Source organism: Podarcis melisellensis, assembly GCF_964234715.1.
Source record: "Podarcis melisellensis genome assembly, chromosome: 5".
Lineage (NCBI taxonomy): Eukaryota > Metazoa > Chordata > Lepidosauria > Squamata > Lacertidae > Podarcis > Podarcis melisellensis.
The window spans coordinates 89,623,029-90,199,744 of record NC_138537.1 but is presented as its reverse complement, the minus strand read 5'-3'; the positions used below and the strand labels follow the sequence as shown (position 1 = coordinate 90,199,744).

General features: G+C 45.8%; 12 protein-coding genes across 23 annotated transcripts; 4 read left to right on the top strand and 8 right to left on the bottom strand.

The window, feature by feature from the left end:
* The first annotated feature begins 4,209 nt into the window (after window positions 1–4,209).
* MSMB (microseminoprotein beta) lies at window positions 4,210–9,939 on the top strand. The gene is made up of 4 exons (XM_081911915.1): window positions 4,210–4,341; window positions 6,270–6,357; window positions 8,266–8,368; window positions 9,801–9,939. The coding sequence occupies exons 1-4, from the start codon at window positions 4,339–4,341 to the stop codon at window positions 9,928–9,930; spliced, it is 324 nt and encodes a 107-aa protein (XP_081768041.1). The 5' UTR covers window positions 4,210–4,338; the 3' UTR covers window positions 9,931–9,939.
* A 14,345-nt stretch (window positions 9,940–24,284) lies between these two features.
* Window positions 24,285–29,694, bottom strand: NPY4R2 (neuropeptide Y receptor Y4-2). The gene is made up of 2 exons (XM_081911835.1): window positions 29,337–29,694; window positions 24,285–25,740 (listed from the first exon to the last, which is right to left on the bottom strand). The coding sequence occupies exon 2, from the start codon at window positions 25,661–25,663 to the stop codon at window positions 24,557–24,559; it is 1,107 nt and encodes a 368-aa protein (XP_081767961.1). The 5' UTR covers window positions 25,664–25,740; window positions 29,337–29,694; the 3' UTR covers window positions 24,285–24,556.
* A 4,882-nt stretch (window positions 29,695–34,576) lies between these two features.
* Window positions 34,577–89,502, bottom strand: ANTXRL (ANTXR like). Its single transcript, XM_081911924.1, has 18 exons — window positions 89,293–89,502; window positions 82,343–82,414; window positions 82,161–82,232; window positions 80,013–80,094; window positions 79,060–79,090; window positions 77,835–77,914; window positions 77,518–77,586; window positions 74,324–74,404; window positions 74,168–74,228; window positions 71,683–71,781; window positions 70,033–70,102; window positions 69,606–69,684; window positions 64,389–64,484; window positions 57,773–57,811; window positions 55,885–55,983; window positions 52,585–52,752; window positions 49,876–49,956; window positions 34,577–36,287 (listed from the first exon to the last, which is right to left on the bottom strand). The coding sequence occupies exons 1-18, from the start codon at window positions 89,478–89,480 to the stop codon at window positions 36,060–36,062; spliced, it is 1,695 nt and encodes a 564-aa protein (XP_081768050.1). The 5' UTR covers window positions 89,481–89,502; the 3' UTR covers window positions 34,577–36,059.
* Window positions 89,503–101,517: 12,015 nt separating this feature from the next.
* Window positions 101,518–115,133, top strand: ZNF488 (zinc finger protein 488). 3 transcript variants are annotated; one of them, XM_081911784.1, is made up of 4 exons: window positions 101,518–101,620; window positions 107,687–107,909; window positions 110,538–110,769; window positions 113,777–115,133. In XM_081911784.1, exons 2-4 carry the CDS (start codon window positions 107,694–107,696, stop codon window positions 114,913–114,915), a joined length of 1,587 nt encoding a protein of 528 aa, XP_081767910.1. In that variant the 5' UTR covers window positions 101,518–101,620; window positions 107,687–107,693; the 3' UTR covers window positions 114,916–115,133. The 3 variants fall into 3 exon arrangements, with proteins under 3 accessions (XP_081767910.1, XP_081767908.1, XP_081767909.1); XM_081911782.1 differs by lacking the exon at window positions 101,518–101,620 and adding an exon at window positions 102,002–102,136; XM_081911783.1 differs by lacking the exon at window positions 101,518–101,620 and adding an exon at window positions 104,066–104,187.
* Window positions 115,134–120,980: 5,847 nt separating this feature from the next.
* On the bottom strand, window positions 120,981–132,038 carry RBP3 (retinol binding protein 3). The gene is made up of 4 exons (XM_081911699.1): window positions 128,906–132,038; window positions 124,526–124,716; window positions 122,627–122,769; window positions 120,981–121,764 (listed from the first exon to the last, which is right to left on the bottom strand). The coding sequence occupies exons 1-4, from the start codon at window positions 131,942–131,944 to the stop codon at window positions 121,445–121,447; spliced, it is 3,693 nt and encodes a 1,230-aa protein (XP_081767825.1). The 5' UTR covers window positions 131,945–132,038; the 3' UTR covers window positions 120,981–121,444.
* An 8,986-nt stretch (window positions 132,039–141,024) lies between these two features.
* Window positions 141,025–147,758, bottom strand: GDF2 (growth differentiation factor 2). Its single transcript, XM_081911821.1, has 2 exons — window positions 147,276–147,758; window positions 141,025–142,588 (listed from the first exon to the last, which is right to left on the bottom strand). The coding sequence occupies exons 1-2, from the start codon at window positions 147,613–147,615 to the stop codon at window positions 141,684–141,686; spliced, it is 1,245 nt and encodes a 414-aa protein (XP_081767947.1). The 5' UTR covers window positions 147,616–147,758; the 3' UTR covers window positions 141,025–141,683.
* Window positions 147,759–164,391: 16,633 nt separating this feature from the next.
* PTPN20 (protein tyrosine phosphatase non-receptor type 20) lies at window positions 164,392–179,926 on the bottom strand. 5 transcript variants are annotated; one of them, XM_081911830.1, is made up of 10 exons: window positions 179,748–179,926; window positions 178,785–178,889; window positions 176,810–176,883; window positions 173,725–173,831; window positions 172,861–173,003; window positions 171,942–172,032; window positions 170,279–170,616; window positions 167,824–168,039; window positions 166,139–166,201; window positions 164,392–164,691 (listed from the first exon to the last, which is right to left on the bottom strand). In XM_081911830.1, exons 2-10 carry the CDS (start codon window positions 178,794–178,796, stop codon window positions 164,623–164,625), a joined length of 1,113 nt encoding a protein of 370 aa, XP_081767956.1. In that variant the 5' UTR covers window positions 178,797–178,889; window positions 179,748–179,926; the 3' UTR covers window positions 164,392–164,622. The 5 variants fall into 5 exon arrangements, with proteins under 5 accessions (XP_081767956.1, XP_081767955.1, XP_081767957.1 ...); XM_081911829.1 differs by lacking the exon at window positions 178,785–178,889 and adding an exon at window positions 178,575–178,719 and having other exon boundaries at window positions 179,748–179,925; XM_081911831.1 differs by lacking the exons at window positions 176,810–176,883; window positions 178,785–178,889 and having other exon boundaries at window positions 179,748–179,925.
* Window positions 179,927–191,857: 11,931 nt separating this feature from the next.
* MAPK8 (mitogen-activated protein kinase 8) lies at window positions 191,858–219,904 on the top strand. 5 transcript variants are annotated; one of them, XM_081911804.1, is made up of 13 exons: window positions 191,858–191,980; window positions 197,648–197,747; window positions 200,165–200,326; window positions 201,438–201,567; window positions 202,331–202,389; window positions 202,505–202,643; window positions 203,153–203,318; window positions 207,734–207,805; window positions 210,495–210,677; window positions 211,136–211,260; window positions 214,134–214,197; window positions 215,715–215,792; window positions 218,327–219,904. In XM_081911804.1, the coding sequence occupies exons 3-13, from the start codon at window positions 200,169–200,171 to the stop codon at window positions 218,470–218,472; spliced, it is 1,320 nt and encodes a 439-aa protein (XP_081767930.1). In that variant the 5' UTR covers window positions 191,858–191,980; window positions 197,648–197,747; window positions 200,165–200,168; the 3' UTR covers window positions 218,473–219,904. The 5 variants fall into 5 exon arrangements, with proteins under 5 accessions (XP_081767930.1, XP_081767933.1, XP_081767934.1 ...); XM_081911807.1 differs by lacking the exon at window positions 207,734–207,805 and adding an exon at window positions 207,298–207,369; XM_081911808.1 differs by having other exon boundaries at window positions 191,859–191,980; window positions 218,322–219,904.
* A 2,722-nt stretch (window positions 219,905–222,626) lies between these two features.
* ARHGAP22 (Rho GTPase activating protein 22) lies at window positions 222,627–260,733 on the bottom strand. 2 transcript variants are annotated; one of them, XM_081911749.1, is made up of 10 exons: window positions 260,436–260,733; window positions 255,684–255,883; window positions 254,855–254,942; window positions 244,839–244,967; window positions 234,524–234,731; window positions 231,028–231,160; window positions 229,538–229,611; window positions 226,791–226,912; window positions 225,704–226,535; window positions 222,627–223,253 (listed from the first exon to the last, which is right to left on the bottom strand). In XM_081911749.1, exons 1-10 carry the CDS (start codon window positions 260,467–260,469, stop codon window positions 223,025–223,027), a joined length of 2,049 nt encoding a protein of 682 aa, XP_081767875.1. In that variant the 5' UTR covers window positions 260,470–260,733; the 3' UTR covers window positions 222,627–223,024. The 2 variants fall into 2 exon arrangements, with proteins under 2 accessions (XP_081767875.1, XP_081767876.1); XM_081911750.1 differs by lacking the exons at window positions 244,839–244,967; window positions 254,855–254,942; window positions 255,684–255,883; window positions 260,436–260,733 and adding an exon at window positions 242,713–243,044.
* An 8,032-nt stretch (window positions 260,734–268,765) lies between these two features.
* Window positions 268,766–462,787, top strand: WDFY4 (WDFY family member 4). Its single transcript, XM_081911650.1, has 62 exons — window positions 268,766–268,914; window positions 273,264–273,538; window positions 278,686–278,800; window positions 280,959–281,065; window positions 283,597–283,749; window positions 284,472–284,661; window positions 285,972–286,161; window positions 288,938–289,098; window positions 290,586–291,038; window positions 292,221–292,325; window positions 294,327–294,517; window positions 303,065–303,666; window positions 311,649–311,742; window positions 316,627–316,841; window positions 318,230–318,345; window positions 319,796–320,003; window positions 322,436–322,512; window positions 325,119–325,337; window positions 327,628–327,812; window positions 328,283–328,514; window positions 330,826–330,977; window positions 333,175–333,286; window positions 336,031–336,221; window positions 338,577–338,729; window positions 338,933–339,006; window positions 340,569–340,730; window positions 342,158–342,234; window positions 343,326–343,425; window positions 344,097–344,302; window positions 344,796–344,965; window positions 345,703–345,828; window positions 346,966–347,127; window positions 348,936–349,118; window positions 350,935–351,055; window positions 353,071–353,228; window positions 355,099–355,328; window positions 358,514–358,623; window positions 359,026–359,217; window positions 361,446–361,582; window positions 384,387–384,464; window positions 386,440–386,643; window positions 388,363–388,435; window positions 389,964–390,115; window positions 396,772–396,920; window positions 401,095–401,215; window positions 402,934–403,019; window positions 404,352–404,414; window positions 421,022–421,064; window positions 422,709–422,828; window positions 423,929–424,046; window positions 426,377–426,486; window positions 430,018–430,171; window positions 433,937–434,028; window positions 434,921–435,133; window positions 439,678–439,825; window positions 441,156–441,313; window positions 445,136–445,294; window positions 448,155–448,334; window positions 451,437–451,613; window positions 452,771–452,858; window positions 455,932–456,043; window positions 460,161–462,787. Exons 2-62 carry the CDS (start codon window positions 273,281–273,283, stop codon window positions 460,225–460,227), a joined length of 9,552 nt encoding a protein of 3,183 aa, XP_081767776.1. The 5' UTR covers window positions 268,766–268,914; window positions 273,264–273,280; the 3' UTR covers window positions 460,228–462,787.
* Window positions 409,717–418,417, bottom strand: LRRC18 (leucine rich repeat containing 18). The gene is made up of 2 exons (XM_081911889.1): window positions 418,135–418,417; window positions 409,717–410,701 (listed from the first exon to the last, which is right to left on the bottom strand). The coding sequence occupies exon 2, from the start codon at window positions 410,608–410,610 to the stop codon at window positions 409,843–409,845; it is 768 nt and encodes a 255-aa protein (XP_081768015.1). The 5' UTR covers window positions 410,611–410,701; window positions 418,135–418,417; the 3' UTR covers window positions 409,717–409,842.
* Window positions 462,788–468,648: 5,861 nt separating the features above from the next.
* On the bottom strand, window positions 468,649–502,468 carry VSTM4 (V-set and transmembrane domain containing 4). Its single transcript, XM_081911871.1, has 8 exons — window positions 502,025–502,468; window positions 493,998–494,396; window positions 490,754–490,822; window positions 487,924–488,031; window positions 485,155–485,188; window positions 480,083–480,189; window positions 477,899–477,960; window positions 468,649–468,867 (listed from the first exon to the last, which is right to left on the bottom strand). Exons 1-8 carry the CDS (start codon window positions 502,068–502,070, stop codon window positions 468,742–468,744), a joined length of 951 nt encoding a protein of 316 aa, XP_081767997.1. The 5' UTR covers window positions 502,071–502,468; the 3' UTR covers window positions 468,649–468,741.
* Between the last annotated feature and the right edge of the window lie 74,248 nt (window positions 502,469–576,716).

Sequence of the window (576,716 nt, the reverse complement as noted above, 5' to 3'; positions counted from 1 at the left end):
TTCTCAGGACTGGGAAGGGGTTGCGTGTGTGTCGTTGGTATAAGGGTGGTATAAATGCTCTGGGGGATGACAAAAAAATGGAAGGGTCAAGGAGGGTCAGTTGGCCGGGGGGAGTGAGAAATGTCCCTATTTTCATCTGAGGAAAGTTGGCAAACGTCTCAGATGAACTTGGCAAACGTGTTCACAGATATGTGGTTGTTGTTGTTGTTTAGTTACTAAGAATGACAGGGGAATTCCATACAAATCTGGGGTGGAGTAGGAGGCTAAATGCAGGGCGATTTCCAAGAAAATATGCTGCTGGTGTTGCATTGGGACCAAGTGGAAGGAACCTTGCACCAGGAATGGCTCTTGGGTTCCATAGGTTTCAATATAGAAGCTTTGCCACCCGCAGAACTGAGTTCGGTGGAATTGTCCGCATAACACGCTCTCAAAGGTTGCTGAGTAAAGAATAGAGGGCAAATACATCATTTTCTCAGAACTAGCAGGAACCTTTTCTTTACCCGTCCTGTTTGTTTAAAGCAAATTTTTATTTTGCAACACTCCCACCATTGTACCAAGCTTTAAGGCTGCAGTTTACTCTTGTCTTGTTTTAATTAAGTAGAAGGTCAAATCGCAACTAACACACTGAGCCAGAATTTCAGGGCAGCAAAGGTGCTTGCATCAAAGAGCTCAGTTGCTGAAGCCCATGTGCAGATGACACAACCTTGATGGCAGAAAGTGAGGAGGAATTAAAGAACCTTTTAATGAGGGTGAAAGAGGAGAGCGCAAAATATGGTTTGAAGCTCAACATCAAAAAAACGAAGATCAGGGCCACTGGTCCCATCACCTCCTGGCAAATAGAAGGGGAAGAAATGGAGGCAGTGAGAGATTTTACTTTGTTGGGCTCCATGATTACTGCAGATGGTGACAGCAGCCACGAAATTAAAAGACGCCTGCTTCTTGGGAGAAAAGCAGTGACAAACCTCGACAGCATCTTCAAAAGCAGAGACATCACCTTACCAACAAAGGCCTATATAGTTAAAGCTATGGTGTTCCCAGTAGTGTTGTATGGAAGTGAGAGCTGGACAATAAAGAAGGCTGATGGCCGAAGAATTGATGCTTTTGAATTATGGTGCTGGAGGAGATTCAAACCTCTCCATTCTGAAGGAAATCAGCCCTGAGTGCTCCCTGGAAGGACAGATACTGAAACTGAGGCTCCAATACTTTGGCCACCTCATGAGAAGAGAAGACTCCCTGGAAAAGACCCTGATGTTGGGAAAGATGGAGGGCACAAGGAGGAGACGACAGAGGATGAGATGGTTGGACAGTGTTCTTGAAGCTACCAGCCTGAGTTTGACCAAACTGCAGGAAGCAGTGGAAGACAGGAGTGCCTGGCGTGCTCTGGTCCATGGGGTCACGAAGAGTCAGACATGACTAAACGACTAAACAACAATGTGGCGTTTCACTGGTCCATCTGGCCTGACATTGCAAAGTTAGGTCCCCTAGAGTATGGGACTTATTAAAACTGATTTTCCTTCAGCTTTGGTCACATATGTAACTTCTCCACCAGTAGGAAAATTGACTTTCAGATGTACCCCAAAGAAAGTAACACAAATAAAATGCCTCTTGAAAGTTATTAAGCAGGACACCATTTTCAATTTAAAAAGAAAAAACCCATGACTTTATCATCGTAAGACCTTCCATTTCCCCAAAAGATAATATAATTATGCATGAATCATCAGGGTCAGCAATATGCCACAACACAAAGTACAAAAAACCTATTTGTTGTCTAAGTAACCTCACAGTTTTAAAAACACAAACATGGTGTGCCATTAACATCCATATAATTATAACATTAAGGACGCGGGTGGCGCTGTGGGTTAAACCACAGAGCCTAGGACTTGCCAATCAGAAGGTCGGCGGTTTGAATCCCCATGACAGGGTGAGCTCCCATTGCTTGGTCCCTGCTCCTGCCAACCTAGCAGTTCGAAAGCACAAAGTGCAAGTAAATAAAGCGAGATGAGCACCGCAACCCCAGAGTCGGCCACAACTGGACCTAATGGTCAGGGTCCCTTTACCTTTACCTTAATTATAAGATGGCGAGATGGTTGGACAGTGTTCTCGAAGCTACCAGCATGAGTTTGACCAAACTGCGGGAGGCAGTGGAAGACAGGAGTGCCTGGCGTGCTCTGGTCCATGGGGTCACGAAGAGTTGGACACGACTAAACGACTAAACAACAACAATTATAACATTATAACACAGGGGGTCTTATTGCCCACTGAGAAGCATCCCTTCTCTGGTCAGATTTAATGTTAATATACCCAAACTGAGGATTTTGAATTCTTCATATATTCTTCTTGTGCACAAATAATTTAGCAGAGAGAGTATTTAAGAGAGAGAGCCTTCTGGCGGTTCCCTCACTGTGAGAAGTGAGGTTACAGGGAACCAGGCAGAGGGTCTTCTTGGTGGTGGCGCCTGCCCTGTGGAACGCCCTCCCACCAGATGTCAAGGAAATAAACAACTACCTGACTTTTAGAAGACATCTGAAGGCAGTCCTGTTCAGAGAAGTTTTTAATGTTTGATATTTTACTCCGTTTTTAATATTCTGTTGGGAGCTGCCCAGAGTGGCTGTGGCAACCCAGCCAGATGGGCGGCATATAAAATAATAATAAAATTGTTGTTGTTGTTGTTGTTGTTATACTGAAAGGCCTTTTTGGTATTCTTACAAATACGTCCGTTTATTCCAGGACTGGCCCAAAACATTTTGGCCCCTGGGGCAAACCCCCAAATGGTGCCTCTCCTCCCCACTAGAGAAGAAGGGGTGAATGATTATCTACATCAGGAACAAATGGGGAAGAAAGATTGACATCAGGATCAGGTTTCAGTCAACCAAGGTAGCTGATCTGTTCACTTATTTTATTTTAGCAGCTTTTATCCTGGTTATATTGCTTATGCTATGGTGACAAAAGCAGCAAACTTAGTTACCGTATTTTTCGCTCTATAGGACGCACTTTCCCCCCTCCAAAAATTAAGGGGAAATGTGTGTGCGTCCTATGGAGCGAATGCAGGCTCTTTGGCTTCAGTGATAGCAACGCGAAGCCTCCGAAGCGCAGAGGGAGCGCTCCCTCCGCACTCCGGAGGCTTCGCATTGCTTTCGCTGAAGGCTGGAGAGCGAGAGGGATCAGTGCGCACCGACCCCTCTCACTCTCCAGGCTTCAGGGCTAGCCGCCTGAAGCCTTTGGAGCGCAGCAGGAACTCGCGCTGCGCTCCGAAGGCTTCAGGTTCCTTTTGCTGAAGCCAGGAGAGCAAGACTCTCCTGGCTTCAGCAGAGAGGGAGAGCTGCGCAGCACCCCTTCAGCCAAGCGGGAGGAGAAATAGAAGGGGCTCCGTTTCTCCTGCTGCTTCACTGAAGGGGCGCTGAGCAGAGAGGGGGAGATTTTTTTTTTCTTGTTCTCCCCCTCTAAAACAAGGTGCGTCCTATGGTCGGGTGCGTCCTATAGAGTGAAAAATACGGTAATTAGAAAGACAGATAAAGGTTGGGGGTGGGGGAAATGGCATTTTAAACTGGAAAATAGGAATCTAAGACGGTAGTCCTATACTCAAGTTATCCAGCAGCGAACCCCATTGAGCTCAATGGAGCAGACATGTAGGACAGTGATCTAGTTTATTGTGTTGTCAAAGAATAGAATGCTGTTGGGACACTTGTTATGGACATTAAAACTGAACATGGAATATTTAAGCCATTTTTAGAACAAACGAGAAAGTGACATAGGCGAAGAGTTCAAGTTAAATAAGCAAATAAAGTAACTTTTTATTCATGCATTTTGGAATCATGAACTGAAATGTCTCATTCCTATCCAAATGCACTTCACATAAAACAACTGCGAGGGCTAATTCATTGTTTATTCCAGGTGACTTATTTAAACTTTGAATAGCTTACTCATAGCAGGTCAGTGCAACAATAGCTTCCCCCAAATGTGCTCTCCCCGACATTTGTGCTTTCCCCCAAATATCTCTTTGATGGTCTGCCAGAACACAGATCCCTTGAACTTAATTCTTCCTCTGCTTATTTTTGAATCAAAGTGAGGTGACTGCTTCATCATTCTCTTGAGGTTACAAGCAAACACAGGTGATCCGTATTAATGATCCATTGGCCTAACACTACGGATCTAAAAATAATGTTGGAAGGCTGTCCTCCTAGAAAACGAGGCCAGGACAAATGAGACAAACTTGCCCATTGTCCGATTGTGTTCGGGTTCCTGCAATTTGGCAACTATTGTTGATACCCCCAGTATAAATTCACAAACAATGTTTGGAAAAAGCCTCAGAGGTCTCCGGACGTGTGGAACACCTCTGTGATGGTGAGTCACTCTCTTGTGGAATGTATGGTATTAGATTAAGAATGTGATCTTATATATACTTTCATGGAAGCAACTCATGATGACTTCAGTACTTTCAACTATCACTCTGATCCTTCGCAGAGTTAGGCACACACAAATTCATTGATTTAAATTGGCTTAAGGGTTCCTAGGGATATATGAGGCATTGAGTTGTGTTCTGCTCTGCAGTCTTTTCATACAGCTCCATTTCTATTCTTTTGCAGTTCAGCTTCTGATGAAACTATTATTATTAATTAAATTTGTATACTACCCTATACCCACAGGTCTCAGGGCAGTTATGTCATTAAACTCTCCATCTACTAAGTTAATAATGCAGTCGGTTGTCAAACGTACAGGGGTACCTCGGGTTAAGTACTTCATTCGTTCCGGAGGTCTGTTCTTAACCTGAAACTGTTCTTAACCTGAAGCACCGCTTTAGCTAATGGGGCCTCCCGCTGCCACCGCTCCGCTGGAGCATGATTTCTGTTCTCATCCTGAAGCAAAGTTCGTAACCCGAGGTACTATTTCTGGGTTAGCGGAGTCTGTAACCTGAAGCGTATGTAACCTGAAGCATATGTAACCCGAGGTACCACTGTAATCTGTTCCGGAAGCCCATTCGGCTCCTGAAATGTTCCACAACCGAGACACGGCTTCCGATTGGTTGCAGGAGATTCCTGCACTCAAGTGGAAGCTTTTTTGACTTCCAAAAAATGTTTGAAACCCGGAGCATTTACTTCCAGGTTTTCGGTGTTTGGGAGCCGAAACATTCCAAAACGGAGGCGTTCGGGATCAGATGTTTGGCTGTGTTATAATTGCATCAATCCACACCAATGCAAAGGAAATAGAAGGGAAATCTTTGGGAAGGGGCCATCAGCCATGTATCATTTGTGAACAGCAAATACCCAACCTATTATCTGGATTGATATCCATCCTGCACGTGGGATGAATAAGTGAACATTGTCAATTTCTATTCCCGTCAGAATTCTCTGACATCTCTGGGCACCTAACCTTCTGTTGGGTCAGTGGTCATGGGTTCTAGGAAAGGAAAAGAAGGAGTGACGCCTCAAATGGTCTTAACAATGATGGTTGAGCCTTTTGTTGTTGTTGTTGTTTAGTCGTTTAGTTGTGTCCGACTCTTTGTGACCCCATGGACCAGAGCACACCAGGCACTCCTGTCTCCCACTGACTCCCACAGTTTGGTCAAACTCATGCTGGTGGCTTCGAGAACACTATCCAACCATCTCATCCTCTGTCGTCCCCTTCTCCTTGTGCGCTCCATCTTTTCCAACATCAGGGTCTTTTCCAGGGAGTCTTCTCATGAGGTGGCCAAAGTATTGGAGCCTCAGCTTCATGATCTGTCCTGCCAGTGAGCACTCAGGGCTGATTTCCTTAAGAATGGATAGATTTGATCTTCTTGAAGTCCATGGGACTCTCAAGAGTCTCCTCCAGCACCAGAATTCAAAAGCATCAATTCTTTGGCGATCAGCCTTCTTTATGGTCCAGCTCTCACTTCCATACATCACTCCTGGGAAAACCATAGCTTTAACTATACAGACCTTTGTTGGCAAGGTGATGTCTCTACTTTTTAAGATGCTGTCCAGGTTTGCCATTGAGCATTTTACTTTCATACAACTAGGATTATCTTCCTAGGAGCAGCTTTGACTCTCAGTGTTTTTGAACCAGAACCTGCTTCGTTCCTCAGCACTGGCCAGGCTCTCTGGGGGGCGATGCTGGTTTTGGATACCCAAGGTTGGGGAAAGGCTGATAAAAATGTTTAATCTTCCAGCAATATTTTAGATTTTACTTCTTCTTTTGTTTTCTATGGTGTCTGCTGCTTCGCATGTCCATTCCAACAATTCACTGTAACAACTGAGATGCTTGTTCCAATTCTGTCTCTCTCTCCCCCACAGAAGTTCCTGCTGTTCTTCTTCCTCGTCCTTGCCCTCTTGGGGACCTTGTGTAATGCCCAGTGCTCAATAAAACCAGCTGACGAAAAGGGTAAGAATTCAGTGTTTGAATGTTGCCATGTTTAGAAAAACAGGATTTACGGAGGCAGAAGATGCTCCTCACGATTTTTCTCCAGCATGATCTAGGGTTGCACAAGAAGGACAGTCCCATGAGTTACTCTGATGTTACTCAGGAATACAGGTTATTGCTGGAGAGGTGCCCTGAGCTTAAAGTCTCTCTTTGCACCCAGTGAGAATTGAGCCTTTTGCTATCTATATCGCCCAATTCCACCATATGAAGAGGCGTGTCTTCTGATTCTAGGGTTATGCTCTACTGCAACCTTTGCCGGGTATTTTGGATTACAGTTCCCGTCAGGGTTAGGAAGAAAATTGCAGAGAAGGACCCGGACATTGACAGAAAATTTAGAATTTGGCATATTCGGAGTGAATATGGGCTTTCAAAACCTTTTGCCGGGTTGGGAAGCGGCAGGCACAATACCACCTCCATTTTACCTGTATTCAAAGTTTGGCAGCTTGGTGCCAAAATTATCATGGCAGCAAATAGTGGGACCAGAGGCAGCAGAATGGGCAGGAAGAGGAGAGAGAGAGAGAGAGAGAGAGAGAGAGAGAGAGAGAGAGAGAGAGAGCGCTGACACAGGTAGATCAGGCTGGCTGTTTTTGTGTAAACAGAAGTGATGTATAACACAAGAAGCAAGAATGGATGTTCTGAAGTTGAGACCCACACCGTGGCCTCCAAGATATTCTAAATTTATTTATTTATTTGACAAGGCTTATAAACAGCCTACAGTGGTACCTCAGGTTACAGACGCTTCAGGTTACAGACTCCGCTAACCCAGTAATAGTGCTTCAGGTTAAGAACTTTGCTTCAGGATGAGATCAGAAATTGTGCTCCGGTGGCGTGGCAGCAGTGGAAGGCCCCATTAGTTAAAGTGGTGCTTCAGGTTAAGAACAGTTTCAGGTTAAGTACGGACCTCCGGAACGAATTAAATACTTAACCTGAGGTACCACTGTAGTTGTTGTTGTTGTTTTTTAAAAAAACAACTTCTAGGCAGCTTACATGGAATGATAGAGAACATTTGTTTATTTATTGCTTCTTAACATTTATATAAAAGGGACGCATGTGGCGCTGTGGTCTAAACCACTGAGCCTCTTGGGCTTGCCGATCGGAAGGTCAGCGATTCGAATCCCCACAATGGAGTGAGCGCCCGTTGTTCGGTCCCAGCTCCTGCCAACCTAGCAGTTCGAAAGCATGTCAAAGTTCAAGTAGATAAATAGGTAGCGCTCCGGCGGGAAGGTAAATGGCATTTCCGTGCGCTGCTCTGGTTTCGCCAGAAGCGATTTAGTCATGCTGGCCACATGACCCAGAAAAACTGTCTGCGGACAAACATTGGCTCCCTCGGCTAGTAAAGCGAGATGAGTGCCACAACCCCCGAGTCGTTTGCAACTGGACTTAACTGTCAGGGGTCCTTTACCTTTTTAACATTTACCGTATTTTTTGCTCTATAAGACTCACTTTTTCCCTCCTAAAAAGTAAGGGGAAATGTGTGTGCGTCTTATGGAGCGAATGCAGGCTGCGCAGCTATCCCAGAAGCCAGAACAGCAAGAGGGATTGCTGCTTTCACTGCGCAGCGATCCCTCTTGCTGTTCTGGCTTCTGAGATTCAGAATCCGCCCCCTTGTTTTCCTCCTCCAAAAACTAGGTGTGTCTTGTGGTCTGGTGCATCTTATAGAGCAAAAAATACGGTATATAACGGCTTGATGGTAAGAAAAAGAAGCTCAAAGCAGTTCATAAGCGAATAGCCAAAAAGTCATGGACAGGTGGACTGAAGCTTTACTGAAGCAAGTCTTCTTGGAACAAGCAACAACCCCAGTTTCTGACTCTGGTTTTTATAAATTACTAGAGTCCGACCAGCATTGTTTGTTTGTTCTGCACCTTTCAGGATGCTTTAAACATGGGAGGTGGCACCGTGTGAATGCTGTGTGGAAAACTAACAACTGCCAAAGATGTGAATGCAAACCAAAAGAAATGATATGCTGCAGCTTGTAAGTTCAAGTTCTAAAAACAAGTTTATGGGTGTTTTGTGTGTTTTTTAATGCTGGCATTTCTTTCTAAGTTCCCAAGAACATATGAGACATGTGGTTACATATGCAACCCTAGTTTATCCAGTACATGCTTGGGGCTGCAATGCTTTTTATAGCCTTACCTGGAGCATGTACTCCATAGAACTCTATGGGACTTACCTCTAAGTAAATTTTACTCCAAATACAAAACCATCTTTTCCTCTTTTGCAACTACCACCTACTACTTATTGCATCCCAAGCCAACATATCCCAATCAACCATCACACATAAAATACCAGTCAACGCTACCTTTCTGCACATTTAATTTATATTCAGTAATGATTTGGGGCTCTTGAACATTGAGAATGTAAGAACATTGTTTTATTTATATACTTAAAAATCAACAACATTGCTTTCACTTCGAATTCTCCCCTCTCCTTTGTGGTGTGAATTACCTCAGCCCCCAAACTTATTTGCGGTCCTGGGGCTAGTGAATTTTGCATTGGCATCTCCAGTTAAAGTATCGACTAAAGCACCTCTTTAACGTTCCTCAAGAATAGCATAAGAGCCTTCTGTTTGTACTTTCAGGACTGAATGAGGCTAAGCAGATTTCTCTCATAGGTTAGCTAATGACATTGACATGTGGGCTCCCAAAAGCCACTTCAGGTGTTTGAACTTTGGCACATGTTTTCAGACACTGCACTAGCAGACCCTCCAAGTGTCCCTGTTTTGCAGGGATAGTCCAGGATTTACAAAAGCTGTCCCCAGGGCTTCCCCCCCCCTACCGGAACTCACCGGAACTCAGTTCTGGCACCTCTCAGGTAGGCACCATTGCCATTATAAGAAAACAAGGGAGGTGTTCATAGTGAGTTCCAGTAAAAAATTTCTAGAAAAACTTCTAGAAAAATAGCACTGGATGTCCCTATTTTCATCAGAAAAATGTTGGAAGGGACATCTCTGTTTTCATTGGAGAAATGTTGAAGGGTATGGAATAGGACAGGCATAGGCAAACTCGGCCCTCCAGATGCTTTGGGACTACAACTCCCATCATCCCTAGCCAACAGGACTAGTGGTCAGGGATGATGGGAACTGTAGTCTCAAAACATCTGGAGGGCCGAGTTTGCCTATGCCTGGAACAGGATGTTCCCATTTTCATTGGATAAATATTGGCGGGAGTGCACTTGTATGTAAGATTGCTGGAAAGTAATGCCTGTAATAATTAATATGTCAGGTTAAAGATTGTTTTCTGCCACTGAATGCATTCGCATGCATTCATTGTCTAAATTCCATTCCTAAAGTTTAAAACCACAAACTCTGCGGCCCGCTGGAGACTGAGCTGATTTTGACTCTAGTCCTCTTAGTTCTCCTGTCATCTCTGCCATATGGCCTGACTATCTGTCTTCATTGTTTACAGAGTTTTCAGACCTATCAACTACGACAGGGAGAAGTGTGTTGCCATGTTCCACAAGCGAAGCTGCTCTATCCGTGTGGTGAACAAGACTGATCCTGCAAAACGTTGCGAGGTCTTTGCTGGCGTTGGTTAACACCAGTCTGTGGGTTTCTATTCTGGCCGGGTCTTTTAGGAAGGCAAGGGGCAATAGGCCAAGGAATGTAACTCTTCACATTTATTTAGGGAACCACAAATGTACTAATTTCACCCTCTCCTGGTTATTACCTTCTCAAATACTCCACCTCTATTACTAAGCAGCTTCTGATTTTGCAGGATGAGTTCATGCATTTTTTTTATCAAAAAAGGAATCATAGCTATCACTTGATTACTCAAATGCACCAAAAAGCTATCATAGATCACTATGCAATGATTTAGTTTGATTTCCTGGTCATTCATTATCTAGTACAGAACATGAAACAAAAATTCCCCTGTAGGAACGAGCTACAGAAAACACTGACTACTCTAGGATGAAAATATTGGAAAGCAAACTGAAATTTTTCAACCTGGGAACAATCAGGTGTCAAATATCAAAAAGAAAATATATCTTTCAACACTTGCATTAATATTAAACCTCAAATATCTGAAAGGCCGTCTTTATCTCTTCAGACCATCTTCCATATTAAGATAGGCTGAAAGAGATCTTTTGGTAGCTCCAGCATCCATAGAAATTGAAGAAATGGTGATCTGGGAGAGAGATTTGTCTGTGGTGAGGCTGAATCCGTTCCAATATTAATTTGAACTAACGTTTGGTATTTTCTATTCTACTGCAACTGGTTTATTTTGCAGAAGTCTGTGTTCTGTTTTTTATTTAGCATACAATAGGAATACATATCCCAGCCACCGACAGATATTTACAAATCCAGTACTTTCCCTGTGTGTTCCAGAGGGGCAGCAGTATTTTGCAGCAAGAATAAATAAAGAGCTTTAAAGACAAAATGAACTCAGTGACCAATGGCCCACCACAAAGCCATCTGTGGCCGCAAACCTAACAAGGGGCAGGTCCACACCACACACATCTAATGCACATTTAAAACACATGATTTCCCTCAAAAAATCCCAGGAACTTTCGTGAAACCTTTTGTGCAAAATTGTTAAGGGAACCAAGTAGCCCATTTTTTTTAATAATAGTTTTTATTAAGTTTTCTATTTTAACAGTCCAATCACATCACATTGAATATTCCAAATTGTACAAATGCATATCATAAAGTCCAAATATTTTGCCAAATTATAATTTTTTTGTTGGGGGTTCCCATGCTTCAAGATCAGTAGGGTCCAATCATCTCGTGTTTCTACTGCCTTGAGTGTCCAATAGTCCCTTCTTTAAATCCCAAGTAGTCCATTTTTAGCCTGTGGAAAGCATTAATATGCCCTTGTACGGCAGTTGCAAGAAGGGGTTTTCCATGTTGATCCCTGCAACAAGCCCCTCCCCACGCATGATCTCCTAACTGAGGGCCTTCTGAAGCTTCTCTCGCTGTGAGAATCATCAAAATCACAGAATTGTAGAGTTGGAAGGGACCCCAAGGATAATCTAGTTCACACAAACAGATTGTCTGAAAACTTGTTATATATTTATTGGTCTGTGTTTGCCTGACTGGACTAAGTATTCTGAGCTCCTGTGTTCTAATTCGATACATGATATCCAATCACAGAACATTTCAGGATTTGGGCCTCTGCCATTGGCCCTTAAACCCTGAGTCATGATTCACAGTTTAGACAGCCAATCATGTTGGGAGTGGGAGTGGCCCAGGCCTTCAGAAATGTATATAAGCAGTTGCTTTGCCTCTGTTGTCCAGTTCTGTTAGTTCAATAAAGGTTCTTGCTTTTGTTGCTGTGTCTTGCCTCATGGGAGCCCACGTACACTTCACCTTACATACTAAGTAAAACTGAAATAAAAAGGTATCTGTGCTGGTCCCGAGGGCTAACCGTGCGGCGAGGGCCGAGTCCAGTCTGAGGTCGAGGGTGCAGTATGGAAGCTGTCCATCAAAGCTGAAGCGGGGTCCAAGTCTGGGAGTCGGGTGAGGTGAGGAACTCTGGCAGGAGAGCAGGACAGGGTGCAGGCAGGAACCGGCTACCAACAACATTGCTCCCGCAACCTGGGACTGGGCTGGCTGGCTTTTATCTGCCCCGAAGCATAGGGCGGCCCCGGTCCACAGTTGACTCGCCTTTCCTGGCCTGGAGACGAGCACTCCTCCTGCGGGAACTTAGTTCCCTCCGCCTCTCTGCCCTGAGCCTCTGCAGCTCAGGAGAGATTGGAGGGTTACCGGACCCAGAGGCAACCTCAACTTCCCCTGATGGGGTTGAGAGTGGAGCACCTGCAGGCAATGGGTCCTCCATCACCTCAGGAGCCAGAGCAGACTCAGCTGGTGCCTGCACCCGAGGATCCAGCACAGGTGAGGTTCCTTCAGGCTCAAGCCCCAGCCCCGGCTCAGCTGGTTCTGGAGGCGGGGACTCCTGTGCAGGCTGGGATTCCTCGGGTTCAGCCTCTGAGTCCGAATCCCAGGCTATCACAGTATCTATGGAAACCAATAAGGACAGATTCACCCATCTCAAATGCAGGCATGCAGCAGCCTGGATGAGGAGCTGCCGTTGTGAGCACATGAGATGATATAATATGCTCTTTCTCTCCTCTAGCACTTCTAGAGGACACCAAAAAGAGGAGTGAGAGGCGAGTGGTGGATCGATAGGATGGGTTGCTGGTCCTATCCTAGCCCTCGCCCTGATCAGTGGAATTGAACCAAATTTCTCCCCTATCTCTAAAAGACACGTAACTGATCTCGCAAAATCTAACGGATCCTGCCAGATCCAAGGAGTAATCTGGAACTAAGCCCTTCCATGGGACAATACCTTTTAATTTAGTATCTTATTACCGATGGAGAATGAAATCGTTCTATTCATTAGAGGCAGCGCTGGAAATGAATGGGGAACATTCCACGGTAATGGGCTTTAATCAAATTTCCGCACAGCAAATATTAGCCTAGGCAGGAAGCAAACTGTAAAAGCTGTAAAGCTGTAAAAGTCTGTAAAGGTAGACATTAGAAAAGACCACGAGATGATCGTTTCGTAGAAGCTGAATATTCATTCCTTATCACCTTATATGTTTTGTAAGTTTTTTGCCGGGTGGGAAGGGGGGGGAGTATTCAATATTTCTGCTTCTGACTTTTAGCTAGGTGCCAAGACCTAGAGTAATTGTTCCCCGTGTAGTAGAGAAATGGCAATCAAACACTGGACATTCCAGTGTTTCTGCCATGTATCGGGTTTCCAAGTCAGATACGACGGAGTAAAATGGTTTTTAAAATATAATTTCCCATGAAAATACCAAGTTCAATGTATTTGGATTAATATTCTAGTGGAGCTGCAGTTCAAACACATTCAGCAATATCGATTGTCTGGATAAGCAGTTATTGCCAGAGGAAGTGGGAGGTGAAGCTGTTTATTTTGTGTCTCTCTGTGTATATTGACACGAATGTACAAGAGTCAAGATGAATCCAACCTCCACTCAGAGATTTAACTTCTAGAGATCTGGCAGGAGCCGAGGTCCAAGGAATAGCCATCTCTCCCTCCCCCTTCGCAACTCTTAGGAAAATATTTCCAACATTTCTATGTAAGGCAAAAGAGGGACAAAGGGAAACAGAGAATTAAAACCGTCCCTCGTTAACAGAAGCAATCCAAGCATATAAATCCTTAAGTTTCACAATAGTGTTATTAACTTTGCGTTTTCTGCCAGATGTTGCAGCGTCCAAATTTCACATTTCCCCATATCAGTCTAATTCTTACAGAGTTCCTCTCAACGCTCTGCATTTGTAGCTTTGAATAACTCCTGCCCTATCTTGGCCTCTTATTTGAATTCTTTCATAACACCAACATAGTCCATCTTGCTCAAAGCTATATAGGCAGCTTCAGCTTTTGAGATGACTATATCCATTCTTTGCTCACAAAAAAGCAACAACAAAGAATTGAAGAATGGAGGTAGCCTGAAGAAGAATATAAAATTACCACAAACCGGGCAAAACAGCTATCCATAGCAACCAAGGCCAGAAATCGAATCAGCGTGCTAATTGAAAATGTTTGGTTAGCATCAATTCCAGCCATTTGGAGGAAGGGAATGTCACTTGGAATGAGCTTGGCCAGATCATGCACTTAAGGTCATGTCTTGTTCCTAGATACATTTCTCACAGGGAATTTAAGGGCATTATTATGGCACCAGCAGCTACTGGAAACTTCATGACACGGAGTTCCGGGGCTTTCTTTCAGCCGGAACTTGCCAGAACCTCTCAGGTGGGCGCCATTGCCATTACCAGGAGAACAAGGGAGGTGTTCATGGGGAAACCTGACACCTCTTTTTCTAGAAAAATAGCTCTGTGGAGTGCTAGAGATAGTGGAGGGATCTGTCGACACAAACATGGAGGGATCTGTCGACACAAACATATAGATTAGATAGATAGATAGATAGATGATAGATAGATAGATAGATAGACAGATAGATATAGATAGATAGATAGATAGATAGATAGATAGATAGATAGATGATAGATACATAGATAGATAGATAGATAGATAGATAGATAGATAGATGATAGATAGATTAGATAGATAGATAGATAGATACATAGATAGATAGATAGATAGATAGATAGATAGATAGATGATAGATAGATAGATAGATAGATAGATAGATAGATAGATAGATAGATAGATAGATAGATGATAGAGATAGATAGATAGATAGATAGATGATAGATAGATAGATAGATAGATAGATAGATAGATAGATAGATAGATAGATAGATGATAGATATAGATAGATAGATAGATAGATAGATAGATAGATAGATAGATAGATAGATAGATAGATAGATAGATTCTAACATATAAATTATAAAATATACCACAAAACTTATACACTCTTTTTAGACTTCCATCAGCACCTCTGATGATCCACCGTTTTAACCACTTCTTATGCATTTCTTAACTTTATATTGCCTTTACATCTCTTAACAAATCATCCTCCCCCTTCTCCATTTTTGCAATACTTCCAATAATACTCCTCACAAAACTTCTTGCAAACCTACAAACGTTGCCTGATCTTCACAAATACTTTTCAAGTAGTCCGTAAATTTACTCCAGTCTTCCGTGAATTTCTGGTCCCGCCGGTTTCGAATCCTTCCTGTTAGTTTATCTAGTTCTGCATAGTCCATTAACTTCATTCTCCATTCTGCAATCGTCAGTAATTCTTCTTGCTTCCATTTTTGGGCCAGTAATATTCTTGCTGCTGTCATTGCATATAAAAAGAGCTTACATTCCTTTCTATTTATATCACTCCCCACAATGCCCAGTAAAAATGCTTCTGGTTTCTTTATGAATGTATATTTCAACATTTTTTTCATCTCATTATATATAATCTCCTGTCGACACAAATTTATCAAGCAGATTTTCTCCTGCCATGAATGCTTCCCTCACACCCCTCGTTCTCTGCAATGGAAGGTTTTTGGCACCTGAAGTGAACCACACTATGGTAAGGTTACCAGATTTTTTTCAATGAATCCGGGGACACTTTTCAACTTCAGTGGATTTTCTATGGGGACTGATTTGTAAATCTGGGGACTGTCCCCGGGAAATGGGGACATCTGGTAACCTTACACTACGGCACCCCTCCTCTCCCCTAGGGAAGAAGGGGTGAGCGAGGATCTACATCAGGAACAAAGTGGTGTGGAGATAAAGATCTACATCAGGATCTGCTGCCCCTGTGGATCCTGCCACCTGAGGCGGTCACCTCATGTGGCCACAGAAGTGGTCTCACCCTGCACTGATAGGTAGTTGCTGCTGTTCCAATGGAGGAAGGGGTCTCATTGCCTCTCCACTCGCCCTGAAGTGTTGCTTGTTGACTTTGCGTGCGTAGAAGTTCCTCGTTGCTAGACGGGCGCTAAGGCTGAAAGCCGAACCACATTTATGCAATGGGATTTGCCCTCAGGTAAGTGGGGTTGTGATTGCAGCCTTAGTTTGCTTTTTACCACGAATTTTAAAAACCAGTAGGACGCATCACTCGTTATACAGTGGTACCTCGGGTTACAGACGCTTCACGTTACAGACGCGTTAGGTTACAGACTCCACTAACCCAGAAATAGTACCTCGGGTTAAGAACTTTGCTTCAGGGTGAGAACCAAAATCGCGTGGCGGCGGCGCGGTGGCGCTAAAGTGGTGCTTCAGGTTAAGAACATTTTTAGGTTAAGAACGGACCTCCCGAATGAATTAAGTTCTTAACTCGAGGTACCACTGTAGCTGTTTTCATGTGGAAATCTCCATTGTTACCTGTGTAGACTTCAACTGTGCTCCTCAGTTAAAGTCTGAGGATTTCAAGCCATCAAACATAGAAGCATGTTCATGACAAATATTTAAAACCCATTACTTTGCGTGTCTCCTGCCAACCTAGCAGTTTGAAAGCACGTGAAAGTGCAAGTAGATAAATAGGTACCGCTCTAGCGGGAAGGTCAACAGCATTTCTGTGTGCTGCTCTGATTCGCCAGAAGCAGCTTAGTCATGCTGGCCACATGACCCGGAAGCTGTATGCCGGCTCCATCGGCCAATAAAGCGAGATGAGCGCCGCAACCCCAGAGTCAGTCCCTTTACCTTACTTTGTATGTTATGTTTCAAGAGATGGGCACAAACCCATGGCCACTTTCTGTATGAGCTTCACATTTATGAAAAGCTGTATTACATTTATGAAAAGTTGCAAAGGAGAAGGCCTGTAAATGTTTAATATGACCACGGGAATTCATGCAATCCAGGATACAAAGGTGGCCAATTTAGTAAAATATCAAAGGGTGCTAAACCGCCCTTTCGTTAAGGCCTGAGTGAGGGAAATGAAATCGGATTCAGTTCACATCGAAGTGTAAAATCAAGATAGCTAAATTGCAATCCTAAGCCTACTTACCTGGGAGTAAGCCCCACTTAATTCAGTCGGCCTTGCTACTGAGCAGGCATGGTGAGGTTTGCGGCCCTAGATGAGTTTGTGATGGGCCATTAAAGGTAAAGGTAAAGGGACCCCTGACCGTTAGGTCCAGTCGTGACCGACTCTGGGGTTGCGGCGCTCACCTCACTTTACTGGCCGAGGGAGCCGGCGTGCAGCTTCCGGGTCATGTGGCCAGCAGGACTAAGCCGCTTCTGGCAAACCAGAGCAGCGCACGGAAATGCTGTTTACCTTCCCGCCAGAGCGGTACCTTTTTATCTACTTGCACTTTGACGTGCTTTTGAACTGCTAGGTTGGCAGGAGCAGGGACCGAGCAACGGGAGCTCACCCCATCGTGGAGATTCAATCCGCTGACCTTCTGATCAGCAAGTTCTAGGCTCTGTGGTTTAACCCACAGCACCACCCGTATCCCGATGGGCCATTAGCCACCTCATTAACTTTGCCTTTAAGGTGCCAAGGGGACACCCCTCTGCAAATTCATTACTCTTGAAAGAAAACACACAGGGGAGGTGATTTATTTGATTTGCTGATCGTTGAGATATGCATGTCTATTGTGTTCTATAATAGATGGAAAAGAGTATTTTTCCACATCACTGGATGATGAAACAGAAGACCTGTGCAGAATGGTGGGGTGGGGGGGAACAGATGAAAGATGAATGAGAAAGGCTATGAATATAAACGCCAAGGAAAAATCTGTACCCGCTGCCTCGTAGAACATCTTCAGGAGAAGAAAAGGCTATGTGAGGTCCTACACAGATCCAGAGTGGAGTCCCTAAGATGGCTGGATGGTGTTTTGTACGCCTCCTTCCAGCAGCTCCCGCAGCCAAGCTGGTGCCAAACGTAGTGCTCTGCTTTCTTTTGGATCACATCAGCGAGACTGAGAGGCCTGTCATCTGGGCAGCCCTGGACCCCCATGCCCAGTGTGTCTGGGCAGCAGTTCACCCCCAGAGGCACACTCCATTGTCTCTCCAGACAGACAGATGCAGGCAGTTTATTTCCTGTTCCCCAGTGTTCTTAAGATTCCCCAGGGTGGAAGAAAACCTGAGAGCTTATCTTTTTGGAGCTGATTTTGTAATAGGCTAACCCATTGTCCAGGACGCGGGTGGCGCTGTGGGTTAAACCACAGAGCCTAGGACTTCCCGATCAGAAGGTCGGCGGTTCGAATCTCCACGACGGGGTGAGCTCCTGTTGCTCGGCCCCTGCTCCTGCCAACCTAGCAGTTTGAAAGCACGTCAAAGTGCAAGTAGATAAATAGGTACCGCTCTGGTGGGAAGGTAAACGGCATTTCTGTGTGCTGCTCTGTTTTGCCAGAAGCGGCTTAGTCATGCTGGCCACATGACCCGGAAGCTGTACGCCGGTTCACTCGGCCAATAAAGCGAGATGAGCGCCGTAACCCCAAAGTCGGACACGACTGGACCTAATAGTCGGGGGTCCCTTTACCTTTACCTTAACCCATTGTCCTACTTCTGACTGCATGTCTCCCTCCTAGTTACTGAAATGCCAACACGAGTCCGCCTTTTAACTAGAGCTTGGCTACCGCGGGCGATGCTCTCCGCTGAAACTCCATTTCCAGAGGGGAGTCTGTTATGTATTGAAGTTCTCACCCTGGCCACCAGGGGCATTATGTACAGTCATACCTTGGGTTGAAGTAGCTTCGGGTTAAGCATTTTTGGCTTGCGCTCCGCGGCGACCCGGAAGTAACGGAGCGCGTTACTTCCAGGTTTCGCTGCTCGCGCATGCACAGACACTCAGAATGATGTCATGCGTGGTAGTGGCAAATCGTGGCACACGCAGATGCAGGGACACAGGTTGCGTTCGCTTCAGGATGCAAACGGGGCTCCGGAACGGATCCCGTTCGCATCCAGAGGTACCACTGTATATAGTTTTCACTCAGGTCCATGTCGGTTAATTTAGGCGGGAAACCCTGGGCTGTTGTTGTTGCAATGTTGACAGCTGGCTGCCTATAAAAGCGGGCCAGCTGAGCTGTTTGCTGTTCAGTTCAGTTCCAGCTTACTTATAAAGAACTACTTGGAGAAATCTCTGTGTCGTCTGCTATGTCCACCCACTACTTAACAGAGTCCCTAAGATGGCTGGCAACTCCTGCCAAATGTATTGTGCCGCTTTCCTTTGGACCACATCAGTGAGGCTGAGGGGGGTCTTGTTGTCTTGGTAGCCCAGGACCAACATACACACTGGCCAGGCTTGCACCCCGGGGAGCTCATTTGAGTGCTGATAATGCAGTGGTTTGACTTCACCCCCGGAGTTTGCAATCCATTGTCTTTCGAAAAAAACGGATGCCTACAACAGGAGGATGTGTTCAAATTCATCACTGAATATAATCAAATGCTTTGATCACTTCCTTTGGGATCCCAAGTACTATATGATAGGCTGAAATCTTTTATCCCCCCCACCATTTATTGACATAGTGATATGGAATTGCATTAAGATAAACATGTATTTTGATTGTCTTGCTTACACAAACACACCCAATAAACCATTCAGATCAACGGAATCACATTTAGCAAAGCTTTTGGCGAAATTCTAGCAACAACAACAATTTGTTTTCACGTCTTAAAGGTTAATTGCCGCACCCCAGTCTTGTGGAGTCACCTATATGTACTGCCAACCCTAACACAGCATCTTAAATCAATTTCTTATGCTATACTACTCCTGGGGGGTGGGAGTTAAATAACTTTCCCTTTGCTCCTGTTTCTTTTGAATCAGCTTCTGTATACAGAATAATATTTATTCATGATAGCAATAATCATAATGCAAACTCCTTTCTACTGTCCCAAGCAAACATTGATTAGCTGGACAGAGCCATATAATTTGCTTTTCTAATAAACCAGGGGCCCATGCACTTCTAAAAACCAGCATCCTGGTTTCAAATCTGCTTTCATATCAGAGACAAGAAAAGAGTCGAGTAGCTCCTGTCACTGTTTCCGAGCTTTTAATAGCAGCCCGCGTTGCGCAAATAAATCTAGCGAAGTTTTCCAGTAGCTGCGATTCTCTCTCTTCCTAAGTAGGAAGCCTAATAAGGGTTGCCAAGTCGTTACTGGATTGCCAACTGACCAGGAAAAACACCACTACCAATTGGCCTTTCTCTTCGCATTCTCGCCTACAGGGTGTGTTTCGAAATAATCATTTTCTTCTACTGCCATTTCTGAAGCAGTACAGTCGTCCTTTCCATCACTTGTCTTCTCCCCATAGCTGTCAAGCGTCCATTATTTGGCGGGACAGTCCCTTATTCCAGTGCCATGTCCCGCTGCTGTCCCTTATTGATGATGTCCCTTAAATAAGCTACTGAAGGTAATGGGGCCCTTTCTATGTCCAGCTGTCCTTTGTCAAATTGTTGCTGTTTTTTTGTGTTTAATATATGCTATATGGTAATTTATGGACCTAATAGGTATGTAAAGCCATTTCCACACAACAAAATGTGTATTTTATCAAAGTAATTGTTGATCCCTTATTTTGGCTGCTGATCCCTTATTTTCGAGGCCGCTGGTCCCTTATTTTCAAATCTGTAAGTTGACAGCTATGCTTCTCCCCATATCACAGGATCCAGCTTCAGGGTGTAGGTGGGGTGGGGTTTTTTTTTGCAACAAGCCTTGAACCAGGGCAAACACTGCAGTTCAGGATGGGGTTACTATTTGCTGCAAACCGATGAATGACGGGTTGTGGGTTGTGTGCGCACAGCCTACGGGCGTGATTAGGTGCCTTAACGAAGACAGAACTGCCACGCCACACCCTCAGACTTTGACTGCCAAGCCCCGTGGACAAATATTTCCATTTTGACTCTTTATCGACTTTCCTGGAACATCTGGCTGCTGAATGCTAGAAGATAACGTCTGAGTGAGATGTGCCAGCTGGCTGATCCAGCGTGGCAGTTCGTAGGGGCTGGCATCCTTTTTCTCTGCGTCTGTGAATATTTCTTATACGTTCGAACATTGCCGACTGACTGTTAGTCCACCGCTGCTAATTCCAGCTTTGCTTTGTCGGTGCTTGCTCTTTTTTCCTTCCCCCCTTTTTTTATTCAAAATTATAACAAGACATATTATCCACAAATATATCATCCTTGTCCCCCCCCATTTTTCCTCCCTCCCCCTCCCACACAAAACCCACCCACCCCACCCCCCCCCGACTTCCCTCAGTTCCAGTCTTTGGTTTCTCTAAGAATGCTGTTTTCTGCATGTTACAAAGTTGTATAGATCCTCAAACTATTTACCTTATTATTATCAATAAAAAGTTTGTGAATGTTTATTCAAAACCTGCCAAGGAGTCCAGTTCGCTTTGTTGCGTCTTCAGATACTTTGTAAAGGGTTCCCATTCATCCTTAAAGTCACAGTTATCCTTGTCCCGTAGCTTATATGTCAGTTTGGCCAGTTCTGCATAGTCCATCAATTTTCCTTGCCATGATTCTTTAGTTGGGGTTTCTTCAGTCTTCCATCCTTGTGCTACCAGAACTCTTGCAGCCGTTGTCGCCTACATGAAGATGTTTTTCAACTTTTTTGGCAGGTCTTTCCCTACAATCCCCAACAAAAATGCCTCAGGTTTTTTAACAAATGTTAAATGGAACATGTTCTTCAATTTGTTGTATATCATCTCCCAAATTTTTTTAATTACCTTACACTCCCACCACATATGATAAAATGTTCCCTCCTTTTCCTTACACTTCCAACATATATTTGAACTAGTTTTGTACATTTTCTCTAACTGCACTGGTGTTGTGTACCATCTGTACATCATCTTCATGTAATTCTCCTTCTAGGTGCTTGCTAAGCACTTCCTCCAATAGCAAACGTGTTGGCAGAAATAGAGGCAAAACGGGGGCACTGAGAAACAAGAAAGAGGGGTCCCCGAGCTACAAAACAGCAGAGGTTTGGAGGAGTAGAAAATATCTTTTTAAAAAAGAACAACAACCCAGAGGGAAGGAAAAAACAAAGAAACCCAAAAGAGCAGTGTTAGGATTGGTCATGCTTAGAAGCCAGTACCAGTGGGGTGCAGTTCTTGGGCCCCACAAGCGAGAGAGGTCCTAATCGCAGCTCAGTGGCCCTGGGCACGACAGCTTTGCTTTCTTTCCCCCACATGTTACAGAGCAGGTGTGCTGCTGCTGCTGCGGAATGAAGATGCTCCAGTTGCATCCGCCATTTTTATTTCCCAAGGTGCTTTGCTCATGTGGGTTCTGTCCTCTGCAGTAGCAAAGCACCTGCTCAGGAAAATGGTTTTTTTAAATAAATAAATAAACTTTTTAAAAGGAAACATTGCTGCCACCTGAGAGTGGAGAGCAGAGATGGAATGCATGGATCCCCCTTTCTTTCCTTCGTTTGGGAATGAAGGAGCGTCTCCACCCCCATCGTTCTGCCCTTATGCTGAGGTCCAGCGCCAAGGGCCTTCTGGCGGTTCCCTCATTGCGAGAAGCAAAGCTACAGGGAACCAGGCAGAGGGCCTTCTCGGTAGTGGCGCCAGCCCTGTGGAACGCCCTCCCATCAGATGTCAAAGCGATAGACAACTACCTGACATTCAGAAGACATTTTAAGGCAGTCCTGTTCAGGGAAGTTTTTAATGTATGGCATCTTAGTGTATTTTTTGTCTTTGTGGAAGCCGCCCAGAGTGGCTGGGGAAACCCAGCCAGATGGGCGGGGTACAAATAATAAATTATTATTATTATTAGGAAAGAGGCCCATTCATTCCCTTCCTGCTACTAGGCAAGGAGGAGGGAGGAAATGACAGGATGATTTTCAATCACACCCATGCACCCCTTTCAGTGGCGTAGCGTGGGTTGTCAGCACCCGGGGCAAGGCAAGTAATTTGCACCCCCTAACCCGTGGATTTGCGCCCCCTAACCCTAACCCCCAGATGTTGCGCCCGGTGCGGCCGGCCCCCCCTGCACCCCCCAATGCTACGCCACTGACCCCTTTGCAGGTGGCATGAGACCCACCCCCTAGATAGGAGGGCAGTGGGGTGGGGGCCCCTTAGAGGGCATCTTGCTCAGGAAACCCTCAGACTTGGCCAGTACCATTGTCAGTCACCCTGGAATGCTGAATGCCGGTTGCAAAAGAAAAGGGGGAAATGGCGGACAGTTGGAAGAAGTGGAATTCCCTGCTCATAACAGGGATGGGGAATATTTGGCTCCAACTCCCACCGGCCTCGGACAACACAGCCAACGGATATGGATGATGGATGATTCTATCTCCAATAACTGCACCCCCTCGCAAAATTGTATTTTAAAATTAAGTTTAAAAACACGAAAGTTTGGATCGGGCAGCCTTCCAGTGCCACATAGCAAAGCAGCTGAAGGATGAGAGTGCAGGAATAGATTCCCCACTCCTGAAATTCAGAGTCACTGAATGTTCTCATAGCAGGCTATCAAGAGTCACTTCTTTTAGAATTAGTCAAACTAAAAGGAAGAATTCGAAACCGGCGGGACCAGGATACACAGAAGATTGGTGTAAATTTACGGACTATTTGAAAAGTAATTGTGATGACCAGATTACATTTGTAGGTTTGCAATAAGTTTTGTGAGGTGAATAATTTCAATTATTGCATAATTGGATAAAAAGGGAGACATTAGTGAAGATAATTAAAGGTAATATGAATTTAAGAAATGCAGAAGAAATGATAAAAATGGGGGATCATCAGAGGTGTTGATGGAAGTCCAAAAAGATTGTATAAGATGTGAAATTCTGTGGTATGTATGACAATTAATATGTTTAAAAATGAATAAAAATTATATATATATAAAAGAGTCACTTCTTTTAGGATGTCAAGATAGCAGTGGAACCTGCCACACTAGGGTCCAGTGTGTGCTATTAAATAAATAAAGCGAAACAACAATTTTTTTAAAAAACGGAGGAACAGGATAATTCATGTCCTCTGTGTTGCAGGGCACAAACTCAATTACTTGCCAGATCCTTGGTGCTAAAATGTGGGGGGACCTTCCAGAACTTGAGTGTGGCGGCATTGCTGGCTGGAAGATGCTTCACTGGGGCCCCGACGGTGGAATTCGAACGGCAGTGCCCATCCTGATAGGTGGAGGGGGCAGAAGCCCTTGCCACGTATGGGAACCGGATCTTAGCCTGCACCCTGCTTTGGCAAATGGGGAGGCAGCCTGGGATATGGGCTGTGCCGGGGGGCGGAGTGAATGGAGCTGACGGTGGGCTTTCCTCGGATCCGCCTCTTGCCCATTTAAGCAGCCCACACCTGGGGCACAGCCTGTTTGTTTCCCCATCCCACCCACCCTCAGTTTAAGCTGATAGTCAATGACTTTGCTGTGGCTGCAGTGGTCACGAAATTCTTTACAGGGCTGGGTAGGAATTTGCCCACCAGGATAATTGGCTCTTACCAGCAAGCCGGGGCCGAAAGCACTCCCCCAGACGGCGGTCCCTGTGGGGGTCACCCTATTAGATGTAAGTCTTAGTGAAGGACCCATTATTAGGAACCCCCAGCTGGATTGACCATGTGTCACTTCCGGCCAGGCAGGCCGAAAATATTTAGATTGCCCCAAGCCAAACCTCTTTCATCTGTATTCAATAAAGTTGTGGCCTGTTTTTACCCCAAACCCAGTCTGATTGGTCTCTTATTTATATGGGTTGGGGTATGGGAAGTTCGATGCCTTATCCTGCAAGTCTCCTTCAGACAGTTGTCTTCTGCAAATTGGAGAATGACAGATACTGCAACTTGGTGGTGGTGGTGATGGAGGAGCTAGCAGATATAGGTGAGGTCCAAGCCTCAGGACTCTGAAGGTTCAGCCTAGGAGTTAGATAGGATTCTGCTGACCGCTTATCCTCAGCGAATCCTTGGAGAGTTCCATCTGCCTGGTCGATACAGGTATCATCTCATATTCCTGCGATGAGGAGCGGTGATGGCAACCCAGAATCAGGGCCTTCACTTCTTTTTTGAAGTTCTTGTTGAGAAAGCCGTAGATGATGGGGTTGATGCAGGCTGATGCCATGGCGACCAGATGGCACAGGGAGAAGATCAGATCGTAGATACAGTGGGGGATGATTTTGTAGTCCCAGTCATCGATGGCATTGAAAACATGAAGCGGCAGCCAGCAGACTGCGAAGGCGGTGACCATTAACGCCAGCAGAATATTGATCTGCTTCAGGTGGCTCGCCCGGCAACTGTACTCGTGCTTCTTCCGAAACATGTCCTCCCTCTTCCGTAGGCGCAGGTAGATGTTCAGGTAGCACACCGCAATGAGGAGAAGGGGGATGCAGTACTGCACGAGCAGCAAGACAGTGGTGTAGGTGACCCTGTAAACCTTCGACGGCCAGGAGGGGAAGCAAACGACCTTGCTCGCCAAAGAATCCGTTCTGCGGAGCTGCTTTGGTAAGACATCGTCCAAGATGCTGTAAGTGACGAAAGGCAAGGACAAGAAAGAAGCAAAGATCCAAGCGATGGCAATGCCCAGGTAGGCTTGGGAGAGGCTGGGCCTCCAGCCGGTGGGGTTTACGATGAGCTGGCGCCTTTCTAAAGCAATGAGCACAAGCGACAGGATGGAGACGGTCAAAGACGTGCACTGGATGAACAAGGTCACCCTGCACATGGCTTCGCCAAATATCCAGTGCTTCAACAAGACCGTGGTGACGGTGAACGGCAAGCAGAATATGCACGTCGTCAAGCTTGAGGCTATCAGATTGGCGATAAATATGTTGGTGACGGCAGCTTTCTCTTTATGTCTGGCCAAGATGCCGATGAAGCACAAGTTTCCTAAAATGCCTACCAGGGTCTCCAAGCTGTAAGAAGCGACTAGAAACAGAGTAATATCTGTGCTGTTTCTACATGGCTGGATAGTGTGGAAGGGGAAACTCCAGTTGCTCTGGGGTGGAGACGATATGTTAGAAGCCACAGTCCTGTTCATTATGGAGCCAAAGAGGTGTGTCGTTGGTCGGAGGGTTAGGCACTTCCTGTGATCTTACTACAATCTGTCGGGGTGATCTGCAAAAGAGAGAGATGGTTTTATTTCTTACTGACACAGTCTCAACACTGGAGCAGACTAGGGGATGTAAAAACATCTTGCAGCAGTCACAACTTTCTCAGCAGACTCTGTGCACAGCCGCACTGCATTCAAAGCTCTCTTATATCCTCCTTTTAACAGTTGTGGGAGATCCTGGGAACGGCAGTTTGTTAAAGCTGAGAGTCATTTTGGACTCACAGCTGTCCATGGAGGCGCAGGTTAATTCTGTGTCCAGGGCAGCTGTCTACCAGCTCCATCTGGTACGCAGGCTGAGACCCTACCTGCCCGCAGACTGTCTCGCCAGAGTGGTGAATGCTCTGGATATCTCCCGCTTGGACTACTGCAATGCACTCTACGTGGGTCTTTGAAGGTGACCCGGAAACTGCAATTAATCCAGAATGTGGCAGCTAGACTGGTGACTGGGAGTGGCCGCCAGGACCACATAACACCGGTCCTGAGAGATCTGCATTGGCTCCCAGTACGTTTCTGAGCACAATTCAAAGTGTTGGTGCTGACCTTTAAAGCCCTAAACAGCCTCGGTCCTGTATACCTGAAGGAGCGTCTCCACCCCCATCGTTCAGCCCGGACACTGAAGTCCAGCACCAAGGGCCTTCTGGCGGTTCCCTCATTGCGAGAAGTGGGGTTACAGGGAACCAGACAGAGGGCCTTCTCGGTAGTGGCACCCGCCCTGTGGAACACCCTCCCTTCAGATGTCAAAGAGATAAAGAATTATCAGATGTGAAGGAAATAAGCAGCTATCCTATCTTTAAAAGACATCTGAAGGCAGCCCTGTTCAGGGAAGTTTTTAATATTTAATGCTGTACTGTTTTTAACATTTGATTGGGAGCTGCCCAGAGTGGCTGGGGAAACTCAGCCAGATGGGCGAGGTATCAATAAATTATTATTATTATTATTATTATTATTATTATTATTATTATGCTGAAATGGCAGTACCCATAACAAACTACACTTCCCAAGATTCTTTGGGGGAAATCATGACTGTTAAAAGTGGTACAAGAAAAGGTTTAAACCAGGGCTCAGCAACCTTTTTCAGGCGTGGGCCGGTCCACCGTCCCTCAGACCATGTGGTGGGCTGGACTATATTTTGAAGAAAAAAATATGAACTAATTCCTACGCCCCACAAATAACCCAGAGATGCATTTTAAATAAAAGGACACATTCTACTCATGTAAAAACACGCTGATTCCCGGACCGTCCACGGGCCAGATTGAGAAGGAGATTGGGCCACATCCGGCCTCCAGGCCTTAGGTTGCCTAAAGGTAAAGGGACCCCTGACCATTAGGTCCAGTCGTGGCCGACTCTGGGGTTGCGGCACTCATTTTGCTTTACTGGCCAAGGGAGCCGACGTTTGTCCACAGACGGTTTTTCCAGGTCAAGTGGCCAGCATGACTAAGCCTCTTCTGGCAAAACCAGAGCAGCCTCTTCTGGCAAACCCCTGACAGTTAAGTCCACTCGTGGCCAACTCTGGGGTTGTGGCGCTCATCTCGCTTTATTGGCCGAGGGAGCCGGCGTACAGCTTCCAGGTCATGTGGCCTGCATGACTAAGCCGCTTCTGGCGAACCAGAGCAGCGCATGGAAATGCTGTTTACCTTCCCGCCAGAGTGGTACCTATTTATCTACTTGCACTTTGACGTGCTTTCAAACTGCTAGGTTGGCAGGAGCAGGGACCGGGCAATGGGAGCTCACCCCGTCGCAGGAATTCGAACCGCCGATCTTCTGATTGGCAAGTCCTAGGCTCTGTGGTTTAATCCACAGCGCCACCCATATCCCTTTTAGGTTGCCTACCTCTGGTTTAAACATAACGAAGTGGCTCTGACCCGAATGCAAATCCGAAAGATTTCTGCCCCTGCATAATCTCAAGGTGGATGACACTTGAAGTATGGCAACACAGAAAGCTCATGCACAGCTAAACATAGCTTTGAATGGGATTGGGACAGTTTATGATCCCAGCATCCACTTTCTTTCAACCAGAGACAGGAGACAAAGGTCAGCCTGCTCCAGAGATTTATGCTGAGTGGGATTTTGTAGGAAAGTTCCTTTTGGAGTTCTGGACTTTCAAAGTCATATTTTAAAAGCCGAGTTTCTTTAAACTGTAAGAATTTACTATTAATGCATATTTTGTGACACTTTTTATTTAAATAAATGCATGTTTAATTATGTAAAATGAAGGCTGAAAATGCACTTTCATCCATTTGGAGTTCATTCCCGCCTCAGTAAAAATTCCTTTTAGAAAACCCCAAGGAAAACTGCACACATTTCTTCAAACCCAAATTTCTCTTTGTATGCCTTAGAACTGATCTTGTAACGTAAAGAAATCAAATCATACACATAAGACACTGATGGGTTGCGCTGTTTGAACGTTCTTCTTAAGGCTTGCTTCCCCTAGACTTACTTAAATCGTACACATTATATTTCAGCAAACACAGAAATACTCATTCGCTCTACTCATTCAGGGTCTTTACTTTCATACAACACCAAAACAACAACATAATAATAAGCCTTAAAGATCTATACTGGGTGCAGGAGAGAAAGATGTTTCAGTATTGCCAGTCTATGTTTCAGAATGATCAATTGCCAGAAGGTTCTGAAGGCACGGGGATAGAAATATCTGATTTTGTTAAAATCTGTTAAAATTGTGGCATGGTTTCACTGCTTCCATGTCTTAAAATGCCTTGGGGAAAAGCAGCAAAGCATATCCTACCATAACATTTCTACTTGTGGGTTCTCTGTGCCCTCCGTGGCGTACATTATATTCCTTTCCCAGGGCCACATAAAGGACCATCCTCAATCATATACGGAACACAGAAATGCTCTCTTTTCCTTCACCTATAAACCGCATTTCTCCCCCGTCTGTCTTCACATACACAATGCGCTCTGAGGGCGACTCCTGTGAGCCTGATCCTACTGCCTTCTTGGAAAATACAAACTGTTTGTTTGTTTGTTTGTTTGTTTGAAAAAATCACAATCATAGCAGGGGTTTCATTGTTCTTTCATGGTGCTAACTCTGGTGTGGAGAGAGTGGCCACACAGGGAATTTCCAAGAAATCCGTCCGTCGCTCCTGTCTGGCTTATTGACGATCGTTGTAAACCACCCCGGAAGCCTTTTTTGACCAAAGAGTGGGTTAAAAATACTTTTTAAAAAATCAATAGTTAGTGGATAACATATCACTAATTCTAGAATGTTCTAGGGGCATGGGCAGCAAATTGATTTTCTGGCTTACCTTCGCCACCCACTTCTAAGTGCTTTTTTCCATGCTCTTGTGGGTGCTGAGTGGGGAAAGTACCGTATTTTTCGCCCTATAAGACGCACCAGACCACAAGAGACACCTAGTTTTTGGAGGAGGAAAACAAGAAAAAAAATATTCTGAATCTCAGAAGCCAGAACAGCAAGAGGGATCGCTGCGCAGTGAAAGCAGCAATCCCTCTTGCTGTTCTGGCTGCTGGGATAGCAGCCTGCATTCGCTCCATAAGACGCACACACATTTCCCCTTACTTTTTAGGAGGGAAAAAGTGAGTCTTGTAGAGCAAAAAATACGGTATGTGCAAAAAGACTTACCTTTGATACCCCCCAGGAGCATATCTGCTGCAAGCATACACCAGGGATCTCCACCGGCAGAATCAAATGAGCAACAGGCCAGCAAAACGAGCATCTGATCACCTTCCTGGTCTTCAAAACTCGTCCCTCTCTTTTCTCTTTCAGTATGAAAAAATGGGTGCCAGTTCCCTTCCTCAATCTCTCTACCTCCAAAGGGACGTTTGTCATGGAGTTTTGATGGGAATGCAAATCTCTGGCTCCCTCTTGTTGTCTCCTTAGAAAAGAAGAAGCAAACTCTTAGCTGCAGGAGAGAGAAAGAGAGAAGGAACATGCAAATGATGTGAAGCAGCGAGTCAATGAGCATGGCAGCCAAATGAGTATAAACAACTCAGATTGGCTGCATTCATCTTTATATGCAGCCTGGGCATTGCAGTCTGGGGTGGTGGTTTTTTTGGTCACCCATGGGGCATCTTTGATCTGTTTACCAGATGGCTCTGCAGAAAGTCACTCCCAGCATCAAGGCTTGGCACGTCAGCCAGGGGTGGGGTTTTGCCTTACAGTGACTCAGAGTCAGACCGAGGCTTGGAGCACCCAAGGGAATCAGTCCAGCTGGGACAAATGGGACAGCAAGACAGTGGTACCTTGGGTTACTGGCGCTTCAGGTTACAGACTCCGCTAACCCAGAAATAGTACCTCGGGTTAAGAACTTTGCTTCAGGATGAGAATTGTGCTCTGGCGACCAGGCAGAGGCCGTTTAGGGCTTTAAAGATGAGATGAGAATCGTGCTCTGGCGACGCGGCAGCAGCAGGAGGCTCCATTAGCTAAAGTGGTACCTCAGGTTAAGAACAGTTTCAAGTTACGTACGGAGCTCCGGAACGAATTAAGTTCTTAACCCGAGGTACCACTGTAATAATAATAATAATAATAATAATAATAATAATAATAATAATAATAATAATACTTTATTATTTATACCCTACCACCTGGCTGGGTTACCCCAGTTGCTCTGGGTGGCTCCCAACAGAACACTAAAAACAGAACAAAACATCAACCATTAAAAACTTCCCTAAACAGGGCTGCCTTCAGATGTCTTCTAAAAGTCAGATAGTTCTTTACTCCCTTGGTGTCTGACAGGAGGGCGTTCCACAGGGCTGGCGCCACTACCAAGAAGGCCCTCTGCCTGGTTTTCTGTAAGCTCACTTCTCGCAGGGAGGGAACCGCCAGAAGGCCATCAGAGCTGGACCTCAGTGTCCGGGCTGAGCGAAGGGGGTGGAGATGCTTCTTCAGTTACACTGGGCCGAGGCCGTTTAGGGCTTTAAAGGTCAGCACCAACACTTTGAATTGTGCTCGGAAATGTACTGGGAGCCAGTGAAGATCCTTTAGGACCTGTGTTATATGATCTCAGCAGCCACTCCCAGTCACCAGTCTAGCTGCCGCATTCTGGATTAGTTGTAGTTTCCGGGTCACCTTCAGAGGCAGACCCACATAGAGTTCTTTGCAGTAGTCCAAGCGGGAGATAACTGGAGCATGCACCACTCTGGCGAGAGAGTTCGCAGGCAGGTAGGGTCTCAGCCAGCATACCAGTTGGAGCTGGTAGACACCTACCCTGGACACAGAATTGACCTGCGCCTCCATGGACAGCTGTGAGTCCAGAATGCAAGCAAAGGAGAGCGAAACAGGAGGAACATGAAGCACTCAATAGAAGTCATGTTGCTGTTTTTTGGACAACTATCCAGGAGGGTAATCAAAGGCTCCTAACTTCCACGTGTCCTGCTTTTCCTGGGACAGTCCCGGAATTACAGAAGCCGTCTCGGTTTATTATTTGACCCCGGAATGTCCTGATTTTCCTTTTTCCTCTTTTCCACATAATGGTAAAGGTAAAGGGACCCCTGACCATTAGGTCCAGTTACGGATGACTCTGGGGTTGCGGCACTCATCTTGCTTTATTGGCCGAGGGAGCCGGCGTACAGCTTCCGGGTCATGTGGCCAGCATGACTAAGCTGCTTCTGGCGAACCAGAGCAGCACACGGAAACACCGTATACCTTCCCGCTGGAGTGGTACCTATTTATCTACTTGCACTTTGACGTGCTTTTGAACTGCTAGGTTGGCAGGAGCTGGGACCGAGCAACGGGAGCTCACCCCGTCGCGGGGATTCGAACCACCGACCTTCTGATCGGCAAGGCCTAGGCTCAGTGGTTTAGACCACAGCGCCACCCACGTCCTGCCCTAGGTCCATAAATTACCATATATAGCATATATTCAACACACACAAAAGCAGCAATTCATCGCTGACGAAGGACAGCTGGACATATAAAGGGCCCCATTCCCGTCAGTAGCTTAGGCCCTCATCAAACCTAAATCTGGCCCTGGTAAAACTTAATATTTTGTGGTCATAAGGCCTACTTCTTCGTCGGCTCATCTCCGTCGGCTCATCAGTAGCAGCTATGACAGTGAAGCAGTCAGGCCCTATTGTAACATTTCTGCATGTGCCTTTATTCGTGCACAGGCCTAGACCAGGGAGTCCAGTTTGAAGCACTGCACATCTGACGCAGCTGGCTTTTGCCTTATTTTGCTCAGACCGGGAATAGCATTTAGTTCAGCGTTAACGAAGTGTGAGGTACTGTGGAGCTGCACTTTGCTGGCCATCGCTAATGAGATTTCTTATCCGTCTCAGAAGTTCTTCACTTGTCAACCCCAACATGGAGTCATCAACTGCAGGAGTCACTTCCGTGAGCTCCTTTTTCCATTCATTTGGCTTCATCTCGATTTATTAGAAGCTCAAGTGTGCATTCCTCTTTTAATTATAGCATCTCGTATCATGTTGACTTTGTGGTCCTTACTGTAAGATACGCTGGTGTGGTTGCCACCTCCACCTAGTGGCCAAAAGGCAAATGTGTTCCTTGAGAAAAAATGGAATTACAGTGGTACCTCAGGTTACATACACTTCAGGTTACATACGCTTCAGGTTACACACTCCGCTAACCTAGAAATAGTGCTTCAGGTTAAGAACTTTGCTTCAGGATAAGAACAGAAATCGTGCTCCGGTGGCGCAGCAGCAGCAGCAGCAGCAGCAGGAGGCCCCATTAGCTGAAGTGGTGCTTCAGGCTAATAACAGTTTCAGGTTAAGTACGGACCTCTGGAACAAATTAAGTACTTAACCCGAGGTACCACTGTACTATACAGTCATACCTCAGGTTGAATGCGCTTCAGGTTGAGCGCTTACAGGTTGCGCTCCGCGGCAACCCGGAAGTAACAGAGCACATTACTTCCGAGTTTTGCCGCTTGTGCATACACACTCAAAATGTCATCACACGCATGCGCGGAAGCGCAAAACGCAACCTGTGCACGTGCCGTCGTGTTTTACTTTCTGTGCAGGATACGAACGGGGCTCCGGAACGGATCTCGTTCGCATCCTGAGATACCACTGTACAGTCATACTTCGGGTTACAACCGCTTCAGGTTGCATTTTTTCGGGTTGCAGACTGTCGAAACCCGGAAGTACCGGAACAGGTTGCTTTTGGGTTTCGGCGATCGCGCATGTGCAGAAGCACTAAATTGTGCTTTGTGCCTGTGCGGAAGCGCCGAATTGCAACCTGTGTGTGCACGGACGTGGGTTGCGAACGAGCATCGCGCACCGATCACGTTTGCAACCCGAGCGTCCACTGTACTGTGTTTTGAGGCCTGTGCTTTTTTAGGGGTGCACGCCAGACTGAAAAGTGTATAACACAAATTAATAAACTAAACCAGGTATTGGATTGTTCAGCATCTTTATGACGAAGGAATTGAGGGGATGCTCATCCAATTTGCAGTTGATACCAAACTGGGAGGAGTAGCTGATGCCGCAGCAGACAGAACCAGGATTCAATATGACCTTCCACAGATTGGATTACTGGGGCCAAACTAACCAAAGGAATTTCAGTAGGGACAAATCTCAGGTTGTGCACTTTTGCAGGAATAACTGGCTGCACAAATACAAGATGGGGGATACCTGGCTCACTAGCAGTACGTGTGAAAAGGATCTAGGGGTCTTGGTGGACCGCAAGCTTAACGTGAGTCAACAGGGCGATGCAGCAGCCAAAAATAGCATCAACAGAAGTGTCCAGATCAATAGGTAAAGGGGACCATTAGGTCCAGTCGTGGCCGACTCTAGGGTTGCGGAGCTCATCTCACTTTATTGGCCGAGGGAGCCGGCATACAGCTTCCGGTTCATGTGGCCAGCATGACTAAGCCGCTTCTGGTGAACCAGAGCAGCGCATGGAAACACCGTTTACCTTCCCGCTGGAGCGGTACCTATTTATCTACTTGCACTTTGATGTGCTTTTGAACTGCTAGGTGGGCAGGAGCAGGGACTGAGCGATGGGAGCTCACCCCGTCGCGGGGATTCGAACCGCTGACCTTCTGATTGGCAAGTCCTAGGCTCTGTGGTTTAACCCACAGCACCACCTGTGTCCCTGTCCAGATCAATAGTCCCACTCTATTCTGCCTTGGTCAGACCATATCTGGAATACTGTGTCTAATTCCCCCCCTCTCTTTGTGTGTGTTTGTGTGTGAGAGAGAGAGAAAGAAAGAGAGAGAGAGAGAGAGAGAGAGAGAGAGAGAGAGAGAGAGAGAGAAAGAAAGAAAGAAAGAAAGAAAGAAAGAAAGAAAGAAAGAAAGAAAGAAAGAAAGAAAGAAAGAAAGAAAGAAAGAAAGAAAGAAAGAGTTCTAGCTCTCAAGTGCCTGGGCCTCCCTCTTGGTTACTGACAGTAGACAGTCCGACCTGCCACTAACCGTTGGTGTGAAAGGAAAGGAAATAATTCTTGGTTTGTTCAGTATCAATTTTTGTGGCTGCAGGAACGACAGAGACTTGGAGAGGGATAGTTTGACTCAGCAATGAGAAAGAGAGAGAGAGAGGTTTTGGCAAGACCTCAGTCCAGGGCTATTTTTAAGCTCAGTTGGTTCCAAGGTCACTTCCTCCACCATCTGTAATTGCTGGTTTTGTGTGCATGTTAAGAATTTGTGTGCACATTGCAAACTCTGCATTGTTTTGTTCAAGACACCGAGCGAGAGAGAAGCAGCGGCTGAAGAAGCCTGGAAAAAGCATTTAGCAAATCAGGCAACTGTGAATTAAGGAACAGGGCAAGGTGGCCAGAACAGACAACTCTCCCCCTTATTTATCTAACAAATCCCAACCCCCCCCCCCGTAAACAAACTCAGTAACAACAATAGGAACGCAGGTAGAAAGTCAGAATTATCTTCTTCTTAATTCACCAAGACCATCTGTAGCTAATTTAGCAGTTTTATTGCTATTTTAAAATCCATGAGAAGTACATAAAAGTTTGGATTATGAAATATTTTTTGCTACATAGCTTTCATCGCCACATACTTACCCTTGCAGATGTTGCTAACGAGATGTGCACAATGCACAAATCTTACACAAGTATAACATTGGAAGCACTTCGTTACTTACAGAAAGTTGTATACAAGATGGACCAGTGGACAGCATTCAATGACCTGCTCTGATACATACCCTATTTAAATTCTCAAGACGCTACACAGCCAAACGCCATCTTTTTACTTTCTCAAAACCCTTCACCAGGCCACAACTGCAACGCGTATGCCTTTTTTTTTTAAAAAAAAGGCCATGTGTATAATCCTCCTCTTTTATTTTGTTATCGCTGTATCTTTTACAGTTTTGTTGCGCGTGCCCAAATCCCTGGCCCTCTTGGTGCTATTAATACTTTGCATAGATTTGCAGGATTCAATTGGATGAAGCTCTTAAAAACGCAGAAAAAGTACCAATGTTTCCCCCCCTAGCCCAGCTCAAAGCTGGAGAGTCATTTGATAACAGCACATGCAGCACGATCGCACCTGAACTGATAATTGTGTGGCGCCTTTGACGCACATTTGCCTGCAGTACTATTTAATAAGTTATTTTGACTGTCCAGCAGTAAAGTAGAAGGTGTACCATCTCTTCCACATCTATCTTTTTTTTCTATGTATGGAAGCAGAACAGTTTTATCAGTGAATAAAAAACAGGAACGATACTATATTGGAAAGGAGACGCCCAGCTGAATTTATCAGAAGACTGGCGCCCATCGACGAAGGATGCAATGCATAATACAGCGGAAGTCTAACAGAAGTTGGTTTATGTGCACAATGACCCCCCCCCCACCGTACCCTGCAAGAGTTGCTGCCTGGTAGTTGCTGCCCCATCAACTGTGAGGTGCAAAGAAATGGGAGACTTGGGAAGCTTCCCGAATCCAAAATGAGCAAATGTTTAAGACACCGCCGCAATATGAAGTCATTACTTTAGTCGGCTTAAAATTAGCAGGACCTTCCCAGCGGCATTGAAAGAACCCGAGACAATGGGGGGGAGGGAGGGGGAAATTTACAGAATTTAGCTTCCACTTAATCGGAGCAGTACTATTATGGATGGCAAAATTATTTGCGGGGAAACCTAACCCCATTCATCAGCGCAGGCTATTTCCATCTGGCTAACGACTTATAAAACATAACGAGGGTATGTGTGTGTGAACCATTAATGCATAATCTATTATCACTCGCTGCCTGGATATTCTTCTTTTGTCAAATACCCAGCAGTTCCCAAGATTCAATCATGGAATGTTTATACGGCATAAATATACTCGACAGTACCAAAGGACGCCTGGCATTTTGTTCTCTTTTTTTTGCTGACCAGCAACAAACTCTTGATTATAAAGGAAGACTGGATATGCTCTGCTCCCATCTTGGTTCCCCACGCTTCAAGCCAGAAGCTGAGGCGGAGGGCGGGATGGAGGGGGCCCTGGTGGGCACCTCGAAGGGGGAGGCGCGGGAGGAAGCTGCCTGCAGGGAGGGGGCTGAATTGGCGCTGGAGAAGATGGGCTTCTTGGAGCGTTGTTGAGGGTGTGGTGTTCTCTTGGCTGCTGAGGTGCGCTGTACGAGATGACCGTCCCGTCTGATTTCACCCGGGTGAAATTTATGCATCGTCCCTGTAGAAGCAAACAAAGGGAAGGTTATTCTTTCCAAGTACCGACATAATTCTTTCCGCTATTTTTTAGTAATACAGTGGTACCTTGGTTTTCAACCTTAATCCGTTCTGGAAGCCGGTTCCAAAACCAAAGCGTTCCAAAGCCAAGGCGCGTTTTCCCACAGAGAGTAATGCAAAATGGATTAATCTGTTCCAGACTTTTAAAAGCAACCCCTAAAACGGCAGTTTAACATGGATTTTACTATCTAACAAGACCACTGATCCACAAAATGAAAGCAATAATCAATGTACTGCAGTCACACAATCAATCAATCAATCAGTAGCTGAACTGGGTTTCACACAGTCACAAAAACAAAAGAGGCGCAAAAATAAAAACGCAGAATAAATAGCAAAAACAGACAGACCTCAGCGTAACACTCAAAATGGAAGCATAACACTCAAATCGGAAGTGTGGCACTCAGATTGGAAGTGTGGCACTCAAAACGGAGCATGTTCAGCTTCCAAAAAATGTTTGCAAACCGGAACACTTACTTCTGGGTTTGCAGTGTTTGGGTTCCAAGTTGTTTGAGTACCAAGGCGTTTGAGAACCAAGGTACCACTGTAATCAATTAATTGGTTACAGCGCTATCAATACAGAACTACCAATGCACTGTGCTAACTACCGTAGATTCTGGCGTATAAGATGACTTTTTAACCCCAGAAAAGAGGTTAAAAAGTCAGGGGTCATATTATACACCAGGTATGGGCGGCGCGGACCCCCCCCCCCACTGCTGCGGTGGCTCTGAAGCCGCAGCAGCGGGCAGCGGGCTCCGCGCCGGGCAGCTTTCTCCTGGCGCAGAGCTGCCCAGCGTATTAGGCGACTGGGCTTATAAGATGAACCCCCAAATTGCAGCTGCCAATTTGGGGGGTCGTCTAATATGCCCAGTCGCCTAATACGCTGGAATCTACGGTAATTGCCCCTTTCCTTGGGATATATGAATCCAGGGGGAGCCACATCCGCAACTAACAGCCTAATCAAAAGATTAGGCTCATGTCTCATAGACCTGTTAAGTTGGCACTGTGAGGCCTTTATGGCAGATATGCCGATGCCAGCATACAGGGCAGGATCCACAAGTCATCTGCCAAGTCCTGGCAAACCCTAAGTAACTATGAAGCCTGCATTTTACATAGTCCGTTACTTCTGAATGACTGAGCAGCTGTGGCGGCTTTCAGGCAAAAACATGCTGCTGTGAACCTGTGGCTCTTGGCTGGTAGCTGTGGAAACTGCTCCCATAAGTCAAAATAACCCCAGAGGCTAGTGTGGTATTTGGGCTCCAGGTACGCCTGATGTTTTCTGGGTCTGCAGGCTTGTGGTGCATGGTAATCTGAAATCCACCAAGCGGCCATTCCGTCTCAGCCGCCTGACCTCAAAACAGGAGCACTTTTTACTTTTGAGAATTAACTTGGTTGATGCTACATGGGATGGAGTGGGGCGGAATCACACCCATTTCATTTTTACTTCAAACTCTTGAACTCCACAGTGAAATAATACTCCAACTGCTTTGCCTAGGCAAACTCGGCCCTCCAGATGTTTTGGGACTACAACTCCCATGATCCCTAGCTAACAGGACTAGTGGTCAGGGATGATGGGAACTGTAGTCCCAAAACATCTGGAGGGCCGAATTTGCCTATGCCTGCTCTAGTAGAATGGATTGTACTGGGTTACAGCATATGTGTAAGAGAGGGGTGTGTGAGAGGGATTCCATTTTAAAAGGCAGAGACAAAGACACATCAGTCGTGTTACAGATTGCTCTGCAATTAACAAAATGCTTCTCAATCTTTGCTAATGCCTGGATTATTATTATTTCAAAGCTTAGAAGCACTGCTGCCTGATGCTAGCTTTTGCCTTCTGCCTCTTTCGCTGCATCAAATATATTCATAGTCCATAATCAAAGGGAATCCTGTAGAATGATCACTTTGCATTACTTTCACTTCAATTAAACTGATGGGCAACGTCAAACTATTGCCAGTTCCTGCCACACCACTTGATTTGTCGGACAGATGGGTAATTTAAAGGCCAAGTGCTGCGTTTGTCTCGGAAAATAAAGCTGGACTGGAACGTCTGACACAAAACCGGCCCGGTCATCAACAGATCTAGTGTGACATTTCCTTGCAAAATATCGCAGGCGTCTCCCCTCGTTTTGTACTGTGGTGCTCAAAGGAGATGAGACTTCAAGAAATCAAGATGAATGTCAGCCTTGTATTACTACAAGGGTGAAAGATAGCAGCAAATAATTAATAATTCTTTTAATTTCGATGCCAGCCTGCATTCACCAGAACAGTATGGGGTTTTGGGGCCTGTACTCATATAAGCATTGAGCAAGCCCAATTGAATTTATTTCAGAATAGTCATGCATAGAAATGTGCTCCTAGTTGCACAATGTAAAGGTAAGCCAGCGCTGTCATTCTTTTTACAAGAATGGCAAATCCCAGCAGGGATAAGTCAATTTTAAAGCCACCATATGAAAAACCCTTTAGACTGCAATGGCGCTTTATCCTGCGCTGGTTCAGCATAATCTGTTCTTGATCTCTTTCTTCTGTAAAAGCAGCCTGAGGAGTGCTGGCTTTGCTTAGCAAAGGGAAAATTTGGCCAAGGTGGACTATTGAAAAGAGACTTGTATAGCATAACTGGCAGAGGCACTCAGCTTCAAAACAGGAAGTCCCCTCCTCAACAGACACTGCCCTCTGTATTTGACACATTGCCCGAGGCCAAAATAAAAATCACAGCGAAGAAATGAAGCCAGCCACCTTCACAGGCACATCTTGCTAGGGATGCGCAACAGGGCCTTCTTAGTGATGGCTGCTCCCAGGTTTTGAATCTCATTTCCTAGAGAAGCTAGACTAGCTTCTTCATTGTCCTTCCACTGACAGATGAATAGTTATTTTAACTCTGTGGGGAACTGACTGCTTTTTAGCTAATGGGGCCTCCTGCTGCTGCCGCGCCACTGGAGCACGATTTCTGTTCTCATCCTGAAGCAAAGTTCTTAACCTGGAGCACTATTTCTGGGTTAGCGGAGTCTGTAACCTGAAGTGTATGTAACCTGAAGCGTATGTAACCTGAGGTACCACTGTATAGGATGATGATTGATTACTATGCATTATACACATTTCTTATTATTATGCAAATTCGTTATACAAATCCCATAACTAATAATAATTTTAGTAGGAAAGGTAAAAGGACCCCTGACAGTTAAGTCCAGTCACGAATGACTCTGGGGTTGCGGCGCTCATCGCGCTTTACAGGCCAAGGGAGCCGGCGTTTGTCCGCAGACAGTTTTTCCAGGTCATGTGGCCAGCATGACGAAGCCGCTTCTGGCTAAATCAGAGCAGCACACGGAAATGCCGTTTACCTTCCCGCCAGAGTGGTACCTAGTTATCTACTTGCACTTTTTGGCATGCTCTCAAACTGCTAGGTTGGCAGGAGCAGGGACCGAGCAACGGGAGCTCACCCCATCGCAGGGATTTGAACCGCCGACCTTCCGATCGACAAGCCCAAGAGGCTCAGTGGTTTAAACCACAGCACCACCCGCGTCCAATTTTAGTAGTACATTGCCTTAATTCCATAGACAGTTTAATTGCTTTTTAACAGTAACATTAATTACATGCTTTTTAAAAGCTATGTGTGGTTTTATCTGTATTTTTGAAATATCTTAAAAAATAAAAACATTGTCCAGTAGCACCTTAGAAACCAACTACGTTTGTTCTTGGTATGAGCTTTTGTGCATATGAAAGCTCATACCATGAACAAACTTACAGTCATACCTTGGGTTACGAACGCTGCGGGTTGCGCCTTTTCGGGTTGCAGACTGCGCTGAACCCAGAAGTACCGGAACGGGTTACCTCCAGGTTTCGGCGCTCGCGCATGTGCAAAAACACCGAATGATGTCATGCGAGTGTGCAGACATGGAACTTCAGGCTGCGAAGGCTGCGGGTTGCGAACGTGCCTCCCGCATGGATCACGTTCGCAACCTGAGGTATGACTGTAGTTGGTCTCTAAGGTGCTATTGGACATTTTAAAAATTTTTTATATCTATTTCTACTGCAGCAGACCAACACGGCTACCTACCTGAATTTTAAATATCTGTGAGATGCCTGGTTCTGCAGAAAAGGTGAGATATGAATAAATAAAAAAAGAGAAAACAATAACTGGAAGCTTTTCCAGTCAAAATGGAACTAGGGTGGTCACACGAGGCCCGTCACGTGTGTGTGTGTGTGTATATATATATATATACACACATATATACACACACATATATATATGTACCCGTGAAAATCTACGAAAGCATATATATATATATATATATATATGAAAAAGACAGGGCTTGTCTGTAAAGATTTGTCGGCTCGATCTCAGGAATGCCACTTTGCAGCAGTAACATTTAGAGCAGCTTACTGAATGGATACCTTGCCAACAAAGGTCCGTATAGTTAAAGCTATGGTTTTCCCAGTAGTGATGTATGGAAGTGAGAGCTGGACCATAAAGAAGGCTGATCGCGGAAGAATTGATGCTTTTGAATTATGGTGCTGGAGGAGACTCTTGAGAGTCCCATGGACTGCAAGAAGATCAGACCTATCCATTCTGAAGGAAATCAGCCCTGAGTGCTCACTGGAAGGACAGATTGTGAAGCTGAGGCTCCAATACTTTGGCCACCTCATGAGAAGAGAAGACTCCCTGGAAAGATGGGAAAGTTGGGAAAGATGGAGGGCACAAGGAGAAGGGGACGACAGAGGACGAGATGGTTGGACAGCGTTCTCGAAGCTACAAACAAACTGTGGGAGGCAGTGGAAGACAGAAGTGCCTGGCGTGCTCTGGTCCAGGGGTCACGAAGAGTCGGACACGACTAAACAGCAACAACAACTGAATGGATGCCCGTCTCCGCATTTTTCAGTTTCTGTGCCCTGAACTGCGAGGCCTCTGGTTTAGAATTACTTCACACTGCCCGTCTCTGTAGGAACTTGCTGAGGAGACGCTGCTTCGGACGCAAGCAACATGCGCCTCTCTGCTCTAAGTTAGTAGCCCCGGGCACTTGGCAAACACATCTCATATCTGTCAACTGATGATACCAACACAATGAAGTCCGGGAGGTTATTCTTTCTGATGGGCAGGTCCTTGCTGGGTGGGCTCTGTCTGGCTTGCGGTGTCAGCAAAGCAGAAAAGAAGGGGCTGAGATTTATTGTTAAGATAGACGGACTTGGAATAAAGTTGATCACTGGCAATTCATGTTAACTAGATTGCCAGTATCGGAGGTTGCGCTTTAAGGAAATTGATGCTTGCTAAAAGCCGCTCTGTTTGGCCATGGGCTGGCTGTCACGGCCGATTAAAAAACCTCCCTTGCTTCCCATGGTATTTTACTGATTATCATAAAGAGCAGAGCTGGAAATTAGGAAGCCACTGGCGCAGTTGGTCACTTAATGTATGCCTGGGTTAACTCACACCAGTTTGCAGCTTGCAAGAAACAAAGCCTTGGGTTTAGAAAACAGTTTTTGCCTCAGTGTTAATCAAAAGGGAGATTTAAACAGCTGCAACTTAAAAGACGGTAGTGTGTTTTTCAGTCATGCCTGCTTTCTCTAACCCAACTCTTCACAGCTGAAAAGCTAGAAAAAATAACAGTTTCTATAACTGGGCTTCTGCTAAATGGTAAGTGCATTTATGCAGTACGATTTACTACAGGAAACAAAAAATGGGAGTGCTTTTATAGATCTATAATTAACCAAATCTTTCCCCACATGCGCACAATCAACTGACATTTGCGCTGAAAAAAGGCAGTTGCTTCACATATTTAATAAAACATTTTAAAATGCTAATCCACACATCCCTGAAAACTATTTTTTGTTAAATTATTTTATAAGCTGGACTGTCTCAGAGGATCAGATACTCCAATTATTCAGGTCACAGAAACGGTGAGCCTCGGAACATGAATTATTAGCATCAAACTGGGTGATGGGGTTTTTGCGGAAGTTTGTCCTCAGCTCAGTACTGTCCATATTTTTTGTCAAAAACGCCATACAGCTTCAGGTATTAAAAATAGTTTTCTAGTAATATTTCTGAAATCTATCGGCATGGATGATTCAAGTGACTGAAAGATTTTGCTTAGACTGACTTAGAGAACCCGCTGGGGAGGAATGGGCCTGGGAGAGAGCGTGCTGAACTGATCCTGGCTCTTCCTGGCGGTTCTCAGGGGGGTAGAGATGGAAGGAGAGTCTATGCTGTGCCACAAGGTTCATTTTTTTTTTTTTTTTTTTGCCACCCATGCAATTTGAAACTGCTGGGTAAAATCATTAGGACGGTTTGGGCTGAGAAGTCATCTTTGGTATGGTACACCAGTGGTTCTCAAACTTTGTTCTCTGGGCCATAAAAATTTGCTCGCACCACACCAAATTTTTTCCTGATTAGAAATACAGTGGTACCTCGGGTTACATAAGCTTCAGGTTACACACACTTCAGGTTACAGACTCCGCTAACCCAGAAATAGTGCTTCAGGTTAAGAACTTTGCTTCAGGATGAGAACAGAAATCGTGCTCCGGCGGCGTGGCAGCAGCAGGAGGCCCCATTAGCTAGTGGTGCTTCAGGTTAAGAACAGTTTCAGGTTAAGAACGGACCTCAGGAACGAATTAAGTACTTAACGTGAGGTACCACTGTACATCGGAAAACACAACTAGGATTGTCCTCCATATTACTTGATACTCTTGCTCTCATTTTGAAAATATGTCTATATCAGGGGTAGGCAACCTAAGGCCCGGGGGCCAGATGCGGCCCAATCACCTTCTCAATCCGCGGACGGTCCGGGAATCAGCGTGTTTTTACACGAGGAGAATGTGTCCTTTTATTTCAAATGCATCTCTGGGTTGTTTGTGGGGCATAAGAATACGTTCATCTCCCCCCCCCAAAAAATATAGTCCAGCCCCCCACATGGTTTGAGGGACGGTGGACCAGCCCACGGCTGAAAAAGGTTGCTGACCCCTGGTCTATATTCTGCAAATTTTTTTAAAAAAATTGTCACTGTACTATACTACACTGAAATGTTTAAATGTTTCTTTGATTGTCCTTGAATCTTCTCACCATCCTCTCCTTCCACACTGGGTGGGGTTTCATCCTTACATGAAAAAAACAACAATGCCTTGCTTGAAGCAGCAGAGAATATACTTGAAAACTCGAGGGGTATGGGGCATAAGAGGCAGATTTTCAGCTGTGTTGCAAGCCCATGTGCTCTTTGGCAAATCACTCAAAGCCAATTCATTTACGACCAGCAAATGATCTGCTTTTTCATTGCAGGGGGGGGGGGGACTAGATGGCTCTAGGGGTCCCTTCTAACTCTACAATTCCATGATTCATCACCCATGAAACACTTCCCTTCATTCTGGGCAAGGAACCAAACAATGCCTGGCCAAAGCATAGAACGCTCCGGATTCTTGAGCACCCAAAACACAGATCCTATTAGACCGGCCTTCGCCAAAAACTTAGTGATGTATGGAAGTGAGAGCTGGACCATAAAGAAGGCTGATTGCCAAAGAATTGATGCTTTTGGATTATGGTGCTGGAGGAGACTCTTGAGAGTCCCATGGACTGCAAGAAGATTAAACCTCTCCATTCTTAAGGAAATCAGCCCTGAGTGCTCACTGGAAGGACAGATCGTGAAGCTGAGGCTCCAATACTTTGGCCACCTCATGAGAAGAGATGACTCCCTGGGAAAGACCCTGATGTTGGGAAAGATGGAGGGCACAAGGAGAAGGGGACGACAGAGGATGAGATGGTTGGACAGTGTTCTCAAAGCTACCAGCATGAGTTTGACCAAACTGCGGGAGGCAGTGGAAGACAGGAGTGCCTGGTATGCTCTGGTCCAGGGGGTCACGAAGAGTCAGACATGACTAAATAACTAAACAGCAGCAACAACAATGCCAAAAACTGATTTGTTGACTGCAGTCATCTAGCTATTATACTTCTGGGCCCAATTGCTTTATATCATTGAAGTGCTCTACCCCTAGACTAGGACACCCAGAAATCACGGTCAGCGAACATCAGGAAACATTAAGACAGTGTCACTGATTTTAAGCATATGCGTCAAGCTGGGAGGCAGACAAGTCACTTGTCATGGCAACAAAAGTCTAGTCTAGGAAGCACTGAAAGAGAGCAATGAGGCTATGCAAAGCTCTCCCCAGCGAATTATCTATTATATCCAGAATGTTGTCATTTTCAAAAACAGCAGGAGACACTCGCGGGATCAGAAACCCCGCAGGAACTGCGCGGCGGTAACAGGGAAACAAGCTGGTCACATGTGACTCACAAACTCATGGAGAATTAGATAAATTCACAGATTTATTCTACAGATATTAGCCATGACTCTCAATCAGATACTGGGGTCAAGCAGAGGGGAAAGGATATGGGCTTTGTGCCTTCTTTTCTCAGAGCTCAACGAAATGATGTGCCCTTTGCGCAAGTGACGATTTTACCTGGATGGCTTTTGAAAATAAAAAGCACGCACCCATTAAATTAGCTAAAATGTATAAAGTTAGCAATAAATGTTGGAAATGCAAAGAAAAAGAGGGAACATTTTATCATATGTGGCGGGAATGTAAAAAGGTGAAAAACTTCTGGGAGATGATATATAATGAGATGAAAAAAATGTTGAAATATACATTTATTAAGAAACCAGAAGCATTTTTACTTGGCATTGTAGGAGATGATATAAACAGAAAGGATTGTAAGTTGTTTTTATATGCAATGACGGCAGCGAGAATATTATTGGCACAAAAATGGAAGCAAGAAGAATTACCGACAAAAGAAGAATGGAGGATGAAATTGATGGACTATGCAGAATTGAATAAACTAACCGGAAGAATTCGAAACCTGCGGGACCAGAGATTCACAGAAGACTGGTGTAAATTTACGGATTATTTGAAAAGTAATTGTGATGACCAGATTACGTTTGTAGGTTTGCAAGAAGTTTTGTGAGGTAAATTATTTGAATTATTGCAAAAATGGTTAAAGAGGTGGATTGTGAGTTAAGATAATTAAAGGCAATAGGAATTTAAGAAATGGAGAAGAAATGATAAAAATGGTGGATCATCAGAGGTGCTGATGGAAGTCCAAAAAGATTGTATAAGATGTGAAGTTCTGTGGAATGTATAATAATTGGCATGCTGAAATTAATAAAAATTATATATATATAAAAATAAAAATAAAAAGCACATGCTAGGCCTTGACCTGGAATGCTACAGTGCTATGTGAATATGGACCTTGAACTTGTTTGCCCCTCCACTGCGCTCCCACCTGCTCCTTCTATTTTCTTTTAAAAGCCATCTTCAAATATCTAAAGGGCTGTCCCATGGAAGATGGAGCAAGCTCGTTTTCTCCTGCTTTGGAGTTACAATGGCTCCAAGTTACAAGGAAGGGGATTCCGACTAAACGACAGGAAGACCTTTCTGGTGGTAAGAGCTGTTCGAGAGTGGAACAGTCTCCCTCAGAAGATGGTGGACTCTCCTTCCTTGGAAGGTTTTTAAGCAAAGGTTGTTAACTACAGCAATTTAATTCACTTAAATTGTAAACGCTTGTACGTATTAGGTAAAGGGAACCCAACCGTTAGGTCCAGTCAATGGCCGACTCTGGGGTTGTGGCGCTCATCTCACTTTATTGGTATACAGTTTGGATGGCCATCTGCCATGGATGCTTCAGTTGAGATTTCTGCATTGCAGGGGGTTGGACTAGATGACGCCCAGGGTCTTTTCCAACCCTACAATTCTATTATTCCATTATTTATTCATTCACCCAACTGCTAGCAGTCGTATAAATGGAATCTCCTCCATTTGCCCCGCAAAGCCCTCAAAGGCTGTTGTAATCCAGATGCCAGGCTAGAGGGGTCATTGGTCTCATCTATCAGGATTCCTCTTGCGTTCCTAAACAGGAACATAGCCTGGCAATATGGTTAGCGAAGGGAGGAGCACATAACATTGGGCAGTAATTCCCCCTCAGCTCCAGCCCTCCTCTGTTGTCGCTTCTTGAATACCAGTTCACTTTTCCTAATTGTGGGACCAGTTCTGATCATAGCTGTCAACCGTCCCTTATTTGGCGGGAAACTCCCTTATCCCAGCGCCGTGTCCCGCTGCTGTCCCGGATTGATGATGTCCCTTAAATTTCCCGGGTTTCATGCTCGTCCGGCTTGGGAGGGAAGCAGTGGCTCGGGGTCCTCCGCCGTGAGAGAGCGCACGAGCTGCCGCATCTCCATCTCTCCCTTTTCCCCCTCAGGGGCACGTTGTGAGGAGACGGGTGGCGGCGGGCGGGCAGGCAGCCCCTCTCTTGTGAGACTTCCGTCGCGCTGCCAGGGGAAGCCGGAGGCGGCAGCAGCGGTTGAGGAGGGGGCCTGAGGGAGGAGGAAGAGGCGGGGATGGGGAGGGACGCAGAAGGGCGGCGCTTCAGTGGCCGGCATGGCGCCGCAACCACTTCATGCTGGGCTCGTGGGCGGCGTGGGCAAGAGTCTCTCTCCCTCCCTCCCTCTCTCTCAGGCAGGGAAGGGCCGATGGAGCTCCTCGCCCCACGACGACGGCAGCCCTGCCATGCTGCTTAGCATCCCCTCCAACCAGTGCAGCATCTTAATGTAGTGATTTCCCCCTCTGCATCCCTTTCATAACTCTATTTTTATAAATCATTTGTCCATCCATAGTTCAAATTTTCACTACAAGTTTTCTGTCAATCCTCCCAATGTATGTAACTCTTTACAATAGCTTTTCAACTAAATTATAAACTTTCCCCATTCTTTATTAAAGAGGTCCTCTTCCTGGTTTCTAATTCTGCCTGTAAGCTTTGCCATCTCAACGTCGTTCATCAGTTTTGTCTGCCACTCTTCTTTGGTCGGAGTTGCAGACCCTTAGGATCATCTAGTCCAACCCCCTGCAAAACACAGTCAGTCGCAGCCAAAGCAGCATGGCTCCATGAGTGCCGGATTTCTGTATAAGCTAAGCCAAAATCCTTTATTTTGGCTACTGATCCCTTATTTTTGAGGCTGCTGGTCCCTTATTTTCAAATCTGTAAGTTGACAGCTATGGTTCTGATTAGTGGCTAGGCCACACTTAGCACTGGTTGTTGTTTTTTATTATTATAAAAAAGGAAACCTCATTGAATACGATGGGACTAGACATGTATGGGATGGCGTTCAGCAAAAGAGGGCATGCATTTTTCAGAGACAAATGGCGGGCTTTTCCATCCGGGCTGGAGTAAACATGAATGCTGACTCTTTTCAGCTGAGGTTTTTGGTCAACCAGGGCTTGGGGAATTTCCTGTGTGGTTATTTGCTGAAATGCATACTAGGGCAGATTCTTTTCGAAAACCAAATCAAAGGAGGATCTGAGAAGGACAAGGTCAGGGCTCCATAAGGCAAGCTTCTCTCCACCGCCCCCCCCCCGCTACCCACAGAGATTTAGCTTACATGGGAAGCCTGCCCCCATCCTTATGCCAGAAGCCTCATTGTTGCCACAGTCATAAAATTATGGCATAACTGCAACTGCACACAGTACTTTAGGGACAGGGGTGGGGAGGGAAGGCACAGCGCTGCATTGCAGTGCAGCATAACACAATTTTTGTATTAAAGGTAAAGTTAAAGGGACCCCTGACCATTAGGTCCAGTCACGGATGACTCTGGGGTTGCGGCACTCATCTTGCTTTATTGGCTGAGGGAGCCGGCGTACAGCTTCCGGGTCATGTGCCCAGCATGACTAAGCCGCTTCTGGTGAACCAGAGCAGCGCACGGAAATGCCGTTTACCTTCCCGCCGGATCGGTACCTATTTATCTACTTGCACTTTGACGTGCTTTCGAACTGCTAGGTTGGCAGGAGCAGGGACCGAGCGACGGGAGCTCACCCCGTCGCGGGGATTTAAACCACCGACCTTCTGATCGGCAAGTCCTAGGCTCTGCGGTTTAACCCACAGTGCCACCCGCGTCCCATAAATTTTGTATTACTCCTCTTCAAATAACCCATAACGTTCCATCTGCCTTTTTATGGGTAACAAAATTATGTGCTATTTCACCCCACCTCAGCAGCTAAATATCGTGATACGTTGATATATCACGATGTTCGGAATGTATCTTGGCTGCTTCTTCCTCCCCACTGCAGAACAGAGCAGGACTATTAACTTCCCTTGATCAGGACACTATACTTTGTTGATGCAGGCAAACCATCTTATATTTGTGCACCTGGTTCTTCCTGCTTAAGTGCACAAACTGATATTTGTCCCTATTGAAATTCATTTTGTTAGTTTGGGCTCAGCTCTCCAATCTTTTACGGACATCTCGAATCCCAATTCTGTCTTCTGCAGTATGAGCTATCCCTCCCAGTTTGGTGACATTTGCAAAATGGGTAAGAATCTACTCAATTCCTCCTACCAAGTCAGTTATAAAGACATTGAACAACAGGCCCAGGACAGAACCCTGCAGCACCCCACTCGTCACTTTTTTCCCGGGACGTTGAGGAACCACTCTGTGGGTTCGGTCATTTAACCAGCTACAAATCCACCTAACAGTTACTCATCCAGTCCACATTTTACCAGCTTCTCTGCCAGAGTATCATGGGGGACTTTGTCAAAAGCCTTACTGAAATCAAGATATACTAAATCCACAGCATTCCCCTGATCCACCAAGCTGGTAACTGCATCAAAAAAGGAGAATCATCTGGCATAACTTGTTTTTGAGAAAAACATGCTGCCGCTTAGTAATCGCAGCATTTTCTAAGTGCTCACAGACCAACTGTTCAATTATCTGTTTTAGGACCTTTCTTGGTATCAATGGTGATTTGTTTGTTGGTCTGTTTTCTTAACTGATTGTTTTACTTTTGGAATGCAGTATTTAATTATTTTTTCATTGTGAACCAGCTGGAAGATATTGTTGTTGTTTATTCATTTAGTTGTGTCCGACTCTTTGTGACCCCCTGGACCAGAGCACGGAAGGCTCTCTTGTCTTCCACTGCCTCCCGCAGTTTGGTCAAACTCATGCTGGTAGCTTCGCGAACACTATCCAACCATCTCATCCTCTGTCGTCCCCTTCTCCTTGTGCCCTCCATCTTTCCCAACATCAGGGTCTTTTCCAGGGATTCTTCTCTTCTCATGAGGTGGCCAAAGTATTGGAGTCTCCACCTCATGAGAAGAGAGATCCCTTCATGGATCACTGCCTTGCCGTGGTGAAGGAGCTTGAATAACTCAGAGAAGCTATGAACTATGCCGAGCAGGGCACCCAAGATGGACAGGTCATAGTGGAGAGTTTTGACCAATTGTGATCCACCTGGAGCAGGAACCAGCAAGCCACTCCAGTATCCCTGCCAAGAAAACTCCATGGACAAAGACAATAGGCATATAAAAAAGATATTGTTGATTGTGTGTTAAATAATAAAACAGGATCCAGTTATGGCTTTGGGGTTCAGAGTAATGCAGAATGATAATAGATACTTTTAGATTGAAAACGTTTAGTTTTAACAGGAATTTGATAGGACACAAAAGGCAGAGAGAAAGGTGAAAAGCGTTGTCTCTGACAAGAAGGAAGTGACTTGTCAAGGCACTTATAACACCTTACCTTATCCCCAGGCTGTGGTCTCATTAGAGAAACTTGATCATAGCCTCGTCGAAAAAGGGCCCAGAGGGCATCCAGCTTGCCCTGAAATAAGAAATGATTGACATATTGGACACTGGAAACGGTAGGTTTCTGTAATGGTTCTAGGGGTTGCTCGTGCGTAAGTTGCTGCCACTCCTGGCTAGGTTGCCTGGTTAAACCTTTTCTGTCTGGACAGCCCTTCACTTCGTGGCTGTTTCAGTCGCTAGCAGAATCTGTTAGTGGGCGTTTCTTGAACCTCTTCCAGCAAAGAAGTTCTTTGACGCCAAGTCTCCTCCTACTTTCCCTGCGCGAAAGTCTTCTGCGCAGGGAGGGTGTGGACAGCGGAGGACCCGTGCTCTCCCCGCTGGTCTCCGGCGAGGAGTCCTGGAGCCCCCTCGCCGATTCCCCCATCTGCCCCCCTTTATCCCTGGTGTTACGCTGATTTCCTTCCCCAGCCGATGAGCTGCCTCTCTCCCTGCTGGGCCCTTCTCCAGCATCACTTGGGAGCCTTGCCTCCGCTTCTGGCTCCGATGGCAGTTCCCTGACAGTTTCCTAGACTGGTTTGATATCAGCAATGAGCTTCATGAGGACCAGCAAACTGAAATGAAATTCAGGAAAGAGGTTCTTCCAAACAGGATTTTTATCTTGCATGTTCAACAAGGGGTAGCGTTCCCTTTAAAACTTAGGCTCAGAGTTTAGGGTTGCTATTGTACCTGGTCACAGACCTGGCTTTTCAAGTCTCGTAGCCTTTGTAGAATTAATTAATAATCAGGAATCAGTCCAGCTGGGGCAGATGGGACAGCAAATATAATAATAATAAGAATTTATACCCTGCCACCCTGGGCGGCTCCTAACAGAATAATAAACAGAATAAAACATCAAACATTAAAAACTTCCCTAAACAGGGCTGCCTTCAGATATCTTCTAAAAGTCAGATAGCTGTTTATTTCCTTGACATCTGATAGAAGGGCGTTCCACAGGGCGGGCGCCACCACCGAGAAGGCCCTCTGTCTGGTTCCCCGTAGCTTCACTTCTCGCAGGGAGAGAACCGCTAGAAGGCCCTCCGAGCTGGACCTCAGTGTCCGGGCTGAACGATGGGGGTGGAGACGCTCTTTCAGGGATACTCAAGGGAACATGAACTGGATTTGACAGGGGCTGCTAACCTTGTTTATTCCTGACCCACTCACATCTAAAGCAGAGGCTGGGTGGATGGGGTGGGGGGCTAATTTTAAAGCCAAGAAAGAGATCTGTGAGTGTAAGACCCCTTTTGTTTCCTTATTACCTCACTGCTACCTGCAGCCTGAAACACTCTTCTTTCTATCCCATCTTACTTTGCCTATCGAAGCCGGGCTTTGAGAGAAGTCCCAGCAGTGATGGAGTGTAAGTCTTGAAGACAGGAGAGGAGGGGGCGATGCTCAGTCCCCCTCCATTGCATACAATTTCATCAATTGCATACAATTAATCAATTGCATACAATTACATCCAGGCTGAATGATAGGGGTGGAGACGCTCCTTCAGGTATACTGGGCCGAGGCCGTTTAGGGCTTTAAAAGCCAACACCAAGACTTTGAATTAAGACAGAATTAAGATGCACCAGTCTTTTGAAACAGCATTTGAGGTCTTTAGCCATTCTAAGCAGTTCAGACAGATTAATCTATTGCATAGGAATCATATTGGGCAGGACAAAACAGCATTTTTCAACATTGGTTCCTCAGGTGTGGTTGGACGGCAACACTGTCATCCTTCATCATTAACCACATTGGCTAGATTTGGCTGTAATCCCAACTTTTACTCACATTTCTGAAAAAATTGTAACAAAATATTTCAGAAATCTTAACAACACGGCAATCAGATCAAGGGCCTATTAAACGGGCAAATATTATTTACACATAACTCATAACTTGCTCTATTCATATAATTTTAGTGGACTGCTTGTAGCATTTGCCTGTCTTGCCTTGGGACTTTTATATTATTATTACAGTGGAACCTTGGTTCTCGAACTTAATCCGTTCTGGGAGTCCGTTTGACTCCCGAAACCGTTCAAAAACCAAGGCACGGCTTCCGATTGGCTGCAGGAGCTTCTTGCACTCAACTGGAAGCCGCGACCGAGGTTCGGTTTCCAAAAAACGTTCAAAAACCAGAACACTTCTGGGTTTTGGGCGTTCAGGCGCCAAAACGTCCGAATACCATGACATTTGAGAACCAAGGTATGACTGTATTATGAATCGTAATCACCTGCCTTTCACGCTAAGGTCCCAAGGCAGGTTACAGCGTCAAAACACAAGATTAAAACAGTTGAAAACAACTTGCAATCACAGAAAAAAGGGGGTATCACTGTTCTGCACTGAGGTAGCCCGCCCCATTTTGCCGCCTGAGGCAAAACAGGAAATTGTCTTCCTGCTACAGCCTGGATCTCGTGGTGGCACCTGCGAAGCAGCAACAATGGTGGTAGGTTCTGGCGAGATCACACGAGATCTTGCCGGAAACTGCCCCCACATCTCTGCTTCTTGGGCAGCATATAAAATTTAATAAAATTAAGAACTGGTTTGGTTTCTTTCTTTACAGTTAATATGTGCAGGAGAGGAGGTCCCTAAGAAGATCATGGCAAAGAACGACGGTGGCCGTTCTGGTGTTCAATTCTGGGAGTGGGTGTCTGGCAAAACCTAGAAGAAAATCAAATGCATGCGTTACCTTAATGGGAGTGTACCATTTCCTTTCGGAGGGCAACCTCCGGGCGTGATCTCTCTTTGGCTTGGGTTCCCAGGGCTCAAATTCCTCTTCTGGCAATTTGATGACGGCATTTTTGGGCTTCTCTAGTTTCGCGCCTTCCTCTGTCGATCCTTTGTCACCCCATCTCACCTGATTAAGGTAAAATACAACGGAATGGGATATTCTCTCTTGCAGGTGGGAAATCGGGTTTTGTGTGTGAGGCGTTTGCGATTCTGACTGGGAAAATAGCCAGATGAATTGTCACAGGTTTTGTTTTTGCATTTGACTGCCATCTGACCCCACTGTTTTACATTTTCCCCCTCCACAGCTGTATGTGCAAGAGAATAAGACTTCCTCATGCACCTGACAAGGCTTTAGTCCACAAATGTTTATGCAGTTTCTTTTGTCTTATCACAAGACTCTTCTATTATTTTTCTAACAGCACTACCAATACCCATGGTTAATACTTTTCATAATTTCCCCCCAAGTCATGCATATTACGTTTTTCTCATTTTGAATTTCTATCTCTTTACAGCCTGTAATGCTTTGAAAGAGAATATGATGAAAATGATGTATACCGTATTTTTCGCCCCATAGGACGCACCAAGTTTTTTGGGGGGGAAATAAAGAAAAAAAAATTATTCCCCCCCCCCAGGCACTTGTGGGGCTGGCAGCGGGGAGAAGCGCTCTTCTCCCTGCCGCCCGCCTGCAGATCAGGTCCGGGGACAGCAGGAGGACGCGCTGCGCCTCCCCGCTGTCCCCGGAGCTTGCGGGGCTGGCGGCGGAGAGAAGCACGCGTCTCCCCGCCGTCAGCCTCCAAACCACATCGGGAGACAGCGGGATGGTGGCATTCCGCCTCCCCGCTGTCCCCCGACCTTGTGGGGTGGCGCTGCAGCTCTCCTGAAGCCTGGAGAGCGAGAGGGGTCGGTGCGCACCAACCCCTCTCGCTCTCCAGGCTTCAGCGAAAGCCTGCATTCGCCCCATAGGACGCACACACATTTCCCCTTTATTTTTGGAGGGGAAAAAGTGCGTCCTATAGGGCGAAAAATACGGTAGATGGTATATTACACCAGTTATATTAGCTAAAATGTGTAAGACAAATAATAAATGTTGGAAATGTAAAGAAAAAGAAGGAACATTTTATCATATGTGGTGGGAATGTAAAAAAGTAAAGAACGTCTGGGAAATGATATATAATGAGATGAAAAAGATGTTGAAATATACATTTAAAAAAAAAAAACCAGAAGCATTTTTACTTGGTGTTACAGGTCAGGACATTAATAGGCAAGATGTTAAATTGTTTTTATATGCAACAACTGTGGCAAGAGTATTGTTAACCCAGAAATGGAAACAAGAAGAAATTCCGACGAAAGAAGAATGGCAGACGAAAATAATGGACTACGCAGAATTGGACAAAATGACAGGAAGGATTCGAAACCTGCGGGACCAGAGATTTACAGAAGATTGGAAGAAGTATATGAATTATTTGAAGAGCAACTGTAATCAACAAATTACGCTAGTAGGACTACAAGAAGTTTTGTAAGGAGAAATATACGAAGTGTTACAAAGTAGAAAAAGACAGAGATATTGGTTATGAGTTTGAAATGTAATAGGGAAGATAAGAAATGCATACTGAGAGATTAGACTGGAAAATTTTCAGACAGGATTGATAAAAGTCAAAAATTTGAATAAGATGTAAAACTATGTTTAATTACTGTTGAAAATGATATGTTTAAAAAGCCAATAAAAATTATATATATAATTTTGAATTTATATCTCAGATTGAATTTCTATTTATTTTGGGGGGATGGGAGCTGGGGTAGTTTCATTCTATACCATTTATGCCTCCGTACTTCAGTGTTATTTTTTAATTATGAACTTGCATCTGCTTAAAACTGGTTATGTCCTTGAACTTTTAAGAATTACAGTAATCTCAACCTAGTTTCGTTATATGAGGTGCTTTTTTATTGGGGGGACGCAGGGGTATGCGTACCCCTAAAACATGTTGTGAATCGAATGGGAGAAGAAACTACAACTTTTAAATTTTTTAGTTTCTTCTCTATCACGGTGATTCATCAGTTCTGTTGCTACCCCCGATGGCGGCCTCATTTCCTGCCACAGTGTTTCCTGAGTCTCAGACAGAAGCGAGTGTTTAATGTGTGAAGCAGGAGTTGGAATCTAGGGCTGTGATTGGTCAGTTTCGGGAAGATGTTAGTGCACACAACCTCATGCCAATGTGGAAGTTACTGTGAGCTGTCAGCTGTGCAATATGAGGTAATGCATGTTCTTTGTACTTTTGTCCATTTACTTTTCCCGATTTGAACTATAAAATGGTGATGTTCTTGAGTCAAAATGAGAGTACCCCTAAACATTAAAAAAAAACCACACCAAAAAAACACTGGTTATATGATTTCAGTAGAACTGTGAAACCTGAAAAACCCGTCACTACTGGATTACCTTGGGATTTCCCATGGGTCCAAGTGCTAAATAGTTTGGGGTTTACCCAGAGTGGCCAGGGTGACCCAGTCAGATGGGCGGGGTAAAAATAATAAAAAATAATAAAATTATTATTATAAAATTGTTAGTTTGTGACGTGTGGGCCAGGAATGATCTGGCATAACACCAATATTGCTCCACTGATGCCATCAGTAGAGAATCTGGCTTTATAAATGAATTGCCCATGTTGACATCCATGTAAAAGGTAAAGGATCCCTAGACGGTTAAGTCCAGTCAAAGGCGACTGGGGGTGCGGCACTCATCTCACTTTTCAGGCCACGGGAGCCAGCATTTGTCCCCAGACAGCTTTCCGGGTCATGTGGCCAGCGTGTGCTTCTGGCACAATGGAACCCCGTGCCGGAAACCAGAGCATGGAAACGCTGTTTACCTTCCCGCCGCAGCGGTACCGATTTATCTACTTGCACTGGCGTGCTTTCAAAGTCCTGTGTTGGCAGGAGCTGGGACAGAGCAACGGGAGCTCACTCCGTCATGGGGATTCGAACCACCGACCTTCCGATCGGCAAGCCCAAGAGGCTCAGTGGTTTGGACCACAGCGCCACCTGTGTCCCTATGACACCCATGTATCAGCTTGCCTGGCACTAACAGGTGATTGATTGATGGCCCCAAATTACAAAGATTTCTCAAACTTTGAGATTGGATCCTGCCTGTCCTCAACACCGATCATCTGAATGTGCATGGTCACATGCGAATAGTTTCCTTGTGTATGTGAGGAGTTTTGCAGATGCAGTTAGGAGCCCCACCCAGGCTTCAGAACAAATGCAATACCTCCATTCTTTTGATTCCACCAACACCTCTCCCTCCATAATATGATGCATCCACTGTAGGCCACTTTTTCTTTGGAAACCCATCCTCATCATCTGACTCCTGTGGGAAAGATACGGAAAGGGAGAGTGATCTCTGTGTGTATATTCTCAGGAAGCAGCTCAGTCAACTAGGAGGCATCTGAAATCTCTATTCTTGGCTTTGCATGTCTGCATTCATAGCCTGGCAGCAAACAGCAACCTCATTGTTTTCCCAGCTGCAGCTCCTTCCAGGGCATAAAAAAAAGAAAGAGTGAGGGACTCTTTGCCTTTTTAGCTAAGGCTATTTATCTGTAATCAAATACAGAGAGAGCTTCAAAAATCCATTTAGATTCTAAAGCAGTATTGTACGTTATAACGCTAGATATTCTAAAGGGCAATGCATTAATAAAATATGACCTTATTTATTATATACTTTTGAAACTATCCATATTTCTCGCAAACTCCTGTTTATTCATTGCTCAAGTTATACAACTATTATTTTGATCATGGTTTCTTGTGGAAAATGCTACTGCATCTGGAAGCAAATTACCCCTCAGACTTTCCTGGTCTGTCACTGCCAGCTCAAACTCCACTAGTCTGTACAGTGGTACCTTGGGCTACATATGCTTCAGGTTACATATGCTTCAGGTTACAGACTCCGCTAATCCAGAAATAGTGCTTCAGGTTAAAAAATTTGCTTCAGGATGAGAACAGAAATTGGGCTCCGGCGGTGCGGCAGCAGCTAAAGTGATGCTTCAGGTTAAGAACAGTTTCAGGTTAAGTACAGACCTCTGGAACAAATTAAGTACTTAACCCGAGGTATCACTGTATCAGGTGTTTTTGCACCAATGAGCATCATGTTACACTTATTTACACTGAACAGCGCCTGCACCCGTACACCCACGCTCCCGTTTACACATTTTTAGCGCTGCTGGGACTCCTCTTCTGTTTTAAGTGTGCTAGCTCTGGCGTGGATAACTGGCATGACCCTGCGCCAGCCAAACAGATTCAGCCGGAAAAGTGTCGAGTATCTCTAATGTAGATACTAGTTGGAAAAGGCACCTCTTTTCCTTTTCCTTAAAAACAAAAAGCTACATTAAGCAAAAGGAAGCTGGCAGCCGAGTGTGACCTCAAATATCCCAAGGAAAAGAAAACAACACCATTCCTGTTTCCTTCTGAGGGATGGGGAAAAAAGAGGGAAGCTCCAATGGTAGAGCTGGACCAGGCTTCCTCAACCTCAGCCCTCCAGATGTTTTGAGACTACAATTCCCATCATCCCTGACCACTGTTCCTGCTAGCTAGGGATCATGGGAGTTGTAGTCCAAAAACATCTGGAGGGCCGAGTTTGGGGAAGCCTGAGCTAGGCAGCCCTTTCTTTTCCCCATAGAAAGGAAATGGAAACCCTGTTGTTTTCCTTCCCGGAGAATTGGAAGTTTCAGTTTGCAATCGCTGACTTACTGGCTAAATTAATGGGAGACTCTTCTCACTACCTAGCCTGCCCCATTCGTTGCCATTCCCAGAAGCCTCTATGGCAGGGGTAGGCAACCTAAGGCGTGGGGGGCCAGATGTGGCCCAATCGCCTTCTCAATCTGGCCCACAGATGGTCCGGGAATCATCATGTTTTTACATGAGTAGAATGTGTGCTTTTATTTAAAATGCCTCTCTGGTTTATCTGTGGGGCCTGCCTGGTGTTTTGACATGAGTAGAATGTGTGCTTTTATTTAAAGCGCATCTCTGGGTTATTTGTGGGGCATAGGAATATAATCCAACCCACCACATGGTCTGAGGGACAGTGGACCGGCCCACAGCTGAAAAAGGTTGCTGATCCCTGCCCTACACGAATGATGCTACTTCCAGGGTAACATACTTACAGGTTCCATTGGCGGTGGCGGCGGCGGTTCTTTGATGACCTGAAACACACACACACACAGGCCTGTCAATGCCTGCAAGCTTTGTCCCCCATCTACATACAACCTTTTCACTCAATGAAACAGTCCGGCTCATCAACTTCATCTCTTCAAATGGTTCGCAAAGGTTAGCCTTACCTGAGCCCTTTAATGTCTTTAGACCAGTGGTGCCTCTCAGATACCATTGGACCACAATCACATATTGTTGAATATGCTGGCAGAAATCCCCCCCCAAAAAAAAAAATATTAAAGCAACTAGGATTTTACTGTATTGGCCCAAATATAAGCCACACTTTTTTTTCCAAATTCCGACCGTGAAAAATTAAAGTGCGGCTTAAATTCGTGATCTTGCAAAAAATGGCTTTTATGATATCGCCGTAGGATTTTCTTCTACATTTGCCATTTACTGGTGTGAGTGCCTGAGGAATTTTAAGGGAGTCGCTTATATTCGGGTATTGCCTCCCCTCCCCCCCGAATTTTAAAGGTGCGGCTTATATTCGGGCCAATATGGTATATGCACAGAAATGGAGGGGAAGAATTTCCAACCAAAGAAAAATGGATAATGGACTAAGCAGAACCAACAAAATGATCAGGAAAACTGAGGGAATCTTATGTTGAGCGTTTTCAGACTAGTTAAAGAAATATTATAGTATGATGAACCTGCCAGTAGGATTTGACCTATGAGCAACAAAAGTAATTAGATTATAATATCGTGGTTATGATGCGATAGATAAAAGATGAGGTGTGACAGAAGGGGAGGATAAAACAACTGTTGGGAAACTGTACGTGCAGCTACTCAGACAGAGTCAATTAAGGTTTGGCAGACAGCCAGAAGGCAATCTGAAGGAGTAAGTCTGCCTGGTGATAAAAGAGACATGGAGACTGCTCCCTGATTGGTGAAGCTCTCTCAAGGGAGTGGTAATTAATGGCCTACTAACTGGAATGAGAGCTAGTAGGAGTTGTAGGTGTTGGAGTTGAGAGTCGTATCAGAGAGAGCTAGCATAAGATCCGTGTTCTGTTCCTGTAAATAGTCCACTGTATATAATAAACACCTAACTACAAGTTCCTGGTTCCTGCTTCGTCTATCCTGTCTGCAGCCAAGTCGCCAATTGCTTCCGTGGATTCTGCGTTTACTGTGCTAGGTCTGGCTAAGGTCCTGCAACTAGTCAGAAAGTTGCGAAACACCAAATAGGTTTTACCAATAACAACTCCATGGGAAAAGGGGCAGGAAGCCAACAAAAATGAAAGACAAATTCGTGTTGTGACTATACATGTTAAAATATTGAAACTTAATAAAATATAATGGGGTGGGGGGGAGGAATATGCTGGCTGGAGCTGATGGATGTTGGGAGTCCCAAAATATCTGCAGCCCCAGAGGTCAGCCACTCCTGCTCCGGGCTCAACAGTGCCATTGCTAAAGCCTGGGAAATGAACCTAAGGTTGGGATTGCTCCAACAATATTCCTTTTTGTTGAGTCGTTTAGTCGTGTCCGACTCTTCGTGACCCCCTGGACCAGAGCACGCCAGGCACTTCTGTCTTCCACTGCCTCCCGCAGTTTGATCAAACTCATGTTCGTAGCTTTGAGAACACTGTCCAACCATCTCATCCTCTGTCGTCCCCTTCTCCTTGTGCCCTCCATCTTTCCCAACATCAGGGTCTTTTCCAGGGAGTCTTCTCTTCTCATGAGGTGGCCAAAGTATTTTAGCCTCAGCTTCAGGATCTGTCCTTCCAGTGAGCACTCAGGGCTGATTTCCTTAAAAATGGATAGGTTTGATCTTCTTGCAGTCCATGGGACTCTCAAGAGTCTCCTCCAGCACCAGAATTCAAAAGCATCAATTCTTCGGCATCAGCCTTCTTTATGGTCCAGCTCTCACTTCCATACATCACTACTGGGAAAACACCAATATTCCTAGCGAGGGGCAATGGAAAAGCCAGAGTGTATTCACTGCTGCGCTTACAATCCTGCCAACTCCTGCAGGGCAAAGTAAAAGGTAGGAGCTTTTTTCTTTTTCGCTGTACCAGCTCCAAAGATCGGGCCCCTCGGGAGATCTGTGGGGCTTTGGGATCCAGCATTCGACCCTGAAACTCACAGATCACGGAATTGTAGAGTTGGAAGGGACCACAAGGGCCATCTAGTCTAACCCCAGGAAAGTAGCTTCCTGACCACAGGGATAAAAGCTCAGGGCTTCTGCGACAATGGAGCTTTCCCACAATCAGAGGCAAGAATCAACATTTGGTGGTGGGTGCCAGGATTGCAACCTTAGGCATTTAATCATGGAGAATTGTGGCAGCCATCCAGCCCACACATCTGTCTTTAACTTGTTGCCACCGGCTGTGCAGCTGTGGTGGGTGTGACTCTTTAAAACACCCCTGGCAAATCAGGGATAATTTGACCAAAATGAAAATGTACCCTGATGTGAAGTTTGCAGAAACCGAGGAAGGACAGGCTACTACCATTGTGAACCAGCCGTGAACGAGTCAGTTATGCTTTCCGCATTTTAGTGTGCTCACATTCTTCTCCCTCTTAAGAAGTATTCTGCTTCTTGGCAGTCTCGTTAAACTGTTATTTTACGGGGTTTTTTTTAATGGTATAAGATGGCGCGGATATAATTGGTCTGAGGAAATTAATGCAATCCACTCATATAATTCTACTGGCTTGCTAAATTTAGTTTAACAAGCAGTGGATACTTGAAGATTTTAAAAAAATGTACACAGAAAGTATAAACGCAGGAAATAAAAAGATCATACAAGGTCAGTCAGCTTGGCTGCTGGCCCAGGTTTCTAGCTGACAATATATGAAACAGCCCTCAGTTGCAGCTGAAATAGGATTGTTTGGCATTCCTTTTCTGAAGAAATAACTTATTGATTTATTTTTTTAAAAATATGTTTGCTCCTTAGAAACCAAACCTTGTTTGTTGTCTGTGGACCACTAATATCTAGTGAATTCTGTCTCTGCCTGAAACGTGGTTTCTGGGCTTTGTATTATTCTGCAAGCTCAGCCGCCACAAATCTTTTTCCAGTGCCCAGAAAAAAAAGCAAGCGTCTTCCAGATGAAAACTCTGCCAGGGGTATCTCGCAAAAGCAGAGCTGAGCAGCGAGGAAGTGACTCATTTTCTAAAGTTACAAGCAAGTGCAAGTTCTGGGGTGGGATCCTGGCATGCAGCCCGAGAATCTAATCGCTTTGCTGCAGAATCTACTAAGGGCTCTCTGTGCAATGAAAGCACACAGCACCCGTTCCTGCGAGAAAGGAGCTCACAGTCAAGCTTTCTTCAAGATATCCTTTTGTTAAACATAAGCCCCAAAGCTCTGGAAACATCTTGGCAGGAAACCAGGCAGAGGGCCTTCTTGGTAGTGGCCCCTGCCCTGTGGAAATAAACAACTATCTGACTTTTAGAAAACATCTGATGGCAGCTCTGTTTAGGGTAGTTTTCAATGTTTGATGTCTTATCGTGTTTTTAATATTCTATTGGGAGATGGGGAAACCAAGCCAGATGGGTGGGGTACAAATAAATTATTATTATTATTATTTGGCTGCTGCTTCTTTTAAAAATTATTTTTATTAATTTTCCCAATTATTACAAATCAAGCCAAATTAATTTAATTTAATACAATTTCTTAAAATCAGGTTTCCTGCTCCTGTTCATGATGCTTCTTTGACCATTCCCACTCAGTACCCTATTGTTTAGCCTCCTTATAGCCAAGGTTAAAGCTAAAGGTAAAGGGACCCCTGACCATTAGGTCCACTTGTGGCCGACTCTGGGGTTGTGGCGCTCATCTCGCTTTATTGGCCGAGGGAGCCGGCGTACAGGTTCCAGGTCATGTGGCCAGCATGACTAAGCCGCTTCTGGTGAAACCAGAGCAGCGTACGGAAATGCCGTTTACCTTCCCGCCGGAGCAGTACCTATTTATCTACTTGCACTTTGACGTGCTTTCAAACTGCTAGGTTGGCAGGAGCAGGGACCGAGCAACGGGAGCTCACCCCATCGTGGGGATTCGAACCGCCAACCTTCTGATTGGCAAGTCCTAGGCTCTGTGGTTTAACCCACAGCGCCACCCGCGTCCCACTCAGTACCCTATTGTTTAGCCTCCTTATAGCCAAGGTTAAGGACAGGCAACTCTATTTTTGCCTTAATAAATCTTCACAAAATCCCTGCAAGGAACGCTTACTGTTGTTGCCTTTTTACAAAACGGGAAAGATCAGCAACAGGAGAGAGCAAAGTCGTCCCATTAGTTTGTTACCGATTGTCAGGGAATTGCCATCGGAGCTAGAGGCGGAGGGAAGGCTCCGGAGGGATGCCGGAGAGGGTCCCAGTAGGGAGAGAGGCAGCCCATCTGCTGGGGAAGGAAATCAGCGTGACACCAGTGGAGAAGGGGGGCAGATGGGGGAATCGGAGAGGAGGCTCCAGGACTCTTCACCGGAGACCAGTGAGGAGAGCACGGGTCCTCCGCTGCCCACACCCTCCCTGCGCAGAAGACTTCCGCGCAGGGAGAGTAGGAGGAGACTTGGCGTCAAAGAACTTCTTTGCTGGAAGAAGTTCAAGAAACGCCCACTGACGGATTCTGCCAGCGACTGAGACAGCCACGAAGTGAAAGGCTGTCCAGACAGAAAGGGTTCACCCAGGTAGCCCAGCCAGGTGTGGAGACGATTTACGCATGAGCAACCCCTAGAACCATTACACCGATCTGAGATTGAATCACACTACAGTCACCTAGTTTATCCTGGCCCATCTACTACGTCTTCATTTTCAGAAAAAAGGATGGAAATTGAGCAAAAGCAACAAGGATGGCCTTTTTTTGTCCCTTTACCAGCACCTAGACCTCTCACTGCGTTAGGATGCTATTAATATATTTAAAACGTTTCCATGTGACCCTTTGGTTAAAAAAAATAAAAAATATCCCAGGATAACAGCAATCTATCACACAGAAATGAGGAAGAGTTTCCTGGCAGGAAACTAAAGTGAAAAGAAAAACCTTCGTTTCCTAAATCTGCATGTGTCGGCCTGCTGTTAAAAGTTCAGGAACCTAGTAAGAGAGGAGGCTGTTTTCTTAAGCCTTGTTATATTTGGAAATCAATACAATTTTGGGCGTGCAGGGAAGGGAGGTGGGAACTCTTCATTTCTCAGGTCAAACAAGGGAGAGTGTTTCTCTTTCTTTTACACTTTTCCTGGATTTTAAATTCTGCCCCTGGCAGCTTTGAATACTGGGAATGTAAGAAAATAAAGAACTTCTGGGAAATTATATATGATGAGATGAAAAAGATGTTGAAATATAGAATTTAAAAAAAAAACTAGAAGCATTTTTACTTGGTATTCTAGGTCAGGATAGGCAAGGTGTAAATAAAAATTTATATGCAACAACAGCGGCAAGAGTATTGTTAGCCGAGAAATGGAAGCAAGAAGAAATTCCGACGAAAGAAGAATGGCAGATGAAAATAATGGACTATGCAGAATTGGACAAAATGACAGGAAGGATTCAAAACCTGCGGGACCAGAGATTTACAGAAGATTGGAAGAAGTATATGAACTATTTGAAGAGCAACTGTAACCAACAAATTACGCTAGTAGGACTACAAGAGGTTTTGTAAGGAGAAATATATGAAGTGCTACAAAGCGGATAAAGAATAGAGACATTGGTTATGAGTTTTAATGTAACAGGGAAAATAAGAAATGTATACTAAGAGATTGGATTGGAAAGTTTTCAGACAGGAATGATGGAAGGGGAAAAAATTGAATAAGATGTAAAAATATGTTTAGTCACTGTTGAAAATGGTATGTTAAAAAAACTAATAAAAATTTATATATAAAAAGCTTTTATTGAGGGTGAAAGAGGAGAGCGCAAAATATGGTCTGAAGCTCAACATCAAAAAAATGAAGATCATGGCCACTGGTCCCATCACCTCTTGGCAAATATAAGGAGAAGAAATGGAGGCAGTGAGAGATTTTACTTTCTTGGGCTCCATGATCACTGCAGATGGCGACAGCAGCCACGAAATTAAAAGACGCCTGCTTCTTGGGAGAAAAGCAATGACAGACCTAGACAGCATCTTAAAAAGTAGAGACATCACCTTGCCAACAAAGGTCCGTATAGTTAAAGCTATGGTTTTCCCAGTAGTGATGTATGGAAGTGAGAGCTGGACCATAAAGAAGACTGATCGCCGAAGAATTGATGCTTTTGAATTATGGTGCTGGAGGAGACACTTGAGAGTCCCGTGGGCTGCAAGAAAATCAAACCTATCCATTCTTAAGGAAATCAGCCCTGAGTGCTCACTGGAAGGACAGATCCTGAAGCTGAGGCTCCAATACTTTGGCCACCTCATGAGAAGAGAAGACTCCCTGGAAAAGACCCTGATGTTGGGAAAGATGGAGGGCACAAGGAGAAGGGAACGACAGAGAACGAGATGGCTGGACAGTGTTCTCGAAGGTACCAGCATGAGTTTGACCAAACTGTGGGAGGCAGTGGAAGACAGGAGTGCCTGCTCTGGTCCATGGGGTCACAAAGAGTCGGACACGACTAAACAACAACAACATATAAAAAGAAATTTTAAAAAACAAACAGCCTTGAATACGACCCGCACACTTACCACGGTGCAGCAGAGTGGCCAGAACCACCAGAAGAGAGCCAAAGCCAGGAGCAGGAACAGGATCAGGAGCACAATGAAGACAATCGTCCCATGATGCTGCAAGCAAGGAAGGTATTCCTAGGTTACAGATCTTGCGACAGAACCGGGCATTGTTTATTTCGCATTGCAATCGACGCGGTTCGGATTTAATCGCGGGTTTTAGGCGTATGGTGTTCGAGGTGATGATGGGAAGGACAGGAAGATACACCACGGACAGAATAAATGTCACACACAGGGAAAGCAATGACTCAATACGAGATCTTCACTTGCACGCTTATAAATTACCGTATTTTTTGCTCTATAAGACTCACTTTTTCCCTCCTAAAAAGTAAGGGGAAATGTGTGTGCATCTTATGGAGTGAATGCCGGCTGCGCAGCTATCCCAGAAGCCAGAACAGCAAGAGGGATTGCTGCTTTCACTGCGCAGCGATCCCTCTTGCTGTTCTGGCTTCTGAGATTCAGAATATATTTTTTTCTTGTTTTCCTCCTCCAAAAACTAGGTGCGTCTTGTGGTCTGGTGCGTCTTATAGAGCGAAAAATACGGTACTTAATGTGTGAACACGAACAGAAGTTATTAATATTGCAGCTGTTGCATAAGGGATTACTATTATGACGGGCATGTAATTGAAATCGGTAAGATTTTGGTACGCAGGAGCAAAGTAAATCATCAAACCATTAATTCTAGCATGCGGGGGGCCACCTAAATTATATATCGTATTTTTTGCTCTACAAGATGTACTTTTTCCCTCCTAAAAAGTAAGGGGAAATGTGTGTGCATCTTATGGAGCGAATGCAGGCTGCGCAGCTATCCCAGAAGCCAGAACAGCAAGAGGCATCGCTGCTTTCGCTACGCAGCGATCCCTCTTGCTGTTCTGCCTTCTGGGATTCAGAATATATTTTTTTTCTTGTTTTCCTCCTCCAAAAACTAGGTGCGTCTTGTGGTCTGGTGCGTCTTATAGAGCGAAAAATACAGAAATTTGGTATTTGAATGATTTGTATTAGGAATTCTATTACAATTTGGCATTGTTATAATGAGGCTATTATTGGATTGTTGTAATTAAAAACTAATAAAAATAAATAAATAAATAAATAAATAAATAAATAAATAAAGCAAGCAAGCGTAGGTATTTTCTTCCCTCTCTTTCTTTAAAACAGCTACAACTACAAACTCCTTTGGGTTTCCACTGGGCTCTATCACCCAGCATGCAGTGCTTCAGAGAAGGGTGAGGAGGAGGAGGACTAGGAAAAAAAACTTCCTTCTTCCCACGGCTGCCCTGCTTGTTGAACTCCTGGCACCCACACCACCATTTATCAGTGCCACGAGGTGCCCTCAGTACTCAGGGCACTCGTTAAAACATCTGGGACACACACACACACACCCGCTGAGCCCAGGGTGCCCATTGCTTCTGGCTTTGACACCCGGAAAATGCAGCCAAGGAAATTTTACTGAGGGCTTTGCTAAGGAAGCTCAGCCTTCTAAATTTCAACTAGTTCAAAGAAACAGCGCTGGGTGGGAAACATTGCAAACCCCACCTTGCTTCCTTCGCTGCAACCAGTACAGTGGTACCTCGGGTTAAGAACTTAATTTGTTCTGGAGGTCTGTTCTTAACCTGAAACTGTTCTTAACCTGAAGCACCACTTTAGCTAACGGGGCCTCCTGCTGCTGCTGCACCGCCGGAGCACGATTTCTGTTCTCATCCTGAAGCAAAGTTCTTAACCCGAGGTACTATTTCTGGGTTAGCGGAGTCTGTAATCTGAAGCGTATGTAACCTGAAGTGTATGTAACCCGAGGTACCACTGTATAGGTAAAGGTAAAGGACCCCTGGATGGTTAAGTCCAATCAAAGGCGACTATGGGATTGTGGCGCTCATCTTGCTTTCAGGCCGAGGGAGCCGGCATTTGTCCACAAACAGCTTTCCAGGTCATGTGGCCAGCAGGACTAAACCGCTACTGGCTCACAGAGGACCGTGACGAGTGCCAGAGCGCATGGAAATGCTGTTTACCTTTCCACCACAGCAGTAGCTATTTATCTACTTGCACTTGCGTGCTTTCAAACTGCTAGGTTGGCAGCAGGTGGGACAGAGCAACGGGAGCTCACTCCATCGTGGGGATTCGAACCACCGACCTTCTGATCGGCAAGCCCAAGAGGCTCAGTGGTTTAGACCACAGCGCCGCCCGCATCCAGTATAACCAATAACAGTCCCCATCTCCTGAGAGTGAACCAGAAAGCTTCTCCAAGGCTACAGCTCTTCCCCATTAATCTACCATTAAGCGCAAGTCCTTTGCAGTTAAGCATTGAATTTGCAAATCTTTATTCTTTTCATTTCATTAATTTTTTTTTATCTAACAAGCGTTTAATGACCCAGCTGTTTTTTTTTAAATGAAAGTTTGTATCATGGACTTTTACCATGCTTACTGCTGCTATATTAGTCAGCGTTTGTTGTTTTTCAATTTAATCTCCGCTGCATCGTTTTTTGTAAGCTGCTTCATGTGTCTTTGAAAGGAAAAAATGGGATGCGAATAAATGTGCTACTTGTGACATCTGCGAGTGTCGTTTGGCTGCGGTCAGGCCCTAAGGCAGCACATTAGATCAATTTCCTTGCTTTCTCCTTATGAAGAAGGAAGCTACACAAGCTCATCTCTTCGAACGCCAGACACAGCTTCTCTAGTGCAAAGCAGTTCTCAGAGAGCAGTGTCCCCCTCTATCTTGGTTCGACACCCAGAGACTGTAACTGCAGACTGCAGCAGAACAAAAACAGTGCTTAAAACCTCATTTTAATTTTGTGTGTGTTTTCAAATATAACGCTGGCAAGCGGCCAACCACAACCGTTCCTGGCGGAATCTGTCCTCGCCCAGAGTCATTCACGCCCAAGAGCGGACTACTGTAAGGCACCATCTGAAAACTGTTCAGAAAATGAAATCAGTTTGCGGACAGGCCCTAGGCACCTTGATTCCACCAGGCCAATTTGGAGAGGCCCGTATTGGCTCCCAGTTCAGTTTCCAGGCTCAATTTGAAGCATTGGTATTAACATTTAAAGTCCTAGGTGGATTCAAGCCTGGGTACCTATAGAGCAAGCACAGGCAAACTCAGCCCTCCAGATGTTTCGGGACTACAACTCCCATCATCCCTGACCACTGGTCCTATTAGCTAGGGATGATGGGAGTTGTAGTCCCAAAACATCTGGAGGGCCGAGTTTGCCTATGCCTGCTCTATAGAGCCATCTTCTTATGTACATTCCTTCCTGCATGCTCATAGCCATTTCATGTTGCCATTTGTACATATTATCAAACGTGACAATAAACAGCTCCAGTGACTTCGAAGGAAAGGACTAGCCATGCTATAGAGTAAGAAAAGATCTTATCTTCTTAGTTTATTTCCAGAAAACCTAAGTAGTGGCATTTGATCGCATGGTTGTGGGGCAAGTGAACATAGCTATTATTTTGGCTCTCTGTAACAGCCCCAAAGGCAGCAATTCTGGGAGCATCACTCAACCCAATTGGCTTACTTTGAGCAGATATCTATGGGACTGCACTGCCCAAGAACATTTCTATCGGAAAGGCAAGTCTCACTTACACTGCTAGTATACTGCTAAATAAATCTGCTCAGTCGCAAAGCTAAAATTTTGTCTCTGCTGTACCTATTCCGCACGGTGTATCTGGCCAAAATCTGGGTAGGCCAAAATCTGGGTAGGCCAAAATCTGGGTAGGCCAAAATCTGGGTAGGCCAAAATCAGAAATGGCCATTGCAAAATACAAAAAAATCTGTGTGGACAGATAAAAAGGTAAAGGGACCCCTGACCACTAGGTCCAGTCGTGACCGACTCTGGGGTTGCGGCGCTCATCTCACTTTATTGGCCGAGGGAGCCGGTGTACAGCTTCCAGGTCATGTGGCCAGCATGACTAAGCCGCTTCTGGCGAACCAGAGCAGCGCACGGAAACGCCATTTACCTTCCCACTGGAGTGGTACCTATTTATCTACTTGCACTTTGCCGTGCTTTTGAACTGCTAGGTTGGCAGGAGCAGGGACCGAGCAACGGGAGCTCACCCCGTCGCGGGGATTCGAACCACCGACCTTCTGACTGGCAAGTTCTAGGCTCTGTGGTTTAACACACAGCGCCACCCGCGTCCCGTGTTGGCAGATAGTTAAAGTCAAACCCATACAAGTTTAGTTGTAGAGACTAAATGCCTCATTTCCCCCTCTACTGTTTTTGTAAGTTGTGTGTGCCCACGTGTGACTAATGTTTTGTTCTATCTGCCTTTGTTGCATGGGATTTTTGCTTGGTACACTGACTAGGATCACCTGCAGACAGTTATGCTGACACCACAGTGATAATATAGACCTACGCATTTTCTTCCATTTTCACAAGGAAGGGAACTGAACCCCTCCCACAGAATTGCAGAGGGCAGCGTAAGGAGCAAAATGCCCACAAACGCAAAGTGAAGGGGGTGGGAAGAGAGAGGAGACAAATTCATTGTTCTATAAATAAAATATTTGTTTCTAACTTATAAAGTACAAGCATTCAAACGACCACAGCCTGAACCTGGGTCAGCAGCACTGTAGACACAGCAGCAAGTGTCTTACCAAAACCCTCTGCAGCAAGAGGTCTTACACTCACAGATCCCTTTCTTGCCTTTAAAATTAGCACCCCCCCCATCCACTGTTTTAGATATGAGTGGGTCAGGAATAAACAAGGTTGGCTGCCCCTGTCAAACCCAGTTCCATGTTCCCTTGAGTATACCTGAAGGAGCATCTCCACCCGCATCGTTCAGCCCGGACACTGAGGTCCAGATCCAAGAACCTTTTGGCGGTTCCCTCCATGCGAGAAGTGAAGTTACAGGGAACCAGGCAGAGGGCCTTCTCAGTGGTGGCACCCGCCCTGTGGAACGCCCTCCCATCAGATGCCAAGGAATAGTTGACTTTTAGAAGACACCTGAAGGCAGTCCTGTTTAGGGAAGTTTTTAATGTTTGATATCTTATTGTGTTTTTAATGTTCTGTTGGGAGCCGCCCAGTGTGGCTGGTGAGGCCCAGCCAGATGGGTGGGGTATAAGTAATATACTATTATTATTATTAAGAGCTGGATCGGTGGTCAAAAAGCAACCCTTTTCCACCCAACCCCTTAGTCCTTGTTTCTGCATTTTAGGTCCTTCCTTCCCTCAGTTTCGTGGTTCATACTTACACAGCGGGTGCTGGTGATGCTGACAGAGCTGGAGATGAACGTCAGTCCGCTGTTCATGCTAACTTGCAGGTAAACCACCCTGGAGAGCCAACAGAGACGTTGATTAAAACGATGGTCTTTCCCTCTGTTTTAATGTATTTTTAATCTTTTGTTGGAAACCACCCAGAGTGGCTTGGGAAACCCAGCCAGATGGGCGGGGTATAAATAATAAATTAAAATTTTTACTATCTCTGTTCTCTGTTTATCATAACAAACAATGAAATCAATGATTCTCCCCACCCCCACGAGTTTCTAACCCCTTAGAACTGATATATTTCAGTTGGCGGTTCTCATATTTTAGCATTTCGGGGTGGGAGGTGGGAGGGAGGGAGAAAACACGACAAGTAAGAGGTGGTATGAGGAACAGGTAAAAGCACAATGTACTTACTGTCCGACATCTGCTATCACCGGAGCAGGGCAAAGTAAGTATGTGTCTTGAACAATTGTTGGCTTTTCATCTGAAGGGAAGAAACGAAAAATCACTTCACAAAGCTGCCATAAAAAACTTTAGATGGCAAATTTATGAAGAGTGCCTGTTTCATTTTTTAAAAAAATTCGTTACAGCAGCAAATACTTTTAGGTTTCCCTTTCTTCTTCTTTTTTTAACATTTCAGCCAGTGAGTTACAGGTTATATGTGTGTCTTCCCTTTCATTTCATTCAGAGTAGAACAAATTGAGATAGATAGATGATAGATAGATGATAGATAGATAGATAGATAGATAGATAGATAGATAGATAGATAGATAGATATAGATAGATGATAGATAGATAGATAGATAGATAGATAGATAGATGATAGATAGATAGATAGATAGATAGATAGATAGATAGATAGATAGATAGATGATAGATGATGATAGATAGATAGATAGATAGATATAGATGATAGATGGATAGATGGATAGATAATTATTTGTCTGTTCTGTTTTAGAGTGATTTGATTCCCTAACCGATGCTAGTTGAGTTGTTGCCCTTTTGTGCTAAGTATATGTTAAAGGTAAAGGTAAAGGGACCCCTGATCATTAGGTCCAGTCGCGGATGACTCTGGGGTTGCAGCGCTCATCTTGCTTTACTGGCCGAGGGAGCCGGCATACAGCTTCCGGGTCATGTGGCCAGCATGACTAAGCCGCTTCTGGCGAACCAGAGCAGCGCACGGAAACGCCGTTTACCTTCCCGCTGGAGCGGTACCTATTTATCTACTTGCACTTTGACATGCTTTCAAAGTGCTAAGTTGGCAGGAGAAGGGACCGAGCAACAGGAGCTCACCCCGTCGCGGGGATTCGAACCGCCAACCTTCTGATCAGCAAGTCCTAGGCTCTGTGGTCTAACCCACAGCGCCCGCGTCCCTAAGTATACGTTAGGGAGGTTCAAACTTGCTTCTTTCGGATGAAGTTCATGAAATCCTTATCTAGGAAAATAATGCAAAGGCCCTTTTAGTGTGGCTATCTCGCCGCACCCCTTGACAGAGAATACAGACTGACATTATCAGCTGCAGGACATGCAGAAATTTAACTAGTGTAGGTTTCCGCATCTTCCTGAAACTTTGCAACCCTGCCTGCGCTTTTCTGTTCTGGATTATCAAATTCGTAACTTCCATTCCAACGATGACAAATGCGTTGGCCGGACATCTCCTACACGTAGAAGAGTTTGGATTTGATAGCCCGCTTTATCACTACCCAAAGGAGTCTCAAAGCGGCTAACATTCTCCCTTCCTCCCCCACAACAAACACTCTGTGAGATGAGTGGGGCTGAGAGACTTCAGAGAAGTGTGACTGGCCCAAGGTCACCCAGCAGCTGCATGTGGAGGAGCGGGGAATCGAACCCGGTTCACCAGATTACGTGTCCACCACTTTTAACCACTACACCATGCTGGCTCTCCGACTGGCAAGACAAGCCCAGGTACGATGGGAATGATGCAGAAGTAGCCATGAGGGTGAAAATTCTTCCCCTGTTACCATTTCACACCACAACATGGTGAAAGCACTTTTCTGGGGGTGGGAAGGCTTAACAGCATTATGCCACAACCTGCCAACTTACTAAGAGTAATGGTGTTATTGATCTTGAAACTGCAGAGAACTTGGTCAATGTTCCTTGCGTAATAAAAGCCATTGCCTTTGACCACCACTTGGTAGGATTCTGTAAAGAGAAAACATTAACATGAGAGGAAAACTGGCGTGGCCCAATAACATACAGCAGGGCTTCACGGGGAACAGTCCTCAGTGTGCCGACTGTGAAATGGGAACACTATTTTACGGAGAACCTCAGACGATAAAGGAAATCAAGAAGTGCGACGCCGAGGAGCTATGAAATCACTATTAACATTAAAATATTATTGGGGAAAGTGTTCAGTTCGGACCTATCTGAAGGCTGGAGAATTATGCTTTTGAGGCAAAGTCCTCTTCCCTGACTATTACTGTTACTTCCTGTAAAAGTGCTTTTTTTGACACTACAAAAATATTATGTTTTAATGACTGCATCCCCCACTCCCAATGTTATCGGTGTTTGTGAAAACAACCACTATGCATTTTCCACTCCCATTAACAGGTACAGAAACAAAAAAAGGGGGAAACTATTCATTTTCATTGCGGGTTAGACGAGCGGTGGAAACTGCTGGGTCTGCCAACCTGTGCCCCCTTTTGCCCCATTCTTAATGCCATACAGCGCGACTCAGTTCCGGGGAACCCAAGCCAGCTGAAAGGGCTAATTCTATTTAAATTGGGGGCCCTGACTCGGCACGCGTCCTTTTCTTCCTTCGTTACTGTCAGATTCCAAATTGCTGATTTTGACAAGACAACGAAGGGGAAAAGGTCAGCGCAGAACCAAAGAGGCAGCGCTGGCAGCGAGAGGGTGGGTTGAAACTGGTGCGCACTGGCGGCGCTGTCTGTTTTGCTTCTGTGACTCCGATGAGGAGCTGACGGCTAGCATCCACACCTGGGAGTTGACGCGGCCGGTTGGGTGCCAAACATCCAGCACAACCTTTCAATCAAGCCAGGGCACTTGTGAGTATAATCAGAGCAATGAAGCTTCTGGGAAATTCGGACTCCAGACTGATGGGCCTCTTCGCAGGCTGCGCGTCTCGGTCACTTCTAATCAAGGGAGATCCAAATTTGCAGAGTGGACTACGAGTCGGGGGGCTTACAGATTGGGAGGGTCACAAAACATTAAGCCTCAGAGAAATGTCAGAATCCAGACAGCCTAATCCATCTACAGCAGCTCAGTCAACATTCAGTTTTCTCGATCGCTAATAACCTGCCTTGGGGGCTACCCATGATTCAACAGAGGCAGGTGGAAATATATGTGGAAAAATATGAATACAAACACAGAGAGACCCGTTCTTAAACGCAAAGGATGCTTTAGTTGAGATTCTAGTTGATGTATTACAGTATTTTAATATTTTTTGGGAAGCCGCCCAGAGTGGCTGGGGAAGCCCAGCCAGATGGGTGGGGTATAAATAATAAATTGTTGTTGTTGTTGTTGTTGTATTGCAGGGGGTTGGGCTAGAACAGGGGCCAGTTAACCTTTTCAGCAGGGGGGCCGGTCCACTGTCCCTCAGTCATTTTTACTGATCATAGTTTAGTCATTATTTATAAAATACTAATACTACTACTACTAATAATAATTTATACCCCACCCACATGGCTGGGTTTTCCCAACCACTCTGGGCGGCTCCAACAGAATATTAAAATCATAATAAAACATCAAACATTAAAAACTTCCCTAAACAGGGCTGCCTTCAGATATCTTCTAAAAGTCAGATAGTTGTTTATTTCCTTGACATCTGACGGGAGGGCGTTCCACAGGGAGTGAATTTCTGTTCAATTTTTGTTTTGTTTTGATAGTTAATTTTGCGGTGTACTATTATATTCTAATAGATTACTTAATATTACTTTATTTGATACAAGTCATTCCATTTCAGAGTTATGTTTTATTATGACTTCCTGTGAGATTATTATAAAGGCGTGTGTTCTTTGTTTTATATTTTGTTGCTGTAAGCAGCCTTGCAGCATACAAATTAAAAGTGAAACGAAATGAAATGATTTGCCTCGCTTTCTCAAGTCAACTGGAACCATTGTCTTCTGAAGAACCCATTCCAGGACACACCTGACCTCTCTTCTGATCTCGCACATTGTGATCTGGAATGCATATGGCGCCCTGCAGTGTATGGTTGTTCCTTCATGAGCGTTGCATCTTATGGAATTTGATCATCAAATCCTTCGTTCAGCAGGGAACAACAACACATTGTAGGCTATGGTTTGCCAAACAAACAGAGGAGAAGAAGAAGAAAGCATATTCCTAAAATGTGGATGCACCATGTTCAATAAATCACTTGCAAAAAACTAGCTGGTTAAGCAAGAATATTCTTGCATTGTTGGGGCTAGATGATGCTTGAGGTCCAACTCTACGATTCTGTGATATTGTGTGGAAAATCAAAGCCAGGACTTTATTTAACAGAGCCCAGCATTTCACATCACCATCTAGAAAGATGACCAGAATCCGTAACGGACAAGGTAGCATTACTCACCTCCTGCACAGATGCTTGATGGTTCAGCGGCCAGGATCTCAATGCACGATTTCTTCAGAATCTGTAGGATTGAAAGAACGACGTTTGCAGCCAAGGGTAGCCTGACACTGATTGACAAATTGAGAAAAGGGTGAATTTATTGGATAAGCTACTTACTGAATCAATGGTGCCTCTGAGAGCGTAAAAACCTCCAGTCACAGGGAAAACGTGATCAATGCTATCTGCAATAGTCGATAGCTGCAAAGACAAGACACTCATAAATGTGTGGTGGGGAAAATAATATCTATTAAATTAAAAACAGAGCCTGCTTTCTGCTTATGCCCCTTTTCCGTTGGGAAGTTCTGAAGAATGTGTGACCTAGGAGAGACTTAAATTATCCAGCAATATCCACCCAGAGACATGGTAGACTTATGTGCCCAAAGTAGAGGCTGACTGGAAGAATTTAAGGCCACTTATTAAAATACATGCAGATTTCTTTGTCATAAAAGGCTTCACATTTATAGAGATATATTTGAAAGTTTGTAGTATTTCACATATATCAGTAATCTGCCTAACAGCGTTGCCATTAGGCCAGTTCTATTTCCCAATATTGCAGGGGTGCGAGGCAACCAAGATTAAGAAAATAATGACCTACCCAAAGGCCAATCAATGAGCTGATGCGAAATCGGAACTTGCAACCCACAGAGCTTAACTATTGCCATACACCAACATTTTGGAAAGGACACAGGTGTAGTATTTATTATTTAGTTCTTACTTACATTAATACTCAGCTTCTTGGCCAGGGGAGACCCTCAAAGCAGCATAGATTAAAATAAGATGTACGTAAAGCACAAAGCATAGTAATAAAACAAGAGAAAAGAAAGCAGCGTGATGAACCACAATCAACCAACCGCAGCAATAAAGATCATAAAAGCCTTCTTTAAAAGGGGGTGCCGGGGGGGTACATGATTTTTGAGGCGGCGTGATCCAGGTGACCCCAATAGCCCAGTGCTCCTCTCTGCCCCCCAAGGGCCATGTCAGCCAGCCGGACTCCCCCCTATGTGGGTGGGCAGACATCTCAGTGCGGCCCCAATTTGCTCTGAGAGAGCCAGTGTGGTGTTAAGAGCAGTAGATTCGTAATCTGGTGAACTGGGTTCGATTCCCCGCTCCTCCACACGCAGCTGAAGTCTCTCAGCCCCACTCACCTCACAGAGTGTTTGTTGTGGGGGAGGAAGGGAAAGGAGAATGTTAGCGGTTTTGAGACTCCTTAGGGTAGTGATAAAGCGGGATATCAAATCCAAATCCAAACTCTGGTGGGGTTGCTCTGGCAGCATGGAAGCACGCACACACACATGCCCTGGGCACCAGCAAGCAATGCTATGCTGCTTGTGAGTTGGAGACCAAGGCCCACCATGAGTTCACAGCTAAAAAGCTTTGTGGTTAAACCAAGGGGTGTTTTGTTCTTTTTAAACGCACAAAAGTATGGACATTATTTTTTGTAAGGTGTTCAATGGAATCACTGCCATTACATGAGATGACCATGCAAGCAAAGAGGATGTCCCCTCCATGAGTAGGGGTCAAGGGAGTGGGTGATTTTGGGCACAGGTAGTTGTGTTTGTCACATGCACGCAGACAGCATGGTGATCTGCCTGCCCGAAGGCTGTCTGCGTCAGGCATTGTCTGTAAGGTAAAGGGACCCCTGACCATTAGGTCCAGTCGTGGCCGACTCTGGGGTTGCGGCGCTCATCTCGCTTTATTGGCCGAGGGAGCCGGCGTACAGCTTCTGGGTCATGTGGCCAGCATGACTAAGCCACTTCTGGTGAACCAGAGCAGTGCACGGAAACGCCGTTTACCTTCCCACTGGAGAGGTACCTATTTATCTACTTGCACTTTGACGTGCTTTCGAACTGCTAGGTTGGCAGGAGCTGGGACAGAGCAACGGGAGCTCACTCCGTCATGGGGATTCGAACCGCCAACCTTCTGATCAGCAAGCCCAAGAGGCTCAGTGGTTTAGACCACAGCGCCAACCATTCCCCTGCTTCCCTTCAATGTAGCTTTGTCTGAGATACACAGAGCCAGCTGGCCATTATCCATCGTGTGGATGAGACCATGGTGCTGAGACGATGGTTTTTGATTAATTGTGGACTCGGGGCCATTTTGGAGAAGCTAGGCCTGGAACAGGCTTCACTTGAACCACAGCTGAACCAGATGGCTGGAACCTAAAAGGTGGCAGAACGACTTTTACATGGATGCTGGGGGAACCGAGGTGTGTCCAAGTTCAGGAGGAATCTCCCCTAAAAAATGAGGGTGAGCATTTTGGACTCACAGCTGTCCATGGAGGCACAGGTCAATTCTGTGTCCAGGGCGGCTGTCTACCAGCTCCACCTGGTACGCAGGCTAAGACCCTACCTGCCCACAGAGTGTCTCGCCAGAGTGGTGCATGCTCTAGTTATCTCCCGCTTGGACTACTGCAACGCGCTCTATGTGGGGCTACCTTTGAAGGTGACCCGGGAACTGCAATTAATCCAGAATGCGGCAGCTAGACTGGTGACGGGGAGCGGCTGCTGGGACCACATAACACCAGTCCTGAGAGATCTGCATTGGCTCCCAGTACGTATCCGAGCACAATTCAAAGTGTTGGTGCTGACCTTTAAAGCCCTAAACGGCCTCGGTTCTGTATACCTGAAGGAGCGTCTCCACCCCCATCGTTCAGCCCAGACACTGAGATCCAGCGCCAAGGGCCTTCTGGTGGTTCCCCCATTGCGAGAAGTGAGGTTACAGGGAACCAGACAGAGGGCCTTCTTGGTAGTGGCGCCCACCCTGTGGAACACCCTCTCTTCAGATGTGAAGGAAATAAGCAGCTATCCTATCTTTAAAAGACATCTGAAGGCAGCCCTGTTCAGGGAAGTTTTTAATATTTAACGCTGTACTGTTTTGAACACACGATTGGGAGCCGCCCAGAGTGGCTGGGGAAACTCAGCCAGATGGGCGGGGTATAAATAATAAATTGTTGTTGTTGTTGTTGTTGTTGTTGTTGTTGTCTGGATGGGAATGGGGTAGGACTTGAAATTGCAAGAAGAAATGATAGCCATTCAAAGAGGCCAAAGTTCAAAGAGGAAAATGCGTATGATAGAGACATTGTATATGGATGTTCATATGCTAATGCTAGTAAAGATGGGGGGGGGGGGAGAATTAGGGTGCTTGACCTTAAAGGGGAACAAAGACAAAGGTGGGTGTTACTTATTCAGACAAAATATTTGTCTTTGTTTGCAGGTACGGGAGTGCCTTACAGGAACCATCCGTTGTCCTTTAATGCAATGGAAGAATCAAACTCCCGTTTGTAGAAGAACGTTTCTTAAAAAAAAAATTACCTGAGTTTCATTAAAGTCTTTCACACCAACACAATAGACAATTGCTCCGAGGCTTCTCGCTCTGTCAGCCTAAAATGAGAGGTAGCATTAAAAAACTCTATATAACTTCTAAGGGGCACACTTGTACATTTCCACATTGTTGTTGTTCCAAAAATTAGCAAGGAGAGACAAGAAGGGCTTCTTAAACGAGCAATGCAAAGAAATGGAGGAAAACAACAGAATGGGAAGAACCAGAGATCTGTTCAAGAAAACTGGAGATATGAAAGGAACATTTCCTACATTTCCACATAGTCTGACGAAATTCAGGCTCAACTTACCTCTTTCTCTGCGTAATAAAACTGGGCCTCTTGCAGCTCCCCGTCTGTGAGAGCTATGATCACGCTAGCTGTCTGGAGTCCTGAAATACGGCCGCATAAAATATATATTAGATTCTTCAATTAAAAAAGAAAACAAGGCTTCAGCTTAAGAGAAAAGCTAGTAATTTACTTGGGCATCAACCAGCAGAAAAACAGGATTGAGGCTGAATGACATGCACAGAAGCAAGGCTCAAACATACAGTAGCCACTATCATTGAAGCGCCTGGGGATTCTACAAACCGAGCCATTAGCAACAGGTAGGTAGCTCAATGAAGAATCTCCAGAACACCGCTTTTCGTGAAATTTGTTACATACATCAATCTGAAAGCGCCGCTAAGCAGTCATTTAAAATATTGTTTTATTACTGGGTGCATTCCTAATACAATTCATCGTATTTTCAAATGTCTCTCTCAGTCTAGCTTGAAATTAAAGACACTGATCACTGTTGACAGGTATTCTTAATGTCAAATATTCTTTTCTTGCTCATGTCACAGAGACACAAGATCTTCAAGGTGACCTTGGGAAGGGAGAGAGAGATCTGGCGCATTCGTCTTGCTTCTTGGGAGAAACGAAGGCAAGAGAGGGAATTATCGTTTGGCATCCAGGTCTTCCCTTTGTTTCATATGAAATAGTCTAGTTCCTAGAAAATGTGGCTAAACGGAAAGCAAAAGCCATTTAAGTTTTGATGTTAAAAAGATCAAGCTTGCATGGCACAAATGTTTTAAAAAACCCATTTGGATGTAATAAGAAAAAATGGCAATAGTCGGTCGCTCTAACGTTTTTGCAGGCTGTGAAATGATACCTTCAGATTATCATGTAAGATCAGCGATGACCTAAGACAGTTAACGACTTCAAGAAAACATTCTGGACAGCAATTGTAAAAAAAACCCCAAATCAAAACAGATCAATTAGGGAAGCTTTTAATATTTGATGAATTACTGCATTTTAATATTTTGCTGGAAGCCGCCCAGAGTGGCTGGGGAAACCCAGCCAGATGGGCAGAGTGTTAATAATAATAACTATTATTATTATTATTATTATTATTATTATTATTATTATTATTATTCATGATGGTAGGCCTGGCCTGATCTAATGGCAACTCCTATTAGGTCTCCACCCTCGCATATCCCTCCCTGGGATGCTTACAGTAGACAGTGATAGTGCTCCTAACAGAAACATCTCCTACCTCCATAATTTTCATAGATCTGTTCATTTGCCTGCAACAGAGGACACACATTTATTTATTAAATACATTGCATACCACTCACATAACTAAGGGCCTTCTCGGTAGTGGCACCCGCCCTGTGGAACACCCTCCCATCCGATGTCAAAGAAATAAACAAGTATCTGACTTTTAGAAGACATCTGAAGGCAGCCCTGTTTAGGGAAACTTTTAATATTTGATAAATTATTGTATTTTAATATTTTTCTGGAAGCTGCCCAGAGTGGCTGGGGAAACCCAGCCAGATGGGCGGGGTATAAATAATAAATGATGATGATAATGATGATGATGATGTATTATTTGGGTCTTTTGCATACCACTAAAAGTGCATCACAACAATGGTTAAAAAACCCCACTAAAACCATTTACAAATAACCAATATAGCGAAAACCAACACAAACAATGCAACCGTATCTGAAGAAGTGTGCATGCACACGAAAGCTCATACCAAGAACTAACTTAGTTGGTCTTTAAGATGCTACTGGAAGGATTTTTTTTTGTTTTGACTATGGCAGACCAACACGGCTACCTATCTGTAAATGCAACCGAAGAACAACTTAAAACCGACATAAAGTCAGCAAGGGGAATAGCAAGTGCCTTGGCAGAAGAAGAAGATTCTTCACTTGACAAGAGGCCACAGCATTCCATATATTGGGTGCCACCCCTACAAAGGCCCTGCTCGCCCCCCACACCACCTCACTAAGCTAAAAATGGCCTCTTATTAAGGTCTCAACACCCAGGCAGGTATACTGCATCACATTTGAAGGTGATCCCTCAAATAGCCCAACCTCAAGCCTTTGGGGGCTTTAAAGGTAAAAAAAACAAACCAAAAACCCGGCATTTTGAAATGGGTCCCAAAATGAATTGGAAGCACTTGGTATGTGTAAATCACAGCACTGAGGAACTGCAGCGTTTACCCTTTTAAAGCCTTCATGCATGAACGTGTCTCCTCCAGGCACTTGTCTCTGAAGAACTGCGAGGCCTCGCTGAATGACTTCCCTAGGGAAAAAGGCAGCGCTTTTCAACGTTTTTGCTTCACCACCGCGAAACGTTGCAATAAGACAGCAAACCCCCAGCAAGCGACACGACTGGAAAGTGACCGGAAAGCGTGCGTTGTGCATCACGTAAGCTCGCTCGGAATTGCATCCCCCGGGGAAACTTGCGTGCATGTAAATAAAAATAAGGTCGTATGGTCCTGTTCACTGCGACATAGCCTATGGAACGGGAATACTTCTCTGAATTAACATATTCATAGATCTCGAGATCTCTCTCTCTAATTGAAAATATGCACAAACTCAACACGACCCAACAAAATGGAAGCCGTACATTAGACAGCCCTTGTGTTTCGACCCACAACCACCAACCAAACAAGGTGGATTTGATTTAAATCAAATTGATTTAAATCACTCGTCAGGAAGACTTGATTTAAATCATTATTATTATTTTCACAGAAAGACTCATTCTGGTATCATCTAAAATATTTACAAACAGATGAAGGTTTCATTTTTGGAATGATAAATTTTCAGAGTGGTTTTTACAGTTATATCAAAAAATAGTTATATTAGAAATACATAGACAGATAATTATGAAATTATCGTGAGGTTTCATAAGTTAGCTGTTTATATTCAGACAACTATTCTGCTGTACTTTATTGGAAGGAGAAAAATAATCATTTATTTTAATAATCATTTCCTTAATAACAATTTAAACAATTTATTTAACTAAAACAATAACGTTATAGCATATGTATCCATGTTTGTTAACTGATGTGGTTAAACAATTTTTTAAAAAACCCAACTTAGACTGAGTTTTAGAACACATGAAAAACTTTAATGTAAGATTTTTCCTCCAAAAGCATTTTATTTAAAAAATCTGATTAAAATTTTTTAAAAAATCTGATTTAAATAAAAAACCCCGCAATTTAAAAAATCTGATTTTTAAAATTATTATTTTAAAAAATCATTTATTTTTATCCACCCTGCAACCAACACATCCCACCCCGCTGACAACCACTTAACAAAACTCTACCAGCAACCTTGATGGCTTCCGCTGGTTTCATGAAATCGGGGTTGTTGCTTTCAAGCGAGCTTTACTAACCACCAAGCAAGAACACAACGGAAGCAACAAGGATGGCAAGAGGCCTGGAAAGCTATGAGCAGTGATGGCCAAACTTGGCCCTCCAGCTGTTTTTGGACTACAACTCCCATCATCCCTAGCTAACAAGACCAGTGGTCAGGGATGATGGGAATTGTAGTCCCAAAACAGCTGGAGGGCCAAGTTTGGCCATCACTGCCTATGAGGAAAGGTCAAAGAGATTGGGCTGTCTGGCTTGGAAGAGAGATTATCCACATGCAATATAATAGACACCTTCAAATATCTGAAGATGCCCATCACTGAGATGTCCTCTAAGACAGTGTTTCCCAACCTTGTGCCTCCAGCTGTTTTGGAACTACAACTCCCATCATCCCTGACTAGCAAGACCAGTGGCAAGGGATGATGGGAATTGTAGTCCAAAAACAGCTGGAGGCACAAGGTTGGGAAACACTGCTCTAAGATATGCTTGCAACTCTACAATTCAATGGCCTCAATATCAAGCAGGCTGAAGGGACATCTCCAACTTTTTGTTACCCAAAGGGTCTTTCCACTGGCATCCTGGACCTGTTGCATGGTAACTGTTTGGAGCCGCCTAGATGAGCAGGGTACGAATATTACCATTATTATTATTATTATTATTATTATTATTATTATTATTATTTTCTCAGGAAAAATTAATTGCCTGCCTCTCTCAAGTTTCCAGCGTTCTGTGATTGGGAACAAAGCTGTACAACAAGCAGAACTGGAAAAAGTATCGCCAAATGGCAAAATCCGTTTCAGTGCATACAAACTGAGGTTTTTTTCTTATTTCCCCCAGTTGTAACTGGGCGAAAACTGTACAAACCAGTCACTACCAACACTCTCTCCAAAACTATCCCCTTTCATCCCAGGAAATTACCAACCAATTCACAGCAACACCTCTGCTCCCCTCCTCTCCCCTTCTTTATTTAATTAAAAATATAGACACTTGCCTGTCTTCAGTCAACTTCATAATTGTGGTCCCTCGCGAGGAAAACACAATGAAAGACATTCGAAGCATCGGACTGTGAGGCAAAGGCAGGACAAAGCACCGTGAATAAGTGAATATGAATAAGGAGGGAACTTAGAAATACTGAAATCAACTGCACTCAAATCTCCCGGTGTTTCTACTCACCTTATGAACTTCTCAGCCAGACTTTCAACAAAGGAATAAATTTCTATCCAGTGGTGTTTGACGCTTCCAGACCTGAAAGTGAATTATACTCAGATCAGCAATGGCCAACTTTTACTCAACTCTCTTATAGCTTCTGGCAGAAACTCAGTAAAAGGAGGATGGATGGCGGCTAACGGATTGAGGTTGAATCTTGGCAAGACAGAAGTGCTATCTTTGGGGGGGTGGGCAGGGGGTGGGTGAGTGTGGGGGACTCCCTGGTCCTGAATGGGGTAACTGTGCCCCTGAAGGACCAGGTGCACAGCCTGGGGGTCATTCTGGACTCACAACTGTCCATGGAGGCACAGGTCAATTCTGTGTCCAGGGCAGCTGTCTACCAGCTCCATCTGGTACGCAGGCTGAGACCCTACCTGATCGCGGACTGTCTCTCCAGAGTGGTGCATGCTCTGGTTACCTCCCGCTTGGACTACTGCAATGCGCTCTACGTGAGGCTACCTTTGAAGGCGACCCAGAAACTACAATTAATCCAGAATGTGGCAGCTAGACTGGTGACTGGAAGCAGCTGTCGAGACCATATAACACAGGTCTTGAAAGACCTACATTGGCTTTCAGGACGTTTCTGAACACAATTCAAAGTGTTGGTGCTGACCTTTAAAGCCCTCTGAGGAAGTCAGATGCAACGTGAGTGCCCACCTGGAAAATCCTCCACTGTCGCTCCTGGAGATAGCAGCAAAATTATCAAGGTGTGGGGGTTTTTTGGAGGGGGAGGTTGCTCCATTGCGAAGATATAAGACAGAGAAGGCAAAGGGGAGTTCTACTTGTTAAGATATAGCAATTTACAGATTCTAAAGGTAAAGGGACCCCTGACCATTAGGTCCAGTTGTGGACAACTCTGGGGTTGCGGCGCTCATCTCGTTTTACTGGCCGAGGGAGCCAGCGTTTGTCCACAGACAGCGGTCATGTGGCCAGCATGACTAAGCCACTTCTGGCGAACCAGAGCAGCACATGGAAACGCCGTTTACCTTCCCACTGGAGAGGTACCTATTTATCTACTTGCACTTTGATGTGCTTTCAAACTGCTAGGTTGGCAGGAGCTGGGACCAAGCAACGGGAGCTCACTCCGTCATGGGGATTCGAACCGCTGACCTTCTGGTCGGCAAGCCCTAGACCTGAAGCACCACTTTAGCTAATGGGGCCTCCCGCTGCCGCTGCAGCACAATTTCTGTTCTCATCCTGAAGCAAAGTTCTTAACCTGAAGCACTATTTCTGGGTTAGCGGAGTCTGTAACCTGAAGCGGATGTAACCTGAGGTACCACTGTAATTGATGAGCAATGCCAGGTGAGTGAAGGATGAGTGCCGCAGAAAAAAATAGAGCCATGCTGCTTCAGAATGATCCCCTTCACCTGAAAATGGAAAATTGCAACAGTAGATTGCAAGAGTATGGCTGCAAAGTGGGGGCATATCTCTATTTTTTGTACAGTCCCTGGTTCATGCACATCAGAGCCAGAGGGAATGCAGAACCTGCTATACTGTATGTATCTTAGGATAATTAGGTAAAGGTAAGCTGCTTCTGGCGAACCAGAGCAGCACACTGAAACAGGAGCTCACCCAGTCGCGGGGATTCGAACCGCCGGCCTTCTGATTGGCAAGTCCTAGGCTCTGTGGTTTAACCCACAGCGCCACCCGCGTCCCTTAGGATTATCTCTTAGGATAATTACTGTGTTTTAATAAGAACAAGTTATATTTGCATATAAAGGTTGTCTGAACGGTTTCGGGAGCAAGTAAATCTCTTATGCAAATTGGATGCACGTTTTCACCTTTGCATTTTCATACGTATCCCTCTCTGCCACTCTCCCTCGTCAAATGAAAAACGTGCGCGATGGATTTTAGATTTTGCTCCAATCTATATTTACCATAATGACTATCCCCTGGCAATAGTTTTTCACTGTTAGAAAATGAAAAGCTTGTGTGATAATTGTCACCACACCCTGCCCCGTGAAGACAGCAGAAAAAGCTGCAAGAACAGGCATGCAATTCCAAATCAGGTGTTGGATTGGACCGCCCAAAGTGCTTTGGTAAGACAAACTACCCATTACTTAGTGGCATCATGCCTTGCTGCTAGTCTGGCTCCTGTGTATAATTCCTCAGAAGCAACGGAGGTTACTTTGAAGTAAGTGTAAACAGGAGAGCTGTCACATTCCATCTAGGCATGGTCCTTCCTTTCAAGAGCTTCATGTTAAAACATGAAGGACCAGGTGCACAGCTTGGGAGTCTTTTTGGACTCCCAGCTGTCCATGGAGGTGCAGGTCAGTTCTCTGTTCAGGGCAGCTGTCTACCAGCTCCATCTGGTCCGCAGGCTGAGACCCTACCTGCCTGCAGACTGTCTCGCCAGAGTGGTGCATGCTCTAGTTATCTCCCGCTTGGACTACTGCAACGCGCTCTACGTGGGGCTACCTTTGAAGGTGACCCGGAAACTACGATTAATCCAGAATGCGGCAGCTAGACTGGTGACTGGGAGCGGCCGTCGGGACCACATAACACCGGTTCTGAGAGATCTGCATCGGCTCCCAGTACGATTCCGAGCACAATTCAAAGTGTTGGTGCTGACCTTTAAAGCCTTAAATTGCCTTGACCCAGTATACCTGAAGGAGGGTCTCCACCCCCATCATTCTGCCCGGACGCTGAGGTCCAGCGATGAGGGCCTTCTGGCGGTTCCCTCATTGTGAGAAGCAAAGTTACAGGGAACCAGGCAGAGGGCCTTCTCGGTAGTGACGCCTGCCCTGTGGAACGCCCTCCCATCAGATGTCAAAGAGATAAACAACTACCTGGCGTTCAGAAGACATCTGAAGGCAGCCCTGTTTAGGAAAGTTTTTAATATTTAATGCTGTACTGTTTTTAACACTTGATTGGGAGCCGCCCAGAGTGGCTGGGGAAACTCAGACAGATGGGTGGGGTATAAATAAATTGTTGTTGTTGTTGTTGTTGTTTCTTCTCTCTCTGATCATCCAGTACAGTGGTACCTTGGTTTACAACCATAATCCGTTCCGGAGGTCCAGTTGTAAACCAAAACAGGTTGTAACCCAAGGTGCGCTTTCGCCAATGGGGCCTCCAAAAAAAAAATGGGTTGTAATCCCAAAAAAGGGACACGCACTTTCGGGTTTGACGTGGTTGTAATCCAAAACGGTTATAATCCAAAACAGTTGCAAACCAAGGTACCACGATACAGGCAAGGTTTTTTTAATTCATCGAGACTGACTGAAATCTATCTCTCTCTCTCTCTCTCTCTCTCTCTCACACACACACACACACACACAAAACCACTAGGTGATCTTGGGCTATTTACGGTTTGGTTTGCTTTCTCTTTTTGAATAACAGTATTTATTTATTTTTTTCATTCCGTCTTTTCCTGGTGAAACATAGAACTCAGTTTTTGCTTTCTCACGAGGAAACACCCTTTGTTCACTTTTGATAATTTCTACCCCATCTTTCTGCATAAATCATAGCCACAATATTTAAGCAGAAAAAACCTACCCCATTACCATTCAAAGCCCTGAAAGCCTGATGCAAATTAACACCGAAATTGGCTAGAGCAAAACAGTCAGTGACACACCACAATAACATTAAGCTATTGTGGTTTCATTTCTGGACGGCTAAGCAAGCTTAACAAACCGGTGGGAAGCAGAGAATACATCGAAGGACACAAATATACACCAATTGCATACATAAAAACAACAAATGAACACAGATGCATAAAATAAAACTGCATCAGTTGCAAGGACACTATCTCCCACTCTGGTGTAAATTAATTAATTAATAATTATTATTATTATTGATTCCTGCATTGCAAGGGGGTGGACTAGATGACTCTTGTGGTCCCGCCCCCTGCAAATCTGCTCCAGAGAGTCACGGAAACCACAATAAGAGATTCATGGGGCATGCGGGAGACAGGGAGGAGAGGGGAGAATGGTCCATTGTACAAGCAGAAATCTCCACTCTGCTGTAACGTTTGCACAGCGCTGGACTCCTCCCTATGAAACAAATTAAACTGTAATAGGAGGTTGGGGGAGCAAATAAGGCCCCTGGAGACGGTAGGATGGTTTCACCCCAACTTAGTGACAGAATGACACTGGCTTACTTCACCAACTTGGTGAAGTATAATAAAATATACATGAATGCTAAGCATTATTAAAAAGAAAGGAATCACAGAAAAGAATAATTGCTGCCTTCAATGGTGAACTTAACAGTCTTATTAGAAAGTTGCTGGTTTACGTTTTATTATCCCCATTTGGAAAGAGGAAGGTAAAGAGCTCCAGTAGATTTTTTTTTACTGCCATCCTAAATATGTCTACTCAGAAGTAAACCTCGCTGATTTCAACAGCATTTTTGCTTTGACGGGGGTCTCTCTTTTCTTTACCCGAGTCTGTTAAATCCGCACCTTCTGTGCCCTTTGTTGAGTTGGACAGTCTATAAATCAGTTCTACCCAATGATTCAGACTGGGAGCTGAGCAACACACATGGGAATCTCTCTGCTGAAAACTTAAAAAGATCGTTTTGAAAAGAGCCGCTGGCTGTTTGCTGCCTGCGCCACAATGACTCACAGCGCTGTGGTATCTGTCTCTATAGACACCGGTGTGCTTAGCCTGTACTGAGGGGCAGCGAAATTATGGAAACCTTTGTCGCCATGCACAGACTAGCTCCCTCCATCGCACGCTTCATGTACAGATAGCACACAACTGGGTTGTGGGTTTGAGCCCCATGTTGGGCAAAAGGGGGTTGGAACAGATGACCCCTGGGGTCCCTCCCAACTCTACAATTCAATGATTCTACGATTCTATACTACAACTAGGTATGTTAGGTAAAGGTAAAGGGACCCCTCACGATTAGGTCCAGTCGTGGCCGACTCTGGGGTTGCAGTGCTCATCTCATTTTATTGGCCGAGGGAGCCGGCATACAGCTTCCGGGTCATGTGGCCAGCAAGACTAAGCCACTTCTGGCAAACCAGAGCAGCGCACGGAAACGACGTTAACCTTCCCGCCAGAGTGGTACCTATTTATCTACTTGCACTGTGTGCTTTCGAACTGCTAGGTTGGCAGGAGCAGGGACGGAGCAAAGGGAGCTCACCCCGTCGCGGGGATTCGAACTGCCGACCTTCTAATCGGCAAGTCCTAGGCTCTGTGGTTTAACCCACAGCGCCACCCGCATCCCACTAGGTACGTTAGGCCAGCATAAACTGACCACCGGCTTGCCATTACTGTATCATTTTCGGAGGATCTTGAACGATAGTGACAGTTTGTATGGAATATATGTATTTTAAATTACCACTCAGCATTAAGAGAAATGAAGCTGTCTCGGTTGTTTTCATCAACTGCGTGACAAACAACTCTTTCGGCTTCTCTTAATTTTGTGGGTTTGTTTGGTGATTACTGAGGCAATTTAAGCTGTCGCTGCTGGAGGTCTGTTCCATCAGCGGCTGTATTTTTCAGTCATGGTTCTAAACAGAGCCGCTTATACGCACGGCAGAGTTAAGAGTTGCAAGCTATTTGTTCATGGGGTCCACAGAACCGATTTCTCCCAAGGAGAAATGCTTTCAGCTCATGATGTGCATAAAGTAAAGGTAAAGAGACCCCTGACCATTAGGTCCAGTTGTGACCGACTCTGGGGTTGCGGCGCTCATCTCGCTTTATTGCCCAAGGGAGCCGGCGTACAGCTTCCGGGTCATGAGGCCAGCATGACTAAGCCGCTTCTGGCGAACCAGAGCAGCACACTGAAACCCGTTTACCTTCCCGCCGGAGTGGTACCTATTTATCTACTTGCCCTTTGACATGCTTTCGAACTGCTAGGTTGGCAGGAGCAGGGACCGAGCAACAGGAGCTCACCCTGGCGCGGGGATTCGAACCGCCGACCTTCTGATCGGCAAGTCCTAGGTTCTGTGGTTTAACCCACAGCACCACCCGCGTCCCTCCATGATGTGCATGCTAGGAAGTGAAACATTCTTTGTCTGAGCTCCATACTTGCTCAAGCAGAGAACAATTTTCGGAGCTAACGTGTTTTCACTTAGGCTGTTAAGTCTCATAACATGTCTGAATATTAATCTTAATATGCAATAAAAGCGGCGTTGCTCAGCGCCAAACTATGAGGGAGACTCGGAACTCGATCCAGGTGCAGTTGAATGCAGACCGTCATGCACTGACTGTCAGTGCACATAGAAGTCTTCACATTGGCCAAATCTTGGCCTCTAGGAGAATTGCTGGAAATGAACCCATTTCCTTGGGATCGTGGGTTTTGTTTTTTTAATGCTCTTTCTGCCGAACCTACTTTGTGCCTGGATTTCTGTTTGTGATGGTTCTTCCTCACAACGACCAGAAAACTGGCAAAAAAGGAAAGTTTGGCCATTCAATCCAGTCTGGCAGAATATGAACGCCTCTGTACAACATCATCAGCAATGAGGCAGGAATAACCACGACTATGCTTTCATCAATAGCACTTTTCAACTCTCTCTGTAGGGCCTCTGTGTAGCTGATGCATAGGGGAGAGGAGGGGAGGGGACGCAATTGCCCTCGGGTTGCAACTGCACACAAGGTACAACAAAGAGGTGCGGATTTGCAAGACAACGACCCTGGAGTAACTTCAGCTGGCAGAAAAAGAGTACAATTTGCCCCTGTTAGGCTGCGGTCTGGGCATCCCGACGACACCCCCCCTTTCTTGTCACGCATTTCGGTGCAACCCCGAAGCTTGCGCCCTTCCCCGCGCAGCGGACGCTGCTCCAAGACAAAACGACAGTGCGTTTTGCGAGCAACTCTCCGGACGAAACCTACAACCCGAGGCTGCAAGCCCACAACGGCTTCCTCGGGAGCCAGCCCCGCTGGGGGGGGGGGGCACTACTCGGGAGTAAGCGCCCAGGGCACTTTGGAGAGGAGGCTTCTTCTTGGAGAGCCCCGACGGCAGGCACTTACTTGTCCAGGACGAAGTAGAGATCGAAGGCGCCGTGGCACGACGAGGGCCGCTCCCCTGGCCCGCCGCCTCCGTGCCCTCCTCCTCCGATGTCCTTCTCCTGGCGGGCTCCCGACGCCAAGCTGCCCGCGGCCAGCAGCAGGGCGGCGGCGCCGAGGAGGAGAGCCCCTCCGCTCCCCGGGCGCGCCATCTTCGCCTCCGCCAGCAGCAGCAGCGCGCAGCGGCCCGCTCCTCCGACGTGCGCGCCCGGCTCAGCAGCCCCGGCGGACGGCTGCTTGGGTGGGGCGATCGGCGGAGGGCCGCGAAGGCTGGGCTGCTTGCTGCTGCCCGCGGCGCTTGGCGAGACGTTACCTAAAGCCCCAGGAAGAGGCTGTCTGCCGCGCGGCCCCGGTTTCCTGCGCGCCCGCCTTGGCGGGGAGGGGAAGGAGGGCCGGACGGAGCGGGCCAGCAGGGAAGGAGGGCTGCTCTGCTGCGCGCCCAGGCCGGGAGAAGGCGAGCCGGCTGCGCGGACCTTTCCTGTTCCGGGACGCGCGGCGCGGAGCTCCCTCGGACGGCGAGGCGGGCGCGCAGGGAACCGGGGCGCACAGGCGCGCACAGGACCCAGGAGATGGAGAGGGAGGTGGGCGCCTTGGCGGGGCGCGCAAAACCCCGCGGCTTTCCTCGGGGATCGGCCAAAGGAGGACCCGGGGAAGGGGAAGCCCACGGGGAATCGCGGAGCGCGCAGCCCTCCGGAGGTTCCAGCCAAGAGCGGCGTTCACACGTGCGCGCTTCATCCCCGATGGTTGCGGAAAGACGGCCGAGGGGCCCGGGCGTAGCGCAGATATCGGGGTTGCCCCTCCTTAATCTAGCATACTTCGCTAAAAGTAGATATTGTAGAAAGTTTTCTGAGCACTAGGGGTCCAAAAGAAAGTCATTTAAAACTACTGCTGTTGGTGATGCTAGATTGGGCTAGAGATGTAGGACATAAGATAATGTTTGAGGATTGGGAAAGACTGTGGAAGAAAGGGGTCAAGTTCACTGCATGTACTGTGTTGAAGGAAAATACAATGAAAATGATGTACAGATGGTATTTGACTCCGGTCAAACTAGCAAAGATAGATCATAACTGCAATAATTTATGTTGGAAATGTAAAGAAAAGGAAGGAACTTTGTATCACATGTGGTGGACCTGTCCCAAGGTGAAAGACTTACGGGAAAAGATTTATAATGAACTGAAAAAAATGTTGAAATATACATTTATAAAGAAACCAGAGGCCTTTCTTCTTGGAATAACAGGTTTGGAATTGCCCAAGAAAGATGTTAAATTATTTTTGTATGCCACAACTGCTGCTCGAATTTTACTAGCAAAAAAGTGGAAAACCCAAGAATTACCAACGGTGGAAGAATGGCAGATGAAGATGATGGATTTTCTGGAGCTAGCTGACCTAACCGGAAGAGTCCGCGACCAGAAAGAGGAGGAGTATCAGGAAGAATGGACAAAATTTAACAATTACTTAGCTAAATTTGTTAAGTTAAATTAATTGGAAATAGCTTGCAGGCAACAGATTGGCTTAGGAATTTATATAAGTTAAGTGATGTTTAACATGTACAATTTCGAATTGAAAAGATATAAGGATGTTATTGGACTAAGTTAAGTTTATAAGAATTATGATTTGGAAAGCCGTTATAAGGATATGCATGGAAATTTGACTAAGGGGAAGCAAGGAAGTCAATTAACAATGTCAGTAAGTGTAATTTTAATAAGGATATGATTTTTGTTTGTTTGTTTGTGTGTTTTACTTGTGTATAATTTTGTGAAACTTAATAATTTTTTTTGAAAAAAATAAAAATAAAACTACTGCTGTTGAGACATTTCAATCTGAAGCTCCTAGACAGACAGGCGGAAGATGGTGACGAATGGGTGTCCTGCCCGGGGGTGCCAACTTGAATTAAATACTGGGGTAAACCGCACCCCACATAATCAATCACATGACAAGCATAGGGACACTATTTGAATGGCAACTGGGGGACACTCAGCCCCCTCAAGTATTTTATGGGGTGGGGGGCGAAGGGACCTCGGCCCCTAGGAGTTGGCTCCTATGAAAGCAGGCATCTAACAGAGAAGTGAGCTGTCAGCTTTTTTTATGTATTAACTATAGGGGTACCTTGGGTTAGGTACTTAATTCGTTCCGGAGGTCCGTTGTTAACCTGAAACTGTTCTTAACCTGAAACACCACTTTAGCTAATGGGGCCTCCCGCCGCCGGAGCACGATTTCTGTTCTCATCCTGAAGCAAAGTTCTTAACCTGAAGCACTATTTCTGGGTTAGCGGAGTCTGTAACCTGAAGCGCATGTAACCTGAGGTACCACTGTAGTTGTTAGCAAGAAAAAGCAGTAAAATCAGAGTTGATTCAAGGCATCCTTTTCAGAGGAGACCACAAATGCATCAGAGTGCCGCCACTGCCACACCCACCCCACTTGTAGTCTCCTTGTTGTTGTTTAGTCGTGTCCGACTCTTTGTGACCCCATGGACCAGAGCACGCCAGGCACTCCTGTCTTCCACTGCCTCCCGCAGTTTGGTCAAACTCATGCTGGTAGCTTCGAGAACACTATCCAACCATCTCGTCCTCTGTCGTCCCCTTCTCCTTGTGCCCTCCATCTTCCCCAACATCAGGGTCTTTTCCATGGAGTCTTCTCTTCTCATGAGGTGGCCAAAGTATTGGAGCCTCAGCTTCAGGATCTATCCTTCCAGTGAGCACTCAGGGCTGATTTCCTTGAGAATGGATAGGTTTGATCTTGCAGTCCATGGGACTCTCAAGAGTCTCCAGCACCATAATTCAAAAGCATGTAGTCTCCTAGGGGCGTCTATTGAAGCTGAATACTGTACTAGTTCACTAGAATATCGACTATTTCCAATGAAAGTTTGAATGAGCTTAATAAATCTGTCCTGTGATTCTATTTCCCTAGACCACAAAATAAGTTTTGTCTAACAGATTTCCGTGACTGGGGAATTGTCTTCTTTATATTCAGGCAAAACCATTGTTTTTTGCACAACACTCATTGATAACATGATGAGCCCAGGCGACCAATATAAATATGCCTGTAAACTGTTAGTTGGCAACTGGAGATGTGTCCTTTATGAGGTAGTGTTGAATTGTGCCTGGTGGTCCAGCCCTCTGTTTGGGGGCAGGATGCTGTCGAGCTTGGATTTCCTTGGCAACAACAGCCAATAGATGGAGAAAGGAATAAGGAACTGGGATGGGCCAATGCTAATCGGGCACACACCCTAGTCCATTATTTTCTGCATACTGTGACTGTAATTGGTAGGGGAATGCTGTGTTCAAGCAATAGCCTGCGTCCAAACTGTGTGTTGGGATATGGTAAATTGTGCTTTAAAAGCAAACACAGAAATAGGTAGCTTCACATATGGATGGCTGCGCAAAGCTTGGATTTTTGCTCCTACTACATACAGTGTTGAGGCTACACAAATTTTAACATGATAACATCTTGTGCAAATCTAACCTAAATTAGCTTTGCACCATATTGATACATTTGCCAGGCACATGCTTGTATTTATGTGTGTAAGACACATGTAGTTCTTGCAATGAAACATTCTAAAACAAACAAGCACACACACACCCTATTTTGCATATTTCCATGTTTCACCCTTCTCGCCAAAGACTTTTTCCTAGAAAGGTTGTCAAGCCACCTGAAATTATTGCAATAATTATGACCGACTCTTTCTTGTCATTCCTGTGTGTCCCCCCCTCGAGCCACAGCTCATGAGAAAGAACTGGACCGATCTGACCTAATTAATGGATCAAGCCACAGGACGGAAGCAAGGCAGAATCACTTTGGAGGCAATTTTTCCATTTTCGTTTTGGTGGGAAACAAGCCTTGACTCAACCTGGGGAGTTGGGTGTTGATGTTTTGTCCGTACATTGCAGCTATTATATTGACTCAAAGTCTCTCACGTCAGGTTCAACTGCATCTCTGTGCTCCTCATGGTCTCACATGCAGCCTGACGCAATGCATGTTTATATGTCATAAGCTCCCCTGAAATCAGTGGTGCTTAAAAGGTAAAGGGACCCCTGACCATTAAGTCCAGTCGTGACCGACTCTGGGGTTGCGCGCTCATCTCGCTTTACTGGTCGAGGGAGCCGGCGTTTGTCCGCAGGCAGCTTCCGGGTCATATGGCCAGCATGACTAAGCCGCTTCTGGCAAACCAGAGCAGCGCACGGAAATGCCGTTTACCTTCCCACTGGAATGGTACCTATTTATCTACTTGCAATTTGACGTGCTTTCAAACTGCTAAGTTGGCAGGAGCTGGGACCGAGGAACAGGAACTCACCCCATTGCGGGGATTTGAACTGCCAACCTTCTGACCCACAGCGCCACCCACGTACCTCAATGGTGCTTACTTACAGGTAAATTACTTCCGTTTGCATGGGATTGCAGCCTTAATTTTCAGCAAAGGGCCAATGAATCAGGCAGGGCATTGCAACAGCTAACAGAGAGGATCATTTCTGCCTATGCAAGCCAGTCAGTGTCTGATACTCTGATATAGCTACACTATATTAGAAGTTTTGCCAAGCACAGTTAAGAGTGACAAATGCTTCTACAGAGTCTACTCGATTTGCACATTTGCTCCATCGTTCCTGATGTTGCTTACAAACAACTCCCCTAGCATGGGTGTTGTCAGGATTTATGTTGGTGGGGCAGGTAAAGGTGAAAGGTAAAGGACCCCTGGACGTTTAAGTCCAGTCAAAGGCGACTATGGGGTTGTGGCGCTCATCTCACTTTCAGGCTGAGGGAGCCAGCGTTTGTCCACAGACAGCTTTCTGGGTCATGTGGCCAGCATGACTAAGCCGCTTCTGGCGCAACAGGACACCGTGACGGAAACCAGAGCGCATGGAAAAGCCATTTCCCTTCCCGCTGCAGCGGTACCTGTTTATCTGCTTGCACTGGTGTGCTTTCGAACTGCTTGGTTGGCAGGAGCTGGGACAGAGCAATGGGAGCTTACCCCGTTGTAGACCCCTGACCATTAGGTCCAGTCGTGGCCAACTCTGGGGTTGTGGCACTCATCTCACTTTATTGGCCGAGGGAGCCAGCGTACAGCTTCTGGGTCATGTGGCCAGCATGACAAAGCTGCTTCTGGCGAACCAGAACAGCGCACGGAAACGCTGTTTACCTTCCCGCTGGAGTGGTACCTATTTATCTACTTGCACTTTGACGTGCTTCAAACTGCCAGATTGGCAGGAGCAGGGACAGAGCCCCCCCCATTGTGGGGATTCGAACCGCCGACCTTCTGATCAGCAATCCCACAGCACCATTCTACTCATGTAAAAACACCAGGCAGGCCCCACAAATAACCCAGGGATGCATTTTAAATAAAAGGGCACATTCCACTCGTGTAAAAACATGCTGATTCCCGGACCGTCCACAGGCCAGATTGAGAAGGCGATTGGGCCACATCTGGCCCCCCGGGCCTTAGGTTGCCTACCCCTGACCTAAGTCTGACAAAGGAAGTGGCTCCATGCCAGAGGGCAAATGGGTGGGTCTGCACAGGATGCCTCTCCTATTGGAACATAGAAAGCTGCATTATACAGAGTCAATTTATCCGTCTGTGTAACTCAGAATTGCTTCTGGCTGATCAGGGCTTTCTAGGGCAGGCATAGGCAAACTCAGCCCTCCAGATATTTTTGGGACTACAATTCCCATCATCCCTGACCGCTGGTCCTGCTAGCTAGGGATGATGGGAGTCGTAGGCCAAAAACATCTGGAGGGCCGAGTTTGCCTATGCCTGTTCTAGGGCTTCCCCAGCCTCAACCTAGAGATGGCAGGCAGTGAACCAGGGACATTGTGCATGCAAAACCATTTACACTTGGCCACTGGACTGCAGCTCTTACCCTTATACAATTCCCCATTCAAGATGGAATTGGCTGGGGAAAACGTGTTTCGTAGCCAATGTAAGTTCTTCACTCAGCTTACAAACTGGGGAATTGTGGGGGAAGAGGCAGGTATCATTTGTGAAAACGACATCGGCCTTCTCTGCTCAGGGGTGCCAGGCTGGAGCCACATGCAGAACAGGGACTTGTATTCTGTAAAACACCGTGCATGTTGATGGAATAATGCTTATGCCAGTCTGCACAAGATCAGCAGTAATGGGAAAGGGGATGAGATAATAAACCCAAATTACGCTGCCTTCAGAAAGGCCCTTTGCAATGAAATCTAGCAAACAGTTTATCCATTTTATCTCCTATCTTTGGAATCACTAACTTGAGATCCCTTTGATTTCCAACCCTTTATTTAATATTGTAATGGAATTCACCTGTTCACATACGATGATGATGATGATGATCATCCATCATCATCATCATCATCGCAAGAAGTGCCTTATGCCTGTTTGTTTTTAATTTATTTATAAAAGGCACTTGCTGGAGATAATTTATGGCTCTGCATAGCAAATGGTTTCTGGCACAGCTGGTACATAAAATATAGAACCATCAAATGTCTTGTCAGAATCGAATAGGCCCCAAATTGGGACTTGCTACATCGCTTTTGAAAGATGTCATTCCATATAAATGCCTTTAACGCCTGGTAGAAAATTCCTATGAGCATGTTGACAAATGAAATAACCGGGCTTCTTTGATTAATGTCCAAGCAAACTGAATATTGGCTTGTATTGAAAAACCAAACGTCAACCCAGTAATGGTTTTGAAGGAGGGCTATTTTATATTTGATACAATCAAAGAGAAATCTGTTGCCAAAAGAAAAGCTGACAGGAGAGATTGTGGAAAAGACAGTACAAGCTCAGGAGATCTTGCAAAGCTGATGTAGAAAACTGGGAGAGGGGGGGATGAAATCTTTGCAATATTTCTGATTTTGCAAAAAAAAGAAAAAAAGAAAAAGAAAACACTGAAATCAATCCAGGCATTTCATAGAGGCCTTTATCCAACGTTCTCCCATCAGCTGCTTTGATCTGATTGGGTTGCTGGCGCAGGTATTTGCTACTTTAGGAGTGCTGGAGGAAATAAAAAACCTGCCTTTTTTATTTTCATTTTACCTGTTTCGGTGACCAGCGAGGGAGACCAACTCTGAAAATGGCCCCAATATTTTTCCCGCCTCCTCTGTGTTGGAAATGGTGCTGGATCTTATTCCAACGAGGGTCTGATAGTTTGATTTTATTTTGAGCAACAGAGGATGAACAAATAAGAGCAGGCATCTTTGTCACAATTTCCAGTGGTGCAGCTGGGTCCCCCGATTTCTGTAGCTCCCTCCCTGCAACCGTTTTTTATTAGACATGACTAGACCCACCCACCCGTAACAGGAACTGCCAGGCTTACATGCCACATAAAGCAACCAACTAGGCAGGTTAATGCAGATGATGAAGTTCTCCGTTAAAGGGTTTTGACTTGCTGCTTTAATGGCAATGCCAGTGTTTTCAACCAAAAACAAAGGGGGGGGGGGAATGGTAGTAAAATGCAGAATTATTTATTACAACAAACAAATCATACCTACAAAGATTCCAGCAAGAATTCCTTAACTATCCTAATACTATGCAAATCATTTTGACATAAGCCAAATTTGTTTCAATGCAAATATCTTCATTGGTGGCCTAACATTAAAAAAAAACCCTAAACATGGAAAGTTGATAAGCTTTTATTTTTGCATATAAAACCTCAGAGGAGAGTAAAACTATTCCCATCACACCAAAAACAATTGCCCTTGATAAACAAATTATCGACCCCTGTCTTTCTAACACTGGACTTGAACTACAAATCTGCTTCTTCTGAGATCATCCCTGAAAATTTGGCACCTTCTACCTGTTTTTGAGAAGCTTTTTTTTTTACCGTGGAGCTGCCAGTTTCAAGTTGCTAAAGGATTTCAGGTTCAATTCTTGCTTTGGGGAAAATCCACAATTCATTAGTCCACAAGCCATTTGAATTGGTGGTTGATCTGACTTGAGTATTTAGTTCGCTGTTTTAAGCACCAATTGCCTGGTAGACTCATGAGCACAACTATGCATTTATTTATTAAATTTACTAGGTGCCTTTTTATTTTGCCGTGACAACTGAAAGTGACTTGCCAGGTAACTTACAAACAAAAAACACATACATTAAAACCAGGGGAAGAAATACATTAAAACATTCTACCCACTCTAAAAGGCCATGGATAGTTAAAAGGGAATGACCTGGTTTAAAAGGAATGTTTTTTTCCTGGCACCTGAAGATACGTAATAATGGCTCCAGGTGAGCTTCCCCAGAGATAAAGGTAAAGGGACCCCTGGCCATTAGGTCCAGTCGTGACTGACTCTGGGGTTGCGGTGCTCCTCTCATTTTATTGGTTGAGGGAGCCGGCGTACAGCTAAACTGCTTCTGGTGAACCAGAGCAGTGCACGGAAACGCTGTTTACCTTCCCGCCGGAGCGGTACCTATTTATCTACTTGCACTTTGACATGCTTTCGAACTGCTAGGTTGGCAGGAGCAGGGACCGAACAACGGGAGCTCACCCCGTCGCGGGGATTCGAACCGCCGACCTTCTCATCGGCAAGCCCTAGGCTCTGTGGTTAAACCCACAGCACCACCCGCGTCCCCAGAGATAGCATTCCACAAATGGAGAACCACCACTGTAAAAACCTGTTTTGTGTAGTCACCTTCCAGACCTCTCATGAACGAGGCACACAAAGAAGGGCCTCGGATGACGATTGCAGAGTCTGGGTTGGTTCCTATGAGGATAGGCTGTCCTTGAGCTATTGGGGTCCAGGGCCACGTTCATTGGTCAAAACCAGAGCTTTGAATTGGGCCTGGAAGCTAATTGGGTTGTCACTTGGTCTCCTTCTGTCAGGGACTAGTGGGGGTCTGAGGAGTGTGTAGTCGAAGGCTGACCCAGGAGAAGGGGCCAGCGATTTATAGGGTTTCGTGCCCCCCATGAGGCAGCAGCAAGGGCTGGAAGAAGGCGAAGCGGCTGAGCAGTCAGAGTTGGGGGAGGAAGTGCAGGACGCATCAGAAGCTGAGGAAAAGATGGTTCCTGAGAGGGGTGGGCTGGGAGAATCCCCTCTGTCCCCTTTCCCACTGTCTCCCAGGAACAGGAGTGTCAGGAATGAGCCAGCTCCAAGCGAAGATTTGAAGCCAACTGCAGAAAGCAGCCAGGAACAGAGAGGCTTAGATATTAATCAGGCAGGGGAGAGCCAGCAGCTGCAGACTTCAGCTCTTCCAGACCTTGATAGGCTGGCTGATAAGACAGTAGCTGAGAATAGGCTGAAACAGAGCCAAAGCTAGCCGGAAGCACAAAAAGGTGCAAATAGTCTCAGACCAGGAAGAGGTTGGAGTTGATCCATGCAGTCCAAAGAGTCGGCGAATGGGAGGGCTGTTAGATAGGAAGCAAAACAAGAGACGCAAGGCTCGTAAGTTCAATATCTTCTGTCGATGCCGGAAGGAGTCTTCAGAAGGGTCATCTTGAGCAATGATGCTGGACGCTTTGTTGAAGGTGTCCAGAGCAATCTGTTTGGTTTCACAATAAATCCTCCTTTTTAATTACCTACGCTTACTGTGTTATCAAGCTCAGGGCTGTCTTAAGCATATGCGGTGCTGGGGTGCAAAGATCTGCCCGGCTCCGCCCCCCCAGTTTGCCCAGTCCCAGGCGCACAGGAGAGTGGAGCTGGCTGGCCACTTCAGCGTCTCGCTGGCTCGGTCACCCCCAAACTTGCAGCGCAGAGCCGCCAGCAGCAGAAGAGCCCGTCGCAGAGCTCCAACCAACAGATGGGCTCTTCCTCAGACTCAACTCTCAGTCTGGCACCCCTGAGAGCCCGGCGCCCCCATCCCTAATTTTTTTATGTGCAATGTATCTCAATACAGTAAGCCCGCAGCTCACGTGGAGTTTAGGTTCCAGGGAATCGTGCCTACAGTTCATATACTGTGGTCAAAACCCATTGGCTTTAATGGCGGGTGAGATTCCCATAGTGATTTTTTCCCCCAGAACCCTGCCCCCATTCCTATTTCTTTTTTTGTCATGTGTACAAAACAGGTTAGATGCACACAGGTTGTGGGTTCCCTGTATGCTAGTGCAAGACAGCCCTGAGCTTGATAACACTGTAGAGGAATAGACATTTTCACTCCTCCTCAACATTTCAACTTGCAAAAATCGGCATGCTTTCTGTTCAGCTTTAAAGGTAAAGGTAAAGGTACCCCTGCCCGTACGGGCCAGTCTTGCCAGACTCTGGGGTTGTGCGCCCATCTCACTTAAGAGGCCAGGGGCCAGCGCTGTCCGGAGACACTTCCGGGTCACGTGGCCAGCGTGACATCGCTGCTCTGGCGAGCCAGAGCTGCACACGGAAACGCCATTTACCTTCCCGCTAGTAAGCGGTCCCTATTTATCTACTTGCACCCGGGGGTGCTTTCGAACTGCTAGGTTGGCAGGCGCTGGGACCGGGCAACGGGAGCGCACCCCGCCGCGGGGATTCGAACCGCCGACCTTTCGATCGGCAAGCCCTAGGCGCTGAGGCTTTTACCCACAGCGCCACCCGCGTCCCTTTATGTTCAGCTTTAAAAACAGCCTAATAACTACAGAATCAAAAGAATGAAAAGTAAAGTGCAAAACTGCAAGAGCACCATCAGAATGTTGTCTCATTGGTGATGCACTGAAGGACTGGGGAAATAATAGCCCAGTTGAAATTGCTAAAAAAAATAAATTGCTAAAAATAAATAAATAAATAAATAAATAAATAAATAAATGCAAGAAAAAAAAGAACAAATTTTCCAAAGAAAATTCCCTCAGAGCTTTCTTTTCCCCATCCTCCTGGAAGGCCGCCTTATAATTTTTCTTCAAATATTCTCCACCGGTATTTTTGGTGCAGAAGGCAGAGGGACTAATTCTTTTCCCCGTTCTGCAAAGGTGGCTTTGGGTTCCTATTGCATAGAAGCAGGGCGGGGGTCCCAACACCTGATTTCCTCCATCTTAAGATGCCCCCCCCCACCCCAGTCAACTCAAAATTATCTGAATCTGAATCCTTTCCAGCGCTGTTATTTCCACCTAACAAGATCCGGATCAGCCCAGACAGGTACCCCTGTAACGTCGTGTGGTGGAACTGCAGACACCCGGAACATAGCTGTCAACCGTCCCTTATTTGGCGGGAAACTCCCTTATCCCAGCACCGTGTCCCGTTACTGTCCCTTATTGATGATGCCCCTTAAATTTCCCGACTTTCATGCTTGCCCGGCTCGGGAGGGAAGCAGCGGCTCGGGGTCCTCCACCTCAAGAGTGCGTGCACGCACGCACGAGCTGCCGTGTCTTCGTCTCTCCCTTTTCCCCCTCGTGAGGAGACGGGTGGTGGCGGGTGGGCAGCCAGCCCCTCTCTTACGAGACTTTCGCCGCGCTGCCAGGGGAAGCCGGAGGTGGTGGCTGAGGAGGCAGCATGAGGGAGGAGGAAGAGGAGGGGATGGGAAGGTACCAGTGGCGTAGCGTGGGGGGTGCAGGGGGGGCCGGCCGCACCGGGCGCAACATCTGGGGGTTAGGGTTAGGGGCGCAAATCCATGGGTTAGGGGGCACAAATTACCGTACTTGCCTTGCCCCGGGTGCTGACAACCCACGCTACGCCACTGGAAGGTACGCAGAAGGGTGGCGCTTCAGCGGCTGCTGTGGCACCGCAACCACCTCATACCGGTCTCACGGGTGGCGTGAGCGAGAGTCCCTCTCCCTCCCCACCCTCTCTCGGGCGGGGAAGGGCCGATGGAACTCCTTGCGCCAGGACGCCAGGACTACGGCAGCCCCGACGTGCTGCTTAGCATCCCCTCCAACCAGTGCAGCATCTTAATGTAGTGATTTCCCCCTCTGCATCCATTTCATAACTCTATTTTTATAAATCATTTGTCCATCCATAGTTCAAATTTTTACTACAAGTTTTCTGTCAATCCTACCAATGACAATAGCTTTCCAACTAAATCATAAACTTTCCCCATTCTTTATTAAAGAGGTCCTCTTCCTGGTTTCTGATTCTGCCTGTAAGCTTTGCCATCTCGACGTCGTTCATCAGTTTTGTCTGCCCCTCTTCTTTGGTCGGAGTTGTAGACCCTTAGGATCATCTAGTCCAACCGCCTGCAAAACACAGTCAGTCGCAGCCAAAGCAGCATGGCTCCATCAGTGCCGGATTTCTGGATAAGCTAAGCAAAATCCCTTATTTTGGCTGCTGATCCCTTATTTTCGAGGCTGCTGGTCCCTTATTTTCAAATCTGTAAGTTGACAGCTATGGCCCAGCGGGGGCCCTCATTGCACTACAGAGTTGGAGGGGAGGGGTTCCAAGGGTCATCTAGCCCAACCCGCTGCGATACCGGAATGCCAGGCTGTCGTCCGTCCGGTAAAATCGAGGGGGCGGGTAGGAACCATGGGCGTAGCCAGGATTTATGGGGGTGGGATGGGGCAGGATTTATGTTAGAGACCTGCTCCCTCGGCTACCCCCGTGGTAGGAGCCTAGGGAAAAGCTCGGCCCGTGGGGGCGAGACTGCAGCGGGCGGCGTGAAGTCCGTCTCCCCCCCAGCCTGCCCCGTCGAGGGAGCTTTGGGGATTCCCCTGGAGAGGCGCTTCCGCGGCGGGTGTCTTGGGCCGAGCGATGGCCTCCGGGCCGACGGCAGCCAAGTGAGGGCTGCGCCCCCTCTGCGCCGCCGCCGCCGCCGCCCCCTCTGGGTTGGACTGAGCGCCCCGTCGAAACTCCTCCTCCTCCCGCGGACGAATCCCCGCTGGCTTGGCTACCGGGAGCAGAGCGGGGAGAGCAGGGGGCTCCGGCTGGACGTCTCCCGGAGATGGAGCCGACGGGGCGGGTCTGAGCACCAGCTGATGCCCAGCCGGCTCGCGAGCCGCGCTTCGACCCTCCCAGGTAAGTAAGCGGGTTAAGATGGGTTTGAGGCTGTCCGCCAAAGGACCCTTTTGTCCGACGAGGCGTGCTTGCGAGGGAGTGTGAATCCGCATTCGGTTCAGCGGGACTTCCTCGCGTGCTTATATAATAGGATCGCAGCCTTCAAAATGCCTTAACGTTCGGGAGTGGTTTGGATCCAGGCGCTCTTCCGACGGCACTGTCGAAGGGCCGTCCCTTGGAACCGCCGGGAGGTTTTTTTGGGGAGGGAAACCCGGAGAGAACTCATCCGCCGGAGGCAGACCTGCTGGAAAGCACCAGGGACACATCCCATAATAGCCCGTTTGCAAAATTAGCGACTATCCTGCTTCTGAAGAGCTTTTCAAACCAAGCTTTCAAATACCAAATTGGAATACTGCAATGCTGCTTGAATCGCAGGATCTGACATCCAGGATTTCTTTATGGGATTTGGAATAGATTTCAAATACTCCTGTCTCCCTGTGTAGAATTTGGATTACAAGGAGTAGCTGAACACGGATGATGTGAAATGACAAACTATCTCTGGATGTTTGGCTTAGATCTTTCTTTATATCTTTTCTTTGGGGTGATGGTAAAATGCTAAGGAGAGTTCAAAACACAGCAGGATTTGCTTTTGAGGAAACATGCGTAGGGTTTTGCTGTTATCTTTTCAGCTGATACAAAAGGTTGATTATTATTTTTTTTGTACTGTTAACTTTTAATGCTAAATTGCTTTGCAGTAATGATAAAAGAAAACTAATAACAAAACTTACTGAAATTGTGGATACCAAAATTTAATACCTCTTTTATTTAGAGTAGAGGAAGCGTTGAGAGTAATCTTAACCCTTTAGGGAGAATGAATGGTGTAATTTAATCCATGTTTCTAATAAGAAAACTCTTAACCAAAAGTAGGGAAAAGAAAGCAATTTTTATATATCTGTTGGCATTGAGAATGGGCAGATGATTCTTTTTGAGAGATCTTGTTGTACGGTATTGTTGTACAGTATTTGAAATACATTTTATTCAAGTATCTAGAAGCACCCTATTGTCTCTTGAGACAGACGGATGATAAAAGATGTGGCAGTTGTGCAGGTGAACAGATATCTGAGTCTTTAGGTTTTGAGAGATGTCTGTGCCGCTCCATGTTGTTACAATTTATAGTAGACTTGGAATACCATTTCAGAAGATATCTGCCATATTACTTGCTTTCCTGACATTGTTGAAGAGTGTTTTGGACAAACATTGAACAAAGATACTTTGTTAAGCAGCAACACACATATTGTGAGAAACAGAGGCAGGGTGGAGTCTGTTTCGATCATCCTTTTTCCAGGAGAAAATATTTACTCAGTTAAGAAAAGAGCAACTCTGGATCTCTGCAATTCTACATGGCAATGCTGCTTCCTTTTAGGCAATTGAGATTGGCTAAGTGCGACTGCATTGCTGCATTGTTTTTGAACGTCGAACTGTACCAAAATGAGAGGATGACCGCATTTTCTGTGCCATGAACCTGGGAGCATCCTTTGCTAAAATTCCTAGGGACTCTCCCTAGAGTGGTATTTCAGTGCGGGTGTCTTCTGCAACATCTTCTTGACGCAACAATAGCGCATTAGTTGTGGATTTATTTTGCTTCAGCTTGTTCTGCGATGCTTCTGCAAATCTATGCATCATTGCTGTCTGGAAGGGCCACATCGCAACAGTGGCAGAAGAAAAATAAACCGGAACATTTGCGGTATAGTAACTTATGGGATGTCGGCAGGAAGTGATGGAATATGCGCCGCCTGGAAGCGAAGCCCCCCCCCCAAAAAAAATTTGCAGGCACGAACAGCATGGAAAGCGGGTTGCGTGTGACCTCCCTGATAGCATCATGAGCGCAAATCATCATTAATCCGTGATATAACGGATGTCTGGAGGAGCCCCAAGTTTTGTTAAAGCAGTGATTTCCCTTAGATGGCATTCTGTATGACAGTGATGATAAATAACTAGGGCTATCCCAATCCCTCCCTCTAAAGAACTAATCCTGCTCATCTTTCCAGACAGGAGCCCAATAACTTCTCCAGGTGACTATAAATACAGAGCTGGCTTCTTGACTGGACCTCAAGCTCAAAGGGGACCACAGAGTTAGACACTTGTTACCTTGTTTTTATAGGCGCCAGACTAAGGTGTTCACACGCACTCTCAGCTTAGAGTTGCAGATTTAAGCAAATAAGAGATGTGATTTGGTCAGAGATGGGATCTTTGGTATTCAGTGTTGTGCTGTTCCGTTCTGCCTGCGCAAACATTGCAGCTTGCGGGTAGAATGATCTCCATTCGCTGAGTGGAGGTTCTCAAAATCCCCCCTTCTGATGCAATTTTGGGGGCCACAAGTGGCATGTTGTGGTAGGAGAAGTGAAAAACGCATTATTGTGCAATTGGGAGTCCTTCTGCAGGGCTTCTGACAGGTGAATCCCACCCATAAGTGATATACAGATTTTGTCATGTTGAAGAGTCAAACGTTTTTAGAAATATTAATTTTAAAAATTAAATCCTGCTGGTGCAAGATTAGACCATGATGTCACCTCATCAGAATTGTTATAAACAAACAGCTCAATCTTTTGTTGGGTCGCTTTTTGTGTTGTCATTTTTTAAAATTACAACTAGGGGTCTCAAACGGTGGAAGTGGCCTGGGTCTCTCGGCTTCTGAGGGGGTCCTGCCTCCAGAATAATTTACATTCTTCTTGCTTTAGTCTCCAGCGTCGTGGCCTGGGATTCCACACTTGTAACTCTACCGAGAGAAAGAAATTCTTCAGGAAGTTCCCATTCAGGGATGGCATGGAGTCACAATGACTCTCCAGTCTTTCTTCGCCTTTTTAAAAAAGCCAGTGTCCTCATTTAGCTCATATAAACATCCCACACCCGCTCTTCAAACTTGGCTCCCCAAATCATTTCATTTGATTTTCACAAAGCATCGAAATTTATATTGTACATTGAGACACATTGATCCAGCCTCTCGTGACTGGCAGCACCTAACCAATTGGGACACAGTTGTTTGAATAAAGGGAGGTATTGTGACAAATGCTCTCAGTCTCAGGGCGCATGTCTCTGGATGCAGCCGCTGCAGCACTGATTCTGAGCAAAGCTCTCCTTTTTTATCACCCTGTTCTCCCTTGCCCCCAATCATTCCCAATGCAGATGGAATTGCTGAAAATTTTACCTGTTTTGGAGATGTACAGGATTCCTGGGTCCTCTTGCTCCCAGTCTGTGTGTCTGACAACTTCGCATGCCCTCAAACAACAGCTTTGCAATTGCTCTTTGCTTGGTTTACACACTCTGCACGTCTTGGTTTCTGAAGTGTAGGTCCGAAAACCTTCACAAAACTTATTTGGGGTTGTAACTGCCTCCATTGGGACGCAGGTGGCACTGTGGGTTAAACCACAGAGTCTAGGACTTGCCAATCAGAAGGTCGGCGGTTCGAATCCCCGCGACGGGGTGAGCTCCTGTTGTTCGGTTCCTGCTCCTGCCAACCTAGCAGTTTGAAAGCACGTCAAAGTGCAAGTAGATAAATAGGTACTGCTCCGGCGGGAAGGTAAACGGCGTTTCCGTGTGCTGCTCTGGTTCGCCAGAAGCGGCTTAGTCATGCTGGCCACATGACCCGGAAGCTGTACGCCGGCTCCCTCGGCCAATAAAGCGAGATGAGCGCCGCAACCCCAGAGTCGGTCACGACTGGACCTAATGGTCAGGGGTCCCTTTACTTTTAACTTTAACTGCCTCCATTGAGCCAAGCGCATTGCAGTTTAAAGCGTTGGACCGATTTGGGGTTGTAACTTCTTCCACTGTGGCCCAAGTCATAGCTGGTATTTAAGGGAGGGAAGAAGAGCACTAGAACTACGGTAGTTTTTAGAAGCATTGTTTGTTCCTTATTTTGAGACTTTCACCAAGTTGCTTCATCTTTTTCATCTTTTCTGCTATATCTGAAGGGAGGTTTCTCTATTTCCCAACTGATATCACCCAGCTGTAAGCTTCAGGATGGCGTTTTTGGATGAGGGAAATGTCATGCAAGATAAAAATTTAAGTTCTTCCACCCCCAACCAGTGTTCGAAATTAGCCAGGTGCCAGGCGCATTTTGCACCCAACTTTCGACCACTTGCGACCAAGTGAAGATGTCCGGGTGCTGGGATGATGCCTGACATCTCCATCATCTGTGGAGCCCACCCTGTGGAACACCCTCCCTTCAGATGTGAAGGAAATAAGCAGCTATCCTATCTTTAAAAGACACCTGAAGGCAGCCCTGTTCAGGGATGTTTTTAATATTTAATGCTGTACTGTTTTTAACACTTGACTGGAAGCTGCCCAGAGTGGCTGGGGAAACTCAGCTAGATGGGCGGGGTATAAATAATAAATTATTATTATATTATTATTATTATTATCATCTGGGGATCATTGAGTGGGAACTGTTTTTTCACACACAAATACCCCACCCTATGGAATTCTATCTGTTATATTTAATCTGCACAATCGGAATGAATTTCTGGAATCTACCGGTAGTTGCTTTTTCTATGCAGGAGCAGTCACTATTAAGAAAATGAGGTCAGAATAGGTCAATATATATGTGGACTATCCCTGAATCAAATTGTTTTTTCTTCCTTAAGTTCTCAAAGCTCTTAACCTAGCTCAAGATTGTCCAGTTCTGGGCACCACAGTTCAAGAAGGACACTGACAAACTGGAACGTGTCCAGAGGAGGGCAACCAAAATGGTCAAAGGCCTGGAAACGATGCCCTATGAGGAACGGCTAAGGGAGCTGGGCATGTTTAGCCTGGAGAAGAGGAGGTTAAGGGGTGATATGATAGCCATGTTCAAATATATAAAAGGATGTCACATAGAGGAGGGAGAAAGGTTGTTTTCTGCTGCTCCAGAGAAGCGGACACGGAGCAATGGATCCAAACTACAAGAAAGAAGATTCCACCTAAACATTAGGAAGAACTTCCTGACAGTAAGAGCTGTTCGACAGTGGAATTTGCTGCCAAGGAGTGTGGTGGAGTCTCCTTCTTTGGAGGTCTTTAAGCAGAGGCTTGACAACCATATGTCAGGAGTGCTCTGATGGTGTTTCCTGCTTGGCAGGGGGTTGGACTCGATGGCCCTTGTGGTCTCTTCCAACTCTATGATTCTATGATTCTATGATCTGAACTAGTCAGATGTTTAACCAAGAAGTCCATCATTTGAAAAAGAAGACTCTAGAGTATTTTTGCTCCAAAATGGCAACTAGACTTTCCATTTTGGCGACTGCAACCTTGGTTTAAGGAGCCATTTGGCACCTTTCTTACATACCTGTGCTTCTAACAGAGCCCCCAACACTTATTCCTGATCAAATTAGCAGCCCCCATGTAGCTGTTCTGGAAGCAGACCTAATATGGAAGCAGCAGCAGTGGAAGTTTCTGATCACAAACATATTGAGTCATGTGTCTTTTAGCTCATAAAAAAACATAGACATTCAATTAAAATCCCTTGGGTGACAAATGTGTACACCGTGGACCTGCCTCTACCTATTCTCTGTAGACACTTTAATTCTTTGCTCCTTACAGGTTTGCAATGGAACTTACACTTTTAACAAAAGAATTCAGGACGAGCGATAACAGACTTCTGCCGCAGCATTTCCCAGACGTGTTAGCAACTGTCCACACCACTCAAGAAATTCCAGAGGAAACTATTTTGGGGCCATGCCTGCTGCACGATGCACAGTTGGACACTGTGGCTTTTATTGCGCTCAAGTGCTCAGAGAAAAGAAACATCCATTATGTCATCAAGGTAAGAGGCTGTTCAGAAGAGTCCCTTTGCATGATTCCAGAAAGTGATTCTGAAACGAAGCCAGCTAGCTTTTGATAGGCACTCTAATCCTAATTGTGAGCTAAAGTAATGAGAATGGTTACTGTATTGTGATATTTGCAATCATTGGGATCATTTCCCAAGGGGCCCAGGCACCCAGGATTTTCTGTACTGTTGGGATATAAGGCTAAACAGTGAATTTAATTTTTTATTCTATTGACCCTTACTTACTTACTTACTTAACAATTATTTATTAACCATTTTTCCAAATTTATAACACATCAGTGTCAAATTATAACTAATGTAATACAATACTAATAACTATACAATATAATACAACTACAGTCATACCTCAGGTTGAATGCGCTTCAGGTTGAGCATGTTCGAGTTGCGCTCTGTGGCAACCTGGAAGTAATGGAGCGCGTTCCTTCCAGGTTTTGCTGCTTGCGCAGACGCTCAAAATGACGTCATGCGCAGAAGCGGCAAAAAGTGACGCGCGCATGCACAGACGTATCGTCGCTGGATACGTTTGCTTCTGGATGCGAACGGGACTCCGGAACGGATCCTGTTCGTATCCAGAGGTGCCACTGTATACAATAAATAATGTAATACAATGGCTTCTGACCATTGCTTTTGGGGATTTCCCAGCAAGGAGTAAGTACAGTCATACCTCAAGTTGTGTCTGCTTCAGGTTACGTGTTTTCGTGTTGCGACCCACGGCAACCCGGAGGTAACGGAACGGGTCACTTCCGGGTTTCGCTGCATGTGCAGAAGTACTAAATCCTGCTTCACACATGCACAGAAGCGCTAAATCGCGCATGCGCAGCACTTCCACTTGCATCAGTTCTGTGTTGCAGACGGGCCTCCGGAACGGATCCCATCCGTAACACAAGGTTCCACTGTAGTCCCACAATATTTTTTTTGCAAATTCTTGCCATTGTATCACTGAGCTCTCATAGTAAGCCATAATAAAGGCCATAGAAAGATTTAGCAAGTTGACTATGGTGTGATTGTCCCTGCTGACCTTGAGGTGACTCCACCAACCAAATCCTGAAATGCAGTCCCAGTGTCTTCCCAAAGCCTAACCCTAGCACCTAGGAAGTGACCTTCCTCCCAGAAAGAAAGTACAGTGTACCTCGAGTTACATACGCTTCAGGTTACAGACTCCGCTAACCCAGAAATAGTGCTTCAGGTTAAGAACTTTGCTTCAGGATGAGAACAGAAATTATGCTCAAGCGGCACAGCAGCAGCAGGAAGCCCCATTAGCTAAAGTGGTGCTTCAGGTTAAGAACAGTTTCAGGTTAAGAACGGACCTCCAGAACAAATTAAGTACTTAACCCGAGGTACCACTGTAGCTCACTGGAGAATCTACATGGATTTATTTTAGTCGGGCCAACTGGTGAGAGCTCCACCATGAATACTTGAAGAAGACAGCTATTGAAGGATGAGAGCAAAAGAGTTAGGTGTGCACAGCATCCTAATAAAAGGGTGAAATGTTGATTCTTTCTGAAGCTTATGTGGGAGGACATGTTCATCACCATTATGGGTGCATTGTCAGGGGCTGGACTGAGGAAGAATGGTGGGGACTGCCCTCCATTCTCCTGAACCTTCCTGAGAACAGGAGGACAGTATAGATTTAGAACAGTGGTTTGCAGAAGGTCACAGTTCACAGGCTGCAGTGGGGAGAAGCTGGGAAATATTGGGAGAGCAGCAGGAAGAAGAAGCACCAGCAGGGAGAGACAGCTAACAGACTCAGTGTCCCTAGAAAGCCTTCCTGACCGCCCTCCATCTCCCAGGACCAGGCGGCCATTGTGAGAACAGAAAGCTCAGAGGCAGAAAGCACAGATCAGCCGACGCAGGGATGACATAGAGTAGGAGAGATGGAGGGGAGGGGACTTTACTCAGAGCAACGCCATTGTCTTAAGGAGACGGCATTCCTTCGTCTCTCTCTGTGAATATTGAATAAATTACTTGGTAAGAACTCCTTTTGTTTATCTGCTTCTTGGCTGCCACTGTGAGAGGAATCAGATTCCCTGAAGCCTGACATGTATCCATTAATATGGCAGCACTCACACAAAACTTCTTTTAAAAAATTACAAGGAAGATTACAAACTATTCATGTACGCAACGACTGCCGCTAGAATCTTAGTGGCTCAGAAATGGAAATCCCAAGAAATCCCAACTTTAATGGAGCGGGAGACAAAAATGTTTGAATACATAGAATTGGCGAAATTGACTTATAAGATTTGGAACCAAAAAGAAGCTAAGTTCGAAAAGGATTGGAGTAAATTTGTTGAATATATACGGAGTAATTGTAAAAATTTAAAAACTGTAGCAGGATTAATGTAAATCTTGTGATGTGGATGGAGTGTAAATAAGAAACTAAGAAAAGATTTGAGACATGAAAACCATTGAAGGGATGGAAGGCAGTCCGGGCGCAATAAGGCGCAGGGTAAATAAGAAGACATACAATTTTTTGACTGTAAGAGTATTTGTTTTATTTGTTGTTGTTACAAAAAAGGAATAAAAAGTATGGGGGGAACCTTCTTTTTAAAAATAATAATAATAAACAGAACAAAACAGTGAATTTCTCCACTTTTGGCCCTACAGGTAGATGCCACATCAGTGCAGAATCCTGGTGGGTTTCCTTGGATGAGGTTGGTTCAACCAGCGTCCAACAAGAAAGAGCAGAACCTAGAAGCCTACTTAAGGAATAGCCAGCTGTACTATCGCCCTACAAGGAAAATACACCGGAATGAGGAACTCCTGGTTTGGTATGATGAAGAGCTCTCCGGGCTTCTGGGATTCAACGAGATTAAAGCCAGCAGACGACTCCACAGTGGTGAGTATAGAAAGCCCATCGTCTAGCTAATGTGCCAAGTGGAATTTTCATTCTCTGGGGAGTGCAAGCCATAATTCTTTCGCTTATCGCCCACCTTGGCTTGCCACTCCCTTGGAGGGCTTGCACGTACGACATTTTGTCTGGGACACCATCCTTCTCTTCCTAAATAGAAAGACAGACACCTTCAGAATCAGTAGAGCCTGGCTTTTATCAGTAGCATCTATTGTATTCGAATCACCTGAAAGTCAGCCATCGCTCAGCCTGGACACTGAGGTCCAGCTCCGAGTGCCTTCTTGCAGTTCCCTCACTGCAAGAAGTGAGGTTACAGGGAACAAGGCAGAGGGCCTTCTCGGTGGTGGCGCCTGCCCTGTGGAACGCCCTCCCATCAGATGTCAAGGAAATAAACAACTATCTGACTTTTAGAAGTCATCTGAAGGCAGCCCTGTTTAGGGAAGTTTTAATGTTTTATTTTATTTTATTTTATTTATTATTATTATTATTATATTTTATTATTTGTATTGCAATTAAACACACTCAAGAAGGCAAGAATGTATTGCAGCAATTTAAGATCAATACATTTATTATGACATAACCCATGGGTAGGCAAACTAAGGCCCGGGGGCCATATCCGTCCCAATCGCCTTCTAAATCCGGCCCACAGATGGTCCGGGAATCAGAATATTTTTACATGAGTAGAATGTGTCATTTATTTAAAATGCATCTCTGGGTTATTTGAGGGGACTGCCTGGTGTTTTGACATGAGTAGAATGTGTGCTTTTATTTAAAATGCATCTCCAGGTTATTTGTGAGGCATAGGAATTCATTCATCCCCCCCCCCCAAAATATATAATCCGGCCCCCCACAAGATCTGAGGGACAGTGGACTGGCCCCCTGCTGGAAAGTTTGCTGCCCCCTGACAGAACCTAACTAGATTCCGCTTCATCAGATACCCTGAAAGAAATGGCCAGATATGTCGCAGAAAAACGACCTATCAAAACGAGTCTTGCAAATAATTTCCTAGTCCACAACTACCTATCTTAGCTGGGGAAGCCTTCATCTGAAAATCCAGCTCTGCGGGAGCTCACTCCAGCTGTGGAGCTTGTCTTCATGTCACTTGGGGGGGCGACCCACTGGTGCACACCAGCCCAGCCCTCCACGCTGATGTGACGCCAGCCCTGATCCGCTTTGCGAAGTTGGCATCAAAGGGGGCATGGCTGCTGCATTCTCTTCAGGGGTCCCAGAAAAATGTGCCCGGGGCCATCGGCCCTGAAGCCAGCTCCCCCCGCTACGTACCTGGTTCACTCTGAGGTCTTTCCTAACACTTCCACCTGTGGGAACTGATATGGTAACAAACCCTACAGAGCATCCGTAAGGTAGGGACCAGTTCGTTATTACTAATAATCCATAGAACTCCTCACCAGGGCAGACTTGGGCATTATGGCGCCCTGAGCTACGTCAAAATTTGGCACATACACATCAGCCCTCGTGCCCTTCCAAGGCTTTGGGAAAGGGGCATCAAATTATTGAAATATATTTAAATTTGTGTGTAATGATGCAATGTTTCTTATAAGAATATATCTTTTTTTTCCATGCCTTGTTGCTATAAGATACATTGCTGTTATTCCCGTAGCTGAGAAACAGTGATTTTGCATTGTTTTTCATGGTGGAAGATGTTAGACAGATGTCCTAGAAGCAATTTTTTTTCAGGGAGGGCATTTGAAGAACTGACAAGAGATGAGGTTCTAGGGCTAATTGACAAATTAAGGATGAATGTCATCCTATCCAATTGGCATACACCTGAGAGCCCCCTGAGAGAACTCAAGTGTGAAATTGCTCATCTCCTTACAAAAGGAGCTTGTAACTAAAATCGACTTTGTTACTAGAGAATTGGAGAGTAACCAAAATAATGCCAGCTTTTAAAGAGGGATGCAGGGGGAGTGGGGAATTATAAGTCCAACATCTGTTCCAAGAACACTTTTACCTTGGTTTTCAAATGCCTTGGGAGTCGAACGTTTTGGTTTCCAAACGATCGAAAACCGGAAGTGAGTGTTCCGGTTTTCAAGTGTTCTCTGGAACCCGAACACCTGACATGACTTTTGCAGCTTCTGATTGGCTGCAGGAGCTTCCTGCAGCCAATCAGAAGCTGCGCCTTGGTTCCCGAATGTTTTGGAAGTTGAACGGATTTCTGGAACGGATTCCGTTCGATTTCCCATGTACCACTGTCTATTGGTTGAAAGCATTATTAATAATATTATTAAGCATATAAAAGAACAAGCCTTGTTGAGGAAGTATCATGCATTCTGCAACAGAAGTCTTACATTCCCAAACTTTTAGAGTTGTTGAGACTGTCAATAAGCATAGGATTTGGGATAATGGCGCAGATATGATCTATGATTTAGATGATCCAACTCTGCAATTCCGTGACTTTCTTTTTTTAAAAAAATATTTTTATTAATAATTTCAATATAACAAATTATCATAACATATCATCTTCATCATTCTCCCCAATTTCCCTCTCCCCCAAGACTTCCCTCAGTTCCTCTCTCTGATTTTTCAGCACATGTTGTTCTCTGCATATTGCAAAATTGTAAAGATCCTTAAATTGTCTGTCTATTATATTAACAGTCAATAAATTTGTGTATGTTTATTCAAAACCTGCCAAGGAGTCCAGTTTATTTTGTGTTTTTTTAAAGTAGTTTGTAAAAAGTTCCCATTCTTCTTTAAAGTCACAGTTGTCCTTGTCTCGCAATTTGTATGTCAGTTTTGCCAGTTCCATCAATTTCTCTTGCCATTGTCCTTTTGTCGGGGTTTCCTCATTCTTCCATCCTTGAGCTATTAAGACTCTTGCTGCCGTTATTACATACATAAATAAATTCTTTATTTTCTTTGGCAATAATGAGTTGAAGAAAATGTTTGTGAAAAAAAACCAGAGGCGTTTTTGTTAGGGATTGTAGGAAAAGACCTGACCTGCAATTCCGTGACTTTCATGACTTTTCTTTCTGCCTAGAGTTGGGTTGCCCGAACTGCAAGCAAGTTTTCAAATGGGAACACCCCTTTCTGTCTCACGCCCGCTTCCTCTGCACCCCAGAGAACAGTGCCCAGCTCTGGAGGAACCTTTCTGCCCCAAAGACGACAAAGAGCAGGTTGGTAGGACAACCCACAAACTTTCACAGCCTGGCTAGGGACCTGGAGTTCAAAATGGCCGCTTGGAAAGACGATTCCCACGGGGAGAGGCGGATGAACTGCGACGACGTGGAGAACGGCCTGAGCCGGAAGGCTGTGTTGTTGGAGAAGACAAACCACCTGCACGGAGGGAGCAGGGACGAAGGAGTTGCGCAGCAGGTATCAGGCGGATCTTTCTGGAAGCTCGGCACGGGAAAACAAATGTCTGTTAAGAAGGATGCTCTCCTCCTGGAGCAGAAGGAGAGTGCGTTCACTGAAGTGAGGCAGATAAAGGAGAAGATGAAAATGGAGAAAGCCAAGGCGGTGGAACAAGGAATTGGGGAGGCCCACCCTGGCAGGAACCCTGTTCAGTGTTCCCCTGGCAGTGCCTTCTCCTTTGTGTGGCCCAACCGAGGTGCCAGGGAGCCAAAGAGTGCTTTCAGCAAGCCAGCTAGATGCCTGCTGGACAGGAGGACAACGGCAGCTGCCCCTCACCCTCTGAGCGACTTAGGAAAAAGCCCAGGGGAGTTGTCAGGATGCGTCAGTGCCGCGGACGTCATGCGTTACAGCGCCCTTCTGGCTTCGAAGTTCCTGGCCAGCGACTTGAACAGCTCCCCGTTGCTGCCGCCGGGCCTCGTTCAGCGCAACCCTTACACCTCAGGGCTGTGGCCCAGGCAGATGGGAGAGCAAAGGCAGGCCACGTCCGCCCCGGCCTCGAGTCCCTCGTCCACTTCCTTGACTCTCTTGCCTCCCACCTTCACCTCCTTCAGCGTTGCGGCCCAAAACTGGTGCGCCAAATGCAACGTCTCTTTCCGCATGACGTCCGACCTGGTGTTCCACATGCGCTGCCACCACAAAAAGGAGGGGACTTTGCCAGAGTCCCCACGCAAGAGGAGGCGGGAGGAGAAGCTGACCTGTCCCGTGTGCCAGGAATATTTTCGGGAACGGCACCACTTATCTCGGCACATGACTTCTCATAATTAGGACCTCACTTGGGTCAGATGTGTGCATTGATTGAGCTGTTTCCATTCATTTTCTGCTAGATTTCACCGTGATTTTCCAAGAGCCAGGCAATCTGCAGTGATTTCTGTGTTTTTCAGATGTGAGGAGGGGGACCATTACTCCAGGAGCTCCAGGAAGATATGTTCCTGGAAACTGAGCACTGTTGATATGCTTCCAAGGAAATAAAAGACTGAGACGTTGAGGTGGTGGTGTTATTTTGGAAATAATTTTGTTGGTTTGGTGTGGCGGAGGGCTTATCGTACCTCATGTTATTCTTCGAAAAAGCCTGCCCGCCTGAGAAGTCCAGTCCACTCTACTAAGCAGAAGTAGTAGTAATAATAATTTGTTATTTATACCCCGCCCATCTGGCTGGGTTTCCCCAATCGCTCTGGGAGGCTCCCAACAGAATATTAGAAACACAATAAAACACTGAACATCAAAAACTTCCCTAAACAGGGCTGCTTCCAGATGTGTAATGGTTGGGTCTCTCCCACAGAAGCGAGACAATTCCAGCAGCAATTAACTCAGGTTTATTGCTCAAAACACACAAATCACTCGGGAGCTCAGTCCCTCAGCGTCTGCTTCCAAATTAGCTGTTGCCGAGTCTAAGTTCCGCCCCTTCCTCTTCCCACATTTAAAGCCCCCTTTCGCTTCCTTTTCTGATCACGCCTTTCATTAATTCTTGCTTGCCTGCGCATCGTGGGATGGGCTTTTTCCGGTGGCCCTCCCTTTGAGTCCGAGCTTAAACTGTCAGTCTGTGTTTTCTCCCTGTAACTCCCCCCTTCGTTCTCCCTGTTCTTGGAACTCCGGCTTCTACTGCAATTAGGCTGCTCTTCTCTCGTTCTGCATTCCTGCCTAATTACCTGTCTCTCCAAGCTCTCTCCTTCTGTCAGCAACGGGACGCAGCTGACAGATGTCTTCTAAAAGTCAGATTGTTGTTTTTCCCCTTGACATCTGGTGGGAGGGCGTTCCACAGGGCAGGTGCCACTACCAAGAAGGCCCTCTGCCTGGTTCCCTGTAATTTCACTTCTTGCAGTGAGGGAACCGCCAGAAGGCCCTCGGAGCTGGACCTCAGTGTCCGGGCAGAATGATGGAGGTGGAGACACTCCTTCAGGTATACTGGGCCGAGGCCGTTTAGGGCTTTAAAGGTTAATACCAACACTTTGAATTGTGCTTGGAAACGTACTGGGAGCCAGTGAAGATCCTTTAGGACCAGTGTAGGCATTGTAGTCATGAGAAAAACATTGGACAGTACAGTGGTACCTCGGGTTACAGATGCTTCACGTTACAGACACTTCAGGTTATAGACTCCGCTAACCCAGAAATAGTACCTCGGGTTAAGAACTTTGCTTCAGGAAGAGAACAGAAATCGTGCTCCGGTGGCACGGCGGCAGCAGGAGGCCCCATTAGCTAAAGGTTAAGAACAGTTTCAGGTTAACAACGGACCTCCAGAACGAATTAAGTTCTTAACCCGAGGTACCACTGTACCTGAGACATCATAGGTGATGATAGAGTCAGTGGCATAGTGTGGGGGGTGCAGGGGGGGCCGGCCGCACCGGGCGCAACATCTGGGGGTTAGGATTAGGGGGCGTAAATCCATGGGTTAGGGGGCACAAATTACTTGCCTTGCCCCGGGTGCTGACAACCCACGCTACGCCACTGGATAGAGTTGGGCAATATTTCAATTCTTCGTCTGAAACCAGGATGAAGTTCAGATCGTGATACTAGTTTCAGACTTTCTGAGCTGGCGGTGCATCATGGCGCCACAGCCCTTGCCAGCACAGCGCATTCCAGCCTCCCTGCTGGTGGCGACCGGGGAGCTGTGATGTACCGCCAGCTCAAGTTGCCTGCTTTCTGGTTGGCATGCCAGTTGCGCATTTTCCTTCACCCAAGCAAACGGGACAGGCTGCCTCTTTCCTCCCAGTCAGCGGGCAAAGAGACAGCCCACTCCACTTGCTTGGGCAAAGAGGCAACTGTGCAGGCAGGCAGGAGGCAGATGGCGCACCTTCTCAGGCTCTGTCTGAGAGAGGGAGAGGGCAGGAGCTCCTTCACCCAGCAAGCGGGAAGTCCCCTTCCCTTCCTCCCCGTCGCTCCTCCCTCCCTCCACAGCCCAGCTGCGTTCCCAGTCTTTTCAGTCATCGTGATATATCGCTATATCGCTATATCACAAATGGTTAGCTGGTGATACAACACAATGTGGAAAGGCTATCCCTAGGCCCTCCTTTGTGTGCCTCCTCCTCAAGAGGTCCGGAGGGTGGCAACATGAGAACGGGGCCTTCTCTGCAGTGGCTCCCCTTCTGTGGAATGCTCTCCCCAGAGAAGCTCGACTATTTAGATGAACTTGGTAGGCGCTGCAATGATAAGATAATTGAACGTTTATGGCAGGATAAGCCTACCATAGTTCTGTATTGGTTTTGTTCAAATGTAACAATAAGCAGTAGGACGGTGAGTGATCTCCCTATGGCTGAGTTGCTCGGGTTCCAGGACAGGGGCTGAGAGGAACCATGGTTCTCCCAGTTCATGCGCCAGTCTGCTGCATGTGTCGGCACTTTTCCCGACTTTGTCATCCCCCGCATCCCAGAATGCAGCAGTGACTCAGCTGGAGAGCGGTCAGGCAAGCCCCGCAGCCCCACCATGTCGTCAGCTCTTGACAGCACCATGGTTTCACGAAGGAGCAAAGCGAGGGTGCATGCTCCATCCTTTCTGGCTCTGGGAGAAAGAAACCATGAGACTTTAGCGCTATGTGAAAAGCAGCAGTACTGGGTTACTGCTCATAGTTTTTTGGGGCAGAGAACTTATCACAAGAGGTAGCCAAGACTTGTTGTTACCTTCTCTCAGGAAGGTAGGGTGGAGTGCGAACCAGTGTGCACCAGCATTCTGCTAGTTCACAGGAAACCATGATTTCATTTCCAACCATGGTTTACTGTGTGAACGAGTATAATACAAAATATAAAGTGGGTTTCATTTATTAGTGTAGGCTACACAACTGCGTTAATGAGTAGGTTAATGGGTTCTGGATGAAAGTTTCATGCAGTTCTCAGTTTCAGTAGCTTGGATGTAAAAACAGGAAAATAAGAATACCTGTATGTAATATTTTGAGCCCTTAGCAAGTGAGAGAAAAACTCTTGGACTATTTATTTAGTCTACTAATAATCACTATGCAAGGTAAGTGTGAATAAAAAGCATTTTACCTTTTAGACACAAAGTAAACATTACATTATTACACACAAATTTAAATATATTTAAATAACTTTGATGGCATTTTTATACTCACATGCATGTAGGCCCCATTGAACTCAGTAGTGCTTACTCCAGAGTAGATATATATGTTTAAAACTGTGTTGTTAAGCACGCTGAAGCAGCTAGGATTTGCTAAATACATATTGAAGACCAAAACGGCTCTATTTTAGCTACATAAACTGACACAGACTTTTATACTGTGACTTTTCCTGCAAATAAATCAATATATGCCACCAGATTCTTATTACAGAACTTTTTGCAGAGGTAATCTGGTTTACAAAATATGCAGCAAGAATTTTAAAATGCCCGCAAAAGTTGTGAATTAAATAAGCAGCACAATAAATTATGCACTTTCAAATCTATAGATAATTTCGTTTCGGTTTTGAAAGGGACATAAGGAATACCAGGCTTTGGAAGTTGAGAATAAAGGCCATAAAAATGGCGTGTGGTGCCCTAATGGGTTGCAGATCTGATGAACAGCAGCAATGCTAATAATTCGCCCATCTAAATACATCGTACATGTTGGAGTGGCTGGAATGCAATTCATCTCTTCCAGATGCAGTAACGACAAGCCACAGAAGTGTTTTCAACACAAAAGCAAAGACATGACTCGCATGAGGGCTGGGAGCAAGATGTTGATCGCAGGGAGAAGCAGATAGGATTAAATCAGATTTTTATTTTGACCTAACTTTTCTCTTTCTGTTCTTGGATCTTAATTCTCACAGAACAGTGCAGTCCAAATTCTGCTCTTAGTCTCCTGCATGGTGCCCTTTTCTTAATAAACATACATTGGTGAAGATACAGAACGGAAGCCCGTACGACTTGCATTTTTGTCTCAGACAAGACCTGACCGTTAGGCACTGCTTCCAGTCAGCTAGTCTGGGGAAAAAATATCCAAGTACAACAAGGAAATGGGTTTCAAGAACACCTGGTCACTGATAAGAATTCTGGTGGCAAACTCAGGCTCCATATACTAAGTAATACGATTCAGCTAATGACATATCACTGGAACCATGATAGATGGGTCTAACGTGCTACGCTTTCGTAACAAGGTCTTGTAAAAACCCTCAACGAAAACAGGCAGCCTCCATCACTTCTCAAATTAGAGAAATAGATGGACAACCTAGAGAATTACCGTAAATGTGGGGGTGGGAGAATTGGGTAGCAAACAATTTCCACCTTCTGGAGAAAGTTGCAAGGAAAAAATGGTGGGATTGTGAAACCCTCCAGTGCCCTTCTGCCCTTAGGCCAAGGAATCCTGTCAGCAGCGCAAAGGATTAAGCCCTCTCTGTGGTGAGGTTGGAAATAAGGTTTATTTCTTGCTTCCCTTCAGAAGGATGTTGAAAAACTGGAACGTGTTCAGAGGAGGGCAACGAAGATGATCAAGGGTCTAGCACAGGGGTCAGCAAACTTTTTCCGCAGGGGGCTGGTCCACTGGCCACTGTGGGGGGCCGGACTATATTTTTTTTTGAGGGGGATGAACGAATTCCTATGCCCCACAAATAACCCAGGGATGCATTTTAAATAAAAGGACACATTCTACTCATGTCAAAACACCAGGCAGGCCCCACAAATAAGCCAGAGATGCATTTTAAATAAAAGGAAACATTCTACTCATGTAAAAACACACTGATTCCCAGACCATCTGCGGGCCGGATTGAGAAGGCGATTGGGCCAGATCCGGCCCCCGGGCCTTAGTTTGCCTACCCATGGTCTAGAAACCAAGCCTTGTGAGGAACAGTTCAGGGAGTTGGTTATGTTTCGCCTGGAGAAGAGGAGACTGAGAGGAGATATGATAACCATCTTCAAATATCCGAAGGGTTGTTACATGGAAGATGAAGCGACTTGTTTTACGCTGCTCCAGAGAGTAGGAGCCCAAACTAATGGCTTCAGATTACAAGGAAGGAAATTCTCACTAAACATTAGAAATAACTTCCTGATGGTTAGAGCTGTTTGACAGCGGAACGGAGTCCCCTGGGAGGTTGTGGACTCTGGTTCATTGGAGGTTTTTAAGAAGAGGTTGGGTGAGGAATTCTTTAGCGCGGTGATTCCTGCATTTCAGTGGGATTACCTTTTCGGTCCTTTCCAACTCTGCGATTGTAGGATTCTGCGATCCTTTAAAGGATAAGAGCTTGAAAGACCATGCAACAGAGAGGAACTGGGCTCAGTTCCCTCCGTTTCATTGTGGAGTGTTAATGGTTTCCTACCTATGCTTATATCATTCTGAAAATGCACAATCTTTCCTTTGTTCAGGTGCTCTCTTCTTCTCACTGCCTAGTAATCAGTAAAACTCAGAACCAATTCAAGCGGCCTGAACATTCGCAAACACACGAGAATGACGCTCCATGTCAGGAAGATCTGCAATCAGATGCAAGGAGCTTCTTGGGAGTTCCCCAGACAGGAGCATCTACTCTCACAGGTTGTCTGCATGCATGCATGCCCCCACATGTATGCTCACACATACAATATTGCCTTCAGTTTGATGAGTTTCTGCTTAGGCGCATAGGACTTCTTTGGTGGCAAAGGTAGAAGAAGAAGAAGAGTTTGGATTTGATATCCCACTTTATCACTACCCGAAGGAATCTTAAAACGGCTAACAATCTCCTTTCCCTTCCTCCCCCACAACAAACACTCTGTGAGGTGAGTGGGACTGAGAGACTTCAAAGAAGTGTGACTGACCCAAGGTCACCCAGCAGCTGCATGTGGAGGAGCGGAGACGCGAACCCAGTTCACCAGGTTACGAGTCTACTGCTCTTAAACACTACACCACACTGGCTCACATTTTACTTCTGAATAACCCCTACAGGAATCAGCATCTCTCTTCACGACGATTCACGCGTGTACAAGATTGCACGAATCCACTCGTTGAATCAGGAAGGACGAATAAGGGGTGTACACCAGTGAGGAGGGATGACATTCAGGGTGGTGTGACCTGTAAAATTTGCATCGGAGTGGAAGTGGAAGGGTACATACACAAACTCGAGTAATCACAGAGCTCCGGCTGCTCCTAGCCATCTACTCTGTGTGTATTGTGTGGGCTCAGGCCTTCCTGGGTCTGAAAGAGGAACCTGTGGGTGGGTTGGGTTGGGGTGTTCTTCTGCATGTCTTTCTTCCCCCTTTGTGGACTTCTCATAAGAACTGGGACTGGGTCAGTGATATCCTTGAGACAGCAGAGGCCTGGGACAGATTTGCCGGGATGAAACACTCACCTCCCCTAATTTTCACTTCCTGCCTTTTGCTCCCATGGGGCCTTTGGTTTTGGACCTCTAGTTTAGCTGGACCTGTGGAGCCGCAACATTTCCTTAGCCTTGATGAGTGCCACCTCAGGGGGAACTTCCATGTGAGGTCTAACGCCCACACCCTCCCAGGTGTCATCCATGGAAATGATGGATCTGGAAGTTGGAATGGTGAGGTAGAGGCTGGTGCCATCCACGTGGTATGTCTGGGGCTGGAGGCAACCCCCGCTGGTCCTTTGCCCAACGATGAAGGCTCTGCCCAGTCTCTTCATGATGAACACAAATTCCTCGGCAGCACCGGCAGTGACAGAGCTGGTGAGGATGACTAGACCTTTATTGGAACCGTATCTCATACCTTCAAGAGGCAAGATAACATGCAGTAGGTTAGTACATTGGTCCCTTTCAACCCTACAATTGGCTACCCTCCTTCTTGCAGCTATGAAATAAGAGGTAATAAGACCTCAAGGGTTCAAAATCAACCACAAAATTAAAATCCTTACTTAATTTACATAGGCTGGATCTACACAGCTATAAAAAAACGCTATGGGGGAAAGTTGTAAAAGCTCACAATGGAAATTATTATTGACTTTCCATTTCAGCTCTACAGCGCCATCTGGTGCCACAGTGTTATAACGCATTTATAACGTTATAATTCGACTAATGTAGTTGAGTCCATAGTGTCTCAATTTTAGAAGTGCCTTATATGAATCTTGTTTCTGCTTACAGCGATCCTGAAAAGCAAGTGGCTATTCCTTCTGCTCTACAGATTGCAAATTAAGGCCGAAAAAGTGCACTTTGAGAAAGGCCACACAGACAGCCAGAACCAGGCAATTGCCTGAAGCGAGAGTAATGTCATCCTCAACCCGAACCCCTGAGGAAGATGCAGAAGGAAATACAAACTGCTCTACCCAGTGGGGAGCTTTCGGTGCCTTCCCAGGTCCCTCCTGACCTGAGGATTTAGCTCTCCCACTTTCCTCACACTCAGTGGTCAAGTCCCAGTAACACCCCATTTTCAAACACTACAAAAAATTAAGTGTTAAACACTGTTTCCCCGTGTATTCATTGCGTCACTCCATTTCTTAATCAGAACTGCTTGACAATGATCCATGCTTTCAGCCGTTCTGACATTTCACAAATTACACACTGTCAGTGGCTTTCTAATATAGGTATCAGGAAATCTATTGACAACTACTAACCAAAAGTATAATTGTTCTCACCTGTAAGCTGCGAAAGGGTCCACATGTCTCTGGTGGTATCATTGGGTCTGTTGTAGACCTTGTCCAGAAGAACTGGGTGTCCTTCATCAAAGAAATAGGAGCACAGAGCAGCTACGGAAGATGAAGAGCCTCCTATATTATATCTAAACAGAGGAGGAAAGCCCAGATCACATAAGGTTCAACCTGAGGGACAAGGCAGACATACTTTCTAAAATGTGCTGCATGGTTTGAACACATGTATATTCAGTGAAGGGAGGGAATCTGGATCACAAACAGAATTACTGTTTTTGGGAGACAGGGGGTGGGCTGGTGTGGAGGACTCCCTGGTCCTGAATGGGGTAACTGTGCCCCTGATGGACCAAGTGTGCAGCCTGGGAGTCATTTTGGACTCACAGCTGTCCATGGAGGCGCAGGTCAATTCTGCATCCAGGGCAGCTGTTTGCCAGCTCTATCTGGTGCGCAGGCTGAGACCCTACCTGCCGGCAGACTCTCTCACCAGAGTGGTTATTTCCCGCCTGGACTACTGCAATGTGCTCTACATGGGGCTACCTTTGAAGGTGACTTGGAAACTACAACTAATCCAGAATACAGCAACCAGACTGGTGACTGGGAGCAGCCACCAAAGCCATATAACACTGGTCCTGAAAGACCTACATTGGCTCCCAGTATGTTTCTGAGCACAATTGAAAGTGTTGGTGCTCACCTTTAAAGCCTTAAACGGCCTCTGCCCAGTATACCTGAAGGAACATCTCAACCGCCATCATTCAGCCCAGACACTGAGAAACTCCACCGAGGGTCTTCTTGGTGGTTATCTCACTGCAAGAAGTGAGGTTACAGGAAACCAGGCAGAGGGTCTTCTTGGCAATGGTGCCCGCCTTGTGGAATGCCCTCCCACCAGATGTTAAGGAAATAAACAACTATCTGACTTTTAGAAGACATCTGAAGGCAGCCCTGTTTAGGGAAGTTTTAATGTTTGATGTTTTATCACTTTATTATTATTATATTCTGCTGGGAGCCGCCGAGAGTGGCTGGGGAAACCCAGCCAGATGGGCAGAGTATGTATGTATGTATGTATGTATGTATAAATAAATAAATAAATATTGTTATTGTCATTGTCATTGTCATTTTCATTGTCATTATCACAATCATCATCACAGGTTCACTATGAAGGTCCGAATCTATAGCCTGCTGCCATACAACTGCACATATGACATTTGAAATGTTCAGTTGCACCCATGCAAGTGGTTAAGGGGCAAAGAGATTAAATCTGAAGCTTTGAGAAACAACACTTTTACTGTGTACGTTCCATTTTGAAAATTACAATTAATTCCTTAAATTGCTGATCCCCCAAAACACGAAGCCTTTTTGCTAGGGATAATTGGGATGGAAGCTCTGAAGAAGCTGGCTAATTTTTTATTTTTATGCATATGCAGCAACTACAGAATCTTATACACGCCGAAAGACGAAAAGATTCCAACCAAAGATGAACAGCTTATAAAATTAATTGATTATGCTGAAATGGCAAAATTGATTGTAAAATGTAACAGATCAACATGACAAATTGTTTATGGAAAATTGGAGGCCTTTATTAGACTGTCAAAGTATTTTAGCGATATGAACTAGTGAGCAGGATTTGAGATATAAGCGGGGGGTGGGTGGGTGGGCTGAAATAACAAGATGGGGGTTTAATGCAGCAATTAAGGATAAGAATAAAAATATCCAGGCTGGAGGAGTGGAAGTCAACAAGAAAAATATAAGTGAGCGATGTATGCGACGTAAATTTGTTTTAACCTTAGAAAAAATCAAATAAACATTAACATTTAAAGAAAGAAAAGAAAACTATGATTAATTCCTCGTTGATTTCATCCAGTCCCTAATAATTTTTGGTCTAGCAGTTACCTCAGGTCTATGATTAGCGCATCTGTGTGGGCGATCTTCTCCCAAACGTGTTTCAGAAGCAGCTCAGAGAGTTGAGACAAAAGATCGCAGTCGCTGAACATATCGAACCTCAAGTAGCCCACGTTGTTCTCAAGCACGTTGGTGTGGTAGGAGAACTTCACGAGGTCTTCAAACATTTCGGGAGGAGGGATCTGCCATGGTTTGAAGAACATAGGTTGATGAACATAGAAAGGCAACGTCACATGAATGAAGGTGGTGGAGATCTTGAGCACATCATGGCTCCTAGTCTCACTGAAATTAAGCCAGGGTTGAATAGAGTGTAGAACTAGGGGAGACCAAGGTTCAAATCTCTACTCAGCCATGATGGCCGGTGCCTGTTTCTTAGCCTGCCTCATTCCTACCTCACATGGTTGTTGTGAGACTGAAGTGGTGGGAAGGAGAGAACCATATACACCACCTTGAGTTCCTTAGAGGAAAAAGGTAAAGGTAAAGGTACCCCTGCCCGTACGGGCCAGTCTTGACAGACTCTGGGGTTGTGCACCCATCTCACTTAAGAGGCCAGGGGCCAGCGCTGTCCGGAGACACTTCCGGGTCACGTGGCCAGCGTGACATCACTGCTCTGGCGAGCCAGAGCCGCACACGGAAACGCCGTTTACCTTCCCGCTGGTAAGCGGTCCCTATTTATCTACTTGCACCTGGAGGTGCTTTCGAACTGCTAGGTTGGCAGGCGCTGGGACCGAGCAGCGGGAGCGCACCCCGCCGCAGGGATTCGAACCGCCGACCTTTCGATCGGCAAGTCCTAGGCGCTGAGGCTTTAACCCACAGCGCCACCTGCGTCCGTTCCTTAGAGGAAAGGGGGAATATAAAAAGGACCCCTGACCATTAGGTCCAGTCGTGACCGACTCTGGGGTTGCGGCGCTCATCCCGCTTTATTGGCCTAGGGAGCCGGCGTACAGCTTCCGGGTCATGTGGCCAGCATGACTAAGCTGCTTCTAGCGTACCAGAGCAGTGCACGGAAACGCCGTTTACCTTCCCGCCGGAGTGGTACCTATTTATCTACTTGCACTTTGACGTGCTTTCGAACTGCTAGGTTGGCAGGAGCAGGGACTGAGCAACTGGAACTCACCCCATCGCAGAGATTCGAACCGCCGAGCTTCTGATTGGCAATTCCTAGGCTCTGTGGTTTAAACCACAGTGCCACCCGTGTCCCAAGGGGTAATATACATGAGAATAAATAAATATTGTTTCTCTGCTGGGTGCTCCTTGTACTCTGAACCCATGGTCAGAAACCATGACGGGACAGCAACTTGAGCAGATACAGTGGTACCTTGAGTTACATACGTTTCAGGTTACAGATTCTGATAACCCAGAAATAGTGCTTCAGTTTAAGAACTTTGCTTCAGGATGAGAATAGAAATCGTGCTCCGGCGGTGTAGCGGCAGCAGGAGGCCCCATTAGCTAAAGTGGTGCTTCAGGTTAAGAACAGTTTCAGGTTAAGAACGCACCTCCGGAACGAATTAAGTACTTAACCTGAGGTACCACTGTATATGCATTTTAATGCGAAAACGTCTCAGTTACAGTAAAAGCATCTCACGCACTCGCAAACCTGGTGTAAGTAGAAATCAGAATTTTAAATGAATGTGTAGAAACCTGCAATAATAATATCTTTAAAATGAACCACGGCTATCTGTTGAACCTATTAAGTTAAGGCTGCTTTCTTGTGTTAAAGAACAAACCATGGAGGCAAACATTGGACGTTGTGTTTTATTAGTGTAGGTAACCTGCAGACTCAGGGACTAGACCAGTGCTTCTCAACCTGTGGGTCCCCAGATGTTGTTGGACTACAACTCTTATCATCCCTGACCATTGATCATGCTGGCTAGGAATGATGGGAGTTGTAGTCCAACATCATCTGGGAACCCACAGGTTGAGAACCACTGGACTAGACAGAGGGCCTTCTCGGTAGTGGCGCCCGCCCTGTGGAACGCCCTCCCATCAGATGTCAAAGAAATAAACAACTATCTGACCTTTAGAAGACATCTGAAGGCAACCCTGTTTAGGGAAGTTTTTAATGTTTGATTTTTTATCGTGTTTTTAATATTCTTTTGGGAGCTGCCCAGAATGGCTGAGGAAACCCAGCCAGATGGGCGGGTTATGTATGTATGTATGTATGTATGTATGTATAAATAAATAAATAAAGTCATCACGGGCTGTAGCCTCCGAGAGATGGACCTCCATGATTACCCACAAGACCCTATAGATGATCAGAGGACATATGTTACTAAGTTGTGCATTCTCTTCACTTGTGAATAATTATGCATATTTATGGTGCTGGAGGAGACTCTTGAGAGTCCCATGGACTGCAAGAAGATCAAACCTCTCCATTCTGAAGGAAATCAGTCCTGAATGCTCACTGGAAGGACAGATCCTGAAGCTGAGACTCCAATACTTTGGCCACCTCATGAGCAGAGAAGACTCCCTGGAAAAGACCCTGATGTTGGGAAAGATGGAGGGCACAAGGAGAAGGGGATGACAGAGGATGAGATGGTTGGATAGCGTTCTCGAAGCTACCAGCATGAGTTTGACCAAACTGCAGGAGGCAGTGGAAGACAGAAGTGCCTGGCGTGCTCTGGTCCATGGGGTCACGAAGGGTTGGACACGACTGAATGACTAAACAACAACAACAAATGACTTTATCAACAAAGAAAGACAGTTTTGCTTAGATACTGCTAACCTTTGCTTCTGGATCTATACCGCCCAAGCCTATCCATGGTACCTTAAATTGCACCCTGCCCTGGGATTTGCTTTTAAATAGGCATGCAGATAATTGCAGCAGTTGTATGCTTGCCATATGTCAGGAAAATCCCTGACATATCCTGGTCACCAGGTGCACAAATGGTGTTGGGGGATTTTTGCCGAATTGGCAAAAGGTCAGGGAAAACCCGGATGTATGGCAACACAGTGGAAAAAGCAGAGGAAACAGCTAAAAAAAAGCAAAAAATCACTGTTTGGGTTAGTCCACCCCTCCCAAAAAAGCTCAAAAATTTGGGTTTGTTCCCAAAAATAAGCTTAACAATTTTGGGGGTTTCCTAAAAAAAAGTTCAGTGACTTTGCAGGTGTCAGGAATTTTACTTTTTGAGCTATGGCAACCCTCAGCAGAGAATCTGTTACACTGGGGAACTGAGACAAGATTGCCATCACTTGCCCTGATATGCCCACATGTTCCTTGCAGCTTCTGACTTTTGAACAGAGCATGTGCAATGATACAGTCTGTGTTTAGAATCTGCAGAGTACAGGTCATGCAGTCCGAACAGGTGCATGTTCAGAGTGCAGGAGGCTCTGCTCAGAAATTACCATATATTTTGCTCTATAAGACTCACTTTTTCCCTCCTAAAAAGTAAGGGGAAATGTGTGTGCTTCTTATGGAGTGAATGCAGGCTGCGCAGCTATCCCAGAAGCCAGAACAGCAAGAGGGATTGCGGCTTTCACTGCACAGCGATCCCTCTTGCTGTTCTGGCTTCTGAGATTCAGATTTTTTTCCCTCTTGTTTTCCTCCTCCAAAAACTAGGTGCGTCTTGTGGTCTGGTGCATCTTATAGAGCGAAAAATACGGTATGCTAAATGCATACATCTAGCTTGGCCCTAAATTGTAACTGTGGGATGACACACCCTGAACAACAGGAAGGGCAAAAAACTGATATGGGCAACAATAAAAGTGTTTTTCGTCTTAAAAACAAACAAACTGTAGAAAGGGATAGTAACACTGTGGAGAGAATAGGGCAACTTATTATTTTGCTAGTTGTGCTGTTTCAAATGTGCCTTTTATATTTGACTTCACTTAGTCATGCTTTCTTTTGAAATGTTTAAGATTTTTTTTGGTTAACTTTGCTCTGCTAAATGTGGATTCTGCAGTTGACCTCCTCTGTAGTTGTTTTTTTTTTAATGTTCAGGATAATATTTTAGTTTCCTGTTAATTATGTCTGAAGGAATGTTAATTGTATTTAAATGTATACTTTATATTCGACTTCCTTCAGTAATGTTTCATTCTAAATTGTTTTATTTGCTGTTTTAATGTAGGTTGTAAACTGCTTTGAGATCCCCCCTAAAAATATACAGCAGTATAGAAATGAAATAATAATAATAATAATAATAATAATAATAATAATAATAATAATACACATGATTTGCCACTAATACTCTATAACGTGGCAGGGTAGCAGAAAGTTCAGTGATGCCATAGGATGACAAAGTAAACACACACACTCATACACACACGTTTGCCACATTTGCCAGCAGGGCTGGCCCATCCATGAGGCAGGATGAAGGAGTCACCTTGAGTGGCAGAAACCAAAGAGGTAGCACACCCCGAATAGGAACTTACCTGCATGGGCATGATACCTGGGATGTGGTCCTTTGAATGCTCAGGGATGTGGGTGACCTTGAGGTGCCTATCTCCAGAGAGAGCTTTTAGGTTAGCGTTCATTTTCTCAGCCAGTTCCACCTCACAGTTGACATTTCTGTAGGCGGCTTGCTCAGCAAGCTTGGCTGCCACTGTAGCCCCAATATCGACAAAGGCATAGTTGTCGGCCACCAGTTTGCCCACGGTCTGCAGCACACTGGGCAACCTGGCGCGCAAGGCAATGATTTTCTGGGCTGAAGCCAAGGCCTCTGGAGCCTGCGCGGTGACGTGGGGCTCCACTCCAGACAAACTCCACACTTTGCCAGTGACTGGACTGAGCACCACTTGGCTGGGGATCGATGCGTACAACGGGCTGCTGCCTATGTGGTAATTACCAGCTGAAAGCGAGCCCCCGACCGTGGGCTCTCCAATTACTGTGGCACGATGCAGGTCCTTCAAAGAGCGAGTGAGTGCTTCAGCAGCCGAGCCACTCATGTGGCTAATTAGGATATAGACATCCTTAGCCGAGCCGTAACGTTTGCCGGTCACCTCGGGCAAAGTCCACACCTCGGTACTTTGAGAGGTGCTGCGGTCGAAAACTGTGTACAGGTGTCGCTGAGGAGCGGCGTCAAAGAAGTAGGAGCAAAAAATGGGCACTCCGTTGGAGTAACTGCCTGTGTTGTAGCGCATGTCGACGACAATAGCTTCCGTTTCCACCAACTTGTCCCAAACCATGTGCAGCACCTGTGGCCCAATAGCCTTCACCGTCTCCGCCTCAGCCATCATGTCAAAACGCAGGTACCCCACGTTGCCTGGCAACACGTCCACCTTGAAAAGAGCCTTGATGAGGTAAGCCAGTTCCTCGGCAGTGGGCATCTTGTCGGGAGAGTGCTCCTCTGGAGGCGGCGCCACGTGGCTGTGGAAGATGTGCAGCTGATGATCCCCAGAGGTTTCTTGAAGGTCACTGGTCAGCTGAGAAGCGAGGGTCTCAAAGTCCACGACTGAGCGATACCCGCCTTTGGCCAGCTTGGAATGGAGGGCGCCACTGATCCTGGTGGCCATTTCTGGTATGGCATAGTGGGCCTCCAGCAACTGCCTTACTTCCTCGACAAGTACTCCCATGCCGTTGTGGAACGCCAGTATTTCCTGTGCCTTTTTAAGAGCCTCGTCAGCCAACACGATGGCATCAGGAACCACCCCGCCACCCAGCCAACACTCCCCGTGGTTGTCGATAAAAGAGACGACCGGTACATTGATCAGAAGGCCGCAATCTGCTCCTTCACTGAGTTGCAAAATGCAGAAGGTGTGCGAGTGGGTCAAGATACCTGCTGTAATCTCGCCAACCAGGGTGGCACGGCCAAGGGACTGCATGAGGTAAGCAAACTCCTCGGCGGCTGTGGCCGTGTGGTGGCTTGTGAGCAGGTAGACACTCCGCCGAGCTCCATAGGGCTTGCCTAGCATTTCAGCCCTGCTGTTGTGGTCCTGCGACTGGTTTGTGCGCCTGTCGTAGGTGGTGAAGAAATGCACAGCACCAGCGGAAGGGTCTTGGAAGTAGGAGAGCAACACCGGCACAGCGGTTGAGGAGGGGCCTCCGATGTTGTACCGTAGGTCCATGATCAAACTGTCTGTGGCTTCCAGGGGCTCCCAGACTTGACGTACGAGGTAGGGCCCTAGCTTGACCAGCACCGTAGCATCAGCAAACTCGTCGAAGCGCATGTAGCCCACGTTGCCTGGCAGTACCGACACCTTGAACACGGTATTTACCAGGGCGTGCATGAGTTGCTCGTCGTTGGGTAGGTCGGTAGCCATGGCAACCTGCTCCTCGGCTGGCGCAGCTGCAAATTCTCCCGGGGCGGCAGCCCGCAAGAATAGACGCGGGTCTTCCGACGCAGTGTGCAGTTCGGCGTTGAGCTTGGAAGCCAGCTCAGTTGCCGATAGGATGGAAGAGTGGTCGAAAGCGGAGAGATGCGTCAGCAGGGTGGGGACCCGGTCTACCACGGAATAGTTGTCCTTCAGGATACCCATCAAGAGGCTGATACTGCCAGGGATAGCTTTGCGTAGTGAAATGATGCCCAGGGCTTTCTCCAAAGCTTGCTCTGATGAGGCAGCTACGCATGGCTCCACGCCACTGATTTCCCAGCTTTGCCCGTTTCCACTCAAGGGGCTCACAGAGCAGGATAGGGGAATTGTCATGTAGAATGGGGAAGCCCCAATCTGCAACTTTTGGATGCTCAAGGAGCCCCCGGCTGACTTCTCCCCCACTATGATAGCCCTGTGCATTTGTTTGAGGATATAGGCCACATCTTCCGCCACCCCTGTGGTGTGCTGGCTTATCAACAAAACAACGTCCTTCTCCTTGCTGTATCTCACACCCAGCACCTTCGGCAAAGTCCAGATTTCCACGGTCGTATTGGATGGCCGGTTGTATATGGTGTCCACATGCAGCACCCTTTCCTCGTTGTACAAGTAAGAGATAATGAACGGGATGCCAGAAACCTGCCCTCCGGTGCTGTAACGCAGGTCGAGGACCAGAGCTGATGTCTCCATCAAGGTTTTCCACACCTTTTCTACCAGGAAAGCCCCAATCTGCTCCACAGCATCCTGACCGATGATAGAGTCGATCCTTAGGTAGCCTACGTTGCCCTCCAGCACCTCAGACTTCACTGTGTGTTGGATGAGATTTAAGAGCTGCTCCGAGGTCAGAGAAATCTTTGCGTCTTGTTTGGGGGCAACAGGAGCTGAGGGCTCATAAGAAATCACCAGCCGTGGGTCGTTAAGGGCTCCTTGCACCCCAGCTGTCAGAACAGTTGCCAAAAGTTTGGGATCGGAAATGTCCCAGAACTCACCGCCCTTGACGGCTTGCTCGATGGCTTCTTGCATCCCCACTAGGTTTTCGGGAAAGCAATAATTATCCAGCAGAAGCTTTGCCATATCCAACACCAGTGTGGACTGGAGGATGCCCTCAGTACAGCCGCCACAACACATCAGGGCCACACACAGCAGGAGACATTCCCTGATCATTTTCTTTAGTGCAAAGTGAAATGTGCCGCAAGAGAAATCCAAACCACTCGCAGTCTGGGAGGATCTTAGCTTTCTGCCGGCGCTGTCTGTGAATCAGTGCTGAACAGCCAAGTATTACATTTGGAGAGCATGGAATATCCTTTAACTAGCCCTTAAATCTGGCTCTAACCCCTTAATCTCATTAAACTGGAGGGCATCAGACAAAGGCCACACAAAGTGCAGCTTCATCGCGCAACAATCCCTCTTACAAAACGGCCTTTAAGGAGCTTTAGGAAGCCAAGAGAAGCGCTTAGATCGGGGGTTTCCAAATGGTAGTCTGTGGAACGCCAGTGGTCATCCAGGTGGGGCGGGGCAGGTGTGTGAAAAACACTTAAAATCTGAATGGCGAGGTAATAAAATTCAACGTAAGGAACAAAAGGATCAATCAAGAGTAACTGGATATCACACAGCACCTACAGCACATTGTAACTGCTACAACAGGCAGAAAAATCATTAAGTGGTCTGCCGGAAACCCCAGTAATTTCCAAGTGGTCCTTGGGCCACTTTTTTAGGAGACTCTCCTGGGAAACTGACTACATTTGAGCTTGTTTAATGTTTATTATATTTTTGTATGTGCTGGAAGCTGCCCAGAGTCGCTGGGGCAACCCAGTTGGATGGGCAGAGTATAAATATTGTTGTTGTTGTTGTTGTTGTTGTTGTTACTATTGAATAGTACATCCGTTTTTCATTGGAGAAATGTTGGAGGGTATGGCAGTTTCTTTTCCTGGACCAATGATAGCTTCCCAATCCTCCAGCTTACATTCTATTTGCATTTGGTTTTTTTTTTTTTTCCAACACTGAATATTTGCGCTGCAATCCCCTCCCCGGCAGGTAAGAATACATTTGCTGTTAGTGTTACTGACCATTCTCAGGACTGCACTTTTACTATGTCTGCTCACCAGAGTGTTGCTAAATCTGAGGCGACTTTAATCTTCACAATTTGTCATCAATTAGGATTTACTTGTAATACCAGTGCAGAACATATGGCCACTGCTTCCGGACAGGAGAAACTCAACCCGACAGACTGAAATAGAATGTGTGTGTTATTTCTTAAGCGCCATTCTATTGTGCTGCTTAGAGATTGAAAGAGGATCAGTCTAGACTTTATCCCTTTCAAATTTGCCGGTCTACGCAGTTTCCATGAGGATAAAATGTGAGTGCCAATTTACAGATTTTATAGAGTTAGGGTGAGACAGTTTCAATTTCCTCATCATCCTGGGGGAAAAGTGAGAAGAAGGGTGCTGCAGGGTTCTGTCCTGGGCCCGTTGTTCTTCAACATCTTTATAAATGACGTGGATAAAGGAATTGAGGGGATGCTCATCCAATCTGCAGATGAAACCAAATTGGGAAGGATAGCTAATGCCTTAGAAGATGGAATTGGGATTCAAGATGACCATCACAGACTGGAGAAATGGGCCAAAACTAACAAAAGGAATTTCAATAGCCAGTGTGGTGTAGTGGTTAAGAGCAGTGGACTCATAATCTGGTGAACCGGGTTCGATTCTCTGCTCCTCCACATGCAGCTGCTGGGTGACCTTGGGCTAGTCCAACTTCTCTGAAGTCTCTCAGCCTCACTCACCTCACAGAGTGTTTGTTGTGGGGGAGGAAGGGAAAGGAGATTGTTAGCCACTTTGAGAATCCTTAGGGTAGTGATAAAGCAGGATATCAAATCCAAATTCTTCTCTTCTTCTTCTTCAATGTCAGGTTCTGCACTTAGGCAGGAAGAACCAGCTGCAAAAATACAAGATGGGGGACACTTGGCTTGCTGGTAAAGGGTAAAGGGACCCCTGACTGTTAGGTCCAGTCACGGACGACTCTAGGGTTGTGGCTCTCATCTTGCTTTATTGGCCAAGGGAGCCGGCGTACAGCTTCCGGGTCATGTGGCCAGCATGACTAAGCCACTTCTGGCAAACCAGAGCAGCGCACGGAAATGCTGTTTACCTTTTTGCCTGAGTGGTACCTGTTTATCTACTTGCACTTTGACATGCTTTCGAACTGCTAGGTTGGCAGGAGCAGGAACTGAGCAACGGGAGATCACCCTGTCATGGGGATTCGAACCGCTGACCTTCTGACTGGCAAGTCCTAGACTCTGTGATTTAGACCACAGTGCCACCCGCATCCCTGGCTTTCTGGTAGTACATTCATATTCTACCCTTTTTCTCCAAGGTCACAGGGTCTTGGTAGAACACGAGCTTAACATGCGTCCTCAGTGCGATGCAGCAGCAGAAGAAAAAAAGCTAATGCTAGTCTAGGCTGCTTCAACAGAAGCATTGTGTCCAGGTCAAATAATATTCCTGCTCTATTCTGCCTTGGCCAGACCACACCTGGAATACTGTGTCCAATTCTGGGCACTGCAATTTATGAATCATAGAATCATAGAATCATAGAGTTGGAAGAGACCACAAGGGCCATCGAGTCCAACCCCCTGCCAAGCAGGAAGCACCATCAGAGCACTCCTGACATATGGTTGTCAAGCCTCTGCTTAAAGACCTCCAAAGAAGGAGACTCCACCACGCTCCTTGGCAGCAAATTCCACTGTCGAACAGCTCTTAATGTCAGGAAGTTCTTCCTAATGTTTAGGTGGAATCTTCTTTCTTCTTTCTTGTAGTTTGGAACCATTGCTCCGTGTCAACATGAAGGATGTTGACAAACTGGAACATGTAAGGAGGAGGGTGACCAAGATGATCAAGGGCCTGGAAACCAAGCCTTATGAGGAACGGTTGAGGGAGCTGGGTATGTTTAGCCTGGAAAAGAGGAGACTGAGAGGAGATATGATCTCCATCTTCAAATATCTCAAGGGCTGTCACAAGGAAGATGGAGCAGGCTTGTTTTCTCCTGCTGTGGAAAGTAGGACTGAACGGATGGATTCAAATTACAAGAAAGGGGATTCCAACTAAGCATTAGGAGGAACTTTCTGAAAGTAAGAGCTGCTCCAGAGGAATGGACTGCCTCAGAAGATGGTGGACTCTCCTTCCTTGGAGGTTTTTTAACAGAAGTTGGATGGCCACCTGTCAGAGATTATTTAGTTGTGATTTCTGCATTGCAGCGGGGGGGCCTGGACTAGATGGTGCTTGGGGTCTCCTCCACTTCTACAATTCTATGATTCTAAGCAAGCCAGGTGTGTCCCGTCTTATATTTTAGCACCTGGTTATTCCTTCCTAGGACGTGGGTGGTGCTGTGGGTTAAATCACAAAGCCTAGGGCTTGCTGATCAGAAGGTCGGCGGTTCAAATCCCCGTGACGGGGTGAGTTCCCGTTGCTTGTCCCCTGCTACTGCCAACCTAGCACGTCAAACAAAAGCATGTCAAAGTGCAAGGAGATAAATAGGTACCACTCCAGCGGGAAGGTAAATGGCATTTCCGTGCGCTGTTCTGGTTCACCAGAAGCAGCTTAGTCATGCTGGCCACATGACCCAGAAGCTGTACACCGGCTCCCTCGGCCAATAAAGCGAGATGAGTGCTGCAACCCCAGAGTTGGTCACGAATGGTCCTAATGGTCAGGGTTCCCTTTACCTTTTATTCCTGCCCAAGTGCAGAACCTGACATTTGTCCCAATAAATAAACATTAAGTGTTGTACTCCTTCTCTAATCCAAGCCCTCTGTGTCAAGGAAGGTCACTGAGAACTGCTGCAGCATTTTCTGTAACATAAGCTTTATTCAGACATAATTACCGGCTGAGCACAAAATAGAAAGAGTCCTTTGGTGCTTACGTTTATTTTATCTGACCATTCTTAATTTTCCTTCTTTGCTACCTGCTTTGAATGGGGCCCTGTACAAAAAAAGGGAAAAGAATCCAGATATCAGGGTTTTAAAATGCATCCTTTAAATAAACAAATAAATAAACACCCCTCCCTCCTTGTTTTTTTTTTGCTGATGGGTGTGTGTTCTTACGACGATGGCCTCTCTGTGTGATTTGACTGGTCACCTGAGGATTTGTGAATGGAAATCTTAGAAAGCTCGGTGCTTTGAGTGTGGAGATAAAAGAGTCTGTTCCTCAGATGGAGTTATGCCTTAGGAGTCTCCGACTCTGCTTCTTATCACTCGGATGTGTCTCATAAAGGGGTAAAAATAGAGGCATACAGGATTACAGAAGATGTGGCCCTGGCGACCATGAAAAGGCACTGAGCAGTGGTTTTAGCCCTCAAGGACTCTGCAATAGCTGTGGTGGCAAAGGCCATTTTTTTCTATTCTGCCACACGACCCCAGTGGAACTACATTCAAAGTGTGATCCATTTGGTTCATTCACTGCTTTAGGCAATTAGCTGAAATCCTTTGACCTCCGAGATTGCTTTTTAAGGGTGGAGATATACTGTGGGCATGCTTGGTTTAAGAGCTGTACAATATTTCAAACAGCAGTTTACCAGGGGGTAAATTCCACAGAGCTCTATGGGACACTTTTGAGAAAACATATAGAGGATTGCTCTGGTGGTACTGATGACAGTTCATCTTTCAAGTACTTTATGAGAGAGAAGAGGCAGAAAAAATATTTTATTTACGCACTAGAAAACTGTATTTTACCCAACATGCCCCTCTGTCCATTTGCTTTGACAGACATTTTGGTCTTAGTATGTAATTTTAGGGAATTTGAGTCTCTGGCGTGGTTTTCTAGCTTTGTTCAGCCTCATTGAGCCTGGTTGTCCTTAGTTTTAAATTCCCTTTTTATCCCTCTGCAGGACACACCTGAAAACTGAGAAAGAACAATAGCAATTAAGATTCCTAAGTAGGGATGGGAGAATCTGTTAGCTTTCAGTTTCTCATTTTTTCCCAATCTTAAATTTAGTTTTCCAGGTTTCCACATCAATTTGCATTTTTTTATTTTATTTTTTGCAAAAAACAAGTCCTCACAATAATTTTTCAGCATTTTAGGGCACATGTTATCTGAGTATACACATCTGGGCAACTGATGCTTCCTAGCAGAATGCCTGTCGTAGTTTATTATCAGAAATATATGCAACTCTGTACACACTTCCCCCCCTCATAAATGCATTTTTGTGCAGATGTTTGGGTTGGTTGAAAATTTGGAAAGGCACAAATTTCAAAGGATGTTAAAAGGCACACCGACCTGAATTTCTCCCCAGTCTCTGTGGTCGAGTTACCGTATTTTTTGCTCCATAAGACACACCTGACCATAAGACACACCTAGTTTTTAGAGGAGTAAAACAAGAAAAAATATATATTCTGAACGAAATGGTGGATGTATGATTTTTGTGGTTCATGCTGTGGCCACAGACATGTGATCTGATGGTGAATTTGGGGTGACCCAATGCAAAAATCCTGAGGATCCATGGGCTTTTACCTTCCCCCTCCCAGGCAGCCTCCGCTAGCGTCCATTATCTCTCTTTGGATCCCACCGATCAGCTGTTTCCTTTCAACACTCCCTTCCCTTTTGTTTGTCTTAGTGTCCTTTCCTTAGCTGGACTAGTTCTTTCCTCCTCCTTTTCTTCTCATTTCTCTCCTTATTGCTTTAGTCTTCCTGTTTCCCCCCTTTGCAAGTTTGCTGTCTTTACCTCCCCCCTCCCAGGTAGCCTCCTTTATCTCTAGCGTCCCTTATCTCTCTCCCCAATCGGCAAACAATCAGCGGCTTTGTTTCAACACCACTTCCCTCTTTCAAAAAAAGAGAGCATGATTTGCTTTTTGCCCCTGGGCAATTCAGCTCCAGGGACCGCACATTCGACTCACAGACATTTCCCCTTACTTTTTAGGAAGAAAAAAGTGTGTCTTATGGAGCAAGAAATGCGGTAACTGTTGCTCCAGCAAAAAAGCAGCTGTGGATTGATTGATTGATTGATTGATTGAGTGCATTCATATATTTCCCCTTTTCTCCAAAGACTTCAAAGTGGTTCTTCCTCTCATTTAATCCCCACGACAACCCTGTGAGGTAGCTTAGGCTGAAAGTGAGTGGCTGGCTCAAAGTCGCCCAGTGAGCTTCATGGCTGAATGGGGATTATGAATCTCTGTTTCCCAGGTGCTAGCCTGAGACTGTAACCCAGCTTTTCTCAACTTTGGGTTTCCAGGTGTTCTTGAACTCCATTTCCCATCAGTTCCAGACCGCTGGCCATGCTGGCTAGGAATGATGGGAGTTATAGTCCAACAACCTCCAGGGATCAAAGGTTGAGAAAGTCTGCTCTAACCACTACGTCACACAGTCCTCCTCCCTACTACTGCAGGTGGGAGGGAAAGCGGTCAAAAGGAAGGAGGAAGGGAGAATGAAAAACCACAGCTGCCTTGCCTCCCAGTTCGGTGGTGAATTCTAAAGAATACAGAGAAGTATACATTCATTAATTTTTATTCAAAGTACAGATACAAATGTACTATGCCCCGATGCACCTAGAGGACACTACGACATGGGTGTAAGAAGGTTTCTGCACACATTGCTGGGTTAAGGGCTGAGTATCTTCATGATGTGCTTTTGCATGCTGTTCCCCTCCCTGGTCCAGCTGTCAGACCTGAGCTTTAGGTCCTTAAAACCTAAAAATCGTGGTGGTTGACTACTTGGAAGGGGGAGCAGGGCTGTTTGGAAGGGGCTATATTTAGATCTTACATCACTCCAGTTTGTTTCTGGACACAATTCAATGGGGTTAATGTTTAAAGCCCTAAACGACTCAGGCCCTCCTTCCCCACAGACCCTCTCAGGTGTTAAGCTCAGCCCTGGGGCAGAGGACTTTTGGTAGCTCCACCACCCTCAGAAGTTCAAAAGGCAAATGCCTGGCATGCCTATTTTAAGACCCATCCTATTTTGGTGATGCTTTTGAATTCTGGTGCTGGAGGAGACTCTTGAGAGTCCCATGGACTGCAAGGTGATCAAACCTATCCATTCTGAAGGAAATCAGCCCTGAGTGCTCACTGGAAGGACAGATCCTGAAGCTGAGGCTCCAATACTTTGGCCACCTCATGAGAAGAGAAGACTCCCTGGAAAAGACCCTGATGTTGGGAAAGATGGAGGGCACAAGGAGAAGGGGACGACAGAGGACGAGATGGTGGGACAGTGTTCTCAAAGCTACAAACATGAGTTTGACCAAACTGCAGGAGGCAGTGGAAGACAGGAGTGCCTGGCGTGCTCTGGTCCATGGGGTCACGAAGAGTCAGACACGACTAAATGACTAAACAACATTTGGGTGATCATAAGTTGCCCTGAATGCCGCGTTTTAAATTGTTCTTGTGGGGACGCATCATTCTTCTTCTGGGAGAGTTTGTGTACCTTTGGTTCCTACCCTGCACTCGGCTCTCACCTGTGGCACCTAGAAGCTGTCCACATGGGACAGTGGTCACATCCTGTGGAACGGCTTCCACTGGCCACCAAAACCAGCTGAGAGTAGCCAATGAGTTAGGGACTGTCCCTGGCTCTGGTGGATTGAGTGGACAAGACCAAGAGTGGGACCAATGGTCAAGAAGGCCTTTTCTGCACATGCTTTAAACCAGGCATCCTCAACTTGAAGCCCTCCAAATGTTTTGGACTACAACTTCCATGATCCCTAGCAGTGGTCAGGGGTGATGGGAATTGTAGTCCAAAACATCTGGAGGGCCGAAGCTTGGGGATGGTTGGCGATGGTTGGCGAAGGTTGAGGATGGTTGGGGAAGGTTGGGGAAGATAGAGCTCATACATCTGGGAAGGCAGCCCATCTAGGAGAGGGTAAACTCTGGTCCTAAACCTCCACTGCCTTGCGGGATATTGTCACGGTCCGGTTTACAGGCGGTCGAAGTCCTGGCGGAGAATGTCAGGACCGGGGGCAAGACGGTGGGGTGGGAGCAGGAACAAGAGTCCGGAAGCCAGGAGTCAGGAAGCCAAGGGTCCGAGGGTCAGAAAACCAGGACTCAAGAAGCCAAACGCAGCAAGGCAGGAAGCGTGTTGCTGTGGCCAAGAGCCAAAGGGAAATGGTGACCTTATATCCCTTCCCGGCTCTTGCCACCAGGTGCTGTGAGTTACCAATCAACCTCACCTGTACGGCCACGCCTTGCCTCTTCAGAACAAACTTAGGAAAGCCCCAGTCCTGTGAAGCCTTACCGGTCACAGGGCCTGGCTCCTTCACACACTCCTGACTGATATCTCTGGGAGAAGAAAGGGAGTAGGCCCTACACAAACCCAGAGTGGAGCACCTAAGATGGTTGGATGGCACCTTGCATGCCTCCTTTTGGCAACTCCTGCAGCCTAACTGATGCCAAGCATATTGCTCTGCTTTCTTTTGGACCACATCAGCAAGGCCGAGAGTGGTGGGTCCTGTTGTCCGAGCAGCCCAAGATCCCCAGACACACTGCCCAGGCTTGCACCCCAGGGAGGTCGCTTCAGTGCTGCTAATGCAGCAAAAAACAACAACACAAGAGGCAGCAGTTACGAATTACCAGTCTCTGCAGCCACAGTTTAGGACCTTAGGGCATAGCTGTCAACCGTCCCTTATTTGGCGTGAAACTCCCTTATCCCAGCGCCGTGTCCCGCTGCTGTCCCTTATTAATGATGTCCCTTTAATTTCCTGGGTTTCAAAGGAAGCAGCACCTCTCCCTCCCTCCCTCCCTGCTGGCCAGGGAGGAGGGAGGCTCCAACTGTGTTGCTTGGCTGCATTGCTCACCCAATAAGGAGTCTAAGAATGACTGGGGGGTGGAGCTTGCATGCCTTGTGCCGATCAAATCGGCCGCGTTGCCTGGGGACTCGCCTTTGCTCAGCGCTTCCCAGCGGAGAGGTGACGGTGGTTTTCCTTGCTGCATCCCCTTTGCCGGGTTGCTGCGCTGTGGGAACCACCGCTTGAGGCTTTGTTTGGCTGCTGGCTGGGCTTTCTGCCTTTGGTTCAGAGGGGCTCAGAAGTTGAACATACCTGTGCCCCTTGGAAAATCCCTTATTTTGGCTGCTGAGCCCTTATTTTCGAGGCTGCTGGTCCCTTATTTTCAAATCTGTAACTTGACAGCTATTCCTTAGGGCAAAGTGTGGGTAATAAATTAAATTAATTTCCCTCACCTTCACTCCTCTTCTCTGCCAAATAGCTTGTTGACAAAATTTTAAAGACTTTGTACTTGCCGTCTCAACAGCTCCCCTTTGGGTTAAAGTGCTGCAGAATTTCAAGCTGCTAAGTGTATCTTTTATTACTATCTGGCAAACGGGGGAAATAATAATTTGAAACGAGAAAACGTCAATATTCTGGGAAACAAAAGAGGGGAGATGGTATTATATGGGCTTAGAAACAGGATGTAGACCACGGAGAAAGGAAAATGGGAAGGAACATGGTTACAACGCAACGGACATGATGACAAAATGAAATGTTTCGTACGACTACTGCCTCAAATTGCCAATACTTCCATGCTCAGCCTCAGGAAGAATGAAGAGACACCGCAAAAAGGCACAATTAGAAGTTCATGAAGGCATGTGGATCAGGTGGCCAGTGTCCTAAGCAGATCTAGCATGGACCGTGAGATTCATCAAACTCAAATACCGGTACTACTAGACGCATTTGCAATACCATGGGTGGGCATCGAGGGGACCTGCTAATGCAATAGGCCTAAGAGAAGCTGTAGCTATTTCCAATTTTTCAGTTTTGGTCTCAGATTCTCTCTCTGTGTGTCTGTCTGTCTCTTGAGAGAGAGAAAGGTAGGTGTCAGCTTGGAAGACAACCGTCCGCATACTCAGCCATTTATTTCCAACAAGTGCCGTTCTATGAAATATCCGCAGAGATATTTCCACCGCTTGGTCCAGTTATGAAGGAGAGTTCCTCTGCTCTCCTACCTGCAGCCACATTCTGCTACCTTCATCCCTTCGTACTGATATTTCAGAGTGGGTGTCCCGGCATCGTCATTGTAAAGCAAGGAAATGGCTTCCAGCTTGGTGGGAACGCAACAAGCCTTGGCTGCTTTCTTGGGGTTCTTGTAGTGCACCAAGGTCTGGATGATAGCGTGTTTAGTCGGGGTGACGTTATCAGTCAAAGGAAAGAAGCAGCCCCCTTTGCACTCAAACGCCTCATAATCCGAGGGCGCAATGATCCAATTCCAGCCAATTTCTTTGAAGTTGACGTGAAGAGACGTTCTCCGGCAGTGGTTGCTTTCAACGCTGCGTTTGCTTCTAGATGAAGAACGGTGGGTTCCGCCGACAGGCAACGCATTCTGCTTGTGAACAGTGTCATTCTTAAGCACGCTCTCCTGTTCGTGCGCCATCATTTCCTGAAGTTCCCTGTGGTTCTCCTTGATTCTGTTGCCATTATCGTTGGAAAACAGTATCAGCAAGGGCAAACGGTTGGACTCGGCTGTTACACTGATGCGTGGCTTCCCACAAGTGGGCTCCCTCTGAACATGACTTTCCACAGTGATCTGTAGCTGGCTGGTAGTCCTTGCTTTCTCCGCTTTGACCCATCTTTTCACAGTGCCAGACATATCAAACATCACCCAGCCGCATTCATGGATTTCTTTGGAGACTAGGAAAGATTGGGCATCTTTTGGTTTCTCCCAGGGATCCCCTCCTAGACTGCCGTAGATGACCACGTTCCCCTGAAGGCGAGAAAAACACTCTGCCTCCTCCTGACAAGAAGTGTGGATCCGAAGCTCAGCTCTGGTGACTTCTTCATGCCATGGAATGGAGATGTTGAAAAGCAAGATGTATTTCTGAAAGGGATCCATTTCCCCTGAAGCAATATCTGTGGGAGAAAATTGATAAGCATTGTTACCATAAGGTAAAGGTAAAGGGACCCCTGACCATTAGGTCCAGTCATGGCCGACTCTGGAGTTGTGGCGCTCATCTCGCTTTACTGGCCGAGGGGAGCCAGCGTACAGCTTCCGGGTCATGTGGCCAGCATGACTAAGCCGCTTCTGGCAAACCAGAGCAGCGCACAGAAACGCCATTTACCTTCCCGTCGGAGTGGTACCTATTTATCTACTTGCACTTCGATGTGCTTTCGAACTGCTAGGTTGGCAGGAGCAGGGACCGAGCAATGGGAGCTCACCCCCTTGCGGGGATTCGAACCACGACCTTCTGATTGGCAAGCCCTAGGCTCTGTGGTTTATCCCACAGTGTCGCCCACGTCCCTATTGTTACCATAGCTCTCTGTTATTGTGGGGTGGGAGATATGAAATGTAGGCAACCCAGTTACTTGGGTGGAGTGCAAATAAAATAAAATAAAATCACCACCATTATAATCATCATCATTGCTTTTTTCTGGGGGGACACAGGGGTACGCATACCCCTAAACATTTTTTTAGAAAAAAGCACTGTTGTTGTTGTTTTTACTATTTACTATTATTAGGAATAGGTCTTAGACCTGCATCGTAATTGATGGCTTGCTGCTGCTGGTGTTACAAGTTCTCATGTAAATCAAAACAGTAGCAAATATTCTGCTTGCAGCCAGTAGACAACATTTTATGGGTGAAATAAGGGATTCTTTTAATATTTCTAACAGACCTGCTATGACAGCGAGGTTCAGTATCTAAAGCCTCCATCTCCTATTTTTTGTGGAATGATTTCCATCTCCTATTTTTGTGGAATGATTTTCAGAAAACTGCCTGGCAAAGAGAGAGAGATCTAGACCATCCCAGTCTCCCTATTTTCCTGGGACAGTCCCGGATTTACAGAAGCCGCCCTGGTTTCTGATTTGATCCTGGAATGTCCCGCTTTTCCTTAGGACGTCCCTATTTTCACTGGAGAAATGTTGGAGGGTATGGAGTTATGCGGCCCCCGAGCCAAGGAGATAAGTATTTATACAACCTTTAGAAGGCATCTGAAGGCAGCCCTGAATAGGAAAGTTTTTTACAAAATGTTTTATTATGGTTTTATATACAGTGGACCCTCTAGTTACGTACCACTCTGGATATGTAACTTTCGGGTTACGAATGCGGCATGGGCAGAAGCGCTCAATCGCTCCATGTGCGTGCACAGAAGTGGCGCCTCTGCCTACGGACTTCTCAGGATGCGGACGGACCCCCGGAATGAATTTAATTCATATTTGGAGGGCCCACTGTATGTTGGAAGCTGCCCAGAGTGGCTGGGGCAACTCAGTCAGATGGGTAGGGTATAAATATCATAATCATCACCATCACCACCACCACAATTGAATAGGATGTCCCTATTTTCATCAGTGCTGGAGGAGACCCTTGAGAGTCCCATGGACTGCAAGAAGATCAAACCTCTCCATTCTTAAGGGAATCAGCCCTGAGTGCTCACTGGAAGGACAGATCCTGAAGCTAAGGCTCCAATACTTTGGCCACCTAATGAGAAGACTCGACTCCCTGGAAAAGACCTTGATGTTGGGAAAGATGGATGTCACAAGGAGAAGGGGATGACAGAGGACGAGATGGTTGGACAGTGTTCTCGAAGAGACCAGCATGAGTTTGACCAAACTGTGGGAGGCAGTGGAAGACAGGAGTGCTTGGCGTGCTCTGGTCCATGGGGTCACAGAGAATCGGACACGACTAAACGACTAAACAACAACAACAACATTTTCATGAGAGAACTGTTGGAGGTTATGGGCTTGTTGTGTTTCTCTCAGGATGAATGGGCCCTTCTTCCCAGCTCTCAAAGTGGCGAGGGTGTCAATGTAAAAAGCCCAGAGTTTTCCCAAAACGTTTGATTACCTGTTAATTGGGCTGGCAGCAGAATCACCAGCCGTACTAGCAACAAGATGGCACCCTCCATTGTGCTTGAGGCAGCAGGGTAATTTTTTTTTTTTGGGGGGGGGAGAACCAGGAGAAGCCATACAACATACTAAGTGGTGTTCCGCAACAGTGAGGAACACCTTGGGGTTCAAGAGGAACAGCTGAGGGCTACTGTCACTGCTCTCCAACATCTGCCGCCTGAGACCAATGTCCCACCCTGTCTAATGGTAAGGCCAGCCCTGATCCCAGTTTATACATAAACGTCCCACGCCAATTTAAAGCATGTTTCAGGCACTACAGAACCAATTATATATCCTAGCCACTAGTATTTGGTAGCGTATTGGCCAGCTATCTGCCCATAAACAAGCAGCGAAGGACTTCACTGTGGCACAGATCAAACACATGCACGCTCAGCAGCCAAACTGGATAAAGCCCAAGAAATCACAGGTTGATTTCTCTGTTCCTCCTTCCATTTACCTAATAATGGCCTCCTTGTGGGACACGGGTGGCGCTGTGGTCTAAACCACTGAGCCTCTTGGGCTTGCTGATCAGAAGGTTGGTGGTTTGAATCCCCGCAATGGAGTGAGCTCCCGTTGCTCTGTCCCAACTCCTGCCAACCTAGCAGTTCGAAACTACACCAGTGCAAGTAGATAAATAGGTACTGCTGCAGTGGGAAGGCAAACGGCGTTTCCGTGCACTCTGGTTTCTGTCACGGTGTGCCGTTGCGCAGGAAGCTGTTTAGTCATGCTGGCCATATGACCCAGAAAAGCTGTCTGTGGACAAACACCAGCTCCCTTGGCCTGAAAGTGAGATGAGCACTGCAACCCCACAGTCGCCTTTGACTGGACTTGACTGTCCAGGGGTCCTTAACTTTACCTAATGGCCTTCTATGAGGACTGCGCCATGGCATGGCAAGGGATGAGGGGAGTAATTCAGGCATGCACCTTGGGGGGCGGGGGAAGAGAGAGTTTCCACTTAACTTTCTGCCCCTTTTGGAGCTCCTCTTTGTAAAGGTCATAAGTGAATAGAATTTATATACTACCAGGGAACCAGGCAGAGGGCCTTCTCGGTAGTGGCGCCCTCCCTGTGGAACGCCCTCCCACCAGATGTCAAAGAGAACAACAACTACCAGATTTTTAGACTTTTAGAATTTCTGAAAGCAGCCCTGTTTAGGGAAGCTTTTAATGTTTGATGTATTACAGTATTTTAATATTTTTTTGGAAGCTGCGCAGAGTGGCTGGGGAAGCCCAGCCAGATGGGTGGGGTATAAATAATTATTTTATTATTATTATTATTATTATTATTATTATTATTATTATTATTATTATTATTATATCCCAGGGTGGTTCACAACATAATAATGCAAAACGAGAGCAAACAAAAAACACATAATCAGAACCAAAATAAACCAATAACCAGTAATAATTATTTTGCTATTTGAATTCTATTCCTGGTAGCATTCCCAGGGGTGCCAGCTTCTCAAGGCAATTGAGGGGACCCAACGCGATGTGCTGACATTGCATGCAAGGCATCAGGGAGTGGAGCTGAACATCCTCTGAGCACTGAGGAGGTCCTCAAAAAAGCAAAACCAAAAAACCCAAAAAAACTGGGGGGGACGGGACAAAGTGCCTTGGCCCCCAGGAACTGGCACCTACAATTGTTCCTGAAATGTGGTCCTAGTTGCTATTCTTTTAATTAGTCTCACTTTTTTAAAAAGCACCCTAAGGTGTCTTCACATTGGTGCGAAGAGGAAAGTATTTTTGGGTCTCCCTTGAAGCATAGCAAATAAAGATGGGCTCAAACCTCAGATTGGGTTTTTTTTTTATTTAATAGGGCTGCCATATTTCGATAATTGAAAATCTGGACACAAAAGTTATTGAGCAAAATGTTTTTTGGCAAAGTTCTGAGCTTTTTTGGGGGGCGCGCGCAACACTGTTGAGTTTTTGAGTTTTCCCCAAAGTCCCCCCATCCCCCCACAAAATCTCAAAAATATCTACTCTTCGACATGGAATTTCCCCGGACATTACAGCCTGGCTGAAATTCTAGACGTATGGCAACCCCAATTTCTTGAAAACTAGGGCTAATTTTAAAACCCTATTGAAGTATCGTGGTTTGGGCACTGCCAGAAACAGGAACCTTCACTGGGGAGACAATTGACATCAGGAATAAACTCAGAAGGTTGGCTGGCTGTTCAGTTGGCAGGGGCAGAGTGCCAGAGATGTTTTGACAAGCAAACCCTAAATTACATTATCAGTTTATTGCTGGTATCTGATTTCTTCTTGATTTAAAAAGAAAACAACATCTTTTATATTATACAGTGGTACCTCAGGTTACATATGCCTCAGGTTACACACTCCGCTATCCCAGAAATAGTGCTTCAGGTTAAGAAATTTGCTTCAGGATGAGAACAGAAATCGGGCTCCAGTGGCACGGCGTCAGCAGGAGGCCCCATTAGCTAAAGTGGTGCTTCAGGTTAAGATCAGTTTCAGGTTAAGAACGGACCTCCGGAATGAATTAAGTATTTAACCTGAGGTACCACTGTATAAGGAAAAGTGAAGAACGATCAGGCTTGCTGATAGAGCAAGTAACTACAGCTGCAATTTTATAAACACTTAGTGTAAGATCCATTGAACTCAATAGGACTTACTTTTGAGTAGGCACACAAAGGATTCCACTGTAGGATTCCTACCCACCAGGAAAACCAAGCCCACACATTGCGGAAGAAAACCCTCATACCTTCAGGACTGAAGCTACGGACAATGTTGGATATGGGGCTGGAAGACTTGTCCTTGGTATATCGATTGTACAAATCAATCATGAATTGGGGTGGCTCCTCTTTCATCTTCTCCTGTGAAGGTATCTCTGATAGGTTCAAGTTCCTCAGGAAATCGGCTTTCAGATTCTCCAGAAAAGCCTGAAAGTCAAAAGGGGCCTCTTCATCCATATTCCCAAGGTCACCAGAGTGTTCAGGAGAGTTTCCCGCGGTGAGTAATCCACTCCTAACATCCACAGGTTTGCTGTTGGTCAGATGAACGAAGAAGACATTCACAAGAGCCAAGGCACCAAAATAGTACATTTTGCACGTCTTCCGTTCTCCGGTGGGGGAAAAGCCAACAGAGATCCAGGAACGTCTTGTCCGATTAGAGTCTGAGGAGTGAGTAGGGGAGCAAAACCAAAAGCTAGACACTTTCTGAAGCTGTGTGGCGGCCGCTCTTTTCCCCAGCCCCAGACCCTTGTGAATTGTCAAGTAGACTGGTCATACACTTGCCCTTATCTCAGCGATTGATGCTAACATTTCAGTCCCTTATCTATTGCGGCTCTTCACTAATGAAGATTCTATAAACATGCGGACGAGCACATATGGCTCATGAAAGCCCACGATGGAATCTATGTTCTCCTTTGGGGGGTCATCGTTGCTTAATGATGTCCCGTTGTCATTTCCTTGCCAGCGACAATATGTATTTTAGGAGGCCTGATAGGAGGCTTGGAGGGGGAGGGGAGGGAGGTTTGTAAAGTGTTTTCCTAGATTCCCGCAGCAAAATATTAACACCCCCCACTACAGCTAAAAAAGTTCCTTAAAATACTTTCCAAACGGCGCCGATGTACTCTGATGTAAGACACAATCCTATGACGATGGAAATAACCCATAAAGGGGACTCATTTATCAGCTAAGTGCTATTGTTTGTACACAGAAGATGATCTGTTTTCTGTCATCTCCCCCCCCCCCCCGGACTGTCAGTTATCACTTGGGTGGATATGATGGCAATTCTTGGTTTTCTGGTAAGTAACAAACATTATTATTGTCCAGTAGCGCCTTACAGACCAAATGAGTTTGTTCTTGGTATAAGCTTTTGTGTGCATGCACACTTCTTCAGATACACAAAAGCTTATACCAAGAACAAACTTAGTTGGCCTCTAATAATAATAATAATAATAATAATAATAATAATAATAATAATAATAATTTATTATTTGTACCCCCCCAATTTGGCTGGGTTTCCCCAGTCACTCTGGACGGCTTCCACAAAGACCAAAAATACACGAAGATGTCACACATTAAAAACTTCCCTGAACAGGGCTGCCTTAAGATGTCTTCTGAATGTCAGGTAGTTGTTTATCTCTTTGACATCTGATGGGAGGGCGTTCCACAGGGCGGGCGCCACTACCGAGAAGGTCCTTTGCCTGGTTCCCTGTAGCTTTGCTTCTCGCAATGAGGGAACCGCCAGAAGGCCCTCGGCACTGGACCTCAGCATCCGGGCAGTATGATGGGGGTGGAGACGCTCCTTCGGGTTTACTGGGCCGAGGCCGTTTAGGGTGCTACTGGAAAAAATTGTTATTATTTATTTATATTTTGTGTCAGACCAACACGGCTACCTACCTGAATCTATTATTATTATTATTATTATTATTATTATTATTATTATTATTATTATTATTATTTTGTTGGGAGCTGCCCAGAGGACCTGGGGCAACCCACTCAGATGGGCGGCAATAATAAATAATAAATTGTTATTGTTATGTAGCCTTTTTGCACACAAAGCTTCCTTCCTTAGATATACGGTAATACGTTCCAACATGAAGCTCTTTATGGGGCTCAGGCAAGACTCCGAGGGAAGCAAGTTCTATGGGGCAGTTGCTGGACATTGATTTGTGATGAGAAGAAAACAGTCTGTGCATATTGTTACAAAAGTCGGATGCCTGCCCCCTCTCTGCTGAGCGGTGGCCAGAGCCCATGAGGTCCTAGGCAACCCCGCGAGGACTTGTGTTCCTGTGAAGAATGGAAGACACAGTCAAGACTGTCACGGCTTTGAGAAATGTGCTTTCTTCACCTATTTACACTTTCAGTCTGCATGGAAGGGAGTCCAGATCTTGCAGCATGTCCCCCACAGCTGAGCAGAGCTGGAGTCTAAGGTATCTCTCCCAGCCTGCCTTCAGCCAGCCTGCCCAAGATGGATCTCAGCTCTTCTTCCTCCCACCATTCCTTGCTTCCACCCCCCCATCACCTTGGTAACCTCTTACTCCCCAAGCCATTCCTCCCCAATGGCCCACCAATCAGTGGCGTAGCGTGGGGGGTGCAGGGGGGGCCGGCCGCACCGGGCGCAACATCTGGGGGTTAAGGTTAGGGGGTGCAAATCCATGGGTTGGGGGTGCAAATTACGGTACTTGCCTTGCCCTGGGTGCTGACAACCCACGCTACGCCACTGCCACCAATGGTCATGTTAAAAGGTTTGATCTTCACTAAACCAGCCAGGCTGGTTTGCATAAGCCAGCCCAGGGATTCCCTGTTAAAATGCATCTCTGGGTTATTTGTGGGGCCTGCCTGGTGTTTTTACATGAGTAGAATGTGTGCTTCTATTTAAAATGCACCTCTGGGTTATTTGTGGGGCATGGGATTTCTTTCTTTCTTTTTTTCCAAAATATAGTCCGGCCCCCACAAGGTCTGAGGGACAGTGGACTGGCCCCCTGCTGAAAATGTTTGCTGACCTCTGGTTTAAGGGAACCCCACCCAAAAGAATCTATAACAATATGATGGAATTCTGGTACAATAAGCTCCCACAGTCTGCACAGATAACAGTTAGAATGAGCACCATAGCAGGTAGAAGTTACGGTAAGTAGTCCTACTCCAGGTTTTGGTGACTTCTAAAGAGTCATATATAATCAGGAACAAAGCACCCTTCAACCTAGTGAGCCCTTCTGAGAGTCATTCTTGCTATCATTTTTTACAAAGAAGCAGGTGTGCCTCACATTTCCTAGGCTTCTAGGAAATGACCACTTCTGTGATCCCACTATTCAGGTTTCTCAACTCATCATATCTCTCATCAGCCAGGTAGAAGAAAGGCTTTGGATGATGTAATGGTTCTAGGGGTTGCTCGTGCGTAAATCGTCGCCACACCTGGCTGGGCTACCTGGGTGAACCCTTTCTGTCTGAACAGCCACTTACCCGTGGCTGTCTCAATCGCTGGCAGAATCCGTCAGTGGGCGATTCTTGAACTTCTTCCAGCAAAGAAGTTCTTTGACGCCAAGTCTCCTCCTACTCTCCCTGCGGGGAAGCCTTCTGCGCAAGGAGGGTGTGGGCAGCGGAGGACCCGTGCTCTCCCCACTGGTCTCTGGGGAAGAGTCCTGGAGCCCCCTCCCCGATTCCCCCATCTGCCCCCCTTCTCCACTGGTGCTACGCTGATTTCCTTCCCCAGCAGATGGGCTGCCTCTCTCCCTACTGGGACCCTCTCCGGCATCCCTCTGGAGCCTTCCCTCCGCCTCTGGCTCCGATGGCAGTTCCCTGACAGATGAGTTGTGGGAACTTGCCCTTGGGCGAGATGGATGGAGCTGTCTGTGAGATGCCCACACTTCCTGTTTCCTTTGCACCACTGAGGCATTGCTTTTAGAAAAGATAAGGTCAAGTTTTCCTGAGCGTGTACCTAGGATCTCCCGCAACAAAACAAAACAAAAACAGTTTGCCTGTCAACCGAGGAACAAGTTAAAGTCAAGGGAAACTGGGGGGAAACCCTGACCATTAGGTCCAGTTGTGGCCGACTCTGAGGTTGCGGCGCTCATCTCACTTTATTGGCCGAGGGAGTCGGCGTACAGCTGGTCATGTGGCCAGCATGATGAAACCCATTCTGGCGAACCAGAGCAGCGCACGGAAACAGTTTACCTTCCTGCCAGAGCGGTACCTATTTATCAGCTTGCACTTTGACGTGCTTTCGAACTGCTAGGTTGGCAGGAGCTGGGACCGAGCAATGGGAGCTCACCCCATTGCGGGTATTCGAACCACCGACCTTCTGATCAACAAGTCCTAGGCTCTGTGGTTTAACCCACAGCACCACCCACGTCCCAAGGGAAACTAGAAGTACCTACAAAACAAATTTAAAATATTTGGCGAAGGGGCCATAGGAAAGTTGATAAAACTGATTAAGGTCCATTTGCTTGTGTCAGGGCTGTCTGTAGCATATGCACCGCCGGGGTGCAAAGATCCGCCCAGTGCCCCCAAATTTAGTTTAGCCCCCAAATTAACTTTTGTTGACCTTTTTTTTGGGGGGGGGCAAACTCAAAGTTGTTGAGCTTTCTTTGGGAGGGGAAATCGCTCATCTGTAGTAATGATGCAGTGGAAAAAACTGCTACGGAGTAACAGAGCGATGGGCGTGAGAGAGACTTTCGCTCCATTGCTTTTCACTGCTGCCAATAGAGAGGGACCGATATATAGTAGGTATACATTTGGCGCCCCCCAGAATTCAGCGTTCAGGTGCCCTGCACCCCATGACCCCCAGAATAATTGGGTGCACTCTCCCTACCTTGGATCAAATCTATGCTGCCAGGTGCCATAAGAAAGCTGCAGAGATAGCGCAGGACAGTGCGCACCCCGGAAATGATCTCTTTCAGCTTTTGCCTTCTGGAAGAAGGTACAGGGTTCTAAAGACTAGGATTAGCCGTCTGAGAAATAGTTTCTATTCAAATACAATTTTGGTTTTAAACGCAGTGTAAGGTACAGTAGTCTCTATGGGAGTATATTGTATTTAATTACGGGGTATCAGAGTTTTTAGGGGGCAAACCAGGATGGGATAGCTGGGATAGCAGGCTTGTTGGTTTCTGAATGTCTGATGTAGATTTTCAATTTCGTTGTTCTGTATGAGACAATGACAATAAAGATTATCGTATCATGTTGTATTGTATTGTATCGTATCGTATCGTATCATCGTATCGTGTCGTATCATCGTATCGTATCGTGTCATATCACCGTATCGTATCATCGTATCGTGTTGTGTTGTATCATCGTATCATATCGTATCGTATCGTATTGTATCGTATCGTATCATCGTAGCGTATCGTAAAGACAGCTCTGGCTCGTGTGGTTTGTTTGTGTGTACTCACTTGGCTGGCCTCATTCAAGAGCCCTGGGTTTCATTCGGCATCTCCCAGACCAAATAAGGCCTACTCAGCCTTTTGGAAACTTCTAAACCTCTGTTTAATAAGATCAAACCTATCCATTCTTAAGGATGGATGCTCACTGGAAGGACAGATCCTGAAGCTGAGGCTCCAATATTTTGGCCACCTCATGTGAAGAGAAGACTCCCTGGAGAAGACCCTGATGTTGGGAAAGATGGAGGGCACAAGGAGAAGGGGACGACAGAGGACAAGATGGTTGGTTAGTGTTGTCGAAGCTACCAGCATGAGTTTGACCAAACTGCGGGAGGCAGTGGAAGACAGGAGTGCCTGGCGTGCTCTGGTCCATGGGGTCACAAAGAGTCGGACATGACTAACTGACTAAACAACAACAACAACAAACCTCTATATGGGCTCTTGGATATCCCATAAGGGAAAAGGGCAATTTCCCTAAGCTAAGATAGGAACCCTTTCAAAATCTGGAGGAGACCTCATTCGGATGATTGAATCCTGTCACCTTTGCTGTTTGTTTAAAAGATAAAAGAGACTCAGCGCCTCTCTGGCTGCATTTAGTCTTGCCACCTCCTGACCTGAGTGGAGAGCTCTGGCAGAGAGCCCTGCCATATGCAGTAATCCAGGTTTCTCAACACATGACTGGATGGAAGGAGGAATGTCTCCTTCTGTTCCCATTCTTTAAGAAGAGGGTTCCTCACGCAGGTGTGTGATATTAATTGGGAAATAATGATTCACCATGCATAGGGCTTTTCCACATTTCCTTTTGCTATACTAACATTCTACCTATCTTGGCACATACCGTATTTTTTGCTCTATAAGACTCACTTTTTCCCTCCTAAAAAGTAAGGAGAAATGTTTGTGCGTCTTATGGAGCGAATGCAGGCTTCACAGCTATCCCAGATGCCAGAACAGCAAGAGGGATTGCTGCTTTCACTGCGCAGTGATCCGTCTTGCTGTTCTGGCTTCTGAGATTCAGAATGATTTTTTTCTTGTTTTCCTCCTCCAAAAACTAGGTGCGTCTTGTGGTCTGGTGCGTCTTATAGAGCGAAAAATACGGTATATCTCCGTGAGTTCAACTTCTTAGTATAAATGCTGCATGAATGGACCAGATTATGCATGGAAATACTGTGTTTGTGTACGTACGCAAGTGAAGAAGTGTCCGTTTCTTATCCCGGAAACACAGTTTTCCTTTAAAAATTCTTAGGAGGTTGAGCTTTGGGGGGTGACGCTAAATATAGAAGAATATGGTAAACAACATTATCTCTGTTATGCAAGTTAAGAAAGCATTGGAAGGCAAAATGTGTAACCAATCCCCCCACCGCTGAGGACAATTGCAATTTCAAGTCCACTCATCCAAAGACGATCAAATGCTAATCGCGTATACACGTGCCAAAATTTATTGGCATGTACAGGCGTTTTGGAGTATGCTGTGTTGTAAATAAAAAATTGCCCTTTTCCCTTATGGGATATCCAAGAGCCCATATAGAGTCCTTTCATAGGTTCCCTATTGGTAGGAGAAAATAGAGGCCAACCAGAGAATATTAAGAAGCAAAGCAGCTAGTAAGCTTGATCTTTATTGAACTGTTGCAACAGGGTGCTCCCCTCACACGCAGGAAAGGAGGAGGACCCAGAAAAATGGCATGCAAGGCCTTATAAAGACTTTTGAAATTCCCAAACTGTAGATCAAGACCACCCCCAGAAACCTAAGACCACCCCTCAGATACATCACACCTTCACACAAAAAAGCTGTCTAAAACAGAACATTTGCATGTTGTTTTTCTCCTGTCGCTGTTTATCTCCTGTCTGGCAGGTTACTTGATTGGATTGCCTGAGGAGCCCGGCCATTCTTTTGTAGTGATAAATACTTAGTTCCTGGAAAATGTCACAGGCTCACACCCTATTCAAATACCCTTAAGACAGGATTTGTGAAGGAAAAGACAATGGGGAGGCTTTCCCACTTTGACCTTGCAGAGAAAACATTTGATCAGTTTAGGAATCAAAATGGTTCCAGGTTGGTCTTCCTGTGCTGATCTATGCATGTGCGGTTATGAACATTACCATATATCTAAGACCATAAAATTCCCATCACGGCTGTTAACACAATGTATCTGCTCAAATCAAGGAGCAGAACAGCCAGAGAGTTCATTTTGTAGGGCTCTGGAACGCCTGGAATGACTCTGACAGCTTTCACAATGCTCTGGATTGTGGCACAGTTCGATGGCCGTAAGATCTGGAAGAGAGGAGGAAGTCATTACTGCTTCTTGGCAAGGAAGTGGCTTTCCCAGCATGGTTGGAGAGTCTGGCACCGAGGGAAGGGAAGTTGTGAATGACCGGTGGCAAAGAGACGGGCCTTTATCAGCAAAGGAGTGAAAGCGAGCCCCCGTTCAGGTGATACAGGCTTTTGTGATGATAACCACACCGCCCATAACAATCTCCAGCACACAGTGTCCGGGGAAAGCTGTGGAGTAGCTCAGTTCCTGCCACCCATTTGTTTGAAACGCCTGCCCTCTTAACTCTTGTCCATTGTTAGGAGATGGACTGGGTTGGTTCAAGGAGAAATCAATGCTTCTGAAATATACTCGGAGTCGAGAGTGGATTTCATGCTCTTTATTCAGCTCATAGTGGTGAGGAGGAATGGAAGTTCCCCCAAAGTATCTGCTTTATATACATTATTTACACAATGGGCTGCACGTGATTGGCTAATTCCGGAATTCTCCTGTAGGCCAATCAGGTTGTGGATTCACTTCCATCTGGAGCTGGATTGGGTGGCTCCTGCAGACCAATCATACTGCTGCATTGTTCTAGGACCAATCAGACTGCTGCATTCTGAATCGTATTGTTCTAGGACCAATCAGACTGCTGCATTCTGAATCCTATTGTTCTAGGACCAATCAGACTGCTGCATTTTGGATCTTCTTCAACTCAGGACATAACAGCTTCGTTGGAACAGAGTGAGGTAGCAACTGCCTTGACATTCTTAAAGAGGACTTCCCAAGACCCAAGAGAGTTAAGGATGCCTTTTTTTGGATATTCCATTACAAAGGCTTAGGTAACTCCGAGATTGACAGTATTTCGTACGAGGGGTTTGAGAACGTCAGGTTTCTGCAGCTAAAATGGCTTAGCAAATGCACTTTAAAGAGAATTGGGGTCTTTTGAAGTTAGGAAAGGGAAGGGGAACGGCACTGAAAAATGTAGAAGGTAAAGGTAAAGGACCCCTGACAGTTAAGGCCAGTCGCGGACGACTCTGGGGTTGCGGCACTCATCTCGCTTTACAGGCTGAGGGAGCCGGTGTTTGTCCGCAGACAGTTTTTCCGGGTCATGTGGCCAGAAACCAGACCAGTGCACGGAAACACCATTTACCTTCCCAATGGAATGTTGCTAGGTTGGCAGGAGCTGGGGCCGAGCAATAGGAGCTCACTCTGTTGTGGGGATTCGAACCGCCAACCTCCTGATTGGCAAGCCCGAGAGGCTCAGTGGTTTAGACCACAGCACCACCCGTGTCCCACTGAAAAGTGTAGGGCAAACAAAATATTCACAGAGAAATGTGTAAATGCCCTGCAAGCAAATGAGGATGAGAGCTCAGTAGAGACTGGAAATAATCTTAACCTCTGTGTAACCAAATGAGAAGGGATGCGGGTGCCGCTGTGGGTTAAACCACAGAGCCTAGGACCTGCCGATCAGAAGGTCGGCGGTTCGAATCCCCGCAACGGGGTGAGCTCCCATTGTTTGGTCCCAGCTCCTGCCAACCTAGCAGTTCGAAAGCACGTCAAAGTGCAAGTAGATAAACAGGTACTGCTCGGGTGAGAAGGTAAACGGCATTTCCGTGCGCTGCTCTGGTTTGCCAGAAGCGGCTTAGTCCTGCTGACCACATGACCCAGAATCTGTACGCCGGCTCCCTCAGCCAGTAAAGCAAGATGAGCGCCACAATCCCAGAGTCGGTCACGACTGGACCTAATGGTCAGGGGTCTCTTTACCTTTTTTAACCAAATGAGGGTGAATGTTCAGTAAACAGGTCATCTGGAAAAGCTCTTACATGGTGCAAACTTTGGATGAGGAGTATTTTCAACACACACAACAACAAGACAAAGCAGAACAAGCAACAACTTCACAACACAACACCTCTCAACCCACTGGAGAACAACCACCACCCTCCCAACAGAACACTGACCACCAACTACCACCGAAAAAGTGTTACCTGAATTGCAACTTATTACCAAACTTAAAACCATGGAGAGACCTGGTCTGAACAAAGACATTGGATTCTTATCTCATTATACATGACAAAGCCATTTTTCACCTTCTCACCCCTTGCTTTTTCCTGTAAGACCTATTGCAGTCGTTAAGAGTCGTCAACAGGCTCATCACAGCTATCTGCCAATCACCCATTCCCACCAACCTTCTGAGTAATACCCCTCCCCACCTTCTCACTATATAGAAGGGTCTGGTGACTTCTGTTTCAGTGTATCTGAAGAAGTGTGCGTGCACACGAAAGCTCATACCAAGAACTAACTTAGTTGGTCTTTAAGGTGCTACTGGAAGGAATTTTGTTTTGTTTTGACTATGGCAGACCAACACGGCTACCTATCTGTATTTGGATGAGGTAGTTGTGGAGAATGTTTATATGTTACGCCTTCCTGGAAAACAGATGTTCTGTACTTCAAATGTCTAAAGGTGAAGGTGCACTATGGAGATAATATTTAGGAAAGCAAGTTGGGTGGTTGCACTGCAGCAAGTGGCCTGTGGAACAAATGGCTCTGTTTAAAACTCTTCTGCTTTGAAAGACCAACTTCTGCTGGGCTTCCGGATAGCTGAAGAGGCACCTCTAGATAGGTGGCTGCTCTTCCTTTTGTATCATCTTCCTTTTTTGATTTCCGAACAACCGGGATGGACGCAAGCAGACTCCTCTCGCCAGCTCAAGCAGCCCAACCAGCATGCCTGTCACACTTACATATTAATCAGTGAAAGTTAATTTGCGAGAACGTTAATGAATACAAATTGCTCCCAAAGGCTCTGTGCGGGGCCTGCGATACATTATTCCTCCTCTAAGCCATAATGGGTCTTATTATCTTCCAATGAGAGACTGCTGTCAAGGCACTGAAGGATGGGCAGAGATGATGAAGACAAATGATCTCGTTTAGATGTACGCGGTTCAATCAGAGCTGCGACTTGTCATCCTCAGTAATTGGAGACAGGTGCTGGGGACAACAGGCAGCCAAGCGTGTGAACACACACACACACACACACACACACACACACACACACACACGAACTTTGCCTCCTTCATGAGACTTTGAAAACAGCTAACCACAGCCTTTATAGAAGCTCCTCAGTCTAAGTTGACATCATTGCTTGCCCAAGACCAGACTTCCACACTTCAGTGACCAGTGCAATATAGAAAAATGTAGCAACTACGATGGTACCTCAGGTTACATACGCTTCAGGATACAGACTCCGCTAACCCAGAAATAGTGCTTCAGGTTAAGAACTTTGCTTCAGGATGAGAACAGAAACCGGGCTACGGCGGCGCGGCAGCAGCAGGAGGCCCCATTAGCTAAAGTGGTGCTTCAGGTTAAGAACAGTTTCAGGTTAAGAACGGACCTCCGGAACGAATTAAGTACTTAACCTGAGGTACCACTGTATTATAAACATACTTTTTGAAGGCTTTAAAATAAGTTGGGCAGCCCAACTTGTAGATGGTACTGTACACAATCCTTGCAAATGTCAACAAATGACAGATTTACTTTACCTCCGAAGGCTGATTCTTCCTTCGTCTCCTGTGACAGACGGATGCCAACCAGGGGTACAGGTGGGCAATGAACACCACTTTCAACCCACAATTAGGGTCGGGTGCAGTGCTTTTCTTCTAGAAAAAGAGGTGCTACTACACACCATGAAGTTGTTACAGCAAGTGGCACACTTTAAACCAGCGCTTTCCTTTCAGCAAAAAAAAAAAAAAAGTACCCTTGAGAACTCCCAGGGGAAAAAAACCACATTGGCTGGGTGATATATTGATATATCAACCAAAACCAGTTAGAAGTCCATATCGTGATATTGGTTTCATGACAGGCAATACATCGTGAATCATTATGTGTGTTAGGGCTGGGCGATTTATCGTCCAAAACTATGTTGCTCCATCCTTGTCTGATATATCAGTATATATGATGTTTAAAGGTAAGGGTACTCCTGACCATTAGGTCCAGCTGTGAACGACTCTGGGGTTGTGCACTCATCTCGCTCTATAGGCCGAGGGAGCCAGCGTACAGCTTCTGGGTCATGTGGCCAGCATGACTAGGCCGCTTCCGGCAAACCAGAGCAGCGCACAGAAACGCCATTTACCTTCCCGCTTGAGTGGTACCTATTTATCTACTTGCACTTGACGTGCTTTTGAACTGCTAGGTGGACAGGAGCTGGGACAGAGCAACAGGAGCTCACCCTGTTGCGGGGATTCGAACTGCCAACCTTCCGATCGGCAAGCCCTAGGCTCTGTGGTTTAGACCACAATGCCACCCGCGTCCCACATATGATGTTTAGCCGGTGATATATCACAATGTTGTAAACCAGGAATCTCCCAGCCCTATACGCAGCATAATTTCTATGCTGATGTGAAGGGAACATCCTTCCTGGTGCCCAGTCTGGCACTGTGAGAACTCCTGCTACCCAGTAAGGGCACAGAGGCAGATTTCTCGAGGGAGCTTTTTGGAAAGAATCTCAAGACCAAGTTTTGCAATCACAGGAATCCCATGAGGTCGGTTCGCTGACAGAGGGAAGTCGTCCGAGTTCACACTGCGAGGTTCTTCGCATGGGGCTGAATGGATGCTGTAAGGTTTTTAACATTCAGGCCCGGCAGCATTCTAAACATGGTCTGACTTGAATGATAAATGCATTGTGAAGAATAATTAATGCAGCTCTAGTACATTTTGCATGGACGCGGGTGGCGCTGTGGGTTAAACCACAGAGCCTAGGACTTGCCGATCAGAAGGTCGGCGGTTCGAATCCCCGTGACGGGGTGAGCGCCCATTGCTCGGTCCCAGCTCCTGCCAACCTAGCAGTTCAAAAGCACGTCAAAGTGCAAGTAGATAAATAGGTACCACTCCAGCGGGAAGGTAAACAGCGTTTCCGTGTGCTGCTCTGGTTCGCCAGAAGCAGCTTAGTCATGCTGGCCACATGACCTGGAAGCTGTCTGCGGACAAACGCCGGCTCCCTCGGCCAATAAAGCGAGATGAGTGCCGCAACCCCAGAGTCGGTCACGACTGGACCTAATGGTCAGGGGTCCCTTTACCTTTAGTACATTTTGCAGAGGCAAGCCATTGCAGGAACCAGGCTGATGTGACTGTAAACAAGTGTGGTTTGGGGGGAAAAAAACCTGAATTAAATGGTAGAGGTGCAGGCTACCTCTTGGATAAAGACAAAATCACACAAGTGATGCAAAAATCATGGATGCATGAGAATCCACCTTAAACTGCTATGTGTACCTAATAGGAATTACTTTTGAAGCACACATCTAAAATAGCAACCCGGAAGGCCTGTTGTCCCACGATTGAAGAATTTCAGGTCTGATTTATGATGGAGGGCCTGCCCTGCCGCTTTATGCAGTGTCCTCAGTTTTTGCAGACCCCTCTGACCGTTGGCACTTACAGGAGCAGGGGCTGCTGTACTCAGTGTCCCACCATTATTTAATATAAGCCCCATGTGACAGCTGACGAAGAGCTAAAAGCAGTACAGTGGTACCTCTACTTACGGATGTGATCTGTTCCGGGGTGCTGTTGCACCCGAAAAGCCCGTAAGTAGAGAGCAACTTCTTCGCACAACGCAGCAGATCACTCCTGCGCATGTGCGAAGCGGCGAATCTGAGACCTCAAAATTCCTATCACACCGGAAGCAAACACTTCCGGGTTTGCTGCGTTCGTAACCTGAAAAAAAAATGCAACGTGAAGCAAATGCAACTCGAGGAATGGCTGTAGGTCTTTTTGCAGAAGTGATGGAATAGCCTAGCTTCTCTCTACTCTGCTGCTTGATGGAGTGGTTCCCATTAAGCGGCAGCTGAGCAGGAGCAATAATAATCCTCCCACCAACATACAACCCTTTCTCTTTAGCTGGTGGTGGTCAGGGAAAAAGCAGCTCAGCTGGTTGGGCATTGTAAGACCAAACTATAAGAAAAACATACCTTATGTAAGGGAACAGTGACACCTGGTGGTCCATGAAGTAACTGCGGACTTTAAAGTTTACCAAACTCCGCCCTCCAGTTTTTGGGGGGACTACAGTTCCCATCATCCCTGACCGCTGGTCCTGTTAGCTAGGGATGATGGGAGTTGTAGTCCCAAAACAGCTGGAGGGCTGAGTTTGGGGCTGTCCGGTTAATACCATATATTGTTAAAAAAAGTTGGGTGCCTCCCGCTCTCTCTGCAAGAGCTCATGGGGTCCCAGGGTCTGTGTGGAGAACTGAGACTCTTTACCTTTACCTTTATTATGTTTTTACTGTAATTTTACTGGCGTTAGCCTCCCTGAGCCCACCTTTGGCTGGGGAGGGTTGGGTATAAATAAAATTTCTTCTTCTTCTTCTTCTTCTTCTTCTTCTTCTTCTTCTTCTTCTTCTTCTTCTTCTTCTTCTTCTTCTTGACATCAGGCATCCAGTTAGCAAAAAGGGAGATTAAGCATCTGCCATGCAGCCTCCTCGAGTCCACAGGCTTTCAGTTTCCTTCTCCTAGCAAAATGGCAAGTTCTGTCTTGAAGCAACAAAGAACAGTAACAAAAAAAGGGGGGGGAACCATTCAATAATTGTTGACAACCGTTGAGCCCCGTTCCTTGACTAGAGCTTTGCTTGTAGGCTCAAAGGACCTTTCAAAACTACTTGCTCCCTTCCTTCGACTCTCCTTCCTTGGAGAGCTTCTTAAGCAGGGGTTGGATGGCAACCTGTCGTGATGCTAGGGCTGAAATTCCCACATCGCAGGCTAGAAGACCCTCAAGGTCCGTTCCAACTTTACGATTCTATGACCCTTTTCTCTCCTTACCAGAGGGAGCGATGATGCATTTCAGAGCGCTGTGTTTTTTGCTTGCTTGCGCCAAACATCTTTTGCCTGCCTTCTCTTTTATTCTCAGGACCTGTTCCTTTTGCTTTCTTTTTTGTCATTTTTTAATATGTCTTGGCTTGAAACTCACATTCTTTGGAGAACAGTCAAGCTGGTGCTTATAATTTCAGCAGGGTGTTCCCTACTCCTGGGGCTCACATCACATCATAAGCATAGCTGTCAACCGTCCCTTATTTGGCGGGAAACTCCCTTATCCCAGTGCTGTGCCCCACTGCTATCCCTTATTGATGATGTCCCTTAAATTTCCCAGGTTTCAAAGGAAGCAGCTCCTCTCCCTCCCTCCCTGCTGGCCAAGGAGGAGGGAGGCTCCAACTGTGTTGCTTGGCTGCATTGCTCACCCAACAAGGAGTCTAAGAACGACTGGGGGGGGGTAGAGCTTGCATGCCTTGTGCTAATCAAATCGGGCGCGTTGCCTGGGGACTCGCCTTTGCTCAATGCTTCCCAGCGGAGAGGTGACGGTGGTTTTCCTTGCTGCATCCCCTTTGCCGGGCTGCTGCGCTGTGGGAACCACTGCTTGAGGCTTCGTTTGACCGCTGGCTGGGCTTTCTGCCTTTGGCTCGGAGGGGCTCAGGAGTTGAACATAACTCCCTTGCCGGGGAAAAGGTCTGTATGGAGCGGGGGCACATGGTGGGGGGAAAGGAAAGGCGATCTCATGGGGGGGGGGTTGGATTTGTTTTGGAGGCTCCTTCGATTGACTGTTATGGGGGAAAGGAAAGGAGCTAAAATCCCTTATTTCGGCTGCTGATCCCTTATTTTCGATGCTACTGGTCCCTTATTTTCAAATCTGTAAGTTGACAGCTATGATCATAAGGGGACCTCTGGGAAGAATTGCAGGGCTTTTCCCACACACCCATTCTAAGACTTGGGAATTGACCTTAGGCCGTCCTTATGTCCCTGACTGTCCTTAGGATCTTGATTAGATGGTGACCAAGGAAAGAAATGGGATCCTCCTCCTGTTTCCTGCTGGCTGGGACATACTTCCTTTGCATGTGACTAGAGGTGGGTGTGACCTTACCTGTCCGGGTAACAAAAAGGACAAGGCACAAAGCACTCTCTCTCTCTTTTTTACTTCCTCCGTCGTTGGAGCAGCTTTTTAGCTAGAGATGCTCTGTTGGCTTCCAGACAACAGAAGACACTGGGATTATTCCCATATAGGATAACTCTACATGTATATACTTTGTAACTACATCTGCCTTCAGGGATCACACTGTGCTCTGCCTGATGTATGTAAACTTGTTTTATTTACTTATGAATAAGACTGTGGTGTCTTTATTCTTTTAAGAGGGATATTAAGGGAACTTACCAGGAACCTAATAGTGAGAGGCTTACAGAAGCTTGCAACCAGCTATCAGCTGTGTGTTTAAAAGGGGGATGTGAAACTCCGCTAAGTAAAGGAACTTGCTAGCGCAACAATAAACAATATATCCATCCTCTGCTGCCTCCCTGAACATTCCCACACTTAACTGTGTATACTGCCTGTTTCTAAAAGGAGGTGACCTTCTTTCTCTAGGCAGTCTGCTTCCAAAACATCTCTCCCGGAAAGGCATCACCTTGGCAAAAGTTTGGTACCAAACCCACATGCAGAAGAGAATCAGCAGACTAGGGCTCTCCTGCACCCGCCAATTCTCCCCAGCAGATGCCCCCAGCCGGGCCATTCCCCCTGAGTTTGGAGCACAGCTGGGGGGTGATCTTAAATGGCGGAGTAAGCCTGCTAATTCTCCCAGGCAAATGCCCCCAGCCATACAGTGCTGGGAGGGAGATCTAAGGTTGATCACCCAGATTTCTCTTGTGATGGGTGATTTCACTGTAAGGCACACCACATAGATGTCATGGATTGCATTAGGATAGCCAACCTGGTGCCCTCCAGATGTTTTGGATTCCCATCAGTCCTTACCAACATGGCCAATGGACAGCAATGAAGGGAGTTCATCTCGTCTATCACAAGATTATAGACATGGAGAAGTTAGATAGGTTCGGAGGGTTTCTTCATGATTATTAAAACTTTCCATCCCAGAGATTGACTTGGCATGTAGGGGGGGAAACCATGTAACTTGAGATGTGTGAAGAGTGGCAAAAGCTGTAGCTTTTTGCTGCTGGCTTGGGGACCAGGCAGCTGTTACAGATACCTGCTGCAAGTTTGGAAACTCTGGCTCAGTCAGAAATGGCACTTGCACCATTTTCCTTAGCACACCTTACTTACGTTATGTACAAAACTCTGTTCGTTCCTTCATGATAATTCATTCTCCCTTTGGATACTGTGTTGAAATTTCAGGACATGGGTTTTGCAGGGAGAGTAAGAACATGAATGGCTCCAATGCAAACCTGGCATCCTCTCGTTTTATCCAAAGGGCTGCATCACAGATTCCCTGCAGAAGCCATTCTAGTTGGGCAGCTAAATTTCAGAAGTCTAGCGTACTAGATGCATACATACATGGCCATTCTGTTATTAAAAACCAGCGAGGCAGCCAGCCACTAACTTTTCTTGAATCAAAACACACTGGATAAAAAGATGCCTGTCATTTCACAGTCCTGGTGACAAAAAAGTTGTCTCCTGCAACTGCTAAAACACTTTCTCTGTGAGTTTCATCTTCTACTTAAAGGTCATGTCCTATCACCAGTGATAATGTGAAGCAGCCAAAGAAGCCTGGGTTTGAGAAGTCATACTTCTCTAGCTTGAATGAGAATTGGGGGGGGGCATTGCCATATGAAACAAGCCACCTCTATTCAAAACACAGCCCCCCCTTTTTCAGGTAGGTGAAGACAGCAAGGTCCTGTGTCACTTAAAGTCTATTTTCTTTCAGCTGCCATTCATCCGAGGGACAGTGCCATGCCGCCATTAAGCCCAAACCATTACAAATACTAGTAGAAGTGAATTCAGTTGCAAGCAGATTTTTTTATGGCTAGTTACCAGACATTTGTCTACACCCACTGTGTCAACTTTGCCTGCATAAAGCTTTAGAAATCCATGTTTGTCAAGCCCTGAAACAGGAAAAAAAATCCTCGCTTGTACAGCACCTCTCATGGCCATTTCGATGGAAAAAGTTTCAAGTAACAAGGCGGATCTGAGACAGGTGGCGGCAGCGTGGCTTTGCTTATTGCGCCGGCTAGGAATTCGTGCTCTGAATGTTCTTCAAGACTTCAAGAGCTAGTTCGTAGCAAAACATATACTGCTCCTGGGCATGAAGAAGGAAACAGCCAGTTATATTCCTCATCACAGGATGAAAGACAGAGAAAACTTGCTAGGCTCGTGAATGTTCTGGCTCTGGGACAATCTGTGTCTCCCCGCTCTTTCCCAGAGCAGAAACATTTCATCGCTGAGTCTGCAAAGACTCAAGGAATGTGTTGCAGCAAAAACTTGGCATAACCTTGAGCCAAACCCTACTTTCTTTTCCACCTGCATTACGCTCATAATTACAGTTCTCTTTGCAAAGCAATGGATTAGAAGCCACCTCTCCTAATGCAAGCAGATGAGAGAGAGACTATTCAGTGGGGACAATCGCTTGGCTAATACTTGCTGCTACAGTACTATTTTGGTTTTAGGTTTTTCCTTCAAATCAGGGGTAGTTCCCCCTGAAGAAGTGTGGCAAACAGAGAGAGATGGGCAAGCTTGCCCCTGCTCACGTCAGATAGACTTGACGTTGCACTGACTTACCTGGAAACAACAACCAGAAATAACAGGCTTCATTTCCTGAGCTAATCCAAGGCTCTAAATCAGGGTTTCCCAAACATAGGTCTCCAGATGTTTTGGATCTACAACTCCCACCATCCCTAGCTAGCAGGACCAGTGGTCAGGGATGGTGGGAACTGTAGTCCAAAAAACAGCTGGAGACCCATGTTTGGGAAACTCTGCTAAGATAAAGCAAGCAGGACCTCCCCTCCCCTTTTGAACATTTGCTTTTGCTCTCTAAAAATTATTATACAGAGCCAGTTACGGGTTTTGAAAAATCCACTCACAAGTCCAATTCCAGTGGAATTGAAATCCTGCTCTCTTGGGAAATTAAGAATCCATGCACACGCATAATTGCAACATCATTTATTTGGCTTTTCAGAGGATTTGCAATGTTTGGGTCAGGATCCAAGTGGTCACATAAGCATGAGAGCATGCACAGCTGAGGGGCCAGAAGACACACCTTTTTCAAACTTTATAAAACGACCCAAATACGGAAAGGTTCTATGAACCATCAAATGTAATTTTTAAAGGAAAAATTTTGTTCTCTGGGTTTTCTGTAGTGGACTGTAAAATGATAGAAATGCATCTCCCTGCTAATAAGATGCAGTTAATCTCCCAAAGGGGGAAGCACTGGGGTTTCAATAGTGTCTAAAAACTGAAGAATTCCTGCTACTCCTTCCACAGAGGAAGTCACCCTTGATTTGCAGGTTTCAGGAGAGAACAATGTATTATACTAAAACAGGCTCCTTGGCTCAGCCTGGATAACCCCCAGCACAAATGAAGCCTAGTTTCTGAACCACAATTAATTGCTAAGGCCTCTTCACAATGGGAAGCAAAAAGTAGGCAGCTCCTGCTCTCAGGCTTTGAGAGATGCTCGTTGTTCTTGCACAAGTAAACCACTTAACTCCGTGCAGTTTGTGCAAGGAGACAACTGAGCTCGATCTCCTTACCTTGGTTTGAATCATGCCGCAGCGCTGTTGCCGCAAATTCATGACTATCTGCTTGATGTCAAACTGCGGGAATAAAGAAGGCCGACTTATTTGCCACCCTTGGGGACCAGTAGGAGAGGGCAGCCAGGGCCCACGCCAAACTTCTGACAATAATGGGGCAGCCCCCGCAAGAACCTTTCTGAGGCAGCTCAGTATTCTTATCCCTGCATTTTAGCTAGGAAGAAGCTAACACTGATATAATCAATTGGCTTCCTGATGCCACCTGGAGAGTTCATGGCAAATGGGGAGGTTCCCTGGAGGTTTTTAAACGGAGGTTGGATGGCTATCTGTCATGGATCCTTTAGCTGAGATTTCTGCATTGCAGGGGGATGGACTAGAGGACTCTCGGTGTCAGGAACGTCCCCGTCCCCCCCCCCCGAGCTCAGCAAAAGAGTCAGCCTCGGAAATTGAGCTGAGTGAAGAAGAGGCTGACTGTAGATGAGAACTGTCTGTCTGATTTTAGCGAGAGCAGCCTGCGGCCCCTTCTCTCCGGGGAAGAAGTTAGCTCCCAAGGGGAGGAAGAGTTGGAGGTTGGTCAAGGCATTGCCAGGCAACCAGCAGATAAGCCAGTGTCGGAGGCTGAGTCTTCTGAGGAAGAGGTAGCCCAACCCTGTAGTCTTAAAACTAGGAGAATAGAAAAGCTTGGAGAGCAACAGAAGGAAGGAGATGAAAGACGGGATTTTGGCGTTCTTCTTGTTGGGGGAGGAACGATGAATCAGACTGAGCAAATAAGATTAAGAGAGCAGGCAGAACGCCATGCTCTGAAAGTGTTTTTCTTTTAAATAAACTTGTATAAAACTGACGGAGAGTTTTCGCTGCTTATCAGGCTGCTCACCTGACAGAGATCATTACTGTACACTCGGAGTCCCTTCCAACTCTACAATTCTGTGTGTGATGGCCTAGGAATCCGATTCAGAGGCTGAACCAGAGGAATCCCAGCCTGCACAGGAGTCCTCGCCTCCAGGGCCGGCTGAACTGGGGCAGGGCCTTGATTCTGAAGTGCCTGCACCTGTGCCGGATCCTCAGGAGCAGGCACCAGGTGAGTCCACTCTGGCTCCAGAGGTGGTTGAGGACTCAGTGCCTACAGGTGAGTCTCCGCCTGGGCCCAGTAACCCTTCGGCCTCTCCTGAACTGCAGAGGCTCAGGGCAGAGAGGCGAAGGGAACTGGTTTCTCCCAGGAGGAGTGCTCGCCTTAAGGCCAGGAGAGCCAGGTTTCCTGGGGGCCGGGACTGCCCCTGGCCTCAGAGAAGATAAAGGCCAGTCAGCCCGGTCTCAGGTTGCGGGAGCAACGTCATTGTTGAGTACCTGTTCCTGCCCGGACCCAGACCTGACCCTCCAGTGTTCCTGTCCCTGCCCAGCTTCCGGCTTCGGACCTCGCCCCGCTCCTTGTGAACTGTTTCCAGGCTAGTGACCCAGGACCGGACTTTGACTACGCCAACGGTAACCTTCCCCCCGGGGCCAGCACACTGTGATTCTACAAAACCATGAGTCCACAGTTGGGTCTCTTGATTCCGAGATCACCACAAACTCTCACCAACCTACTCAGCCTTTCCCCTCGCCTCTATGTTCTCACTGCCTGTGCACATAGCGAGCATCCCAACACACCATACCTGCTAAAGATGGAACGAGGATTATAGTGAACTTACAGGCATATCTTTTTCGATGTAGCTCAACAGAATATCCACACAAAGCAGCACTCCGCTCCTTCCAATCCCGGCACTGCAGTGAGCGATGATGGGGCCTGACTGGTGGATTTTTCTCATGTATCGGACAAATTTGACAAGATCTTTTGATGACGTGGGAGTGCCGTGGTCTGGCCAGGATGTAAACTGGAGGTGATGCACAGAGCGCTTCTCAAGTGTCTGTAGCAGAAGGAGTCAAAGAACTAGCCGTTACGCAATTAGTCATGGGAAGATTCCCCTCTTCTCAAATCAGAATTCGGGAAACCAAGCAATTCAGTCGAAGTCTGCATCCCCTGACACTACTAACAACACAAAACCCCCATTCAAGCCCTGCTTTTAACAGTCTCTTATTGATAATTTTAATACAGTGGTACCTCGGGTTACATACGCTTCAGGTTACAGACTCTGCTAACCCAGAAATAGTGCTTCAGGTTAAGAACTTTGCTTCAGGATAAGAAAAGAAATCGTGCTCCGGCGGCCCGGCGGCAGCTGGAGGCCCCATTAGCTAAAGTGGTGCTTCAGGTTAAGAACAGTTTCAGGTTAAGAATGGACCTCCAGAACGAATTAAGTACTTAACCCGAGGTACCACTGTATTCTGTTTTCAATTTTTGTAAACCTCTTAAAAGTTTTATTACAATCAGTGCTTTTTTTTCTGGGGGTACGCATACCTCTAAACATTTTGTGAATCTTTGTACTTTTGTACATTTACTGTATTTATTTTTCCTGATGTGAACTATAAACATTTTTTTAGAAAAAAGGACTGATTACAATTAATTTGTTAAATAAAATAAATGTTGTCCCCACCCCCACCCCAGCTGTCAACCACTGTCTTGGCCTCTTCCCTTTCCAACTATGAGGCGGCTGTGAAGGGACAGGATTGCTAGATGCTTCTCTGAGAGGTCTTATATTCCAGCATCTTGAACACTGAAACAGCATTGTAACAGCCAAGGTCACAGGCAACAGGGAAACGTACTTAGGCCAAGGCGTTCCAAAGCAGGAAACAACACGTTAACAGTTCCAAAATGCACATTTTCCAAAATGCTTCCTCCAAAAGTGGAGGACTGAATGCCTTGCCCTGTGCAAGACTGGAAACAATATTATCAGGCAGGCAGGCTGGAGAATTGTGCTGATTTGGCTTCAGTAAACAGAACAGAAGAAAAATTGGGCGAAGAAACGCAGCTTAATCACTATTCTAATGATGCACATAGCTCAACCATCACTTTCCTCATGCAAACGGAAGAGAGGAAAAATTCAGTAAACAAATATAACTTAATCACGGCCTAGGACCCTCGTATCTACGGGACCGCCTCTCCTAGTATGCCCCACGGACAGTGGCGTAGCGTGGGTTATCAGCACCCGGGGCAAGGCAAGTAATTTGCGCCCCCTAACCCATGGATTTGCGCCCCCTAACCCGTGGATTTCCCTAACCCCCAGATGTTGCGCCCGGTGCGGTCGGCCCCCCCTGCACCCCCCACGCTACGCCACTGCCCACGGAGGACCTTAAGGTCAATATATATATAGCAACACCCTAGAGGTCCCAAGCCCCAAGGAAGTTAGTTTAGCCTCAACCAGAGCAAGGCCTTCTCAACACTGGCCACAGCCTGCTAGAACGCTCTGTCTCATGAGACCAGGGCCCTGCGGGATCTGATCTCTTTCCGCAGGGCCTGTAAGACAGAGTTGTTCCGCCTGGCCTTTGGCTTAGAATCAGTTTGATTCCCTCCCCCTCTTTCTTTTTCCTTTCTTCTCCTATGAAGAGATTGCACCCTAATGTTTTAATGTTGTATCTTAATCTTTTAAATTGTATTTTAATCAACTTGTTTTTATTATTGGTTGTTAGCCGCCCTGAGCCCAGTCTTGGCTGGGGAGGGCGGGGTATAAATAAAAATTTATTATTATTATTATTATTATTATTATTATTATTATTATTACAGTGGTGCCTCGCAAGATGAAAAGAATCCGTTCCACGAGTCTCTTCGTCTTGCGGTTTTTTCGTCTTGCGAAGCAAGCCCATTAGCGGCTTAGCGGCTTAGCGCTATTAGCGCCTTAGCGGGCTTAGCGGATCAACTGATAAGCGGCTTAGCGGCTCAGCTGTTAAGCGGCTTAGCGGCTTAGGGGTTCAGCTGTTAAGCGGCTTAGCGGCTCAGCTGATAAGCGGCTTAGCGGCTTGGGAAAAGGGGGGGGGAGGGAAAAAACCCGCAGGAACTCGCAAGACATTTTCGTCTTGCGAAGCAAGCCCATAGGGAATTTGTTTTGCAAAGCACCTCCAAAACGGAAAACCCTTTCGTCTAGTGGGTTTTCCGTCGTGCGAGGCATTCGTCTTGCGGGGCACCACTGTATTAATCACTATTCTCATTATGTGCATAGGTCAAGCTTGGGATCTGTGACAAGTCTCTTTCTTCTGCAAACCTGGGTGCCATACCTGTTTCTTTGTAACTTCTATCACTCTAATGATGAAGCAGTCTAGGATCTGGTAGTTACTCATTCGCAGCTGAAACTGACTCAGATCCATTAGAGTGTCCTGGGGGGGCTCAGGCCAGTAGCGGTGGCATTTGGCTGTTCCTCGCTCCGTTTCTCTTGTTATCATGGCAATGACATTGGATTGGTTTTCCCAGACCATTTGCCAGAAGTCGCTCACGGTGGAAGGCAGAGGCCCCTGGGTGGAGATGTAGAAGAACTCTTCCTTGCCCACTGGCACGCGGATGTAGCTGGCGTTGATGTAGCCTTCGGCCTCTCCGAGGGGAACCCGCGTTTTGTCGTCTAGGAAGGAATACAGATGAGCCCTTCCAGGCCTCTAAGCCTTCTCTACAGTCTGCAGACTACACCATGAAATATTTGTTAGAATTCCTGCTCCGTGATTGCAGTCATGGGATTGTTGTCTATCTCATGACGGTATATGTTTTGACTCCACGGAGTGGGAAGTGACGGAGACAGGATGTTTGTGTTACTGTGTTCCGTGAAGTGGGACTATTGTCCTTTGTTCTTTTTCTCTTTGCTGTCTGATGCTACAGAGAGAGGGAGCCATGTTGCAGTGCTCCGTGTGTGTTTATATGTAAATAAAGTCGATTAGCCAAAATGCTGAGTTGCTGAGGTCTGTTACACATGAGGCGCAAACTCTGCAGATCCCTAAGTGTGCCGGTGTCTGTTGGCATTGGTCGCTGTGATGTTCAGGCTGAAGAAAGCTTTTGAAGCTCCCGAATGATTGACCAGGAGGGAGAGAACATGCCAGTCGGGCATGGGTCTCTACCAGGGTCCTACTCAAGTGTAGGCTGAGCTCCTGACAATATCGGCATGGGGTGCTTTCTAACAAAATATCCCACGTATGTATCTATTTGTTTACAGCTTGTCCGTGTGGTGCTGTTTTTATCTGTTTCATTGGTCTCGATAGTTGCCTTGGAAGTAGCAATACTGAAGGGGCAGAGTACACCTTTTCCAAACAAACAAACAAAGAGGAACCACTGCAAATAGTCTCCCAATTCCCCTCCAAGACGGAGTATATCATGGCCGAATACAAAACACAGCTGGGAGGTCTAGGAAAATCAACAAGGAGACCGGCTACCTATAGTTTCTTGGTGCAGGTCACCCACCAGATTGACTGAAGGCATTTCAGTTTCAAACCATGCTGGAGCCAGACTGGATTGGGTCCAGAAAATCAGCACCATCCAGGACGAGAGCCTGGAGCAGGAGCTGCAAGTAGGCTGTAGCTCTTCAGTTATGGGGATGTACATAGATTAAATCCCTTAGGGACCAGGTTCAGAACAAGTCTAGTCTGTTGAGTGCTACTGAGTTACAGCCACACACACAAAAACCCCCAAAGCAAGTAAATATATAATATACACATGAGCTGTAAATTGTGTGTGAGCTATAGAGTTGGTTTCTCATATCAGAATGAAATCGAATTACTGTAATTGTCCAGTGGAAAATCTTAAGGCCTAGGTCCAAGATTTAAAATCACAGGTAAAAGTTCTAATCAACCCACCACACTCTCTAACCAACTGAGCTGGCATTGAGCAAATTACACGTTTGTCTTCATTCATGCATTTCCCTCGCATTCTCCCTAAACCGCCACAGAGACAATTCCTTACATGGGAGGATATCTCGGTATCTGTTCTTTTCCCGGTTTTCTGCTGCTGCAGCAATCTGGCAGTCATCCGTTGGCTTCATGTGCTCTAAGCTCTAAAAGAAAGGTAAAATTCAACATCCTTCATTTGCAGAGACATGAGTAGGAGTATATATGTGGGGGTTTTATGTGTGTGCATTCAGTGAATCCATTTTCCCTCTCTCTTTTTTGTAAGAGATAATCCATCTGATTCATAGCTAGCACTCGAGTCTAAAGGTAAAGGGACCGCTGACAATTAAGTCCAGTCGCGAACGACTCTGGGGTTGTGGCGCTCATCTCGCTTTACAGGCCGAGGGAGCCGGCGTTTGTCCGCTTCAGCAGACAGTTTTTCTGGGTCATGTGGCCAGCATGACTAAGCCGCTTCTGGCGAAACCAGAGCAGCGCACACAGAAATGCCATTTACCTTTCCGCTGGAGTGGTACCTATTTATCTACTTGCACTGTGCGCTTTTGAACTGCTAGGTTGGCAGGGGCTGGGACAGAGCAACGGGAGCTCACCCCGTTGCGGGGATTTGAACCGCCAACCTTTCGATTGGCAAGCCCAAGCGGCACAGTGGTTTAACTCACTGTGCCACCCATTTCCCTAGCATTCATGTCTACGAAACCTTAAATGTTATTAGAATTGTAATGGTATTTCTAAGCATCTAAACTGGAGTTTTCTGTACTTTCTTCCAGAAACGGAACACATTTTTCTCTCAATATTTCAGAGATACTTTAAATCAGTACACACTTACTGGGAAGCAACCCCTACCGAATTCATGAGCAGACAAGGGTACGGACTGCACCGTAACAATACTGGTACAATTGTCTCATAATGGAGGAAAATAATTCTGCTTTTTGCTGCTGAAATAGCAACACTCAGGCCTGAAGAGGTAGAGCACTCACCACATATTCCTTCAGAATCTCTTCCTGTTCAATCTGCTTTTGAAACTTCTGGATTAGATTTTCAGTATTACAGTTTGAACCGCTTTTCCTTTGCGATATCTGTGACATTTCAGCCAACTCTTCATCACTGACAAGTGACGGCCCTATCGGATTGATATAAAAGGAATCGTTTGCTTTTGGTTGGAGAGGTCGGGTGGACAGGACTCTCCACAGAAAGGCACCTGCCTATTCCCAGCTCAGCCAAGGCCCTAGGGTACAAGGTCTCAAAGGCTGCTATCCTGACCTCTGCATGGGACATAAGAAGGGGAAAGAAGATACTCCAGTCATGATGTGCAACTATGCCATCATGGCAGCATTACCTGAGATCAGGTATTCGCTACAAGTTATTTTCTGTAGATGCTACTACACAGTAAATTCAAATGTCGCAGAGATAAATAACTATACAACTTTTAGAATACATCTAAAGCCAGCCCTGTACAGTGGTACTTTGGTTTTCGAACAGAACGTGGCTTCCGATTGGCTGCGGGAGTGTCCTGCAGCCAATGAGAACCTGTGGAAGCTGCGCTGGATGTTCGGCTTTCGAAAATCGTTCGAAAACCGAAACACTCACTTCCAGGTTTTGATCGTTCGGGAGCCAAGGTGTTTGGCTTCCAAGGTACAACTGTAGAGGGAAGTTTTAATGTCTGGCCTTATTATGCTTTTATATTTGTTGGAAGCTGCCCAAAGTGGCTGGGGCAACCCACTCAGATGGGTAGTGTACTACTACTACTACTACTAATAATAATAATAATAATGGCGTTGCTTCAATGAGACCAAAAGGTAAATGAGATTTATGCCAGCTGATGCAGATATTTATGTGGGTACCTCTGGGCAGGGTAGACAGTCTCTTGGCTACGTCTTCATCTTCACTCACGTAACCCTCTGATTCTGTTGTTTCCATTTTCTGTGTTTCAAGCTTGTTTTCCTGCAGGCTGTAGAACAACGTTATTCACTTAACATTCTATATTGGAAATGGCAGAAACCGCTACCACGCAGCAGTGCTAAAATTAAACAACCTCAAAGCACCTGTCTCTCTGTTTTCTTTCTCTTTGCTGATTACTGCACAGAAATGCAGAGTCCCCTGTTGCAAGCTACACTTTTACCCCAACTCCTGCTCAGTGGTTTACGAAGCAGTTTCTTTTAAAGAACACGGCACAACTTGAGCGTCTTTGCTGCTCAGATCTGTGAGCGAGAATGATGTGGAAGCTTTCGCTGGACTCAGATCAGGCTGTTAAAATTATTTATTTGGTACTCCGTAGGGTCTCTTGGACTTTTCCTTTTTTGGCCATGCTTAATTCCTGCCCAACATGCCTCTGGTCCCAGGTCCAGGACCTTCTGGTACTTCAAGTCCCAACTATCAGAGCGAAGTGACCTTTTATTCTGCTGCTGTTCCAAGTCTACATCGTATCATTAATTAGTGGCCACTAGCCTAATGGTAAATATAAAACGAACACGTGACTTTTATGTAAGTTTTCTGTCAGCCATTGAGGTATTTTTCCTATCAGATGATGGGGAAGAACTCTCATCATTCTCCAGATGTTCAGCCTGGGGAGCCTTAATTTAAATCCCAGCTACTAAAAGTAAAACACAAATTCTTAATAATAATACTTAGCACTGCACTTCCATAGTGATTCTGAGGATTCACAAAGTTAGAAGGCAACCCAGGGGTCATCTGATCCAACCCCCTACGATGCAGGAATCACAACTAAAGCTTTGCTCAGGAGTCACCAATGTTTTTGGGCCAGTGGGCACAAGTGGAATTTTGAGAAAGTACTGCAGGCACCAGTCACAAAATGGCAGCTTTTGGGGCCTGACAAAACACAAAACGAGGGTACAGACAGATCCCCGTCTGCGTTACCTTCCGAGGCATCTCCTGCCTTTGTGAAATTGTGTATAATTGAAACCCATTGAAAAAGCCTGCAAACACCCCATTCTGCCCTGCCTTCCCCAGGTTATGTCCTTTTAGTGATGTTTCAGTGACGCCTTTGTGACGTTTCTGGGTCACTTCTGGGTTCAGTGCGATGTGCATATACACGGCTGCACACCTACTGAATGCACATTAATTGGGGGTGGGAGCGCTACCTGTACTGTGACGATTAAATTTTCCCCTAATGTGTTTCCCAACTAACAACCTGTTTAATTTCTGCCTGCCACACAGCTCCTAAAGGCACAGGAACTTTGTTTTCCTCAATAGGTAAAGGTAAAGGGACCCCTGACCATTAGGTCCAGTCATGGCCTACTCTGGGGTTGCGGCGCTCATCTCGCTTTATTGGCCGAGGGAGCCGGCGTACAGCTTCTGGGTCATGTGGCCAGCATGACTAAGCCGCTTCTGGCAAACCAGAGCGGTGCACGGAAACGCCGTTTACTTTCCCACCGGAGCGGTACCTATTTATCTACTTGCACTTTGACGTGCTTTCGAACTGCTAGGTTGGCAGGAGCTGGGACCGAGCAATGGGAGCTTACCCCATTGCGGGGATTCGAACCACCGACCTTCTGATCGGCAAGCCCTAGGCTCTGTGGTTTAACCCACAGCGCCACCTGCGTCCCTCAATACCAACCCTAAGCCAAGGCCTAGGCTGCCATCCTTTACACACTTACCTGGGAGCAAGCCCCATTAAACACAGAGACTTCCTTGTGAGTAGCCATGTATACCATTGTATTGCAGGTTAAGAATATGGGGAATTCTCCATGAATGCCTGGTCTTTATCTCACACACTGCATGAGAATTTCCTAAACCTCTTTCCAAACATTTGGCTTCTGGCAGAGAGGAGGGGATTCTTTTAACATCCGCCCACGTTTACTGTGTAGTAGAACTTACAGAAAATAACTCCTTGGGAGTATCTGATCAAACCCAATGAAATATGCATCCTAGTTGCTGGAAAACAGGGCAAACAACAGAGATCCCTTGGAGAAAAATAAGAAGAGAGACTGTAAAAATGCACTGAAGGGGAGGGGGAAACAACAGCTCTTTCGTACCCCAGGGTTTACTGTTGCTGGTGTCCAACAACTCATTTGTCCATCAGAGCTCCAACTTCACTCATTGGCTAAAAACACAGACTGCGGGAGAAGCCAGGCTCACTGAGCAGATATGGTTTGAATTGTGCCTGGTATCAGTCTCTGACAATGCCCTCTTCCAGAAAATATCCCTCAGCACTTGGCATGGAAACGACTGGCAGTGGCGACCAGGATAAAAAAGTGGCCTTCTCCCAGACAGAGGGGAGATAGGCTACACCCCTCCATCTGGGGAAGCTAACTCTCACAGGAAGGGTGCTGTCTAAAGCATCTTCAGGGGAGTACCCAGAAAGGTGACTCTGTGAGATAGAACAACACAAACTGAAAAGTGTGGAAAGAGGTCAAAAGGCAGAAAAAAAGGAGGATAGTGCCGCAGGTTGCTTCTGGGGCGGTGTTTGTGCGTCCTGTCAAAAGGCTTAAATAATTGCTTAAATAATAAAAGGTAAAGGACCCCTGGATGGCTAAGTCCAGTCAAAGGCGACTATGGGGTTGCGGCGCTCATCTCGCTTTCAGGTCGAGGGAGCCGGCGTTTGTCCACAGACAGCTTTCCGGGTCATGTGGCCAGCAGGACTAAACCGCTTCTGGCGCAACGGAACACCGTGACGGAAACCAGAGCGCACGGAAGCGCTGTTTACCTTCCCGCTGCAGCGGTACCTATTTATCTACTTGCACTGGCGTGCTTTTGAACTGCTAGGTTGGCAGGAGCTGGGACAGAACAACGGGAGCTCACCCCGTCGCACAGATTTGAACCACTGACCTTCTGATCAGCAAGCCCAAGAGGCTCAGTGGTTTAGACCACAGCGCCACCTGCTCCTCGCTTAAATAATATGATGGAGCTGGCAGAGAATATATCTGTATTTTATGTGTGGTGATGGATTCAGGTGTGCAAGAACCATACCTGCCTGAAATAACCTCCGATTTCCCGGGTTCATCCTTTCTTTTAAGAGGAGGGCTGCACTTAACATCTGTAGCCTAAGAAGAACAACGGCAAACTTGGTGAGTGATCTGAAACAAGGGCAATTGGAAATGCTGTTAAGAGATACAGAAGACCATAGACGCATGGTGAGCTCTGGAGAGCTACTCAGAATATCTTCCCATTGAACCCAGGCTGAGGATGAAGGATAGATTTGTGGGTGTCTTCTTGAATGCAGCATTGGCTCCTCTGTGCCTACAAATAGCAAAAGCCACATTTTCTCTGTCCTAGGGACTCTGTACCTAGCTGATCGCTCAACTATCTCTCAGCATATGGAGACTTGCCTTAACCTTTGTAAAGTAAACCAGCCACTATTATATTATATGTCGCTGTTTTACATGCTGATTGCATACCCTCCAGCATTTCACCGATGAAAATAGGGGTGTTCTATATAATAATAATAATTAATAATAATAATAAAACCTTGCCCATCGCACTGGATTGCCCCAGCCATTCTGGGTGGCTTTCAACACATATAAAAACACAATAAAACATTTAAAAAACCTTCCCTATACAGGGCTGACTTTAGATGTCTTCTAAAGGTTGTATAGTTACTTATCTCCTTGGCTCGGGGGTCGCATAACTCCACACCCTGCAACATTTCTCTGATGAAAATCAGGATGTCTTAAGGAAGACCGGGACATTCCAGGATCAAATCAGAAACCGAGATGGCTTCTGTAAATCCAGGACTGTCCCTGAAAAATAGGGACAGCTGGAGGCTCTGTGGTTGTGATTCTCCAACTATGAAAAATGTTTTAATATTCATTTTCCCCCTATACTTTTTTATGCTGTGAACCATCCTGGGCTCCTTTTTCAAGAGGAAGGAAAGGATATAAAATTGATTTTAAAAAGCCCTTAAAGGTAAAAGGTAAAGGTACCCCTGCCCATACGGGCCAGTCTTGCCAGACTCTGGGGTTGTGCGCCCATCTCACTGAAGAGGCCAGGGGCCAGCGCTGTCCGAAGACACTTCCGGGTCACGTGGCCAGCGTGACATCGCTGCTCTGGCGAGCCAGAGCTGCACACGGAAACGCCGTTTACCTTCCCGCTAGAAAGCGGTCCCTATTTATCTACTTGCACCCGAGGGTGCTTTCGAACTGCTAGGTTGGCAGGCACTGGGACCGAACGACGGGAGCGCACCCCGTCGCAGGGATTCGAACCACCGACCTTTCGATCGGCAAGCCCTAGGCGCTGAGGCTTTTACCCACAGCACCACCCGCGTCCCTAAAAAAAAGCCCTTAAGCTGGGATAAATAGAAAGCAACAAAAGAGGAAAGAACAGGAAAGAACATTACCTGAATAACATATCCAGCGACTGCTGGATAATATGGTACTATAGTCTTGTATAGAATCTTCATTTTAATTCCACTTCCAGCTAGCTACAGAAAAGCAGTGCCTCAACAACACTAAATTACTCTATCCTAAATTACCTTTGGCTGCAATCCTATGCATGCTTACTTGGGAGTAATTTCTATTTAACATACGGGAACTTATGAGCAGACATGCAAAGGACTGTGCTTCTAGAAACCAGCAGATTGCAGTTTCATTTCTAACAGCGGGTACATTTCTGATTGCTGTTTAAAACAAAAGCATTTATATTTTTTACATTTTATAAACAGGCTAAGAAGTACAGTTTAAGTTACACACAAACATTTAAGAAAGTAAACATGGCACTTATTCTAAAGCACACGCACCCTGCTTCCCTTTTTGCTTTTCTTTTTGTGGAAAAGGTTCCATGGCCGCAGCATTTCTGGAAATGTTATCTCTGGGCTACATGCAGCATGTTATCACCACCACTGAGGCAAAGAGCAAGAGATGGGCCTGTTTCATTTCACCAAACTGCATTGAAGAAACAACAGACAAGTTAGTAATTCGCTGGAAAAGAAGTTGCAGCCATTCCTCACCTTGCTACACATTTAACTGGATTCTTCCTGGTCTTAGAAAGTGATCCTTTGCTGTGCTCCTAGGATTCCCAAGTAACCGCGTTCATCCAGGCATACGAATCCATACTGAGCAAAAAATTAAAAAATGAATTTCTGTGGGAGGCCCTTAGGTTCTGTATGTTAACAGAGCAGAAACTGTGTAAGCAAGGCTTCCCTTGCTACCTCAAGACAAAGGCCACAACTAGGGACACATGGCGCTGTGGTATAAACCACTGAGCCTCTTGGGCTTGCCGATCAGAAAGTCAGTGGTTTGAATTCCTGCGACGGGGTGAGCTCCCGTTGCTCTGTCCCAGCTCCTGCCAACCTAGCAGTTCGAAAGCACACCAGTGCAAGTAGATGAATAGGTATTGCCGCAGTGGGAAGATAAATGGAGTTTCCGTGTGTTCTGGTTTCCGTCACAGTGTTCTGTTGTGCCAGAAGCGATTTAGTCCTGCTGGCCATATGACCTGGAAAGCCGTCTGTGGACAAACGCCAGCTCCCTCGGCCTGAAAGCGAGATGAGTGCCACAACCCCATAGTCGCCTTTGACTGGACTTAGCCGTCTAGGGGTCCTTTACCTTTTTTTTTTTTAACCTTAGAAGCCACAATGGAAAGAAAAAGCAGCATCTCATGCAGTCCAGATGAAGAATTTGTCCCTCTAGAACAGGCTTTCCCTAACTTGGGTCTCTGGCTATTGTTGGACTACAATTCCCATCATCCCTAGCTAGCAGGACCAGTGGTCAGGGATGATGGGAATTGTAGTCCAAAAAACCACAGCTGGAGACCCAAGTTTGGGACACCCTGCTTTAGAACATGCAGGGCTCACTTGCTAAGGCATTCGTGTAGCAACGGTTTAAAACAGGCAACATGCACTCCTGGGTATTCTAACTTCCAGTTATGAAAGCAAGCCTTCCCAACGCGATCTTTAGAGAAAAAAAGGCACAACCTCATATAGAAGGCAGTCTGCACAGTCCTCCTTCAGTTCAGAGGGATGTTAACTTAGGAAAGCCTCATGATCAGCCGTGGATGTAGTCTGGTATGCACCCCACAGATGGCCCAGATGCTCCACCTCTTCACGACATCCTCTGCAACTGCTTCCCCAACTGTCACAGTTCCGGTGTGGAACCTTCTGCCTAGGACTGTGATGTCACACAAACTCCGATTGCACATCTCTCTCTCTCTCTGGGGACAAGCACAAGCTACATGCAGCTCACAACACAGCCTGGCGTGTTCTATTATAATAATAAGCAATACTCCACATGGAATCTGTTCCTGTCTAATAGGGCAATCTTCACAGCACGTTAACCAGAGAAATATAGGCTTAACATCAATGTTAGGAACTGAGACAGGAAGCTAGGAGCTAAATGACACCTTAAAACCTAAGTTATGGGTACAACAGGGCACTTTTAAATATATATATAACAAGAAAACAAAGCTGAAAATGAACAAACTGTGGCTAAAATATTATGTTCGCCTTTCACATGGTCTAGTCTTTCCCCTGCCCGCCCACCCCTAATATTCTTAAGACCATCTCTTCTCTAGTCTTCAGAGAGTACTGTATTTTTCGCTTCATAAGATGCACTTTTTTCCTCCTAAAAAGTAAGGGGAAATGTCAGATGCTCTTTTTCTTTAGAAAGAGGAAAGGGGGTGTTGAAACAAAACCGCTGATCAGTTGATCAGCAAGCGATCGGGAGGGGAGATAAGGGACTCTAGCGATAAAGGAGGCTGCCTGAGAGGGGGGAGGTAAAGACAGCAAACTTGCAAGAAGAAGAGACAGGAAGATTAAAGCAATGAGGAGAGAAATTAGAAGAAAAGGAGGAGCAAAAAACTGCTCCAGCTAAGGAAAAGACACTAAGGCAAAGGGGAAAGGGGTGTTGAAACAAAGCCGCTGAGCAGCTGATCGGCAAGTGATCGGGAGGAATAAGGGACTCTAGATATAAAGCAGGCTGCCGGGGGGGGGGGGAGGTAAAAGCACATGGATCCTCAGGAATTTTGCACTGGCTCACGCCAAATTCTCCATCAGATCACATAGCATGTCCATGGCTATAGCCTGCACCAAGAAAAAAAACACATCCACTGTTTCGTGGGGCCACAATGGTGCAAAAACGTGGTTACAAAGCATGGATCCACATGGATCCTCAGGACTTTTGCATTGGGCTACCCCAAACTCACCGTCAAATCACATGTCTGTCGCCACAGCATGAACCACAAAAATCATACATCCACTGTTTCGTTCAGAATATTTTTTTTCTTGTTTTCCTCCTTTAAAAACTAGGTGCGTCTTATGGTCAGGTGTATCTTATGGCGCGAAAAGTAGGGTAGCTATAATTGGGGAGGCAGAAAAAAAGTCCTCCTCTCCTTCCACTTTACAGTTTTAATCTGAAATCTTAGGCGCAGTACCGCACTCAGAGCTCAGAAACTGCTTGTGCTGATGAAATTCCCTGTCACAAAACGCGCCTAGAACAATGGGGGTTTCGAACACTGCTTAACTTTATGAAGGGCAAAATAAGCCCAAAGGAAAGAAGCACAGGCACTTTAATTCAAATGGCATGATAAAATATATCTCGAACTAGCTGCGATTTCTAAATGCTGTATGCAACAGCATCAAGTTAGTAGGCCTGGGCCTGTCTGTTCAGTCCCCCAGTTCTTTAAAAATTCTGGGGCAAGATGTCCTATATATTATGTACTGAAGTTCTCACCCTGGGCCAGCAGGGGGATACTGTAGATTGTTCAGGTCCACATATGCAAATAAGGGATCGAAAGTGACGTTCAGTGATTGGATAGTTACAGAAAGTTGTTACTGTTGCGTTCTAGTGGAGCTCTATATAAGCAGGCTGGCTGAACCCTTCAGTTCAGTTCTGTTCTGGCCTGTGAATAAACAAGAGCTGTTTGAAGAACTGCCGTGTCATCTGATATGTTCACCTACAACTTAACACTATAATTGCAGCTTCATTTACAGTCCTAGTGGAAGCGCACTAATGCACGCAATGCTTCTCAGCTGGCTGTGTTCTGGCAGCTCCATTAAAAAGGACAAATGCTGTGCTATAATACTTAATTTTCCTAAGTGCTGTGGCTTTATCAGGTATCTCAGAAGTCCTATGTTTATCAATGGGGACCCAGAAACCACTGAGCCTTGGGCTTGCCGATCTGAAGGTCGGCGGTTCGAATCCCCGCAAGGGGGTGAGCTCCCTTTGCTCGGTTCCAGCTCCTGCCAACCTAGCAGTTCGAAAGCACACCAGTGTAAGTAGTTAAATAGGTACCGCTCCGGTGGGAAAGTAAACGGCGTTTCCGTGCGCTGCTCTGGTTTTGCAGAAGCGGCTTAGTCATGCTGGCCACATGACCCGGAAAAACTGTTTGCAGACAAACATTGGCTCCCTTGACCAGTAAAGCAAGATGAACACCGTAACCCCAGAGTTGTTCGCGACTGGAATTAACTGTCAGGGGTCCTTTACCTTTACCTTACAGTCTAGCTATACAGTAGTACCTCAGGTTAAGTACTTAATTTCTTCTGGATGTCTGTACTTAACCTGAAACTGTTCTTAACCTGAAGCACCACTTTAGCTAATGGGGCCTCCTGCTGCTGCCACGCCGCCAGAGCACGATTTCTATTCTCATCCTGAAGCAAAGTTCTTAACCTGAAGCACTATTTCTGGGTTAGTGGAGTCTGTAACCTGAGGTACAACTGTAATGACTCCAATGTTTAATGTGGATTATACAAGTTTGTCTGCTTCATTCAGCCACCCCTGATCACAGAATCATAGAGTTGGAAGAGACCCTGAGCACCATCTATTCCAGGCACCCCCAAACTCTGCCCTGCAATTGTTTTGTGACTACAATTCCCATCATCCCTGACCACTGGTCTTGTTAGCTAGGGATGAAGGATCTTCTCTGACCCCCTGCAATGCAGGAATCTGCAGCTATTCCCAGAAGTGAAAGACTTCTGGGAAAGGATTTATAATGAATTGAAAAAAATGTTGAAATATACATTTATAAAGAAACCAGAGGCCTTTCTTCTTGGAATAACAGGTTTGGAATTGCCCAAGAAAGATGTTAAATTATTTTTGTATGCCACAACTGCTGCTCGTATTTTGTTAGCTAAAAAGTGGAAAACCCAAGAATTACCAACGATAGAAGAATGGCAGATGAAGATGATGGATTTTTCGGAGCTAGCCGACCTAACCGGAAGAGTCCAGAAGGTGGAGGAGTATCAGGAAGAGTGGATTAAATTTTATGATTACTTAGTTAAATTTGTTAAGTCAAATTAACTGAAAACAGCTTGCAGATACGTAATTGGGTTAGGATTTTATGTATGTGATGAATTAATATGTTTAATTTCATAATGTGAAGATCTAAGGATGTTAATGTTTAAGTTAAATTTTATAAGAGCTGTGATTTGGAAAACCGTTAAAAAGGATATGCAATGAAATTCAACCAAGGGGAAGCGAGGAAGTCACTTAACAATGTTAATAATTTTCAATAAGGCTATGATTTATGCTTGTTTGTCTTATGTGTTTGTTTGTTTATAATGTTGTGAAAACCAATAAAAAAGATTGGGGGGGGGGGAGGAATATGCAGCTATTCCCAAACCTGCAACCTTGGTGTTAACAGCACCACGCTTTAACCAGCTGAGTTATCCAGCTGGTAGACCTGCTCTTGACAAGAGATACACAAATCTCTATCATTTGGAGTAGCGGAACGGGTTGGTTCCAAACTTTGTTAGATTAACTGAATCCCTACTGAAATGAATGCAACAAGTTAGCGATGATGTACGTCTCATTAATTTCAATAGGATCCAAATGTAAGATGTTACCCACCTGGAGACTTGGCTGGCAGCTTTTCTCACGATTGCCTGGTCATTCCACCAAAGCAAGTCCCAGACTGCCACTGGCTGCTTTCTCTAGCTCAATATTGATTAACTATTCTGCAATGGAGAAAATATGTTGATATATGTGGAATAAACAAGCAGTCACAAGCCAACCAACAGGTGATTATAATTAAAGCACTTTCCTATATTTCTTTTACATATTTATTGATGGTGTGAAATATAGGCTCTCTTGACATGCAGGTCTTCTAATTATACAGGCATGGGAGCACCTCTGCAATTATAACAGAAGAGTAAACTGCTGTCACGAAGGTTAAAAATGCTAAATCATTATGGAATTATAATCTTCTGGAAGGCCTAAGAGACCTAAAAGGTGAGTGCTAGCAAACATCTAAGGAAGGGGTCAGCAACCTTTTTCAGCCGTGGGCCGGTCCACCGTCCCTCAGACCATGTGGTGGGCCGGACTGTATTTTGAAAAAAAATATGAACGGATTCCTACGCCCCACAGATAACTCAGAGATGCAGTTTAAATAAAAGCACACATTCTACTCATGTAAAAACACCAGGCAGGCCCCACAAATAACCCAGACATGCATTTTAAATAAAAGGACACATTCTACTCATGTAAAAACACGCTGATTCCCAGACCGTCCACGGGCCAGATTTAGATGGCTATTGGGCCAGATCCGGCCCCTGGGCCTTAGGTTGCCTACCCATGGTCTAAGGTATGTTAAGGTCCAATGCCAGGTTAGGGAAGAACACTGGAATGACAATAGGCTCCTTGAGGTGGAAAGATGACATAATGGTGTGAGAAATTTCTTGCCACTGCAGTCAACGGGTGATAAAAGGAAAAAGCGGTCCACTTCAAACTTTTGCCCAGGTCAAAGTGAAAGAACAGTTGGCTTACTGCAGCTCTGAGTGCCTTCTGTGTAGACACACAATCTGCTGTTTATGCACGCTGCAGGTGCCACTGACCTTTTTGACTTTTGCAGGGCCACTGTTGGTCAAAAATATAGAACTGAGCAGGCAGGCAGGGACACAGGAGCAAAGAATGTGGCATTTGCTCTGCCATAGACTCTCACCACCACCACCACCACCACCTGGTTTAAGGCAGGGTGGCATGCTGCTTCTGTGCATTCAGTATTGGGAATAATAATAAAAATAATAAAAATAAAATTGTATTTATATCCGGCACTCCCCAGCCGCAGCCGGGCTCAGAGCAGCTAACAACAGTAAAATAATACAGCATTCTAAAATCAATTCATTATAAAATCAGTTCAAATCAAATGAATGGCAACCATTGGGCTAGAGTTCTGTGAGGATTACCAAAGGAGGGGGTCAGGCTGTGCCCTGGCCAAAGGGCTGGTGGAACAGCTCTGTCTTGCAGTCCCTGTGGAAAGATGTCAAGTTCCGCAGGGTCCTAGTCTCTTGTGACAGAGCGTTCCACCAGATCGGAGCCACAGCCAAAAGAGCCCTGGCTCTGGTTGAGGCCAGCCAAACTCCCTGTGGCTTGGGATCTCCAAGATGTTTTTATTTGAAGACCGTAAGGTCCTCCGTGGGACATATCAGGAGAGGCGGTCCCGTAGGTACAAGAGTCCTAGGCTGTATAGGGCTTTAAAGGTAAAAACCAGCACCTTAAATCTGATCCTGTACTCCACTGGGAGCCAGTGCAGCTGATATAGCACTGGATGAATGTGATCCCGTGGCAAGGACCCTGTAAGGAGTCTCGCTGCGGCATTCTGCACCCACTGGAGTTTCTGGGTCAGTCTCAAGGGCAGCCCCATGTAGAGCGAGTTACAATAATCCAGTCTGGAGGTGACCATTGTGTGGATCACAGTGGCTAGGTCAGGGCGAGAGAGGTAAGGAGCCAACTGCTTAGCTTGGCAGAGATGAAATAATGCTGCCTTTGTTATAGCTGCAATCTGCGCCTCCATGGAAAGGAAGGTGTCGAAGATTACACTGAAACTCTTAACGGACGGTGCTGGCACTAATTGTACCCCTGCAAGAGATGGGATTCCCCCGCCCCATCCCATATTGTCCCGACCCAGTCAAAGGACCTCTGTCTTTGAAGGATTTAACTTCAACCGGCTCCCACATAACCATCCAGCCACAGCTTCCAAACATCTGATCAGTGTGTCTGGGGCTGAGTCAGGATGGCCATCCATCAACAGATAGAGTTGGGTGTCATCCGCATACTGATGGCAGCCCAACCCCAAACTCCAGAATGTATTGTGTCCTGAGGAAATAAACCAGTGAAGAGGCTAAGGTTTCTGTAGCCAGAGAATACAAAGCTCACTCAGCCCCACCCAAACAACCAAATTCAAGTTACAAAATTTCACCCCTCCCTTTCATAGATGAGTCTCATGATTCGATTTTGTTCATAATGCGTTTTACAGCATTACATTTCAGAAAACGTCCTTCATTCTAAGAAGAGGCTAGAGGAATAAGCAAAGGCTCGGAATTCAATTGCGGGAAATCGAGTTTTGGAGAGCCTGCTGTTGCAGAATTGTACCCGATTCACTCTGATTTCAGCTGCACCCTTCCACCAAGGAGCTCAGGTCAGCACTCGTGACCCCCCTTTTATTCTTGCAACCCAGTGAGGAAGGTTAGGCCAAATGCCCTGCGTTCAAAAGTCAGACACTTTATCCAATATACCACACTGGCTCACTTTACGGATTGGTAAATACGGATTGCTGTACCTCATGTGCCGCAGAATCAGGTGTGCTGCGCTGAGGTGCAAAGCTCTCTTCACCCAAAAGCAGGAAAGATGGGTCGATTTTCACAAAGCTATGCTATGAAGCTGCTGCACACCCCCCCTGCCCAAAGGTGCTTCACCTCTGTTTGTTTCTTTCCGTCCCTTTGTGGTGCTAACTGAACCCAGGAGTCCCTCACCTCCCAGAGAGCAGTTTCCTAAGCAACCCTTAAAGCTGGCATGTGACTGGGTTGGAGGCATCAGCAGGATAAAGGATAAAATTGTTCTCCGATACTCCCAGGGAGGTGGTTTGTCTAACAAATAATTAATCTGTTGCCTGCCGGGAACATCTACATGTTTCTGACCTCTATGAAGTGCCGCAAGAAGCATAACTGGGGTGGGGTGGGGGAGACAGAGGTGGCAGTGGGGATATTGAGATAACTGTAGATTTTTAAAGGGTCATAGGCTATCATCTCAGATGATAATGACCAGCTATTCTGCACCATGGTCTAACTGAAGAACATAGGGCCAGCTGTCTCAGAGGTTTTTTGTTTGTTTTGTTGCTGATTTGTTTCTCTATTAATAATTTTATTCTGTGTGCTGCTCAATTAGTGAAGCACTCAAGGAAATGTTGCCATATGACATGTGCGATTAAAAGTGTCAGGAACCTCCTTAAAAAAAAAAACCAGAAATGAACAGTGTTTTTCATTGGCAAGGAAAATAGTTCACTTTCCTATTACTGTTCCGTTCTTGTTTAAAAGAAACAATAAAATTATTGTCTAACTTCCTGCCGGGTGCGTCTTATAAGCCTTCCATGACACTTTTGCTTGCTAAATCTAACACCTTTGACACCTGAGGTGTATGTTTTTTGGAAGGTACCCTATCTTTTGTCATCACATTCTTTCTCGTAAATGCTTAAATTGTTTTCACTGTGGTTTTCTTCATTGCTAAGCCTCTTCTCTCTCCTTAGACCTTCTTCCACAGAATTGCAGAGTGACTCTGTGTTGCCATGCTTGCAGCACCACCTGTCTGTGGCCAAGCAAACTGCAACGTGATGACACTCAAGAGTTATTTTATATAGTAAGAAAAGGGCAAGGGCAAGACTTCCAGATGTTGCTGAACTACAACTCCCATCATCCCTGACTATTGGCTATGCTGCTTAGGAGTGATAGGAACTGCAGTCCAACGGCATCTTGAGAGCTAATGCTTCATTGGATTAAAAACCATGGGGGGCGGGGAAGCACCTTGAATTCAGCTTGTTGAACTATTCAGGTACAACACTTCTCTACACTGCACTGTCACTGGAAAATAGAGATTTCCCGGGAGACTTCATTAAAGACTACAGAAACAACACAGCGTTGTGCTGAACATTTTTTTCTTATTATTTCCCCCACTGTTCAATCAATATTAGTGTGGCAGCACATGCAACTCTGGAACTCCCTGCCTATTGAGATCAAGCAGGAGTCTTCACTGCATTCTTTTGGGCGCTTGCTAAAAATATTACTGTTTAGACAAGCCTTAGACAAACTTTTATGGGACGCGGGTGGCGCAGTATGGGACGCGGGTGGCGCTGTGGGTAAAAGCCTCAGCACCTAGGGCTTGCCGATCGAAAGGTCGGTGGTTCGAATCCCCGCGGTGGGGTGCGCTCCCGTTGCTCGGTCCCAGCGCCTGCCAACTTAGCAGTTCAAAAGCACCCCCGGGTGCAAGTAGATAAATAGGGACCACTTAATAGTGGGAAGGTAAACGGCGTTTCCGTGTGCAGCTCTGGCTCGCCAGAGCAGCGATGTCACGCTGGCCATGTGACCCGGAAGTGTCTCCGGACAGCGCTGGCCCCTGGCCTCTTAAGTGAGATGGGCGCACAACCCCAGAGTCTGTCAAGACTGGCCCGTACGGGCAGGGGTACCTTTACCTTTTTACCTTTAGACAAACTTTGGTATGTTTTAAAGCAGGGTCATGAATTTTCCTTGATTTCATTGTTTTATCTTTGTGTAAAGCACTTTGAGGTTGTTGGTTTTTTTTTTTACAATCAAGCAGCGAAATAAAATAAATTATTGTGAAATAAAATAAATAAATTTGTTTACTGGTTATTCTTGATATTGTTAATGTGAATTTAGGTAGGCAAATCTATGCAAATTTGATTTTATTCATTATTTAATATGTGATATTTGATAAATGTGATTGCCTAATAGCAAAAATAAAGAATTTTTAAGATTGGCTTAATTGGGAATTTCAATTTTCATGTGTTCCTTCTTTGATACAAGTAATAGTATTAATAATTACTAGTATTATTACTGGTGTTATGAGAGTCAAGGTTATGCTAAGCTAAATGCTCATCAGTATTCACCACTTTCTAAGGGTCTGCTCTGGTGTATTTGAGGATAGGAGGCAGGGGCCACATCCCTGTGCATTTTTGCTCCACATGCTCAGTCCCTGACTTGCGCAATGTTGAGTGGGGAAGTCTACCTTCCCTTGAATGCGAGTAGATTTCATTAAAAATCAATGTCCCCTATTGCTTGAAAATCACAAGCGAAGGATGCAAGAATCAAGTTCCTCCAAAGCTGGTCTATTTAAGTTGTTCATAAATTACCTGGTGGAGTTAGGAGCAAACAGCGAGGTGGCCAGGTGTGTTTTTTTGATGACTCCAAATTGCCCTGTGACAGCTTCCCAAGGATGCAGTTTTGCCCTTTATGCTCTCAATGCCCTGTTTGGTTAACCGTTTATACTGCATAAGCCCTGGCTATTCACTGGCTTCCCACACAAGCTTACAGCACCGAAATGAGTCTTCAGCAGCCTTCCCATATAGCACAATGGAGCAACTTCTTGGAACTTTTGAAGTGGGGATTACAGTTCCAATTTTAGCTTTGGTGGTTTCAAGGTCAGGAAAGCTTCTTAAAATCCTGCCCTTAATTAGAAACGACATACAAATCTTCTTAACCTAAGCCATCTTCATGGCCTCTCTCGGTAATATATTGCTGGGATTGTATTTCACTTATAATGGGACTTGCCTCCATTATAAGGTCAGAGTATCTTCTCCGTTGGGTTAATGATTGCTTATTTTTGCCTCGCAATTCCCCAAAGCAGTTACTTGCTTCTTACAGGCAAGTTTGTTCTATGTTGTTTCAATAAAGACACCCCCAAATTTATGGCAAGTATATGAAATAATTCCACCAATCCTATGACCTTTCCATGGGGGATTGTTGCTGTGGTTGCATTTATTTATTTAATTTGACTGCAATAGAGTTTACAGCCGTGGGATTCAATCACATACCAGCAAAATGCAGAGCGCACAGTTGAGGTGCAACAGTCTGAAAGTGGCCTTCCTTGTTTCCATGGCACGCATGACAAAGACTGAACCCAGGCCGTTATGCATGGGAAGCAACCATGGCTTCTTTCCCACAAGTCTCTGAGGTTTCTGAGCGTGTCGTGTGCATGCCTGATTATTGTCTTCCAAAGCAACTACTCTATTCCGAGGTTAAAAATGGAAAGCGTAACTGCTGGTGGTTAACAAAAGAGGTTCAAAGACTGTCTCAGGGGAAATCCCCAAAAATGTAGTATAAACACCAAGAATTGGGAAACACGTGCCTGCGAACGCTCCAATTGGAGAACAGCCTTTACCAAAGGTGTTATGGGATTTGAAGACGCTCGAACTCAGGACTCAAGGGAGAAACGTGCTAAGAGGAAGGCACACTTAGCAAATCCACACCGTGATCAACTTCCGCCCGGAAACCTATGTCCCCACTGTGGAAGGACATGTGGATCCAGAAGTGTGGATCCAAAATTGGCCTCCACAGTTACTTACATACTCATTGTTAAAACCGTGCTTATCTTACTCAGCTATGAGTGATTGCCAACGAGAGAGAAGAGATTGGGTTACGTTAGGCACAAATAAGGGAAACTCACTCACTGTTCAGATTTGGGTCTTGTCTCACTGGCTGAGATTAGATTTGTACCTGTTGACACTGTTAGCTGCATTTCTCCTGCGCACACTTAGAACCTGATGGTGTGCAGTGAGATGCACGCAAGCCCATTCACTTCAATTTAGGTGTGCCTAACTTTGCACAGGACCAAACTGTGACTTAGGACTCAAATTGTAAATTGTTGTAGAGTACGCCATCAGCTCGGCATGATCCTACAAAAGTCCCAGAAAAAGCAAAAATGGGTACAAAAACTTGCGGAATATGCAGAAATGGCGCAACTTACTGGAAGAATAAGAAATCAAGATAAACTTTTTTTTAAATAAAAGAATGGAAATAATTTATTGAATATTTACAGATAAAGTGTAAACAGATAAAAACATTGGCAGCATTAATGTAATAATAACCTGCAGTTTCACAAGAGTATATATTTGCAGGAGATAAATCAATGAGCAACTTGAATATGCAGAAGATATTTTTTTACAAATATTAATTTAAGGAACCGCAGAAAGGAAGTCAAAATTTGGAAATGTTAAATTGGCTGTCAAACTAATGAAATGTATAAATTTGAAAAGCATAAATAAGAAACTAAAAAAGAACTAAAGCCCCCGAAAACACGCGCTCAGAGAATAGGATAGCTCCTGCGCAAGAGTATATAGGATATCAATACTTAATTGGCTTAGGATTTTAAATGAAGTGATGAATTAATATGTTTAATTTCATAATGTGAAGATCTAAGGATGTTTAAGTTGAATTATTTTAAGAACTTCATGGTTGAACCATGAAATTCAACCAAGGGGAAGCGAGGAAGTCATTTAACAATGTTAATAAGTGTAATTTTTAATAAGGTTATGATTTATGTTTGTTTGATGTGTTTTTTAAAAAATAATTTTATTGTTTTTTAACAAAAATATACAATCTTATCAAAATTTCACAAATTTAACTGTTTGGACTTCCTTCATCTTCTCTGACAATCATCCATTTTCCCCTCTCAATTACGCATTTCTTCTGTTTTTATTGCCATTGGTCTTCCTTCCCAATATCTATTTCTTTTTAACAATATATCTCAACTTTCACAGTGCTTCTTGAAACCCCACTAGCCTTGTTTGGACATCACACACACTTTCCAGATATTCAACAAATTTTTCCCAGTCCTCGAACTTTTGGTCTCGAACATATCTGATTTTCCCAGTTCTGCAGAGTCTGTTAATTTCATTCTCCATTCTTCTATCCTCGGTATTTCCTCTTGTTTCCATTTCTGGGCCAGTGTTTTAAGAACTTCATGGTTGAACCATGAAATTCAACCAAGGGGAAGCGAGGAAGTCATTTAACAATGTCAATAAGTGTAATTTTTTTAAATAAGGTTATGATTTATGTTTGTTCGTTTTATGTGTCAGTTTGTTTATAATGTTGTGAAAACCAATAAAAAAGAAAAGAAAAGAGAGTATATAGGATATCGCTCCTGCGCGCGGATCGCTGAGGGAGCCTTTCCCGTCCTCCCGCCGCCTCAGCGCCCGCGACGGGCTTCCTTCCCTGAGGAAGATGCCGGCCCGGCCCGGCCGGCGGCGGAGGCGGAAGGCGCGCCGCGGCCTCTCCGGCCGTCAGTAGGCGGGCGCGAGGCGGCGTGCGCCCGCCCCCTTCCCCGCCCCGCTCCGCCTCGCTGTGGTCGGCGGCGGCCAGGCAGGAAGAGGCGGCGGCGGCGACAAGGCCCGGCTGAGGCGAGGAAGCGGAGCCAGCCAGCGAGCGAGCGAGCGAGTGAGTGGCTGGGAGAGAGCGGGCTGGCGGCTGGGCCTACCTGCCTGGGGGAGGCGCTCCCTCGCGCCCATGGGGAGCGCCTTTCTGAGGGGAGAGAGGGAGACAGAGAGGCGCCCTCACACCCTCCTCCTCCTCCTCACCGGGCACAGGCTGCCACCGCCGCCTCCGGTCTCACAAGGCCTCGCTGGGCTTGGAGCGGGGTGGGGGGGTGGGGTCCTTCCTTCTTCCTCCCACCCCCCACCCGCATCTCCTTTTGGGGCCTGCTCCCCTTTGCTCAAAGTGGGGGGGGGATGCAAAGAAACTTGGGGGCCCCTAAAGGAGGTTGTGTGGTTGCGTGCTTTTGGTGTGTGTTTAAAGGCGGCCCTGGGATCCTCTGATGAAGGGGTTTGTGTCCCCCCTCCCAATAAAATATTTGAGGGGAATTCCCATTCAAATGGGGGGGTGTGTGTGCACCATGGGGTTTCCCTGGGGCCCCCAATATTTTATTCAAGTTGGGCACCCCCTGGGTGATATAGAATACAGCAATGATCATAATGGAAGTTGGCATAGGATAATGATAATGGTGATAATTGGCACCCCTGGGATAATGATGGTGCTGATGCTGCACATTTTGTGGGGCCCAGTGTGCACGAAATGCAGATTACAGCATGCTTGTTTTATTATGCATCTGACTTGTCTCCCCGAAAATTACCCCAGATTACCTTGTTCCTCCCTCCTTCTCCCCCTTCTTGTTTTCACAACATCCCTGCGAAGTGGACCGAGAGGTGCTGAGTGGCCAGGCGGGAGCCAGTGTGGCGTAATGGTTTAGAGAGTGTTGGACTGGGACCTGGGAGTCCAGGGTTTGAATCTGCACTTGGACATAGAATCGTAGAGTTGAGAGGGACCAATTTATCGATCTAATCACTACTAACGCATGCATGTTCAGAGGGGTGGGAAATGGTATGAGTGAGGCCACAAGATGCAAGTATGTGCGCTAAGCTCAGAAGGCATAGACGAGTTGCAAACCATTTGTGTTTCTTGTGTGTCATGGCTTTTTGGTTCTGTTCGCAGCTCCAGTTTATGTTTTATCTATCTGTGTCTTCCAAATGAGAATTAGGCTTCATGTTTTTGACAGTGAGGTTATGCTCCACAAGAAAACTTTTCGTTCTTTAAGATGCTGCAAGGTTGCTATCTAGTGGGCTCCAGTGACACGCTAATAAGGAGTGTGAGTAGCTCCTTGCTTCTTGGAGTAAACCTATCCTGTATGGGCTTATGTAAATTACACTAATTATACTTAAGGCCCACTATCCAAATGCTTAGTATACAAATTTTTTTTTAAAAAATCACTTATCAAAATACAAGGAAGTAGTATTCTAATCTTGCTATGCACATCGCAGATTCAAATATCTAAACAGCCAGATCTGTGTGTGGTACTGTTAAAGAAATAAGCCTCTTTAAACAAGGGTTACTTTTTGCAGCAGCCTTTTCATCAGAAACGATGGTGAAGAGGGGAGGAAGGATGAGAGACTGGACAAATAAGATAACATTTTTTCCTTCCTTGTTGCCTTTTGCAAGGTTTCAGAGGGTTTTCCCAGGGTTGTTATTGTTTTTGTCATTTTGGGATCAAAGTTCCTTGGTCGGGAACACATTAGAAATTTTCCTATAGGAATCAGTAGAAATAGTTGACCATTTATTTGCCCACTTGCCTAACAAAAGGTTTCCCGAGAAGACATTTTATTCGGATAGCAGGACCTGCCAGTAGACCAATCCTATGCAGGTTTATACAGATATAACCCACTGTGTTTAATGGAGATTACAGTGGTACCTCGGGTTGTAGATGCTTCAGGTTACAGACACTTCAGGTTACAGACTCCACTAACCTAGAAATAGTACCTCAAGTTAAGAACTTTGCTTCAGGATGAGAACAGAAATCGCATGGCGGTGGCATGGTGGCAGCAGGAGGCCCCATTAGCTAAAGTGGTGCTTCAGGTTAAGAACAGTTTCAGGTTAAGAACGGACCTGCGGAACGAAGTAAGTTCTTAACCTGAGGTACCACTGTACTGTACTCCCAAATAAGTGTGGTTAGGATTGTAGCATTACATCATTTGAAGATTGGCATGCTTGCATTTGTCAGAATTTGTTACTTTTCTTACTAAGCACTTCTGAATTGACTTTTCAAGGCTTCAGGTTGTTTCATGCCAAATCTTCTTTATAACTGGTTACTTATCCATGAGAAAGTTTACAGGATTATGCTGAGTTGACATGCTGTAAATAGAAGTTGCAAAAAGATTTGTGGTTATTGATTGATCTCTGAAGTTCATGCTGAATTTCAGTGTCACACAATGCAAAGCATTAATATGGGTCTTCCCAAGTACTTTCTAATCTTAATCTTTGCAACCCGCTCCCCTCACTGTTAGGATTCAGCCACTTGCCCCAAACCATCACCAGGTGTGTTGAATAGCTCGGCTCAACATTTTATTATGTTTATGCATTAATGAGCCTTAAAACTTTCCCAAGGTTGTATTTCCTAAATAACATAGTTTCTCTATGATGGAAAATAAATATGCAGTCACTTGATTGGCCCAGCTCAACTCTTACTCCATTTTTACACCTATGAAAGCAGTTCAATCCAAATTTCTGAGGGCTGTTCTTCAGGTACCCTTTGGCATGACAAACATCACCCAGTGTCTGGAGACTGGCCTCTAGAAAGCTCTAGAAGCCAGGGATTGGCTAGCTATTTTCAATTTTTGGCTGAAGCTAACCTTACATCCAACGTGCTTAGTAGCCCCACAAACCATTCAGTTTGCTGTTCATAAAACTTCTGAACTCTAGCTATACAGATTTTCCTTGGGCTCTGCCATTTCTCTGGAATAGGAGAGGGCTAGAGTGGCTCTAAAGCAATGTTTTGCAGATGTTGAACATCAGCATCATCTAGGTTCAACCTCCAACCACACACTAATTGATGGAGCACTCTAATTCAGTAAACCAGCTAACTGTCTTTCTGCACTCTTGGTCCAAAAGCACTGCAGAGACTTCACACTGGTGCACCTAAATGCTACTGGAGGGAAGATATTTAGAAATATAAAGAACATGCAGCACTTAAGAGGGCTTGAAACAGTCTTCTTTTGCAGGACCCCAAACCCACCTGTCCTCCCTAGTCCCCTAGACCAGACAAAAGGGAGAAGAAAGGCAGACTAGGTCACATAGTGCCCCTGAGATAAGCTTAAAGGCAAATTATTAACCCTGCTCTTCTGATGAAAGTAGAGTCCGGACTGGGAGGGACTATTCACTTTATTAATCTTTATTATTAAGAAATCAAAGCAAGAAGCACATAGAACACCTTATCCAGATGTGTATAATAGAGTGAAAGGAATAAAGAAAGTAAATAGAAATAGCATATAGAAAATTAAAATTGGAATGAATATTATTGAAAGTTGTAGTCATAACATGTACTCAAAAGAGGAAAAGTACAAAACGTCTTGAGGTCAGTTCCTGGCTGTGATTGCTTGTTGCAGCACAGTACTTGGCCACACTGAGAGTGATAGATTCATTTTGATCTGAGAGAAGTAGGAGGAGGGTGGATGGCAGTTAACGGATTGAGGTTGAATCCTGATAAGACAGAAGTACTGTTTCTGGGAGGCAGGGGGCAGGTAGGTCCTGAATGTGTTAACTGTGTCCCTAAAGGACCAGGTACTCAACCTTGGGGTCATTTTGGACTCATAGCTGTCCATAGGGGTGCAGGTCAATTCTGTGTCCAGAGTGGCTGTCTTCCAGCTCCATCTGGTACGCCAACCAAGACAGTACCTGCTTACGCACTGTTTCACCAGAGTGGTACATCTCCCACTTGGACTACTGCAATGTGCTGTACATGGGGCTACCTTTGAAGGTGACTTGGAAACTGCAGCTGCCAGTCTGGTGACTTGAAGCGGCCACTGGGACCATATAGCACCAGTCCTAAAAGAACTGCATTGGCTCCCAATATATTCCCAAGCACAATTCAACGTGTTGATGTTGACCTTTAAAGCCCTTAATGGCTTTGACCCTGAAGGAGCATCTCTGCCCACATTGTTCAGCCTGGACATTAAGGGCCAGCTCCAAGGGTCTTCTGATGGTTCCCTCACCGTGAGAAGTTAAGTTACAGGGAACCATGCAGAGTCACACCCGCCCTGTGGAACGCCCTCCTGTCAGATGTTAAAGAGATAAATAATGATATGATCTTCCGTAGACATCTGAAAGCAGCACTGCATTGGGACGCTTTTAATGTGTGATGTTCTGCTGGTTGTTGTTGTTGTTGTTGTTGTGTTTCTGTATACCCTGTTGGAAGCCAACCCAAGTGGCTGGGGCAACCCAGTCAGATGGGCAGGGTATGATGATGATGATGATGATGATGATGAATATGATCTGATTATCCTGGCTTACGGGGTGCTTTTTAAAAAAAAGATTTTATGCAGTTCTTGGTAAAAGTAGAACATGAGTCACCATCTTGACCTTTTCACAGGGGCACTTGTGTTCATGGTAGGTGCTGCACATGTTCCTTATTTTTATTTTGAATTAAAAAAAGATGCAAATGGATCATCACTTCCAGCAACTGGAGTTCTGCCTGGCAGAGGGCCAGTGAACTTACTGTGAGACATTTCTGCTCCTCCTTAGTCCCCTGCAGAAGGACTTGGGGACCACATCTTCTAGTTCTTACCTGGGTCAGCAGCTTGCTTGCAGAGAAATCTACCCTCTTGGGGGCTGTTGCTGCAAATATGTTGTCTTTACAGAGGAATTAAAGGCAAGAAGAGGCTGCTGGGGAAAGGACAGATCACTCTTGCCAAGTATCTGAAATGATCTGTAGAGGTCTTTCGAAATTAGGCTGAGGGCTGCCTTTGGCTCTAGGTCTGCAGGGTGCCCACCCCAGGATAGGGGGAAAGGCTGTTGTATAAGACTTTCTAGTTGGAAGGAAAAGCTAGATTTGGCTGATTTCTATTTTTAATATTGTTTAGTCTCCAACCAGGTAGGATCAGAAAATAGGTGTTCGTTGCATTCAGCTTTTTTCTAAACACCCTCCTCCCATTTCTGTATCCTGTTACTGGCTTCTGGGTGCAATTCCCTTTTTGTGTGTCTGGACTGAGGCTTTGAAAGAGATGTCTCATATGGTCCTGTGTCATCCTTTAGAAGAACTCCAGATGCAGATGAAGCCTGCTGTTTTCCTACCCCCGGCCCTCTCTTCTGCTTACAGTCACTGCAGAGAAGTAACAGTAGCTGGGGAACAAGTGTGGCACACTTAGAGCTGTGGTTCCCTGGACGAGACCTTGTCCTTCGTAACTGTCATCTGCTGCCTGGTTTTCCTATCCGCTGATTTTCAGAGGTGGAGGATGCCAGGAGACTCATGTAGTCATACTTCGAGAAGCTTTCAATGAAAGCGATGGCTACTTTGTTTTAATGTCTAAATTAATGACTGATAGCTTCCTGGATGGAAAAATGGGAGACAAATATTACAAATAAATAAAAATGTCAGTCCTGTCTCCCCCACAAATGCCATTGTGAGGTTCCTTGCCCACATTTTTGTATAATTAAAGGTAGAAACATACACTTTTGCCTTTAAAAAACAGCAAAAGTTGAGGATCAAGGCCAAGCATTCATACTATCCAGTGCAAACGCTGCAGTATTTTCACTGGGTTTTTTTTTCTTCATTGCAGGGCATCTGTTGCTTGCTGTTCCAGCCGATTAACTCCCATGACCAGTAAGGCAGCACAACGGGACCACCCACGAACAAGGGTTCGGTTTCTGCATACCCAGGTGACTCCACAAATATGTAGGGGAAAAAACTGGATTTAAAGGCAAGGTGGGGGAACACCAACACTGAAAGAATGAGAGAGTTGTGTGTACTGTCATGGAAACATACATGACAGAGAAGTTGGGATTGTGAGGGTGCATGATATCAAGTACAAATCCCCAACCAAGAATCCTTCAGGCCAGGAGTTAGGAATCACTGACTTATCAGGCATTGGAATCCCAGACATTGCTCCCCACGATGGAAGGCAATAGAGCTAGTGAAACAATTACAGAGTCTTGAAAAGGGCTATCTACCCTGCTTTTGGTTCTTAGGGTCTCTGCCCCATTTGCAGTTTAAAGGAGACAATTTGTGCTTTTCCTCTTATCCTTTCTCCATTCCCAATCAATAACTTCCCCCAAGCAATCTTAAGCTACAAAAGGTGCATACTGGCTGTAGCTTAAAGAGACTTTGAGGAAGTGGCAGAAACAAGGCTCAAACAAGCGTGTGAACTTTTAGGGACACACTCCACGAATCTATAGTAAAGGTTTGGGTAAGAAAAATATTGCCACTGAAAGTTTTCCCTTTGGGACTGCTCAGACAACAACCAGAAATTGTAATCTCCGGATTGTATACCGTGACAGCTCTTGTGTGGGGTTTGCTGAGTGCAGAATGGAAAATGATGTGATACAGGACTCAGGATGGAGATACAGTTAAATGCTGTGGGTTACCGCATGTTTGTTCCTGGGCTGTTGCCAGTCTCTCTCTACCTGCCCCCGTTTTATTTTTTTAAAAATAAATTAAATTATAAATATTATTGATAGACCTCCTATCTCTTAAATTCTAGAAAAGTAAGAGAATGCCAGGAGGGAGGGAAGCAAGCATGCAGGTGGCAAAATAAGAGTGGGACAGTATTAGTTTCTCTGCCCCTCCGTTAAAAAAAATGCAAAATGCCATCCCACGTTACACTGACATTCTGTGCTATTTATTCATGTTTCATGCTAAAAAGAAAGGAAAGAGGCTTAGTGCTTTTCATTTGGAATGCTGTTAGGAAGACATTGCTAAAATGTGTTTCACTGAGTTCTGAAAGGTCACCCTAAATCTGCCTGCCAAGAACAACCTAGGGTGCTGCCTTTGAACTATACATCTCTTAATTGTGTGACTCAGTACCTCAGAACTATCTTTCACAAGCGGGTGAAGCTTCCTTACTCAAAGCCATCTCACCCACTATTATCTATTCCCAGTTAACAGAAGCTCATCAGGGTCTTGGACACAGAGAGGCCTTTTCTTGCCTCATACATTCTGGTATCACTCTAATGAAAGATGTATGGAATTGTACCTGGGACCTTTTGCAGAAAAAGCATTGTGATCCCTAAAGGAGAAGTTTTACTCTTCTTTCTACCATCAAGGAGCTGAGCTGAGCTGATGTTGAGGGAGTGCAGTCTTACTAGAAAATTCTTTCTGTAAGTTTGTTGATGTCATGAGCCCCATGGCATTCTTGGGAATCGGGATTGAGTTGGCAGACTCTGAAGCACGACGTGGAAGAAAGATGGGGAATGTAGGCACTCTGGGTTGGACGAAGTATCTCCCCCTTCCACTCTGACTTTGGAACGAGGAGAAGGTATGCCAGCTCTGCCCTCCAACCTTCCTGTGGAGCAGAGAGACCCAGTGGAGAGTGGGAGAGGCTTTGATCAGTCAGGGGCAGAAACTGAACTCATTCAAGAGGCTAGACTGGAGGGCACTGCTTTGTCACCTGGAACCAGGTCTTCACAAATGGGAACAATCCCACCCACCCCGAAGGGGTGCACACTTGCAATCTCAACATTTCTGTTGAGAGACTTGCGAGTGAGTGTGCCTTATTTAAAAAAAAAAACTGGCAAGAGGGGCAGGGAAACTTGCTGGGACATCTTTGCCATTTTCATCTGGTTCTGAAATTCTTACCCTGCTCCAGAACTCCTGTATCCTCTTGAGTTTGTGTCTGCTTTCCAGCCCATATTAAATTGGACCTCTTTCTTTCTTAAAAGCAAGAGCACCTGTCTCTGTTGAGCAGGAGTTGATACAGTTGGGATGGCTGTAGCAAAAAATGCAGAAAAGTTTTCAAACTTTGACACACACACACACACACACACATTTATATTTATATATTTACAATGGTACCTCTAGATACGAACGGGATCCATTCCGGAGCCCCGTTCGCATTTGGAAGCAAACGTAACTAGCAACGGCATGTCTGCGCACACGCGCACCGCTTTTCGCTGCTTCTGCGCATGCGCTTGACGTCATTTTGAGCGTCTGCGCATGCACAGGCAGCGAAACCCGGAAGTAATGCGCTCCGTTACTTCTGGGTTGCCGCGGAGTGCAACTCGAACATGCTCAACTTGAAGCGTATTCAACTGTATGACTGTATATGCATAGGCATGTAACATTTTCCGTGTGTTTGCAGGTTCATGTCTTTTAGATTAAAGTGTTCGACTAACGGCGTCATGAGCAGAAGCAAACGTGAAAACAACTTCTATAGTGTAGAGATTGGAGATTCTACTTTCACTGTACTCAAACGATACCAGAATTTAAAACCTATTGGTTCGGGTGCGCAAGGCATAGTATGGTAAGGCTTTTCCTTTTTTAAAAAAAGCTCAGTGATGAAATCTCAGTTTGTTTAAAATGCGAACATGAGCAAAACTGATTGACGTGCTACTTGAATGCTAGATAGTACTGGTTGCTAGAGAACCATTGCTTTTGTATATACAGTGCCCCAGTCCTTTTATTGTAGCGCAAGGTGAAAAGAGGGAATAGAACCAGATACAATGACATCAGGTCACGTAAAGGTCAAGTGTAACTAGGAAGTAGGTGTGACAGGTACAGAATTGGGAGAATAGCAGTTGTATGCACACTCCTGTCCATGAGAACAGCAGCAAAACTCTGCCTCAAACCAATGAAATATCACACCTCATAAAATGTGAGAATAAGTCTCCTGATTGAAAATAACCGCAGAGGGCTATCTTTTTCGATGAATGGATTGATTAGCCTTTTCCCTTCCTGGCATTTTGCCTCATCTAAATCACCTTCTCTGTCTTGCTTTTCTGCAAGCACGAGGGGGAAAAATTCAGGGACTTTGTATCTTGTCCCTTATGGGTTGGAAAGCAAGCAGGAGAGAATGATTTTGAGAAGACAAAATGTCAGAAGGGAAAAGGGTTAAGCAGCCCACCCGTGGTTCTCTCATTGAAACTAGCAGCCTTCCACAGTTGCTTTTCTTCACTTGACCAGTGGTTGTGGACAGTTTTGGGCCCCTTGGACAAACCAGTGTATTGAACATTCAGTGGCAGCACCACCTCCACTGTCTACAGCAGGGGTGGAGAACCTTTTCAGCCCAGCAGGTTGGAGCCTGAGGTTCACCACCCATGGCAGATCACCTGATATCACCATAGAATCATAGATGACATCTTTGAGATAAATGTTCTTCGTAGAAGCTTTACTATGAGCTGTACAATCTGTGAGTAAGCCTTTCGCTTCAGCAATTATTTTCCCCACAAACATTTCACAGTATTGGAATATTTAAGCTGTTTGGTTCTTATTCAAATCAGAACATCTATAACACTGCAAACCTCTTTCAGATCCTTGACTGATTGTGTTTCACGGCTAGGTCTTGACTCCAGTCTCCCAGTCTTCTTGTCAATTTTTATACAAATATGGTTATGACAGTTCACTTACATTTACAGTGCAGCCTACGATGCTATCCTTGAAAGAAATGTAGCAATCAAGAAGCTAAGTCGGCCATTTCAGAACCAAACCCACGCCAAACGAGCCTACAGAGAGCTTGTCCTCATGAAGTGCGTAAACCACAAAAACGTAAGTACATTTGTTCATCGTTTAAATATCAACGATAAGGGTCAGACTAGATGTGAGATCATTCTTACTCATGCATTTGCCACATTTGTGTGTAAAGATGGACAAACTGATCCTGTTTCTTTCACAATTGTTAACCTTTTGTTGTAAAAATCAGCATCCCATTCTCCTCTTTAATGCTTAAATAGGACAGACATCACGTCTAATTTGGCATAGCAAGAAAATAGCAAATAGGATACAGGACGGTTTAATTTGCTAGAAATGGATTATATTTTATTATGCTGATTTATACTATACTATCTTGATGATACTATACTGAATTGATGGGTTTTGGACATCAGCAATTTGGTATCTGTAAAATATTTATGTACGTCTTCGGCTAAACCTCACAAAGCGTTTTACATAAAAAGATGAAAACATGTGCAAATTAAAACTATATAACAAAACAGAGATAAGCTACAAGGAAAAATAACACTTTCCCCCATTCTCCATTTATTTATTTATTTCCACCCATCCTACCTTACTCATGCAAAGCTAAAATTGCATAAGTAAATTAAGTGCAAGATGAGAGTTACCTGTATACAGTACAGCTAGTTGGGCTTGTCTTTGAGGTTATAGGTGAAAATGTGAGAGAGCTTCAGTGAAGTTCTGATTTGATCAAATGCTATGTTTTCTTGCGTGTTTCTTTTTGCATTTATTACTTAACTCACTTAGAGACAAACAGACTGTTTGTGGGCCTTCATTGTGACTTGTTTCTTTCCCATAGATAATTGGCCTATTGAATGTCTTTACCCCACAGAAATCATTGGAAGAATTTCAAGATGTGTAAGTATAATTTTTTTGTAAAACTTGTTCGGCGAGTACATTACGAGTGCACAATTGATTGTATGACCTAAGTTGCTGCTCTCGTCTGATTTTACGTTTTGATGTTCTTCAAAAGTTACATAGTGATGGAGCTCATGGATGCAAATCTCTGCCAAGTGATTCAAATGGAGCTCGACCATGAACGAATGTCCTATCTCCTCTATCAAATGCTGTGCGGCATTAAGCATCTTCACTCAGCTGGAATTATACATAGGGTTAGTGAGATTGCCATTGTTTTAACATTCCTGTTTGGGGAGTATTTTTCTTTGCTGTTAAGCCAAAGAAGATTGCTGTTCACTTGAAATAAAACTGCCATGGTGGCTATGTTTTAAACCAACAGCAGTTTCAAAACAGCCTTCAAACGCAGACCTAGGTACAACACACTATAGTAGTCAACCCTATATCTTACTACAAGATAAGCAGATGAAAGGCACTCCCTAGCAGAGAGGCCACCTGTCTGGTCATTCGTCCAGATTACAAACTTAATCCTTTAGGGCAGGGTTGGGGAACCTGTAGCCTTCTAGATGTTGTTGAATTCCAACTCCCATTGTCCCCAGGCAGCATGAGACTTCTGGCTGAAAAAACTCCTCCCCACACTTGTATCATAATTACCAGTTTGTTTTTTATCTTCTACCGGGGACTTTCATGCTTGGCTTAGAATAATCTCTCTCTCTCTCTCTCTCTCTCTCTCTCTCTCTCTCTCTCTCTCTCTCTCTCTTGAAAGGATTTGAAACCTAGCAATATAGTAGTAAAATCTGACTGCACGCTGAAGATTCTTGACTTTGGATTAGCTAGAACAGCAGGAACCAGCTTTATGATGACACCTTATGTTGTGACTCGTTACTACAGAGCACCAGAAGTCATCCTAGGGATGGGATACAAAGAAAATGGTCAGCAACTTTCATTTTGTCCCTTAACATAATGTGCTTTATATCTTCTGTCCCTACACCCTGCACGTTACATTTTACATTTTTCTCAGCTGCTGAAACTTATTTTTTAAAATAACACCATGACCTAAGTATGCTAAATGTTTAATCCCACTATGTTGTGTTGAAAGCATGTTAGGAAATACTATTTATGCATTGAGGAAACATAGGATGTTTAGATAAAATATGCTCTTGGGGCAGTGTTTTATTCTGTCTCCACAAATAACACTTTCCCACTCTATGCTAAGTCCCCCTTGATCTCATGTTTGACATGGAGGTTACAATTTTAAGCTCAGTTATCTAGAACTGATAATGGAAATGGATGTAAAACTTCATTCAAGCCACCACTCAGTTATCAGCTTTTATCCTGTAAAAGCTGCAGTGTGGTGGCTGCTGCTTGTAGCCTGAGATGGTGGCCAATCTCCCACCTTCTCTAGGGATTGGAAAGGCAGGTGGATTTCTGTTGCAAATTTACATTTACCAAAAGCTTTCCCCACCATCTCCAAATAATGAAGGTGAATGAATAGGTAGGCTTTCCCAGAGAGATAAAGACAGATGAATGATCAGAAGCAGCAGTTGCTCCCTGCATCTAGTACTTACACAATCCTTCCTGCTGTGTGGCTATGAGAGAGGCGTAACTGTGGAGATGACAGCTGCTCCTTTCCTGCTATCCCTGTGGGCAGCACTGAAGGGAGAATTAGTCAAGCAATGGCTGTAAGATGCACCTGCCTCCGCTTCCAAGATCTCACTTGTCATCTTCCTCTGGGAAGCCGTACCGCTCAGTCACACTCCTTTTTATACTCTCGGGTGGCGCTGTGGGTTAAACCAAAGAGCCTAGGACTTGCTGATCAGAAGGTTGGCGGTTCGAATCCCTGTGACGGGGTGAGCTCCCGTTGCTCGGTCCCTGCTCCTGCCAACCTAGCAGTTCGAAAGCACGCCCAAGTGCAAGTAGATAAATAGGTACTGCTCCAGCGGGAAGGAAAACGGCGTTTCCATGTGCAGCTCTGGTTCGCCAGAAGCGGCTTAGTCATGCTGGCCACATGACCTGGAAGCTGTCTGCGGACAAACGCCGGCTCCCTCGGCCAATAAAGCGAGATGAGCGCCGTAACCCCAGAGTCGGTCACGACTGGACCTAATGGTCAGGGGTCCCTTTACCTTTACTAGTAAGAGAGGAAACCATATTTGCTGCTTTTTATAGAGGTATCTACCATTTCTTCTTGCTTGTCCTCAGCCTCTCTCCGGGCAAGTGTTAGGGAGAGGATTGGGACACTAGAACATAGAAAGCTGCCTTATACTGAGCCAGGCCAGCTTTCTCACATCTGATGTCCTATGTGATCCCAGGTGTAGGGCAGGTCGAGATGTAGCTGCCAATGTACCACCAGGAGCTGTAAAGTGCACTGCTGATTGTGCCCTGGCAAGGGAAAGCAGGCTTCAACTCTCCCACTCATCAGCGGGTGGATGGTAGAGCCAAAGCCTGCTTCATCATCTGCACTAACAAGTTCCCCAGAGCCACAATTCTCAGAGTGGCTTAACAACCAGTCCCATTTATTTATTTACTTAGTACTAAATAGATTTATATACCGTCCTTCATCACAAGCTATCAGGGCAGTTCACAAGATAAAAATACAAGGTAAAAGCACAAATACATACCGCATTGGCACGAATATAAGCCACACCCGAATATAAGCTGCAGCTTTAAAACTGAAGGGGGAACCCCCCCCCCCAAATATAAGCCGCTCCATTCCTCACTGCTCCTGGCTGCATACTGGGCGTGGGGGAAGCCATGCTGCGTTGCTGGCGGCCTTTCCCCGTCCTTGCTCTCTCCCTTCCCGGCCTTGGGTGAGAGGACAGGGGACTATGCGCAGGGCGGGCGCTGCTTTGCCACGCTCCGGGCGCTGTTTGCCCCGCACTCCTGGTTGCATACCGTAAGGTCACAAATATAAGCCGCACTTTAACTTTTCATGGTCAGAATTTGGGGGGAAAGTGTGGCTTATATTCAGGCCAATACAGTAAAAACAAATCAACAATAGTTAAGATGAAAACAAAAGGAGTGAGGGGAATAGGGGTTTCCTAAGCACCTATAACTAACTGCGGCTCCAAGAATTACTTAGGGGAAGCCATGACTCTTTAAAGTGGTGCCAGAGTGATTGAAATGTATTGCGTGAATGTGGTTTCTTGTCAAGGACCTCAGAACTCTACTGCTTTAAGAGGTTCTGATGAACAGGAGCAGGAAATTCCCTACTGGAAAAGGAAAAGCTAATTTGCCTTGAAGTTGACCACGTTGTCTATAACAGTGTGATGCTTGTTTGTTTATTAAATCTCTGTACCAAACTTCATCTGAAATCACAAGGCAGTTTACAAAATAAAAACACAGAAATACATACCATAATAGGAAACAAAAACAATACCCCGTTCTCTCACACATAGATTGCTTAATTGGCCAAAGGCCTGGGAGGAGAAGGATGTTTATGCCTGGCACCTAAAGATATGTGACAAAGAGCTTCCCACAAACAGGGAGCCAGTATAGAAAAGGTCTGTTCTTGTGATTCTACCCTCCGAACCTCCCATTGAGGAGGCACAGGTAGAAGGACCACAGATGGTGATTGCAGGGTCTGGGTTGGTTCATACGGGAAGAGGTATTGCAGTCCTGAGCTGTTTTAAAGCTTTATAGGTCAAAACCAGCACTTTGGAATGGGCCTGGAAACTAATTGGCAGCCAGTGCAGTCAGGCCAAGAACGATGTTACATGCTCAAACAATCTTGCCCCGGTGTTAGCACACCAGTCCACCATAGGAAGCTGTTTCAGGGAGCCCTGGTATAAATTAAGGGGTACCTTGTGATAAGAAAGAACGCTATGCTTAGAATTCAAAGGAGACACTTTTTGCATAGCAGCTGCCTTAGCTCCAGTGACGCAGCCTTGTTTGTGGCACATTCTTCCCAGAGAAGGCTCTCCATATGGATGCCACTCAACTTACTTTGGATGATGGTGCTCCCGGAGAAGAGACTCCAGAGGTGAACGAAGTACATAGGCAGGTTGTGGTGGGAGCAGATATCTGTTCAGGTACCTGTGTGAAAAGCACAACTACAAGTGTTTAGTTAGAAACTTGTACCCCACTTTGAATTGTGCTCAGAAATGGCCTGGAAGTTCTCTCGATACCCTCCAGGCAGTCCTGGTGGCTGTATTATGAGCTAATGGTAGTTTCCAAGCAGTCCTCAGAGGCAGGCATGTGTATAGTACATTAGAGCACTCAACACTAGATGTTTATCAGAGCATGGATAATTGTGACCAGGCTGTCTCCATCCTGGAGATATCCCAGCTGGTATGCCATCCTAAACTGATAAAAGGCACTCTTTTGGCACAGAGGCTATCTGGGCCTTTGGTGACAAGGGTGCATCTAGGAGCCAGCCTTGATATTTTAGAGTGAGTGCAACCCATCTAGAACCGGTTGAACACAGTCTGAATAGATGAGCCACCTACGCCACTGATATTCTACCTTTTTGAGATTAATTCTCATTACTAATTATGAACCTGTGTGTATTTTCCTCTGTCATTTCAGCTGTTTGTTAAGGAATTTGGTTATTGTTAATCTTTTCTTAATGAACAAGAATTTTTGTTTTTTTTAAAAAAAGCTTTCAAGTATTGGGGGTTTACTCTACCAGGGACTTCTGCTTAGTGAGTCGCATTGAAATGTAATGGGAGCTATGTAAGGACGCTATTCTCCTGTGACCATTATTGCTTCCATTGGGTCCCACTCAGAATACGTTTTGGACATATGGAGCTGTGTGTGTGTGTGTTCTAAAAATACGTTTACAGCTTGATCCCATGATTGCTTCTTCCTTTTTGGTGCTTTCTCTGCAGATAGTAAAATGCAGTCATGCCCTCCTGCTTCTTTAATTTTCAGTGACAATTTGCTTTGCTTCTTCTTTTTGTGCTACAAACATAGTGGATTTATGGTCTGTTGGGTGCATTATGGGAGAAATGGTTTGCCACAAAATCCTCTTTCCAGGAAGGGACTGTATCCTTGTACTGCTGCAGCATGTGAATTTTTTGGTAACTAATACCTTGTGACTCTCTTCCCCCTTTGTCCCCCCCCCCCAAATATTCCTTGGAAAATGCTTATAACTCCCTCCACCCACCCTTAAAAGGCTCATAATTATTTCCTCTGGATAAGTATAAAAATTTTTAGAATAAATTTGGTTCTATTGAGGCTGCATTTAGCAGTAGGAAATAGTCTCTGCTGGTATGATAGCAAGCACATCTTCACTTTTCTCATTCATTTTCATCCTGCACTGCTCTTTATTATCATTGGTTTTTTTTTCCTTTTAAAGTCCTTTTTGCTTTTCTTTTAATCAGTTAATGTCATTGCATTTTGTTTTCAGTTGACATTTGGTCAGTGGGGTGCATCATGGGAGAAATGATCAAAGGTGGTGTATTATTTCCTGGTACAGACCGTATCCTTACTTTGGGCCTAGAACTGAATGATCAAAAGTCAAATGTATTCTAGCATTTTCCTTTTCAACATCAAATAATGCTGTCTCCAGCTGCTGAGGCTTTAAAATTCTATTGTTTCAAACATGTTTACAGTTTGCTGTTTGCCCCAAATAAGAGCATAGGCCTACTTGCTTTGTAAACAAAGTGGTTTTTATAGGCTCCAGAACAGTAAAGTTTTGTGTTGATTAACAGTTCCACCAGCTGGAGGAACACCTTGTATGGTTGTGTCTTTGTGTGATTTGGGCTTGAACACAGAACTGTTTCTAGTGGGCAGCATGCGCAAAATTAGTGAGATCTATTTAATATCCTTCTGCTTTTTTCCTCTGTAACTTTATTTTCTGCATTTTCTCCTTTCTATTGAGTACCCAAGTGTATTGTCTTAATTGTTTATGTTTAGGTTATGTCCTAACAGAGCTAGTTATTTAACATTCTGTTAATCTTCATTTGTGTGTGGACACCTTCATTAGTGGTACTGCTATATTCCTTGTTAGCAATCATTTCTCACTCGTATAACGCCGCTCTAGGCACCGCGAATGTCGGGGCCTGGCTCCCGGCATTCGTGGAGCCGCTCTAGACACCGGGAATGTCGGGGCTTGGTTCCCAGCATTCGCCGAGCCGCTCTAGGCATTGCGGATGTTGGGGTTTGGTTCGCGGCATTCGCGGAGGCCTCAGAGAGCTCCGTAGGCCCCATCGATGTCCGGGTTTGCCTCCAGGCAGCGGCGAGGCCTCCGAGAGCTTGGACAACTTACTTCTGGGTTACAATCATTTGTAACCCGAAAAACCGTAAGCTGAAGCGTTCGTAACCCGAGGTTCCACTGTACTGTCAATCTTCTTGATATTCCCTGCAGTGTGATTAATAGGGCAAGGGGTGTTTTGGAAGACACTTTCTCAAGTGATGATCACGGGTTTCCCCAAATTACCAGACATTCAAAATGGAGAGATACAGAAGTCATGGGAGAGTTCAACTACCCTGATATCTGTTGGAACTCAAATGCTGCCAGCAATGTAAGGTCCAGCAAATTCCCCAGTTGTCTTACTGACAATTTCATCTCCCAGAAGGTTGAAGACGCAACAGGGGGATCATCTCTCTTGGTCCTGGTCCTCACCAACAGGGAGGAGGTGAACTGATCGATGAAGCAGAAGTACTGGGAACCTTGGGAGGAAGTGATCACGTCCTTTTGGGTTTCATTATACAGAGGCAACGTAAAGTTGAGGGTGGTCAAACATGCACTCTGGACTGAAATCAGAAGGCTGATTTCAAAAAGCTTAAGGAACTAGTGGGTGAGATCCCATGGTCAGAAATAGTCAAAGAGAAGGGATGGGAGTTTTTCAAAGGTGACATATTGACAGCACAAATGCAGATAAGTCCAACAAGAAAGAATAGTGAGAGGCACCTAAAGAAACTGGTGTGGCTGCACAAGGAGCTTACAGATGAGCTGAGATTTAAGAAGGGCATGTATAAGACATTGAAGAAAAGGGAAATCATGAAGGAGGAGTATACCTGAGTAACCTACAGCTGCAGGGAGATGGCCAGGTGCAAGAAAAGTTACTTATTTATAAATACAAGGATGGTTTCTTTGGCTATGCTCAAGGCAAGAGGAGGATATATTATAGCCTCTTCAAATATCTAAAGGGCTATCACATGGAAGATGAAGCAAGCTTGCTTTCTCTGGCTCCAGAGAGCAGGACCCAAACCAATGGATTCTAGTTACAAGAAAGGAGATTCCGACTAAACAGGAAGAGCTTTCTGACAGTAAGATCTGTTTGATAGTGGAACAGCCTCGCTTAGGAGGTGGTGGACTCTCCTTCATTGGAGGTTTCTAAGTAAAAGTTGGATGGCCATCTGTCATGGATGCTATAAACGAGATTCCTGCATAGAAGGGGGTTGGACTAGATGACCCTTGGGATCCCTTCCAACTCTACAATTCTATGATTCTGTGATTTCCTAAGAGTACTTCTTGGCCCAGGACCATAAGATCAGCAGACATTATACAGAGAGTAAAGTTATTAAGCTACGTTCACATAGGTGTTCCCTATATGCTAAATGGTTTGCTACTGGGTTTGTATGGTGTGGCAGACGATTTTGAAATTTGATATTGAATCTCAGGTTGTGATGTCTTATTCTGTTGATTAGGCTCCTGATTGGAGAACTCAGATTAGTTCAACTGGATCAATTCTATGTGAGCTTTCGTATTTGTATTCTCAAGGTTTAAAAATCGTTAGTATGGTGAAAGAAAATAGTTTCAGTTAAACCTGTTGCCAGATTGTTTAGAAAGAAGTAATATTCAGGTATTTTCCCCTGTAGTTTTCCTGCTAAGTTTTCTAAACTCTCCAGAACAGTCTTGAACGTGGCAGTCCTAACATTGGAGGGGGGAACTCAGATTTTCAGTTGATTCAAATTCTTTCTGTTTTCTATATTTTTCTGAAAGCCTCTAAGTGGCATTTTGAAATGCATGAGATCCTGTGCCCCAGGTGAGACAAGCCCTTGTTGAGATTGTAGCGAAAAGAGCAGTTATTTGATTTAGCCATCATTGGTTCTCTAACAAGTTATTGTTGGCCATAGCTCTCCCATTTATTGTTGGTGTAGTTTTAACATGGCCTTTGTCCTGAAGGCTACATAAACAATTTTCCTTAGCTGCTTCACCTCAGATATTGATCAATGGAATAAAGTTATTGAACAACTAGGAACGCCGTGCTCAGAATTCATGAAGAAGCTTCAGCCAACAGTGAGGACATACGTGGAGAATAGGCCTAAATATGCTGGTTATAGTTTTGAAAAGCTCTTCCCGGATGTCCTGTTTCCAGTTGATTCTGAACATAACAAACTGAAAGGTAAGAGTTTTGTGCACTGCTCCACTTCGATTTCCACTGTGGCAGACACAAACCCACATGCCTCTTTCCCTTTCCAGCTCAGATGGAGGAGTCAGAGGCTAGTTTTGGTTCTGTGCTTCTATCCAGCAAATGCAGAACCAAAACAAAGCCCAGCCTTCTTTCCATCTTCGAGAAGCGGGTTGGGATAATCCTCTGTTCCAGGGTTGGGACTATGCCTTGCATTTATCTTGCTCTCTAGAGGCTGGCCTGACATCGCCATGCTGAAAGTAGTGAGCAAGACTGTAGAGCCTTGCTCATAAACTACATTGATATTGAAACAGCTAGTTTGGTTGTATTGCCAAATAAGCTGTATAATAATAAGTTTGTTCCTTAATTTGCTTATGACTCTCACCCCAACCTTTCCCATGCTGCCCGAAATGTTTAAATTTAACATCCTATGTTACATGTTACTCCTGCAGCCAGTCAGGCAAGAGATTTGTTATCCAAAATGCTGGTGATCGACGCATCAAAAAGAATCTCAGTAGATGAAGCTCTACAGCACCCATACATCAATGTCTGGTATGACCCTTCAGAAGCAGAAGCAGTAAGTTTTATTTATTATTTAGAATCTGGATTCTTTTGCTGACAGGGACACCACGGATCATGGTGTCTGGTGCCGGAAGATAGCCCAAAAGGCTGATTGTCTGCTCTACAGCTTATAGTTTACTCTTTACATTATTGAATTGGAGTTTCAGAAGGTTCAGGATAAGCTGAGCCAAAATGGGAGGCATTGCAAAAAGCTTTGCCAGAATAGAAATCAACTCCCTTTTGAAGGAAAGTGGTCCTAAAACTACTTTATTCTGAGATGATCCCTAGGCTCTGTTTGCCCTGGCACATAGCTAAATCTTCTCTTCTTTTTGTTTTTGAAGTCATTTTTTTATTTTACAAAATACAGATACAGTCATACCTTGGGTTGCGAATGCTATGGGTTGCATGTTTTTGGGTTATGGACGCGCTGAACCCGGAAGTACCGGAACGGGTTACTTCTGGGTTTCAGCGCTTGTTCATGCGCAGAAACACCAAAACATGCTTTGCGCATGCGCAAAAGCGCATAATCGCATCACATGTGTGCGCAGACTGGGTTGCGAACGTGCCTCCCGCACGGATCACATTTGCAACCCAAGGTTCCACTGTAAACGAAAAGTAAAAAACAAACCATATCTATATAAAGAGATTCTCTGAATCTCAGGACTCCCCCCCCCCCATCCCCTCTATGGGGTCTCACAGCACATAGCTAAATCTGACTGGCTGTGTAGCAGCCATCATTAAATTTTTTACATGAAATATATTAGTCACTTTTTTTTTTTTTGCTATGGCACCTCAAAGTGACTTATATTGAAAACAACAACACACACATGAAAACCGGGGAAAGAAATACATTAAAACATCCCACACACTGTAGAAGGCCATAGATAAAAGCCAAATGCCCCACGTATAATGCATTGCGCAGATAGGGGCGCAGCTTGGGCCATCAGCCGAAGCTGGTGGAAGGCACTCCGCGCCACTGAGGTCACCTGAGTCTCAAGCGACAGCAAAGGATGCAGAAGTAACCTTAAGCTATGTATCTGCTCCTTCAGAGGAAGTGTAACTCATGGGTAGGTAAACTAAGGCCCAATCGCCTTTTCAATCTGGCCCACGGACGGTTCGGGAATCAGTGTGTTTTTACTTGAGTAGAATGTGTCCTGTTATTCAAAATGCATCTCTGGGTTATTTGTGGGCCTGCCTGGTGTTTTTACATGAGCAGAATGTGTGCTTTTATTTAAAATGCATTTCTGGGTTATTTGTGGGGCATAGGAATTCGTTCATTTCCCCCCCAAAATATAGTCCGGCCCACACAAGGTCTGAGGGACAGTGGACCTGCCCCCTGCTGAAAAAGTTTGCTGACCCCTGATCACTGCAACCCCTTCAAGAGCAGGCGACTCCCCATCTGTCCAGTCTAGGGAACTGTCCATTAACAGTGCCTCAGTCGTAACTGGACTGAGTGCCAGCTTGCTGGCTCTCATCCAGTCCACTGCCAAGGCAAGACAGCGGTCCAGCACATCTACTGCCTCACCTGCCGATGTAAAAGAGAAATAGAGCTCTGTTTCGTTAGGATATTGCTCCAAAACTCCAAATGACCCCATTTAGCAGTTTCATGTCACGAAGCTAAGACTGCTTGCAAAAGAGGGAAAGGGAGATAAAATTTGGCTGCCAAATATCTGTGAAAAGGGTAGGATTAAGCCCTGGCAGGAGGGGCCTTCAAAATAACTTGAAGAGCATTTGGCTCAGCACTAGATTATTATTATTATTATTATTATTATTATTATTATTATTATTATTATTATGCTTTTTAATGACTCCTCCACATTATGTGCAAGCTTCAGAGTTTCTGAGTTATGCTGCAAGTGTCATTATATGAATATTTATTTATTTATTTGTGGGGCGGGATTTTCATTTGTATTGTCGTTTCCACTTTGCTGATGTCCAACTCATGGACGTCTTACGCATCATGGGGCAGCTTGGCACTCATAACTCCTAAGCCTTTATTATGCTGCATACAGCTAGTTGTAGCATTGGGATTATTTTCCAGAAGTGGCTTGAGGAGACATTTTAGCACACGAATTAGCACTGCTGATTAGCAGCCTAAACATAGAGGGGACTCAGTGAATTTCAGAATCCTGCTGTGTAGCAGGAAATGTAGGGAAATGCAAGTGGAATGCTGGGCATGTACAGTATTCCTACAAAGCAGCGTTGGTCAGCTTAGAGGCACAAGTGTAAGTTATGCCACTTCTTGTGGAAAAGGTCCATTTAAATTATCTATGTTTATGCATGTGATCGGGACGCGGGTGGCGCTGTGGGTTAAACCACAGAGCCTAGGACTTGCCGATCAAAAGGTCGGCAGTTTGAATCCCCATGATGGGGTGAGCTCCCGTTGCTCGGTCCCTGCTCCTGCCAATCTAGCAGTTCGAAAGCACGTCCAAGTGCAAGTAGATAAATAGGTACCGCTCCGGTGGGAAGGTAAATGGCGTTTCCGTGTGCTGCTCTGGTTCGCCAGAAGCGGCTTAGTCATGCTGGCCACATGGCCCGGAAGCTGTACGCCAGCTCCCTCAGCCAGTAAAGCGAGATGAGCGCTGCAACCCCAGAGTCAGCCACGACTGGACCTAATGGTCAGGGGTCCCTTTACCTTTACCTCTAGCCATGCGATCAACATTGGGCCCTTGTCACAATACCCTCCCCCAGTGACATAGCAGGAACAAAAATTCTACATAATGATAGGTCCTTGGAGAATTTCGTGGCTGGTGTTTAATGCAAAATAATAAATTGAGGGCCTGTCTGGTATTAATATCCTGGGATCAATGCATGATTATTCTGAAATTGAGAGCGTAAATTTATATTTGCTAACTTTTATTCAGTTTTCTGCTACATTTTTGTTTTCAGCCTCCTCCAAAGATACCAGACAAGCAGCTGGATGAAAGAGAGCACACAATAGAAGAATGGAAAGGTGAGGTTAATACTTTAAGTGTTAATATTATTACCAATGAAGCTGCACTGTTTTAAGATGTTAAAGTGTGGTGGGAACTGCATTTGCCCCCACAAACTGTGTTGGGAATAACACCCCCCAACAGTTTTCTAGATCAGCAGGTTCCTGAACACTTGGCTTGGTTGGTGGTTCTTTTTCTCAGCCTTTACTGCTGTAACAACAACAACAACACAAATAAATAATAATTTATACCCCGCTCATCTGGCTGGGTTTTCCCAGCCACTCTGGGCGGTTCCCAACAGATGACTAAAAACAGAATAAAACTTCAAACATTAAAAACTTCCCTAAACAGGGATGCCTTCAGATGTCTTCTAAAAGTCAGATAGTTGTTTATTTCCTTGGCATCTGATGGGAGGGCGTTCCACAGGGTGGGCGCCACTACCGAGAAGGTAGAAGTTGTGCAGGCTTATTCATATACAGCTTATTGATATCTGTTGGATCAGACCAAAGGTCCATTTAGTTCAACATCCTGTTTCCCACACTGGCCAACCAGATGCCTTTGGGAAGCCCACAAAGAGGGCAATGAATCGCAGGAGTACTGTACTTAATGTTCAGTTATCATTTTGTGCTCACAGCTAGGTCAAGTAGGAGATTGGTATCCATTATTTCAGTGCCTTCTTATGAAGGAAGTACAAAATCTAATCTGCTTGTAGCTGGAAAAGAACAATGAAGTGTGGGTATCATGAATAAGTTAATTAAAGTGGAGTGAAAGAATACGATCCTGTGTAAGTATCATCATCTTTGCATGGCCAGGGAGGCAGTTAGTTGTATGGCTCAGAGTCATGCAGAAAAGGAGAGAACAAAGGTCAGAGAGAAACTTGGAACAAAATGTGTGGGAATTAAGAGTTATAAAAGGGGCTTCTCCTTGAACTTTGATAAAGGCATTGCTTTTAAAACCCCTTGCACATTTTAAGAATTGGGTGTTATAGTATCCATTAACTCTCTTTTGATACATCCAAATGGGATCTGTAAAGGCACTATAATGGCCCCCTCTCTTCAGGACTAATATCCATGCCTCTGTATTTTTCTAGAATACTAACTCTTGGAAAAGGCACCCATTGTGTATTTGATGTCTCTTGCTTGGGTAGATTTTCTGTTTCTGATAGTGTTCTGAAGTTTTGCTAGTTTTGTGGTTGAAGACTCATTTGACGCAGAAGCATTTAAGGAAGCCAGCATTGCCTGCAGATATCGAGGAGTCGGGGTGGGTGTGGCCTTTTCAAAATGCTTTTTTATGTGCTCATCCTCAAGAAAACCCTGAAGCTGTTTGCTCAGTGAGTTGCTCAGTTTTGCAAAGTGGAGCAGAACGGCGGTATTTCACGGGTGCATTGTTTGACTTGCCTAATGTACTACATTCTCTGCTTTCTGCTTGATCAACAGAGTTATGTTCAATAGAACATGTGATACTTATTATATAGGAGTCTGTTTCTCTGGCTTGTTTGAAATACTGTATGGATAACACTATACCTGGTGATTTTCAGAGTTGATTTACAAGGAAGTTATGGACCTGGAGGAGAGAACCAAGAATGGCGTTATATGTGGACAACCGCCTCCTTTAGGTTGGTTTACAATAAAAGTGCTGTTGCTCTAGTTTCTGCCACTTAGCCCTCTTCAGGTGTTTGTGCTGGAGCATGGAGAAGGAAGCGAGGACAGCCCTTCCACATTCCCCTCCACCTTCACTACTTGGAGAAGAACTGTCTGTACCAGGCAACTTGCTCTACAGTACTCATGTGCATTTTACACACATACCCAGTTACCCATTATTGCCATGTTATAGTAAGTCATTTTAGTAGTCATTAGTAGTCATTCACCTTCTTCCCCTGCAACAAGGTGGCAGGTGTAGATCTGTTAATATCTGCATGCAGTAAATAGACCTGCCTCCTTCACTGTGAATAGCCATGTGCAGCTGTCTCATGTCTGTGGGGCCTATTTGGGTCTATCCAACCTCAGAAAAAGTCTTTGAGGGATACAAACACTAATCTCAATTCTCTGTTGCTAGATGTTACCTTAAGAACATGAGGTGGAATAATGAAGGAACAGGTTCAACATTTTTGTCTTACAAACATCCCATCAGTGCAAGCGTATCAGCTTGGCAGATGGAATTATCCAACCCCACAAAGCCAGTTGAGGAGGGGAAATCCCTGTTATGCAAGTGGAAAGCCTTGCTTGCGCTGGGCTTCTGCTGGCAGGATCCATTTGGTGAATCCCATCCAGTTTTCAGTACTTACTCCATCAGCCCTTTCCCAAATCTTTGTGACTGCTGAACTCTGGAGAAATAACTCACTGAGTTAAAGGCTGCTTCTCCACTTGAGCTCAGAGAGTTTTGCTAGTCTGCTTTCTGTCTGTCACTTTGAAAAAGCAGCTTTTGGGGGCCCCCAGAGAGACTGAGGACTTCAGGAAATCCCTGATCAGACTTGCATTGCCTAGCTAACAGTGTAATCTGACTTGGGCATATGCAAACCTCACCTGAATCACCCATGTTTGCCTTGTAATTCAGGAAGGAGATCCCTGTTGGTTACCTGGTCTTGGTTGGAGCCCTATAATTGGGGGAGGGTTTTTTTTGTTTGTTTCCATTTTAAATAACTGGGAGTTAGACATCCTTGCTGATCTACTTCAGACCACTCAGAGATCTACTGGAGCCCATTTCTGGCGTAGACAACACACAGCAACTGAAACCTTTGCGCCAGGCAGGCAAGTCACCCTCCACTCTGCCCACGTGTCATAAGCTCACCTGCGCCCCTAATGATGGAATCCCCCAACTTCCAGAGGCGTATCCTCTGTGGGCATATTTGTTCATCCTACCAAAGGGTTCTTTTTTCTCTTCAGAGCAACTTCCACCCCCCAGGGCCTTCATTCTCTGTGACTATGGAAGGCTTGCAACTCTGGCAGTGGGGTGCTGTTATCATATCCCTTGAAGGCCTTGTCCCCCAACCTCTCTGACTCTCAGCTTCCTGAAGTCAGCTGCCTTGGCCTCACGGGGACGAGTTTGATCCCTGAGGGCCAGGAGCTCATGGCACCAAGCACCCATCCACAACCTCTGTCCAGCAGAGAGGCATGTAACATTCTGCACAGTATGATTGATAGCCCTTAGACCCCTCCTGACTTTCTATCTATAGTGCCTGCTGTTTGTTAGGTAGATTTACTGTGGATCGTGGCATTTCTTACATCAGTAGCTTTGTAGGGGAGTAATCTGCTCTGGCCGCCTCACTCCTACTGCCAGACTCACCAGCTAACATGACCCTTTGCCACAGGCTGAGATGCTTTGCCGACTGGGCCACCCTTTTTTCTTTGCTCACAAAATGGACTCCCTGGCTTGGTTGCCCTGATTTGTAGCCCTGACTAGCTTCCCCCAGCTGTTGCTCCAGTCAGGAGCGCCTTGTTAGAAAAATGCAAGGAGGAGTGGCTCAATTATTGGGCTGTACCCGGTTCCAGTGAGTAGAAATCTGAAATGGGATTTGGGGACATCTCCCACCCCCATGAATGGATTCTTTTTTGTCAGGGGGGTTGACAAAGGTGGGTTAAGGTAAAGATATGGGCAGTGAAGGACCTCTGGGATTGCAAGAAGTTGACTCCCTGTGGGACTTTTTAAAATTGAGCTGATTTTTAACTTATTTTGAAACTTAACCAAAAGCTGAGCTTTTAACTTGGATTGAGTCTTACCCTTCCACTTAGCTCATATACAGCACTTATTAACTCTGTGATAAGCTTAATCTTGAGCTTCAACTGAGGGTGGTTGGTTGGTTTTTGTTTTAGAACCTAAGTTGCCCTCTAGCTTTAAGTTGCAACTTAGACTGTCTGGTTTTTTAAAACGGCACTGAAAGCTGACACTCGAGGGGTTGTTTTAAAGTAGATCCTAGTTTTTAACTGGTTTTAAGTGGGGCTGAAAGCTGAAACGTTTAACCTGGAATGAGCTCTAAGCTTACACTTAGCTGATGTGCTGTCCTGGGTAACCTAAAACTGAATTCTACAAGACTTAAGTTTAACCAGCCTGTTATGAGCCAAGTGCATTAATGGCCAGTCAGAGTGAAAACGAGCCAGTGAAGGAGGCCAGTCTCTCTGTAACCGAATTGATGTTCTGTTTCTCATAGCACAGGTGCAGCAGTGATCAATGGTTCTCGGCATCCCTCTTCATCGTCATCTGCCAATGACGACTCTTCAATGTCTACTGACCCAACATTGGCCTCCGATACAGACAGCAGCCTAGAAGCCTCCGCAGGTCCCCTGGGTTGCTGTAGATGACTACTTGACGTACTGGGGGACGGGGTTCTCTTAGTTACAAAAATTGGTGGTATTATTTGGGGGCGTGTTTTCAGAAGTAATTGTGGGATTCATTTCAGAGTGCTAATTTTAATTTAAGTTGCGTTTTAAAAGTAAGCCACAATACTTTCCTGTAATAAATTGTACAGTATTAATAATTTTTATCATGAGTTTTTAAATTTGCATATGTTTTACTACTGTGATGTGGACCTCGTTTTTAAAAATTACATTATTAAATGTAACATTGCTGTCCCGTTTGTTACACGACAGCTTTATTTAAGGTTTACTTGAGTTTTGGAATCATTTTATTAGGGTATCTTTGTGTGTTGCACACCCTTTTTCAGTCCATAAGCTAAATGTTTTATTTTTAGCCATTTGAGTGGTTAAACTTATCTAATTATAGGCTAAGGTATAGCCACGGAGATAGCAGTCGTGAACAGAGACATCTCCTGTGGTATATAGGGAACATTATATAAGCTCTGACAATGTCACATTTTCTTGTGCCCAAAGGAATCACTGAAAACAAGATGAAGAAGTATGATAGATCACGCCGCCTTTGCCATGCAAATTTAACTTGCCCCATAGTTAAATAGATTAACAATGCAAATTCATGTTTCCCACACTGAATATGGTTCTGTGGTCCTCATTTCTCTACCTTCCTTGCATATTCAGGCTAGTGCATCTCTTAGTTTATAAAGCGTTCTTTCCCCCAAATTTAGCACTTTCTCCTTACCCAGCATCCTGTTGCTTCAGGATCTGCAGCGAATGCATTGCATAAGATGATGCTGCAGGAACGTCCATTGTGCTGCACTGACAGCGTTCCTCTTTTGCCTCACCGTGTCATTAGAGCGGCATAGAAACCCCCCCAAAAAAAACTGACAGTGGGTCATTCTGAAGCCATGAGAATTGGGTAGCATTTCAGCACAGAGATCCCAACTTTGGGCGCGCTCCCTTAAAAAAACAACAACCAACCATCAACAACGAACTATGTAGAAATGTTAAATATAATGTAAAATGGTGCTGCTCTTCACTGAAGTATGTTAACTGTTTACAGTGTACATTATTGAATGATATTTTTTGTGCAACCGATTAAGTTCTGTGTGAGTAAAACAATCATTGGGAATTTGTCCTTAGGAAATGCAATGTTTGTGAATTTAGGCTGTGCTGACTGCCTTGCGTAGATAGAAGTATTTTGTGTAGTGGATTTAAATGTGAACAAAACTGTACATCAGTGCTGCCTACAGAAGCAAATATTAAACGATAGCACAAGTATCTTGTTGGACACAACCACGAAGGCTGAGAGAATTGAATCTTGCCTGAAACTGTTTGGTTCTATCCATCCAGTTCTTTGGAAGCGAAAGTCTGTTTCTTTGCTTGCTTGCTTGTTTTTAAAGAGAGGCTACTTCTTTTCAAATTTTTGTTTGGTCTGTGTTTGTTTTCAGTGGCTGCAAGAAAAGCAAATGTTTTCAGGCAGCATGGGAGAAAATAGGATTGGGAGATTTCACATTGTTTGCCATTCTGGAAAGTGACAGAATGGCAGGCAGTAGATTTGACGGGTGGGTAGGGGAAGATGGGGAAACTTTGCCATGTGGTCCAGATTTTGATGATGTAGTGGCATTTATTTTCTAACCCTGCCCCTTACTACCCTCGGTAGGGCAATTCCATACCTCTTTCCATCCCAGAATATAATGGTGCCTTTGTAGACCCTGGCTTTCTTCTCGTTCAATACTCTTTCAACCAGCTATATACCCCCCTGCCCTGTGCCTCCTCTGCCAGTGAATTCACATAGATTCAAATAGAGCTATTGATTCATATAGGGCATTCTCGTTTTATCTTCTCCACTTCTTGGGGTCAGAAACTGCAAAGCAGAGAGACTAGCAGGAAAAAGCAATAAATGTATAAACCACAGGCAACAATAGCGGTGCTTTACCAGCTTAAGCTGAACTGCTACCACACTTTAAAGGGTTGGGGGGTTGTGTTCAGAACTGGGACCCCCTCCCTCTAGTTGTAGTGGGATTTACAAGGCTCTTACTTATGTTAAATAGGTTTGTTTACTTTAATTTTGAACCATGGCATCCTGGCAGTGAGTAAAAGTGTGTCATCTTGTTATGGTCCTTGAGGAATGGGTGAGCTTTGATGTTTGAACCAGTGATGGCATTATGGGCCCAGATTAGAGATTCTGGTGCCCCCAGATCTTGAAACCAAAGTCTACAGCAGCCATCATATCTAGTTTGGTTATAGTTCTTAGAGCTGGTCTGAAAAATGATGCAAATGGTGCTCTTTGTTAATTTTTGGGAGCTCGCTTGACAACTCTTGAAAATTCCCAAGTCCTGAAGCCCTTAACCTGAAGCCCACAGTACAGAATGATGGACAGAGTGGTGTCTTGAATGAATGTTTCCCTTTTCTATAGCTGGAAAAAATAATCAACACCTTAACTGAGGATTACACTCAGATGCTAAACAGTGTGCATGGGCTCTGTCTTGCTTGTGAGATTCTAAAGAGGCTTAACCACGTCTGGATATTGGGCAGTGGATTACAGTCACTCTTATCTTTCTTTCCTCCGATCCCAGAAAAGCAATTTCTTCTTAAACATTTATTGTGCGCATGTCTATTATCCAGCGTCTCACCTGCCTGGTTTCCCTGAAACAAACTTAATGCCATTTTTGCAAAACCTGTGAATGTTTCTGAACTGTTTAAATGCTGTTTTGCGTACTGGGTCCCTCAAATTCCATCGTTTGGTTGAAGGCACTTGACATTTTTCCGGGGCCTCCAGCATTCTCCTTGTTGCCTACCCTATCTCATCTGAGAACACAACCACAGCCCTTCCCCGCTATGTCAAACAGATCTAATAGAGGCAGAAAGTAGGGCTACTTATAAAAATTATAATAAGCCACATGTTGTGCAAAACCACATCAGAGGAGGAGATTCGTGTGGCTTTTGGGCAGCTGGGTATTGTGGGTCAAACTCCAAAACACTTTTCAACAGAGGTTCTCCTAAAACGTAGCTTGTTTGGAAAGGGCATCATAGAACACATCCTAAACTTCATTGGAGGTTGAAGAGAATTGAAAGGAAGTGAACCAGTAGCAGGGTTGTCCCTTCTGGTGAATGGAGCTCCATAAAATAATGCAGTCTGAGAGATGCCGGAGTCCTGGGGGATTCCTTGCTCACATCCTGCTTGTGGAATGCTCCTGGGGAGACTCACCTGGAGCCTTCATTGTACATCATTAGGTACCAGGCAAAAACGTTCCTTTTCAACCAGGCCATTAGCTGGTTTAACATTCTATGGCTTTTCATAGAATCATAGAGTTGGAAGAGACCACAAGGGCCATCGAGTCCAACCCCCTGCCAAGCAGGAAACACCATCAGAGCACTCCTGACATGGTTGTCAAGCCTCTGCTTAAAGACCTCCAAAGAAGGAGACTCCACCACACTCCTTGGCAGCAAATTCCACTGTCGAACAGCTCTTACTGTCAGGAAGTTCTTCCTAATGTTTAGGTGGAATCTTCTTTCTTGTAGTTTGGATCCATTGCTCCGTGTCCACTTCTCTGGAGCAGCAGAAAACAACCTTTCTGCCTCCTCTATGTGACATCCTTTTATATATTTGAACATGGCTATCATATCACCCCTTAACCTCCTCTTCTGCAGGCTAAACATGCCCAGCTCCCTTAGCCGTTCCTCATAAGGCATCGTTTCCAGGCCTTTGACCATTTTGGTTGCCCTCCTCTGGACACATTCCAGTTTGTCAGTGTCCTTCTTGAACTGTGGTGCCCAGAACTGGACATAGTACTCCAGGTGAGGTCTGACCAGAGCAGAATACAGTGGCACTATTACTTCCCTTGATCTAGATGCTATACTCCTATTGATGCAGCCCAGAATTGCATTGGCTTTTTTAGCTGCCGCGTCACACTGTTTAAAATGTGGGGGGGTTTGGGGGGGGTATTGATTTGGTTTGCATATGACCTTGCTTTTATTGTGCATTTTGTGTTGGTATTTTGTGTTTTTATGTTCTGAACTGCCCCTGGAGCTTCAAAGGAAGGGCGGCATGCAAATTTAATTCATAATAATCAGTTGCTGTTGACACCGTAAGCTGGCAGTATTGATTATGCAAGCAAGCAGTTATGCATAGGATAGAAATGTTGACTATGCGGGTTCATTTTAATTTAGCAGATCAGTTAAATGTTGCAAACTGAACTTTGTGCTCCCGCATAGGAGAAGGCAGCGCATTTCTTCAGCAGAGTTCAAGCACTTTGCAACCATGCACAGTATCACGCTTGCCCTGGGCCATTGAAAAGAAACTGCTAGAAATGATAACAATCCCCCTTGCTTTCCAGATAAGAGGTTCAACAACTTCCTTGCCAATCTATCATTTATCTTCAGCTGTTAACAACTTCTCTGGCAGTTCAATACTATAATGTTTGTAAGCTAGTAATTTAGCAAAAGTTTTCCCACACCACTGCAAGCAAATGGGCAAAATTGATCCATGCCATTTTGAAGTGGGGAGCAGGGCAGGAGGAATCTGGCTGGCGGCTTCTCTTTATTTTGGGGGGCTGGCCATCTGGCTTTCTGCAGTCAAATCCCCCAAAGTTTTGAAGAAATCTTCCATCTCTTCTTGCAGGAGGTGGTTTCTCTTGTCTGCATCATTCCGAGCCCTCTCAGAGTTCCGCAACTTGATCGCCAGCATTGTGTATTTCTTCTTTTCTTTATCAAGCTCCTCTTCTAATCTTGCCACCCTCTTCCTCAGTTCCGTGTTTGCTTCTTCAATCCTTAAAGCCAAGAGAGAGCAGGAACAAGTTAACAAATGCTTCCACATGTTTATCTGTGATGTGACGACCTGCCATAGAAAGCCTGGGAAAGTCATGTCCCCATAGTGACACAGCCAACCAACTTTGTTTTGTACTGTACTAGCGCAGGACATTTTCCTGCCTGAAGTAGAACCCAAATACAACACACAGGGACAACAGTTTTAAAAAGTCTGCACCATTCAGACACCAATTCCTGCCTTCATCTATCTCCCTCACATGGTGCCATTGGAAGCATGTCATATCACTATGGACTCAGCTACACAGTTCAATTTATGTGATGGTGCTGGAGGAGACTCTTTGAGAGTCCCATGGACTGCAAGAAGATCAAACCTATCCATTCTGAAGGAAATCAGCCCTGAGTGCTCACTGGAAGGACAGATCCTGAAGCTGAGGCTCCAATACTTTGGCCACCTCATGAGAAGAGAAGACTCCCTGGAAAAGACTCCCTGGAAAAGTGCCCTGATGGAGGGCACAAGGAGAAGAGGATGACAGAGGACGAGATGGTTGGACAGTGTTCTCGAAGCTACCAGCATGAGTTTGACCAAACTGCGGGAGGCAGTGGAAGACAGGAGGGCCTGGCGTGCCCCTGTCCGTACGGGCCAGTCGTGTCTGACTCTAGGGTTGTGCGCTCATCTCACTTAAGAGGCCGGGAGCCAGCGCTGTCCGAAGACACTTCCGGGTCACGTGGCCAGCGTGACGAAGCTGCTCTGGCAAGCCAGCACCAGCGCAGCACATGGAAATGCTGTTTACCTTCCCGCTATAAAGTGGTACCTATTTATCTACTTATCTACTGGGACCGAAATTTGGGAGCTCACCCCGCCGCGGGGATTCAAACCGCCGACCTTCCGATTGGCAAGTCCTAGGCACTGACACATACATACATACATACAAACATACATACATAACAACAATAAATACATTATAAAAATGTGACACCAGATGGTGCTGTAGAGCAGCAATCCCAAGTCAATCAAACTTTCCATTGGGAGCTGTATTTTTTATAGTGTTTTTAAATATCTCTAGATCCAGCCCTTGATGTACGGCAGGACCAGCCCTCAGTTTGTGTATGCAAACTTTTCAGTTGCACATAAATCTATAGATGCAGACTGCTTACCTAACCTATTATGTAACTCTAAAAATGTAGTATTTGCCTGCTGAAGTGGTGGGAAAACAAAATACCTTAGGGAAGACCCCCGAGGTATTCACACCCATCCCTGTGCGGAAACACCATTCAACCTTTTATTAAATGTATCTCCAAAATGCTAAAGCAAATCTACATGGCACCAATACTTTTTCTGTATCTCTCTTTGTGCTACCATGAACTACAAGATATAGTGGAAGTGAAATTACTTCATCATGAAGCACCCTGAGTGCAAGCTGATGTCAAACATATTCCCACATCAGCATGGACATTGCGGCTTAAGCTCTCTGATTCCCCTGGTTTTTTGTGGAGGGGGGTATGTGTGCAATTGTAAGCACACCAGAGACTTCCAAAAAGGCAACATCTCCAAGGCAGGAGGGGAAAACCCAAATCCAAGTAAATCTTGGCAAAAATCAGAAGCTGTCCTCTTGTCCTTTGTTTTTATCCCTGGCATGAGCATGGTATTTCTTGTTAAATAGTCTTCCTAAAACACTATCTCTAAATGGCCTAAAAGGTAAAGGGACCCCTGACCATTAGGTCTGGTCGTGGCCGACTCTGGGGTTGCAGCGCTCATCTCGCTTTATTGGCCGAGGGAGCCGGCATACAGCGTCTGGGTCATGTGCCCAGCATGACTAAGCCGCTTCTGGCGAACCAGAGCAGTGCATGAAAATGCCGTTTACCTTCCCGCCAGAGCGGTACCTATTTATCTACTTGCACTTTGACGTGCTTTCGAACTGCTAGGTTGGCAGGAGCAGGGACTGAGCAACGGGAGCTCACCCCATCGTGGGGATTCAAACCGCCGACCTTCCGATCGGCAAGACCTAGGCTCTGTGGTTTAACCCACAGCGCCACCTGCATCCCTCTAAATGGCCTAAACCAGTGCTATTTTTCTAGAAAAAGAGGTACTGAAACTCACCTTATTATCTTACAATGGTAATGGATCCCACTTGACAGGTGCTGGAACTCAGTTCCAGTGAGTTCTGGCTGAAAAAAAAGCCCTGGTAAACCTCTAATTTCTCAGATTACTGAGTGGGTAAGATGAAGTCAACATGGAAGGGAAAGAAAGTGCTGTTTTTCTAGGGGGAAAAAAGGTGCCGGAACTCACCATGAACACCTTTGTTCTCGTATAATGGCAATGGCGCCCACCTGAGAGGTGCCGGAACTTAGTTCCGGTGAGTTCCAGGTGAAAACAACAACCCAAGAAAGAGCCATTCAGAGCCTCTTGTCTCGACTCTCAGGCATTTATTCGCCTGCCTTCTGGAACGCTTACCTTTTGATACTGGAGTCATACGCAATCCTTTGTTTGCTCAGCTCTGCCTTCAGCTCGGCGACAAGACTCTGCAGGGCTCCAGAGCAGTGGGCGGAGTCTTTGGAAGCAGACGCCCCATTGTTTGGATCACTGTCACCGCTGCAGGACGCCCCTGACCTCTCCCCGCTGTTATCCAAGCAGGCTTCGCTTTGCGGGAAGGAACTAGCCGTGGCCCACTCCACCTGAAGAGAGCTCAAGGCCGAGGAGTCGCTGGCCCGACAGGCAGGGCAGCTGCTGACGGAATCCACGGCGAGAGAGAGTTCGCAGGATGAGCTCGACCAAGTGGCACTGGTGCTACTGTGGGTGCTGACAGAGAGGCCGGAAGTGGGGACATTGTCGTAGGTGGATAGTCTCTGAGGCGAACCTGTGGCCCGCCCTCCTGAGGATGGCCTGCAGTGGCCTTGAAGGGAATACAGTCCATTCATGAGCCAGTTCCCACCGGAAGGGAAACCGGGGCTATCCAACAAAGAGCTTCCCAGTTTGTGACTGAGCGACCCGGACCCCTGCTGCCGAAAGGAGTATTTCCAGGTGGGCAACGTTTGCCTTCTCTTGCCGGGGCTCGTTGCAGGAAAGCTGCAGTCTGCTTTGCTGTTCTGCTCCTTAGCTGCCTTTAAGAGTTGGCTCACAGGGTTGACCGTGGGGCTTTCTAACTCGCGGTCCGGCCTGCTGTCCTTGGAGAGATGGTCTATTGTGCCATGTGGGTGCTCGCCGGGGCCCTCCATCAGAGAGGCACCAAAGAGCTGACCGTGCTCGCTTATCAAAGCAGTCATTAAGTGCTGGACCAGGGAAGTACCTGTGTGTTGATGTTCAGAGAGTTAGGTGGAAACAGCCAGCTTTGCAAACATTTGCGCTGATATCCCTACTCAGAGGAGACTCACTAAAACCTATACACTTGGACCACTGATTTCAGTGGGTCTGCTTTGACTTTGTATTTTGTCTAGAATTCTTATGCATTCAACAACTGAATAGTCACAGGTTCTATAGCTGCTGAAATTGTCCACACACACCTGAAATATGCATCAGAACCTTAGGAATATAAAGTGCATACCTTCCATTATAGCTAACGGATCTTCTACTTGCGGCCGAAGGATATTTGGTCCAAATACAGTGGCAAGATTCTGGACACTCATCTTGTTATGGCTCGAGTGAGACTGAACTTCATCGAGAAATCTTGAAAAGACCCCACCCAAGAGAGAAGTGAAAGTTACATTCACCACCAATTCTTCTCAGTGGAGGAAGAAGACCAGAGCGGGGAGTTACCACTTGTGTTACTGCCATGGCTCTCTTTACTAAGGGTCAAGTTAGAATATGTGGGAAATACAAGATGAGTCTCCTGATGTTTTTACTTTGCACAAAAGCGGCACCAGAGGCAATGATAGGCAGTGAAAGCCCAAGAGATTACCCCTTTAACTCAAAACTCACACACCCTGTTCCTACCTATCAGGGGAAGGAGATCTTTGCCCTGCAAATGGCAAAATTTCAGGTGATTTGATAGTGGAAAGAGAAAAATTTAAGCAGCCACCTTCCACCTGCCATTCCTCTGATGAAGCTTCCAGACTTTTGCTTTCCAGTGAAACTACCACCACTACCACCACACATGTGAAGGAGTACCATGTGTCTCTCACAGCACAAGGTTGGCATGGTGCCAGGTTTGACCCAGATTCTAGCCAGGAGCTATTGGTGAGGACTGAGGAGATGTGGTGCTGTGCACCTGACTTCCTTGGCAGCAGCTTTCTGCCACTTGCCAGGAAGGGAGAGACAGCAGGGAGGCTGGTACAGGGAGGGCACATGGGCGGAATTAATCTGGCAGTCCCGCTGATGGATCCACACAGTGCCCAACCCCTCACTACCTCACTTCTCCTCCCAGTAAGTGGCACCAGCGCTGCTGCCAGGAGGCCAGGTGTGTGGCACTGCCCCTCCTCACCTAGCTGCAGATTCTAGCCATGGCACTCGTGCCCTTTTGACCTACAAGGTGTGCCTGGAAAGTTCGGTGAACGGTCACAGAAATCAGACAGCGAGAAATATTCGAACATACAATTGGCATCGGAAACCCATGAAATGCTCACAATTGTGTACGGAGATGAAGCTGTAGCTTGAAATACAGTGTGTGAGTGGTTTAAACATTTCTGTGAAGGGCGGCAAACCATCAAAGATTACCCCTCGGTCTGGCTGACCATCAACGAGCGAAACGGCAGCAAATGTCGACAGAGTTCGTGAGTTATTGATGTGGGATTGGCGTTTGTCCGTCCAAATGATGGCGGAAGAATTGCATATTCTGCATGAAATTGTTATTGAGGTTACTGAGTCATCCCACCCTCCATATTCTCCCGATCTGGCCCCACCGGATTTCTTTCTTTTTCCAAAACTGAAATCTGCACTGAAAGGGCACGAATTTTCCAACATTCCACACGTCCAAGCTGCTATGATGAGGGAACTGAAAGCAGTACGAAAAGAGGACTTCTCCAGAAGTTTCCAACAGTTCTATGAATGTTGCCAATGGTGCATTTTATCAGAGGGGGCTACTTTGAAGGTCTGTAAGGTATGTATGTTTGAATATTTCTCACAGTCCGATTTCTGTGACCATTCACCAAACTTTCCAGTCACACCTTGTATTAATTTTTATAAAGCAAGTCTCTAGCCCAGGCTTCCTCAACCTCGACCCTCCAAATGTTTTGAAACTACAACTCCCATCATCCCTGACCACTGGTCTTGCTAGCTAGGGATCATGGGAGTTGTAGGCCAAAAACATCTGGAGGGCCAAGGTTGAGGAAGCCTGCTCTAGCCCATATAGAACTAGAGATATGAGGCCAAAAGTTCAGATGCTATTCTGACCAACTGTTGCTGTTTCTTAGAAACTAGTTACTACCACCTTTCAATGCTGTTAACCAATGAGTGAAGGCACTGCTACGGTTAACGTTTAGGAGAACAGTGCAAGTCACCCCAAGACAGGCGTTAGCAACACTCTTTCTAGCTCATCTCTCTGTTCTACATTGCTACAGCTTGAGGATGTGCCTTTTCCATCATCTCCAGAATCTGAGGATGATTCCCCTGCAGCTTCTTCTGTTCTACCACCACCCAGTTGCATGTGACTGCCACAATAGGCTACAGCACCTTTTAATACTGCAAACAGGTCTTCCAGTGGGGTGGAGCCATTGAAAGGGCAAGCCCTGATGGCCTTTCCAAAGCTTCAGTTGACTCCGAGCCTTTGCTGAGACAACATCTTCCCAAACTCAGCAAGCTGGACCCACTGAGGGCTGCACCCATAGTCTAAATTTGCTTCTCCTTGGATACTCATCCTGACCTAGATGAGGCCCTGGTGTTCATTATCACTTGCACTGTGGTCCTCAACCTCCAGCAGAGGAGAGTGAGTTGCTTTAGCAAGTCATTATCTCTAGGCATCAAAGCCATTGTGAGTAGAAATTGGGATGCCTCCATGCTTGTCCCCCTGAATAGATATATTCACGAGCAATTGGCAGAGTACAATTATGGAACTGAGTAGGCCTGAGCCTTCATGCCCTGTCCATAATTTGGGAGAGCAGAAAGAGTGCAAAAGAGCTCATGCACAGGACATTCAAGCAGTTATGCTGTTGCTGGTGATTATCTCTCTGTTAGACCATCAGTTCCATCGTCCAGAAAAAGAAAGTTCCATGCCAATACTAGTTGGGCAGCAGTGGCTTTCTTAACTCTTCTGGTGATAGCGCTCCCAGGGCTTCAGTGTCTGATCTTTGTTGTCAAAACCAAAGGAAAGATTGCTTGGGCCAATACTCCCACCCTCCTCCCATAAACATGACTTACTTGCAGATGTACTTGAGGAGATTGTAGTTGGCCTGCGGAAGACTTCTCACATGCCTTGCCAGTTCCTGAGTGCCCTGAAGGACGGGACGAAAGCAGAATGAAGCTCCATAACTCCATAACTAGGGCCAAACACACAACCAGCCCCTATATTCAATGGCGATCTGGGGAGATCGATTAGTCTAGTTCTGGACAGAGTTGTCTTCCCCTGGAACGAGAGAGCTCCTAACCTGCTGATACTTCTGGATCCAGCCTTGAAGACTCGTGGCCTCAGTGGCTAGGAGAGTGCCATTCCGAATATGACTGGTTCACCAGTTATGGCCCCATTTGGATATTCCATGATCATGCATTCCATGATCTAGTAACTTCCAGACTGGATTACTGCAATGCGCTTGACGTGGGGCAGCCCTTGAAGTTGACTCCAAGAGGTCGACTCAGAAACTCGGCAGCCAGATTACCAGCAGGGGCAATCTCACAACGCCCTCATTTTAAAACAGCTGCACCTTGCTGCCACTTCACTTCTGGGCCCAATTCGAGGTGCTCACATTAGGGTTCAAAAACCCTACATATTTGAAAGAGCCCCTCTTTTCCTACACCCCCTCTTGGGAATGAATCAGCAGAGGGGTTCCTCTGTATACAGTGGTGCCCCGCAAGACGAACGCCTCACAAGACGGAAAACCCGCTAGATGAAAGGGTTTTCCGTTTTGGAGGCGCTTCGCAAAACGAATTTCCCTATGGGGTTGCTTCGCAAGACGAAAAAATCTTGCAAGTTCCCGCGGTTTCCCCCCACTTCCCCCCTTTTCCTAAGCCGCTGAGCCGCTTAACAGCTGATCGCTAGAAGCCGCTAGACCGCTGTAGCGCTAATCCGCTAAGCTGTCAATGGGCTTGCTTCGCAAGACGAAAAAAACGCTAGACGAAGAGAATCGCGGAACGGATTCTTTTCGTCTTGCGAGGCACCACTGTAGTTCCACCTCAGAGGTTATGGGGGTGGGAAGAGGGGCATATTCTGTGGCAGTCCCTAAACTTGTCACATTCCCTCCCCACCTACGGCACCTATTCCTGTGATGGCAATTCGTTTTAGCTGATTTTAATACAGTGATACCTCAGGTTAAGTACATAATTTGTTCCGGAGGTCTGTACTTAACCTGAAACTGTTCTTAATCTGAAGCACCACTTTAGCTAATGGGGACTCCTGCTGCCGCCGCGCCGCTGGAGCACAATTTCTGTTCTCATCCTGAAGCAAAGTTCTTAACCTGAATCACTATTTCTGGGTTAGCGGAGTGTGTAACCTGAAGCGTATGTAACCCGAGGTACCACTGTACTGTGTTTTTATATTGCTGTCACATGTCTAGGACCTCATGGTGAAGAGCAGGTAAAGAAGCTAAATAAGAATAAAATTATTGTTTTGGAATTCATCACCCCCTAAAAATACCCCCCGTTTGATTGATCTTTGCACAAAGGTTTGTTTGTGAGTTTGCGATGTGTTTACCGACCTCTCCTTTGTCCTTAGAAAGCAGTTGCCCACAGGAGAGGAAGTCTTCATATCTGGCAAAAGGAATGACAGGCTCTGGGAGCTCTCTGAGGTAAAGTTTCAGGAGAGAGGCTACTGTGTGGACATCGGTGTTGCTGCAACAAAGGAAGAAAAAAAGAGGAAGTTTTAGCAAGATGCAAAGCAGCTGAGTCAGAAACTCTGCAGTTGCCCTTGGCAAAGATGGGCAGGCTTCCGAAATCGCCTAAATGAAAACTAAAACTAAAAGATACCTTGAAACACATGTTTATTTATCTATCTAAGTGGTCAGTCCTTTTTTTCTGGTCCAGAGCAAAGTGACTTATAACCAAACGGACAATAAACCCCATATAGATGCAAAGAGGAAAGAGAAATCCATTAAAAACATTCCACTCACTTCCTAAAGGCCACAGATAGTTGAAAGCCAAAGTAAATATGTATAATGAAGGTGCCAGCCAAGTCTCCTTGGGGAGAGTGTTTCACAAACAGGGAGTCACCACAGAAAAGGCCCATTGCCTCTCCTGACCTCTCATGGAGGAGGACTTCAGATTAATAATAATAATAATAATAATAATAATAATAATAATAATAATATTTATTACTTATACCCTTCCCATATGGATGGGCCTCCCCAGCTACTCTGGGTGGCTTCCAACAGGATATTAAAAACAATAAAAGAAAAGACATTAAAAATTTCCCTAAACAGGGCTGCCTTCAGATGTCTTCTAAAAATCAGATAGTTTATTTCCTTGACACCTGGTGGGAGGGTGTTCCACAGGGCAGGCTACAGTAAACCCTCAACTTATGTGGGGGGTTACGTTCCAGGGATTGCGCCTAAAGCCAAAATCATGTATAGTCAAAAACACATCGGGTGCGATGTCAAGTGGGATTGCCAAAGTCTTTTTTCACTTCCTGCCCTCTTTAAAGCTTTTTTTTTTGAAAAAGTTAAATGTGCATAAGTTGGGGGCTTACTGTATTGTATTCTTGAAGCATTTAAGGCTTTATAGGCCAAAACCAGCACTTTGAACTGGGCCCGGAAACTAATTAGCGGCCAGTGCAGTTGGGCCAGGATTGGTATTATATGCTCAAACCATCTTGCCCTGGTGAGCAATCTGGCCACTGAATTCTGCAGAGTCTTCAGAGACAACCCCATGCATCATGAGTTGCAGTAATCTAACCTAGAGGTTACTTTAAAAAATAAAATAAAAATGAAGTAGTTTATGCATGTGACAATAGCCGCTGGGATTCTTTATGTGCAGAAATGGAAGGAAGAAGAAATTCCCACCCCCCAAAAAATTAACAGCAAGATTTAAGAGAATGTAACGATGGGCGTTTTATGGAAGAATGGATGCCCTTTTTTTGGACTATTTAAAGAAATATTATAGTATGATGAACTCGCGAGCAGAATTTGAGGAATCAGATTATAGTCTTGTGGTTATGATTTAACAGGGAGAAGGTAGGGTGCAGAAAACAGAGAATCAACCAATCCACGGGAAAGGGAATTCGACAAAAACAAGAGAGGCGAAAAAATTAAATGTTTGTTGGACTGTGTATGTCAAAAATGTTGAAACTTCATAAAATATAATTTGGGGGCAGGGGAAACCCTAGAGGTTACTAGATAGGTAAAGGTAAAGGACCCCTGGATGCCATTCAAAGGCGACTATGGGGTTGCGGCGCTCATCTCACTTTCAGACCAAGGGAGCCGGCGTTTGTCCACAGACAGCTTTCCAGGTCATGTGGCCAGCAGGACTAAACCGCTTTTGGTGCAACGGGACACCGTGACGGAAACCAGAGCGCACAGAAACGCCGTTTACCTTCCCGCCACAATGGTACCTATTTATCTACTTGCACTGGTGTGCTTTCGAACTGCTAGGTTGGTAGGAGCTGGGACCGAGCAACGGGAGCTCAGCCCGTCGTGGGGATTCGAACCGCCGACCTCCCGATCGGCAAGCCCAAGAGGCTCAGTGGGAGTGGAGATTCACTTGGGACAACGGCATTATCCAAGAGGCTGGGTTTTATAGCCCCTCTCTGTAACGTTGGAAATAAAAAAGGAATGTGAGATACTTTCCATTGTCTTTCTGCTTTCCTGGGCAACCAACTGGGAGCCGATGACAGCATCCTGACAGTCTATCTTTTTGTCCTACCATGACCCTGCTCCCTCCCACATGTTGCACAACAGCTTTTTGAGTGGCTGCTGTTGCTTTGCGAGTTACGCCATTCTTGCTGATGTGCAGGCTACCTGCCATGGACCAGCCTCGCTACTACAGTGGTACCTCAGGTTAAGAACTTAATTCGTTCTGGAGGTCCGTTCTTAACCTGAAATTGTTCATAACCTGAAGCACCACTTTAGCTTATGGGGCCTCCTGCTGCCGCCGCGCCCCCACTGCACGATTTCTGTTCTCATTCTGAAGCAAAGTTCTTAACCCGAGGTATTATTTCTTGGTTAGCGGAGTCAGTAATCTGAAGTGTATGTAACCCAAGGTACCACTGTACTTACCTGATAATGTTTAAGCCTCCTAACCACCACGGAAGGAAAAGTAGCCACTGTTCTTCCCTCCTACTATAGGAGCCAACTCACAAGGTCCTTTTGCCCCCCATAAAATATTTGAGGGGATCTGGGCCCCCCAACAGGGGTGCCAACTTGAATAAACTATAGGGGGCAGCGTGGGTGTAGCCAAGAGGGGGCAGGGGGCAACTGCCCCCCTAAATCAAGTAGATCAATAAAAATAGTTAAATAACTGAGGTTTTGCCCCCCGCTAGCATAAAGTCTGCCCTCCTAACATAAATCCTGGCTACGCCCATGGGGGCCAGGTAAGCCCCACCCCACATAATCACTAGATGTGGCACCCCCCCCCCCCATTTGAATGGCAAATGCAGAGCACCACATGTTAGTTTGGCTGGCTGGGCCCCCACGGTAAAGAAATTTGAGGGTGCCTCGGGCCCCCCAGAGATGATGTCTATGTTACCAGTGATACATACCTGTGATCTAGCATAAGAAACAGACACGGATACTTCTGTATTGGTTAATCATCGTTAAGTGTTTATAATATGGTGTTTTTTGTTTTTGTTTTTTGTAATTGTACAGTGGTACCCCGGGTTAAGTACTTAATTTGTTCCGGAGGTCCGTTCTTAACGTGAAACTGTTCTTAACCTGAAGCGCCACTTTAGCTAATGGGGCCTCCTGCTGCTGCCGCACCGCCGAAGCACAATTTCTGTTCTCATCCTGAAGCAAAGTTCTTAACCTGAGGTAATATTTCTGGGTTAGTGGAGTCTGTAACCTGAAGTGTATGTAACCTGAAGCGTATGTAACCCGAGGTACCACTGTGCACTGCCCTGGGAGGTTCAGCTGAACTCAGATATTTTCTAAACTAAATACGGTGGCGATCCTCCTTCCTCAGGAGGAGGGGACGGGGACGGCAGGTAATCTCCCATGTGGGTGACTTGCAGCTCTCCTAGTGTTCCCTTAAAAAATGCCAGTTCACCTGTCGAACAGAGGCTTCTCCCCACAGTCAAAGGAGTCCTGCAGCTCTTTCACCAAATTGGCTTGCCCAGGCATGCGGAAGAGTCCTTCCTCAGCGAGCCCATGCTCCCGGATAAAATCCACACATTGCTCCACCAGAAGGGGAGCCAGGTGCTTCCCGTACTTCTTTTCGTATTGGACTGTGTCTTCCAAGCGTTGACCAAAGATCCCTGCCAATGGGAGAAGCCAAGCATTATCTTTGGTGGTCCACAATCTCAGACCTATTTTCCAGGGACAGTCTCGGATTTACAGAAGCCATCCTGCTTTCTGAATTGATCCTGGAATGTCTCGCTTTTCCTTAGGGCGTCTCCCTATTTCTACTGGAGAAATGTTGGAAGGTATGGAGTTATGTGACCCCGACCCCTGAGCCAAGGAGATAAGTAACTATACAACCTTTAGAAAACATCTGAAGGCAGCCCTGTCTAGGGAAGTTTTTTAATGTTTCATGTTTCATTATGTTTTTCGCTACGTTGGAAGCCACGCAGAGTAGCTGGAGCAACCCGGGCTATAAAATAAATAAATAATAATAATAATAAAAAAATACAGTGGTACCTTGGGTTAAGAACTTAATTCGTTCTGGAGGTCCGTTCTTAACCTGAAACCTTTCTTAACCTGAGGTACCACTTTAGCTAATGGGGCCTCCCACTGCTGCCACGCCACCGCCACACGATTTCAGTTCTCATCCTGAAGCAAAGTTCTTAACCTGAGGTACTATTTCTGGGTTAGCGGCGTCTGTAACCTGAAGTGTCTGTAACCCGAGGTACCACTGTAATAATAATAATAATAATAATAATAATAATAAGAAGAAGAAGAAGAAGAAGAAGAAGAAGAAGAAGAAGAAAAAGACAGCAATGACAAAACTAGACAACATCTTAAAAAGTAGAGACATCACCTTGCCAACAAAGGTCCGTATAGTTAAAGCTATGGTTTTCCAGTAGTGATGCATGGAAGTGAGAGCTGGACCATAAAGAAGGCTGATTGCCAAGAATGGATGCTTTTGAATTCTGGTGCTGGAGGAGACTCTTGAGAGTCCCATGGACTGCAAGAAGATCAAACCTATCCATTCTGAAGGAAATCAGCCCCGAGTGCTCACTGGAAGGACAGATCGTGAAGCTGAGGCTCCAATACTTTGGCCACCTCATGAGAAGAGAAGACTCCCTGGAAAAGACCCTGATGGGAAAGATGGAGGGCACAAGGAGAAGGGGACGACAGAGGACGAGATGGTTGGATAGTGTTCTTGAAGCTACCAGCATGTGTTTGACCAAACTGCAGGAGGCAGTGGAAGACAGGAGTGCCTGGCGTGCTCTGGTCCATGGGGTCACAAAGAGTCGGACACGACTAAACAACTAAACAACAACAACAACAATAATAATAATAATAATGGCATAGGGCATTCCTGTTTTCACTGGAGAAATGTTGGAGTGTATGCAATTTTGGTGTGGGAGGAGTTGTGAGGGCAAGCAAGGTGGACTGAGTCTGTCAGGTTACATGAAGTGAAGGGAGAAGTTGATGGGCAAATCCATTTGGGACCTGAAACATTCTTAGATGCTGTTTGAGGCACCAGCAATGCTTTGCTCGGGTGCCTATGGCTTGAGAGCGAAGTCACAGGTTGCATGAACCTTTTCCCAGATGTTAGTATCCCCCACAAATGCGGTCTACACACAGGTGTGATGTCAAAGTGTGCCCCATCAGCAGCACCCTGCCTCGGAAGAAGTAACATTGCAAAGGGGCACTGCAAGAATTGTAAAAAGGTAAAGGGACCCCTGACCATTAGGTCCAGTTGTGACCAACTCTGGGGTTGCGACACTCATCTCGCTTTATTGGCCGAGGGAGCCGGCGTACAGCATGACTAAGCTGCTTCTGGTGAACCAGAGCAGCGCACAGAAATGCAGTTTACCTTCCCGCCAGAGCGGTACCTATTTACCAACTTGCACTTTTGACATGCTTTCGAACTGCTAGGTTGGCAGGAGCAGGGATCGAGCAATGGGAGTTCACCCCGTCGCGGGGATTCGAACAGCCAACCTTCTGATCAGCAAGTCCTAGGCTCTGTGGTTTAACCCACAGCGCCACCCGTGTCCCCCTTTCACTGGGTTAAAGGTAAAGGGACCACTGACCATTAGGTCCAGTCGTGACCGACTCTCGCTTTATTGGCCGAGGGAGCCAGCATACAGCTTCCGGGTCATGTGGCCAGCAAGACTAAGCCGCTTCTGGCGAACCAGAGCAGTGCACGGAAATGCCGTTTACCTTCCCACCGGAGCAGTACCTATTTATCTACTTGCACTTTGACGTGCTTTTGAACTGCTAGGTTGGCAGGAGCAGGGACTGAGCAATGGGAGCTCACCCCATCGCGGGGATTCGAACCGCCGACCTTCTGATTGGCAAGCCCAGACTCTGTGGTTTAACCCACAGTGCCACCCATGCAAGAATTGTAGTTCTTCCTTAATGAGGAACAAGGAGAAGCCCCACTCAGGGAGCAACGCTACTGCATGGTTTTGGGGGGGCGTTTTATGAGGGACAAATGGTGACCAAGTCATCTGGCTAACAGTCATGGGGAGAAGGAACTGAAAGGAGAGAAGAAAGCTGAAAGACAGGAAAGGAAGAGAGGATAAAGGCGGATAATTGACAAGTACTGAAACGATTGAGGATTAGGTTAATTCATATAAGTGATTCCTCACCAGTTACAGCAGTTTTCTTGTTTGTGTTAACTGCTATAAACAATATTATTAAGAAATATTGTCTAAGAATACTGAAGCCTAGAGAGAGGTTACGAATTTGCCCTATTCAGTTGTGGACCATGTACCTTGTAAAGGACACAACAGCTGTTTGTGGCATGTTATCAAACCTATTCCATAAAATACAGATAGTGGAAGAGAAATTCGTTTGGTGCAAGAGCCGAACCCTAGCTTTACACCAGAGGTCAGCAAACTTTTTCAGAAGGTCCACTGTCCCTCAGACCTTGGGGGGGGGGTGTGGCGGACTATATTTTGGAAAAAAATACAGTGGTACCTCGGGTTACATACACTTCAGGTTACAGACTCTGCTAACTCAGAAATATTGCTTCAGGTTAAGAACTTTGCTTCAGGATGAGAACTTTGTGCTCGTGCTCAAACAATGAGAAATCGTGCTCCGGCAGCGCGGTGGCAGAAGGAGGCCCCATTAGCTAAAGTGGTGCTTCAGGTTAAGAACAGTTTCAGGTTAAGTACGGACCTCTGGAACAAATTAAGTACTTAACCTGAGGTACCACTGTATGAATGAATTCCTATGCCCCACAAATAACCCAGAGATGCATTTTAAATAAATGGACACATTCTACTCATGTAAAAACACACTGATTCCCGGACGGTCTGCAGGCTGGATTTAGAAGACGATTGGGCCGGATCCGGCCCCCGGGCCTTAGTTTGCCTACCCATGCTTTACACACATCAGAGAGAATGTTTCTCCAACGCCTCCCGTAACTTGGAAGTAACGAAGCATACTGGCTACTTCTGTGGAACAATTGCACCAAAGGTGTTTGTGATCCTCCACTCTGGTAAAAGTCTCCAAAGACTAGAATATGTCGTCAGATGAACCAGAGGCAAACAGGTCTTAACCAAGGAAAGGAAATTCTTTGGCATTCTAGCCTCAGTGCATGAGAGAGAGCTGGTATAACAGGCTAACTATGAACCGGGAAGTCCTGATGGAATGTTGCCTCTGTTTTGAACTCACTAGGTGGCCTCAGGCAAACTATTCTATCTCAGCCCACCTCCCACCCCCCCGCCCCTTATAGCATGAAGATATTAATAGCGACCTAACTTTAGGAGGTTGTGGTAAGGCTTGTATTAAGATAATGCATGTGGACACTGTAAATGCTATAATCCATGCTGTTATTATTTACGAGCTTGCTCCCTTTCACATTGCCTGATGGAGCATTTTGCCAGATTAAAGGTAAAGGTAAAGGGACCCCTAACCATTAGGTCCAGTCGTGGCCGACTCTGGGGTTGCGGCGCTCATCTTGCTTTATTGGCCGAGGGAGCCGGCGTACAGCTTCCGGGTCATGTGGCCAGCATGACGAAGCCGCTTCTGGCGAACCAGAGCAGCGCACGGAAACGCCGTTTACCTTCCTGCTGGAGCGGTACCTATTTATCTACTTGCACTTTGACGTGCTTTGCAACTGCTAGGTTGGCAGGAGCTGGGACCGAGCAACGGGAGCTCACCCTGTTGCGGGGATTCGAACTGCCGACCTTCTGATCGGCAAGTCCTAGGCTCTGTGGTTTAACCCACAGCGCCACCCGTGTCCCTTTTGCCAGATTAGGAGTACACGAAATGTGGAAAAAACTCCGAACAAATGTTCTTCTCCTACCACCAAGCACCTTCATGGACAGTGTAGAAAAAGTGTTTGTACTCTGATCTCTCTACTGAATTCCGTCCCTAGACTCAGATGCACTTTAGAACATCTAGCTCTCATTTCAGAGTATCTGTCCCTCTAGAGCAAAATGATTCTACTGAAATGCCAGAGTGCCTCACGCATCTGATCAAGAAGCTTCTGGACCCGTTCCACAGACTCACCTACTGTAGCATTGCAAAGAGAAGTAGCTGCAAAGGAACTGGAAGTACCTATGCTGAAATAATCGCAAAGGGTGGCATTCGACCAAGTTTTACCTACTGAAATTAATGAACATGATGACTGCGTGAGGCCCATGCATTTCAATAGGTTCTACTCTGAGTAGGACTTCAACTACCACTCAAAGACTTGGGGCCAGATTCAGCAAACGGTCCTACTAATGGAAAGCCTCAGGTCCTGTCCCAAGCCTCTCCAGATATGATTGGGCATGTCCAAAACCTAGAGAGCTGTTGTCAGTAAGTGTGGACAATACCAACCTAGATGGATCAATGGTCTTGGAACTAGAGGGATCATCTAGTCCAGGCTTCCTCAACCTCGGCCCTCCAGATGCTTTGAGACTACAATTCCCATCATCCATGACCACCGGTCCTGCTAGCTAGGGATCATGGGAGTTGTAGGTCAAAAACATCTGGAGGGCCAAGGTTGAGGAAGCCTGATCTACTCCAGCTCCATGCAATGCAGGAATATGCAGCTGTTCCATAAGGAGATTGAACTTGCAACCTTGGGGTTATCAGGACCATGTTCTAAGCAACTGAACTAGCTAGCTTGAAATGGTCTCTTCTGGTCTCACGACGTTCCTCTCCGCTAATGCAGGCGCAGCACTAAATGTAGGGCTAAACGAAGTGTCCTATTTGCAGAGGTGTGTCTAAGCTTCTCAACACCACACCTGGAACTGGAAAAGCCACTGGGATTGGAGAAGCAGGAAGGGAAAGGGAAAGGGAAATTTGCTTCGCCCACTGTTTCTGGGCTCCAAATCTTCCTCTCCATGGCTATTTCCTCTTATGGGGACTTAAATGCAGAATGCATTTAACACCCCATGGGAGAAAAGTTGTGTGGAGAGGATTCTGAACAGGGAACTTGCTGGCAAAGAATTGACAGAGTAGCCTAGTGGTCACCAAACTTCTGGGGTGGCGGATGCCAGTCACAAATGGGCACCCGCTGTGAGCTTGGCGTAGTGCAGAATAGCTGCCACACCTAAAAGAGTTGGAAAATACAAGGCCACAAAAAGTGTTCAAAGATGGAAAATGCTGCCTTGAACAGGCCAGCCTATTGGTCCATCTGATCTAGAATTCTTGTGTCCAATTCTGGGCATTATCGGGCAGCGTAATGTGTACCATACATCCAAGAGTTTGCTTGTCAGTCATAGAAAAGTTCAATGAAAAGGCAATAATAATAATAATAATAATAATAATAATAATAATAATAATAATAATTTATTTGTACCCCACCCATTTGGCTGGGCTTCCCCAGCCACTCTGGTCGGCTCCCACAGAGACCAAAAATACACTAAAATGTCACACATTAAAAACTTCCCTGAACAAGGCTGCCTTAAGATGTCTTCTAAAAGTCAGGTAGTTGTGTGACATCTGATGGGAGGGTGTTCCACAGGGCAGGTGCCACTACCGAAAAGGCCCTCTGCCTGGTTCCCTGTAGCTTTGCTTCTCGCAATGAGGGAACCTCCAGAAGGCCCTCGGCGCTGGACCTCAGCGTCCGGGCAGATGGTGGAGACGCTCCTTCAGGTATACTGGGCCGTGGCCGATTAGGGCTTTAAAGGTCAACACCAACACTTTGAATTGTGCTCGGAAACATACTGGGAGCCAATGTAGGTCTTTCAAGACTGGTGTTATGTGGTTTCGGCGGCCGCCCCCAGTCACCAGTCTAGATGCTGCATTCTGGATTAGTTGTAGTTTCCGGGTCACCTTCAAAGGTAGCCCCACGTAGAGCGCATTGCAGTAGTCCAAGCGGGAGATAACTAGAGCATGCACCACTCTGGCTGACGCATGGGAACTAAACAGTTAACTTATTTACTGGAGCTTCTTCCCTCCTTACTAAGCCAGGTGTTTGGCTAGGTTTAAGAGCAATAAAAATGGCTTGCTAAGTTTCCATCGCTATCTTCTAAGGTTCAACAGACAAGCAGGCTCTCAAGTCAGCACACCTGATGCAGGAAGAAGATATCCCTATAGACAAGCTGGCTGTTTCTTAAACAGCCCTTGCAGACATAACTTTGAGCAGAGAAAACAAAATTATTCTGTAACTAGGAGGGGGAGAAAGGTTCTCTCTCCAGCTGGGATAAGTTACTCAATAAATGCTTAGCAGAACAAAGTCTGAACATGTTGAGGACGGGGGGGGGGGGGAATATTTGGAGTGCGTCACAAATCCCTAATTCAACACCAGCTTCAAAGACAAGAGTCGAAATTCTGAAAACGTAAAATACATTCGTTGGTTGGTTTCATCCATCTGCCCAGATGGTAGGATTGCATTCCTTGCGAGAGCTTCTGGTTCACACATGTTCAGGGAGAGAAAGTCATCATGCATTTTCTGGTTTGCCAGCCGCACATCGGCAAGCCCTCAAAAGAGCAGAAAGTAACACATTTGCACTTTCGTGAAAGCACATTTTCAACTGATACAAATGTAAAAAGTTAATCTAGGCACATTTTCCTGTGTTGGCTTGTGTGTGTGTGTGTGTGTGTGTGTGTGTGTGTGTGTGTGTGTGTGTAAAGCTGCTTGATATCTCATCAAATGGACCATTTGTGTATTTATGCTTATTTCAGCAAGCTCTCACTTCTTCGCTTTCTATATTTCTTTGTGTGTACTGGTTACACTGGGACACTTTCCTGTGTGTGTGTGTGGCAGGATGGATGGGCAGTTTTAAGGCTCAGCTGCGCTGCTGAATACAGGTCACATGTAAACACAATCGTATCGGCATCCTGATCGCAAAACCAGCCAGCACAACATGTGCATACAGGCAGAACCAGCACTTTCATCCAAACCTTACAGTCCAATGGGAAAAAACACAACAACCCTATATTGGTGGCCTGATGATCAATGGCTTAGAATCATAAAATTGTGGAGTTGGAAGGGACCCTTGGAGTCATCTAGTCCAACATCCTTGCAGCGCAGGAGTAAATAGTAAAGGTAAAGGTACCCCTGACCATTAGGTCCAGTCGTGGCTGACTCTGGGGTTGCGGCGCTCATCTCACTTTATTGGCCGAGGGAGCCGGTGTACAACTTCCGGGTCATGTGGCCAGCATGACTAAGCCGCTTCTGGTGAACCAGAGCAGTGCACGGAATGGCCGTTTACCTTCCCACCGGAGTGGTATCTATTTATCTACTTGCACTTTGACATGCTTTCGAACGGCTAGGTTGGCAGGAGCAGGGACCAAGCAACAGGAGCTAACCCTGTTGCGGGGATTCGAACTGCTGACCTTCTGATCGGCAAGTCCTAGGCTCTGTGGTTTAACCCATAGCGCCACCCGTGTCCGCAGGAGTAAATAGAGTTTGATAAATAAGGCCCAGAAAGACCCATGGAATTCATCCAGGTTTGATGGCCAAGACCATCGCAGAGCTGGAGATTCCTACATCGCCGTTGCCTTGCAGCCATCTTTCACTCGTGAGTTTGAGCCGCACGTACAAAATGCTGGCCTTCAATTCTCCATTGAAGGGAGCTTTCAGTCCGACAAGCGAAGGCAAGCCTTCAGCAGAAGCTCCCCGCCTGACCTTGCAAGCTTTGCCATCTGCGAAACGACTGCGCCTTCCCCCCTGCACCTTACCTCTGGTTGTGGCGCAGCACTTGGGCGCATGGCAGCTTCCCAACATCCAGCAGAAGTCTGGCAACGTGATGGCGCAGGAGCGGCAGAGGAGGAAGGTCTTGACTCCAGGCATTAGACACATTCTGGGTCCCCCTGCAGCCCCTGTTGCCCACAAGGCCTCGGCTGCAACACGGAGAGCAGCCTCACAGCCCTCCTCCGGCTGCAGAGGATTAAATCGCGGCAGCACATCTGGCCTCAGCGCCACGACTCGCTCGGCATTAATTATGACTTGTTGCTAAAGCATTTGAAATATCCAATGAAAACGGGGAGCTCGCTAGCTTCCAATGCAGCGGCAAGGGAGGCAAGGCAGGTAGGGTCTTGCCCACTCTCCGCACTCCTCCCAGTTGCAGCCAAGGTAAACAGCAACTCAGTCTGGGTCACAGGTTTTAACAAATGTCTCCCCCGTGGGCTGAGTATGAAATTCAGGGTCTTATCAGAGATCTTCTTGATGACTTCCAGAAGCGTGAGGTCGGCATCATGCCATGCTGTCTGTCCCTTCCAGTGAAACATTCCTGGGCTGCCTGAGCGCTGCTGCCTGCCAGCCATCAGCTTAATGCCTTCTGTCAACAGAGGGTTCTTCTCGGTCATGTAAAGGTAAAGGTAAAGGGAGCCCTGACCATTAGGTCCAGTCGCAGCTGACTCTGGGGTTGCGGCACTCATCTCGCTTTATTGGCTGAGGGAGCTGGCATACAGCTTCTGGGTCATGTGGCCAGCATGACTAAGCCGCTTCTGGCGAACCAGAGCAGTGCACGGAAACGCCGTTTATCTTCCTACTGGAGTGGTACCTATTTATCTACTTGCACTTTGACGTGCTTTCGAACTGCTAGGTTGGCAGGAGCAGGGACCGAGCAATGGGAGCTCACCCCGTCATGGGGATTCGAACTACCTACCTTCTGATCAGCAAGTTCTAGGCTCTGTGGTTTAACCCACAGCGCCACCCGCATCCCTAGCGCCACCCGCGTCCCTTCTCGGTCATGTAGAGAAGCACAAATTGACTCCAAGTTTCTTCATGGCTCAGAGGCTCAGAAATATGAAGCAGAAGCAGGCACAACCACCTGGTTGCTGAAAGTATCAAAGGTTTGACCGGGTAGAACTCCACTGGATTGAAAAGGCAAGTTTCACCATGCAAGTTACTGTAAGCACCTAGATTTCCGAATCCGGCCTTTCCCAAACTGGTGCCCTCCAGCTGTTCTGGACTGCAACTACCATCAGCTCCAACTAACATGGCCAGTGGGCAGGCATAATGGGTTCTGCAGTTCAAAACATTTGGAGAGCACTAAGTGTAGAGTTCGAAGGGATCCCAAGGATCATCTCATCCAATCTCATGCAATGCAGGAATCTCAGCTGAAGCAGCCCTGACAGATGGCCATCCAACCTCTGCTTCAAAAACATCCAAGGAAGGAGAGTCCACCACCTTCTAAGTTTATTTCATTGTCAAACAGATCTTACTACCAAGAACACTGTCAAACCATCTGGTCCTCTGTCGTCCCCTTCTCCTTGTGCCCTCCATCTTTCCCAACATCATGGTCTTTCCCAGGGAGTCTTCTCTTCTCATGAGGTGGCCAAAGTCTTGGAGCCTCAGCTTCAGGATCTGTCCTTCCAGTGAACACTCAGGGCTGATTTCCTTCAGAATGGATAGGTTTGATCTTCCTGCAGTCCATGGCACTCTCAAGAGTCTCCTCCAGCACCAGAAATCAAAAGCATCAATTCTTCAGCGATCAGCCTTCTTTATGGTCCAGCTCTCACTTCCATACATCACTACTGGGAAAACCATAGCTTTAACTGTACGGACCTTTGTCGGCAAGGTATCTCTGCTTTTTAGGATGCTGTCTAGGTTTGTCATCGCTTTTCTCCCAAGGAGCAGGCGTCTTTTAATTTCGTGGCTGCTGTCACCATCTGCAGTGATCATGGAGCCCAAGAAAGTAAAATCTCTCCCTGCCTCCATTTCTTCCCCTTCTATTTGCCAGGAGGTGATGGGACCAGTGGCCATGATCTTAGTTTTGTTGATGTTGAGCTTCAGACCAATTTGCTACATTACCTTGAGAGAAAGGGATTTAGGTTATGTGAATAAGAGCTGTGACTCATACCTCCAGTGAATGGTGTCCATATAACCCGCCGTATAGCTTTCACCCAATCTTCCATATCATTCTGGGAGCTAGCCATGAACAAGAAGGCTTCATGGTGGATGGGCACCTTATCCCGAACTGCTGTGCCACCTGGAAAGAAGACGCACTTCTGTTACCATCTGCATTCAGAACGTAAGTTCTACTCTTCCTTGTTATAAATACTGGTATATAGTGCTTCATTTGATGTTTAATGTCAAGCTCAAAACTCTTTAATTATATATCCAGCACATGGAACCTTACAAAAGGTCAATATGAATGGACTCTCCGCACCCTTACTATAGCAAAAAGACTGATAACTGATGAATTGGAAAAATAAAAATGCGGCTCCCTTCTACGATTGGATTGAAGATATATACAAACTTGCAACATATGAGCAACTTGCATATAAACGCAGACTTGCCATGGACAAATTCAATGGTACAGTGGTACCTCTGGTTGTGAACGGGATCCGTTCCGGAGCCCCGTTCGCAACCTGAGCAGAATGCAACCCCCGTCTGCGCGTGTGCGGGTCACGATTCACCGCTTCTGCGCATGCGCATGACATCATTTTGAGTGTCTGCCCATGCGTGAGCGACGAAACCCGGAAGTAACCCTTTCCAGTACTTCTGGGTTACCAGCGTCTTTAACCCGAGGTATGACCTGGAAGGACAGATCCTGAAGCTGAGGCTCCAATACTTTGGCCACCTCATGAGAAGAGAAGACTCCCTGGAAAAGACCCTGATGTTGGGAAAGATGGAGGGCACAAGGAGAAGGGGACGACAGAGGACGAGATGGTTGGACAGTGTTCTCGAAGCTACGAACATGAGTTTGACCAAACTGTGGGAGGCAGCAGAAGACAGGGGTGCCTGATGTGCTCTGGTCCATGGGGTCACAGTCGGACACGACTAAACAACTAAACAACAACAACAAATGACTATATTTGGAATCCATTTTTACAAATACTGTAATACTGTAATTCTTACAAATACAGTGGTACTTCAGGTTAAGTACGTAATTCATTCCGGAGGTCCGTTCTTAACCTGAAACTGTTCTTAACCTGAAGCACCATTTTAGCTAATGGGGCCTCCTGCTGCCGCCGCGCCACCGGAGCACAATTTCTGTTCTCATCCTGAAGAAAGTTCTTAACCTGAAGCACTATTTCTGGGTTAACGGGGTCTGTAACCTGAAGCGTATGTAACCTGAGGTACCACTGTACTGTCATTGGTTAAGATCTGGTGAAGTACCAGAACAACATTGTAAAGTATACAGTTTTGGGTCCACCTGTCCCATTTATTTCCCCTTATACATGGCGGCTGTTTCTCCCCCCTCCTTTTTTCTCTTTTATTGATGATGATGATGATGAAGAAGAAGAAGAAGCCTCACCATGTTTAGTGCACTTATAATTATGTATTTTTTGAACTTTCATTGAAGATGTCAAAATTATTATTATTAATAATAATAATAATAATAAAGACTGGCCTAATATTCTCCCTTAATCTTAGAAACATGGCAGCTCGGCATATGTATGCAAATATCCATCTGCGTTCACAGTGGAAAACAGCTCCAGCGAATTCCTGACAGGAGAGATTTGTGTTCTGAGGGCTGATGGTCACATTATCTCCACATTCCCCCCCAACCCCTGCTGTCCCCATATACTTCAGGAAGTAAGCATAGCAAGGCCAGGGCTGGTTGAAGACATTGTATTGTTGGAGACAAAGCTGGCCAGGTGAGGCTCACTAGTTCTGGGAGGAGGCGTGTGATTCCTCAGCTGGAGTAGGCTTAGAACAGGTGAGGCTCACCTGCCTCATCAAGCCCAGATGCTGTAATGAGCATGCTCAGTACGTCTGTTCTGCTGCCCATGTTGACGGACCTGTCCTGGATGCTCCTGGACCTCCATGGGACTGTGCTTTGGGGTTGACTCTGGCTGCTGGACTTCTGGACTTCAGATTTGGCTACTTGGATTGACCCGGAACCTCGTTTCCTGACCTTTGGACTTTGCTTGTGTGGCTCGACCCTCGGATTTTGAACTTGGCACCCTAATTTGCTGCCAGGTAAGCCAGGGGTTTGGGACAATGGGGGGGGGTGTCAAATCTTACTCAACACTGGCAATAGGATGGCTTCTTCCTGTGACGCCAAGAGCAGGCTAGTTTAGGGGGTAAATGGCCTATGCACTCATAGCTCTGATCTCCGAGAGAGGGGAATGGTTGGGGTAACTTGGGAAAAATGGGGGGGGGGAGCTGCCACTTCTGCTCCCCAGCATCTCCTGCCAGAGAGACAATTGCCTCCCTGTGCGAAATGTTGAGCCAGCTTTGAACAAGACAACAAAACAAACCCCAAACTTGTATTGTTATTCGACTCTGCACAGCTGACAAAATTCTTCCTAGCCTTCCCATGCTGAAATGGATTGATTAGCCAGGATTAAAAAGCTAGAATGTCTATGAGCAACGCCTGATTGGACTTACTACTTAAAGGTAAAGGGACCCCTGACCATTAGGTCCAGTCGTGGCCGACTCTGGGGTTGTGGCGCTCATCTCACTTTATTGGCCGAGGGAGCCGGCGTACAGCTTCCAAGTCATGTGGCCAGGATGACTAAGCTGGTTGTGGCGAACCAGAGCAGCGCATGGAAATGCCGTTTACCTTCCCACCGGAGCGGTACCTATTTATCTACTTGCACTTTGACGTGCTTTCGAACTGCTAGGTTGGCAGGAGCAGGGACCGAGCAACGGAAGCTCACCCCGTCGCGGGGATTCGAACCGCCAACCTTCTGATCGGCAAGTCCTGGGCTCTGTGGTTTAACCCACAGCGCCACCCGCGTCCCTACTTACTACTTAGGGCTGCCTATTTTAACCCATGCTAAAATAGCATTTTAACCAGGCGGGTCCTGGCAATCCACTAAAGTAATAACAAAAACAACATGCAAATATCTTTGAAGATATTTGCAGACACACCTTTATAAGACATTGTAAAAAAAGGCTTTCTCTCCTTAGCCAGACAAGAATTTGATAGGAAGGTGTGAGGATGTACATTTGTTCCCACACATTTCATCTGCAATCTGCCAGTGACTGCGTTCACCCTGGGGTGTCACTACTTTAGATTAGCCTCAACCAGAGCCAGGGCCTTTTCAACACTGGCTCCGGCTTGGTGGAATGCTCTGTCTCTTGAGACCAGGGCCCTGCCGGATCTGATCTCTTTCCACAGGGCCTGTAAGACAGAGTTGTTCCACCTGGCCTTTGGCTCAGAATCAGTTTGATTCCCTCCCCCTCTTTCTTTTTCCTTTCTCCTCCTATGAAGAGATTGCTCCCTAATTGTTTTAATTTTGGATCTTAATCTTTTAAATTGTATTTTAATCAACTTGTTTTTATTATTGTTGTTAGATGCCCTGAGCCCGATCTTCTTGGCTGGGGAGGGCGGGGTATAAATAAAAAATTATTATTATTATTATTATTATTATTATTATTATTATTATTATTACTACTACTTCTTTAGTATATTCCAAGCTGGAGGACAGATGCTTTTCATTTCTGCAGGAGGCAGGGACATTTTGAGTGCTTGCAAATTTTCATCAGGCTTGTATCTACAGGGGACCTGACTCCCAAGAGAGCTCTTCTGGAAATTTTAGCTCTCGCTTTTTTAAAATGACAATCGTTGAGCTCTTTTCTTTTCGGGGAAGTGAGGGGGAAAGTGCAAGCAGAAAGATACTTTCTCATTGCCCCTGAAGAGATAGGGAAACAGGAAAAGCACTTCTCCTGTTAACCTCTTACTGACTGGGCTCATTCCCATATGCCCTACTCCATAAAGATTCTCTGCCTATCCTTTTCTTCTTACTTACCGCCCTGTAAGGCCAGCAGCAACAACTGAGAGCGGTTGGCAGAAAAGCTGAGATCAATCTATCCTATTTTGGAACAGCCCCCTCTGCTTCTAGCGGGGAAACTTGTCTCAAGAGTAGGCTGGTCCATGGAAGGTGAAGTCCAGGAGGAGAGCAATGAGTGCTCCGCCGGGTATTTAACCATCCCTCCATTGCACTCCATCTTGCTTGGCATGGGTGCATCTGGGCATGTGCAAAAAGACTTCAATTCACCAGTGACTGAGTCAATCTCTGGCTTCATCTCATCAGAAATCTGGGATTAGCACTAAGCCTCAGAACTTCCAGACATGGGGCTAAGTCTATCCCTTGTCTTGACATGGTATCAAGGGAAACTGCAAAGATGTTTGAGGTAGCTCAGTCAGTAGAGCACGGGACTCTGAATCTATGGGTCGTCTGGTTCGAGCCCCTGCAATGCAGAGGACTGGACTAGATAACCCTTGGCATCCCTTCCAGCTCTACGATTCTATGACACCAAAGCCACTTCCACCTTATGAGGGAGGTGGGGTTGCAGGCTGCACGGCCCCACCATGCGCGCAGTGGGTGAAGGCCAGCCCTCGCACGATTGGGGGGATTCCCAGCTGCGCCACCCCCTGGCAGGCCAATCGGCCGGTTCAGGGGGCGTGGCTTGCCCTACAAAGGCAGGACATGGCCGGGGAATCCCCCCCTTTGCTGCTCATCAGCTGTTCCTGTTTTTCCCCACCCTCCCGCCCTATAAGGTTTCCATTCTTTGACCTTGCTATGGACTTTGATTGGTGGCCGTCAAGGGGCCTGGTAGGAATTTTTCCACTTGGCAAATTGGCACCAGCCACTTGGTTTTCACCTACTTCGTAGCAAACTGTCACAACTTTCTTGGTAATGGCGGTTAGACATGGGTATTGTTCTGTAGATGGAAGAGGGGAGGTAGCGCCATCACCTGCCCTGCATATCGAAGGGTGGTCTGTTAATGGATTCAAGGGGACGTGGCCCTGTCCGAAGCCTGGTGAGGTGAGGGCCTAAGGCACGCCCCCTATTGGTGACCCCCGGGGGGGAGTCCTAGTTGATATGTAACAGCAGGACTCCCCCTACTGGTGGTTAACGCTTCCTGGACTTCAAGCAGACGGGCTGAAGTCGGATATAGTCGCTTAGGACCAATGCCTAAGCCAATACCACTCATCACCTGTACCCAATAAAGTCGTGGCCTTTTTTAGCCCATTAACCGTAATAATTGTGTCATGTGTCATTATTTCCACGGGGGGGGGGGGGGGAGAAACTAACCATGCAACTGCCTTCCCCTCTCCCACCCCCAAGCCCTCCTTATCACATGTAAATGACAGCAGGGGCAAATGGGGGGAGAGTTGAGGTGCTTTTGGGGGAGAACATAATGCTGTCAAAGGAGGGACACGGGTGGCGCTGTGGGTTAAACCACAGAGCCTAGGACTTGCCAATCAGGAAGTCGGTGGTTCAAATCCCTGTGACGGAGTGAGCTCTCGTTTCTCAGTCCCTGCTCCTGCCAACCTAGCAGTTCAAAAGCACGTCAAAGTGCAAGTAGATAAATAGGTACCACTCCAGCGGGAAGGTAAACGGCGTTTCCGTGCGCTGCTCTGGTTCTCCAGAAGTGGCTTAGTCATGCTGGCCACATGACCCAGAAGCTGTACGCCGGCTCCCTCGGCCAATAAAGCGAGATGAGCGCCGCAACCCCAGAGTCGGTCACGACTGGACCTAATGGTCAGGGGTCCCTTTACATTTACCTTTATAATGCTGTCAAAAGGTTTCTGGCAATAGGTTGGTTTTTTTAAAAAAAATAAATCACCAGAGAAGGAAAATCTGGATTAAAGGGTGTTTGTGTGGAATGAGCTAGCATTTTGATGCCAGCGATGAGGTTGTGCGGGCACTGCAAAAAACCTTGCATGTATGCTGAGCACTGATGCTATAAAAAAACCCACATGCACCCATTCAGAAGCACTCTATATTATTACGGTACTTGGGCTGCAGCGAACATTGGTGGTTGTAACCTAATTCAGGAAGCCGAGTCAAGCTTATTCGCCAGTGCAGTTAATTAAACCTAGGTGCAAATGTTAGCTAGTAATTGAAGCATTTAATGGCAGCTGCACGGTAATCATTTGGTTGCTGCCGCCATGAGTGGATCACTTTATCATGTGCACAAGTAAGTACCCCGGAACTTACACCCCCCAATTATCCCTGATGACGCCCCGGGGCTCGCGCTGTCAAGTAAGCCACAGCTCACTTGAGTCAATTAAACTCTCGGGAGCTCAAGGAGGAGAATAATGGAAGCAAATTACTGTGCGATGCAAATGTGATCACGGAGCCGGTTCAGTAATGGGAGCGGCATGAGAATGCTCTAACAGAGCTCAGCACATCTTTTAAAAAAACAGAAAACCTTGAAATTATTGTCTGGTTCTCTTGCACACCCTCCAAACAGGCCTGTGAGGAAAGGGACAAGGTGGTCCAACGGAAAAGTAGTAAGGGCTAATTGCTGGCGGTTATCATACTTATTAAGGTTAAACTCAGTTCAAAGCTTGCTTCCAAGTAAATCCATTTGCCCCAGTGAGATTTGGCAGCTGGAAACTGTGAGGGACGCAGGTGGCGCTGTAGGTTAAACTACAGAGCCTAGGACATGCCGATCTAAAGGTTGGTGGTTCGAATCCCTGCGACGGGGTGAGCTCCCGTTGCTCGGTCTCTGCTCCTGCCAACCTAGCAGTTCGAAAGCACATCAAAGTGCAAGTAGATAAATAGGTACCGCTCCGGCAGGAAGGTAAACAGCGTTTCTGTGCGCTGCTCTGGTTCGCCAGAAGCGGCTTAGTCATGCTGGCCACATGACCCGGAAGCTGTATGGCGGCTCCCTCGGCCATTAAAGTGCGATGAGCACCGCAACCCCAGAGTCGGTCACAACTGGACCTAATGGTCAGGGGTCCCTTTACCTTTACCTGTGAGGAGGGCCACAGCTGCAAAATGCTAGGCGTTTGCTGCTCAAAATACCTCGCTATATTCCTGAAAAAGAAACACTAAAACAACAACCACAACCACCCCTACCTACCAGGGTGACAAAAAATTACATTTGGGGGAACCCAGGTGTAGAGGCAAGCCTCTAAGCACAAGTTACTTTTTGTAATGAGAATAGAAAGCCATGCAGTTCTGTGGTCAGCTGTGAGATAACTACAGTGGTACCTTAGTTCTCAAATGCCTTAAATAACTTGGAACCCAAACACTGCAAACCCAGAATAAGTGTTCCGATTGCGAACTTTTTTTGGAAGCAGAATCTGCTCTGTTTTGAGAATTATGCTTCCGTTTTGAGTGCTACGCTGAGGTCTGTCTGTTTTTGCTATCTATTTTGCGTTTTTGTTTTTGCAGCTCTTTTTGCTTAGTTTTTGTGACTGTGTGGAACCCAGTTCAGCTGCTGATTGATTGATTGATTGTGTGACTGCAGTACATTGTTTATCGCTTTCATTTTATGGATCAATGGTCTCGTTAGATAGTAAAATCCATGTTAAAGTGCCGTTTTAGGAGTTGTTTTTAAAAGTCTGGAACGGATTACTTTCTATGGGAAAGCGCCCTTTGGTTCTGGAATGCTTTGGTTTTGGAACGGACTTCCGGAATGGATTAAGTTTGAGAACCAAGGTACCACTGTATAGGAGCATGTAACATTTTCAAACATAATAATAATAATAATAATAATAATAATAATAATAATAATAATAATAATTTATTATTTATACCCCACCCATCTGGCTGAGTTTCCCCAGCCACTCTGGGTGGCTCCCAATCAAATGTTAAAAACAGTACAGTGTTAAATATTAAAAGCTTCCCTGAACAGGGCTGCCTTCAGATGTCTTTTAAAGATAGGATAGCTGCTTATTTCCTTCACATCTGAAGGGAGGGTGTTCCACAGGGCGGGCGCCACTACCGAGAAGGCCCTCTGTCTGGTTCCTTGTAACCTCACTTCTCGCAATGAGGGAACCGCCAGAAGGACATTCCGGTATCAAAGTGCTGTCTTGGATTATAGCTATGTGCTCAGTTCCTCCATGTGGTGAACCACCAATGTTCAGGCAGTGGCTTTCTCAGTGAAGTAACTGCATGAACTGACTGGTTATTGGAGCCTTTGGGGCAGACAAGAGTACAAAGGGATTTTGAGTTCCAGCTGATCCTTGCTTGAGTCCCATGGTCTTCCTAAACTCTGGCTTATTCCTGCATGGTTTATTAACTTGCTTGTTGTCCCTGCTGTCACAATTTTGGCTTCCGGTCCTTGCTTTTACAGTGGTACCTCAGGTTACATACGCTTCAGGTTACAGACTCCGCTAACCCAGAAATAGTGCTTCAGGTTAAGAATTTTGCTTCAGGATGAGAACAGAAATCGTGCTCCGGCGGCGTGGTGGCAGCAGGAGGAACGATTAGCTAAAGCGGTGCTTCAGGTTAAGAACAGTTTCAGGTTAAGAACAGACCTCCGGAACGAATTAAGTACTTAACCCGAGGTACCACTGTATATACTTTGTTAAGTTGTGGGTGAACATATCAGACAACACAGTGATTCTTCAAAATGCTCTTGCTTATTCACAGGCCAGAACAGGACTGAACTGAAGGGTTCAGTCAGCCTGCTTATATAGAGCTCCAGTACAACGTAACTGTAACAATTTTCTAAAACTATCCAATCACTGAATGTCACTTTCGATCCCTTATTTGCATAACTATCTACAGTATCCCCTGCTGGCCCAGAGTGAGAACTTCAGTACATAACATACTTAGCTTAAGCATAGCCATACTGACTCTCGCATGAACCTGTATGGATGTGCATGTGTGGCTAGATCTACGAAGCTATTAAAAAACACTCTTCAAAAAAAGTGTTCTAAATTGAAAATATCATTGAGTTGTGAGTTCAGCCATCTGGTGCTGTATAACGCTGCATTTTGACTAAGGTAGCTGAGTCCTCGGACTCTTCTTGCAGAGAGCACGCTGGTGTTTGAAATCAAAACAAGCGCAACAGTTGTTGTTCGGAACCTGCTGACAGGTAAAGAGTAGCTACAAAACAGCAAGTTCCTCCAGGGTGTAGGCCTAAGATAATCACGGCAAGAGGAATCAAAGCAAAAACAGGAACAATGTTTAAGACAGCCACTGTCAATTTGGCTTAGACTGATGGAAGGTGTAGTCTAAAACATCTCATAGGTAAAGGTAAAGGTAAAGGACCCCTGGACGGTTAAGTCCAGTCAAAGGTGACTATGGGGTTGTGGTGCTCATCTCACTTTCAGACTGAGGGAGCAGGCGTTTGTTCACAGACAGCTTTCTGGGTCCTGTGGCCAGCATGACTAAACCGCTTCTGGTGCAACGGGACACTGTGACAGAAACCAGAGTGCACGGAAACACCGTTTACCTTCCCGCCACAATGGTACCTATTTATCTACTTGCACTGGCATGCTTTTGAACTGCTAGGTTGGCAGGGGCTGGGACAGACCAACGGGAGCTCACTCCGTCATGGGGATTCGAACCGCTGACCTTCTGATCAGCAAGCCCAAGAGGCTCAGTGGTTTAGACCACAGCGTCACCTGCATCCCTCTAAAGCATCTCATACCATCTTAACATTTCTCAAATGAGAAGAGGGACATTTCTTCCTCCCTCCCTCACAACTGACCTTCCTTAAAGGTAAAGGGACCCCTGACCATTATGTCCAGTCGTGACTGACTCTGGGGTTGCGGCGCTCATCTCGCTTTACTGGCTGAGGGAGGCGGTGCATAGCTTCCGGGTCATGTGGCCAGCATGACTAAGCCGCTTCTGGCGAACCAGAGCAGCGCATTGCACGGAAACACTGTTTACTTTCCCGCTGGAGCGGTACCTCTTTATCTACTTGCACTTTGACGTGCTTTAGAACTGCTAGGTTGGCAGGAGCAGGGACCGAGCAACGGGAGCTCACCCTGTTGCGGGGATTCGAACCACCGACCTTCTCAACGGCAAGCCCTAGGCTCTGTGGTTTAACCTACGTCCTTGACTTTCCTTAGCCCCCCTTTTTTGTCCTCTCGACCCCTGCAGAGCATTTCCTATCAGAATTAAAAATTAAAATGCCCCACCATGGAGTTACACCACTTCCCTGCTCCACTCATCAAATTGCAACCATACGATCAAGACAAAGGAGACCGAAAGGCAAGCCTACCTGCAGAAATTTCAAAGAGGTACTTCCCTGGCTCCTCAGGATTGGGGGCCACTTCATTCACCTGATTGCCTTGCAAAGGGATGAACCCCTGAAATTGGCAGAAAAAAGAGGGAAAAGTCAGATAACAGAAGGGAAGTAGACATTTGAAATGTAAATGTGGAAGGTAAACAACGAGCATAGGCAAACTCCGGCCCTCCAGATGTTTTGAGACTACAGTTCCCATCATCCCTGACCACTGGTCCTGTTAGCTAGGGGTGATGGGAATTGTAGTTCCAAAACATCTGGAGGGCCAGAGTTTGCCTATGCCTGGTAAACAGCATACAGAAAGAGGGTCGTTCAGCTCCCCATATATCCAAAAGCTGCACCCCTCCAAGTGTCCCTATTTTCCAGGGACTGGTCCCATATTTACAGAAGCCATCCTGGTTTCTGATTTGATCCTGGAATGTCCCGCTTTTCCAGTGGCGTAGCATGGGGGGTGCAGGGGGGCCCCGGCCGCACCAGGCGCAACATCTGGGGGTTAGGGTTAGGGGGCGCAAATCCACGGGTTAGAGGGTGCAAATTACTTGCCTTGCCCCGGGTGCTGACAACCCACGCTACGCCACTGCGGTTTCCCTTAGGATGTCCCTATTTCCATCAGAGAAATGTTGCAGGGCATGGAGTTATGCAACCCCCGACAGAACAGACACAGCCAGATGTGCAAGAGAATATCCTTTATGTAGACAGTTAAAGCAGCACACTGACACACAACCAACCACAGACAGGAGACCCACCAAGGGCCTCCACAGATTGCTGGCTACCTTTTCTCACTTCCAGCCCAGAGGCACCTTACCTGTGGCTTGACCTCATCCTCGTTCTTATAGTACAGGAGCTGGTCGCCACGAAGGACGAACCAGCGCTGCTGCCAGTTCTTCATGATGCTTCTCTGCTTCTTCAGCCAGCCACGTTTCAGTGCTGGCTCTTGTCGGCAGGGGGAGGAAGGCCGGCAGGGCAGCCCAGGGGGGTCCCCCATCACCAGGCTCTTGGAGCGGTCTAAGTAAAAGAGAGGGGGGGGCGGGCGGGAGAAATCCACTTTTTTATTTTTTAAAAAAATCATTCACAAAGGAAGACAAAGGCAGAATATTTATCTGTATCTACAAGAGTGCACTCCAAACACTTTAACGCCAGCAATTTCTAAATCAATCAATCAATCAATCAAATGATGGGGCACCCACCTTATCTGACAGGCAGGGTCCCCCCACACCTACCCCAAGCCTCCTGGATTCCTCATGGCTATATAACCCCTCCTTTTTTTGACAGACATTTTTTTTAAAAAAATGGATTAATTTTCTTTTCTATGATTATGATTAAATTTTGACAAAGTAATAATCATAAATAAATAAGAATACAGTGGACGCTCGGGTTGCAAACGTGATCCGTGTGGGATGCACGTCCGCAACCTGCAGCATCCGCAACCTGCAGCGGTGCGTCTGCGCATGCGCAAAGATGATTTAGCACTTCTGCGCATGCGCGACTGCCAAAACCCAGAAGTAACCCGTTCTGGTACTTCTGGGTTTCAACGGTCCGTAACCCGAAAAAACGCAACCTGAAGCGTCTGTAACCCGAGGTATGAGTGTAAAAATGTGCACCCCACCACCGAGACCATTCCATTGCAACTGTCCAATCTCCCAACATTTCAACACCTCTTGCAATGGTTTGACCCCTTTCCGTTTTAACAGTACAAATGCTACAAACAACTTCTATATCTTCTCAAAATTATTTCTCCTGTGTGTTCCCTTAATGGCACATATTGATTTATCATTAATAGCTATACCCCACACCTCTTTATACCATTCTTCCATTTTATATTGTGCTTGCCCCTTCCACTTCCTAGCTATCATAATTTGTGCAGCTGTCAATAAATTTGTGAGCAAGTCCTTCATAGCCTGCGAACCTTCCACCCAATCGTAAATTGGTAATAGTGCTACCTCTGGACTTTTGGTCAGCTTGAACCCAGCGATTTCTGTTAACACCCTTCACCAGAAAAAAAATGTACATATTTACACCCCCACCACATGTGAACATAATTCCTAATGGTTTGCATAGTGACTTCTGAGAGGCTTCTGGGAAAGCCGCTGGTGTGGAGGGAAACCATATTGCAGGGATAAAGGTAAAGGTAAAGGGACCCCTGACCATTAGGTCCAGTCGTGACTGACTCTGGGGTTGTGGCACTCATCTTGCTTTACTGGCCGAGGGAGCCGGCGTACAGCTTCCGGGTCATGTTGTCAGCATGACTAAGCCCCTTCTGGCAAACCAGAGCAGCGCACGGCAACGCCGTTTACCTTCCCGCTGGAGCGGTACCTATTTATCTACTTGCACTTTGATGTGCTTTCGAACTGCTAGGTTGGCAGGAGCAGGGACAAAGCAATGGGAGCTCACCCCATCACAGGGATTCAAACCGCCAAACTTCTGATCGGCAAGTCCTAGGCTATGTGGTTTAACCCACAGTGCCACCTACGTCCCCATTGCAGGGATACCTTGGGGCAAGAGCATGGCGTAGCATGGGGGGTGCAGGGGGGGCCGGCCGCACTGGGCGCAACATCTGGGGGGGCGTGCTCACACTCGCAGCTCTCTGCCCCTACCTGGCTCACTCACTCTCTCTCACGGGTTAGGAGGCACAAATTACTTGCCTTGCCCCGGGTGCTGACAACCCACGCTACGCCACTGGGCAAGAGGGTCCCAGACAGGCCCAGCCCATAAGGTGAGGTGAGGCAGCTGCCCTGGGCATCAGAAACCCCCAAGGCAGTGCTCCCAAAGGCACCCCACCTTCCCTGCCACTGGTGGTGGTCTGGTTGGCAGCACGCCCAGGTAGGGGAGAGATTTGCCCCTTGTCCCAGCACAGTAACTGAAGCATTTGAAGGCAACCAGAAATCATGGAAGCGCTCGTGCTTCCACAACCCCAGGCTGTTTTTGACAGCCCTGCCTGACCCCGTGGGCCTTTTCCTGGCCACAAAAGGATGTTGTTTGAAGTTGGGGGTTGTTGAAGCCTTGAGGGCCCCGTGATTTCAGCCTGCAAATGCTTCCTGTGGCCAGACCATTCAGGACCAAGGCCGTTCTCATTCAGGGAAGGAATGTTCAACAGCAGCCGTCTTACGGAAACATAAATAATTCTTACCACATGCATTGGGGAAGCTGGATGTTATTGTATCAGCTTTCCCCACAAAGTTCACGCGCAAGGCATTAAAGTTCTCTGGCTAGCAGGGGCTGTTAAGTGTGGTGTTACGAGGGTGTAAGAAGCAGAAAAGAGACACAAGAACAGACAGTTTTTCTTCCTAGGCTTTTGTGCAGAGTAGAGGGAAATGCTTTTGAATTCTGGTGCTGGAGGAGACTCTTGAGAGTCCCATGGACTGCAAGAAGATCAAATGCATCCATTCTGAAGGAAATCAGCCCTGAGTGCTCACTGGAAGGACAGATCCTGAAGCTGAGGCTCCAATACTTTGGCCACCTCATGAGAAGAGAAGGCTCCCTGGAAAAGACCCTGATGTTGGGAAAGATGGAGGGCACAAGGAGAAGGGGACGACAGAGGACGAGATGGTTGGATAGTGTCTTCGAAGCTACAAACATGAGTTTGACCAAACTGTGGGAGGCAGCGGAAGACAGAAGTGCCTGGCGTGCTCTGGTCCAGGGGGTCACGAAGAGTCGGACACGACTAAACAACAACAACAACAGAGGGAAATGGAACAGATGGCACTCATAGCTTCCAAGTCTCCTGCTGCAGCTTTTGGTTTTTTTTAAAAAGGAAGTCAGGGGTTGAATATGCATGACTTCATGCCGCATCTAGTTCAGGCCTGACTGAGATATTAAAGGTGTACACACACTGCAATATTTGGGGCTAGCGATGACGCACTCATAAAAGTCCCAGAGAATAAGTAGTCCAGCCAACCTGGCGGGTCGTTCTTCTGAGAAGAACTCAGTATTGGGCCAGTTGGCCTTGACTCGCAGGGCTCAGCAAACGTTTTCAGCAGGGGGTCGGTCTACTGTCCCTCAGACATTGTGGTGGGCCAGACTATAATGGGGGGGGGGGGGAGAGAGAATGAAAAAAATCCTATGCCCCACAAATATCTCAGAGATGCATTTTAAATAAAAGGGCACATTCTACTCATGTAAAAACACGCTGATTCCCGGACCGACCACGGGCCGGATTGAGAAGGCGATTGGGTCGCATCCGGCCCCCGGGCTTTAGTTTGCCTACCCATGGCCTTGAGTGTTTTAAATACGGAAAATGACACAGTGACAATGCCATAGAACACCCTAGGAAAAGCACCCACATCTGTCAAGCTATGATAGTATCAGCAGCACGTTTCTAAATGAAAAGTGAACTGAAGACTATAAGTTAATAGAATGAATAAATAGCCCAAGCCAAGATATGAAGGCATGTGGGGAGGTTACCCTGCATTTCTTTCTGCACAGATTGACTTTCCATTGCTCAAGCTACGGAAAACTGCCTGTGCTACCTTTTTTTGACAGGTGAAAAGAGGCTCAGCGGGGATTAATGCCGGCCTGAAAATGGCACAAATAACTCAGGCACAAACTGCAGAATCAATGCCGAGTGCAGAACTGCATCAGCAACAGTCCAAGGCTGCAGAATGTATCCCCCTGGCAATATCTTTTGCTAATGGAGCTTCTAAATCTGCCTGTTTCATCAAGATGTGGAGAGCTAAGAGCTCTGTGGTAACAAGCCGACCGAATTCCTGTACTCATGTAGCTGGCAAATCTCGGTTTCTCTTCTTTCAAGGGCTTCTTCCAGAGCAGGCTGGCTTTATTTGCTGTGTTTTGTTTAAATAGATCACAATGAATGTTTCATAAGGGATATAGCAGGGGTGGGTGTCCAAATGTTGACGAACTACAATTCCCATCATCCCTGGCCATTGCCCATGCTGGGATATTGAGATGCGAGGTTCCACGCCATGGTCCTGAGCTAAGTTTCCCCTCCCCTCACAGCTCTTTGAGAAAAATCAAAAGACATCGGGAGCCCAGACCACTATGTGCAGATCTGTGGCGCTTGTTCACCACCAATTTTTCAGAATGCCCCTTACAAGGGACACAATCCATTCATTTCTACAAACATTTTTGCAGCATGATCCACCCATATTTCAAATGGCATTAAGTTGAAAAGAGAACACAGTACATATTACTAGGGAACTTTACAGGCACAACTGAGCAGATAAAAGTTACAAGGCAGCAAGGCAAACCCCACTTGCTCCCAGTTCCGGAATACAAGCCTTGCACTTGAAAATGGACAAGATCCTTTTCTGCTGTGCAACACACACACACTAACACTGAGTTTCCTTCTCTAAAGCATCAGCAAAACAAGATACATCTCTACCTCGGATGAATACATCCCTACCTGCCTCTCAAAACTCAAGAAACAATTTTGGAGCAGCGAGAGAATTATGCCGTGGTCGCCCTGATAGCGTTCAATATCACAATTTGTATTGGCGATATGAGGAGCCAGAAAAGTTTCCTGTTTTGATCTCATGACACTTGAAAGCTAGGTTGTTATGGTCTACCTTTGGAGATAATGTTATATCCGAGCCCTACTCACCTCTCCTGGCTTGCTTTATCTTGGGACTCAACATAGCCCTCCCGATTGCAAGTACAATTTACTCCTCGTCTTCATCATCCTACTCTCGTCTTCCCCATCTTACTGGTAGTCAGATGAATCCCCTCATCGCAGCATCTCTTGTCCTGTTTGTCTGCCGCAAGCTCCTGCCTGCAACCAGCCTCTTCTCTGCTCCCTTGCATTTAGCTAAATAAACCATCGTGCATTATTTATCCACCAGGCCAGAATTAATTCCCATCCAGAACCAGCCATTAAGTGCCTTGGTAATTAGTGCCAATAAATCACGCGGAGCACAGATACAAAAGGCCTGGCCTCCTCTGGCTCTGTCCTTCGTCTAATTGGCTGGGCAAGGACTTGAATGCTCCGGTCCCACCCCCACCTTCTTCCTTCCTTCTACCAAACACACAATCTATAATTTGGCAAGCATCAGAAACAAATTTCCCCAAGCCTGGAAAAAGAATGCGCGGCAAGGCAGTGTAGACCTAGGTAAGCTGTGCATGGAGGCAGAAATAAGCAGTTATTATAATAATGATCATATTCTGTGCATATGGCGTGGGACTGTATGTTGAAGTAAGGGTAGCAAAATCACGGCTAAGAAGCTCAAATCATATATATGGGACAGATATCCTCAGATATGCAGATGACACAACCTTGATGGCAGAAAGTGAGGAGGAATTAAAGAACCTTTTAATGAGGGTGAAAGAGGAGAGCGCAAAATATGGTCAGAAGCTCAACATCAAAAAAATGAAGATCATGTCCACTGGTCCCATCACCTCCTGGCAAATAGTAAACCAGCACTGTTACCAGGCTTTCTGCCCCACACTCTGGCGTGTGGCTTGCTTGCTTGCTTGCCTGCTGATATGTTGTCATACTGGAGTTGATGTGGTCAAATTACCATCAGAAATAGGAACAGGATCTTCCCCTTCCTTGGTGTCCTGCCAGTTCATGACACGATACATTTCTGTATGTTATTTTCATCAGTATCTTCATTTTTTATGCACTTTCCCCATGTATATTCATTCTTTTTTCCCCCAAGTAAATTTTTATTATTTTCTTTACATATTCTTTTTCCTACAATCCATATTATTACCATACATTCTCTTTGACTCTGCTGAGTTTTGACTCCCCTCCCTATCTGCAATTGGTATATTTAACCCCCTTTTTTCTTCGCACACATTATTCTCACATTGATACTATTGTACATTGAAGGTGTTATGCTAATCCTGCTAGAGTCTTAACATTTTTACAGTCCTCCTTTAAATATTCAATAAATTTGCTCCAGTTATTTTTGTATCTCTGGTCTTCCTGGTCCCGGATCCTCCCTGATGTTTTGGCAAGTTCTGCAAATTCTGTCATCTTCACCTGCCACTCCTGGATGGTTGGTATATAATAATAATAATAATAATAATAATAATAATAATAATAATAATAATAATAATTTATTATTTGTACCCCGCCCATCTGGCTGGGTTTCCCCAGCCACTCTGGGCGGCTTCTATAGAAACCAGAAAACACTAAAATATCATACATTAAAAACTTCCCTGAACAGGGCTGCCTTAAGATGTCTTCTGAATGTCAGGTAGTTGTTTATCGTTTTGACATCTGATGGGAGGGCGTTCCACACGGCGGGCGCCACTACCGAGAAGGCCCTCTGCCTGGTTCCCTGTAACCTCACTTCTCGCAATGAGGGAACCTCCAGAAGGCCCTCGGTGCTGGACCTCAGCGTCCGGGCAGAACGATGGGGGTGGAGACGCTCCTTCAGGTATACTGGGCTGAGGCCGTATATCTTGTGCTTTCCATCTTTGAGCCAGGAGGGTTCTTGCAGTGGCCGTCACAATGTATATTCATTCTTATAGACATCATCAGGTTTGAGCACTGCATTGCGAAACTTGCATAAGTGCACGTTTTGAAGAATAGCTGTGTTTTGGTTTGCTCGTTGTTTTGGAAAGCAGAATTTAAGAGATACGGCTTTAAATGCACACAGGACCTGATGTCTCCTTTGCCAAGCATCTTTTGAGCTAATAATAATAATAATAATAATAATAATAATAATAATAATAATATATAATTTATACCCCGCCCATCTGGCTGGGTTTCCCCAGCCACTCTGGGCGGCTTCCAACAAAACACTAAAACACAATAACCTATTAAACATTAAAAGCTTCCCTAAACAGGGCTGCCTTCTAAAAGATGTCTTCTAAAAGTTTGGTAGTTGTTTTTCTCTTTGACATCTGGTGGGAGGGCGTTCCACAGGGCGGGTCCTATAGCATTGTCCTTAAGAGCCAATTGGTCTCCAGCAATGAGCAGATCACTATGTTTGGATCCACACAGTGGCGTAGCGTGGGTTGTCAGCACCCGGGGCAAGGCAAGTAATTTGTGCCCCCTAACCCATGGATTTGCGCCCCCTAAACCTAACCCCCAGATGTTGCGCCTGGTGCGGCCGGCCCCCCTGCACCCCCCACGCTACGCCACTGGATCCACATCAACGACAAGCTTTACTGACAGATTCCGAGATCAAACTACTTGCCCTACATGACAAAGGGGTTTCCTACTCAAAGTCATCCTAAGTTGGACGGGATACAATGCAAGAAGGGGGGGGCATTCAACCTGCTTTGAGGGTTTTGAAGGAGGACTAGGCCAAAAGCCGAGTAAAAGTGCAATAAAGAAAGTGACTCTCATTTGTTCTTAGGATTATCAGGTCCCCTTGGCCTTTTTCTGCATGGACACCTGAGTTTGAGGGACTTCGCTTTCTCCTGAATTTTCAGAAAAAGCTTATTTGTAATGAATCCATGTGGCCACATGATGTCATGATTGCCTCAGAAAAGATGAATGAATGCTCTTTAAAGCTGGAGACAGATTCCTCTTTCTTTTTTGAGTTACAAAAATTATTCATAACCTTCCACTCCTTTCTAAACACAGTGCTGGATTTAGGGCGGTGTAGGCGGTTCTCCCACACAGGTGCTAATAATAACCTAATAAAATAATAATAATAAAAATAAAATTTACTTATACACTGCCCATCTGGCTGGGTTTCCCCAGCCACTCTGGGTGGCTTCCAACAAGAGATTAATTTTTTTTGGACCAAGTCCCCCAACCAGTTCAGCAAAGTTGCTCAGATTTCATGCTCCTTGTTCTGGTGATTACTCAATAATAATACAGTGGTACCTCGCAAGACGAAATTAATTCATTCTGCAAGTTTTTCCGTCTTGCGAATTTTTCGTCTTGCGAAGCACGGATTCCCATAGGAATGCATTGAAAATCAAACTTGCAAGACGTTTTCGTCTTGCGAAGCAAGCCCATAGGGAAATTCGTCTTGTGAAGCAACTCAAAAAACGAAAAACTCTTTCGTCTTGCGAGTTTTTCGTCTTACGAGGCATTCGTCTTGCGAGGTACCACTGTAATAACTCCTGGGCGACTTCCGACAGAATATTAAAAACACAATAAAACATCAGTCATTAAAAACATCCCTAAACAGGGCTGCCTTCAGATGTCTTCTAAACGTCAGGTAGTTGTTTATTTCTTTGACATCTGATGAGAGGGTGTTCCACAGGGCGGGCGCCACTACCAAGAAGGCCCTCTGCCTGGTTCCCTGTAACCTCACTTCTCACAGGGAGGGAACCACCAGAAGGCCCTCAGTGCTGGACCTCAGTGTCCAGGCTGAACAATGGGGGCCATTCAGGGCTTTATTTTATTTTTTTATAATAATATTTATTAAAAATTTTGTTTAAACAGTAAGAGAACATATGAAATAACATATAATTTTTCAATATCCACATTTCATTCACCTCCTTGGACTTCCTCGCAACTCTCGTTCCTGCATTCCAAAATCTCAAACTTTATCCAGCAATTTATTACCTTGTTTCAATTCTTATAATATAATTTTCCAATATTATATGCCCAATTTTAGATAATTTAGTTCCCGACTTTTAAAAACTTAATTTTAACATAGTATTTATCCAAAGTTTATCTTTTCTTTTGATTACATTTATCTTCATATTCCTTTTAACTAACTTATTGGTACCGTTTTGTTGCTAATCTTACATCTTTCTTAACATTCATACAATTTACAGTGTTTTCGTAAGTAGTCCTTAAATTTCTTCCAATCCTCCTCCACGACTTCTTCTCCCAGGTCTCGGATTCTGCCAGTCATTTCCGCCAATTCCATATAGTCCATCAGTTGCGTCTGCCATTCTTCCAGTGTGGGCAAATCTTGGGTTTTCCAGTTTTGGGGGCCATTCAGGGCTTTAAGGGTCAGCACCAACACTTTGAATTGTGCTCAGAAACGTACTAGGAGCCAGTGTAGGTCTTTCAAGACCGGAGTTATATGGTCCCGGCGGCCACTCCCAGTCACCAGCCTGGCTGCTGCATTCTGGATTAGTTGTAGTTTCTGGGTCACCTTCAAAGTCCCACGTAGAGCGCATTGCAGTAGTCCAAGCGGGAGATAACCAGAGCATGCACCGCTCTGGCGAGACAGTCTGCGGGCAGGTAGGGTCTCAGCCTGTGTACCAGATGGAGCTGATAAACAGCTGCCCTGGACACAGAATTGACCTGCGCCTCCATGGACAGCCGAGAGCCCAGAATGACTCCCAGGCTGCGCACCTGGTCCTTCAGGGGCACAGTTACCCAATTCAGGACCAGGGTGCCAAATCCTTGTGACTTAGAAGCACAATTGATCACATTTGATGTTTTCTTATCTCGGAGGGGTTTGGATTTGCTTTCATTGTCTCAGACTTCTGCTGGGAGAGTTATTTAACTCCTGATCTTGTAGGGCTCTGTCTCCCATCAGTCCCAGCAAATGTGGCCAACGGTCATTGCTGATGGGAGTTGGTGTCTAACAACATCTGAAGAACACACAAGGGCAGGTTGTGGGTTGCTCTAACCCTTTGACTCTTCATTGCTCCGGCAATTCATAGGTAAAATATTCACCAGATTGCAGAGGGGGAAATCCGTAGAAGTGTAAATAGCCTCCACACCAGTCTTTACCCCTGCGCATAATGCTTCAGTGAGTACACATGCTCCTACAGCCTCCCGCCTCCAGATGCAGGCAGATTTGCATGATTCCACTGTAACAGAACGGAGCCACCAATACTTTAGTTTCATTTGAAATACACACCCAAAAGTGGTCTCAGAGAGTTTGGGCTCCCCTACCCTGACCACTCCAGCGAGCCTTTTGGGGGGGTGCTGGAGCATACCAGTTCCTCCCAGTTGCACTGGGAGAAAAAGACCGAACAGGCTTTTGTCCGGCAAGATAAATGAATCAGGGTCTGGTTTCCAGGTGGCAATCTTCATAGCCCCAAGCCTACCTTCTGCATCAGTGAGAACAAGTGAAACAAGATTGAGTTTCTATGACCTCACATTCTTAAAATAGAAGGCGCTAAATCTACCCATTCATACTGGGGCAACAGCAAGGGGACATCTGTTGTTATAGGGCCGCACGAATGGTGAAGACACTGCTGGTTCATCAAGCCAGGGCTTTGCCTGGGCCACAGCAAATGAGTGTGTGTGAAATGATTTTGGTACTAACAGACAGAAGGCTGATCACCGAAGAATTGATGCTTTTGAATTATGGTGCTGGAGGAGACTCTTGAGAGTCCCATGGACTGCAAGAAGAACAAACCTCTCCATTCTGAAGGAAATCAGCCCTGAGTGCTCACTGGAAGGACAGATCCTGAAGCTGAGGCTCCAGTACTTTGGCCACCTCATGAGAAGAGAAGACTCCCTAGAAAAGACCCTGATGTTGGGAAAGATGGAGGGCACAAGGAGAAGGGGACGACGGAGGATGAGATGGTTGGTTAGTGTTCTCGAAGCTACCAGCATGAGTTTGACCAAACTGCGGGAGGCAGTGGAAGACAGGAGTGCCTGGCATGCTCTGGTCCAGGGGGTCACGAAGAGTCAGACGTGACTAAACGACTCAACAACAACAACAACTAACACACAAGGCAGAGCTTTCCAAACTGTGTGTCGCGACATGTTGGTGTGTCGGTTGCAGTGTTTAGGTGTGTTACATGAAAGCTCCCTGTGCTCCTCCCGGGGCTGGAAAGTGGTCAGTTTAACCGCTGGTTTGCTAGTAAAACTGAATGACCGTGTTGCGAAATGATGCATATCTAAAAAGCGTGTCACCAACGTGGAAAGCTTAGATATAAGGATTAATACAGCTTAGAACCAGGTTACTTGAGAGCAGTGGCAGCTGGTGCTCATTGGGCCTGGTGGGCTTGCCCCGTAAACCCTAGAAATGATTGTTTCATTATTATTTTATTTTATTAATTAAATTTGTATACCGCCCTAGATCCGCAGATCTCAGGGCCGTTGCAAAGTAAATAAATAAGCCAACAGTGCAATGTGGCTGCCAAAATGAAATAAACTGAAATGCAAGCACAATCTAAGGCTCAGCAGAAGAATAGTGTCTAGAACATGAGGAGTAATGGTTCCACCATATTCTAGACTACTCTGGCTGCATCTAGAATATTATATCCAGTTGTCGGTGCCGCATTTTTAAAAAGATGTTGACAAAATGAGGCCTGCCCAGATGCGAAGGTGTCTTCAAGAAGAACATACATTTAGAGAAGATTGGGAAATGTTTATTGAATGTATGAGGGGAAATTGTGTACACCTGAAAACGTTGGCAGCATTAAGATAAATTCAGCAGTGTAAATAAGGTTTGATGGATGTATTAATGGAATATTGGATCGTTTAGTTTTTGTAAGATATGCAGGAATCTATGATATGTAAAATGAACCATGGAAGGAGAAGAAGGGAAGTTGAAATATACTTGGAGCCGAGAGTGGATTTCATGTTCTTTATTCAGCTCATAGTGGTGAAGAGGAATGGAAGTTCCCCCACAATATCTGTGAGGTGGATTGGGTGGCTCCTGTGGACAAAATCAGACTGCTACATTGTTCTAGGACCAATCAGACTGCTGCATTTTGGATCCTATTCATCTCAGTACATAGCAGAAGTCATTGATGTTTTAAGGATGTTAAAATGAGTATTTTAAATTGTATAACAGAAAATTTTATGAAAAATTTATACAGTGCTACCTCCGGTTATGAACCTAATTCATTCTGGAGGTCCGTTCTTAAGCCAAACCGTTCTTAAGATGAGGCGCGCTTTCGCTAATGGCGCCTCCCGCTGCTGCGCGACTTCCGCTTGCATCCCGGGGCAAAGTTTGCAACCAGGAGCATCTACTTCCGGGTTAGCGGAGCTTGTAACCTGAAGCGTTCACAAGGAGGACAGTTCGTAACACAAGGTTCCACTGTATATAAAAAAGAAGGGGGCAGCCTCCCAAAACTGCAGCAGCAATGCGTGCATGCCGCATGGCATGCTCACCTTAACTCGCAGCATTGCACATACCCCATAGCCAGCGCTAAATTTACGTATAAGCTAAACAAGCTTTAGCTTAGGGCCTCACTCTCTTGGGGGCCCCAAAAAAATTTAACGGGGAAAAAAAACCTTTCCAAAATATAAGATGAAAATAAAATAAAACTTACATACAGCAACAGTGTTTGATGTTGTGTAGGCTCCTATGATGTAAGTCATGGGCCCCGCCTGCTAGCCTGCTCCCTAAAATATCACTGGTTTGCTCATGTCTATATACAGTGGTACCTTGGGTTAAGAACTTAATTCCTTCCAGAGGTACGTTCTTAACCTGAAACTGTTCTTAACCTGAAGCACCACTTTAGCTAACGGGGCCTCCTGCTGCTGCTGTGCCGCTGCTGCCCGATTTCTGTTCTCATCCTGAAGCAAAGTTCTTAACCCGAGGTACTATTTCTGGGTTAGCAGAGTCTGTAACCTGAAGCGTATGTAACCCGAGGTACCACTGTATAGGGTGCCTACATTCTGCATGGACTGGTTGCGTGACAACATGTGCAAATGGCTTTAGATACCTATTAGGTCCAGAAATTACCATATAGCACATATTCAGCACAAGAAAACAGCGACAATTTGTTGTTGACAAAAGACAGCCGGACCCATAAAGGGCCCCTTTACCTTCAGTAGCTTAGGGCCTCATCAAACCTAAATCTGGCCCTGCCTGTGGCGTGCGCACAAAACGTCAAAATGTGGAAATGGGTGGGTGGGCAGAGTCTCAGAAAGTTTTAGGTAAATGAGTTCTTAGCAGAAGCAACTTTCGAAGCAAGGGCTTCTCAACTGAGAGCAGCATCTCTAGCCAGGTGCTTCGCCAAACTCCCACATGCCAAGTCCCCCCGCCCCCCAGCGCCACCAGACAAGCAACCCCTGCCCTTGCCGTGCATTTTCGCTCCAACAGAGCTTGTGGTCGGCTCTCCTTCGCTCCACTTCTGCTTTTGCCAGGAAATAAGCACACAACTGCCTAGTCAAGTGAATCTCAGTAGAAAGTGATAGGAGAGAGAGAGACAGCAGAACTTTAAGATGACCGGCAGCTCAGAACATGCTGCTATTGTCTTTGGCTAGAGGCGCTGCCGGCTCCAACGAAACACCAGCCCAGGTATGTTCAAACGGCCCTGCCCTCTCTCCATTTCCCCTTCCATTGCTGGCTGGTGCCTTCTGTCAAGCTGCCGTCCCAGAGAACAGAAAGTACGTATGTGAGAGTTCAGGTTGTAGCAGCGTGGCAAGAGGGTGGCCAAAGGCAGACACAGGGCGCTACTACCAATCATAGAAGCCGAAAGAGGCGACAAAAGGCAGAGAGGTAGGAAGGCTGGGCTGTAGTACACCTGAAAACTTTATCTCTGCTCCATGCTTCCCACATACTCATATCCTGATTTGCTAATTATTAACCGCCTTTCTTGATTCTTTTCTGCTGTACTTTCTGTCTGTGCTGGTAGCACCGAGATTTCCCCTTAACATGGGGTGTCATTGGGCTCCTTAACCCGACACTAAGAATTTGCAGACATTTTATCTCTTTTTCCAAAGGCAGGAGGCTGAAAGAAGCGCAGGGAATTTCCTGAGCTGGGGAGGGTCAAAGTCAACAAAGGGGTGTCTCTTAGCCAGAGCTATCCATTTCTCTGCAGGGCTTTTTGAAAGCTCTGCAAGCTTTCTCTAGAGGCAAAGGGTGGTATTCAGTTAAGTTTCACTCAGTGTAGAACCACTTAAATTAATGGACATGGCTAAGTTTCATTGGGGACGCGGGTGGCGCTGTGGGTTAAACCACAGAGCCTAGGACTTGCTAGGAAGGTCGGCGGTTCGAATCCCCATGATGGGGTGAGCTCCCATTGCTCGGTCCCTGCTCCTGCCAACCTAGCAGTTCGAAAGCACATCAAAGTGCAAGTAGATAAATAGGTACCACTCTGCCGGGAAGGTAAACGCCGTTTCCGTGCGTTGCTCTGGTTTGCCAAAAGCGGCTTAGTCATGCTGGCCACATGACCCGGAAGCTGTACGCCGGCTCCCTCGGCCAATAAAGCGAGATGAGTGCCGCAACCCCAGAGTCGGTCACGACTGGACCTAATGGTCACGGCTCCCTTTACCTTTACCTTTAAGTTTCATTGATTAGGGTTGGTTTAGGTGAATACCACCCAAAGTGATGTACTATGAAAGAGCCCATTAAGGTGGACTGGTAGTGGTTAGACCGGCACAAAAAATGACTGACCTCTCAGCTTAGCCTGGTTGTAAATCGCTGGGTTTTGTGTGTTGCAGGGATGAACTTGGCCAGATTATACTCTTGCCTCCCAGACTTGTTTTATGGCTACTTATACAGAAATAACCAAACTTGCAATGGTGTAGCACTAGTAATTGCACTTCTTCCATCTTTTGCAACCTGAACCTTCGTAAACATGCTCAGATAATCTAAGCATGGCAATTGGCGTAGCATGTGGGGGCAACAGGGACAGTTGCCCCGGGTGCAAAATTGTTAGGGTTGCAAAATTTCAACACCCGGTTCTGCCTCAGTACAGCTGTGTGATTCTGTCGCTGGGCTCCACTTCTCCAGGAGAAGTGGCCGCTCCAGACAACAGAACAACTCTTCTTATCTCTGCGGTTACACTCTTCTGGGAGACAAAGACACCATTAGGCAGTTGAATATACATGCATACTCCCTTCCCCTCCCCCCAAAGAGAAAAACTTTTCTCTATCTCCTTCCCCCACGCCGTGCCTAATTTTATAAACTTCTGAAGTTTATAAAGAAACCAAAGTTTTCTCTTCTCTCCTCCTGAAGCCATATTGGACTTTCTGAAGCAGCTGACGCGAAGGGTTGAGAGGGGAATTTGCTCAAAACAGTTTTGTTTCTGCTTACGCCTATTGTATACAGTTATCAAATGCACTTTGCTCCACCGTGGGCTGTTAAAAACGGTTGGATGGGTTTCATTTCCTGGTTCTTAGGCACTAAAAGCAGTTCCAGGTTTACCTTGCATAGCCTCTTTGTCACCAGTTAAGAAAGCAAACTCAGGGCTAGCAAACACATGAATAACTGTATTGTTACAAAAGTTGGGTGCCACCTCCCTCTCTCTGCTGAGCGGTGGCAAGAGCCCATGGTGTTCTAGGCACTCACCCAGGGTCTGAGAATCGAGACATGGCAGAGACTGCCGTAGCTTTAAGAAATGTGGTTTCTTCACCTATCTGCACCTTCCGTCTGCATGGAGGGAGGCCAGATCTTACAGCTTGGTCTTTTCAAGAGGGGCTTGTACCCCACAGCAGAGCAGCTAGCCTTCAGCCAGCCTGCCCAAGATGGATCCCAGTCTATCTTCCTCCTTAACAAAACACCTTGCTAGCAATTATTTTCCTATCACCTACACCCTGACAACCTTCCAACCACCCAGTCTCTGTTCACACCTCAGGGAAAGTAGGGAAGGCAGTTCTCTTGTATTGCCAATGGCTCTCAATTGCCCTATATAAAGGTAAAGGGACCCCTGACCATTAGGTCCAGTCGTGACTGACTCTGGGGTTGCGGCACTCATCTCACTTTATTGGCCGAGGGAGCTGGTGTACAGCTTCTGGCTCATGTGGCCGGCATGACTAAGCCGCTTCTGGCGAACCAGAGCTGCACACGGAAATGCCGTTCACCTTCCCGCCGGAGTGGTACCTATTTATCTACTTGCACTTTGACGTGCTTTCAAACTGCTAGATTGGCAGGAGCGAGCAACGGGAGCTCACCCTGTCATGGGGATTCGAACCACCGACCTTCTGATCGGCAAGTCCTAGGCTCTGTGGTTTAACCCACAGCGTCACCCGCGTCGCTAATTGCCCTATATAAATGGCTCTTAATGGTTCTAGCTTGGTCAGGCTGTTTTGCACAGGCTAGCCTAAGAGTTTCTCTGCAGCTGGTATTTCTCCCTTCCCATCCCAAGTAACCAAAATCCTACTATTTATTAATTTCTACAGTTTAGGGGGGTCCCCTCTCCTCAATCTTCCAAATTACCTGTTTGGATAAAGAAATAACAGTAGGGCTTGTGGAATAGTGGGCTGTTGGTAATTCTAGTTAGAGCAATGCTAAGATGTTTGTGCTACTTGCAGCAAAAAGTCAGGGCCAAGTTGGGAAGCATTGTGGAATTTGGTTTCATTTGCCGCAGCTGCATGGAATTTATTTCAGAGGATGTTTCTTTCAGCTGGTAAGGGGAGAGAGATTTTCTGCTGTGCATCAGGCAATGGCTTTTTCCACCTGCCTTACCCTAGAAGCCTTTTCCAAACCAGGATTTTGAGAACAGAGCTGGGAAGAAAAAAGAGGCGTTCAGGGATATTTAAAAATAATAATTTTATAAGTTGTGCATCCTTGTTTCTCAATTTGACCCTCTTACGTGGTTTTGTATGTTTTGTGGTATTTTATGCATTGCGACTTGCTGTTATTTTTATTGATTATTGATTAGCAATTCTTCATTGTAATAAGCGTCAACTGATTAATATTTGCTGGTATTTAATTTCACCATTTGCTGTTATATTCTATTGGATTGTTGAATAATGCTTATTTGATATAAGTTGTTTCTTTTAAAATTATTGTGACTTTTTTGTATTGGATCAGATTGTTATGACGTGTGACCTTTGCTGTCTATTTTGTTGTTTCTTCAGCTCGTAAATTGCCTTGGGTATAGCAATATAGAAAGGTGGTATACATAAAGGGATGCTTGACCATTAGGTCCAGTCGTGACCAACTCTGGGGTTGCGGCACTCATCTCGCTTTATTGGCCGAGGGAGCCGGCGTACAGCTTCCGGGTCATGTGGCCAGCATGACTAAGCCGCTTCTGGTGAACCAGAGCAGCACACGGAAACGCCGTTTACCTATTTATCTACTTGCACTTTGACGTGCTTTCGAACTGCTAGGTTGGCAGGAGCTGGGACCGAGCAACGGGAGCTCACCCCGTCACGGGGATTCGAACTGCCGACCTTCTGATCGGCAAGTCCTAGGCTCTGTGGTTTAACCCACAGCGCCATATTAGAATTGGGGTCCCACACCCTTTGCTCACCTGGAGATTTGTCTCCCATGCCCTGTTTCTAATTGATAATCTTAGGACCCGTTCCAGCACTACCTTAGCCTTGTGATTCTTCTCATTCCATTCTGTCAATATAGGAACTCATAACTCAGAGAGGATGGATTTAGAAACCCTGAGGTCAGTTCTGGCCCCGGGTAGGGGAAGTGCCATTGGGGTGTGTGACACAACCGCGTCAGCGAACTATAAATGTCAGGTTTGCATGTTACCACAAAAATGTAGGAAGAAGCTTTGCTCCAGCCGCTTCCATGGCACTGCCATAACCTCTGAACTGTCACTACAAGGCGATGGGCTGCTCTGTACAGTGAAATGGAGACCTTGCTCTCAAACCTTTTGCACCGTTGTCTCAGCACAGCAACTCATCCGTCCCGCTGTTAGCGTAAGACACCCTGCAAGAAAATGACATTTTGGTCTTTCTTCCCAGATCACTTTGACCCAAGCATGGAGGCTGAGCTAGAGTTCCCAAAACAGCTGGAGAAGCAGATGGATTCACCTGACAAGAATGCAGGCCGGGATCAAGCCCAAGCTGGCAATGCGATGGTAGTCAAAGCAGAACCTGCTGAGCTCAGTAAGGAAGATCAAAGCAAGTGCCCTTACTTCCTATGGGAGAGCCTAAGCAAGCAGTTCATGGAATATGGGGAGATGAATCCAGCAGAGCTACAAAGCCAACTTCTGAGCTTCTTGCCCATCTTTCTGAAGGTTGGTTGGATCTCTACCTATTGCATATTTTTGTTATGAGGTCTTGCTCATACTGAGGGATGGGGTTGTTGTTGTTTAGTTGTTTAGTTGTGTCCGACTCTTCATGACCCCATGGACCAGAGCACGCCAGGCACTCCTGTCTTCCACTGCCTCCCGCAGTTTGGTCAAACTCATGCTGGTAGCTTCGAGAACACTATCCAACCATCTCATCCTCTGTTGTCCCCTTCTCCTTGTGCCCCCAATCTTTCCCAACATCAGGGTCTTTTCCAGGGAGTCTTCTCTTCTCATGAGGTGGCCAAAGTACTGAAGCCTCAGCTTCAGGATCTGTCCTTCCAGTGAGCACTCAGGGCTGATTTCCTTCAGAATGGATCAGTTTGATCTTCTTGCAGTCCATGGGACTCTCAAGAGTCTCCTCCAGCACCAGAATTCAAAAGCATCCATTCTTTGGCGATCAGCCTTCTTTATGGTCCAGCTCTCGCTTCCATACACCACTACTGGGAAAACCATAGCTTTAACTATACGGACCGAGGGACGGGGTAGGATGGTCAAAAAAACTTCTCTAGTGTGTGCATATGGGGGACAAGGTGGCAACCCTCCCCACAAATATGCAACCACTGGAAGGTCAACAGCCACCATTTTACTCCCTCTCAGCAACAGTAATGGGTTTCAAGAGGCAAGCGAACAGAATTTGACTGAATATCTAGGAATAGTTTTGCTGGGTACCTCGGTTTTTTAATGTCTCCGCTGATGAACATTTTGGTTTTTGAATGCCGTAAACCTGGAAGTAAATGCTTCAGTTTTCGAACTCACCTTGGAAGTCAAACATGCCACGCGGCTTCCGTATTGAGTTTTCCGTACTGAGGCTTCCGTACTGAGTTTTTGGTTTTTGAATGTTTCGGAACTTGAACAGTCTTCCGGAACAGATTACATACATTCGAAAACCAAGGTACCACTGAATGTCACAAAGTAGAATCTGCAGAATACAGTGGTACCTTGGGTTAAGTACTTAATTCGTTCCGGCGGTCTGTACTTAACCTGAAACTGTACTAAACCTGAAGCACCACTTTAGCTAAATGGGGCTAATGGGGTCTCCTGCTGCTGCCACACTGCCGGAGCCCGATTTCTGTTTCTATCCTGAAGCAAAGTTCTTAACCTGAAGCACTATTTCTGGGCTAGCGGAGTCTGTAACCTGAAGCTTATGTAACCTGAGGTACTACTGTATCTGGGAATTTTTTAAGTGGGAGAGAGAAGATTTACATCCACACACTACGGTATTGCAGAGTGACCTCTTCATGGGTCACCATGACTTACGCTGGTGTCTGGAGGTTGCTGTTGTTCTCCCTCCCCCCACTGCTGAAATTAGGTTTGAAAGAAATCTTCTTGTAGCCAAGAGAAGAATTTTTTTCAAGCCTATTTGATCTTCTTGAAAGCTGCAGTTGGGAAGAGAGAGTTAATTCTTGCTACCCCAGTTGCACTCTACAGGAAGTCCAGGCCACACCTGTGTGTGTGTGTGTGTGTGTGTGTGCGCATGCGTGTGAGAGAGAGAAAGAAAGAAAGAAAGAAAGAGAAAGACCCACAACTAGGGTTGGGAAATCCCAGATTTCAGGGTCCAAACCTGCGACTTAGCAGCGGCCCCTGGTGATGTAATTAAGCACGACAAAGTTAACCACAGTCGCTGAGAGCATGTCATTCAAATGACAAACAACAGTCTAACAAATGAGGAAATATGTCACTGGTTGGAAATTAAGATAGAAACCTCTGATAAGGTGGAGTGTTCCTCTTCTGGGTTTTCTTTTTGTATATTTCTTTTTGCATTTTAAGCTGCATTTTAAACTGTGTTCTAACTTATATTTTAATCAACTGGGGTTTTTTAAAAAAAGGTTTTACTGTATTTATATTCAGTGTTAGCCGCCCTGAGCCCGGTCTTGGCTGGGGAGGGCGGGGTATAAATAAAAAATTATTATTATTATTATATACAGTGGTACATCAGGTTAATAACTTAATTTGTTCTAGAGGTCCGTTCTTAACTTGAAACTGTTCTTAACGTGAGGCACCACTTTAGCTAATGGGGCCTACCGCTGCCGCCGCTGCGCGATTTCTGTTCTCACCCTGAAGCAAAGTTCTTAAGCTGAGTTACTATTTCTGGGTTAGCAGAGTCTGTAACCTGAAGAGTCTGTAACCAGAGGTACCACTCTCTCTCTCTTTCTCTTTCTCTCTCTGTGTGTGTATTGCTGTTGCAAAATTGTACACGCATGTGATCTATTCTTGTGACCAGCCAGTTTTAATGACGCAATGGCCAACCCCGTACTGTATGTAGGTTTTTAATTCCCTTCTGATCGCAATATCTACACTACACCTCTCTCACCAATGCTTATACTACAACTATATTATTAGCTACTCTTTAAGGTGTTTAGGGAAAACAAACAAACAAACAAGGATGAGACATTTTAAGAGTTCACAGGAATATCTTGCATGAACATCCACATCTGAGATCACCTGTGCAGGTCTACCTGTCTGGAATATTAGCAAGGTGCGGGGACAGCAGCTCAAAGCAACTCAACCTTACAAGCCTTTGCTTGAAACAGAAGCAGAGACGCAAAATTTATTCCCCAAGCTTTGTGTTTAAGATGGGAGTTGTTGGCCACTGGAGGACAAATTGCAAGGATCCTCTTTCTTCACACCAGGAACAGAACCTTCCAAACCTGTTCAGCTGGATGGCTCCATTGGTTAGAGAGTGCTTCTGAGAACGCGGAGGTTGCAGGTTCGATTCCCATAAGGGTCAGTTGCATATTCCTTCATTGCAGGGAGTTGAATAAGGCTGTCTTCAGAGTCCCTACCAACTCTGAATCGATGATTCTGATTGAAACACGGACACAATTTATTTCCCCAAGCTCTGTGTTCTGGGAGCCAGAAATACTACGGGGCTAGCAGAAGCCCCTTGTGTGAATCAATATAGCTCCATCTTCCATCCAGATTTTAGTTAGGAAAACTTTTTCATTTTTCCTAAACACACTGTCTACCCCACCATCATTTTTTCCCCTATGTCATGTCATGGAATCCTACTCAGGATGATCCAGAGTAGAACTCCAATTTATAGTGTCAGGGAACTGCCATCGGAGCCAGGAGTGGAGGGAAGGCTCTCCAGCAATGCCGGAGAAGGGCCCAGCAGGGAGAGAGGGAACTCATCCACTGAGGAAGGAAATCAGTGTGACACCAGGAAGGAAGGGGAGCAGGGGAGGGCTTCGGAGAGATGTCTCCAGGACTCTTCCACAGAAACTAGCGGGGAGAGCACAGGTCCTCCGCTGCCCACGCCCACCCTGCGCAGAAGACTTCCGCGCAGGGAGGCTAGGCGGAGACTTGGCATCAAAGAACTTTTATGCTGGAAGAAGTTCAGGAAACGCCCACTGACGGATTCTGCCAGTGACTGACACAGCCGCGGAGTAAGGGCTGTGCAGCCAGGGAAAGGTTTAACCAGGCAACTTTGCCAAGAGTAGAGGCAACTTACGCACGAGCAACCCCAATTCCCATTACATATAGTTATATAAAGGGGTTTCTGAGGGGAGCCTTTGACCGTACGCCAAGAGGTCGTCATTGCTCTCCCCTGCGGCGTCGTCGTAACAGGGGCGCCTATCTCTGCTTGAACATATGTTCTCCAGAGCCGGCCCATCCCCCACCCACACACTGGATAACCCTGATGTTCCCTAGATCCCTGGCTGGGGACTGGGGAGGGATAAACGCCCAATGCCTGAGCCAAGGTCTACCCACATCTGAAATATAATAAAGTTGTGGCCAATATTACTTTTGATTTCTAACCTCCTCATTTTCTCAAGTCTCATGAGTCTTTCAGCTGGTTTCGCATGATTAAAATACAGCATTATTTTGCAACATATATATAGATAGATTTCTAAACATAGTCACAGGACTTTTCTTGAGTGGGCTCCAGCTCTGCCCATTAAACCCCGCAATGGACTCCGTTTGGGAAATTAACTTACGCCCTCGTTTTCATGCAACATGGGAATTTTAGCCAATACAACAGAAAGTTCCCCTGCAATGTGATTCTGATGAAGGCGGGTGACTCTTTCAAAATATACCCAGGCGTCTTAACATTTCTCTTCTTCCCCTGTTCATCAGTTCCCCACCAAAGGAAAGTATTAGAATTTTCAGGGCCTCCTTAGTCATTCTGATTCACAACCACATGATTCAGAGGGGAAATGCGATTTATTCGTACCAATTGCACGGCCAGGGGAACCTAAGTTCACCGTACAAAATAAATTCTGTTGTATCTCGTGCTGAATGTCCATAAAGGTATGATGCAAATACAAGTACATTTTTTATTTTATTTTATTTTATTTTGCAGTCTCTGTTATGTGTCATCCTTTAAATCCTGCCAAGTCTGTCCCTCCACAAGGGCCACTACTGGTTTATTCCCTTGCCATTTTCCTCTGCTCTAAGTCCTCCTCCTCAGCTCTCTTCTTCTCTGCTTACAAAGCAAAAATGGACATCCCCCCCTGCTCACCCCACACCTCTGATTTCCTACCCCCTTTTTTCTACTAGGCAAAACTAAACAATTGTTGTTGTTTAGTCATTTAGTTGTGTCCGACTTTTCGTGATCCCATGGACCAGAGCACGCCAGGCACTCCTGTCTTCCACTGCCTCCTGCAGTTTGGTCAAACTCATGCTGGTAGCTTCGAGAACACTGTCCAACCATCTCGTCCTCTGTCGTCCCCTTCTCCTTGTGCCCTCCATCTTTCCCAGCATCAGGGTCTTTTCCAGGGAGTCTTCTCTTCTCATGAGGTGGCCAAAGTACTGAAGCCACAGCCTCACGATCTGTCCTTCCAGTGAGCACTCAGGGCTGATTTCCTTCAGAATGGATAGGTTTGATCTTCTTGCAGTCCAAGGGACTCTCAAGAGTCTCCTCCAGCACCAGAATTCAAAAAAATATAGAGCGCTTAGTATGACAGCGCCTGCCAGAACAGGGCACACAAGATTATCTGGTAGCAAATTTGGGAGGCTAGTGATAAACGTTATGTTACATGTTACTGCTCGGATAGTAACAATGGAAATTAATGCCCAGGAAGCAAAAATCAGTGTATTTAATACCAAACGGACACACATACCATTCTTATTCTTTTTGAAATATGTTTTAGGCCTGGGATCAGTCAGCTGGCAACATCTGCTTTCCAAACACCCACCTTTTAGCAAGCGAGACGTCGAAGCTTCTGGCGAAAGAAATCAAGAAGAAGCTGAATGGGAAGCCTGCAGGTGAACCATGATTAATAATAATAATAATAATAATAATAATAATAATAATAATAATAATAATTTTATTTATACCCCTCCCCAGCCAAGGCCGGGCTCAGGGCAGCTAACAACCAATAATAAAAATGAGTTGAATGAATACAACTTAAAAACAAGATTAAAATACAATATTAAAACAATTAAAATTAAAATGCAGCCTCATCACAGGAGGAGAAAGGAAAAAGAAAGAGGGGGAGGGAATCAAATTGACTCCAAGCCAGAGGCCAGGTGGAACAACTCTGTCTTCAGAATGCTTCTTCTTTATGTTACCTGAGTTGCAGCCCCCGCATGAGGAGGACCTCAGGGGTAGTTGTCCGGGGCACAAAACTGTTAGGAGTGCACAATGGCAACGCCCAGAGCTGCCTCAATACAGCTGCATGCTTCTGTCACTGGGCTCTGTTGAAAGGAACTTCTCCATGCGGGCCAGGAAGTGACCAGACAATGGACTGACTCTGTTTTTCTTATCTCTGCGGTTGTGATCTCCTGGGTGATGTGGTTGAATGTGCATGCATACACCATCCATTCCCCTCCCTCCCACCCCCTGCTCCATGTGGCCCCAGGTTCTGGCAACCCTGTGGAGGCCCCTAGGTAGGCAGTCGAAATCTCGGGGAGCCCCCTCCCCGCGATCTAGTGGGATAATATTCAACTAAGAAAGCTTGAGATGCAGGTGGCGCTGTGGGTTAAACCACAGAGCCTAGGACTTGCCGAACAGAAGGTCGGCCGTTCAAATCCCCATGACGGGGTGAGCTCCCGTTGCTCGGTCCCTGCTCCTGCCCACCTAGCAGTTTGAAAGCACATCAAAGTGCAAGTAGATAAATAGGTACCGCTCCGGCGGGAAGGTAAACGGCGTTTCCGTGCGCTGCTCTGGTTCGCCAGAAGCGGCTTAGTCATGCTGGCCAGATGACCTGGAAGCTGTACGCCAGCTCCCTCAGCCCATAAAATGAGATGAGCGCCGCAACCCCAGAGTCGGTCACGACTGGACCTAATGGTCAAGGGTCCCTTTACCTTTAAGAAAGCTTGAATGCAATTTTATTTCAAGATCAAATCAATATTATTTTGATCTGTTGTCGCGGGGCCCCTAAAAGGTGTGGGACCCATATGCTGGTGCCTACACTGCCTGTTTGGCACTGCTAGCAACCCATGCTACGCTACTCCCCAGTTAATATTCCCTGGGTGAAATGGGTCCATGTTGGTTTGACCCCGCAGAAATCGGGACCTCATTTATCCCAAACTCGGCTCCCGTCCCAGAGACTTGTTTATCCCCATTTGGAGGGGAGGCCCTTCCAGTGAAAGGTGATTGACAGCAGCAGGGATAAAGATGGAGGAACGTCAGCTCCGAGGGAGAATACACAGAGCAGACCACTGTGGGTGACAGCTGGAAGAGCGTGGTGCCTTTTCCTTGGACGATTGAGGCTCACCATGCCAGAGGAGAAAGGAGATTCCCATAGAGAAAGGACTGTGCCAACCATGACCAATGGCTTTTATAGCCCTCCTGGTAGAGAGCTGCTGCTTTTAGGCTGTTTTAGGTATTAGATATTTTATGGTGCTTTATTGTGAAGCCACCCTGATTATGTATTTGAAGGATGGGGCAGAAATCAATGTAACAGAGACACTAACAGCAGTGCCGTAGCGTGGGTTGTCAGCACCCGGGGAAACCCAAGTAATTTGCACCCCCTAACCCTAACCCCCAGATGTTGCGCCCGGTGCGGCCGCCCCCCCTGCACCCCCCACGCTACGCCACTGACTAACAGTGGGATGAGAAGAGTATGTTCTGTAGCAGCCCTACTCTTGGGCCTTGAACAGAATAGAGTACAGTGGTACCACAGGTTAAGTCCTTAATTCGTTCCGGAGGTCCGATATTAACCTGAAGCTGTTCTTAACCTGAAGCACCACTTTAGCTAATGGGGCCTCCTGCCGCTGCGCCACCGGAGCACGATTTCTGTTCCCATCCTGAAGCAAAGTTCTTAACCCGAGGTAATATTTCTGGGTTAGCGGAGTCTGTAACCTGAAGCGTCTGTAACCCGAGGTACCACTGTATTGCAGGCATCTGTTCAGTAACCTAAGCATTCTGCTGTTTCCCCCCCAATGTGTTTCTTCCCCCTTTACTCTTCAATGGCTGAAGAAGCCCAACTGGCTGTGTGGCAATTTCTGCAACGGAAGGACGAAGAAGAGCCAGATGATGGTTATGTGCTCCTGAGATCTGTCTACTTACTTTCCCTTGATCACATGGTGAGATAAAACATTGTCCTCCTCTTCGACTTGCCACTCGAGTTGGTATGAATTCACCCTGTGAGTGCCATTCACTTACCGGAGTCAGTTCTAAGTGAAGCTGTTTCCACTTCAATGATATTGAATTCAGCTGTTACACAAAACCTATTGCGTGGCGAGTTCCCGTCCCCCCCCCCCCAGTGGAAATAAAGACACATGACACAATTCTTTAAGGTTAATGGGCTAAATATGGCCACACCTTTATTGGTTACAGGTGATGAGCGGTATTGGCTTAGGCATTGGTCCTAACAGACTATTCACCTTCAGCCTTGAAGACTGGGAAGGGTTAACCACCAGTAGGGGGAGTCCTTCTGATGAACATCAACTAGGAATTCCCCCGGGGTCACTGCTCGGGGGCGTGCCTTAGGCTCTTACCTCAATAGGCTTCGGACAGGGCCACCCCCCTCCGGAATCCCTTCAATATGCGGGGCAGGTGATGGCGCTACCTCCCCTCTTCCATCTACAGAACAATACCAATGCCTAACCGCCAATACTAAGAAAGTTGTGACAATTTGCTACGAGGTAGGCGAAAACCAAGGGGCTGGTGCCAATTTGCCAAGTGGAAAAATCCCTACCAGGCCCCTCAACGGCGACCAACCAAGGTCCATAGCAAGGTCAAGGAACGGAAACCTTATAGTGTGGGAGGGTGGGAAACAGGAACAGCTGGCATGCGGGAAAAGAGGAAGATCCCCGGCCGCGCCTACGTTTAAATCTGGCGGGCCACGCCTCCAAAGCCAGCCGATTGGCCGGCCAGGGGGTGACATGGCTGGGGATTCCCCCAATCGCGCGGGGGCTGGGCTGTGACGCCCGCAATCCCACCTCCTCTGCAGGTTGGAAGTGGCTTTAGTTTAAGGAAGTTTGGTTTCTTAAGGTCCTATTGTTATGAAGTTTGAAAACTTCTAGCTGAAGAAGGTAGGTCTATACATACCCAATCGATCACTGTTTATTTGGGGCAGTGGTGAGGCTGAGGGCTCGTCCACCCAGCCGCTTGCCCCATGCCTTGAAAGTATAGGTCCAAGTGGTTTTCTGCATGACCTGCTCTTTCTAGGCACGGGTTTCCCCCTTGCCTTGCTCCTTACTCAGGGAAAACCTGCTCTTTCGTGCTAAATTGCAACAAACAGCAATACGGGGAAACCCAAATAGCTGTTTGCTCCAGTTTCCCCCAGGGTAAAACAGCAGGATGAGTGTGGATGAGCCCTGAGGCTGTGTGGTCACACCAGCAGAGCTTATCTAGTTTGACCTATACTGCCATGACCCTGCTGCTGCCCTGCCTTGTGCCAGCCCCATTTAAATAAACTGCATCACTAGGGCCAGAAAGGTGGCTCCATGGCTGCTCCCCACCCCACAGGCCAGTGTTGTCCATACCAGAACACTTTTACAGAGTGGGCTGCAGCCATGGAGAGAGTGCAGGATGGTAAGAAGAAGAAGAAGAAGAAGAAGAAGAAGAGTTTGGATTTGATATCCCGCCTTTCACTCCCTTTAAGGAGTCTCAAAGCGGCTAACATTCTCCTTTCCCTTCAGTCAGAGTCAGAGGGTGATCTTCAATGTTTATTTAGGCCAGTACCTCCAATATGATGGGACGCGGGTGGCGCTGTGGGTTAAACCACAGAGCCTAGGACTTGCTGATCAGAAGGTCAGCGGTTCGAATCCCGTGATGGGGTGAGCTCCTGTTGCTCGGTCCCTGCTCCTGCCCACCTAGCAGTTCGAAAGCACGTCAAAGTGCAAGTAGATAAATAGGTACCACTCCGGTGGGAAGGTAAACGGCGTTTCCGCATGCTGCTCTGGTTCGCCAGAAGTGGCTCAGTCATGCTGGCCACATGACCTGGAAGCTGTACGCCGGCTCCCTCGGCCAATAAAGCGAGATGAGCGCTGCAACCCCAGAGTCAGTCACGACTGGACCTAATGGTCAGGGGTCCCTTTACCTTTACCTTTACCTCCAATATGAAGATAGCTGTGGCCCCCCCCATACTCCACTAGGGTCACTGCTAGCTCCTTGAGCTGTGGGTGTCTGCAATCCTAGGCTCTGACAAGCCTTGTTTGTGGTTCAAATTAAGACCTCTGCCTCACAACACCCTCTAATCAGTTATACCTGTGGCAGCGTATGCGCTTGCCAGGACCGGCCCACACATGAGGCAAGGTGAGGCGACCAAACTCAGGCGGCAGGGGCAGCAGATCCTGATGTAGTTATTGATTCCCCCGTTGTTCCTGACGTTGATTTCTTGCCCCTTCTTTTCTGGTGGGGAGGGGGCACTGTTTTTTTTGGGGGGGGTCTCCTCAGATGCCAAAACATCTTGGGACTTATCATATTCTAGTTTAAGTACCAGCTGATCTGTTGCCTCAGCCTAACAACTCATCTCCTTCAGTCTTCTCCAGGTGAACATAACTCTTTCCAGCTTTTCTCATGGGACTGTTTTCTATACGTGAAAGGGGCTGGCAGGATAGAAGCCCTTAAATGAGGGTTAATGCAATCAGCTTTGCTTTCCCATATCCAGGAACGAGGAACCCGCTGGAATATAATCAAATCTGGGCTCCCGGTCACCCTGTTCCAGTGCCTATATTTCTTCTTTGCCTTTCCCCTGGAAGAAGCTGGTGGAAACACTGGGATGAGTCAAGCCGAACATCAGGCACAGGAAATGTTTGTGCAGGTAGGGCTTGTTGTTGTTGTTTAGTTGTGTCCGACTCTTCATGACCCCATGGACCAAAGCACACCAGGCACTCCTGTCTTCCACTGCCTCCTGCAGTTTGGTCAAACTCATATTCGTAGCTTTGAGAACACTGTCCGACCATCTCGTCCTCTATCGTCCCCTTCTCCTTGTGCCCTCAATCTTTCCCAACATCAGGGTTTTTTCCAGGGAGTCTTCTCTTCTCATGAGGTGGCCAAAGTATTGGAGCCTCAGCTTCACAACCTGTCCTTCCAGTGAGCACTCAGGGCCGATTTCCTTAAGAATGGATAGGTTTGATCTTCTTGCAGTCCATGGGACTCTCAAGAGTCTCCTCCAGACCATAATTCAAAAGCATCAATTCTTTGGCAATCAGCCTTCTTTATGGTCCAGCTCTCACTTCCATACATCACTACTGGGAAAACCATAGCTTTAACTATACAGACCTTTGTCGGCAAGGAGATGTCTCTGCTTTTTAAGATGCTGTCTAGGTTTGTCATTGCTTTTCTCCCAAGAAGCAGGCGTCTTTTAATTACGTGGCTGCTGTCACCATTTGCAGTGCTACCTAAGGCAAATGGAGCATTTGAGCATCTCAGGATGGGGAAAATATCTCAAAGCAGGAGGTGTTGTTGTTGTTTTTAAGCCCAGGGAAGAGTCTGCTTGGCTAATAGCATTTGATTCTTCCAGTTGTTGTTCTTTGCTTCCAGACAATGCTCAACATTTATGCAGAAGACCAAGGGGTGGAGGAGCTTCTCATGGCTACTGACCTTCAGTCTCTAATCATAGCAGCAGCCTCCTTTTGGGACCGAGGTAGCCCTTCCTGGAAAGGCCCCACAAGCCAGGTGCTCCGAACAATTTCAAAGGCCCAGTCCAGAAACACAATTTCATACTTGCAAGGTAAAAAGAACCATGTTCTTCTGTACTTATGAGATGGAGATGACCTATCATAGATATCGTGGATCTGTATTGGTGTTGTTTGGGTTCAAAGATTATTTCCCAGGGCTAAGAAGTGAATGATATCCCATAAGGCAGGCATAGGCAAACTCTGACCCTCCAGATGTTTGGGACTACAATTCCCACCATCCCTGACCACTGGTCCTGTTAGCTAGGTATGATGGGAATTGTAGTCCTAAACATCTGGAGGACCAGAGTTTGCCTATGCCTGCCACAAGGTGCTTCCCACATAGACTTCATTGAAGAGTGCAGCAGCTGTGAAGAAAGCAGATTATATGTAGGGCTAGTTGATGTCTGTTTTTCAACTTGGCGATATATCAGCAGCTAAACATCATGATATACCGATATATCACAATGTCTGCAATAAGGATGGAGCTATGTAGAGACATTGGCTAGCTTCGCTGTTTTCATCACATTGTGATGATTGCATAGCACACACATCTCATGATTCACAATATATTGCGATATCAAAAATTATGAAACCAAATATCATGGTATGGACTTGAAGCTGGTTTTGAACAATGTATTGATATATTAGGGCTGGGCAATATATCAATATATCGTCCAAAATCAGCCCTAACACACATCATGAATGGTGATACATTGCCAGGTCAAAAAGTATGAAACCGATGTCACAATATGGACTTCAAACCAATTTTGAATGATATATTTAGGTCTTGCCCAGCCCTAATTATATGATAGGGATTATTAGCAAAAGGACTGAAAATAAAACTGCCATCATTGTAACATCATTACGTAAGCCTAAGTTGCAGCAGCTTTAGGAAAAAGGCATATTGTTTTGGTCACCGTATCTCAAAAAGGATGTTGTACAGCTTGAAAAAGCATAGGAAAAGGGAACCCAAATGATCAGGGGGCTGGGATGTATTTGGACATTGTTATTGGGGGGGGGAGAAGATGAGTAAGGGAAGGCGGACATGAAAGAGGTTTATAAAATGATGCATAGCATAAAGAAAGTGAAGAGAAAGAAGCCTTTCTCTCTGTCGTCATATATGAGTCATCCAAAGAAAAAATGAAATCAATTGGCAGGCGATTCAGGACAGACTAAATAAACGATGCAATAGCAGGGAATTAATTTATGGCATTTGATCCACAAGATGTATTGTAGTGCTGGCCAAGAAGTAGTGGTTTAATTTACCCAGTCTTGGACATACCCTTGGGTACTGAAAGTTAGGAAGTGTTGAGCTTCTGTAGTTAATATTTACCCATTGTGCTTTTTTAATTATTATTTCTAGCTATGGATTGCATCAAAATTTCCGTTCAGAATTTGTCCAGGCTTGCTGACTCCCTGTCCCCTCGTGATGTATGCGAAGCAGTCAACATCATCCTGTGCTTTGTGACGGATTCGTACCTGATCTCTCCTGCCTTGCTTTTGGAGTTTGAGAACAACGGGGGCTATCAGCTCCTGCTGAAAGTGTTTCTCAGGCAAGTCTGTTGATACAGCCTGTTGGTTGTCATAGAGTGATGACTGTGTCCTTTTTCGTTGAGTAATTCTATTGTATTTTGTCGCGAGACTCTTGGTTTCATTAATACTTCTTAGGACTCAAGTGCTTCTTAGGACTCAAGCTTTCTAGCCACAAGTCCATGCTTTCTTGGTCCGTGTCCAAACTCTGCTTTTATTTTTGCCCTGACTCTTTCGTTAGGAAGAGGAAAGCCACCTCTTTAACGCTGAGCAGAAACTAACAGCAATTTGGGTTTTGCTCCAATTCAGTGGTAAATAGCTGCCATTGTTTTTTCAGGGAAAGGGCTGGGGCAAAAAACCCAAAGTGCCTGGATGTGAAGCTCTAGAATTCCATTTGACAAAAAGCTCAGTACAGCATGAGACTCTTAATCTCAAGGTTGTGGGTTGGGGCCCCACATTGGTTGAAAGAGTCCTGCATTTGCAGGAAGTTGGACTAGATGACTCTCATAAAAGGTAAAGGGACCCCTGACCATTAGGTCCAGTGGTGGCCGACTCTGGGGTTGTGGCGCTCATCTCGCTTTATTGGCCGAGGGAGCCGGCGTACAGCTTCTGGGTCATGTGGCCAGCATGACTAAGCTGCTTCTGGCAAACCAGAGCAGCACACGGAAATGCCGTTTACCTTCCTGCCAGAGCGGTACCTATTTATCTACTTGCACCCGGGGGTGCTTTTGAACTGCTAGGTTGGCAGGAGCTGGGACCGAGCAACTGGAGCTCACCCCATCGCGGGGATTCGAACCGCTGACCTTCTGATCGGCAAGTCCTAGGCTCTGTGGTTTAACCCACAGAGCCACCCACGTCCCAGATGACTCTCATAGCCCCTTCCAACTCCACATTTCTATGAAAGCACAGCCCTGTGCTGAGAAACATGGCACAAAGGGAGGTCTGGATGAGCCCTAACTTCACTTTATTTCCTACCATGGGTTTCAAATTTAATTGCTGGGTCTCTGTTACACCATATTGAGCTGTGTTTGGTCCTTTAAAGACCAAAACAATATGTTTGGCAGAGAACCCAAGAGCCCCAATCCTGAGTTTACATCCAACATTCAGATTTCTGGGTTTTCTAACATGTCTGCTTCTTCTAAATTCCTGACCTAGAGAGGGACAGCTCTGACGAGTTCCATTTTGTTTTGGTTCTGTGTTTTTATTTTGTGTTGGGCAGCTATTAACTCTTTTCAGCCAGTATGGTGGAACTGTTTAAATCACGACAGGAGGAGCACCAGGCTAGTTGTATTAAGCAGCTGTTCATTGTTCAAAAGGGAAGATTAATGTATGGTTACCTGACATCCCCGTTTCCCGGGGACAGTCCCCGGATTTACAAATATGTCACCGGACAAAATCCGTCCCTGGAATGTGCCCAGATTTCATTTAATGTCCCCGGATTTATATTTGAAGTGTTGTAGATTTATTAGTAGGGAATGAATGTTGCGTGATCGGTTCAACAGCACAAGACACATCATATGGGGACTTCCGGCGAGCCAAAATGGCGGGCGCCACGGCAGTGAGCAGCTCCTGAAGCCAGCCAGAGCCAATTGCTCTACCAGGCTGACTCTGGGCTGCTGAGACTGCTGCTGCCTCCGCCACTGCCTAGGGGGAACCGGGGACGCCTGGTGCGTCAACTGGGGGAACTGCTGACTCCCCCATGACCCAAACTGAGACAGGAGCAAGAGTGTCCGGCCAATTGGCTGACTGCCCAGTGGTGCTCCGGGGCCAGGAAAACCCCAGAGCTGACACAGGGAGAAAGAGGAGAGGAGAAGGAGAAGAAAGAGAGAGAAAGAGGAAGGAGAAAAAAGAGGGAGCCTTGACCTTGCCATGTTGCCGCTGCTGAGGAGAGGTAGGAGAGCACTGGGAGGGCAAAGACAAGTGGCCAAGCCCAGGCCCGACCCAAGCCTACCCCACGGCAGCTAGCGCTCCTAGAGAGCAGGCCGGGACCCAGAAGAAGGCCACATGACAGAGGAGACCGCAGAAATGAAGATCGTTCTGCCCGGACACTGAGGTCCAGCGCCGAGGGCCTTGTAGCGGTTCCCTCACTGCGAGAAGCCAAGTTCCAGGGAACCAGGCAGAGGGCCTTCTCGGTAGTGGCGCCCGCCCTGTGGAACGCCCTCCCACCAGATGTCAAAGAGAAAAATAACTACTAAACTTTTAGAAGACATCTAAAGGCAGCCCTGTTTAGAGAAGCTTTTAATGTTTAATAGGTTATTGTATTTTAGTGTTTTGTTGGAAGCCACCCAGAGTGGCTGGGGGGACCCAGCCAGATGGGCGGGGTATAAATAAATAAATAAATAGTAGTATAAATAATTACTTCTTTATTTTTTAAAAAATAACTTTTTTCTTCCTCTTTTTTTTTTTTTAAAAAGTGTCCCCTGATTCTTTGAAAATAAAATAAAATCTGGTAACCTTAGATTAAAGGCTCCCCTTGCCGTATCCCCCCCTGCCCAGTGAATTGTGTTCCAATTTGCACCTCTGTCCAAGGATGGGGATCAGTTAGGTTTATAGAGGAAACTAGATTCCACTGTTCCTCCCATCGCTATCTGGACAACATGACGTCTTAGCTAGTCTGATTATCTCCTCCCTGGTCTTGAATTAGTCAATCCTAATTTAAGCCCTGGGTATCTTTAGCTGTTCCTTCCCTCATATATATCTTCTTGGGAATTCTGCACTGCAGCAGTGGCAGTGAGGTCCATGATGTGCCCAGTTGCTGTTTCCACATGTGATAACTAAGTTCTCCATCTGCGTTTCCAGATATGAAGGGCTGCTGAGCAGCAAAGAAGACGCCAGTGTTAAAGAAATGCTGGATTTCCTGGCACAACTGACTGTTTGCGGGAAAACAGAACTGAAGGTTTCAGGCAATATTACACCTCCCCAGCTGCCGCAATTCAGTGCTAAACAGCCCCCTTCTCCAGGTATGTATCATGTGGCCAATGATGTGAGGGAATTTGGCTGCATGGCATGAAAATGTGAAAGGGGACGTGGGTGGCGCTGTGGGTTAAACCACAGAGCCTAGGACTTGCCAATCCGAAGGTTGGCGGTTCGAATCCCTGCGACAGGGTGAGCTCCCGTTGCTCAGTCCCTGCTCCTGCCAACCTAGCAGTTTGAAAGCACGTCAAATTGCAAGTAGATAATTAGGTACCACTCCGGCGGGAAGGTAAGCGGCATTTCCGTGTGCTGCTCTGGTTCGCCAGAAGCGGCTTAGTCATGCAGGCCACATGACCCGGAAGCTGTACATCGGCTCCCTCGGCCAATAAAGCAAGATGAGTGCCGCAACCCCAGAGTCGGCAACGACTGGACCTAATGGTCAGGTTTACCTTTATGATTTGTTGGGGATAATTCAGTCTGAAATTCCCAAGTGTCAAAAAAGTTATTTATGTATGCTGCTACTGCGGCCCGTGTTTTGTTAGCCCAAAAATGGAAAATGAGCGAGGTCCAAACCAAAGAAGAATGGCAACTTAAGTTGATGGAATAGGCACAACTTGCAGACTTAACAAATAGAAAAATAAGAGAACAAGAAGAACATACTTTTAAAGAAGATTGGAAAATGTTTATTGACTAAGTGGGAAATAATTGTGTCCTCTGAAAACGTTAGCAACATTAAGATAAATTCAACAGTGTAAATAAGTTTTGATGGATACAATAATGGAATACTGAATGGTATAGTTTTTTGTAAAACATGCAGGGATTTGTGATATGTAAGATAAACCATGGAAGGAGAAGGGAAGTCATTGATATTTTAATGATGTAAAAATGAGCATTTTAAATTGCAAAACAGAAAATTTGATGAAAATTAGATACAAAAAAGAGAAGCGTGTTCTTTCAAACAGTAACAGTTTTAATTTTGAACGTTTGGACCAGAAGTGGTCATGCTTTGAGAATCCCCATCTAATGCGGGCTTCCTCAATGGAAGCACCTCTCGTTTAAGTGCCCTGAAAAGGCTACATACCAAACATTGCAGCAGGACCGTCGTCGTTAATTTCCATAGCATTTACATGACAGCAAGGCTTGCTAGATTTCCCCCAATAATGTCTTAGGAAGAGGGCTGTTAAGACTTTTTATTTTAAAAAAGAAGTGGTTGCAAATACTGTATTTTTTGCTCTATAAGACTCACTTTTCCCTTCCTAAATAGTATGGGGAAATGTGTATGCGTCTTATGGAGCGAATGCAGGCTGTGCAGCTATCCCAGAAGCCAGAACAGCAAGAGGGATTGCTGCTTTCACTGCGCAGCGATCCCTCTTGCTGTTCCGGCTTCTGAGAGTCAGAATTTTTTTTTCTTGTTTTCCTCCTCCAAAAACTAGGCGTGTCTTGTGGTCTGGTGTGTCTTATAGAGCGAAAAATACGGTAATTACCCAGGGAGAATACCAGAGAAATTGCTGATACTGTTGTTTCCCCCCCACAGGAAATACGGTGAAAAACCTGAAAGCCTTCCAGGTGCTAGAATCCCTTTTTCGGAAATCGAGCAATGCAGAGCTCTGCCAGCACATCTTATTGGCCCTGAAAGATATCTGGACCTGGAACCCCATGAACTTTTTCCTTCTGGAGTGGTCTCTGCAGCCCATTTCCCAGTTTGTGGGCCTCATCCCTCTCAAGCCCATGCTGGTCCAGAGACAGTTCTTCCAGTTGGTGGAGTCCTTGGTGCTGGATCTCTCGTACATCCCCCACGAGATCCTAAAGGATGTTCAGGGCTTGATCAAGGAGAGTCCTGATCCACTGTGCACTTCGCTTGCTCTGCGCTGTCTCCACAGCATCACACAGAGGGACCTTCTCTTCACAGATATCTTCAGAGATTCAGGGCTCCTGGGAATGCTACTCGCGCAACTACGCAAAGAGGCAAAGATATTGAGAAAGAAAGGTACAATGCATTAACCACACCTCTCTCTATGTCAGCGGTTCTCAACCTGTGGGTCCCCAGATGTTGTTGAACTACAACTCCCATCATCCCTGAGCTCTGGCCTTGCTAGCTAGGGTTGATGGGAGTTGTAGTTCAACAACATCTGGGGACCCACAGGTTGAGAAAGGCTGCTCTATGTACTGCAGTTTCAGCCAGGCAGCATGGACGCTGGTGGCGCTGTGGTCTAAATCACTGAGTCTCTTGGGCTTGCTGATCAGAAGGTTGGTGGTTCGAATCCCCACTACAGAGGGGACCAGGAAGGGGTTCATATTGAATCCTGCCTATAACGGAGCAGGATTTAACGCCCCCACCACTAGAGCTGAGCAAAGTCTGGTCTTCAATACCATGATATATCACCAACTTAACACTGTGATATACCTATATAGCACGATGTCTGAAATAAGGATGTAACTATGTGAACGAGGTAATGTCCTTGTAACTGCTACTACAAAGTGGTAGTTGGGATGTTGGTGGCTCTGTGCTCTAAACCACTGAGCCTCTTGGGCTTGCCAATCACAAGGTCGGAGGTTCGAATCCCTGTGACGGGTTGAGCTCCCGTTGCTCGGTCCCTGCTCCTGCCAACCTAGCAGTTTGAAATCACATCAAAGTGCAAGTAGATAAATAGGTACCACTCTGGCGGGAAGGTAAACGGCGTCTCCATGCACTGCTCTGGTTTTGCCAGAAGCGGCTTAGTCATGCTGGCCACATGACCCAGAAAAACTGCCTGCGGACAAATGCTGGCTCCCTCGGCGAATAAAGCGAGATGAGCGTCACAACCCCAGAGTCGTTTGTGACTGGACTTAACTGTCAGGGCTCCTTTACCAATTCAAATTGTTGGTGCTGACCTTTAAAGCCCTAAACGGCCTCGGTCCAGTATATCTGTATATCTCCACCCCCTTGTTCTACCCAGACACTGAGGTCCAGCACCAAGGGCCTTCTGGCAGTTCCCTCACTGCGAGAAGCCAAGTTACAGGGAACCAGGCAGAGGGCCTTCTCGGTAGTGGCGCCCGCCCTGTGGAACACCCTCTCATCAGATGTCAAAGAGAACAACAACTACCAGACTTTTAGAAAATATCTGAAGGCAGCCCTCCTCCACAAGAAGTGTTGTTGCTGAGGCAATTGGTCTGGTTTCTTTCTATCCAGGTGGAAACCAAGCAGCCTATCAGGATCAGGCGATGGAAAGAGAGCTCACCAATAGGACACTGAAGCTGGTGGCGGCTCTTACAGAAGGATCTGTTAGGAACACAGGTAAGAAGAATCCATGAAGTGCTGCTGGTCACTGTTTATGGTTATGTGTCCCAGGGACTGGAGAGGAGATACCTTATTCAACTATGGAAAAGTGACCCAAACTGGTATTCTGGATTTCCTCTCCAGAAGGGTCATTCTGCTTTTTATTTAGTATTGTTCGATTAAGGATAAATAGATTGTCTTTGCTGGATTAATTTCAGTTTCAGACATTTAATCAAAAACTGGCAGTTTTCGCTCCTGTTTCTTTTTTTGCATAATAATTTTTATTAGTTTTCAATTACAATCCAATAATAGCCTCATTATAACAAAACCAATTTATAATACGAATACCAATCATCCTGATACTGAATTATATAATTTAGGGGGTCCCCCACGTGCTAGAATTGATTGTTTGATGATTTTTTTTATTTCTGCGTTCCAAAATCTCAATAATTTCAATTACATTCTGGTCATAATAATAATCCCTTGTACAATAACTGCAATATTAATAACTTCTATTCGTGTTGACACATTAAATGATTTATAGAACTACAAGTGAGGCACTCAAACTATATCCTTGTTCCTCCTGTGTGTGGCAATTATTCTGTCTGTGGTGTTTCTTTGTCAAATGTTATGTCTGTCTTTTCCCGTGTTATCCATCATGCCTTGGGTGGAGCTGATAACCCATTGCTGTTCCAGAAATTTCTCCCTCACTCTGTCCCATGCTTCATTGTTTTGCAACTTTAACAACAGCTGCAAAATTCACTCTGTCCCAATAAATAACCTTTTTTCACCATTTTCCCTCTCAGACTGGGAAAATAAGACAGCCGAATGAAGCCTTATCTCAAATTTTCAATCCCATTTCTGTCTTGGTTAGAATTGTCCTATATCCAGGGCAGCTGTCTACCAACTCCACCTGGTATGCAGGCTGAGACCCTACCTGCCCGCGGACTGTCTCGCCAGAGTGGTGCATGCTCTGGTTATCTCCTGCTTGGACTACTGCAATGTGCTCTACGTGGGGCTACCTTTGAAGGTGACTCGGAAACTACAACTAATCCAGAATGCGGCAGCTAGACTGGTGACTGGGGGCGGCCGCCGAGACCACATAACACCGGTCTTGAAAGACCTACATTGGCTCCCAGTACGTTTCCGAGCACAATTCAAAGTGCTGGTGTTGACCTTTAAAGCCCTAAACGGCCTCGGTCCAGTATACCTGAAGGAGCGTCTCCACCCCCATCGTTCTGCCCGGACGCTGAGGTCCAGCGCTGAGGGCCTTCTGGCGGTTCCCTCATTGCGAGAAGCAAAGCTACAGGGTACAGGCAGAGGGCCTTCTCGGTAGTGGCGCCTGCCCTGTGGAACGCCCTCCCATCAGATGTCAAAGCGATAAATAACTACCTGACATTCAGAAGACATCTTAAGGCAGCCCTGTTCAGGGAAGTTTTTAATCTGTGATATTTTAGTGTATTTTTGGTTTCTATGGAAGCCGCCCAGAATGACTGGGGAAACCCAGCCAGATGGGTGGGGTACAAATAAATTATTATTATTATTATTATTATTATTATTATTATTATTAAATATCGCTATCTGCAGAACGCTTAGAAAAGTAAAGATGGGGCCCTCTAATTTGCTATTTCCATGCTTTTTCCATGCACGAGTGAATTTCTAAGCCATTGTTTCCCAAACTTGGGTCTCCAGCTGTTTTTGGACCACAACTCCCATCAGCCTTAGCTAGTGGCCAGGGATGATGGGAATTGTAGTCTGAAAACATCTGGAGAAACACTGTTGGGGAAACACTGTTTTAACTCTTCTCTAGCGTTAGAACTGACATTATTCACTATAATCCTTATATCTGTTTTTGGTGATTCTCGGGTAGCTAGCTGGTCCTCTCCTTGAAGACCCTGGATAATTTATGCAATAGGATAAGTACTAAAACTAATATATCTTCAAAATTATGTGGGTATGCATCAATCCAAGGTGTGGTGTGATCATGGATCAGTTAACTATGTTAACTTACTGCTTTAGTGGTTCTCAGAGACTACGGGATGGTGCCGTATATCAAGATTTTTATAGACGATGAATTGTACCGAAACGATACCCTGACTATCTTGGAGCATCTGTCAGTTATCAACCCTGAGGAGTACATGAGCATCATTGTTGGGGCCTTGTGCTCTTCTACCCAAGGGGAACTGAACTTCAAGCTGGATCTACTTAAGGTGATAAATACGAAATGCTCCTTCATGTTTATTTAGTTCCCCTCCCTCTTTATGTAGACATATGCGATGGCTGGGCTTGCTCCTTTCTACTTTTGTTTCCCCCTCCTGCACAGAATGCTAAGGAAATTCTATATTATTGATTGATTGATTGATTGATTGATTGATTGATGATTGATTGATTTTGTATATGGCCCTTCGCTGGGATGCCCCTGAGAGGCCTGCGCCCTGGTGCAACGAACCACTAAGCCCTATGGGAAAGACGGCTCCGTATAGAAGCGCGCCAGGCTCAATGGTAATGTTTGTAACCAATTTCTTTACTGGTTACTTCCTAACATTTGAATCATGTACACCATATACAATCCTTAAGGTATATAACCTATTTAATTAAATCCAATGCAGATATATTTCTTCTTTCTTAATATATTCTTATGTTACACAGTCTTCAAATGATTAAGGAAAGATCATCGGAGTGTCATGGAAAATATTAAAAATAGTATTAAAGGTAAAGGTAAAGAGTCCCCTGACCATTAGGTCCAGTCGTGACTGACTCTGGGGTTGCGGCGCTCATCTCGCTTTACTGGCCGAGGGAGCCGGCGTACAGCTTCCGGGTCATATGGCCAGCATGACTAAGCCGCTTCTGGCGAACCAGAGAAGTGCACGAAAATACTGTTTACTTTCCCGTCGGAGTGGTACCTATTTATCTACTTGAACTTTGACGTACTTTCGAACTGCTAGGTTGGCAGGAGCAGGAACCGAGCAACGGGAGCTCACCCCATCTCGGGGATTCGAGCCGCCGACCTTCTGATCGGCAAGCCCTAGGCTCTGTGGTTTAACCCACAGCGCCACCTGTGTCCCTTCAATCATAGCATTATCAAGTGTCTATATTTGTATTCTTTAGAACTATTAAAGTCCTTCGGGACGAAACAAGGAAATATCTGGAAACCTTGTTCTGCCTACCCAGCTAACTGGGCCAGCCCACCTGTGTCTCTTCCTGGGCCAACGTACCTGTGTCTGCTACCTATACTAGGCAACATCATCAGCTGTATTGTCCGTGACATTCCGGTGACCTTTCCTTAATCATTCGAGGACTGTGTAACACAAGAATGTATTAAGAAGGAATAAATATACAGTGGGCTCTCGGGTTGCGAACGTGATCCATGCGGGATGCACGTTTGCGACCCGCAGTGGTGTGTCTGCGCATGCGCGGGTTGTGATTTGGCGCTTCTGCGCATGCCCAAGGTGCAAATTAGCGCTTCTGCACATGCGTGACCACTGAAACCCGGAAGTAACCCGTTTCAGTACTTCTGGGTTTCGGTAGTCCACAACCCCCAAAAATGCAACCTGAAGCATCTGTAATCCGAGGTATGACTGTATCTTCATTGGATTTAATTAAATAGGTTATATACCTTAAGGATTGGATATGGTGTACATTCTGGACTTGATTCGCATGTTAGGAAGTAACCAGTAAAGAAATTTGTTACAAACATTACCATTCAGCTTGTTGTGCTCTATAGGTTGTAACTACCCCATCAAGAGGGGACGCGGGTGGCGCTGTGGTCTAAACCACAGAGCCCAGGGCTTGCCGATCAGAAGGTCGGCGGTTCGAATCCCCGTGATGGGGTGAGCTCCTGTTGCTCAGTCCCAGTTCCTGCCAACCTAGCAGTTCAAAAGCACATCAAAGTGCAATTAGACAAATAGGTACTGCTCCGGCAGGAAGGTAAACAGCATTTCCGTACGCTGCTTTGGTTTGCCAGAAGCAAGATCAGGCACCCTCCCGTTCATCTGGTCATGGGAGCCACCCTCTAACAGTGCCTCCCGTCTTATCTGGATTGAGCTTCAGTTTATTGGCTCTCATCCAGTCCATTACCGAGTCAAGACAATGATCCAGAACATCCGCTGTCACACCTGCAGATGTAAAGGAGAAACTGAGCGGTGTGTCATCAGCATATTGCTATTTCATAGCAGGCCCTATTCATCATTGCCAGTAGATCTGTGAGAAGGATTTCAGGCCAGATGGGAACACTATATCAGCTATGTAGACGAGTCAGTTCTGACTCTATAATTTTGCAATTATTTCAAGTTTCTAGGAGTTGTTCAGATTCTTTAAAACAGGGCTTGTGTTCTAATTTTCTGCATCCCACCCCACAACTGAGGTGGGGTGGTCTCCTGCCCCCAGAAAGGTTTAGACAAACATTTCTTAGTATAACCCTACCTTCTAGAATGAAAGAGAACTACAGCCCACTCAAAGATGCCTTCCTTCCACTGAAGAGAATAAACGTACCACAGTTGATCCAACAATCTTTTTAAGACGGAGTTTGTTGCATTACCTGATCCAGTGAGAAGAAATGCGGCTTTGATGCCTAATTCTGACAAATTATAACTGTGTTAATACATAATGTAAGAAAATGAATTTGTTATATACAGCCCTTGGGACAGTGATTACATTATGCACAAATTCAGATTGATTTGCTAATATATATTTAGCTGTTAAACCCCAAGCTCAAATGTGATTAGCTCTACAGTATTCCAGAGTGGCATGAGGTAGGCAATTATGAGGAATAACGAATAATGCAATGTGAAAATAAATTCTGTTAGCTGTAAATGAGTTAGGGGGTTCCACTGCAGGCAAACCTTTTATAGATTCAAGCCAGAAGGACAGACAATTAAACTATAACAGAGTTAGAGCGAGAAGAAATGGAGTTACTCCTGACCTTTCTAGATATGTGTCAGAGCTATCCTGATACTTTGAAGTCCAACTAATTAGATTTATGCTCTGTTCAGGAGCCTAGTATGATACATTAGCATGCAAAACTGAATGACAGTAATAAAGTCCTCCTCCTGTGTTTCTGGCAAGCCCCCTTCTCACCCATTTGATGGGCTAAGGGGAAGAGAGAAAGAGAATTTGTATGTCGTGGTGGGAATGTTTCACCTCATGTGCTTGGTCTGTGAGCACTTAGAAAAGGATGCTCTGTATAATAGGCACCAACTCTATGGGGCTGAGGACAGCACCCCCCCAAAAGGATGTGGGGACAGCCCCCCAGGCGTCCCCACAGCAGTAATGGACCCCGCCAGGCTTCCCTGGGCCTTGCGGCCTGCTCCCAGGGTGTGGGACATCACACGTGTGTGTCACACATGTGACGTCATGCGCACACAACAAACTCCCTGCAATGTCGTGCAGAGCTGGCTACCTCTGCTGTCATTATTAAAACCAAGCATGGGTTTCTCAAAAACAAGTCATGCCAGGCAAATCTCATTTCTTTTTCTTGATAGAGTTACAAGCTTAGTTGTTGTTGTTTAGTCGTTTAGTCGTGTCCGACTCTTCGTGACCCCATGGACCAGAGCACGCCAGGCACTCCTGTCTTCCACTGCCTCCCACAGTTTGGTCAGACTCATGTTTGTAGCTTCGAGAACACTGTCCAACCATCTCGTCCTCTGTCGCCCCCTCCTCCTTGTGCCCTCCATCTTTCCCAACATCAGGGTCTTTTCCAGAAAGTCTTGTCTTCTCATGAGGTGTCCAAAGTACTGGAGGCTCAGCTTCACGATCTCTCCTTCCAGTGAACACTCAGGGCTGATTTCCGTAAGAATGGATACGTTTGATCTTCTTGCAGTCCATGGGACTCTCAAGAGTCTCCTCCAGACCATAGTTCAAAAGCATCAATTCTTCGGCGATCAGCCTTCTTTATGGTCCAGCTCTCACTTCCATACATCACTACTGGGAAAACCATAGCTTTAACTATACGGACCTTTGTTGGCAAGGTGATGTCTCTACTTTTTAAGATGCTGTCTAGGTTTGCCATCGCCTTTCTCCCAAGGAGCAGGCGTCTTTTAATTTCGTGTCTGCTGTCACCATCTGCAGTGATCATGGAGCCCAAGAAAGTAATATCTCTCATTGCCTCCATTTCTTCCCCTTCTATTTGCCAGGAGGTGATGGGACCAGTGGCCATGATCTTCATTTTTTTGATGTTGAGCTTCAGACCATATTTTGCACTCTCCTCTTTCACCCTCATTAAAAGGTTCTTTAATTCCTCCTCACTTTCTGCCATCAATGTTGTGTCATCTGCATATCTGAGGTTGTTGATATTTTTTCCGGCAATCTTAATTCCAGCTTGGGATTCATCCAGCCCAGCCTTTCGCATGATGAATTCTGCATATAAGTTAAATAAGCAGGGGGACAATATACAGCCTTGCCATACTCCTTTCCCAATTTTGAACCAATCAGTTGTTCCATATCCAGTTCTAACTGTAGCTTCTTGTCCCACATAGAGATTTCTCAGCAGACAGATGAGGTGATCAGGCACTCCCATTTCTTTAAGAACTTGCCATAGTTTGCTGTGGTTGACACAGTCAAAGGCTTTTGCATAGTCAATGAAGCAGAAGTAGATGTCTTTCTGGAACTCTCTAGCTTTCTCCATAATCCAGCACATGTTTGCAATTTGGTCTCTGGTTCCTCTGCCTCTTCTAAATCCAGCTTGCACTTCTGAGAGTTCTGGGTCCACATACTGCTTGAGCCTTCCTTGTAGAATTTTAAGCATAACCTTGCTAGCGTGTGAAATGAGTGCAATTGTGCGGTAGTTGGAGCATTCTTTGGCACTGCCCTTCTTTGGGATTGGGATGTAGACTATTCTTCTCCTATCCTCTGGCCACTGCTGAGTTTTCCAAAATTGCTGGCATATTGAGTGTAGCACCTTAACAGCATCATCTTTTAAAATTTTAAATAGTTCAGCTGGAATATCATCACTTCCACTGGCCTTGTTATTTGCAGTGCTTTCTAAGGCCCATTTGACTTCACTCTCCAGGATGTCTGGCTCAAGGTCAGCAACCACACTACCTGGGGTGTACGAGACATCCATATCTTTCTGGTATAGTTCCTCTCTGTATTCTTGCCATCTCTTCTTGATGTCTTCTGCTTCTGTTAGGTCCTTTCCACTTTTGTCTTTTATTATGAAAATCTTTGTACGAAATGTTCCTTTCATATCTCCAATTTTCTTGAAACAGATCTCTGGTTTCCCCCATTCTATTGTTTTCCTATATTTCTTTGTATTGCTCGTTTAAGAAGGCCTTCTTGTCTCTCCTTGCTATTTTTTTGAAATCTACATTCTATTTCCTGTATCTTTCACTATCTCCCTCACATTTTGCTTGCCTTCTCTCTTCCGCTATTTGTAAGGCCTCGTTGGACAGCCACTTTGCTTTCTTGCATTTCCTTTTCATTGGGATGGTTTTAGTTGCTGCCTCCTGTATAATGTTACGAGCCTCCATCCATAGTTCTTCACTTGATCTTAGCCAAAAGGCCGAGAAGCGATCCATCCATAGTTCTTCAGGCACTCTGTCCACCAAATCTAAATCCTTAAACCTGTTCCTCACTTCCACTGTGTATTCATAAGGGATTTGACTTAGATTGTATCTTACCGGCCCAGTCATTTTTTCTACTTTCTTCAGTTTAAGCTTGAATTTTGCTATAAGAAGCTGATGATCTGAGCCACAGTCAGCTCCAGGTCTTGTTTTTGCTGACTGTATAGAGCTTCTCCATCTTTGGCTGCAGAGAATATAATCAATCTGATTTCGATGCTGCCCATCTGGTGATGTCCATGTGTAGAGTCATCTCTTGTGTTGTTGGAAAAGAGTGTTTGTGATGACCAGCTTGTTCTCTTGGCAGAACTCTATTAGCCTTTGCCCTGCTTCGTTTTGAACTCCAAGGCCAAACTTGCCAGTTGTTCCTTTTATCTCTTGACTCCCTACTTTAGCATTCCAATCCCCTATAATGAGAAGAACATCCTTCTTTGGTGTTATTTCTATAAGGTGTAAGTCTTCATAGAACTGGTCAATTTCAGTTTCTTCAGCACCAGTGGTTGGTGCATAAACTTGGATTACTGTGATGTTGAAAGGTCTGCCTTGGATTTGTATCGAGATCATTCTATCATTTCTGAGATTGCATCCCAGTACAGCTTTTGCCACTCTTTTGTTGACTATGAGGGCCACTCCATTTCTTTTACGGGATTCTTGCCCACAGTAGTAGATGTGATGGTCATCTGAACTGAATTCTCCCATTCCCATCCATTTTAGTTCACTGATGCCCAGGATGTCAATATTTATTCTTGCCATGTCATTTTTGACCACATCCAACTTACCAAGGTTCATGGTTCTTACATTCCAGGTTCCTATGCAATATTTTTCTTTACAGCATTGGACTTTCCTTTCGCTTCCAGGCATATCCGCAACTGAGCGTCCTTTCGGCTTTGGCCCAGCCACTTCATCAGCTCTGAATCTACTTGTACTTGTCCTCCGCTCTTCCTCAGTAGCATGTTGGACGCCTTCCGACCTGAGGGGCTCATCTTCCAGCATCATAACTTTTACAGGCCTGTTGTCTTTGTCCATAGAGTTTTCTTGGCAGGGATACTGGAGTGGTTTGCCGGTTCCTGCTCCAGGTGGATCACGTTTGGTCAAAACTCTCCACTATGACCTGTCCATCTTGGGTGGCCCTGCACGGCATAGCTCATAGCTTCTCTGAGTTCTTCAAGCCCCTTCACCACGGCAAGGCAGTGATCCATGAAGGGGATCACTGCTCAGTTAAAGCTTAGTTACAAGCGCCTTATTCTGGACAGTTCGAGTTTCTAAGCCCTACCTCTGAAATATCTGTTGCCTCAACCAGAGACATGATGGGCCTGGCATTTTTTGTGTGTGCAGGTTGACATCGTAAAGCCATTGTCTCAAAGGTTTACTTCTTATAGAGCTGGCAAACCTCTGTCTGGGATATGCCAGTTCAGATTGTAGGGTGGGAGTCCAACACACAGAAACACGCCTTCCACAGAGCAAATTCCACCGAGCCAAGGCTAAAACCTATGTGTTGAGGTTTGTTGCAGATCCTCAAAGTGTCCCTATTTTCAATCATCATCATTTATTTGTATGCCGCCTTTCCATAGTTGAAACTGTGCTGAAGGTGGCTTACAACATGACAAGATTTACATAATTACAAACATAACAGAAGACATAAACAATAAATAAAATGCATCAAAAGTACACAACCTTATGGAAACAACTTCCACAGAAATCATAAGATCTAAAACTAAAGATACAACACTAATAGCAATAACGGCAACAGCTCTCTCAACCCCCTGTAAATAATACTCCAGCTCAAGAATCTGTTCAGCATCCTCAGTTTTCGTAGCAGGAGTCAGTCAGCACTCCACTCTCCCAGGCTAGATGGGAAAGGGCCAGTAAGGCAGGGTGCAGGTCTTCCAGGGCTCACAGCCAAGATGGTCTCATTTAAAACAACACAGATAAAAATTAAAAACAATTTAAAAGAGGAGCTCTTGGTGCTAAGCAGCCGCCGCAGTCCTTGTGTAGCCTGTCAAGCTCCACCCCATGCAGGTGGAAGGAGGCTAAGGCTGGGCCCTTCAGGCCCTGAGCAGACAGTCCTCCAGGGACAGTCCTGGATTTACTGAAGCCCTCCCAGTTTCTGATTTGATCCCAGAATGTCCCGCTTTTCCTTAGGATGTCCCTATTTCCACCAGAGAAATGTTGGAGGGCATGGAGTTATGTGACCCACAAGCTAAGGACATAAGTAACTTTACAACCTTTAGAAGACATCTGAAGGCAGCCCTGTAGTGGGATTTTTTTTAAAAAAAGTTTAATGTTTTAATATATTTTCATATATGTTGGAAGCTGCCCAGAGTGGCTGAGGCAACCCAGTCAGATGGGTGGGGTACAAATAATAAAATTACTATTATTATGGAACAGGACGTCCCTATTTTCATCAGAGAAATGTTGGACGGCATGTTGTTGTCAGTCGAGGGAGCCCCATTTGCATTTGGGTACACCCCGAAGGTTTACAACCTACTACACAGAGCCCTAGGCCCAAATCACTCCTTTAAATTCCTAGGAGTTTACCTCAGTGAAGACCTTACTTGGAAAATAAATACAACCAGGTGGTTACGAAAGCCCAACAGAGACTCCATCTCCTCAGAGTATTGCGAAAGAACGATGTCCATCAACATTTGATGATCTCCTTCTACCGGTCCACAATAGAAAGTGTCCTTTCATACTGCATCACAGTGTGGTACGCTGGTTTGACATCATCTGATAGAAAGTGCCTACAGAGGGTGGTGAATACAGCACAAGATATTATGGGCTGTGCCGTGAATCCGCTGGATGAAATAGCGGAAGAACGTTGCCTCAGGAGAGTGAGGAAAATTCTCAGGGATGATTCACACCCTGGCCGGCACTTTCTTGATCTCCTGCCCTCAGGCAGAAGATATAGAAGCATGATTAGTCGCGCCAACAGGGTAAAGAACAGCTTCTATCCGTGGGCTGTCAGGCTGCTGAATGAAAAGATAACAACAGGACAACTGACTTTCAGGTTTGGTGGGTGTGCGTCAGTAAACAAGGGGAATTAAGACTAAGAGAGCTGAGTGGGGGGTGCTCGTGTAATCTCACTGTATACAAGTTGTACAAGTGTCAATGAAGTATTTTAATATTCAGTATTTAAAGTTTACAGAGCAAATGAAGTGATGACTAAGTACTTTCTTCCTTTCTCACTCTCCAATTCCAAAGTCTCTCCTGAGGACACTGGATAATCCCAAGGGCCGTTCAGCCTTCAGAACCAGCAGTGGTTTTAATGGGCTGCTCTCTCTGCTGGCTGACATGGAAGGCGCGTTGCAGGATCCGCCCTCAAGGTTGTGGGCCCCGTTTGGTCCTAGCCACATAATGGAGCTCGTATTGCATATACTCCAAGCAATAGCGGCTGCTATCTATTCGGACGCTGTCAACGGTGATTTTTTCCAAAAGAACGGGCTCTTTGACAAGATGGCGGAGGACCTTGGCTCGCTAGGCTGCTTCTCAGGACTGAAGTGGGGACAGATTCCAGTACAGCTCCACGCAACACGCTCATTTGCTGAATTTTCAAGTGCAGCTGTTTCCTCACCCGAGTTCTTCCCCACCTGGCTTAAAAGCTGCATAATTATACTCAGTTTCCTTGACAACATGGCCAAGAGGAACCCCTTCGAACTCAAGAGCTACTTGGTGGACATGAAACTAGGTGTAGATCAAGTCCCTCAAGATGTGAAAGAAAATAAACCAGAAGAAATTGAAGACAACTTTGAGCATTCAGGTGAAAATAGAGCAACTGTAGACCTACAGCCAGAATTCAAAGACAGGTAAGTTTTTGACTACTAAAAATCTCTAAAGATGCTTCTGTTATTACCATATTTTTCACTCTATAAGACACACCAGACCACAAGACGCACCTAGTTTTTGGAGGAGGAAAAAGAAGAAAAATATTATTCTGAATCTCAGAAGCCAGAACAGCAAGAGGGATCGCTGTGCAGTGAAAGCAGCAATCCCTCTTGCTGTTCTGGCTTCTGAGATAGCTGCGCAGCCTGCATTCGCTCCACAAGACGCTCACACATTTCCCCTTACTTTTTAGGAGGGAAAAAGTGAGTCTTATAGGGCAAGAAATACAGTATATTTTTACAGCATTCTTTTCATACAGTAAGTGAAGGGGGAGACATTTTATCCAGCTTCCACACCTGAAACAATATGTGAATTGAAATACATGGATCCTTCGTGGTTTGCACTTCTCTGGGTTTCATAACAAAGCTCTTCAGCCAAATAATGTGTACTAAAAGGTGTTTGTTTTTGTTTAAAAGGGAAAAGTGTGCATAAAAATGTTTATGTTTGTGGAAAAAAACACAAAATATAATAGGGGAAATTGCTTGAAAATGTGTATATTGTGGGAAATTGCATACAAAAACCTTGCATGTCAGGAGAACTGTGAGTGGAAATGCTGGTGGATTTTCACAAGGACTGGGGCAAACTGAATTTAAGATTGGAAAAGGAAGAATCTGAGGGAAACTGACAGCGACCGATTTGTCCATCTTCGTGTGCAGTAATTAACTGGCAGCCTGCTTCTGTGCATGTTGACACAGGATAAAAGCTCAAACGCCATATAACATGACAGGAACAAAACTGCCTCTAACTTGGTTCAGAGTCCAGCTTGGAGGACAGTGATTGGAAGTTGGACCTTTCTTGGTGTGAAGTGACGGGTTGAAGGAAGGTTCAGCATTCCTGCCCCTGTGCCTATTTTGTGCTTTAAAATCAGACACGCACAGAAGATTGCAGCTTGGCAGCCTAATTTTTATACCGCTGGCTGAGAGTGAAGTAAGATTCCTGTGGCACTGGAGGGCAGTATGTGTGTTCTGTACTACTCTAGTAGCTGCTTTGTAAACTGATGTTCACACAGTGAAAAAGCGTTTGCGGACAGTTTAATTACTAGTATTCAGTATCTAGGGCTCGACCTTTGTGAAGCACAGTTTCATTTGTCATGGAGCATCTTTGAAATGGATGGCATTTTGCCACCATCCATGTGTTTCCAAAAATTGGGGACTGCTTGCTTTTAAAAAATGATTTGTTAATTGACAAGTGCAAACTCTCAAACATTTGTAGAGGGAGCAGGATGAACGCTCTTTCGTCTCCCTGTGACATATCACTTGTTTCGGCCACAGGACTGTTTAGGAGAGTTGAGAGCTTGGTTTCCCGGCTGCCATTTTTTGAAACTGCCTGAACATCGTGAAGAAAGATTGATGTAGCTTGGCAATGTGTTGCATTTTGCTTTGACTGGACAGCAGTGGAGCTGTTTCAAGATCCAGGCAGGGGTCTTTCTATTATGTATAAGAATTCAAAATATAAAATATAAAATATATAAAAATATATAAAAATATATAAAAATATATAAAAATATATAAAAATATATAAAAATATATAAAAATATATAAAAATATATAAAAATATATAAAAAAATAAAATAAAATAATATAAAATATACAGTGGTACCTTAGGTTACATATGCTTCAGGTTACATACGCTTTAGGTTACAGACTCCGCTAACCCAGAAATATTACCTTGGGTTAAGAACTTTGCTTCAGGATGAGAACAGAAATCGTGCTCCGGTGGCGCGGCAGCAGCAGGAGGCCCCATTAGCTAAAGTGGTACTTCAGGTAGAGAACAGTTTTTCAGGTTAAGAACAGACCTCCAGAACGAATTAAGTTCTTAACCCGAGTTACCACTGTAAAATATAAAATAATATAAAATATAAAATAAATGTTCAGAAGTCCACAAGGTAAACACACGTGTGTGTGTGTGTGTGTGTGTGTGTGAGAGAGAGAGAGAGAGAGAGAGAGAGAGAGAGTTTTGTTTTTACTGGTTTAACAAATACAAAATACAAATGAACAGAGAATAAAAAAGTGCAGTCAAACCCTGGTTGTCGAACACAATCGGTTCCGGAAGATTGTTCGACATTTGAAATGTTTGACAACCGAGGCGTGGCTTCTGATTGGTTGCAAGAGCTTCTTGCACTCAAACGGAAGCCGTGTCGGGCTTTCGGGTTCTGAAAAACATTAGAAAACCAGAGCATTCACTTCTGCATTTTTGGCATTCGGGAGCCGAAATGTTCGAAAACGGAGCCATCTGAGAACCGAGGTTTGACTGTATATTTTTATAAAGAGATTCTCTGAATTTCAAGACTTGCCCCCCCCCCTAATCTCCTCTATGGGGTCTCATTTTAAACATCTACTACTGCATATTCACCCATACTCCAATTTTTATATCAAACCATATTATCTATCGTAATTTTTACACTAGAAGTGACATCAAAATCCTTCCTTTGTTTCCATCTGCTTACAATGGTCTCCTAAATAACTTACAATTTCCCCCCATTCTTTTATGAGTTTTTGTCCTGTTGGTTTCTGAGTTTTCCAGTCAGTTTTGCCATCTACACACATGAGTATATAAACCACATGTCTGAAAAAGTATAGGAGATCAATCCTGAAGCCATCTTGACTCTTAATTACCTCAAATATTTCCTCTGCAGAAGGAAATATCTTGGAAAAGCCTTTCCCAATGCAAATTCTTCAGATCCTGTCTTAAGGGCATATTTTGTGTATGAATATAAAATAAAGTATTTACCATTTCAAAAGAATGGCCAGACTTACCAGGTAGTGCAATCAAGTAAATATCAGGTATCTTGTCAGACAGCAGACAAACCACGCTCTCAAATTTCTGTTGTAGACCGCCTCTTTCTGTGAACTACGTATGATGCTTTTTTGGGGGCAGAGGGTGTCTTTGGCTACGAGATTGGGCAATCTCTAAAGTATTTTAAACATTCTTGTGCATCCTTATTCTGGGTCCTCACCTCCTTGCAAAGGGGGTGGGAAACTTCCTTGCAACAGAAAAATAAAGATCTACTTTGCATTTCTGCTTTATTAAACTTTATTAGAACTATACATACAATACATTTTACAAAAACAAAACAAACAAAAACACAACACAACAAACAAAACAATACAGTCATAACAAACAAAAATATCAGATGTTCTCTTGACTTCCATTCATCCCCTTGTGTTATCTGAACTTCATTTACCACTTCACCATTTTAATTTTTCTAGATGTTTAGAATTACTTTTTTATTTATTCCTCTAATGTCTTGCAAGATTCAGTCCAGACCTGTCAAAGCATTTCGCTTTTTACAGTGCTGTTTTTTATACTCTCTAAAGACATTCCATTCTTTATCTAGTCTCTGTTTTGAGTTGTCTCTTAGTCTTCCCGTCATTTTGGTTTATTCTATATATTCTATCTTTAACTGCCAGTCTAACTTGGTTGGTATCACCTTTCCTTTCCAATTTTTTGCTATTAAAATTCTAGCCGCTGTTGTTGCATACATGAAAATTCTTCTGATTTTTTAATTATTACTTTTTTATTGTATTTCAGTGGCCATAATGCCTAATAGGAAGGGTTTTGTTTTGTTGTTGTTTTTTAAAATGAACATTTACAGATTTTTAAAAAAGTTCGTTGTATATTGTATCCCAGAATTCTCTTATTTTCACACAACTCCACCACATATTCAACATTTTACCATCTGCTTTTTTACACTCTGGTTTCTCTTCAGGTCGTGCAAACCTTTCACCTTCTACATTGCATTTCTGAATGCAAAATATGTACTCTAAGAATGTGCTGCAGCCCCTCTCCCCTTGTGCTGTGTGGAGTGTGTATGTGTGTTCAGGGCTCTGGAAAAGGGAAGCACTTCATTAAATGCTTTTCAAAGTGGTAAAACGAGCTCCAGTTTTTCATGAACAGTGGGCTGTGCCGGTGGTTGGTGGCTACTTATAGAGGCAGGGCAACTGTTTTCTGAACTGAGCTTGCCCTCCATCATGTCAACACACGGTCGTATTACCCATGAAAGACTTGTCCCCCAATTAAAAGGTAAAGGGGCCCCTGACCGTTAGGTCCAGTTGTGGCCGACTCTGGGGTTGTAGCGCTCATCTCGCTTTATTGGCAGAGGGAGCCAGTGTACAGCTTCCGGGTCATGTGGCCAGCATGACTAAGCTGCTTTTGGCGAACCGGAGCAGCGCACGGAAACACCGTTTACCTTCCCACTGGAGTGGTACCTATTTATCTACTTTGGCGTGCTTTCCAACTGCTAGGTTGGCAGGAGCAGGGACTGAGCAACGGGAGTTCACCCAGTTGCGGGGATTTGAACTGCCAACCTTCGATTGGCAAGCCCTAGGCTCTGTCGTTTAGACCACAGCGCCACCCGCGTCCCTTTTTTTTAATCCCCCAATTAGCCAGTGTCAAAGCTTCTAGGCAGTGCCGGATTTATGTATAAGCTAAACAAGCTATAGCTTAGGACCCCACTCTCTTGGGGGCCCCCAAAAAATTTAAAGGGGGAAAAACCTGGATGTACATTTCCAAAATATAAGATAAAAAACAAGTGAAATAAAACCTACATACAGCAACAGTGTTTTGTGTTGTGTAGGCACCTATGACGTAAGTCATGGGCCCTGCCTGCTAGCCTGCTCCCTAAAATATCACTGGTTTGCTCATTTCTCTATATAGGGTGCCTGCATTCTGCATGTGCAAATGGCTTTAGATACCTATTAGGTCCATAAATTACCATATAGCATATATTCAACACAAAAAACAGTGACAATTTGTTGTTGACAAAGGACAGCTGGACCTATAAAGCAGCTTAGGGCCTCATCAAACCTAAATCCGGCCCTGCTTCTAGGGAACAATGGCCGCCATTTGGGAAGTTCTTCTGGTTAAGTTGCTGTGGATGATTTATATCAATCCACAGATTTCAGAATAAATACATGGGAGTCCAGAGGATTCTGTTCAGCTGCCTAATATGATAAATTCCTCATTTCTGAGTTGGTTTTCATGAAGTTATAAAATGAGACATAACCCAGAGATTTGCTCAACGTCTCAACAACGTTCTCAGCTGAGATTTAGCTTCATGGAGGAATTTTGTATTGCCAACACATTCAGTGTTTGCTATTATAAATATTTTGGCTATTGTGTGTGTGTGTGTCTCCCTCATATGTATTGTTAATTCACTTCACATGTATGGAAGTGTGGGGAACCTCTGGCCCTCCACATATTGCTGAACGACAACTTCCATCGCCTATGGCTAATGCTCCCCCCCCCCCCCGCTACCTGTATCATCACACTTTCTTTTGGTAAACTGATTTCTTTGGGCTTGCAACATCACCAATGTCATAGAATCATAGAATCATAGAGTTGGAAGAGACCACAAGGGCCATCGAGTCCAACCGCCTGCCAAGCAGGAAACACCATCAGAGCACTCCTGACATATGGTTGTCAAGCCTCTGCTTAAAGACCTCCAAAGAAGGAGACTCCACCACACTCCTTGGCAGCAAATTCTACTGTCAAACAGCTCTTACTGTCAGGAAGTTCTTCCTAATGTTTAGGTGGAATCTTCTTTCTTGTAGTTTGGATCCATTGCTCCGTGTCTGCTTCTCTGGAGCAGCAGAAAACAACCTTTCTCTATGCGACATCCTTTTATATATTTGAACATGGCTATCATATCACCCCTTAACCTCCTCTTCTCCAGGCTAAACATGCCCAACTCCCTTAGACGTTCCTCATAGGGCATCGTTTCCAGGCCTTTGACCATTTTGGTTGCCCTCCTCTGGACACGTTCCAGTTTGTCAGTGTCCTTCTTGAACTGTGGTGCCCAGAACTGGACATAGTACTGCAGGTGAGGTCTGACCAGAGCAGAAAACAGTGGCACTATTACTTCCCTTGTCATCCAGCGCCAGCCTTCCATTCTCCTTAAAATTACCAATTATTAGCTATTTCTGTATGGTTTGTAGATTATTATATCCAGTTCAATATGCAGAAGACAGATTTATTATGTTGTTGTTGTTTAGTCATTTGGTTGTGTCCGACTCTTCGTGACCCCATGGACCAGAGCACGCCAGGCACTCCTATCTTCCACTGCCTCCCGCAGTTTGGTCAAACTCATGCTAGTAGCTTCGAGAACACTGTCCAACCATATCGTCCTCTGTCGTCCCCTTCTCCTTGTGGCCTCCATCTTTCCCAACATCAGGGTCTTTTCCAGGGAGTCTTCTCTTCTCATGAGGTGGCCAAAGTATTGGAGCCTCAGTTTCAGGATCTGTCCTTCCAGTGAGCACTCAGGGCTGATTTCCTTAAGAACGGAGAGGTTTGATCTTCTTGCAAGAATGGATAGGTTTGATCTTCTTGCAAGATTTATTATGTTTCACCTTAAAGCTTTACTTTTGCCTCTCAACAAGTTAAGAGATTGGGAATTACCTTTGTTTCTCATTCCCTTTCGACTCATATTTCTGCTCTTCCGTCAGTTCTCTTTCTGCAACATTAGGGGAAAAAAATGTCCCTTTAAATCTGCTGGCTCTGTTAAATCTCTTATTCAGACCTATGTTCTGTCCTGCATGGACAACTGCAACATTTTATTCACTAGTCTTCCTGTTTCTCAGCATCTTACCTCTGTTTTCAGTTCTGCTTTCTTCATGCTTTATATGTTTTCTTTCCCTGGTTTCCTCTACTATTTTGCAGTAGGTTCAAACAACTTTTAACAAACAGTTGTCTACTCATCTGTTTATCCCACTATAAGAAATTATATTGTCAGTACAACCTTTTCTTCTTAATTTCCTATTTGACTTATTCCCTGTTGCTGCACTGATGTATAGCTTTTACTTTTTGCTTTTCTCCCGCCTTTCCCTCCAGCTGTCCTTTCCTTCCGTCTCAGGTGGTTGGTTTGTGTGTGTGTTTTTAATTGTGAGATGTTTTCGATTTTGTTCTGCCACCTAGTGCATTTTATGCCCTCCTGTAAGGGTTGGGCATTTGCCATTTAAGCTACAAATCTACCAACTTCTGAAATTAGTTTGTGTGTGTCCCGTATGTTTTGTCCAGGTGATATTTGACCCTAAGAGATGTGATTGTGGATTACAGATGCTTGAGGAATTTGATCTGTGTGATTTTGGATGTGAATGGACCTGATCCACATCTCATGGACTAATGTGTTGATTGTCCATAGGTTTTTGTAGTTTCCAAATTGTCTACTTCTCTGCTCATATTCTGAGGGAATATAAAAGCACATATTTTGAGAGAAAAACACGTTTATAAATACATATTTAGATACTTATTTAAATGTGGTGTGCATGTGTGTGGATCAAAACATTGAAGATTAATGTGGAAATGGAGCAAAATGAATTTATGGGTGAACACATTGTCACAGAATGGAAGTGGACTGATTCCATCGTTTATATTGTGGAAGGATCTGTTAACGGCAATTTTCTCAAGCGGTTTCTGCTGATATAACACATGTTTGCATGTTGTTTTCACTGGTATGTTCATTTTTATGCACATTTTAATCTATTATATGCATTTTTCTAAACGTTGGTTTGTTGGAGAACTGCACTGCAAAATTCGGATTAAGTGCAAATTTGGAATTGACTTGCAGCTCAGTTCCATGCATGTTTGGTAAGCATAGGTAGGATCATTGTGTATCTCTGATTGCAGTATCAACTACTGAGCTGTCCAGCAAACTGAAAACTATAGTAGCTAAATGGATCTTACATTTGTCTTAGTACCAGGGAATATGAAGCAGTGTATTATGTTCATGTTCCTGCTCTGCTTGTGAACTTCTAGACTGGCTATAGAAAAATGCTGGAGTAGGTGGACTTCTATTTGACCCAGCAAGGATATCCTTATGTTCTAAACTGTTGTCTTTTATTACACACTGATATCTATCTGCCCATGCCTCTAGAGTTACGTTAACTCTCTCCATGTCTTTTCTCTTCAGGTTAGATGCTGAGGACGGGGCAATTGTGTGTCCTGGGGCTCTTTGTGTCATGGTGAAACTGCTTTGCAAGCTCTACAATGAGGCTCACCCAGAAGTAAGCCCTGCCTTCATAGTCATTGGTTGGCTCGTTGGTTCCTTAGATTACAAGGCCCCATAAGATCAAAAGCAAATGTTGCATTGCTTTCAGATTAAAGGATTCCTTCCAGCCTCTTTCGAGCGGGGCCTAGAAGCCCCACTTTGGGAAAACAAATGGAATTGCTGCAGCCTTTCTTTTCCCTAGTACTCAGCTCTGAAAGATGGGGAGGCATCCATTGAAGGCCAACTTCCAGAAAGGGTAAAGGTAAAGGGACCCCTGACCATTAGGTCCAGTCGTGGCTGACTCTGGGGTTGCGGCGCTCATCTTGCTTTATTGGCCGAGGGAGCCGGCGTACATCTTCCGGGTCTTGTGACCAACATGACTAAGCCACTTCTAGAGAACCAGAGCAGCACACGGAAACACCGTTTACCTTCCCGCCAGAGCGGTACCTATTTATCTACTTGCACTTTGACGTGCTTTCAAACTGCTAGGTTGGCAGGAGTAGGGACCGAGCAACGGGTACTCACCCCATTGCAGGGATTCGAACCGCCGACCTTCTGATCGGCAAGTCCTAGGCTCTGTGGTTTAACCCACAGCGCTACCCGCATCCCAGAAAGGCTAAAGGGAACCTTTATTCTAGGAAGGTTTACCCATCAAATGATCTCTTTACCCATCAAATGATCCATCTGCTGACAAGGGAGGGGGCAATTTGTATTTCTATCAGGGTGTTGCCCAGCCCAGTACTGTCTCTACTTTATTTCTCCCTTTTTATGCCAAATCTCCTTATGTCCCCCTGAATCTTTGTAGAATTTTAGGGCATTTGGGAAGTGTGAAATTTTAGGGCATTATGGGTAACTGAGACCTTACTAACCTATTATTCTCTCCGTATCTGAGATCTGATGATTTCATCCCGGAATTCACACAGATCAAATTCCTTAAGCATTCCAAACTGAAAGCACAAGTACAAAAGCAAACATTACTAATTTAGAATATTTATATCATGCTTAATAATCCCCAAATGCTTTCAAATGTATGAATCTGAATGCAATGGGAATAAAAAATGGGAATAAACAAGAGCAATTCGTTCATAGGATCTGCAACGTAGAGAAACACAGGTACGGTTCCCAATGCTATAAAGTTGTGAATTGCACTGGAAAGGAGGAGACGAAAACTACTTAAAAGTATATGGCATGTTGCTGAGTGACACTGTTGCCCTTAGACTTTACCCTCATGTGAAGTTGTGAGCTCGTCGGCTGATTTCTAATTGCACCTCCTGTATCCCTGACGAATTGTGGGAGTGATTTGTAGGAAAATCAATCTATAAGCTGGGGAAACAGAGACTAGTTTCCTGCCACCATTAATTTTTTTTCACTAAAACCCCCTTTTTACTGGAATGAGCATCCCTGAAAACAGCACATTTTATTCAAAACAAGGCAATCTTGTTATTGGCAGGACTGCTGTCATAATGAGAGCAATCAATTCCTTGTACTCCATTATGGCCATATTGAATTTATTTGGGAGATTACTTGTTTACTTAGCCAAGATCAACATAGGTTTTCTTTTCTTTTCTTGACCTTGCTTTTTTCCACTGAAATAATTATTAGGAAGTGCAATATTTAAAGCACAAAAAGCATTAGAAGCTACTTTAAAATATCTAGATGAAGATGCTCTCTCGGTTCTTGGAGAATTGGAGAATATGGTCCCTTAAGAGTTCTTGTGAAAAAACTCTTAGAGATGGAGAAGAGCCCATTTGGGCTTTGAGCAATTTTGGTCTGTTTCTCTAGGACTGGCCTGAACTAGTCATTAACTCATCCAAACCCAGCTCATCAGCCATGTACTTGTGGCCTAGGGCCACCCTAGCTGTACAGACCCAATCAGAAGAATTGTCAGGCTGGCGATAAGAAGCCATATATCGTTGACTTCTGCTGCAGCATGGTACCATTGGCTCTACTCAGGACTGGGAAGAGGCCAAAGATAGAGCAATAATAGCTCATTATGGTCATACTATGGTTTTCAAAGTAGTGATGTATGGAAGTGAGAGCTGGACCATAAAGAAGGCTGATTGCCGAAGAATTGATGCTTTTGAATTCTGGTGTTGAAGGAGACTCTTGAGAGTCCCATGGACTGCAAGAAGATCAAACCTATCCATTCTGAAGGAAATCAGCCCTGAGCGCTCACTGGAAGGACAGCTCCTGAAGCTACAAGCATGAGTTTGACCAAACTGTGGGAGGCAGTGGAAGACAGGAGTGCCTGGCGTGCTCTGGTCCAGGGGGTCACGAAGAGTCGGACATGACCAAACGACTAAACAACAAAGCTCATTATTATATTATTAAAAATCCCACCATGCCCCAACCATTTTCTTTTCTTTTTTAGATTTTTGGCAATATTTAAAAAATCCCAAGAGTACGAAAAGACAATTGAAGCATACCCTGTTTGCCAAAAAACGCATAGCAAGGCAAATCATTTCTGCAAAGTCACACGGAATTTGTTCTTTGCACAGTTAATAAAAGGAGACTTACCATAAATTTTGCCACTTTTCTCTCAAGTTTATGTAGCCATAATATGTATTCAGCTAGCTATAGCAGGGAATTATGATTAATTGACCACGATACCGTGCAGTTTGATAGCTCTCCTTCTTCATGTTTTGTGACCCAGCTAGATTTGCTTTCCAGGGGGAAATTTAGCGGACTGTAAATTGAGGCAAGTAGATGTGCATAGCCTATAAAGGTTAAATAAATAAATAAATAAATAAATAAATAAATAAATAAATAAATAAATAAATAAATAAAGTAAACGGCCCCTGGATGGTTAAGTCCGGTCAAATTCGACTATGGGGTGCAATGCTCATCTCCGCTTTCAGGCTGAGGAAGCAAGTGTTTGTCCACAGACAGCTTTTCCGGGACATGTGGCCAGCATGACTAAACCAATTCTGGCACAACAGAATACTGTGACGAGTGCCAGAGTGCACAGAAACACCGTTTACTTTCCCGCCACAGTGGTACCTATTTATCTACTTGCACTGGTGTGCTTTCGAACTGCTAGGTTGGCAGGAGCTGGGACAGAACAACGGGAGCTCACCCTGTCGCAGGGATTCGAACCGCTTACCTTCTGATCAGCAAGCCCAAGAGGCTCAGTGGTTTAGACCAAAGCTCCACCTGCCACCCGTGTCCCTGCATAGGCTATAGCTAGCGTAGGAAAACTGAGAGTAGAGGGCCAATTATGGCCATCCAGGTTTCTCTCTGTGGCCCCCAGGACTCTTCCCAGGCCACAATCCCTCTCCATACATTGTGCTTATAGTCCTCATGGTTCTCTGCTGGAGCTAGAACAAATTTGAGACCAAACTTCTGAAAATTTTCTTCTGCGAATTCTGATGGTGAAATATTAACCAAATATTCAATATGTGGCATCAGACATTTGCGTTCAGTTCCCAGTAGGACTATAATATGATAGCTGGCATGGAATAGCAGCTAGCTTTTGATGAAACCTGACTTAGGGCAGTGAAGGTTTGATACTATCTGACAGCAGGCAGGGAACTATAATCGGTATTTGACAGCTGCCTTGAAACAGAATCTAATAACTTTATATGAACCCCATTCATTAATCCTGTCCATCACTACAAGCAAATTTCAATTTTTTATTCCGAATTCCGGGGTGAGGTTTCTTCATTAAAGTCCGGCTTTCAGATTTGGAGAATCTGTATCCCATGAGAGTGCAGGCTTCCCTTGCAGAAATTAGCAAGCCCCTCATATTCTTTTTTAAATTTTTATTGAGTGTTTATTTAGTTACTATATACAGTGGTACCTCTGGTTACGTACTTAATTCATTCCGGAGGTCCGTTCTTAACCTGAAGCACCACTTTAGCTAATGGGGCCTCCTGCTGCTGTCGCGCTGCCACCGCACAATTTCTGTTCTCATCCTGAAGCAAAGTTCTTAACCCGAGGTACTATTTCTGGGTTAGTACTGTCTGTAACCTGAAGCGTATGTAACCCAAGGTACCACTGTAATAGAATATAAAATATAGAATATACAAAATATAGAGTATTGAATATTACATTTGTATATTCCCGTTTTCAGCAATACATTCCATTTCGTATCTATTTCAATACTAAACGTGTATAAATAGTTTCCTTATTTATTATTGTAACTTCACTCCACCACAGCTCAACATCTTTGGATATATTTTTAAACTTACCATTCTGTTATATATATTAATTACTTTAACCCCAAGAACAATCTTATGGTAATTTTTTCTTAGCTTTACCAACTTAATCAATGTCTATCGATAAATTTATCTTGGAACGATGTTTCGTCATATATTCTTCCAAACAGACCCATTCCTTCTTGAGTTTCTGATTCGATTGAAGTCTAAAGGCCGCTGTCATTTTGGCCAGCTCTGTAAATTCACATAATTTGTTTAACCAATCCTCTATTGAGGGGACAATGTCCCCTTTCCAATTTTTAGCTATTAGTAACCTGGCAGCACGGGACGTGGGTGGCGCTGTGGGCTAAACCACAGAGCCTAGGACTTGCCGATCAGAAGGCCGGCGGTTCGAATCCCCGCAACGGGGTGAACGGTTGCTCGGTCCCAGCTCCTGCCAACCTAGCAGTTCGAAAGCACATCAAAGTGCAAGTAGATAAATAGGTACCACTCCGGCACAAGGAAAGGTGTTTCCGTGCGCTGCTCTGGTTCACCAGAAGTGGCTTAGTCATGCTGGCCACATGACCTGGAAGCTGTATGCCGGCTCCCTTGGCCAATAAAGCGAGATGAGCACGCAACCCCAGAGTTGGTCTCGACTGTACCTAATGGTCAGGGGTCCCTTTACCCTTTATCTTTAACGTGGCAGCAGCTGTGGCAAGCCCTTCATATTCATTCTTTCTGTTCCCTCCCCTCGGTTGTTTCAGCTATCATGGGAAATCCAATACGCTGTGGCCAATCACATCCAGTCCTTGATGAAGATGGAAAAGAATCGCCAGGTGGCCTGTGGAGCTGGCCTGCTGAACGCTCTTGTTACCTCCTGCTTAGAGGTGCTACACAACAGCAACAACCCCTTGTATCTGCCTCTAATCAGACTCTTTGAGAAACTTGCGTCCCAGTCAATTGAGCCCAATGTCTTAAGGTACTTCCTTTCAGGGATTTTGGTTCTGGAACATCAGGGACTTGTGGTCATCTCCTCTTGAGGCAAAGGGGGACTGAACCCTCTTTGCAGCTAAGATGCTTAGTAGATGCTTTGTCCACATCAGGGGTCAGCAAACATTTTCAGCAGGGGGCCGGTCCACTGTCCCTCAGACCTTGTGGGGGACTGGATTATATTTTGCGAAAAAACATGAACGAATTCCTATGCCCCACAAATAACCCAGAGATGCATTTTAAATAAAAGGACACATTCTACTCATGTAAAAACATGCTGATTCCCGGACCGTCCATGGGCCGGATTGGGAAGGCGATTGGGTCGGATCTTGTCCCCGGGCCTTAGTTTGCCTACCCATGGTCTGCATGTTATGAAAAATCTGTTGTTGGAAGCACGGAAGTTGACAACCGCGTTCAGAATGGTGTCCCTTCCCGAAGATGGCATTTCTCAATTTGTGCTAATGCAAGTTATTTGGCGTACTTTCATGCTGTATTTGATTAATCTGCATTTTTGAAACAAATCAATAATTGCACTTGAAAGTACAGAAACCAAGAGAACAAAAACTAAAGAAGCCTGTTATAATAATCTGAAACATGCTTAATTTTTCCAGCACTGTTGGCTTCGGCCACCAATTCAGGATCAGTCCCAATGGATAAACATACTTACCTGTATTATAGATATAAAATGAAGCTTCCAAGTACAGTGGTACCTCAGGTTAAGTACTTAATTCGTTCCGGAGGTCCGTACCTAACCTGAAACTGTTCTTAACCTGAAGCACCACTTTAGCCAATGGGGCCTCCTGCTGCTCCGCCGCTGGAGCACGATTTCTGTTCTCATCCTGAAGCAAAGTTCTTAACCTGAAGCACTATTTCTGGGTTAGTGGAGTCTGTAACCTGAAGCGTATGTAACCTGAAGCATATGTAACCCGAGGTACCACTGTATATACACAGCTAAAATGTATATATATATTACTGGTGCTTGCCTTACTTAGTAGCATGCTTAGATTTCAGAGAAGGATTAGCCAAACTGAATGCGTTTCTCACTAAAATTGACAGGCTGAAGACTAAGCTATACAGAATTTAAATTAATTTATTTAGTGAAATGGAAGCATGGCGTACAAGTGAATTGGCGTGTGTTGATAACTGTTTTTTGCCCCCTGACCATCTGTCACTGAGGAAGAGCAGCAACTATCATCCCCACCTGACTGCCCCTTCTTTCTTCCAGTAAGGACTGGGCTCCCTCTGGAAGAGTGGAAGCAGGCAGATGTTGGCAGCTGCTATTTTTTTACTGGGTTAGGCTGCCTCACACAAAGGTTCCTGTTGCCTTTGCTTGGCCATGTGAGCAAAATCTTACTTTCTTTGACTTGCTTTTTTCAGACAGTTCCTTTGCCTCAGGACAACATGGCTGCCTGTAGCATCAGGGCCTGGTGTAAGTCCATCCTCAACTCCTCTCTGTGACAGAAGTGGCTCATGTCATGCATCTTGGAATGAAGGTGAGGCCTGGCCAAGGAGCAGAAGTTCTGCAAAGCTTCTGACTGGCATTCGTGGGTGGGAGCTATCTGGCTTCCTGACAGTTCTTTGGCAGTAATTGTGTTTTTTCCATGGATGACGGCAACAGTTCCTAGGCATAGCTGCCCTGAAGAAAGGGTAGGCTTTGTCAGAAGCTCGTCCTACTCTCAAGTAGGACCTGGCAGAGACACATGCCTGACTGGCATGTTCCCTCCATCCTGGTCGATCATTCAGGAGCTTCAAAAGCTTTCTTTTGCCCAAACATCACAGCGACTGATCCAAACAGACATCAGCACACTTTGGTACCCGCAGAGTCTTCACAGCTTGCGTAACAGACCTCAGCAACTCAGCATTTTGGCTAATCTACTTTACTTACATATAAACACACACGGAGCACTGCAACGTGGCTCCCTCTCTCTCTAGCATCAGACAGCAAAGAGAAAGAACAAAGGACAATAGTGCCATTACACGGAACACAGTAACACAAACATCCTGTCTCTGTCACTTCCCACTCTGTGGAGTCAAAACATAAACCGTCATATGATAGACAACAATCCCATGATTGCAATCATGGAGCAGGTATTCAAACAGGCTTCACGTTGCTGGAATAGATTTGCTTTTGATCTGATCCTTCAGGGCTTTTCTAGCTTTCTTATGCCCTGCCTAATGTAACAGAGCCTATATCACACCCTCCAACATTTTCCCGATGAAAATAGGAACGTGCCGCTTTCAAAACTGCAATAGCAATTAGCCGATGTGTAGCGACACCTGTATTAGATAACATTACTGTCTTTTATTTTCAAGCAAACTAGATTGAAAATCAACTCTTTTGCCATAGGGAGCAGGTGGTGCTATGGTCTAAACCACCAAGCCTCTTGGGTTTGCCGATGAGCTCCCGTTGCTCTGTCCCAGCTCCTGCCAACCTCGCACTTTGAAAGCATGCCAGTGCAATTAGATAAATAGGTACCACTGTGGCGAGAAAGTAAACAGCATTTTTGTGTGCTCTGGCACTTGTCGCAGTGTTCTGTTGCACCAGAAGTCGTTTAGTCATGCTGGCCACATGACTCGGAAAGCTGTCTGTGGACAAACACCGGCTCCCTCGGCCTGAAAGCGAGATGAGTGCCACAACCCCATAGTCGCCTTTGACTGGACTTAACCGCCCAGGGCTCCTTCCTCCCCCCCCTTTTTTTACCTTTTTATCTTCTAGGAGAACAAGGGAGAAGTTCATGGCACCTTTTTTTTTATAGAAAAATAGCATTGGTTGTACAGATCAGCCCTCAGATCACAGTCCTAACTCCCAGTTGTGGAATGCTTTGCTGTGTTCCTATAGCTACACTTCTTCTTCCTCCAGTTGTACCTCCCAGAGGTTCTCCCTTGAAGGCAGAACCCAAGCTCAATAACAGAGTGCATGACACTATGCGTTTGCCGTTATAGGTTCCGGAGTCACTATAGCAAACAGTTCCGCAGATCTTCATCAGGCTTCCCTGGGCTCAGACACATCCTGGGTATCCAACAGCTCTGCCGTAGCTCTCCAGGCAGCCATGAGCCTGGTCTCCATGACGACGCCACGCAGCCTGGATTCCCATCATGCCTGCCTGGCACCTTCATTTGTGGAATTTGACATGTCCCTGGAAGGATACGGGTACCGCATTTGCTTGTGTTCTCTAGCTTGGCACTAACACCCTCTGGCTTCGGCCCTGTATATTTTGGGTTCTATTTGCAAGAATGGCACACAGTTTCGTTGTGGTGTCACATTTCACATTGGACACGTAATCTGGTGAACTGGGTTCGATTCCCTGCTCTTCCACATGCAGCTGCTGGGTGACCTTGTGTTTGTTGTGGGGGAGGAAGGGTAAGGAGATTGTTAGCCGCTTTGAGACTCCTTAGGGTAGTGATAAAGCAGGATATCAAATCCAAACTCTTCTTCTCTTCTTCTGTTGTATTCCTGTCACTTTGCCAGCTTGCAGACAAATTGCCTATTTATGAGAACAAAACAGGTCACGGGTCAAATGCATGGCAATTCCATGGCTAAGGGTTTCTCAATTCTACCCTGTGATGATTTATAGCAGGGGTCAGCAACCTTTTTCAGCTGTGGCCGGTCCACTGGCCCTCAGACCTTATGGGGGGCCAGACTATATTTTGGAGAAAAAAACCATGAACGAATTCCTATGCCCCACAAATAACCCAGAGATGCATTTTAAATAAAAGGACACATTCTACTCATGTAAAAACACGCTGATTCCCGGACCATCCACGGGCTGGATTTAGAAGGTGATTGGGCCGCATCTGGCCCCTGGGCCTTAGGTTGCCTACCCCTGATTTATAGCATTGAAGCTTCTGATGGGAGATGGCTGTGAGAGTGCCCCTGCCATTGAGATGAATGGGGAAATCCTTTCACACCCAGGGCCTGCATATGTACTTGAGAACCCATCCAGTGTGTGTACCCCCTGAACCAAGATCAGCATCTTTGATCCCAACTTCTGTTGATGTAGGATTAGGCAGCCTTTTGAGTTTGCCTGGAAATCTTCATCCCGGAGAGCAGAAAGGAGGCTAATTTGTAGACACATGATGGTGTTGGTGCTACCACTATTGGTGATAGTGGTTGCCTATGCTTTGAGGGACGCGGGTGGCGCTGTGGGTAAAAGCCTCAGTGCCTAGGACTTGCCGATCGAAAGGTCAGCGGTTCAAATCCCCGTGGCAGGGTGCGCTCTTGCCTTTCATTCCCAGCGCCTGTCAACCTAGCAGTTCGAAAGCACCCCCGGGTGCAAGTAGATAAATAGGGACCGCTTACTGGTGGGAAGGTAAACGGCGTTTCCGTGCGCTGTGCTGGCTCGCCAGATGCAGCTTCGTCACGCTGGCCACGTGACCCGGAAGTGTCTCCGGACAGCGCTGGCCCCCGGCCTCTTAAGTGAGATGGCCGCACAACCCTAGAGTCGGACATGACTGGCCCGTACGGGCAGGGGTACCTTTACCTTTATGCTTTGAGGTCTTCCCAATTATTTTCAGTAAGCAGGTAGCCCAGAAGGTAAGCATGAAAACCTTGTCCCCATGTTTTCCTCACCTTTTCCCCATTCTAGAGAGCAGTTTCTTTTCACGAATGGTCAAATCCATCAGAAAATATCGTTACTGGGCAGTAAGAGACGGAGCCTATCCAGCCTTGGCCCTGTATCTGTGGAACTCCTTCCTGTTGGATATAGGTTTAAATCCCATCTTCATTAAAATTACAAGAGCCTCAAAATATTTTAGTTTCAGTCTGCTTTTAATGGAGGTGCTGTGCTGGATATTTAAACTGTTACTGTTTCTTTTCATTTTCATTTGTTTTATTTTAACTGCTGTGCCGGCTGTTTAGTGCTTTTGTATTTATAAGGAGATGGTTTCAATGCGTTGTATAGTTTAATCGTTAACTTGAGTGTCCTTGGGAGGGCTTTGCACTGAAAGGTGGTGTAAGGATATCGGGGTTACTCGAGAGCAATCAGGCAAATGCCTCCCTGGTTGGCTGCAAAGCCTTGTTATTGGTACCAAAAAACCCTTCGCCATGCAGAGCGCCACTATTCTGTGGCTGGCTCATTCACTGGCAGAATCTGAGAGTGGGCGGTCCTTAAACCTTCCCCAGCAGAGTAGTTTCTTGACGCCCAGTCTGCACCTCCCCTCTTGGCGCGGAAGCCTACTGCGCAAGGAGGGTGTGGGTAACGGAGGACCTCTCTCCTCCCTGCTTTGCTCCGGCAAGGTGTCCCGGCACAACCTCACCTCCTCCGAGCCCTGCCCCTCCTCTCCACTAGAGGCGTGGCTACCCTCCTCCGCTGAGGAGGTGCTGCTTCCCACGATCTTTGGGGGCTCTCTGTAATCCACCCGGCTTTTCCCCTCTCGCCCCTGAGCTGATGGCAGTTCCCTGACAGGTGGCGTATAAAATATTGAAAGTAAAATAAATGAATGAATGAGTAATAATAAGGATTAGGTAGGGGAGAGTCTAGAGCAGGCCCAAAGGTGATTGCGAGAGACGTATTCAAGGAGTCTTTTGATTGCTATCGATATATTGAGATACCAATATTGTCTTGTCTTTCTGTGCTTTTCCAGCTGTCTGTTTCTTCCAGCATTGTCTACTGTTCTGGGCCCCAACGCTGAATCCTCCATCTTGGGAGGAACTGGGAAAGGTAAATATTTCCAGGTGAACTTAAATTCTGGTGCAAACTGTGAGAAGGACTTAAAACTACCCATATGATCTACTCCCTCCAACCATTTGAATGTGGGGAGGGAGCTGACTGAGGAGGAGCAGGAAGCAAAGGAAGAGCAGCACCTTATTTTCCCTTGCCAGCTATCGGTGGTGCTGTGGTCTAAACCACTGAGTCTCTTGGGCTTGCTGATCAGAAGGTGAGCAGTTCAAATCCCCACAACGGGGTGAGCTCCTGTTGTTCGGTCGCAGCTCCTGCCAACCTAGCAGTTCGAAAGCACGCCAGTGAAAGTAGATAGATAGGTACCACTGTGGTGGGGAGGTAAACAGCATTTTCGTGCACTCTGGCTTACGTCACGGTGTCCCGTTGTGCCAGAAGCGGTTCAGTCATGCTGTCCACATGACCTGGGAAGCTGTCTGTGGACAAACGCTGGCTCCCTTGGCCTGAAAGCGAGATGAGCACCACAACCCCATAGTCGCCTTTGACTGGACTTAACCACCCAGGGGACCTTTACCTTTACCTTTTTATCAGCTGGATAGGTAAAGGTGAAGGTACCCCTGACCGTTAGGTCCAGTCGCAGACGACTCTGGGGTTACGCGCTCATCTTGCTCTATAGGGAGCCTGCGTTTGTCTGCAGGCAGCTTTCGGATCATGTGGCCAGCATGACTAAGCCGCTTCAGGCGAACAAGAGCAGCACACGGAAACATCATTTACCTTCCCGCCAGAGCGGTACCTATTTATCTACTTGCACTTGACGTGCTTTCAAACTGCTAGATGGGCAGGAGGAGGGACCGAGCAACAGGAGCTCACCCCGTTGCGGGGATTAGAACCGCCGACCTTCTGATCGGCAAGCCCTAAGCTCTGTGGTTTAGACCACAGCGCCACCCGCGTCCCTTTATAGTCCCCTTCAATTGGAAGCATAAAGGAGCTGCCTTGTTCAATGCCAGACCATTCAGTTCAGTATTGTTGACACTGACTAGAAATGGCTCTCCAGGGTTGCAGGCAGCCTGCTTCCCAGCCGTACCTGAAGATGCCAGGGATGGAAGCTGGCACCTTGTGCTCTGCCACTGAGCTATGACCCATCCCCTACACTTTACAGGTGTCGAAGCATAAGGCCAACTTGCATTCTGACCATACATTAATTCAAATAATTCAGAGGAGGTCGATTAGACATTGAAGTCATCCCATGGAGACAGGGGTGGGAAGGTATGTTTCACAGGTTGATATTTAGGGAGCACTCCTCCCCCAGCTAAGAGAATAAACCTGTTCAGTGCCCTCCATTCAGTTTCTCCACTTCTCCTGTGTGGAAAGTGAGGTTGTGTTTGTCAGGAGCTCAGCCTACACTTGAGTAGGACCCTGGGAGAGACACATGCCCGACTGGAATGTTCTCTCCCTCCTGGTCGTTCGTTCGGGAGCTTCAAAAGCTTTCTTCAGCCCGAACACCACAGCGACCAATGCCAACTGACACCGGCACACTTAGGTGAGGCGTTCTCAAAGTAAAGGAAGGATTGAACTCTGATTAAAAAGAATACACACAGAGGCTTGAACCAGCAAGACTCTGGGAAGGGTGCGTATAATAATCTCTCCCTCCACCCCCTGGCCCAGGTCGTTTTATTCACAAAAGAACTTTTTACAGGGTGTTCGAAAGAACCAATCAGATTTCTTCTGAGCATTTCAACAAACCCCAGGTTGGGGACAAAATTAAACTACCAAAACTAATTAAGCACACATATTTCTGGGGTAAACAAAACAGAACTACAAAGGAGTGCATCTGGCAACCCAGAGAGGTGATAAACAAGCAATATACATGATAAGAAGAATGGCCAGGAAGACAGCGATCATTATCACCTTCAGGTGAGATCTGTTTCCTGGCCCTAAGATTAACATGCTAAGATTAACATATCAGAAAAGCTACATCAAAGAAGCTTGCTCACTATCTTTATGGCCCAGGATGCCTGCCTGGCGAAGCAACTGGGCTGCTTACGTGATTTGTCAAGAAAGAGAAATGGAACAGTGATGCAGAGATGTGGATTGATAAAAAATCATATCAAAATAGTTTAAACCCAGCCAGCGCAATTCTTTCATTACTGACACAGATGGCTTACTGTATATTTGTTATAATTCCTAATAGCAATCCCACCTGATCACTACACTTAGGGATCCGCAGAGTTTGCACATCATGTGTGACAGACCTCAGCAACTCAGCATTTTGGCTAATCTACTTTATTTACATATAAACACACACGGAGCACTGCAACATGGCTCCCTCTCTCTCTAGCATCAGACAGCAAAGAGAAAGAACAAAGGACAATAGTGCCACTACACGGAACACAGTAACACAAACATCCTATCTCTGTCACTTCCCACTCTGTGGAGTCAAAACATATACCGTCATGAGATAGACAACAATCTCATGACTGCAATCACAGAGCAGGAATTCTAACAGTGCTCCCCTGACATTAAAGCACCTGGAGGCAGACATATTTCTTTGTGCCTCGGGATAACTTTGAACTACCTGCAGCCAGGACGGTCCAAGCGCATCGCTATCGGTAGTACTTGACTTGCAACCTTCCTTTCTGGTTCTCTAGGCCCCAGGCCATTCCCCCCATTGGATGGCCTGACTTTCTCCTCCTGGTTCCTGGTCAGCAAGATGGGCTCTGTTCACAGCGGCCACCATCTCCGGTTCCTCACGCTGGTGCGTCACATGGCAAGGACGGAAGAAGAATTCATCTGCTTTGCCGTGAGCTTTTCTCCCATGGATGGTTGCCTGACCATCTCCACTGAGGAAGTGGCATTCCAGGCCCTAGGTAAGGGCTGTGTAGGGTCAGGGCCTGAGCCCATGAGTGGCCTTGGTGAAGATGCAAAAGAAAAAAGCTTGCTAAGATACATAAGACTGAATCAGATAAGTGCTGGAGATGCAAAGAGGTTGAGGGAACATTCTTTCCTAGGTGGTGGACCTGTAAATGGGTAAAAGAGTATTGGGGGAAAATCCACAATGAATTGGAAAAAAATGTTTAAAAGTACTTTTCCAAAAAACAACAACACCCAGAGTCCTTTTTGTTGGGGATAATTCTGATGGAAATTCCCAGGTGTCAAAAATGGTTATTTATGTATGCCACTACTGCGGCCCATGTTTCGTTAGCCCCAAAATGGAAAACATCCCAACTAAAGGAGAATGGCAACATAAGCTGAAAGAATATGCGCAGCTTGCAGACTTAACATATAGAAAAAGAGGACAAGAAGAACATACGTTTAAAGAAGATTAGAAAATGCTTATTGAATATACTGGGGGGGGAGATTGTGTATGCTTGAAAACGTGGGCAGCATTAAGATAAATTCAACAGTGTAAATAAGTTTTGATGGATGTAATAATGGAATACCAAATGGTTTAGTTTGTGTAACATATGCAAGGATTTATGTTGTGCAAAATGAACCATGGGAAGAGAAGAAGGGAAGTCATTTTAAGTTGTTTAAATGAATATTCTAAATTGTAAGAGAAGGCAAACAGAAGTCAAAGCCAGCATGAGGTGCCTCTTCTGGCAAGGAGAATCTCCCAATTACCAGATGCATTCCTGACCAGAGAGTAGGGTCTCTTTGTGGTTCCCAACTTTCAAGTCCAGGGCCAAAGCCAACATTTTCTTCTTTTCTTCTTTTTAAATACTGCATTTAGCTCCTCTCAGTTTTCCCCTTCATTACACCATTAAGCAAGAAAGAGCACTGTCCACCCATCTACAGAACGGTTCGCAACACTGTTTGGAAAAGAAATATTAAGGAATCTGCTTGGCTCCTCTCCTAATTAGTGCTACTTTGAATTCCCTTCTAATCTACTTCTTTGTACATCTGTTAATTTCTGCTGATTCTTGTTCCCAATTGTAGAATCCACCCCAAGAAAACCTTCCTTCTTGAGCTTCTTTCCTACAGAAATTGTGGATTTATAATGTCCTGAAACAGGGGTGGTTCTCCACCTGGCACTGTAGTGGACACACAATTTGCTGGCCTTGCCTTCTGCAGGAATAAGAGTCAAAATTTTGCTTGTTCCTTTGCTTGCCGACGTCATGGTAAATCCAATTTCTGCGTAAAGCTGAGCCAGTGTACAGATTCTGTACTTAACAGTCACGGTTTCCTTCTGAGGGTCTTGCCACATACTTTCACACAATAAATAAGCAACGTGTACTTATTTGTCCAGGGAGGAGCCAGGCATTTTTCTGGACTCGGAACGGCTCTGTTTTAGGCATATCACATTTGTCAACACTCAAACTGCAATGTTTTAACATTGGAAATTTGATCTTTCTCTTCGACCGGGGTCTTCTGCCACGATTGTGAGTGCTGCGTGGAATGTCATTGCACAAATGTTGCCGGCAGCTGCATGGATACAGTCTTAAGATTCCCCAACCCCTCCCAGTCAAGATATATTTCTCCAGGGTTTTCACCCAGAGGAGATGTATTTGCAGTCACTGAGGAATCCTAATGTTGTTGTTGTTGAGTCGTTTAGTCATGTCTGACTCTTCATGACCCCATGGACCAGAGCACACCAGGCACTCCTGTCTTCCACTGCCTCCTGCAGTTTGGTCAAACTCATGCTGGTAGCTTCGAGAACACTGTCCAACCATCTCGTCCTCTGCCGTCCCTTTCTCCTTGTGCCCTCCATCTTTCCCAACATCAGGGTCTTTTCCAGGGAGTCTTCTCTTCTCATGAGGTGGCCAAAGTATTGGAGCCTCAGCTTCAGGATCTGTCCTTCCAGTGAGCACTCAGGGCTGATTTCCTTCAGAAGGGATAGGTTTGATCTTCTTGCAGTCCATGGAACTCTCAAGAGTCTCCTCCAGCACCATAATTCAAAAGCACCAATTCTTCGGCGATCAGCCTTCTTTAGGGTCCAGCTCTCACTTCCATACATAACTACTGGGAAAACCATAGTGGACCTTTGTTGGCAAGGTGATGTCTCTGCTTTTTAAGATGCTGTCTAGGTTTGTCATTAGGAACCCTAATATCCACCGACAATAAATAGGAATCAAGTCCTTTCATGGCATCTAGTACTTTAGTTGGAATGTTACACACTTGTATTTGTTGTGAATGACTTGCTAGCTTCTGCCATTGCAGACATGATGGAACCTGAATTTGGAGACCTTGGGCGGTCCTCTGCCTTATCTCAAGTCCAGTTCAGGTGTGCCAAGCTGCTAGTGACCAGGCAGTGGCACCATCTGGCGGTGACAGTGGCCAAAGAAACAAAACAGACCTGCACCATTTCAGCCTATGTCAACGGGCAGAGAGTTGGCTCTGCAAAGGTAATCACTTTGTGCTCAGGTGAGATTGGTGCTGGGCTTATCTTGCCCTGCTGCTTTCTTCCCGGGAAAACTGCTCGATTGGAGCAAAGGGCAATTTAGATGTCTCTTCCCCCACAGATTGCCATGTGTTCCAATCAGGGGGGCAATCTAGGGGGCCGCCGAGGGGCCGAGGTTGTCCCTCAGTCCTGCTTTCTGACTGGCTCCTCCATCCTTTGGCTAGAACTTGCTCTTTGGACATGGCCATTGGCTCCCACCTTGGCTCCTCCCGGCTGCTCACGGCCAGTGTTGGCAGGGTGGGCGCTCACAAAACTGAATGCTCCTACAAAAATAAAAATAAAATCCTAGAAAAATGGATACTGGAGAGAAGGCTTCTAGCCTAGCCTAGCCTAGATCTGAGTTCCAGAGGGAGGTGACTGAGCTACCCAATCGTAGCATAGCCATTCAGCGGTTCCTTTTTTCCCCTGTTGCAGATGCAATACATCCAGCCTCTCCCAGGGAACTTTGTTTCCATGGACCCCTCTTCTTTTATCGACGTCTACGGTTATGTGGCTACCCCACGGATCTGGAAACAGAAGAGCTCATTGACTTGGTGCCAGGGGCCGATGTATTTGTTTGAAGAAGCTCTCTCCGTGGGAACTCTGCAGCTTATTGCCAACCTTGGTCCCAGATACTGTAGCAACTTCCAAGCGGTGGGGTTTAAAGGTAAAAAGTATTCCCGCAGCCACATTCCACCACTGTTTTAAAGGTTTCCGTCAGAAGAGAAAGAGAGCTCCATTTTGCTGATACCTGCCTTCTGTATAGGCTATTCCTTGCCTGTCAGCAGTGTCTAGGCAATACGATGATCATATACATACGTAATAGACAATCTTTATAGAATTCCTTCAAACCATAACAAGTACAAAATGAAATCTTTACTCTCAAAGTCTCTGAAAATCTTTAAATGAAGCAAGGTACCAGATTTGTGGGACATGGGTGGCGCTGTGGGTTAAACCACAGAGCCTAGGGCTTGCTGATCAGAAGGTCGGCGGTTCGAATACCCGCGACGGGGTAAGCTACCGTTGCTCGGTCCCAGCTCCTGTCAACCTAGCAGTTCGAAAGCACGCCAAAGTGCAAGTAGATAAATGGTTACCGCTCCGGCGGAGAGGTAAACGGCGTTTCCGTGTGCTGCTCTGGTTCGCCAGAAGCGGCTTAGTCATGCTGGCCACATGACCCGGAAGCTGTACGCCGGCTCCCTCGGCCAATAAAGTGAGATGAGCGCCGCAACCCCAGAGTCAGCCACGACTGGACCTAATGGTCAGGGGTCCCTTTACCTTTACCCAACTTTATACCATGAAAGACAAGCATGTGAAGTTTTGTGTATTCAGCAAATATGATGTCCAACACCGAACAGTGATTCTGGATATTGACTACTGTTTTGTAGAATTCTTTGTCAACATGGTGGGAGGATATCTTTATTTCGAATGAATGTATGTAAATGAAAGTATCAAATGCTGTGGAACAGTGCTCATGTAATAATGTAGTCACAATGACAATTGACTTTTACTCACTGAAAGTAATGCAGCGAGGTCGCCATGTCCCAACTCCTTCAGCTTGAGACGTTTCCCCTCTAGCCTCTCACTCTGGAGCCCTCCTCAACAGACACGGACTGGACATGGGGTTTGAGCACCCCCTCTGGGCCGGCCTGGTCCATTGCTTGGCAACATGTAGGACTCTCCTGGAGCAGGTTGTGAGAGGAAAAGAGCCAGCAGGACTGATTCTGTTCTGCTGCCGGATGGTGGAGCTGCCTTCTTCTGTGTGGTGAAATTCTACTCAATATTGATCCAGAGTGGAACTCCGACATTTAGTTAGCAGAGTAAAAACTTAAACACGTTGCAGGATTCCCAGAAAATAGACCAGAAGCAATTGTATTTCATTCAGCAGAGCTTTACTGCCACTGAAGGCAAATGAGCATAACGGTCACAAATCCAATACATTCAGGATTGGAACTGTCCATTAGAAATCCAGTTGCAGCAGACTTGAACTTACAATAACTTATAATAAGACTAAACCTTAACACTATATACAGTGGTATCTTGGTTCTCAAACGCCTTGGTACTCAAACAACTTGGAACTCAAACACTGCAAATCTGGAAGTAAGTGTTCCGGTTTGCGAACTTTTTTCGGAAGCCGATTGTGCTCCATTTTGAGAGTTACGCTTCCAATTTGAGTGCCACACTTCCGTTTTGAGTGTGATGCTGAGGTCTGTCTGTTTATTTTGTGCATTTGTTGTTGCGGCTCTCTTTTTTTTGTTTTTGTGACTGTGTGGAACCCAGTTCAGCTACTAATTGAATGATTGTGTGACTGCAGTACATTGTTTATTGCTTTCATTTTATGGATCAGTGGTCTTGTTGGATAATAAAATTCATGTTAAATTAGGGGTTGTTGTTTTTTAAAAGTCTGGAACGGATTAATCCATTTTGCATTACTTTCTATGGGAAAGCGCGCCTTGGTTTTTGGACGCTTTGGTTTTGGAACGGATTAAGTTTGAGGACCAAGGTACCACTGTACAGAACACCACACCAGAAGGAAGAGAGATAGAAAGAGAAAGTGAAAGCCAGGCTCCTTCTGGCCTTACTATTATAGTCTGCATGACCTTGGCAGAAAGAGATAAGAGAACCATTTTAAACCAGCTGCACTCAGCTTCTCTGAAGCAATAACCCAAACCTCTAGCACACTCCAGCTTATCCCTTCTCCAGCCTCTTCCCCACTGGCCTACCACCAAGTCCCAGGGTTCAAGTCCTTGCCTTCCCTGTCCTCCCTTGGGGGGGCGCGCAGTCAGGCAATTGCAAATTTGCTCATGCGTTTTTCTGGTTTTGTGCAAATCTGGTATTGAAAGAGCTATATTGTATATGAATAGGGAAGGATGGGGTGGGATATCCTCTAATACTAATGCTGGAGGGAATTGTTCCTTTCTCACCTAAATGATTGCTTTGCCTCACACTGAGAGTAGGCCATCTCTTTGCGTTGTCCTTAGGTGCAAGCTCTTGTAGCAGTGTACTGACTTCAGCCTTGGTAGCACAGGAGAAGATTTCATTTGGAATCAACGCCATGAACTCATCTTATACCACGATCAAAAATATAAAAGACTTCTATGGCGAGGTGGACGGTCGCCTGATCGCTAAAGAGGTTAGTGCCTTTGGGCCTTTTGCTGAGCAGTGAAATGAGAGATTTATTATTATTATTATTTTACAATTTCACAGAACACAGGAGGCTGTAGGATAATCCACCATGGAAGGGGTGCTTAAAGGGAGAGCACTGTGGCCAAAATGGCACAACTCTTACTCTAAAAATGTAGCCAGTTAGCTTGTTTGAAGGTCCAAGTAAATTGATTCTGCTTTGAACATCTAGCAAATTCAGCCATGGGTCTGTCATTGTTCTGAAAAAAATGACTTTTCTAGAAATCTTTAGGCCTGAGTGTGAAGCGAAAGCAGAAAGTTCCCAAAGTCTGACTTGAAACAGTTTGACCCAAAGTCATGTTTGTTTGCTTGCTTTTTCTTCAGGGAGAAAGCCAGGAGCCTGGGCAGAAAGTTGGGTTAGGGGGCTTCTCTCCTAAAATTCAATTTTCCCCCCAGCATCTGAATCTACTGTTTTTGTAAACACACAGGAAAGCGGGTCATGAACATGCACTAGAGCGTAGTTAGAAAAACATGGTGTGCTGGGGTTGGTCTTGATGACCCCTCCCCCCCATGGTCCCTTCCAACTCTACAACTCTAAGCTACATGGACCAATGTACTTGGATCAAACCTTTGCCATTTACTTTGTCAGATTACTGTTTCATCCAGCCTAGAACTGCCTTTCCCAGTCCTGTTACCCGAGATCTTGTTTAGGTAGACCAAACCTAAAGCTATGCATGCAATGTATGAACAGTATGTGTGTGTGTGAAAAAGTATTTGATCCCCTGCTAAATTTGCCTGTTTGCCCTCTGACGAAGAAATGACCAGTCCATAATTTTAATGGTAGGTTTATTGTAGCTGTGAGAGACAAAATAACAACAGGAAATACCCCCAGAAACCCAGAAGACAATACTCAGAGATTGATGTGCATTATAATGAGTGAAATAAATATTTGATCCCTTTGCAAAAGGTGACTTAGTACTTGGTGGCAAAACCTTTGCTGGCAATTACAGAGGCCAGATATTTCTTGTAGGTGGCCACCAGGTTTGCACACATCTCAGGAGGCATTTTGTCCCACTCCTCTTTGCAGATCCTCTCCATGTCAGTAAGATTTCGAGGCTGATGTGTAGCTGTTGTTATTCTGCCTCTCACAGCTACAATAAACCTACCATTAAAATTATGGACTGGTCATTTCTTTGTTAGAGGGCAAACAGGCAAATTTAGCAGGGGATCAAATACTTCCCCCCCTCACTGTATAGATATATATATTCTTGTAACTGCTGTGAGCTGCTAGACTTGCTCCAAAAGGCATCACATTTGAGCTCTGAGGTCACAACCCCCGAGCCTCTGGGTCTGAGCCTCAGGCATCCTGACTACCACATATGAGACAAGGAGATTGCAATGGCGCATTAGGTCCTAATGCAGCCTGTGTATCACAAATCAAACTCTTCCCCCATTTCACATGACTTACCAGAGGCAGAAGCGGTGACCCGGGAGGCTGAATAAAGTGTGAAGGTTTTGCAAAGGCATTAGACACTGTTGAATGTGCTCTGTTCATGAAGGGAAGCTGAGCGCCACAGGAGCCGAAATCCCACTGAGGCATCTATGCACGCCAATAACATCAGTGCGGTGTTGAAAGCATTTGCCAACCTATGCAAGATCCTAGCAAGGCCTTTAAGCCTAATGGCATCTTTGAAAATAGTCCAGAACGTTTAAGCTATTTCCTTGTAGGACCAGAATGTCAACGGCTCTGAATTTCTACATCGTATGGTGCTCAAGAGGGATGCGGGTGGCACTGTGGGTTAAACCACAGAGCCTAGGACTTGCCGATCAGAAGGTTAGCGGTTCGAATCCCCACGACAGGGTGAGCTCCCGTTGCTCAGTCCCTGCTCCTGCCAACCTAACAGTTCAAAAGCACATCAAAGTGCAAGTAGATAAATAGGTACCGCCCCGGCCTTTCCATGAGCTGCTCTGGTTCACCAGAAGCGGCTTAGTCATGCTGGCCACATGACCCAGAGGCTGTACGCCGGCTCCCTCGGCCAATAAAGCAAGATGAGCGCCACAACCCCAGAGTCGGCCATGACTGGACCTAATGGTCAGGGGTCCCTTTACTTTTTACCTTTATGGTGCTCAATAGGTTTTTTTCCTTTCAAAATTATCATTGCCATTTACCTGCCTTGTGTGACACAACAACTTGCTCTATTTTTCAGCTGGAGCTTTCTTCTCGTGACAGTACAACGCCAGTTTTCATGTCTCAAAATACTGCAGGGAAACTTGTAGGCCCCTTAAGAACTATCGGATCAGTTGCTGTAGGTCTGTACGGTAAGTAGAAATGATGGCCATGAGCACTGAAACATATTACGAAGTATAACCTAACTAACTAACATTAAGAAGTCTGACCAGAAGCAGTGCACAAAGGAGGGCTGTAGGACCGAAGGCCCTTTAAACATCGCCCCAAATCATGTGAAAGCCTTTTTCATTTGGTGGGTGACTACAGTTGGCGTGATGTTTAAACTGCCCAATGGGCGGGGGTCTTTCCCACTGAATTAGCACACAAACATTTCTTGTTTAGTCGTGTCTGACTCTTTGTGACCCCATGGACCAGAGCATGCCAGGCATTCCTGTCTTCCACTGCCTCCCGCAGTTTGGTCAAAAACATTTCTTGGCTGTACCAATTCTGTGGGCAGGACACACAGGATTGGCCGACACCCCAACCACCCCTGAACCAATGGGGACAAGTGACTGGAATTTATTTCTTTAGTGATGAAGCTCTCAGCCACATCATCTCCTAATGTGCAAGCGATATGAAATAACACTTCCCGCTAACTAGAAGAAGAAGAAGAGTTTGGATTTGATATCCCACCTTTCACTCCCCTTCAGGAGTCTCAAAACGGCTAACAATCTCCTTTCCCTTCCTCCCCCACAACAAACACTCTGTGAAGTGAGTGGGGCTGAGAGACTTCAGAGAAGTGTGACTGGCCCAAGGTCACCCAGCAGCTGCATGTGGAAGAGCGGAGATGCGAACCCGGTTCCCCAGATTACGAGTCTATCGCTCTTACCCACTACACCACACGGGCTCTCTAGCTGTCTAGGCAAACTGTGACAGCAGACCCATGCCCCTCATACCCACGCCCACTCTTTGGGGACACCTGCCTGTCCCTGACAGTCGAAAGCTGCAAGTCCTGGTCACCTAACACTTCCCCTTATCACCCTGTGCAGATCACTCAAGAAAAATGGCTTTTTTGTAGCTAGGACAATGTTTCATAGGCTCTTGCAGCATTTGTAATTTCCCAAAGCACTCATAAGCACTCAATAAAACCAATGAACATTTTGATAGAGGGAACTGAGCTGTGCTGTCATAGCACTGGTACTTTTTGCAAAATCTCTCTCTCTCTCCCTCTCCCTCTCCCTCTCCCTCTCCCTCTCCCTCTCCCTCTCTCCCTCCCTCCCTCTCTCTCTCTCTTTCTCTATGGACCTAGTGGTAGACTTAGTTGCGGATGTTCTGCTAGGTTTTACTCGGCGTAGACCTACTGAAATGAATTTGGTCATGTTCATTGATTTCAGTAGACCTAGTTTGAGTAAAACTTAGTTGAATATTTCCCTTCCTCAATTGTTCTACCTTTGGCATTTATTAAAATTTTGTTTTTTTAATAAGCTTTTCTTGGGTAGCAAAAGCACATACAGCCTCTGCTTTCATTTCATAGAGCCATTTTCTACAGATCAGTTACATTTGATGTGAGCCACTAATGTTATGGACAGTACAGTGGTACCTTGGTTTGCAATAGCTTTGGATTACAACCGTTTTGGATTACAACAACGTCAAACCCGGAAGTGCGTGTCCCTTTTTTTGGATTACAATCCATTTTTTTGGGATTACAACCAAATTTTTTTTTGGGGGGGGGGAGGCCCCATTGGTGAAAGAATGCCTTGGGTTACAACCTGTTTTGGTTTACAACCGGACCTCCGGAGCGGATTATGGTTGTAAACCAAGGTACCACTGTATGAGGTTGCAGGAGAAAAAAAGGGGCGTGTGTGTTAAACTTTAATTCTTTTACATAATGTATGTGCAAAGATTTTGTGTTAGTGTCATGTGGGTACGTTCACTTTCTATTCATTTATTAGTTTTTGTTGGCGGTGAGAGAAATTGGGGGCCCCTATAATCTGTTTCCTTCCTGTAACTACATTGCTAGAAAGATGCACAATTATATGTAATAGAGAAACCTGATTCTGCTGTTGGGCTTTCCAATCTCTTTTCTCTCTCCTTGTTGCTTTCTGTGATTTTGATTTTTTTCTGAATGGGACTATAGCGAGTTTGCCTCCTAACTTTATTCTCTTTCTTAATTTTTTTTAATTAAGTTTTCCATTTAACAATCCAATCATATCACATTAGTTAATCTGAATTATACCAATACGTATCATAAAATCCAAATATTTTGCCGAACTTCTAAAATTTTTGTTGGGGGTACCCACGTTTCGAGTTCAGTAAGGATCTAGTCATCTCATATTTCTGCTGCTTTAATGTTCACAAGTCCCATCTTCCAATCTTTTTGTTGTTATCGTTTTTCTTCTTAATAGCCTCTGAGTTGTTTCCACAGGCGAGTTGAAGCAAACTTTATTATGTTTCTGTGTGGACTTTCACGCTGATCCAAAAATCCTATTCGAGCGGCAGGTGCCGTTTTGACAGTTCCAATGAAATAAAGTCTAAGCGCCTGCTCATTAATTTTCCCAGACCAGTTGCTCCATAAATCAGCCTTTCCAGGGGAGTTTTTGCCAAATCAGATGTACAATCCAAACCTGATAACAGAACAGTGGCTCGCCTCCCCCTTTGACTGTAAATCTCGCAACAAAGTCTGTCTCATAATGGCAGATCCCGATTAGTGACTGCGTCACCCAAAAGCCTTTCGTTTCCTTTCCAAATCTTCCTCAAAACAAAGCCTTTAGTTAATATTTTTATTTCCACACTGTTTATTTTCCAATCTCACTTGCTATCAATCATGTGACGGTTCTTCTAGGGGAGGGGTTGTTAAGGTAAATGCCTCCTCACTTTATTCTCGCCTTCCTTACAGGGACCCGGGTTTTCCAGTCCTGCCCAGCAGCTGTCAGTCTGAACTACATAGGAGGCCCTGCGATTATGTTGGGTCTCCTTGCCATGGCCCACGATGACCACACTGTGTATGCTGCCGTCAAAGTCTTGCACTCTGTTCTCTGCAGCAGTGCAATGAGCGAAAATCTAATGAGACAGATTGGTGGGTACCAGGTGAGATGTTAATTCCTTTTCCACAGCAACAGTGGTCTTCCTTATCCCTCACGTGGTGTTTTCCCCACAAAGACTTTTGAAGCCAACTGCCTTGAGATAGATTTCGCCAAACCTCACTCAAAAGATCAACATTCGTAGATTATAATTACAGTGGTACCTTGGGTTACATACCCTTCAGGTTACAGACGCTTCATGTTACAGACTCTGCTAATCCAGAAATAGTACCTCGGGTTAAGAACTTTGCTTCAGGATGAGAACAGAAATCGTGCTCTGGCAGCGTGGCGACAGCGGGAGGCCCCATTAGCTAAAGTGGTGCTTCAGGTTAAGAACAGTTTCAGGTTAAGAACGGACCTCTGGAACGAATTATGTTCTTAACCCGAGGTACCACTGTATATGAACAAATTGATTGAATGCTGTGTTGTAATTGTTTTAAAAAATTGGATTTTCTTATTCTTTTATTTGGAAATCATTTTTATTTGGTTTTACAAATGCAAAGTTATAAGGATCCAAATATATATCCATATACAGAAATTCCTCTGAACCTTGCGACTTCTCCCCACCCCCTCCATGGGGTCCCATTTTGAACATTTACAACTGCATATTCTTCCATACTCTAACTTTTATATCAATCCATCTTGTCCATGGTATTTGTTACACTACAAGCGAAATCAAAATCCTGCCAGTGTTTCCATCTGCTTATAAAGGTAAAGGTAAAGGTACCCCTGCCCGTACGGGCCAGTCTTGACAGACTCTGGGGTTGTGCGCCCATCTCACTTAAGAGGCCAGGGGCCAGCGCTGTCCGGAGACACTTCCGGGTCACATGGCCAGTGTGACATCGCTGCTCTGGCGAGCCAGAGCTGCACACGGAAACGCCGTTTACCTTCCCGCTGGTAAGCGGTCCCTATTTATCTACTTGCACCCGGAGGTGCTTTCGAACTGCTAGGTTGGCAGGCGCTGGGACCGAGCACCGGGAGCGCACCCCGCAGCAGGGATTCGAACCGCCGACCTTTCGATCAGCAAGTCCTAGGCACTGAGGCTTTAACCCACAGCGCCACCTGTGTCCCTTCCATCTGCTTATAGTCATCTCCTAAATAACTGATAAATTTCCCCCATTCTTTTATTAAGTTTTTGTCCTCCTGGTTTCTGATTTTTCCAGTCAGCTTTGCCATTTCGGTGTAGTCTGTCAGCTTGGTTTGCCATTCCTCTCTGGTCTTCTTTCCACCCAGGCAGGTGTTGTTCCATACATAAAAAGTCTTTCCTGCTCCTTTGGAATATCAGCACCTACAATTCCTAATAGATCTTCACTGCACTCTTTCTCTAACAGACAAACGAAAGTAGCGTTCTATAATTGCATGATCCAATTCAGTATTGATGATTTTGAATTTTCAGAATTACTTCCGTTCTTCAGTGGAGGAAGGTACACTTGTGGGGGTGGGGGTGATTTCTTACTCCACCCACTCTCTTCAAAAACCAGGCTGTGCCAGTTAGACAGCTTTGTCCCTTCCTGTGAGAGGTGGCTCCCTCTTTTTCAGCTCTGCCTGCATCATGGTGGTGGGTTTTGAAGAGTGTTTGCTCTTCTGAGTGTTGGCAAAATGGGTTGACAGATTTCTGAGTCCATTCAGTGCAAATATGGAGAAAGTCAAGCCATATTTTATCACAGAAATGGGTGCTCTGGAATACGCATCAACATTTTTAGGTCTGCTTATTTGCATTGATAGAGGACTTACTAAACTTAAGTCATCCTGGATCAATTCTAATTGGATAAAAAGTTGTAGCCAAATAGGGAGACAGGGAGGTGTCTCAACAACCTTGAGCCTTTGTGATTCAGTGGGATTAAAATAAAAGACATAACTGGAGTGTATTAGATATCTGTAGGATGCAATAATGTGGAACCAGCTTTCGCTGGTTCATTTAGTAATGTTTGTGGGGAGAAGTGTCTGCCCTCTGTCATACTTCAGGGGTTCCTCAATGAACAACCCCCTATTTGTCTAGGAGTAGACAAATTTGTCAACTTTAATATTTCTGTTTCCCGTTTTTCCAATCATATGTTTGCCCCGTTTCCACATCAATTTTCAATTTTTAAAAATAAAGTTCTCACAAAAAATTGTTGACATTTTAGTGCACATTGTGGATGTAATTTTTCCTAATATATATGTTTTTGCTATCAGTTCTTCCTAGTGTACTGCATTTTTATATGCATTTTCTCCTAATCTATGCATTTTTGGTCTACATTTTGGGTGGGGGGGGGTTGAGAACTGCATTGCAAAATTCATATATTGTTTCAGGAAGTGTGAATGAGGTAGGTCTGCGTTAAAAACGTGAACCAAACTGAATTCCTCCTCCATCCATACACAGCTCCTGGCGTACCTGCTGAAAAGAAAGATCCATTTGTTAAACAGCAGAATTCTGCAACTCGTCTTTGCCATTGCGGGCATTGAAGAGATCAGCCAGGACGCCCCCACTATCAAGAACTTGGAGGCATTCCAGCATATTGTTTGCTGCTTTGAGGTAAAGATGCCAAATCTCTTTCATACTTTTTTTGGGGGGGCGTCCCCCCTCTATAGAAAGAAATCTCATTCCGTATAAGCCTCATTGAGTGAGGCTGCTGACCTGTGTCCAGGTTGCACCATTTTGGTCAACATGCAAAGTTTACCTAACGAACAGAACACAAGCCACTCAAAGTTCTGAGTGCTGTTCCTTTTGGCTTTCAGCTTTGGTGCCGTGGCCCTGAAAATATGGAGATTTCTCTCTTTGAACACCTAACAGAAATCCTACAAACTTCGAGGTAGGTGGGCTGGTCAGCATGTTCATGGAGCCTGGAATCGGGAGCTAAACACATGCAACACATTTTGTGGGATGAAGGTGCGGCCACAACATTTGTTTGAATTCAGCAATCGCAAACATCCAGTCATGCATATTTCCTCCATTCAGTTTTGCTCAGCTGTTCATGGAGCAAAGGGGGCAGGCCTGAAATTCTCCTTATGCTCAGCTTTTAGAACAGGGACAGACTGCAATCCACCAACTGACCACTGACCAACTCCCAAGGGAGCCCATGCTACTTGCTAGGAATCTTACAAAGAATGCTACGTTACATTGGCTCCCAGTACGTTTCTGAGCACAATTCAAAGTGTTGGTGCTGACCTTTAAAGCCCTAAACGGCCTTGGTCGAGTATATCTGAAGGAGCGTCTCCACCCCCATCATTCTACCCGGACACTGAGGTCCAGCACCGAGGGCCTTCTGGCGGTTCCCTCATTACGAGAAGCAAAGCTACAGGGAACCAGGCAGAGGGCCTTCTCGGTAGTGGCGCCCTACCTGTGGAACGCCCTCCCACCAGATGTCAAAGAGAACAACAACCACCAGACTTTTAGAAGACATCTGAAGGCAGCCCTTTTTAGGGAAGCTTTTAATGTTTGATGTATTACAGTATTTTTATTATTATTATTTTTTTTTGGAAGCCACCCAGAGTGGCTGGGGTATAAATAAATTATTATTATTATTATTATATTATTATTAAATGAAATTCAAACAGTTTTTAGTTTGAAAGAAAAGCAGCTGGGTGAGGTCCCAGTGTGAAACATGGTCCCATGCTGGTTTCTCACTAGAAATTACTCTCCAATTGTTGCTATTTGTCCCCAAAAGTGCTGTTTACTTCCAAGGATACAGTCAAAGGCAAATAGCAGGTGGGGACGCTGATCTTATTTTGTTCATGAATAGAGATAAAGGAGTCATGTGGCTATTGTTACTTCAGAACATAACCAGAAGCTTAAGAGTCCTTTTTTTAAATGCATGTTTACTATAATTTGTAGCTTGACACTTAAACAGACCCCGTGGGATATGTTCTTAAGGGCATATTCAGGAACATTTAACAGATATCAGGTATGCCTTACAACTGCCAAGAAATCTCAAGCACGCACTCTTCTTTTGTAATTTTAAAACATATTGGAGACCTGTGAATTCTATTTCCTTCTCATTAAAAGGTCTTCCAGGATCCTGATAATGTTTTCTACTGACTTTTCTAAGAAAAGCATTTATTTCCACCCACGTACAGCTCCAGAAATCAATACTTTTGTTTGATTTGAACTCTCTAAGTCAGGGCAAATATCAAAGAAGAGTTATGGGCGTGAGGGGAGGAGGTAAAGAGCAAGAGGTGAAACTATGACAACAATTTATCCCCCTGGCTGACACTGAAAACTATTTGATTTCTCCGTCAGTCTTTTGACGGGTTGCCAAGGCAACATCAGAAGTCAAAGGTCCAGAAGTAGAGCAATTGTATAGGAGAAATGCAGATTTGGTTGTTTTCATCATCTTCCAAGAAAGGTTGCTAGTGATCCTTTTGTCTGTTACAGAAAAGGAAGCTGGGATGTGCAACTTGCTCACAGGGTGCAGATGGTACCCAGGCTTTTTATTCTCTTCAGTGACCCTGAGATTACACGCTCTCGCATCGGCAGGATCTGTACCGTACTGTCGCATCTGCTGCGCAGCCATTTCAGCATCAAAGATATTGATTGGTATTATCATTCATCTTTCCCAAAGTGTGTTGGGGCAGGAAGCAACCATAGGCATAGCTGTCAACTTACAGATTCGAAAATAAGGGACCAGCAGCCTTGAAAATAAGGGACCAGCAGCCAAAATAAGGGACCTGCAGCCTCACCTATTCCAGGCACTCCAGTCTTCCTGTCCTCCTGCAGTCTAGTCAAACTCATGCTGGTAGCTCTGAGAACACTGTGCAACCAACTTTGTAACCAGAGGTTCAACTGAATAGACTCTGAATCACATGCACCACAAGGCCCATGCAGCCTCAACTTAAGATGGCTCCCCGGCCTGGCTTTGCACTGCAAAGTTTGTAGCAGCACATGCAACAAAATGGCGTCCAGCATTCAAAACCCCCCTCAGCTTGCATTAACTAGCCACACACAAGGCATGCAAGCTCCACCCCCCCAGTCGTTCTTAGACTTCTTATTGGGTGAGCAACACAGCCAAGCAACACGGTTGGAGCCTCCCTACTCCTTGGCCAGCAGGGAGGGAAGGAGAGGAGCTGCTTCCTTTGAAATTTAAGGGACCTCATTTAAGGGACATTTAAGGGACATCCATCAATAAGGGACAGCAGTGGGACATGTCACTGGAAAAAGGGACTGTCCCTTCAAATAAGGGACACTTGACAGCTATGACCATAGGAAGTAGAACCGAGACAAACACATCACCCTAAACTTTGCACCCCCCCCCTTTCAGGTCTTTTACCAGTTTTTTTTTTGTTTTTTTTGAGGGATGGGTTATGAACGCTTCTCCAGTTCACCCATTGTGCTGAGAGGAGCCGATCAATACCTCCATCTTCCTAGTGACTTGCAATACAGCAAGGAAAGACAGAGAGCATCTTCACCCAACTTCCTAGGGAAAAGTTTTGTGATTTTTCAGAAACTAAGAAACACAAATTAATTAGGAATTAAATTGGGTGTCATATTAAAGAAATTCTGTGGTGAACAACTGAAATATACTCGGAGTCGAGAGTGGATTTCATGCTCTTCATTCAGCTCATAGTGGTGAGGAGGAATGAATGTCCCCCCAAAGTATCTGCTTTATATACATTATTTACACAATGGGCTGCACGTGATTGGCTAATTCTGAAATTCTCCTGTAGGCCAATCAGGTTGTGGATTCATTTCCATCTGGAGTTGGATTGGGTGGCTCCTGCAGGCCAATCATACTGCTGCATTGTTCTAGGACCAATCAGACTGCTGCATTTTGGATCCTATTGTTCTAGGACCAATTAGACTGCTTCATTTTGGATCCTATTCAACTCAGTACATAACAACAACTTATCACATTGTTTAGCCAATTAGAACAGTGTTCTGAGCTCACACTAAGAAAGATGCTAAGTGTTGTCGTGCAGAACTGGTAACGCTACTGACAATTGACTGTTTCCCCCTTTTTTTGAAAGGATTGGCTTGTTCTTGGTTTACACTTTATACCCTTCCTCTGTGGATGAAAGCCATACCTGCCCGGACTATGATGATGGTAAGGACTGCCGAAATTGGGAAATTTTGGAGCATGATCCATGAAGAAATAAAGAAAATATTAAGAATATCATATAGTAAAAGGCCAGAGGCATTCCTTTTAGGAATTTTAAATGACGGTATTCCAAAAGACAAAACCAATTTTTTCCTATACGCAACGTCTACAGCAAGAATCCTGGTGGCTACGTACTGGAAAGGGAATCAGTTACCCACTAGGGGAGAGTGGCTATGTAAGCTCTCCGAATACTTAGAATTAGCCAAATTGACAGATGTAATATGACAAAAACCAAAAAGTGAAGTAAAAAAAAGAATGGGAGTGCATAAATGAATACCTCAAAAGTCAAGCTTCGAGGGCAGAAATCTGGCTGAGTCTGGAAGAACCTTGTGAAGTGAAAGGATATGACAGAAGGATTTATATCTAGATGTTAGGATAGAGATGATAAAGAAAACAGGAAACAGGAAGACACAATGAGAGATAAAGGAGGTGGTGTGGGATTGGTGGAAGTCAATGTCTTGTTGTTGTTGTTTTAGTGTTTATAGTATTAACTTGTAAGATATGGATTTTGTTGTTTGTTTGTTTTTAGTTTTCGAATGTTGATTTTTGTGTGTTGTGTATTGTTATTTTTTGATATCTTTTGTGTTGTTGTTGTTGTGTGGAACATACTAAAAAAATTCATTTTTTAAAAAAAGAAGATGGAAAGGACTGGCACTGTGTTGAATATTCAAGAGGTACCATTTACGAAAATAAATAGTGAACAGCCCTGGTGATTTCCACAGCTGCAGTGATGCAGCTTGGCTGTTGCCAAGGCTACTACAGCAGGGATGAGTGGACTGGATGAGTGTGTTAGATTCACACTAGGGGCGCAGAAGGGATGGAAAGGCTGACTGCATCTGGAGAGCACCATGTTGGCTATTGCTGCCTTAGAGTGTGGCTCTTTTAGAAATAAAACAATTCTCATATTCAATTTTAGTTCTCGGCTGTTGCAAACCTTTACGAACTAATTCGCTTTCGCCTCACCGGGGGGACAAATAAGATTAAACCAGGTTGTTCGGAACTTCATGCACATCTGTTTTCTGTCTTCTGATTTTTAGGCTTAGGCCAAACATCTGGAAAAATGATTTGGCTACGAAACCAGCTGCTGAGAATGCTGCTAGATGTGATGCGTTCCGATCAACTTTATTTTTCCTCTGAGTAAGTAGGATTATGGGGCAGAGGAAGGTGAGAGGTGGGGCAGGGCACCAGATGTTGGTGTCACACGGGGTGCTACTAAAATTCGAGATGCCAAGGTCCGTCACTGGTCCTGACGGAATGAATGTAATAGTGTGGTATTGAATTTCACCCTGTGGAGTGCCAGAGAGCTTTGTGAAGGTTGTAACTATGCTGAATTTCCAGTGCCCGGCTGAATTACCCATGTAGTGCCATGGGCACAGGGCCCTTTACAAGAATCAAACATTACCAATTGTGTCTCTAAGGTAAGGTAAAGGGACCCCTGACCTTTAGGTCCAGTCGTGACCGACTCTGGGGTTGCGACGCTCATCTTGCTTTATTGGCCGAGGGAGCTTCCAGGTCATGTGGCCAGCATGACTAAGCTGCTTCTGGCGAACCAGAGCAGTGCACGGAAACGCCGTTTACTTTCCCGCTGGAGCGGTACCTATTTATCTACTTGCACTTTGATGTTCTTTTGAACTGCTAGGTTGGCAGGAGCTGGGACCGAGCAACGGGAGCTCACCCCATTGTGGGGATTCGAACTGCCGACCTTCTGATCGGCAAGTCCTAGGCTCTGTGGTTTAATCCACAGCGCCACCCGCGTCCCGTATTGTGTCTCTAGGTGGCGTCTTTTAACCAGGTTGTTCTCCACACAGGATCCAAGAAGAGGTGTTCCAGACTCTGGGACCCGACTGGTTCATGATGTTCACACAAAGCCACGTGCACCCAAGCACAGTTGTGCTGGCTGTGAAGTTTCTACTCCATTTTCTCCACAATCGGACACTCCTGCATAAATTTAAAGAGGGGATGATGGCTGGCCTCTGGCTTGAGAACAGCTCGGCGGGGCTGAATATTTTGATGGGTAGGTCCTAAGTATACTTGTTCTTGTTACATCAAGCCTGATCAATGTTCTGCCATTTCTGAGTCGTTTGTTGTTGTTGTTGTTTAGTCATTTAGTCATGTCCGACTCTTTGTGACCCCATGGACCAGAGCACGCCAGGCACTCCTGTCTTCCACTGCCTCCCGCATATAGGTCAAACTCATGCTGGTAGCTTTGAGACACTGTCCAACCATCTCGTCCTCTGTCATCCCCTTCTCCTTGTGCCCTCCATCTTTCCCAACATCAGGGTCTTTCCCAGGGAGTCTTCTCTTCTCATGAGGTGGCCAAAATATTGGAGCCTCAGCTTCAGGATCTGTCCTTCCAGTGAGCACTCAGGGCTGATTTCCTTAAGAATGGATAGGTCTGATCTTCTTGCTGTCCATGGGACTCTCAAGAGTCTCCTCCAGCACCATAATTCAAAATCTGAGTGGTTTAGGAGAGTGTTATTTTTTGTTGTTGTTGTTGTTTGATTTAGATAATTTAAAGAGTTGCCCCCATACCTCTGAGTGCAACCCATACCTGCTGCCTGGATTTGCAGAGCTCAAAACCTTCCTGAGCAAGTTTGTTCATGTCCCTGAGATCTACTTCCTTCTGTCGGGACTGTTTTTGGCCACCCCAGTGTTTGAGCCACCAGATGAAACCAAGGTAGGTTCTTGAAAAGTAACATTTCTCCATAACAGATGAAAAACGGACCTGGTTGATAATTATGCCATAATGTTGATCTCACTAATTTCAGGACATCAGTCAATGCTCTGTGTGCTGGCAATATTCTGCACAAAAGCAATTTTGTGGTTCTACGTATGGTTGCATCAAGATTATTTTGGTGCAATGTGCATAAGTCTAGCCCTTCTCAGTAAAATACTACACAGAGAAGGCTCTTAATAAAGCCAATCATGGGTGGTTTTTTGCAGTAATTAATGTGCAGTGTGGAAATGCAGAGAGGGAGAGAAGACATGAATAAATCGGAGGAATTGACAGCCATGACCAAGCGAGCGAAGCACAGTGTTTGTGCTTAACAGACTGCTCTACTCCAAGCAGTCCTAGGGTGGATTTCAAAAATGTCACAATTAAAGTACAATTTACATAAAAATAATAGAACCAAGCAACCAATAACAGCAGCAAAACAGCAGAACCCAGCAATGCAATTTCAGAAAACTTGAAGATGAATGCTGGTTTCGATTTGGAAGCACGACGAGGCAATTTGAAACTCCAGAATGTAATGTGAATTTTGGAAGAATCCCTATTCTAAAATCTGAGACTTCCTCCATGCTCACTACCCCGTTTGTCAAACTTAGCAGTTTGGTGGAGGAATATGTAGCTGTTGTGTTTAGACACGGGAGCAAGTCCTCCTCCTGTAGATTCACAGTAAACCCTTCTTTCAGGCAGATTTGGACTCGATGTTACAATGGCTGCTGTACAACCACTGTAAAGATGCTGTAGCCAGAGTTGGGTTGTGCCCGGAGGGAGCGGTTCTGCTGCTCGAGATGGTGAAGTCCATAGTGAAACAGGTGAGCGCTGTACTGGGAATGTTGCAGGCTAGAATTTGGATAGGCTGGAGGGATGCTTGAGGGCGAAACACCCATGCTGCAGTGGGAAGGGGAAGACTACCAAATTGTTGGCACTCGGAAGTCAGGCAAAGTGAAGTTACCTTTGAAGGTGACCCAGAAACTACAATTAATCCAGAATGTGGCAGCTAGACTTGTGACTGGCTGTGGCCACCGAGACCATATTACACCGGTCCTGAAAGACCTACATTGGCTCCCAGGATGTTTCCAAGCACAATTCAAGTGTTGGTGCTGACCTTTAAAGCCCTAAACAGCCTCAGCCCAGTATACCTGAAGGAGCGTCTCCACCCCCATTGTTCTGCCCAGACACTGAGGTCCAGCGCCGAAGGCCTTCTGGCGGTTCCCTCTCTGCAAGAAGTGAGGTTACAGTTGATGTTTTATTGTGTTTTTAATATTCTTTGGAAGTCGCCCAGAAGTATCTGTATCTTGGCCAGAGGGCCAGGTCAAAAAGCGTCCAACCCTCCATTGATCACTTTGACTGTCAATCATGTGATGTGACTTTGCAAAAATGACCCTGGAGGGCAGATGTTTGATGTTTTGCTGTGCTTGAGGTTTTAATTTGTTGGAAGCTGCCCAGAGTGGCTTGGACAACCCATTCAGATTGGTGGCATGTTAATATTAATAATAATTAATAATAAGGCCTGCAGCAGAGAGTTCTCATGCTGGGTTAAAGGCTTCTTGAATTGGTATGTTAATAGAGAAATCCTGTGTTTGTATCCAAGGGACGCGGGTGGTGCTGTGGGTTAAACCACAGAGCCTAGGACTTTCTGATCAGAAGGTTGGCGGTTCGAATCCCCACAACAGGGTGAGCTCCCGTTGCTCAGTCCCTGCTCCTGCCAACCTAGCAGTTCGAAAGCACGTGAAAGTGCAAATAGATAAATAGGTACTACTACGGCGGGAAGGTAAATGGCATTTCCGTGCGCTGCTCTGGTTCGCCAGAAGCGGCTTAGTCATGCTGGCCACATGACCCGGAAGCTGTACGCCGGCTCCCTTGGCCAATAAAGTGAGAGGAGCGCTGCAGCGCCAGAGTCAGCCACGACTGGACCTAATGGTCAGGGGTCCCTTTATGTTTGTATCCAGACTCCAGCAGGTACAGAGGATACCTGGGAGATCACTTACCCAGGGCACATCATGCAGTTCATCTACCTCGTATATCACAAATACTCCGAGGATCCTCTTTGGTACAACTCTGACTTCCTCCAAGCTTTGGCCCTGGTCATCTTTCCCTCTGCAGTATCTCAGGTATGAACAGCCAATTGTTTCATGGGCTTATTATGTTGATTCTGTCCCTCAGAAGACAGCGAAGTAGCAGCTGTTGACATGAGCAATAATTACGTATCTGTGCCCTTAAGTGCAGGATTCTTTTGTTTGCTGAACATATGGCCAGAGTGAGGGTCAAGATCCTAGCATGGGTCCCCTCTATTAGGATCCAAGTCTGGATCATGCCCTTCCCATCGAAAACCACCTCTGTGTCTTTTTCTATTAGAAACTGATGACACTTTTCTTCTGATAGGACTTTAACGTATAACAATTTTTCATTTCTGCTGCTTCTAGTTTTTAATGTATACAGTGCTTATAAATAATAAATAATATTTTTTTATTTATACCCCGCTCTTCCCGGTTCAGACAACCGGGCTCAGGGCAGCTAACAACAAATTTAAAACACTTAATTGTAGAAGCAGCATAAAATACAGTATAAAAACATGAATAACAATAAAATTCAAAGTTCAGAAATCAATTTGGGGGAAATCCATCTAATAAGCATTAGATAGTCACCAGGGCTAGCTGGCTGAATCAGTCCTACTTAGCCTCAGATCTGCTAAAATATTAAATAAAAGGATCCAATTTTTAAAATTATGATATTGCATTGTACTGACTATTATTATTACAGTGGTAACTCAGGTTAAGTACTTAATTTGTTCTGGAGGTCCGTTCTTAACCTGAAACTGTTCTTAACCTGAAGCACCAGTTTAGCTAAAGGGGCCTCCTGCTGCTGCTGCGCCGCCGGAGCCCAATTTCTGTTCTTATCCTGAAGCAAAGGTCTTAACCTGAAGCACTATTTCTGGGTTAGCGGAGTCTGTAACCTGAAGTGTATGTAACCTGAAGCGTATGTAACCTGAGGTACCACTGTATTATTATTATTATTATTATTATTATTATTATTATTATTATTATCATTATGCAGATTATTCTGAAGAAGTGTGCATGCACACGAAAGCTCATACCAAGAACTAACTTAGTTGGTCTTTAAGGTGCTACTGGAAGGATTTTTTTTGTTTGTTTTCACTATGGCAGACCAACACGGCTACCTATCTGTAACTGGAACTATGCAGATTATTATTATTATCAGTATGCAGATGATACCCAGCTCTACCTCTCTTTTAAATCAGAACCAGTGAGGGCAGTGAAGGTCCTGTGTGAGTGTCTGGAGGCGGCTGGAGGATGGATGGCGGCTAACAGATTGAGGTTGAATCCTGACAAGACAGAAGTACTGTTTCTGGGGGACAGGAGGCGGGCAAGTGTGGAGGATTCCCTGGTCCTGAATGGGGTAACTGTGCCCCTGAAGGACCAGGTGCGCAGCCTGGGAGTCATTTTGGACTCACAGCTGTCCATGGAGGCACAGGTCAAATCTGTGTCCAGGGCAGCTGTTTACCAGCTCCATCTGGTACGTAGGCTGAGACCCTATCTGCCTGCGGACTGTCTCGCCAGAGTGGTGCATGCTCTGGTTATCTCCCGCTTGGACTACTGCAATGCACTCTACGTGGGGCTACCTTTGAAGGTGACTCGGAAATTACAACTAATCCAGAATGCGGCAGCTAGACTGGTGACTGTATTTTTGGTTTTTATGAAAGCCACCCAGAGTGGCTGGGGAGGCCCAGCCAGATGGGCGGGGTATAAATAATAAATTATTATTATTATTATCATCATCATTATTATTATCTTCTGCACCACTCTTTTCTATGAGGAGCCAAGAATGAATGAATGCCGCTATCCAGTCCAAAATACTGTTTGAAGAATGTCACTCCCTGATTCTTTTTCTTTTTCTTCAGAGTAACATTTCACCTTCCAACAGCCTGGCGACTGACTCTGACAGTAAGAAAAACGATGCCTTTTCCGCTTCCCTGCACCCTGCTAGGAAACAAGTTTGGGATTTCATCCGCCTCCTCCTGATGGAAAAAATGCTCGTTTTCTCCGCTGAGAGACGGTGGCACCCCTTGGAGTTACTTCTTGAGGTCGGATCCATATGACAAAAATAGCACCCATCCTTTGATGCTGTGTTCTTCATAGGATGACAAGGGGTTAAAGGGGAGGAGCCCATGGGATGCTAATAATATTTGTGTGGCGATTCCCACCCCCTACCCCCAGTTGGAATAAATAAAGACACTGGACACCAGAATTTAGGTTAATGGGCATAAAATGGCCACAACTTTATTGGTTACAGGTAAGAGCGGTATTGGCTTTAGGCATTGGTCCTATCAGACTATCCGGCATAGAACCGGAAAGGGTTAACACCAACAGGGGGAGCCCCTGAGATGCACATCCCTAGGCGCTCCCCGAGGGGTCACCACTATGATCTCCATAGGTTTCGGACGAGGCGACGCCCCCTGGAGTCCTTTATCGGACTACCCCTAAGCATTTTGGGGAGGTGATGGCGCTCCTCCCCCCCGACTCATCTGCATAACAATACCCCTACCAATGCCTAACTGCCAAAACCAAAGGCGTTGTGACGTTTTGCTACGAGGTAGGCAAAAAAACCAAATGGCTTCCAAAATAATGCCAATTAGCCAGGTGGAAAAACTCCTACCAGGCCCCTTGCGGCTACCAACCAAGGTCCATAGCAAAGTCCAAGTGCAAACCTAGAGGGTGGGTGGGTGGGAAACTGCAGTGGGCTGAGGGAAAGAAAGGGGTGATCCCGGGCTGCCCCAACCTTAAATGACCCGCTTAGCCGATTGGCTGGCTCAGGGAATGACGCAGCCCAAGGATTTCCAAGTTGCATGGGTCCGCAGCCAGCCCCACACGGATGGAGGGGGGCGTGAGCCCGCAACCCCCCCTCCTTATGTCGGGAGTGGCTCAATCGTCATCATTTTATTATTTGTACCCTGCCCATCTGACTGGGTTGCCCATAATGCTTCCAGCATTATGAAAACACAATAAAACATCAAACATTAAAAACTTCCCCAAACAGGGCTGTCTTCAGATGTCTTCTGAAAGTCATATAGTTGTTTATTTTCTCGATATCTGGTGAGAGGGCATTCCACAGGGCGGACGCCACCACCGAGAAGGCCCTCTGCCTGGTTCCCTGTAACCTGGCTTCTCGCAGTGAGGGAACCGCCAAAAGCTCCTCAGAGCTAGATCTTAGTGTCCGGGTTGAAGTGTAGATTAGCCAACGGTCTGAAGTGTTCCTGTCTGATGGTCAAGTGGGGCAGGTCCCTGTCAGTAGCAGTATTACTTTAAAATAACAACAACAATAATAATTATACACTGCCCATCTGGCTGGGTCTCCCCAGTCACTCTGAGTGGCTCCCAAAAGAATATTAAAAACTCAATAAAACATCAAGCATTAATAACTTCCCTAAACAGGGCTGCCTTCAGATGTCTTCTAAAAGTCAGATAGTTGTTTATTTCCTTGACATCTGACGGGAGGGCGTTCCACAGGGCGGGTGCCACCACCGAGAAGGCCCTCTACCTGGTTCCCTGTAACCTCACTTCTCGCAGCGAGGGAACCGCCAGAAGGCCCTCAGAGCTAGACCTCAGTGTCTGGGCTGTACAATGGGGGTGGAGACGCTCCTTCAGGTATACTGGGCTCCTAACCAGCAGAGCCTTGAGGTGCAGTAGACAGGAAAAGGGGTGCTTTGATCTCCCCTGCTGCCCCCCGCTCTTTTCACATGAACTGGGGCTCCATACACAAGTGTGCAATGTAAAGTTTGCCGAATGGGCTTGAAGATTCATCGTTAAAAGTTCTTTGGAGACTCTTGGCTGAGAACAGGTTTTCTCTGTAGGATCTGCCTTACTGCAGACTCTGATGATTGCTATGTTATTGCTGTGCAGGCTTCTGAGGAGAACGCCACCGCTGAGCAGAAGAAGTGCTTCCAGACAGAGCTATTACTTTCCATCATAGATATCTTCTACATAATTGGCCAAGAGGATGGGGAGTCATCAAACGTACAAGGTAAGTGCCACAAGTAGCTAGGTCTACTCCATATATGGGGAGAAAGAAGGTAGGAAGGCTATGGTTGAAAGACCTACATTGGCTCCCAGTACGTTTCCGAGCATAATTCAAAGTGTTGGTGCTGACCTTAAAAGCCCTAAACGGCCTTGGTCCAGTGTATCTGAAGGAGCGTCTCCACCCCCATTGTTCTACCCGGACGCTGAGGTCCAGCACCGAGGGCCTTCTGGCCGTTCCCTCACTGCAAGAAACCAAGTTACAGGGAACCAGGCAGAGGGCCTTCTCGGTGGTGGCGCCCTCCCTGTGGAACGCCCTCCCACCAGATGTCAAACAACTACCTGTCTTTTAGAAGACATCTGAAGGCAGCCCTGTTTAGGGAAGCTTTTAATGTTTGATGTATTATAGTATTTTAATACTTTTTTGGAAGCCACCTAGAGTGGCTGGGGAGGCCTAGCCAGATGGGCGGGGTATAAATAATAAAATTATTATTATTATTATTAGTCACTGGTCAACATCTAGTGGACCAGACCAACTGGTGGTGCTAGGAGTCTTCCAGAACTCAGTGGACTTAGGACTCAGCTACATTAGTAAAATAAAATTTTTAAAAAGCGTTTTAAATGCATTATAACACTGGGACACCAGATGGCACTGTTGAGTTCCGTCTTTCGGCAATGTGATTTCCCACACGTTTTCCCGAAACATTTTTTTTGATGTGTCTAGATCCAGCCTTGCTCTGATCCAGTGAGACATTTCTTATAGGGTCCTGTCTATAAAAAGGTGCTTAGCGCTTTTGCCCTGTAAATATAAAATGTATAGAGAGGTATCACAGAAAAAGTGCATTTGAGTGACATTTTTTCCCTCTAGAACTCAGGATAGTCCAATGAATGACAGGCTACAGTTTTAGGACAGACATATGGAAGTGCTACTTCACAAAATATTCATGGGATTTGTTTTCACAAGATGTGGCAGTGACTACTATACAGATTAGGAATGAGCAAAATCAATATTTCTGGGTTGTGTTATTTTCACGTGGGTTCATAAATCCGTTTCATCACATTTCCTCATTAACCTGTGAATTATTATTATTATTATAAAGAAAATACATACGATAGTTTGTATCCATCGTGTATTTTAAAATGCCTTTCCTCACGAAATGCATATTTAAATTGGCATTTTATCTCAGTGCATGAATTTCTAAATGTATCGTACCCCAAGATGCAGATTTTAAAAATACGTTTTGGATATATTTTCTGAGCTGAATTTAGAAGCACTTGAACCTCCTTATTATTGTAACGTCATTCAGACTCCTTCAAACAAACAAACAAACAAACAAATAAATAAATGACTTTCTCCTTGCCACCCATGGGTGTTGCCAGATTCTGTCTGACAATACTTTTTTGTGGGGGGTAGGGATTCCAGAGGTTATTTGCAGAGTCCCACTATCCAAATCATGGGGATGTGGGTGGCGATGTGGTCTAAACCACAGAGCTTGGGCTTGCTGATCAGAAGGTCGCGGTTTGAATCCCCACGACGGTCCCAGCTCCTGCCAACCTAGCAGTTCGAAAGCACGTCAAAGTGCAAGTAGATAAATAGGTACCGCTCCGGCGGGAAGGTAAACGGTGTTTCTGTGCGCTGCTCTGGTTAGTCAGAAGCGGCTTAGTCATGCTTAGTCATGCTGGCCACATGACCCAGAAGCTGTATGCCAGCTCCCTCAGCCAATAAAGCGAGATGAGCGCCGCAACCCCAGAGTCGGCCACAACTTGACCTAATGGTCAGGTGTCCCTTTACCTTTACCTAGCATAGGACCTATGCCATAGGGAAACAGCACAGCAAGTCATGTAAGGAGTGCAAGTTCCCAGTTGCTAATGAGGAGCTGATTTTTAGGGGATGAGATTGGCTCTTTAATGATCTAACACTCCTGGGTGCATCGGCAAGATAAACTTGATGTTTTCCACACCCTTGTCCCCTTTTCGATGCACTACATTACAGAAATGGAAACCTTGTTTTCTACCTTGCAGGGAACGGTGGTGCCAAAAATGCTTCGGAGCCGGCCATGCCTTCACTTCTCGTGAATATTTCCTACTTTATCCAGAAGCTGGTAGAGAAGCTTTATGCAGGAATGTTCGCCGCCGACCCTAGAAAAGTTATTCTTTTCCTTGCAGAGCAAGTGATTGTGGTAAGGGGTGTCTTTGCTTACTTTCCAATTCAGTTCTAAAGTCTCCTGGTGCAGAAAATTATCCTGAAACTTCCTTCTATCAAATTTAATTTCCATGGGAGGAGGGGGTAGTTTTGACAGCTCCCTGGTTATATTCTTGTGCAGTCTATTTGGACGGGGAAAACAGTGGTTGGATTCAGAAACTCCCGCACAAGAGAGGTGGGGGTTAAGAATAATTATAGAGTGTTTCTGTGATACACACCCAATTATGCATCTTACCAAAAGCAGTGGGGAAGAAGACAACAGCTTTCTGCTGTCCCATATCACAAACAGCGAAGTGGCTAGACCGCATTCTACATTTCTGTTTACACTCTTTTGCAAATCAAATGCATGCTGGTGACTCTTAAAATGCAAAAATGAAGCGGGGATAGGTTTTAGACATCCCTTCTAAACTTTTTCAGCAGGGGGCCAGTCCGCTGTCCCTCAGACCTTGTGGGGGCCGGACTATATTTTGAAAAAAAATATGAACGAATTCCTATGCCCCACAAATAATTCAGAGATGCATTTAAAATAAAAGCACACATTCTATTCATGTAAAAACACCAGGCAGGCCCCACAAATAACCCAGAGATGCATTTTAAATAAAAGCACACATTCTACTCATGTAAAAACACACTGATTCCCGGACCGTCTGCGGGCCGGATTGAGAAGGCGTTTGGGCCAGATCCGGCCCCTGGGCCTTAGTTTGCCTACCCATACCTTAGGGTGTCTTCCAGCTCTGTTATTCTATGATTCTTACAAGGGCTTCATGGTGGCAAATGATGGGCAGGCATGTCTCAATTATATGCAGTTTCACCCAAGTTTCACCCAGTGTCCCCTACCCACAAGTCTTTAAATACCCTTTTAAAGATGGGTGTGAGCAGTACTATTTTTTTCTTTAGAAAAATGTTTAGGGGTACTCTCATTTTGACTCAAGAAAACCACCATTTTATAGTTCAAATTGGGAAAAATTAATATAGTAAATGGATGAAACTGACCAGTCTCCATGTTAGATTTCAGCTCCTACTTCACACATTAAACGCCCGCTTCTGTCTGAGACTCAGGAAACACGGTGACAGGAAGTGAGGCCACCATCGGAGGTAGCAACAGAACCGATGATTCACTGTGCTAGAGAAGAAACATTTTTAAAAAATAATAATAATAATTTATGCTCCTGTTAGATTTACAAAATGTTTAGGGGTATGCATACCCCTGCGTCCCCCCAGGAAAAAAAGCACTGGGTGTTACAGACACTCAGGTCCTGAACAACCAAAACACAATTTGATGAGTGATACACCAGAAGCAAACAAATCTACATGACGGTGAAGTTGCTTGACAACCTAGAGCAGCAGTTCTCAACCTGTGGGTCCCCAGATGTTGTTGGACTACAACTCCCATCATCCCTGAGCTCTGGCCTTGCTAGCTAGGGGTGATGGGAGTTGTAGTCCAACAACATCTGGGAACCTACAGGTTGAGAAAGGCTGATCTAGAGGAACATGCCTGCTTCCATCTTGAACAAGAAGGCATTTTCAGTAATGACTTAATTTTTTCGGTTTAATTTTTTTAATTTTTTTGCTCCATGCAAAAAGGGGTCCACTATGTGCTAAAGCCGGAATCTTGGATGCTGGGACTAGATCCAGAGGAAAGTTGGCTTTATGCCAGGCATGGCCAAACTTGACACTCCAGATGTTTTGGGACTACAACTCCCATCATCCCTAGGTAACAGGACCAGTGGTCAGGGATGATGGGAATTGTAGTCCCAAAACATCTGGAGGGCCAAGTTTGGCCATGCCTGCTTTATGCTCAGACCCAGATCTGCTACGTTCTGATGCTTCTTATTTTCTTTTGCCAGGTCACAGAAAAGGGTTTTCTCCACAAGGAAGCCATCCTAAGCATTCTGTACAGCAGCTTGAACCGAGCCATTCTATACTACCTGTCTACTTCCCTTCCGGATCAGCAGAGGCTGCTCAGTGTCCTTCAGACTCTGCAGCAGCAGTGGGACGTCATCTTTGCAACGCACAACTCCAGCCTGGACTTCACCATCTGCCTTCTGTATTGCCTGTTGCAATTCAGGCCCCTGAGGTAGCAGAGCCGTCTTTCCCATAGGGCTTAGTGGTGCGTCGCGCCAGGGCGCCGGCCTCTCAGGGGCGCCCCAGCAAGTGGGGGAGCTGTGCGGCTTTGCTGGAGGCCTCCCCTTTCCCTGCATGTCCTCCAGCTGCGCCCTGCCAACCATAAGGCTGGCGGGCATGCAGCTTCCCCCCCAAGCCTCTTCAGGAGGAGAGTGATCTCCGCAGAGGCTTAAGAAACTCCAGCGGGTGCAGAATGCTGCAGCGAAACTCCTTACCGGGTCCTCGCTGCAAGATCACATTCATCCGCTGCACTGGCTCCCGGTAGAGTACAGGATCAGGTTTAAGGTGCTGGTTTTAACCTTCAAAGCCCTATACGGCCTAGGACCCTCGTACCTACGGGACCGCCTCTCTTGGTATGTCCCACTGAGGAACTTACGATCTTCAAACAAAAACGTCTTGGAGGTCCCAGGCCACAGAGAGGTTAGGCTGGCCTCAACCAGAGCCAGGGCTTTTTTGGCTGTGGCCCCAATCTGGTGGAATGTTCTGTCACAAGAGACTAGGGCCCTGTGGAACTCTACATCTTTCCACAGGGACTGCAAGACAGAGCTGTTCCACCAGGCTTTTGGTCAGGGCACAGCCTGACTCCCTCCTTTGGCAATCCTCACAGAACTCTAGCCCAATGGTTGCCATCAATTTGATTTCAATTAATTTTATAATGAAATGATTTTAGAATGTTGTATTATTTTATTGTTGTTAGCCGCCCTGAGCCGGGCTTTGGCTGGGGAGGGTGGGATATAAATAAAATTTATTATTATTATTATTCGGATGGAAGCTGCGCTCTCCTCCCGCAAAGGTTTAGGAGGGGGCACAACTTTATTCCTAAGCCTCTACAGGGATTGCTTTCCCACAGCAGCATGGGGGAGAGTTGCGCCCCCCGATGGCTGGCAGCGCGCAGCTACGGCCACCCCAACACTATCTGTGGTAATTTGGGGGCGCTGGGTGGATATTTGTACCCCAGCGCCACATCTGCTAAAGACGGCCCTGTGAGGTAAGGTAAAGGTAAAGGTACCCCTGCCCGTACGGGCCAGTCTTGACAGACTCTGGGGTTGTGCGCCCATCTCACTTAAGAGGCCAGGGGCCAGCGCTGTCCAGAGACACTTCCGGGTCACATGGCCAGCGTGACATAGCTGCTCTGGCGAGTCAGAGCCGCACACGGAAACGCCGTTTACCTTCCCACTGGTAAGCGGTCCCTATTTATCTACTTGCACCCGGAGGTGCTTTCGAACTGCTAGGTTGGCAGACGCTGGGACCGAGCAGCGGGAGCGCACCCCGCCGCAGGGATTTGAACCGCCGACCTTTCGATCGGCAAGTCCTAGGCGCTGAGGCTTTAACCCACAGCGCCACCTGCGTCCCTGCCCTGTGAGGTAGTATTCCTTATATTCTTTTGATAAACCATTAATGTTGTTAGCTGCTTCCGCTGGAGGGTAGGCGAGAGAGTGGAAATTCTGCTGTCTCCTCCTTTCGAGGGTAAGGTGTGCCAGACCTGGCTTCTTAAAAAAAACACAATATTTTTTATTAAATTTCCATTTAACAAACCAATCATATCACATTAAATCCAAATTATACCAATACACAATAAATTCCAAATGTTTAGCCGAGTTTTAAATTTTTGTTTGGGGTACCCATGCTTCGAGTTCAGAAAGGGTCCAATCATCTCATATTTCTGCTGCTTTGGTGTTCACAAGTCCCATCTTCCCATCTCTTTGTTGTTATCCTTTTTCTTCTTAATAACCTCCGAGTATTTCCACAGGCAAGTTGAATCACACCTTATTTATGTTTCTGTGTGAACTTTGTAATGCTCTCCCGTAATTCATCTCACGCTGATCCAAAAGTCCTGTTCCAGCGGCCGGCGCCATTTTCGACAATTCCGATGAAATACAGTCTAGGCGTCTGCTCCTTAATTTTCCCAGACCAGTTGCACCATAAATCAGTCTTTCCAGAGGAGTTTTGCCCATTCAGATCTATAATCCACACATGAAAGCAAAACGGTGGCTCTCCTCCCCCTTTGACTGTAAATCTTGCAACAAAGTCTGTCTCATAATGTGCCAGACCTGGCTATGGGGACACACATGCCTTAGTCACATCCAGACTGGATTACTGCAGTGTGCTCTTGCAGAATATCTGCGAACTGAAAATGCATGTGACAGCAAGGATGCTGATTTGTGCCTACCTTGGGAGCTTCTGACACCCAGGGCTTTCCCCCCCCCCTCAGCTGGAGCTCACAGGAGCTTGGCCCCAGCACTTCTCAGGTGGGAGCCATTGCCATGAACAAGGAAAAGTTCGTGGTGAGCTCTAGAACCTCTCTTTCTAGAAAAATAGCATTGGTGACACCTATATTACAATGGGCTCATCCAGATGTCCTTTTGTGCCCCATTTCTAGGCACAGGTCTGGGCTTTAAGCTCCATTGTCCAAGCACTTACTCCCCCCCCCTTATTTGTCCAAATGCTTCCCCCAGGAAAACCTGCATTTTACTGCTGAATCAAAGCAAACGGCAATCGGAAGCAAACGCTACAACCGCCTCATGCCGGCTTGCAGGCGGCGTGGGCGAGAGTCTCTCTCCCTCTCTCTTGGGCGGGGAAGGGCTGATGGAACTCCTTGCGCCAGGATGACGGCAACCCCAACGTGCTGCTTAGCATCCCCTCCAACCAATGCAGCATCTTAATGTAGTGATTTCCCCCTCTGCATCCCTTTCATAACTCTATTTTTAACAATCATTTGTCCATCCGTAGTTCAAATTTTTACTAAAAGGTTTCTGTCAATCCTACCAATGTATGTAACTCTTTACGATAGCTTTTCAGATAAATTATAAACTTTCCCCATTCTTTATTAAAGAGGTCCTCTTCCTGGTTTCTAATTCTGCCTGTAAGCTTTGCCATCTGGACGTCGTCCATCAGTTTTGCCTGCCCCTCTTCTTTGGTCGGAGTTGTAGACCCTTAGGATCAATCTAGTCCAACCCCCTGCAAAACACAGTCAGTCGCAGCCAAAGCAGCATGGCTCCATCGGTGCCGGATTCCTGTATAAGGAAAGCAAAATCCCTTATTTTGGCTGCTGATCCCTTATTTTTGAGGCTGCTGGTCCCTTATTTTCAAATCTGTAAGTTGACAGCTATGGTCATGCCATGCCTCTGTTTACTGCAGCGATCCAGAAAACCACGAAGCAAAGCAGAGAGCAATGTCTGATTCCCGTGTTTTCCTGGACCCAGGCAAAGACGAGGGGAAGGTGGATGATAACTCTGCTTTAAAGAATGGTAATGTATACAAATAATGGGGGTTCTCTTAGGATAGCACTGTGTCACCCTGTGTTCCTCCAAAAGCTTGCCACACTATGACATAGAACGCTCACACCTTCCCTTGCAGGTGCCCTTTGCGGGACTGCGTGCAGCACCTCAGGCCACGTGGGACTCACCAGCTGGTTGGGCTGGCCCGCCTCCCTGTGCTAGTCATTGGGGGTTCCCAACAAACCCCAGTTAACCTATCCGCACTGTTGGGAGGCGGGGCCAGTTGCATAAATTGGAGCTGATTTGTCTGGAAGCTCAGCCAGGCTGATAGCTATAGTTGTCCTAAGTCCCAATTCTAGAAGGGGAAATTACCTTGCTTCCTGATGGCACCTTCCCCCACCAAACACTTTCCCCATTTTTCTTTGTTTCTAGTTCAGCAAGACATCTGGAAGACAACCGAAGCCATCTGGATCCAACTTCTCTCTCAAAGGAGAAAGGATTTGGAAGATGCCTACAAGATGTCTCTCTCTACAGAGACAGCAGTCAGCGCTGAGAAAGTGAAGATGACCGACACAAGTCCTTTCTGGGAAGAAATCATGAGAAAGGCTTGGAAGCATTTCCTAGGTCTGTGTTCTTGAGTCATGCAAAGCTTTTAACAGAATCGTCTTCACAGAATGGTTTTTTGTAATGACTTGGAGACTGGTCTCTTTTGGAGCTACCTGTCATGATACCCTTTGATAAGGTAAAAGGTAAAGGGACCCCTGACCATTAGGTCCAGTCGTGACTGACTCTGGGGTTGCGGCGCTCATCTCGCTTTATTGGCCAAGGGAGCCGGTGTACAGTTTCCGGGTCATGTGGCCAGCATGACCAGGCCGCTTCTGGCGAACCAGAGCAGCGCATGGAAATGCTGTTTACCTTCCCGCCGGAGCAGTACCCAATTATCTACTTGCACTTTGATGTGCTTTCAAACTGCTAGGTTGGCAGGAGCAGGGACCGAGCAATGGGAGTTCACCCCGTCGCGGGGATTCGAACCGCCAACCTTCAGATCGGCAAGTCCTAGGCTCTGTGGTTTAACCCACAGTGCCACCTTGTCAACTTTACCATGACATTTTGCTGCCTGGTGTCAGAAGGCAGGATAGGCCATTGATATTCCCCTCACAAAAGTTCATAGAAATCAGGTCAGCTGACAGGATGTCCCCTTCAATGGCCGCCCATTTCTGGCTCTCTGAGAGTCACATGGCTTTCTCCAGACAGGCAATCACCTGATTCGTTTCAGTTGACACCACCAAAAGGAGGTGGTGACCCAAGCAAGGCGAAGACTGATAGGTCCAGAGCTTGGGAATGAATGAAAAACTAAGGCAAATTCTGGATCCTGGACTAAGATAAGATCCAGATTAAGTTTAAGACCACATTGAGCCCCATCCCCTGACTGCATTTGGCCTCCTAAATGGCTGGTGCCATTTTCTACAGCCACTGACTTCTTCTAGGCTGCAGTAATCATCATCATCATCATCATCATCATTTATTATTTATACCCTACCCATCTGGCTGGGTTTCCTCAGCCACTCTAGGCAGCTCCCAACAGAATATTAAAAACACGATAAAACATATGCTAGGATCAGTTTAGGGATGGGGAAACAGGTGATCCTCCAGATGTTTTTGGACCAACTCCCCCAACCAGTGCGGCAAAGTTGCTAGGATTTCATGCTCCTTGTTCTGGTGATTACTCCATAATAATAATAACTCCTGGGCGACATCCAACAGAATATTAAAAACACAATAAAACATCAAACATTTAAAACTTCCCTAAACAGGGCTGTCTTCAAATGTCTTCTAAAAGTCAGGTAGTTGTTTATTTCCCCGACATCTGATGGGAGGGCGTTCCACAGGGCGGGCGCCACTACCAAGAAGGCCCTCTGCCTGGTTCCCTGTAACCTCACTTCCTGCAGTGAGAGAACTGCCAGAAGGCCCTCGGAGCTGGACCTCAGTGTCCGGGCTGAATGATGGGGATATAAGAAAGTGTTCACAAGAGGAGAATTCAGGGCCCCCACTCCCCGGTCCATCTCTCTTTTTCTTGATTTCGTTGGGTTTTATAAACAAGAATCACAGGAATAATAAATGATACAAAAAAATAAACCAAGTCTTCTCATGTCATTCGCACATCACAAAAATTGTTTATACAACACGTGGTTCATTATTAGTGGTCAATGTAGAAGTTCTTGGTTTGTGAATTTACCATAGCTAAATGTCCAATAGGGAGCTCTTGTGATTAGATTAACTATGAGTAAGAGTCATTTTTCCCCCTAGGTTACCAATGAAACATAATATAAAGTGTTGGTATACTGTAGGTGAATGTGTTAGGGTTGCTTCCTGTTGTTGTTATAACCAGGAATAAAATGATCTGAAGCGATTATCTGGAGTTCCTCAGATTTCTTTCTCCCTTATCTGGAGTTAATTTGGGTACAACCAGCACATATGAGTGTTTGGTGGGTAATGAAAGGACTTTCCCAAACCCAAGGTACCTTAATGGGCTGGTATGTGACCATCCACAATTGCCATCTTTTTTGGGTTTTAAGCCAATGTTACTATAATAACTTATGTAGAAAAAATACCGGGGATTTTGGTTTGCTGCTAAATTTTTGCTAGGTCGCCTCCACCACACTTGTAGAACTGGGGAGAGGGGAGGACTTTTAAACCAGTTTTAAAATCTGGTGTGGATATGCTTTCAATTTGTCGTGTATCCCTTACGCATACCTGGTTCATGCTCTTTATACCTTCTGATGTATTTCCTAACCTGTAGAAACCTTTGCCTGCTTTGGTTTCAAGAACTGTTTCTTCTCCTTGTTCTTTAGCGTCAGAAAAGAAAATTCCCCAGAGCAAGGTTCCAGCTCAGCCTTCAGACAAGCTGCGTTCTTGGAGTGGAAGCTGGTCTCCAGCGGTGAAATTGACCCCCAGTCAGAACCTGAAGCAGACGGGATACAAAACGCAGGTAACATGCATCTTCTGATCACCTGAACAAATTTTAGGCTTTAGGCAAGGCATCTGGTAAGAAAAAAACAAAACTCTAAGGGACCAGAGACTTCAGCCAGGACAAAAAACTAGACTAGCTTTGCCTCAGAATGTATCTGCTACTTTTTGTTTGTTTCTAGAATTTTACTTTAAAAAAAAAATATCAAAAACATTCAGGACACATATCCCATATTTCATATCTATACATTTTAAGAATTGCTAAACAATTATTAACTTCCTCTTTAAACTGTTAAATTTTTACAGAACCCAACGTAAAAATGAAGACTGCTCTGTTTCAGCTTTATTTGTTCTCAAGTTCTTAAAAAACCCCTCATAATAATGATATATTTTTTTTATAGCCTGCCCATCTGGCTGGGTTTCTCCAGCCATTCTGGGTGGCTCCCAACAGAATATTAAAAACATGATAAAACATCAAACATTAAAAACTTCCCTAAACAAGTCTCCTTCAGATGTCTTATAAAAGTCAGATAGTTGTTTATTTCCTTGACATCTGATAGGAGGGTGTTCCACAGGGTGGGCACCACCACCGAGAAGGCCCTCTGCCTGGTTCTCTGTAACTTCACTTCTTGTAGTGAGGGAACCGCTAGAAAGGCTTGGGGCTGGACCTCAGAGTCTGCGTTGAACGGTGGAGATGCTCCTTCAGGTATACTGGGGCGAGGACATTTATTTTTACTTATAATCTACACCAGGGGTCAGCAAACTTTTTCAGCAGGGGGCCGGTCCACTGTCCTTTAGACCTTGGGGGGGGGGCAGACTGTATTCTGGAAAAAAAATGAACAAATTCCTATGCCCCACAAATAACCCAGAGATGCATTTTAAATAAAAGCACACATCTAAAAAGTTTATTTTCCTCAGATTTCTTTCTCCCTTCCCTGACTCCCATCCTGTTAAACCCAGCTCTTAATACCCCACTCAGTGATTGCTGGTACTGTACCTCTGCCTTTTCCCAACAATGTGCTATTAAAATTCCACATTAAATTAAAAACCCTATTCCCGTTATTTATTTGTGGCCAATTTTCTTGTTTTGAGTTGAAAATGAAAGATAGGAAATATGGAGGGCCTAAAAATGTAAAGGAGGCAGCGATCCATGGGGGTAAGAGAGGCTTGACTGGGAGTTGCGTGGGAGAAAAAGCCATCTCCTCTGACACTGAGGTCGTGGCCCAGTCGTTTTCTGTCTGCTAACGTCTTGAGTCAAAATATACCCGTATTTTTCGCTCTATAACACGCACCCGACCATAACACGCACGTAGTTTTTAGAGGAGGAAAACAAGAAAAAAAATACTCTAAATGAAACAGTGGATGTATGATTTTTGTGGTTCATGCTGTGGCCACAGACATGTGATCTGACAGTGAGTTTGGAGTAGCCCAATGCAAAAATCCTGAGGATCCATGTGGATCCATGCTTTGTAACCACGTTTTTGCACCACTGCGGCCCCAGGCAACAGTGGGTGCGTGATTTTTTTTGGTGCAAGATGTAGCCACGGACATGCTATGTGATCTGATGGTGAATTTGGGGTAACCCAGTCATAGGCGCCGACTCCATGGGGCCTGAGGGGGCCCGAGCCCCCTCAAAAATTCGTTTGGGGGGGCTCTGCCCCCCCAATAATTTATGAAAATTATTAGTTATATTATGCTTTGTAAAATCACAAAATTATGTTGGTATTTTCTATTTTCCTTGTTTGATGATAGTTACCTTTTAAAATACATTCAGTAATGAGTTAAAACAAAGCCACTCCCGATCTAGAGAGGGGGTGGGGTTGCGGGCTCTCGACCCATCAACAATCTCGCGGGGCTGGCGTCAGCCCCGCGAGAAGCGGGGATTCCCCCTAGCTCATTAATATTCACCGCCCACGGCGGCAGCCAATCGGCTGCCGCAAAGGGCAGGCCCTCACAGGTTCACTTAAGGTCGGGGCAGCCCGGGGCTCGCCCCTTTCGTTCCCCCAGCAGCAGCGGTTTGGAGGTCTTGGCCCCCCCCCCAATATTTTTTATAAGTCGGCGCCCCTGGACCCAGTGCAAAAATCCTGAGGATCCATGCTTTATAACCACGTTTTAAGTGGGGAGGGAAGGAAAAGCACTCAAGGGACAAGGAGCAAGCGTGGGGTGTGTGGAGAAGAATGAAGAAGAGGGGCATAAGGGGAGAAGGCTCCTCTCCTCTCCTGCTTTGCTCCTTTAAAGAAGCAGGCTCTCTGTCCCTCTCTCCTCCCCACTCAGCGGCTCTTCTCCCACTTTGCTGTTTCAAAGCGAGCCACGGAGGAGGGAAGGAAGGGGAACCATCGATCCTCTGCTCACGACTGCAGCAGATTCCCCCCTGCCACCTGTAGGCATTCACTCCATAACATGCACAGACATTTCCCCTTACTTTCTAGGAGGAAAAAAGTGAGTGTTATGGTGCAAAAAGTACGGTATTTGTTATCAGCATAAGTTGGGCTTTTTCTCCAGCAGTGCAAAGCAGAGCAAATGTTTAATAAGAAGGCTCAAGGCTTGTCCTTTTCCTCCTTTTGTTGAGCGACTCGCTTCCAGGTGTGCTGTGAGTCCGTGATACAATTGAGTGCTGGCACCAACTATTTGCCTTGGGGTCTGTTTAATTATTTCTTAAAATTAATTTTGATTATTACAGCTGATTACACCTCAGTGAGCAAAGTAATTGATATTTGTTAATGCATCCCAAGGAACGCTTTGTACAACATGCTTTTTGCTGTTGAAGGTTAAAGACTGTTATTGGTTTCCCCCTAAATATGCCCACATCATTAGTTCTTGCAGCAGAAAAGGTTGCCATCTGGAAAAGGCAGCACAGAGACATTATTCAGGCACAAGTGCATGAAATTGGTGTTTCTGCGTCTTCTGTCTTTCTTCGCTGAAAGGGAGAGGCTCATAATTAAAGGAAGAGCTGGGTTCTGGGACATTACTCATTTTGTGTTATTCTTTATCATGTCAGCACCTGACAGCTCCGAATCTGATAAATTGTGCTTTCTAGTGTGACACGGAACCAAGTTTCCAAATCTTTTCCTCTTTCCCTGCTCCAGGCAGTTGTGTGTTTATGTGCTTCTCTGGCAGGCAGGCCGGCCTGCTCTGCAGTGGACAAAGATACAGTGGTACCTCAGGTTACATACGCTTCAGGTTACAGACTCCGCTAACCCAGAAATAGTGCTTCAGGTTAAGAACTTTGCTTCAGGATGAGAACAGAAATCGTGCTCTAGTGGCGCAGTGGTGGTGGGAGGCCCCATTAGCTAAAGTGGTACTTCAGGTTAAGAACAGTTTCAGGTTAAGAACAGACCTCCGGAACAAATTAAGTACTTAACCCGAGGTACCACTGTACTTGCAATAGATTGTCTCTGTAGTAGTCAGATACACAAATGGGTGCAGACTTATTTTTCATGAAAGCAAGATGGCTTGAGTGTCTGCCCTAAGGCCAGGCCTGACCTTCTTTTAGCTCCGGTGCACTTTGCAAAGAGATTAGCCGAGTGTGAGGACGGCTGTTTGACTAGGACTCAATTTAAGTCAAATACCATGGCTTAACCAGTGGCCAGCAGTAAATCAATCAATGTTGTTCAGACAGAAAAGGAGCAGAAATAGGAACTCGTTTAATGATGTTTTCCAATCAAATTTTGTTTAGTTTTTGACTACTTTTTAAAGAGTAAATTTAATATGTGAGTGTTAAGCACTTCCTTTCAAAATATGGATTTGGTAAGTTAAAGAATGATTTACTTCCAAATTTTCCAAAGGTTAGATTCATGTGCTTTTCCATACAGCAGTCAGAAAAGTTGCACAGGCAGTAAAATGTAGCTTAGTTAGTAAAGGTAAAGGTAAAGGGACCCCTGACCATTAGGTCCAGTCATGGCCGACTCTGGGGTTGCGGCGCTCATCTCACTTTATTGGCCGAGGGAGCCGGCGTACAGCTTCCGGGTCATGTGGCCAGCAGGACTAAGCCGCTTCTGGCGAACCAGAGCAGTGCACGGAAACACCGTTTACCTTTCTGCCTGGAGCGGTACCTATTTATCTACTTGCACTTTGACGTGCTTTCAAACTGCTAGGTTGGCAGGAGCTGGGACCAAGCAACGGGAGCTCACCCTGTCATGGGGATTTGAACCGCCGACCTTCTGAAGTCCTAGGCTCTGTGGTTTAACCCACAGCGCCACCCGCGTCCCCGTTACAAAGTAACTGCTTAGTTACTAAATGCTTAGTTACAACGTTATGCTTAGTTACAACTAAAGCATTTAGTTACAACTAAATGCTTAGTTACTAAAAACTAAATGCTTAGTTACAACGTGGCAAAAGTTCTGAAACTATTGGCCTAGGAACTCAAGAGGGGCTGGTGAGATCCATGAAGTTGAGCTGGAGCAACCAGCTCAAACCACTTCACATGCTGAGCTTTTCGGCTAGACTGAATAGAACAATAGGCTTGATTACCTGTTTCCTCCCAAGATGCTGGGAAATGATAAGTCCTGCAGGACACCTTACTCTATGGCGTTAAGCCCTTCGTGTATTAATTAGACTTAAACATGTTGGTTATATGAGGCTGGTTATCCCAGTGGCGTAGCTGACCTTACTGCAACCCGGGGCGGACGGGCACACCTGGGGGTGCACACACAAGGGGTGCAGAGGGAGTGTGGGTCTCGAGAGCTCCCTCGCACACAGGAACCCAGCCAAGGAGAGGGGCAGCTTCCACACTGCGGGAAGCTTCCACCCTGACCCAGAAGCCTGATCCGGGTGTGCACAGCCTGGTGGTGCCCGGCCATTGTTCAAGCTTCAGCCCAGAGCCCAGTGGAGGGGTGGAACACAGAGATGCTGCCACCTCTCTCCCCTCCTCACCAGTGCTTCTGCCCCCAGGTCAGGCCTGAGCCCCCGGGGGCCAGGGGGGCTAGGCCTGGTGGCGCCACACCAGGTTATCATACCTTGCACAATGGAGCCTTGGGTTGGGGCAGAGATGCTGCCTCTCCCCTCCCCCGCTTCCACCCCCTGGGTCAGGCCTGACCAGGGAGTGGAGCCGCTGGGCCAACATGCGAGGCTGGGAGAGTGGTGCTGGCAATGCTGCCACCCCAGGCCTCCATCGCAGCCTGGCCTCAGCCCTCTCTCCCTCTCGCCCGACTTAGGGGTGGCACTCAGTGCATGCAGGCATCCCTTTGCTGGCCGAGAGTAAGAGCTTCCACCGCCAGCAGCCTAAAGGGCAGCTGGGCACAGCTTGGCCTCGTCTCCCTGCAGCTTAGTGCCGCCCCTCCGGTCACCCCCCCCCCAAGCTACGCTAGTGGGTTATCCCACATGGTTTTTGTCACTTCTGTACTTGGCTACGTCAAGGAGAGAGCTAAAGAAGGGCCCAGGTTGGGTTGACACCTTGGCTTAGCACATTGAAGTGTAAGGTGAAGGACCCCTGGACAGTTAAGTCCAGCCAAAGGTGACTATGAGGTTGCGGCGCTCTTCTTGCTTTCAGGCCGAGGGAGCCAGCATTTGTCCCCAGACAGCTTTCTGTGTCATGTGGCCAGCAGGACTAAACCACTTCTGGCACAATGGAACACTGTGAAGGAAACCAGAGTGCACAGAAAGGCCGTTTACCTTCCCGCCGCAGTGGTACCTATTTATCTACTTGCACTGGCGTGCTTTCAAACTGCTAGGTTGGCAGGAGCTGGTTAGAGCACTGGGAGCTCACTCTGTTGTGGGGATTCGAACCGCCAAACTTCTAATCAGCAAGCCTAAGAGGCTCAGTGGTTTAGACCACAGCGCCATCTGCTCCCTATGGAAGTGTAGGAGCGAAAAGGAGCAGGGAGGAGCAAAACTGCTGTGAGCTCCTCTCTGGCAGCTTGCATGTTCATGCAATCCTAAGAATCCATAGTCCAGCTTGACATGTCATGTGAACCAGATCAGTGAGTGCCTGATTGGAAGATTACAACGTGTTATAGAAGACCTCTAAGAATGGTCTGAAGCTCAACATCAAAAAAACAAAGATCATGGCCACTGGTACCATCACCTCCTGGCAAATAGAAGGGGAAGAAATGGAGGCAGTGAGAGATTTTACTTTATTGGGCTCTATGATCACTGCAGATGGTGACAGCAGCCACAAAATTAAAAGACACCTGCTTCTTGGTAGAAAAGCAATGACAAACCTGGACAGCATCTTAAAAAGCAGAGACATCACCTTGCCAACAAAGGTCCGTATAGTTAAAGCTATGGTTTTCCCAGTAGTGATGTATGGAAGTGAGAGCTGGACCATAAAGAAAGCTGATCACCAAAGAATTGATGCTTTTGAATTATGGTGCTGGAGGAGACTCTTGAGAGTCCCATGGACTGCAAGAAGATCAAACGCATCCATTCTTAAGGAAATCAGCCCTGAGTGCTCACTGGAAGAACAAATCATGAAGCTGAGGCTCCAATACTTTGGCCACCTCATGAGAAGAGAAGACTCCCTGGAAAAGACCCTGATGTTGGGAAAGATGGAGGGCACAAGGAGAAGGGGACGACAGAGGACGAGATGGTTGGACAGTGTTCTCGAAGCTACCAGCATGAGTTTGACCAAACTGCGGGAGGCAGTGGAAGACAGAAGTGCCTGGTGTGCTCTGGTCCATGGGGTCACGCAGCATCGGACACAACTAAACGACTAAACAACAGCAAGGAAGTAAATAGAGCAGTGGCCCTGATCGCCTGCACACTGCTCTTAGAATTAGGGTTGTCCTGAAATTTGTTTCTAACTCTGATTCCCCCAGCTCCCAATTTCAGATTAATGTTGCTTTTCAGACCACAAGAAGCCTGAACATTATTTCTAATTATTGAAAGGTTCATCAAATCAGCACAGCTGTTACACAGGCTGCCCCTGCTAGCCAAGGGACACGGGGGTCACAAATTCAAGCCTACGCACAAGTTGCTTGATCCGTAGCTTCAACCTGATGCAAGATGTGGGTGGGGGGGGGGTAATCGTACTCCTATCTTGCACCCCATAATTCAAGCTGGAATCATGGGGCAAGGAGGCTTGATTTTCCTTATGCTTCTGCCTATCATCTGTCAAAAAACTTCAGTGGGGAGTCAATGCTTCTTTGTGCACATGGAAGCGTTGTTTGTTGGCCAGATCATATACGACAACTTAACTCCTGTGATGCTCAGCATCATGCCAGAAGAAAGGTAAAGGTAAAGGGACCCCTGACCTTTAGGTCCAGTCGCAGATGACTCTGGGGTTGCGGTGCTCATCTCACTTTACTGGCCGAGGGAGCCGGCGTACAGCTTCTGGGTCATGTGGCCAGCATGACTAAGCCGCTTCTGGCGAACCAGAGCAGCGCACGGAAACGCTGTTTACCTTCCCGCCGGAGTGGTACCAACTTATCTACTTGCACTTTGACGTTCTTTCGAACTGCTAGGTTGGCAGGAGCAGGGACCGAGCAATGGGAGCTCACCCCGTCGCGGGGATTTGAACCGCCAACCTTCTGATCTGCAAGCCCTAGGCTCTGTGATTGAGACCACAGCGCCACCTGTGTCCCATGCCAGAAGAAACTGGGCAGCAAATGCCACTGAGCTCAGTGAGACATCTAATTAAACATTCTTAGGATTGCTCTAGGGATGTGGGTGGCGCTGTGGTCTAAATCACTGAGCCTAGGGCTTGCCGATCAGAAGGTCGGCAGTTCGAATCCCTTCGACGGGGTGAGCTACCGTTGCTCGGTCCCTGCTCCCACCTAGCAGTTTGAAAGCACACCAAAAAAGTGCAAGTAGATAAATAGGTACCGCTCCGGAGGGAAAGTAAATGGCGTTTGCGTGCGCTGCTCTGGTTTCGCCAGAAGCAGCTTAGTCATGCTGGCCACATGACTCAGAAAAACTGTCTGCGGACAAACATCGGCTCCCTCGGCCTGTAAAGCGAGATGAGCGCCGCAACCCCAGAGTCGTTCACGACTGGACCTAACTGTCAGGGGTCCTTTACATTTTTAGGATTGCTCTGCTGTTCGTGTTGTGTTAAGGAACGATCTACCAAGCTGAATTGCACAAAGCCCTTTCCAGACATGGGGTTTCCGTAGCAGCTAAAGCAACCAGGCGGCACATGTCAAAATCCCTTCTGAGACTTTCTCTTACCATTATGTTTGGTCTGCTATTTCCATTCTTTCAAGAGCCAAACAAGCAAACATATAATTATATTTCTGTGCATCATTTGTGTAACATCTTTATCTTCATAATAGAAGGATAATTAACATCACTAATTATCTAATTAAGTTCATTAAGCATCTACCAACAGTGCACTATGAAGCTGACATTATGTTCCACTGTCAACAAATGCTTTGATTTCTTAAGTAATTAAAATGTAAATTAGCATGCCATTAAATACACGAGGGAAGTTTTGAATCTGAAATTCATTTCAAAACTGCTCATGGCAACCCTCTTTCTTTTTTTTTTTGCTTTCCTTCAGTGAAACCAGACAATTTGCTATTAATGATGTATATTAAACTCTTTCCCCTTTGCAACATGAATGCCTGCTTTGATAACTAGCTTGCAACTAGAAGACTGTGATGTAGCAAAAGGCAGGGAAACTATGTGAAGCTACTGATCTGGGTCAGGGACACGGGTGGCACTGTGGGTAAAACCTCAGTGCCTAGGACTTGCTGATCGTAAGGTCGGCGGTTCGAATCCCCACGGCGGGGTGAGCTCCCGTCGTTCGGTCTCAGCTCCTGCCCACCTAGCAGTTCGAAAGCACCCCTAAGTGCAAGTAGATAAATAGGGACCGCTTTATAGCGGGAAGGTAAACGACGTTTCCGTGTGCGGCACTGGTGCTGGCTCGCCAGAGCAGCTTTGTCACGCTGGCCACGTGACCCGGAAGTGTCTTCGGACGGCGCCGGCTCCTGGCTCTCGAGCGAGATGAGCGCACAACCCTAGAGTCGGTCACGACTGGCCCATATGGGCAGGGGTACCTTTACCTTTTTACTGATCTGGGTGGGTTTTGTGAGTCCAGGAAGCTGTCTCTGGTTTGTATTACTGAAATATATATTAATTTGTGACACCATTGCTCACACAGAGAGACCGCAGGTACATATATGTTGGTCTAGCGACATGTTACCTAGACATTTTGTAATATGACTTTGGCTTTGAGGTTCTTGTGAATGAGGGAGGCCTTGAATCTTATGTCATCAAATGAATCGGAATCAGAAGAATGTTTATTTGCATCAGTCACTAGCCATAGCAATAAAATAAAATGTACCGAAGATAGAGGTAAAAACTTAACTGTTGAAAAAACATTTGGGGGGTTTACATCAACAATCAAATAACAGATCTTGTTCTAATTACCCCCGATAAAAACCTTGCAGCTTTTGCTGTCGCCTTGATCTGCTAGAAGAAAAGAACACAGTAGCAATGGTTGAGCAACCCAACATGGACAATAATAGAGGGGCAATAACTCCACTCCTCAAATCTTTATAAAGAGTGCAAGAAGCACATGAGCCATGGGCTCAATACTGCCATCTCCGCAAGACATCACTGTTTTCCCAGTGGAATTTTTTGAAATCGACCCTCAAGGACAGCCGAAGGCAGCATATTCAATCTTGCAAAAGTGAAAGCGCGCCTGTATTTTGGAATTGTTAAATTTTGCAGATAGGGTGCCAAAGTGTCAAAATGACTAGGTGGGAAATAATCATGCCATGGACAAAATTTCCTTATTGTAGTCAAATTGTTCTGTCATTGTATCATATAAATGTGGCTGTAGATAAGCAGTGTCCAGTGCACAGCGGAATGATGAGAAGTATGAGCCAACATGCTCTATACTACTTTATTTACAGTTCAAAGCTGGTAAGTTACAGAAAAACATTTTCCCTCTGCCGGAGCAGAGAAAGCGTCATCTCTCCTCTAAAGCACGGAGAGAATCACAAAGTGAAACTGCAAAGAACAGCGAAAAACAGGAAACCAGTGTACGTCACATCCAGTCTGCTTTCCCGTGAGAAACCCAACAGTACAGACTCTGTGGAATGTAAACAACCTGTCTCGTGACAAGCACTTCGCTGCACAGAGAAGAAAGCAGAAACCAACATCCTCCCCCTTTCTGTGAACATCTCTGGGCAGCGTGTTCGTACAATATCAGTACAAACCCAACTTCTGCACATAGGTACAGTGTTGATCCCTTGATACAATCTTGGACAATACATCAGCAGGAATTTCATTACCTGGCATATAGGACACCGTTACGAGTCCCTTCTGAATACGTTCCCTAGCATGTTGCACCTTCAATTGCAAGTGCTTCGTGCTTTGCTTACAACCTTCAGAATTCAGCAAAGCCAAACATGCTTTGTTGTCCTGGTAAACCTGGATTGGACATTTGACAGGAATTTTCATGTCTTTGCACAATTGTAACAACCATTCACAATCTTTAAGTGAATAAGACAGTGCATTCAGTTCAGCTTCACAAGTACTTAAGCTAACTGTTGTTTGCTTCTTGCATGACCAATCAAATAGACCCTGATTGTACTTATAGCAAACTCCAGACGTACTTTTCCTGTCTGTAGTGTCACTTCCAAAACTTGCATCTGCAAATATCTCAAGACCACCAGACTTCTGATTGTTAAATCTCAGTCTGTAATGCATAGTGCCTTTCAAATACCGCGCTATGCGTTTCAGAGCTTTCCAATCCTTAACAGTAGGATTGTTGACTTGTCTGCTTAGCAAATTACAGCTAACAGCAATGTCTGGTCTTGAACATCTGGCAATGAAGTTTAGCTTGCCTAGCACACTTCTGTACAGTGTAGTGTCAGAAAATGCTTCTTCAGTGTCATCTACCTGATAACCTGTTATCATCGGTGTGTCCACAGGGTTAGCATCCATCAGGTTTAGTTTGCTTAACACATCAGCAATTTTCCGTGACTGGTGTACTAGAATGTTACCATCTTGATCTCTCTCTATTTCCAGAGATAGGTAGTTGTTTACCTCACCAAGATCTTTCATGTCAAAGTGCTCTTTCAGTTGAGCTAGGGCGTTATTGTACATTGTGACATCTTTCCAAAAGAATAAAAGATCATCAACATAAAACAAACAATACAGTTTCTTTTGCCCCTCCTCTTTGACAAATACACATGGATCAGCTTTCCCTTGCTTAAAACCTAGAGAAAACAATACTTCAGTGAGTTTTGTGTGCCAACACCGTGCACTTTGTTTGAGACCATAAAGGGATTTTTTCAGAGCACAAACAAATCCCTGTTTTACCTGTACGCCATCAGGTGGAAGCATATAAAGTGATTCACCTAGAGATCCGTACAGAAAAGCTGTATTCACATCATGGTGACTAATGTGTAGATTTTCTTCTGCAGCTAGCTTAAGCATAAGTCTAATGCTCTCATACCTCACTGTGGGTGAGTAGGTCTCGTGATAGTCTTCACCTGGTACCTGTGCAAATCCTCTGGCTACCAATCTGGCTTTGTGTCTGACTATCTTACCATTTTGATCAGTCTTCGCTTTGAAGACCCATTTGCTTCCAAGCAGTTTCATTCCTGGAACTACTGGAACAAGGTCCCATGTTTTGTTCCTTTCCAAGGAATCAAGCTCAGCCTTCATGGCATTTAACCATGGCTCAGCTTCCTTTGAATCCAAATCCTGGATTTCTTGGAAACTTGAAGGTTCAAAAACCTTCTTGGAGCTTTTAACAGCTGTTACTGCAATCTTAGCAAACTCATCAGCAAATCTCTTTGGAGGTCTGCCTTTTGTGGCTCTCTGTGACCTACGAATTAGCCTTAAGTCTTCAACACTCTCCTCTTCCTTCTTAGGAGAAAAGCGACCTATTGTGAACAATGGTTCTTCCAATTCTTGATCATAACTTTCAGAGGGTCGCATAGAGGCTTTCGCACTCTTGAAATCCTCTGAATCATCCGATTCAGTTTCAGACTCAGAATCAGAACCTTCATCAGTGGGTGTGGGTTGTTGCGGTTGCTTTTTCTGTTGACTATCCTCAGTCTCATCACTGTCATCAGGATAACATTGGAAAATTCCCACATTCTCCCCCCACTTGGCATTGTACTCAACACTTCTTGTGAGCTTAATTTCCTTAGAGTCAGTCATCATTATTCTGTAAGACCCTTTCTGATAACCTAGAAAGATACCATGCAATCCACGCTTGTCTAACTTGGAGTTTTGTGGTGAGTGAACCCACATGTCAGAACCAAAAATTTTCATGTGTTTGATGTATGGCTTCTTGCCAAACATCTTCTCATAGGGGGTACAACCAATCGCTGAAGATAACCTGCGATTATAACTGTAAGTGAAACATGAGAGAGCTTCGGCCCAATAACTCTCTGGAAGATTTGCATCATGCAGCAAGGTTTTTAACCCTTGAAGCAATGTTTGATTTGCTCGTTCCGCAAGTCCATTCTGCCATGGCGAGCGAGGACTAGACAAATCGTGTTGAATTCCTTTCCCAGCCAGAAAAGCTTCAAACTGCTGAGAAGTGAATTCTCCCCCCCGGTCAGTGAAAAGAATCTTTATCTTCTTACCATGCACATTTCCCAACCAAGCACAGAATTCCTTGAACCTAGGAAAAGCCTCTGATTTCTGCTTGAGATTGTACACAAAAATATACCTGGAAAATGCATCAACAAGAACCATGAAGTACCTATTCCCACCCAAAGAGGGCGCTAGTGGTCCAACCAAATCAGCATGAATAATTTGGTATGGTTCTGTAGCTTGCCTACTAGACACCTTACCTTTCGCAGCCATTTTCACCTTGTTTGCTGCGCATGCCTTGCACTTCATGTGGTACCTGCAGGGTTTAATAGTCATACCTTCAACCAAGGCAGGCATTTTAGATACTGCCTCAAAATGCAAATGACCAAATTTCCTGTGAAAATCGTGAATACATTCTGCATGCAAACTTTTGTTAGAACCTGCAATGCAACAAGTGTCATCCTGCACAACATCATCATAATACAAAAGAAACAAATGATCAACAAATTCAGCATACAATTGATAATCATTTTTCTTGGTGATGATGCACTTATTGTTCGTAAAGGAAACGTCTATTTTCCGCTCAATCAGCTGTCCAACGCTAAGCAGATTATGTTTCGCGTCCGGCACATAAAGCACGTCCTGTATTGATAAGTCCAAACTGTGAAGAACAACAGTTCCGTAGCCTTTACTGGGGATAGTGTGGTCATCCGCCTGGTGAATTGCACCTTCCTGCGGTGTAAAAGACACGAACAGTCTCTTATCGTTGCACATGTGATGCGTCGCCGCTGAATCAACAACGAAGAAAGATCTAGACGTCTTCTGGACCTCTGCAACCTCTGCAACCTTTGTAACCTTTGGAGCGAAGCGTGAGACCATTGCCTTGTGCTGCGTTGTCCTGGACACCGGACCTTTGCCTTTGCTCTGGCCTTTTCCACGCGATGAGCTTTCGCTGCGCTGCTCTGTCTTGGCCCTGGGATATTTGCATTCCCTCTTCATATGGCCTAGACGTCCACACGAGTAGCATTTCACTGCCTTCAAAGCTTTGGCGCCATCTGGTGGTTCCACTGCACTATGGGATGACGACTGTGAAGTCTCCCCCTTGTTGATGCAGCTAGCACCCCGCCGATCTGCTTCATTCTGAATCATGGCAGTATCACAGGCTACTGTGAGTTGAGCATTTGGCTGATCAGTGGTATGAAATCCCCCACTTGCCTTATCCAGCCTTCTGCAGCTAGCCATCATGACTCTGGCACTTGCCTCCTGCATCATCTATGGTGCTTTAAATCAGGCTGCTGTATACATGCTGTGTCTGTGTACAGCTGCTTCAATCCAAAAGCAAAATCAAAACAGCCTCTGCCTTGCCTGTGCTGCTGTTCTCTTTAACTGCATTTGCTTATCTGCAGCTGCTTCAAACTGCATTCCAAAAGCAAGTTCATAAGCGAAAGTCCCCAAGTGCTTTCTCTATGTTGCCCTTTAATTCTTGCTGCGTCATGTCTGCAGCTGCTTTGAAACTGCAGCATTTGTAAAAGTTACTTTCGATTTCCCCCAGCATAGGAAATTTTTTCTTTTAGCCTTTTTGCCTGTGCCACGGCAAAAACCGGCTATTAAAAGTTCAAAGTCCAGCCATAAAGCCATTAATTAGAAGCTGGCAGGCTGCCCGGAGCAGTAGCACATACCTTCATCAATCATCTTGACGCGCAGAGCAGATACCGTGCGTTCCGTTTCCTCTGCCGCTGTTCCGATGCTTTGCCGGCACTTCGTTTCTTGCTCCTTTGTTCCTTTGCCAGGAGCCCGACTTCTGAAGTCCATTCTCAAAACACTGCGTTTTTCTGGGCCCGGAACCAAATGTTGGGGATAAGCAGTGTCCAGTGCACAGCGGAATGATGAGAAGTATGAGCCAACATGCTCTATACTACTTTATTTACAGTTCAAAGCTGGTAAGTTACAGAAAAACATTTTCCCTCTGCCGGAGCAGAGAAAGCGTCATCTCTCCTCTAAAGCACGGAGAGAATCACAAAGTGAAACTGCAAAGAACAGCGAAAAACAGGAAACCAGTGTACGTCACATCCAGTCTGCTTTCCCGTGAGAAACCCAACAGTACAGACTCTGTGGAATGTAAACAACCTGTCTCGTGACAAGCACTTCGCTGCACAGAGAAGAAAGCAGAAACCAACAATAAATAGGTAAAGGACCCCTGGCAGTTAAGTCCAGTCGCAGACGACTCTGGGGTTGCAGTGCTCATCTTGCTTTAGAGGGAGCCGGCGTTTGTCCGCAGACAGTTTTCTGGGTCCTATAGCCAGCATGACTAAACCACTTCTGGCGCAACTAAATACTGACACCAGAGTAGCGCACAGAAATGCCATTTACCTTCCTGCCAGAGCAGTACCTATTTATCTACTTCCACTGGTGTGCTTTCGAACTGCTAGGTTGGCAGGAGCTGGGACCGAGCTCACCCTGTCGTGGGGATTCAAACTTCCGACCTTCTGATCGGCAAGCCCAAGAGGCTCAGTGGTTTAGACCACAGCACCACCCACGTCCCTTCAGTATCGTATAGGCGCTGTCTAATTAAATTATTTGCTTTACTGAAGCCCAGAGTTAACTGTTATGGTTGCCAAACCAGAAAAGTAAAGCTTTTGGCTGACAATTTTAGTCCAAGCGCACTTATATGTCATCTCATGCAGCTATGCATTTATATTGGCTCCAATTTATCACAAAGTTCTCTTGCACAAACTCTCACTGAATGGGAATTGTGCAAGAGCAGATACGGCCTCTTTCTCCACTGTCTACCGTCCACAGCCGATCTTAGGAATGCCCAGTCTGTGCTCTGATTGTCTTCTATTCATTTCTCTGTGTGATATTCCATGAAGTGCTTCGCCACAAGGTCACATTGAGGCTCCGCGACTGTGGTTTCTCTTTCCGGCAGTTGCTGCTTCCTAAGTGTAGCTGGTTGGAAAGGGGGGGCGGGTGGTGGGAGGAAGATGGAGCAGAGAAACAAGGATTTTCATTTGGCTTGCTATTCCCCAACCATGTGGGGGTTCAGTGCAGTTGGCAATGTGCATTAGCCTCCTAGAGGGTTAAGGCGCTAAGTTTACACAAGACGCCCTAATGGTTGGAGCTGCAGTCTGTTGAAACACAAAATGAGCATTTGATCCCTATTCTGAGTGGCAGTGAGAATGAGATGTTTAATGAAAGTGCAAAAACAGAACCACTCGTTCTGTGACTGTCCCCAAGAAGCAAAAAGAAAGGAGATCTTCTCTTTCACATCCAGCCGTTACGGAGAAAAGCTTAAAAACCATTCAAGTAACAAAGTTGCATAATCACACAGGGGTGTATGTGTGAAACTACTTTTATTATAATCGTTACTTCTTCATTTAGAAAAGATTCGTACTAATCATATACTGGTTTTCCATAAGCTATGGTTTTGCCAGTAGTGATGTATGGAAGTGAGAGCTGGACCATAAAGAAGGCTGATCGCCAAAGAATGGATGCTTTTGAATTATGGTGCTGGAGGAGACTCTTGAGAGTCCCATGGACTGCAAGAAGATCAGACCTATCCATTCTTAAGGAACTCAGCCCTGAGTGCTCACTGGAAGGACAGATCCTGAAGCTGAGACTCCAGTACTTTGGCCACCTCGTGAGAAGAGAAGACTCCCTGGAAAAGACCCTGATGTTGGGAAAGATGGAGGGCACAAGGAGAAGGGGACAACAGAGGACAAGATGGTTGGACAGTGTTGTAGAAGCCACCAGCATGAGTTTGACCAAACTGCGGGAGGCAGTGGAAGACAGGAGTGCCTGGCGTGCTGTGGTCCATGGGGTCACGAAGAGTCAGACACGACTAAACAACAACAATCATATACTGACGTAAATGATAGGATGTGAATTAAACAATTACAGTCATATCTTGGATCCCAAATGCCTTGGTACTCAGAAGTTTTGGCTCCTGAACGCTGCAAACCTGGAAGTGATTATTTCGATTTGTGAACATTCTTTGGAACCTGAACATCCAATGCGGCTTCCGCAGCTTCTGATTGGTTCCAGGAGCTTCCTGCAGCCAATCAGAAGCTGTGCTTTGGTTTCCAAATTTTTTGGAAGTCGAACGGAGATTCCGGAATGGATTCCGTTCAGCTTCCATGGTAGAACTGTATTTTAAAAAGTATACGAAGATCTGAACATATTCAGAACACTGTCATCTTCCTCAGTGGGGTTGTTTGCAACAACCTTTACAGCACCTGACTCTCAGATGTTGGGATTGTTGAAATATATACAACAAGAAATTAATCAAATTGAGCTGTGTGACTCAAATTGGGTCTACTAGACCCATTTTTGAAAGAAGAATAAAGTAATGTGGACTAGAGCATACTCTCCAACATTTCTCCGATGAAAAGAGGGGTGTCCTAAAAGGAAATTGGGACATTCTGGGATCAAATCAGAAACCAGGATGGCTTCTGGAAATCTGGGACTGTCCCTGGAAAATAGGGACATTTGGAGGGTCTGATAAAATTGTTTCTTTTTTTATCATAATTTTTATTGATTTTCCATATTTCATCTTGATTCCATACACATATTCACAACTTATGTTATTTGCTCAAAATGAGCTTTGACTTCCTTCCGTCCGTCTCTCTTTCTGACATTCCTATAACATTTAACATATCTATAGCATTCCCATAATCACTTCTTTATCATATATTAGCCTTAAGAAATCATATTCTTATTTATAAATCAGCATCTTAGTTTCTCATTACAAAGCATTTCACGTTAATGCTACAAACGTTTTCATACGAGTACAATTTTCTTTCAAATAATGAATAAATTTGCTCTAGTCCTTTTCGTATTTTTCTTCAGGTCGATTCCTGATCCTCCCCGTCAATTTCGCCAACTCCACAAATTCTACCATCTTTGTTCTCCAATATTCCAATGTGGGGAGTTCTTGCTTTGAGCCAGGAGAATTCTCGCTGCCGTTGTGGCATACATAAATAGATTTACATCTTTTTTGTGAATTTCTTCCTTAATTAACCCCAGTAAGAATACCTCTGGTTTTTTGTCAAAATTATATTTTAGTATTTTTTTTTAGTTCATTGTAAATAATATCCCAAAAAATCTTAACTTTAGCACTGATAAAATTGTTTCTGGGGCCCAGGATTATAGACCCTGGAACTAAAGCTCCATTAGTTTCATAGCATGCTTGCTTCCAAACAAGACCATTGGCTACCTAATCTGCCCTCTCCTAAAAATGCCACCCATTCGCATTCTCTTGGGATTCCTTCCTGGTAAAGGAAATACCCTATTTTTCGCTCTATAAGACGCACCCGACCATAAGAAGCACCTAGTTCTAGAGGAGAACAAGGGGGGGGGGAATTCTCTCCCTCTCTGCGCAGAGTCTCTCCAGCGTTCCTGGCTTTAGGGATAGCCGCGTAGCCTGCATTCGCTCCATAAGAATCACACACATTTCCCCTTCCTTTTTAGGAGAGGAAAAGTGTGTCTTATGGAGCGAAAAATACGGTATGCCAGCATTGCTTTTTCTAGTGCAGTGGTACCTTGGGTTAAGAACTTAATTCGTTCCGAAGGTCCATTCTTAACCTGAAACTGTTCTTAACCTGAAGCACCACTTTAGCTAATGGGGCCTCCTGCTGCTGTCGTGCTGCTGGAGCACGATTTCTGTTCTCATCCTGAAGCAAAGTTCTTAACCTGAAGCACTATTTCTGGGTTAGCGGAGTCTGTAACCTGAAGCGTATGTAACCCGACGTACCACTGTAGCTGCCTTAAACTACTGATCGTTAAACATATCTGAATGTTTTTCACAGTCTCCAGCAGTATAGGATCCCACCGCAGGGACGTGGCTTCCATATAGCTTTGTGTATGTATGTTGATCGGTAGAGAGGGTTTACGTGGAGAGCTAAGCCGTGAAGGAGACTCCTGGCTCATTGACTTCTGCCTGCTGGCCCAGTCCCTTGGTGAGGGATTCTTCCGCTTTCTAGGTCAGTCTTTATGGGAGTTGGGTATGAGTTACGTAATAGTTTTGTGAGGCCGCAACCGTGATTACGAGCTTAATGATGCTTCAAGCAAACAAACTCTAATGGCTTCCATCAGCGCTTTACAGTTTGCTTCCTGGAGAGGAGTTGCTGTTCAAGTGCAGGCACAGAGCTGGATACTGGCCAGTGTCAACTGGGATCCCATAGATCTTGTAGCACATTAACTTAAGAGCCCAAACCAAGCAGAAGCAGGACAGTTTGTTGTGAAGAATTGCCATGCCTCTGGCATGTAAGGGCTACAGGTTGATAAGCCTGGCCAGCGTTCTGAGGCAATTTGACCAAGCTTGCTCTAGAATAAACTTGTTTCTGTGGGATGTGGTCCATGAGAGGCAGTCAAGTACAACATTCCTTGTAATGCGGGGAAATGTTTGGTCCAGCCAGTCGAAACCTCCTGTTCCTCCTGGCTGGAGCATCCTTCCTTTTGCATGTGATAGAAGGTGGGCGTGACCTAACCTGTCCAGGTAACACAAGGACAGTTCACGCAGCACACCCTCCTCTCTTTTTGACTTCCTTCTTCATTTGACCAGCTATTAGCTAGGACTGCTCTACTAGCTCTCAGCTAGCAGAAGCACTGGGATTATTCCCCCATACGGGGTAGATTCACATTTACATATTTGTAACTAAGTCTGCTTTCAGGAATCCAACTGTGAACTGATGTGAGTAAACTAATTTTATCATCTTTAAATAAGATTGTGGCTTCTTTATTCTTTTTAAGAGGAATTCAAGGGAACTTACCAGGAACATACAATTCAGTCTGAGACAGATTGAATTGTATAATAGTGAGAGGCTCACACGAGCCTGTAACCAGTTATCTGCTGTGCATGAGAAGGGGAATGTAAACTCTGCTAAGTAAAGGAACTTGCTAGTGCAAGTTAGGAAGGATTATAATAAACTATATATCCTCTTCTGCACCCCTGAACATTCCCAAAGTTTCCTCTTTTCTTGAAATGACTCAGTGTTAATTAACAAGCCATCAAAGCTGGACTGAGTATAATGAAGTATCTCTTGTTGGCTGGAAGCCTCGCTGAAATAAAAAGGGCAGCCTTTCTCAACTTTGAGTCCCCGGATATTGTTGGACTACAACTCCCATCATCCCTGACCACTGCTCCTGTTAGCTAGGTATGATGGGAGTTGTAGTCCCATCGGCTGACTCAAGAGTGATGAAGGCCACTCTAGGGCATAGCTCAGACCATGCACAGATCCCATTCATCTCAATTAGAGTCAACCAGGATGGAGTTTGTCCATTTTGGGGGAGGAGATGGTGTCTTCTGCCTGCTCAACATGTGATTGAGAACCATAACCTTCCAGAATCACAGAACTGTAGAGCAGTGATGGCCAAACTTGGCCCTCCAGCTGTTGTTGGACTACAACTCCCATCACCCCTAGCTAACAAACCAAAGGAATTGTGACGATTTGCTACAAGGTAGGCGAAAAACCAAATGGCCGGTGCCAATTTGCCAAGTGGAAAAAATTCCTACCAGGCCCCTTAACGGCGACCAACCGAGGTCCATAGCAAGGTCAGAAGGGGAACTTTGAAGGGCGGGTGGGTGGGAAACCTCAACAGCTGTGCGGACCAAGGAGGGAGATCCTGGGGCCGCACTTGCCTTAAGTGAGGCAAGCCACACACCCTGAGCCAGCCGATTGGCTGTCCCAGGGATGACGCGGCCGAGGATTCCCCTGATTGTGTGGGGGCGTGAAGCCTCCCGAGGTTGGAAGTGGCTTTGTGAGCCCCTCTCAGCTGGCCCAGCCTTCATGGGGGACAGAACTATGGGCACTCTTTGCCTCTGTATTTGCCAGGCTATTATGAAATATTATTATTAAATTAAACTGTTATGCCGCTTTGAGATTTCTTTTGTATAAAGCGACAAAGAAATGTAAAAATTAAGTTTGCAAATGTAGGAAAGTTGGGGTGGAATAAAAGGGGACACCGTATGCAGCTCTATAATATTTAATTCCTCCCCCCTGCCGCCGCCTTTCTGCTTGCCAAAATTTAGGCCGTTCACAATAATAACTGTAAAACAGCGATAAAGGCCGTGCAGGCATTTAGAATGCATCAGTAAATCCAATCAACCAGCCTTTGTCTAGCCAGAGGCCATTACAGAAATCAATAAAGAACAACACATTAGAAATATGATAAAACATAAAAAGGATGTAATAACATGGAATATTTTAGTAAAACTAGAGTAATATAGGACTGCCCTTTTTATCTTTTTAAGGGGGCATTTAGGTGAACAGGGAGAAGGGGGGTGGTTTACTGTGGGGCTGGTGGTAGATTCTTATTCCCCCTTTTTAACTTGAGGGGAGGGGCTTACAGTGGTTGACAGGGGTTTCTTACATTTTTTCTGGGGGTAACTTATTTAATTTCTTAAATCAAAGCAATATATATCTATGTCTGCCTGCCTGCCTGCCCATCTATCTTTTTGACAACATCAAACATCAACATTCTTTCAAAAGTTAAGCATTTTAAAGTAAAATTAATTTTATTCAAATATGCTGGGTCGTAATGTTTTTTCACAGAATGATTACATTATTTCCTCCCGGAATGACTTTCCTAAAAAAAGAGAGTAAAGGACCCTTGACGGTTTATCCAGCCATGAATGACTCTGGGGTTGCGGTGCTCATCTTGCTTCACAGGCCGAGGGAGCCAGCGTTTGTCCGCAGACACTTTTTCCAGGTCATGTGGCCAGCATGACTAAGCCGCTTCTGGTGAAACCAGAGCAGCATACAGAAACGCTGTTTACCTTCCCGCCAGAGTGGTACCTATTTATCTACTTGCACTTTGATGTGATTTCGAACTCCTACTCACATGATTATTCCCCTCTGAGTGTTACGTGTATCACTTTAACACAGCAAGCCCAGTGTTAACATAACATCAGTGGAAAATGGCCATGATACTTCCTTAAAGTAAGGGATTACTTTAACACACTCTTACTTTTCCAAGTTTCTACCATGGAGAAATACAGTATATATTAGTTACATACAAAGCTAGCATCTGTAAGTCTAAGTGGGTATTTGGGCAAGCAATTGGTGTAGCAAATGAATGCATGCATTTATATAAACAGCCATGTGAACTTATCACTGACAGGTTGCTTGTGACAGGAGAAACATTTTTTCCTTGCCAATGAAAATTAGTAAATGAATAGAAAGAGAACCTACCCATGTGACACTGACACAAAAATCTTGTGCACACACTGTGTAAAAGAATTAAAGTTTACTACCCCCAATCAGAAGGTCGGCGGTTCGAATCCCCACAATGGGGTGAGCTCCCGTTGCTCGGTCCCTTCTCCTGCCAACTTAGCAGTTCGAAAGCACGTCAAAGTGCAAGTAGATAAATAGGTGGCGGGAAGGTAAACGGCGTTTCCGCTCTGGTTCACCAGAAGCGGCTTAGTCATGCTGGCCACATGACCTGGAAGCTGTACGCCGGCTCCCTCAGCCAGTAAAGCGAGATGAGTGCCGCAACCCCGGAGTTGGTCACGACTGGACATAATGGTCAGGGGTCCTTTACCTTTACTTTTTTTTTTTACCTTTACCTTTTACCCCCCCCCCCCCGCTCTTTCCATAGCTCTCACTCCACGCCTCTCTTCTCCCCCAACCTTGATTTAAACTCTGAGATTTTGATTTAAAATCTGTGGTTTGTGCATTTATTTTATTTTCTTTTAATTTTTATTTACAACGTAACATAAACCACCCCCCCAATACAAATCCACCCTCATTAAACGTGAACGTAACATACAATGAGCATAACATACAACAATACAAACAACCAAATAAAAGACTTCCTTTATCCTGTATCTGGCCTCCTTATCTACTTCTTATAAGCTATTTCCTTTATGAATAATTATTAAGATTTTTCTAGTTATAACTTAAATATCCACAAAGTCTCTTGCAGACATTAATCAAAATAAGTCCAGGTATGTATTTTAGGGCACTGTTTTGTGAAGTATTCTCTGCATTTTCCCCATGCTTTTTGAAACTCTTGTCTAGTGTGATCTCTAGTTGCCTCTGTTAATCTAGCCAGTTCAATATACTCTAACAGTTTGTCTTGCCATTTCTTTTTTGTTGGCACAGTTTCTTTTTTCCAGTTTTTAGCAATTAGGATCCTTGCCGCTCCTGTGGCATAGAGGAATATTTTCTGATCTTCTCTTGCTATACCTCTGTCCGTTGTCCCTAGTAGAAAAGCTTCTGTATTCTTCATAAAGTTATACCTCAACATTTTTTTAAGCTCATCATATACTATGTTCCAGAAGCTTTTGGTTTTTTCACAGGTTGTGGTTTGTGCATTTCAATTTAGGGCTGAGCCAAATAGGGAACAGCATTCACAAACCACTTTGTAACATCTCCTTACTCTTTCATCAGGACTTTGTATCGCGTCTGGAAGAATACCGGAGAAATGGTCAAGAACTGTATGCGCTTTTGTGCAAGGACCACGCTGAGGTAACTAGCCCCAGCCTCATTTTTCGGCTCCTAGCCAAATGAGGGTTGGGCAAATGGGCTACTATCCAGCAAGGGAGTTGTGGTGTTTTGAACATAGCATTGGTACATTTGCAGTTTTTTGGGCAACCTAAACGCAAAACATCAAGAGCAGCAGAACATCACTGAGTTTTGGGAGCCCATGAAGCATTGCTGAGCAACATGGACTCGGAAGTGCAGGTGTCATTGGTCTGATGTTTAGTTGAATAAAAAGCGGAAGCAAGAGCTGATCTCTGCAGATTAGTGAAGGGTGAAAAATCGATCAGTTCCCTTAGTTTCTCTGTTTGGTGATCTCCCCTGCTCCGAATGCTGTTGACAAAAAAAAAGTTTTTCCATCCTTAAGTTCAGTTTGTCCCATTTCCACATCACCTTGCAAACATTATTTTAAGATTGGCACAGAAATTTTTATATATGCATCTTTTTTTTGCTAGCAATTGCTGCTAAAATGCATTTTCAGTGCTATGCACTTTGTGTGTGCTTCCCCTAATATATAACACTTTTGTTGTTGTTGTTGAAAAGCTGGATTGAAACATTCTCAGAAGTGCAAAATTTCAAGGGCTTCTGCACTTCATTTTCCCTACTGGTTTGAGAAGTGTGTTTTAGGTAGGTAGGCATTAAAATGGGAAGCAGTTTCTTCTCCATTCATACTACAGCATAATGAAAAGGACTTCTTTGCAGGCTTCATTTGACAGACCTAACCATACGTGCTTTTTTACACCCAAAATGGGATAAGGGCAGCTATGTTGGTTTTCTCACCTCTATTTGCATCAGTGGGTAGATTAGAATTTGGACCAAGTACTGCTCACACACTCCCCTGCTTGGTGGGAAAGGAATTTTTTTCCCCTTTTAAGTGCAGTAAGTATGTGATTTTTCCAACGAAATATTCTACATAGGAACATATAATAGTTGATAGGAATGGCTACATTAATTGTGATTGACAAGCCATTAACCGACGACTCCTTTTTCATTTAATACATTTACAGTACTAGAAAAACACCATATGGATGCATGTTTTTTAAAAAAATATATAGAATTATTGGGTTTTCCTCTGCTGATTGTAATAATTTGATTGTTCGCAATAAACTGAAGATGATAGTGGTGCGGCAAAACAATTTAATACAAAAACTCTCAATGAAATGTAAATGGTTGTTACAAACAGGGGTTGGTGTTTTTTTAAGGTGCTTGAGCCTTTAAAAAGCTGCTGAAAGTCCAAGCAGACTGATGGACAAATCATGTGACTTTATCTAAGGCAACTTCTTGTACCACTGGCGGTCTCAGGGCTGCGACCTCAAACCTGAACCTAACTTCTGGAGCAAGGGGCAGGGAAATCTTAATAGTGGGGAAGGGGTCCTGTTTTCTACCTCCTGAAGCATTCCTGTACAGTGCAGGGAAACTGCACCAGTTCCATATTTGGGGGGACATGAACTGTAGGAGAGAAATCTGAGATAGGGAGGTGCTCTCCCAGTGTACCTGAAGGAACATCTTTAGCCCCATTGTTCAGCCCAGACACCTATGGCCTTCTGGCAGTTCCCTCACTACTAGAAGTGAAACTACAGGGAACCAGGCAGAGGGCCTTCTCAGTAGTGGCCGCTGCCTTGTGAAACACCTCCCATTTAATGTCAAGGAAAGAAAGAACTACATAACTTTTAGGAGGCACCTGAAGGCAGCCCTTTATCGGGAAGTTTTTAATGTTTCGTTATGCTTTTTTATGTGTTGGATGCTGCTCAAAGTGGCCGAGGCAAGCCAGTCAGATGAGTGGGGTATAAATAATAAAATTATTGTTATTAATTATTACATATGTACGGCATACAAACTTTTCTGCTTCTCGTAGCCTAGGTTCCCGTGGTAAAGGTCTCCCACTGCAGCAGCCCGATGAAATCTCTGAATAAATGTAAGAAAACCAAGCTGAGTTTTGATTGTTTTGCGTCTTTCTTCGCAGAGGTTAATGTGTGGGTACAATAAATCTGCAAAAGCCTGGGCAGACCTTGAGGAGCAGCTGCTTCGGAGAGGAGGGCCATGGGCGTCTGCCTTAGCCCCTTCTACTTCAAGGTGGATTCTGGATGGATACGAAGGCCCTTCGCGGATGAGGAAGAGGGTTTGGCTCAGAGTCACCTATCATACAGCTGTGTCAACAAGGAACAAGGTGACATGCCTTGGGGGCAACAAGTGGGAATTATCTTTCATCAGTAATGGCCTTGTAAGTCTAATCATAAGGGGCAGCTCTTCCCTCTAGAATGTTGGCGCCTACAGTCAAACCTCGGTTGTCAAATGTAATCCGTTCCGGAAGCCCGTTTGGCTTCCAAAATGTTCAACGACCAAAGCGCAGCTTCCAATTGGTTGCAGGAGCTTCCTGCACTCAAGCGGAAGTCGTGTCAGACTTCCAAAAAATGTTCGAAAACCGGAGCATTTACTTCCGGGTTTTCGGCATTTGGAAGCCAAAACGTTCCAAAACAGAGGTGTTTGGGATCTGAGGTTTGCCTGTACAGTCATACCTCATGTTGCGTCCGCTTCAGGTTGTGTTTTTTTGGGTTGTGGACTGCCAACACCCGGAAGTACTGGAATGGGTTACTTCCAAGTTTTGGCAGTTGCACATGCACATAAGCGCTGAATCACAAACCACATGTGCGCAGACGCACAGGCGCGGGTTGCGAATGTGCATCCCGCATTGACCACGTTCACAACCCAAGCGTCCACTGTACTTCTTTTGGTTCACTTGCATAATATCAGAAGCCTTGAAATAAGCATGGATGGCTTATCAGGGGTCCTCCATCTGGCGGATGTTGCCGCAGAAGAGCAGGCTCTGTATCAGCTAAATAAATGTGCTGGTCCCGAGGGTTAACCGTGTGGCGTGTTCCGAGTCCAGTCCAAGGTCGAGGGTGCGGTATGGAGGCTGTCCGTCAAAGTTGAAGCGGGGTCCAAGGCAGGGAGTTGGGTGAGGTCAGGAACTCTGGCAGAAGAGCAGGACAGGGTGCAGGCAGAAACAGGCTACCAACAACATTGCTCCCGCAACCTGGGACTGGGGCTGGCTGGCTTTTATCTGCCCCGAGACATAGGGCGGCCCCGGTCCACAGGTGACTCACCTCTCCTGGCCTGGAGGTGAGCACTCCTCCTGTGGGAACTTGACAGGGGTGAGAGTGGAGCACCTGCAGGCAATGGGCCCTCCATCACCTCAGGAGCCAGAGCAGACTCAGCTGGTGCCTGCACCTGAGGATCCAGCACAGGTGAGGAGGAACCTTCAGGCTCATGCCCCAGCCCCAGCCTACCTGGTTCTGGAGGTGGGGACTCCTGTGCAGGCTGGGATTCCTCAGGTTCAGCCTCTGAGTCTGAATCCCAGGCCATCACAATAAACCATGGGTTGTTGGGGAGAGAATGATATCATGCCTGCAATCTCCACCCTCCTCCTTCCTCCTTTCATTCATTGACTTCCATGCTTCCATCATGGTCTCATTATAAAACTTAAATCAGGGTTTCCCTGCTGTCTCCAGCTGTTTTTGGACTACGGTCCCCATCATCCCTGACCACTGGGTCCTGCTAGCTAGGGATGATGGGCATTGTAGTCCAAAAACAGCTGGAGACCCAAGTTTGGGAAACCCTGATGATCTCAAAATGAGAGTAGATAAATCCATGTGTGATAAGCCCCATCAATGGCTGGTGCTAGCAATTATATGGAACCTCCATGTTCAGAAGCAGTGGGCTTTTAAGTACCAGATGCTGTCGACAAATAAAAAGGAAAGACTGACCACCTGCAAGCCTTGCTTTATCATGGAGGGCACTCTGGACGGTTCATGGAAGGCGATACTCTGACCAGAGTTCCAGTTTGATGTAGAAGTGTGTTGATCTTCCTGTTTTTCCCCCATTTCAGTTGCATAATTCTTCTGCTCAGGCTCATCAGCCGCACGACTGCCCATTTGCTGTAACCCCGGAGGAAAGCCAAGGTAATATTCCAGGGCTGACGGCTCCATGAGACAACTCTGGTAATGTATGGAAAGAACAGGCAGGCAGGCACCAATCTGATTCCAAAACATCTGTTTGTGTTGGACATTTGATTGCTTTCACAACAATATGCCAGGCCATGATGAAATGAATTCATGAAAAAGAGAGAATTAATATGATAGGTTTTGTCCGAGTTATTTGATCAAGATGACACCTTGTCTTGTAAATGCCATTGGAAGGACCTGGTGTAGTTTGCTAGCTAAGCAAGAGAGCTGTGGCAGAATAAAGGTAAATGTAAAGGGACCCTTGACCATTAGGTTCAGAGCCTAGGACTTGCCGATCAGAAGGTCGGCAGTTCAAATCCCCATGACAGGGTGAGCTCCCATTGCTCGTTCCCTGCTCCTGCCAACCTAGCAGTCTGAAAGAGCGTCAAAGTGCAAGTAGATAAATAGGTACCACTCCAGCGGGAACGTAAATGGTGTTTCCGTGTGCTGCTCTGGTTTGCCAGAAGTGGCTTAGTCATGCTGACCACATGACCCGGAAGCTGTATGCCAGCTCCCTCGGCCAATAAAGCGAGATGAGCGCCGCAACCCCAGAGTCGGCCACGACTGGACCTAATGCTCAGGGGTCCCTTTACCTTTTATATACTTGAGCATTCAAACTATAGCTAAATAAAGCTGGAGGGAATTCTGAACATTGTAAATAAAGATAGGCGATGAATGTTCCAGGCGAGTCTCCTTGGGGGAGAGTATTCCACATAAGAGGAACCACTGCAGAAAAGGCCTGTTCTTGTGTTGCCACCCTCTGGACGTTTTGTGGAGGAAGCACACGAAGAAGGGGCTCAGATGATGCTTTAGGGTCTAGGTCAGTTATGGATATAGAAGGCATGACATATACCAGCCTTGTGTAGAGCAATTTGCCCAATACCATAGTGCAGGCTAGGGAGCAGAAAGAGATCGCTCTCTTTCTCATGTGCCCACTTCATTGATTTCTCTGCTAGCTGCAAAGGAAGGGAAACTACCGTATTTTTCACTCTATAAGACGCACCAGACCACAAGACGCACCTAGTTTTTGGAGGAGGAAAACAAGAAAAAAAAATTCTGAATCTCAGAAGCCAGAACAGCAAGAGGGATCGCTGAGCAGTGAAAGCAGCAATCCCTCTTGCTGTTCTGGCTTCTGGGATAGCTGTGCAGCCTGCATTCGCTCCATAAGACGCACACACATTTCCCCTTACTTTTTAGGAAGGAAAAGATGAGTCTTATAGAGCAAAACATACAGTATTTTCTGTGACCATCAGCCTAGAAATGCAGCCTTCCTCCAAATGTCCACTTGGTATAGGGCATTTAAGAAAAAATACTAGTCTGCCAATTTTGACCACGAAGAAGGGACTTGCCCTCTTGGAAATGCAAGCTACGATGGTGGCTAGTAAGTTTGTTGGGCTTGTTTACAAGGCAAACACAATTATTTGTTAGCCATTTATTATTTACTGTAAACATACTGCCATTGATCCTGTCTTTCCTACTGACACAGGAGAGCAAAAGCTAAATGGAAGAGAAGGAGAGGTGGATTGTGGGAAGCTGACATTCTTCCCTGCCCTGCATGAAAGTTTCCAGTCGGAAGAATTTTTGGAAATGTGTGCAGAGAGGAAAATCATCCTGCAAGAGTTTGTACAGGATGAAAAGGTACCATGAGTTGATTCTGGGGAACTTTTGTTTTGCACATCACTGTTCCCAAATGAATGGTGGGGTGTAATTTGGTGCAGAGAAAGCACCTTAGATTCTGTTGAGGCCTAGACTAGACAATGGGTAGGCAAACTAAGGCCCGGGGGCCAGATCCGACCCAATCGCCTTCTCAATCCAGCCCTTGGACATTCCAGGAAACAGCGTGTTTTTACACGAGTAGAATGTGCCATTTTATTTAAAATGCATCTCTGGGTCATTTGTGGGGCATAGGAATTCATTCATTCCCCCCTTCAAAAAAAATATAGTCTGGCCTTCCACAAGATCTGAGGGTCAGGGGACCAGCCCCCTGCTAAAAAAGTTTGCTGACCCCTGTCACTAGACCAAACAAAACAAAATAAAAAAATTCCTTCCAGTAGCACCTTAAAGACCAACTAAGTTAGTTCTTGGTATGAGCTTTCGTGTGCATGCACACTTCTTCAGATACACTGAAACAGAAGTCACCAGACCCTTCTATATAGTGAGAAGGTGGGGAGGGGTATTACTCAGAAGGGTGGTGGGAATGGGTGATTGGCAGATAGCTGTGATGAGCCTGTTGACGACTCTTAATGACTGCAATAGGTCTTACAGGAAAAAGCAAGGGGTGAGAAATTGTGAAATTGTGCTCTGGTGGCACAATTCCTGTAAGACCTATTGCAGTCGTTAAGAGTCGTCAACAGGCTCATCACAGCTATCTGCCAATCAGACCAACACGGCTACCTATCTGTAACTGGAACTAGACCAAACAGTTATCTTGTGATAACTTTATCCTTGGACTTGAAAGGATAGAGGGGGATGACACGATACAGGCCGTTTTCAGATTGTTGCTAGTTTGTGGATGTTACTCAGTTATATACCGGCAAACTCAGGTTGCACAAAGTGAATTTCATGCCCTTGTACAACAAACCTGCTTCCAGGAGGGGGGAAAAACACACAGAGGTGGAAAAACTGGTGGGGAAATGCAGGGGAAATTTTAGGTTATTGATTAGGGCTGGGTGATATATTGATATACAGTGGTACCTCGGGTTACATACACTTCAGGTTGCATACGCTTCAGGTTACAGACTCTGCTAACCCAGAAATAGTGCTTCAGGTTAAGAACTTTGCTTCAGGATGAGAACAGAAATCGTGCTCTGGTGGCGCAGCGGCAGCGGGAGGCCCCATTAGCTAAAGTGGTGCTTCAGGTTAAGAACAGTTTCAGGTTGTTACAGGAAAAATCCGAGGGCTCCCTTGGACAAAACAAAGACACCAACCAGGATAACTTGGAGCAAAACAGCAGCCTGTAGGCTTGGCCTTTATTGAACTGTTGCAACAGGGTATTCCCCTCACTTGCAAGAGAGAGGAAAGACCCAGAAGAATAGTGTGCAAGGTCTTATAAAAACTTTTGAAATTCCCCTCCTCTAGATCAAGCCCACCCCCCAGAAACATCATGCATACATTACAGAAAGGAGGGGTTGAGGGAGGAGCTGGTAGTAACCTGAGTGTCTTGTCACCTGGCTGGTTCCTCCCTTCCCCCCTCCCCCTGAGTCACTTCAGGAGACAAAGGGGAGTTTGCAGTTTCCTGCCCCCAGAGGGAAGATCTGATCATTGTCCTTTGTTTCAGTCTATGCTGAATCCACTCCCATATGCAAGTTCTTTGTGATCTTGATTGTCTTCTGTCTGGGATCATCAGGGTTGGCATGGGCAGGGCTCCTGTGTATGTGCTGAGACAGTGAAGGGATTATGGCTGACCAGGGCTAAGTCACCCCCCCTTTGTTAGTTCTTGTCATATGGAGTAAAATAAAAATGGAACAGTGCAAATCCGATGTATGGTTGATTTTCTATGAATTTGTAACAGAAATGTGGCGTATGTAGTGTGTGAGTGTGTGTGTGTGAAGTTTATACAAACAGAATGATTGGGGTGGGGGGGCTCCTGCTACAAGGTTAAGTACGGACCTCTGGAACGAATTAAGTACTTAACCTGAGGTACCACTATATCATCCAAAACTGGTTTGAAGTCCATATCAGTTTCATAATTTTTGACCTGGCAATATATTGTGAATCATGATGTGTGTGTGTGTTGGTGTGTGCGATGCAAAAATCATGATGCAGGAAAAACCATGAATCCAGCCAATGTCATCCTTATTTCAGACATCGTGATATATCAGTATATTGCAGTGTTTAGCTGGTGATATGTCAGGATGTTCGAAACCAGATATTGTTGCTGTTTTTTGTGTTGAATATATGCCATATGGTAATTTATGGACCTAATAGGTATCTAAAGCCATTTGCACATGTTGCCCTGCAACCAGTCCATGCAGAATGTAGGCACCCTATATATAGAAATGAGCAAACCAGTGATATTTTAGTGAGCAGGCTAGCAGGCGGTGCCCATGACTTACACCATAGGAGCCTACACAACACAAAACACTGTTGCTGTATGTAGGTTTTATTTTGTTTTTTTTATCCTAAATTTTGGAAATGTACATCCAGGGGTTTTTTTCCTTTAATTTTTTTGGGGCCCCCAAAAGAGTGGGGCCCCTAAGCTATGACATGTTTAGCTTATATGTAAATCCAGCACTGACTTCCCTTCAGACGATTCAGAACGATTGCTCAAGTAACAGCTCACCTGCTATTGACTTGAATGTGTCTCCATGGAAAAAAACTCCACACATAGAAAGTTAGATGCTAGGGAGAAGTGTTCTCTTTGATGAGCTAGTTTTCCATGTATAGGAATTGAGGGCAGCATTCAGACAGGGCCCTCTGCCTTCAGCCATTCACAGTACAGTATGTTTATATGTATTGGACTTGCAATTAATAATGTACTCTTACAACCTATCACTGCCTTTACCATGGGATTGGTGAAAAAATTACAACCTCCCTCTCCCCACCCACGTATATATCCTTCATTAACTGCAACTTTATATAACAGCATTTTGTCGCTGTAGCATTGCCTTTCAGAAATGTTAAGGAACACTGTCGCCGATATGTTCATTAGTCAAACAAGGTCCTCTGAAAGTGATACATATATCTTTGCTTGGGCTTTAGGTAAAACCTCATAGCCTAGGACTTGCTGATTGCAAGGTCGGCGGTTCGAATCCCCGCGGCGGGGTGAGCTCCCATCTTTCGGTCCCAGCTCCTGCCCACCTAGCAGTTCGAAAGCACGCCTAAGTGCAAGTAGATAAATAGGTACCGCTCCAGCGGGAAGGTAAACGGCGTTTCCGTGTGCTGCGCTGGTGCTGGCTCGCCAGAGCAGCTTCGTCACACTGGCCACATGACCCAGAAGTGTCTGCGGACAGCACTGGCTCCCGGCCTCTTAAGTGAGATGAGCACACAACCCTAGAGTCGGACACTACTGGCCCGTACGGGCAGGGGTACCTTTACCTTTACCTAGATCGAGACAACACAATTAAGCTGTTCCCAACAATGTAACCTCAGTGAGACAGGTTTTCCTTGCCTTGGCACATGTAATGTTGCTACCCCTGCTTTGTTCCTCTGTGTAACTCCACAGGAAGCCATGAGACATGCCAGAAGCATTCTTTTAGCAACTGCTAAGTCGATACAAATTTTAGAAAGCTGCAGGAGGTAACATTAGCCGTTATATGCTCAGTTAGCATGCTAATTCAGTTAGTCTGCTGGCCACAGAGCAGGAACAAGCTCTCTCACAGCACTGCTCCTTGATAATCACCTCTTCCGTACCAAATTGCTTGCGCTGGCTTCTGAAACAGTTTGATTCTGTAAAAATGTTGTTGTATGTGGAACTGCGCACTTTGGGTTTTTGCAGAGATGGGCAAATTCTCGACGGCCGTAATTACTTTTGGGGGTGTTTGCATTGGGGAAGAGATAAGCCAAATGGATCAGCTTCTTGCACTCTAAAGAACCTGTGTTTCTCATTGAACCTGTCTTCACACATTTACTGCATGTAAACATGCTTGATTTTCTTAGGATCGGGTCCGAAGATAGCTCAGATGCTGGGGTTCTGAAATGTCTCTGTGCCGTTGACTATGGTTGAAAGATAACTCCCTCTTTCCCATAGAAGGAATTAGCAGAAGAAAAGCAAAGTATCTGGAGACCAATTGAACGGGAAAGATAAAGGAGGGGTGGGAAAGAAGAACTACATTGTTTGCCCAGTCGATATCAAGGAATATACTGAGATTGTGTTATTTCGAAGCTAAAGTCAAATCATAAAAACTCATCCAGTGTTTTGTGTGGAACTGCTTTCAAAAATGTTCCAGAACTTCAGTTGGTATGAATCACTGCTTGAATATTTAACTGAGACCAGGCATTACAGTGGTACCTCGGGTTACATATGCTTCAGGTTACATACGCTTCAGGTTACAGACTCCGCTAACCCAGAAATATTACCTCAGGTTAAGAACTTTGCTTCAGGATGAGAACAGAAATCGTGATCCGGTGGTGCGTTGGCAGGAGGAGGCCCCATTAGCTAAAGTGGTGCTTCAGGTTAAGAACAGTTTCAGGTTAAGAACGGACCTCCGGAATGAATTAAGTACTTAACCTGAGGTACCACTGTATGTACATATTACACCAGTACAGTGGTACCTCGCAAGATGAAATTAATTCATTCTGCGAGTTTTTTCATCTTGCGAATTTTTCGTCTTGCGAAGCACGGATTCAAGCAATGCACCCTGGGTATTAACGGTTTTAAGAAAAAGGAAACAAACTTGCAAGACGTTTTCGTCTTGCAAAGCAAGCCCGTAGGGAAATTCTTCTTGTGAAGCAACTCAAAAAACGAAAAACTCTTTCGTCTTGCGAGTTTTTCGTCTTACGAGGCATTCGTCTTGCGAGGTACCACTGTACAAAATAATTAATATGCATAAGTAAAGATCCCGAAAGTGTCTATTCCCAGCAGTAACTAATTTCTAATTAGAACTGATGCACTTTTCCAGTTATATATGTAAATTTAAATGGAAGTTACATATAAAACTCCATAATGTCAAACTTAAAAAAATACATTTTAAAAAACCTTTCTGGCTACTGCCATTAACCATGTTTCTACAATGGCAATGAATGCAAAGGTTGGGTTTTTTGCAAGGGGGGGGGGGAAGGATATCATTCTTTACCCAATATTAACTCAATAGTCTTATGGTATAATAACACTACAAATCTCTTTCATTAACAAAATACAGCTGCAAAAAGTATTTTTGTTTTAATTGAAAGACTGACTTATTAAAAGCCAAGTTCATAAAATGACACCATAAGGGGGTGTGTCCTGCTACTAATGGCTCCACCCCCACCTATTTGGGTGGAGCATAGTAGGATGTACTCATAGAAAAAAAATGTTATATTCCAGTTAGTGAGTAGAAAGACAGTTTCAGTTCTGCTTGGAATTTACAAACGAAGAGCAATGATTGGCTAATACTAATTGCCACCCATCTGAAAGCAGCCTATTTTCAATTATATACTGAAACTGTATATAATCTTGTACCAACAAAATTAGGACATGTCTTTAATATCCGACGTATGTCACTTAAATCCTTTCTTTTTTGCATCCCTGAGTGAATTGAGCAATCCGTTGCTCATTGCCCCGAGAAATATCTTTGGAGGTAATTATTCAATTATTTCACGTCACCTTTGCATCACTGAATAATTATTCTAGTAACCAATGAACTTGTTCTGTGTTCTGCTCTGAGAAAAGGCAAGTTTAGTTAATCTATGTTAATTTCAGGCTCTCCGCTGCTTCATTAGGTAACAACACTATTTTCCCTGGGGGCACCTTTATAAAACTACCTCATTTGTGTCCGAGCTTTGATGCTTGTTGAGAGAGAGAGAGAGAGAGAGAGAGAGAGAGAGAGAGGGAATGATTGAGACTGTGAATGTGTTCATTGATGGAAAGACTTTGCTTCAGTTGAATCGATTCAATACGGCTTGAGAACTGCCAAGTTGGTTCTGCAGGATTCCAGTCCTGCAAGGACTCAAGTGCTAGATATGTTCTAAGGTAAAGGTAAAGGTACCCCTGACCATTAGGTCCAGTCGCGAATGACTCTGGGGTTGCGGCGCTCATCTCGCTCTATAGGGCGAAGGAGCCTGCATTTGTCCGCAGACAGCTTTTGTATAATGTGGCCAGCATGACTAAGCCACTTCTGGCGATCCAAAGCACCTCACAGAAACGCCATTTACCTTCCCACTGGAGCGGTACCTATTTATCTATTTGCACTTGACGTGCTTTCAAACTACTAGGTGGGCAGGAGCAGGGACCAAGCAATGGGAGCTCACCCCGTCGCGGGGATTTGAACTGCCGACCTTCTGATCGGCAAGCCCTGGGCTCTGTGGTTTAGACCACAGTGCCACCCACGTCCCTAGATATGTTCTGGAAAAGTCCTACGAGATCCCTTCATCCGTCATGGAATTCTACTCAATATTGATCTAGAGCAGATTCCAATGTATAGTTAGCAGAGTAAAAACACGTTGCAGGATTCCCAAAAAATAGACCAGAGGCAGTTGTATTTCATTCAGCAGAGCTTTACTGCTCCTGAAGGCAAATGAGCATAATGGTCACAAATCCAATACATTCAGGATTGGCACAGACAGGTGTACTTCCTTTCACCCATGAAATGCTTAAGAATATGCAAATGGTGGCCACTGTTTTGTTGGTAATATGCGCTGCCTGCTTCCCTCTTTAGATTACATGCAGGCAATCGGTGGTGGTCGTTCAGGGACACATTGTGTTGGAAGGAGTTCTTCTCTTTGGCCAAGAACATTTCTACATCTGCAAGAATTTCACTGTGTCCCCGCTGGGGGAAGTTTACTGCACAAAGCACTGCATAACCAGGTGAGTTCTTTCGTCCCCAAGATCAGCTCCTCTATCAAGATAGACATAACATTTTACAAGAACAGGAAGAAACGCCACAGACAGAATAACTGCCATACACAGGAAGAACAAGGATATAGTTTGAGCGCCTCACTTGTAGTTCTATGAATCATTTAATGTGTCAAAACGAATAGGAGTTATTAATATTGCAGTTGTTGTATAAGGAGTTATTATGATGACCGGAATGTGATTGAAATTAATAAGATTTTGGAACACAGAAATAAAGAAAATAATCAAACCATCCATTCTAACATGCGAGGGGCCACCTTATCGAAATGATATAATTTGGTATTTGAACGATTGGTATTAGTAATTGTATTATAAATTGTTGTTGTTGTTTTAAATAATTTTTATTAAGTTTCTTACAATTATGACACATACTACAACAAAGAAAAAAGAAACAAAACCACAAATATAAGCAAAAAATAAAATAGAAAACATAACAACAAACACCTAGACAACACAAATTAATTGGTTATTTAAACTTCTAACCTCATAAACATGTCTTTGACTTCCTCTGGCCCCTCCCATCTGAATTTCCTTGTATTTGAATGTAGCAGTTTTCTAATATCATTATTAAAACACAATATTCCAATTAAAATTAAATTTCTTAACTTTTCTTAAAGTTCTAGATCTCATTTATTTAACTAACTCCTAATATAACCCTAGGTCTATTGGGTACTTTCAAGTAATTTCTAATTTTTAATATTACAATATTTATTCAAATAGTCTTTAAATTTCTTCCACTCTTCTTGGTATTCCTCTTCTTTCTGGTCACGGATTCTTCCAGTAAGGTCAGCCAACTCCATATATTCCATCAATTTCATCTGCCATTCTTCCACAGTTGGTAACTTTTCCATTTCTTGGCTATTAAAATTGTATTATAAATTGGTATTGTTATAATGAGGCTATTGTTGGATTGTAATTGAAATCTAATAAAAATTATTATCAAGATCAGCTCCTTCCCACAATGCTGGGGAATCCAACTGCTATAAAACAACAGCCCTTGGCAAAACATGCCCTTTTTGAAGTGTCATAAAATAGTTGCATCTATATCCTGATCAAATCCCAATTCAACGCCGACAGACACAGGGACCCATATTGGCATATTGCTTGCTGTTGTGTGCTTAAAGTGCTTCCACAGCAAAGGTTTCCTCTCCTTCAAAACAAGCTGCTCTCTTGGATTTTTCTTCCGGTTCCTGTCTATAGCACTCCCCCAGATTTCTGCATTTTCACCCCTGTTCTCCTCTGCTTTTCTGTAGCTTATTTTGTACCTGTGATTGTCTGTTGTAACTTTTTGCTCCTAAGAAACCTTCACTGTTGCAGTTATGTTTGCCTGTTTGGGGAATGGCCAACCCAGTGCCCACTGGTGCTATGAAGACTTCCACTGCAGCCACAGATGTCAAGCTTTCGTTTTAAAACAGAAAGTTAGTCTCTAGCCCTCTTAGAAATAAGCCCTCAAAATTCAAAACGTACCCACTACTCCAAAATGGTTGGTGACCTGTGTGTATTTCTGCTTTGAGCTTCTTTCTTTAGCTATAGTCTTCCCCTCACTCAGTCTTCCTTTTGTTTGTGTAGCATCTGAGAGCCAGCATGGTGTAGTGGTTAAGAGCGGTAGCCTCGTAATCTGGGGAACCGGGTTCGATTCCCCGCTCCTCCACATGCAGCTGCTGGGTGACCTTGGGCCAGTCACACTTCTGTGAAGTCTCTCAGCCCCACTCACCTCACAGAGTGTTTGTTGTGGGGGAGGAAGGGAAAGGAGAATGTTAGCTGCTTTGAGACTCCTGAAGGGGAGTGATAAAGCAGGATATCAAATCCAAACTCTTCAAACTCTTCTTCTTTGGGCAGATGCTTGCTTGTATGTGTTCCTTGTGAGACATGTTTGGGAGACTTGATAAATACAAACAACAAAAATCCCCCCTGACACTTCCTCAAAGTGGAATTTTAATAAAATTAAAGGTTCCGTCTGAATTTTGAATTGCTTTGCTTTCAAGCATTCCACTCAAATGTGAATTTTCACACTTCAACTCTGAAGTAAAATTCACATAGAGACAAAGAGTAATAAAGGCTCTGAAATGCTGGCAGAGGTCAGGCCTGTATGCAAATTTCAAGTTAAATGCATTTAAATGGTCACCCCCCAAAACAGGGGTGTCCAACAGGTCGATCGCTATCTACTGGTAGATCCCTGGGAGCTTTTGGTAGATCGCAGTCGATCTCTGGGTCCCTTTCCTTAGCATTAGTAAAACAGAATCCTGCCCCATTCTCCATTGTTGCACGATTTGCAGAACAGAAGATGGAGTTTACTCAGTGAGGCTGCTTGTTTTCCCAGCGATTTCCTGGTGAGTGGCTGTTCCCCTTTCTCCCTTGAGCTGAGGTTTGAATTCTAAAAAAATGGGGCTTTTTGTTATGTGCTGAAGTTCTCGCTTTCGGCCACCAGGGGGATACTGTAGATAGTTTTCACTCAGGTCCACATATGCAAATAAGGGATTAAAAGTGACGTTCAGTGATTGGATAGTTACAGAAAATGGTTACTGTTGCGTTCTAGTGAAGCTCTATATAAGCAGGCTGGCTGAACCCTTCAGTTCAATTCTGTTCTGGCCTGTGAATAAAAGCAGTTTGAAGAATCACTGTGTCGTCTGATATGTTCACCCACAACATTTTTCTCCTTCCTAAAAAAGCCCAAAAGGGGGTAGATCACTGCCAGTTTTTAGATCACAGTCTCTTGGGAGTTGGCCATTCCTGCCCAAAAAGAAACAGGCATTCGGAGCCTGCAAATTCTTCTCTTCTGTTTTTAAAAATCTAATTACCGTATTTTTCGCTCTATAAGACACACCAGACCATAAGGCGTGCCTGGTTTTTGGAGGAGGAAAACAAGAAAAAAAATATTCTGAATCCCAGAAGCCAGAACAGCAAGAGGGATCTGGCTTCTGGGATAGCCTCTTGCTGTTCTGGCTTCTGGGATAGCCGCGCGAAGCCTCTTCAGGGCAGCGGGATGAAGGCTCCCCCTGCCCTCAAGAGGCTTCGTGTGGCTAAAGCCCCTTCTGCTCCTCCTCCCGCTTCGCAGGAGAGGCGCTTCACTGAAGGGGCACTGCACAGCTCTCCCTCTGCGCAGCGCCATCCGCTCCATAAGACGCACTCACATTTCCCCTTACCTTTTAGGAGGAAAAAACTGCGTCTTATGGAGCGAAAAATACGGTAATCAGGGGAGAATTCCCAGCTTAACATCTAATCCATAAGGCTCCAAGACCTTGAGAAATGTAATTTCCCCAAGGTTTGGCTAACTTTCCAAGGGCGGCAAGAACCTTATGCCCTGGCACCAGAGAGAGGGGGAAAAGACCTCCTCATTCCCTGTGGCATTGCCAGAGGGCGGCAGTTGTTGCTAAGAAGAAGAAGCTTAGTTGAGCTGGAAGTGAACGGGGCTGACTGGAGGTAGGGGGCTGGGCGACATCTTTTACAAGATAGATTGGCTCAGAAAAAAAGCCAAATTACTTCTGATTTTGGGGGGGCAACAGGTTAGCTTGTTTTGCAGAGCCAATCCAATATGATTGTTGATTGTGTACAGAAGAGGAATAGAGAAACAAGAGGAACACTCCAATCTTCCTGTTAAGGACGACAAGTCAATGCTGTAGTCCTTGATTAATGTCCATTGCACTGTGGAGAGCGTATTAACTTATGGTCTGTGTTTGTGGTTTGGGAGCTGCATGGCCAGGGTAAAAACAATGCTATCCAAGGTTGTAAAGACTGCAGAGAGAATAATTGGATGCACTCTTCCCAACTTAGATCAAATCTATGCTGCCAGGTGCCATAAGAAAGCGGCAGAGATAGCGCAGGATAGTACGCACCCCGGAAATGATCTCTTTCAGCTTCTGCCTTCTGGAAGAAGGTCTAGGGTTATAAAGGCCAGGACTAGCCGCCTGAGAAACAGTTTCTGCGCAAATGCAATTCTGGTTCTAAACACAGCATAAGGGGTCTCTATAGTATAGTGTATTTTAAAATGGGGTTTTAGAGTTTTTAGGGGTTTTTGAATGTTTTATGTAGTTTTAATGTAGTTTTATGTAGTTTTTCAATTTCATTGTTCTGCATGCGACAATGACAATAAAGATATCGTATATCGTATTTCCTGTTTTCCTTCTAGCATCGATGATACATTCATTCATAGCTTGTGTGACAAAGACCCAGCTACAGGACAGGCTACATGTTCCTGCCATTCCTACAGTGACATTAAAGAGATCCATCCGATGTGCTTTCTTCTACAGGTAGGAACCAGCTGTTAGCAAGGACCTTTCCTTTGGTACAGGATATCTGACAATATGCAGCCGCAATATATGGCCTTGCGGGTGCAAGAAATATAGCTGTACAATCAGAAAAGAAAACGGAGGGGGGAATTGTAAGCATGTGTGGACTGTGAGTGCTTCTTTGGCTAGCGGTCGTGCTGACATTTGTAGGGAGGGATCTGAGCTATTTCCCTCCCCTAAGTTTTGGGAAAGCATTGCTGAGGGGGATGTTAGGTGCTTCCCTTTCTGGCGATCTCTGTAAAAGAAATTCCACACTGAAACCTTGCATTAGTAATAGAATAACAGAAACAAATTGTGGATTTTGAAGAAGACAAAAAAAATAGAATCCAAAGTTTGGCAAGACAGTCCTGGAAAATGTTTTGGATAATAATAATAATAATAATAATAATAATAATAATAATAATAATAATAATAATAATAATTTACTATTTATACCCCGCCCATCTGGCTGAGTTTCCCCAGCCGCTCTGGGCGGCTCCCAATCAAGTGTTAAAAACAGTACAGCGTTTAATATTTTTAATATTCCCTGTTCAGGGAAGTTTTAATATTTATTAAAAACTTCTCTGAACAGGGCTGCCTTCAGATGTCTTTTAAAGATAGGATAGCTGCTTATTTCCTTCACATCTGAAGGGAGGGCATTCCACAGGGTGGGCACCACTACCGAGAAGCCCCTCTGCCTGGTTCCCTGTAGCCTCACTTCTCGCAATGAGGGAACCGCCAGAAGGCCCTTGCTGCTGGACCTCAGTGTCCGGGCTGAACGATGGGGATGAAGACTCTCCTTCAGGTATACTGGGCCGAGGCCATTTAGGGCTTTAAAGGTCAGCACCAACACTTTGAATTGTGCTCGGAAACGTACTGGGAGCCAATGCAGATCTCTCAGAACCGGTGTTATGTGGTCCTGGCGGAAGTTATTCAAGCATTCTTCCAAGCCTAAGAATATAGGGAAGGGCCTCAGGCAACTGGTGTTTGAGAAAGAATCTGAACGAGTAAACTAAAGTACTGAGACTGGCTCAGCAAAACCACAATCTGACCTGAAAACCTGGATTCGTTCCTAACCGGGGAGAGCAAATGGGTTGCCTGGATGGAAGGAGCTAAGAACTCCTTACTGTTGGTGGCAAAGAAAAATAGTTATAAAAGGGAGAATGCCCTGGATGCCCAGATCTAGGTTTGGGGCAAGTACTCTGTGGTGACAGAACCCCAGCAGAGATTTAAAATGCAGGAAAACATGCAGGAAAGTAAAGCCTTGTGAGTTCTGACACTTCCTTAGCATAGAGAAAGACCACGCATTTGGTAAGTTAAAATTTGGTAAGTTAAAAATGGTTTACTCACAAACTCTCCAAAGGTCAGATTCCTGGGCTTTCCCATACAGCATTTGGAAAAAATTGCACAGGCACTTGGCTTAGTTACAGTGGTGAAAGTTCCTAAATTATAGGAACTAAAGAGTGGTTTGTTAGAGCCATCTGCTAAACTGGAGCAACCAGCTTAGCCTCTTCATATGTCAAGCTTCTCAGGTAGACTGGAGGGGGAACAAAGCATTTATTACCTAGTTCCTCTCCAAGGTGAACTAAGCCTGGCAGGACAGCTTACTCAACGATCTTTACCCTTTCATGCATTACTTAGATCATGCATTCCCTTTTCCATTGTAATCTCACCATTCTGCCATTGGTTTGTTCTCACAGGAGATTGCCTTGGAGATCTTCTTCAGAAGTGGCTACTCCATATTCCTTGTATTCCACAACAGTGACAGGACGAAAACCCTGAAAAGGTACCTCACACGAGAGCTCAAAGTTCCCAAAGGCTCTTTAGTGCACTGACGGACATTCCCTCCTGCCTGATCCTGTGCTAACTTCCCCCAGTGACACAACAATGCCATTATTCTTGTCAGTCTGTTGGGCTGCAATTTGCTTTGGGAGCAAGAACGCTTTGCTCCACTGTGACAAGTTTTGCCTAGAACTGCTATTACCCTATTGAAAAAGAAGGCTGGTGAAACTGTCACAATATCTTGGAAATGTAGCTGAATATTGCAAAGCAATTTCCCAGGTCCCTCCTTACAAACATGAGGTTTTATTTTTTGTATCAATCAGAATATCAAGGCATGTGTTTTTCTCCTGGACCCACCTGTCCTGTATTCCGGGATTTGTAGTCCACATTGCACAGTGCAAATTTGCAAAATGTGTAAATGTTTTACTCAGCCTGGCAGCCCACATGCAGAAACCTATTTCGTTGTTGAGTTATCCTTCCTGGTCTTGCATGTGCACTAATAGCTGGAAAATGACTATCCCACAATCCACACACGTCAACAACAACAACAACAACAACTGCCCCTCCATGTAATTATTTCCTGAGCCAGTTGGGTTTTTTTTCCTGCTAGCGTATTTTGAGTTACAATTGACTGAATAAGGTTATTGCTGGACAGCTAAGATATTCTGTTAACAACTTCCTTCAAATAATATGTGGGTGTATGAGCTCATATATTTCTGCTGTGTTTGTGGCTTCTAGTTGTCCCTTCTCCTCAGCCTTGACAAAGCTAATCTTAACACAAAATGTGGTATGGGAAATGAAATGGGGTTACGGAATAATTGTATGTGGAGGGAAATTCAAGTGATTTTTACTTACGTATGTGTGTGTGTGTGTTCTACTCTGAGAAGCTGAAGGAGACGCAGTGGTACCCTGGTTTAAGAACAGCTTAGTTTATAAACAACTTGGATTAAGAATGCTGCAAACCGGAAGTAGGTGTTTTGGTTTGTGAACTTTGCCTTGGAAGCAGAACATATTCTGCTTCCTGTCGAGTGTGTTCCATTTGTAAATTGAGTCCCGCACTGCTATGGGAAAGCACGCCTTGGTTTAAGAATGCTTTGGTTTAAGAACAGACTTCCGGAACGGATTAAGTTCGTAGACCAAGGTACCACTGTATTTGCAAGGTTCTCCCAGTCCTATCAGCAGCTTGTCTTGAGCACATAACTGATGTTTAACTACACTGGGGCTTAGCTGGCAAAATATACAGGAATCCTTAGAAGTTAATTTCTAAAGCAATGATGATTTCTGAGCATGAATCAGCCCTTTCTATTTTTGCTGTATTTTCTTCGTTCCGGTTCAGATTTTATTCGAAGAAGCCTAATCTGAAATCAAAAGGCATCACGGAAGCATCAATTAATATAAGGTAACAACTGCATTAATTAATTAACTGATAAGCCTTTCATTCTCTTTTAGAACTGTAGCGAGCATTTTAAACCAATGTGCCCCCTGTTACCTGACAAAGGGTGTGCTGGGAATTGTATATGGCGTATATTAGTTTACACATATTATTCATGTGCAAATTTTTGTACGGATCTTTTTATCTATTAAAAAAATGTAGATACAATTGTATAATTAACTGGGCAGAATGGATTTATGAGCGAACACTTGCAAAAGTGACAAAAGTGAAGTAGAATGTGTTGACTTCTTTTGCCCCCCCCCCTTTAGCTAGCAGTAGTCAAAAGAAGAAGAAAAAGATATTTACAGGATTGATTGTGGGTGAGAAGGTACAAAAGACTGAGGTTTGTGAGGGCTTGCAAAAGAAAGTTGAATCTTTTCTTTAGAGGAAATACAAATCTTGTGTGTCAGGAGCATTGAAACAGCTCTCTACTCAGTCAGCAACCAGAAACCAAAGCTTTCTGAACTCTTCCTCTCAGTCTGGCTCATTCTGCTATGGCTTCGCAGTGTGGATGTGAATATAACAAGCGAAATGGTAATCCATTCCAACATAAATAATAATGGTAATTTTTTTGTTTGCCTTTATCATTATTTTTTTAATTCAAAGATGAGTGACAGTGATATGAGTTACAATAACTGAAATAATACGTAGGTAAAAATATTGAATTATTTGAATTATGGTGCTGGAGGAGACTCTTGAGAGTCCCATGGACTGCAAGAAGATCAAACCTCTCCATTCTGAAGGAAATCAGCCCTGAGTGCTCACTAGAAGGACAGATCCTGAAGCTGAGACTCCAATACTTTGGCCACCTCATGAGAAGAGAAGACTCCCTGGAGAAGACCCTGATGCTGGGAAAGATGGAGGGCACAAGGAGAAGGGGACGACAGAGGACGAGATGGTTGGATAGTGTTTTCGAGGTTACCAGCATGAGTTTGACCAAACTGCGGGAGGCAGTGGAGGACAGAGGTGCCTGGCGTTCTCTGGTCCATGGGGTCACGAAGAGTCGGACACGACTAAACTACTAAACAACAACAACAAAAATATTCCAAGAAGAAATTACCAAGAAAAGGAATTGATCACTGATCGCTATTTCTTGCTTAGCATTCCCAGAGTGTTTAAAACATTCCCAGTCTTCTTCACACTCATTAACTGTACATATTCATTGATTCACCCAAAGAACTCAGGTGAAACCTCATAAAGCAAAATATACACCAGGAGGTTTTGTTTGGTTACAATTGAACACGCACTTCCAGAATCGACGCTAAATTTCTGGGAAACAAGCCACCGTAGCCGCTAGGGGGCTGTGGAAATTTATTTCCCGGGGTTTTTAGACTTGTCTACTCATGTTCTATGGGATGCAGGTGGCGCTGTGGGTTAAACCACAGAGCCTAGGGCTTGCTGATCAGAAGGTTGGTGGTTTGAATCCCTGCGACGGGGTGAGCTCCTGTTGCTTGGTCCCTGCTCCTGCCAACCTAGCAGTTCAAAAGCACGTCAGAGTGCAAGTAGATAAATAGGTATCGCTCCAGCAGGAAGGTAAACAGAATTTCTGTGCTCTGGTTTCACCAGAAGCGGCTTAGTCATGCTGGCCACATGACCCGAAAGCTGTACTCCCTCGGACAATAAAGCGAGATGAGCGCCGCAACCCCAGAGTTGGTCACGACTGGACCTAATGGTCAGGGGTCCCTTTACCTTTACCCATGTTCTATCTGAAACCAAAGGGGCGCATGGGTTGCCAGATACATTTTTTCCCTAGCTCTCCTACCCCACTGTTTAGTTGGAGCTTCTTCGGGTCCTTTCTGCTTGTCTCATGGACCAACATATTTTCTAAATTGTTGATGCTGAAGAACGAGATCAGTTGAATCGCTTGCCTGCAGTAATACACCTGACTTTGTTCGCTCTGAACATAGAAACTCCAAAGCTCCATTATACATGCACTGAGGCCATAAAAGAAGCTGATAGAAATGGCAACATTAAAAATCGGGTGGTCAGCATATGCAGCGACCAATAGGCCAACCACAACTCTTTACTGGCATGAGGAAGGAAGGCAGTCTCGTAAGCAGTTTAAAGAGTTTGGATTTGTATTTGATATCCCACTTTATCACCACCTGAAGGAGTCTCAAAGCGGCTAACATTCTCCTTTCCCTTCCTCCCCCACAACAAACACCCTGTGAGGTGAGTGGGGCTGAGAGACTTCAAGAAGTGTGACTGGCCCAAGGTCACCCAGCAGCTGCATGTGAAGGAGCAGGGAAGCGAACCCAATTCCCCAGATTACGAGTCTATCGCTCCTAACCACTACACCACACTGTCTCCAATAATAACTGATACTGCATTTGAGGTTCATTTAAAACAACAACAACAAGTTGCCACCCAAGTTTGGCCTGAAGCAAAACTTAAAATGAGTTGGGACATTCCTCCTTAAACAAAATATCCGAGGAGTCCTGAGGGAAGTCAAAAGAGTTTCAATCAGCCTAATGCACTTTTTCAAGGGAAAGGGGAGTTCCATAAACCTCTTCAAGCACTTTAATATAATATACAGTGGTAACTTGGAAGTCGAACGGAATACGTTCCAGAAGTTGGTTTGACTTCCAGAATGCTCGGAAACCAAGGCGCGGCTTCTGATTGGCTGCAGGAAGCTCCTGCAACCAATTGCAAGCCGTGGAAGTTGCATTGGACGTTCAGGTTCCAAAGAACGTTCGCAAACTGGAACGCTCGCTTCTGGGTTTGTGGAATTCGGGAGCCGAAATATTAGACTCGCAAGGCGTTCGGTATCCAAGGTACGACTAGTTTTGCTTTCTTATGCTCTTTGCGAAACAGGAAGTGTGCGAATATATTTCAGTGAAGCTTATGCCTTAAAACCATAGGCACATTGCCAGCTTAAAAGTCAGCGAGGTTGTCTGTGTTTCGAATTAGATTTGTGCATTGTATAGTTGGCTGTATTCCTAAACTGCCCCCTGCCAGTAGGTGGAGAAAGGGATCTGGATGTCTCCATAGGGCTTAGGTTTTCAAGCTGGGTTGAAGCTGATCTGGGGGAAATGCAACAAAACACAGTATTTCTAAAAAATAAAATAAAAAATACAGGAGAGATGTTGCCTGCCGTACGTATGTGTCTTCACAAACCAGCCATAGGAGCACGGTGGAAGCAAAGCAAACTGGAGTGTGTTCACAGCTTTCGTTCCCCAATTCTTTTTAATTGTTCGGCAGGTATTGCTCCCCCAAAGGCAGCTATCAACTTGTTAAAAACAATACATGACGTTGCAAATCACAATACAATTTGAAAACGTCACCTGAAGCACAACAATATATTAATTGTTATTTTTTACCATACCTCGCTGTGGAGGACAGCACCAAGCAAAACCAGTTTTGCATTTCCCTTGCTTTAAAATGAAACCAAGGTTAGTTACCGTATTGACTCGAGTCTAATGCGCCATCAAATCTAATGCGCACACCTCACTTTTCAAAACCTTGAAACCAGAGAAATGTTTGCTGGCAAATGTAAATGCACCACTGAAGGTAACGCGCACCCAGATTTTCGCAATGTAATTTGGCCAAAAAGAAAGGTGCGCATTAGACTCGAGTAAATATGGTATAAACGCTAACATTGCAGAAACAAGGGCATTCCAAACTGGCGTGTATTCTGTGGCGAGAGTGCTTAGCTTGGGTGCAGAAAGCCCTACAGAGTTCACAGAATGGCCTTGAGCAAGTCACTATAGTATTTTTTTTTTAAAAAAAATGTGCCTTAGCGTGTTTGATTTATATATATATATATCCCCCCCCCTCTCTCCCTCACTATCCTGACAGCAGTTTCTTTTAAGGTGACTTGTACCCATTGCATGGTAGGGTTCACTGTGTGTAAGCCAATGATGTGTGTTTGCAGCACACCATGTAAGCCAATGATGTGTGTACCTTGCAACAAACAAGAGGGAGATCCAGAGCATAGGCTATCAGACTTACACATGTTGGATTCTACATGCCTGTATGCTGCTATATGTTAAATGCAAAAGATATATGGTTTGGGCAAATGAGTTATTTCGAGAGATCCTGCATTTTGACAATGGTCATATGCATATGACCATTGTCAAAATGCAGGATCTCTCAAAATAACTCATTTGCCCAAACCATATATATATATATATATATAGAGAGAGAGAGAGAGAGAGAGAGAGAGAGAGAGAGAGAGAGAGAGAGTGGTGTTGCGCAATCAAGGCCAATGATCCACAATTTGGGGCTAGTTTTGGTTGCCAGGACAAAATTCGCCGCTCTTTCTCTTTTTGAACTTACCCTGCACCTGTACATGAGATCGGGGGCAATATTGAAATACTTTACTGTCACTTGTATAACTTGTATACAGTGAGATTACACAAGCACCCCCCACTCAGCTCTCTTGGTCTTAATTCCCCTCGTTTACTGACGCACACCCACCAAACCCAAAAGTCAGTTGCCCTGTTGTTATCTTTTCATTCAGCAGCCTGACAGCCCACGGATAGAAGCTGTTCTTTACCCTGTTGGTGCGACTAATCATGCTTCTATATCTTCTGCCTGAGGGCAGGAGATCAAGAAAGTGGCGGCCAGGGTGTGAATCATCCCTGAGAATTTTCCTCACTCTCCTGAGGCAATGTTCTTCCGCTATTTCATCCAGCGTCATGGGGCAGCTCATAATATCTTGTGCTGTATCCTCTACTTCCCGTCCCCTATCTGCTAAGTTTGGAGCTGGAGAGAGGGATGGGTGTTAGAGCTAGGGGAGGAGACCAGCAGTTTACTTTGGTCATGGGTGGCAAGACACTGCCAACACCTCTGCTGCCAAATATCGAAACAGCCACCCTCTTCTAGAGAAATAGGTTGGGCTTATTTAGGGGCTGAGTAGGAAAGTATTCAGGCTCCACCACCCAACCACAAAACATCAACCCTCACTATTCCTCTCTAAGCTAAAAGGGAAGGTTGGGTTTTGCTTTAGCAGTGGACAGGCAAACTCTTGGAGTACCTCTTCCACCCAGTACCCAAACAGTCCTACACCTCTTCTTCTTGGACAAGCAAGGGTCTTCTCCATAGTAGTGCTGAATATCTGAAGCTCAGCGCAACTGTGGTGACGATCCCTGCACATTCCTCTAGCCCCCAACTGAAGAGCTGCTCTTGCCATGGGTGAGAGTGGCCAGCAGGTTTATAGATCACCGATCAGGGCTCCAAGCCTGTCAATATGTGTATATTGTTTTCTGTTTGGTGGACTGACACATGCTTAGTAGTAGTGGAGAACCTCTTTTAGCGGGTGCAGAGCTATGTGATCAAGAGCACTTTTATTGCTTGGGAACAGATTACAATGGCTGGATGCAAAGGGGCCACACTGTGCCTTGCCTCTACCTCACTATTGGCCATGCATCCTTTGGTGATGGTTGTAGCCCATTCACCTCCAATCTGCCTGGTTCTCCTTTGCCGTAGAATTGGGCGTCATGAGGCTGGAAAAGTTTGGCTTTCTGAGAGGGGCAGGCGCCGTGTTCTTCAGTTTGTTCAGCTTGTCCCTCTCTTCTTGACACTTCCTCAAGCATGGGTAGCAAAGGTCTTTTTCTTCCACCACGTAGAGTGTCTCCAGGCGCTTAATGTGGTCAATGTAGAGCTCCTCTTCTGTGGGCCCAGGAAAGGGATTCCGCTTGGAATTCAACTTCTTGAGTTTAGGGAGCTTTGCGATGCTGTTTGGGATGCTCTTCAGTAAATTGTCAAATACTCCAACTTCCTGGAGCTCCTTCAGTTGCCCCAGAGTGGTTGGGAGGTTGTCAATGTGGTTGAGGCCAAGATTGAGATTACGCAAGATCTTGAGCTGGTTTAGCTCCATGGGCAAGCTCCGGGCCGTTAGCTTGTTGTTGCAAAGATTCAGGAAAATGAGACTCTGTAGGTTCCCTATTGTTTCTGGCAGCTTCTCAATCTGGTTGCTGTGCAAGTCCAGCCAGCGCAGGTTCGTGAACTTGTCAATTGAGTCTGGGATCTTCTTGAGCATGTTTCTGCTGAGGTCCAGTTCGTCCACATCATTCAGCTTCAAGATGCACCTGGGGAAAGTGGTGATGCCCATCTTGCTCAGATCAAGGCGACGTTTCCCGTCAAATGTGATCTTGATGCAGTTCTTAGCAACTTTCAAGGTGACCTTTTTCCCCTTGGGATTTTTCCCCCCCTTAGCCATTCCCAGCGAAAAGAGTGCGACGCAGATTAGATGAATTAAAGGAGTCCAAGGAAAGCGTCCCAGTGAGATCTGCTGCTGCTTATTGTTGAACCTGAATTAAAAACACATACACATATAACTGTTAAATCTATACAGGTCACTCCTTTTTGCTGGGCAGGGTTCTCTTATTAAAATACTGTTAATACAGAATGACAGAAAGCTTTCCCCTCGTGCACCAGGTGTGCAAGCTTTCATGAGCTGCAAGGGCAGCTGGAGGAGCAGCCTCAACAAGCCTCTGGCTCATGAGGAGACCCTCCCCAGAGCCTGAAGGGGGCGTTGTTTTCATCCTGCTTCTGGAGGGGCAGCGGGGCCTCTTCAGCTAATGCTCAAGGAAGCGGTTGTGGCTGCTGCGCTACCCTGGACATCAGCTATTATGCGTGGAGGCTGAGCAGCTCAACAGAGACATGATGAGTTTGGCCCAAAGTTCAGTTGGTTCAGCCTATGCCCCTAGATTTTTAGCTGAGTCAGGGCAATCAGGTACAGAACTCTTCTTCAGTACCAATCCAAAGCCAATAAACTTAGTTGTTGGAGGAAACCAGTGAAAATTAACTATCAAGCCAATTTCCTTCCATTTGCCTATTTGATATACACTCACAGTCACTAAATCCATCACACCATGGACTCTTCCTATGAACGCTTTCCCCTTAGTTCTCTACAATGAAAGTTGTTTTTTTAATAAAAACAACAACATGCACACATAGATACACAATTTGCTTTCCAGTATACATTATCTACATATTCATTGACATACAGTTACAACTGCCCAACAGCTCCCTCATTGGCTTTCTTTTATCTGAAGTGTTTATCGATTTTGTATGTGTTTAGGTTGCTTGTTGCTACCTGCAGGTTGCATGTCCAAAGGCTGCAAGTCTACCTATGTTTACCCGGCAGCAAGGTCCAGTGGATTCCCTGGGACTTACTCCCAGGCAAGTGGGGTAGTGAGGTAAAGGTAAGGTAAAGGGACCCCTGACGATTAGGTCCAGTCATGGATGACTCTGGGATTGTGGCGCTCATCTCGCTTTACTGGCTGAGGGAGCCGGTGTACAGCTTCCGGGTCATGTGGCCAGCAGGACTAAGCCGCTTCTGGCAAACCAGAGCAGCACACGGAAACGCCGTTTACCTTCCTGCCAGAGTGGTACCTATTTATCTACTTGCACTTTGACGTGCTTTTGAACTGCTAGGTTGGCAGGAACAGGGACCGAGCAACGGGAGCTCACCCTGTCGCGGGGATTCGAACCACAGCGCCATCTGCATCCCTCAACCCCACTTATATGGCAGTAAACACCCCAGAATTCAATGCGGCTTACTTCTTCGTAGACCACGGTTAGGATTGCAGCCGTAGATGGCATTGTGATGGGCCGTTATGCGACAAGCCACTCTATTAATTTTATTTTTAAAGGTGGCACTATACTCTTTGTTGGTTTTGCTGCGAAAGACCAACCAGGGTGCTCCTCTGGAAATCCATTAACTTTGAAAGGAAATGCACAGGGCAGGCAATCAATTTGTAAATATCTGTTGATTGCTGAGGTAGGCACATCGATTGTGCCGGGCGGTGCGCTTAAAAAAGAATAGGTATATTTCCGCATCAGTGGACTAACAGAAGGAAGACTAGTGCAAGCTAAACCAGTTGCAGCAGAATGCAAAACGAAAGTGAAAAGGGCCAATGGAATGAAAGGATGAAAATGTCACTGAGTGAGGCATGTCCCTAGGTAAACTGCAAGAAAATGCAGTACAGTTGACTCACAACTCGTACATGTTTAACCTGTGCAAGTGGAGTTTTATGTCCTTGGCAGCTGGACAGCTGCGATTGCACAAATGAGACGCCCACAAAGTGGAGAGCTTCGTGGGCTCTGGAAAGGTTGAGACATCTGGGGCCATCCATGCAAATGCCTCCAGAGCCTTCATGAGTCCTTCCTAGAGCCTGGCAGAGACTTTAAAAGCTTTCCACCTTGCATAAGGGGAAAAGTAAAAAAGGTAATGGACCCCTGGACGGTTAAGTCCAAGCAAAGGTGACTATGGGGTTGCGGCACTCATCTTGCTTTCAGGCCGAGGGAGCCGGCGTTTGTCCACAGACAGTTTTCCGGGCCATGTGGCCAGCAGGACTAAACCGCTTCTGGCGCAACGGGACACTGCGACAGAAACCAGAGTGCACGGAAATGCCGTTTACCTTCCCACCACAACAGTACCTATTTATCTACTTGCACTGGTGTGCTTTCAAACTGCTAGGTTGGCAGAAGCTGGGACAGAGCAACAGGAGCTCACCCCGTCACGGGGATTCGAACCGCTGATGTTCCGATCAGCAAGCCCAAGAGGCTCAGTGGTTTAGACCACAGCACCACCCGCGTTCCTATATAAGGGGACAGACCCATTTGGTACACCAGCTCTGGAAAGGAAGGGATAGTCACATGGGAGCATTTCTGGGGTTGCTCTGATGTGATTTTGGCTTTACACGCAATCCCCGGAACCCAGCCCCCAAGCAAGTTGCGAGTTGTCCGTACTTTCCGGAAATAGTTTTTTGGGCGCTTTTTGTAGGTGCTTGCAGGGTAGCGATGAGCACCGGTTCCACTTGGCTGAGCCCCAGCTGAACCGAAATCTCCGGCATTTAATTGTGAAGAGTCAAATCACCGTTTTGATGAATGATTGTTTGAGAAAGAATATAGATTTGTCTACAACACTCCTCTCCATTAGAAAGGTTTCATTACAAGCCCTTCAGGCTTTTTGACTACTCATTAATCATGTGCAAGTACATAGACGCAGGGATCAGATGGGAGATAATGCATTTCAGCTCATTTCAATAACATACTGCGGCCCTTAACAATTTGTGCCAGGATCCCACATTCGCCCAAACACTTAGCTTTCTCCAAAATAAAATAATGGCAGGGGACAACCTTGGCTCCCAATACAGATCCATCTGGCCTTTCAGTAAGACTCTACTCCTAGAAGAGACTTCTCAGATCTTTCTGTTTTCGTGAAAACTGTATCCACTTCGTATCACTTTTTTATTTAGTCTAAGCCAGTAAGATGGTCTGGAGAATGAGAACGTCGTCTACCCTAAAGAACAGCATCCAGATAAATCCATCTTGGGCCTGATTAACAGCTGTGATGCTGTTATCAGGATTGGGATTCAGGTTAACAAAATGATTTGTTTATTTTTTGGGGGAAGTTAGAAAATAATTTAAGGAAAAGTCTTAACTGGAGCCAGGTAGGATTGTTTATAGTCCAGTGGAGACTCTTGAGAGTCCCATGGACTGCAAGAAGATCAAACCTCTCCATTCTGAAGGAAATCAGCCCTGAGTCCTCACTGGAAGGACAGATCCTGAAGCTGAGGCTCCAATACTTTGGCCACCTCATGAGAAGAGAAGTCTCCCTGGAAAAGACCCTGATGTTGGGAAAGATGGAGGGCACAAGGAGAAGGGGACGACAGAGGACAAGATGGTTGGACAGTGTTCTCGAAGCTACCAGCATGAGTTTGACCAAACTATGGGAGGCAGTGGAAGACAGGAGGGCCTGGCGTGCTTTGGTCCATGGGGTCACAAAGAGTCGGACATGACTAAACGACTAAACAACAACAACAACAAAAGCTACCATTACATGCAGGGGGAAAGTACTGGTGTATTTTGCAAGCACAAATGCATTGCTGACTGTCACCGGAAGTATTCCCTCCAAGGTTTGTTAAAATTTTTCTGATGAAGATAGGCGCTGCTAAAATGGGTGGGGTGGAGGAAATCTTCATTTTAGCAGGGGCTTCAATGACCAGGAAGGGGTTCGTATTGAATCCTGCCTATGAATCCTGCCTATAACGGAGCAGGATTTAACACCCCCACCACTAGGGCTGAGCAAAGTCTGGTCTTCAATATCATGCTATAACATTGTGATATACCTATATATCACAATGTCTGAAATAAGGATGTAACTATGCAGAGGTGAACGAGGTAATGTCCTGGTAACTGCTACTACAAAGTGATAGTTGGGGACGTGGGCGGTGCTGTGGTCTAAACCACTGAGCCTCTTGGGCTTGGCGATCAGAAAGTTGGCAGTTTGAATCCCCGCAACGGGGTGAGCTCCCATTGCTCGGTCCCAGTTTCTGCCAACCTGAAAGCACGCCAGTGCAAGTAAATAGGTATCGCTCCGGCGGGAAGGTAAATGGCGTTTTATGCGCTCTAGCTTCCATCACGGTGTCCCATTGCGCCAGAAGCAGTTTAGTCCTGGCCACATGACCTGGAAAGCTGTCTGTGGACAAACGCTGACTCCCTTGGTCTGAAAGTGAGATGAGCGTCACAACCCCATAGTCACCTTTGACGGGACTTAACTGTCCAGGAGTCCTTTACCTTTTACCTTAAGTTGTCTAAAACAGACACATTTTACTTATTTAACGTATTGTTACAACTGTTATGTTATAGTACAGAGCAACAGGGACAGAAAGAATCAGGAGAGAAGTGATGACCAGCTCCATGGTTTTTCCCATATCATGTTTTCTTACATATCACACATGCACACATTGTGATTCGCAATATAGCGCCATGTCGAATTTTATGAAACCATTAGTGTGGACTTCAAAATTATGCTGGATAATGGATTGATACATTGCCCAGCCTTACCCACCACTCATCAGCTTGATAAGCAAGGAGTTAAATCCTGCTTTGCGTGCCAGTTTTCTGCCAATTGCGGTGCCACAAGTTGATTTGCCAGTGTGCAACGCTTTGAGAGACTGGAGTTTCTAGGCAGAGAGCAGACCAGACTGGGAAGGTCTGGGACTTGCTTTGTCGACAAATACCGTATTTTTCGCTCCATAAGACACACATTTTTCGTCCTAAAAAGTAAGGGGAAATGTCTGTGCGTCTTATGGAGCGAATGCGTGGTCCATGGAGCCGAATTGCCCAGGGGCTAAAAGCAGATCATACTTTTTGTTTTGAAAGAGGGAAGTGGGTGTTGAAACAAAGCCGCTGATTGCAAGTGATCGGAAGCGAGATAAGGGATGCTAGCAATAAAGGAGGCTGCCTGGGAGGGGGGAGGTAAAGACAGCAAACTTGCAAGAAGAGGAGACAGGAAGACTAAAGCAATGAGGAGAGAAATTAGAAGAAAAGGAGGAGCAAAAAACTGCTCCAGCTAAGAAGAAGAAGAAGAAGAGTTTGGATTTGATATCCCGCCTTTCACTCCCTTTAAGGAGTCTCAAAGCGGCTAACATTCTCCTTTCCCTTCCTCCCCCACAACAAACACTCTGTGAGGTGAGTGGGGCTGAGAGACTTCACAGAAGTGTGACTGGCCCAAGGTCACCCAGCAGCTGCATGTGGAGGAGCGGAGACGCGAACCCGGTTCCCCAGATTAGAGACTACCGCTCTTAACCACTACACCACACTGGCTCTCTAAGGAAAAGACACTAAGGCAAACAAGAGGGAAGGGAGTGTTGAAAGGAAGCAGCTGATCGGTGGGATCGGGAGAGAGATAAGGGATGCTAGCAGAGGCTGCCGGGGAGGGGGGAGGTAAAAGCCCATGGATCCTCAGGATTTTTACATTGGGTCACCCCAAATTCACCATCAGATCACATAGCATGTCCATGGCTACAGCCTGCACCAAAAGAATCACACACCCACTGTTTCCTGGGGCCCCAATGGCGCAAAAACGTGGTTACAAAGCACGGATCCACATGGATTCTCAGGATTTCTGCATTGGGCTACCCCAAACTCACCGTCAGATCACATGTCTGTGGCCACAGCATGAACCACAAAAATCATACATCCACTGTTTCGTTCAGAATAGTTTTTTTTTTCCTCCTCTAAAAACTATGTGCGTCTTATGGTCAGGTGTGTCTTATAGGGCAAAAAATACGGTAAAAGCAGAACTTCTCTGTATTCTGCATCAGACAGGCAGGTGGAGTTGCTTGTGTTTATGAGTACAGCGTTGGAGCGTGACAAGCTGGTGGTAGAATTGGGGCTGCATGGCCAGACGCATCGCTGTGAGACCAGGTTGTCTCTTGCAGTGTGTCCACACACACCGAACCTTGCCTCTGCTTTTATACCGTCCTGGTAAGGTGGCGGAAACGCTGCCAGCAGCTCCTGCTCTCACCTGGAGTCCTCAGGTTTGTGGCTGAGATGAGATGTGAACTGGGAACTCCCAGATAGACAACAGCTTCTGCTACTAACCTTATCCCATTGGGGCTGATGAACTGAGACCTCGCAGTATTGCACGTCAGGCAGCGAGCTTGACATCCCCGCTAAATGCATAATAAATGGCTTTGCTCACATGCCTAATCATTCTTCCCACCCCATTGCATATCCACACGCCCCCTTTCCCCCTCAAGCCACATTCCCCGCTGAATTCCTTGGGCCCAAATGGATGCTCTCCGTGGCCGCTCTGGCATATTCTGATTAATCTGAAGGAGAAAGTCTGCACATTGTTGAAAAACAAGGGCCCTTTTCTGTGAAGCCAGCCATGTTGTTTTTCTACTGCAAAGCCAGCTCTCGCTGTTATTTGCAAGTTGCATGCCTCGTGCAGGCAGAATCTGAGAATGCGCCATTTGTGTGCATTCTAATGTAAGGAGCAGAGTCTTTCGCCTCTCCAAGACACAGTGATATTGGGTGCTCAGCTCCCATTTTCTCCCAAAGTTTGGGGGGCCAGACTCATCGCTCATTCTGTTATTTTGGGACAGCGTTGTCTTGGGAAGGAAAGGGTTAACCCACCCATCCCTGCGTGACAAGATACAGAGGAACGCATCCTCTCCACCCTGTGGCTAAATAAAACCAACCAGAGGAGCATTTCAAACAAAACTTTTCAAGCCTCGCGTATAGTTTGACCCTTGATTGACAGAGAAACATATCGAGTCCCTCTGTTAGGAAACGTAAAAATCGCATATCCCAGCTCACTTGTCGGCCTTTTCAGCCCTCCTCCTACATAAAACTAGAGAGATGGATTCAAACTGCTTTGCTTTCTGCAGGCAGGCTGCATTAAACTAAAGAGGACCTCCATTTCACAAAGGCTGTGATGTGCAGGTTCTGTATGGCTCTCAGCAGCTTGCTATCGGAGAGCAAAGCAATTGAATTCATCTCTTTAGTTTCATCTAGGAGGAGTGCAGGGGGGGGGGAGTTCCTCTTATACAGCCTTTAAAAAGAAAAAGGTAGAAATATTCCTGGTATCAAACCTACACAAGATATTCTGTGTAGAGAATTGATGAAGAGACTTCATCTGAGCAGCTCGACGGCGTTGCTAAGCTTCTGTATATAAACAGAAAAGTGCATTAGCCCCTTGGGAAACTAAGCAAGCCGGCGGAGTGGACCTGGCACTGAACACAAGCTTTCTCTGTTAGCAAACTTCTTCCACTAATCTCCTTCAAACAATGGGTCCTTATCTGCTACTGTTTGGAAGTTAGAAAAAGAAAAAACCTGGACTGCAAGGGAAATGTTTATCCCTTCCAGATTTCCACAGGATTACAAGCTCTAAAATCTAAACTCTAAAATAAGGTAGGATCTGCTTTGGGAGAAGTTGACTTACCCTGTTCCTGTGATATTCTAGTCAGCTCTTGTGATGCCGCCTGTGAAACTTTTGGTTCCTAAGCAACAGGAAATTCCAAGCCCTTGGAGACCATTAGCATATGCCTGCCTGGTTTGCAACATGCCAGGTCAAAGGCGGCGCCCTGGCTGCACCTCCCAGTGAAATGGGAAGCTCCAACCAGCAGAAGCCACTCAGCCCATGACTCAGAACAGGGTTGAGAGGCTCTCTGCCTGATCTTCTTATCTGGTAGAATTCTCTGGCTGAAGGACAGATCAGGCTGCTACGCAAGAGGCCTCATAGAACGGAAAAGGGACCCCTGACCATTAGGTCCAGTCGTGGCTGACTCTGGGGTTGCGGCGCTCATCTCACTTTACTGGCCGAGGGAGCCGGCGTACAGCTTCTGGGTCATGCGGCCAGCATGACTAAGCCGCTTCTGGCAAAGCAGAGCAGCGCACGGAAATGCTGTTTACCTTCCCGCTGGAGCAGTACCTATTTATCTACTTGCACTATGACTTGCTTTCGAACTGCTAGGTTGGCAGGAGCAGGGACAGTGCAACAGGAGCTCACCCCGTCGCAGGGATTCGAACTGCCAACCTTCTGATCGGCAAGCCCTAGGCTCTGTGGTTTAACCCACAGCACCACCCGTGTCCCTAAGAGGCCTCATAGCATCCTTGAAATCATCGCCCTGTGTCTAACCCTGGTGACGTAGCAGGGTGAAACAACAGACCCTTCAACATTTCCCCAGTGAAATTAGGGATGCCCTATTCCGTAATTGGGAACGCGGGTGGCGCTGTGGGTTAAACCACAGAGCCTAGGGCTTGCTGATTAGAAAGAAGGTCAGCGGTTCCCATTGCTCGGCCAACCTAGCAGTTTGAAAGTGTGTCAAAGTGCAAGTAGATAAATAGGTACCACTCCAGCGGGAAGGTAAACGGTGTTTCCGTGCGCTGCTCTGGTTCGCCAGAAGCAGCTTAGTCATGCTGGCCACATGACCCAGAAAAACTGTCTGTGGACAAACGCCGGCTCCGTTGGCCTGTAAAGCAAGATGGGCGCCGCAACCCCAGAGTCGGTCACAACTGGACTTAACTGTCAGGGGTCCCTTTACCTTTATTCCGTAATAATTATTTTATTCTTTATTCCTGGCCCATCTGACTGGGTTGCCCCAGCCACTTTGGGTGGCTTCAAACATATATGAAAACATAATAAAACATTAAAAACTTCCCTATACATGGCTGCCTTCAGATGTCTTCTAAAGGTTGTACAGTTACTTATCTCCTTGGCTTGGGGGGTCACATAATTCCATACCCTACAGCATTTCTCTGATGAAACTAGGGACATCCTACCATACCCATTAAAAAAAAAACACACACACCAATGTGGATTAAGGCATACTCTCCAACATTTCTCCATGCATTAATTAATTAATCAATCAATCAATCAATAAAGCACGATGCTCATTTGGTGGCTGTCAAGTTTTACCTCTGCTTTCTGCTTTTGTGCTCTCTACCTCCTGAAAATAAAATGTTCAGGTGGGAGAGGAAAATGCTCTCTCACCCACAGGGCTGGTCCTGTTTGTTTCTTTTGCCACTGTGCAGATGCTTAGAGTCACAAGACTCTGTTTACATTCCAGAGACAGTCTAGGCTGTTGGAAGTCTCCCAGGAGAAGGGAGGTGGATGTGACGTTAGTGGTTTCCTGTTCCTTTGCTCCTTTGTTGTTCATTGCTCTCTGCTTTCATAGAGAGAGGATGTATATTTCTTTGCTGTCTGCGTAGTAAGAAATAAAACATAGTGATGTAGCCATTAATCTTATCACTTCCGTGTGCTGCTTTGAATCTTTGCTGAACGGGATTGTGCCTGAGGCCTCATCAAAGGCTCAGGTCATTAATTATCGTTGGGGGCGATTCTGGAGGAAAATGAGCTTTATCAGCTCGGTCGCAGCGGAGAACCCGACAGGTCCTACCTCGGGTGGTAGATGCTGTGAAATGAGCGCATAAGCCCCTGGCCATTCCTCTTTGTTGGAACACAGTGCTCTGTGTGCTGTATAACCTGCCTTCCACTTTCTACATTAACCTGCTCAGCTTCTGCACATGGAATGGGGACCATAATCTTGTCCTTTGCCTCAGGCAGCAACATGCCTTGGGCTGGCTCTGATCACCAGCAAAGGTGACTATTCCAATACAGGGCTTGAGTTGTCCCATTTCACCTGTGTTGTAACTCTCTTTTTTTTGGGGGGGGACCATTAGTGGTCTCAGTTGTGTCCAAACTATTGCCATGAAACAATTATTTAAAAAAACATTATAAAATTTATACTTGATTTTTAAAAGTCTCAATGTGTTTTACAAAAAGATAAGACAACAGAATCAAGAAAAGTTCACATACAAGAGCATATTAAAGTTGAAACTTTAATAACAGAATAAAATTACCTCAATTTTCTAAGCATCTGGATAGGCATTCTAAACAAGAATGTTTTTAGCAAGCACTGAAAAGAGTACAAGTGGATCTCAATAGGCAGGGATGCTGCCTATTGCTGCCACAATTAATGAAAAGTAGGGTATAAATTTAAAAAGAAGTAAGCACAACTAGCTGATACAGTGGTACCTTGGTTCTCAAACGACTGTTCGACTCCTGGAACAGTTCAAAACCAAGGTGCGGCTTCCGATCGGCTGCAGGAGCTTCCTGCACTCAATCGGAAGCTGCGTCGGATGTTCCGCTTCCGAAAAACGTTCGCAAACCGGAACACTTGCTTCTGGGTTTGCGGTGTCCGGGAGCTGATGTGTTCAGCAACTAAGCCATTTGGGAACCAAGGTTCCACTGTACTGGCCTTTGCCACTACTCCTTTGTCAGAGGAGAAATTCTCAGCGTGATCTTTTTCCTCTTCCTTTTTTTGCAGGAGAAGCACTGGAAGGGAGAAGACGATGCTCTTGAAGTGGCAGGTAAAGAAATGGAAATCCCTGGTTTCAAACTAACTTTGAAACCAACGAGCAGCAAGTCACTGATCGGCTGCCCTTCTCCCTCCTCAGGGAAAAGCCCCCAGGAGCCGCACACATGCTCCACGTCTCTTTAAAGGGAGTGCGGCTCTTGCAGGCTTTTCCAGGAGGTAGGGGAAGGGACTGAGGGGCTAAGCCAGAAGCTAAAACAGCAATAGGGATCGCTGCGCAGCACTCCCTCTTGCTGTTCTGGCTTCTGGGATAGCTGCACAGCCTGCATTCACTCCATAAGATGCACACACATTTTCCCTTACTTTTTAGGAGGGAAAAGGTGTGTCTTATAGAGCGAAAAATATGGTAAATTGCTTGGCAGGAGGCTCAGGGGTAAAAGGGGGTGGGGAGAGAACACTAGAGGAAACCAAACCTAGAAGCAGACTTGAAAAATATGAATAACAACTTGGGATAAAGAATGTTTAACCAACTGAATATTCTAAGTTATACCAGCACATAAGATTCCATAAAGCACATTTTATTGCTACGGAAATTAAAAAGCAAGCAACCTATAGGTAAAGGTAAAGGGGCCCCTGACCATTAGGTCCAGTCGTGACCAACTCTGGGGTGGTGGCGCTCATCTTGCTTTATTGGCCGAGGGAGCTGGCATACAGCTTCTGGGTCATGTGGCCAGCATGACTAAGCCGCTTCTGGTGAACCAGAGCAGCGCATGGAAATGCTGTTTACCTTCCCGCCAGAGTGGTACCTATTTATCTACTTGCACTTTGACATGCTTTCGAACTGCTAGGTTGGCAGGACCAGGGACCGAGCAATGGAAGCTCACCCCGTCGCGGGGATTTGAACCGCCGACCTTCTGCGACCTTCTGATTAGCAAGTCCTTGGCTCTGTGGTTTAACCCACAGTGCCACCCACGTCCCTAAGCAACCTATAAGCCACTCTAAAATAAACATGCACAGACGACTATGTGTGGACAATCAGTTATGAGTAACTTCCTTCACAATACATATTCGTGTAAATAATGATCACCGTATACCAGGCATAGGCAAACTCAACCCTCCAGATGTTTTGGGACTACAGTTCCCATCATCCCTGACCACTGGTCCTGTTAGCTAGGGATGATGGGAGTTGTAGTCCCAAAAATATCTGGAAGGCCAAGTTTGCCTATGCCTGCCATATACATTTTGACTGTTCCTGACTTCCTTGGTAGGCTGAGGGTGGACAAAAGAAGCTTCTTCATACCATGCAGAATTGATTTATGGAATTCACTTCTAGGAGGTATTCTGATGGCCACTAACTTAAATGGTTGTGTGGGGTTTTTCTTTAATGGTTAGGCAAATTGTCGGAGGTGACTAGGTCCGTCACTGGCTGTGAGCTACTATAGCTCAATGGAACCTATCTAAGCAGAGGCAGCAGATCACTGAATCCCAGAGAGTGGGGCCAGTAGACCCTCCTGGCAAGGTGAGAGGTCGAGGAAACGTAGCATGTGAGGTCTGTGAGGTAGAACCTCTTTCCAAGAAGGAGCCATATCCAGAACCAGAACCCATTCGTGTTAGCAAATGATGCCTTCATTCTCCGAGAGGACGTAACTCTTACAGGAGATTTCCTGTGGGTCAGTAATCCTTGCTTCTGTTGTGGCAGAGGAGAGAGATCAGCAACTTTGACTACCTCATGTACCTGAACACTCTGGCTGGGCGCACCTACAGTGACCTCATGCAGTACCCAGTGTTCCCGTGGGTGCTTGCTGACTACCACTCCCAGGTGAGTCTTCTTTCTTTCTTTCTTTTAAAAAAGCACATCATCTTTATTGAAAATTCAAAAAGTACATAACTATATGTGCACCAGACATGGTGAAGGGAAAACAAAGAGGACAGGGTGGAAAGTCCAAAACTGCATATTTTACAAGGTTGTTACAGTGGTACCTCGGGTTACAGACGCTTCAGGTTACAGACGCTTCAGGTTACAGACTCCACTAACCCAGAAATAGTAGCTTGGGTTAAGAACTTTGCTTCAGGATGAGAACAGAAATCGTGCTCTGGCGGTGCGGCGGCAGTGGGAGGCCCCATTAGCTAAAGTGGTGCAGTTTCAGGTTAAGAACAGACCTCCAGAACTAATTAAGTTCTTAACTCGAGGTACCACTGTATTGTACTTCACCAGATCCTAACCAATTACAGTATTTGTAGAATGGTTTCCAAATGCCATTGGATTTGTCCACGACAAGTCTGCGCTTATATGCAAGTTGTTCATATGTTGCAAGTTTGTGTAGGTCTTCAATCCAATCGTAGAAGGGAGCCACATTTTTATCTTTCCAATTCATCAGTATCAGTCTTTTTCCCTTGGTAAGGGCACAGAGAGTCTACCCATATTGTCATTTTATAAGGTTCCATGTGCTGGGCATATAGTTCATCAAGACAATAATTTGCTCTGTTGATGTAAGGTTGTTCCGTACAGTTCTGTTGATGGTTTCAGTTACCGTCTGCCAAAAATCCTCCAATTTAGGACAATGAAAAAACATATGTTTTAGAGAAGCATTATCCCTATTGCATCTCCAACCGTTAGATACATTAGATAGCCCTTTTCAAAACAACGTAATGGGGTCCAGTATATTCTAAATATTATTTTGGATGAGCCTCAATATAAGATTCGGAGACACTTGTTAATGCAGTTAAAACAGTTTCCCACTGTGTGGTTGAAACTGAGATCAAGGTGAGTCTTCATTCTGCCAAGCCTACCATTCTTTCGTAGGCAGAGTGGGGGGCATTTTGGGTGTCTTGCTGTTGGGCTTCTTTGTTGGGGATTAGAGTTGCCCCCTCGCTGTGTTTTGCTTGCGCGAGAAAGATCTATTTGTGTTTACGTGCCAGACTCTGGACCTTACCAATCCCAGCGTCTTTCGCGACTTCGCCAAGCCCATGGGGGCGCAAACCAGAGAGAGGAAAAGGAAATTTCTCCAGCGTTACGAAGAAGTAGAGAAGAGCGAAGGTATTTGTCCCATTTCTACCCCCCGCTTTCTGTATATGTTGGGAAGAACCAGGAGTATAAATTATACTCCTGTTTCTTTCCAACTTTATACTGTATAATGTGGTTATGATGTGGTACTGCACCAGCAATTACTAGACCAGGGGTAGGCAAACTAAGGCCTAGGGGCCAGATGTGATCCAATCGCCTTCTCAATCCAGCCTGCGGATGGTCTGGGAATCAGCGTGTTTTTACATGCGAACACTGTCCAACCAACTGCTCTGAGAACACTGTCCAACCAACTTTGTAACCAGAGGTTCAACTGAATAGAATCTTAATCACATGCACCACAAGGCCTATGCAGCCTCAACTTAAGATGGCTCCCCGGCCTGGCTTTGCACTGCAAAGTTTGCAGCAGCACGTGCAACAAAATGGCGTCCAGCATTCAAAACCCCCCTCAGCTTGCATTAACTAGCCACACACAAGGAATGCAAGCTCCATCCCCCCGTCGTTCTTAGACTTCTTATTGGGTGAGCAACACAGCCGAGCAACACAGTTGGAGCCTCCCTCCTCCCTGACCGGCAGGGAGGGAGGGAAAGGAGCTGCTTCCTTTGAAATTTAAGGGACATCATTTAAGGGACATCCATCAATAAGGGACAGCAGTGGGACATGGCGCTGGAATAAGGGATTGTCCCTTCAAATAAGGGACACTTGACAGCTATGCTCTGGATCCCGACCAAGTAGACGAAGACTGCATTGAGGGGCTGGGCTCCTCCTCTGGGCCTGTCTGACCCATTCCTCAGCAACGTGCAGGACTCTCCTCGATCGGGGTGTCATCAAGGGGGCGGCAAATCAGGACTGGAACTGTCCTGCTGCTGTGAAAAGGGCCAACCTCTGACTCCTCTGTATTTGAGTCTGCACTTATACTGTGACTCTCAGCCTCTAAGCTTGTCCTGGAAGGCCCTCCTTCTCCTGACCTCCCCCCCTTGATCACTCAACCCCCCCCCCCCCGCTTCTAGCACCTCCTGGCTAGTCTCTTCAGCAGACTGCTCTTCAGTGTTCCACCACCAGGCCCGTCTTAACCATAGGCGTTAGAGGTGCAGGGCACCCGGGCGCCGGGCTCTCAGGGGCACCAGGCCGAGAGTCCGGGGTCTGAGAGTTTGAGCCAGGGTAGGAGCCCACCCGCTGGAGCGCCGTGGTGGGCTCTTCTGCTGCGGGCAGCTCTGTGCTGCAAGTTCAGGGGTGAGCAAACCAGAGAGGCGTTGAGGCAGCTGGCTGGCTGGATCCACCCTCCTGCACTCCTGGGATTGGCATAGGGCCTCTGTGCCCTGCTCTGCCCTGCCTGCGCACCTCAACTATTAAGTAGTGGGTGGACACAGCAGACGACACAGAGATTTCTCCAAGTAGTCCTTTATAAGTAAGCTGGAACTGAACTGAACAGCAAACAGCTCAGCCAGCCTGCTTTTATAGGCAGCCGGCTGTCAACATTGCAACAACAACAGCCCAGGGTTTCCCGCCTAAGTTAACTTATGTGGACCTGAGTGAAAACTATATACACAATACATAACATCAACGGTCAGCCTAGAGCACGTTGCCTAAAAAAAGGTCAACAACTCTGGGCAACCTGCAGGGTGGGGGGCACCAGGTGTATTTTTGTACTCCAGCACCACATATGCCATGCCCACCACCAGGATCCAGGATCTAAGTCATCTCCTTCTGTGCCCTCCCTGGGGGGCCCTTGGGCAGGAGGCTCCCACCACTCTTCCGCATCCAGACAGGTCCTAATGTAAATGGAGGATGTTGCAGCTGGTCCTGCAATCCCTTCACCATTCCTAAATGTGGGGTACACTTTGGATCACGGTTCTTCCTCCTGGGTATTTCTTTAAACTTATTGACTTCTGAAATTTATAGCCCGTCTTTCGCTAGCTAGCAGATATTCCCAAGCTTATGAAAGGCAAATACAGTGATACCTCGGGTTACAGATGCTTCAGGTTACAGACTCCGCTAACACAGAAATAGTACCTCGGGTTAAGAACTTTGCTTCAGGATGAGAACAGAAATCATGCGGTGGCGGTACGGCGGTGGTGGGAGGCCCCATTAGCTAAAGTGGTACCTCAGGTTAAGAACAGTTTCAGGGTAAGGACGGACCCCCAGAACGGATTAAGTTCTTAACCCGGGGTACCACTGTATTGTTTATTTTTAAAGGGAAGACCTTGGGCTGTCCTGTGCTCAGGCTTATGACTGCTTTTAGCTCCTAGAGAGCTGGTGCAATTAGGATCTGGCCAGTCAAGGTCTTTGAAAGTCACATGTGGTAATCGCAGTCCTCAAAACAGCTAATGGATCCACATTTGCAGGTAACCTCTCAGCCCAGTGTCATTACTGCACTCACTACTCTTCGGCAATCATTGTGGCCTCCTACCTGGTTCGCATGGAGCCATTCAACCAGATCTTCTGCTCATTGCAGGTAGGCAATCGACTTCCATGCAGGGCTGGTTGCAGCCAAAATTGTGAATACGATGATCAAATCCTGCACTTAAGCCATTCCAACCCCCAACATTGACTGTCCCTTGACCAACTCTGGCAGCAATTGTGTCTTTGTGGAGACTTGCCAAGAGTCCCACGGGTGTAGCAAACTGGAAAATCTTGGGGCAGGTTACTGTTGTTGACACCTGTCTGTCTTCAGGAGACAACGAAGGAGTATTCTGTTGAGGCTCAGTTCAAACTGTTGGAAGGTTCCTGTAGCTGTAAAGATCGATTTGGGAAGTTTTAATGGTTGGTGTTTTTAATATTCTAATATCCCTGCTCCTGCCAACCTAGCAGTTCAAAAGCACATCAAAGTGCAAGTAGATAAATAGGTACCACTCCGACGGGAAGGTAAACGGCATTTCCGTGCGCTGCTCTGGTTCGCCAGAAGCGGATTAGTCATGCTGGCCACATGACCGGGAAGCTGTACACCAGCTCCCTCGGCCAATAAAGTGAGATGAGCGCCGCAACCCCAGAGTCTTTCATGACTGGACCTAATGGTCAGGGGTCCCTTTACCTTTACCTTTAAGAGGGCCCTGCTCCTTCTTCCTTCAGCTTCCCTCGGGGGCATTGCAGGGTTTTATTTCCTTCCAGAGAGCTCTGATTTCGACGTTCAGGGGTTAGAAGGGTTGAGGGTGGCCTTTCAAAGCCCCTGGGTTCGAATCCACGACAGGCTCAGGTGAACTGGGATAACAGCTATGATAGTTAGCAGAGAAATAAAACTCGTATGTCGCATAGCTGTCAACTTACAGATTTGAAAATAAGGGACCAGCAGCCTCGAAAATAAGGGCTCAGCAGCCAAAATAAGGGATTTTCCAAGCACAGGTAGTTTCAACTTCTGAGCCTCTCTGAGCCAAAGGCAGAAAGCCCAGCCAGCAGCCAAACGAAGCCTCAAGCGGTGGTCCCCACAGCGCAGCAACCCGGCGAAGGGGATGCAGCAAGGAAAACCACCGTCACCTCTCTGCTGGGAAGCGCTGAGCAAAGGCGAGTCCCCAGGCAACGCGGCCAATTTGATCGGTACAAGGCATGCAAGCTCCACCCCCCCAGTCATTCTTAGACTCCTTATTGGGTGAGCAACACAGCCAAGCAACACAGTTGGAGCCTCCCTAATCCCTGGCTGGCAGGGGGGGAGGGAGAGAAGCTGTTTCCTTTGAAACCTGGGAAATTTAAGGGACATCATCAATAAGGGACAGCAGGGGGGCATGGCGCTGGGATAAGGGACTTTCCCGTCAAATAAGGGACGGTTGACAGCTATGTCGTGGGTTTGAGCCCCATGTTGGGCAAAAGATTCCTGCATTGCAGAGGGTTGGAGAGGGCGGTTTGGGAATGCGGATGTGCCTGCCAGCCACTTTAGCCCAGAGTCTGAATGTTTTGCAGCCATTCCTCCTAAAATAAGTAATGGCTGTAGGCTAGAAAAGCCCTGAATTCACATGTCTTGAATTGAGGAGAGAAGAGGCAGGAGGCGGGTTTTTTTGGTCTTGTTTTTGCTAACAGCTCATAAAGTTGTTTGGGGCTTTCTCCCATTCTTCCTTTCCGCATTCCGAGAGGAGGAGAGCCGACTAATTCTGATATAAATATATGCAAATACATTTATTAATATAAGAAATACTGCAAATCAGTTATTGCTTTCTTTATAAATAATACAGGCTTATGTTTAAAAAGATATTACTTCCTCCAAAATGCATTAGACAGCTGCAAAAAAATTACATTTTTCTAGATGGTAATATCTTTAACCGGATTTGCGGCACTAACAACATTTCCTATGTAGATATTATTTTTATTTAATACAGGTAACCTTTTTATTACGAATCACATTGTTTCTCTGGAGATTACCATCACCTTTCATAAAAGCTGTAAAAGCAGATGAAGAAGTGTCAGTCTAGGCACAGCCGTGTGTATGCAGATGAGATACACGCTTCGAAAAGAGACTTCAAGGAGAAACTTGTTAGCTTCTGGTTTCTAAATCTGGTCTGCCTGTCTCCTAATATGCTTCAGTTTTCCACTGAAATTTGACTCTGAGGGTTGATGTCTGTTAATGATTAACTTCGCAGTGACCTTGAAAGTAAGGCTTCTTGTGTTTCGCACTGACAGGACACACAACAGACATCACTCCCTGCGATTAAGTACAAAATCTGACCTGGGCAGCCCAGCTGAGCCCAGTGCTTGAATTACAGGGGTGGCACTGTGGGTTAAACCACAGAGCCTAGGGCTTGCCGATCAGAAGGTCGGCGGTTCAAATCCCCATGATGGGGTGAGCTCCCGTTGCACGGTCCCTGCTCCTGCCAACCTAGCAGTTTGAAAGCACGTCCAAGTGCAAGTAGATAAATAGGTACCGCTCCGGTGGGAAGGTACACGGCGTTTCCATGCACTGCTCTGGTTCGCCAGAAGCAACTTAGTCATGCTGGCCACATGACCCAGAAGCTATACACCGGCTCCCTCGGCCAATAAAGCGAGATGAGCACCGCAACCCCAGAGTCGGCCACGACTGGACCTAATGGGCAGGGGTCCCTTTACCTTTACTCCCCTCTTACCTTTTGTGACGTCTCCCTTCCCACTGTTTTAAAATGGCTTCAGAGGATTGGTGCAAAGTCAGGAGGACTTTTCCATTTTGATAATAATAATAATAATAATAATAATAATAATAATAATAATAAAAATTATTTATACCCCGCCCTTCCCGGTTCAAAAACCGGGCTCAGGGCAGCTATCAACAAATTTAAAACACTTAATTGTAAAAGCAGCATAAAATACAGTATATAAACGTGAATAACAATAAAATTCAAAGTTCAGAAATCAATCAGAAACCCATCTAATAAGCATTGGATAATCACCAGGGCTAGCTGGCTGAATTAGTCCTACTTGGGCCAGCGAGGATTGGCTGTGGGGTCTCAGAGTGGATAATCTTCATAAAGGGGGGGAGGGAGGGAAGAGAAGGGAAATAGAAGATCAGGCGGAATTCAAATTAAAGGCCAGGCGGAATAGCTGTCTTACAGGCCTGATGGAAGGAGGTTAAATCCTGAAGGGCCCTAGTCTCATGGGACAGAGCATTCCACCAGGTCGAAGCCATCACTTAAATGGCCCTGCCCCACCTATGATTTCATACCCTCCAACATTTCTCCCATGTAAATGGGGACATCCTGTTCCATACCCTCCGACATTCCTCTGATTAAAGTAGGGATGAAAAGCGGGACATTCCAGGATCAAACCAGAAACCAGGGCAGCTTCTGTAAATCCAGGGCTGTCCCTGGAAAATAGGGACACTTGGAAGGTCTGTAATTTGAGTAGTGTGCCAGTCATCAGGTTTGTGGGTGGCAGCAGCTGGTGGTACCATCTATCCCTGTCCAAAGAAACGAGAGTTTCTCAGCCAGTGATCATCAACCCCTGTAGGCAACACACATTTTCAAAGAGGACAGAAAACTAATTCAACCTTGCAACTTTCCCTGTCCCTCTCTTTTTCATCCCACCAACCAAGGGAGGCGGTTTTGATGTTGCCGAGAGAATGTTCCATAGCATGAAGAGCACCTGGGACTCGGCCTCAAGAGATAACATGACGGACGTGAGGGAGCTCATCCCTGAGTTTTTTTACCTCCCCGAATTCTTAACAAACTGCAACCAGTTTGCACTCGGTAAGTATTTAAGCGCTGCTGAATTTTCGCCTGCAAATAATTTGGGAGCAAAAGTAACTTTGAGGAAGTCGAACCGTACTGTCGGGGCTGGGAAGGGCCTTTCATAGTCCCGCTGTCTTTTCGTGCCTGCTTGCAACCCAGACCACTTGCTCTCTTGGCAACATTTTGCCCCACTCACACCCCACGTTTAGTTGCAGGATTTCTTCCTGTCAAGTGTGTCATGAATTGCAGAATGAACGTGGTGTAGAACGCAGGGGTCAGCAAACTTTTTCAGCAGGGGGCCGATCCACTGTCTCTCTCTTCTTTTGGGGGGGGGATGAACGAATTCCTATGCCCCACAAATAACACAGAGATGCATTTTAAATAAAAGGACACATTCTACTCATGTGAAAACACCAGGCAGGCCCCACTAATAACCCAGAGATGCATTTTAAATAAAAGGACACATTCTACTCATGTAAAAACACGCTGATTCCCGGACCTTCCGCGGGCCGGATTGAGAAGGCGATTGGGCCAGATCTGGCCCCTGGGCCTTAGTTTGCCTACCCATGGTATAGTGCCATGTAAACAAATTGGAGTTTTAAAAAAACTGGCTGACTTTGCCCCCTCTGTCATGTGCTGGTCTCACTGCCCATTACACACTGAAAGATGGACGCAGGGGCAGAGCATTTGGTTGTGTGTGCCAGGGGTGCTGCGGCCCCAGAAGCACAATTTTTAGGAGGAGGAAACCAGGCGCCCCCACCCAGGTGTCCCCAGTGCAGCCTGGGATGGCGTTCCTCTCCACAGGTGTCACCACACTGAGTGTGTGTGTGGGGGGGAATCTGCCTACGAAGGGGCACTTTGGCTGGCCGGGCTCTCCCCTGTATGGGTGGGCAGCTGGCACCTTGCTCCAGTGGGGGAGGGGGTAACCTGCCAGCATACCCCCGGGTGTGTGTGCACACCTACCTGCCCCGGTCACTGGCAACAGACGCTACACCACTGGACGAACGTCTCCAGCAGAGGGCTTGCATTCATGAAGGCTCCCTGTGCATTTTTGAACCTTGCGCATTCTGGGTCCTGACTCACCCAAGGAGCTCCGCACTGCAGTTGTTTGCACCCCAATGTGCAATGAGAACAATGTGCCCCAAAAATGTTACGGCCCTGCCAGGATGCCCATTGGAATGCATATTTTCCTGCACCTTTTGGCATCTAGACAACCACAAATCTGTGCTCAGGTGTGCATTTTTTAATTGGAGGTGCAAAGCTGCAGGGAGGAGCCCAGACTCCATGCAGTCAGAAGTCTTAGGAGGTAATATTCATTGGCATATAATCCCAGCATCAAAGGAAATATTCCCACCCACCCTGCCTGCTCCCACCAGCCAGCCTTCAGCCAGCCTGCCCAAGATGGATCCTGGTCTTTCTTCTTCTACCCAGAACACCCTGCTAAAAACTCTCTTTTCTTGTCACCTCACACCCAATTGCTGGCACAGTTCTCATTACTAAAACAAAATAAGGAAGGAGGCTCGCAACGTAATATGGTTAATATAGTGTCTTGCCCAAGTTGAACTAGATCAATTTCTGTTCATGAGTAAGGATCTATGAAATGTGCTGTTCCACGTTTGGATGAGCAGCAAAGAATCTCTCTTTGAGATCATTTATCATTTTGGAATGGTTTCTTCAGTGAGACTGAACAGTGTATTATTTGATTTACACACTTGTTGCGTTCCTGCTCTTACGCTGTCTGTTTCTTGTTTATATAATGCACTCTCAATTATTTCTAAACTTTTTATGTTCCCCAGATGTATGAATTGTGTGGCACTGACATTTCAACGTTGTATCTTTTTGCTATTGTTATTTATGTATATCATTTCTAACTTCCTGATTTCCTCCTCTTTCTTATGCACACAATAATTTTATAGATTTTCTTTGGGGGGGACCCCTCTATACCCTGGAAATTAATAAATGGTAGCATTTTGATTATTTGGGATGTGAAGAGGGAAATACCGTATTTTTTGCTCTATAAGACTCACTCTTTCCCTCCTAAAAAGTAAGGGGAAATGTGTGTGCTTCTTATGGAGCGAATGCAGGCTGCGCAGCTATCCCAGAAGCCAGAACAGCAAGAGGGATTGCTGCTTTCACTGCGCAGCGATCCCTCTTGCTGTTCTGGCTTCTGAGATTCAGAATATTTGTTTTCTTGTTTTCCTCCTCCAAAAACTAGGTGCGTCTTGTGGTCTGGTGCGTCTTATACAGCGAAAAATACGGTACAAGCTTTAGAGGAGTTCCAGAGCTAGCCAATGCAAAACGACCTGGCCAAGGAACAATTCGGGGCTATTGAGAGCTGCTGGCAATAAAGGAGAACTGTCCTCCCTCCCTTGTCCTGCAGTGTCAGCAGAGACTGTGGGTTTGGAAGGCTGCCAGGGTAACTGGGTGTGAGGTGACAAGAAAAGAGAGTTTTTAGCGGGGTGTTCTGGGTAGAAGAAGAAAGACTGGGATCCATCTTGGGCAGGCTGGCTGAAGGCTGGCTGGAGAGATGGCTTGGACTCTGTGGCTGCACTGCTATGGGAGATAAGCCCCTCTTAAAATGACCATGCTGTAAGGTCTCCATGCAGACTGAAGGTGTAAATAGGTGAATCAACCATATTTCTTAAAGCTACGACAGTCTCCATTGAGTCTCAATTCTCCAAAGGACCACAGACCCTGGGTGAGTGCCTGGAACTCTGCTCAGCAGAGAGAGGGGCAGGCACTCAACTTGTAACAAGAACTAGGGGAGATAGGTTAGGCCGAGAGAGAGAGAGCGTTGTCCAAGATTAGCCAGTCATCTGAGTGGAGATGTAAACCTGGTTCTCCCCAGCTTAATGTCAAAACTCTAAACCTGCCTTCTCCAACATGTCATGGAAAGGAGAGAGCTCACGTGGATCAGCCTTCAGACAAGGTTAAACAACATTCAGGAATCAATCCTTCAAATCCTTGACGCCTCCCTTTCCATGGAGGCGCAGGTTACAGCAACAGCCAAGGCAACATTTTTCCACCTTCGCCGCATTAAGCAGTTGGTCCCTTACCTTTCCCGCCCCGACCTGGCCACAGTGATCCATGCAATGGTCACCTCCAGGCTTGACTACTGTAATTCGCTCTACGCAGGGCTGCCCTTGAAGCTGTCCCAGAAACTCCAGCGGGTGCAGAATGCTGCAGCGAGGCTCCTCATGGGGTCTCTGCCATGGGAGCATATTCACCCAGTGCTTTTCCAGCTGCACTGGCTCCCGGTGGAATACAGGGTCAGATTTAAGGTGCTGCTTTTGACCTTTAAAGCCCTATACAGCCTAGGACCCTTGTACCTATGGGACCACCTCTCCTGGTATGCCCCATGGAGGACCTTAAGGTCCATACATAGCAACACCCTAGAGGTCCCAGGCCCTAAGGAAGTTAGATTAGCCTCAACCAGAGCCAGGGCCTTTTCAACACTGGCTCCGGCATGGTCTCTTGAGACCAGGGCCCTGCAGGATCTGATCTCTTTCCGCAGGGCCTGTAAGACAGAGTTGTTCCACCTGGCCTTTGGCCTAGAATCAGTTTGATTCCCTCTCCCTCTTTCTTTTTCCTTTCTCCTCCTATGAAGAGATTGCAGCCTAATGTTTTAATGTTGTATCTTAATCTTTTAAATTGTATTTTAATCAACTTGTTTTTATTATTGGTTGTTAGCCGCCCTGAGCCCGGTCTTGGCTGGGGAGGGCGGGGTATAAATAAAACAATATTATTATTATTATCAAATAATGTTTTTTTGGTCGCTTGCAGGAAGCTTGCAAGATGGGACCTCGCTGGGTGACGTGCTGTTGCCACCCTGGGCAGAAGGAAACCCTCATAAGTTTATCAGCTTGCACAGACAGGTCGGTATGACAAGGCATGCAGTTCGGATGTTCAGGGAAGTTTTTAATATGTGACATTTCAGTGTATCTTTTATCTTTGTTGGAAGCCGCCCAGAGTGGCTGGGGAAACCCAACCAGATGGGCGGGGTACAAATAATAAATTATTATTATTATTATTATTATTATTATTATTATTATTATTATTAGTGCTGATGGCTGATCAAAAATAGCACCACGTATTTACGTAGAATTGGGTGCCCGCTAAATTTGCTTTCTGGCCCAGGAGTAGTGATGGGGAGGATCCATGAAAATATGTATATCAACACTACCTTTTCTCTTTGTCTGCTGGCTACTGTTCACAGTCACTCAGCACTCCCTCAGCCCTAACTCTGGTGGTCAGTTTTATATCTGCTTCATTTATTCTCAAGAGATTTCAGCCAAACTTTGATGCATTTATAGCTACAGTGGTACCTCGGGTTACATACGCTTCAGGTTACAGACTTCGCTAACCCAGAAATAGTGCTTCAGGTTAAGAACTTTGCTTCAGAATGAGAACAGAAATTGTGCTCTGGTTGCACGGCAGCAGCAGGAGGCCCCATTAGCTAAAGTGGTGCTTCAGGTTAAGAACAGTTTCAGGTTAAGAACGGACCTCCGGAATGAATTAAGTACTTAACCCGAGGTACCACTGTACTCTCTTACCCTTTTACATTTGACCCAAGAGATGGTATCTTTCCCTTCCATGTTTTCCATTGAAGACCAAAGCAATTTGTGCATCTTGAGGGTTAACTCAGGGATTAGTGGTAGAGTCCACACTACTATGTGGGCCTTCCAGTAACAAGGACCCTACCCACAAAGGCAAAATATAGGATGGTGTTCTCAGTAACAAGGTAACTCAGTGAGTATTGGGTTTCAGGCACTGGAGAGCGATTACGTCAGCAACCATATCCACCACTGGATAGACCTGATCTTTGGCTACAAGCAACGGGGCCCAGCTGCAGCGAAGGCTATGAATGTCTTCCACCCCTATTTCTATGGGGATCAGGTGCACCCGGACAGCATCAGCGACCCACTCATCAAAAACACCGTCTTGGGGTTTGTCAGCAACTTCGGACAGATCCCGAAGCAGGTACAGTGCAGATGTGGGGGGAAGTGAGTCACCAAGAGTCGAAAGCCTTCTCCAATTTGAACCCTGAGTGGGACGCAGAATTATAGGATTTTGCAGGATATCAGCAGCCACTGATGATCTAACTTCGGGATGCATCTGGGCTCTAGGTAGTAGGGCGATCTACCAGTAAAGTCCTGATTTGTTTCTTTCATCTTCAGCAGGTAGACAGTGAATTGAATATCTACTTTAGCTGAGAGCTTTTGCATGGATGCTGTATGCTTGAGGCTTTTTGAAATATACTCGGACTCAAGAGTGGATTTCATGCTCTTTATTCAGCTCATAGTGGTGAGGAGGAATGAATGTTCCCCCCAAAGTGTCTGCTTTATATACATTATTTACACAATGGGCTGCACGTGATTGGCTAATTCCGGAATTCTCCTGCAGGCCAATCAGGTTGTGGAGCTGGATTGGGTGGCTCCTGCAGACCAGTCATACTGCTGCATTGTTCTAGGACCCATCAGACTGCTGCATTTTGGATCCTATTCAACTCAGTACATAACACTTTTTAAGAGAAAGAGACCACACAGCACGAATGGCCATGTGAGGTGCCTTGCATCACAGAATGAAGTTGTGTTTGTGTTTGTGTGTCTGTGTCTGTGTCTGTGTCTGTCTCTCTCTCTCTCTCTCTCTCTCTCTCTCTCTGTGTGTGTGTGTGTGTGTGTGTGTGTGTTGACTCTTGTTGACTCTCAACCTTCCACTGCTATTCTTAAGGAGCCTGTACTGAGATGCTGGTCCCCAGTTTCTCCAATCAGAGTATTTTTCACCCCATAGGACGCTCCGTCCCATAGGACGCACCTAGTTTTTTTTTGGGGGGGGGAAATAAAGGAAATCCCCCCTTTATTTCCCCCCCCCAAAACCAGGTTGGGGAAACCGAACCAGGTCGAGGAACAGTGGGATGGCGGCGCTGCGCCTCCTTGCTGTCCCCCGAGCTTGTGGGGCTGGCCGATGTCTGTCTGGCACGCGGGGTGCTCTGCTTCAGGGAGCCCCTCGCGCCGGGTGGCAGGCTGCTATCCGCAGCATGGGGAGCCCTGTGGGGAAGTCCTGCAGGGCTCCAACACGCTGCGGATGTCTGCCCGGCGGGCGGGATGCTCTGCTTCAGGGTGTCTCTCGTGCCGGGCGGCAGGCTGCTATCTGCAGCGTAGGGAGCCCTGCGGGAACTCCTGCAGGGCGCCTAGGCTGCGGATGTGTTCCTGAAGCCTGGAGAGCGAGAGCGGTCGGTGCGCACCGACCCCTCTCGCTCTCCAAGCTTCAGCGAAAGCCTGCATTCGCCCCATAGGACGCACCCAGATTTCCCCTTCATTTTTGGAGGGGAAAAAGGGCGTCCTATAGGGCGAAAAATACGGTATTTACCTCCTTGGGAGCAGCCCCACTGCAATCTGTTTATTCCCAACCAGCTGGCACAAAGCAGCACTGGGAACAGAAATGCACATAGGACGCAAGCATTTGCAGCTCCCTGAGCTCTGATTTCTGAGCAGCCTGCAGCTGCTCTCCCTTGTCCCACTTAGAATCTCTCGTGGTTGTTGGTAACTTGGAAGCATCATTCCTGTGTCCTGTTTGAAGCTGATCTAAATGGTTTATCTGTATGGGGGGGGGGGGGAATCACAGCACTCGGCAAAGGCTATCAACGGAATACAAAGCCACCCCATTTACTTCCCCCTCCTTTCCCCCAGACTTTTTCAAAGTGTGAAGACTCTGCAAGGAGTTGCTGATAGCGTTCTCTACAGAGCTTCTGCTGCAGGCAGAGACTGGCCGTCCTGGGGTTTTGTGATAGGGGGCTGTACCTCCCATTTAAAGGCATGGTGCAAATTAGTATCATGAAAAGGGATGGAAGCATCCGTGTTGAAATGATGGGCATGGTTGTTGCCACTGCACATTAATGAGCACCAAGAGTGTATTCAGTTCTGCAGAGGGTATGAGATCCTAAAGCGCACTTAATTCGGAAATAAATCCCACTGCGCACCATGGAAAACCAGCAAAATCTGCTTCCAAGGAAACACTCTTAGGACGAGAAGCATAATAACAAGGCCTTTTTAACTAAGCCTTTGACTGATCGACATCCGGTGCCCTTAAAAACACGTTGGGGAGGAGGGAATTATTGTTTTTGTTTTTATTATGTATTTTGAGTTTTTATAGTATGGTTTTATGCTGTGAACCGCCCTGAGGCGTGTGGGTATAGGGTGGTACACAGATTAGAAACAGGAAAGGAGGAATATGTCAAACTGAGCCTTTCCGTTATAGGGCTGCCTTGACTTCAGCTGCTCTCTGTTGATCATTTTGAAAACGTGTTTGCGTGGCAAGTCCCCTCCCCCATGAGAAATGAAGACACTGGACACATTATTTAAGGTTAATGGGCATAAAAAGGCCACAACTTTATTGATTACAGGATTGAAAGGTATTGGCCTTAGGCATTGGCTCCTATCGTCTACCCGGCATGGAGACCGGGATGGGTTGTCCACAAGCCGTGGGAGTCCTGTTGAAGTACGCCAACTAGGATCCCACGGGTGTCACCGCTCGGGGGCGTGCCAGGGGCCCTTACCTCCCTAGGTTTCGGACAAGGCAACCCCCCCGGAGTCCATTGGGGAAGGTGATGGTGCTTCCTTCCCCCCATTCATTTGCATAACAATTAACCCCTGCCAATGCCTAACCGCCAATACTGAGGAAGTTGTGACATTTGCTACGAGGTAGGCGAAAAAACCAAAAGGCTTGAAGTGCGCCAACTTGGAAAAATTCCTACCAGGCCCCTTGCGACGACCAACCGAAGTCCATAGCAAGGTCAAAGCTAGCTAAACCTAAAGGGTGGGTGGGATGGGAAAACCGCTCTGCTAGGAAAGGGAAAAGAGGGCGGTCCCCGGGCGTGCCCGGCCTTAAATGAGCCAGGCCCCGCCTCCCCAGCCCGCCGATTGGCAGACGGGATGGAAGACACGCCCGGGGATTAACTATCCATGCGGGGGCAAGATCCCCGCCCCCGCGTGTGTGGGAGGAGGGTTTAGCCCACAACCCCCTCTCCTCCTAGGAGGAAATGGCTTTGCTTCATGCATCCAGTCTTGGGATTTGGCCCATTTTATGACTAAGCACTCAGCTATGAAAAGCAATCCTGTTCTGAGTGGCGAGAGTCAGGATGTTTTCCTTCCTTCCTTCCCCGTGGCACGTTTATCCCGCCTTTCGCAAGTTAACAGCACCTGTCAGAATATTAATAAGATTTGTTATGCCCTCCGAGCGTAGGAGAAAGCAATAGAAGGAAGGCTTGTGCAAAACTGCAACAGAATCAAAAATACCGGAAGAAGTGCCAATGAAAGTTGGAGCGTACTGACGCATGTTTGCACATCCTTGTCATCCGGAAGGGCTTTGCTTTGTATATCTCCTTCCACAGTGGGGGAAACTCTGTTGAAGAGCGTCATTGTTTTCTCAGCAGCCCTGAGACTTGGGAACAGCCCCCCCCCCAATGGCTACTTATACATTGCCAAAAGGAAGAAAAGGCATCACACACCTGGAAAATAAGACCCAAAGAGGACAAGGATTTGTTTAGAGTGTGCATATGCTGACTTAGATAGGTACATTTGCGCAATGTGTCTAGAGGCGGTTGGAGGATGGATGGTGGCTAACAGATTGAGGTTGAATCCTGACAAGACAGAAATACTGTTTTGGGGGGGGCAGGGGGCAGGCAGGTGTGGAGGACTTCCTGGTCCTGAATGGGGTACCAAGTGTGCAGCCTGGGAGTCATTCTGGACTCACAGCTGTCCATGGAGGCACAGGTCAATTTGGTGTCCAGGGCAGCTGTTTACCAGCTCCATCTGGTACGCAGGCTGAGACCCTACCTGCCCGCAGACTGTCTCACCAGAGTGGTGCATGCTCTGGTTATCTCCAGCTTGGACTACTGCAATACGCTATACGTGGAGCCACCTTTAAAGGTGACCCGGAAACTACAACTAATCCAGAATGTGGCAGCTAGACTGGTGACTGGCAGCGGTGGCCGCAAAGACCATATAACACTGGTCCTGAAAGACCTGCATTGGCTCCCAGTACGTTTCCAAGCACAATTCAAAGTGTTGGTGCTGACCTTTAAAGCCCTAAATGGCCTCAGCCCTGAAGGAGCAACTCCACCCCCATCGTTAGCTCCAAGGGCTTTCTGGCGGTTCCCTCCCTGCGAGAAGTGAGGTTACAGGGAACCAGGCAGAGGGCCTTCTCAGTAGTGGTGCCCGCCCTGTGGAATGCCCTCCCATCAGATGTCAAGGAAATAAACCTGACTTTTAGAAGACATTTTAGGGAAGCTTTTAATGTTTGATGTTTTATCGTGTTTTTAATATTCTGTTGGGAGCCTTGCAGAGAGGCTGGGGAAACCCAGCCAGACAGGCGGGGTATATAATATAATATAATATAATATAATATAATATAATATAATATAATATAATATAATATAATATAATATAATATAATATAATATAATATAATATAATATAATATATATAATGCGGAAGTATTTTTTTGCTACTTTTTCTTCTTCACAGCTTTTCAGCAAACCACACCCAGCCAGGAATACCTTGGGGAAGCATTCAATGAGCAGAGAAAGCATACTCTTCTCTCAAACAGCTAGTCAGTTGCCTCCAACCCTCAACAACCTGCGTAATCTGAAGCCTTCGTCGGTTGCTGTCAAAGGTACAGATTGTTTGGGGACTTTAGAGCGGGGTGGCGTGGCGTGGAAGAGCACCTGATGATGGCCATTGCTGAGACTCAATGCACATTTATTCAATGGGATCAGGTTCCCTAGGAGCAGATCTAAAAGTTAAAAACTCTGGACCCCCCCAGTGGCCAAGGGACCAAAAGCGACTGGGAGGCTCCACTGTCTGTCTCCCGGGAATTGCATAATGGGAAAGGGAAGACCTGACTGGCTCCATCCATCAGCCAGAGAACGAACTGATGCAGGGAGCTGCTAGGGAACAGCTCCTATTATCATCAGCCAAAGGAGTAAGTCAGGCAAATGTACCAACTAGAGAAGAACATTTATAGTTTACTACTTCATTCTGAACCAGTACCGTATTTTTCGCTCCATAGGGCGCACCGGACTATAGGGCACACCTAGTTTTTAGGGGGGGGGATAAAAATTAATTTAGCCGCGCGCAACGTCTCCAGCCAGGAGAGGCTGTGCACGGTTTTGGCAGAAGCCAAGACAGCGAGCGGGATGGATCCCGCTCGCTGTCTTGGCTTCGCTTTTAGCCGCGGGGCTGGGGCGGGGGAACCCCAAGCTTCCCCCATCCCCAGCCCCCAGAACAGGTCCGGGAGTGGTGGCAAGGTTGCACGCAGTGTTGCCGCCGCTCCCAGAGCTTGCGGGCTTGATGCTTGCTCCAAAGGCTTGCGGATAGCTGCCTGAAGCCCGGGGAGCACAACGGGAGTTGGCGCTGCGCTCCCCGGGCTTCATGCTTCAGGCTGCTATCCGCAAGCCTTCAGAGCATGGGGGGAAGGCTTGCGGATAGCTGCCTGAAGTCTGGAGAGCGAGAGGGGTCGGTGCACACCGACCCCTCTCCCTCTCCCTCTCCAGGCTTCAGCGAAAGCAACGGGAAGACTCCGGAGCGCGGAGGGAGCGCTCCCTCTGTGCTTCAGAGAGCAAAACCTTCAGGCAGCTATTGCTGATGCCTGGAGAGCGAGAGGGTTCGGTGCGCACCAACGCCTCTCGCTCTCCAGGCTTCAGCGAAAGCAACGGGAAGCCTCCGGAGCGTGGAGGGAGCGCTCCCTCTGTGCTTCAGAGGCTTCCCGTTGCTATCACTGAAGCCAAGGAGCCTGCATTCGCTCCATAGGACGCACACACATTTCCCCTTCATTTTTGGAGGGGAAAAGGGTGTCCTATAGAGCGAAAAATACGATATCTCTCCTCTTCCCTTTTCTTCCATTCCCTTCTTAACCTTTGGGAATGAGCCACTTGGCTTTCCCTCTCTCCTTTTAAAGGCAGATGCATCAAAAGAGTTACTTCCTTTTCTTCTTCCCTATACAGAGGCACCTCAAGGACCTGTGGGTCACATTGTATGTACTGAAAAGGGAACTTTGGCCGTGGGGAAAAACAAAATTTTGATCCCCCCACAGTGGAATAAAGTGTTTTGCTGGGGTTTCGATGACTACACCTGCTGCCTAGCTGCTTCCGGGTCAGACAAGGTAATCAGCAACGTGTTTCTGGGTGTGGCTGTAAGAAACATTCAACATTATGTCCTTGGGCTGTTTGAGTGGTCATGTGGCCAATAGTTGCAAGCAGTGAGAGATGGGCTGGCAACGTGTATCAAATAAGTTGGTAGAATCTGCTTCCAGATCATCTGACAGCAATAATGGGACTGAACGACAAAAACTATGCCTTCGTAATATTGTATTCAGTTGACACTCTTATCTCATTTCTTGACATCACACCAGGGCTGCTATTGCATTTTTTAGAATCTGTATTCCATGCTATTAAATTTACTGGTATTTCCATGGAATGAATATTGTGTAAACTGGGTTGGCATTAGAGCTCAGAATCCTCAGACAGTCCCCAGCTCCCTGGCAGAAACCATTGCTTGCTGGTTGGGTTCAGGAGTCACCCTCCCTTTTAAATACACACCGTGCACCTTAACTGGTGCCACGATGGGGCACACTGGCAGGTAGATCGTAACTACTAGGTTATGTAGCCACCATCATAATTAGCCAGCAGAACCTACCAATATCAGAGGGAGTCCACAAGGGCACAATTCGCCTCGCAACACAGAACTAGGGACTTTCCAGTAGTGGCACCCAGTTGGTGGCATCCCCCTTGACCCCACAAAAAGTTAAGTTGGCTCCCCTCCCAGGGACATTTCTTCAGCCAACTGAGATGTTCTAATCTACCCTCCCATTGGCCTTGACTGATTTATCTTTTGCTATTCTGCCTCTTTAGTATTTAGGGACGCGAGTGGCGCTGTGGGTTAAACCACAGAGCCTAGGACTTGCCGATCAGAAGGTTGGTGGTTCGAATCCCCGCGACGGGGTGAGCTCCCATTGCTCAGTCCCTGCTCCTGCCAACCTAGCAGTTCAAAAGCACGTCAAAGTACAAGTAGATAAATAGGTACCACTCCGGCGGGAAGGTAAACGGCGTTTCCGTGCACTGCTCTGGTTCGCCAGAAGTGGCTTAGTCATGCTGGCCACATGACCCGGAAGCTGTACACCGGCTCCCTCGGCCAATAAAGCAAGATGAGCGCCGCAACCCCAGAGAGTCGGCCACAACTGGTCCCTTTACCTTTACACTTTAGTATTTATTGTTGTAGTGTTCTGCTGCTTGGTGTATTTTTAGCTTCAATTGATGTTTTACAAATATCGTAGTTGTGTTGGGTTCTCTCGCTCTCTCTCTGAAGTCACTTTGAAGGCCTTTTTGTGGAAAGGCAGCCCACAGACACATATACAAGCAAATTTTGTATACTAATTGTCAACGTTCTCTGAGTGCTGCTCCTTAGGTAGACAAAATAGCAGGGCCCAAACCCAAGAGGCAGGCGCCAACCGGCTGGGGGGAGCCCCAAGTTTTGCAGAAGTACAAAACAAACAAAATGTTGGTGAGACACTAAGGTGCAATGAGGACTAGGTATGTTTTTTTTTTTTTTGGAATGAATATTTATTAGCATTTTCAAAAAAGAACAACACATATAACAACAAAGACAAAAATAAACAAAAAAATACAAAAATCCAAAATTTAAAAATAAAAACAATTAAAAACACCTGAAAGTTCAAATACTTATTTTCTTTTAACTTGTTTCTCAGACCTCCTCACACCTCCCCTTCTTGTATTCCAATTTAAATTATTGGCTCAGCAAATCCTTAATTTACTTCTCCATTTTAACTTACTGTATTTTTTGCTCTATAAGACTCACTTTTTCTCTCCTAAAAAGTAAGGGAAATGTGTGTGCGTCTTATGGAGCGAACGCAGGCTGCGCAGCTATCCCAGAAGCCAGAACAGCAAGAGGGATTGCTGCTTTCACTGCACAGCACTGCACAATCCCTCTTGCTGTTCTGGCTTCTGAGATTCACAATATTTTTTTTCTTGTTTTCCTCCTCCAAAAACTAGGTGCGTCTTGTGGTCTGGTGAGTCTTATAGAGCGAAAAATACGGTAATTTAATTTATTCTAACATATTATTATTTTATTTTTCTTCTTTCTTCCATTTCCTCAATTTATATTTACAAACCTTATTTTCATTTAATTTAGCCATTTAAAAAAAAATCAATTTTAACTTAACCAAATTTACACATCAATATTTATACCTCATTATTTTTTCTTAAACATTTTTCCTAAAGTCGACCAAAATTTCCCTTCCACGTCTTTCCCAATTTCCATACCAATAGCAAAGCAAAGTAAAAATAAAACAAAATATATTTATATACCCTTTAGATTCCCAAACTCCACCCACCCTTTTCCCGGTTTCAGTCCTCAACAAAAATCAATCAGTCTCAATATACTGTTTAGCCTGGAGAGGACTAGGTATGTTTGGTGGCTACCACATGAGTGGTAGAGAGGGAGAGAGAAAATGCAAAGGAGTATCTGGGAAAGGGCATGGTTGGAACCCTGAACCAGAGCACTCCTCAGCAACATTTTCTGGCAGGTCACATAATAATAATAATAATAATAATAATAATAATAATAATAATAATAATGCAAACTATTATTTGCCTCTCAGCCTCAGCAATATGGGGGGAGAGGTTGTCATGGGGTTGTTTTAAGGATCATAAAATGCCATGTGTAAAGAACTTGGAACATTTGGAAGTTCAATATAATTAAAATATGATATTATTTAAGGGTCTAGGCTGCCTCAGTCACCTGTCATTAGAAATCGCCTTGTGACCCTGGCTCCAACAGGGAGTAAGCAAACCTGTAGAGATCACTGAAGCAAAAGAACGTGCAGGATTTGTATGGGGGAAATTTTAGGCCTCAGCTCACAGAAACGGATTTTCAAAAATAACAATAACAATTCAACCATTTGTTTTAAACAATACTGTCATTTCCTGAAGTGTTGGGGGGGGTGTCTTAAAAAAAGAATTAAGCATTTTGAACTTGTATACAGCAAAATTATCCCATTAGTCTGTACGCCACAAAAAATAGATTCTGGTTTCAGAATTAAACGAGGGCGGCTCTACACACATGGTTTTTAACATTAAGGAAGGGTTAAGGAATGGTTTTGATAGTGTAGATGGACGTCCTACTCAGGGCTGGATTTAAGTTTGATGAGGCCCTAAGCTACTGAAGGTAATGGGGCCCTTTATATGTCCAGCTGTCCTTTGTTAACAACAAATTGTCGCTGTTTTTTGTGTTGACTAAATGCTATATGGTAATTTATGGACCTAATAGGTATCTAAAGCCATTTGCACATAACAAAATATGGATTTTATCAAAGTAATTGTTGAACTGAAATACAAGTATATTTGAGAGGGGGACACGGGTGGCGCTGTGGGTTAAACAACAGAGCCTAGGGCTTGCCGATCAGAAAGTCGGCGGTTTGAATCCCTGGGATGGGGTGAGCTCCCATTGTTCGGTCCCAGCTCCTGCCAACCTAGCAGTTTGAAAGCACATCAAAGTTCAAGTAGATAAATAGGTACCGCTCCGGCGGGAAGGTAAACAGTGTTTCCATGCGCTGCTCTGGTTCACCAGAAGCAGCTTAGTCATGCTGGCCACATGACCCAGAAGCTGTACGCCGGCTCCCTTGGCCAATAAAGCGAGATGCACGCCGCAACCCCAGAGTCAGCCACGACTGGACCTAATGTCGGGGTCCCTTTACTATATTTGGGAGGGGGGGCAAGAGAGTGGGGCCCAAAGCTATAGCTTGTTTAGCTGATATGTAAATCTGGCACTGGTCCTACTATTTACGTTCATAATATCATTCTAACAGGGGGAAATAATATTAAACGGGTCGGTGCTGATGCAGGCCTACTTTCTGAATTTCTTGGACTGCTTGCTTGCATGGATGTGTATTCTCTCTCTTTGTATGTAGAAGGTGACCACATTTGAAATCACAGCTGATTGGGGAGTTTGCCTCTGTGCTGTGTGCCCCACACCAACGACACTCATCACTTCTGGAAGCGGCTCTGTGTTGTGCGTCTGGGAGCTGTCCGTGGCTAGAGATGGAGACGCTTGCTTAAACCTGAAGCAGGTAGGATATCCGAGTTCACATTTCCAGGAGGCAAAATGATTATGCTCAAGGGCACTTGGTATTATAGAGTGAGAGATCCGTTGACTCTTGGGAAGGCAGGAGATACTGTCCCTCTCCAACAAAGTACCATATTTGTTGCTCTATAGGACGCACTTTTTCCCCACCAAAAATTGAGGGGAAATGTGTGTGCATCCTTTTGAGCGAATGCAGGCTCCTTGGCTTCAGCGATAGCAACGCGAAGCCTCCGAAGCGGAGAGGGAGTGCTCCCTCCGCGCTCCGGAGGCTTCCCGTTGCTTTCGCTGAAGCCTGGAGAGCAAGAGGCGTCGGTGCGCACCGAACCCTCTTGCTCTCCAGGCATCAGCGATAGCTGCCTGAAGGCCTTCGGGGCGCAGCGCAAGTTCCCGCTGCCTTCCGGAGGCTTCAGGTTCCTTTCGCTGAAACCAGGAGAGTCTTGCTCTCCCGGCTTCAGCAAAAGGAACCCGAAGCCTGAGGAGTGCAGCGGGAACTTGCACTGTGCTTGGAAGGCTTCAAGGATAGCTGCGCGCAGACCGTCCAGCTTCTTTAGCTCCACGCAGCCTCTCCTGTGAGAGGAATCCATCCCGCTTGCTGTCTTGGCTTGTGCCATAGCCGCGCGCAACCCCTCTGGCATGGAGAGGTTGTGCGCAGCCTGTACACTGCTCTTTGGGGCTGGGGGGAGGGAAATAATATTTTTTTTCTTGATTTCCCCCTCTAAAAACTAGATGCGCCCTATGGTCCGGTGTGCCCTATGGAGCGAAAAATTTGTACTGACAAAATAATGAGGGTGATGAGGTGTTTAAACACTCAACAGCAAAGGTTCCCCAACCCTTCGTTTGCACAAAGTGTGTCGTACATGTGAAATCAGAATTATTGAAAACCCATAACTCTAAAATAACATACTCTTTGCTCCAATATTTCTGCAGTACAGTGCTACAAGAGACCTGGCTATTCAATGAGTCCTTATATTAAATTAGCTGTTGAATCAAGCGTACAAGAGTTTTAAAGTCGTTTCTAGTGCAGTGTTTTGGAGATCTCTGGGGAATGGATTTTGTATTTCTTCTGCTTGGTCCTGTCATTTTTTGTAAAATGGGACTTTGTGGGACTGTTGCACAAATGGTAGAAAGCCTAAAATGATCAGAGCCCTGGATTGCCATCCAAACTTTTGGGTCTCGGTGGGGAACCCGGGCTCCAGGAATTAAATGTGGCCAAACCACTGACCCTCTTCCACCTTCCTCAAGCAGAGCAGAATATAAAACGAAATAATGTTATAAAGAGGTATGGGATATAGCTGTTAATGATAGATTAACATGTGCCATTAAGGCACAATGGGGACTATGCAGGAGAAATGATTCTGAGAAGATATGGAGGGTGTTTGTAGAATTTGTACCGTTAAAACGGAAAGGGGTCAAATCATCACAAGAGGTGACGAAATTTTGGGAAGTTGGATAGTTACAATGAAATGGTCTCGGTGGTTGGGTGCACATTTTTATTCTTATTTATGTACGATTATTACTTTGTCAAAACAAAATAATAAGGATAATAAAATTAAATAAGAAGGCAACACACAAACAAATAATATTAAGATAATCTGAAAAAGTATACTAAGGAAAAGAAAATGCAAAGTGCACTTTGAATCATTTTTCAGAGCTTTCCTAGCACTAGGTCATCAATTTTTCACCCTAGAGGAAATACAGGTGACTAGGCAGGTAGGAGTATAGAAGAGGGGAAATTGAAGTAGAGGAAATTTGGTATTTCCCCACCCATGGCTCCTGTGACAATAGTTCAAGGTTGCCCCGGGAGCCATGGCTCACCAGTTGAGACTGCTGGTACAGGCAATTCTATCTCCTCCTTCAGGTCTTCTGCTTCAGGCTGCATCTTTTTAAGCCTTAAGGGAGAATCTGCACAGAATTTGGTGCCTGGTGTCACTTGGCCCAAAGTATGGAATAAGTATGTGAAACATTCTCAGAGTCGAGTGTGAATTTCATGCTCTTTATTCAGCTCATAGCAGCAATGAATGAGACTTTCCCCAAAACATCTAGCTATATATACATTATTTACACAATGGGCCCCGTGTGATTGGCTAATTCTGGGCTGTTCCTGTAGGCCAATCAGGTTGCGGATTCACCTCCTCCAGAAGCCTGATTGGCTGCTCCTGCAGGCCAGTCAGGTCGCTGATTCACTTCCACCTGGAGCTGGATTGGGTGGCTCCCGCGGACCAATCAGACTGCTGCATTCTGGATCCTATTGATCTAGGATTCAGCTCAGTACATAACACAATGGAAGCCACAGACTGAACACCTGCAGCGTTTAATTTAACAGCATTGTTCCACATTATTCCATGCATCACAGGCAGGTCGGGTTTACTGGTGTGTTTGTAGCGCTGTCGTTCTAAGAGAATGCTTGATCGAATGATTTTAAAGCCCCCCCAAAACACAGAAACCCCTCGCTCTGAATTTTTGCGGTTGCAGGCAGGTGTATGGTGTCTGCTTATATCATGTCTCCTTACTGACATAGCAGGGGAAATTATTTTGCTGCGAATTAGAACAAGTCCCCCAGTTAAGGACGGTGGCAAGGAGCTCTCTCTTGCAACACACTTAGAATGGTCTTGATTTCCTCTTAGGAAATTGCTGGGGCGGGTATCTAGTTGCTCTGGGGTTGTTTCTCAAATCTCCGAAACCCTTTCTCTACTCCCTGCATTAAAGAATGCTGCCCATTCTCTGCTGAAGAGTTCTCTCTCCCTGCGGAACTGACCATTTGTCTTTGTAAACTGAAGGATGCCTTGTGGCTTGGTACTAAATTAGTGTCTCCCTTTGTTGTGGTCTCTGCTTGCTTCGTCTCCCAGCCTTTGTACGGGCACACGCAGCCTGTGACCTGCTTGGCTGCCTCCACCTCCTACAGCATCATCGTGAGCGGATCCGCCGACAGATCCTGTATCATCTGGGACCTGAACCAGCTGACACCCATCGCCCAGCTTCCGGGCCACGAGGCCTGCCTCTCGGCTGTTGCCATCAATGATTCAACGGTAAGATATTCATTTATCATCATCCTCCTGACACGTCCATGAACATTTCAAGACGACTTAATGGGTGCCTTTCCCTGCAAGAAACCATCTTGAGACGCGACAGATTGATTTTTCGTCTTTTTACAGAGGTTTCTAATAGTATCCTTAATGCTGAGAGGGGGCACTAAAAGCAGCCTCAGAGACAGAGCTGAGGCAGGAGGAGGAGGAGGGGAATTGTTACAGGCTGTTCTCTTTGTGCTGGATTCGGCCTCCAGGCTTTTCCGCTTCTGTTTGGTTACAGGCATAGCTGTCAACCGTCCCTTATTTGGCGGGAAACTCCCTTATCCCAGCACCGTGTCCTGCTGCTGTCCCTTATTGATGATGTCCCTTAAATTTCCTGGGTTTCATGCTCGCCCGGCTCGGGAGGGAAGCAGCGGCTTGGGGTCGTCCGCCTCGAGAGAGAGCGAGCGCATGAGCTGCCGTGTCTCCGTCTCTCCCTTTTCCCCCTCGGGCGCATCATGAGGAGATGGGTGGTGGCGGGCGGGCAGGCAGCCCCTCTCTGGTGAGACTTCCACTGCACTGCCAGGGGAAGCCGGAGGTGGTGGCAGCTGAGGAGGCGGTCTGAGGGAGGAGGAAGAGGAGGGGATGAGGAGGGACGCAGAAGGGCGGCACTTCAGCGGCCGCCACGCACCACAACCACCTAATGCCGGGCTTGCAGGTGGCATGGGCGAGAGTCTCTCTCCCTCCCCCCTCTCAGGCGGGGAAGGGCCGGTGGAACTCCTTGCACCATGACGACGGCAGCCCTGCCATCCTGCTTAGCATACCGTCCAACCAATGGAGCATCTTAATGTAGTGATTTCCCCCTCTGCATCCCTTTCACTACTCCATTTTTAAAAATCATTTGTCCATCCATAGTTCAAATTTTCACTACAAGTTTTCTGTCAATCCTACCAATGTATGTAACTCTTGACAATAGCTTTTCAACTAAATTATAAACTTTCCCCGTTCTTTATTAAAGAGGTCCTCTTCCTGGTTTCTAATTCTGCCTGTAATCTTTGCCATCTGGATGTCGTTCATCAGTTTTGTCTGCCCCTCTTCTTTGGTCGGAGTTGTAGACCCTTAGGATCATCTAGTCCAACCCCCTGCAAAACACAGTCATTGGCAGCAAAAGCAGCATGAGTGCCGGATTTATGTATAAGCTCAGCAAAATCCCTTATTTTGGCTGCTGATCCCTAATTTTCGAGGCTGCCGGTCCCTTATTTTCAAATCTGTAAGTTGACAGCTATGGTTACAGGTGACCCTCTCCGCATGCATTTTATTTGTTTGAGAAAACCAGAATCTTCTCCCAGCCAAAGGCCATGCCTGTGCCAGCCTGTTTCTTACTGAGAGGAGAATCATAGAACTGTCAAGTTCGAAGGGGACTGCTGAGGATCATCTAGGGATGTGCAGCTGTCACGTACGGGAATCCAGACTGCAACCTTGGCGTTATCAGCACCGCGCTCTAATCAACTGAGCTAGCTAGCTTGAAACGGCCTCTTCTTGTCCCGTGACGTTCCTCTCCGATAATCCACTCACACGGGCGCAGCACTAAATGTAGGGCTAAACTAAATGTCCTATTTGCAGAGGTGTGTCTAAGTTTCTCGACGCCACACCTGGAACTGGAAAACCCATTGGGATTGGAGAAGCAGCGTAGTTTGCTTCAACCACTGCTTCTGTGCTCCAAATCTTCCTCTTCCTTTCCCCTTGTTGTTTAGTTGTTTAGTCATGTCCGACTCTTCGTGACCCCCTGGACCAGAGCACGCCAGGCACTCCTGTCTTCCACTGCCTCCCGCAGTTTGGTCAAACCTATGCTGGTAGCTTTGAGAACACTGTCCAACCATCTCGTCCTCTGCCGTCCCCTTCTCCTTGTGCCCAACATCTTTCCCAACATCAGGGTCTTTTCCAGGGAGTCTTCTCTTTTCATGAGGTGGCCAGAGTATTGGAGCCTCAGCTTCAGTAGCTGACCTTCCAGTGAGCACTCAGGGCTGATTTCCTTCAGAATGGAGAGGTTTGATCTTCTTGCAGTCCATGGGACTCTCAAGAGTCTCCTCCAGCACCATAATTCAAAAGCATCAAGGCGATCAGCCTTCTTTATGGTCCATCTCCAAGTATCTCAAGGGCTGTCACACAGAAGAGGAAACAAGCTTGTTTCCTCCTGCTCGGGAGAGTAGGACTTGAACTGATGGCTTCAAGTTACAAGAAAGGAGATTCCAACTAAACATCAGGAAGAACTTCTTGGCACTAAGAACTGTTTGATAGTGGAACAGTCTCCCTTCAGAGGTGGTGGACTCTCCTTCCTTGGTGGTTTTTAAGCAGAGGTTGGATGGCCATCTGCCATGGATGCTTTAGCTGAGATCCCTGCATCGCAGGTGGTGAATTAGATGATCCTTGCAGGGCTCCTTCTAACTTTATCAGTTCAGAATTTCTGAATTCTGGCTTCGTGAGGCTGGTGTTGCAAGACTATTGAATTTTAACCAGAAAGAAGCAGGTTCACATCCCTTCTTACCGTAATGGTCATTTTGTTATCTACCAGTCCCCCTTGCCTGTGTTGGTGGACAGACTGTGCCTAAGCCTGCCACGTGATGTATTGTGATGGGATGCGGGTGGCACTGTGGTCTAAACCACTGAGCCTCTTGAGCTTGCCAATCAGAAGGTCGGCGGTTCGAATCCCCATGACAAGGGTGAGCTCTGGTTGCTCTGTCCCAGCTCCTGCCCAACCTAGCAGTTTGAAAGCACACCAGTGCAAGTAGATAAATTGCTACCACTGCGGTGGGAAGGTAAACAGCATTTCAGTGCACTTTGGTTTCCGCCACAGAGTCCAGTTGCACCAGAAGCGGTTTAGTCCTGCTGGCCGCATGACTTGGAAAACTGTATGGGGACCAACGCCAGCTCCCTCAGCCTGAAAGCGAGATGAGCACCGCAACCCCATAGTCGCCTTTGAGTGGGCTTAACCGTCCAGGGGTCCTTTACCTTTTAACCTTTAACCTTTGTTATTTACAAGTCACCCTTGCCTGTTTTGGTTGGAGAGAGACTATGCCTAAGCCCACCCTGTGCTCTCCAGTGATATATTGCGATATGTTTCAGGGTGACATTGCCTCTTGTGCTGGGACAGCCCTCTACTTATGGAATGTCAATGGACAACCTCTGGCTACAGCAACCTTCAGCCCTGGAGCCACCATTTTGTGCTGCTGCTTCATGGAAGTGATTGACTGGGATGTGCAGAGCCTCATAGTCACGGGAGACATAGGTGGGGCTGTAAAGGTAGGCCTCTCCAATGGAGAGTTTCCACTTTTGGGGGCTCACCAGCTTGTCCCAGCTTGAGGAAAAGTCTCTGGGTTTTTTCTCTCTCCATATTTTAGAGGCATGCATTTACAGTGGTACCTCAGGTTACAGACACTTCAGGCTACAGACTCCGCTAACCCAGAAATAGTACCTCAGGTTAAGAACTTTGCTTCAGGATGAGAACAGAAATCACACGGTGGCGGGGGCGGGAGACCCCATTAGCTAAAGTGGTACCTCAGGTTAAGAACAGTTTCAGGTTAAGAACGGACCTCCAGAACGAATTAAGTTCTTAACACGAGGTACCACTGTAGTTAATTTCACCATCTTGGCTATTCTTGGGCAAGCCAGCATTTCAGAGTTGAGGCTTGGGACAATGCAAATTTGCTCACCACTAAAACTCCCCCCATACTATTGCTTTTAATTTTATGCAAAAGAAAGCAGATTTAACTGACCTACTTATTAAAGTTTATTTCAAAATTTAAGATTATGTAATAATAATTCAACATGCTTTATTATTAAAGTTGATTTAATAATTATTAAAGTTTATTATTGAAGCTTATTGTGTATATCTTTTAAGTTCCGATGACCTTTATTTTAAAATATCACCACCTTACCTTTCCTCATTAAAAGTTCAAGTTGGCTCATAACAAAATTTAACTGAGAGCCAGTGTGGTGTAGTGGTTAAGAGTGGTAGTCTCGTAATCTGGTGAACCGGGTTCGCGTCTCCGCTCCTCCACATGCAGCTGCTGGGTGACCTTGGGCCAGTCACACTTCTTGAAGTCTCTCAGCCCCACTCACCTCACAGAGTGTTTGTTGTGGGGGAGGAAGGGAAGGAGAGTGTTAGCCGCTTTGAGACTCCTGAAGGGGAGTGAAAGGCAGGATATCAAATCCAAACTCTTCTTCTTCTTCTTAACCATGAATTAACCATTTTGAGAGATCAGTTGCAACAACATTGAAACACCAAAAACTGGAGCAGTCAAAATTCACCACCAACAACAGTAAAAGTTGCTCCAAATAAGAAGAAAGGTTTTTTTTTAATAGCTTTTGGTAGAAGACCAAGAATGAACGGGCGGGTGAGACATCCCTCTCTCAGGCGACAATCCTAGTATTAAATCTATTTTCTTCTGCTCTTATAGGTCTGGAAAGTTGAAAATAATTCACACCCATGCCAGGACAGTTGTATGAGTTCACAAAATAACTCTTCTGAAAGCCAAGGAAAAACGGGTAAGGATAACTTGGACAAATCTTCTCTGTGAAAGAGAAGGCATTATGTTGACTATCAGGAATAAGTTGACGCAATCTGGAAAGAAAGCAAGTTGTCAGTTCCTTTTCTCTGGCCTTCCACCGGAGCTGCAGCAAAGCTCGTGCCTTTTGCAACAGCCAACCTTTGGCTTTGCTTAGAGAAATGCCACAGAATGGGTACAGATTGATCTCCCACTTCTCTTGATGCAGATTCCCAGCGGTGGAAGAGGCCAGAATATCCCTGCTTTCAGTTTTGGCAAACAGTCCTGCCAGACCAATCTTTGCTCTGGTTACTAGCATAGTGAATTTTGGAAATGCAGTGAGCATGATTATCTTGTTTTCATCAAAGCATCTGGCAAAGTTCTCCAAGGTTTTTTGTTAGCAAGCTGGCTAGATAAAAGATTGGTTGGCAATGTGGTCAGGTAGATTCCCAATCTGGCTGGAAAACTGTACTAGAAAAAGTGCTTATTGTCAAAGTGGAGGAAGGTTTTGAGGGAGCCCTATCTTACGCCTTTCTCTGGTATTCTTCAGTATTTATTTTTTTATCAATGACTTAGATCAATGGTTCTCAGACTTTTTTCTCTGGGCCCCACTTTCAGAATAAAAATTTGCTTGGATTTTTTTTTACTGGTAAGAAATACATTGGAAAACAAAAAGAAACAACATTTGATTTATAACATAGATCACAACTACTTTATAAATATGTTCACGGGGCACCCAGAAAGAATAAAACAATGCAGCTGCATAAAAACATGAATCGGGCCCAAAATATAAATGAACCTCTTACATATGTACCTAAAGTATGTCTACAAACTCAGTGAGAAGTGTGAGCTTCAAACATTGCAATATTTCACCAGCTAAACAGCGATATATCAATATATCACAATGTCAGAAAAAAGGATGGGACTGTGTAGAGGTGAATACCATATTCTGCAAAAAAAATTTTTTAAAAAAAAATCTTGATACTGTACTATATTATACCATACTGAAATGTTTAAATGTTGCTTTGATGTTACTTGAATCTTCCGGCCACAATTGCCATCCTCTCCTGCCACGCTAGTGGAAAGACTCTATCCAGACTATTTAAAGAAATATTATAGTACGATGAACCTGCGAGCAGTATTTGAGCTACAGAAGTAATCAGATTATACTGTGGTGGTTATGATTTAATAGATGGGTGCAGTAGAAGGGGATAAAGAACGACGAGGTGGCATCTGGTCAGCCACTGTGTGAACTAGATGGTGTAGGGACGCGGGTGGTGCTGTGGTCTAAACCACTGAGCCTCTTGGGCTTGCTGATCAGAAGGTCAGCGGTTTGAATCCCCACGATGGGGTGAGCTCCCGTTGCTCGGTCCCTGCTCCTGCCAAACTAGCAGCTCGAAAGCACACCAGTGCAAGCAGATAAATAGGTACCGCTCCGGCGGGAAGGTAAACGGTGTTTCCATGCACTCTAGTTTCCGTCACAGTGTCCCGTTGCGTCAGAAGTGGTTTAAGTCATGCTGGCCACATGACCCCTGGCTCCCTTGGCCTGAAAGCAAGATGAGCGCTGCACCCAGTTACCTTTGACTGGACTTAACCATCCAGGGGTCCTGTACCTTTTTAAAATTATTTTTTTACCTGAACTAGATGGTTCATTGGCAGGCTCTTCTTATAAAGTATGACTAAGAAATGGTTACAGAAAAAGAAAGGTCTTTAGCAATATGCACCAATCACATTTCAGAAAAGCTGCCTGCTGTGATGGAATAAAAACTGGAGACCTGCCAAGTCTGCAGAAACCAGCAGGGGGCTCTTGGTTCAAAGATTTCTTCCGTTCTTGTCCACCGTATTGAGCTCAAGTCAAATTCAATTGAGCTCCGGGGAGGGAATGTAAAGCTTAGAAGTAATGAAAACCCCAGCACTTTAAAAAAAACATAAATAAATGGTACCAGATTAGCTAACAAATACAGCAGCTGCCAAGAGTCTGATTTTTGACATTCGTATGTTTTTGAAATATTTGCGCGCACATATGCAGAAAATGCTTTGCAAGTTGATTTTGGGTGAGTGTTATTGCACAAGTGTCACGAGCTTTTTCTGTTCCGGTGTAAGAAGTCCGATTTATGTAAGTTAGATGAACGCAGTTAACCAGAGATTATGGTTTTGGCAGGCCTTTTTTGCATGTTGACTATGCAAACGCACATTCACAGAAGTTTCAAAGTTTCATGTTGTGGGCAGTTCCCACTTTCCCCAACTGGCATGGTTTTCTGGATGTGGGTGGACTAAGATGTTTATCTTACGTTGAACTAGGGCTGTGCACTAAATCTCATTGTTAGGTCAATAATCCTTAGCATAGCAAGATAATAAATGTATTGTTGGAAGAGAGATTCCACACAGATTTTCTTACCACAGCAGCATCTCTCACTACCAATGAGGCTTAATCCTAGCAGACGCCAGAGTCTGTGTTTCCTAAAAAGTCTACTTACTTTCAAGGTATTTTCAACAGCCAGAGATATTCCCCTGTCTCTTTCGCAACATTATGGAAGGGGGGGGTGGGACTATTAATCCAAAATGTGGTCATTACAAAGACTGAAGTAACAATGATTGAGTTACAATTTTTGCACAGTGTTCTTGGCATTTAATTATTGGTTGTATTATGAGCAGATTTAGATAAGTTGATAATACCAGGACTTCATGTAATTTGTTTTAACTGGGCAATTATGGGCTGCATTATATCCTAGCAGCAAGGTATTCTGGGGCATCTTATTAAGCACCGAGCCAGTAAACACTGATGAACAATTTTGCTGAACTAGGCATGCAATTTAGAAAGCAATAATACACAAATCCAATTTAGCTCACAATTGATATAGCCACACGTCAGCACATGTAACTATCATAGCCGGCAAATTCAATTGGGACAGGCCCTTCTGGCAACAGCACAAGCCAGGATTAAATATATCTGTTCTCCAGTTAACAAGTTGCTGACTATAAACAATAACATTTGCCACTTCCCGCACCCACCCCCAAATGAAAATCCCCAAGCATTTTCTGAATATATATATATTTTAAAAACCACACTACAGGCAACAAGGTAGAGAAACCATTCACCCTCTGCCTGGAGATGAATCTCAGCACGACTCCGTCGGAGAGAACTAGCAAAACCATTCCAGCTGTCACAGCTCTGGCGGTTTCCAGGTAATCATTTCAATTGCAGTTATCTCCTATGGCCACGAGAGAGCAGACTAACAATGAATTTGGTCTTGAGGTTTCATTATGAATCAGACTCTTTTCTGATGGGGGGGGAGTGTATGGCATATAAAATAATGATTTGCCTTAGCAGCAAAATGGGGGCGGGGGCTGACAGGCACTGAGGAGTGCTGTGTGAAGAATCTCCCTCCAGAGACCAGAAAAGCAACAGCTGTCAACATAGTTGTGGGCAGTAAAAATTTTAGGAGCAAAGTTTTCTTTAATCTGCCCCCCCCCACTGTGCAAAATGATATCTTTATGAATACCAAGACCATGAGGCACAGCAGATACCCAAGTATGGCAGAGTTGGATTTTTCAGTTTTCTAATTCCAAAAATGATGGGTGCTAAAAAGCTGCAACAAGACTTGGGAATTCAAAATATATTTTGGTTAAATTAATGTAATTCAGTTTTGCTTGGTAAGTAAAACGTGGGCAGAAATTGCACGGATATCATGAAAGATTATTGTCAAGTACTTGCTGCTATTATTATTATTATTATTATTATTATTATTATTATTATTATTATTATTATTATTATTTAGCATTACCTGACATTTTCAGAAGGTAAAATTAAAATTCTTTGGTTTTCCAAAAGCAGTCAGTGTGCTTCCTCATCAGACTAACCAAGCTAAATGGCCAATCACAAAAATAATAGCAAATTTGAATTCCTCACACCCAGTGCTTTCTTCTGGGGGGATGCATACCCCTAAACATTTTGTTAATCTAAGTTTGGCCTCATTGAGGGGCAGTATTTCAATATGAGTAGGAAAATTAGAGTACCGCTCACACCCAAAAACATGTATTTAAGGCCCCGCAAAGAATAAATTTGCAAAAAAATAATACAGCGGTACCCTGCAAGACGAATGCCTTGGAAGATGAAAAACTCGCTAGACGAAGGAGTTTTTCATTTTCTTAGCCGCTTCGCAACACGCATTTCCCTGTGGGCTTGCTTCGCAAAACGAAGCTTGCCCCGCAAGCTCCGGGGATAGCGGGGAAGCGCAGCGCGTCTTCCCCACTGTCCCCGGACCTCTTTTGAAGCAAGGGGCGGCGGGGAGAAGATTGCTTCTCCCCGTTGCCTGCCCCGCAATCTCCGGGGACAGAGGGGAAGGCGCGTGCACCTTCCCCTCTCTCCCCAGACACCTTTTGAACCAAGGGGCGGCAACGGGGAGAAGCAATCTTCTCCCTGCTGCCCCTTGCTTTAAAACAGGTCCGGGGACAGAGGGGAAGGCGCATGGCGCTTCCCCTCTGTCCCCGGACGGTCTCCATAGGAACGCATTGATTGATTTTCAATGCATTCCTATGGGAAACCATGCTTCGCAAGATGAAAAATTCGCAAGAAGAAAAAACTTGCGGAATGAATTAATTTCGTCTTGCGAGGCACCACTGTAATAGGTTTCATCCACTAAAATGGCATTCCCTACTGTCATAGAACTAGCAGCTCAGAGCCTGGACTCTGGACCAGCAAATCCTTGATTCGAACCTTGCCTCTAGCATGAAGTATGGGCAATCTACCGTTCTCTGAGCCCTGAGCGACAACAACAATACTAACCAGACGTAGAAGTGTGTAGTGAGGATTATAGCAGACCGTATACGTAAATCACTTTGAAATAAAAACTAAGCATTAAGTAAAACAAAGAAACGGACTTTAAATTGCACAGAGAACTTTGTGGTGTCCCAAAGTGGAGCAGCCCAACTGGAAACTGATAGCTAGCCAAACAAACTGAAGTCAGCTCAGGGAATCAAGGAAGGCATTTAAATTTGATTCAGAAAGTTGCTGGATTCCAAGATCCATTTATTCGTTTAGGATATGCACAGAGGTATCACAGCAGAGCTGGAAGCCTTCCCAGTTTGCAGAGCACAAGTCTCGGGCACTCGCTGTATGAATGACAGAGAAACAAGCCAAAGACAAACCATTTCTGTAGGCAAATTAAAAAAAAAAATCAATGGGGGTGTGCGTGATAAGAAATTTCTGCACCAGGTACCACCCAATCTTGCTACGCCACTGTCAGGGGGCACATTAACTAACCCTCCCAATACTTCTCTGCTTCCTGGAGTGTAGTCTCTCTGATCTTTCCCATGCTTGAGAAAGATGATGGTCCGTGATCATGGGAAAGATCAGCATAGCTGTCAACTTTTCCCATTTCTTGTGAGGAATCCTATTTGGAATAAGGGAATTTCCCTTTAAAAAAGGGAAAAGTTGACAGCTTTAAAGATCAGCCACTTTCCATAGCTCCCCACGCCTTTCACCTCATAGAATTATAGAATCATAGAGTTGGAAGAGACCACAAGGGCCATCGAGTCCAACCACCTGCCAAGCAGGAAACACCATCAGAGCACTCCTGGCATATGGTTGTCAAGCCTCTGCTTAAAGACCTCCAAAGAAGGAGACTCCACCACACTCCTTGGCAGCAAATTCCAGCTCTTACTGTCAGGAAGTTCTTCCTAATGTTTAGGTGGAATCTTCTTTCTTGTAGTTTGGATCCATTGCTCCGTGTCCGCTTCTCTGGAGCAGCAGAAAACAACCTTTCTCCCTCCTCTATGTGACATCCTTTTATATATTTGAACATGGCTATCATATCACCCCTTAACCTCCTCTTCTCCAGGCTAAACATGCCCAGCTCCCTTAGCCGTTCCTCATAGGGCATCGTTTCCAGGCCTTTGACCATTTTGGTTGCCCTCCTCTGGACATGTTCCAGTTTGTCAGTGTCCTTCTTGAACTGTGGTGCCCAGAACTGGACACAGTACTCCAAGTGAGGTCTGACCAGAGCAGAATACAGTGGCACTATTACTTCCCTTGATCTAGATGCTACACTTCTATTGATGCAGCCCAGAATTGCATTGGCTTTTTTAGCTGCCGCGTCACACTGTTGGCTCATGTCAAGTTTGTGGTCAACCAAGACTCCTAGACTCATATCTCCTCCCTCTTCTACTGTGCAAACTGTTCATTCCTCCCCACCACCACCCACAATAAAACACGACAAAATGCCCACTTGCAGGACTTCTGAGTCCTGCACCCATTTGCAACTGCTTCATACTGTACAAGTTACTCATTCAAGCCCTTGCATCTTTATCTAAAATGACCTGATCAGCAAGATGAGTTAAAGAAAAACTAGACCTGGGATCCTTGGGTCTGATTGACAGCCAAACCGGAATCATATATTTCCTCCTAGCTTGGGATTCTAGTGTGGGTATAGAAGGCTTCCCCCCTGATGCAGATTGCCCCTCCCACAGACCTGCAGTTTGCATGGAGGGGGGCAGGAACAGCTTCCATTCACTTCAATGGGATCATTTCTCCGCTGGGCAAACTGCATGTCTGGGGTGGGGAATCTGGATCAGGGTGAAAGCTCATACCCTCCAACATTTCTCTGATGACTTCTTCTTCCTCCTCCTCCTCCTCCTCCTCCTCCTCCTCTTCTTCTTCTTCTTCTTCTTCTTCTTCTTCTTCTTCTTCTTCTTCTTCTTCTTCTTCTTCTTCTTTCCCACCCATCTAACTGGGTTGCCCCAGCCACTCTGGGCAGTTTCTAACATATATAAAAACATAATGAAACATCAAACATTTTAAAAAATCCCTGTGCAGGGCTGCCTTCAGAAGTTTTTTAAAGGTTGTAGAGTTCCTTATCTTCTTGTTTTGGGGGGGTCACTTAATTCCATAACCCCCCACATTTCTCTGATGAAAATAGGGACAACCTAAGGAAATGTGGGTGGCGCTGTGGGTTGAACCACAGAGCCTTGGACTTGCTGATCAGAAGGTCGGCGGTTCGAATCCCCGCGACGGGGTGAGGTCCCGTTGCTCCGTCCCAGCTCCTGCCAACCTAGCAGTTCGAAAGCACGTCAAAGTGCAAGTAGATAAATAGGTGCCTCTCCAAAAACTAGGTGCATCTTATGGTCCGGTGCGTCTTATAGAGCGAAAAATATGGTATGTGACATTCGCGGCAATATTCTCCAGGGCTTTGCTTTGAAACGATTCTGTTCCAGTGAGCGTCGCCAGCATAAGACTCTGAAAGATCCAGATGTTGCCGATTGTTTGGTTCCTAAATATGTCCTTTCTGCCTTCTCCCCACGCAAGGAATTCTTCCAAGATCCTGGCTGGCGATGACACAGGAAAGCTCTTCTGCTGGTCAGTAGATGAGTAGGAAGAACCATCGTCTGGTCCTCGATGGCCTCACCTGGACGTGAGATGTGCAGAGAATGATGAACCACAATACCGGCAGAGAGAGGTGTAGGTCTTGGGTATACTCTGCCATAGTCTAAGCCTAGTATTAAATAATTTGGTATGAACCCAAAGACTTTCTCTTGCCAATCAATGCTGGAGGTTAAGGAAATGTCCTTAATACCAGCATTTATTCTTTCCAGGAAACTTGGCAGCTGTGGACTAAAACCTTTGACCCTGGCCTGTGAACCCTCTAAAACTTACCATAACCATGGGGAAGGGGGGGTGTTACCTGGGGTCCAAACCCAGCTCCATTTTCTCTCCCCACCGCATCCTCGTTCAGTTACCAAAGGTCTGTTTGTCTAGGGCAGGGACGGCCAACTCCCAAGAGACTGCGATCTACTCACAGAGTTAAAAACTGGCAGTGATCTACCCCCTTTTGGGGGGTTCAGGTCAAAGTGCTGAGCTTGTTTTAGGGAGGAGGAAAGCCCCATGGGGGGGGCTTCAGGTCAAAGTTGTTGAGCATTTTGGGGGGAGCCAGTGATCTACAACAGACGTCCAGTAATCTACCGGTATATCACGATCTACCTGTTGGACGTGCCTAGTCTAGGGCATGATAATTTGTTTTTGAAGTGCCTCTGACTGGCATTGCCAGTGTGCCCACCAGTTTCCTCCTATGGCACCCACAAAAGGCATTGGTAAATGCCCTCTTAAAAAATCCACAATGCACAAGACAGCTGGGTTCCTGTTCGCACTGCCTTGGCCTCTCCTAAACTGAACATGCCCCCTTAAATTCACTTGCATGTGTGGATTGGACCCTCTTCCTTCCCTTGTGAACAGAGGAGCCGTCCAAAGAGCTTTTCTCTGAGCGAGTGTGCTAGTAACTGATAGAGGTTACTTTCCCCCATCGATGGAGGAACCATGCCCACACCATTTTGTGGTCCTCCTCTCTCCTCTGCTCTTTTGGATGTGGCGGCCATTTCCAGAAGTGCTGCCATTATCCCCTGGCAGCCATCCCATGACCCTTTCTCCAAATGTGTCCAGAGCAGATCATTTGCCCAAAAAAGGGTTGGTAGCCAATGCCCTATGATAAATAGTATCAAACTTTGATTTGGTATGTGACTGATCCTGCGTTTTCCTGAATTAGCTTCTTTTTCTGGTGCAATTTGGGGGTCCATGCTAAAGAAAATAAAGGTTTCTGTCTACTGTGGCTGTCCAAAGGGTTTACTTTTGTACATCAGGCCCAGTAACACATCAGATCAGGCTTCCACAACCTCGGCCCTCCAGACGTTTTTGGCCTACAACTCCCATGATCCCTAGCTAGCAGGACCAGTGGCCAGGGATGATGGGAATTATAGTCACAAGCATCTGGGGGGCCAAGGTTGAGGAAGCCTGCATGAGATGCTTATTCATGAAACAAAAGCCCAGTGGAACATCACATTCCACCCCCAGAATACCTATGTGGAAGGTCCCTACCTTCAGCAGATCCACGGCCAACAGTCTCCTGGGAGCGTATCAGGCCTCACCAGCTCCTTTCATTGTTTTCTTCTTCTGTAGCTTAAAATCAAGGGATGCGGGTGGCACTGTGAGTTAAACCACAGAGCCTAGGACTTGCTGATCAGAAGGTCGGCAGTTCGAATCCCCACAATGGAGTGAGCTCCCGTTGCTCAGAGCCTGCTCCTGCCAACCTAGCAGTTCAAAAGCACGTCAAAGTGCAAGTAGATAAATAGGTACCGCTCCGGCAGGAAGGTAAATGGCATTTCCATGTGCTGCTCTGGTTTGCCAGAAGCGGCTTAGTCATGCTGGTCACATGACCCGGAAGCTGTACGCCGGCTCCCTTGGCCAATAAAGTGAGATGAGCTCCGCAACCCCAGAGTTGGTCATGACTGGACCTAATGGTCAGGGGTCCCTTTACCTAGCTTAAAATCATAGAGACTAAGGAAACCCATGCAGCTAGGCAACTTGAGATGGATCAAAACACCAAACTCTGGCACTGTAAACAGACGCAGCACTGAGCTGGAGGAACTGGTATTACAGTGCATTAGACAGACAAGGGAGTGCCTATGGAGTTTGCAACAAACCATGGAGAGACAACTTGCATAGGCCAAAGCCCAGATGCCCTGTAGTATTCAGCCGGGGCCTTTTGACCACCACCTTCTGACACCGGATGTATTTTGTGCTTGGTTCCTGGAATCAAATGACGCTTCATTGAGGTGGATATTTTGACTGTGCCCAAAGCTGCTTCCATGTAGTTTCTCCCATCTTTTTCACAGTTTCAGGTGTCTTGGAAGTACTTTTAATTGTTTGTAAAATACGGAACTGTTTTCCAATGTATTGTTTTTATATGTGAAGTTGTTGGGTTTTTTAAACTGTTTTATACATAAGCGGTTGGGAATTGTTTTTGCGTGTTTCTTATTTTCTGTTTGTTAACGGGTCTGTTTGTTTTATAATTGTATATTCCACTGTTGCAACCTGGCCTGAGACCTTACGGTGCGAAGAGCAGGTTGGTAATCTAACAATAAATAAATATCTCATTCCCCTGACCGTGTTCCATCAGTTCACAAAAATGGATTTTCATTTGAAAATTATCAAATGGAAGGGAAAAGTTCAGCAGGAGTTTCTTGGGGTGCTTTAATTTTGTTGTGCTTACTTTACTTTTTAGGTGTCTGGTGGGGGGAAGGGGGCTTTCTTTCATTCTACAAATCTAACAGACCCTCTAAGTGTCCCTGTTTTCCAGATTTAAGTCTCAGATTTACAGGCGCTGTCCCGGTTTCTGATTTGATCCTGGAATGCCCTGCTTTTCCTATTTGCTTCAGAGAAACGATGGAGGGTGTGAAGTGACCCCTGAGCCAAGGAGATAAGTAACTATACAAAGATATTTGAAGACAGCCCTGTAGAGGGAAGTTTAATGTTTTATTATGTTTTTATATATGTTGAAAGCTGCCCAGAGCCACTGGGGCAACCCAGTCAGACAGGCAGGGTATAAATAGTGAAATTATTATTATTGAATAGGACGTCCCTATTTTCATCAGAGAAATGTTGGAGGCTATAAAATCAGTGGGCTGAATTCTGCAACCTTCCAAACTGCTCATTGACAACCTTATGAAACCCTTGGCTGTGCTTTCCTGTAAATTCAGGAATGCACGGAAGACTGCCTACTGCTGTTTGTTGTTGATTTTTTAAAAAGGAAAAGGGCAGATTAAGTCTTTTTATCGTTAAAGAAACCAGTGTGGATTATGAAAGGGAAAAGGAAAACTTCCCTTAATAATGACATAATTAGCAAGCGGGGCGTGGAGTGAAGGGACTGGTTGCAAAATGGCTTTCTCTTGTTCCAAGGGCTGCGTTTGGGTCGTTCAGCATCTAGCCGTGGAGGCTCTGTCGCGTGAGGGGTGCTTTTGGTGCCTGCTTGTGATCTGAATACAGATGGGCTATTTTGAGCCTGTATTTACATACCTTTTTGGCGTGTCACGGCCGGAGCTGTGATAAGTGGGAGTAGGGCCTGTGCAGATCTACTCAAGCCTGGCTAATTGTCCCAAATAGAACGGCTCACTAGAGTGGAAAATAGTCTCCATCTATCTAACTGAAGAAGATAATGACCTTTTAAATAACAGGAGCAATTTTATCTCAATACCTCAATTACTGTGAACTCTCAAAATGTCAAAGTGCCGGGCACTTTCAAAATAACTTAATTTAGACATTTATAGCTCTCAGACACTGCTAGTTTCTTATCTAACCTAATTATGGGTTGTTCAGGAAATGGCGAAGCATCCCAATTAATGTTATTTTTTATAGTGATACATAGGCATGGCCTTTGGCTTTCTCCCCCACCGTGGATGCTGCGATCTGCTCACAGGGCATTTTATTTCATTCTCTTCCGGCAGATCATGCCGTCTTTCCAACACGGCCACCGTGGGGACTGCAACCTTCCTGCAATGCTCAGGACTCCCTCATGGAGCAGTCGTGTGCCCCACCTAGCAGAGGGGTGGGTGTCTGGGGAGCAGAAAAGGCTCATCACACATGCCAGAGTCATAAGAGCCTTTTTTACTGTATTACAGTTACATCCGTGTTTGGAGGACACCATCAAGTAAAAGCTACCACCTAGTGGATGTAGTAGTTAAAGGTAAAGGGACCCCTGGCCATTAGATCCAGTCGTGGCCGACTCTGGGGTTGCGGCGCTCATCTCGCTTTATTGGCCGAGAGAGCTTCCAGATCATGTGGCCAGCATGACTAAGCCGCTTCTGGCAAACCAGAGCAGCGCACGGAAATGCCGTTTACCTCTCCGTCGGAGTGGTACCTATTTATCTACTTGCACTTTGACGTGCTTTCGAACTGCTAGATTGGCAGAAGCTGGGATCGAACAACGGGAGCTCACCCCGTCGCGGGGATTCGAACCGCCAACCTTCTGATCGGCAAGTCCTAGGCTCTGTGGTTTAATCCACAGCGCCACCCGCGTCCCATGCAGTAGTTAGGTCCCCATAAAATCTTCTCTGTCCAATCTGTTACACTTGCACCTTCATCCAATGGGTGCATGCGCAGAAATTAAGGGTGTGCATTGCATACCCTCCAACATTTCTCTGAGGAAAATAGGGGCATCTCATTCCATAATATATAAACTTAATAAAAAAAATTTAAAAACATGCTATCGCAATCCCTGCCCATCATGGTTGGTAAAATCTAGCCGGAGGGGATTGACTGTGAGAAGTGAGCTTACAGGGAACCAGGCAGAGGAAATAAATAACTCTCTGACTTTTAGAAGACATCTGAAGGCAGCCCTGTTTAGGGAAGTTTTTAATGTTTGCTGTTTTAACGCGTTTTAATATTCTGTTGGGAGTCGCCCAGAGTGGCTGGGGAAATCCAGCCAGATGGGCGGGGTATAAATAATAAATTACTATGATTGTGACTGGATGGGTCCCCTGGCCTCTGTCTCCCAACAAAGGTCTTTATACAGGGCACCCAAGGCAGTTTCCATACCAACATTGGTGACTGTATCACGGTGGTTTTGCTCCCACCAGCAGAAAAGTAGTTATGAAGAAATGGTTGCTTGGCTCTATAGCTGTTGGGTTGAGGTATCCCACAAGGTTCCATTCTCTTATCTTATTTAACATTGATATGGGACTTTTGGGAGTTGTCTGCTGGGGATTTGAAAGCCCCATAGAGCTCAGTGGGACTTACATCTGAGGAAACGTGCTTAGGATCGCATCACTTTTTTGCTTTCCCGCAGTGTTTTCTGATTGAACTAAGCAATTGGTACGCTGCACCCCAACCTTTCACTTGCCTGTTTCTGTGCTTTGCTCAAATTCTTCCTCATTGTGACTGGGTGCAACAACCAGCCGGTTTTGACGATGTTTGCTGCTCCCAGAAATCCTGGACAAGCAGAATATAGTGGTACCTCAGGTTACATACACTTCAGGTTACATATGCTTCAGGTTATAGACTCCGCCAACCCAGAAATATTACCTCAGGTTAAGTACTTTGCTTCAGGATGAGAACAGAAATTGTTCTTCGGCAGCGCAGCAGCAGCAGGAGGCCCCATTAGCTAAAGTGATGCTTCAGGTTAAGAACAGTTTCAGGTTAAGTACGGACCTCCAGAACAAATTAAGTACTTAACCTGAGGTACCACTGTATTGTTTATTTTGTTTATATCCCGCTTTTCCTCCAAGGACCTCAAGATGCTGTTCATGTTTCTCCCCCGTCTTCAGTTTATCCCCAAGACAATTCTGTGAGGTAGGTTAGGCTGAGAGTGAGTGATTGACCCAAGGTCACCCAGTGTCTGAGTGGGGATTTGAACCCTTGTCTCCCGGGTCCCATTCCAGCACTCTAACCCCTATACCACACTGGCTGTCTTGCATGGTGCTTGGCCAATTAGCATTGACTGGAGAAACAGTCATGGGGCACCTTGCCTTTATTGTGTGGAATGGCTCACATTAGGTATGAGAAGTGTTGTGTTTGTGTGTGAATCATTCCTTAAATGTGCGGGGAAACCAGTACAGACCTGTGGCGTTTGCCTCCTAGGTGAGTCATAAGGAAAGAGTTAAAATGAGTGTGACATGATTGGCCAGTGGAAACTGATAGGAGGAGTTAGAGTGAGAGTCTGTTGAGTGAAAGTCTGTAGAGTGAGAGTCTGTTGACAGACCGTCAAATGTCCGGGGGCCCTGTGTGATCGCCACAAGACCCATTAGAAACTTTTAACCGGATGGACTCTTCGAGTTTTCCTGTTTAAGAAGACACCTTAAAATGGAAGAGTGGTCTAAAGAGGCGTGGGATATATCTATTAATACTAAGTTAACATGTGCTACTAAGGTAAGACGAGGGACACACAGGTGAAATGATTTTGAGGAGATACGGAAGGTATTTGTCGAATTTGCACTGTTAAAATGGAAAGGGGTCAAAACATCGCAAGAGGTGCTGAAATTTTGGGAGGTTGGAGAGTTACAACGGAATGGTCTCGGGGGTGGGGGCGCACATTTTTATTTACTTTATTATTATTACTTTGTCAAAAAAAATTTAAAAAATAAAAAGCTGGCGGCAGGGAGCAGACATCTTAGGAAAGGAGGGCACTGGTTGGTTGTAAATTAGAATAACGAAAGGCCGGAGGGCAATGTTACAGTTATTTAAAAACAAAAGAAAGCAAGTGAGACTTTGCTTGTAATGACCCTGCAATGGCATCCAGGCCAAATGAGCCAATTAGAGCGAAGTGCAATTAATTCCCACATCCTGGGATCTCTCGACAGGCAATATCCCCTCCCGCGCTGTGTCCCCCCCCCACCTGTACCCGCCCATGCTAATGTGATTTACTCCTGTTTGCTGATGGCGATAAAGTTTAATGTGGAAGAACAAACTATATTTAGTCAAAGCTCCTCTCTCTTTCTCTTCGAACGGTAGGACACACAACATTAACGTTAACAGCCTGGTGGGGAGAGGCTAATGGAGGCACACTTGTTTCCATCTCAGGATAAGACCACAGTTTACCAATGACAGCAGAAGGATGAGGAGAAATATCATGACTCAGCAACACAGCCAGGTGCCAAGTTGTCCTAGAGAGGATGTCTACCTTAGAAGAAAACCCCTTGCCATAAATTTCTATACCCAAAGGTTCCGAGGTGGGGCAGCCTCTTCCTTTCACAAAGTACTCCCTCTGGGAACTAGGCAGGGCTGTCAGCAGGAAATGACATCATGGGGGGGGTACTTCCTCTTAGCCCCCTGAACGAGCGCGAGTTCTGAAAGCATGTCCCCTGCCTTCAGAATTCCCATCAGCTGATAGAGCAAAAAGATGAACGAGAAGCAAACCAGTACAACAGACATAAACATGATGTTATGTATATATTGGTGTCATGTAAGGTAATCTTAGGGATGCAGGTGGCGCTGTGGGTTAAACCACAGAGCCTAGGACTTGCTGATCAGAAGGTCAGCGGTTTGAATCCCCGTGATGGGGTGAGCTCCTGTTGCTCGGTCCCTGCTCCTGCCAACCTAGCAGTTTGAAAGCACATCAAAATGCAAGTAGATAAATAGGTACCACTCCAGCGGGAAGATAAATGGTGTTTCCGAGTGCTGCTCTGGTTTGCCAGAAGCAGCTTAGTCATGCTGGCCACATGACCCGGAAGCTGTACGCCGAGTCAGCTAGTAAAGCGAGATGAGCGCCGCAACCCCAGAGTCGGCCACGACTGGACCTAATGGTCAGAGGTCCCTTTACCTTTTCTAAGGTAATCTTAGAGGTAACGTGGGATGAATGTGCAAAACAACTAGCTAATGTGCACTTTTGCCAAGCCACATGGAGAATGTGCAGATAATCAGCACATGAACAGGAAACTGTTTGCATTCTCTGGGGATTTATGTCTCTCTCTAACAAGGAGAGCATGCATGTCCCAGGTGCATTTTGTACATTCTCTGGGCAACATGTGAAAACTTCGTGACATATTTGAGAATGTGCATATGCTGCCAGAATTTGCACACATTTCCAAGTGCTCACAGGACAACAGTTTAATTTCCTGCTATCAAGTGGTTTGTAGTTTCTTGGGGACTTCTTCCCACCCCTTTTTGAAGATGAGAAACCACATTTTCCCGCCTTCAGTCTGCAGGGACCTCACCTGTTCTCCAAGAATTCTCAAAGATTATAGAGAAAGGCTCTGAGATTACACCTGCAAGTGTTGGTGTTTGGGAACCCAAAGGGGCATGGATTGGAAAAGCATCCTTGGATTGCAAAGTTCTCTGGGACATCTTCCCACATCTAGCAAACAGAGGGGTGCCTTTGTAGCTAACTCCCATCATCAAAAAAGAATCAAAATGCTATTTAACATTAAAAGTGGGAAAAGTAGAGGGTTCAGCACTCTCAGCTTCAAGCTTAAACAGGGCATCACAGAGATTCTGAAGAAGAATAATTCTAATTAAAAAAAAAACAAGACAGGAATGGAAGTAAAAAGAAACGAAGAGAATGTTTTATCAACAAAGAACACAAAAAAGGAATTTAAATATGCCATCGAAAATAGGACCTGTCCTGGGTTTACATCTTGTTTTCTTCAAAGAGAATCTGAGCGTAAACAGTCATAGTAGGAATGCCTTGCGCTTCCTGGTGAGGTTTGATGAGTTCCAGTTCAGCATAGGTTAGATTCTCATCAGCGATTTTTGGCTGCAAAACACAATTGGAGAAGTGTGTCCATTCAATTGAGTTTACTGGGTAATTTGGCAGTCTGCCTTTTAGCAAACATGCGACAGCAGTAAAATGAAGAACGGCAGCAGCAAAATAGAACTATGGCCCGGAGCCAGAGCTTCCCCGGTTACATATAGAATTAGTTCCTCAAACATGAATCAGAGGGTTGTATCCAACTGAGATTTATTTAGAGTAGACCCGCCAAAATTAACGGATCCAAGTTAGCCATGTCCATTAAGCTCAATGGGCTTACTCTGACTATGACTGAATCAACAGCACGTGTTTACTCAGAAGTAAGTCCCACTGATTTAAATGGGACTTAACTCCCAAGTAAGAATGCATAGGCCTGCAAGCTAAGAGGTCTATTTTATGGGCAGAAATACAAAACATGACTTGTGTGGAAAATGTCCAATTAAAATTAGATATATAAAAAGGCAACAAGCGGCAGCAAACCCAAAGTAGAACCACTTCTCCACCCTGGTCTTCAATATATAGCTCAACAGTGTTCTTCTGAATGCTCCCTTGACCTATACTGAAACCTTCAGTACATAGTGCCTAGCACTCACCTAAAAGTCATGGTAACCTTACCGGGACATTCGCAGGAAAACCAAAATGCTTTACAAAGCTATTGTACTACCAACTGTACTGTACGAGTGCAAAACAGGGACCACTTATAAATGCCATCTCTAGCTCTTCGAAAGATTCTACCAACAATTATATATATATATATATATATATATATATATATATATATATATATATGCAGGTTTTGGTGTCCTCGGGTGTCTTCCCGTGTAAAAGTTGGGGTGTCTAGGCGACGTTTCGACGAGGTCTCACTCGTCATCTTCAGGCTGGTGCTTTCGGCTTCTTGTTACTGGAACAGAGCAGGATCTCAGTGTTTGAGTTCCTATAAATACTGTTGAGGGGGTGTGGTGTATAGCCTCCAATGTTCTGGGCAGAGAGGAAGTTCCCAGGCTAGTGTGCCTTTTCTTCTTTTGTTCCTTAATTACTTGAGGGATATCTTGAGTGATTTCTTGAGTGATATCCTGAGTACCACTTAGGTGGGTCATTAGGTGTGGATTAGTTGCTAAAGTCTTTGTGTCTTGACCAAGGGGTCTATGAAATACCCTGCAAAGTCTGCCCAGCCACGTACATTGGACAAACAAACAGACGAATAAATGCACGTATCGCAGAACACAAGAATGCCGTCAAAAAAGAAGAAAAAACTTCCTCTCTTTTCCAACACATGAAAGAAACAGGACACGAAATTAATTTTGCAGATTCCAAATTGCTCTTTAACATGGAACATCACCACAAGAGAATAATCATGGAAGCCATCGAGATAGAGAAACACCCTCACAACATGAACAAGCGTGACGACACATCCCGCTTGCCAGACATCTGGAAATTAGCCCTCCCCACAAAAACTGACACCAGATCCAGAGGCACACAGAACGCCATCACCAATCAACCACACCAGACCCAAACCCAGACCCTCTCCACAGATAAATTACAGACACCATCCAGTAGCCAAACCATGGTGGCACCTCCGGATGCTGCACCCCCCTGCAATCCCTACACAGATCTGGCTGACACAGGCCACAAAACCACAGCTCGCCCCTATACACGAAGCCAAGCCAGAGCACAACTAAGTGCAGTACAGCCATCTTCTCAGAAAAACTCTTCACAAAGTTCAAGAGGTCAAGACACAAAGACTTTAGCAACTAATCCACACCTAATGACCCACCTAAGTGGTACTCAGGATATCACTCAAGAAATCACTCAAGATATCCCTCAAGTAATTAAGGAACAAAAGAAGAAAAGGCACACTAGCCTGGGAACTTCCTCTCTGCCCAGAACATTGGAGGCTATACACCACACCCCCTCAACAGTATTTATAGGAACTCAAACACTGAGATCCTGCTCTGTTCCAGTAACAAGAAGCCGAAAGCACCAGCCTGAAGATGACGAGTGAGACCTCGTCGAAACGTCGCCTAGACACCCCAACTTTTACACGGGAAGACACCCGAGGACACCAAAACCTGCATTCCTGTACCCGTGAAAATCTACGAAAGCATATATATATATATATATATATATATATATATATATATATATATGCGCAGGTTTTGGTGTCCTCGGGTGTCTTCCCGTGTAAAAGTTGGGGTGTCTAGGCGACGTTTCGACGAGGTCTCACTCGTCATCTTCAGGCTGGTGCTTTCGGCTTCTTGTTACTGGAACAGAGCAGGATCTCAGTGTTTGAGTTCCTATAAATACTGTTGAGGGGGTGTGGTGTATAGCCTCCAATGTTCTGGGCAGAGAGGAAGTTCCCAGGCTAGTGTGCCTTTTCTTCTTTTGTTCCTTAATTACTTGAGGGATATCTTGAGTGATTTCTTGAGTGATATCCTGAGTACCACTTAGGTGGGTCATTAGGTGTGGATTAGTTGCTAAAGTCTTTGTGTCTTGACCTCTTGAACTTTGTGAAGAGTTTTTCTGAGAAGATGGCTGTACTGCACTTAGTTGTGCTCTGGCTTGGCTTCGTGTGTAGGGGCGAGCTGTGGTTTTGTGGCCTGTGTCAGCCAGATCTGTGTAGGGATTGCAGGGGGGTGCAGCATCCGGAGGTGCCACCATGGTTTGGCTACTGGATGGTGTCTGTGATTTATCTGTGGAGAGGGTCTGGGTTTGGGTCTGGTGTGGTTGATTGGTGATACCTCAAGTAATTAAGGAACAAAAGAAGAAAAGGCACACTAGCCTGGGAACTTCCTCTCTGCCCAGAACATTGGAGGCTATACACCACACCCCCTCAACAGTATTTATAGGAACTCAAACACTGAGATCCTGCTCTGTTCCAGTAACAAGAAGCCGAAAGCACCAGCCTGAAGATGACGAGTGAGACCTCGTCGAAACGTCGCCTAGACACCCCAACTTTTACACGGGAAGACACCCGAGGACACCAAAACCTGCATTCCTGTACCCGTGAAAATCTACGAAAGCATATATATATATATATATATATATATATATATATATATATATATATATATATATATGGACCATAAAGACCATAAAGAAGGCTGATCGCCAAAGAATTGATGCTTTTGAATTATGGTGCTGGAGGAGACTCTTGAGAGTCCCATGGACTGCAAGAAGATCAAACGCATCCATTCTTAAGGAAATCAGCCCTGAGTGCTCACTGGAAGGACAGATCGTGAAGTTGAGGCTCCAATACTTTGGCCACCTCATGAGAAGAGAAGACTCCCTGGAAAAGACCCTGATGTTGGGAAAGATTGACAGCACAAGGAGAAGGGGACGACAGAGGACAAGATGGTTGGACAATGCTCTCGAAGCTACAAACATGAGTTTGACCAAACTGCGTGAGGCAGTGGAAGACAGAAGTGCCTGGCGTGCTCTGGTCCATGGGGTCACAAAGAGTCGGGCACGACTAAAAGACTAAACAACAACAACAATATATATATATATCACTTGGAAAGACAGGCAAACTAAATGTCAGTGTACTGGAAGATGCAATGATTCTTCAACATCAATTTTGTTAGACTAGTCATGTTGTTTGGATGTCTGATTATCATCTTTCAAAGCAACCACTCTATTCCCAACTTAAGAATGGAAAGCGTAATGCTGGTGGTCAACAAAAGAGCTTTAAAGATGCTCTCAAGGCAAATTTATATATATTTTTAGTATAAACACCGACAACTGGAAATCACTGGCCTGTGAGCGTTCCAACAGGAGAACAGCCTTTACCAAAAGTGCCATGGACTTTGAAGACGTTTGAACCCAGGACAAAAGGGAGAAACGTGCCAAGAGGAAGGCACACTTGGCAAATCCTCACCGTGACCAACTCCCGCCCAGAAACCTATGTCCCCACTGTGGAAGGATTGGACTCCACAGTCACTTATGGACAAACTGTTAAGACCATATTCATGGAAGACAATCTGAGTTGGCTATGAGTGATCACAGAAGGAGGAAAACCTAGAAACCAGGTAGATCAGTTGGATCCCTCTTCATTGATATGCTCTCTTTCTGTCTGTGCTGTGATATATATTAGAATTCAGCCACGTCAGTCTCCATTTGGAGGGTTCAAGTAGTCTAGTGCAGATGGTAAAGGTTTTCCATAGGCCTCACATATGAGGAAGCATGACTGGATGAACTCTAGAGTTCGATTTCAGGAGGCTAGCCTTTGTGTTTTGCTCTCGCAGGCACCTTCTGTTCATGCCAAACCAACAGGCCCTTTTCTTCCCCTCCTTGGTTACATTTCTCATTCCAATTCCATCCCAAAACATCATGAATCCAAAAACGGCCCTGCAACACCCAGCTCATGTAAATTTTAGAGCTAAGATTTATGAAATCACATTGTCCAGGTGTATTATTATATTATCTGGAAATTGCATTGTTTTCTTGGGTAGATTATCTCTTTATTCCTACTTTATTCTATTAAGTTTGGATATGAAAAATAACACTCGATTCTTCCAATACAGGTCACTGGGCAGCATTGGCTGATGTGTTACTTTCATACATTTTTATGATGTTCCTATAGTAAACATAATTTAATAAAGCCAAAACACACTAAATAAATAATTGCATCTAGAAAAGCAATAAAAGCAAATAAAATTAGTACTTTCATAAGTGGAAAAGGTACTTCAATTACTGCTACAAGCAACGGCGCACCATAAAATGTGTAGAATAATTTCCCTTATGCATATTTCCAGTATGTAATAATTTGATTGAAAATATGAGGAAACACACAGGAGGTTCAAAATTGTGGAGCACATACAGTTCTCAACAAAGGATGTGTAATAACTGAGCATGGGAGATACAGCTTTATCATAGCCCCTTTCCCAGGCAAAAATCGGAGGAGGGGTCTGTGCGCTGCCATTGTCTATCTTTAATTATATTTTGCCAAGTTTGCTTAGTTGGAAAGAGAGCTTTGCGCGGTGAAAGTTAAGCTGAAACTTTCCCAGCGTGTAACCGCATAGGCTTCTCAGAACACCATTTTGACCTGGAAATTAGAGCAGCAACAGCTGAAACAAAAAGGGCCCCCAAACCCAACTGCTGGAGACAGCAGGGGGCCCTTGTGATTCCCCCCACCCCCCCAAAAAAAATCTATTCTTGGTGCTTTAGAAAGCACTTGTGAAGTACATCATGGAAGAAAATAGATTTAGGGCAGAAATGTAGAGCCAGTGACATCATCTCTGCTAATGCCCACGCCCAGAAAATGCCATAAAATTGGAACAGATGTTGGGGTCAGCAAGGCAATGGGGAGAACGGCCCTCTTCACTTGATGGCTAACTGCAATTCACCATTGGCTCTTCTCTTCCTAATACTGTTGTGCCTTGGAAGTCAAACGGAATCCGTTCCGGAAGTCCATTTGACTTCCAAAACATCCGAAAACCAAAGCGTGGCTTCCGATTGGCCGCTGGAAGCTCCCACAGCCAATCGAAAGCCCCGATGGACACCTGGCTTCCAAAAATAGCTCACAAACCGAAACAGTCACTTCCAGGTTTGTGACATTTGGGAGCCAAAACGTTTGAGAACTAAGCTGTTCGAAAACCAAGGTGCAACTGTACACAAACATGCTGGCGAATAGTTGTGGCAATCTTTGTTTCCCTTTCTGAAGCTGCTGGGTGGTGGTTAATAGTTTTCAGCATGTTTTTGCTGTTAATGGGGAAAGAGATGGGTACTTGACATGACTCATATGCATGGCAGTTTCCAGCAACAAGAGAAAAGATACTGGCCTCTCGTAACTTTTTCTCTGAATAGAGAAAAGGGAGGTTGGGAATAGCAGTTGTGAACAAGCAAACGGCAAGGAAGAAGGGTGTAAACCAGCCCTCTCTGCTTAGTGTGGGTGATTTTAAGAGTCCCCAAACACCTCTCCAAAGAGGGCCATCTGCAGTGCTACACACTAGATTCATTCACCCATCAACACCAAGATTCGTGATTCTGGTGGGGCAGTCTGTGTAGACTACATCCAACTCAATAGACCAATGGTCTGACTTACGCAACTTCATATGTTCCCAATCACTCCAAGGCTCCAGGCCCTGTGGAAGCACTCAAAGAAAGACTCACAAGGAGCAATGGGAAGGAGGAATCTGACACCATGATGCTGTCATGGTCACTGCAAAGATCCCCAAACTGCACTGTACCAATTGGGAACCCAGTGCTGATTCTGAGGCCACCATGAAACTCTGCAGAGTCCCAGTGTGGTCAGTAGGGCTGGGCGATAAAGCAATATTTCACCCAAAATCCATATTGTGGTATTGATTTCACAATTTTGGACCTGTTGTGGGAAAAACCGTGAAGCCAGCCAATTCCTCAACAAAGCTCCATCCTTATTTCAGACCTTGCGATATATCAGTAGAGTTAAAGCTCTGGTTTTCCCAGTAGTGATGTATGGAAGTGAGAGCTGGACCATAAAGAAGGCTGATCGCCAAAGAATTGATGTTTTTGAATTATGGTGCTGGAGGAGACTCTTGAGAGTCCCATGGACTGCAAGAAGATCAAACCTATCAATTATTAAGGAAATCAGCCCTGAGTGCTCACTGGAAGGACAGATCCTGAAGCTGAGGCTCCAATACTTTGGCCACCTCATGAGAAGAGAAGACTCCCTGGAAAAGACCCTGATGTTGGGAAAGATGGAGGGCACAAGGAGAAGGGGACGACAGAGGATGAGATGGTTGGACAGTGTTCTTGAAGCTACCAACATGAGTCTGACCAAACTGCGGGAGGCAGTGGAAGGCAGGAGTGCCTGGTGTGCTCTGGTCCAGGGGATCATGAAGAGTCGGACACGACTAAACGACTAAACAATAACAACAACATATCACAATGTTGTAGAACAGGTATTGCCCAGCCCTAGTGGTCAGTACTTTTCTTTCTGCCTCCAAATAATTGGGGGGAGCCATAGAAAATCACTTTTGTGGGAGTGAATCAGCCCCATGGACCAGCAGTTAATCTCCTCTGCTGTAGTCTGTGGGACAGGTTAGGAAATGGCACTGTTGCCAATTGTTCTGGCAGTCCAGTCTCATCATTTGATAAGGCCCCGAGACACAGTGTACCTAGTTTGTGATTACATTTTGTAATGGGCAAAATAGAGGCGTTTGCATTTGGTGGAGGCTATATGTATTTCCATTTTGTATATTTCCTTTTTTTAAAAAACGGAAGTATTGGGTATATATATCTGCAACTAAACAGCAAAAGTCATCTAGCACAATATCTGCATATTATTATTACTGTTATTATTATTATTAAATAGCCAGTATATGTACTGCAATTCTCCATTACCATTTTTGTATTAGGGAAAACTGTACAAATTGGGGGATTGGGTGTGGTGGGAGAAGTGTCATCTGCAAAAACTGTGTGAGTGTGTTTGCGGGCGGGTGGGTTAAACTATATCTAAAGTGCTCCTCCACTTTTTACCAAAACTAACAGGCATGAAATCTGATCCTGGATCACTGCAAGCTTGTCAACTTCAGTACCAAGCCTTCCCTGCTATTTTAGGCAGACCCAGAATTTATTTTGGAAAGGGAGAAGTTTAAAAAGTGCTTACACACAGAGTCTGGCAGAAGGATACATTCAAGTTACACATACAGAATCTTTGCCAGCTGTGCTGGCAGCTGTTGAGAGGGGGAGCTGAATTTCGCCTTCCCTGCTCTACATCCCTTGCTAAACAGCTGAGGGGCACCATTCTGTAACTTCTCAGAGGTTTCAAGTTAATAAGAGGTCTTTAAAAAGTGGGTACTAGGGCATTTTTCATGGGACACAAATGAAGGAGCCCACCTAATATCTAGTCTATGGTCTAAAGGTAAAAGTAAAGGACCCCTGACGGTTGAGTCCAGTCGCGAACGACTCTGGGATTGTGGCACTCATCTCGCTTTATTGGCCGAGGGAGCCGGCGTTTGTCTGCAGACAGCTTCCAGGTCATGTGGCCAGCATGACCAAGCCGCTTCTGGCGAACCAGAACAGCACACGGAAATGCTGTTTACCTTCCTGCTGGAGCGGTACCTATTTATCTACTTGCACTTTGACGTGCTTCGAACTACTAGGTTGGCAAGAGCAGGGACCGAGCAACGGGAGCTCACCCCGTCGCGGAGATTCGAACCGCCAACCTTCAGATCGGCAAGTCCTAGGCTCTGTGGTTTAACCCACAGCGCCACCCGCGTGAATAGGAGGTCTTTAAAAAGTGGGTACTAAGGCATTTTTCCTGGGCAACAAATGAAGGCACCCACCTGATATCTAATCTATGGTCTACCTTTCAGCTAAAATGAGCTATGCACCTAGAAGGTACAAGCAAAACATGTCACTATAGTTGGGAGGGAATCCTATCCACACAACAATCTGGGTGAAAGTGAGAATTGGATATGCAAGAAAACTTATTGCAAAGTACTGGAAGACACAAGATCTACCCACCCGGGAAGAATGGCAGATGAAGGTGATGGACTACATGGAACTGGCGGAAATGACTGGCAGAATCCGAGACCAGGGAGAAGAGTCGGTGGAGGAAGATTGGAAGAAATTTAAAGACTATCTACAGAAACATTGTAAAATTAATGAATGTTAGAAGGATGTTGGAATGAAGCTATGTGGTTTTAGCAGAAAGGTTATAAAGGTTTAGGAAAAAACAGACTGTTAATTGGTGAAAGGAGGGAAAGTTAAGCTATATTATATTAAGATAAATTACAGGACAAAAATTGGAAAAGATGGAAAGGATTTGCTGAAATAGCTAACCGAACTATAATACAAAAAAGGGAGGTGTGAGGAGGTCAAGGAAACAAGCAAATGAAAGATAAGTTATGGGAAGGTTTGATGTGTTTTTTACTTGTTTCAATTTTTCTGCTTTTTTCTGTTTCTCTTTTTTTTCTCTTTTTTCTTATTGTGATGTGCTGTTTTGTTTTTGTTTAATATGGTGTTTTTCTTTTTTCTTTTTGTAACTTTTAAAACTTTAATAAATTAATTAAATTTAAAAAAAGAGAATTGGATATGCCTTTGTGGGGCTACTTACCAGAAGAACTTTCCTTTGTGGTTTCAGAAGCTTGGGTTTGGGGAAAGAGGTGGATATCGGTGCTGTAAAGGTAAGAACAGAACGGCGAGGAATTACTCCTTATTTCTGCAAAATGGGTTCCTTCTAGGACATGCAGAAACACTACTAAGCTTTGACTCGGGGAAAACCTGCCAAAATAATGGAAAAGCAAGGCAAACGGCACACCAGATTCAACAGTTTGCGCACAGGAATGCACTGCCTTGCCTAGCAATCTGCAACATCTGCTCAAAAAAGCAGGGTTTTCCAACCACAGCCTTGTGGTCAAAGAGACTGCAATGTTCACACAAAGAACCAAAAGTCCTTATTAAAAACAAACAAACCCATAGCTTTAAAGGGCGAAAAGAAACAGAGGCACCCTGAAAATCAAGGCACAGGCACCCTGATTGAGCCAGGAACCACCTTCAAACCAAAGCTTCCATCTTCAGGACATGGATTTGAGCCCTACATTGCAGGGGGCTGGACTAGATGATCCTTGTGGTCCCACATAGATTCAAGATGATTCTATGTGGAGCATCCCACGCCAATTGAGGAATTCCCTGCAGAAGCACTTGCACAACCAATATCCCATCCCCATCCAGTTACCACTTGGGGATTCTTTCTGAAAAATGAGTAATTTTCCTTATCAGTTGCTTGGATGAAATGCAGTGGTACCTCGGGTTAAGAACTTAATTCGTTCTGGAGGTCCATTCTTAACCTGAAACTGTTCTTAACCTGAAGCACCACTTTAGCTAATGGGGCCTCCTGCTGCTGCCGTGCCGCCGGAGCACGATTTCTGTTCTCATCCTGAAGCAAAGTTCTTAACCTAAAGCACTATTTCTGGGTTAGCGGAGTCTGTAACCTGAAGCGTATGTAACCCGAGGTACCACTGTAATAAGCTTGGATTCACCACTACCCTACCTATCAAACAACCAGTTGGTGCAATTATTACTTTTGGAAGAATGCTTTTTATGCACACAGCCCCACTTGCTGCGTGAGAGTAAATTACATTTGGATCAGGGCCAATCCTGGGACGTACTGGAGTTGATCTCGCATGGGTGCTGCCATAGCAGCAGATAGATCAAGGGTGAAGAATTGGAACTGGCCTACCTGTCAGTCATCTGACACCAGTTGATTGTCACCTGTCAGATTTCAAAGGGTGATGTCAGATGGTATCAGAGGAACTGCTGATCAGAGGTTACCATAATCTTCTTTGAAGACACGCTTTCAATAGGCTGATGGCACTGGGAGTATTGCCATCAAAGGGACCAGCTATAACTGCTGACTGGTGCTAATGGTAAGCCTTTTTTAAAGTTTGTTTAGAACTCTCTCCTGATGCATCCATATCCTTTTGTTATTGATGCATGGTGTGCACTGTCAGGAGCTCGACCTACACTCGAGTAGGACCCTGGCAGAGACCCATGCCTGACTGGCATGTACTAACCCTCCTGGTCGACCATTCGGGAGCTTCAAAAGCTTTCTTCAGCCCAAACATCACAGCGACCAATGCCAACAAACATCAGCACACTTAGGGATCCACAGAGTTTTCGCAGTTCATGTGACAGACCTCAGCATTTTGGCTAATCTACTTTTATTTACATATAAACATACACTGCAACATACACTGCAACATGGCTCCCCCTCTCTCTAGCATCAGGCAGCAAAGAGAAAGAACAAAGAACATACACTGCAACATACACTGCAACATGGCTCCCCCTCTCTCTAGCATCAGGCAGCAAAGAGAAAGAACAAAGGACAACAGTCACATTTCACTGAACACAGTAACACAAACATCCTGTCTCTGTCACTTCCCACTCTGTGGAGTCAAAACATACACCATAATGTGATAGACAACAATCCCATGACTGCAATCATGGAGCAGGAATTCTAACATGTGGATCAGTAAACTATGCTGGAAAAAGATGCAAACCAAAAACTGGGACACCTTCCAGTTCTGGAGTTCATCTGATGCTCTCCAGGACTAACCAGAAGGCTGGTCGAGTCAAACATGAGAAAGAAGCAACTCGCAGACCAACCACGAAACTGAACAAGGGTTGTCCACCCATTGCCAATCCTGGACTCTGAATATTTGGTAATTTTCGCCTTGGCCACTTCTTTGGACCCAGCAAACCACCCACCACAACATGCTGCTCAGGAGGTACCACACACCTTTCGCTGGGATGGCAGGAGGCTGCTCAGCTTTCTTCTTCTTCTTCTTGATTTTCACAGGCTGTTCTGGAGACAAGCTTGTCACACTGGTGACCGTTTCCCCTAAGCTGAGAAACAAGAGAACCTGGTGAATAGAGAGCAGGAGAAGAAAAGCACACAAAACCCTCTCTGGGATGTTTAATTCAAGGTTCATTTTAAAAGGGTAGTCTCTTCTCCAAAACCTTAACCAATTATCTGCCTTATTAACCATCTCTCTCTCTGTCCTCTCCCCCATGCTTTTCAACATTTACATGCAGCCGCTGGGAGAGATCATCAGGAGGTTTGGGCTGGGTGTTTATCAGTATGCGGATGATACCCAGCTCTACCTCTCTTTTAAATCAGAACCAGTGAGGGCGGTGAAGGTCCTGTGTGAGTGTCTGGAGGCGGTTGGAGGATGGATGGCGGCTAACAGATTGAGGTTGAATCCTGACAAGACAGAAGTACTGTTTTGGGGGGACAGGAGGCGGGCCGGTGTGGAGGATTCCCTGGTCCTGAATGGGGTAACTGTGCCCCTGAAGGACCAGGTGCGCAGCCTGGGAGTCATTTTGGACTCACAGCTGTCCATGGAGGCACAGGTCAAATCTGTGTCCAGGGCAGCTGTTTACCAGCTCCATCTGGTACGTAGGCTGAGACCCTATCTGCCTGCGGACTGTCTCGCCAGAGTGGTGCATGCTCTGGTTATCTCCCGCTTGGACTACTGCAATGCACTCTACATGGGGCTACCTTTGAAGGTGACTCGGAAACTACAACTAATCCAGAATGCGGCAGCTAGACTGGTGACTGGGGACGTCCGCCGAGACCATATAACACCGGTCTTGAAAGACCTACATTGGCTCCCAGTACGTTTCCGAGCACAATTCAAAGTGTTGATGCTGACCTTTAAAGCCCTAAACGGCCTCGGTCCTGTATACCTGAAGGACCGTCTCCCCCATCATTCTGCCCGGACGCTGAGGTCCAGCGCCGAGGGCCTTCTGGCGGTTCCCTCATTGCAAGAAGCAAAGCTACAGGGAACCAGGCAGAGGGCCTTCTCGGTAGCGGTGCCCGCCCTGTGGAACGCCCTTCCAGCAGATGTCAAAGCGATAAACAACTACCTGACATTCAGAAGACATCTTAAGGCAGCCCTGTTCAGGGAAGTTTTTAACGTGTGATATTTTACTGTATTTTTGGTTTCTATGGAAGCCACCCAGAGTGGCTGGGGAGGCCCAGCCAGATGGGCGGGGTATAAATAATAAATTATTGTTGTTGTTGTTGTTGTTGTTGTTGTTGTTGTTATTGAGTGTTTGTTGGTTTTCAGTTGTCTCTGCATCATCTGATGAACCTTCATCACTGTATTCTTACAAAGACCAGCTTAGCATGCCAGAGTGGATGCTGAATTTTTGTGAAGTCACCAAACATTATATTCCCTCCTGGTTGCCCCAAGATAGGGATACACACTAGCAGTTGGCTTCCATTTATTGTGAATAATTTCAATCAAAGCAAATGCAGAAAGGGGATATCCATTATTAGGAAGACGTTTCTCAGGGGGGAAAACAGATGTGATAATCTAATCAGTTTTTTTACCAACCTTGAGTTCAGATATTTTGGACCACAACTCCCACGCTGGTTGGGGCTGAGGGGAGTTTTAGTCTTCGCCCAAAATATCTGGAGGCCACCAAGTTGGCAAAAGCTGATCTAAAATGGTTTGCATACACATTCACTGCTCTCAAAACACATTACGGATTTCCACCACAACATCTACCACACTTATGTTTCTCTTGGTCTTCCCCCCTAAATTTGATTCAACTTTATTATTACAAGCACTGATGGAGTTTATTGTATCTTCCCCTCTCAGGACACTATGAGAAGTTTGACTCCCCCTACATGTTTTTCTTTACATTAAATTGTTTGTTTTTAAGTATTTATAACCTGCTCTTCACTGAATATTTCAATCCCAGAGCGGGGAAACGATGAAATGAAATAGTAATACGAATGTACAGCTAGCAATATACAAAAATTACAGAATCCATGAAAGCCAGTCCAATGAATAAAACAAATTAATTGCTCCAAAATAAAATAAACAAAGCTGGTATGGACAACAATTAGAATTTCCAATTTAACCTTGTATCACTATGGTAATTTACACAGAGACCTAGTTTATACAGAAACCAGAATCAAGAATACTGTTCCCGGACTGCAAAAACACTAATATTTTAGTGCTCCCCTAGAAGAACAACTTCCTGTGCTTAGAAAATCAGTACATCTGGGAATAAACTAGGCTAAAATATTTCCCTACGGCAAGCATAGGCAAAATCGACGCCCCAGGTGTTTTGGGACTACAATTCCCATCATCCCTGACCACTGGTTCTGCTAGCTAGGGATGATGGGAGTCGTAGTCCCAAAACATCTGGAGGGCCGAGTTTGCCTATGCCTGCCCTAAGGTCTAAGTATTTTACTTGCAGGGAGAATTTTATCGGCAGGAGGTGGAGAGCATTCAATTATAGTCTGAAATGGTGTAGTCCAGGGGTCGGCAACCTAAGGCCCATGGGCCACAAGTATCCCATCGGGGTCGTTTTACTAGCCCACAAGCCACTCCCGACCTGAGCCACCTGGGTTTGGGGTTTTGGAGACAGTTGTTGGGTTTTGATACTGCTTGCCTTTGCCCTGTTTATCATGCTGGTTCTGCTGCTGTTTATTGGCACTGTTTAGTTCAGTGTTTCCTAAACTTGGGTACCACTCAACCGACAAGCAGTCGGCTGGAGCCGCTTTGGATTCAGATGTGGAATGTGACCTCAGGAGAGTTGGTCCTCACAGAGTTCCTATGGATGAAGCAACAGTAGGTAAAAGATCTTCATGACCAGTGAATAGAAGTATTTCTGCACAGGTCATACTGATCTTCCCAAGAAACCTGGAGCATGTGAGAACTGGTAGAAATGCATATTAGAGAAGTTCCGGGAGACCCAAAGGAAACTGCTGCTTTCACTTACAAGAACTGGGAGAAGAAAAACCTTTTCTCGGCATTTGTCGTACAATTTTAGTGGTCTAATACTGGGGCTCTCCAAAGAATACCATATTTTTCGCTCTATAGGACACACTTTCCCCCTCCAAAAATTGAGGGGAAATGTTTGTGTGTCCTATTGAGCAAATGCAGGCTCCTTGGCTTCAGCGATAGCAACGCGAAGCCTCCGAAGCGCAGAGGGAGCGCTCCCTCCGCGCTCCGGAGGCTTTGCGTTGATTTCGCTGAAGCCTGGAGAGCGAGAGGCGTCTGTGCACACCGACCCCTCTCACTCTCCAGGCATCAGGGATAGCCGCCTGAAGGCCTTCGGAGCGCAGCGCAAGTTCCTGCTGCATTCTGGAGCCTTCAAGTTCCTTTCACTGAAGCCAGGAGATTCTTGCTCTCCCGGCTTCAGCAAAAGGAACCCGAAGCCTGAGGAGCGCAGCGGGAACTTGCGCTGCGCTCAGAAGGCTTCAGGGATAGCCGCACGCAGCCCCTCCGGCAGGGAGAAGCAGCACGCGGCTCTGGCTTCCCGCTCGCTGCCTTGGCTTGTGCCATAGTCGTGCGCAACCCCTCCGGTGTGCGCAGGCTGTACACTGCTCATTGGGGCTGGGGGAGGAATAAGATTTTTTTTCTTGATTTCCCCCTCTAAAAACAAGGTGCGCCCTCTGGTCCGGTGCGCCCTATGGAGCGAAAAATACAGTACTTCCTGGTACAGGCTCTACAAGCTCAGAACCAGGACATTCTGTTCTGCCTGCTCAGCCTCATCTAGGATAGAAGAAGGACCTCCATTAGAGGATTCCTTGATCTGATGCCTCCTTGGCAGGGCACGGTGTGGCCTTGCTAAGAATTCCATCGGTGGGAATGAGGAGATGCTTGTTCTGCATCCTGCGAAAGGCGGCTTTCAAGGTGAGGCAAGCTCCTCTCAATCCTTAAAAAAGGCCACATGATTGGTTCTGGCAAAGATGGAAAGTTGCCATGTCCTCGTGGACTTGACAAAAGGGAGCTTCATTCTTATGGCAGCAAGTTATTAGCATCTTCCTCCATCATTAGGGCCCACTGCCTTGGAGGAAAGGGCACCCAACAAGGGTATTTTAAGATATGGTTACCAGATTTTTTTTCAATGAATCCAGGGACACTTTTGTGTGTGTGTGTGTGTGTGTGTGTGTGTGTGTGTGTGTGTGTGTGAAGTTGAGTAGCAACAGGGAGTCAGTAGTGGGGAAGGTGAGGCAAAAGACCCTGGGCCCAAGCACACATGCATATTGTATAAAGGTGCAAAGCCCTTCTTTTGCACCCTGTGAGACATAAATGCGCAGTTTCTAAAGAACTGGGTAATGGTGCACCGCCTGCCCGTGACTAACTTTTTATTATATGTTAAGAAATATACCATATTTTTCGCTCTATAGGACGCACTTTTCCCCCTCCAAAAATGAAGGGGAAAGGTGTGTGCGTCCTATGGAGCGAATGCAGGCTTTCGCTGAAGCCTGGAGAGCGAGAGGGATTGGTGCGCACCGACTCCTCCCGCTCTCCAGGCTTCAGGCAGCTATCCACAAGCCTTCGGAGCCCAGCGGGAGTTCCCGCCGGGCTCCGAAGGCTTGTGGGCAGCAGCCTGTTCTGGGGGCTGCGGTCGGGGGAAGCTTGGACTTCCCCCGTCCCCAGCCCCACAAGCTCCGGAAGCGGCGGCGAGGTTGCGCACAATCTCGCCGCCTCTCCTGGACCTGTTTTGGGGGCTGGGGTCAGGGGAAGCTCGGGCTTCCCCCGCCCCAGCCCCGCCCCAACCTCCCGGCTGGAGAGGTTGCACGTGGCTAAAGAGGAAGCCAAGACAGCCAGTGGGATGGATCCCGCTCACTGTCTTGGCTTCTTTGCTCTTTGAGTCTTGGGGGTCGGAAAAAAAATTTTCCCCTTTATTTCCCCCCCTAAAAACTAGGTGCGTCCTATGGTCCAGTGCACCCTATGGAGCGAAAAATACCGTATTTGTCAGACAGAAAATAAGCAAAGCAATCCATATAAACTATTTGGAGACAAGTAAAACAAGATTATATGTCTTCTCTCCTTTTCCTACCTGTTCTGGGAACACTTCACCAAGTAATGTTTCACTGTGAAAAACAGTGGAGAAAGAAAAGTAGGGGAGAAAGAAAGGCATTGTTTAAGCAATTGCCATCTTCTTGTTACAGGTTGAGGGTCTGCAAGTTGTAAAGCATATGTGAATCTCAAAAAGGTGGAACAGAGAAAAAAGCACATTCTTCATTCAGGCGGTGGCCAGCTAGGTATGTCCATGACGCAAAGCCACAGAACAAGTCAAAGACAGCGTTTCCCTCTTCTCTGGTCCACAGACTGAGACCCTAACCTGCCTGCGGACTGTCTCACCAGAGTGGTGCATGCTCTGGTTATCCTCTACATGGACTACTGCAATGCACTTTTTTGTAGGGCTACCTTTGAAGGTGACTCAAAAACTGCAATTAATCCAGAATGCGGCAGGTGACTGGGAGTGGCCGCTGAGACCATATAACACTGGTCCTGAAAGACCTACACTGGCTCCCAGTACGTTTCCAAGCACAATTCAAAGTGTTGGTGCTGACCTTTAAAGCCCTAAATGGCCTTGGCCCAGTATACCTGAAGGAGCATCTCCACCCACATCATTCAGCCCGGACACTGAGGTCCAGCTCTGAGGGCCTTCTGGCGGTTCCCTCATTGTGAGAAGTGAGGTTACAGGGAACCAGGCAGAGGGCCTTCTCGGTAGTGGCGCCCTGTGGAATGCCCTTCCATCAGATGTCAAGGAAATAAGCAACTATCTTACTTTTAAAAGACATCTGAAGGCAGCCCTGTTTAGGGAAGTTTTTAATGTTTAATGCTGTATTGTGTTTTTAATATTCGATTGGGAGCTGCCCAGATGGGCAGGGTATAAATAAATAAATAAATAAATAAATAAATAAATAAATAAAATAATAATAATAATTACTACTACTACTACTATAGATTTTCACAGCAAAATGAAAGAAGGAAGCTTCAAGTGTATTTGAGAGAGGAAGAAAGAAATATCTGCAAAATCAGAATTGTGATAATGCTATAACTTAAACAAATTACAATGATGTGACATGTTTCTCACAAGGCTAGTAGTTAATCAAGCAAAATACTGCCGTTATAAAGATAAAAAGCAAAGAAATGTGAATAAAAACAAATTGCATTTGCCTTAAAGTTATGAGTTAAATTTCTCCCAATAACAGTTCATTGCATCTTCATAATTCCAAAAGAAAACAGAGAAGCCCACTTCTCTGTTCATTAGCTATCCTGTTGTCTACCTGCCTTCCTCATACTTCCTATACGGCATGTCCCAATTTCTTGGGCTCCCAAATATTTGCAATCCATGAATCTGTCACAGGCAGACTAGCTCTCTTCCAGGGATAGCAAACAGCCATACAAGGCTGCCGTCAGTGAATAAACTGTCATTTACAAATCGTTTGTTAGAACTGTCCCTTTAAGATAGCAAAATGATATTACTAAAGGCTCTTTTGGCAGACCGGATCTCTTGGAGGTTTTAATTTATGCTAAAATAGAATCCCAGAAGATGTTGATCTGGGGGAATTATCAGAATATTTCCGTTTGTTCCTGAAGCTCCAGCATTTCAAATATTGATCTCGCATTAGGAAATATTTGATTCAATTTTGCTGGTGTCAGATACTATCTCCATAATAACTGAGAGGAATTCTCTTTAACATGTATAATTTATACACATTGTGAGTTGGGGAAGGCTTTAATAGAAACATAGTAATAAAAAAAACCCCAAAACAGTAATGTGCATGGAAATGGGTGATGAATTGTGAGTACCGTTAAACAACTCTAAAAACAAAACAAAAAAACCAAATGGGGGTTGGACTAGATGACCCTTGAGGTCCCTTCTAACAATTCTATGATTCATTAAACAAAAAGCAAAAACGTGACTATGTGCAAAACAATATGGCAAGATATGTTGTTGTTTAGTCGTTTAATCGTGTCCGACTCTTCGTGACCTCATGGACCAGAGCACGACAGGCACTCCTGTCTTCCACTGCCTCCCGCAGTTTGGTCAAACTCATGCTGGTAGCTTCGAGAACACTGTCCAACCATCTCATCCTCTGTCGTCCCCTTCTCCTTGTGCCCTCCATCTTTCCCAACATCAGGGTCTTTTCCAGGGAGTCTTCCCTTCTCATGAGGTGGCCAAAGTATTGGAGCCTCAGCTTCACGATCTGTCCTTCCAGTGAGCACTCAGGGCTGATTTCCTTAAGAATGGAGAGGTTTGATCTTCTTGCAGTCCATGGGACTCTCAAGAGTCTCCTCCAGCACCATAATTCAAAAGCATCAATTCTTCGGTGATCAGCCTTCTTTATGGTCCAGCTCTCACTTCCATATTTCACTACTGGGAAAACCATAGCTTTAACTACACGGACCTTTGTAGGCAAGGTGATGTCTCTGCTTTTTAAGATGCTGTCTAGGTTTGTCATTGCCCTTCTCCCAAGAAGCAGGCGTCTTTTAATTTCGTGGCTGCTGTCACCATTTGCAGTGATCATGGAGCCCAAGAAAGTAAAATCTCTCACTGCCTCCATTTCTTCCCCTTCTATTTACCAGGAGGTGATGGGACCAGTGGCCGTGATCTTCGTTTTTTTGATGTTGAGCTTCAGACCATATTTTGCACTCTCCTCTTTCACCCTCATGAAAAGGTTCTAACAATTCTACAATTCATTAAACGAAAAGCAAAAACGTGACTATGTGCAAAACAATATGGCAAGATATAATGTTATTGCTAAAAGCACACAAAAATGTCATTTATCTGCCTTAGCCTTTCCTCATCACTCACCACGGGAGCGTTTTTTGTTGATCAGTGTCTGGCAGAGGACAACCACGGTGAACAGCAGGACGCTGACTATGCCTATGGAGCACACGAACACAGCATAGACATACAGGTCTGAAAGGCAAACCACGGATGAGTATCAGCCATCTGATTTTATGTCTACCCAAGAAAGAATACACAAGTTGGAACAAAAGTAAAAACACTCTTGGAGCCCCGGGCCCAAAATCTTGGCAAGGAAGGTGTGAAAGGAGAAGAATATTACAGTGCTACCTTGGGTTAAAAACTTAATTTGTTCTGGAGGTCCGTTCTTAACCTTAAACTGTTCTTAACTTGAGGTACCACTTTAGCTAATTGGGCCTCCCACTGCCGCCGTGCGATTTCTGTTCTCATCCTGAAGCAAAGTTCTTAACCCGAGGTACTATTTCTGCGTTAGCAGAGTCTGTAACCTGAAGTGTCTGTAACCTGAAGCATCTATAACCCAAGGTACCGCTGTACCAACCATCCATATTGGGCAAGACCAAAGGCCTGTTCTACCAAGAATCTTGTCTTTAACAGGGACCCGACACAGAGGTTAAAAAAAGGGAAAAAAGGAAAGGACCCCTGGATGGATTAAGTCCACTCAAAGGCGACTATGGGGTTGCGGAGCTCATCTCGTTTTCAGGCCGAAGGAGCGGGTGTTTGTCCACAGACAGCTTTCTGGACCATGTAGCCAGCAGGACTAAACCGCTTCTGATGCAATGGGACACTGTGACTTAATTCAGAGCACACGGAAACACTGTTTACCTTCCCGTCACAGGTACCTATTTATCTATTTGCATTGGTGTGCTTTCGAGCTGCTAGGTTGGCAGGAGCTGGGATAGAGCAACAGGAGCTCACCCCGTTGCGGGGATTTGAACTGCTGACCTTCTGATTGGCAAGCCCAAGAGGCTCAGTGGTTTAGACCAGTGTTTTTCAATCACTGTTCCGCGGCACACTAGTGTGCCACGAGATGTTACCTGGTGTGCCGTGGGAAAAATTGAAAAATTCGAAAGATTTAAAAATAGAGTATTTTATAATTTTTCATATTTCTGTTTACTTACTATTTCATAATAAAGTAATTATAAAATACTTTCTTTTTTGTTTATTTGATTCCTATTCAAGAGAATTACTTTATATATAGTCAATATAGGCACAGAGTTAAATTTTTTAACATTTTCTAATAGTGGTGTGCCTCGTGATTTTTTTTCATGAAACAAGTGCGCCTTTGCCCAAAAAAGGTTGGAAAACACTGGTTTAGACCACAGTGCCACCTGCATCCCACATACCTGACACAGAGGTACTTGATAAAAGGCTTAAATGATAAAAGGTTTAAGCTCATTGAGAGAAGTGAGGTTATAGGGAACCAGGCAGAGGGCCTTTTTGGTAGTGGCGCCCTCCGGTCAGATGTCAAGGAAATAAATAACCATCTGACTTTTAGAAGACATCTAAAGGCAGCCCTGTTCAGGGAAGTTTTTAATGTTTGATGTCTCACTGTGGCAGTGGCGGGGGTAAGGAAGAGCATCATAAGACACCACTTGCCCGTTTGGTCATTGGTTTTTTGCCTGGCTAGCAAGGAAACAGCTGAGACCAATGATGAGGAAGAGATGCAATAGCAGGTGATAATGGCTGTGAAAAGGAAGGTTCTCTGAAGAAGGGGAGGGGTAGAGCTTTTCTATAATATTATACTTTGCATACATTCAGAATCTGGCAAGTGTTCCACATCCCTTCTCTGGTGGAATTTTGCTGCCTCCTGAAAAGGCTTTTTGCCTGCCTTTTAGTCAGTTTTCTTCCCCTTTCTCATTTATACGGCCTTGTTGGTATTTTCTCCACTACCCTTCTGTCAGCATTGAAAGCCGCTTCTTGTGATTGACTTTCAGTTTCTGTATTCCTTAGTCACCTGAAACGATTTAGTTTTGAACTAGAAACGAGAGGATGCAAACATTCCTAGCAAAGCAAATAAAATTACTGTTTGGAGATTGCATGAAAGATTTCCACAACGCCAGGAAAATGTGATATCGGAGTTCAAAAACGTTTTGTTTGGCAAATAGTCAACAAAACTGCACATCTTCCATGTAGAAGGGCAGATTTCAAACAAGCAGAGAGACTGCAAGCCAATGACTTCACTCCAAAGGCAAGTGAACCCAAAGACTCTAATATTCTATAAAATATTTGTGGTAACAATCCAACATGTTTAAAACCAGACTCATCGACATGAATTTTAGTCACATTTCAAGAGCAAATGTCTGTCTGTCTGTCTCTCTCTCTCTCAAGCTTTTTGTACCCATTTTCTTCTATAAGGAACAGTTTAGATCATTTCAGTTTCTGAAAACTTCCCCGATATTTGTCCAAATTAATTTCTGTTCATTTAGTAAGATGCTCTTTAATGACAATGAATGTCGAATACGCAACACTTGCTGTTCTACTCTTTATATTATATTCAGTCAGGCTTACCCACATATAAATGTCCCCCCAATATTTTATTCAAGTTGGCACCAAATCAATCAATCAATCAATCAATCAATCAATCAAGGCAAAAAGACCTGGCACCCTCTCCCCCACTTACAGAAAGCAGGATTATGTGCCAATTACATTTAGAGCCCTGAAGCATTTTTTTTTGTGACTCCTGGTTAAAGTAAATGTGTAACTATGGCTGTAACCCTTCTAAGAGCTCCCCAAACCAGTGGGTGCAAAATTTTATGGGGTGTGAGTGTTTTGCCTTACTTCCCCCAAACGAAAAAGCAAGGCTGCACGACGGTACTTTTCAGTGGATTCCCACATCTTCGCGAAGATGAACAAAGGGGAGAAGCGTATACTTAACCCTCAAAGAACTTCCAGGCCTTGTGGTTTGTCTCAGCGTTGGAGTCATCCGAAACTCTGGATGAAATCACTGCAATGGAACACACAACAACATTGGGAAACTAGTCACACACTTTTCAGAAGGTCTCACTGTGAAAGCAGATTGCAGGTCAACAAAAGCAAGCAGCTGATGCCCTAAGCCAGGCACCCCCAAACTCAGCCCTCCAGCTGTTTTGGGACTACAATTCCTATCATCCCTGACCATTGGTCCTGTTAGCTAGGGATGATGGGAGTTGTAGTCCCAAAACAGCTGGAGGGCTGAGTTTGGGGGTGCCTGCCTTAAGCCATCTAATAAACTTCTCAGCTCAGTGAAATAGCAGAAAACAATGTGGGGGGTTGTATCAGGGGCCACATAAAACACAATTATGTTCTTTATGGCTTTAAAAAACTGTGCAGTTGAGATTTTTCTGGGAAGATCTCCCCCCCCCCAAAAAAAATCGTTTGGGTGCTTTTCTTTGATTTTTAAATATATATATATATACATATAGAAAAAATTGGCCCAACTTGCCATACATCCAAATTTCCTGGACATTTTGCCGATCCAGCAAAAATCCGCCTGGATGCCATTTTACTGGTCTATTCCCAGACATGGCCAGGAAAACCCGAACATATGGCAACCATATCTGAATTAAGTGGAACTTCACTTTTAAGTAAATGTGTATAAAATAAGGCTGTTAGCATTGGCATATGGGATTTCCGAAACGTATCCAGTTCCCCAAGCATGTGGATCTTGTGGCACTGCAGTTTGCACTGGAAGAAATTTAGTCAGACCCCCAACTTTTCAGGCAGTTCAGTCCTTTACTGGCAGATGCAAAACACTAAGGCAGTTTCTCTGTACAGTGGTACCTCGGGTTAAGTACTTAATTCGTTCCAGAGGTCTGTTCTTAACCTGAAACTGTTCTTAATCTGAAGCACCACTTTAGCTAATGGGGCCTCCCGCTGCCACCGCCACACGATTTCTGTTCTCATTCTGAAGCAAAGTTCTTAACCTGAAGCACTATTTCTGGGTTAGCGGAGTCTGTAACCTGAAGCGTATGTAACCTGAGGTACCACTGTAGTAGGCTGACACTACTTAACCCTTTCCAAGCCCACTACGTTCCCTTTCCAAATGCCTTCTACATTCTGGGTTAGTGGAGTCTGTAACCTGAAGCGTATGTAACCCGAGGTACCACTGTATATGGAGAGTGCAGGCTTCCCCCAGATTCCCAGTAGAAGCTGCAGACTTCAAACGCAAGGCAAGTGCAACTCATAACAGCATACATACAGCACAGAATTCAGTATCAATCTGGCAGAGCTTCCTCGCAGCGAAGCGAGGAAGGCAATGCACAGCCTGTGGGATGCAACATAAGCAGCCAAGTACAACACTTCCTGTTTGCCCAGAGTGGACACGCAGCGGGTGTTACTCCATAGCCAGGAGGACTTCCTATCACACCTGGTCTGGAGCTTCCTTCTCCTGCATGGGACGAGATAGATGGGGGTGACCCCAGGAGACCCCATAAAAGGAGCTGACCGCACAGCCATCACTCCTCCTCCTCCTCCTCCTCCTTCTTCATGCCATGCTCTCTTGATACTGAACTGCTAGGTTGGCAGGAGCAGGGACCGAGCAACGGGAGCTCACCCCGTCGCGGAGATTCAAACTGCCAACCTTCTGATCGGCAAGTCCTAGGCTCTGTGGTTTAACCCACAGCGCCACTAGCTAAAGCCTGCCTTCAGGGATCCAACTGTGAACTGAATGTGAGTAAACTTCTTATGGTACTTTTAAAAGAAGCTTCTTGTGTCTTTATTCTTTTTAGGATGGACAAAAGGGGTCTTACCAAAAATATACTCCAATCTGAACAAAGCCAGATTGGATTGCTTAAGTAAAGAGATTCAACCGAATCTATCAGCTAGCTTCCTGCAATATATTGGGGAATGCACTCTGCTGCTGACTCACAAGTGTGAGTGAGGAAGGATATTATTAAATCAATATATCCTCTTCTAGTATCTGCAATGTTCCCACACAGCCCCCTCTTAATTTACCCAAGAATGACCACACCCTTGGCCTGTTGTCGGGTCACAGTCAGGTCACTAAGCACAAGACACAAAGGTGAAAGAATAAGAGAAGCACAAGCTCCAGATTTTTCTTAAAAGCAATTAAAGGAACTTCATCAGTTAGAGGCTTGCAGCGTATAGAGAAGAACTGGGAAATGTGGGGCCCTCTACAGATGTTGTTAGACTCCAACTCATGGAATCAAAGTTGGAAGGGCATCTGGTCCAACTCCCATCATGCCTGGTGGGGGTCCTGCTGGTGGGGGCTGATGGGCGTCAGAGTCCAACAACATATCGAGGGTTTGTGGTTCCCCCACTCCAAAATGGAGACATTTGACAGATTACCACAAAGTCATTGGCCAAGCCCATGACTGAAAAATGAACATTTATCAGGCAAGAAGTTCAGACACTGTCTCCATATGCAGAATGTTTAGCAACCAAGTTCAACACGTTGTCGTGAAAGGGTCGACCAATGTGCTGCTGGTTATTTGCGAAGGCAGTACTTGCTTTCAACTACCATATTTTTCGCTCCGAAAAAGTAAGGGGAAATGTGTGTGCGTCTTATGAAATGAATGCAGGGGGGAGGCAGGCAGGAAAAGCACCCAAGACAGTGCCTTCTCCCTCCTTGTAGAAAAGCCCGAAGGAGCCTCATGCTCTTTAAAGGGTGCGCGGCTCCTGTGGGCTTTTGTGGGAGGTGGGGGAATTGCTATAGCAGCGTGTAGCCTCTCCCAGCCGGAGAGGCTGCGCAAGGCTAAAGAAGCCAAGACAGCGAGCGCAATCCATCCTGCACTCCACTGTCTTGGCTTCTTTAGCTGTGCGCAGACTCTCCTGGCTGGAGATGTTGCGCGTGGCTAAATAGGAAGCCAAGACAGCCAGTGGGGTGGATCCCGCACGCTGTCTTGGCTTCTTTGCTCTTTGGGGCTGGGGGGGGGGCGAGCCTGTCTGCTGCTCTTTGGAGCTGGGGGGGGAAAATAATATTTCCCCCCTTGATTTCCCCCTGTAAAAACTAGGTGCGCCTTATGGTCCAGTGCACCTTATGGAGCGAAAAATACGGTATTTTTTGACAAATCCTAAATGGTTTGGGTCAATTTTGAGCTCTTTCTCGATTTCTTCCATGCAGACAGGCCGGCAAGAATTGCAAGGGGAGATTGCAAGGGGAGAGCAGCTCATGGACTCACCTTGGATTTCCGTAGACGCACTACTGTTCGACCACGCTGTCCACTTGTTCCTATACTTGCCAATCTCCTGAACTTTGCAAATATAGTGTCCCTGGTCAGCTTGCTGGAGATTCAGGATAAAAAAGGTGTACATCGTCCTATGCCTCTCCTCCAGAAGGTGAAGTCTTTGCTTATAGAACTGGCGGTTGTAATTCCCATAGTACTGGACTACTCCATATTTAGTCATTTTTATCATCAGGTACTCTTGGGTGGGCGGAATGGCAAAGAGCCACCGGACAGCCAGCAAGTTCTCTATTCGTCTTTTTTGAGACACGTGGCAAAAGAGGGTAGCATTGTCTCCAACCACGTATTGCACTCTGGGTCCTGGAGAAACGGTGACATTCAGCGTTTCATAGACACCTGCAAAAGAAAAGATGGCTAAATGCACGCAGACTCTTGCAAGAGCGTGTGACCTCCATGTCCAATAAATGCAAAGCTATTGCTTTAATAAGGGACGCGGGTGGCGCTGTGGGTTAAACCACAGAGCCTAGGACTTGCCGATCAGAAGGTTGGTGGTTCGAATCCCTGCGACGGGGTGAGCTCCCGTTCCTTGGTCCCTGCTCCTGCCCATCTAACAGTTTGAAAGCACATCAAAGTGCAAGGAGATAAAAAAAGTTTTGAAAAAATACATTGAACTTGGCATGGCTCACTGTTGCCATCTAGTGTCATGTTTGTATATTGCACTTTACAACACATTTAAAACGTTTTATTTGCAGTTGTAGAGCTGAGACTTAACAGCAGTTTAATGGGATTTAGATTGCAAAATGGCACGATGGGAAGAAATAAAGACTGACCCCCCATCCCTCCATGCCACTGCTTCAGTCTAAATCTCTTATGGCTGCTTTTCAGATTCACTTTTCCCCCCCTGGGCATGGGAATCCTGTTTTGTCCCAGAAAAGCAATGGAATGGAAACCGTGGGTCAGTGTTTTAGTAACACATTCACATAGATGAGGCAGATCTCAAGACTGTCACTGCTGCCATATGTGGCAAAAAGGAACCAATATGCCAAAAAGAACATACCTCTTTCTGACCCATAATGCATTGCCAGTAGGGTGGATAAAAATCAATGATTTTTTTAAAAATTAAAAAATCAGATTTATTTATTTTTTTAAAAAAATCGGATTTTTAAAATAAAATGCTTTTGGGGGGAAATCCTTCTAAAGATAGTTTTCTATTTAAGTTACATTACAGTCCAAAGGCTATTCGTCAGAAAATAAGGATTTGTTTAAAGTTTTTCATGGGTGCTAAAACTCAGTTTATTTTAAAATTGTTTAACCACATCAGTTAACAAACATGGATACACATGCTATAATGTTATTGTTTTAGTTCAATAAATTGTTTAAATTGTTCTTAAGGAAATGATTATTTTCCCCCTTCCAATTAAGTACAGCAGAACAGTTGCCAAAATGTAAACAGTTAACTTATGGAACCTCACCATAATTTCATAATTATCTGTCTATGTATTTCTAATAGTATAACCAAATCAGTAATTATTGATATAACTCTAAAAACTACTCTGAGAATTTATTATTCCAAAAAGAAAACCTTCATCCAGTTGTAAATAATAATATTATACCAGCAAGAGTGAGTCTTTCTGTAAAAAAGAAGATTTAAATCAAGTCTTACTGACTAGTGATTTAAATCGTGATTCAAATCGATTTGATTTAAATCAAATCCACCCTAATTGCCAGCATCAGTCCTGCAACCACTTGGCAGATATATCTAAAAAAAACCTTCTCTCTCTTTATTTAATTCTCCAACCTTTTTGTTAGAGTGTTCGGATTCCAGTTAAAGTGGCAATAATACAAAGGTAAGGTTTTTGTTTTCAGCTCCTCAGTTTGGGGGCCTATGCCCAAGAAAGTAATATACCGGTAACTGTACAGTGGTACTTCAGGTTAAGAACTTAATTCATTCTGGAGGTCCGTTCTTAATCTGAAACTGTTCTTAACCTGAGGTACCACTTTAACTAATAGGGCCTCCCGCTGCCACCGTGCGATTTCTGTTCTCATCTTGAAGCAAAGTTCTTAACCCGAGGTACTATTTTTGGGTTAGCGGAGTCTGTAACCTGAAGCGTCTGTAACCTGAGGTGCCACTGTATTTAAAGAACACTGTAAACACTTGAACTCTTTGGCAGGCTTTGAATAACACTTGCAGTGTTGCGAAGACTATGGATATGTTTGACGACTATAATTCAGATGAACTATAATATGCAGTTGATTGAGATATTTAAAGGACCCACAGAGGTGAGGAGGAAAGTCCTATGATTCAGATGAATCTTGTTTAATTTCAAAATTTAATTTAAGTGTGTGATTTATTTTGTAAAACCAATAAATCCATGAAGAAATAAAGAAAATGTTAAGAATATCATATAGTAAAAGGCCAGAGGCATTCCTTTTAGGAATTTAAAATGACGATATTCCAAAAGACAAAACTAATTTTTTCTTATACGCAACTTCTACAGCAAGAATCCTGGTGGCTAAGTACTGGAAAGGGAATCAGTTACCCACTAGGGGAGAGTGGCTATGTAAGCTCTCCGAATACTTAGAATTAGCCAAATTGACAGACGTAATAAAACCAAAACCAAAAAGTGAAGTAAAAAAAAGAATGGGAGTGCCTAAATGAATACCTCAAAAGTCAAGCTTCGAGGGCAGAAATCTGGCTGAGTCTGGAAGAACCTTATGAAGTGAAAGGATATGAAAGAAGGATTTATATCTAGATGTTAGGATAGAGATGATAAAGAAAACAGGAAAACAGGAAGACACAATGAGAGATAAAGGAGGTGCTGTGGGATTGGTGGAAGTCAATGTCTTGTTGTTGTTCTAGTGTTTATAATACTAACTTTTAAGATATGGATTTTTTTGTTTTTAGTTTTCGAATGTTGATTTTTCTGTGTTGTGTATTGTTGTTTTTTGATATCTTTCGTGTTGTTGTTGTTGTTGTGTGGAAAATACTAATAAAATTCATTTTAAAAAATTAAAAACAAAACGAAACAAAAAACAAAATTTAATTGTGTTAAGTGTGTGGTTTATTTTGTAAAACCAATGACAACTATTTCAAAAACAAAAGAAGAATATGCAGCTGTCTCTTACGGGGATCAAACCTGAAACGTGGGCATTGCCAGCACCACACTCTAACCAACTGAGCTCTCCAGCTGTTTCCTCTTCCTGAGTTACACTTTTCCTGATTCTGCCTCCTTTTTGAGCCCTTGGCATTTCTGCAGGTGCCCCTCCTTTCTCCCTAGCAACCAGGATGCACCTTTCCTGAGGCAGGTTCATCTGAGGCCATGAAGCTGGTTTCTGAAAATACTACTATGCAATAAGTGCAGGTGGGTGTTAAAAGGATACACAGGCACATGGCAAATGCCAACTGCGGTGATGTGCAATCCATTAGTTCTAAGAGCTTGGAAGAGCGAAGCTAACTTTCTGAAAGCACTTGAGAATAATAGCTTGAAACAGTGTTTGGATTCATTCCGGACTGACAAGCAAGCAACTTGATAACATTTCCAACACAGGTAGAGGTATTATGCAGAACGAACCCGAGAAATCTCTAAACTGAGCTAGATACATTAAAAAGTTTCCTTAAGTCCAGTGTTAAACGAACAGTCAACTCGGTCATGTATCAAATATGAATATTTACATTCTGTCTACCAAACATATGTAGCAAGCACAACGGAGCAGATATGAGGATATTTTGTTTCACCTAATGGGAACAAGCTGCTCTCATCTGGCAACAGCTATCAAACCCCCTTTCAACCTCTCGGTTGTGGCGATTTCATTTCTTGTGAGCATGGAGCCAACTGGAAAGGAGCCGCAATGGGAAGAAGATGGCAGATTGCTTTATGCGCAGGCTCCTATAGTGCATGAACTGTTACGGTTGATGACTGAGAAAAGATCATATATAGGGAAATTTTAATTTGCCTCCTGGGTTAAAAAAAACAAAACTTACCTATAAACAGTGTGTGTGTGTGTGTGTGTTAGTAAAAATCAAGTTATTAAAAAAATTATATGTAGCGTTCCCATGGCCCCTTTAAAATGGTGTCATGTACTGTAAATTATATTCTATTTAGTTGTAAGTTAACACTGTTCCAAGGAAATACACAATGGGAAACTTACACATTTTTTTTCTTAGAAACAGATGGAAAAATCCCAAGAAACATGTGGGCTGCAGTCTAAAAACTGACATCACTTTTGACTTGTAAACTCTTACAAACCAAATCTTACGAACCAACTCATCACTGTACATATCGCTGCTCCTAAATTTCATGAATAGTGTTGAGCCATTTACAGGGAAAGCAAAGATGAAGCCATTGCCAGCCCAGAAAAAGAGACGTCCCTGGGAATTTGTTGTTGTTTAAATTTGTAGGCCACCCTATACCCGCAGCTCTCAAGGTGGTAACATAAAATCCCAATATAAATACACAAAATACATAATAAAAACAAAAACAACCCCAACACATTTTAAAAGGGCATTGGATGACAATCAGCCAAAGGCCAGGTTAAAGAGGAACAGTTTTGCCTGGCGCCTAAAGGTGTATAATGAAGGCACCAGGCAAACCTCCCTGGGGAAAGCGTTCCAGAGAAGGGGAGCCACTGCAGAGAAGGCCCTGTTCTCGTGTTGCCACCCTCTGGACCTCTCGGGGAAGGGGCACATGAAGAAGGGCCTCAGAGGATGATCTCAGGGTCTGGGTAGGTTCATATGGGGAAAGCCTTACCCTCCCAGTCAGGAATTAAGACCTGAGGCTTACATGGGATAAATTAGCAAGAATTTTGCTACTTATCGGGTAGTATGGCCCTTATTGAAGGTTGATACAGGAAGATTGACTACCCAGAGAGAAAATGCCCCTGTGACTTGGGACAAATGGAAACAGTAGAGCATGCCCTTCTCCAGTGCCTGTACTACAGAGGCATTCGTACTAGCCTGATTTCCCCCACTACTCCATAAGTACCCAGGGCGCACAGGACAATTCTGTACCTCCCTCCTCCTCCTCTCAGGTACCAATCCTGCTACCACATACAATGTGGCCAGATTCTGCACAGCAGCGCTCACAATTCGCCGGAGGATGACCTGTGCCACAAACCAGATTTAGTGCTCTGTAAATTAATAGTTAAAATCTTTTATATTTCAACCTTTTGTGCTCTTCCACACCCGCCCAATGCTCCTAGCCCTACTTTCAGATTCTTTAGCTTATTTTAAATTCTTAGAGACTTTTATATTCACCTTCTGCTTTAATACCTTTTAGCTTTCCAAAACACTTTTCAGATTTTAAATGACTGTATCCCACCCTTTTGGGACGCAGGTGGTGCTGTGGTCTAAACCGCAGAGCCTTGGGCTTGCCGATCGGAAGGTCGGTGGTTCGAATCCCTGTGACAGGGTGAGCTCCCGTTGCTCTGTCCCAGCTCCTGCCCACCTAGCAGTTCGAAAGCACGCCAAAAAGTGCAAGTAGATAAATAGGTACTGCTCTGGCGGGAAGGTAAACGGCGTTTCCGTGCGCTGCTCTGGTTCGCCAGAAGCGGCTTAGTCATGCTGGCCACATGACCCGGAAAAACTGTCTGTGGACAAACGCCAGCTCCTTCGGCCAATAAAGCGAGATGAACGCTGCAACCCCAGAGTTGTCAGCGACTGGACTTAACTGTCAGGAGTCCCTTTACTTATCCCACCAATTTATGCTTGTCTATGGCCATAATAGGGGACGCAGGTGACGCTGTGGGTTAAAGCCTCAGCGCCTAGGGCTTGCCGATCGAAAGGTCGGCGGTTCGAATCCCCGCGGCGGGGTGCGCTCCCGCTTCTCGGTCCCAGCACCTGCCAACCTAGCAGTTCGAAAGCACCCTCGGGTGCAAGTAGATAAATAGGGACCGCTTACCAGCGGGAAGGTAAACGGCGTTTCCGTGTGCGGCTCTGGCTCGCCAGAGCAGCGATGTCACGCTGGCCACGTGACCCGGAAGTGTCTTCGGACAGCGCTGGCCCCTGGCCTCTTGAGTGAGATGGGCGGACAACCCCAGAGTCTGGCAAGACTGGCCCGTACGGGCAGGGGTACCTTTACCTTTATGGCCATAATAAAGATGTGAATTGCTACTTAACAAGCAGCAAATATAACTTCAGGCTCTGAGTGCCAAACCAAACAACTGACCAAAATGTACTTGTCCTTGCCTCCCCAAAAATATATGGCGTGGGCACCTGACATGCCACCATGGCTGGAAGGTCCCTAGATGTGATGAGACAGCCAGAGCCTCCCCAGTCCTTCAATCAAACCACAGGTATATTGCAGGGGTAGGATGGAGTAAGAAATTGAAGAGCGACTATTCACATTAATTTTATCTTGCATCTCCTTTTGAACTTCCAAGGGAGACTATACCTAGTGTGAACACAAATGCTAGAATTTGTGGCAAATCCAGCTTGCAAATTCATTACGCCACTTCAAGAAAAATGGCAGCAGCAGCAGCAACAACAACAACGCCAACCCTTTATTTTGTACATCAAAGTTTGCCAAGAAACACAAAAGTTGCATCCCCAAGAGTACCATGCTTCCAAACTTTACTTTGGAAGAAAGTTTGCAGGAAAAAAACTGAAGTGCCCTGCTAGAGGGGCTGAATGCACGGGGAAAGTAAGGTAAAGGTAAAGGGACCCCTGACCATTAGGTGCAGTTGTGGCCGACTCTGGGGTTGCGGCACTCATCTTGCTTTATTGGCCGAGGGAGCCAGTGTACAGCTTCCGGGTCATGTGGCCAGCATGACTAAGCCGCTTCTGGCAAACCAGAGCAGCGCACAGAAAGACCATTTACCTTCCTGCCGGAACACTACCTATTTATCTACTTGCACTTTGACATGCTTTTGAACTGCTAGGTGGGCAGGAGCAGGGACCGGGCAATGGGAGGTCACCCCGGTGCAGGGATTCGAACCGCTGACCTTCTGATCGGCAAGTCCTAGGCTCTGTGGTTTAACAGAGCAGTGCGTATGTGATCCCGGGAAAACAGGGCCAATCACAGCTCTCCAGTCAGTGCCTCTGTGCCCAGAGTGTGCATTTGCCCTTCTCACAATGTATTCTCCTGCGGAGGAAAAATCCCAGGAACTTACAGCAAACAGGATTGTTTAGTAAAAACATGAGGTGGCATTCCACACTCTTAAATTTAGTCCAATATGGGTTTTCTGGTTCAGAAAAATGCATATTATCATCCCCTACTCCAATCCTGTTTATTCAACTTGGTTGTTGTTTTTTATTACATTTACGGTTCTCACTCACCATTTTGCACATTGATTTATCCGTGTGTTATATTAAGAGGATTCATTAACAAACGTATATACCTGTAAAACAGGGGTGCCAGCTTGAATAAAATATCAGGGAGGCGGGCCCAGGTAAGATCCGCCCCACAGAATTAATCACAAGACTCAGCACACACACACACCCATTTGAATGACAATGGCCATCCACTTTGCAGGGGCCTGGCCCCCTCAAATATTTTTACTGGGGGGCCGGAGGGACCTCAGTCCCTAGGAGTTGGCTCCTATTTTATAAAAGGAGGTGCAGTAGCACGCTCACACTTACAGATCTGTCACTTGTGGATGCCATAGGAACAGTTCGCTTGTCACCCCGCCCCTTCGCTTGCACCCAAACCCCTTTTGAGCAGATCTGGCGCCCACCTCAGTTCACTTTTCTTGGAGGGGGCGGCACCAAACAGGCGCTCCGCAGAGGTCGTCGGGAGGATGCGAGGGGACAGCCACGACCAACTTTCCAAGCAGATACCCTCCCTCTGCCCTCGACAGCCTTGGCTCGTCTCCCAGGCGGACGCCGTCGCAGTTGCTGTCCTGGGCGCCTGGCGGGAGAGCAGCAGCTGCGCCCGCCCCGTCCAAGAAGCGCGGAGGGCGCCGGATGGCGGATCCGGGAGACGGTTGCTGGAAGGGACGGGGCGGTAATGAGGGAAGAGCTTAGGGTGGGGGGGCGGGAGAGTCGAGGAGGGGGAATCCAAGGTCCCGATCGACGTGCGCCCTCTTACCTGGTCTGCCAGCCCATCCAAGCAGCATCAGGACCAGGAGACGCATCGCCCGCGGCGGAAGGAGGGCGATGGGTAGAAGGAAACAATCGCCGAGCTCCCGACCGCCCTTCCCGTCGTGCTCGCCCCGACTCTCCGTGCCCGCCAGGCCGCTTCTCCGCTTCCCTTCCCGTCCCGGCCTTCCCTTTCTCCGTCCCGCGCGGCTTGGGCTTTCTGCTTCGGCCGGAGCAAGCGCCAGCAGCACGGCAGCAACAGTTTCCCGAGACCGCCCCGTCGGGGAGGCCCCAGAAGTCCCGGAAAGTCCCGCCTGCCCAGCCAGCCAGCCCCCCAGCTCCCACCCCACTGCTCCGCGAGGAGGCGGGGCGAGATCGTCTCTTAAAGCAGCTGTTTAGGAAAAGGACCCAAACGCCGCCCTCCCTCCCCCCCCCCCCACGGGGAGGGGGGTTTAGCTGGAGCCAAGCAGGCAGCCTCTCTTGGTTGGGCAGAAATAGCACAGGGAGAGCCAGGGGCGCATCGCCCGGGAAGCGGGCCAGTTCTATCGGTAGACGCGCGAGCCGAGCGCAGGGCGCAGGGCGCGTTAACTGCGCGCACCTGCGGGAGATCTCTCGCGCAGCTGCTTCTCCCAGGCTGGGGTGGGTTGGATTGGGTGTATGGGTCAGGCCAGCCCGCCGCTTCTTACAGCATGCCCTCCCCGCTCTTGCTCCAAACTTGAGCGCACCTGGTTTCCAGGTGACTCACCTGTAGCAGCGCCAGGTAAGCGGGGCGCCCGCTGGAGAGGGAGCGGGGATGTAGAAGGCATTTGGAAAGGGAACGTAGTGGGCTTGGAAAGGGTTAAGTAGTGTTAGCCTACTATTTCCTCCCTTCGGCTTGCCCCGTCCTTTATTTCAGATCTTTGTGTCCCAGGTAGCGATGGCCCACTCATGAGGCAAGGTGAGGCGAGGGACTCGGGTGGCAGCATTCAAACGGGCAGCAGATCCTGGTATAATTAATATATATATATATTATTATTTATTGTATTTTTAAAAAAATATGTAGTTTTTAAAAGTTTACACACTTAACCATCAACAATACCGTTAACTTATTGATAGACTTCCCATCCCCCCATACTATGTTTATCCTTTAATGCTGCATATTTTAACTTATAACACCCCACATGTACATTGTGAGCCTTAATATCTCTCTGCTGTTGCTCATGTTTCAAATCCTGCTTGCGTTTTCATGTAACTGTAACAGTTCTTTCGATAATCTACAAAAAGTTTCCAGTCCAGCATTGCCTCATTTTGTTATCTAATTTTTGCCATTAGCTTTGCCAGTTCCACATACTCCCCCTCATTTTGATAAGACATTCTTCCTTTGTTGGAACCTTGTTCTCTTTCCATTCTTGAGGATCCAGGGGTAGATTTTTATTCCTGCCTTGTGGAGGGCTGGACTAGATGACCCTTGGTGTCCCTTGCAACTCAACAGTTCTATGATTGCACACACACCCCTTGTTCCTGATGTCAATCTTCACTCACCTCCTTCATCTTCACTTTATTTGCCTTGAGTGCCCAAAAGTCTTGGGGTGGCCCTGCTTATAGGTAGTCTGACCCAGTGTGGTGTAGTGGTTAAGAGCAGTGGACTCGTAATCTGGTGAACAGGGTTCGCTTCCCTGCTCCTCCACATGCAGCTGCTGGGTGACCTTGAGCTAGTCACACTTCTCTGAAGTCTCTCAGCCTCACTCACCTCACAGAGTGTTAATAATAATAATAATAATAATAATAATAATAATAATTTATTATTTATACCCCGCCCATCTGGCTGGGCTTCGCCAGCCACCCTGGGTGGCTTCCAACCAAAGATTAAAATACAGTAATGCATCAAGCATTAAAAGCTTCCCTAAACAGGGCTGCCTTCAGATGTCTTCTAGAAGTCTGGTAGTTGTTGTTCCCTTTGACATCTGGTCGGAGGGAGTTCCACAGGGCGGGTGCCACTACCGAGAAGGCCCTCTGCCTGGTTCTCTGTAACTTGGCTTCTCGCAGTGAGGGAACTGCCAGAAAGCCCTCAGTGCTGGACCTCAGTGTCCGGGTAGAACGATGGGGGTGGAGATGCTCCTTTGTTGTGGGAGAGGAAGGGAAAGGAGATTGTTAGCCGCTTTGAGACTCCTTAAGGTAAAGGTAAAGGGACCCCTGACTGTTAGGTCCAGTTGTGGCCGACTCTGGGGTTGCGGTGCTCATCTCGCTTTACTGGCCGAGGGAGCTGGCATACAGCTTCCGGGTCATGTGGCCAGCATGACTAAGCCGCTTCTGACGAACCAGAGCAGTGCACAGAAATGCCGTTTACCTTCCCGCCGGAGTGGTACCTATTTATCTACTTTGACATGCTTTCAAACTGCTAGGTTGGCAGGAGCAGGGACCGAGGAACGGGAGCTCACCCCGTCGTGGGGATTTGAACCACCGACCTGCCGATCGGCAAGTCCTAGGCTCTGTGGTTTAACCCACAGCGCCACCCGCATCCCTTGAGACTCCTTAGGGCAGGGATAAACTCTTCTTCTTCCTTCCTCCCAAGTAAAGAGGATGCTCTTCTTCCTTAGTTTTGGAGAGGAGCAGTAAGTGCGGAGGACCACACATCCTTACCCAGTAGTTAACCTGCACTTTGGTGTCGAGTTATTCCCAGGTGGATTTCCATCTTTCCCAGTAACTGCATGAAGGCTCAGGGAACTGAGCAAAATTCGTATCAGTTCATTTTTAAAAGTGGGTGCCAAGCAGCCGGGACACTGAAGAGGAATCTAACTTTTGCAGAGCCTCCATAGATTCTGTGACGCTTCCATCTGCAAAGAGTTAGCTGCACGCTCATGCCATAAGAACCTGGAGTTTCCTGTCACATGTCTGTGTGGCAGAATAGTTGCATGTGTGTGTGTGTGTGTGTGTGTGTGTTTGCCACATGTGCTGGTGGGCCGCTGGTGAGTAACAAAAGGTCTTCTGAATGTTCTCAGAGGCATTCTCATATTTCATGCATTCCACGGCTGGAACTCATGTTCCGGGGATAGAGAGCTGGAGCTGCTTGCCTTAAATGCTGATCAAGGGAGCATACACTAAACATAGAAATTATCCACTGCCGCCACAGCATAGGAAAATATTGTGGAAAGGAGTAATTTGGGTGAGGATTGGTAATCACAACGTTTGGTGCAGCAACTGCACATTCTTTCTGTAAAAACCACATGATTCTCTTTGTGTGGGGAAGACCTCTCTGGTCTCGCTGGATCTGTTAGCAGATCAAAGTTGAATGTCCATTTTCCAGCATGAAATTGAGGACTGGGGATCCTGTCAACCCCATACTTAAAAACGCTGACTCACAATATGGTGTTGGGTGTCTTCTCGTCTAGAAGATGCTACCCTAGGACTGAACGCAGTCCAGCTGGAACAATTTCCCCCCTTGGGCAGGTGGGGGGGGCAGAAACTCTGGGTCAAACGACACTAAGCACACATTTTTAAAAAATGCTTGAGGGTGCCACTTATAACCTGAAGGGAAAGTAGCTGATCAGTGTGGCTGTGAAAGGAGAGCAAACAGGAAATAGCTGCCTTCTGCCTCTTTCCCTGCCCAGCCAGGGCCTGAGTTGGGGCTTGACATGGTCCGATGAGCTCACCACCAGCCCTGCTGGCAATGTTCGAAATTAGCCTGGAGCCAGGCACATTTTTCACCTGGCTATTGTCCACATAGCGGGACGCGGGTGGCGCTGTGGGTTAAACTATTTGGAGATCTGAAAAACTAATAAAATATCTGGATAAGTGAGGTCTTATAATGGACCAGGTAAAGATAAAGGGACCCCTGACCATTAGGTCCAGTCGTGACCGACTCTGGGGTTGTGGCGCTCATCTCGCTTTATTGGCCGAGGGAGCCAGTGTATAGCTTCCGGGTCATGTGGCCAGCATGACTAAGCCACTTCTGGCAAAGCAGAGCAGCGCACGGAAACGCCGTTTACCTTCCCACCGGAGTGGTACCTATTTATCTACTTGCACTTTGACATGCTTTCAAACTGCTAGGTTGGCAGGAGCAGGGACCGAGCAACAGGAGCTCACCCCATCACGGGGATTCAAGCTGCCAACCTTCCGATTGGCAAGTCCTAGGCTCTGTGGTTTAACCCACAGCGCCACCCGCGTCTCATAATGGACCAACCTAGCATTAAATAACAGCATCGTGGGGGCACAGTGGAGGATCAACTCTGTGGACAGAGGAAGGGTTTACTGCAGCAGATGGCATACAAGCTAGTCTTGTGTAACACAATGACCCCCCTCTCCTCTTTTACCAATCCTCTCATTGATGATGATCCCTGGCATGGGACACTGTCTTAACAGTGAGTCCGTAAGTGATTGTGGAGGCTAATTCTGGATCCACAGAGGTTTCTGGGTTGGGAGTTGATCACGGTGAGGGTTTGTCAAGTGTGCCTTCCTCTTAGCATGTTTCTCCCTATCGTCCTGAGTTTGAGTGCCCATGACACCTTTGGCTGTTCTCCAACTGGAGGCCAGATTTTCCCAGTTGTCGGTGTTTGTACTCCATTTTTTAGATTTGACTTGAGAGGGTCTTTAAAACTTTTGTTGACCACCAGCATTACGTTTTCCATTTTTAAGTTTGGAATAGAGTAGTTGCTTTGGAAGATGATAATCAGGCATCTGCACAACATTGACCAGCCCAACGAAGTTGATGTAGAAGAATCATCACTTCAACACTGGTGATCTTTGCTTCTTCCAGTACGGAGAGACCAGAGTGTTGTAGGAACCACAGGGATGGTTTCTGTGGTTGCGTGTTGAGGTCCCCAAAACATCCCTTCCCCAAATAACTCACACATCACACGTAATTTTTGTTTAAGGTTTTTGGCATAATTTTGGCCACAACTTTATTATCATACAAGATTGTGAATGGTTGCTTAGGCATTGGTTATGACTAGCTATCCCCCCCCGCTTTGGGGATAGCACTGACTCCCGGATACCAGCGTAAGTCAGTGTGGAGGAACAGGCAGGGCAACTGGGGCTGCGATACAGACCCTTCAGTTCCTCCCTGCGTGCGCCTTGGGGTCTTACACGGCCCGCACCCGATTCCAGGGGTTTGGACAAGGGGGATGGTAAGCCCCAGAATTCCTTTAACGGAATTCCCATTTCGCAGCAGCATTGGAGGGGTAGGCACAGCCAATCCATACCCCTCCCTCAACCAATTTAACCAATGCCTAACCGCCAACCTTACAAGTTGTGACGATTTGCTAAGTGGTAGGCAAAACCCAATTGGCACACACTAATCAGCCAAAAGGTAAATTCCTACCAGGCCCCCGCACCAAGGCGAACGACCCCATGACAGGCAGAGCAAGGTCAAGCAAAAGCCCCTTCAAGGGAGGGCGGGCGGGTGATCCGGTGTCCACAGCGAAAGAGAAAGGAACATTCTGTGGACCCAGTATAAATAACCTCTGTTCCCACCCCTTAATTGGCAACATCAAATTTTACCCAGTAACAACAATCACCAATCCAATCAATTCCCTTGCCACAGCCTGGCTAGTAACTAGGAATGCTTTTGCTGGCCCCAACCGCAACACGTGCTCTCTTTTAGTGAGAACACGCTTTGCGTGTTGAGGTCCCCAAAACATCCCTTCCCCAAATAACTCACACATCACACGTAATTTTTGTTTAAGGTTTTTGGCATAATTTTGGCCACAACTTTATTATCATACAAGATTGTGAATGGTTGCTTAGGCATTGGTTATGACTAGCTATCCCCCCCCCCCCGCTTTGGGGATAGCACTGACTCCCGGATACCAGCGTAAGTCAGTGTGGAGGAACAGGCAGGGCAACTGGGGCTGCGATACAGACCCTTCAGTTCCTCCCTGCGTGCGCCTTGGGGTCTTACACGGCCCGCACCCGATTCCAGGGGTTTGGACAAGGGGGATGGTAAGCCCCAGAATTCCTTTAACGGAATTCCCATTTCGCAGCAGCATTGGAGGGGTAGGCACAGCCAATCCATACCCCTCCCTCAACCAATTTAACCAATGCCTAACCGCCACCAGAGCCCTTACGCTCGCCGCCACCATTCACAAAGCAAGCCACACTCTCAACTTGGACACCACTGCATCCAACCATAAATCATTCCCAAACATGGAAAGATGAACCCCATCAGCCCTGTATAACACCTCCTCCTTAAAAGAAATATGAGGGTGAGGAATCACCAATCCGCCCAAACTCACAACCAACTTGCCCACCGCGGAATTAATCCGCTTCCTAACCTTCTCGGTGGATGCCGGGCAAGGACTGCCCCGCCAAATGCGGCGCTGAAGCAGCTGTGACCAAATCAGTGTAGCAGTGGGCACTATAGCCGCCAGCTCCCTTAGGTCCTGCAAAATTACAGTACACAGCGTATAGCATGGAAAAGAACCCATATCATTTTCCCCTAGCTGCACCACGATCGCCGAGGGTGGACCAAGCAGGAGGAGACGCCGCTTCATAAGTGGCAAGAATTCCCTCCAACGCATGCCCCTTCTGGAGATCCAGGACACCTGCACCTGCTGTGGAAGGCCCAGACCATCTCCCAATCCAGCCCGGCGAGCTCTGTCAGCGGCCCAGTGCACAATACTGTGGCCCACTATCCAGATGCGGACAGTGCCAGGACCTAGGGTTAAACAGAACGTAAGTACACAGCACATTATTACCGAACATAAGTCTTGAAGGCGTCTGACCTCCACCTACCCAAGTCCTTTATTCTCTTCACGGATAAACCCCAATGGGCAGCTGTTGTTGCTGCACCAATCCGGAAGGAGTGAGGAGCGAATTCTGATGCCCTAAGCCCGCACGCTGCGATAGCCTTGCGCAGCACCTTAGAAAATTGATGCCTCACCAAAGGGCGCCCATCCTGATGCATCAACAAGGGCCCTTCACCAGCAGGACGCCATGACAAGTACCTGTTAAGATCCCTTACCGGACAAGGGCCAGCTTCCCCAGTCGCCGGGAGTCTGATGAAGGCACCCCTACCCAGCTGGTCCGTCTTAGAGTTCCTAATATGAATATGTAAGTCAGACGGAGAGATACTCACGTCCTGCAACAACAAACCCCTGGATCCTCCATCCCGCAAAGGCTCAAGGACCACCTCTCCTACCCTTAGGGCCCCAAAGAAAGCCAATGAGAAGGCTGCCGAGAACAAACGAGTCTCAAATTTTGACCAACAGATGCTACGCAGTTTTGACTGCAGCTGCGCCAGCAACTCGAATGTGATAGGCCGTCTAAGGGTAGGCTTGGAGGGATTGAGACGTCCCCACCCCTCCAAGGCCTTGCGCACCACAAACTTCCCGCACGGATCCTTGTTAAAAATTGCCTTGCTAAAAAAGGAAATTGCTGCCGAATGCATTCGCAGCGTCCGGGGCGCCCGGCGCAACTGGAATAGGTGTGCCAAATACCTGAGCACCTGGGAGGTAGAATGGGGTGTAGTAACCTCCCCAACGACCGTTTGTCCATTAAATAATAAAAAATCCGCCCAGGCCTTCTCATAAGACCTTAAAGTGGAAGGGGCAACAGATGCAGCTACTCCCTGTAAAACTAAGTTCTGCCAAGGTTCCAGAGATGATCCGGGAAAATCTCCGGACGGTCTCGAGCCTCTGGCGCCAGGGATCTGAATCGCTCCATCTGAAAACGGGACAGAGCATCAGCAATCTCGTTAGAAATGCCAGGAACGAAACGAGCAGAAAATACGATATTAGCATGCAAACAATGCAAAACAAAGACCCGCAGCAAGGCCGCTACTCTAGGAGAGCGTGAAGCCTGCTTGGCTAATATCTTCACAACCGCCTGGTTATCTGACCAAAAGCAAACGCGATGGTCCTTGAAATACTCAACCCACAGATGCACAGCCACTACAATGGGAAAAAACTCGAGGAAAGTTAAATCCCGAATTATAGCTTTCCCACGCCAAGCGGAAGGCCACCGCTCGGCACACCATCTGCCGTTCCAGAACAGACCAAAACCTAGGGACCCCGCTGCATCCGAATGCACCTGAAAGTCATTATGGAGGTTCAAAGTGTCCTGCCACAATGACACACCATTGAATTCCTCTAGGAATTCCATCCAAATACTGAGGTCAGCACGCACCTGGCTAGACATGCGCACCCTATGGTGCGGAGCCTGCAAACCCGAAGTGAGTTTGGCCAAGCGGGAGCAGAATGGTCGCCCAGGAGCGACCACCCTGCAAGCAAAATTCAAATGACCCAACAACGACTGCAACTGACGTAGGGTGACCTTCCGCAAAGGGATCAATTCCTCAATAACACACCTTAACGTGATTATCTTATCTGCAGGCAAGCTGGAGGTTTGGGCCACAGTATCCAATAAGATACCCAAATAAGTAAGCTGCGTGGAGGGACCCTCCGTTTTTTCCGCTGCCAACGGAACGCCCAGCTCTTCCGTTAAGGAAGCAAATGCCTGCAACAAGAAAACACAGTCCCCTGTATCACTAGCTGAGGCGACCAAAAAATCATCGAGGTAATGCGTGACGCCATCCAGGCCAGTTCTGGCACGCAAGGCCCACTCCAAAAAGGAGCTAAAGCACTCAAAGGCTGCACAGGCTACAGAGCAGCCCATAGGCATGGCCTTATCAAAATAAAATCCTCCTTCAAATTGAAAACCCAACAACCAGAAATCATCTGGATGGATCGGAAGCAGCCGAAATGCAGATTCAATGTCGCATTTAGCTAATAGGGCACCCGGCCCAAACTTCCTGATCATCTTGATCGCATGATCAAGAGTAGCATAGCGCACCGAACAAAGTTCCGGGGGAATTACGTCATTTACTGACGTGCCTCTCGGGTGAGAAAGGTTATGAATGAGGCGAAATTCCCCCGGGGCTTTCTTGGGAACTATACCCAAGGGTGACACATGCAATTTTGGAAAGGGGGGGACCGGAAAAGGACCGGCCATACGATGCAGCGCCAATTCCTTTCCAATCTTACTACGCGCCACCTCTGGCATGTCTTTAATAGATTTTTGATTAACTAAATTCCCGGCTATAGGGGGCGATGCCACCGGAATCCTAAAGCCCAAAGAAAAACCCTCACACAAATAAGAGGCCGCTTCCTTGTCAGGATATAAATCCAACAAGGATAACAGCGGCTGCAGCCTCACCGGAGTGTAGGCTAAAGAAAACAGGGTACTATTTTCCAGCTCCAGCGGCTGGCACCTGGGTGGCAGCTTTTGGGAGCTGCTGAGAGCCCCCACCCTTGCGAAAGGGACGCCGCACCCCTGTACAAACGGACGCTGAGTGGCTCCCCGAGCACTTCTCACAAAGGTGTGCGTACCTACAGGACCGCCGCTGGCAGGCGCCCTTATTGAATTCCCAACAATACAACTTGCGACCCGCCTTTTGAGGGAGCGCCTTAGGCCCAGGCTGATCAGGAGCCTTTTTATCAATGCGAGGGGCAACGTAAGTAGTCCAAACATCTAAGTCCTTACGATCCCAGCGAGCAGTAGGGATCTTGGCTGCTCTGCGCCTGAAATTTTGATCATAGGACAAAGCAGCGATCTCTCCAGCCATCGTGAAGGCCGAGCGAACTATGGACAAGTAAACCCATAAATGCAAAGATCTCCTAGGATAAGCTGCCGAGACTATGCCAGCGAACACTTGAAAACCGTCCAGCCAACGCTCGAAATTCCTATCCGCTTTAGCTATACTTGTCCGCCTCCTTGGAGCGGCAAAATCCTTCTCCAAGGGCTCTTGACCCTCGAGCGGGGGGGCTAAGCTAAAAATATCCACGTAACGACCATTCAAGATCCTGGCCCGCAATTTTGCTGACAAATGGGCACCAGGAATCAGGTCCCTAGCTGAATTAGTTGAGACTTTAACGTCAGGCAACAAAACCCCATCCTGACAGTCCTGCACCGCCCCATACTTAGCACGGTGTGAGTTTGCCCTCCGCTCCCAAATCCACTTGGGGAGCCCAGAGGTCTCACCAAAGCCCCAATAAAGCTTCAGGGAAGCCTCCTCGTCACTGCTAGATGTCTGGGAAGAAGTACCTGCAGATGACGATGAAGTGTCCTTCCGTTTGCGCTTGGAGCGCCTCTTGGAGCTCTTCTTGTGGCGGCGGAGCCCACCGGAAGAGGCCCTAGGAGGAAGAGGGAGGCTGTCCTCAACCGATGACTCTGAAGCATCGCCTTGCTGCACAACGCCTGACTGCGACGCAGGTAAGACCGGGGACTGCACAGCACCTGGAACTGACTGAAAGGAGACCACCTGTGAATGCCCCAGAGACGGACTCAGTATCACTGAAGACTGTCCAGGAGAGGCCCGCCCAGAGCGGCCCCGCGTTGATATCCGTCTCCTGGCCCCAACCCTGGAACTCCCCCGCCCCCTACGCATGACGACCTGGGACCCAGGCAAGACCTGGGACCGGGCCGGTTGCGTGTCAATTAAAGAACCACCGGCTGACAAATATACTCTCTCATCTTCGCTAGATGACGATCCAGGCGAAGAAGCTCCCCCCTGAGGAGCCGGCATTGCTGATGAAGTTGAAGGGGTTGAACAACGTTGGATCAGGCCCTCCATCTCAGCCTCCGCCCTTGCCAGAGCCACCGGGTCACCAGCCAAGCTAGAGACCATGGATTGAAGACGTCTCACCGACTGGCCAGGCATAGGTGAACGTAAGGCTTGGGACGGGCCTTTTATAGGCCGCTTTGCGGAGGAGGTAGGCGCAGCCTTCTTTGCAGCCTTCTTAGGGGCCATTCCTAGTACTGGTGGGAAATAAGAAAATCAATCACCAATTAGCAACCAAACGTTGAGTCACAAACTATAACAAAATTAAAATAAAACAAATTAAAATAAATAGAGTAAAATAAAATAAAATTAAAATTAAGATTAAAATTAAATTTAAAATAAAATTACAATTAAAGTTTTTTTGTTTTTTTTTTAAAAAAAAAATTTAAAAATTAAATTAAATTCACCAGCCGGAAATGACCATGCAATAACCACCAATGTGCTAAGGTTCAGCAATCACATAACACAGCCAAATTTAGCAGTCAGCAAGCAGCAAAGCAAGCAAAAGAAAAGTCACTTGCAATATACAGTCCACCACTAGAGGCCACTCAAGAGACGACAATCTCTATACTCAGAGCAATATCAACCAGCCCTGCAATTACAGGGTCTGGCCAGCAGATGTCGCCACCAACTCGAGGAGGCAAAATGGCGCTCCCGCCAAAATGCCTAAAATGGCGGTCGCCAAAACGCTCCCCCCCCCGCAGGCCGCGCACCCTGCCCGCGCCGAACTATCGGGCCTCAACCAGCCTCCCAGCCCGCGCTGAAGCGGGCGCAAGCGGGAAACCACGGCCACCACCCGCGCTATCCCGGGAGGGGGCGGAGGATGAAAAGGAATGCCGTAGCCGCCCCTCCCGGCCGCCGAGCGACGCCCAGGAGCCCGCAGTTCTCCGCGCGGCAGAGAGGCAGCTCCCGGCGCGGCGCAGCAGGCGCGGCCTCCTCCGGCCTGCGATCGGCAACAGAAACGCCGCCGATCACCGAAGTTCCACAGCTGCCGCCACGCAGCGCCAAGCGAACGGCCAGAGAGGACCCCCTCGACGAGGTAAGGCACCCGCCGACCTACAGGCCCCAACCCGGCGCCCCGAAAGCCCGGGGGATGAGGAGGGTAGCAGGGGGAAGGCCCCGAACGCCCTTTAGGCCGCGGAGCGGCTCCCAGAGGACGTAAACCCCGCACGGAGGGCAGGCCCGGCCCAGGCCCTGCAGCCCGGCCGGGCACCGGGCCTTAAGCTCCCCGGGTCAGGAACCCACCCCCCAGGGAAGAGATATGGCAAGAGGGATAAGCGAGGCGAGAGACTAAGATAAAAGAAAGAAAAGGGGGAATCAAGAATCAATAAGGAAACAAAGGAAGAATGAGAGAAGGGGAAGAAAACCGAGGAAAATTATACAACCAATCTCTCGCTGCAACCGCTCCAGTGCTGATCCGGTGTCCACAGCGAAAGAGAAAGGAACATTCTGTGGACCCAGTATAAATAACCTCTGTTCCCACCCCTTAATTGGCAACATCAAATTTTACCCAGTAACAACAATCACCAATCCAATCAATTCCCTTGCCACAGCCTGGCTAGTAACTAGGAATGCTTTTGCTGGCCCCAACCGCAACACATGCTCTCTTTTAGTGAGAACACGCTTTGCCATATTGGAAAACCATGATTCCCCCCCCCCTCCCCAAAGCAGTTTCTTCAGATAATTGAAAGCATTCTTTTGGTTTCTCTTTCTAATTTCTCTATGACACCCTGTATGAATTCTAATGTCTCTATGAAAATGAAAGCTTGTGCTTCAGATACGTCATTTCTGCAAGGCTTTGTGAGCCTAATGATGTAGTTCATCTTCCCAGATTAAAGCTGAATTAAAAAATTGGATAATTTACCAAAACCAGTTAATAAATGTTTAGAAAAGGAAGCTAATTGAATTATCCCTTGTTTGGCAGAGACAAATATTGTACTTGTGAGAAATCACATTTCCCCCCCTGAAAATGATTAATTGGCCTGACATGCCAGAAATTATGACAAATTAGTAAAGAAGACACATTGAATAAACCAACTGGAAGCTTGACAGTATAGCAAAACCTGCAGTTGCTTCTGCTCTCCAAATTATGCCAGGGATTGTCGCCGTTTCTGAACACAGCCTGCAGGCAGTGTTAAGGTGCTCTTTCTTCTCTGCTCAGCCTGAACTGATGCCTCACACCTGATGCTTCTAAGCCCTTACAGGGTTTTTTTGGGGGTGGGGGATTCCAATAAATTCTATGCTGGTTGTGGAGGAACTAGTTATCTTTCCCCAAGGTTAGCACTTCCAACCGAAGCTATTCAAGCTACTCCTCATGCCACACGCACACTTAAGTTAGATGATATTTTCATTATCTTAAGGAAATGTAAAAAGGTAAAGGGACCCCTGACCATTAGGTCCAGTAGTGGCCGACTCTGGGGTTGCGGCGCTCATCTCGCTTTACTGGCCGAGGGAGCCGGCGTACAGCTTCCGGGTCATGTGGCCAGCATGACTAAGCCGCTTCTGGCGAACCAGAGCAGCGCACGGTAACGCCATTTAGCGGTACCTATTTATCTACTTGCACTTTGACGTGCTTTTGAACTGCTAGGTTGGCAGGAGCAGGAACCGAGGAACAGGAGCTCACCCCGTCACAGGGATTCGAACTGTCAACCTTCTGATCAGCAAGTCCTAGGCCCTGTGGTTTAACCCACAGCGCCACCCGCATCCCTAAGGAAATGTACCTCTCTTATAAATTTTTTAGATTTCACTTGAGAGAGTCTTTAAACCTTATAAAAATGCTTATGGCAATGTACAAGAACAATGAAAGAGTTAAGACAAATAAAACAATTAAAGGAAGGAGTAAGGGGAGGATTAGGGTTAACAAATTCCTGGGAATGACTCCCTCCCACCCACCCCCACCTTGCAATACTATGTAAAAGCTGTGTCATGCCTTAACAGGTGAAACAATTGCAGACCTTCAAAGCATCCCTATTTTCCAGGGACGGACCCAGATTTACAGAAGCCATCCCAGTTTCTGATCTGATTCTGGAATGTCCCACTTTTTCCTTAGGACGTCCCTATTTCCACCAGAGAAATGTTGGGGGGCATACAACCTTGTATAAGGAACTATACAACCTTTAGAAGACATCTGAAGACAGCCCTGTATAGGGAGGCTTTTTTAATGTTTACTGCTTTCTTATGTTTTTATGTATGTTAGAAGCCTCCCAGAGTGGCTGGGGCACCCCAGTCAGATGGGTGGAATATAAGTAGTAAAATAATAATAATTAATATTAATATTATTGAATTTTGTTGTTGTTTAGTCGTGTCCAACTCTTTGTGATCCCATGGACCAGAGAAAGCCAGGCACTCCTGTCTTCCACTGCCTCCCGCAGTTTAGTCAAACTCCTGTTTGTAGCTTCGAGAACACTGTCCAACCATCTTGTCCTCTGTCATCCCCTTCTCCTTGTGCCCTCAATCTTTCCCAACATCAGGGTCTTTTTCAGGGAGTCGTATCCTCTCATTGTTGGAATTCTGCTACCCGGTCATCGGTATGTGCCTATCTGATCAGGCACCGGCTGAATTCCTTAGACCTCCCTCCGGCGTCTCCCGGCAGGATAAACAACACGAGGTCCGTTCCGGCGATTTTCCTCAGGCTGTGAGGAAAACACACCAACTGCTTCTCCTCCTCTCCTCCTCCCTGCATATCCCCAGGGAGGGGAATCAGACACAGACGGTAACGTATCTACATGTCCTTTTATTTGTGTCTTTTAGCAGTCATCCAGAAAACATGTCTGCTCTCTTCAACATACAGAGAGGAACTCCGACTCCACCCATGTACATCCTGTACAGGTCATATGACAAACCCACTGAGCTAACATCCGGTGCTCAGTACAGAAAGGACTGCCCCTTTGTTTCCATGGCAACAGTCACAAACATCCTGTTTGGCTTTCCAGCCACATGCAGCAGACTGTGCTGCCTTTGCTTGCTGCAGCTTTGGTGCTTTAGAATAACATCCTCCCCCTAAAGTATCAATGCGTGCTGCGAGCAAAGCGTCATCCAGAGAAGAAAACAAACAGTTGTTATACTTATAACATTCCCCTGTTGTTTCAGTTCCACCCTTGGAACTACCCGCCACTGGTTTTACCAATGTACCTCTCTGGTTGTGTGACTTCCAAGGAATGAGTGCATCTGCATTACCTTGGTTAACAACTCTCTGTTGTGCCTTTGTCTCTGACTCAGACACAGCTTCAATCTGACCTTGGTCATTTACAACAGCAACAGCTAAGTAAGCAAACTCTTGTGAATACCTCTTGGGTGGTACACCCTTCGTTGCTCTCTCAGACCTACGTAAGAGGTGCTGCTCTTCTTTGCTTTCTGGTTCAGCCTTTGGACTCTCTGGAGAACCAGTACTAAGCTTAATCAATGGTTCATCCTCCTCTTCTGAGGGTCTAGTCATTATGTGAGATTTCCTCTCAATGACTGTGACAACTGAGCTGTCTGAGCTATCGCTGTCATCATCAGTACTACTGAACTCAATAAAATCAACATCATCATCATCATCAGAATCATCATCACCACCTGTGGGAAATGTGTGAACAACCACTCTCTCCTGTTCAGGAGCACTCTCTAGAAATTTTGTGAGAATCACCTTTCCAGATTCAGACAAAATTACTCTGTAGAGACCCTTTTCATAACCCACAAAAATGCCTCTGGCATTCTTTACTCCACCTGGAGCTTCTGTTCTCACATGAGACCCAAAAACCTTGAAATGGGCAACAGAAGGTTTTCTGTGGAACAGTTTCTCAAAAGGAGAACATCCCAACTCTTTTGAAAACTTTCTTAACCACGTGTAACAATATGACATTAGCGACTCAGCCCAGTACTCATGTGGCAGATGTGAACTAAGCAATTGCGCATGCATTCCCTTTTGCAATTCTTTGTTCACCCTAACACAAACACATCTATTCCAAGCTTCTTCGGAAGCTGCAAGTTTGTGTCTTATCCCTTTCTTCTTCAGGAACCTCTGGAACTCCTGTAAAAGAAAAATTGGCTTCTCATCTGTGCAAAGACAATCTATGTCAGCATCATGCATACTTTTAACCTTGTCACAAAACTCTTTAAACCTTTCTAAGGCTTCTTTCGGTCTCTCCAAAAGATAAATCCAGACAAAACCTGTGAAGGAATCAACACATATTAGGTAATACTTTGCATTGCCTCTAGATGGTGCTAAAGGACCAATCACATCAGCATACACCCGCTGAAATGCCCTGTTGACCCTCGAGGTCACCTGCTTGGCGTCTTTCTCAGCTACACCTGCAAAAGAGATCATGTTAGAATCACAAGAATTACATTTCATGTAATCACTTTGATCAAAAGTCAACAAATACAGTCCATCTTTCTCTTTGGCAGAAAGATACAACTCTCCATCTTTGTAGATCTCGCAGTTCTGATCATCATAGGACAGTTTTAGTCCCTTCTTGGCAATCTGCGAAGCGCTGAGCAGATTAAACTTCAACTCTGGAACCAAATAAACATTGCTTATAGTCAAGTTCAGACTTTTAAGAAACACAGTCCCAATTCCGGTCGCTTCCAGCTCTTGACCGTTGGCTTGTTGTACAGCGAAGCTTTGCTTCTTAAACGACGAAAATAGTCCTCTGTGTCCTGTCATGTGAACTGTGGCTCCAGTATCGATGACAAAGAAATTTCCCGCTTCTGGTGTGGCTTTTAGCGACATCAAAGCCTTTGCAGTCTTTGCCTTTGGCTTGGTGCGACCTTTGTCTGACGCCTCAGACTTTGTGGAGCTCGACTTGGCTCCTTTCTTCCGACGTGGCTTCGTACAGTTCCGCTGTAGATGCCCAGTCTGGTCACAATTGTAGCATCGGACAACGTTCATAGCTACAGCATCTCCTCCAGTAGCTTGAGCTGTGGGGGTGTTAGAACTCCGTTCTTCCCTCCCTCTGTCCTTCACTTCCAGGGCGGCAAGTCTGTCGTGTTCACAAAGAACCACGGCAAAGACCCTCTCCGACGTGAGATCAGCTGCTGGGAGGGACCCCAGCTGACTGGCAACCGTTTTGTAAGTCCGATTCAGGCTGTTGATCACCATGAAGCAAAACACTTCCTCCTGCAGACGGAAGTTGCGTTCCACCATCTGTTGACGCAGAAATTTCATTTCCGTCAGGTGAGCTTGAACATCTCCATCAGGCGCAAGCCTCAGGTTGGTCAGCTTCTCAAAATACAGCAACGCTGAAGAACCTGCATCTCTCTGATGTGTCCTTCTCAGCGTGTTCCAAACATCTCTCGCGTGCTCTAAGCCTTGTATGTGTATCAACTGCGAATCTGACACACACAGAATTATAGCAGTTCTGGCCTTCACATCCTGTGACTCCCAAGCACGCGTTGGCGCTGCAGGAATGGGGTTCTCAATCACGTCAAACAGTCTCTGATTCTGCAGCAGGGCCTTCATCTTAATAGACCAAGATGCATAATTGTCACTGGTCAAAAGGGGCGGAGAAGGCAAAGCTCCCCCCTTCTTGGCATCCATTGTGAGTCCTTGCATTGACTCTCAAAACACAAGCCTCTAAAAACCAAAAGCTGGCTTGTTTACACTCTGTGCACCTGGCAGCTCTCAACGCTGGCTGCGTTGGAAATTTCCAAGAGCTCCTCAGCCTTTGTAGTCATAACATTCTATTGTTGCTTTCACTTCTCCTCTCTGAGGATTAGCCTTCACTGAAAGGCGTCGCTTAGCAACAGCACATTCCAATCCCTTGGAGAAGAAACCACAGGAATGTTTGGTATGCGGTTTCATTTTTAACTGGAGCTGTTTCCCATACGCTGCTCCCTCGAAGCAGAAAATAACTCAATCTGCATCCACTCTTTTAAACCCGAAAATCACATACCTGGGCTCCGTGGCTTTTGCTTCCAGCTTGCTCTGGTCAGCTTCTGGCTGCAGAGAATCAGCTTTCTCACCTCAGGCATCCATGGAAGCCACCTCCTGATGCAGAGGGCGATGAAAACAGGAACCATCCTCTGCTACCAATGTTGGAATTCTGCTACCCGGTCATCGGTATGTGCCTATCTGATCAGGCACCGGCTGAATTCCTTAGACCTCCCTCCGGCGTCTCCCGGCAGGATAAACAACACGAGGTCCGTTCCGGCAATTTTCCTCAGGCTGTGAGGAAAACACACCAACTGCTTCTCCTCCTCTCCTCCTCCCTGCATATCCCCAGGGAGGGGAATCAGACACAGACAGTAACGTATCTACATGTCCTTTTATTTGTGTCTTTTAGCAGTCATCCAGAAAACATGTCTGCTCTCTTCAACATACAGAGAGGAACTCCGACTCCACCCATGTACATCCTGTACAGGTCATATGACAAACCCACTGAGCTAACATCCGGTGCTCAGTACAGAAAGGACTGCCCCTTTGTTTCCATGGCAACAGTCACAAACATCCTGTTTGGCTTTCCAGCCACATGCAGCAGACTGTGCTGCCTTTGCTTGCTGCAGCTTTGGTGCTTTAGAATAACATCTCATGAGGTGGCCAAAGTATTGGAGCCTCAGCTTCACGATCTGTCCTTCCAGTGAGCACTCAGGGCTGATTTCCTTCAGAATGGATAGGTTTGATCTTCTTGCAGTCCATGGGACTCTCAAGAGTCTCCTCCAGCACTATTATTCAAAAGCATCAATTCTTCGGCGATCAGCCTTCTTTCACCTCCATACATCACTACTGGGAAAACCATAGCTTTAATTCTATGGACCTTTGTTGGCAAGGTGATGTCTCTGCTTTTTAAGATGCTGTCTAGGTTTGTCATTGTTTTTCTCCCAAGAAGCAGGCGTCTTTTAATTTCTTGGCTGCTGTCACCATCTGCAGTAATCATGGAGCCCAAGAAAGTAAAATCTCTCACTGCCTCCATTTCTTCCCCTTCTATTTGCCAGGAGGTGATGGGCCCAGTGGCCATGATCTTAGTTTTTTTGATGTTGAGCTTCAGACCACATTTTGCACTATCCTCTTTCACCCTCATTAAAAGGTTCTTTAATTCCTCCTCACTTTCTGCCATCAAGGTTGTGTCATCTGCATATCTGAGGTTGTTGATATTTCTTCCGGCAATCTTAATTCCGGTTTGGGATTCATCCAGCCCAGCCTTTCACATGATGAATTCTGCATATAAGTTAAATAAGCAGGGAGACAAAATACAGCCCTGTCGTACTCCTTTCCCAATTTTGAACCAATCAATTGTTCTATTTCCAATTCTATCTGTAGCTTCTTGTCCCACATAGAGATTTCTCAGGAGACAGATGAGGTGATCAGGCACTCCCATTTCTTTAAGAACTTGCCATAGTTTGCTGTGGTCGACACAGTCAAAGGCTAGGAGGTCCCTGTTTTCATCGGAGAAATATTGGAGGGGATGCAGTTGTTTCGTCCCAAAATCTGAGAGCAAAAGTAAGGTAAGGGATAAGTACAAACTCAGATCAGCTCTTCTTGGTTCGTGGGAAACAAAGCAAGAGAAATTGCAACATGTATATGAAGAACTCTACCGGGTACAACAAAGTATTTGCTAACATATCTCTGAGTTACTAGCTGACCTCCGTTTGGGGAAAGCCGCACAATTCCCATAATGTCATAGGTATTGCTAAATCATTTCGTTCTGCATTTCTGTCTGTGCAACTGATCCTTAGTTCTTCCGCCTCCGTTATTTTCTGCTCTGCTTTTTCCCCTGCTGTGGTTGTGTTGGAGGGGATTAAACAGTTACAAGTAGAGCTGAATGGATGTCTTCTAGTTTCTCTATATGACCACATCCTCCCTCCTGTTCCAAACCAGAAATCTTAATTAAAATGCTGCTACAGAAAGGAAATCAATTAACAGACACCTTACAGGATGGTTTATTCTCTACTACACACACTCAAAATTACTTACAAGCATAGCATTACTGATTTAGGATATTAGTTAGCCTGTGCCACTAATGAGCTACAATATTATTGAACTGGATAAAAGACACCTTGGGAATCCACGCAAATTATTCTAACGCAGCACTTTGCTTTCCTCTGTACCTCATCTTTCATTGCAGAGAATAAGGGGGAATCTCATTCACACAAAACTCCACAGAGATTAGACTTCTGGAGTCTCCTGAGCAAATGCAATTATTATATCTTTGCCCTGGTTTTTAAAAACATTCTGTTCCAGTTTTTGGTTGTTAAGCACATTTGAACGCAGAGTATAAATTGGAGACATATTTTCTTAAATAAAATGAGTGCCATTCCCTTGTGGCATATCCAAAGGAATTTTTACACAATGTGAGCCACACAATTCTAATTCGGGAATGGAGGGTGTCCCCAATTTGTTTGTCCCTGAGATAACTTCAGTAATGACATACAATAAATTCACTGTATTTTTTGCTCTATAAGATGCACCAGACCACAAGACGCACCCAGGTTTTAGAGGAGGAAGACAAGAAAAAAAATATTCTGAATCTCAGAAGCCAGAACAGCAAAAGGGATCGCTGCGCAGTGAAAGCAGCAATCCCTCTTGCTGTTCTGGCTTCTGGGATAGCTGCACAGTCTGCATTCGCTCCATAAGATGCACACACATTTCCCCTTACTTTTTAGGAGGGAAAAAGTGAGTCTTATAGAGCAAAAAATATGGTATTTAGACTCGCAGTGATTTTATGAAGCTGAAAGGTGAAAGGACTGAGATGGAAGTGATTTACGCAAGGCCATGGTGGTAATAATTGTGAAGCTGCAATTTGACCTCGAATCTCCCAGACCCTTAGGCTCTGTATTTACTTCAGGGGCCTCCAATTTTGGGGGGCACATTTGGAAACTTAAGGAGGTGTCGTAGACACCACAAAATACCCATTTCACAGAAGAAGAACTGACAATGTTCGGATATTACTCTGAAGACCCAACAGGCAAAACATCTACCGCTACCCACCCACCTACCCCCCCCCCCAAATCCAAATAAAGCACAGATCTACTTAGGGGTTGAGACACTGTACCTCAGCAACCTAGCAGTCATCTGTCTATTTGGCATCTATAGGAAATTGTGGGAGCCTATAATTAGGTGATTTGGGGCCCAGTGCCATTGTTCTGCTGATGGCATCCAACACTATTTGTCTGTAACTTTTAAACTGGGAGAAGTGATGCATGTTAGAGAGCCAATGTGGTGTAGTGGTTAAGAGTGACAGGCTCGTAATCTGGGGAACTGGGTTCGCATCTCCGCTCCTCCACATGCAGCTGCTGGGTGACCTTGGGCCAGTCACACTTCTCTGAAGTCTCTCAGCCCCACTCACCTCACAGAGTGTTTGTTGTGGGGGAGGAAGGGAAAGGAGAATGTTAGCCGCTTTGAGACTCCTGAAGGGGAGTGATAAAGCGGGATATCAAATCCAAACTCTTCTGAAACTGCTTGGATGCCATGACGGGGCTGGATGAAGGCTAATCAACAGAGAGTGCATCGCGACCAAACATAGACATTGTGGTCCCCAGAGCCAGGAGTTTCACTGTTTGCCTGTTTTGGACAGGGGTCCACTTAGGAACAAGGATGCACAGTTCCAGAAACACTCCCAGGCGATCTTTGCCATTAGAAATTTGCAATCCCTGTTACCAACTCTAGTTGGTACCACAGCTAGACCCACTCCTGGACAGCTGCAGCATGCAGTCCATGAATTGATAGCCACAATTAAGACTGCTGTAAAGCTTCCCTTATGGGAGGCGGGTGGTGCTGTGCGTTAAACCACAGAGCCTAGAACTTGCCGATCAGAAGGTCGGCGGTTCGAATCCCGGCGAGGGGGTGAGCTCCTTTTGCTTGGTCCCAGCCAGTGGCATAGCGTGGGTTGTCAGCACCCGGGGCAAGGCAAGTAATTTGTGCCCCCTAACTGAGAGAGAGTGAGTGAGCCAGGTAGGGGCAGAGAGCTGCGAGTGCGAGTGCCCCCCCAGATGTTGCGCCCGGTGCGGCCGCCCCCCCCTGCACCCCCATGCTACGCCACTGGTCCCAGCTCCTGCCAACCTAGGAGTTTGAAAGCACATCAAAGTGCAAGTAGATAAATAGGTACCTCTCTGGCAGGAAGGTAAACGGAGTTTCCTTGCGCTGCTGTGGTTTGCCAGAAGCAGCTTAGTCATGCTGGCCACATGACCCGGAAGCTGTACGCCGGCTCCCCTCGGCCAGTAAAGCGCAGCAACCCCAGAGTCAGTCACGACTGGACCTAATGGTCAGGGGTCCCTTTACCTTTATCTTAAAGCTTCCCTTATACCATGTTTGGAAGCTGCACCTAATGCAGAATTCAGCAGCTAGGGGGCTGAGTGAAGAACTGAGCTATGCGCATTTCTTACCTATGCTGAAGGAAGTGTCCTGGCTGACAATCGGCTACTCTGGGTTTTGTTGCTGATGTGAAGCACCCTAAACGACTGGGACTTGACAGACAACTTTCCTTTGTACAGAGCCAGTTGATCCGCAAGCTTTGTAACAAGTCCAATGCAGAAACCAGCAAATTTTATCCGACGTTATTGCAGTTCTTTTGGGTCTGAAATCCTCTACGAACGAGTTAACAAGTATTTCTGGAATGGATAGTAATAGAACACTTATTTGGTTATTCAGAAATTTCCTCCTCAGAAAAATCAACAAAAACTTGAGGAATGCAACTTTCTGATGGTGGTATGGAAACCTAAAGTAGGATTAATTCAAATGGGACTTAAAACACCTCATAGCTTTATGAATATATTTCATTAAAGTAAGAAAGGCACTACTCCTAGTTTAAAGAGAGGGAGAGAAACACACAAGCAATTTATTCAAGGCCACTGTATTGACATATAAAGATACAGTGGTATCTCGGGTTAAGTACTTAATTCGTTCCGGAGGTCCGTACTTAACTGAAACTGTTCTTAACCTGAAGCACCACTTTAGCTAATGGGGCCTCCTGCTGCCACCGCACCACCAGAGCACAATTTCTGTTCTCATCCTGAAGCAAAGTTCTTAACCTGAAGCACTAGTTCTGGGTTAGCGGAGTCTGTAACCTGAAGCATATGTAACCTGAAGCGTATGTAACCCGAGGTACCACTGTACATATAACCAATGAATGCTGTAAATCAACAACTGTACAAGTGTAGAGATCTCAATCAGTGTCATTGTACCCTGTCATCTTTAGATGAAAGGTGGTATCGATATTTTAATAATAATAATAGTAGTAGTAGACAAAAGTGCATTCTTTAACCCCAAATACTTCTGTAGTACACCCAAACACTTTCCTCAGATTTCCTTGAAGGAAATTATGTTAACATTCCTATTTTGGCAGTCAACATCATTCATTTTTCACCTAGCAAATTTCCCTCAAATATTTGGGAGTGCCAGCCTGGCCTTATTCATTCTCCAGCTTTCCACATTATACCAAAGCAGCCATGAGATCTTGTGCCTGTAAAACGATCACAGGAACCTATTACTTTGCCTTTATTATATATTAAACAGGAAATGCTATGTTTTTTACGTTTGCAGACAACATGGCTCTTTCATCCCTCACCTAATAAGGGTTGAAATTATTGATAGTGGAATTTGGGGGTAGTAAATTAGAACAGATCCTACCAGACACAAATGGAAAATGGATGGACAGGTCTCAGAATAAGTGAGTGGATTTAAATAGCTAGGGATCATATATAATGAATGGCTCAATTGTAAAAGCATCTAGATGCCTTTAAAACAGTTACTTCCCAGTCAGTGCAAGCCAGCTTTAATTTTTTCTAGGAATAGAAGAGGTTTGTAACCTGGTTGTGCCTACAGTTAAAATATTCATAGGCAAAGTTGCACAGTGATTAGTCTGTGGTTATGAATTCTTGGCACTAGATTTTCATTTTTGTACCCTCCTAAATCTGCAAGCTTGAAGCCCAGTTACTCTTCCTTAATATTCTGATTTCATAAAGCCATTTTAATGTATTGGCTGAAGGTGAGTTCTATGACTGATAATAGACTGCCAAAAAGATGCATTAAAGAGCAATTAAACCCACCCAGTTGGAATTAATGGTTTAAGACTTTATTTTCTAAATGCAATCTCTCTCCAGATACTTTGCTGAAGAACTCAGGGTCCTAAGTAAAAACTGTTAGGAGTTTAAACTTTTGTACAGACATAGTCATGATACTAAGCTGGTCATTAATAATGCAATTCTGTTACAGTTTGATCTGTCGTCAAAACATGCAACTTCATGATTTAAATTTCTTTCCTCTTATCTGAAAAAGGCCTTTGCACAGCTGAGTTTTCAAATGATGCCTTCTGACTGTTTTTGTGGACTGGTTCTCTTCCAAGGTAAAGGTAAAGGGACCCCTGACCATTAGGTCCAGTTGTGGCCGACTCTAGGGTTGCGGCGCTTATCTCACTTTATTGGCCAAGGGAGCCGGCGTACAGCTTCTGGGTCATGTGGCCAGCATGACTAAGCTGCTTCTGGCGAACCAGAGCAGCGACCGGAAACACCGTTTACCTTCCCGCCAGAGCGGTACCTATTTACCTACTTGCACTTTGACATGCTTTCGAACTGCTAGGTTGGCAAGAGCTGGGACCGAGCAACGGGAGCTCACTCCATCACGGGGATTCGAACTGCCGACCTTCTGATCAGCAAGTCCTAGGCTCTGTGGTTTATCCCACAGCGCCACCCATGTCCCTTTATCTTCCAAGAAACCAGTGTAAAAAATACACCAGAAAAGTTATCTACTTCAAACCCCTTCAATGCAGGAATCCCTACTTGGTCATACATGACAGATGGCCGTCTAAGCTCTGCATAAAAACCTCCAAGGAAGGAGAGTCCCATTACCTTCCGAACCTCTTCTACTGTCAAACAGTTCTTACCGTCAGAAAGTTCCTCCTGTTGTTGGAGTTAGAAACTCCTTTCTTGTAATTTGAAGCCATTGGTTCGGATCCTAGCCTCCAGAGCAGGAGAAATCAAGCTTTCTCCGTCTTCCATGTGACAGCCCTTCAGCTATTTGAAGATAGCTTTCATATCTCCTCCCGGTCTCCTCTTTTCCCAGTGAAATTTACCCAGTTTGAATAGATAATGAATGAAATGTTGAAGGAACATCATTTACATTTCCAGAAAGCTTGCTTCCTCTACTAACCTGCAGCAGAAGTAGGAAAGTCAAGGAAATGTTTTAACAAGCCAATGTTACTCATTGGTAGTTTATAAAAAAGCATGTATTTCCTGTGTTGTTCATGGTATTAAAAACTGAGTCTGAATTCCATGAATAAAAACGCAAAATTTAACCTTAAGACATGTATGGAAATGGAAGCAGTCTGAAAACTATTTCAGAATCTCCTTGTGCAATTTTGCACTCATGGGAAAAGTTTAAGGCAAAGTTGAATCCCATTATTTCCCCATTAGCTTCAATTTACAGATTGATAATGAAATTACGGCCATTATGAATTATAGAATCTAAATTAAGAATCTATTTGTGAAGTACAGACATTTGGGGTATTGGGTAAAGTAAAGGTAAAGGTACCCCTGCCCGTACGGGCCAGTCTTGCCAGACTCTGGGGTTGTGCGCCCATCTCACTTAAGAGGCCAGGGGCCAGCGCTGTCCGAAGACACTTCCGGGTCACGTGGCCAGCGTGACATCACTGCACTGGCGAGCCAGAGCCTCACACGGAAACGCCGTTTACCTTCCCGCTGGTAAGCGGTCCCTATTTATCTACTTACACCCGGAGGTGCTTTCGAACTGCTAGGTTGGCAGGCGCTGGGACCGAGCAGCGGGAGCGCACCCCGCCGCAGGGATTCGAACCGCCGACCTTTCAATTGGCAAGTCCTAGGCGCTGAGGCTTTAACCCACAGCGCCACCTGCGTCCCGCAAAATCACCTATAGTTTGGAAAAAGTGAAAGTCAATACAAGGTAATATGGGAGACAGGCTTATTAATGGAAATTCCTTTCAAGATAATGGAAGTGGCTATGGGAAATTTGTTCCCTTATAGATGAATCTAATAAAACCTGCTATTCAGGTGGCATCTAATACTTGCAAGACTGAAAAAGTAAAATAATATGTGCTGCTGCTGTCAAAAAGGCCAATGCAAATATATTTCACTTTTGCCATATTCAAATACTTCTCTTGTCTGAAGTGCGTTGCTCTCTAGCATTGTCCCATCACCCCCAAAAGCAGGAGAGCATCCATCTTCACATGCAGCTAAGCTCTCTATTGGCCAAGACCAAAGCCAGGTGCTCAACCCCAAACATCCCCACTACTTGTTGAAGACTCATAAGCACTTCCCTTGCAAACTGATGGAAAAGCTATCACAACACACCAACCCTTTCCACTCATTATCCATGTGTAGGGCACAGTTGTGTTTACTTGAGGGCATGTTTTTTGTGCCACCCCCAGTGCCACTCAAACATGTTTCCATTGCCCCATAGTTCTGTGCAATGAAACACCAACCCACAAACTGCTCACATGTGGGCAGGTGCCTCTGCAAGATCTGTACACTGTCACAGTTGTAGCAGTCTTGATCACATGGAGGCCCTACATACAGTGGTGTAGCATGGACTGTCAGTGCCCGGGACCATGCAGAGGGGATGGGAGGGAAACAGATGGAATACGCATGTGCATTCAACTGCCTCCCGAACCAAGGAGATAAGTAGCTATACAATCTTTAGAAGGCATCTGAAGGCAGCCCTATATATGGAAGTTTTTTAAAATGTTTATTGTTTTGTTGTGTGTGTGTGTATACACACACACAAGCAATAAACATATATATATTGGAAGAAGCCCAGAGTGGTCACCCAGTCAGATGGGTGGGGTACAAATGTTGTTGTTGAATAAAGGTAAAGGACCCCTGACAGTTAAGTCCAGTTGCGGACGAGTCTGGGGTTGTGGTGCTCATCTCGCTTTACTGGCCAAGGGAGCTGACGTTTGTCCACAGACAGTTTTTCCGGGTCATGTGGCCAGCATGACTAAGCCTCTTGTGGCGAAACCAGAGCAGCGCACAGAAACACTGTTTACCTTCCCACTGGAGCAGTAACTATTTATCTACTTGCACTTTGATGTGCTTTCAAACTGCTAGGTTGGCAGGAGCTGGGACCGAACAACGGGAGCTCACCCTGTCGTGGGGATTCGAACCGCCAACCTTCTGATCGGCAAGCACAAGGCTCAGTGGTTTACACCACAGAGCCACCCGCATCCTGTTGTTGAAAGGATGTCCCTGTTTTCATCGGAGAAATGTTGGAGGCATCACATTGGCCTATAAATCCAGTGCCCAAGACACAAAAGCCCAGCTGACCATTCAAAATGCTGGACATTACTGGGATTTCAAAGGCAGAATTGATGTCTGCGGGGAATTTTCTGAAAGGCGGTGCTTTATCCTGGATCTTAGGCAAGTCAGTTGAAAAAATGTGTTTTCTAATCCTAATAAGAGATAATACAGACCAAACATTTATTAGAGAGTGGGACACCTACAGAAAATATCTTAAAGAGCACTGTAAAAATGGGAATTCTCTGGCAGACTTAGAAGGACCCATGTAGAAACACAGAAAATTTTATAAAATTAATAATATGGGATAAGATTGGAGTGATAACGAAAAGTGTGTTGCATAAACGTAACCCAGGATCTTTGACTGGGTGACTGGAAGTCGAAATAGAAGTTGTGCTGTAAGAAATCTGTTTACTTTTTGTAATTTGTATTATATTTTGGTTTTTCGTTTCTTGGTGTTTTTTTCTTTTTAAAAACTAATAAAGCAATTTAAAATAATAAAAAAGAAAAGAACATAGAATAATTGCGTTTCTTGACATTTTTCTGGGAGGAGGGAAGCTCAACAACTTTGGGGCTGGTCTTAAAAAAGGCCAAATTTTGGGGGGTTCCCTTAAAAAGCTCAACCATATGTTGCTGGGGAGTGGCAGATAGGAATCCATTGCACCCACCTCAGTGTGATCCGGCTTCAGCTGACCTTGGGATCAGGGTGGGAAGGAAGGACAGGAACAAAAAAGCAATAGAGAAAGCACACCAGGGAGCTGTGAAAACTCTCAATGCAGGAAGAACACCAAGGTAGATGAAAAAATAATAAGAACTGTAGGATGAAATTGTAGTGCCAGGGAATGACAGAGGCGGTAGAAAGTCACTGGAGGACTGAAGCAGGAATCTTTCTCCTTGGCGTACTGTGAAAGCTTCCACCTTGGAAGAAAACAGCCACGGTTAACAAAACAAACAGCTACAAAGCAGGGTGGGCTGAAGATCAAGTAAACAGCGAACCAAAAGGGAAATAATAGTGAATCACATCTCTGTAGTCAGGACAGTTTCAAAAACAGCCCTGTGTGGTACCATTAGCCTATTCATACACTGTTGGAAGGAAGGAGAGAAGATAAATGTTGCAGGATGTTGGTGGTGGCTGTCTGCTTCTGTGGCTAAGGGGTTAGCGAGATGACTATATATATATATGGATGTGGGTGGCGCTGGTGGGTTAAACCACAGAGCCTAGGACTTGCTGATCAGAAGGTCGGCAGTTCAAATCCCCAAAATGGGGTGAGCTCCCGTTGCTCAGTCCCAGCTCCTGCCAACCTAGCAGTTCGAAAGCATGTCAAAGTGCAAGTAGATAAATAGGTACCGCTCCGGCAGGAAGGTAAATGGTGTTTCCGTGTGCTGCTCTGGTTCACCAGAAAGTGGCTTAGTCATGCTGGCCACATGACCCGGAAGCTCCCTCAGCCAATAAAGCGAGATGAGCGCCGCAACCTCAGAATCGGCCATGACTGGACCTAATGATTAGGGGTCCCTTTACTTTTACCTTTATATATATTTGTGTGTGCCACCCTCACTCTCTGCAAGATTCCTAGGGTTCCAGGCACTCACCCAGGGCAGTGACTGTCATGGCTTTAAGAAATATGGCTTATTTCCCTATTTACACCTTCAGTCTGAATGGAGGGGGTCCAGATCTTATGGCATGGCCATTTCAAGAAGGGCTTGTCCCCCACACCAGTGCAGCCAGCCTTCAGCCAGCCTGCCCAAGATGGATCCCAGGTTTTCCTCTTCCTCCTCCTTCCTGGAACACTCTGCTAAAAATTCTTGTTTTCCTGTCACCTCAAAAACATACCCTATCACCTTGGCAGCATCTGTCTCTGCAGGCCAAAGAATTCCTCTCAGATGGCCCATCAACAGCTTTTGTCCTGTTAACAGATTTGCTGGTTTGCATAAGCTAGCCCTTGTCTGGCACAACTGTGCAACTTGTACAGGCTTCCTCAACCTCGGCCCTCCAGATGTTTTGAGACTACAATTCCCATCACCCCTGACCACTGGTCCTGCTAGCTAGGGATCATGGAAGTTGTAGGCCAAAAACATCTGGAGGGCCGAGGTTGAGGAAGCCTGAACTTGTACTTTCATCCATATCTCAATTATAAAAAAAATCTACATGGTGCCTAGGGAACAACTTGAACCTTAATATCAGCAAGACAAAGGAGATGGAGGAAGAGAGAGGAAGGAAGAGAGGAGAACTAGCCCCGCTGTACCTCAGGGAGGGCTATGTGGAGACAGTCTCTTCCTTTAAATTCCTAGGAGTTAATCTCAGTGAAGACCTTACTTGGAAAATCAATAGAACCCAGGTGCTTACGAAAGACCAACAGAGACTCCATCTCCTCAGAGTATTGCGAAAGAACGATGTCCATCAACATTTGATGATCTCCTTCTACCGGTCAACAATAGAAACTGTCCTTTCATACCGCATCATGGTGTGGTACACTGGTTTGACATCAACTGATAGGAAGTGCCTACAGAGGGTGGTGAATACAGCACAAAATATTATGGGCTGTCCCATGAATCCGCTGGATGAAAGAGTGGAAGAACATTGCCTCAGGAAAGGAAAATTCTCAAGGATGATTCACACCCTGGCCAGCACTTTCTTGATCTCCTGCCCTCAGGCAGAAGATATAGAAGCATGATTAGTCGCACCAACAGGGTAAAGAACAGCTTCTATCCGTGGGCTGTCAGGCTGCTGAATGAAAAGATAACAACAGGGCAACTGACTTTCGGGTTTGGTGGGTGTGCGTCAGTAAACGAGGGGAATTAAGACTAAGAGAGCTGAGTGGGGGGTGCTCGTGTAATCTCACTGTATACAAGTTGTACAAGTGACAATAATGTATTTCAATTAATTAATCAAAATCCTACCGTTTATTAATTTCTAGGGTTTAGCCCCCACCCCAAAAAAATCTATAACAATTTGAATCCTCTGGCCCTGCCTGCAAAAGATGATTGTGGGACGTTCTCCACTTCACCTAGTGGGGCTTAAATCACTGTCTCCAAGTTCCCAACCTCTACCCTAAGGAGAGATCTACTGAGACTGTTGGAGTGTGTGTAATATTTGTGTTATGAGGCATAGGGGTGTTCTGAAGGTACACTTGGATCATTGTGGCTGGAGCCATGATGTAAATTTATGCCTGTTGTTTTTCTGCTATATATTTCTCCCTCCCCATCCTGGGCTGGATTGGCATAGAATGAGGATCTGGGCTGTACCTTTGACCAAGTGCAAATGTAAATATAGGACTGCTATGTGGCGGAAGAATTGTTAGAAGATAAAATTCAAACAAGAAGAAGAGGAGAGAAAAGAAATCAGAGTAAAAACGAAGGTCATTGAAGTAGCTAAAGGATATGATTTAAACAACATCAACAACCTATAGCTTAGCAACGTGAAGTTTGTGAAAAGATGAAAGATAATGAAAAATGCAGCTGCAGTTCAAGAACCATAAATGAACTTTTGTTATTAAATCCAGATGTGGTGGGAAAATGCCAAAAGGAGCTACAAGTTTTCAACATTATCAGTAACATCATGGCAGATTTGAGCAGCAACTGTATGGGGATGCGAGTAAAGGGGTTATTTGATAGCAATGAGAACCCATGATAAAATAGAGTGGGGAAAGGGAAGTCAGAAATGGTACAAGTAAAAGAACCATTTCCTCTGCAGTGTGTGTGTGTGTGTGTGTGTGTGTGTGCGCGTGTGTGTGTTGTTTCACTGGAAAAAAAACGCATTAAGTAAAGGAGTTACTAACCTGTGGCTCTGTAGCTATGCCTGGAGTAAAATTCCCAACATCTCTGATCATTCCCCCCCCCCCAGTAATATTTATTATTTTCCATACATAAACATAACAGAAGAAAAAACCAACAATAATAAAGGAAAAAGAATGAAACAAAAAAAGAACATAAAGCATAAAATACATCAATTCGCCACATAAAATAAAACTTAATTAATCAATCAAAATCCGTCTTCATAAACATCTTACTTGACTTCCTCAAATCTCTTCCATCTGAGTTTCTTAGTAATTATATATAGCAGTTTCCAATATCATTATTTCATAAAACCATATCACAGTCGTAATCATATTTCCTAACTTTTCTTATCGTGCATTTTCCTATTTATTTATTTAATCCCAATTTAATCCTAGGCCTAATTGATTATTTCAAGTGATTACATATCTTTAATATTACAATATTTATTCAAATAGTCTTTGAATTTCTTCCTGTCTTCTTGGCATTCCTCTTCTTTCTGGTCGCAGATTCTCCCGGTGATATCAGCTAGCTCCATAAACTCCATCATCTTCATCTGCCATTCTTCTACAATTGGTAGTTCTTGTGTTTTCCATTTTTTGGCTAGTAGAATCCGTGCAGCGGTTGTGGCATACAAAAATACTTTTACATCTTTTTTGGGCAGTTCAGAACCTGTTATTCCAAGGAGAAAGGCCTCTGGTTTCTTCTTAAAAGTATATTTCATCATTTTTAAAAATTCATTATAAATCTTTTCCCAGAAGTCTTTCACCTTGGGACAGGTCCACCACATATTATACAAAGTACCTTCCTTTTCTTTACATTTCCAACATAGATTATCACAATGGTGGTAGATCTTTGCCAATTTAACAGGAGTTAAGTACCATCTATACATCATTTTCATAACATTCTCCTTTAACATTGTACATGCAGTGAACTTAACCCCTTTCTTCCAAAGTCTCTCCCAATCCTCCATCATTATATTACCGTATGTCCCACATCTTGTGCCCAATCTGATCATTGGTCATGTTGCAACTACCTCACAGGGTTGATGTGAGGATAAAATAGGAGACACACGGACATAACACTGAGCTGCATAGAACACATTTCCAATTAATAGCTCAACCTAATGTCCATTGTCTTTATCTCCCATTGTCGTTTGTCCCTCTTCCCTTCTCTAACAGAATAAATCTTGTTGCGCTATAGTTAATCCAAAGTGCTCTCCATATTAAACATGCCTAGACGTTTTTATGAATGCATTAAATACGTCTGAATTTTTTGGGACATTGTAATTTACCAGGTTCAGACGGCTTTCCAAATTGACATGAAATATAATTTTCAAGTCGTCAAATTCCCAGCTAACGTCTAAGTTCATAAGCTGACTGCAAGAGGCCCCAAGGCCTCACGTTCTTTTCATGCAAGTCCGCTGTATTGACATCTTTCTTTCTTGGCTGCAAAGAATATAAATAAAATAATAAATAATCTCTGGGTGTACAGTCTCTTCAATACAGGAAAGCAAATCTTTGGAGCGTCAGGTAATTAAACTGGGAATTGATGCTAAATAACCTTCCTCTGGTATTGGCAATTGAAGGTCCTTTTACTAGTACAATACAGTGGTACCTCAGGTTACATACACTTCAGGTTACAGACTCCGCTAACCCAGAAATAGTGCTTCAGGTTAAGAACTTTGCTTCAGGATGAGAACAGAAATCGTGCTGCGGCAACGCGGTGGTAGCAGGAGGCCCCATTAGCTAAAGTGGTCTTCAGGTTAAGAACAGTTTCAGGTTAAGTACGGACCTCCGGAACGAATTAAGTACTTAACCCGAGGTACCACTGTAAATGCTTCTTTATGCACAGATGCAATTGTATGCACCTAGTTCCATGTGGCCTGTATGCCTAAAATTTACACGAGCTTCTACTAGCTATACAGTGGTACCTCGAGTCAAGCACTTAATTCGTTCCAGAGGTCCGTACTTAACCTGAAACTGTTCTTAACCTGAAGCACCACTTTAGCTAATGGGGCCTCCTGCTGCCACTGCGCCACCAGAGCACGATTTCTGTTCTCATCCTGAAGCAAAGTTCTTAACCTGAAGCACTATTTCTGGGTTAGCGGAGTCTACAACCTGAAGCGTATGTAACCTGAAGCGTATGTAACCCGAGGTACCACTGTATTCCGAATTAGTTTCATTTGCCTGCCTTCAGTGATGTCATCAAACAGCCAAACCGGATTAATGGTGTGCAAAGCGTGTTCTCCCTAAATGAGAGCACGTGTTGCGGTTGGAGGAAGGCAGGCCACCATGGTATGACTGTGCAATTTGGAGGACCCAGGCAGTTAAGTGGTTAATTGGGTTTCTGGGGAGTTTTGTGTGTAGCCAATTTGGGGGTGGGGTTAGAGCCTTTAAATACAGGTCGCCATTACTGGGGCGTCCTCTTGGCTTTTTACCGGATCAAGAAGCAGTCGCATCTGAGACGGTTGTATATTGGGCCTAGTAGACTTATTACCCCTTGTTTACTTTCTTTATTCTTCTTCCCTCCTTTTCCGCCTTCCTTTTCTCGGTTTTGATACCATTCTTTATAATTTGTTGTTTATTTTCCCTACTCCTCTTACTCTTGGGATAAGGTTGGGCTGAGGGGGGTTCCCCTTCCCGGTCCTGGGGGGCCTCGCCTCCCCGGTTTCTCCCGGTCTTGTTTATAACGGTTCCAGCCCCCACCCCCTCCGCCCACCCCCTCTTGAAGGCCGCGGCGAGGCCGCTTTAATTTTATTTTAGCGTCGCGGCTGCAGCCGCGCGCCGCCGCCACCCCCCCACTACCCCTTTCACTCCGGCGTCCTACGCTCGCTTACCTGGCCTTGCCTCCCAGCTGGGTTGCTGGCACGGGCCGCCGGATCGCGGCCGCCTCGGGGCCGCCGTTGCGGCGTCCGCCCGGGCCGCGGCCTCGGCGGGAGTGCGTTGGGGCGGCTGTTGGGCCGGGTGTCGGCGGGGGGGGCGCCGTTGGGGTGATTGCTGGGCCGCTGCCTCGGCGAGGGTGCCGCTGCCGCCATCCCGTTATCCCCGGCGCGCGGGGCAGTATTTCGGCGCGAGCACGGCCCGCGCTATCCCGTTGGCTGGCTGTTGTGGGCCTTGCCGGTTGGCTTCGCTGCGCGCGTCTTGAGCAGCGCGCTGTGGCCTGCACGGGCCCTCGGCCCTCCGGCCTGGCCTGCATCACGCGCTGAAAAAAGTTTTGCTGCGTAATTGCTTGAGGCCTCCAAGTTGTTTTAGAGGAGCGCTGTATTGCCGCCTGCGCCATCTTGTGGTCATTGTCGGTATTGCACCTGAACGGTCCTTGGGCTCCCCCGCAGGCTGGTTTGGTACTGCGCCTCCTTTGTGTTGGTTCTCAGCTATTGCCTTGCTACTATAGGAGGCCTCCTGCTAGCTGGCTTGTGTTGGTGCACAATTATTTAGCACAGTTGTCCAAAGTGCTCAATCTATTAGTGCTGGTTCTTCTTACACTTGTTATTTAATTTGTTTATTTAATTATCCTAATTTTGTTTTATATATTCTGATTACACTCCGATTTAACCTACTCTTAATCATTTATTTTAATTAGCTTTGTTCTATTAATTCCAATTTAAGTTTCCATAACTTGATTTAATTTTTTCCTTTATATCCGAACAAGCAGGGCTACTTGCTATCTTATTTAATCTTGTTGGCTGCTTGCATTGCGCAGTTTTGGTGGAGTTGATTAATCTTATTTTATTTTCAACTAGCAGGTATGGCACCAAAGAAAGCAGCCGCCCGCCCGGGTGCAGCTACTTCCTCGAAGCGACCTATTAGAGGTCCATCCCAGGCGCTCCGCTCACCCACGCCAGCTCAACCGGTGGGGCGGGTTCAATCCTTGGTGGCAAGTATGGCCGGTGACCCTGCCACCCTGTCTCGCTTTGCAACTGAAATGGATGGCTTCCTTCAACATTGTTCTACACAGCCGTCTGCTTCTAGGAAGCGCCCTCCTCCCGTGATGGCGTCATCTCCAGCTTCTCCATCATCTAGTGAAGGCGGGAGAGAGGGGTCTCCACTGGGGGAATTGCTTGTGGACCCCCACCTGGCCCAGTCCCCCGATTTACCTGCAGCACGGGGTCGGCTTCGCAGGTCCACACGTTCCAGGAGGGTTTCAGCAAGAAGTGCCCCTTCGGTTGCTCCTCCTCGCAGACGTACGACACCTCAGCTTCCTGCTGAGGTGGCATCGGGTTCCGATTTCTCACGTGTTGTCTCTTCGCAGTCTATTTCAGCCACACCCTTGTTGAATCCTGATTCCGAGTCTTCAATGGAGGACAGTCTTCCAGTCCCCGCCAGGAAGTCCTCGGGGGGGAAGAGGCGCCACAAGAGATCTTCCAGGAGGCGTGCTAAGCGGCGGAAGGACGACTCATCTTCCTCTTACTCTGGTACGTCATCCTCTGATTCTGATGGTGAAGGTAACGCTCTGGAACTTTATTGGGGTTTTGGCGAATCGGCTTCGGGTCTTCCCAGGTGGGCTTGGGAGCGTAGGGCTAACTCACATCGGGTAAAGTACGGTGCGGTACAGGATTGTAAAGATGGCGTCCTGGTTCCTGACGTTAAGGTCTCAACCAACTCCGCCAGGGATATCATCCCAGGCTCTCATTTGTCAGCTAAATTACGATCCAGGATTCTAAATGGTCGCTTTGTAGACATATTCAAGTTGCTCCCACCTTCTGAGGAGCAAGAGAAGATAGGCTCCTCATCCAAGAAGCTCCCTGGGGCTCCCAGCGCGGATAGGACATTCGAGCATTGGCTCGATTGCTTCCAAGTCTTCGCTGGCGTAGTTTCCGCTGCTTACCCAAGGAGATCCCTTCACTTGATTGTTTATCTGTCTATCGTTCGCTCTGCTTTCACTAAAGCTGGTGGGAAAGCAGCGATCAAATATGATGAGAATTTCAGGCGCCGCGCCGCCAAGATTCCTTCGGCTCGCTGGGACCGCAAGGATCTTGACGTGTGGACCACTTATGTGGCTCCGCTGATTGACAAAAAGGTGACGGAACAGCAAAAGCCAAGGAGCTCTGCTTTTGGTGCGGGTAGGCGTTTTGTATGCTGGGATTTTAACAAGGGTTCCTGCCAGCGTGCATCGTGCAGATTTGCCCACTTGTGCGAGAAATGCAGTGGAACGCATGCGGCTTCCGCTTGTTTCGGTGGGAGGCGGCCCTTTCGTGGGGCAAGGGGGGGTGCTCAGCAACCCTCCAAGTCAACCCCCCTCCCTTCAACTTCAGGGACAGCAAAATAACGTGTTGACCTCCTTGGCTCACACCCCTGTACGTTCATCGGCCCTCCAAGTTTGGCTGCAATCTTACCCTGATAAGGTTGCGGCACGTTACCTTATTGATGGGTTTTCTACTGGTTTTAGGATTCCGGTAGCCATGCCTCCCGTGGCACGGAATCCTATTAATAAAAGTCGATTTATGAACTCCCTGAAATTGCTAGGAAAAAGATCACAAAGGAGGTCGCCATGCATCGTATGGCTGGTCCTTTCAGTACTCCTCCCTTCCCTAATCTGCACATATCTCCTTTGGGTATAGTACCAAAGAAGGCCCCTGGCGAATATCGCTTGATTCATAACTTGTCGCATCCTGTAGGCACGTCTGTCAATGATGTTATTCCCCAGGAGCTTTGCTCTGTAAAGTATGCGTCTCTTGATCATGCGATCAAGATGATTCGGAAGTTCGGTCAGGCGGCCTTATTGGCAAAATGCGACGTTGAGTCAGCATTTCGCTTGCTCCCGATTCATCCAGAGGATTTTTGGCTCTTGGGTTTCCAGTTTGAGGGAAGCTATTACTTTGACAAAGCCATGCCTATGGGTTGTTCAATAGCGTGTGCCGCTTTCGAATCTTTTAGTACGTTTCTGGAGTGGGCCCTTAAACAGAGGACTGGATTGGGCGGGGTCACTCATTATCTCGATGATTTTTTATTGGCCTCTGCTCATGATACCGGCAACTGCTCGGTGTTGTTGCAGGCCTTTGCTGAGCTTACGCAGGAATTGGGCGTGCCGCTCGCTGTGGGAAAAACTGAGGGTCCCTCTACCCAACTCACTTACCTGGGCATCCTGCTGGATACTGTCTCTCAAACTTCCAGCTTGCCAGAGGATAAGCTGGTCGCTTTGAGGAAGGTGATAGGGGAATTGTTGCCGTTGAAGAAGGTGTCATTGCGGCAACTTCAGTCGTTATTGGGGCACTTGAACTTTGCTTGCAGGGTGGTGGCGCCAGGGCGCCCCTTTTGTTCACGATTGGCTCGGCTCACTGCGGGTCTGAAGGCCCCACATCATCGGGTTCGCCTCCCCAGTGACGTCAAAGCCGATATGTTAATCTGGCTTGACTTCCTGGAGGGATTCAATGGCGTATCCTTGTGGCAAGACACACTGAATCTGCACAATAATTTTCAGGTCCAATCTGATGCAGCGGGCTCCCTGGGCTTTGGTCTGTATTGGAATGGCAGATGGTGCGCCAAGCGTTGGCCACCTGCCTGGCAAGGAAAAGCCATTACGCGGGATCTAACTTTTCTTGAGTTTTTTCCCATTGCAGTAGCGGTGCACTTGTGGGTCGATGATTTCAGGGACCGTCGTGTTTGCTTCTGGACTGACAACCAGGCGGTGGTGAACGTGTTGGCTAAGTTGTCCTCACGATCTCCCAGGGTGTCGGCCCTTTTGCGGGTTTTTGTGTTGCACTGTTTGCGTTTTAATATAGTGTTTTCGGCGCGTTTCATCCCTGGGGTGTCTAACGAAATTGCTGATGCTCTGTCCCGTTTTCAGATGGAGCGGTTCAGACTTCTGGTTCCAGAGGCTCAGGAACGTCCGGAATATTTCCCGGATCATCTCTGGAACCTTGGCAGCACTTAGTTTTCCAGGGAGTAGCTGCATCTATTTCCCCCTCTACTCTCCGGTCATATTCTAAAGCCTGGGCTGATTTTTGTAGTTTTTCCCATTTTCCAGCGAGTTCAGAAAGGAGGGGCCCTCCATCCACTTCTCAGGTGTTGCGATACTTAGCGCACCTATTCCAGTTGGGGCGTGCGGCCAAGACAATTAGGATGCAAGCAGCGGCTATAGCCTTTTTCTGTAAATCGTATTTTGACAAAGACCCTTGCGCTAAATTCATCGTTCGCAAGGCCCTGGAGGGTTGGAGTAAGATGTGTCCCCCCCGTCCAGCGTCCCGCTGCCCTATCTCATACGAGCTACTGAGCAGGATGCGCAAAGTGCTGCGGAATGTTTGCTGGTCTAAATATGAGGCCCGCCTTTTTTCAGCGGCTTTCTCCATTGCCTTTTTTTGGCGCCTTACGGGTGGGTGAACTGGTGCTTGAAGTTCACAAGAATGGTAGGTCTAGGGGCCTGCTCTACCAGGATGTGGAGCTCTTCCCCACAGAGCTGAGACTCACAATAAGGAATTCGAAAACGGATCAGAGGGGCAGGGGAGCCCTTATTCGTCTCCCTGCTTCGGAGAAAGCAGGCCCTTGCCCGGTAAAGGATGTTAGGAGGTTCCTGGCCGTTCGCCCTCCAGGGGATGGCCCACTGTTGCAACATGAAAATGGGTTGCCCTTATCAAGGCACCAATTGGCAATGGTAATGCGAAAGGCGATCAGGGCCTGTGGGGAGTCGGCTGATGGTTTTGCCCCTCATTCCTTCAGGATTGGGGCTGCCACGACTGCAGCACACTGGGGTCTGTCTGCAGGCAGAATTAAGGATATGGGTCGTTGGAAATCTGATGCGTTTAAAGGTTATGTCCGTTAGCAATGTTTCGTGCTGACATTCTGTTTGCTTGTTATCTCAGGTTTAGCAGCGGTCCGCATCTGGATGGTGGGACACAGTATCGTGCACTGGGCAGGCATTGGAGCCCGACAGTCCAGATTGGGAGCGGGTCTCGGCCTTCCTCCACATGTCCACTTGTCTTGGCTGGCCAGGCGAGGAATGCGCTGGTCAGAATTCCTGCCGCTGATTCGTAGGCAGCTGATTTTGGAGGGGCCGCCCACGGCTGTGGTGGTGCAACTGGGCGAGAACGACCTGGTTTACATGGACTGTCTGTCATTACGTGAGGCAATTTTACATGACCTGGGGGTGCTGCGGGAGTTGCTGCCGACAGCAAAGTTATTTTGGTCACGGTTTTTGCAACGACGGGTTTGGAGGGGAAGTCGTTGCCCAGCTGCCACCGAAAGGGCCAGGAAACGTATAAATGCAGCGGTGTCAAGGAAGGTCTTGGAGCTAGGTGGGGAGGTTATTTCCCACCCTGAGATTTCTTTTCGGAATGAGTCCCTCTTCAGGGAGGATGGGGTGCACCTTTCGGCCTTGGGAAACAGGGCTTGGTTGGGTGCGGTGGTGGCTAAACTGAGGTCCTGGCTGGGTTTGTGAGTGGTTTGGCGGTGAGCTTGGTGCTCCATGGCGGTTAGGCATTGGTTAAAAATCTGGTTGGAAGAGGGGTAAGTGCCTACCCCTCCAATGGTGGTGTGGAAAAGGGAATTCCGTTAAAGGAATCCAGGGGCTTGCCATTCTTTCGTCCTTGTCCCTGGAATCGGACCTGGGCCGTGCAAGCCCCAACGGAACATGAGGGTGAGAAGTGATGGTTTGGGCCCCAGCCTCACTTTCTCACCCAACATTTGTTTCCCATGCTGGCTTCCGCTGGATTCCGGAAGTCAGCTCTGTCCCTGGGCATGGACAGATAGTCATAACCAATGCCTAAGCAACCACTCACAATTTATTGTATTTAAATAAAGTTGTGGCCAAAATTGATGCCAAAAACCTTAAACAAAATTGATGTGTGATGTGTGCATTTCTTGGTGGGGGTGGCCTGGTGGATCTCAACACGCAAAGCGTGTTCTCCCTAAATGAGAGCACGTGTTGCGGTTGGAGGAAGGCAGGCCACCATGGTATGACTGTGCAATTTGGAGGACCCAGGCAGTTAAGTGGTTAATTGGGTTTCTGGGGAGTTTTGTGTGTAGCCAATTTGGGGGTGGGGTTAGAGCCTTTAAATACAGGTCGCCATTACTGGGGCGTCCTCTTGGCTTTTTACCGGATCACCCGCCCACCCTCCCTTTTTAAAGGGGGGGGGGTTTGTGTGCTTGACCTTGCTATGCCTGTCATGGGGTCGCTTGCCTTTGAGCAAGGGCCTGGTAGGAATTTTCCCATTTGGCTGATTGGCTGGTGCCATTGGGTTTTGCCTACTGCGTAGCAAATCGTCACAACTTGTAAGGTTGGCGGTTAGGCATTGGTTAAAAATCTGGTTGGAAGAGGGGTAAGTGCCTACCCCTCCAATGGTGGTGTGGAAAAGGGAATTCCGTTAAAGGAATCCAGGGGCTTGCCATTCTTTCGTCCTTGTCCCTGGAATCGGACCTGGGCCGTGCAAGCCCCAACGGAACATGAGGGTGAGAAGTGATGGTTTGGGCCCCAGCCTCACTTTCTCACCCAACATTTGTTTCCCATGCTGGCTTCCGCTGGAATCCGGAAGTCAGCTCTGTCCCTGGGCATGGACAGATAGTCATAACCAATGCCTAAGCAACCACTCACAATTTATTGTATTTAAATAAAGTTGTGGCCAAAATTGATGCCAAAAACCTTAAACAAAATTGATGTGTGATGTGTGCATTTCTTGGTGGGGGTGGCCTGGTGGATCTCAACACGCAACTCATTTGTTAATAGGCATTTAATGTACCGCTGCTGCAGCAGGAGGTCTAAGCTGCAAAAACTGGTGCAAAAGAGGCAGGCATTAATTTAGGGGCCTTGAAAAACCATTTAACCCATTCACCTTTGCAGCTGCACCAGTGGGTGCGAATGTTCAACGTTGGAACTTGCGATTTTATTGCCAGCCATTCCAGAAGAGAATTTTTGCTTGTCAGATAGACCATTTCTCTGCTATATATGAACTGCTCCAGTATTACCTGAGCTAGGAATTCATGATAAGTCTTCTGAGCCTGTTATCGGCATTTCCATGATTGCAGGTTTACTGAGAAGGTTGCTAACTCCTGGCAGATAACATTGTGGGACAGGATGGATTTGTGAGGCAGATTTTTCTGGGGGGTCAAAGGGCAGAGTCCAACAAAAGCATCATCATCATCTTATTTGTATGCCTCCTTTCCAAAGTTAAAACCATGCTCGAGGCGGCTTACAACCTTTACATAAGATTTACGTAATTCAACATAACAAAAGTAAAGTAAGGTAAAAGGACCCCTGACCATTAGGTCCAGTCATGGCTGACTCTGGGGTTGCAGCACTCATCTCGCTTTATTGGCCGAGGGAGCCGGCATACAGCTTCCGGGTCATGTGGCCAGCATGACTAAGCCGCTTCTGGCAAACCAGAGCAGCGCACGGAAACGCCATTTACCTTCCCGCCAGAGTGGTACCTATTTATCTACTTCCACTTGATGTGCTTTCAAACTGCTAGGTTGGCAGGAGCTGGGACAGAGCAACAGGAGCTCACCCCGTCGCAGGGATTCGAACTGCCGACCTTCTGATTGGCGAGTCCTAGGCTCTGTGGTTTACAAAACACACCGCAAAGTACAGTGGTACCTCGGGTTAAGAACTTAATTCGTTCCGGAGGTCCGTTCTTAACCTGAAACAATTCTTAACCTGAGGCACGCTTTCACTAACTGCACCGCTGATGCGCGATTTTCGTTCTTATCCTGGAGCAAAGTTATTAACCTGGAGGAACTACTTCCTGGCTAGCGGAGTTTGTAACCCAAAGCATCTGTAACCCGAGGTACCACTGTACACAAGTGGAACAATTTCCACCAGGGCTTTTTTTCAGCAGAACCTCTCAGGTGGGCGCTGTTGCCATGAGATGAGAACAAGAAAAGTGTTCATGGTAAGTTCCGGCTCCTTCCCCACCCCCCCACCCCCCTAGAAAAATAGCACTGCATACAACTTTTACATGGTGTGCTTGCAGTTGCAAATTAAATATATACAATGCCGGTGGACGTTTCCTAAGTTGCTAATACATCTTACATAGATTAAACTGCCACAGACCAACCAACTCTTTGAGGCGGACAGCAGCACAACGCAACATGCTCTTAAGACTGTTTTACTAATTGCCATAATTGGACCAGCTGCCATAACAGCCACAGACTGCAAGATGTATTGTTCTCCCTGTAGCGTTCAAAGAGAAACTGCATTTTCACCTTCAGTCCATTAAGTTTGGGAGGCAAAGATTCAAAGACAACTCCTTTCAAGATGGAGGTTGCAACCCAATACTTCTCGCACGATCCAGGTTACAACCCTCACATGTAGCTACCAGAGCACAACAATCAGTTAGTCAGTCATTAACTCTGCGAGGAGCTCTGTAAAAGGTAAAGGTACCCCTGCCCGTACGGGCCAGTCTTGACAGACTCTGGGGTTGTGCGCCCATCTCACTCAAGAGGCCAGGGGCCAGCGCTGTCCGGAGACACTTCTGGGTCACATGGCCAGCGTGACATCGCTGCTCTGGCGAGCCAGAGCCGCACACGGAAACGCCGTTTACCTTCCCGCTGGTAAGCGGTCCCTATTTATCTACTTGCACCCGGAGGTGCTTTCGAACTGCTAGGTTGGCAGGCGCTGGGACAGAGCAGCGGGAGCGCACCCCGCCGCAGGGATTCGAACCGCCGACCTTTTGATCGGCAAGTCCTAGGCGCTGAGGCTTTAACCCACAGCGCCACCTGCGTCCCGCGAGGAGCTCTGAGTCCTGTGCAAAAAAACTCTTGGGGGGGACCCATGTAAGCAATATACATTTAGTCATTTTCCATTTTAAACCTTCATTAAGACATAGACATTTTCCATTTCTGTGTGAATTAAACCATTATACAGTGGTACCTCAGGTTACGAACTTAATTCATTCCGGAGGTCAGTTCTTAACCTGAAACTTTTCTTCACCTGAGGTACCACTTTAGCTAATGGGGCCTCCCACTGCCACCACCCAATTTCTGTCCTCATCCTGAGGTATACTTCTTAATCCAAGGTACTACTTCTGGGTTGGACGTGGGTGGCGCTGTGGGTTAAACCACAGAGCCTAGGACTTGCTGATCAGAAGGTCGGCGGTTCAAATCCCCACGATGGGGTGAGCTCCCGTTGCTTGGTCCCAGCTCCTGCCAACCTAGCAGTTTGAAAGCACGCCAAAGTGCAAGTGGATGAATCGGTAACACTCCGGCGGGAAGGTAAACGGCATTTCTGTGCACTGCTCTGGTTTGCCAGAAGTGGCTTAGTCATGCTGGCCACATGACCTGGAAGCTGTCTGCGGACAAACACCAGCTCCCTCAGCCAATAAAGTGAGATGAACGCCGCAACCCCAAAGTCAGACACGACTGGACCGAATGGTCAGGGTCCCTTTACCTTTACCTTACTTCCGGGTTGGCGGAGTCTGTAACCCAAAGTGTTTGTAACCTGAGGTGTTTGTAACCCAAGGTACCACTGTACTTAGCATTTCAGTCCAAAACACCTGGAAGGAGCCTGGTTTGCAAAGACTGTCCTGTTGTGACTAGGTCTAAATAGTTATAACTGCCGCAATTGCATATAGACTCTCCTCCCTGAAAGAGAGGGGAGTGGTTGTGGGCAGGAGCCCGAGCACCGCCCAGCAGGGGGTGTTGCCCCCTGCCTCCAGCTCACCTGGCTGGCGCTCACGCCCCCTCCGGTGGCTACCCAACCAGGTGCCGCGGTGGGGGCGTGTTCAGCAGCCTTTTGCTGCAGCGTCAGCCTTTCCCTGGCCTCATTCCTCGTCGTCGTCCCATCACGAGTCACCCACCCTCCACTCCCTTTTAGTTAGGGCTTAGGTCATTGGCCTTGCTATGGACCTTAGGTTGGTCGCCCTGGTTGCCCGGGGGGCCTGGTAGGAGTTTTTCCATTTGGCAATAGGCTTTTTGGTTTTTTCGCCTACCTCGTAGCAATCGTCACAACTTTTGTGGTATTGGTGGGTAGGTTAGGCATTGGAATAATGTGTTGTGGTGTGTCGAAGTGCTAGGTGTGGCCATCGCCTATGCCTTCAATTTCTAGGGGTATTCCGTTAAAGGAATCTGGCGGTCGTGTATTCCGTCCGATGCCTGCTTGGCGGGAGGCCATGGCACGACCCGCGGTGACAGCAGGGGTGAGCCTATAGTTGGATTAGCATCAACAGGTGATGAACCCCTGGTGAATAAACCCACTTGTTTCGATCCAATGCCTAAGCCAATACCTTTTCATTGCTGTAATCAATAAAGTTGTGGCCTTTTCTAGCCCATTAACCTTATATCACGTGTCCTTGTGTCTTCATTTCACTTCGTGGGGGTTGGGCCCTCGAACCACAACCTTCCTCTGCCTCCCTTTCCCAGATAGTCTCTCTTATGTTTGTTTTTTTAGACTGCAAGCCCCTTGGGCTGGGGGCACCTCTGATTCTTTGTAAAGTGCCATGTACATAGAATCATTGAGTTGTAGAATTGGAATCAAAGCATTGGAAGACACAAGACCTACCAACCTTGGAAGAATGGCAGATGCAAGTAATGGACTATATGGAAATGGCGGAAATGACTGGCAGAATTCGTGACCAGGGAGGTGACTTGGTGGAGGAAGATTGGAAGAAAGTTAAAATTTATTTACAGAAACAATGTAAAATTTTTGAATGTTGATGACATTGAAATGAAATGAAGGGGTTCTAGTGATAAGGCAAAATAAGAATATGCAAGAATAGATTGGTAATAGATGAAAATTTGAAACTATAATAGGTGAGGAAAAATAATTAAGGATAAACAAATAAGATATGAATTTGCTGAACCAATTTCTAAATGGAATACAAAAAAGGGAGGTGTGAGGAAGTCAGAAAATAAGTTCATGAATGGAGAGGAATGAAAAAGAGGGATTTTTATTTTTTATTCTTTCTTTTTCTTTTTTTTATATGTTAAATGACTGTACTTTTGTATTTTTGTGTTTTTGTATTTTTCTTGTGTTTTCTATCTATTGTCTATTTTTTTTTCTTTTTGTTAAAACCTAATAAAATATTATTTAAAAAAAAGAGTTGTAGAGTTGGAAGGGACCCAAGGGTCATCTAGTCCAACGCCCAGCAATGCAGGAATCCCAGCTAAAGCACCTATGACCGATGGCCATCCAACCTCTGCTTCGAAACCTCCCAATGAAGGAGGATCCACTACCTTCCAAGGGAGTCTGTTCTACTGTCAGACCAGCTCTTACTGTCATGAATGGGGGCCAAAGCAATAACAAAAGAATTAATAAATGCACAACTCAAGCAGTTGAGCCCAGCAGGCTCGAGTGACCAGCAGGGCCGTCTTAAGCATATGAAGTGCCGGGGTGAAAAGATCTGTCCGGTGCCCCCCCCCGGTTGCCCACACAGTTGTCGACCTTGTTTTTTAGGGGCGTGGACCCCAAAGTTGATGGCTTTTTAAAAGAAAGGTTCCCCAGAATTGGCGACCTTTTTTTTAGGGAGCTGACAGCATGCTTATCTCTGCTCAGGAAAACAGGAAACGTAAGGAGCCCAGCGCAACAGACCAGTGCAACAAACCAGGTGCCTTGTGGTGTAAGCACCATGTGCTGGGCGTGTCTCTACACGACCCTACACCAATCCCAGGAGCACAGGAGGGTAACACAGAGCTGCCCGCAGCAGAAGAGCCCTCCGCGGCGCTCCAAGCGATGGGCAGGCTCTTCCCCGGACTCCAACTCTCAGGCCCCGGACACTCAGCCTGGCGCCCAGCACCCCTGGCGCCTATGCTTAAAATGGCCCTAGTGACCAGTTTTAGGTTTATATCTAGAATTAAATTTTGCGTGGCGATTCCCTCCCCCCCCCAGTTAGAATAAATAAAGACACCGGACACCAGAATTTAAGGTTAATGGGCAACAAATGGCCACAACTTTATTGGTTACAGGTAAGAGCGGTATTGGCTTTAGGCATTGGTCCTATCAGACTATCTGGGATAAAACCAGTAGGGGTTAACACCAATAGGGGGAGCCCCTGAGATGCACATCCCTAGGGCGCTCCCCAAGGGGTTACCGCTCGGGAGCGCGCTTTAGGCCCTAGCCTCCATAGGTTTTGGACGAGGCGACGCCCCCCGGAATCCTTTATTGGGCCACCCCTAAATATTTGGGGGAGGTGATGGCGCTCCTCCCCCCCGACTCATCAGCATAATAATACCCCTACCAATGTCTAACTGCCAAAACCAAGGAGTTGTGACATTTTGCTACGAGGTAGGCAGAAAAACCAAATGGCTTTAAAAACAATGTCAATTAGCCAAGTGGAAAAACTCCTACCAGGCCCCTTGCGGCGACCAGCCGAAGCCCATAGCAAAGTCAGAGGAAAACCTCGAGGGAGGGTGGGTGGGAAACCGGAGCTGAAATGAAGAGAAAAAGGGGCGTTCTCGGGGCCACGCTGTCCTTAAATGACCCCAGCTAGCTCCGCCCCTGCAGCCAGCCGATTGGCTGGCCCGGGGTATGACACAGCCCGAGGATTCCCCTGATCACGCAGGGGTGCAGCCAGCCCCGTGCGGATGTTAGTGGGCGTGAGCCCGCAACCCCCCCTCCTGATGTCGGGAGTGGGTTTCCCCTTCCACGTTTTATGTGTTTCTCATATGGGACCTCTGCAGACACCCTATGCACACGATGCTTTGTTCTAAAAGAGCTCTTAACACAAACACAAACCCTATTCCAAGTAGACCGAGCATTCGTTTTTCCTTTCATACGATCTCCTGGATGAAATAAATACAAGAGAGGATCTCTTGAGAGATCCTTCTTTAACTGAGATTCCTGCATTGCAGAGGGTTGGTCTAGATGACCACTGGGGTCCCTTCCACCTCTATGGTGCCCTTATTAGTTCCGCCTATGGAAACACATCCAGAGTTGTTTCATTCAGAGACCAACCTCCCCTTGATCATCCCTCTCTGCAGCCTCAGGGGCAGAACCCCACAAGTCGTCCCCAGTCACTGGGCAGCAGGATATATATTTTTAATTAATTCCAGCTTTACCTTCACTCTGTAAATTAGAGGGAATGGTGCTGGATTTATTCGTGGTCAGAATAACAAGGATTTCTCTGGGGACCTTCTCCTGGTGAAAGAGGCTAACAGTAATTTTCAGCCATGAGTAATTGTGTATAATATAGTCCTAAATGATTTTTCTTCTGTAATTTCATTAGAGTTTAGAAATTTAATTAGATTTTGAATCGCTCTGAAATAAAGTAGCAAAGTACCCAGAGACTAAGAGTAGTGGTTATTTTGTCCTCCGGGGCCAGAATTCTTGCTCTCAAATTGGCATGTGTTCATTAGAAGGAACTTTGTAGAACTTTGTGATATATTTTGTCTTCCAGAACGGACTCTGAATAGGCCTTTGGAGAGCATTAGAGGAACACACAATTATTACACGCTCTCTTCGTGAGGTTTAAGATCATCCTCTTGCATGTACTTAATAAAAATATGCCTCCAAAGTTGAGAGAGGAACTGTGGAGACGGAAAGGCTGCTCTTTAAATGCCCCTATGTTCTTTGGGCTTTATTAGTCGCCCCAGTACTTGCGTATGATGATCCAGTGAGGGGCTGTTTGCTTTCCTTTAATGACGAGGTAGGTTTATGGTTCTCTTTATTGCGGCAGTACACCAAGTGTCATGGTGACTGTAATTAGAGGCTTGCAAAAGTTCCACGTGTCCCTTTTGCCCAAGGTAGGGGATCGAGAGGCATTTCTCCTCCTTCCAAGACCCGGCTGCGGCCAGGAAGTTATCTAAACGCCCCTGCAACAAGGTTTGTTTTAGCTCACGGTTGCCAGATCTCCAGATGCCCCCATGGTTGGCGGTGGCAGGGCAGGGGGGCTTTGGCCCTCTCTCGCTGGCCCTCCAGCCCCATTGCCCCATCCCTAGACTACCTGTAAGGGAGAGGAAGAAAGGAAGGAAGGAAGGAAGGAAGGAAGGAAGGAAGGAAGGAAGGAAGGAAGGAAGGAAGGAAGGAAGGAAGGGGGAAAGAAGCCATGCTGCTTTGCCTCTACCACTGCTGGCCCGGAAGGCAAGGAAGGGGTGGAGCAGCAGGAGACAGCTGTGTGAGGTGACAGCCAGCACATTCACCAGTCCTATGTGGCAGGGAAAGTGCCAGTGTAGGGCTGGCGAGATAGCTCCCTTAGGTGGTACAGTAATTGCTGCAGTGGGGATGACCGGGAGCTGCACCCAGTGGCGTACCGTGGGTTGTCAGCACCCGGGGCAAGGCAAGTAATTTGTGCCCCCTAACCCATGGATTTTAGTAGGGGCAGAGAGCTGTGAGTGCGAGCGCGCCCCCCCCCCGATGTTGCGCCCGGTGCAGCCGGCCCCCCCTGCACCCCCCACCCTACGCCACTGGCTGCAGCCTCCCTAGTCATTCATAGACCCCCTTCTTCTGGGCATCTGTGCTCCTGAACCTTAGCCTGCTACTCTCAGATGTGGTAGAGCATGGGTAGGCAAACTAAGACCCAGGGGCCGGATCTGGCCTAATCGCCTTCTAAATCCGGCCCCCAGACGGTCCTGGAATCAGCATGTTTTTACATGAGTAGAATGTTTTATTAAAAATGCATCTCTAGGTTATTTGTGGGGCATAGGAATTCGTTCATCTTTTTTTCCAAAATCTAGTCCGGCCCCCCACAAGGTTTATGGGACAGTGGACCGGCCCCCTGCTGAAAAAGTTTGCTGACCCCTGTGGTAGAGGATACCATCTTATTGCCAGTGTTTTAAGAAAGAGTTGTTACTCTAGCCAGCTTCTGTATTTGGAATTGGGGAACTGGGCATCTTTTCCTTCCCCTCAGGCATCAAAATGTCTCGGGCAGGCCGTGTGCCAACAGCAGACAGCTCTCTCACTTAACCACCTGCAACAAGAGGAGCCACAGTGCCAGCATACCCTCCAACATTTCTCCGATGAAAATAGAGACCTTCTATTCCCTAATAATAACAATACCAATTTTCTGTTTATAAGGCGCCCCCTATTTTGGGGGACTCAGAATTAAGAAAATGGGGGGAGATGGTTCGCAGTTGTTGAACTTTTTGGGGGGAGGATTGCCCAGAGTTGTTGTGCTTTGGGGAGGGATTGCCCAGAAATGTACAGCTGTTTTTTGGGGGGAATTGCCGAAAATCGCTCTCACCCGCGCAGCACCGGCGGTGACGATCGCCGGCAGCAGCCAATCGCAGTGGCGTAGTGTGGGGGGTGCAGGGGGGGCCGGCCGCACCGGGCGCAACATCTGGGGGTTAGGGTTAGGGGGCGCAAATCCATGGGTTAGGGGGCGCAAATCCACAGGTTAGGGGGTGTAAATTACTTGCCTTGCCCCGGGTGCTGACAACCCACGCTACGCCACTGGCCAATCGACTGCCCACTTGCCAACAGACCCTTCCCCAACAGAAAATCGCTAACCAACTGGGGAAAACTGTCTGCTACCAATCGTGCACGTCCCAGAACAGCAGCCGTCAATCAGGTGTATCAACGACAAGGGCACTGCCGTAATAATCACAATAGCATTAGAAAACAACCAACATTGCAGTCACTATAATATTAAGCACAATAGCATCGAAAGCTGCCACCATTACTGCCAACAACAAACTCTTCAGAACAATTAATACAATTTAATAAAGTCATAGGAATTCCTAGTTAGTTATTGTTAACTGTGAAGATACATAGAATGAAAGGGCTTAAGGTCAGTGAGAAAGTGGAGGATTGGTTTGAGAAGATATTGAATTATTTGGGTAGGTTTGAACAATATGGGGCAATTAAAATGTTAAAAGTTAAATAAACCTTGTGGAGGGAGGAGTGTTAAGGTATATAGAAGTGTAAATATGGTTGAAATGAATATGTATATTATTGAATATTGCATACCCAATGTATCAGCTGCCTAGGGGGTTTCACTGTTTGTGTTTTGGTGGCTGGTAAAAAATAAAATATAATAATAATTCAAAAGAGGAATTCATAGTATTGCCAGGCTGCTTCCTAATCACAAGAAAAATTAGATTAGCTGTTGGTTATCAAACGCATCGCTTTCAACACTGCAGTGGGTGGAAGCCTTATTCATTGTACATGAATTATAGAAACTCACATGGAAGGATACATTAATAAACTATTTGGAGTGCGCGGGCAAGGATGAGTCAGTGGTGACCGCTCAGCTTCCGATGTGGTTGGTTTGTCACCTATTTCCTTCATTTTCTGTGTTGCTCTTGCAGGGACCTCACAGAACATGTCGTCCGGATTGTTGTTGTTTAGTCGATTAGTCGTGTCCGACTCTTTGTGACCCCATGGACCAGAGCACGCCAGGCACTCCTGTCTTCCACTGCCTCCCACAGTTTGGTCAAACTCATGCTGGTAGCTTTGAGAACACTGTCCAACCATCTCGTCCTCTGTTGTCCCCTTCTCCTTGTGCCCTCCATCTTTCCCAACATCAGGGTCTTTTCCAGGGAGTCTTCTCTTCTCATGAGGTGGCCAAAGTATTGGAGCTTCAGGATCTGTCCTTCCTTTGAGCACTCAGGGCTGATTTCCTTCAGAATGGAGAGGTTTGATCTTCTTGCAGTCCATGGGACTCTCAAGAGTCTCCTCCAGCGCCATAATTCAAAATTCAATTCTTTGGCGATCAGCCTTCTTTATGGTCCAACTCTCACTTCCATACATCACTACTGGGAAAACCATAGCTTTTACTATACGGACCTTTGTCTGCAAGGTGATGTCTCTGCTTTTTAAGATGCTGTCTAGGTTTGTCATCGCTTTTCTCCCAAGAAGCAGAAGTCTTTTAATTTCGTGGCTGCTGTCACCATCTGCAGTGATCATGGAGCCCAAGAAAGTAAAATCTCTCACTGCCTCCATTTCTTCCCCTTCTATTTGCTAGGAGGTGATGAGGTCATCAGGATACTGCCACTGTTTTCATTGGCCAGAAGAGATTGAGATATCCGAGGCACAGCTCAGAGCAGACCGGATGTGTTGCCCATTCTTATTGCAGACACATTTGTATTTGATTTTGAATTGCACCTGCAACGATGGAGCCTTGTAATAACTATAATGGGTGTGGAGACAAAGTGAAGGTTTAGCTGTAGAAGTATATTTCCTTTTCTTGTCCCCGATGCTGTACGGTGAGATTCCAACTTTTCTGATGGCACTGACGCTGTGCAATTTGATCGGGTGAAATGCAGACTCAAAGGCTCTCCTTATTATAATGCAAGAGCCAAACTGGTCATGAAATCTAATGAGCCTAAACAGAACTTTGGAGATAATTTGAAGGTGGGTTAATGGTTTGGTGGTGGTGGTGACAAGCTTCTCCTCAGTACTGCAGAGAAGATAACAGGCTTTTTGAGCACATAGGAGATTTATGGATAGAACTTATCCAAGGTCTCAGTTCCCAGTAATAACCTTCGTTGTTCTTTCTGATTTCTCCCACCTGCCACAGTCAAACAGACTGAAGGAGAAATGAACCTGCAAGAAAAAAAAACAGTGCTCTGACCTAATGGGCTTTCATAGTATGAAGAAAAGACCACTTTCACGAAATCCAAAGCTCAAGATCTCCATCTGAATGCTGGAGATGCTAAGAAAGTCTAAGTCTCTTGTTTATTGGCTCAGATTCCCCCCACCCCTTTAAATGGTGCCCTGAACAAGCATAAAATAGTCCTCACTGAAAGGAATACAGTGGTACCTCAGGTTAAGAACTTAATTCATTCTGGAGGTCTGTTCTTAACCTGAAACTGTTCTTAACCTGAAGCACCACTTTAGCTAGTGGGGCCTCCTGCTGCCGCCGCGCCCCCGGAGCACGATTTCTGTTCTTATCCTGAAGCAAAGTTCTTAACCCAAGGTAATATTTCTGGGTTAGTGGAGTCTGTAACTTGAAGTGTATGTAACCCGAGGTACCACTGTACTAGCAAATCCGCTGTTTCGATAGAATATCTTTTTCAGTTCCATGTGTTTCTAATTCCTTGGGGAACATCCCCCAACCCCTTGGATTGTGATTTGAGCTGTAGCTGCCAGGCTGAATTCCTCCCACACGTCTGGTGATTAAATGCAATTCTTCCTGCTGCAACCTCAACTTCCAAAAAGCACTTCCTATAAGAACATTTATTTCTGCTTTGTATCAGATAATATCATAGCTGCAATCAATTAAAAGAATAGATTGTCATCTGATTGCCAGATTTAAATGATGAACAAGCAACCTGTCTGGGCAATTTTTCACCAGTTTATTTTTTTCATAACTCTAACCCAGGGAAAGAAATGATTTCTTCCAGAGAATCAGCTGTAACAGCCTCTCCCATAATAGGACAATAATAAACTCTAAAGCATTTTAAAGAGCCAATCACTTCTATACATGCAGATATGTACGTGAAGACAGATGTCATATGAAATGAAAGTAATTAAAAATATGTAGACAAATCAAATCTATCTCAGTATATTGAAAATACAAGTGCTGAAATGTAAGCAATCAAACAATAATTACATCATCTACAAAGACACATCAGATTATGGGCACGCCAAATAATCCCTGGAGCTGTAGTTTATCCAATTCTCAGCACTTTTAACAAACCACAGATCCCAGGATTTTGTGGAAGAACTTACCATACTTTTCGCTCTATAGGATGCACTGGACCATAGGACGCACCTTGTTTTAGAGGGGGAGAACAGGGGGGGGGGAATCTCCCCCTCTCTGCTCAGTGTCCCGGAACTCCTGCTGTGCTCCGAAGGCTTGTGGATAGCTGCCTGAAGCCCCCGGAGCACAGTGGGAGTTCCCACTGCACTCCAAGGGCTTCAGGCAGCTTCAGCGAAAGCAACGCAAAGCCTCCGATACATGGGGGGAGCTCTGCCTCTGCGCTCTGGGGGCTTCGCGTTGCTATCGCTGAAGCCAAGGAGCCTGCATTCGCTCCATAAGACGCACACACATTTCCCCTTAATTTTTGAAGGGGGAAAAGTGAGTCTTATAGAGCGAAAAATGCGGTATTTGCTGTAAACCTATCATGTGCATGCATTTAAGAAAAGAAAAAGGTCAAGTATTTTGCAGTTTTCATTTGGAAACTGCAAAACAGCAGGCAGTCCGAGGAAGCTTTGAGCCGCATACACTGTGGGCTCTGGCAGGAATTGTGCAAGTGACTCACACATCCTATGTTTTGCACTTTCAGGTGCTGTAATGTGTGAAGCATGGCCCTCTCTCTGGTGGAAAGTTGTTTATTATTATTATTATTATTATTATTATTATTATTATTATTATTTGCAGGAATCCCATCTGCATTTGGAACTCGGAGCATCAATCTCACCAAGGGAGAGAGGAACTCATTGCTATGACACACATTACACCGAACACACAACAAACTGGAAGCAGAAAGCCCTTCTGTGCCCTCGGTAGGTGCTTCTCTGAACGTCCAAAGCTGTCCTTTGTCTGGCTGTCATGAAGACATGATGTCTGGGTTGCAAAGGAAGCGAATGAGACGACCTCCTTCTCTAGAGTCGCCCCATGCAGACCTACAGAGCTTGAAATGCAGCAACACTGTCGCAGGACCCCCCCCATCATTCAGTTTGTACAAACTTCACACACACCCTCACACACTACATATGCTACGCTTCTGTTATAAATTAATAGAAAATTGACCATACTTCGGATTTGCACTGTTCCACTTCTATTTTACTCCATGAAGGAAGGACTAATAAATAGGGAAGGTTTGATACAGGGCAGCCATAATCCCTTGACCTTACCAGCACATACAAGGAGGCTCTACCCAGTTGCTATGCCAACTCTGATGGTCCTAGACAGAAGACCATCAAGATCACAAAGAACTTGCATATGGGAGTGGATTCAGCACAGACTGGAACAAAGGACAATGATCACGTTTTCCCTCTGGGGGCAGGAAACTGCAAGCTCCCCTTTGTCACCTGGAAAGTACTCATAGGGCGGGGGGAAAGGAGGAACCAGCCAGGTGACAGGACACTCAGGTTACCACCACAACTCCTCCCTCAACCCCTCCTTTTTGTGATGTAGTTGTGATGTGGTCTTAGGGATGTAGTTCGGAGGATTAGTAACTAATTAAAGTTGGGGTCTTCTTTTGTTCTGGGCTTCCATTTTGCTTCATCTTGTTGTGGGTGGGAGTCCTGTCGCGACAGTATTCAATAAAGGCCAAGCCTACAGGCTGCTGTTTTGCTCCAAGTTATCCTGGTTGGTGTCTTTGTTTTTGTCCAAGGGAGCCCTTAGATTTTTCCATTAACAACACAGAATATGCAGGGTTGCGGTATTGTTGCTGGGTAAGTGTAAAAGGCAGCAGATCTCATGTGGGGTGGCGGGTTTCTCTCAACACCCCCCCTGCGCAGCCCGGCATTGCTCTTCACTTCTTATAAGCTTGGGTCGGTGTGAATTCAGCTGTCTAAATTTAGGTCAGGTTTCCTCTATTCAAGGACGATCCGAAGAACACACTTGCCTCATTTGGGCTCTTGCTCTCTAGACTGTGTAACCCGAGAGCTTCCCTAGACAGTTAGGAGGCCAGCAGTCATTCCTTGGCCGGGAGAGCGTCTCACTCTCAGAATGTGGGGAGAGAGAGCAGGGCCACCGCCGTGTGCTCTTTTGTCTCACTAATATCCTTAAAGGTCTCACCAAGGCCTGTTGATGCCAAATATTGTGCTCAGAATGAATCGTACAAATCAACGTGTTTTGCCCATTAACCCACCTGTGCCTTGCTTAATGCTGAGACTCACGGAGTTTGGAGAAATCTAGACCCAAGTGGACGTTTACTTATGTTACTCCTAAGATATGGTGGTAAGATTCCAAATTACATGAAGGCCTTTCAGGGTCAAGGCAGAAAGGGAAGAGTGCTTTGGGGAATAGGAGAGCATCGTCATCTCTCTATGAAAACAGAAACTCTTCTTTGTCCCCACCTCCCAGAGCCCTTACTCATGTGTAAGTGTGCCCAATATAGGGTTGCTGATGCTCTGGGATGGAGCCTTGGACCTAGGGTTGCATATATCCGCAGGCATGAGCTGGTGGATCAAGTAGCAGAGCCCAATGGCCTGGTGAGGACAAGGAAAGAGGAACGCCCAGTAAAAAATGCTCAAGCCAAACAGAACAGACTGTTATGTACTGAGGTTCTCACCCTGGGCCAGCAGGGGGATACTGTATATAGTTATGCAAATAAGGGATCGAAAGTGACGTTCAGTGACTGGATTGTTTTAGAAAGATGTTACAGTAACGTTGTACTGGAGCTCTATATAAGCAGGCTGACTGAACCCTTCAGTTCGGTTCTGTCCTGGCCTGTGAATAAACAAGAGCTGTTTGAAGAATCGCTGGGTCGTCTGATATGTTCACCCACAACTTAACACAGACCATTTGCGTCCCTTGGTGCTGGGATATAAGGGGCCAAGTACTGGAATCCTGAAGGTCAAGACCCAGGTTTGGGGCAAGGACTTTTTGGTGAGAGAACCCCAGGAGATCTTTAACATCGCAAAATATGCAGCAAAGAAAAGTGTGGAAATATGGACTGGGAAATCTTTTAAAGGTGCATTTCCAGTGACTCCCCCAAATATCCCCTTTTAAAATATATTTCCAAGTCATCCCACGTTCCTAGCACAGAGATATGTAGACCACACGTTTGTCAAGTCACGGAATGGTTTACTTGCAAAACTCTTCAAAGGTCAGATTCATGTGCCTTTCCATACAACAGCCGGAAAAGATGCGCAGGAAGTCAAAACGTTGCTTAGCTCCAGATCGCAAAAGTTTCCAAAGTATTGGTAGAGGAAAACACTCATTTCAGACTCCATGCTAAAGTCATGCTCAGAGTTCCTTACCTACTGAAGTTCACATGGAGAGTGAGAGAGAGGTGACAGAGGCTTGGTGACTCATTTCCTCTCAAGGTGAAGAGTGATGTCATAGGCTAAACCAGGAGAGGAGGTGTCTTAGAGAGGGGTGGGAAGGCAGGGACATTCAGTTCTCGCAACTGTGTCATCAGAGAAAGACCTCCTAAGAAGAGTTGCTGAGACCATCAGCCTCCTTGGGCGGCCCATCTTAACTGGTCCACCCACCCCTGCAAAGGCTCTGAGTTCCAATACTGTTCCTTGGTGGATTTCACTTTCTACACCCCAACATTTGGAGAACTGTCCATTTATTCCTATTGTTTGCTTCCTGCTACTGAACCCATTCCTAACCTACAAAAGAACCTCTCCTCTTATTCCATGACTGCTAAGCTTACTCAGTTGTCTCTAGCAAGGTACCTTGTCGAAAGCTTTTTGCAAGTCCAAGTAAGTAAAGGTAAAGGGACCCCTGACCGTTAGGTCCAGTCATGGCTGACTCTGGGGTTGCGGCGCTCATCTCGCTTTATTGGCCAAGGGAGCCAGCATACAGCTTCCGGGTCATGTGGCCAGCATGACTAAGCCACTTTCTGGCAAACCAGAGCAGCGGACGGAAACACCGTTTACCTTCCCACTGGAGCGGTACCTATTTATCTACTTGCACTTTGACGTGCTTTTGAACTGTTAGGTTGGCAGGAGCAGGGACCGAGCAACGGAAGCTCACCCCGTTGTGGGGATTCAAACTGCTGACCTTCTGATCGGCAAGCGCTAGGCTCTGTGGTTTAACCCACAGCGCCACCCGTGTCCCTGCAAGTCCAAGTACATTGTGTCAACTGAATCACCTCTAGTTATTGCTCTCAAAAAACTCTTAATAGGTTAGTGAGGCAGGAGTTGCCTTGCAGAAGCATGCTGGTTCTGCTTTAGCAAGGCTTTTTCTTCTCTATGCTTGGATATTTTATCTTTAACCATGCTTCCCGCCAGTATTTCCAGGACAGATGTTAAGCTAATTGGCCTGTAATTTCCAGGATCCCTCCTAAAAAAGGTGTTACATTGGCTACTTTCTAGTCCTCAGGTATGGAGGCTGATGTGAGGGGCAAGTTACATATTTTTGTAAGAACATCACATTTGAGTTATTTGAGACCTCTTGAGTGGATGCCATCGGGACCTGGCGATGTGTCAGTTTTTATTTTATCTATTAGGCATACAACTTCATCTCTCATCGTCACTATTTGCCTCATACTCCCTTCCTGCAAAGTTCAGCCACTGGGATCGGCCATAAATCTTCAGGCGTGAAGACAGATGCAGATAATTCATCCAGCTTCTCTACAATCTCCTTATCCCTCTTTTAGCACACCTTTTACTCCCTTGTCTCCCTAGACGGTCTAGTAATGTATTTAAGGAACTTTTTGCTGTTGGTCTTAATATTTTTAGCAATGTGCTTGTTGTTGTTGTTGTTGTTTTCTTAGCATCTCTTACTTTCTGCTTATACTTCTTTTGCCAAAGTTTGTGTTCCTTCTGATTCTCTTCATTTGGGCAAGACTTCCATTTTTTGAAGGACATCTTCTTGCCTCTGATAGCAGTTTTGTCTCTGCTTTTTAACCAAGACTGCATACAGTACTCTTGGTCTTTGTGGTATCTTTATTGATCTGCTGTATACATTCCAGTTGAACTACTAATACTGTGTTTTTAAACAATTCCCATGTATTTGGGAATGATTTGACCCTCTTGGCTTTGCCTTCCAACTTCCTTTTTACCAGTCCTCTTTGGGGGGAAATTACCTCTTTCTAAGTCAAATGCGACAGCATCTGTGTCACCCATAGAGCTAAGAAGAGTTGTTCTGTTGTCTGGAGAGGTCACTTCCTGGTTTGCACAGAAAAGCCGTTTTCAACAGAGCCCCACGACGGAAGCGCACATCTGTATTGTTGTTGTTGTTTAGTCATTTAGTCATGTCTGACTCTTCGTGACCCCATGGGCCAGAGCACGCCAGGCACTCCTGTCTTCCACTGCCTCCCACAGTTTGGTCAAACTCATGCTGGTAGCTTCGAGAACATTGTTCAACCATCTTGTCCTCTGTCGTCCCCTTCTCCTTATGCCCTCCATCTTTCCCAACATCAGGATCTTTTCCAGGGAGTCTTCTCTTCTCAAGAGGTGGCCAAAGTATTGGAGCCTCAGCTTCACGATCTGTCCTTCCAGGGAGCACTCAGGGCTGATTTCCTTCAGAATGGAGAGGTTTGATCTTCTTGCAGTCCATGGGACTCTCAAGAGTCTCTTCCAGCACCATAATTCAAAAGCATCAATTATTCGGCAATCAGCCTTCTTTATGGTCCAGCTCTCACTTCCATACATCACTACTGGGGAAAACATAGCTTTAACTATACGGACCTTTGTTGGCAAGGTGATGTCTCTGCTTTTTAAGATGCTGTCTAGGTTTGTCACAGCTGTATTAAGGTGTTGAAATTTTGCACCCCCTAACAATTTTGCACCTGGGGCAACGGCCCCTGTGCCCCCCATGCTATGCCACAGCACTTCGCAGGTGATGCCACATAAACCAGGCATGGGAGGCTTCGGCCAGGGTGGGGAGACACCTTCCTGTTTTGCCTTGGGCGGCAGAGCATCCTTACCTTAAAATGATAATACTGGAAGCAACCATAAAAGCAGTGAGAAACAGCCATCTTCTATTGTGTCCTATGGTATACTCTGCCATTTGAAGACGTTTTCTGCCTACATTTTCTTTTCTTCAATCGTAGTAGGCAATCCAGTACCCTCTGTTTACTGTTCTGCTCTGAGGGCTGAAATACACTTTGCCCAAGGCCCCCAAATCTTGCACTTCCTCTCTTCAAATCTCCGATGAGCGCTTCTCCAGAGCTCTAGGTTTAATTAGTTTTCATTGCAATATTAATGACTTGCACAATCCATTGTAACTTTCCTGTTGCACAGCTGGAATCCTCTTATTTAGCATTCTTGTCCTACAAGGGAATAAGAAAAACGAATCCACTCTTCTCCACATTTGCTGTTTGCTCCATTAATACACATTAAAGCCACCTTTTCATTCTTGCATAGTTTCAGAGTTACTATAGAGATCTCATGATTTTTTCAAAAAAAACCCAAACAGGCAGTTTTGAAGTAATTATATAGCCTCTTCCAAATAATATAAGTAGATTTTTCTAGAGTTTTCAGTCTGGCACAAATAGTCCATTAATTTATATACAAGATCTGAGGAATATGTATAAAATCAGCTTAATTTTGCTTGGGAAGGGAGACTTAAAACCCACTAGCAACCAAAGGCAGAAAATTCATTAACACACACATGCTTATACGATAAGTATCTCATATCATCTCCATAGCCAAAACCCTCCTCGGTGCTGAAGGATATTGTGTCCTCTGCTATTTATCTCCTGCAATTCTGGCTTCAAAACTCCCTGCAGAAATTACTTCTGCTGGGGCGGAAAAAAGGTAGATTTCTCTCCATAGCATTCTTTACTCAGGGAAATGATATCTTATAGTGGGAACTGGAATAATGTGTCAGCGGGGAGCTCACAGATCTCAGCTGCAGCAACTTTAGAGATCAGAATGGAGATTATGCAAGTTGCCATGGAAAGAATGATATACAAATGGTGTTGTTAGTGGAGACGCCGCACAGGTGTTGGGAATGTAAACTGGTTTATTAAACAGGGTTCTTGACAGCTCTTGAAGGTTCTAAATGAAGCCTTGGCAAAGTGTTCCTAGTCATCCAAAAGAGAAGAGAGGCAGTAGAGGAGTCTAGGGGTCTGTTCACATTCCTGCCTTAGAGTAAGTATAGTCAAGCTGTTGTTGTTGTTTGTTTCAAAGTCCCCCCCCCCCCCATGTTCACATCCTCATTACTGTCCGAGTCATTTCTGTTTCAGCTCACAACAGGGGTCACTGATGATGGGGGATGTCTTTTTTCCCTGTGCAAAAGTGGTTCAGAGACTAGCTTGAATGCTCCAATAGGTGTGAAGCTCATTTGAGAAACAGTGCCCTAAACAGTAGTAATTTATAATGAAGTAAAGGTAAAGGGACCCCTGACCATTAGGTCCAGTCGTGACCGACTCTGGGGTTGCGGCGCTCATCTCGCTTTATTGGCCGAGGGAGCCGGTGTACAGCTTCCAGGTCATGTGGCGTGCATGACTAAGCCACTTCTGGCGAACCAGAGCAGCGCACGGAAACACCGTTTACCTTCCCGCCAGAGCGGTACCTATTTATCTACTTGCACTTTGATGTGCTTTCGAACTGCTAGGTTGGCAGGAGCAGAGACCGAGCAACGGGAGCTCGCCCCGTCGTGGGGATTCAAACTGCCAACCTTTGATCGGCAAGTCCTAGGCTCTGTGGTTTAACCCACAGCGCCGCCCTTGTCCCTTTATAATGAAGTACAGGATGCATATGTATTTTGGAGAATGTCCACATGGATTTTTTAAAAAATTACACTGGAAATGTAGCGAGTGTCCAGTAATCGGAAGTGTGAGCATAGCTTCCAAGCTAAGCTGAGATGGTCTGTACATAATAGAACACTGCACACTTAATTTACTGTGCTTGAATACAGTTGCACGCCACCCCAGACTCCAGCTGTTTACCCAGCTTTCGGTTTACAGTGGTGCCCCGCAAGACGAATGCCTCGCAAGATGAAAAACCCGCTAGACGAAAGGGTTTTCTGGTTTTCGATGCGCTTCGCAAGATGAATTTCCCTATGGGCTTGCTTTGCAAGACGAAAACGTCTTGCGAGTCTGGCGATTTTTTTCGCTTTCCCCTCCTTTTTCTAAGCCGCTAATAGCCTTTTAGCCACTAAGCCTTTAATAGCCGCTAAGCCACTAATAGCGCTAATCCGCTAAGCCGCTAATAGGGTTGTTTCGCAAGACGAAAAAAACGCTAGATGAAGAGACTTGCGGAACGGATTATTTTCGTCTTGCGAGGCACCACTGTACTTGGAGTTAGGGATAGCAGAGACTGTAGTGTCTTTATGTTATAGGGTTTATTTACAAAAATCTACAACCCAGGATGGAGCGACTCATAGCATTAACACCCCAGAAGGTGTTGCTTCTCCCATATCAACAGTTGGATTCAAGCAGAAATCAAGCATGGCTTTCCCTCTCTGTCTAACAGCCTGCTTCTAGCCGACCTACTTCCATCCAGGTAAGGGAGGAGGTCCATCTCTTTGCCCTCTGGCACGGAACCTGGCTAATTCAACATTGAGATGCTCCATTAGATTCTAACCCTTGCTGGATCCAGGAATTAGAAGGGACTGAGGCATCATACAGCCTGACTCAAACTATGCGATCCTATGTGTGCTTACTCAAACTCACGACAATACAAAATAGCAAAACAGATGAATAAATTATGAGAAGATACGTCAAGATATGGTACGACAAATGACTGAGGGGGGAGGGGGGGAAAACCCTGCCTTCCCTTTTTTTTATGTGATTTAACAAGAATCCCCTCCCCTAATGAGTCAGAAATTAAGCTGTGGATTTAAGGCTGTGTGGAGACAAACTTTCGAACCAAAGCAATGTTTCAAGATGAAGCTGGAAAGCTAAGAGTTTTGGAATGACGCAGTTAAAAATGCCATCGCCATTTTGGGAGGCATTGTTGGAGCTCTTGGGTCAGGGAGGAGAAAGAGAGAAATAGAGTTGTTTACATATCGTGGACCAACTCCTCGGTGGGACTTAAGAGCGACAAATGCCAAATTTATGATGGAAAGAGCGATGTTATCTACGAAGGAGATATATGGAAACCATCTGGACTTAGTGGAGGAACGGGAAATCCACACAGGATTATTATTTTGCTTATCGGCTTAAGGAGACTAACAGAAGAGATCGTAAAGGAAAAATAGAAATTATATGAACAAGATATGATGTGGAAACACCAAGATAAGACTGGATAGAACTATGAACTTTGTCTGGACTGATTGGGACGGATTTGGACATTAACACAGTAATAAAAAGATGATCTGAATCCCCCTTTGGATCTTGAAGTATGGGTTCCCCCAACAAAATTTAAAAATTTGGCTCTGCAATTTGGAATTTATGTGATGTGATTTAATTTGATGTGATTGGCCAGTTAATAAAAATTATTTAAAAAACAAAACAAAAACAAAATAGCAAAACAGATGATTGCTAGTTGTTGTGAGTTAGAGGGGAAGCCGTGGGAATACAGTGGAATCTCAGTTTTCGAACGTTTCGGAAGCCGAAAACCCGGAAGTAATTGCTTCCATTTTTGAACGTGCCTTGGAAGTCGGATGACTTCTGCTGTGCGTTTTTTCCCCCTCAATGGATTTTGCCAACCGTCCATCGCTCCTCGGTTTTAAAACGTTTCGGAAGTCAAACATTCTTCTGGAACGGATTACAGTGGTACTTAATCCATTCTGGAGGTCCGTACTTAACCTAAAACTGTTCTTAACCTGAAGCACCACTTTAGCGAATGGGGCCTCCTGCTGCCGCTGCGCTGCCAGAGCACAATTTCTGTTCTGATCCTGAAGCAAAGTTCTTAACCTGAAGCACCATTTCTGGGTTAGCAGAGTGTGTAACCTGAAGCGTATGTAACCCGAGGTACCACTGTACATTTGAAAACCGAGGTTCCACTGTAGTGACATATTCTAAAGAATGTTGTGTCCAATACGCAAAGGACAAACCATAGTTTTAAAGACCATAATACTATGCACACTTACAATGTGGTGCATGTGGATTTCATAGAAGTGAGATCCTTGGTCACAGTTTCCTCCACTGTCTCCCCTTGCAGAGTGGGCTTGCTGAAACAACCACTGTGCTTTCCAAATCTTGTCTTGGAATATTAATTTCATTCTGAATTTTCACTTGTTGGAGCCATGCATGCAGCCATTGCTGAACAAACACCAGCATTTCTTGCCTTCCTTTAATGTTACAGCAACTTGAGAATAAAGATATGATTTATATCTTATCACAATATGAATCAAATTCTTTTTTAAAAAATTGAAAATGGGTTAGCAAGCTGTCCTGAAAACATAGCAATAACTCACTGGACATGAACCCTCCACATCTGACCTAGCCTATCCATGCTTTGCCTAGTCCATTTCTGTCGTTCCATACATAGCACTTGATGCTGTCATCATTTCCACTGTGTTATGTACTGTACAAAACCACCTCTCCCTCACAGACACCTTCTATACAATAGCCAGGCTCGATTCTTTGGCTGGTCTGTCTAATGAATGCTCAAGTTAGAGTTGTTCAGCAGCCCTTTTCAATGCTTTTGGCACCATGTCAGGAAGTCTTTTTGTATCTGAAAGATAAGCAGTCCGCCATCTTGCATAGTTCTGTTGTCTAAAGCAAAGACAAGTGGGAAAGTCTCTTCAAAACCTCCAAGATGCATAATAATTTTAATAATAATAATAAAAAAAAATTATTTATATCCCACCCTCCCCAGCCAAAGCCCGGCTCAGGGCGGCTAACAACAATAAAATAATACAACATTCTAAAATCATTTCATTATAAAATTAATTCAGATCAGATTAATGGCAACCATTGGGATAGAGTTCTGTGAGGATTGCCAAAGGAGGGGGTCAGGCTGTGCCTTGACCAAAGGCCTGGTGGAACAGTTCTGTCTTGCAGGCCCTGCAGAAAGATGTCAAGTCCTGCAGGACCCTAGTCTCTTGTGACAGAACGTTCCAGATCGGAGCCACAGCCAAAAAAGCCCTGGCTCTGGTTGAGGCCAACCTAACCTCTTTGTGGCCTGGGACCTCCAAGATGTTTTTGTTTGAAGACCGTAAGGTCATCTGTGGGACATACCAGGAGAGGCGGTCCCGTAGTTACGAGGGTCCTAGGCCGTATAGGGCTTTAAAGGTTAAAACCAGCACCTTAAACCTGATCCTGTACTCCACCGGGAGCCAGTGCAGCACTGGATGAATGTGATCCCGCAGCGAGGACCCCGTAAGGAGTCTCGCCGCGGCATTCTGCACCCGCTGCAGTTTCTGGGTCAGTCTCAAGAGCAGCCCTACGTAGAGTGAGTTACAATAATCCAGTCTGGAGGTGACCGTTGCGTGGATCACAGTGGCAAAGTCAGGCCGAGAGAGGTAAGGAGCCAACTGTCTAGCTTGGTGGAGATGAAAAAATGCTGCCTTTGTTATAGCTGCAATCTGCCCCTCCATGGAAAGGGAGGTGTCAAAGATTACACCCAAACTCTTAACGGACGGTGCTGGCATGCTGAAGTCCCTCTATTATGTTGGCCTTTGAGACTGATGCCAAACACAATTCAAAGACGGATGCAGAAAGTTACAAGTTGGTGACAGGAAACCGCGATGACTAATGAAATCCCGACAATTAATCTGTCTGTATCATTCAACTGTTAAGTATCTCATTGTGGATTCAAGCTCCATGTTGGGCAAAAGGGGTTGGGGCAAGATGGCCCCCACAATCCCTTCCAACTTTACAAGTCTGTGATTCATTGTTGCCTTTCAGTACCGATAATGCAGTTGTTGACCCTTGGCTTAATCCCTTGTGTCATGACCATCACCCGCAAATTCATACCACAAGAAGAACAGAGATACAAATTTAGCTGCCGATGATTCTGTTGCTCAATTGCATTCCCTTTCAGTATGAAGTGGGCTGTGAGATACATGCCAGAATTTGTGAGGGTGTGGAAAAGTACTCAGTTATTTCTAGGAATTCCATTAGCAACAGAAATGTTCCAGCTTGTAATACTGTGTGCTTGAATTCCTCTGGTTCGGCATGTTGCATGTTGTGAGTGATTACCGTATATACACCAAGATTTCACAGGCATCAGTCACATGCAAGTGCGCAAGAACATTGACATGTTCTTCAGTAACAACTAGCCGTTATGTACAGGGTGAAATCCAGTCACATCTGGCTCAGTGCTCACATGAGTCATGACCTCTCATCCGAGTGACATAGTATCTCTTCCAACCTATTCTGCTCTGTTCCTTGATGGGTTCGTCAGCTATCAGATATCGTCAAAGCAGCCATCTGATAGCTTCTGGAGATTCAATAGTGATTGTGTTTAAACAGTGTTCACTTAGAAACCATTTGTTTGACAGTTCAACAACATGGGAAGAAATATTGACCGTTTTATAGGGACAAGAGTAATGCGACACTTAACGGCGATGGTGCGATAGCACAGCGCTCTTGAACTGCCTGCGATTATGGTTTGCATTGTATTTCGGCGGAAGGTGTCTGAGCATCGCATGACGATTTTGCACTATTACTATTGATGTGTCACAAGTTGCTGTTCCTTTAAAATGACCTCTGTCTTCAAAGGCAAGAGTGCCTGTGACATATTGAATGAGTCTGCCAGGAAGGAATCGTAGATGAACAGGGATGCGGGTGGAACTGTGGTCTAAACCACTGAGCCTCTTGGGCTTGCCGATTGGAAGGTCAGCAGTTCAAATCCCCACAATGGAGTGAGCTCCCTTTGCTCTGTCCCAGCTCCTGCCTACCTAGCAGTTCAAAAGCACGTCAGTGCAAGTACAGTGGTACCTCAGGTTACAGACGCTTCAGGTCACAAATGCTTCAGATTATAGACTCCGCTAATCCAGAAATCCAGTACCTCGGGTTAAGAACTTTGCTTCAGGATGAGAACAGAAATCATGTAGTGGTGGCGTAGCGGCAGCGGCAGTGGCGTAGCGTGGGGGCTGCAGGGGCGGCCGCACCGGGCACAACATCTGGGGGTTAGGGTTAGGGTGCGCAAATCCACAGGTTAGGGGGCGCAAATTACTTGCCTTGCCCTGGGTGCTGACAACCCACGCTATGCCACTGGGCAGCGGGAGGCCCCAATAGCAAAAATGGTACCTCAGGTTAAGAACAGTTTCAGGTTAAGAACGGACTTCCAGAACGAATTAAATTCTTAACCCGAGGTACCACTGTAGATAAATATGTACCGCTGCGGCAGGAAGGTAAACAGTGTTTCTGTGCGCTCTGGTTTCTGTCATGGTGTTCCGTTGCACCAGAAGCAGTTTAGTCATGCTGGCCACATGACCCGGAAAACATAGTTGTCAACGTTTCCCTTTTTTTAAGGGAAATTCCCTTATTCCGAATAGGATTCCTCACAAGAAAAGAGAAAAGTTGGCAGCTATGCTGGAAAGCTGTCTGACTGGTATAGAATGGGCTTCCTCTAAGATGGGTGGCGATTCGTGGAAGTGAGCAATGTCAGAGTGCCCAATTCTAGCATTTAAGTCACCTGCCACTATCACTGAGGCTACAGGGAACTGATTCATCAGTTTGTCAACGTACGATTCCAGCCTGAACTAGATGTTTTTTATCAACTGCTTTCCTCTTTGAGGAAAACCATAAGCGCAGGCAGTTCAAGAGATTTGCGCTATCGCAGCATCACCCTATCGTGGGGATTCGAACCGCTGACCTTCCGATCAGCAAGTCTGGCTTATAAATACTTATGCCACAAGAAATCTGTTATTCTCAAGGTGTAGGATATTTTCCTTTTCTTTTTTTAAAAAAAGATGAGTAGCGATTCAGCATAGGGTTCTTCCACAGTTCCACTTGTGTCAGGAAAAGCCTCTCCTCCTTCCGGACTGGAGGGATTGTGAGCGGGAGCCGATTCCCGCGCTTCGCAGGGGGTGTTCCGGCCCCTGCCCTGCCATCGTCGCTGGCACGCCACACCTCCCAGATGGGCACCCAATCGGGTGCCAGCTCAGGGGCATGGTTTGGCCACTCAAATGCGGTCGCACCAGTTCTCCCCGCCTTTGCGCTCCGATTTCCCTCGAGTCACCCACCCACCACTCCCTTTAGGGCGTAGCTTCTCGCTTGACCTTGCTATGGACCCACGGTTGGTCACCCTGGTTGCCCAGGGGGCCTGGTAGGAGTTTTTTCCAATTGGCAAATTGGCACCGGCCTCTTGGGGTTTTTTCGCCTACCTCATAGCAATCATCACAACTTTCTCGGTATTTGGCGGTTAGGCATTGGAATGTGTTGTTGGTGTGTGGAAGGGCAAAGTGTGGCCATTGCCTACCCCTTCACTTATGGGTATTCCGTTAAAGGAAACCGGTGGTCGTGGATCCTGTCCGATGCCCTGTGGGGCGGGGGGCCATGGCACGACCCCCGGTGACATCAGGGGAGAGCTTATTGTTGTATTTGCATCAACAGGCTCCCCCTACTGGTGGTTAACCCTCGTCAGTCTCACCCCTCTCCGAGTGGGTGGAGTCAAGATTTGCTGTTGTCCAATGCCTAAGCCAATACCTCTCACATGCTGTAATCAATAAAGTTGTGGCCTTTTCTAGCCCATTAACCTAATATGCTGTGTCCACGTGTCTTTATTATTCCCAAGCGTGGGACGGGTCCTCGAATCGCAAGCACTGGTCCAAGTGGTCTTGTGCTTTACCCATACTTTCTAAGCATGGGTCCTAGCCAGTGGCGGGGCCGGCCTCACCGGGCGCAACATCTGGGGGTTAGGGTTAGGGGGTGCAAATTACTTGCCCCGGGTGCTGACAACCCACGCTACGCCACTGGTCCTAGCAGTTGTCCCCTTGCCCCGCTCCCTTCCCAAATTGTTGTGGTTTTCCCTGGGGGAAAGCAAGGGAACGAGAGAAAGTGTGGACTTCAGAGTCCTTGCTCTTAATTTCATTTGTTAAATTTAACTTCAGAAGGTGACGCGTTGTTTGCATTCCAGAATACAACAGAGCAAGCCCTGTACTGGAATGCAGCTGTCGAAAACCACAAGCTTAGAATGAAGCCCGTGCAATGACAGAGCAGAGAGGTGCTACTAATTTCACAAGGTCATCTTTCCATCTAGCCTGGGAATATCCACAGAGTTCTAAAAATAATCAATCTCGACTGGGAAGGTGAGGGGACAGATCTGGGAGCGAAAACGTTGCATCCGTCTGAACGCAACCCTTACGCAGGAAAGCTTAGGATCCTGGCAACACAAGAGATCAAGCGAAGGTCGACGAAAAGAGGTCACCAAAGCAGGAGAGCAGCGTGGGCAGAGTGGGAATGAGACGCCTGGCTGGGCCAGTCATCAATAATGGCTGCCTTTCCCTCTGCCGGGGCACACATGTTTATGTCGATCATGACAATATGCGCAGAGAGCTTTCTCCAAGAGTGGATCCTGGGAAAAGATCCAGTGCCCTTGCCTCCAATTATAGCTCTATCGTCACCGTGTGCAGTAATAGGCAGCAGCGAGGGGGGGACAGACAGACACACCATTTGGCAGAAGAAGTGTTTGGAAACTGTATTAACAGCTGAGATCCTATCCGTGGCTTGTGGCAGGCCATTGCTCAGGAGAAATCATATCCAAGAGGGCTTTTGTTGTGCTGAAGTGAACCACTTGTATAATAATAATAATAATAATAATAATAATAATAATAATAATAATAATTTATTTATACCCCGCCCCTCTGGCTGAGTTTCCCCAGCCACTCTGGGCGGCTCCCAATCAGTGTTAAAAACAGTACAGCATTACATATTAAAAACTTCCCTAAACAGGGCTGCCTTGTATCCCCACCACCACCACCACTCGTCAGACATATAGAGTGGGGGAAAGGCTTTACCTGAATTTACTACGGCTGACTTTTGTTTCGCACATATACGAAGCTCCAGAAATACGGGGAAATGGCAGGCATCGACTACGTGGGTCACGCATGCAACTGTTCACTTATTAACGATAGAATGCAATAATAATAATAATAATAATAATAATAATAATAATAATAATTCAATTCCTGGAAAGGCAGTTTAATACCAGCTGAGCCGGAAGTATGAGAGCCGCCAGAAGGCAAATGAATGTCAGAGGAAGTACTGGGTCTGGAAGTGGGACAATTTCTCCTTAACTGCACGAACTGGAGCACCATACCCATAGTAACCATAGGAGGGTGAAATATACTCAGAGTCGAAAGTGGATTTCATGCTCTTTATTCAGCTCATAGTGGTGAGGAGGAATGGAAATTCCCCCAGGAATTTATATACTTTATATACATTATTATATATGCTTTATATATGCTTTATATGCTTTATATAAAGCATTATATATGCTTTATATACATTATTTACACAATGGGCCCCACGTGATTGGCTAATTCCGGGATTTCTCCTGTAGGCCAATCAGGTTGCGGATTCACTCCCACCTGCAGCTGGATTGGGTGGCTCCTGCGGACCAATCAGACTGCTGCATTCTGGATCCTATTGTTCTAGGACCAATCGGACTGCTGCATTTTGAATCCTATTGTTCTAGGACCAATCAGACTGCTGCATTCTGGATCCTATTCAACTCAGTACATAACAGAGGGATAGACTGCTGGGGGGGGGGGGTTGTATTTGGATCATCACTGGGTAGGGAAAATCCAAGTTTAAACCTGAAATGGACTGGGATAGGGACTGGTGGAGGGGAAAGCCATGTGGATGGGGGCCAAATTCATGGGCAAGGAGGTGCAAATGCACATTAATCTTGGGGGGGCCCTTGTAGCCAAAAGATGGGATATACAAGTTGTTTTCTAGCTGCTGTGTGGCAGAAGCAAGTTATGAGTGTAGAAGTGGCCCCCAGCAATATGGGGACACAGCACTCCCTCCCTCTCTTCTTTCCCTGCAGAAGGAGTAAGGGGAGGAGAGTGGAACCAGCCCTCCAGTCCTCTCCCTTCTTTCCCAGGAATATATTGCCATGTATGTGACCTGCTTGCAACCTCTCAATGACCTGTTTGCAAACTGAGCTCCCAGATCAAGGCTGGTGCAGCCTTCGTGGATATCCAGCTCAGCTCATCTACTGCATATTTTTGAAAATGGTTTGTCTGTCCATTTGTCTATTTGTCCTCCATAGGTTCTGTTATGTACTGAGTTGAATAGGATCCAAAATGCAGCAGTCTGATTGGTCCTAGAACAATAGGATTCAGAATGCAGCAGTCTGATTGGTCCAAGGAACAATGCAGCAGTATGATTGGTCCACAGGAGCCACCCAATCCAGCTCCAGGTGGAAGTGAATCCACAACCTGATTGGCCTACAGGAGAATTCTGGAATTAGCCAATCACGTGCAGCCCACTGTGTAAATAATGTATATAAAGCAGATACCTTGGGGGGACATTCATTCCTCCTCACCACTATGAGCTGAATAAAGAGCATGAAATCCACTCTTGACTCTTGAGTATATTTCAGATTCAGATGCCTCTTGAGGTATCATTGCCAAACCATATCCCAGTTTTTATCAGAGGAACACTGAAGGGTACGTGATGGACTAACTGGAAGCGCTGGCAACCTCTACCAGCTCCAACCCTCTCTTCTGCTCTGCAGTGAGACTTCAACAGAAAGCGAGCTGTTGAAAGCTCTTTCCAGGAAGATGTTCCATGCCCTCTGCTTCTCCTAGAGTTCTCTGAATTGGCTCTTGTTGCTGGAGGTCAAAATAGCCTCTTCATTTGATCCTCCCACCGGAAGGCAGGTTATTCCTTCAAATAGGCAGTCTCTCTGTTAAGGCCCCATGCTAAGAGCTGCAGTAGGGTAAGAACTCTTTGACCTGCTCCTCTGGTCAACCTCTCCTCTAGGCAAGCCCCTATAGGGAGGTGGGGAAAGAGGACAGGGCAGTTTTTGCAAACTCCGTTTATGTGCTTCCCAGTAGGAAAAACAGTTCTTCTCCCATATAGCAAGACCCTAGCTCAAGCAACTGTTTTGTGAGGGATGAGCTTCCTTCCTTCCTTCCTTCCTTCCTCCCTTCCTTCCTTCCTTCCTTCCTTCCTTCCTTCCTTCCTTCCTTCCTTCCTTCCTTCCTTGTACCAAGGGAAAATATGACATTTGTGCACTTAATGGTAGCTGAACAACAAAAACTAGGCCAAACTAGATATGATGGGGCAGCCACACTTATTCACATGTACGAAATGGAAGACGGTGGTTCACATGAGTTGGGAGAGCTGAATCTCCCCTCCCCCTTCCTTCTCAGATAATGGCTCAAATAATGTAAAAGAGATTTAATGGACTTGGTAAGGGTGAATAAACTGGAGTTTGATCCATATAAAAGAGAGTTCCTCTTTGTGAATGGTTCATATGTCTCAAAGGGGGTTGGCTCTCTGCTCTGGGTGGAGTTCTGTTCGTTCTTAAGGAGCTGCAAGATGTTCACAGATCTGGACCTTAACTTGGATGCCCTAAAGGAATCTGTGGCATAAAATGTCTTTCACCAACACTGACTGGTACATTAACTCCAATCCCTCCTGGACAGATAAAGACTGGCAGCATGCTCTGGACTAGATTGCAGCAATGCTTTGCATGTGGGGCTTGCTGTTGAAGACTACTCAGATTCTTCAGAAGGTGGGAAGATGCAAGAGCAGGCCTGAAGGAACATGTCTTGCCAGTAAACAGCTCCATTGACTTGCGGTATGTTTCAATGCAGCTGTCATCTGGCAGGGAAGGTGGTGAAGTTCTCCTTAGCTAGATTGCAAAAGAACTTCAGGTGTTTAGTAAAGCTCACTGCAAAGCAGAGGTGAGGTTTTCACACTCTCAAATTCTTTTCCAGCTCAGATTGAAGTGGCCAACCATCAGACCCTCCAAGTTTCCCTATTTTCCAGGGACAGTCTTGGATTTACAGAAGCCATCCCGGTTTCTGAATTGATCCCGGAATGTCCTGCTTTTCCTTAGGACATCCCTTTTTTCATTGGAGAAATGCTGGAGGTTATGGAGTTATGCAACCCCCAAGGAGATACCTACGGGACCGCCTCTCCTGGTATGCCCCACGGAGGACCTTAAGGTCCACAAATAACAACACTTTGGAGGTCCCGAGCCTCAAGGAGGTTAGATCGGTTTCAACTAGGGCCAGGGCCTTTTTAGCACTGGCCCCGACGTGGTGGAACACTCTGTCACAAGAAACTAAGGCCCTGCGGGACTTGACATCTTTCTGCAGGGCCTGCAAGACAGAGCTGTTCTGCCTGGCCTTTGGTTTGGACTTAGTCTGGCCCTTATGTTTCCCTCCCCTTATGGTCTTGATTTATCGGCTATTTTAAAATGAGGCTGCATTTTAAATTGCATTTTAACCTTAACCTGTATTTTAAATTGGGTTCCTTCCCCCCCTTTCCCCCCATTATGTTTTTACTGTGATTTTATTGATGTTAGCCGCCCTGAGCCCAGCTTTGGCCTGGGAGGGCGGGGTATAAATAAAATTTGTTGTTGTTGTTGTTATAGGCATCTATACAACCTTTAGAAGACATCTGAAGGCAGCCCTGAATAGAGACGCTTTTCAAAGTTTAATATTCTATAATGTTTTTATATATGTTGCAAGCTGCCCAGAGTGGCTGCAGCAACCCAGCCAGATGGACAGGAAAGAAGAAGAAGAAGAAGAAGAAGAAGAAGAAGAAGAAGAAGAAGAAGAAGAAGAAGAAGAAGAAGAAGAAGAAGAAGAAGAAGAAGAAGAAGAAGAAGAAGAATTGAATAGAACATCCCTATTTTCATTGGGGAAATGTTGGAGGGTGTGCCAATGTTAAGGAGCAATGTTGCTCCATTACTTTCCCTCTTTCCCAGCCCATCCTTATGCCAGCCCATAGCCTTGGGCTTTTCCCCCAGCAGTGCCTGAATATAATGGAATCCAGTATTGCTCCATTTACATTCAGTAGGGTGACATTCAGAGACTGAAGTGGCAAAGACTGGTTGTGGTACAGGAGCCCGCTCTCTTCAGATTCTTCTCCAGGTGCCTCTACCTTCAAAGGTAAGCTGGCTAATATTCAGGGAGAAGGCCTTAATTATTCAGAAATTGCTCAATGGGCTCATGGCAACCCCAAATATTACAAATGACTCAACCCACGGAGAGATCTATTACGTTGATGATTTCCAAGGGGGAAACTTGTTAAAACTAGCTCTGGAAAAATATAAATGAAGGATCATACCACAATTACTGTATGGTGCACTCTTGTGGACAATTGATAAGCTAGATTAATTAGAAAAGGCACAAAATATGTTTGCACGGAGGCTGTTTTCAATACCTAGATCAACAAAGCTAGCTATAGTTGGAGCAGAATTAGATTTAGCCTTAATTAAAAACCAGGCATGTGCATTAGCATAGTTTTTATGGCTGAAGATTACCTTTCGAAAAGCTGCAGAAGAGATAGTGGTAGTTTGTGGAGATGGTGAGGGAAAGTTTTGGTGGTAGAAGTTCCATACGGCACTTCTGAATTTGGGCTTTTCTGTTCCTTACTAATATGGCTTTGGGTTAGGTCAAGGTCGGAAGAGTGTTGTTGCACAGATATTTCATCTCAAAATAACTGCATTAATATTTTTTTCTGGTAAATCAAAGTCTCTATACCCTCCAGAAATTAGATTGCTCCTGCTCAGGTCCTTAAGTACCGTATTTTTCGCTCTATAAGACGCACCAGACCACAAGACACACCTAGTTTTTGGAGGAGGAAAACAAGAAAAAAAATATTCTGAATCTCAGAAGCCAGAACAGCAAGAGGGATTGCTGTGCAGTGAAAGCAGCAATCCCTCTTGCTGTTCTGGCTTCTGGGATAGCTGTGCAGCCTGCATTCGCTCCATAAGACACACACACATTTCCCCTTACTTTTTAGGAGGGGAAAAGTGAGTCTTATAGAGCAAAAAATACGGTACTTTTAACATTTGGCATGTGTGTGTGTTTGTGTGTGCATGTACTGTATACCCTCTAGTACCCCAGAAAAAAGCCACTGGTCTAAATAAATAATCCTTCCTTGCAGTTGGTCACCCAAACTCCTGTTCTCCTCAAGCCCAGTGTGGTTGCTCCGACATGAGAAGTGAGACAGGTGGAAAATATAGGTGTCTGGAGATATGGATCGCAGGAAGGAATAAAGAAGAGGGTGAAGAATTCAGTGGCCAGGTTGCTCACCGGAACAATACTGTTTGAGCATATTACAGTGGTACCTTGGGTTACATACACTTCAGGTTTCGATGATGTTTGCTGCTCCCAGAAATCCTGGACAAGCAGAATACAGTGGTACCTCAGGTTACATACACTTCAGGTTACATACGCTTCAGGTTACAGACTCCACTAACCCAGAAATACTACAGCGGGTTAAGACCTTACTACAGCGGGTTAAGACAGAAATCGTGCAGAGGCGGTGTGGCAGCAGCGGGAGGCCCCATTAGCTAAAGTGGTGCTTCGGGTTAAGAACAGTTTCAGGTTAAGTACGGACCTCTGGAACGAATTAAGTTCTTAACCTGAGGTACCACCGTACACAGATCCTGGTCCGACTGCACTGGCTACCAATGAGTTTCCGGGCCCAATTCAAAGTGCTGGTTTTGACCTATAAAGCCTTAAACGACTCAGGACCGCAATACCTCAAGGACCACCTCTTTCCATATGAACCTACCCAGACCCTGAGATCATCCTCTGAGGCCCTCCTTCATGTGCCTCCTCCTTGAGAGGTCCGGAGGATGGCAACTCAAGAACGGGGCCTTCTCTGCAGTGGCTCCCATTCTGTGGAATGCTCTCCCCAGGGAAGTTCGCCTGGCGCCTTCATTATACACCTTTAGACACCTGACAAAAACATTCCTTTTTAACCAGGCCTTTGGTTGATCCAATTTACATCCTATGCCCTTTTAAAATGTGTTTTTTTGGGGGGGGCACTATTGGATTGTTTTTATTTTTATTAGGTATTTTGTGGTTTTATATCTCAATTTTCTTCTGTGAACTGCCCTGAGACCCCCGGGTATATAAATTCAATGAATAATAATAAAGAGGGGCAGACACTCTTTACACGGCTTTCTTGCAAAAATTACACCCCCAACCTCCTGTTTCACAATGCAGAGACATGGGCAAGAAACTGTGCAGCTCCAATCACATCTAGTTTGGCCCTTCAGACAGAACACAGGAGCAACGTCCCAGTTATCTGGTAGTCTCATCGCTTAAATATAAGACCACTGATCTAATGACTCAGGGTTAGTTTTCACCAGCATTAAGTCCTGCCACTGTGAGCTGATTGGCAGCTCTTCACTTAAAACAGCCCAGGCTTGATGAAACAGCTGTGGTGACTTGGCTCAGTCCATGCTAAAGTCCTGCTACGTCCAGGCTCTTTCACTTTAAACACATGAAAATGTAGGTAGAGACAAAATAAATAAAGAAATTAAAAAGAAATTTACCGTACTTTTCGCTCTATAGGACGCACCAGATCATAGGATGGGGAGAACAGGGGGGGGGGAATCTCCCCCTCTCTGCTCAGCGCCCCTTCAGCGAAGCGGCAGGAGAAACGGAGCCCCTTCCATTTCTCCTCCCGCTTCGCTGAAGGGGCGCTGTGCAGAGAGGGGAAAATGTGCAGCGCTTCTCCAGCGAAGCGAAGCCTGGAGAGGAGAACTTCACCATCATCCTTGCCAGATGACAGCTGCATTAAAACATGTTGTTGTTGTTGTTTAGTCGTTTAGTCGTGTCCGACTCTTCGTGACCCCCTGGACCAGAGCACGCCAGGCACCCGTCTTCCACTGCCTCCCGCAATTTGGTCAAACTCATGTTTGTAGCTTCGAGAATACTGTCCAACCATCTCGTCCTCTGTTGTCCCCTTCTCCTTGTGCCCTCCATCTTTCCCAACATCAAGGTCTTTTCCAGGGAGTCTTCTCTTCTCATGAGGTGGCCAAGTATTGGAGTCTCAGCTTCAGGATCTGTCCTTCCAGT

Excerpts from the sequence above, each read along its gene's own strand:
- MSMB (XM_081911915.1), top strand. Across the intron at positions 6,358-8,265 it reads AAAACCAGCTGACGAAAAGG|GATGCTTTAAACATGGGAGG; the intron begins GTAAGAATTCAG and ends TGCACCTTTCAG. Across the intron at positions 8,369-9,800 it reads GAAATGATATGCTGCAGCTT|AGTTTTCAGACCTATCAACT; the intron begins GTAAGTTCAAGT and ends CATTGTTTACAG.
- NPY4R2 (XM_081911835.1), bottom strand. The coding sequence starts at position 25,663 with ATGAACAGGACTGTGGCTTCTAACATATCGTCTCCACCCCAGAGCAAC.
- ANTXRL (XM_081911924.1), bottom strand. The coding sequence starts at position 89,480 with ATGGCGCGCCCGGGGAGCGGAGGGGCTCTCCTCCTCGGCGCCGCCGCC. Across the intron at positions 71,782-74,167 it reads ATCAAGCATCTGTGCAGGAG|AATCCTACCAAGTGGTGGTC; the intron begins GTGAGTAATGCT and ends TTCTCTTTACAG. Across the intron at positions 57,812-64,388 it reads GGCCACTCTGCTGCACCGTG|GTCATCAAAGAACCGCCGCC; the intron begins GTAAGTGTGCGG and ends TGTGTGTTTCAG.
- ZNF488 (XM_081911784.1), top strand. The coding sequence starts at position 107,694 with ATGGAACTTACACTTTTAACAAAAGAATTCAGGACGAGCGATAACAGA. Across the intron at positions 107,910-110,537 it reads ACATCCATTATGTCATCAAG|GTAGATGCCACATCAGTGCA; the intron begins GTAAGAGGCTGT and ends TTGGCCCTACAG. Across the intron at positions 110,770-113,776 it reads CAGCAGACGACTCCACAGTG|AGTTGGGTTGCCCGAACTGC; the intron begins GTGAGTATAGAA and ends CTTTCTGCCTAG.
- RBP3 (XM_081911699.1), bottom strand. The coding sequence starts at position 131,944 with ATGATCAGGGAATGTCTCCTGCTGTGTGTGGCCCTGATGTGTTGTGGC. Across the intron at positions 122,770-124,525 it reads GCGCTAATCATAGACCTGAG|ATATAATATAGGAGGCTCTT; the intron begins GTAACTGCTAGA and ends TCCTCTGTTTAG. Across the intron at positions 121,765-122,626 it reads GACCCTTTCGCAGCTTACAG|GTATGAGATACGGTTCCAAT; the intron begins GTGAGAACAATT and ends TGCCTCTTGAAG.
- GDF2 (XM_081911821.1), bottom strand. The coding sequence starts at position 147,615 with ATGTACTATTTTGGTGCCTTGGCTCTTGTGAATGTCTTCTTCGTTCAT. Across the intron at positions 142,589-147,275 it reads CCGTAGCTTCAGTCCTGAAG|ATATTGCTTCAGGGGAAATG; the intron begins GTATGAGGGTTT and ends TTTCTCCCACAG.
- PTPN20 (XM_081911829.1), bottom strand. The coding sequence starts at position 178,628 with ATGCTGCGGCCATGGAACCTTTTCCACAAAAAGAAAAGCAAAAAGGGA. Across the intron at positions 172,033-172,860 it reads AGATTCTGAAGGAATATGTG|AGCTTAGAGCACATGAAGCC; the intron begins GTGAGTGCTCTA and ends CCTTTCTTTTAG. Across the intron at positions 168,040-170,278 it reads TAGAAGTTACAAAGAAACAG|ACACTTGAGAAGCGCTCTGT; the intron begins GTATGGCACCCA and ends CTTCTGCTACAG.
- MAPK8 (XM_081911804.1), top strand. The coding sequence starts at position 200,169 with ATGTCTTTTAGATTAAAGTGTTCGACTAACGGCGTCATGAGCAGAAGC. Across the intron at positions 201,568-202,330 it reads AGTGCGTAAACCACAAAAAC|ATAATTGGCCTATTGAATGT; the intron begins GTAAGTACATTT and ends TCTTTCCCATAG. Across the intron at positions 215,793-218,326 it reads TGGACAACCGCCTCCTTTAG|GTGCAGCAGTGATCAATGGT; the intron begins GTTGGTTTACAA and ends CTCATAGCACAG.
- ARHGAP22 (XM_081911749.1), bottom strand. The coding sequence starts at position 260,469 with ATGTTGAGTCCCAAGATAAAGCAAGCCAGGAGAG. Across the intron at positions 234,732-244,838 it reads ATGGACACCATTCACTGGAG|GGATCTTTGGTCAACGCTTG; the intron begins GTATGAGTCACA and ends TCCCATTGGCAG. Across the intron at positions 229,612-231,027 it reads TTTCTAAGGACAAAGGAGAG|GGCACTCAGGAACTGGCAAG; the intron begins GTCGGTAAACAC and ends CCCGTCCTTCAG.
- WDFY4 (XM_081911650.1), top strand. The coding sequence starts at position 273,281 with ATGGAGGCTGAGCTAGAGTTCCCAAAACAGCTGGAGAAGCAGATGGAT. Across the intron at positions 322,513-325,118 it reads CTTGGGAGGAACTGGGAAAG|GCCCCAGGCCATTCCCCCCA; the intron begins GTAAATATTTCC and ends CTGGTTCTCTAG. Across the intron at positions 338,730-338,932 it reads ATATTGTTTGCTGCTTTGAG|CTTTGGTGCCGTGGCCCTGA; the intron begins GTAAAGATGCCA and ends TTTGGCTTTCAG.
- LRRC18 (XM_081911889.1), bottom strand. The coding sequence starts at position 410,610 with ATGGCTAAGGGGGGGAAAAATCCCAAGGGGAAAAAGGTCACCTTGAAA.
- VSTM4 (XM_081911871.1), bottom strand. The coding sequence starts at position 502,070 with ATGCGTCTCCTGGTCCTGATGCTGCTTGGATGGGCTGGCAGACCAG. Across the intron at positions 488,032-490,753 it reads GGCCTGGAAGTTCTTTGAGG|ACCTGTATGTCTATGCTGTG; the intron begins GTTAAGTATACG and ends TTTGCCTTTCAG. Across the intron at positions 468,868-477,898 it reads CACAAAGGAAAGTTCTTCTG|CCAAAAATCGCTGATGAGAA; the intron begins GTAAGTAGCCCC and ends TGTGTTTTGCAG.